The 551,259-nt window shown below is 32.4% G+C and overlaps 5 protein-coding genes across 9 annotated transcripts; 3 read left to right on the top strand and 2 right to left on the bottom strand.

Annotated features, from left to right (window-relative positions):
* Positions 1 to 85,612: 85,612 nt before the first annotated feature.
* LOC140443475 (uncharacterized) lies at positions 85,613 to 139,625 on the top strand. The gene is made up of 5 exons (XM_072534764.1): positions 85,613 to 85,803; positions 117,471 to 117,567; positions 119,155 to 119,402; positions 128,866 to 129,018; positions 139,315 to 139,625. The coding sequence occupies exons 1-5, from the start codon at positions 85,783 to 85,785 to the stop codon at positions 139,492 to 139,494; spliced, it is 699 nt and encodes a 232-aa protein (XP_072390865.1). The 5' UTR covers positions 85,613 to 85,782; the 3' UTR covers positions 139,495 to 139,625.
* A 9,423-nt stretch (positions 139,626 to 149,048) lies between these two features.
* LOC140444369 (uncharacterized) lies at positions 149,049 to 149,513 on the top strand. The gene has a single exon (XM_072536121.1). It carries the CDS (start codon positions 149,049 to 149,051, stop codon positions 149,511 to 149,513), a length of 465 nt encoding a protein of 154 aa, XP_072392222.1.
* Positions 149,514 to 176,589: 27,076 nt separating this feature from the next.
* On the bottom strand, positions 176,590 to 499,052 carry LOC140443474 (proton-coupled amino acid transporter 1-like). 3 transcript variants are annotated; one of them, XM_072534761.1, is made up of 9 exons: positions 498,923 to 499,052; positions 252,632 to 252,724; positions 238,705 to 238,845; positions 204,486 to 204,636; positions 190,326 to 190,535; positions 185,208 to 185,483; positions 182,452 to 182,627; positions 181,099 to 181,271; positions 176,590 to 180,554 (listed from the first exon to the last, which is right to left on the bottom strand). In XM_072534761.1, exons 1-9 carry the CDS (start codon positions 498,991 to 498,993, stop codon positions 180,313 to 180,315), a joined length of 1,533 nt encoding a protein of 510 aa, XP_072390862.1. In that variant the 5' UTR covers positions 498,994 to 499,052; the 3' UTR covers positions 176,590 to 180,312. The 3 variants fall into 3 exon arrangements, with proteins under 3 accessions (XP_072390862.1, XP_072390863.1, XP_072390864.1); XM_072534762.1 differs by lacking the exon at positions 498,923 to 499,052 and adding an exon at positions 355,199 to 355,371; XM_072534763.1 differs by lacking the exons at positions 252,632 to 252,724; positions 498,923 to 499,052 and adding an exon at positions 239,195 to 239,279.
* Positions 416,609 to 419,902, top strand: LOC140442671 (uncharacterized). Of its 3 annotated transcripts, none has more exons than XM_072533665.1 (4): positions 416,609 to 416,730; positions 417,118 to 417,233; positions 417,301 to 417,414; positions 417,516 to 419,902. In XM_072533665.1, exon 4 carries the CDS (start codon positions 418,173 to 418,175, stop codon positions 419,838 to 419,840), a length of 1,668 nt encoding a protein of 555 aa, XP_072389766.1. In that variant the 5' UTR covers positions 416,609 to 416,730; positions 417,118 to 417,233; positions 417,301 to 417,414; positions 417,516 to 418,172; the 3' UTR covers positions 419,841 to 419,902. The 3 variants fall into 3 exon arrangements, with proteins under 3 accessions (XP_072389766.1, XP_072389767.1, XP_072389765.1); XM_072533666.1 differs by having other exon boundaries at positions 417,516 to 418,401; XM_072533664.1 differs by having other exon boundaries at positions 416,609 to 417,233; positions 417,301 to 419,902.
* On the bottom strand, positions 451,447 to 482,570 carry LOC140443127 (uncharacterized). The gene is given in 6 exon segments (XM_072534211.1): positions 451,447 to 451,559; positions 466,568 to 466,724; positions 480,164 to 480,901; positions 480,904 to 481,090; positions 481,092 to 481,992; positions 482,044 to 482,570. Coding segments are annotated over 6 exon segments (2,346 nt in total). The 5' UTR covers positions 482,294 to 482,570.
* Positions 499,053 to 551,259: the final 52,207 nt, after the last annotated feature.

Here is a 551,259-nt window from a genome sequence, read left to right as displayed (position 1 = left end):
TTAAAAAAATCCCTTAAGCTTCAATGCTCTATTATATTTTATAATTTACTGCAATTTAATGATCACTTTTATTAAAATAATAGACATAATCATAACAATCAGCATCACTTCTTCTTCTTAAAGTGCCCTCTCCTCAATGGAGGTTGGCTACTACAATTTTAAACTCTTCTCTATCTTCAGCTGTTCTTACTAGCTGTTCAAAATTTAGCCCTGTCCATTGTCGGATGTGTCTGAGCCACGATAGTCTTTTCCTTCCTAGGCCTCTCTTTCCCTCGATTTTTCCTTTCACTATAAGTTGGGCATATTGGTACTTATTATTTCTCAGTATGTGGCCTAGGTATGATGTTTTTCTAACTTTTACTGTGTTAAAAAGTTCTCTTTACTTGCCTATTCTATGCAGCACTTCTTCGTTTGAGGTATGCGATGTCCATGAAATTTTAAGTATTCTCCGGTAGATCCACATTTCAAAGGCCTCCAATTTATTTACGGTTGATGTTTTAAGGGTCCACGTTTCAACTGCATATAGAAGAGTCGACCAGACGTAGCATTTTGATAAACGTAGTCGAATTTCGAGTTTTATTCGAGAATCACAAAGCAGTTTTTTTATTTTTTCGAAAGATTTTCTGGCCTGTTCTATTCTCGATCTTATTTCTAGATTAGGATTTAGGCTGCTATCGATCCAACATCCCAGGTACTTAAATCTATTGACCTGTTCTAAAATGTGCCCATTTATTGTGCAAGGTTAAGGTACGTTTTGGTTTTTTCGGATTGACATCACTTTGGTTTTTTTAATGTTTATTTTCATACCAAATTGCTCACAGGTCGAGTTGGTCTTGTCGATGAGTCGTTGTAGACCTAAGTCGGAATCCGCAATTAACACTGTATCATCGGCGTATCTGATACTGTTGATATTTACGCCATTCACCTTGACTCCATCCTTGGAATCCTCCAATGCTTCTTTAAATAGAAACTCGGAGTAAAGATTAAACAGCAGAGGCGACAGAACACATCCTTGTCTAACTCCCCTCCTAATTTCTACTTCTGCGGATGTGGAACCTTCGATCCTAACTCTGGCGTTTTGGTTCCAGTACAAGTTTTTTAAGAATTTGATGTCTTTTCCATCTAAACCGACTTCTTGCAAACGTTCTAATAGTAGGTCGTGTCTTACTCTATCAGCATCATACTCTACGATAACTACTCTATACTAAGTATATAAGATAACCTCTACCTATACTACTTTCCCTATGTAGTAATACAGTTGGTTGTAATGTAATCCAAATCATTATATCAATGTGTCCTTTTTTATATACGAGTATATAAATAAACTTTAAAATGAGCTTGGTCAATTGCTCTTTTTTCGGTCTTTTTATTCATCCGCGGAATATTATAGTCAAAAAATTGTATATTAGTTATGTATTTCCTCTCTGAAATAAGTCATCTGCTGAGTTTGGAAGGTATTTCTTCAAAAAGATTTATTTAATGGAGACTTTTGTAGACTAAATCCTTTTATTTAAAAAATTCCCTTATAGACGGTACCCCAGTCGAGTCTTACGTTGCCATTGCCATATAATCAATTTTTTTTGTACCTTAAACATCATAGTTTTTAATTTTAAAAAAATTTTTTTATTATTATTAACATTTAAGATTTTTACAATCTGTTTTGCAGTGAAAACAATAAGTAAAATTTTTTGTCTTTACATGACAGAGAGATGTAAGGTCCAGTGACCAAATCATCATGACACAAATTGGCTTGTTTACCGGTAGGATGCGCACATACACTGATACGCGAGCACTAAAAGCGGCACTGATCACAATGGCTGGGTGCTGTTGAAGGCGTAACTCCCACTGCTGTAGGCTCTGTCAGGATCGGTGAGGAAGGTCCAAGGGGTCATGTCGCTTCAATCTCTTCGCTTGTTGGTTGTTGAGAAGATTGTGTGCCAGGGTATTAGGATGCACCCGCAACCTGTTTTGATATTGTTCAGAAGATTTTTTGCACTCTTCAGAGACTGTTAGTACCTGAAGATCTCTATGTATTGCATCATTCTGGATATACCAAGGTGCATTAGCGATTGTTCTCAGAGTTTTGGATTGGAATCTTTGTATTATCATAATATTAGATTTGCTAGCTGAACCCCAGAGCTGTGAGCCATATGTCCAAATGGGTTTTATTATTGTATTGTATATCAGCAGCTTGTTGTCAATCGATAGGTGAGAGTTTTTTCCCAACATCCAGTAAAGTTTTCTGTATAAAATTCCCAATTGAAGCCTTTTCGTCCATATATGTTTGGTCCAAGTTAGACGTTTGTCAAGGTAAATACCTAGGTATTTTACGTCATGCTTTTGGGGCAAAGGATGTCCATTGAGGTTAACTTGTGGACATGTACCTCTTCTTAGAGTGAATGTAATTTGTGTGGATTTTGAGGGGTTTACTCTAATTCTCCAGAGTTTAAGCCATTCATTTGTTTTGTTCAGATGTAGTTGCAGTCTCTCTGATGCTATTATTGGGTTGCTATGAGAGGCCAAGAAAGCAGTATCATCTGCGAATGTTGCAAGCGTTAGGTTATTGCTTATTGGCAAGTCAGCCGTATATATCAGGTACAAAATCGGTCCGAGCACACTACCCTGAGGTACACCAGATAGGATGGGGTAGAGTTTTGTATAGGCTTCACTATATTTTACCAGATATCTCCTTTCTGTAAGGTATGATTGAAGCAGTTTAAAGTAAGGGTAAGGTAAATTTTTCTTTAATTTGTACAGAAGTCCTGTATGCCACACCTTGTCAAAAGCTTGAGAGGCGTCTAAAAAGGCTGCAGTACAGTATTGCTTGTTCTCGAGACTACTTCTTATTGTTGTGTATAGTCTGTGAACTTGTTCGATTGTACCATGTTGGTTACGAAAACCGAATTGATGGTCAGGTATGAGGCACTTTTCGTCCAATATTGGTTTGATTTTTCGTAGCAGAAGTTTTTCGAAGACCTTAGAGATGACTGGGAGTAGACTAATCGGTCGGTATGAGTTGACATCTTTTGGATCTTTACCAGGTTTTTGAATGAGTATAATCTGTGCCACTTTCCATTGCAAAGGGAAGTAATGCAGACTAAGCATAGCATTGAAGATCATAGTGATTATTCTGTAACAGTCATTGGTTAGTTCCTGGAGGATCTTACCCGTTATGAGGTCGAATCCCGGAGCCTTATTGGGTTGTATCTCATTATTTATTATCTGTTTTACTTCTTTAATATTAAACTTGGTGATTGGTAGTTCCATTTGATATGGAGCCTCAAGAAAAGAATTAAATGGTTCTTCTTGTTCTAATGACACTACTCTGTTAAATGGACTAAATACTGTAGAAAGATGTTCAGCGAATGTCTCAGATTTTTCTGTGTCTGTTCTTGCCCATTTACCTTTGACATTTTTTAGAGGAGGTATGGCGTCTTGTGGACCTTTTACCTTTCTCGTCGCCTTCCATAGAGAATAATTGGTGTCTTTGGACGAAGTCAAATTTTCTAAGTAAGTTTGGATCCCCCTGTTTTTCTCTTCTTTTAATAGATTTTTAAGTCTTCTGGTAATTCTGTTTAAATTTTGTTTGTCAATAGGAGCGTGTGTGTTTTGCCACTTTTTCCTTAGTTTTCTTTTCTCATCGATCAGGTTTTTTGCACTTTGCGAACAGTTTATGCTTTCCTTCCATGTTGTTTGTTCAGGAGTAGAAATCCAACCTGCCTTTTGTATGGAGGTATTAAGTTGTTGTACCGCATTTTCAATTTGTAATTCTGTTTTAAGTGGCAAGTTCGTTGGTATTTGTTCTGCTAGTGCGCTTCGGAATATTTTCCAATTTGTTTGATTATTGGTTAGGACTGGAGGCTTACTTCTGAGTATGATTTTGGAGTCTAGGTCAATTAGAATGGGAGAATGATCTGAAGAGAGGTCCCAGCATGATTTTATTGCTAAATAGTTAAGAGAGATACCTTTAATCACACAGAAATCTAAGAGATCTGGTGTTTTATTTGGATCTGTAGGCCAATAAGTTGGTTCTCCTGTAGATATGTGTTGTAGGTTGTTTCCTGTTATTGACTTCAGCAGTTGTCTACCATTTGTTGTAATTACCCTAGAGCCCCAGTGATGATGCTTACAGTTAAAGTCTCCTCCTGCTATGAACTTGTGTCCAAGAGAACTGAAATAGGTGCTAAAGTTGTTTTCGTTGATTGGTTGACCAGGAGGACAGTAGACCGCAGATAAGGTAAGGTTGCCTAGCCAGTCTTCGATGACAATGCTAGTTGATTGCAGGTACTTTTCACTGAACTTATTTAACTCATGGTGTTTTATATTAGATTTGATAATGATAGCTGTGCCACCGTGTGCCTTGTCATTTGGATGTTTTGTGTAGTAGACAATGTATTTTGGAATTTTGATATAGTTTTTGTCTGTTAGATGAGCTTCTGATACAAGCATAACATCAATTTTCTTCTCGTCGAGGAAAATTTTTATTTCTTGGATGTGGTTCGTTAGGCCATTTGAGTTCCAGACGGCTATTTTAAGTCTGTGTTGCATTAGTGCATTTTGGAAATCATAGTCATAAGAAGATTAAGCATAGTGTCCATTCTCTCTACTAGTTTTGTCATGAGGTTTTCAAGGTTGGCAATTTTCATTGAATGGTTTGAGCCGACATTAGTTTGTTGATTTGTGATTTCATCCGCTTCACTACTTCCTGAAGTTTTTTGAGCGTAAGAAATACCAGGGGTTACTCTTTGACTATTGGTTTCATAGGTGTCTGTTCTGTGGGTCTCTTGATTCTTTCTGAGTTGGGGGAATTTTTCTTTTTGTATTTGTTTGTATACGCTCCAGCCCTTATAGTTGGCCGGATGGTTTCCCATACAAAGTACACATTTTACGTTATTACTGCGTTCTTTTCGTGGACAGTGTAAAGTAAGATGATTACTTGCACACTTTACGCATCTTGGAGGCATATGGCAGAATTTTTGTGTGTGACCGTAGCGTTGACATTTGGTACATTGGGGAACCTGACGTTTGGGATATGGTGGTTCGAAGGACACAATCATATTCTGGAGTGCTCTCACATCATATATGTCGTTATTATTTGGCTTAGTTTTTAATTCTATATAAAAGAGCGGAAGCGCTATTTTGGATCCATTCTTATATATATTAGCTATGTTGGTTACTTCGTGTCCCATTAATCCTAGCTCATGTACTAAAGCGTCTTTATCTGCTGTCTAATGCATATTACGAAGCACAACTCGGAATGTTCTTTCTTCCTTTGTTTGGTAGGTGTAATAATGTGTTTTTTTCTCATTGAGTGCTTTGGTTATGTTTCGGTAATATTCAGGAGTTGAGGGCTGGATCTTTACTTGGTCATTATAGAGACATTTGATGGAATATCCCAGAGGGGATATTGTTTCTAACAATTGTCGAAGAGGTTGTATATCACCTACATCTGAAACAAATATGGGTGGGGGTTGAATACTTTCTTTAACTGCATCAGTTCTGGTTTGGTTGGTCTCATCAGGTACTTCATCTAAGCTAGCAAATCTATAAGACGTTGGTGTGGGTGCTTTGAGCCAGTAATCGCTCATTATTGTTTGTTTTAGTTGTTTATCACCTCCAGGGCTGTCATTTCTTGCTCGTTTGTGGGCTTGAACAGTTTTCCATTCTTGATCTTGGTTTTCTTGGCGATCTTGTGGATTAGCGATGTATATTTGTGACGGTAGATAAGAAGAAGAAGAAGCATGATTAGAAAGAAAAGAGTTACCTGGTTGTTCATGTTGATTCTCAGTTGACTCTGTCTCTTGGAGTAGTATATTGGTTGAGCAATTTTCATTGCTTTGTTGTTCGCTAGACAAGGTTCTGTTGCTCGATGGTTGTTGCATGGTAGTTATTTGCAGATTAGCAATGTGTTTTTCTGAAGTTGAACTTCTCGGCGGAGATCTGCTCACTTTGTTTGAATTTAAGAATGGATTGTCTATGTCCATCCTGTATCACGATTAAATATTTTATACATCACGAACAATTATTTATGATACGCCTATGACTTTTATTTGCCGGTATTTGGCGTTTGGAAATAGCACTTGTTTTATTTTGTTTGCGTTTTTAGAACACTGATAATTAATATTAGTAATTAACGATATAGTTTCCAATAAGAACTGGTTACTATAATAATAGATATTTTTGTACTAGAAAAACAAATTTATGCGACCGTCTCCAGCAAAGGTTGGAACGAGACTCTGAATTTTAAAAAATGTAACTAAAATTTAATCTAACAGTATTTAAAGAGTTTTTACCCATATATTTTGTGGCTTCAAACATGTACATCCAGATAGAACTGATGATGGAATATTAATTCCGAAAACGTTTTGTGATGTAGCCCGATAGGATTTTTATTAATATACCTTTTATTAAAGAATTTCTTTTACATAAAATTTTTGTGACACATGGTATACAGCCAACTACAGGAATCTAATTTCTTTGTGAATTTTGAAATATTTTTTAACGTCTCAAGATTTCAGTTATTTATATACTTATTAATTAAAGTCTCTATAATATACGAAAGCTATACCGACTACTATGATGACAATATTATGTCTCATAGGCATTGACAGAATTTTTGCAAAAAACCTAAATAAAAAAGCATTCCTATTCCACTAAACCAATTATCTTTTTTTTTTCTGAAAGCTGAAAACTGACATCTATCAGTTCTACATGGGTCGTACTGCAGCGAATTGGTTTATGGTACATCCTCCAAAAACTATTATAGGAATGCCCGGGACTTTTCGCCAATACTCAATTGAGCTTTTTTTTACCTGACATACTCAAGGCTCTTCTATCAAGGCAACATCAAACTCCTTTGTTAGAAATAATAAAGTTCAGCGGAAATACATAAAATCTACTAAAACATATCCTGGAGCTGACATTCACAGCGATCACAATCCAGTTATAATGGATTTTAGACTAATAAGGTTTCTTAAAGTAAAAAAGGGAAAAAGTGTCAAGAAAAATAGATATCTCACAATTGAAGAACCCTGAAAAAAAAATGAAATAAGTATCAAGGTTGAGAAAGAAATAGAAAGACTATGGAACTTGGTAAAGACAGACGTTGAAGTAACAGGGACTGCTCTAAAAACAAAAGTAACAAAGATACAAGAACTAGTCAATAAAATCATTAGAAAAAAGTACAGAGAAGTTAAAGAAAACTGGATGTCAAACAGACAAGAAATAATAATAACGAGATAATTATAGGTACAGAAGACAAACTGGAGAGATGTAAAGAATACAGTCAGGCACTTTTTGACGATGATAGACCTTGTTCTCCACCATCCATGGATGATCGAATAAATAAAAAAGATCCAAAAATAACAAAAAAAAAAGTTATTTATGCAGTAAAAGCTCAGAAGAACGAAACAGCCACCGGTTCAGACAATATTAATGTCGAAATACTTAAATTAATTGCAGACAACGAAAGTAAAAGCCTCGACTTAATAACAGCACTATTCAATAAGATATATGACACAGGTAAAATAGCATCAGACTGGCTAAAATCAACATTCGTAAAACAATGTGTCACACTGAGATGAGTATCGAATATTAAGCATGATGTCTCATGTCCTTAGAACTTTTCTTAGAATCATTTATACACGAATTTACAAGAAGTGTGAATTTCAGATGCAGAGACATGAATGTAGATGTATATGCATGTTTTATTGATTATCGAAAAGCATTTGACTGCGTTTACCATTAAAAGATGACCGAAATTCTGAGAACAACTGGAATTAACGAACAAGACTTGCGAATTATCTTAGAACTATATTGGCACCAAACAGCAACAATTGAAATAGAGCACACTACATCCGAAAATATACGAATACGAGTGCGACAAGGTTGTGTCTTATCACCGCTATTATTTAATCCGTATTCGGAATCTATATTCAAAAAAGCACTAGACGAGGTTCAAGATGGAATCACGATTAACGGAACCAGTATAGATAACATCAGGTACGCTGATGATACTGTCCTAATAGCAAACAACGGACAAGAACTACAAAATATAATAAATGCGGTAGTTCGTCTTAACGAAATATTCGGTTTACATCTAAATGTTTCCAAAACTAAAATTCTAGTATTTTTAAAGATACCAACAAACGTACATTTGTATGTCAAGGGTCTAATAATAGAACAGGTAACTCCCATAAATTATTTGGGAGTAAATATCAACAACCAGTGAAATCCAAAAAAAAGAAATCCTATCAAGAATCGAACAAGCGAGAAAATCACTCATGAACATCTTCTTCTTCTTCTTTATCTTCTTTTTATATAGACATAACTCTGTCTGCATTTCAATGTGCCTCCAGTAAGTTGTCGTTCAATCGATTTCGTGGTCTTTCTACTGATCGTCTTCCTATTGGGGAACCGTCTCTTGCCGTCTTTACTACTCTATTTGTTGTCACTCGGCTTATATGATCGTTTCATTCTACTCATCTGTTTCCTACCCAGTTCATGATGTTCTCCACCTTGCATCTACGTCGTATATTTGAACTTCTAGCTCTGTCCCATAGTGCCTCTTATTTTAAGTTGTTTTTCTCCCATTTGGTATCCTTTTTTAGTTCTTACTTTTTTTTATTATTTTATCCATAATCGAGTTGAACAATAGAGGACTCAGGGAATCTCCCTGTCTTATCCCATTGCCAGCTTCAATAGAGTCGGTTAGTTCTTCTTCTACTTTTACTTTTATTGTGTTGTTTTGGTAGATATTTTCGATCGTTTTGATTATACCTGCAGGTATCTCTCTTGCGTACAGTAAGTGTTAACGTCTTTTAATTTGACCCGGTCAAATGCCTTCTTAAGGTCCACGAAACATAGATATCGGTTTGTTGTCAATTGAAAAGACATATTGCCTCACACAGCACAGAGTTTGTGGGAAATGGGAAAAACTATTCGAAACTTGCTATTAAGAGCAAAAATTTTGGGTTATTGACATTTTGATGGACGATATTGATTCTGTGGTAATAAATGAGACGGTTAACAGCGATAGCGCTCACAGTGATAGCGATGACAGTAATAGCGATGATCTTCTTCTTCTTCCTACTTTATAAATAGGCAAAATGCCTGTTTTACTTCGGTTTTTAGCCTAAATTGACGTTGTCTGACCATCTTTTCCTCGGTCGTCCCAATAATCTTCTTCCATTTTGCGATTTGTCTATTGCTATTCGTACTATTCTATTTTGTGTCATTCTTTCGATGTGTTGATTCCATTCCACTTTTCTTCTTTTGGTCCACGCGTTTATTTTCTCTATACCACATCTCGCTCGTTTTTCCTCACTTCTTACTCTGTCTCTTAGAGTTTGGTTTGTTATTTTTCATAAGAATTTCATTTCTGTTGTTTCCAGTAGTCTTTGTGTTTTCGCCGTATCTACTCTTGTTTCCGCTGTGTACGTCATTATCGGTCTTATTGTTGATTTATATATCCTGGTATTCGTTTCCGTTGTGAGGTATTTGTCTCTCCAGATTGTGTTGCTGAGACATCCTGCTGCTCTGTTTGCCATGTTCACTTGTTTTTGTACTCCTTTTTCCACTTTTCCGTAGCTTGACAGTTTTATTCCCCAGTATTCAGTTTTCATCACTTGTTCCATTATTTTGTTATTTACGACTAGTTTACATCTGCTCGGTTCCGCTGATATCACTATCGCTTTAGTTTTCTCTGTTGAGATCTCCATGTTGTATATGAGCGCCGTATCTTCGAATTCTTTAATTAATCTTTGTAGGTCATCTTCATTATCGGCTGTTATTATGGCGTCGTCGGCGTATCATATTATCCATATTTCCTTTTCTCCCATTCTATATCCTCTTCCTTTTTTAACTTTCTTTATGATTTCATCCATTATCAGATTAAATATTAATGGGGCGAATCTCCTTGTCTAATGCCAGTTTCATATTTGATAGGTTGCGATAGTTTTCCTTTACATCTTACCATAGCTATGTTATCTTTATATAGATGCAATAGCGATGATGATAGTGTAAAAATCGGCGGACACAAAGTGCCAAATTTGACCCGGTCAAATGACTTTGTAAGGTCCACGAAACATAGATATACTGGTTTGTTGTATTCTAATTATTTCTCTTGCACTTCCCTTATTATAAATATAGCGTCGGTGCATAATCTTCCTGACCTAAAACCTTGTTGTTCTTCTGCTAGTGTTATAATTTCATTCAGTTTATTTATTATCGCTTTGGTTGTTATTTTTAATGTTATGTTTAATAAATTAATTCCTCTGTAATTTTCCGGGTCCAATTTGTCTCCCTTTTTGAAGAGAGGTATTATTTTAATAGTTATTTGGTAAGATCTGGTCCTCCGTAATAAGGAGTTCGTTCGGTATTCTGTCCTCACCTGGTGATCTTCTATTTTTTAATCTTTTTTTTTCTTTAATTTCCATAATGCTTCCTTAACCTCTTCATCCTCAAAATTTATTTCTTCGTTTGTAGTCACCTCTGGTGTTGGTGGTTCATTATCGTCACCTTTAGCAAATAGGGATCGAAAGTAGTCTACCCATGTTTTCTTCTGAATGTGTTTCGTTTTTATTAGTTTGTTCATCTTTTTTCTTTGTCCTCTAATCATTCTCCATATTTCTTTTTGTGTTCCGTAGAAGTCGTGTCCCATCTGTTTTGAGAAACTCTGCCGGCGTTCCTTTTTTATTTGTCTAACTAAAGTATTCGTTTTATTTCTGATTCATATAATAATATAGTGGCTGTATACTTGTATATATATATATATATATATATATATATATATATATATATATATATATATATACCTGTTGTGTTTGTTAGGTTCTGTATTGTAAAAAGGCTTTCTTCTTTTCTTCACATTTTGTCATGAACTCATGAACATAAAAACATTTTTGTTAAGAGTAGACCTTAGTCTAGAGCTCAGAATTCAAATGAATAGATGTTACGTTTTCTCTATTTTGCTATATGGCTGTGAAAGTTGGACAATAGACTCTAAAACAGAAAAAAAAATGCCTTTGAAATGTATATCTACAGACGGATGCTGATAATTTCATGAATACAAAAAGTTACCAATGGTGAGGTAATTTGGCGCATAAGTAAACAAAAAGAATTACTCAGCATAATTAAAGAGGGAAAAATATAATACTTGGGTCACTTGTTAAGAGATTAGAGATATAAGTTACTACAAATCAGATTGGAAGGTAAACTTTACGGCAAAAGATCAGTTGGAAGATACTAGAACTCGTGGCTGAAAGACCTGTGTCGATGGTTTGACCGCTAATCCACATAAATCTTTCGTGCAGCAGTTTCCAAAGCTACAATTGCCATTTGGATCGCCAAATCGATAGCCTGTAGGGTCCTGATTGAGTTTATTGAAAACATTTTGGAGAGATAAAGAGTCGTGACTGGTTTCCTCTTTGCTCATTCCCTTTACATTTTTATTCATATATTAAGAAAAGTCACACATTTCTAAATCTTCTATACACGAAACCATAATTTTCTGTTCCCTCGAGTTGTGACGAAATGCTGTTGCCAAGAAAATATTCACATACCGTATCAAAATTATAAATATTGACCCGAGAGTTTGACAGATCTCTGGTTCCCCCTGTTCCTCTTGAGTACCATGGTTTTATACATGATTGAGCATGGTGTAGATATATATGTATGTTAATTTTTTATATGTGTTTAACTATCAAACTTGCAGTTAATGATAGAGCTACTATTCTCTATGTAATGTTCTCAGTTAATCGCCTGAAGTTTATTTGATTATACCTTATTTACCTATTTTTTATGTCGAGCTTTCAATTGTGTTTACAATCATTTTCAAGGGCTATTAAAAAATAAAAAATATCTTGCAAAGTGTAACTAGAAAAAAAATTAACTTAATATCTTTTATAACCTTTGAATTGACAATTCGTACCCAAAACACCTAGTCACCAAGATATTATTCAGTTTGACACCTAACATAGTACGCCAATATAGACGGTACCCCAGTCGAGTCTTACGTTGCCATTGCCATATATTCAATTTTTTTGTAACTTAAACATCGTAGTTTTTAATTTTAAAAAATGTAACTAAAATTTAATCTAACAGTATTTAAAGAGTTTTTACCCATATATTTCGTGGCTTCAAACATGCACATCCAGATAGAACTGATGATGGAATATTAATTCCGAAAACGTTTTGTGATGTAGCCCGATAGGATTTTTATTAATATACCTTTTATTAAAGAATTTCTTTTACATAAAATTTTTGTGACACATGGTATACAGCCAACTACAGATATCTAGTTTCTTTGTGAATTTTGAAATATTTTTTAATGTCTCAAGATTTCAGTTATTTATATATTTATTAATTAAAGTCTCTATAAAATACGAAAGCTTTATTGCGACAAAATAAATATAGATATTGTAAAACACCCGACTACTATGATGACAAAATTATGTCTCATAGGCATTGACAGAATTTTTGCAGAAAACCTAAATAAAAAAGCATTCCTATTCCACTAAACCAATTATATTTTTTTTTTCTGAAAGCTGAAAACTGACATCTATCAGTTCTACATGGGTCGTACTGCAGCGACTTAGTTTATGGTACATCCTCCATAAACTATTATAGGAATACCCGGGACTTTTCGCCAATACTCAATGATGCTTTTTTTTGACCTGGCATACTCAAGGCTCTTGTATCAAGGCCTTCTTTGTTAGAAATAATAAAGTTCAGCGGAAATACTTAAAATCTACTAAAACATATCATGGAGCTGACATTCACAGCGATCACAATCCAGTTATAATGGATTTTAGACTAATAAGGTTTCTTAAAGTAAAAAAGGGAAAAAGTGTCAAGAAAAATAGATATCTCACAATTGAAGAACCCTGAAAAAAAAATGAAATAAGTATCAAGGTTGAGAAAGAAATAGAAAGACTATGGAACTTGTAAAGACAGACGTTGAAGTAACAGGGACTGCTCTAAAAACAAAAGTAACAAAGATACAAGAACTAGTCAATAAAATCATTAGAAAAAAGTACAGAGAAGTTAAAGAAAACTGGATGTCAAAGAGACAAGAAACAATATTAAGAAATAATAATAACGAGATAATTATAGGTACAGAAGACAAACTGGAGAGATGTAAAGAATACATTCAGACACTTTTTGACGATGATAGACTTTGTTCTCCACCATCCATGGATGATAGAATAAATGAAAAAGATCTAAAAATAACAAAAAAAAATAGTTATTTATGCAGTAAAAGCTCAGAAGAACGAAACAGCCACCGGTTTAGACAATATTAATGTCGAAATACTTAAATTAATTGAAGACAACGAAAGTAAAAGCCTCGACTTAATAACAGCACTATTCAATAAGATATATGACCCAGGTAAAATAACATCAAACTGGCTAAAATCAATATTCGTAAAACAATGCCTCACACTGAGATGAGTATCGAATATTAAGCATGATGTCTCATGTCCTTAGAACTTTTCTTAGAATCATTTATACACGCATTTACAAGAAGTGTGAATTTCAGATGCAGAGACATGAATGTAGATGTATATGCATGTTTTATTGATTATCGAAAAGCATTTGACTGCGTTACCATTAAAAGATGACCGAAATTCTGAGAACAACTGGAATTGACGAACAAGATTTGCAAGATTATCTTAGAACTATATTGGCACCAAACGGCAACAATTGAAATAGAGCACACAACATCCGAAAATATACGAATACGAGTGCGACAAGGTTCTGTCTTATCACCGCTATTATTTAATCCGTATTCGGAATCTATATTCAAAAAAGCACTAGACGAGGTTCAAGGTGGAATCACGATTAACGGAACCAGTATAGATAACATCAGGTACGCTGATGATACTGTCCTAATAGCAAACAACGCACAAAAACTACAAAATATAATAAATACGGTAGTTCGTCTTAACGAAATATTCGGTTTACATCTAAATGTTTCCAAAACTAAAATTCTAGTATTTTTAAAGATACCAACAAACGTACATTTGTATGTCAAAGGTCAAATAATAGAACAGGTAACTCCCATATCATATATATGGGGGTGTAAATATCAACAACCAGTGTAATCCAAAAAAAAAAAATTCTATCAAGAATCGAACAAGCGAGGAAATCACTCATGAATTTTTTTTTCTTCTTCTTTATCTTCTTTTTATATAGACATGACTCTGTCTGCTTTTCAATGTGCCTCCAGTAAGTTGTCATTCAATCGATTTCGTGGTCTTTCTACTGATCGTCTTCCTATTGGGGAACCGTCTCTTGCCGTCTTTACTACTCTATTTGTTGTCACTCGGCTTATATGATCGTTTCATTCTACTCATCTATTTCTTACCCAGTTCTTGATGTTCTCCAACTTGCATCTACGTCGTATATTTGAACTTCTAGCTCTGTCCCATAGTGCCTCTTATTTTAAGTTGTTTTTCTCCCATTTGGTATCCTTTTTTAGTTCTTACTTTTTTTATTACTTTATCCATAATCAAGTTGAACAATAGAGGACTCAGGGAATCTCCCTGTCTTATCCCATTGCCAGCTTCAATAGAGTCGGTTAGTTCTTCTTCTACTTTTACTTTTATTGTGTTGTTTTGGTAGATATTTTCGATCGTTTTGATTATACCTAGAGGTATCTCTCTTGCGTACAGTAAGTGTTAACGTCTTTTAATTTGACCCGGTCAAATGCCTTCTTAAGGTCCACGAAACATAGATGTCGGTTTGTTGTCAATTGAAAAGACATATTGCCTCACACAGCACAGAGTTTGTGGAAACGGGAAAAACTATTCGAAACTTGCAATTAAGAGCAAAAATTTTGGGTTATTGACATTTTGATGGACGATATTGATTCTGTGGTAATAAATGTGACGGTTGACAGCGATAGCGCTCACAGTGATAGCGATAACAGTAATAGCGATGATCTTCTTCTTCTTCTTCCTACTTTATAAATAGGCAAAATGCCTGTTTTACTTCGGTTTTTAGCCTCAATTAACGTTGTCTGACCATCTTTTCCTCGGTCGTTCCAATGATCTTCTTCCATTTGGCGATTTGTCTCTTGCTATTCGTACTATTCTATTTTTTGTCATTCTTTTGATGTGTTGATTTCATTCCACGTTTGTTCTTTTGGTTCACGCGTTTATTTCCTCTATACCACATTTCGCTCGTATTTCCTCACTTCTTACTCTGTCTCTTAGAGTTTGGTTTGTTATTTTTCCTAAGACTTTTATTTCTGTTGTTTCCAGTAGTCTTTGTGTTTTCGCCGTATCTGCTCTTTTTTCCGCTGTGTACGTCATTATCGGTCTTATTGTTGATTTATATATCCTGTTTTTCGTTTCCGTTGTGAGGTATTTGTCTCTCCAGATTGTGTTGTTGAGACATCCTGCTACTCTGTTTGCCATGTTCACTTGTTTTTGTACTTCTTCTTCCACTTTTCCGTAGCTTGACAGTTTTATTCCCAAGTATTCAGTTTCCATCACTTGTTCTATTATTTTGTTATTTACGACTAGTTTACATCTTCTCGGTTCCGCTGATATCACTATCGCTTTAGTTTTCTCTGTTGAGATCTCCATGTTGTATATGAGCGCCGTATCTTCGAATTCTTTAATTAATCTTTGTAGGTCATCTTCATTTTCGGCTATTATTATGGCGTCGTCGGCGTATCATATTATCCATATTTCCTTTTCTCCCATTCTATATCCTCTTCCTTTTTTAACTTTCTTTATGATTTCATCCATTATCAGATTAAATATTAATGGGGCGAATCTCCTTGTCTAATGCCAGTTTCATATTTGATAGGTTGCGATAGTTTTCCTTTACATCTTACCATAGCTATGTTATCTTTATATAGATGCAATAGCGATGATGATAGTGTAAAAATCGGCGGACACAAAGTGCCAAATTTGACCCGGTCAAATAACTTCGTAAGGTCCACGAAACATAGATATACTGGTTTGTTGTATTCTAATTATTTCTCTTGCACTTCCCTTATTATAAATATAGCTTCGGTGCATAATCTTCCTGACCTAAAACCTTGTTGTTCTTCTGCTAGTGTTATAATTTCATTCAGTTTATTTATTATCGCTTTGGTTGTTATTTTTAGTGTTATGTTTAATAAATTAATTCCTCTGTAATTTTCCGGGTCCAATTTGTCTCCCTTTTTGAAGAGAGGTATTATTTTAATAGTTATTTGGTAAGATCTGGTCCTCCGTAATAAGGAGTTCGTTCGGTATTCTGTCCTCACCTGGTGATCTTCTATTTTTTATTCTTTTTTTTTCTTTAATTTCCATAATGCTTCCTTAACCTCTTCATCCTCAAAATTTATTTCTTCGTTTGTAGTCACCTCTGGTGTTGGTGGTTCATTATCGTCACCTTTAGCAAATAGGGATCGAAAGTAGTCTACCCATGTTTTCTTCTGAATGTGTTTCGTTTTTATTAGTTTGTTCATCTTTTTTCTTTGTCCTCTAATCATTCTCCATATTTCTTTTTGTGTTCCGTAGAAGTCGTGTCCCATCTGTTTTGAGAAACTCTGCCGGCGTTCCTTTTTTATTTGTCTAACTAAAGTATTCGTTTTATTTCTGATTCATATAATAATATAGTGGCTGTATACTTGTATATATATATATATATATATATATATATATATATATATATATATATATATATCTATATACCTGTTGTGTTTGTTAGGTTCTGTATTGTAAAAAGGCTTTCTTCTTTTCTTCACATTTTGTCATGAACTCATGAACATAAAAACATTTTTGATAAGATTAGACCTTAGTCTAGAGCTCAGAATTCAAATGAATAGATGTTACGTTTTCTCTATTTTGCTATATGGCTGTGAAAGTTGGACAATAGACTCTAAAACAGAAAAAAAATGCGTTTGAAATGTATATCTACAGACGGATGCTGATAATTTCATGAATACAAAAAGTTACCAATGGTGAGGTAAGTTGGCGCACAAGTAAACAAAAAGAATTACTCAGCATAATTAAAGAGGGAAAAATATAATACTTGGGTCATTTGTTAAGAGATTAGAGATATAAGTTACTACAAATCAGATTGGAAGGTAAACTTTACGGCAAAAGATCAGTTTTAAGATACTAGAACTCGTGGCTGAAAGACCTGAGTCGATGGTTTGACCGCTAATCCACATAAATCTTTCGTGCAGCAGTTTCCAAAGCTACAATTGCCATTTGGATCGCTAAATCGATAGCCTGTAGGGTCCTGATTGAGTTTATTGAAAACATTTTGGAGAGATAAAGAGTCGTGACTGGTTTCCTCTTTGCTCATCCCCTTTACATTTTTATTTATATATTAAGAAAAGTCACACATTTCTAAATCTCTATACACGAAACCATAATTTTCTGTTCCCTCGAGTTGTGACGAAATGCTGTTGCCAAGAAAATATTCACATACCGTATCAAAATTATAAATATTGACCCGAGAGTTTGACAGATCTCTGGTTCCCCCTGTTCCTCTTGAGTACCATGGTTTTATACATGATTGAGCATGGTGTAGATATGTATGTATGTTAATTTTTTATATGTGTTTAACTATCAAACTTGCAGTTAATGATAGAGCTACTATTCTCTATGTAATGTTCTCAGTTAATCGCCTGAAGTTTATTTGATTATACCTTATTTACCTATTTTTTATGTCGAGCTTTCAATTGTGTTTACAATCATTTTCAAGGGCTATTACAAAATACAAAATATCTTGCAAAGTGTAACTAGAAAAAAAATTAACTTAATATCTTTTATAACCTTTGAATTGACAATTCGTACCCAAAACACCTAGTCACCAAGATATTATTCAGTTTGACACCTAACATAGTACGCCAAAATGATGAGTTGCAAATTACTGTCATAAGCGAAGAATCAAATATCAATTGCTTATATACTTCTTTAAAATATATTAAAGACATAACACCCAGACTGGCAAGATTGTTCAAAGATTTTACCAACTTAAAAATAGCCTTTAAATCCCCAATAACTTTAAGATCTATATTTTCTAAAGTTAAGGATAAGAATGACATTAAGAATTGTTCCAACGTTGCCTACCAAATTCCATGTAACAACTGTATTTTAGTATACGTGGGACAAACCTCACGCAGTTTAAGTAATCGCGTAATTAGTCACCGTAGTGATAGTAGATTATATCCTGAAAGATCTGCTTTAGCAGAACATGTTAACAAAGAACATCATAAAATGAATTATGAATCAGTCAAAGTTTTAGCTACAGAGTCTAACTACACCAAAAGACTTTTCTTAGAAATGGCATTCATTTCTCAGAATTTCAATGCAATGAACAAAAGGAGTGATATAAATCAAGCACTATTTACTCCTACCTATTATACTTGGATAACCTTTCTCTATTGCAATGATGTCTCAGCAATTGATTCATTGATTAACATATTTTAAAGAAGTATATAAGCAATTGGTATTCGGTTCTTCGCTTGTGACAGTAATTTGCAGCTCATCATTTTGGCGTACTATGTTAGGTGTCAAACTGAATAATATCTTGGTGACTAGGTTTTTTGGGTACGAATTGTCAATAAAAAGGTTATAAAATATATTCCAATTGTTTTCAATAGCTATTAAAGCTGCATCTAGATTTACATTAGTATGTATTTTTTTAATTTTTAACTCATTTTATGAGTGGTGCGTAAAATTGTCACATGTTAGTGTTACATCCAAGAAATACTAATCTCAATAACGTAAGTAAAAAAACTTTTACATATTTTAATAAAAAATTTTTTTTCGAGGATGTTTTAATAACATTAGCACTTTATTTCAGTTTTTTCCTGACGATGAAAATAAACATTTTCGAAAGCTTGAAACTCAGTTAAAAGAGTACACTTATTTCACCGCTGCGTATCCCAATAATCCTCAAAGCTCCGTTTTCTAACGTAGTCAGCGAAGACTTCTTTTTTTCCTTACATATATATATATATATATATATATATATATATATATATATATATATATATATATATATATATGTATATATATATATAGTACGTGTTCAATATTAGCCATTGAGACGTGTTATATCGGTAATAACATACCTTCTCTGTGCAGCGTTGGGTGGAAGCAAACTCACATTCTCCACTCGGTATGGAAAACTGTTTTGGCCCTTTAGGGCTGTAATAATGTTTCATTTCTTCTGGGTACGGTATACTTTCTTCCTATATTACTTGATGATCTAAGTTTTATTAATATATGTTTATCTTGCTATTCCATCTGTGTACGTAGTCGAGACTACGTCAAATTTTTTTCAGTAAGTAATTGCAATAGATTTGTATCCATAGCACCGCAACTGTATGGCATTCCTAGAATTCACAAAGAAAATATTCCTTAAATTCTAAACATTAGTGCAAATACATAAATTTCCATATCATTCTCTTTATAGCGGTCATTTTGTAGCGGTAATATTTGCCTACCACATTGGATATCACTTATAGGAGGTTAAAACTGGGGACAGAAATTACTGGGCTAGCGATAGGATAAGCAAACAAACCGGAACCCGTTGGTTTGGTTGGAAATCTGGGTCGTAAGTAAGTGAATAAAAGACGGACTGGAAAGGAGTAACTACAAAGAAATAAATAAAAAAAAATACTTACATAGATTTCCTAGGCAAAACAACACAAGAAGGTTCCTAAACTATTTAAAAAGGACGCCGTTTACAAGAACCTTCCTGCTGGATGGAATTAAAGGTTTTTCTTTCCTAAAAAAAAAATAAAAAAAGGGTTAAAATATTTTTAAAGGAAATAATTCTACACTTGTTTTAGAGATAAACACTATATATTTATTATTACTTCACCATAAACAATTATTACAAATAATAATAACAAGATTTGAAAGCAGAACTTACAATGGTAATATCGGTTTACAACAAACTCTAGACGTTGGGAGACACTATAGAAATTTAAATTATTATTAAATTGAAAATATCTACATCTTTCAACGAAGCTCACACTTAAAAATCAATTCAAATTTATGGGTATGTACCATTTGTCAAAAAATAGGATAATACTGACTGTCATATGTCAAAATGAAATATCAAAACTTTTTGAAATAATAATTAAATTTGAAAATTATTTGCATTTAAAAGAAGAATAATACGACAATTAGCCAATCCATAAAAGTTATAACTTTATTTATTACAATTTTTTAACTTGTCTTGAAAGCAATTTTTTTATTAATGAAAAATTGTTTATTTTTACTTTTTAAAATTTTAACAAAAAAGTACCTAGTATTATTGGCTGACGTATTTCCTTTAAGAAAGTTTTTGGGATCTAAATTGGACTAAAACACTGCAAAAACACAACTGTGTCTCACTCAAGCTGGAAATGGTTTACCATGGAACATAAAAATGGACGATAGTTGAGAAGTTGGAACTGATTCGGTCTTTGGATTAACAAACTGCAATCTTCAAAACTGACCCTCTCAAATCGTTGTAACGCTGCTTAAAAATCTTCCACATAGGACACAACCCATACAAAAAATTGGTGATTGAATACACAAAACTGCCACATAAATATAATTATTTGCAGATAGTTGTATATTTAATACAAATTTTGGCAGTTCACTACAAGGAGAGTTCATCGTATTACAAATAGGTCTAAGTGGTATATTCGCTTTATGAATTTTCGGAATTCCATGAAAATGAGATGACTTACTGTAATGAGATGTAATTAATTTTCTTTGATTATCTGTGAAAGAATCTTAAAACTTGAATAAAATTCTATATATCTTGTTTACTAGAGTTTTCGTTGTAGTCATACTTTATTGATCCTTTAAGTTAAGACATTCAAAATAAATGTATAGGATAGGTCACTATAGAATTTAGTATAAAAAACATTAATGTGTATAATACAATATTTACTGTGTATAACAAAATATGATATAACAAAATATTTATAACAAAATTGACAAAACATAAAATATATAAAATAACATTTTTACAAGTAAAATATGAAGCTACTGCAGTTTGTCCTCAAGATATTCATTTATAGAATAATACGCTTTTCTTAAGAGTAAATCTTTAACAATTTTTTTTAATTTAGAGGAAAGTGGAATTTCTTTCACAGTTTTTGGCAAATGATTGTATAAGGTCAGTCCCATATATCTGAAGCATTTTGAAATTTGGATGTTCTGTGTTTAGGAACTCGTAAAGATTCAGCACTTCTTGTATTGTAATAGTGATTGTCTGAATTTATTGGAAATGTATTGATTTCCTCTTTTACATAAAGTAAACATTTATAGATATATAGGCAGTAGAAAGTTAAAATTTGATGTTTAATAAAAATTGGTTTAAAAGATTGTTGATAATCTAAATTAAAAATTTTACGAATAATTTTTTTTTGGGCAATGAACACTTTGTTACTATCTACCGAGTTCCCCCACAAAATTACATTATAGCACATGTGGCTGTAAGCAAGGCTATAATAAACTTTCACTAATGCCGAGAAGGGTAGTGTGTTTTTAATTCTAGATATAGCATTAAAAGGTTTATTAAATTTCATGTTCACTGGATTCACTTGCTCTGACCATTTGAGATTACAATCAATAAACACACCCAAAAACTTTGTAGAGTGAGTGGAAGATAACATATTGTTGTTTCTATCATGGATGGTCTTCATTGTCATTTTTAATTGCTCGAGTGTACGTGCAGAGACTATTAACGAGGTATCATCAGCAAACATTGATATTATAAGTGCCCTTATGTGATCTGATAGGTCGTTAATAAAAATTAGGAATAATAATGGTCCCAGCACGGATCCCTGTGGTACTCCTTTATTTGTCGTGTATGGTTCTAAGCTTGATTCTTTCATCTTAACAACACTCTTCCTGTCACTTAAGAAATTTATTACCCATTCTAGAAATATCCCTCTAAAACCAACGTTATATAATTTATTGCGAATAAATGTTATGTCTAAGCAGTCAAAAGCTCGTGATAGATCAAAAAATATTCCTGCCACGTGGTTTCTACTATCTAATTCATCATAAATACGCTCAAACAAGCTACATACAGCCGTGTATGTTGACTTTATTGATCTAAAGCAGTGTTGGTTTGGAGTTAATAAATTGTATTCTTCTATAAAATTTAACATTTTGTTGTATACAACCTTCCCTATTACTTTGGAAATTATGCTAAGGACAGATACTGGTCTATAACTTGAAATATCAAGAGGCATTCGTCATTCTTTTTGAAGATTGGAATAACTTTTGCCATTTAAAATATGGATGAAAATTGGCTGGTTGTTATTGAGAGATTAACTAATAGGTTAAAGAAATCGATATAATGATCACTGTTATGTTATCAATACCAGTACTAGGCTTACTTTTTAGATGATCAATTGTATTTTTTATTTCAATTGGAGTTACGGGTAAAAAGAAAAATGTTTTGATACACATTTTTGAGGTAGTACAAAAAGAAGGCAACGATGTGGCAAAATGAGTTTGAAGATTGTATTCTGTAATTGTAGCAAAATATGAGGCAAACGAATTAGCAATATCACTTGGTAATAATTTTATTATCATAATGTAGAATAATCTCATACCTGTTTTTTTTGCCTACCGGTTTCACTGCTTACTAAATTCCAAATTGTTTTTGGTATATTGTAAGATTGATTAATTTAGTCACTATGAAAATTTTTTTAGTATTTATTAATAAAGAATTACATTCTTTTTTTGCCTGTTTATAGGTATCTTTCTTGAGACTCGAGACTCCCTATATTTTTTGCTATCCAGTGTAGATTTTTTTGTTTTTCACTAGCGTGTTTTACCTCATTTGTTACCCATGTAGCCTTATTTGTTTTGTGTGCTTTATACCGTGTGTTTATTGGACAATATAAATTTAGATTGTAATCTAAAAAGCTTACAAATGAATTTGTGGCATATTCAGCTTACTTTACTTTTCCGTGTCAGGATCCGACTACAGTTTTTCTGCCCAATATCGAGCTACGTCTACACCCTCTGTATTTGCGAGCCATAAATCATCGAGGGTGCCCTTTGATGGGCAAAGTCTGCATACTCTCAGGTGCTCCACGTTCTGTATTTGCCCACATTCACAAAGTGCGTCGCTGTCTGTCTTGATGCCCCATTTGATGATGTTCTGGTTTACAGGGACAATACCTGTGCGTATGCGATTGAATGTCCGCCAGGTTCGCTAGTCCAGGTTCATTCCATTAGGTCGTTCTGGATGTAGGTTCGGGTGGTTCGACGCTGACATTTCGCATAAACCTTTTCCTTGATTTAAGTCGGCTGATTCCTGGCGGTTCGTCAAACCCGTATAATTGGTGCCTTTCATCGAACGTTTGCCTGAACTTCTCCACATATTGTGAGGCGCATCTACGGTCGTCTGGTGATGCGAATCCAGCTAACCGGTACAGTAGGGGTACAGTGGTAGGCCTCATACAACCGGTAATTATTCTACATGTTTCATTTAATACCGTGGTGACTTGTTGGGCGTGTCTAGGTCTGCCCCAGACGGGACAAGCATATTCCCCTGTTGAGAAACATAAGGCCTCAGATGTTGTCTTCAAAACCTGGTGGTTTGCACCCCACTTGCTTCCTACAAGTTTCCGGAAAAGGTTGTTTCTCGTAGAAACCTTTTGTCTTGTGCTCTGACAGTGAAATTTATACGTTAGTGTCCGGTCTAGTATTACTTCAAGATATTTGAGCCTATCAGTATGTTTCAAGCGTTGTCCCTCCCAAGAAATATTCAGTTTTACATGCGCTAGTTGGTTGTTGAGATGGAATGCACATACTTGGGTTTTAGTAGGGTTTGGCTTTAATGAGTTTTGTTTGTAGTAAGTTGACATCATGTTTAAAGCCTTTTCCATTGTCGACTCTACTTGTGTGAGTGTTTTCCCCTTTACGGCTATACTAAGGTCGTCAGCGTAGACAAAACTCTCAGTCTGAGGGTGCATTGGTTGGTCGTTGGTGTAGATGTTAAAAAAGACGGCACCAGAACGCTTCCTTGGGGTAGGCCATTTTTTGGGTTCTTCATCCGCTCTTCTTTCCATTTAGCACAACGTAGAAACGTCTATTACATAACAGTGATCTAATGATATTTACCAGGTCATAGTCAAACGCAGTGTTACAGATTTTAGTTAGCAAGGTTCTGTGGTTTATCGTATCATAGGCCGCTGTGAGGTCTATCAAGGCTACTCCCACTATCTCTTTCTGCTCAAATCCCTCCTCTATGTATTCTGTTAGGTTCAGCACTTCGCCTGTGCATGATTTACCTGGTCTGAAGCCTGATTGTTGTAGGATTAGTTTTGCATCTAATGTTTCCTGGATGCGGTTTAAAATGAGGCGTTCATACAATTTATATAAATGACATAGCAGAGATATCGGACGGTAGCTACTCGGTAGTTCAGGGTCTTTCCCAGGTTTCAGAAGGGCTACTACTTTTAATTTACGCCACAGTTTTGAAATCTGGTAGGTAGAGCGACAGATGTTAAACAGATCGAGCACCCATTGTCTCGCTTTTTGCCCGAGGTGTTTTATCTGCTCTGTTAGGATTTCGTCCACGTCAGGTGATTTTCCATTTTTCATATAGTCAATACCATTATTGAGCTCTTCGATGGTAAATGGGTTTTGCAAGAGAGTTGTTTCCTGGTCTTGAGTTCTTATAATCTTTGGCGTTTTGCAACGATTGTTTGTTTTGCCATTTAGAAGCAGTTGTGGGCTATCTGATTTGGTATTATTGCACATAGCCCTTTCATCTCTGTGGGATCACCATTAAGTTTTTTGATCATATTCCAAGCCTGCTTATTGCTGTGTGTCATATCTATTTTACTTAAAGTCTCGCTCTACCGTTGTTGTCTGGAGGCACTTAGTGTTTGCTGCAGTCTCTCCCCTATTTCTGCCGTAACTTCGCTAAATGGGCCTTTACTATATTCTTCGGTGTACTTTGTCATAATGTCTTTTGCTTCATCGTTCAGAATAGATATGTAATGTTGTTGACATGCTCTGGGTATGTATTTACATGAGATTCGTTTTACAAGTTTAATGAACGCGTCATAGTTTTTGGGGATCGGGACTATATTTTTCACTTGTGTTTCCAATTCATCAGCAAATTTTTCCCAGTTCGCTTTTTTGAAATTAAACGTTCGTTTGAAAGAGATTTTGGGAGCGTTTATAGCGCTGTATACGGTTATTCCTACGGGCCTATGTTACATCTTCGGTATAGGCTTATATACCTTCCTAACGTAACGGTCATCTAAAGACATGCTGATGAAGGTGAGATCAGGGTTGTAACCTTTCTTCCATATTTTGCTCTGGAACGAATAGGGCAGTTTTGGGTCATGTAGAAGAGCCAGGTTGTTTTGCTAAGCTCACGATTCCACAAGATCTCCATTTTTATCAGTTGAAGCGTAGCCCCAATAAACTTTCAGCATATTCAGCATTCAATTGTGAATAAACTTCATCAAAAACTGTAGAAGAAATCCCTGCTTTAAACATTAACATATTTCCATCTGACATATCCCTGTAACTGATGGGTTTTTTATCTTCTTTCGATACTTTATTGGCTTGCAAATTTACACTAAGTGAAAATACTTTATGGTCACTGAAGTGCTTCTCGAAAACATTTGATTTATAAAGATGTGGTTCGATATTTGTCAATATGTAGTCCAATTTTATAGATGATTTTTTACCCACTTTATCTACGAAAACTCTTGTAGGAACCTTAGATGTCACTCAAGATTATAACTTACTAAAAACTCGTTTAAAGATTGCTTATTATTAGACATGACAAGATAATCAATGTTTAGATCTCCTCTCCTTTTCTTCTTCATGTGCCGAGCTTGATTATCGAGCGTTGCATATCGATCTGTTAAACGAATCTCTCAGGTTTTTAAGCCATGACGTTCTTCTTCGACCTGGTCCTCTTCTTCCGTCTACCTTGACTTATATTATTAAATGAAGTATATTATATCTCTCTGGGTGGCGCATAACATGACCAAAATATTCAAGTTTGCGATTTTTGACTGTTTTGACGACTTCCGTAAGTTTTCCCATCCGATGCAAAACAGCTTCGTTACAAACTCTATTCACCCAACTTATTCGTAGGATTCTCCGAGACACCCAGATTTCAAAGACTTCCAGTTTCTTGAGAAGTGTATCCGTCAAAGTCCAACCTTCGACACCATACAAAAAAGTAGAAAACACATAACATCTCACTAATCTAATTTTCAGACTTAAAGTAATATTGTTTTCACATAACAGTTTCTTCATCTTAAAGAATGCAGCTCTGGCCTTCTCTATCCGTATTCTAATTTTTTTGCTGATATCTCAGTTCTCATTTAGATTACAACCAAGGTAAGTGATACTGTTAGTTCTCTCCAGTTGTTCACCATAAGCTGTTACCACTTCCGGTTGTATTGGCGTTTTACTGACGACCATCACCTTTGTCTTTGCGGCGTTTAGCTTAAGGCCATATTCATCACACGTTGTGGTAATCCTATTAATTAGATGTTGAAGTTCTTCGTAATTGCTTGCAAATAACACTGTGTCATCCGCATATCTCAAATTATTAATATTGACGCCATTCATTTTTATACCACATTGAACAGTATCCCCTGCTTTATTGAAAACGAACTCAGAATAGATGTTAAATAGTAGCGGGGACAAAATGCAGCCCTGCCTTACTCCTCTTCATATTTGAAGCTCTTCAGAGGTGTCCCAGCCAATCCTGATGTTTGCACGTTGATACCAGTAAAGATTTTTAATAATGCGTAGGTCTTGATCATCAATACCTACCTCCTGAAGAATGGCTATCATTTCAGTATGTTTTACTCGATCAAAATCCTTCTCAAAGTCAATAAAACACATATAAACTGGATGTCCGACATCCCCGTATCTCTGTACCATAACCTGAATACTAAATAGTGCTTCTCTTGTTCCAAGGTTATTGCGGAATCCAAACTGTGTGTCACCAAGTTGTTGTTCTATTTTTTGGTACATCCTAGAGTGCAAAATTCGTAGAAATATGTTTAAAACATGACTCATCAAGCTGATGGTTCGGTAGTCACTACATCTTTTTGCATTTGCGTTTTTAGGTATCGTCACAAAAGTCGACAGCCGCCAATCCGTTGGTATATAGCCAGTTTCATAAATTTTATTAAACAAATGAAGGAGAGATATTTTACCTGAACTTTCGAAGAGCTTTATTATTTCACTCGGTATTTCATCTGGTCCCGTCGCTTTTCGGATATTTGCTAATCGTATTGCTTGTTCAATTTCGTCCATAGTTATATCAGGTCCTGTAACTACTTCGTTAATTTCAAGCTCGGGCCTTTCATCACTAAACAGTTCCTCAATTTATACTCTTTCCATCTGTCTATTTTATGCAAATTAGTGATAATCAGTTTTCCGTCTCTATCAACGATGTTATTTGCCTGTTTTTTGTTCTGACCTGTCAGTTCTTTTATTTTTTATACATATTAAATGAATCATGTTTTCCCTGTAATTCTTCAATTTCTAAACATTTGTTGTCGAAGAATGTTTGTTTTGCAGCTCTTATTTTAGTCCTTATCTCTTTATTAATTACTTTATACATTTCGACGTTTTGGTTCTTAAATTTGTGTCTTTTTTCCATCAAATTCAAAATCTCATCGTTCATCCACTGTTGCTTTTTTTGACTGTTCTCTTTTAAGTTTGGAGTTGAAAAATCATTTTGATTTGATTTCAATGATCCTCGATGTATTCTTGTTGTTCATAATTCTCAAAATTGCTCCCTAAATTGTTTGCAATCATCTGGCTATTGTTTCCAATAAAATCCATATCCAGTTTGTTATTGGATAGTTGTTGCTTTATCCGTTTAAGTTTTAATTTTATTTCGGCTAACATCAGATTGTGATTAGATGGAACATCGGCACCAGGAAAAGTTTTTACAGACTACTGCATTTCTGTAACGCTCACTGATAGTTATGTAGTCAATTTGGTTTCTGACGATATTACGGGGAGTGTCTGCTGGAGATTTCCATGTATATAATCTCCGTTTAGGTAGTTTGAAAAAGGTGTTCATTATACATAGGTTATGTTCTTTGCAAAAATCTGCGAAATAATCTCCTCTTTCATTTCTATCGCCCAGTCCATAACATCCAATAATGTTACTTTGTCTGCCTTTTCCTATCTTAGCATTAAGGTCACCCATCAGAATGGTAAGATCTCTAGTCTTGAGTTTGTCAGTAACAGTCTTTAGATCCCCACAAATATAAATATCATGATATGACTTACTGCATAACTCCAATATATTTTGTAATTTAAACAGAAAAATCTGAACTTCTCCTGATGGCGAACGATAAACACTAATTAGACAAATTTTCCTATTGGCTATAAACAGAGAAATCGCACAGCACTCACACACCATTTCTTTACTAAAGTTAGGGACATATAATGTTTTGAATTTAATATCAGCTTTGATGTAGATGATGGATCCTCCATGAATATGGAACTTTCGACAAAAATAATAGGCGATGTTGTATCCATTCAGGGTCATCAATTGGATGTTTTCTTTAGTACACCAATGTTCTGATAGACAAATTATATCAAGTGTTTCTTACAATGTTAAGACTTCAAGTTTGAGTAACTAATTTGTCAAAGATTGATCATTTAGCTGCAATATTTTTAAACAACTGTCTGGTGATGATAAAAGTAACGTTTCTCTTTGATTTACTTGACTAAAAAAGAGCTTGGTCTATCTTCTCTAGTTGACAGACCTCTATTGTGATGCTTTCGATCTATGAATCTTCTTCCTAACCTAAAGTTAAATCGTTCAATGCCAATTTTTTTGGCCAAAAGGCAGGATTGTAAATTTCTTCCCTTAAGTCAGGTAGTACACCTATCATAAAACATTGATTATTCCTTCTTTTATGGTCAGTTGGTAACAATTTTACTTGTATATCCTCACAGTTTGTCTTAGTTATTATGAAACTCTTGATGTGGTCCACTGTTACACTATCCGGAACTTTTGAGATGAATAGCCACAGTTTTGTGTCTGGTTTTTCGGATTTTCCATGGAAATCCTTATCACCAATACGTTCCCATTATTTTCTTGCTTTTTTTTATCACGATCTGATATCCTTCATCGTTCGCTTTATTCTCTGAACTCCCTGTTGTGATATGATTCATTTTTGTGCTTTTCTCATTCTCAACAGTTAAATTTGTAATGTAGTCACATGTTTGGTTTGAATTTCCATTAGATATAAAGCATCCAGAAGATAAGCAAATCTTAATAGAATTTGCAGATTACTGAAAAGAAAACTGATCCAACATAAAGACAATGGAATCAACAAATATTTAAAGAACCTCTCACCCACAGATAATACAATCTATTCGCTGTGGAAACTAACAAAAAAACTTAAACACAACGAACAAATGAATATGCCAATCAACAAATAAAATAGCACTTGGGCTAAAACTGACAGAGATAAAGCATATATTTACGCAAGTCATCTATGCGAGGTATTTCAACCGCATCAGAGGGAAGTCTCAGTTAAAGAAGAGGAAGCTATTCATTAAGTCGTAAATGCGCCATATCAAATAGCTTCGTCTATTAAATCTATTAAGAAGAAAGAAAAAACAGGTTATTTTCCACTCCAATGGAAAGTTACTCAAATTGTTTTTATTCCAAAACCTAATAAGGATCACACGGAAGTATCTTTATATCGCCCAATGAACCTGTTGCCTATAATATCCATAGTATTTAAATTGCTTTTTCTGAGAAGACTGGAGCTTACTTTATATGACAGTAATGTTTTACCGAATTATCAGTTAGGGTTTAGGAAACAAAATGGTACCATCGAGCAAATTCGTAGGGTGGTAAAGACTATCAGAAATTCGTTTGAACACAAAAATTACATTTTTGCATTTATAAATGTCTCTCAAGATTTAGACAAAGTTTGGCATGTAGTTCTTATTTCCAAAATTAAATCCATATTTCCTCATCCCATAAGTTCACTTTTAAGATTCTACCTGACAGATCGATTCCTTCAAGTCAAAAGAGGTAGGAAAATCACTAATGTGTTTCCAATATGTTCCGGAGTTCCACAAGGAAGCATACTAGGACCCACCTTCTACTTAATATACACATTGTTTGGGAAAGTAAGTGGTATTTATTTTCATGTTTTACATTCAATAGTTTTCTTTTACTGTACCATAATATGATCTAATTCAATGGCATATTCTAACTTATTTGCTTTAAAATATATTCTTTACGGTTATTTCATAAAATCTCGTAAAATTGTCAAACTGGCTATCTCATTTATTTTGTTTTAAGTACGGAGAATTTGACTTCTTTTGTTATTTTGTGTCGCCAATATACACAAAACATGTGAAGTATCATATTACTATTACTATTGAATTGAATGGTCGCTATTCAGAGGCGCCCTACAATAGGGTTGATTGATGAGATGCACTTGTCCATAAACCACTTAACGGTTAGAGGGTCCATTCTGACCATCCCAATCTCAAGTCTCAAGACGAGACACACACTTCGACTTCATCACGAGGTAGCTTACAGTAGTCACATCGAGTGTATCGGTTAAGTCCTCTTTTAAGCCTCGGCGCCGGGCGTCTTTTAACGTCATAACGCACCGCGACCAATTGCTCTGCCTGCTACGAATACATCAATATTTATAAAGCTAGTTAATTTTGTAAGTTATTCACAGTTGTATTTGCTATTTTTCGCTAATTTATTAACAGTCAAAATATTGCATTTTTTCTCCATTATTATTTCTGAATTTGTTTGACCAGTGACCTCTAAGCTTTATACAAAACACACATCAAATCTCCTAACGATGACCAATACAATAATCGCTACATATGTCGATAACACAGTTATCATGGCTTCAAATTCTACAACTACTCAAGCATCCCAGATATTGCAAAATCACCTAGGTACTTAAATTAGAGAACTGTGGCGAGTCCAAGTCAACTATTTAAAATTAACGCAAATAGCGTTTACTTTAAAAAAAGGTGACGCGCCACCAGTTTCTATAAACAACACTCTACTACCAGTTAATACCGTCGTTAAATACTTGGGAATTTATTTGGATAGCAAACTTAATTGGAGCATCCACTTCTGGAAGAAACGCCTTCAACTCAGCTTAATCTAGAGGAAAATGTATTTGTACATGAATCAAAAATCAAAAATCAAATCTTAGCCTGGAGAACAAACTTCTAATTTACAAATGTATTTTAAAACCGATATGGCTATATGCAGCACACATCTGGGGTGCAGCAAGTAATACCAACATACAAAAACTTTAACGATTTCAATCGAAAGTACTGCACCAGATCTGCAATGCCCTTAATATATAAGTAACCACAGATTACACCACGATCTACAGTTACCAACGAAGATGTGGCACAGTGGACATAGGGGCACTGACTCCGAACATAAGCAAAGGGTGAACTGTGAGCACAGTCGACTGGATTTTTTCCTGACGCAGGTGCTCACAGAAAACAGGTGATTTGGGGTTAACTCTCTATGTTTAAAAAGGCTGACGTAGATCAATACCTATACTGCAGACATCCAGACACTGTGACACATATAATGTCACAGTGCAACAAATTCATAGTAGAAAGAAGCAAAATGAAAAAACAGACATGGTATGGAAAGAGAGACGAGATATAAATTTTGTGATTGGGAGAAATAACTAAGAGAATAATTAAAAGTAAAGCATGTTTGCAGTCACACTATTGTACTAATACGCTGATCAGCTTAAGTCACTAACTTCTTAATGATCTAATCAGCTTAAGATGTAATACTGGTAGTTCTGTTATGACATTGTGAAGTCACACTCAATTCCTAATACGGTGATTGGCTTGAGTCACTAATTTCCTTATATGGTCACGAGTAGTTTGGTGATGACAGAAATACACAGCTGAAGGGGAGATAATAATTTGGGGTGATTAATTCTGATCATTGTGAACGAGCTTGATTTAATTTAATATAATAACTATATTTGCGTAAATACGGGTTTTAACTATTTTAATAGACGATATGTTGAACTAGTGTACATAACTATATCCATGCAGTCATCAAGAAGAAAAAAGAAAAAGAACGGCAGCCTGACCAACGGCAAAAGTAAGAGGGAAACATCCCGTTATTTGAAGGTATAGGGTATATATCTTGATAAGAGGCGAACAAGTGAGTCACACTAGGAAATGAGGTTACTCCACGCGCCATCTGGAACCGGGTTTCTCTCGAAAAAAAAACTCCAAATTTTTGGGACAAAAAAAGGTAGCCAGGGTTTTAAAGTACTTCGGAAAGTATCGCTATGACTACGTAGATTGAATCCTGCACTAACGCCAGTTAGGTGGCGTCCTGAACTGATAAATATATGTTTTGAAGATTTCTGACTCAAAATTTTTGAAATTAATTTACACTAAAATTGTTTTATCAACCAACAGTAAGCCCTTTTCTTCACTGCTCTTTGCTTTGATTAAAATCAATTTAGTCAATTGACACTAAATAATTGCCACATCTTTAGTATTATCCTAAGTAGAATTGTTATGAGTTATCAAAGAACAAACATGTTTCTCAGAAAATATATAAAAACATCAAACACAAATTGCTATTAGAAAAACATAATAAATATGTTAACTTGTGTATGTGTGACAAAAACTCTTATATAAATAAGAAAAATAAATACAATAATAGAATATCCTTTAATGAGCTCATAATAATGGCTATTATTCATAAGGGTGTTTACAAACCGTAAATAACCCGTTATAATACCTATTATTAATTAGGTATATATTTCTATCGGATAAATGATAAAGTGATACTATTTTATTTTTGTAAACCGTCATTGGGATAATCGTCAACGAAATGAAGTACTAAAAAGCACTAAACCTAACAATTTTCCGCAGCCAGATGAACCACTGTGCAACTTCTTGCATTCGATTAGGAAAACTGTCAGGCAAGTTTGTGAATAAAATTCATAGTGGTAAAATAAAAATTGTATTTTGCGCATAAGGAAAATGCATTTCCAAAGAACATAAAAATAAAAAATTTGCAACTCAGAGAATATCGACAGGAATGAGTTAAATTTTCTTACTCAGGGGTTCACGAGGTAACTGAATACGAATACGATAATGGTTCTCGAGCTACCTGTTGAAGAATGGAACTCCTCTCCCGGAGTTTTATGATATTTTTATTCGAAATCAGTCAAAAGTTATTACTCGGGGGGTTTTTGGGGTGAAAGACGAATATTATGGCGACGATGATCTCCAAGGTATCAGGTATCTGGTTCTAGTCTCCTGGAGTTTCATGTTAATTTCATTCTAAATTAGTCGACAGTTATTACTCGGTGCCTTTAGAGATCACTGAATATGACTATTTCGTTGATAAATAATCTTAGAATATCTCATGCAACTTTATATAAAGCTTTAAAAAATTATCCAAAACGGTTTTTTTTTTAATTTGTTTCCTTTTAAAGTATCAGATGACACATATTATAATTTCCCTTGTAGGAGCTCCTACCTTTTATTTCACATGTGCTCTTCTGCTTATTGTCTTACACATCCTGGTACCTAGATATCCTCCAACTTATATAGTTAAAGTGCATTTTTTCTCTCCTCACTATATTTCAAATTATTATGAAAATCATTGTTTTATATAAAAATGTGGATGTAGAAAAAATGACTTGGTTGGTTTGCAATTTGGCACCTTAAAATTGAGCAGGGTGAAATAAAAATAAAAATAAAAATTTAAAATTTTTAACTTGTGGTCAATTTTTAATAAAAAAAGTTACTAAAGCAGAAGATACCATCCGAAAACAGCTTTAGAAAGATATATAAATATGTATATGAAAGGCACCTATGTTGTTATAAAGTAATTATATCTATTATTTTACCAATTCGTCTACAAACACTCCTATTGTAACTGAATAGGTACTCTAGATAATACGCCCCTTGACTAAATTAAGTGATACTGGATATACACATTATATTTATTGGTCATTTAATAACAGATTACCATTAAATGAGGTTAATTGTAAAAAATTGTATTAAGGATTTTATTATAGTATAAAAATGTATAAAAATTTTTACACGAAATTATATTTTAGTACTCTCACGTAGCTAATAAAGTAAACACTGTGGGAATTCCTGGGCAAATTTGCGTGAAAATTTAATTTTCTTTTATAAAGAAAATCTTCTTTAGTAAAAAATTTTCTGCCTTATGTGATTTTAAATTTTGATTCTATTTTTAAAAAATTTGGTTAAGAGCTACTGATGCCCTTGAGATTAAATAAAGATATCCACCGGTCAATCCGAAAAGACGTAAGAGAAAACAATACAAGATAAATAACTAAAATAATTCAAGGAAACAAAAGTTTTGAGGCGAAATACGAACAACATAGACAACAAAAATATGTATGAAATAAAAAACAAAAATCCCCTGGCGATGACGGAGTAGTGACTGAAGCGATCAAACTACGTGGAAATAAAAGTATGTCTCAAGGAGACATAACAGATTTAAAAAACTACCATCCTATTAGTTTGCTTTCATACATATATAAACTTTTGACAAAAATTATCAAAAAAAGGCTGGACGCTAAATTAGACTTCTATCAGCCTAGAGAACAGACTCGATTTAGATCGGAATACAGCACAAACGACCACTTACTAGTGATAAATAACCTGATACAGAAGTCTGCAATTTACAACAAACCATTGGCACTGATATTTGTCGACTACGAGAAAGCATTCGATACCATAAGCCATCAGAAAATGTTAAAAGCATTGACAGAATGCCGAATAAACCATCGCTACACTAACATAATCAAATATATTTATCAAAATGACACAGCTAGCATAAGACATATGCATAGGAGTACGACAAGGAGATACAGTCTCTCCAAAGCTAATCACGACGCTTTTAGAACATACTTGTAAGAAGGCACATCCGAACGAGCATGGTATCAACATAAATAGAGGGAAGCTAGGTCATTTGAGATTTGCAGATCGCATCGTCCTTATAGTCGATCGTATGGATAATGCAATAATAATGTTTGAAAAATTATATCACGCTTCCTTGGAGGTCGGACTTAAGATTAATATGAACAAGACGCAAATAATGACTAATCTGGTGCTAAATCGAAATATTGCTGTTAATGGAAGGGATATTGTGCAGACTACATCGTATAAGTACCTAGGGCATGAAATTCGGTTGTGCAGAGATATCCAGACATGTGAGCTCCCACATCGCATAGGATTAGCCTGGGCAGCGTTTAGTAAATTAAACTATGTATTTACATCGGATCCTACCCATATGTCTCAAAAGGAAAATCTTTGACCAATTTGTGTTACCTGTAATCACTTATGGAGCAGAAACATTAACACTCACAAAAAAGATAGTTAATAAGATTCGCGTGACTGAGATGACCATGGAGTGCCAGATGTTGGATGTCTCTCTGAGAGACCGAATCCCAAACGAAGGAATACGTCGTAGAACAAAAACAAGAGACGCTATCGAAAAAATCGCGTTGTTATACTGGAATTGGGCAGGATATGTCGTCTAAATATCCGACAAACCTATTTTAGAGTGGAGACCAAAGCAAGAAGCAATACGGAGCAGAGGACGCCCACCAACTAGATAGACTGACGACCTGAAGCGTATTAGTAATAACTGAATGCAAGCCGCATAAGACAGAGACAGATGAAAAGAGCTGAGGAAGACATATGTCTAGCAGTGGACGCATACAGGTTGATGATGATGATAATTGTAGACAATGTGTCTCTGACCAATGGCTAATGCAAAACCTTACTTATACTTATAAAAAGCGTTATCTAGAAACTAGCCGTGGGCTCTTTATTATCTTCATTATTAGCAGATATTTTCATGAAAGAATTTTAGCAAAACGTTATTCTCAAATATGACCAAAAATGCACAGTATGGTGGAGATATGTAGATAATATGTTCTCATTTGGCCTCAGGGGCCATAATAGGCAGCTATAATCCGGTCTCAATAAGTCTTTTAAGCTGTGGGCATGGTCGCGGCGGTGGAAGATTTAATCCTCGGATGTGGGACAATGGTACGATAATTATTAGGTACTTACTGGAATTTCTGCTCTGTAAGGAAAATTTGTAAATTGCCTAAAAAAGGTTATTAAAAAAATTAAAAATTAGTTACTAGGCAGAAAGGGTATGTGAGGGGTAGGGTGCTTATTATTTTAAAAAATTGCAGTTGTTTAAATTTAGTCATTTGCAATATGGAGAAACTTACAAGTGAATGAAGCAAAACTCTTGTGCTTTCACAAAATTTTAAATTTCAAAATTACGGACTCGTAAATAATGGTATCAAGTTGTATACAGATGAAGCTATAATTTTTGTTTTGGGAAAGTAATATTTCTTATAAATATTGTATGCGTTTTGTTTTACTATTCAAAGATAACAGAAATTTTAAATAAATTAGGCAAAAAGGCATAAAAATTAATAATAAATATTGTGTTACAAACAACCGAATAGAACTCAAACACACCGAAAACCGACTTACTCATGCTATGACTCATGCTATGCGAAATAGCATAAAAAGAAACGCTACCAACGACATCTGTGAAAAACCAGCAAAGTTAGTTAAGCAAGAAATACTTAACACTATAAAAGAAAGAAAAATGAGCTTATTTAGTCACATACTAAGAACTAAAAAATCAGTTGATGCGATTGGCTATACAAGGAAAAGTGTAAGGAAAAACAGGATTGGGGAGATGACGAACGTCCTGATTGAAATGTTAAAAGAAGTGGAGTGAAAAAACAGCAATAAAACTCTTTAGAACTGCTGCAGATAGAATAAAATAGGACGCGATGACTGCCAATGTCCTTAAAGGATAGGGCATATGAAGAAGAACAGCAATTGATCTTAAGAAATAGCAAAACATGTTAAATACGTAGTAGATATAAATAAGTCCGTAAGTGAAAATGTATAATCTTTCCAATATACTTTTATGTATATTCCCAACAAGGAATACATTAAGTTATTACAACACCATGAGAGGCGACAAAGTCATACCCAGGGATTAGGGACCATCTGAGTTAGTTTGGCGTAATCGTGCTCTCAGCTGAACATGCCTCAAGTAAATTCGGCACAATCGTCTCATACCCACCAGAAGCACTAAATAATTGTTTTATTGACATAAATAGTAAACAAAATTAATCAAATTCACCATAAAAGAAGAAAACAGCGACTCACTACTTCTTTTGGGTGTGTTAATTATAAAGAAAGATGCAGGATATGCAACCAAATAAAACTAATGCAGAACTAATGTTCTAATGAAAATGCATGTCATTAAGAGAAAAACCTGATAACAAAGGTTTAAACAAAAAATAATTATTCATTTGGAGAAAGGAAACAAAGCAACACGATAGACAATTCAGAAACGCTCACAAGAAGGGATTTGAAGATGACAAAAATACTATATGTAACCAATACTAAAAGAAAAAGTCAGCAACAAGCACATACTAACATTAATGGATAAATAAAAGATCAGAGACACATCATTTACAATTATACATAAATACATAATACATTAACCCTAAACACCAGAAATTTATATCAACCTGAGGGTCAAATTACCAACCTTAGAATTTTTAACTCAATACATCGCTATTTGCCTATAAGATCGAGTCCAAATAAGACACCTGTCAAATTGATAAAACAAAGCGCCAATAAACTTCAACATGTTAAAATAACTTCCTCATTTTTAAAATAATGGTTTTTGAAAATGATTTCCGGAATGGAAACTGAAACGTAAAAACCAACGTAAAATGTAATTTTTATTACAATAAAATTGTGGTTTAGTCCCATATAAATGATATTTAATTTAAATATGCCACAAGAAAACAGTTTAAGATTCTAATCTGATAAACGTGTAGCATGAGCAGTTGATGGGGTATTAAGTTAGTAAAATTTATTTGTAATCTATATAAGAAAATACGAAACTAAGTCACTAGATTGGATGAGTTAAATATTAAGCACTTTTAGTACTAAAAAATAAAAAATAAGCTTCGAATGCCTAAAATAACTAGCATCGCGAATATTTTTTGAATTAGGATTCATGTTCTAAGGTAGTTAAACTCTTGCTGGTATCAAAAAAAAAAACAGAACAGAGAAAAGCAATAAAATTAGCATGTAAATGGAATATGCATATTAAAAAATAATAAGTAGTAGGGATGCGCCCTTGTTATACGTGAGCCTTGGTTTATCTCCTAATACCATACAGGGGAAATTATTGTCCTACCCTGAGTCCATATCCAAACCTATCATTACCCACTCCTCAGTATGAATCCTTAGTCCCTGGATGGAATTACCGATAACGACCCTAGATACAATATGGAAATTATTTTGATCAACGAGTAGGAAAAAATTGTCCTCCGAAGAATAGGGGGTTGAGGCGCCGAGCCTGCTACCCAACACTCGAAAAAAATCATTAAACAAAAAAAAAATCCAAGACAGGGATTTGGAAGGAAACAGGGATATAAGACTCAGGCAAAGAAAAATGACTGTGAGAATAGGAATATAGAGTATACAAGGAATCGTAACGAAACAAAATTAAATACTTCCAGGAATCGAAAGACTAGACACAAATATAATAGTCTTGAGTGAAACAAAAAAAGGGTGCAGTAGAGAAAATTATAGGGAGATATGCACACATATATACGCATATGAAGCTGAGTCTGCAAACATGAAAGAGCAGCAAAAGAAGTATTTATCTAATAAAAAAAAATGGAGAAAACACATACAAGAATATCAGCAAACAAACGAATAATGGAAATTGGGATGAACATATTTGGACACAAAACAATAATTGTTGGAGTATATGCAATGAATGACAATGCGACCATAAGGGAAAAGGAAGATTTTTTCAACGCACTAAAAGATGTATTTCATGGCAAAAAGAAAAAAAGATATTCTTCTAATTGAAGATTTTAATAGCGATATAGAAAAGAAAGATAAGGATATAATAAGACGATGCGGAGAAGATGGAATTAGAAACGACAATGACAGCCGACTAATTGAAATATGTCGAGAATACGAGTTAGATTTAACAAACAGAAGATTTCAGCATAAGAATATACATAGATACACATGGGAGACACATAGTAGAAACCAAAGATCAATTGTTGATTTAGTAATAGCTTAAAAGTCAGCAAAACAGTAATACAAGATGTAAGAGTATACAGACAAGCAGAATGTGCAAGTAACCATTGATTAGTGCAGAGAGATAATGAGATGCAAATGATCGCAAATCATTGCGATCACCATCAAATACGAGGCATGAAGTAGAACTTCTACAAAAATTTAGTATTCGAACACTATATTAGAATTGGCTACAGAATATGCTACAGATGAACAAAGAATGGACCCTAACAAAAATGTATCAATACGTAAAATAAAAAATAAACAAAGTGGCAAACTAAGTGCTAGATATTAAATAACACAAGAATAAATAGCCTAGAAGAGAAAGTTTGTTTCATAAATGGCTAAACGACAGAACCCCAGGAACAAGAGAAGAACATGTTACCCTCAGCCAACAAGTGACGCTAAGAATAAGGTTGGGCAAAACGAATACTGGGAGAGAATGTACAGAGACATAGATTATACCATAGGGTATAACAGATCAACGGAAGCGCGAAGAAAAATAAAAAACATCCTTTTTCTAATGGCGCCGTCTAGTTTCGAAGGTTGGCGATCCAAATGACAATTGTAGATTTGGAAACAGCTGCGTGAAAGATTTCTGCGGATTAGCAGTCGAACCATCTCCTCAGGTCTTTCAGCCACGAGTTCTGGCGTTTTCCTACTGAACTTTTGCCCTGTACTTTTTCTTCCAGTACAACTTGTAGTAATTCATATATTTCGCATCTCAACACATTACCCAAGTATTGCCTTTTCCTCTCTTTGATTATTCTTAGTAATTATTTTTGTTTACACATGCGACGACGTACCTCAACATTAGTAACTCTTTGTACCCATGAAAATCTCAGCATTCGTCTGTATATATACATCTCAAAGAAATCTATTCTTTTTTCTTTTTCAGAGTCCATCGTCCAACTTTCACAGCCATACAGTAAGACAGAAAAAACGTAACATCTGATCATTCGGATTCTAAGCTGCAGACTAAGGTCTGATGTTGTAAAAAATGTTTTCATGCTTATGAATGCTTTCCTTGCTTGTTCGATTCTTGATAGGATTTCTTTTTTTGGATTACACTGACTATTGATATTTGCTCCTAAATATTTTATGGAATTTACCTGTTACATTATTTAACTCTTGGCATACACATGTACGTTTATTGGTGTCTTTGAAAATACTAAAGTTTTAGTTTTGGAAACGTTTAGATGTAAACCGAACATTTCGCTGTGGTGAACTACCGCATTTATTATATTTTGTAGTTCTTGTGCGTTGCTTGCAATTAAGACGGTATCATCAGCATATCTGATGTTGTCTATGCTGATTGGCGCCTTGGACCTCGTCTAATACTTCTCTGAATATAGACTACGAATATAAATTAAACAGTAACGGTGATAAGACGCAACCCTGTCTCACTCTTCGTCGGATTTATATATCTTCGGAAGTATATCAGAAGTAATAAACGAAGTAAAAATATTATACAGCTAGTTACATCAAAGAAACAGACAAAGCATTACACAAAATTATTGCAGGAGAATAGACCTAAGTAAAAACAACAAAACACCAGGACCAGGGAACATCAAAATGGAACTGTTGAAATATGGAGGTGCACGGATCATTTAATTCATACGTGTTGTTTAATAAAATCGAAGCAGGGGAGGAGATTCCGGGGGAGTGGAACCTATCATATCTGTCCTCCATTTTCAAAAAAGGTGACAAAAGGTCAATAAATAACTACCGAAGAAATGTAATGATATATGGACCATTATGGCGAAAACAAGTCAGATTCCGAAAAGCCAGATTGTGTCTAGATAATATATTCATCGTGAGACAGTTTATAGAAAAGAACAAAGAAAAAAATATTGAAACACATACGACCTTTATAGACTTGATGAAAGCATATGATAGCGTGCCCAGGAGAGAAATGGATGAGTATACCACAAAGACTAGATAATAAAAAAGGTGTGAATTAAGTTAGGCAATGAAATAACAAAAACAATCACCGCAACCAAAGGTCTCAAACAAGGATGTGGTCTATCATCTACGCTCTTTACCATATATATATAGACCAGGCTTTAAAAAGATTGTATAGAAAGTGCGGAACAATTGGCATACCAATACAAAAGAATATATTACATTCACAACTTTTCGCAAATGACCAAGTCATTTTTGAAAAAGAAACGGGAGTATATGGAATATCAGCTATGGGGAGTCAAGATAAATATGTGTAAGACCGAATACTTATATGTTGGATCCGAGGTTGCAGATTTAAACTTAAATTTCGAAGAAGAGGGTATTAAGCGTGAGACTTTTAAGTATTTAAGGTCAAATATAAGTCGAGAAGAGTCGAGATTATATGAAAGATATAGAAATAAAAATAGCAGGGGAAAACAAGCCACGAAAGCACTCCATGGAGTAATATGGAACAACACTTTAACCAAAGAGAACAAAAATAGATCTTTCGGAGCATAGTGATGAATATTACCATATATATAGAGAAATTATGGCCAATGACAACATCAATACGAAATAAAATAAGAATAGTTAAACTGGATTTTAGATGTCTACAAATTACCAGAGCGGATAGAATGAGAACAGAGGACATATGAAACAGAATGGAAGTAGAATGTTCAATTACAAAAAAGTTTTAAAACAGAGCCCTGCAGTGGTACGGGCATGTACAAAGAATGCCAGAGCACAGGTGGCCGAGAAGAATATTGAACTGGGACACGTCGGGAAAAACACGGAGAGGGAGACCTGCTACAAGATGAAAAACATTCATAGGAAATGGTATGATAGATACAGACCTCAGAGAAGATGACTGGGATAATAGAGTGCTGTGGAGGACGAAAACGGCGAATTCATAATGAGAAAAGCCGAAGAAAAAGAAGAAGAATGATAAGTAATCAATTATCAATAAAAATAAGAAAATTTATAAACGAATTAATAAATTTTATGATAATCGATTTGTTACTTAGAAACGGGAGCAATTTTATAAAAAGAATTTATGATTCTCAAATCTCTTTTAAATCGGTCGAAAATAGTTTTAACCCAAACAAAATATTAAATTATTAAACTACAATAATAATTCTGTCGAAACACTTAAATTAATCGCAGACAACGAAAGTAAAAGCCTCGACTTAACAGCACTATTCAATAAGATATATGACACAGATAAAATACTATCGGACTGGCTAAAATCATTTCATTTCGAAATGGATTAAGAACACGAGAAGTTCTTTTTGCCTTAAATGTGTGAACACAACAATGCAGATACATGAATGTAGATGTATATGTGTGCATGTTTTATTGATTAGCGAAAAGCATTTGACTGCGTTAACCATCAAAAGATGATCGAAATTCTGAGAACAACTGGAATTGACGAACAAGACTTGCTAATTATCTCAGAACTATATTGGCACCAAACAGCAACAATTGAAATAGAGCACACAACATCCGAAGATATACGAATTCGACGTGGAGTGCGACAAGGTTGCGTCTTATCACCACTATTATTTAATCCGTAGTCGGAATCTATATTCAGAAAAGTATTAGACAAGGTTCAAGGTGGAATCAAGATTAACGGAACGAGCATAGACAACATCACGTACGCTGATGATACCGTCCTAATAGCAAGCAACGCGCAAGAACTACAAAATATAATAAATGCGGTAGTTCGTCATAGCAAAATGTTCGGTTTACATCTAAATGTTTCCAAAACTAAAATTTTAGTATTTTCAAAGATACCAGAAAACGTACATTTGTACGCCAAGGGACAAATAATAAAATAGGTAACTTCCATAAAATATTTGAGAGCAAATATCAACAGCCAGTGTAACCCAAAAAAAGAAATTTTGTCAAGAATCGAACAAGGAAACAATCGAGGAAAATACTCATGAACATGAAAAAAATTTTTACAAGATCAGACCTTAGTCTAGAGCTCAGAATTCGAATGATCTGATGTTAAGTTTTCTCTGTTTTCTCTGTATCGCTGTGCACGTTGGACAATGGACTCTAAAACAGGAAAAAGAATAAATGCCTTTGAAATAAAAACTACTGTTAAACAATCATAGTAACTTGTTTACGAAAATCGGTTAACGATAAAAATTTTAACGACCCACCTTCACTCGTTACCTCTGTCCTTACTTTGATTCGGTGCTTTGACGAATCGAGAGATCGGGAGACGAGACGTTGCCAAATAATTTTGTCTGAAGAATTTTTTATTGTGGCAACATATGCAGTTTATTATTTTAATGAGAATAAGGCACAATGTGACTTTAAAATAAGCTTATTTTGATGTTTAGATTTTTTATTCGGAAATTGTACATAAAATACGAAACATTAATAAATTTTATTTATATAAAACGATTTCCGAAGTGGAAATCAAAATGTTATATTACACTTATTGTAAAGTAACATTGTGGCATACTTCCGATAAAAAACAGTAAGCTGCCATTTAAATCCATTTCGCCCAAATTTAATTATCTTAGAACATTGTACAAATGCTAAAAAGACAACAGGTCACATAAAACCAATTTTGGCAACGTTGAATTTTCCCTTTTTTATTATTTCAACTCATACATTTTCGGCGATATAAAGGGTTGACCTAATATACCCCTCTCTTTTTAAACAGGTGTTTCTCACTCCATCTCACGTAAGGTCCATACCGACCATAAACTTTTACCTATACTGTATATTATATAAATATATATATATATATATATATATATATATATATATATATATATATATATATTTATATATATGTATATATATATATATAATTATATATATATATATATATATATATATATATATATATATATATATATATATATATATATATTTAATTATTATTCTTTTTTAAAAATATGCGTGGTAATACAAAGTATTTTTTAACTCCGTAAAATAGTTTTGAAACACAATTTGGATATCTGCCTTAATCTGAGCCTTCTAAAAATTGCAAGGCATAGCAGACGTTGATAAAGATGTTAATAGAGACATGGGGAATCTAAAATTTGCATTCCACGACATGTCTCCTCAACTAAGCAGAAACCATTAGCGAATTGGTTTCTTGTACTCATACAGAGTAGATCCGAATAAAATAAAAAAGACAGTCAAGATTTCATTTCACATACAAAGCGTCTATGTATCTGTTTATACGTATTTCGCGTTAATAAAGCTCATCAGAACAGCTATTCATAGGCGTTCTCAATGTGAAAAATAAATCTTTTCTGTCTTTAAGAAGCAACAATAAAATGGCTTCGAAACGGACGCAATAGCGACATCTGATATTAAATCCGTAAAGTAGTTTCGAAACACAATTCAGATATCTGCCTTAATCTAAGCCTTCTAAAAATTGCAAGTCATAGCAGACGTTAATAAAGATGTTAATAGAGACATGGGGAATCTAAAATTTGCATTCCACGACATGTCTCCTCAACTAAGCAGAAACCATTAGCGAATTGGTTTCTTGTACTCATACAGAGTAGATCCGAATAAAATAAAAAAGACAGTCAAGATTTCATTTCACGTACAAAGCGTCTATGTATCTGTGTATACGTATGTCGCTTTAATAAAGCTCATCAGAACAGTTATTCATAGGCGTTCTCAATGTGAAAAATAAATCTTTCCTGTCTTTAAGAAGCAACAATAAAATGGCTTCGAAACGGACGCAATAGCGACATCTGATATTAAATCCGTAAAATAGTTTCGAAGCACAATTCAGATATCTGCTTTAATCTGAGCCTTCTAAAAATTGCAAGTCATAGCAGACGTTGATAAAGATGTTAATAGAGACATGGGGAATCTAAAATTTGCATTCCACAACATGTCTCCTCAACTAAGCAGAAACCATTAGCGAATTGGTTTCTTGTACTCATACAGAGTAGATCCGAATAAAATAAAAATGACAGTCAAGATTTCATTTCACGTACAAAGCGTCTATGTATCTGTTTATACGTATTGTAACGTTAGGCACCAATTTGTAACGTTCCAACGAACATTCATTGGGTGCCAATTTGTAATCCTTTGAGGCTCAATTTGTAACATCCCAACGTTGAGCTGCTGTTGTCAACTTGTAACCGCAAACCTTAGTTTGCTGCTACAATCCGACTAACATCACTAACAACGTTGGAGTGACAAATCGTTTCCCGTTGGGACCAATTTTTAACGTCATAACCCCTAATGTATCAATTGCAAAATTGCTACATTAGACGTTATACGAAACACTCCCTGGCTAGCTCACTCAGGACGTGAATATGGCCTACTCTGGAGCAACACACGCAAACAAGTAAAAAGAAGAAACAATACACAGTTAAATTAACACATGTTTATTAAAATATTAAACAAAAAGGGCAGAAAAATACATGTTTAAATATTATATTGAATTTAAATAAAAATTATTTGACTTCTTGCTACAGTGTTACATTATAGTAAGGAAAAATGCTTGTCACCAAATCCTAGGTTTTATCCTGGTCTTTTCTGCTATGGTTGTTAGCAAGCCATGTTGTTAGTTGTGGATTTTCTTGCCCTGGAGTCAACTCTCCTATTGGAATGATAGTGCCATTCTCAGGCCGGTTGGTCTTCTGGATGTTAATATAAATTGACCCGCACCTGAGAAATGTATCCCGGAGGTTGACTCCTAATTCAGGAGACGACACAACAATTGGTTATTATACTAAAGTCATGAAGAAAATCGACATTTTTAGAAATAAAAGCCATTATATCGACTTTTGTATCGAACGGGAAGGGGGAAATGTCAACAAAAAGGAGTCTTTGTCACTAGCATTAAACTAAACAGAGAATAAAGATGGCACCTCTCGTTCCAAAGTAACAGAAATAGAGATGAAAATAAAATTCATTCTTTAGAAACTTGAGTAAAAGATAAAAATGATGATTATTAAGAAAATAGGAAAGGTAGATACTGAAATATATATATATGTGTAAAGAAGATATATTTGGACGCCAACTGGTTTTTATACCAAATACCAGTAAAAATGAACAGAGAATAATAAATCAATTAAGTAACGACATAATTCTGATACAATCTATATCTGAGAAAATATATAGAAAAATAAGAGATAAAATGGAGGATATAGAAGAATATGAATTATGACAGAAGATATGGAAATTGGAGAATAGAATTAACGAAATATATTAACATAAGAAAGAAAGCAGGCAATGTAGCAGTTATAACGCTACACACTTCCACCACCCAGTAGAAAAATTTCTAAAGTACCTTGAGAAATTTTTCTCATCACTAAACTCATTATATGTTATGATCATCAAAATAATAATAAAGGTAATCTTTACCAAATAATAAAGTTATCTAGATACCTAGATATAGGTATAATAACTTGTAAGTTTAGGTACTATTATTTAAACAAAATAAAGTGAAAATGGTTAACTTGTGATAAGATATAAAAATTAATATACTTATATTAACCTAAGTCAAAAAAAAAATAAATGACTATCACCCAACGAATTATAGTATCCGTTAAACTAAAATTTCAACTACATAATTATAAACTATGTATTACAGTATTGTAATACTATATACACTAAATGACTTTAGAGTGAGCACTCTGGGTATTATTTCATCCCCAACGAATTATAGTATTCGTCAGACTAAAATTGTAAGGTAAATAATCCTATGCTATACCTTATAGCAATTCCTTACAAGGCTTTAGAGTTAATACTCAGGATAATATTTTATCCCAACGAATTATAGTATTCGTCACACTAAAATTATGAGGCAAATATTTATGTGCTATACATTGTAGCAGCATGTAACAGGGCTTTAGAGTTAATACTCAGGGAAATATTTTATCCCAACGAATTATAGTATTCGTCACACTTAAATTGGTCGTAGACCAAGAGGGAGAAAAGCTACGTTAAGGGTTATCCGCAATCTTTGGTACTGTACATCGATTATACACTGGGCCGATTGAAATCATGTTGGTATGAACGCAGTAGCTCATAATCCATGGTTAAACCTCGAAAGCGCTCCTCAGAGACGACAGTCCTGTGTACTATGAACCCCCCGACGCCATACCCTAAAGACAACCTTACCATTAAAGGAAAATCCAGTGGTATAAATGTACATCTCCACCACAGTTCGGTCCCATATATATGTAATTACATAAATATCATACAAAAACAACTAATATGGGGACGATGTATCTATCACTCATGGAGATAAACATCGTTAGAAAGACATTCTTTCAAGAATGTTAGTTCTTAAGGGAAGTTGATTTTAAACCAAGGTAATTATGATATTAGCAATATCACTAGATATGCATATAATCATTAAGTTATAAAAGATAAGATATCATAATCATCAGTAATGCAGTAGGTATATAAATCCAAATATTAGTTATCATAATACTAATCTAGATTTTAGTTGCATATATTGCATGAGATAGTATGAGTAGAACATTATAAGCAGTTAGGAAAGATAAGGTAAACATCAAAATATAAAAGAAATAAGTAAAAATTTAGTAAGACCAATCTAGACATCTATTAAGTATAAAATTTACACAAGATGAAAAGAAAACTGCACAAAATTATACTCAGTTGAACTGAAGAAGAAAAATTAGTCATAAATATACTTTGATTTAAATCCAAACGTTCTGCACCTGTTAGAATAATAAAGTAATCTATACAGAAAAATTGTACAGAGCAAAGTTATACAAAAGGGTATAAAAAACAAAACCTTTCCATTGTCATTTCAAAGAGACACAACCCTACACCAGATTTCTAAATAGTAGTATGCATAAGGTTAAATCTACCTTGTAAATGCAATAAAATTTCATTAAAATATAACACTCAAGAAAAAGAAAATTCATTGTAGTTATGCATTGATGAGGGCAATCATTGTGAACTAAATCAGAGAAACTTATTATGACTAAACTTCAATAGACAGTATGGTCTGGAAACAATTACATTGTTTATTAAAGATAAGAAGATAATGAGAATGAATTCTCGGCATATTGCATATGCATATTTATGGACTAAGGCAAGTCAATAAAACAGCAAATTGACATTAAGCTAGTATAAGATAAAGTAATTTTTGTACCAAATAGTATCAAAAATTAAAGGTAGGTAAATATCAAGATAATTAAGTAACACAAGTAATTTTGATTGTCAGATAAAGATAAGTATATTCTTCACAATACCTAGTAAGTCAAAGTTCTACACAAAAGACATTAAAGATACTGCATAAAATTTGGCTTACTTATGATAAAGGAAAATACAAAGCAAAGATAAGTTGTGGTAATATCATATAAAATTGCTATAACACTAAACACTATCCAGGGATCTACACAAAAGAAATAGAACTAGAACTGCATAAATATAGACGTATGTATTTAAAATGTTAAAGACAATTCAAATGCAATCAAAAACTTCAAAGCTTCATAATCTTACACCAGAGGTTTCTATAAAAGAAGATATATGCATAAGATTACTTTCACTCCAAAAGATAAAGAATTATGCCTAACGCAACACCCCTAATGGGTAAATGGAAAATATTAACGCCCTTGTTAATAGTTTTCCTGCAGTGACCTCAAGTCCCGCGAAGATAAATCATCCTAGGCAATTTTTATGTGCTTGTCCGAACAAATCTCATATTTGAACCCACTCAACGGAAAAACAAGACACTTGCACTAGGTATGAAAATTAGACATAAGTTATTACCGCAATAGTTTTAATAACACCATAAAGGTAATACAAGTAGCTAACTTGCAAAGGTAAGAGATAATGTGTTATTAAACGAAGATAAAGATAAGTAAATAACAATCAAACTTGTGAAAGGTAGTAGATAAATTTTCTAGCAAAGGTTCTCATAACTAAATATTTTATTGAAAAGTCCATAAATAACGAAGATATTTGTTAACGCAGGTAATAAAAATATGTATAAGCTTAACAAAAGAGATAAGAAGATAATTTAAAATATATGCAATACAAGATATATGTAAGTTTAAATTACACTTAAAGGTAAGATATAATAGTATAACTGCAAGTTTTACTCAAAAGATATATTTTTAATATGCATTACTGATTTTCATCGTCACTAGAATCAGTGACATCTAATTTGATATCCCTGACATGAAAATTTCCAAGATCATTTCCATCTAGATCCTTTAAATTGTAGACTAATTTAGACAAAACTTTATTGACAATACAGGGGACAAATTTTGGCGCTAGTTTTGCAGAGAAATCATCGACAGCTTTTGATAGGACAAAATTTTTCTTCCAGACTTTATCACCAACGTGATATTTGACATCACGTCTACGAAGGTTATACCTGCTAGAATTCGTCGCATAAGAGTGACGTATTCTCTTTTGCACTTCTTTGAAAATAGAAGACATATTTTCTAGTGGTCTTGGGTCGAATAGCTTGTTCTTAATATTAATGACATTGCTTGCTTTGTCTTCTATTGCACCAAAGAAGGAACCGTCCAAAGGGATATTTCTGGCAAAAGTTAGAAACGAAGGACTAAATTGTGTAACTTCGTGTTTGGCTAGGCGAATAGCCTGGGCAATCTTAAAGATTTCTTTGTCCCAATCTTTATGATTATCATGTATAAAAGAACGAATAGCTGTTACGATAGTTTTGTTAACTCTCTCAGTAGGATTTATTTGAGGAAAATATCTCGCATTATACCAAATTTTTTGTACTTTATATTTATTCATTAAATTTTTGAAATCATTGGAAACGAACTGTTTCCCATTATCAACTGCGAAAATTTGTGGTACCCCAAAGATAAGAAAAACTTGATTTTCAATAAATTTAACAATAGCTGTAGAGGTAGCATTTGCCATTGGATGGACAAAAATAAATTTCGTGAACCAGTCGACAACAACTAAAAGAAAACGATTTCCATTTTTAGATCTAGGATAAGGGCCTAATAAGTCAGCAGATAAAAACTGAAATGGAAAATTAATATCTCTGCACTTTCCCATAAACCAGGTACATTTCCTGGTTTACTAGCAGCACAGATTTTGCACTTACTGATATAGTTTGCGACATAAAGTCTCATTCTAGGCCAGTAATACAATTCCGTGATTCTAGAGAGCGTTTTATATACTCCTAGGTGAGCAGCTGTAGGATCATCATGAAAGAGTTTCAAAATATCTTTTCTGTGAGGAGACGGAACGAAAATTTTCCATTCTGGGGAAGGATCTGAAAACTTATTCCTTGAAAAGATATGCTTGTAAAGAACATTACCATGAACTTTAAAAGCAGGAAATTGATCTGGATTATTTTGTACTTTTTGTACCATATTATCATACCAAGTATCTGTTTTGAGATTAGATAAATCTAAAAGAGAAATTTCAGGATTTTGTTCAGGTATTCTAGAAAGGGAATCAGCCACAACATTTAAAGAACCACTACGGTGAATGACAGTGAACTTGTGACAGGATAGTTTCATTATCCATCTGGCAATTCTAGGAGAAGGGTTTTTCATGGAATATAACCACTGTAAGGATGAGTGATCAGTAATCACAGTGAAGTTTTCACTTCCTTCAATATAACACCTAAATTTTTCAATAGATAATAAAATAGCCAGCAGTTCTTTCTCAGTAGTAGTGTACTTACGTTGAGCTTTAGAGAGAGTTTTACTAAAGAAAGCTATAGGATGCTCTAAACCATCTTCTTTTTGAAATAATACACCCCCAACACCAGTGTCACTTGCATCACAAGCAAGATAAAAATGCTTGTCAAAGTCTGGACTAGCAAGAACAGGAGCAGATGTTAGTGCCTGTTTAATCTGACTGAAAGCTAAGTTAGCTTCTGGAGTCCAAACAATAGACTGTCCTTTCTTTTTACCCTTGAGTAAATCAGAAATGGGAGTACAAATGGATGCAAAATTATTCAAAAATCGACGGTAATAACCTATCAATCCGATAAGTCTACGAATTTGAGTAGTAGTTTTTGGAACTGGATATTCCAAAATAGCTTCTACTTTAGCTGGGTCAGTTCTTAACCCTTGTTGATCTACAACAAAACCAAGAAATTTAAGAGAAGGTCTACAAAACTGACACTTTTCAAAATTGACTGTAAGATTTGCATATTTAAGTCTCTTAAACAACATTTTAAGAATTTTGATATGACAATCAAAGTCAGGAGTAACAACAATAATATCATCAAGATAATAGAAAACATAAGGCTCCAGTTAAGGACCTATAACTGAATCCATAACTCTGCACATAGCTTGTGCACTATTATTTAAGCCAAAAGGTAATACATTAAAACAGAACAAACCTCTATTTTGAACTGTAAATGCAGTCTTTAATTTGGATTGATCATCCAAAGGTATCTGATAAAAAGCTTGTTTTAAATCGATTGACGAAATAAATTTAGCATCTCTTACTTTAGATATGATTGAATCTATTAAAGGCATGGAGTAACTATCAGGAACTGTTATCGAATTAAGTTTTCGACCATCAAAACAAACTCTATAGGAACTATCTTTCTTCGGAACCAACCACAAAGGAGACAACCAAGGTGTACTGGTTGTTAATGGTTCGATGACTTTCAACTTAAGCATCTCATCAACTCCTTCGTTGAGAATTTTCTGCATAGCAGGCGAAAGAGGATATTGTCTTTGCCTAACTGGTTTCGCATCACCAGTGTCTATATGGTGAGTATACAAGTGGGTTCTACCAATAGAATCTGTTGGGCCTATTTCCTTAAACAGTTTGACTACCGAATGTAGTTGTGAAAGCTGATGGGTGGATAAATTCTCTGAACTTACTATAGTATTAACAACACAAGTTGACAGTTTAGCTGTACTATACGAAAAATTTGTGAAATCCAAAGAAATTCTAAACAATTTCATAAAATCCATACCTAAAATCATTTTATGTGAGATAGAAGGAACCACTAAAACTTTTAACTTTTGTGTGCTACCAGATAAGGTAACAGGTAAAAACACATAACCTAAGGTACTTTGGACATTACCATCAGCAGTAGTTAGCTGTACTGAAATATCATAGTGAAGATGCAAATTCAGCTTCTTAAGAAGAAATAAGGCTGGAGAGCCAATAATAGAGACATTACTACCAGAGTCTACAAGTGCAGATATTGTTTCACTGCCAATATTTATTGAAATATATGGTCGATTATCCTGTGTACGAATATCGAGAAGAGGATTAGTTCTACATAAAGTATCAGACGTTGAAATCAACGGAAAAGAAATATTCGCAGGATTTAAAGAAACATTGTGCGTTGTATCTATGGGAGTTTTGTCTATAGGTAAAGGATTAAAATCACAATTAGAATCAGAAGTTTCAGCTCGCGTTTTAATAATAGGTGGTAGTTGAAATTTTACTCTGCTTATCCTTTGTTTGAAGTTTTCTTCAAATTTTTTCCTGGTATGTTCTTCCCTTTTAGGTTTGATGCAGACATTTGACTGCAATGAGGTTGATTCCTGTCCACTATCGAACAACCTCGCGCTTCGTTTTTTGAACATTTGGGGCAATGTGCCTTAATAACGTTCTTAAAACCGCAACCATAACAAAATTTATTTTTCTGGTACCTGCACTGAGGATACACATGACCTCGTTTGTTGCAATTCCAACAAATTTCATCAAGTGAATTTGTTTCATATGAAAATTTCTTATTATTATTATTAAAGTGGGGTATAGATAACGCAGACTCAATTCTTTTACAGTAAGAGGTAAGATCAGATACAGTGTCTATATCGTGCAAAGCCAAAGCTTTGATGTAGTCTGGCAAAAGACCACGTCTAATTTCAGATACTTTATCTTTCTCTGAAACGACAGAAGGTAAACGGAAGAAAAGAGCTTCAAAATTAGAGATAAATGTAGATACAGGTTCTCGAAAAGATTGCCTTGTAGAACGAATTTGTTCCCACAAATTCCTCTCATAATCTGCCGGAAGATAAGTTTCCTTTAAAGCAGCAACTAAGTCAGACCATGACTGAAATGTCTTTTTAAGAAGATGATTATGCCACCAAGTGAAAGCATTGCCATCAAACAGATCTCCTGCAGAAAGAAACAGGTCATCATTAGAACAATTCCTGGAGATTTTAAGCGTCTCAATTTGTTCAAGAAAAGGAATCAAAGGCTGTTTGCCGGAAAACTTTTGAATGCCCCATTTATAAATGGGCACAGACTTCACTACTGAAGATGCAGTATGTGATTCTACCCTAACTGGAGTAGATTCTGAAGGAAGATTAAGTTTTTCCACAAGCACACCCTCAATTGACAATAATTTACTCCGTAACTGTCTTTTGACTGTTTCCTGCGTTGAAGAAGTGGTCTTCAGACGAGATACACGGCCAGACAAATGAGTTAAACGAGAACAAATACATTTGTACCTATAATCAGACTTACTACCTGAAAATTCATCGATGATACTAGATAAATCAGCAAGAGTAGCCAAGGCCTGATTATGGTCTTGCTCAAATTCAAGAGGGACAACTGTTTCAGAGAAGCTTCTGTCTGATGCTTCCTGAGAGAAAATTCCACTAAGGACTCTTCTTTTCTCATCGACAGTAGAAGGAACCTCAAGATCTCTAATAATTAACTCATAGGTTAACTCATCAGTTTTCAAATGCTTAGGGTTGATGGTAGCCATTTTGTAAGATTATTTAAAAAACAATAATTTATGTAAACCAACAAGTAACCAAATCAACTTTAAAGATAAAGATAATTAAATTTACGAAAATAATATAAAACTACTATTTTATATTTAATTAAGTTTTAACACTACCCAACAACACATGGACTTGTCAAGGTTAATGATAACCAGCAGACAAAAAAGGTTGGTGATCAAAAAAAAACTATCAGTAAAAACTGTAGATAAAAAAATAAGTATAAAAAAGTAAGTAAGATAGAAAATAGATATTTTTACTGAAATTTAATAAATTTACTACTCAAAATAGGAAGAAAAATGTTAAAGATAATAATAGCAAGAAAATATAAAAGTATTGTTTCAACTAAATACAAGAATGTATGCATTACTCAGAGTATATTAAGTTGGTGCGCCAATTTGTAACGTTAAGCACCAATTTGTAACGTTCCAACGAACATTCATTGGGTGCCAATTTGTAATCCTTCGAGGCTCAATTTGTAACATCCCAACGTTGAGCTGCTGTTGTCAACTTGTAACCGCAAACCTTAGTTTGCTGCTACAATCCGACTAACATCACTAACAACGTTGGAGTGACAAATCGTTTCCGAATCGACCAATTTTTAACGTCATAACCCCTAATGTATCAATTGCAAAATTGCTACATTAGACGTTATACGAAACACTCCCTGACTAGCTCACTCAGGACGTGAATATGGCCTACTCTGGAGCAACACACGCAAACAAGTAAAAAGAAGAAACAATACACAGTTAAATTAACACATGTTTATTAAAATATTAAACAAAAAGGGCAGAAAAATACATGTTTAAATATTATATTGAATTTAAATAAAAATTATTTGACTTCTTGCTACAGTGTTACATTATAGTAAGGAAAAATGCTTGTCACCAAATCCTAGGTTTTATCCTGGTCTTTTCTGCTATGGTTGTTAGCAAGCCATGTTGTTAGTTGTGGATTTTCTTGCCCTGGAGTCAACTCTCCTATTGGAATGATAGTGCCATTCTCAGGCCGGTTGGTCTTCTGGATGTTAATATAAATTGACCCGCACCTGAGAAATGTATCCCGGAGGTTGACTCCTAATTCAGGAGACGACACAACAATTGGTTATTATACTAAAGTCATGAAGAAAATCGACATTTTTAGAAATAAAAGCCATTATATCGACTTTTGTATCGAACGGGAAGGGGGAAATGTCAACAAAAAGGAGTCTTTGTCACTAGCATTAAACTAAACAGAGAATAAAGATGGCACCTCTCGTTCCAAAGTAACAGAAATAGAGATGAAAATAAAATTCATTCTTTAGAAACTTGAGTAAAAGATAAAAATGATGATTATTAAGAAAATAGGAAAGGTAGATACTGAAATATATATATATATATATATATATATATATATATATATATATATATATATATATATATATGTGTAAAGAAGATGGATTTGGACGCCAACTGGTTTTTATACCAAATACCAGTAAAAATGAAAAGAGAATAATAAATCAATTAAGTAACGACATAATTCTGATACAATCTATATCTGAGAAAATATATAGAAAAATAAGAGATAAAATGGAGGATATAGAAGAATATGAATTATGACAGAAGATATGGAAATTGGAGAATAGAATTAACGAAATATATTAACATAAGAAAGAAAGCAGGCAATGTAGCAGTTATAACGCTACAGTATGTCGCTTTAATAAAGCTCATCAGAACAGCCATTCATAGGCGTTCTTAACGTGAAAAATAAATCTTTCCTGTCTTTAAGAAGCAACAATAAAATGGCTTCGAAACGGACGCAATAGCGACATCTGATATTAAATCCGTAAAATAGTTTCGAGACACAACTTAGATATCTGCCTTAATCTGAGCCTTCTAAAAATTGCAAGGCATAGCAGACGTTGATAAAGATGTTAATATAGCTTCTGATAAGCTTTGTTAAAGCGAAATACGTATAAACAGATACATATACGCTTTGTACGTGAAATGAAATCTTGACTATCTTTTTTATTTTATTCAGATCTACTCTGTATGAGTACAAGAAACCAATTCGCTAATGATTTCTGCTTAGTTGAGGAGACATGTCGTGGAATGCAAATTTTAGATTCACCATGTCTCTATTAACATCTTGATCAACGTCTGCTATGCCTTGCAATTTTTAGAAGGCTCAGATTAAGGCAGATATCTGAATTGTGTTTCGAAACTATTTTACGGATTTAATATCAGATATATATAATAGGTCAAAGAAGAAGAGGAAGACCCAGAACAAGATTCCTAGATAACATAGACCAAGATATGAGAAATATGGAAATACGTACTTGGCGGAGGAAGGCGATGGATAGGGACGACTGGAGAAAAATTCTTGGGGAGGCTAGGACCCACACAGGGTTGTAAAGCCAAAATGATGATGATGATAATATCAGATATCGCTATTGCGTCCGTTTCGAAGCCATTTTATTGTTGCTTCTTAAAGACAGGAAAGATTTATTTTTCACGTTGAGAACGCCTATGAATATCTGTTCTGATGAGCTTTATTAAAGCGAAATACGTATAAACAGATACATAGACGCTTTGTACGTGAAATGAAATCTTGGCTGTCTTTTTTATTTTTTAACTGCTAGAAATTATATATATATATATATATATATATATATATATATATATATATATATATATATATATGTATATATATATATATATATATATATATATATATATATATACATATAGAAAAGAAATTTAATCTTTGCAGATAAGTTAAATAGTAAACTCTTAAATATTGGGGAAATCTGCAAGAAGACTCTAATGAGTATCAATTGTTACGCTGAACGTTTTCGCCAAAGAGAATTAATTTGGCTTCTTCAGGGCTGAAAGAGAATAAATTATAATTAGCTACCATATATTATCTATTAAAAACATTATTGATTACATTATGATCAATAATGTTTTTATTAACAATAATCGTAACACCATGTCTTGCTTTACCGGTACCTCCATAGGTACCCATGAATTTCTCAAACGTGAGGTCAGACACATCTTGGACTTGGTTTACTTCCACTTCTTCATCTACGTCGTGGTCACCTTCGAAAGACGCCAGCCGGTTATGGTGTACTATCATCGGCTTCCCCCTCGGAATCTTGCTTATTCGGTAGATGACATCGTTGATCTTTTCCATAATTAAGTATGGGCCTTCCCAAAACTGCAGCAATTTGGGAGAACAACCTTTTCGCTTCTTGGGATTATAGAGCCAGACTTTGTCGTTCTTCTTAAAGCAACCCTTTTCGGCTTGTGTATCGTACCGTTTCTTCATTCGGTCGCTAGGGATCTGAAGGTTGGAACTGACCAACTCATGTACATCGTCCATTCTTCTTCGTAATTCAATCACATAATCTTCACCTGCTACATCTTCTCCAGGTCGACACCCAAACTCTAGATCACAAGGTAATCGTATTTCGCGTCCGAATAGGACTCTGGCTGGTGTCTGGCCTGTTGATTGGTTAACAGCAGATCTGTAGGCCATTGTGAAGAATGGAAAGAACGGAAGGTATTGGTCCCAGTCTCGCTGATGATCGGACACTATCTTTGTCAAATACTTGCCAACTGTCCTATTCATTCGTTCTACCATACCATCCGATTGCGGATGATATCCTGTAGTTCTTGTTTTCTTCATGCCTAGTCTATCACATATTCCTTGGAATAGATCACTTTCGAAGTTCCTGCCTTGGTCACTATGGATCTCCAAAGGCACTCCAAATCGGCTGATATATTGTTGGATCAACTTATCTGCAACGGTGGCGGCCTTCTGGTCTGGAAGTGCGTAAATCTCGACCCACTTAGTAAAGTAATCCATTACTACCAACGTGTACTTGCCTCCATTTTCACTTTCTGGAAATGGCCCAGCGATGTCCAAAGCTATTCTTTCAAACGGGCTTCCAACATTATATTGTCTCATAGGAGCTCTCCTTTTTCGGTAAGGCCCGTTACTCGTAGCACAAATAGTACATTTCTTACACCAGTCTTTTACGTCGTCGGAACTGTTCATCCAATAAAACCGTTCCCGAATTCGCTGAAGGGTTTTCTTTACACCAAAATGCCCTCCTGATGGACTGTCATGTAACTGACGAAGTACTTCGGCTATCCTGCTCTTTGGGATCACCAACTGTCTTCTCTTCTCTGAACCGTCATCATTTTCCAAAACTCGTTTGAGCAAGCCATCTTCCATGATAAATGAGTCCCACTGGGCCCAATACGTCTTAACTACTGAGCATAGGTTTGACATTTCTTGCCAAGGTGGTCGACGGTTTTCCTCTTTCCATTTTCGGATTTTCTGTATGACTGGATCTCCCTCTTGTTCTTCCCTTATCTTAGTAGGCGTCCAGTCGTCGTTGACCATCGTCGTTCTTAGCACTGCTGCTTCCTTCGATTCCGTTTTGTTGCAGTGGGAACACTCTGCTGGGCATGGCCTTCTGGAAAGCGAATCAGCGTTTCTGTGGGTAACTCCGGCCCGGTGCTCAATCTTAAAATCGTATTCTTGGAGTCGTTCGATCCGTCTGGCTATCTGACCCTCTGGATTCTTAAACTGCATCAACCACTTAAGGGCGGCATGGTCGGTTCGGATTAAAAACTTCCTTCCATAGAGGTATTGATAGAAGTGCTCTACTGATTTCACTACTGCCAGAAGTTCTCTTCTCGTGACGCAATAATTCCGCTCAGGTTTTGAAAGAACTTTACTAAAATATCCGAGGACTCGTTCCTGTCCTCCTTGAATCTGAGACAGCACTCCTCCAATTCCCACATTACTTGCATCTGTATCTAAGATGAACTCTCCTTCTGGCAGTGGATACCCTAAAATTGGTGCTGTTATTAAATGCTTTTTCAAGGTCTCAAAGGCATTTTGGCAGTCTGTATCCCAGCGGTAATCTCTTGCTTTCTCCGTAAGTCGCGTTAATGGCTTAGCGATATCTGCAAACTTCTTAATAAACCTTCGGTAGTAAGTACATAGTCTAAGAAAACTTCTCACTTGGTGTTTGTCAGTTGGTTTTGGCCATTCCTTAATGGAATCGATTTTTCCCTTATCCACGGCCACTCCTTTACTGACTATATGACCCAGATAATTGACTTTACCTTGAAATAGCTGGCACTTCTTGGGGTTTAGCATCAATTGGGCAGCTTTAAGTCGATTAAAAACCTTTTCTAAATTCCTCAAATGATCTTCGAATGTCTCCCCCAAGACGATTATGTCATCTAAATAAACCAGGCACGTTTTCCAAGATAACCCTCTCAACACATTTTCCATAAGCCTCTCAAATGTCGCAGGAGCATTACAGAGTCCAAATGGCATAACGTTGAATTGCCACAATCCAGATCCTGTGGTGAAGGCTGTCTTTTCTTTATCTACTGGGTCCATTTCTACCTGCCAGTATCCAGACTTCAAATCCAAAGTAGAAAACAATTTACTTCCAGCCAATGTGTCCAATGTGTCATCGATCCGAGGCAGAGGATAACTATCTTTTTTGGTAACGTTGTTCAGCAAACGGTAATCCACACAGAACCTCGTCGTTCCGTCTTTCTTAACCAGGACCACCGGAGAGACCCATGGGCTCGTAGAAGGTTCTATCACCCCGTCTTTCTTCATTTCCTGAACAATCGTTTCAGCTTCCTCTCTTTTCGCCTGTGGTAATCGTCGAGCTGTTTGACGAATTGGCTTAGCATTACCAGTATCAATTTTATGCTTAGCAACGGTAGTTCTTCCCGTCTTTCCTCCTTTCGGTACGAAAATATTACGGTACTGCCGAAGAAATTCCCTTAATTTCCTTTTCTCCATCTGATTTAGAAACTGTCCTGCAACTGCAACCATTTGGTCGAATTTGTCGTTGGAATTATCAGATGTTGTCGCCTGACGGATTATGGATGTCACAGGTACACAAGTTCCTACTTTTGTCTCTTTCTTGATGGTCACTGGGTAGTCGTTGACATTGATAAGTCTCACAGGAATTTCTTTAGCCGAAGTCACCAATTCCTTTCCAATTATGATTCCACGGCCAACCTCATCGTCGTGGTTCCAAGGCTCCATCATAACAGGTATCCCTTCGTCTACAATTCCCTGTAGTCGCGCTACTATGATCGTTTCGCTTCTCGCAGGCACGACTGTATCTTCTTTAATGGCTGCTTGTACAGTGTTGTTATTATGTGGATGAAGAAATACCTCCTCGTTGCCAACTTTGATTACCTTATTCTTAAAATCCAATTGGAATCCATGCATATTCATTACGTCCATTCCTAATATAACATCCTCTTCGATGTCAGCAACTATAACTGTATGGACGAACTTTTCTGCTCCAATTCCCAATTGTACCTGGATTTCTCCATGAATGTTGGCATTTTCACCTGTAGCCGTCCGAAGTCGCAACCTCGTTGGTAACAGTTTCTTACGGCTGTTTATAACTGCTGGGCGTATAATGGTTCTGGTCGCTCCGGTATCCACCAACAACGTATGTCTTTTACCATTTATTTCTCCATCTACATATACACTATCTTCACGACATTTCAAAGAAGCTATTAGTATGAGAGGGTCTTTGGAAAAGTTCCGGGTCAAAGCTGCCCCCCTAAGGCTGACCCGTTCTAGTTTTCCTGGTGGTGAGTTTCTTGATTTGCGTCGTACCTAGGGTGCTTACAGGAGTTTCGTACGTGTCCTATTTCGCCAAAATTCCAGCATCTGATGGTCTTCGTTTTCTTGTATGTCATACTCTTAATCATATTAACGAGCTGGTCAAGTTTATCTTCATCTCCTTCCTCTTTTACAGTCCTAACTTTACTGTACCCTCCAGAGGCCTGCGTAGCTGACTCGTATTCGAGGGCGGCGGATAAGACATCAACCAGCGTCTTGTGACGAGCTAATCGTAGTGTTCTCTGCATTTTATGATCACGAAGACCATCAATAAACGTTTGAACGGCCAATTTTTCTATCATGTCTTCGGGAGCTGTTGGATAAGCATATCGTACTAATCTGGCAATATCTACCTCATATTCTTGAAGAGCCTCCTCTTTCTTCTGTCTACGATTTTTAAGCTGCGACTGATATACATGCTCCAAATGTTCGTGGCCATATCGCATATTTAACCTCTTCTTGAGTTGTTCGAAATCATCGGTCTCCTCTACGGCTATGGTCTGAAGCACATCTAAGGCATCTCCTCGAAGAGCGATAGTTAGGTTTACCGCCTTTTCTTTTTCAGACCATCCATTTGCTCTTGCGGCTGATTCGAACTGTTTCATGTAGTTGTTCCATGACGATTTTCCATCGAAAGTTGGGACTTTCACATGGATAGAACCTCCACTTCCTTCAAATTTCGGCCGTGTTTCCAACTTACATTTTGTCTCGTCTTCTTTTGTCTCTACTGTAATTGGATTGTTTCCTCTCTCTGCCGTCCCTGTTTCCTCCATCTTCCTTCCGATCTCTTTCATCCTTTCTTCGAAGGCCAACTTATCGGCAGCAACTTGATTTTTTAACGAAGATATTCTATCGTCCAGGGCTGACATCTCAGAAGTGACTTTAGAGATTTCCGAAGAGATGTTAGCAGAAACTTTGCTTTCCAGGGACGAAATCTCGTTAGAAACTTTGTTTTCTAATGACGCGATGTCACCAGAAACTTTGGCTACATCAGAAGAAACTTTCGAAATATCGTCAGAAACTTTGTTCTCTAATGATGCGATGTCACCAGAAACTTTGTTCTCTTATGATGCGATGTCACCGGAAACTTTGTTCTCTAATGATGCGATGTCACCAGAAACTTTCGAAATCGACTAGAGTATCTTCAAATATATACGTTTCTGGATTAATCCCATCTTCCTCCAGAGCATTCTTTAGTCGTTGGACTAACTCAGCCTTTTTTCCGGTAGAAGCTAATTCTCTATCCTCGAGATGTCTCCTTAAATTCGTCACTGTGAGCTCATAAATCGTAGCCATTTCCACAATTTCCACTTATTCCACTTTTCTTCTGACACCACTGTAAGGTCTTTTATTTATAATTATTTATATTTTGTTGTGAATTCTTTAATTTATAATGTCTTTAATAATTTATTATATTGTTCTTATCTTAATTCATTAAAAAGCACAATAATTTATATTAATTTATTTAACGAATAATACACATAATTTATATAGGCGAACGTAACATTTAAATCGCGAGAGCGTCTTCAAAATCAACTGATCCCCTTCAATTACAGTTCCGTTATTATATATGAAGTCCTGTTATTCGAGAACGGCGGCGATCTCCCCAGAAGCTCAGACCGGTTTTATTTCGGTCTACCTGGACACCTCGAATCTAGATCCGTCGCCGAAATTTCTACAACAAAACAGAATTAGTCATAATATATTTACGGTTATTTTAGGATATGATATTTATCGTAACAATATATATATATATATATATATATATATATATATATAATATATATATATATATATATATATGTATATATATATATATAAATATATATATATATATATATATATATATATATATATATATATATATATATATATATATATATATATATATATATATATAGTTATTCTATCATGCACTATAGAATGCACTCTATAATTGTGGTCTTGTGGCTTTACCTTTACGACCAGCATAAGACCTAAATGCCGAATGAAAGTTACTCATGATTGGATTGAGCAATACCTCAATTAAACAACTGATAATAATTCCTCTTCTAGTGAATCCTTTTCCTATCGAAGGTTGGTTATCATCAAAGCTATTCATATCCTGTTGATAGCCGCTCTGAAAACGTCTATTGAGCTGCATTTATAACGTTCTTGAAAGTTTTAGTTTTAGTTTAGGCCCTCCTAATAAAGCGCCACCTGACATTACTGCGACACCATCAGATGATAATACTTTTGAATCGCACCGAGAACGTGATAAATAAAAAGAAATAAGGGATTTTTTAGTAAATAAAAATGTGTTTCTATTAAACATTTCTATTTTAATCGTAATCTTAGAAAAATAACCACCCTGCCTTTTATATGACCTACTTGGGTGGGGTTACTTGATATTTATGTAAAATTTCGTTTCTAAGGTATAAACGTTTTGTTGGGATTTTCTCGCTGGAATTAAACCACCTAGATCAGATTCTCTTAACTATAGAAACGTTCTCAAAAATAATATGTACAAATATCTTAATGTACAGCAAGCGCAAAAGAGTGACCATAAACTAATGAAAACCGAACTAACTTCTGAGTTTGTGCGTAGCGTAAGACAGCAAAATCGATCTAATCTTAATAGTAAAACCTTGTTTAAGGCATTAAATATATATGCCTGTTCCGGGCTTTGCTACTAATTGGGTATTATAAAGTGGTCAAAAACGGATATACAAAGTCTCCAGCACTTACCGGTAAGTTAATGGCCTAATGGACATAGGTGAACAACTGAATAAACAGGTTGCTAATTTAAGAACCTATCTGTGTATCTGTAGAGTAGGGAGGGCGAGTTAAGTTTCTCAGCACTTAGGCCACAATTGACCCATTGTGCATCCTCCCAGGGAGCTGTCACCCTTAGCTCATTGTCCATATTGCCATTTCTAGGAAGGTGGACAAGTCACCAGGAGACATCTGTCTTATGTGGGCAGGTGTAGGCCAGGACTCACCGAACGCGTACTCTCGTATTAACGATAACTCTGGGCATTCACATAGAACATGTTCTACAGTTTCGTCTTCTCGTTCACACTTCCTACATAGAGATGTGTCTGCTAGCCCCAGTGTATGGAGGTGTTTGCTTAGTTGACAATGACCAGTTAAAAAAACCAACTGCCAAACGTAGATTTTTCCTGGTCATTCCCAAGTACTTCTTTGATGTTGACTCTTCAAGGTTACTTAGTGTTACCCTGGCAAGTTTACATCCTTTCCCGTCTTCCCATCTTTTTACAGTTTGCGTATGGGAGTAACATTTGACAATTTCCGCGATTGTTGTAGTTGACCAACCAAAAAGATCCCCATGTCCTAAGAGTCTTAGGCCTGCCGCCTTCCTAGATAATTGGTCAGCAATGCGGTTGCCTTTATTCCTATTTTGTCCTTTAACCCACCTCAGGATGATGGTATTACCATTCGTAGCTTGAGTTAGTGACTCGTGACACTCCATTACTAAAACTGATGTGACACGTGGTCTATTCATGGTTAGTAGCGCTTGTCTGCTATCTGTGCAGATCATTATAGTTTTCCATGCTATACCTTTTTGGGTTATCTCTTTTGCGGCTATAGAGATACCAGTCAGTTCTGTCTGAAGTACGTTGGCATTTTTGCCCATACCTTACTTTATTCTTAGGTTCAGTGATCTGGAGTATATCCCGCATCCTGAGCATTCTTTCATTCTGGAGCCATCGGTGTATATGCAATAGGCATTTCCCACGTTTGTCTCCATACACTGTCTTGTTTCAATTTTGTAGGGTTAGTTAAAGACAAATTTTGGTTCAATTGAGTCGCAGCCTGCCTGTAGCAGTGGTAACGCATCCATCTCTCCCCGCCAGAAACGAGTTCTCAATTGTCCCATTCCTACATCAAGGTTTGCACCAGCTGAGCGCAGTCGCATCATTGTCACTAACGTCTTCTACATTTATGCTTATTGCGCTATTAGAGAGCATACTGAATATCCATTCGCTTATGGCCAGGGGAACATTCCTGACGTTGAGCTGTTGGGTGATAGTTGGGAATGTGGTTTTATCAAACGCTCGCTCAATGTTTATGAATATACCTAGGGTGGATTCTTTATTATCCAGCGATCTTTCAATTCTTCCCACTACATGATGCAGTGCAGAATCGGTAGATCTTCCCAAAGTATATGCATGTTGATTTGGGTGAAGTGGGTTATGGACCAGAACTTCATCCCTTATGTACCTCTCGCATAGCCTTTCCATCGTTTTCAAGAGAAAGACTGTTAGGCTAATTGGTCGGAAAGCCTTTGGTAGGGTGTAGTCCATCCTACCTGGTTTTGGTATGAAGACCACACGTACCTCTCTCCACTTCCTAGGAATATATTTCAGAACCAAAGAGGCTCTGAATATTTCAACGAGGTGCGGCAGAAGGATATCCAGCCCCACCGTAGTAGGGCTTTATGCCGTCAGGCCCTGGTGATTTAAAAGGGTGAAGCACGATATGGCCCATTTTACCTTTTCCTCATTAATCATTGTTATGGCGAGATGCCAGTCGTTTTTTGAAAGTATGATTGCTTCTTCCATCCGGTTTAGTGCTGTTGAGACACTAGAACCGGGAAAGTGTGTTTTCATTAGGACCTCAGCACTTTCGCGAAGGTTGGAAGTTTTGTCCCCATCTTCTTTCGTTAGTATGCCGACATGCTCATTGCCCTTTTCCTAAGGACAGCCATGTCATCGTCTCCGATTCGTCTGGATCGCAACTGCCATGTCTGGATTTTACACCGCTAACCTCCGCAGCACTCTTTCTGAGCCATCAGAGGTGCTAATAGCATCCTCCGGGATCCATAGAGAGGCTTTGGTAAGTTTTGGGAGCTTATCCTGACTGACAACAGCCAGTGATGCTTCCTCCAACGGTTTGAGATCAGCTGTAGCCTTTTCCAGCCATGCAAGTCATAGTCATCACAGACTACTCTGATGATCACACCCGAGTAAGTCCTACGTTTGAACGTAGGTGCTTTTACCTGGCTGCTGGAGGGTGAAAAGATTGTTTTGTCCAATTTCTCGATTAGGCTGTCTTTAATAAGGTTTGCCCGGTCGGCGGTGACCTTTCCATACGGGTTTACCTTATCTATAATAGCAACCTTGAGATGTCTTAAGCTAGCTTCCGCGAAGCTTTGGGAAGCCGCAGCGGTGTTTCCACCACTGCGTGACTTCTTATGCTTCTTCTGCGTGCCATCCGTGGAGGTACTTGGGTGAAGGCGCTTCACACCGGGGGCTGTTGGTTACTGTCCTCTTTTGGAGGTGGAACCTGTCAGTCTCCGATGTGGGCATCTTCACCTTTATTTTGGGAAGGGGCTGGAGAGGGATGAGCTGCTCCCGTGGGTGTTTTTTCCATCGCCTCTCTGGCCTTCTTCCTTCTTTTTGCCTCAGCGCCGCTAATTCTGCGGCGTTTTGGCCGATTTTCCCGAGGTGGTCCTTGTCCATCCTCCGCTTGGGCCGAAGCTTGAGGTGAACATTGCTGTTCATCCTTAGCTCCGGCTTCAGACTGAGGTGAACGTTTTGGTCCAGCCTCCGGTTGGGCCGAGATTAGAGGTGAACATTGCTATCCATCCTTATCTGCGGCTTTAGACTGAAGTGAACGTTTTGATTTATCCTCGGAATTTGGTTTTGATGTTTTGTGTATTCATGTTGGTCCCACGAGTAGCTAGGGAAAGGTTGGAAGCAGTTCTTTCATTCCTAGTCTCTCGAATACTTGAGAAAGATTGCCAGATACCCCAGAGGGCTATGTGGTGACAGGAACTGTTCTAGCATGGTCGTTTCACACCTTTCTATACTTTCCATTCACTAGGCCTAGCCCATTTATAGGGGGTACCTTCATTTAACGGAGAGCTCCTTATTAGGGAGATCCCATTCATTCACACACACATACTTGTTCCACTTCCTACGCCAGACTACAGCTCTATCTGAACAGTCAGCTTAAGCCTCCGAACCAACGTCAAGGTCGTGCAGCCCCTATCGGAGTATATAAGAACCTATTTTCAAACGCAGGCTGATACATCTATTTTACATCGCGCAATTTGCGTAATAGATGACACAACGCCACTTAAACTGACCGAACAAGAAATACGCATAAACCACCTTTCTAAAGCAATAAAAAATGCGCACCAAGATAAGTAAACCCCTGCATGGGTGATATTTCAATGAAATCAGCTTTTACTTGCCACCCATTGAAATATCACCCCTGCATGGGTGATATTTCAATGAAATCAGCTTTTACTTGCCATTCAGAATCAGGTTATTTCAACTAAAAATTACCTGAAATATTTTGTCAAAGACCCTAAAGTCTTAACATCTTACCAGGGGCTACCAGGCGTTTGTCGGTATTGATTATAAAGAACGCCATGACTCAGTAAGAAAGATTATTCACCAGGAAATAGCCAACAAACTCAGACTTCTTCAAACCGACCATCTCTCTTATTATCAATACATCCCTGACAGAATGCTTGCAAACGGCAACTACAAGCTATACCGGGACCGCACTATGCTCACAGACAAACACATGATACACCTAATAGATGAAAACCAGAACATATTCAGAGACATTGTCTCAGGACTAGAAGCGACCCCTATTGGTAGTCTTAAGTTGCCATGTAGGGTATCTGTTAAAAATTTTAACATCACACCATCTTTTCAACAAAAATGTAACACATAATAAATGTTGTACCATTTTAAGGGTTTTTTAGCCAAATATTTAGTTTAGCTTTACTCTTGTACACCTGATAATACACTGATGATGGACTTTTTAGTCCGAGAACGTTCTGTGATGTAGCCCGAAATGATCTTTTTACATTTTTATATACCTTTTATAAAGAATTTATAAATAAAACTTTTGTGATTCATGGTATACAGACAATTACATTTTCAATTTTATTTTTCTTGTGAATTTAAAATAGTATAAGGTTACACACAAAGGACCTAAGTAGGTTGTGATGCAGAGAGACTGTTACATGGCCGTAACAGAGTAAATTTTGAAGTACGTGCATATCCACTTTAATACCAATTTAACCCTTACTGCCACTATTCTAGATTATTAATTGCTTAATTATTGAACTTTAACTAAGGCCTGGCTGTATCTAAGGTTTAACTGTTTATACTAATTTCGTAATACACAAGATTATGCTTATAATTGTTTTATTTAAACACCAAACCACATCAACCGCGCAGGGTTATTAGTGGATAATATGCTTATGATATCGTGCTTTTAAATATAAAGTGCTACACTGATGTGGACTCTAAAATAATATGAGTTTTCACAAGAAAATAGTCTCAGAGTAAAAATGAGTTGTTTGTGCATAGTGGGTATTGCTTCATTCGTTAAATATAATTATTCATATATTTATTCATACCTGTGTTAGTTGTATTATAACTTTGTAGAAAGTTTATATTAAGTTTACTGCTTCCTTATATATTCTCAGACTTATTATCAATACAGCCTTCTATACAAAAAAGTGAAACTGTACACCGCAAACGATATCCATTGTCCATCTTCCTCTATTATATGCATCTCAAACAAACATCAATCAAGTTAGATCGAGTTGAATTCTCGGAAAAAGCCTCTAGTAGATCTTATATAGCCCAAGAGCTGGCTGTATACGTTTAAATTAAAAGTAGTCATAATAATAATATATATTTTAAATATACATAAAAGTAATAATAAAAATAAAAATCGTGCCAAAAACTGAAGAAGGAAAACAGAAAAAAATATAATTTATAAAATGGAATTTTTTTTTGATGGAAATTTATTATAGAATCAATATATGGGGCCAGTTCGTAATATAAAAATATGTGCATAATAAAATATAAACAATGTATGTCAATTTAACATAAACAATATTATATGTAAACAATGATACAACTTTATATTTATGTCTGCACTTTTTGATAATTTACGGTGGAATGGAAAAATGGTAAAACCCTACATACATATATGACAGATACTTAAGTGGTTCAGAGTAATGGTGCTTTTAAAAAACATCTCAATTCTTTAGAATATGATACATATTGTGGAGATATTTGACATTAGTCTTATTAGTGATGATTTTGATCTTTCTTTATACGAATTATCTTCAATATGCGTCTTTTGTTGTATTAATGTTTTTTTTTTCAGATCTGTACATTTTCAAAATCAAAAGACTGACTATTTTTTAGATATTGCTTGGCTTGTATACTATTTTTGTGTGCAACAAACTTTTCTATGTATATATTGGTGTGTTTGACCAATATATGTTGAATTGCAGTCATTAAAATTCAATGTTCAAAAAATGGTAACTGTTGAAGGTTCTATCACCTTGTCTTTTTTCATTTCTCGAACAATTCTTTCAGTTTCCACTTTCTTTGCTATGGTAATCTAATTGGCTTAGCAGTACCAGTATCGATTTTATGTTTGAAAACGATAGTTCTTCCTATGTTTCCTCCTTTTGGTACGAAGGTGTCACGTTGCCGCCGACGAAATTCCATTAATTTGGCCAGCAGCTGCAATTATTTTATCGAATTTGTCATTGTAATTATCACATGCTGTCATCTGACAGATTATAAAAGTAAGTTGTACACAAGTTTCTACTTTGTGTTCTTCTTAGTGGTTAATGGGTAATAATTGACATTAGTAAGTCTTATAGAATTTTTTTAGCAGAAGTAACCAATTTCTTTTTAATTATAAGTCGTCGGTCTACTTCCTCGAGGTGGCTCCAAGGCTCCATCATAACAGGTGTTCTTTTTTTCATAATTTCCTTTAGCCGCTCTATTATAATTATTTCACTTATCGCAGGTACAGCCGTATTTTCTTTAACGGCTGCTTGCACAGTGCTGTCATTATGTGAATGAAGAAATACTCCTGTTTACTAACTTTGATGATTCCATTAAACATAACATCCTCTTATAGATTTCAGCAGCTATGACAGTATGGACGAACTTTTTTGTCCCAATTCTTTATTGGATCTAAATGTTTCTATGGATGTTAACATTTTCACCTATAGCAGTCAGCAGTCACAACCTCGTTGTAAAAATTTATTACAGCTGTTTATAATTGTCGAGCGTATAATGGTTCTCGTCGCTCGGGTATCCATCAAAATGTATACTTTTTAATATTTATTTCTCCATCTACAAACACACTTTCTTCACTATCTTCACGGCATTTCAAAGAAGCTATTAGTATAAAGGAGTTTTTGGAAAATTCTCGTATCGAAGCAATCCTCTAGATTTACTGCTGGCATTTTCTTGATTAGTGTTGTACCTAGGGTGTTTACATGAATTTATGGTATTCGTTTTTTGAAGATGAACAAGCTGATCTAACTTTTCTTTATCACCTTCCTCTTTTACAATCTTAACTTTACTATACCTGTCAGAAACCTGTGTAGCTGATTAATATTTGAAGGCGACGGACAAGAGCGTCTTATGACATCTAATCGGAGTGTTCTCTGCATTTCATGTACACGAAGATTATCTATAAATGTTTGAACACCTAATTTTTCCATCGTGTCTTCAGGAGCTGTTGGATAAGCATATCGCACTAATCTGGAACCATCTACCACATTATCTTGAAGATCCTAAGTAAATAGATCACAAGAGCGTAAGTCTAAGCTAAGTTCTAGTTTGTGGAGTCGCCATCCATGTCCCCTGGCCACTATCCTGGAAAAAGTGGTACAAATGGTTTTCGCGCTGTATCCCGTAAACCGGTAGCACTACAGAAAATTTTGTCAAACATTATTTGTTGCAAAATAAATTGTCTACAACTTTATTCCTATCACTTTTTATCGTAAAATGAAAAATAAAAAGGTATAAGAAAAAATAACTTTTTGTACAATTTTCTTTTGGTGTGTTTAATTTATTTTTCTAGTCATTTTATTAGAAAATGATATTTAAGCAATACTATGGAGGGTTTTTTTAGCAAGTAATTTTCACTACAAATTTCTTTAATTTCAATAATTTTTCTGGGTTCTTAGATACTCACCATCTTAAAAAAAGGAGTGCAAAGGGTTTTCGCGTTGTGTCTCGTAAACTAACAACCCTAGAGAAAATTTAATAAGACATTATTTGTAGCAAATAATAATAAACAACATAATTTCTCTTATTTTTAATAGCGCGTCGAAATTGACCGGGTTCTTGAATGCTCGTAAGAATACAATAAAACCGTATATACTATATATGGTTCGAACCATATATATTATAGGCTTATATATACAGGGTGATTGATTAGTGTGAGGAAGCTCAGTAGATCTGTTATAGTAAAAATTACAAAAAAAAAGTTATTGACAAAAATTGTAGGCAGCTTTAAACTCCACATTTTACAATTAGTTACAATCTTACAGAGTGTTCCATAAGATGGTGGCAGACTAAACTTATGTTTTTTTAACGGGAACACCCTGTATTTTATTTTAAATTTGAAATCTGCTTCACTTCCATATTACAACAATGTAAAGTTTTATTATGTTATACTGGATATTTAAAAAGTTATAACCAATATTACCTGAAAATCGTATCAAGTTTAACTCCCTGTATAATTAAAGAAAAGTATAGGAACATTGATCTATTGCAACCATAGTTTTTTAGTAATTGTTAAAAATTATAAAACATATTCGTTTTCATAATATTCGATAAATCAAATACAGGGTTAGTCAAAATGCAAGTACATTATTTTCTTGTTAATTTTAAATAGAACACCCTATATTTTATATCACTATCGAAAAGTACTAATATCGTACCTACTTCAAATTTTCTGAAGTACTCCCTATACCTAAAGTTATCAGTTTTCTAGATATTTTTATTTTTCCATCAAAGTATTAATTTGGTAGATATTTTAACGTTTACCAATAAAATTATTGTGAGTTGACCATCATTGATTTGTCAGAAACTGACAGTTTGACATTATGACTTATTAAAATTTTTCGACTGTTTTATACCATTTTCTTTTGATCATAGCCGCAGTTCTTCAAGCTGTTATCCCTATTCTTTGTAGGTCCTCCTTACACGCTTCTAGCCACTTTTTTCGTGGTCGTCCTCTTTTTTTCTTCCCTTTCCCTCTCAGCAGCATATCCTTTGCCCAGCTTTTATCTGCCATTCTCGCGCAAGGTGGCTTAACTATCTAAGTTTCTTGTCCTGACGATCTGGCTAATTTCTGGTTTCCCATAGAGCTCTCCAATCTTTATGCATTCGTCTCCTCCAAAGGTCTTCATAGTCTTTTACTCCCACGAATATATTTCTTAAAACACTACGTTAACGGATGTTCAGCATATTTTCTTAATTTTGTTTATAACCCATATTTCGCTTCTTTATAGAACCGTGGATTGGATCACTGTTCGGTATAATCTAAATTTTGCCTCTCTGGGGATGTTTCTTGCGCTTAGAGGTTTATGGAGAGCTTTGACCGTCTTCCTTCCTCTCGAAATCATCTTCTCAATTTCTTGGCTTTTTCCTCTTTACTTGTTAGGTTTACTCCTAGATACTCAAACTTCGTCACCTTTTTAAAGCAATATTCTTTACTCTCGTTGTTTATTGTAGTCTTCAGTTGTGTGTCTTTATATTTGGTCTGCAACATTTCCATATACTTTGTTTTTTGCACGTTAATAAACAGTTTATAATGTTTAGCCTATACTTCAAAGAGTTTAAAAATCCTCAGCAGTTCCCCTTTAGTTCCTGTCATTATCACTTCATCGTCAGCAAAAGCCAGGTGTAGGCTTCTGTTTTCATGTACCATATCTTTCGTTCTTATTCCTTTTTCTCTCAATATTGTTTCCAGCAAGAAATTGAAGAGTATTGTAAACAGCGGATTTTCCTGCTTTAGTCCCCTTCTTACTTCAAATTTTCTTGTTAGGCTTCCTTATATCCTTCTAGAATAGTTCTGCAGGAATACCATTGCTGTCTGCATTTTTATTGTTTTTCATGCTATATGTGATTTCTCTTATTTCTTACACGGTGGGAATATTGTTTCTACCACGCCGTTGACATTCCAACCATTTCCACTAGTTCGTCATCATCTCCATCTGGTTCTTCATTCAGCAGCTCTCTGAATTGCTCTTTCCATCTATCTAGCTTCCCCTGCTTATTTCGCTTATTTCCTATTAGGTGCCGTGCTTTACTTTTGTAGTCATTCCGCTTTCCTGCGGCTTGGTCACTGTTCCTTTTCGCCTCCTGATAGAAGTTTCTCGCATCTCTTAACGTAATTTTCATCAATCTCCTTAAGATTTTTATCCATATGCTCCTTTTCTTTCTCCTACACACTTTTTTCACGTGTCTTCTCTTTGCTTTATATTTATTTCTATTTTTGTCACTTGGTTTATCCATATATTTTAGTCTTGCCTTGTTTCGTTTGTTAAGATTTTTCTTGAAATCGTCATTATTTGTCTCTCCTCTTATTTACTTGACCTAACCAATGTTGAGGTGCTTCCTTCATAGCTGACTCTATTATTTTTCACTTCATTTCGACGTCACCTAGATTTTCGCTTTAAAATAGTATTGCTGTCACATGTGCCTGGAAGTTGTCACCGGTGTCTTTGTTCCTTAGTTTGGCGATGTCATATTTTATATAGATAGATATTCTCTATTCCATTACCTTTAGGATTGTTTTTCTTAATTTCGTGATCATTAGTATGTGATGGGAATGAGCGTCTGATTCTCTGTAACTTCTAACATCTGTTATTAATTTCACGTGCTTGCTTTTCACTAGGACATGCTTAATTTGGTTGCGTGTTCTACCATCTGGAACGATCCATGTTACTTTGCGGAGTTTCTTGTGATCGAAGTAAGTACCTACTCATAATTCTCAAGTTGTTCTCTTGAGCAAAGCCTACCAACAACTTCCTATTCTCGTCGCTTTCGTCATGTTTGCTTTTACCTCCCGTAGTTTTTCGGTATATCTCTTCATTCCCCACCTTTGCATTTATATTACCTATTACAATTAGCACAATATCACATTTTGGAGATTGATGATAAGTCCAATCTTACTATCGAATTCCTGTTTTACATTCTGGCTTAGACTATTAGGCTTAGTTTTCTAATATATATTATTATATTCATATAATTTATCATTTTGTTAACCTTCCTATGTTTTTTAATACTATTCTGAAACTATTTTCTTATGGCATTTTAAAGAAATTACTATCTAAATGGGAATAAGTCACAATTGAAGGTTATAACATAGAGAATTTGACAGATCTCAAATATGTAAACACGCGTGGGATAATGAACATAGGGTTCAATGGAATGATTCAAGTATAGTCCTAAAATAAACGGATGGTAAAAAGTGAAAAATCAAAGCAGCGGCTCTAATTGTGCTAAATGAGACTAATTTTGTCGCAAATTCCTCGGCAGAATGCAGTAGGATCTGGTTACCCATATTAAAAGAGGAAGTTAATACTTAAAAGAATAATATGTAAAAGGAAAATATCAATATTAGTAAGTCAGTATCATATCACGGATACATGATTTATGTTTTTTAAATAACAAACATATAAAATCAGAATTTGGTATTTATTGAGAGTAAACTAAATGTAAGACCAAATACTTACCATGTCGGGATACTAAATGAGGTTTTTCTCCTGTTTTTTTCCTCATAATTTACTATGGAATCACTAACAGGAGAATTTTACTGTCATCACAGCATGCGGTTGTCTTTTTATAGACAAATAACATACTATGATTTTTCTGACGGATATTCTCAAGTTAAAGTTGATTTCATGTAATCGAATGAGAAGAACGGAAGCTGGAATTGGCGTCATTGCAGGTAATTCATCTTCGAATTTTTTGATTAATTTTAATATTTTCAAGATGTTACTGCAGGTTTTATGAAAACAATTAAGACACAATGCAGAGCATTTGAGACCTGCTTTTCAGCATCCACATATACTTCCACGGTTTCCCTTGCATCTGCAGATAATTAACTTCAGAAGTTCGGGGAATGCTGGAATTTTAAAAGTTTGGATTGGTGTCAAAATATTTCTATTCCTTCTCTAGCTCCAATTTTTATAATCATAGTATTTTGTCGAGCTACGGCTGAACTTGGTGATAAACTCGGAGACTATGGAAGCGGGCTGAATCTTATGTTGGAGGAAGCGATAATATATTATATATATATATATATATATATATATATATATATATATATATATATATATATATATATATATATATATATATATATTATATAATATATATATATATATATACATATATATATATATAATATATAATATAATATATATAATATATTTTTGGTCCCTCTCTTGTCGAATGGTTTGTATCTGATGCTGTTCAGAGAATCCTCTTTATTTCAACCATATAGAGAGATAAAAATACGTACACCAACGATAGTGAGCAAAGACGGCTCGACTTTCTCACTGAGAAATAACGCTGTTCCTCTAGCTTACTCAGTATGTCTTTGTAAAATTTTAATGAATTTAAGTTTTCCGATCTTGTAAGCTGCGGAAGTTGTGTCGCATACGTCGTCATATATAAAACTTAAAGGATAGTATAATTGTTCCGACATATCCGACATACATCCTTTTGAAGGTTTAAAAAATACAGTGGACTGCTTCCTTCCTAATGCCGTGTGCAAGACAATAGTGTTTGTGTTCTCTGCTACGAATACTATATATATATATATATAGAAAAGAAATTTAATCTTTGCAGATTAGTTAAATAGTAAACTCTTAAATATTGGGGAAATCTGCAAGAAATACTCTAATGTGTATCAATTGTTTCGCCGAACGTTTTCGCCAAAGAGAATTAATTTGGCTTCTTCAGGGCTGAAAGAGAATAAATTATAATTAGCTACCATATATTATCTATTAAAACATTATTGATCTTACCGTAACTTAGAATTGTAGAGTTAGTATATTAAAAAACTTTGCTAGTAACATAGTGGTGTTTTTTGTTACTATGTGCAAAAAAAGTTTTTTTATAAGAATTGAAATGTATGGTAGCTTCGAACTTGACACGTAAAGGCTTACCCAAGGTTAATCGAAAAACCCAATGCAACTACATTTAAAAGGAGGTAATTCTTTGAAATGTCGGCAATAACTAAATTTTTGATTTTAAATAGTTAAAAGTGAGGTTCTGTTTAAGCCAGAACGCAAGCGCTGACAACTTCATTATAATTGGTATGAATCTTTATGTCGTTAAGGTTCATTGGTAAAAACGAATGAATTTAAATCCCAGTAAGGGAAATATTATTTTGATTTTCTTTATTTAATTATATTATATTGTTCATGTATTATTGAATCTTATTGAGACGTATCTAAGAAAAGCAAGGGAATGTTATATATTTTTTGTTAATGAAAATTAATTATAAAGGTATGTTAGTTGTTAATGGATATATCAGTCAAGTTAGTAATCTGTGATATAGTATTGTTCTTGGTATCTGATTTAAGTAACAGGTGGTATATATCGCTTAGATTCTTGATGTCACTCTTAACATTAATGGAGAAATCGTTAAGAAAAATATAAGACATTTCAATGAACTCTCTTTTAGATTTATTGTTCTCACGGTGGAGAATTGTGGTGTTGGTATAGTCCATGAGATGACCAGTGGAATGGACATGTTTGGCTAATGCACAACGGTCAGGGTGAAGTCGAGAATCACTTTTGTGTAGTGTAATACGTGATTTTAATAATTGAGATGTTTGACCGATGTAGGAATTGTTGCAAGAGAGACATGGAATGTTGTAGACAATATTACTAAGCCTATCTATGGGAGTCTTATCTTTTATCTTAGAATAAAGATTATTAATTGTTAGGGCTGATCTACAAGCTACATTAAGTTTAATGTTGTTATTATTATTGCCAAAGCTATTTTCAACACTTTTCAGAATCCTTGTTAACCCCGGAGTGATATCTCTGAAATATGGTAATGAAAAATATTTGTTTATAGGAGTATCAGAGACTGGGTTCCCACTTAAGACATCAGGATCAGCATTGTTAGTCGCGAAGGAAGGTGAAATATCTTCGTCATGGATAGTATTAAACAAAATCTTATTAACTAATGGTGTTGGATAAGCGTTTGAAATAAAAAGTTTCTGTAGGATTTGTAGGTTTTTTGTATGAAATGAAGGATCTGACAGTTTTGTTACTCTATTTTTCATCTGTTTGATTAAGTTGACTTTGGTAGAATTATTATGGTATGAGTTGTAGTTAAGGTATCTACCAGAATGGGTCGGTTTTTGATACCAATCTATTTTGATGTTGTTGGTTTCCCTGATCATCCTTATGTCGAGAAAGGGGATGGACCAATTACCATCTTCCCTCTCTATAGTGAACTGGATGTAGGGGTCATAACCATTAAAAGTGTCTAATAGTTCATCTACCTTGTCATTGGGTATAGCCAAAATGATATCATCAACATATTTTTTAATAAATGGAATATTAAAGGATAGTAAAGGAATGACTGAGTCTAATACATAATCCATAACGTAAGTTGCAATGATAGGAGAAATCTTAGCTCCCATAGGGGTACCGAAAGTTTGTTGATAGAATTTATCATTAAATGAGAAGTAAGTGTTGTTAAAGAGAAATTCGACGATGCTGATGAATCTGTCGTAAGACATGGAACAACAACCTCTAATACGGTCCCAGTTGATCTCTATTGATGTCAAACATATTCCTAGATGAACATTGCTAAATAAGGATACAACGTCAAGGCTAACGAGGACATAATTTGATGGAAGTATGTAGCCATTATATTTATTTACCATCTCAAAAGAATCTTTAATGTAATATTGACTTTCATATATTAATGCATATAATTATGAAAGTCAATATTACATTAAAGATTCTTTTGAGATGGTAAATAAATATAATGGCTACATACTTCCATCAAATTATGTCCTCGTTAGCCTTGACGTTGTATCCTTATTTAGCAATGTTCATCTAGGAATATGTTTGACATCAATAGAGATCAACTGGGACCGTATTAGAGGTTGTTGTTCCATGTCTTACGACAGATTCATCAGCATCGTCGAATTTCTCTTTAACAACACTTACTTCTCATTTAATGATAAATTCTATCAACAAACTTTCGGTACCCCTATGGGAGCTAAGATTTCTCCTATCATTGCAACTTACGTTATGGATTATGTATTAGACTCAGTCATTCCTTTACTATCCTTTAATATTCCATTTATTAAAAAATATGTTGATGATATCATTTTGGCTATACCCAATGACAAGGTAGATGAACTATTAGACACTTTTAATGGTTATGACCCCTACATCCAGTTCACTATAGAGAGGGAAGATGGTAATTGGTCCATCCCCTTTCTCGACATAAGGATGATCAGGGAAACCAACAACATCAAAATAGATTGGTATCAAAAACCGACCCATTCTGGTAGATACCTTAACTACAACTCATACCATAATAATTCTACCAAAGTCAACTTAATCAAACAGATGAAAAATAGAGTAACAAAACTGTCAGATCCTTCATTTCATACAAAAAACCTACAAATCCTACAGAAACTTTTTATTTCAAACGCTTATCCAACACCATTAGTTAATAAGATTTTGTTTAATACTATCCATGACGAAGATATTTCACCTTCCTTCGCGACTAACAATGCTGATCCTGATGTCTTAAGTGGGAACCCAGTCTCTGATACTCCTATAAACAAATATTTTTCATTACCATATTTCAGAGATATCACTCCGGGGTTAACAAGGATTCTGAAAAGTGTTGAAAATAGCTTTGGCAATAATAATAACAACATTAAACTTAATGTAGCTTGTAGATCAGCCCTAACAATTAATAATCTTTATTCTAAGATAAAAGATAAGACTCCCATAGATAGGCTTAGTAATATTGTCTACAACATTCCATGTCTCTCTTGCAACAATTCCTACATCGGTCAAACATCTCAATTATTAAAATCACGTATTACACTACACAAAAGTGATTCTCGACTTCACCCTGACCGTTGTGCATTAGCCAAACATGTCCATTCCACTGGTCATCTCATGGACTATACCAACACCACAATTCTCCACCGTGAGAACAATAAATCTAAAAGAGAGTTCATTGAAATGTCTTATATTTTTCTTAACGATTTCTCCATTAATGTTAAGAGTGACATCAAGAATCTAAGCGATATATACCACCTGTTACTTAAATCAGATACCAAGAACAATACTATATCACAGATTACTAACTTGACTGATATATCCATTAACAACTAACATACCTTTATAATTAATTTTCATTAACAAAAAATATATAACATTCCCTTGCTTTTCTTAGATACGTCTCAATAAGATTCAATAATACATGAACAATATAATATAATTAAATAAAGAAAATCAAAATAATATTTCCCTTACTGGGATTTAAATTCATTCGTTTTTACCAATGAACCTTAACGACATAAAGATTCATACCAATTATAATGAAGTTGTCAGCGCTTGCGTTCTGGCTTAAACAGAACCTCACTTTTAACTATTTAAAATCAAAAATTTAGTTATTGCCGACATTTCAAAGAATTACCTCCTTTTAAATGTAGTTGCATTGGGTTTTTCGATTAACCTTGGGTAAGCCTTTACGTGTCAAGTTCGAAGCTACCATACATTTCAATTCTTATAAAAAAACTTTTTTTGCACATAGTAACAAAAAACACCACTATGTTACTAGCAAAGTTTTTTAATATACTAACTCTACAATTCTAAGTTACGGTAAGATCAATAATGTTTTAATAGATAATATATGGTAGCTAATTATAATTTATTCTCTTTCAGCCCTGAAGAAGCCAAATTAATTCTCTTTGGCGAAAACGTTCGGCGAAACAATTGATACACATTAGAGTATTTCTTGCAGATTTCCCCAATATTTAAGAGTTTACTATATATATATATATATATATATATATATATATATATATATATATATATATATATATATATATAATACTTGTTCTATGCACCAAGGGCAGAACGGATGATGACTGTGTCTGCATCTGATTCAGCCTGGTCGACACCAAAAACCCACTTCTGATAGAGAAGTTTTGAGAAGATCTGTTTGTGTTCTCTTTATCACTACGAAATTTATCTTCGGATTATCTTGGTACGGTGCTCTTTATTATGAAGTACTACGCTACTTTATCTCTGCCGATTGTTGCTTTTTCGAGTGACGTAGGCGCACGAGGTGGGGTAAGTTTTGTGGCAGGGAAAAGAGTCAATAATAAATTATTAATAACATAGGAATGTTAGGAAAATGAAAAATTGGTTTAAAATTGTATGACTAAAAAAATATATAATAGAATACTTCTATAGTATTCTTACGAGTATTTCAGAACCCGGTCAAGTACGGAGAAATGTAAAACCCACGTAAGTTAATAGTATTAAATAAATTGTAGTGTAGCGGAGATTATACGATGAAAATACGTCTATAGTATTGCTCTAATTTAATTTATTGAAAATGACCAGAAAAAAAGTTATAACACTAAAAAAAAATTTTTCAAAAATGTTTAGTTATTTTTGTTTATCACTTTTTTATTTTCCATTTTACGACAAAAAGTAATAAAAAAACGTTGTAGACAATTTAATTTGTTACAAATAATGAACAAAAAAAAATTTCTATAGGGTTACTAGTTTACGAGATACAGTGCGAAAACCCTCTTTTACAAAGATGGTGGGCGGGGAACAAGGGTGCCGACCCCACAAACCTAAACTACTTAACCCTAGAATAACAGAGACACATGTGTTGGGTTGTTCTCTGACTTAACCTTATACTAAAGGCCCCTAGACAACAACAAAAAAATAAAATTTCGTCCTCTAAAAAATGCAACCTAAATGTAACTTTTCGAGGAACTACTTTAAATATATATTATTCCTATTTACCACAAACGGACATTGTTATTATAATTACAGCAGAATCTCACTAATCCAACACTTCAATAAACCGATACCTCCAATAATCCTACACCCTCAGCCCGCGCCTCACTCGCGCCCTCCGAGAAGAGAATGGTCTGTTTTCAACAGTGTTGCCCAGCAAAATATTCGTATCCTCTAAAAAAGAGAGCGCACTAGACGAATCACATTTACGCCGTGTATAAATGCTATTGGAATACACAAATTGGATTTGTTAGTAGTTGGTAAAGCTAATAATTCGAGAAACTTTTCAAAAACATTTGTCTGTGAGTCTGTTAAAAGAGCGAATTTAAATGTTTGGTCAAGAGTGAGGTATTTAGTGAATGGTTTCATAAAGAATTCATTCTGGAAGATGGTTATAAAAACATTCAACTTGTCCATAAAAGCGTACTTCATAATACTCCAGACAAGCTAATGAACAAGAAGTTAGATCAAGTAATGGGGATATCCAAATCATCTTTCAACTTCCAAACAGCACACCTTTATAGCAGCCAATGGATCAAAATATTAAACAAAAAATAATGTCCTTGTATAAAAATAAATTGCTTATTCATATTATTTCTCACGATGTTTTCTCACATATTATTTCTCACTGTTCTAGCTGACTTAATCCAATCAACATAAAAAAAGCTATGGCCTACAGTGATTGCTGCACCACAAGAAATACACAAATGCGACCCTGAAGATTACCTACCTATTACCGATTACTTTTAAAATTTATCAGAAAAAGAACTCAATACAAGTGAAAGATTTAAATTCTTGGATTGGGGGGATTGAAGAAACAGAGCCAATTATGACAGATGAAGAAAAATGTAAAGACGCATAAGCAGAAGAAAAAAGGCTGGTGGAGATATTGGAGCCACCAACTACTACAACTGTGAAAGTATAAGGAGATTTAATAGTAGTAGTATTTAATTTTATCATCACCTCCATAATATGGACAAGAAGAAAAGACGTATCTGCTAAAGATATTATAATTCTTAGAAACATGCGAAAAAAGGTTTTTAACTATGTCATTAGTTAAATGTGAGATATATTACTGTTATAAGAAAACCGCGCAGAACAAGAACACAAATAGATACGTTGTACCTATTAACTTTATGAATTGATTTATTTTTTTATTAAAATTTTTTCTGTACAATCCTGTAATCCAAACCTTTCAATAATCTTTTAATTTCTACTTTTCTTTAAAAATAATTTTTTATTTATATTTTTTTTAAGGACACATAATTACACACCTATTCATAGAAAAAAATTACACGTTTGATACAGAAGCCGATTTGCTTTTATTCATCTGGGTGTCGTTTTCCCTAATAATATTTCTCCATTACCATCGAGTTTCATTTGGTAAAAAGCTACCAATATACTGCTTCTTAATTCATCTGGCATTTGTCTCACTTTAAAAATTCTATTAAACAAACACGTCAGTCAGCTTATTCCTATTTCTCCTAACGCTGTCCACACTTCGCCAGAGATATCATCTGATCCATCTCAAATGCATGAGAAAGTTCCTCGTTTGTTATTTTTGTTTTCTTGCCAAATTCTTCGTTTGGTAAACTGTATTCAAAGTATACTTTTCTTACTTTTTACGGATTGGTTTTCGATATCATTTTCGTGAACTATTATTTAATTATTATCATCTCGGACACATCTAGTCTGATTTAAAACTTTTTGCTCTATTTACTCTGTGGAGCTATTTTATATATCTACTTTTCACCTTACCTAATATCAAGTTGATCGTATAAATTTTTATATACTTCTGTTTTAACTTTTGATTTTTTCACTGCTTTTCTCATTATCATTTTTATTAATTCTACCAAGCCTTTTGGTATTTAAAATGCGGGCATAGCCGAATATAATTGGAGTATGTCAATAGTATCGTACGCTGCCTTAAAATCTACGAAGATGTAATGGCAGTCTATATCGTATTCCGTCTTTTTTTCTAATATTTGTCTGATCGATGATATGTGATCAATGGTAGATCTGTTTTCAAGAATACTCTTTGGTATGATCCTATTATATTATATTGTTAGTATACTGTGCCAAGCGTTTGTTTGGTATCAGAGACAAAATTATGTATGCCGTATTAACAAGAAAAATCCCTCTAAAGTTGGAAGAGTCGAGTACGTTTCTTTTTTTGTGTATAGGGCATATAACTCCAGTATTCCCATCTTCTGGTAAAGCGCGTTCTTGCCATATCTGCAATAATAGTTTATGAAAGAGGGTTACAAATGCTTGATTGGCACATTTAAATATTTCTGCGGGTAGGTTATCTGTTTCTGGCTAGAGACTGAATTGCTTTATCCATTTCTTTCAAGTACAGTTGGTAGAATTGGTACAGTTGAGGAGGGGAACTGTTTGTCTCAAGTTGGTCATTCAGAATTATGTTTGTGTTTTTTAATTTGTTAATTTCCATAGATTCTAATAAAGATAGCTTAAGGCCTATATTTTGGATGTGAAGAATTTGAAATTCGTCATTAAAAGAATGATGATGATCTAGAAGATAAAGTGCGTATGTAGAATCTGTTTTTCTATTTTTGCTGATGTGTGCTATTCAATTTGTGTTCTTTCAAGATTTTCAAGTAATAAAAAAATAATATATTTTTTATGTAATTATAAATTCTGATGATTAGGGGGATATGCAAATACGAAATCGAATAAGAAATCATCAGGTATGGCCAGTGATTCTCGTAGATATTGGAAAAGTGGTGTTCTTTTATTCTTATTTTTAACTTCTACATTGGTATAGTTTCTTTATGTTCTAGTTCTGTGTCATCTCTAACTTTAGCTCTACTTTGTCTATTAAGTAGCGTACTAAAGTGCTTCTATCACCTTTACATTTCTTCTACTTTGTCGTTTAAAAGGATTCTATTATGAGCCTTGACTTGATCCGCTTGTGGCTTAAAAACTTTTCTTTTTGTATTAATATGTTTGTAAAATTTTCTGTGTTCATGTCCTCTAATTAATTTTTCCATTTCTTCAAACTCTTTAATGATTCGTTGCCCCTTTTTCTTTTTGTGCTTTTCGTTTTCCTCTCTTTTCTTTACTCGGTTTTCTTTTACATTGTTCCTTGTCATTTTGTTGATTATTTTCAGGTATACGTTGTTCTTCTCTTTGGCTACTCGTTTGTATTCCTCATCAAACCAGTTGTTTTGCTGCTTTTGTTTTTATCAAATCCTAATTTGTGTTAAATTTAGTAAGATTTTCTTCATTTCTGGGATGATCTGATAGTTTACGATCTAAACATATTTGAAAATTTTTTACGTCAGTACACTTTAATTTATCAACGTTATATTTGTATATTTTTGGCTTAGTTTATTCACTCCTGGCATTTGATATACGTTCTTTGAGACTCCCAGCGATGAGATAATGATCGTAGTCAATATTAGCTCCTCTATAACTTCTGCAGTCTAGTACATTCGACGCATGTCTCGAATCAATCAATACGTGGTCTATATGATTATGGGTCTCTTGATCTGGGGATGTCCACGGCACTTTATGTTTACGCTTATGTTGGAAGTATGTACTACTGATCTTCATGTTTAGAGATGCTGCTAAATTTACAAGTCTCGTCCCATTATCATTACATTTTTCGTGTATGTTATGAGGTCCTATGCATGTGCATTTATGAGACTGTAGTTAAAGAATGTTTCTAGAAGAAGAAGAAGAAGAAGAAGACATATTCTATGATATATTTCATTAAAACCTATTATTAGGTTACTGACTGTGTTGCTAACTACAAAGCCTACATCAAAGATACGTTGCATTTGATCGCAGCTATAGTATATTGTATTCAAATTCTGAATAGTACTGGTCCTTTTCCGTTGTACCTCCTTATAGCTGTTATGTCCATATTATATTTGTTAAGAGTATCTAAGGGTCATCTCATCGCTCCTGCAGAGTACAATGTTCTCACGTTTCATGGTGTAAATCGAATATCATTTTTTTGTTTGCCAGATCGTCTACATAAAGTCTGCCTGGTTTGTGTTTTTTAGCTATCGTAACAAGGCTATTTTTTTAAGAGTATGGTCGTTAGCCCTACGCCAAACCCTCACACTCAGAGAACCAGGTCTGCTTCTGTTAGAGTTACCATACCTTAGTCTGTTTTGGTTCGCAGGTGATTTTATTCCCCATCTGCCCGCCGGCCCTAGTAGAGTTAGGGCGTCCCCCTATCCACCACCTGGGGACTCGTCCGATGGTAAACAGTCAACTCCACACGGATTAAGTACATCAAAAGAACATTTAAAACAATGAATATACTCAGATCTCTTTTGTTCAAAACCAAACCTAACAACACACAAGAGGAAGGAACAAAGAACTGCATCTATAAAATACCCTGAGAACGCAACAATATTTATGTAGGAAAAACCGCAAAACAAGTAAGTGTCAAGACAAACGAGTATAAAACATATATATCAAAAACAGGGACTTCAACAAATCAAAGATATGCAAACATGCCTGGGACAATGAACATAGTACAATGGAAAGCTGCATAAATAATCATGAAAGAAACAGACATGAAAAAGAAAAAATTAAAGAAGCAGCCTCGACCTACTCAATGAAGAAAAATGTGTAGCAAACCCATCAGGCTAGGGTTGCCAATACTACTAAGAGAAGAAGTCAACAACAAGAATATACCAAAAATAGCGGATTAAGAATCATGAGACACATTGTCTACATTCATACACAATACCTATGCATCACACAATACACGAACACTCGAACACAAACAAACTCATAAAGCACATATACATATTCCAGGAACACAGGGTAATCCAAATTAGAAGTTCCATAAGGCCAAAAATCTACCCTCACATATTTTCAGTCAAAGCATGGCTGTTGCCTACAACACCGGAGTCAAGTAAGCCAGCTTTTAATTTTGAAAAGACATAACTTTGGTGGTTATACACCCTTTTTAACACAATTCTTAAATAATCCTTTTTTTTAAACAATATGTCAAATGAAATGTAATTCTCATTACAATCAAATGTGACTTAATCCCATATAAACACAATTTGTAACTTAAACATACCACAAAAAAATAGTTTCAGAACCTTATTAGTAAAAGTTTTAACGAAATAATTTTGCACTTATTTACCAAAATTATTATTTAACTATTATTTATTGTAATTAATAATAGAAAAGAAATAACATCCACCATTAATTTATATTTTCTCATCTTTATATTATTGTGGGCCCTCGGACTAACACATTTAAAACATGATTACAGCTTCCCTGAAATACTTGTTCTAGACGATTCAGACTGGCCAAGCGGCGGACACGGCGTCCATCTACCTGTTCCCCTACTTGACTTGAGCAGTTTGTCTACCAACTGAAAGAGGAGGATAACCCAGAATACCAGTAATGAACGGTAGAGTTTGAGCTCCGCAAGTGTACTGTATTGTGAGTGATCGTGAATTCAAAGTAACCATGAAAGTCTGTCTTATTGTAGTAAGTTCCTATATCCAATTTTTAGACTAACCGACTTCAGAATATTTTCTAGGATTAAAATATAGTTCTTTAGGCTAAATATTACATTTCACTTTGAATAATAAAACTATTTGATATAAAAATGACTTTGTAAAACGATCGAAATACTTTAATAATATTGCATTTCTGTTTCATGTTTCATTTTATTTTTGGTACTTATCAGAAATAGCTGTTGTTATCAACTATGCGGTATTTATTACCTGTATTTTACTGTGTTTCTATATCTATTACCTGTCAAATGTAACCAGAAGTTAATGTTAAAGTTAACAATGTTTCTATAAATGTATATTCTTATTTATATTACATTATATATATATATATAACATTTTTATCAGGAATTATCTACAAATTAAAGATTATATATCTTTATTTTAACATTTCGGTATCCAGATCGTAAGCCGTTTGTAACAACTCCCTATTTAGAAACCGAAACGCCAAAATAAAATATTTGAAATTGTTAAATATGAAATGTGATAAATGCACAATAAGAAGTTAATAGAATAAAACGAAACAAAATCCAAAATAGACCTAGAATTCTTCTGATTATATTCGGCCATTATGTAATTAACGGTACCATAAATTTTAAATAAATTTACTTTTATTGGGTATATACTTAACTAAAATATTATTATTCTTTTGGACGCAGATAACTGTTTGGTAGACAATATTAAAAAATAATGCACCAGCTTATGTCCCCGTACTCATTCTCATTACAAACTGTTTTCAGAAACAGTTCTCTATTTTATATATTTAACGTTATGTACATTTAAAGGAATGCTATGTTAAAATCATTTACAACTATTATAATCTGTATTAAGTATATTGCTATTTGTTAGAATCCACTGAGATATTCTCCTTCTTAGGGTGCCTGTCCGGTTCCGAACGTTGGCGATCATTCTGGCTATGATGAATGGTTGCTATACGAAATAGCTGTGTTGAGGTTTTTCTATACCATGCTCTCAGGTTAGCAAGCCAGGATATTCTTCTTCGTCCTGGGGCCCTTTTTCCTTCAATTTTACCTCGCAAAATGCATTGAATTAGCTCGTATCTGCCTTGATTTCTCATTATATGTCCCCAAGTGCTGCAGCTTACGGCTCTTCTCGATGTTGACCAAATCCGCAGTTGTGTTCATCCTCCGCAGTACTTCTTCATTGGTGACTTTGTCTGTCCATGGTATCTTCAGGATCCTTCTGTATGACCATAGTTCAAAAGCCTGAAGTTTTGATAGAGTTTCCGCCTTCAATGTCCAGGTTTCTACTCCGTACAGAAGCACTGAGTACACATAACATTTAAGGAGCCTTATTTTTGTTTCTAGGGTGAGGTCATGCCTCTTGAACACAGAACTCATAGTCAAGAATGCACTTTTTGCCTTTCCGATGCGACATTTAATCTCTTTGGTATTGTCCCACGACTCATTGATTATAGTTCGCAATTAGTTGTATTGTGAAACACGTTCAATTCTCATTTGGTTCACATACAGATTTGCTCCAGGTATGTTTTCCTTACTGATGATCATTAGCTTAGTTTTGCTGGTGTTTATATCCAGTCCATATTTTCTATTTGCTTCCGTTATTTTGTTCATTAAGTTTTGCATCCCTTATATGAAATTGGAAAACACTATTGTATCATCTGCATAACGCAGGTTATTGAGCTTGACTCCATTTATTGAGATGCCTGTCTCACTCCCATTAAGATTTTGACCTGATCTGTATATTCTCCATCTATTCGGAGTACCGCTGATTGATTCCAATACAGGTCAGCTATTATTTTTAAGTCTTTTCTGTTAATCCCTGTCCTTTACTACTAGTTTTATTTGGCGCAGGTTTTATTTGTATAACTATTCTTTCCATGACTCATTTTTTTTTGTTATTTTAAATATTTCTCATACATCTTACAAAATACCTAATTTTTATAATACCTTTTCCGAGTAAATGTTAATATAACATCATGTATGTAGGTATTTAGTACATGTTGTTTTGTAGGATTGACAGCCTTCATTCATTTGCTATCAAGGGGTCAAACAATCTTCCCATAATTTTATTGTTATTTTACTAAATGACGCTATGATTTGGCCCGTAATCATTTACATGTTAGCCGTTTGTTAGTAGTGTAGGTTGACACACCGATTGACACATTTAATATTATAATCATCATATTATTCGGTTGACAGTTACGTAACTAAATTATTTAAACTAAGTAATAAGTAACTTTAGTTTATTCCAACTATTATTATTTAGTTACCACAAATTACAAATAAAAATAAGTTTTTAGTTTCGTTATCGTTGTTAAATAATTCTAAATTTGTTACGTTATCAAAATAAAACACTAACTTCCCAGTTTAAAAAACAAGTTTTCATTACTATTAGTCCCATATCCTAGATGCAATGAAAGATACATGAATCAACGTTCAATAACATATGAAATAGTCTTGTTAGCTCTGAGCATACTTGAGTGTAGTGAAGATTTTAGTGACACATCATCTACTGTAGTCACTTAATTATTTAAGATATGGAAGTCACAAAAAGGTGACAAAAGGTCACCAAATAACTATAATGGGATCAGTATAATGCCCTAAATCTCCAGAATTTTTTTCACAGTAATGAAAGAAAAAATAGAATAACGCGTGGCGAAGAACAAGCCGAATTCCGAAAAGCCAGATCGTCTCTAAATAATATATTCATCATGAGACAGGTGATAGAAAAGAACAAAGGGAAAAATATTGAAACACATATGACCTTAATGGACTTGGAGAAAGCATATGATAGCGTGCCCAGGAAACAACTATGAGAAGCAAAAGAGAAAAATGCACGTTATAGAGAAATGGGTGAATATAATACAAATACTCTATTAAGTTAGGCAATGAAATAACAAAAACAATCACTTGAGAAAGGCAATCAGCCGAAACAGCTGTAGTGATAAGAATTTAAAATAAATTTTGTGGAAGTTTTGAAAACAAAGTTTTCAGTGTTTTATTGTTACAAAAACAATCACCACCACCAAAGGTCTCAAACAGGGATGTGGTCTATGTGGTCACCTACACACACACTTTTTAACACACACATACACACACACACACACACACACATATATATATATATATATATATATATATATATATATGAAACAATGGGCATACCCGTACAAGAGAATATATACTAATTTTCGCAGATGGCGAAGTTATTTTTGCTCAAGACAGGGAGGATATGGAATATATAATAAGGAAATTAAAGGAAGATGAACTATGGGGACTCAAGATAAATATGTGTAAGACCAAATACTTAGGTATTGGATTCAAGGTTGCAGATTAAACTTAACTATAGAAGAAAAGACTATTAAGAGTTGTAAAACTTTTAAGTATTTAGGGTAAATAATAAGCCGAGATGGTATTTTTATGAAATATATAAAAATGAAAATAGCACAAGAAAAACAAGCCACGAAAGCATGTCAAACAACACTCTAACCAAAGAAAACAAAAAAAGGATCTTTCAGAGCATAGTAATGAAGATTACCCTATATAGAGCGGAAGTATGGCCGATGACAATATCAATACGAAATAAAATGAAAACAGTTGAACTGGACTTTATAAGAAGATGTCTACAAATTATCAGAACGGATAGAATAAGAACAAAGGAAATATGGAACAGAACGGAAGTAGAATGCTTAATTACAAAGAAGTTGGAAAACAGAGCCCTGCAGTGGTACGGACATGTACAAAGAATTCCAAAGCACAGGTGGCCGAAAAGAATATTGGACTGGTACCCGCCGGGAAGAAGACGGAGAGGAAGACCCGTTACAATATGGCAAACATACATAGGAAATGCTAGCTAGAGATCTCAGAGAAGATGACTGGGAAAATAGAGTGCTGTTGAGGACGAAAACGGCGAACTCATAATACGAAAAGTCGAAGAAAAATAAGAAGAAGTTGTGGAAGTCGAAATATCAACTAGAAGTTTACTTGCTATTTGTGGTTTATTCAATACACCAGCCAATTTTTGCTGTCATTTTCCACTCCTTCGCTTTATACTGTGAAGTAATAAATAAACAAATTAACCAAAAAATTTTTAATATCTTAATTATTTATTATATTATATATATATATATATATATATATATATATATATATATATATATATATATATATATATATATATATATATAATATGCTTTCTGTAGTTTTCTGGATTTGACTGCGAGTTGAATAATTTTGGTTTTGATGAAAACCATTATTTTGACGATATTTCGGCAAGGTCGCACTTGCCATTGTCAAGTCAGGTAGTAGCGCTTCTCGCTGATGCTTGAAGTTAACTTCAAGGATCAGTAGGACCCAGAGAAGATCCAACTTCAGTTGTGTGTTGCTTCCAGGTTCCGTGTTTTAGCCCAATAAATCAGATTTTTCAGCAATACACCAATCATCAAACAAGTAACAAATTACTAAGTATTATATTTTAATACTCACAATACCAAAAAATGCTTATATCTCAGAAACAAAATCTTATATAAATATTTCACCCCACCCGACTAGGTCATATAAAAGATAGGGTAGTTATTCTTGTAAGATTACGATTAAAATAGAAATGCTCACCAAAAAGACATTTTTATTCACCAAAAGAAATCTCTTATTTCTTTTTATTTATCACGTTCAAGGTTAGATTCAAAGGTATCATCAAGTAGTGGTGTTGCCGTAATATCGGGTGGTGATTTATTAGAAGGACTTAAACCAAAACAATTTTTGCATACCAGGCGTGCAAAAGGACTTGTTGAAAACATTTTAAAACTTTCTGTTGTTCTAATTATTGATTATCTAGTAATTGTTTTATCAATCAACTAAGAATTACAGATCTGGGCTTAGGATTATGGCCATGATGCCACTATCCAATGCAACATGACTTTTATTTAATTCAGTTGTAGCTCCATCGTACAATATTTTGTATAATTTTTCCATAATCCGCAGAAAGTATATTCTTGAACATAACATTTAAACAATAATGAAAGTGTTAGCTAACTTTTTCATGTTTCCCTTAAATATGTACATTCGTCTTCAGATATCAGTTGGTTCAATTGATTTGCCTTTTTTTATTTTGTGTACTGATTAAACAACTTCCTTGTTTATTATTCCTCGTATTCACCATTAAACTGTATCACTTTTAATTTAGTAATATAGCACCTTTAATTTAATTGTATAGCACTATTTTTATATGAAAATTGTTTCTACTCTTCTAGAGCTTCATGTTTTTTACTTAATTGATCAAATATTTCCTGTTTATATTTGATATCATGTAATTGTTATGATAATTAATTTCAATTTAAATTCATTGCCAAATAAAGTAAACACTTAAATTTAACAGTAAGACAATAATTTAAAACGTGTGCACATTAACCTATCAAATTCTTGTTTGCCATAAATAGAGTTGGTATTGTAGAAAACAAATAGTACATAAAAAAATCCAACCTTGGACTGTGGTCTTTGACAACATTATTCTAACTATTATTACCGAAGATATGACTACATTACAAATTACGATAACTCGTGTATAGAACATTGTTTTATATAGTTAGTTACATTATAATTTTACATAATATAATCTTACAAAAAAGTCTTTGTAGTGCTATAATATGTTTCTAAAGTTTAAAATAAATTTGTAATACGAGTTATTAATACTTCGCTCTACTTTATTATCATAATAACACACCTGACCTCAAACTTCTCGTATTTCGGCCTCATTCTATCAGGATGTCACCTTATGGTTTCCACCACACCGTCCAGTAGCTAAGCCAAACGAATACCGACAGCCACCATTTTCGAATCCTCTATCCCCACGTAACCATCGTCACTATGAATCGTTTCATTTAACCTAATTCATCATCATCATAAGTGGCTCGACAATCCATTGGGGATATTGGCCTGCTCACAAAGAAGTCGCCACTCCTGTCGATTCCTGGCAACTTCCCTCCATCTCCTAACCCTTAGAATCTGTAGGTCTTCTTCCACATCATCAATCCATCTCATTCGTGGTCGTCCTCTGCTTCTTGTGCCCTCTGGTTTTGAAAATATTAATCTCTTCGTGTATTCGTGATCTGATATCCTAGCAATGTGTCCAGCCCATCTAAGTCTCTGCACTTTAACGAATTTCACAATATCTGGATCGGTGTATAACTGATATAGTTCAAAGTTGTATCTTCGACGACATCCACCATTATATAGTTAGTTACATTATAATTGTACATAATATAATCTTACACAAAAATCTTTGTAGTGCTATAATATATTTCTAAAGTTTAAAATAAATTTGTATAATTCAATCAAACCCAATCAGATCCTTGAAGAGACTTCAAAAAACCTAAAACAAGTACCTCTCGTCAAAAAGCTCCCATTTTAATAACCAAGATATAGGAAATTAAACAAGGTCGACGACTTGCTCGTTATGGTTTACAACTGAAAGCACCCATATTTCCACAGCATGTACCATAATATCAATGTAAGTGGTAGAAGCACAATATTATGCAAAGCCATGGGATGGGACTACTAGTCTCGCTGTAAATGTGCACTTTGATGCCAGCTCTATTTTTTACATCCCCCAAATGTACTTAATTTGGTACATTTTTCTTCTCAAATTACAAGAGATACATTTTAAGAGAAATCACTTTAAATTGGATCCTTTTAAAAAGCCGAATGTTCCCGTATTCAAACTGTTTAAAAGGTTGTATTGTTTTTAAAAACAAATAGTATAATTAAATTAGGAATATCTTAGAATGAATCATTCTCTCTCCTGTTGCCGACCAGTATGTAGCTTCGACTTTTTAAATAATTTTAAACTGTTTGTCCTTGTTTAGTGTAGCGTTATGTTCAACTTTATGTTTAATTTTATGTTTATGACATTCTGCAATTGTTGGATATCCCAAAATTGACAAAATGCCCCTGAAGATGCTCTAGGGAGCGAAAGTACTTGGGCAAGATTTAGTTAATAAAACTGTGCTCGATATCTGCCTTTATTTTATAAAAGTTCGTTTATTGAAGCATTCAACCTTATATCAATTTAGTTTTTTATTTAGCTTAAGATATCTCAATAGACCAATTCCAAATCATGTAACAATTCAAAGGATTTTACAACATTTTGAAAATACTAGGTCGGTGATTTTTAATTGAACCTATACCAACAATATTGCTGAGATACCAAGAAATTTAGAAAGTCAAAATGAAATAAACGTATTAACAGCAGTAATAGAAAATCCCAGAGTAAGTTCTAGGATCATTGCAGACCAGTTTAGTATTCATAATTCCAAGGCCTTAAAAATTTTGAAAAGGAATAAATTCCGTTCATATAAATAAATTTCAATATCATCAAGAACTAAGAGGAGATGTTCAGAGACGAGCGGAATTTTGTTATGAAATTTTAGAGAGGGTTAATGCAGACAGACAATTTTTAAAAAAGATTTTGTTTAGTGATGAATGTATATTTACATTAAATAATGAACCAAATGTTCAGATATTGAAGCATTAAAAATGCGAATTATTAAAGAGTGTGCAAAAATAACGCCACGGGTCCTGGCTAATGTTAGACGAGAATTTTACAATCGATTGGGAAACTGTTTAGTACAAAATTGCAGATTGTTTGAACATTTGTTATAGTTTTATGTTTAGAAATTATCCTAAATTATTTTTAGGAATAAGGATCACAGTAAAACTATATTGAAATTCTTTTAATTGGTGTATATTAGAATATCTTACATTTAATAATGGTAGTGCTGGCATTGCCTGAATACAATATTAATGCGATTTTTTTCAACCGAGTACATTTCATTTACTATAGCAATAAGCTTTGTAAACAATATAATTTATTGTTTAAAATAATTATTTATTGTTCGGTGGTAGTAGTATATTTAGTAAAATTTATTGTTTATAATTTTATCATAAAATAAAAATATTGACAATTCAAATAATTGTCAAACATCTTACATCAATATTATCAAACGCAACACGTTGTATACATTCTTGCACCATCGCCCTGATTCTATTTCATTTTGATGTCGAAATTTAAAAGCGACTACGCCATGACAGTCGCAATCGCTAGCGATTCTCCATCGAGTTAGAATCTACGATTCTCATTCATTTCGATTGTAGTTAAAACTGGGGATATTTACTTTACAATTTTGACACTGCTGAAAATTTGGGTTGGCCCTCTTGTTTATTGGCTGCACTCTATACTACGCTTGTTGAATGTTTGTTTTGTTTAACGTTACGTGAACGTCTTTTTTTTCTTGTTTGAGTTGTTAAATCATAAATAGTGGCCATTCTCAATTATATTTTGAATTGAAAGAAAAGGTGGCAAAGAAAAAAAAAGGCGATGTGGGAGATCCTTAAGCTATAACCACTAAGATTTGACTTAGTGGTTATATTCTAATATATTTTTAAATTTACTGCAGCTTAGTAATACTTACCCTAAACATTTTGGTTATCCTAGAGGCATAAACACCCTCCTCCAAATATAGTTCTAATACCCTTATCAAATAATTTGCAGTTTGTTTATTAAGCCGGAATTGCTGCCTAAATTGAGCATCACTTAGTGAAAAAGTTTTCCTTGCAAGAATCAAAACACAACACCGCCTATCTAAACTGAACCTAAGTTCACTTCTCCCTTCTCCCAGTCCAGCCAGTCATGTCAGATTAATTTCGACTCGAAATGAAATTTCAACCACTTTTTCGTGGTTTTTCGACCACACAATTTCGATAAATCGAAAATTAGTGACGTCGTTTGGTTAGTTCAGCTGAAATCCACAAGGCTCGCAAAGTCGCATTTCGACGTCGCCATATTAATTTCGACATGTTTTGAGTCGAAATCTCAATTAGAATCAGGGCCCATGTGCAGCCCGACTTTTAGGGGTGGCCTGACTTTTAGGGGTGGCCTGGAAAATGTATTATATTTTTGCAAAATTTTGGAGTACGTTTAATTCGTAGTACAATTGTAATATTGGTTTTTAATAGAGATTTCAGTCCTCTAAAAATAGTTTCTCATGACTTTTGATGTAAAATAATTAGGCAAGCAGGAATTCAACAATTTCTTGAATTTTTGATAAAATTCTAGAAACACACTTTATTGTTTATGGTAACTTTTATGGACGATTGGCATACTTTAATCCAAGATATAAAGGTATGTTTAGATAAAAAATGCGTATGAACAACTTTTTTATTTAGAGAAAACTATACAAACTCACAAATTAATACAAAAAAAAATTAAGTAAAACAAATTGGTACCTATTTAATTATCTTCAGAAACAACATAAAAATAACATAAAACGTATACAAATTACTTCTCGATTTAATTAATACTTCGTATTACCTCCGCGAGCCTGTGTAATGGTAATCATTCTTCTGGGCACACTGTTAATTAAGTTTAAAACTCCATTCTCTATCATTTGCTAACAGAGCCACTTTGAGTTGATCTAAGGTAAGAGGAGCAGATACCCGACTACGAGTACTTCTAAGAAGCCTATCCCAAACATACTCGATGAGATTTAAATCGGGACTATGCGCTGGCCATACCATATGATTTTTAGAAATTCAGTTGCATTTTGTCTCTGACGACTGAAGTATATCTGTAGATGGCCATTTAACTACGAACATTTTAAAAGGTATCCTAGTTACAACAAACCAATACTTTGCCAAATAAAATTATAGAAATCAATAAATAACTTTTGTAATATCTGTGAACTATTAAGTTGTTTTATTTGGGCTTTAGCATTTTAATGTAATGCAAAACAGATATAGTCATAAAATATCAAATTAAAACTCTTATCCTGTATCATAACGTAAACTCTTTTTATCCGAGAATGTGATATACATTTACATGTACAAACGCATTATAAGTTTTTATTTGTTATTTAACGGCTATATTCATTTTGCATACTTTTTAAAGGAGTTATTAATTGTACATTATTCAGAACATACGTTTTGAATTTCCATACGTATAAATACGTGAGCCACTAGAATCTCTCTCTACTTTTTACTATAGGAGCTTCCATTCTAGAGAGCTATGTGCTGTGGATATTCCTAGTATTCTTCTTTACATCCCCGATCCCGATATGTTCATCTAATTTTTCAATCCAACGTACCCCATCTAAATATTTACCGTGGAATATCTTCAAAAGACCCAGTTTTTTGGGAAACTTAAAAATACGTCGATTTTGTTTTCAACTAGTACATTTTTTTATCGTAGATAATAAATTAAAAGTTAAATAGATCTTAAAACTTTAGAAAAAGAACCATACGTCAATAATTAATATGCTTCAAAAGCAATTGCCAAAAAACTTGATTAAAATTTAATCCATATAAATGGGATTCAAAAGAAGAGGTTACACATAACAAATCGACAGAGTCACGATTTAACTTTCGACAAACAAACAATAATTGCAATGAAACATTCGTATTATAAACACCTCCAGTGAAAAACATTGATCGCGTGTCTGCTCAAATTCCAGCGAGAAAATCCAAACAGATTTGAGTTATTTTTAAATTTTATATTTTATATGTTACACATTTAGACAGTTTATGTTAGCTATATATTTCAAAATTTCTGAATGTGTTTTAAAACAGTACACAGAGATATAGTTTATACTTTATATCCCAGATCAGATAACTCATTTTTATAGCTTATCATAATTCTAAAGTCTACGAGCATCATAACGCGTAATATATTTATTATGTCTATTTTTTACACATATCAAATAACCACCATGGTTGCGGTGGTATTTATAAGAATTCAAAATTCAATTGTTTGTCATATAAACTCTATATTTTGTAATAAAAAAATCCCATAATATATATATATATATATATATATATATATATATATATATATATATATATATATACTGTTTCATATTAGAGACATACACCAACTTTAGCTGATGTTGGAGAATCAGATGCTTTATTATTTTATTCTAGTGTTCTACCTGTGTCCATCTCTCAGAGTTCTCCCATTACATCGAACATTTATTGCTCTTTGCCTTTTTTTCCTCAATTTACTTACGAGATGATAAAGAATGTCAGGTTCATAGGAAATCCACAAGGAATCTAAGTTCCTGTAGTTGGCTGTATAGCATATATAACAAAAAATTTTATTAAAAATCTTTTATAAAAGGTATATAATTTAAAAAACCCAATCGGGCTATATCACAAAACGTTTTCGGACTCCATATTCCATCATCAGCGCACTAAGTGGGTATACATGTATTGAGCCACTAAATATGTGGGTAAAAACCCGTTAAAAGTTGTTTTTTTTTCAATTTAGTTTACATTAGATGGTGGTAAATATTATGATGGTAACTTTAACATCATAATTTTCCATTTCCTTTTGTGTTCCATAGAAGTCGTGTTCCATATGTTTTGAGACACTCTGCCAGTGTTCCTTTTTTATTTGTCTAACTAAAGTATTCGTTTCATTTCTGATTCGTTTATAGTGGTTGTATGCCTGTTGTGTTTGTTTTGTTCTGTATTGTAAAAAGGCTTTCTTCTTTTCTTTACATTTTGTCTTTACTTCCTCTATAAACCATGGTGTTTTCTTTTTTGATATGTTAGTGTTCGTTACTTTCCTCTCTCCAAGTCGCTCTGTTGCTGCGTTAATTATATTATTTTTGAGTTTTTTGTTATTTCATTCCCAGCGATTTTCCCTGATATTCTTTTCATGTACATATAAGTATTCTGTGAATTCCGTATTTAGTCCTTCGAATTTGATTTTTGTTTGTGTTGGCGCAGCTCTCTTGGGTGGGAAGTATTTCAGGATGATTCTTATTTTACATAATACTAGGCTATGGTCGCTACCTACATCTGCTGAGTTGAGGCATCATACGTCGATTATTTTAAATGGATGTATATCTCTGTTGGTTATAACATAATCTATCATAGATCTTTGTATACGGGTGTTATTAAATGTATATTTGTGTTGGTCTTTGTGGTCAAAAAATGTGTTGTTTATTCTTAGTTCGTTATTCGTGCAGTAGTTAATCATCAGTTCTCTATTTTCATTTTTAACATTCTCGTTATGATTTTGTTTAATGCCGGGTATTACTTGATTACCTATTCGAGCGTTAAAATCCAACAACATTATCATCTTCCGTCTGACTTGATCTACTACTTGTTGTAATAGGTCATAAAACACTTCCCTTGTTGTTTGAGGCTTGTTATTTTCTGGGCCATAAACTCCGATGATGTTCAGGTCTTCCTTCTCCATTCTTATCTTTGCTGTTACTATTCTTTCTGATATGTATTAACACTTTTTGATGTGATTTTGGTAGCTTTGGTGTATTAGTAAGGCTACACCTTCTTTGGCCCAGTTTTCTTTTGCTACTCCACTAATTTTGATTAACCTTTTCCTTTCTCTTTTGTTTACTGTAGAGCACAAATGTCTATTTCTTTCTCTTTCAGCACTTGGGTTATTTCTTGGGATATTCCAAGTAGTGATTCTCATCTGGGTTTTGGACGTTTTTCGCTTGTCCTTATTTCTTGCCGTAGTCGTCTTCATAGTATCAATCCGGTTACGAGGCTGTACATTGTTTCTTTGAGCAGTATTTATTTTTACGATTGCTAGGTTGCTAACCTTGCCAATCACCCTCCACATTTTATCCGGACTTGGGACCGGCTGTGGTAACCGCAGAGCTACTCAATCCACCCCGCAATCACCCCAGTCAGTGTTGCTCCAGTTCTTGACACAGGTTATTTATATGGTTGTTTTTATCTCTAAGGCATACATACTCTTTATGTGCACTCTTTATCCGCTAAAGGTATCCAGCTTTTTATTTCATTCAATGTTTTATTTGTGACTTCTAATATTTGTTTTTCCTTGTTTATCAGTTTCATCTGGAATCAGTCAGCATTATTTATTCTTAGTTGTTTTATCCAATCTTTTTTTGATGATTTTAATGATTTTTAATGATTTTTAATGATTTTTAATGATTCTTAATGATTTTTAATGATTTTATTTCAACTCTTTAAAAATGTCAATGGTATATTTCTGTATGTCAATAACACTTTTTCTTTGTCCAAATTCGCGAGATCCACGTACACAATTTTTAAGATACATATATATGTTCATCAAAAAAATGGGGCAATGGATTAAAACATCTACTTTGTTTGTTATTATGTCCATAAATCCGTGGTAAAAGAAACTTTTAAGTTTCCAGGAGGGGATTGTATTTTACATTTTATTTGTTGTATATTTCTGGTAAAACCATCCTTATTAAAGTTGTTCTAGATGTGTGTGCTCTCGGTATACTTTGAATGTGGACTTGCCTAGTTGTTCTAGATGATAATGTAGTTTTCACATCACAATTACCAAAGTCTGCACCCAAATTGATTAACTGCTGTGTAAATTTTGTGAAATCATCACTTAAAAAGTTACGTAAGTTGAAAATTGGGTATAAATAATATAAATAAAAATTACATTCTGTTATATTCAGAGGACAAATATCTTTTGCAATAAAATTTATTTATTATTTATGAAACACTTCCTTTTTTGAAGTTGCCAACAATTTAATTGCAATTTTTTTCAGGTAGGTAGGCAAAATAGGCAGTCACTAATTTGCTGTTACCGGGAAAATATTGAAAATAATATTTATGTCTTAAGAGACTTGCCTCTTTTTATCCATTCTTCTTAAGCATCTTTAATCTCCTATCCTATTACTTTTTGCAAGTCTCTTATTATATTATTTTTATCTGTATTATTATTTTCTGGCTTTCTTCCATAAGACCCAGTATATGATCTGTCATACAACCACCTTTTTTGTTGTTTTTTTCCCTTAACTACTGGGAACAAACAAATGTTAGTGATGGTGTCTTCAATTTTATTCCAACTGTTTCGGAGTCTTCACCATTGCTAGGCAATTCGATGAATTTATTGTAAATCTTTTTAGTGACATTTTACCTGGTTTAATTTAATCTAGTTATATCTATTGGTCTTATCCTTGCTTTTTCTTGCAAGTTTTTAAATTAATTCCAGATTAGCGACTAACAGATTATGATATGATTACAAGTCAACTTCGAGATAAGTTTTAACACTTTTGATTCAGTTGTTGTAGCGTTTGTTTATTATTATATAGTATATCTGGTTTCTTGTTGGTTTTCCAGTAACTTATGCATGATGTAGTGCTTCCACTGTATACGGTCTTTGCTCATGTAGCTTATACCACGTGGTAGTGACATTAATTTCTGAATCTTGACAAAATTCATATTAACGTGTCAACTCACTCATTACTGCTGCCTATTCCAAATTCTCCAACAATATATGTGCGCCCACCCTATGGTGGATGTCCTATTTTTGCTTTAACACGTTCAGCTCCGTCTCTTTTTTTAAGGGAAAACAGTGGGCCACTAAGATGTATTTGTGTAAACTAATTAATTTTTAAGGTACACTTTAAAAAGTCATTTATAATAAATATGGGTACAAAAAAAAATTAATTTGGTCACAAAAAAAACTCAACGCGTGAGTCGCGTTGGTAGCCACAGGGCAGAAAATGTGTCGGTTGAACTTAAAAAAAAAATAATCTGATTGAGAAAAGATATAATTATGAACCTAGATAACTAACATAAGTAATTATTAAATGGCAAAAACATCAAGAAAACAAATTAATTATCTAATTTTCAATTTCTTCATGAAAACGTCTAAAACAATTTTCTAAGCACAATCCCGGATGTTCAGGGCACTACGCACAATGAAACAATGAGTCCTTTCTTTCTTTTTTAGTTTGCCAGCAATATTTACATCGTCGTCGTTTTGTAATACCATTAGCTGATTTAGGGCAATGGGATGGCAAATGAAACGTCAAATTTTTCTTTACTTGAGGGATTTTTGGGTTTGATCCCAAAAGACTATCAATCACAGACAATCAAAAGTTATACAATGACATTTTTGTATTAGACTTATTATAGAAATAGTATGCGTTGATTAGCATAATTTGAAAAATATGTATGCCAATTTTTTTGTACCACCTCATAGTGTTGTGTTCGCAACTATAATAATTTAACATCTGGTCGCCTAAGTCAATACCACCTTTATTTTTGTTATATTCAGCGACTAAACGGGGCTTTTCTTTATCAATTCCTTTCCTAGATATTATTGGAACCATTTCATGGCCAAATTCTGAAGAGATCATTAAAATATCTCGCTGATCTTTCCATTTACACACACATATCCCTTTATTATTGTAAGCACTCACCAGTTCATTTTGTTTTAATTTTTGAGAAACAACTTCGTGTGGATTTCCCGCTCTTCCTGTTCTCAATGTTCCTGTAAGATAAGTTTTAACCGAAAGTAGTTTTTTACACAATGGAACACTATTATAAAAATTATCCATATATTAGGAGTGACCAACATTTAGTTTTGAATCCATCAAATTTAGCACTACTTTTTCCGTATGATTACGTCCTCCAACTACAGGGTCACTAGCTCCACTATAAACTAATATGCGTTGAATCATCCCGGTACATTCTGCCAAAGTATACAGTTTGACACCATATTTGTGTCGTTTGCCCTTGAGAAATTGACGAAAACTAAGTCTTCCTCTCCATAAAATCATAGATTCATCCAGGGCTAATTTTCTTTCTGGATAATAAAGATTCTCCATTTTATTATTAAAAAAATCTAATAATGGAGATATCTTGGCAAGTCTGGACTGGTTATTGTCACTATTATTGTTAAAATGTAAGACACGCAAAATTAACATAAAACGATTTCGGCTCATGTATTGTCCAAACACTGGAATACTAAATAAATGATTTTTCTTCCAATAATCATTCATACGATTAATTTTTATGGTTCCCATGTGAAACAACAAACCAAGAAAAATTTTAAATTCTTCAACAGTTATGTCCTTCCAAGCTGCAATTCTACTTTTCTCAGATTTACTTAGAGAAAGAATATCAACGGCATATAAATTGCTATTTTGAATAATCAGGTCATAGAATAATTCACATGCCAATAAATTGAAGTAATCAATAGGATTGCTGCCACCCACATTAATTTTCAATCCTGGTATTGCTGTAAATGGATGCACTGTAGGATGTTGAACCTCTGAAGACCATTCAATAATATTTTGAGACTCATCATCACCATCATCATCTTCAGATTCTTCTTGTAAATTAGGATCGTCTGTCCGATCATCTTGATCACAATATAAATCTTCATCACTTTCGTCACTAGTGTCATGTGAATCTTCTAATATGTGTAATAATTCATCATCTGAGATTGGCTGAGAAGTTTCCCACCTACCTCGTTTAGAAGTCGAAGGTTGGCAATATTCATCACTCATTTTAAAAATAATTTAAAATTGAAGTATTTAGCAAAACACGTGCAATGACTAACAGTAAAACCAAAAAACATCTAACACCGAAGGCGTAGAAAATCTTACTGAATGCACAGCAAAAGAAACCGACGGAATAAGATTATGATAATACAACAAATTATTGCAAATGCAATATAATCTAAATACATCTGGTGATTCTTTCAAAGCTTACCGATGCTTTTACTTTTATTACTTTACAACCTTTTATTACAGCTAATTTTGTCGTTTTCCAGCTTGAATATTTAAAAAGTAAGCAATGAAATTGAGGGTTTCATATTTTATCGTCCAATTTATCAATGGGACAGAAGATATTTGTTATAATTTTTGAAAAATCTGCCTTATTAACATTCATACATTGTCATATACTCAGAAAAAAGTTTAACATCAAAATTCAAAAACCAAACACAAACTCCAGTATATGCCAGTGTTTCGAAGCGGCCAGCAGATATTTGTTGTAATTCGTGAAAAATCCGTTGAGATAACGTTCATATATTGTCATATAGTCAAAGACCGCGCGACTCGCGTTGGTGGCCTCTGAGGCTATATTCACTCAACGCGACAGTCGCGTTGTCGGACTTGAACGTGTTAATGTCTTCCATTATAAAATATTTATTTCCGATACTGGCTCACATTGCATTAAATCGTTTTTGCCTTGTTGAACTATAATAGGTATTGTCACTCACTTCTCGAATCCATTATTCTTGTTCCATCTTCTTATTTTTTTTTTTCATCCATTATCAATTTGGTAAATATTGTTTTTACACCTTTAACCTTGTTAGTTTCTTCAGTGATGGCGCCTTTAGTCCCAAAGTCCAAAATTCACTTTCGACTGTTTTTAGTGCCAAATATTATAACTCTGTTAATGCAGTTCTCAGTCAATTGGTATGAATTATTTTAACATGATTCGCATACCACATTTATTTGATAACGTGAAATATGGTAATATTAATATACTTAGCCGTTTCCTGATGCTAATCCAACACATTGTTATTTTTAGGAACAGCGAAGTCAATGAAAAATACATTTTTGGCTGTTATTGATTACTAGAATATCTAAAGGTTATTCGTCGTTTGTATATAATTGATATAAATAAACCAAAAATTGGAATGAACCAATTATATTACATCGTCAGTCATTTTTTCATCGATTGCCTGTCGGCAAAAAGTTTATAATGGTACTCTCTCCAAACTTTGGGAATTGCTTCATTAGGTCGAGTCTGACACGGTTTCCCTCTGCAACTTTTTTTGATTCTGGGGCATTTTGGAAACCATGTCATATTCGGCCTAATAAAGCAATACTCAAAGTTTAGAGAGAGTATCTATCATAAACTTTTTTTGCCGACAGACACTCTAATACCTGTTATGCCTATGTAGTACATCGTTTAGCTAAGTATATCTCACACAGCTAATATTATATGTTGAATTTTTTTGGTTTTCAGATAGCATTTTTGTACTTAAAAAACGTGATGTTTCTATTCTCAATAACGAATAATTGCACACTATTACAAATAAACACTTACATATTTTTTATTCTTCTTGTAGCAGTATAAGGCGGGTTGGGTTTTGGCTGCATCTCACATGGTCCTCCATGATAGTTGGGTTGGTGGGAAGCCCTGTTGTTCTTAAATCTGACCATATTACCTTAAATCTTCTTCCTGTCGGGGCCTCCTTCCAGATTAACTTATCAAGGGGGTATTAGAGAGCCTGTGGACATGACCTTAGGCGTAGGAATTTAATTTATTTAAATTAAGTTATATCGGTTTGATCTCGGCAGTTGTTCTCATTTGAGATTGATTGGTATTCGGGTAGTGATAGAGCCTTTACAATTTTTGAAGTACATTTTTACTGCCTTTTTTAATATTTATTTACTGTAATATTGGCATAGGAATCAGCCTATTAAGAAATTAATTAGGCAGAAAAAGATTAATGATACTAGTGAATAGATTTGACTTTAAGCAAGTTACGATCATATTCTGTTATTTATCTGTTACGTCAAAACGATCAAATCTTTTGTGTCAAAATTTCGATTAAATTGTATAAATAATGGTCAGTGTATAGGAAAATAATAATTTATTTTATAAGCGGTTGGTACTTCTAATTCGAAGAAAAATGGTGTCATTCTAAAGAAATCTAAATTCGAATAGAAAAAGTAATTTAGAAATATATTATATTCCATAAGTTTCAATGTGAAATTACAAATGGGAATCATATAATTTTATCCCTTCTCTGTCCCTAAGGCTCGGGAACACAGAACGCGATCTATCGCGGCGGGCAGCGACATCTGACCGAGGCCGGCAGGCGATCTACTTGTATTACACAGTATGGCATCATCCAAGTCATACAAAGATATGTCACAGCGAGCCAGTCTTAGGGGTATATATAAAAGTATAAAATATAGTTATTTTATTATTATAATTATAACAACATTGTATAGTGCATATAGGTAAGGTATATTGCAACAAAAATAACACAAGAACTATGAAAACTAGAACGATTTTATTTTTAAAAAGAAATCAGTATAGTGTATCGCTTATAAAGATATCGCGTCCTATGTGATGTCCCCATATCGCAGATCACCGCGACGATCGCTGGATCGCTGCCCGCTGCGACAGATCGCTGTGTTGTCGAGCCTTACCTGAAATTGTTTTAAATGTGATGCTATTTCCGCATGCAAATCACGTATAAAACAGTCTTGGAAATAACTAGAACAGTACAATAATACTACACGGTATATTCGATAGTAGAAATGGTACAGGTTTTTAAGCACACTATGACTGAAAAATTGATAAATAGTACAGGTTCGCAAAGTAGAGCATGGTCTGTACCATACTGAAAATGAATAAAATTATTTGGGATAACTTGATCGCAAACTTCTATAGAGTATAAATCCATCTTATGACTCTACAGCCCAATTCGAGCCTTGGCCTCCCTAATCAAATCTCTCCATCCTTTCCGGTCTGTAGCAATTCTCCTCCACAATCGACTGCCAAGGACATTTCTGGCGTTATCATGTATGTCACTCTTCCATCCCTTTCTTGGTCCTCCTTCCAATAGGTCTCTTCCCCTGCATTCTTGCATTCAACAGTTTTTTTTTTGGAAGCCTATTTTCTTTTATCCTAAATACATGGCCTGTCCATGCAGTCTAGATGCTCTAGGTGAACAGACCGAGATTAAGGTGGTTCTTTATATATTTCGCCACCTATTGTTTTCCTTTCTCGTAAAAGTCCTTTTAGTACGTTCTTCATTACTCTCTGGAATATTGAGGATGCATTTTTGAGTCCTAATAGCATTCTGAGGTTTTCATAGTGGCCATTTTCAACGTTAAATGCAGTCTTCTGGATATCTTCTCCGGTCATTTTAATTTGATTGAATCCGCTGGCTAGATCTAGGATGGAAAAGTATTGGCAGCATCCTAGTTTGTCCACAATTTCTATTATATTTGGAATCGTATATCGCTCACCGATGGTTTTCTCGTTCACCTTCCTGTTGTCGACAGCTATTCGAAATTTAATTTTTCCGTAGGCATCTGGTTTCTTTGGAACGACCCAGATCGGGGATGATCAGGGTGATTGACTCGGACTGCTAATTACTTGATCGAGCATCGAAGTGATCTGCTTACGTACTTCTTCCTCATGGATGTGTAACCGATATCTATTGAAATTTAAAAAGATAAAATTTTAAGTTAATAGCTGAGTTAAATTCGGAAAAAATTGGAATTTCTATAAAATAATTTTGTGAATGATTCTGAAAGATTGAAGTAAATATAAATGGTTTTAAAATTTAATATTATTTTTGTAGAATTTATTGACTATATCAAGATTAAGGAAAGATTTAGTGGCTTCTATATCGATAAAGGGTTTAAGAGATGGGTCTTGAATTTTATGAATGTAATGGAGCTCTCTTTTGTCAGCATAGGAATGCAATTCTTGGCTTTCTTGTTCGTAGTAAGGATAATCTGGGTATATGTTAGTTTAAATACCTTCATCGTAATTGTTTTCCTCTTGTTGTTCGATATTAAAGAGTTCTTCTACGGTTAATTGGGGTTTTGTACATGTATAGTGTACAGTATACTTTTACTATAGGATGTATAGTGTATTTGTTGATTTTGTTGGAATCTAGGGTGTTGGAATGTCCCTCTTGGACCATTGTTAAATGGCTGTTGTTGCAAAAGCATTTGATTTGGCCTAAAGAATGGCTGTAGCCATTGGGGCTTGGGCACTTCAGCCAAGCGATCGTGTCATGAAGAAGTTCCATGCGTATTCTCCTTACGAAATGCCTATGGATAAGAAGCTTGAGGTAACAAGAGAGCACTTTCCGGACGGCAGATGTCATGGTGTATGGAGGGATGAAGAAGCTGAGCGAGCTGTACCCTTTACCATAGATGAACTTATCGAGGCATTGGGTTCACTGAAGACTCGTAGGTCCCCAGAACTAGATCAGATACCACCTGAGGCGGTGAAGGGTCTAGGACGTGTGGAACCTGCATGGCTTCTGGAACACATGAATGCACTGCTGGAAGCATAAACCTTTCCTGAGCCTTGGAGGACATCGAGGTTAATACTGCTTCCCAAAGCTAGGGAAAAGTATCGCCCCATCTGTCTGCTTCCATGCATCAGTAAGCTGTATGAAAGGATGCTGCGAGTTTGCATAGACGACATGATTGAGAGGTCAGGTGGTTTATTAAGGAGGCAATTTGGTTTTTGTAAAGGGAAAAGCACGATTGATGCAATCATGAGTGTACTCATGAAGCATTACTGAAGCATTGCGCAACAGAGGGGAATGAACATCGCTGGGCGGCTCTGCTGTTGTTTGATGTTAAGAATGCATTCAATACGTTGCAATGGAACGAGGTAATGAAGGCAATGGAGGAAAGAGAATGTCCTGGTTACCTGATGAATGTGGTGGCGGAGTATCTGTCCGAGAGAAGGATTATGGTGGAAAAGGGCACGATCGTGGACGTGACGGCCGGGGTACCCCAGGGATTTGTCTTGGACCCGACGCTATGGAATCTGGCATATGACGGGGTTATGCACTGTGAATACGGAGAGGGTACAACCCCCTTCGCATTCGCGGATGACCTCGCTGTACTGGTAGTGGCCCGGGATGAGCCAGATCTCAAATACCGGGTTCGAAACGCAGGCGGCGTCGTAAAGAAATGGATGACGCAGCACGGACTGAAACTTACGGCAGAGAAAACCGAAGCCATCATTCTGAAGGGGACAAGGAACAGGCAAAATATTGAATTAAAATGTGCGGGAGCATGTCTAACACCTAAGAAACAAGTAAAGTATCTAGGAGTGACATTGCACTAGAATGGAAAATGGGGAGAGCACGTGCGGGAGGTGGTCCGGAAGGCTGCGAATAGTACGGCTGCGTTGGGGAGGATGATGACGAACATTGGAGGACCCAAATCCGAAAGGAGGAGGGTCTTATACGGTGTTGTACAGTTGATCGTCCTCTACGCGGCACCAGTCTGAAGCGAGGCGGTAGAGATAACTGCCTGTAGGAGTCTCATGACACGAGTAGACAGAACAAATCTGTTGCGAGTGGCATGCGCCTACAGGACTGTGTCTGCGGCAGCCTTATGGACCATCACTGGATGTGTTTCGTTGCATGTTTTGGCGGTGGAAAGAAAAGAGCTTTATGAGAGAAGAGGTCCAAACCTTACTGTGGCCAAGAAAAGACAGAAAAGGGAAAGGTCAGTTGAAAGATGGCAAGAAGAATGGAACAACACGGAAGATGTGGCACAGTGGACAAAAATGCTGATCCCGAACATAAGAGATTGGATGGACTGTGGCCACAGGCGACTGGAATATTTCCTGACGCACGTGCTCACAGGACACGGGTGTTTTAGGGCCTACCTCTATAGGATCGGAAAGGCTGATACAGATGAATGCCTATACTGTGGATACTCAGACACTGTGACACATACGATGTTAGATTGCAGCAGATGGATAGTGGAAAGGAACAGAATGGAGAGAGAGAGACAGGTGTGAATTTTGTTACAGTGAGAGAAATGATTGAGAGAATGATTGAAAATAAATTAGTTTGGACTAACATACACAGCTATATCCGTGCAGTGATTAAGAAAAAGGAAGAGGAAGAAAGACTGCTAAACCAACGCTCAAGGTAAGAATGAATGATGCTGAAAGGTGAAGCTAGAAAAATGGGTCACACTGTATGAGTTGGAATGCTTGAGTCAGACTGTGGGGAAGAAGGAAATGCCCATCTGGAAATAATGCCGAACTAGGAGCGATGAGTGTCTTCTACGCGCTACCTGGAACTAGACAGGGAACCTCCTTGCTGATGAATAGAGTGTGGATGTGTATGAATGGAGAATGAATGAATAAAGGTAGTGATTCGGAAGTGATGCCGGCCTTACAGCGGCCATTCCGCTTCCGGATCGCTGGATGACAGAGGAGGGTCTGGTTTAGCAGGTAGGCGTTCGGCGTAGACTCGGTGACGAGAGAGCATTTTAAAATACCTCGGGAACTATCGCCGGGAGTACGAAGAACGAATCCTGCACTAAAGTTAGTCAGGCGGCGTCCTGGACTGAGATGTCTTTTGAAGATTCCAAACCACCCTCTATAAAGACGAAAAAAAGTGGTTGAGTTGCGTTTTTTCATGGAAGTGTTGGACATTTGGATGATTTTCTAGACAATTTACACATTGATCTTTTTTTATGTTCTTTTGTTTTGGACATTGAGACGATAGGTGATCGCCCACGCATTTTACACAGCGTGAACTCCTGAGGCAATAATTGTGTGTGTGGCCAACATGTTAACATTTTGGACATTGAGGTAGTTCCCTTTTCGGATGCGGAGGCTCAACTGTGACAATAGAGTTGAGTAATTTCGTGATATCATATATATCTTTATTATTAGTGTAAATAGTCAGTTCTATATTAAACAGAGTTCTTTCTTTGTGCCTCTTGGCTTAATGTTGGAGATGCTCACTGTTGTAAGTCCGTGCACTAGCAACGCTTTTTTAATGTCATCTGGATTAGTTAAAGGGTGTAAATTACGTATAACAACTCGGAATCCATGGTGTTGCTTTAGTTGGTAGGAATGGTACTAAATATTTTTTCTGCTAAAGATTTTACGATTCTTCAAGTCATCTTGAAATTAAGCTAGGATATTCAGCTGAAAAATTAATAAAATTATTTGGAACAATATCATCGCAAACTTCTATAGAGTATTAATAATAAAAGAAAAAAGGGCCATAAAAAATCTTTCATTGTCGTTATTGGAACAATCGTAAGAGGATATTTGCAGTTCTAGACAAACTTTTTTTTAAATTGGAATCAAAAACGAATTGGTATTAGGTCGACTCATGCTTTACAGTAGAGCTTTCAGTATAACACTAGAAATACTATGTGGTTATCAAATATTTAGTTAATATCAGTGACTATAAACATATACATATATGTATGTATGTGTACAAGACGAGCTGTGGTGGATAATTCCAATGATGAGAATAATGTGTCACACTTATTTCGATTATCTCGGGAGTGCTTTATAATATGTATATTCTTTACAGACCCATTAACAATTTTTTTGTATTTTTTTTTCTTTTTTTTTTCTTCTATCATATTCCATATTTAGCCTTTGTCTTTGTTGGTAGATTTTTGTTCCGGTTCCCCATCGAACAATTCATTATATTTTATTCACCTTATCATTAAATGTCCCTAAAAATATTCGCCATTGGTTTTTAATTGGTTGCAATTGTTATAAAATTTCTTTTTGAAATTTAGATCTCAAAATCACTGAAAATAAAGGTACATGCATCAATTTACATAAATAAAGCCCAATGAAAATTTGTTATTGCTAAGCTAACGTATGGGATGTTGAAACTATTAAATTGTTCCTATTCACTTTTAACTTACGCAAGCATATACAAATGTTGATTAATTGCGAACAGTTATTAACCAAACAACACTGTTTGATATATGTTTGTGCTACGGAAATCAATTTACAATATGGATCGTTATTAATAAGTATTATTATATTACAAAGTTATTTTTAACAGAATACTTACAAATCACTACAATAGAACATTTTAAAGGAATAATTAGTGTTTTTAATATTTATATTGGTTGTAATGTACTTAAAACTAGTAGCTTCACATTCTCACCGAACAAATTAATTCGTCTCATAGTCAAATTTCTTTCATTATTAAATCGGATAAACTTTTAGTTAATTTTTTGAAACTTAGAATTTGTCACTAAGAACAGTCTTAAGTTTGTCTATACGATTAGAACTTTATCATAATCGACATAATATCTTGAATTGTATTTGGCAAGATAATTTCACAAATCAGGATTATAAAGAAGCCTAGTAAATAAGGAATAAATAACAAAACTCAGAAATACTTCCAATCTACTAAAATTTCTGTAAATGGCACAGGTGACTAAAAGCTTATACATTAACATATTTCGCTCTACTTGGAGCTTATCAATCAGATAGTGGTAGTTTATGGTTACTAATATTGTTACATTATTTGAGAAGTCACACTGTGACCTAAAAGATCGATTGTGTCTCCTTTCTCAACGCATTCCTATTTGTTTTAGAAATTTTAACACATATGCTCCTAGATAGCGTGTTCTGAAGTTTCTAGTTTGTAGGGCACAGCAAATTGAGTACATATAAAGGGGTAATTCTTTACCGCACAGAATCTGCATTCTAGCATATCTACTACCTTTAGCGGTTTTAGTTACTTTCTCAAGTAGCCTCAAGTAGTAGCCCAGTAAAGTGCATGTAAGTGTTTCTGTTAGAATTACCAAATTATTTTGTCCTGGATTGTATGATAGAGATACCAAAATCATATGGTTTTAACAAGAAGGCGCTACATGCCAAACAGCTGATGCCACATTGGAGATTATGCACGAACAATTTGATTACATTATCATTTTACGTGGTGGTCATGTGAACTGGCTGCCAACACTGTGCAATTTAACTCCCTTAGATTATTTCCATACATAATAGCATAGAGATGTCTTTCAAACGATTGAAAAATTTCGAAGATATCTCACATTGACTGTTTCGTTTAAATTTGAATATAAAAAAATGCTTAATTGAAAGACCCTTTACACAACATAAATAATAGCCCGCTTTTTCTGTATAAGCTTGTAAATCTACTACCTTGACATGTCTCGCCCCATATTTAATGCTTCTTAGATATGTTCGATCGACGACAAACTCGAAGATAGAAAAACAGACCCCTTGCCCGCCCATATTTTTAACTACGGAGTAAACATAAAGTAAACGGAGTAGGTAGGTAACACACATACTTTGGATAGCAGGAAATAAAAAAAACTGGGTGTCTATACACAGAAACCTAAACCGAAAACTAATTCGAGAAACGAATTTATGTCATTCTACTTATTGTCATTAACTTTCTGTGTCATTGCGTCTATGTACTTGTGTTTACTCCATAGTAAGAAATATCAGTACAAAGCTTGACTCCGTCTTTACATTTATCTTTGATCTACCGGTATCTGATGAAGTTTAAGTAGAAAGAAATATGTCGTAATGTGATAAAGGCAAAAAGTTTTTAGAAACGAAAAGACATTCATCTTCATCATCTGTATATCATTTTGTATATAGCCTGTTTTATTTTGACAATTTTACCATATTAAGAATATCGTCTTTTTGTAAGTGCTACTGGATTTTGCTTACAATGTTTGATATCGTTTTGTAATTCCTTTGTCTTTGTATTGACGTCTCGTGTTTTTTAAAGCGAATATCATTGACGGGTTGTAATTTATTAAGTGTTGAATTTATTTGCATATTTTTCTTATATTATTTTTACAACTGTATTGGATATATTTTTTAAGAAATTTTCTTTATGGTTCTTTTTCTATCATTTATTTGCTCAATTATTTATTGTATGCCAAAAAACAAAATTATTTGTTGATTGAACTTTTACTATTGATATTTTAAATATTTTCAAAATAATCAATTTCGTTTAAATTAATTTTAACGACTTGATTAGTTTTGTCGACAATCAGTGTCGAAAAACTGCATTGTTAAGACATCAAAATTACAGAAGGTGGCCTTAAATTATTTTTAAAAGGACAAGATGGATATTAGTTAGCATAAATCGTTAAGTACCCTATTCATTATCTTCGTAGAATATTAGTGAGTAATGGCATCAGGAAAGTAGTAAATTGTTGCTGCTGCTCTAATGTTAATAGTAAAGTAAAAGTAAAGTTCGTGTAACCTTCTGGCTAAGGTCTAGTGTTAGGGTTTTCAGGTCGCGCAAGCGCCCCTAACATGACCTAACGACTACTTTCGTAGCCGGGACCGACGGCTTTACGTGCCCTCCGAAGCACGGTGGCAGCTCAGTTAAATTTGAAATTTTTAAATTTTTGTCGGTGCCGGGATTCGAACCCAGGCCCTCCAGCTTGTTAAGCCAGTAACATAGCCACTGAGCTACGGCTGCCACTAATGTTAATAGTATATATAGTAGATTAGTATTTATATGTGAAATAAGATGGTGAATTAAGCGGAGGAGGAGAGGGCGATATATGAAAATTCTACAAAAATTCTATAAAATTATGAAGTATAACCGAAGCGAATGAAACTGAAGATAAGCATTGTCGAAACACGCAGCAATAAATAAATGGAAAATCATGAAATGAGTTATCGACATTTTAAGAGGCTTGGAAACTGAAGAACAATAAGGGGAACTAATAGTAGGATTAGAAGATCTCTGGATGCAATTTAGTACAGTCTATTAGTTGAATTATAAGACCAGTTTGAGTTTATAACCAAGTTCTAAGTAATTAAATGATTGATGTAAGTCCACTAAAAGCATTGTTCTGCAATCAATTATTCGGAGAAATTGGGTTCTGTTATTATAATATATCGTAATATATATTATTCGGAATAAACCACGAATTATAAAATATTTGACGTATTTACTTTCGTATAATTTAAAATTCTTCAAAATGGATAAGTTTCAAGTAAAATAAATTGACAAAAATCTTATTTTAGTACGAGTATCAATTCTATGGAACAAATATTTCTTATATAAACTAATGAAGCTTGCAAAAACTTATTGCTCTTTTAGGAAATAGCAATTAGTGAACTATAAAGCAATCAGACTTTCTTAAATAGCAACCGGATAGAATTTACCATGTCAAATTGAAATGGGGACATAATTATATTATAGATATTAACAAAATGTACGCCAGTTCTACAACAAATTATGGAAAGATATTTAAATATATCTATATCATATATTTAAATATATGTCAAAATAAGATTCCAAAGTACTTAAATGGTACAGTATACTGAGTAATAATCGAAATAATCAATAGTGAGATAACTGCAACAGAGATAGAATGCCCTAGATGTTGTTAAGTACTAACGATGAACATAAGAAATATGGAAATAAGACGGGGAATACGAGAAAAAGTAATATTGACCTATATAGAATAGACTGAATTGTTTACAGACATGTAAGAATAGCCAGTCACAGCAAGTGGAATAAAAACAATAACAGACGGGAGACGGGAAATAAAATTGCAGAAAGTTGGAAGAACTTGAGTAAAGCTAGGAAGAGAAAACTGTAATGGTTTTAAATACATAAAATATATAACACAACTACCCATATATATATATATATATATATATTCCACAGGAATAACAAATACATGTAGCTTCTTGTTTTTGTAAAATTTGGCGATACTTCTTGCGTCAGACGCTTAGCATGGACAAAACTATTGTTACAAACTATGTCGTCTCATTAAACTCTATGGATAAGTTCTGTTCTCCAGCAAGTTTCTTCAGCGAGTCTGCGAGTTTACTGATTTCTCCTGGCTCAATACTTGTTTTACCGTTGTAGTTTCACCTTATGTTACTAGGCATTTTAGATTTACAAAGGACAGTGTGAACAAAATAAGTCCTGACCCATTCCGATTTACATATTGTTAGTATTACACATTCAGTGAACGAAATTTCGACCACTTTAATAAGGTCGCGCTCGCTAAGTATGGTCACAATAAAAACATCTGACTGTCTTCTGCAAATGTTATAACATCTCTCCTATACGAAACTTTGTTTTTATATGTAATGAAAATTTTAATAACTGACCTAAAAAGGATTTTATCTGATTCTAGAAAGGATCTATTTGATTATTTCACTGAAAACCAGAAAAAAATATAATTACTTAGGCACACAAGTTCTTAACAGCGAAAAGAATTAACACACTTTCATTACTTCTAGAACAAATGATACTCGACATATCGCAAAATTAAATTCAGTCGTTTGGAAAATAATATAATAGAACAAATCTTCATATTTATGATTTTAATAATTTTCTACCTTATTTTTCATTCTAAGAGAAATAACTGTTTTTAGTAACATACGCCAGTAATCACACATACTTATGTTACCTACATTAACATGTCCGTAACATAATACATTTCAATTTACCATCCAAAAAAAACCCGTATAATCAATACGAGCCAGATGCAGAGCTTCAATTAAATGAAGTCCAAGTTAAAAAAGTTTACAAAATTACATATTGGGGAACTGTCATGACGGACGGACTAGATCCAGACATAGAAATAAAGAATAGCAATTACTAAAACCACTTTTCTGAAAATAAAGATATTTCTTTGCAATAATCATCTTAGTTTAGAACTAAGACAATGGTTAAGTGCTATATTTGGTCTATACCTTTGTATGAAGCAGAAGTGAGGACACTAAAAGTATCAAGTATAAACAGAATTGAAGCATTGGAAATGTGAATTCATAGACGGATGCTGAAGATACCTTGCACAGCAAGAAAAACTAATGAGGAAATACTAAGTAGAGTAAACAAAAATAGAGAATTACTAAAAACTGTTAAACATCGGAAAATATTTTACCTGGGACATATAGTGAGGGGAAATTGATATAGCACATAACAACTGATTCTTAAAGGCAAAATAGAAGGCCGTAGAGGTGTAGGAAGGAAACAGGTTTTTTGTTAAGAAACATTCATGCATGAACTGAGATATCAAATGCAGCACAATTATTTCAGGTGGCAGAAGATCAAGAAGATTTCGCAGTGGTGATCGCCAAAGTCGAATAACTGTGATATGGCACGTGAAGAAGACGAATAAGCAATTTCATGGCATTACCTGGAAGTAGTGGAAGAATATTTTTGGAAATGTGATTTATTTTTGCTGGGAGATTAATAATATTACAGGAATTAATATTAAACTCAACAGTCTTCCGGGTTAAACCGCGTCGATTACCATTGGGCCGAGCTTTCGACTTCCTCCTTCAGGGCTTCCGAGGTCTAAGTCTCCCGAAACCCCAGACACTACTACACTGATTACTAATCAATGCATTACTGGTGCTGGGAATAGAGGACGGGTCATTTATGCAGTCGATTGTAACGTGGCTTGGGTAGTGGTTGGCGTGGGGGCCAGCGTGGTATTGGCGCGGGGGTTATCGCGAACATTTCTGACAGTAGGATTTTGATTGACGGGTGAAGCGGACGGTATTTTCTTTAATGAGGGGTCTCCAAGTCAAAGGTAATCGTATGCCGTCATCTCTTTTATTGAAACAATTTGGCCTTTTTTCAACTGCTATGGCTTCTCGAATAATTCTTGTTTATAAAAGCGAATGGGGGCTATGGTTCTGGAGTTTTTAAAATCAATTTTGTGACCTGTATGAAGATGGTGCTGAGCTAGAGTCGTAGTTGAAATTGAGTCGAAATTGCGACCAAATTGCGAGAAATGGAATGTTTCGAGAATGCTATTTTTGAATCCTACGACATGTTTTTCCTATATAGAATCCGGGGCAGTCTGCACAAGGAATTTTATAAACTCCGTGTTGTTCATTTGGAATGCTGTCAGTAACAGCTTTGATGTAAGGAAGCATAGCTTGCGTATGATGGGTATTTGGGTTGAGATTGAGTGGAAGATTGATGTCTGCGGATGCTCCTATTGATGTGATTTTCGCGGTACCTAACCGTTTTGGATGAGTGCTTGTTTTAAAATAGAGAGCTCAGCGGGTCTACTTGCATGATCACAACGGCGTATTGATCTAAAAACAAGCAACAAGCTAACAACAGAGTGATGAAAACCTTGGGATTGGTTTTTCTTTATAATAACCGAGAAACAGTAGGGATGAATCATCTTATCGACCGTCTAATAAGTAAAACTAGTGAGAGGGATATCAGGTTTTTCGGTAAAAAAAAAGACGATTCTATTATCTCTTCAAACTCGATATTTCGCTAATGTTTATTGGCATCATCGGCAGCGCACTAAAATTATTATTTGTTTGTAATATGTCGTTCCTGTTAAATATTGTTAAAACTTCGATAAACAGATGTACATAAATCTTACCTGGCTGTATTGTACTTACTCTTTGACCATGTTTATAGTCAAATATTTTAAAAACAATAAGTACTGTACGAGTATACTTTGGTTGTTCAGATAATGTCTATACATATTTCTTGGTAAGAGTTCAAGCGCGGTTATTAGGTCATAACTGAAATGAAGTGTAAAGAATGAAACCGTTAGGCAAACGAAAAACACAATGTGCTAAATTATTGGTGGTATGACCTAGAGTTTTGTTGGTAAATATGAGTACAAGGTAATTCTAGAGCAACAATCGGTCAATTATTTCAAATTTTGATGAATAAAAAAATAATCGATAAATATATACATATACTATAACATTTAAAGCCAGGATTTTATACGTAGGTTTATATATATATATATATATATATATATATATATATATATATATATATATATATATATATATATATATATATATATTATACATGTGTATATTTCTGATTAAGTTGATTTTATGATTTTAGTGTATACTGGATTTATATCGTTTTGCCAGCCTTTATTTTTTCCTTTGTATACAGTTAATTCGATAATAGATAATAATTATTCTCAAAATGTTTCGAAAACAGCAAAAGTCCGTACGCTATATAAAACAAATGGACATTGTGATTGTACAAGATATAATTTCTAAATCAATGTTTCACTTGCAATAAGTAAATGAACTTGAAAGACATCGATGTAATTAGTATTTCACCACAGAAACCAATTATTGTGTAATTATAATTGTACCAATATTGATTTGGATTTAAATAAGGCTGTTACAGACACTAAACTTGCAGTAATTGAAAAAAGAAATTAAAAATTTATTTTATATAGAAAAAGCTTTCAGTATTTTGTATAATAAAGGTATATACATATCATCACTTAAATAATTTCACTTAAAAAATTAATTTAAATAACATTGCTATTGTTACTATTTTATTTATTTATTTTTTCAGTCTCTAGTAGTATGCCTGTCGTGTATTTCATTAGCAGTAGAAGTTAAACACAAATCCTCACATTCAGCTGCTCAGGGACATGGACAGGATAATAAAGGTTTGGATTTTCTTAATTTATATATTTTGCTTATATAGGGATATATAAGTTTATTTCTCTAATTACGTTTTCCATATGACTCTAGTTTAAATAACCTATTCCATTTTCCATGTAAATGTTATAAAGTTTACAAATAAATATGGTCGTATAATAAATCATATGTGGGATATACAAAAAACTAGATGGCGATATTAGTAAAACCCCATTTAGTTTCAGAAATAACCTGGGAACCAGGGGAGCATTATTTGCGATCAATGTACTAATATAATGGTGTAGAGACATGAACGTTGATATTCATATCTGTTTTGTTAACAAACTATCAAAAGGTGTTTACTAAAGTAAAGCATGATCAACCAATTAAAAAGATTAGAAAACAAAAACTTGACATTAGCGATAGAAGAATAGAAAATAATTTTACTGATGTCAAATAGCAGCTATTAGGGCACGTTGTGAATTCTCTGAAGCAATAGAAATCTAACGAGGATGTAGACAAGGTTACATACTATCCCCATTACTATTTAATTTATACTTAGAGTATACTTTCAGTCGAAGCTTTAACCACGTGGATTTCTGTAAGTAGAAAATTAATTAATAATAAGACGACAGGCTGACGATATAATTCTAATCGCTAGGAACCCAAAAGACCTACAAGACCTGGTAGAAAAAAAATAGCCGCAGCCACTACGGACTGAAGCATGAATATAAAAAAACTAATATATATATATATATATATATATATATATATATATATATATATATATATATATATATAGGTCCTTTTTTAATTTTTCCCTAAGCATGCCTAGTATCTTCTAAAAATGCTCTCCATCTCTCCATCTCTCTACTTGGTCATTTGTTGTAGTAAGTAATTCGCCTGCCATGCATCTTACAATGTTTTAACAGTTGGGCCCATTTTTTGTTAGTCGTCTAGTAATTTGGTATAGCTCTCTAATTCTGTTGTATTGTGCAGCTTTTTCAGCGTGTTTTGCCAGTTCTTCAGCCCACCTTCTTTTGTCTCTTCTTGCATTTCTTTTAACTGCTTTATTTATTATTTCATATTCTTCTTGTCGGTTCTCTCTTTCTTCTACAGTTCTTGCTTGAAAAATATCTTTCTTTTGCTGTTTTCTTTCCTCGATAAGATTCTTAGTTCCATCTTCTTTAATAAAGTTAATATTGCTTTAAAACTGTTAGTGGAAAAAAAAACAATCGGATATAATAAACCAGCCTGTAAGTGCTTTTTGGGTTTAATAAAAGCATTTGATTTAATTAAAGTTAATAACCAAATTTATCTGTTCTCAAGTAGAAAGGGAGTAGAAAATATTATCGACACATAATCTGATTATAAATGGGTGGTGAATACATCAAAATTTTCTCTCGGATTATGTAAATTAAAAATTAAGGTAAATAGGTTAGCCGAGAAACAAAATGTCTAACTAAGCAATTCCAAAAAGTTTATAACCCATTAATCGTGGCATATGGATATAATATTCGCTACACTCATGTATGAATGAAAATTTACATTCTTTAATCAATTAAAAGAAAAGAGCCAATATTACCATTTTTCTTGGTACATTTTATGTCTTTTAGGTGGACAAGTTGTTGTAAAAAAACATGGAAGTTCAAGTGGAAAAAGTAGCAAACATGATGAGGCACATGCCAATAAAGGTCAAGAACTACAAGATTTACACAAAACGTCGCACTTAGAAAAAGGTGGAAAAAAAACATCCCACAATGAAGAGGGTGGTCATCAATCAGCTAAACACAGTAGTGGAGGATCCCATCATGGCTTAAAGTACCAAGAAGGGAAGAAACATAAGAAAGCAAATTACTTGAAAGTAAGTATTTATATTTATACATAATAGATGAAAATTTTAAACTCGTTGCCTTTATTTATATGCTATCAGCGCTCCCAATTACATTTTTCCATTAATTTCTATCTTGCGTCATACCACTAATAATCCCCTTTACCGACATTTCCTGCTTAAGCGTCTCCCCTTAGATCTTCTTTGGACTTTTCATCCTATTCCTACCAGGAACTTGCAGATCAGCAATTCTTCCTATTGGGTGATTCACGCCTCGACGATGAACATGCCTGAATCATTTAACCTATGCACTCTCACGTTGAAATCAATTGGTGTCACCCCTAGATTTCCATTAATATACTCTTTCTTAATTTTATTATTTTTTATTGTCATTATTTATTATCACTTCACTCATCCATCTAAGCATTCTCATTTGCTTCACATGCATTCATTATTCCTCCTTATCTTTAATTGCCCAACAATCAGTTCCGTACATTATGGCTGTTCTTATGACAGATGCATAGAATTTTTCCTTCGGGTTCATTCTAATATTTCTGTCACACAAAAAAACAATTTATTTCCTTTCATTTCATCCATTCAACCCTAATTCTACTGCATGCGTGTCCATATACTTCCTCTGTAATACCGATTATAAATACATAAAACTCTTATTTTTTACTATTTATAGTTATTATTTTACTGGTAATAACTCCTTTTTATCATCAGCTGCCTTATAATGAAGATTTCATTTATTTTTGATCTGCCTTGCATAAAACCAAACTGATTACCAGATATTTCGGTTTCTTCGCGTATCAACCTATTATTTACTCTCTCTCATATTTTCGTGGTGTAACTAAGTAGTTTATTGGTCCTGTAATTTGTGCATTGCTGTATATCTCCTTTGTTTTTCTAAACTAATATAATGTATCTCCATTTGCTTGAAATTTGTCCCACTTCCATATTTATAATAAATCAGCCTGTTAGCCAACTTGTTCCTGCCTTTTCTAAATTGCTCCAAACTTCCCAGGAATATGATTTGGTCCAACTTTCTTAAACAACTTCTCCGTTAACTTAATTGAGTTTCTGTCAAATTATTCATTTAATGTCTGTCAATTATTGTCAAAGTACCTTTTTCCATCTCTTTTTGAATCCTTTTTGTGAACTAATAATTTATTATTTTAATCTATCTAACATCCAATTTGATTAAAATCTTTTGCTTTCTTCATTCTATGTTTAGCTATTTTATATATCTTTACTTAACCCTCTATTTTCTGGCCACTGATTATATATTCTTTTTTCTCTTTATTTTTGTTTTAAACTTCATTTAACCATTCTTCTTCTTTCTTCTTCTAATGGCGCTACAACCCTTTGTGAGTCTTGGCCTGCTTAACAATGTTCTTCCATTCTGCCCTGTCGGATACTTTCCTTCGCCACTGCCTGATGTTCATGGTTTTAAGATCCCTCTCTACGTCGTCTATCCATCTTTTACGGGGCCTTCCTCTTGTTCTGTTTCCTTGGGGCTTCCATCTCTGGACTACTTTTACAGCTCGATTATCTGGCATTCTTTCTAGGTGACCAAGCCAGTTTAGTCTTTGTGATTTTACAAATCTGACAATATCTGCGCTCTGCATTAGTTCATCCAGCTCGTGGTTCATTTTAATTCTCCACGAACTATCGCTGCATTGGGTTGGTCCAAATATCTTCCTTAGTATTTTGCGCTCAAATATTCTCAGTTGATTTTCATCAGTGGTTGAGAGGGTCCACGTTTCACATCCATATGTGACCACTGGTCTAATTACTGTTTTGTAGATTCTCAGCTTAGACTCACGATTCAGTAACTTACTTTTCATTAAGTCTTTGTATGCATAAAAGCACTTATTACCGCTAAGAATCCGTGCTTGTATTTCTTGACTGATGTTGTTGTTGTCATTTATTATTGAGCCTAGGTAGGGAAAAGTGGAGGCATATTTGTAGGAATCATTGTCTACCTTCAGATTCTCATGTTCATTCAATTTTGTGCACTCCATATATTTTGTTTTGTTTTCATTTATATATAGACCAAACGTAGCAGCTTCTCGTTTCAGTTCTATGACTTTTTCGCTCAATACCCTTTTGTTGCGGCTTATTATGGCAACATCATCCGCATATGCGCATATTTGCATATATCTTGTATTAATACAGCCGTTTACATCCAGTTTTCTAACAACAGCTTCTAAAGTTAGATTAAAAAGTGTTGTTGATAAGGCATCCCCTTGTCTAACTCCATTTTCAATATCAAAGGCCTGCGTCATATCTCCATCTATTCTCACCATAGCTTTGGAACCCTCCAGAGTCATTCGTATAAGTTTAACCAACTTATTGGGTATCCCTAACATAGATAGTTGACTTAACATCTTTTGTCGATCTACTCCATCAAACGCCTGTTTGAAATCGATATACAAGTTGTAAATAGGTATGTTATATTTAACACATTTTTCATGTATACCTCTTAACATATGTATTTGGTCTATAGTTGACCTCTTTGGTCTGACGCCACATTGGTATTCACCAATAATCTCCTCCGAAAACGATTCCAGGCGGCTATATATAATTCCTGATAATATCTTGTAGATGACATTTAAAACTGTTATGCCCCTATAATTTTTGCAGAGTCGTTTGTCTCCCCCTTTGTACATAGGAAGTATGATTCCCACTTTCCAATCTTCTGGGATGACTTCTAGTGTCCATATGCGGTCGATTAGTTTATGGATACGCCTCCATAGCGCATGTCCACCATTCTTTATCAGTTCTGCAGTTATTCCATCTGTGCCAGGTGCTTTGTTATTTTTTAGATGTTTTATGACGTTTATCGTTTCTTCCAATGTTGGTTGCTCAACTAGTTTTTCTGCTGTGTGGTGAATTATCTCTTCATCTTCGTTTTGTTCTTTTTCTGGGTTTAACAGCTCTTGAAAATGCTCCTTCCACCTTTTCATTATTTCCTCTTTCTCGCTGATAATTGCCCTATTTTTGTCCTTGCAAACTGTTGATCTTGTTATGTATCCTTGGGTGCATTGCTTGATTTCCTTGTAAAATTTTCTAGCCTCTCTTCTGTTATTATAATCTGTAATTTGTTGTATTTTTCTATTCAACATTTCTCTCTTTTTCCTTCTGCATATTTTCTTTGCATCTTTTCTGAGTTCTTCATATACCTTTCTATTCGATCGGGAATCCCTTTGTAGACATTTCTGTCTAGAACTCTTATTTTTTACTATTTATAGTTATTATTTTACTGGTAATAACTCCTTTTTATCATCAGCTGCCTTATAATGAAGATTTCATTTATTTTTGATCTGCCTTGCATAAAACCAAACTGATTACCAGATATTTCGGTTTCTTCGCGTATCAACCTATTATTTACTCTCTCTCATATTTTCGTGGTGTAACTAAGTAGTTTATTGGTCCTGTAATTTGTGCATTGCTGTATATCTCCTTTGTTTTTCTAAACTAATATAATGTATCTCCATTTGCTTGAAATTTGTCCCACTTCCATATTTATAATAAATCAGCCTGTTAGCCAACTTGTTCCTGCCTTTTCTAAATTGCTCCAAACTTCCCAGGAATATGATTTGGTCCAACTTTCTTAAACAACTTCTCCGTTAACTTAATTGAGTTTCTGTCAAATTATTCTTTTAATGTCTGCCAATTATTGTCAAAGTACCTTTTTCCATCTCTTTTTGAATCCTTTTCGTGAACTAATAATTTATTATTTTAATCTATCTAACTTCCAATTTGATTAAAATCTTTTGCTTTCTTCATTCTATGTTTAGCTATTTTATATATCTTTACTTAACCCTCTATTTTCTGGCCACTGATTATATATTCTTTTTTCTCTTTATTTTTGTTTTAAACTTCATTTAACCATTACTAGATCTTTTTATTCTTATACTTGTTTCCTGAAGTTTTTTCAAGTGCTTCTATAGCAGTATCTCTAATAAACTGACCATATTTTTCCAAATTTTATTAGGTTTCCTTTCATATTCCAGCACATTTTTTTGCTATTTTTATCATAAATCAACCTTTTTATTCTTTTAATATTAACCATTTGATTTTTGCGGTCTTCTCCGATATTTTGGTTTAGTTTCGCTTTTTTACTTTGATATCCAGCACAATCAACTTATGTTGTTGGCTCACAGTCTCACTAACTATTTACCTCGCAGTCTTTATTTTCACGTATATCTTCTTTTCTTGTTATGAACTACTCTATAACTAAACAATTCTAGAAAAACATAAGAGCAGGATAAATGAAATGGAGATAAGACACCTCAAAAGATATTTGGAAAGACAAGATGGGATAGCAACGAGACTATTAGGAGAATGGTCAACCAATAACCATAAAATAGCAAAGAGACAAATGAATTGGTATAGGCATGTGATGAGGATTCAAACCAACAGAATTACACGAAAAGTTGATGAAGCAAAGAACATCGTAAACATAAAAGAAGGCAGACCAAGAAAAAAAAAATGGATAGAGCATGTAGTAGAGGCGGCGAAAGTTAAACAACAGTCACTCGAGGAATTGAAAATAGTGGCAGGATAGAAAATAATGTAAAGGTAGGTAAATAGAAAGTACAACAGCTAGTCCAAATCCGACACCCTGTTAGGATAAAAGGAAAGGGAGAAAGAAATAAAGAAAGAACTTTTCTATTAGGGAATGTTTTTGTCACTTTTTGTATGTAATAAGTTGACTTTCCCTTTTTTGATAGAATATGTTAACACTTGCCCTATCTAATGCTGTTACTAATTTCAGCATATTATCTCCAGCTTCATTTCTGGTTCTAAAGAAAATTGTACTGCGTACTACTGTAACGTAATATTTTTGCCTACCACATAGGGTATTGCTATAAGGGGTTGAACGGCACTTAGGGTTTATTTGGAGTAGCTGGATCGTGGATAAGTTAAATGGTAAGGGAGGTGGATTGGGGCAACTACTATAAGAAGGATCTCTAGGTATTTAAAATAAGAACGCCGCTTCGAGGTGATAAATTATAACGATTACAACTAGTTGTAGCTATTGAAATAATCATTAGAAATGCAATATATATCTTTTTAAATGAAACTTAAAACGGAACTTTTTTTCTAAATAAATAAAAAAAATGATTTAGAGAAATAAATCAAACATTTATTGTTTTCTCACCACAAACAGTAACAAAAATAAATGGCACAAATTACTAGATTAATAGTTACAAAGATAAATACCAAAATAACAAAGAAACACTTACTTTGTTCTATCTGTTTACAAACTCTGTTTAGAAGTGGGAGGTGCTACAAAACTTACAAAGAAATTGGTACAAATAAAGAAATATCTTTAAAATGAAACTATTCATAGAGAGGTTAACCTACTTTAAAAAACCAAAACAAATTAATATCAAAAATAATAAAACGAGTTGTCATATGTCAAAATTAAATTTAAAACAGAACAATTAAAATGACAGCTAAACACGCCGTAAGACATATATTTTTAATTATTACAAATTCTTTAATTTTATTGAAAGCAATTATTAATATAAAAAACGTCTATTTTTACTTTGAAATTTAAACACAAAAAAAGTTACCTTGATTGCACTAAATTGCACTTTAAAAGATTTCTGGGATTATTTTCTCTGCCACACGGTCAAATCCATCTCCAAACTGTGAAAGATGCTCTGAGATGGCTTCTTAGGACAAATACAAACTTGAGGTTGAAAGTTTTGAACACAAACTTTGGACTGGGTTTCTTAAACAACAAGAACAGGTAGAATTAGACTGCAACTACACATTGAACTTTACAATTAACTGCCACTACACACTAGATTTCCATGAAAAGGGGCGAAGAACGAGAAACAAAATACAAATTCGACGTAGAATTTGGACTAAACGTCGGAAGCAGTTGTCCCTGACAACGCCTCAGCGAGAGTGAGTAAATTCTTAAAAATCATTCGTTTCTCAACTTATTATAAACAAAACTCTAAACGGGAATATTTACTTAAAACGCAGTATCGAGCGGCTGAACAATCAAAGAATACCGAGGAAATAACCATCTGTGCAATAATAAACAAACTCTAAAATGGCTTATTTTAACTCGGCGACGCTAAGATTATTTTTGGGTATTTTAACTTGTACGAAAGGGAAGGGAAATACACTGAAATTACTCTTCGGTGTTTTAATACATATACGAGGGGATTTCAATACATACTGAGGAATTTTAAACATGCTACACTACTACTACATGTACTGCGTCATATCCTCCCTTGGATTGGCCCACATGTTTATAAAATTACCTTCTACTATGACTCTCTCCTCTGAGGGAGGATTAGAATATTATTCAGTATTTCTCCCAATTGATTATTCTCATCCAAACCACTGACATTATTCTATCACTCATTCCTACAACTTGTACTGCATTTGCTTACTTGTCTCTATCAGCAATTATACTGACTCCATTAATAGTGTTAGATATTTATATGTTTAATAAATACTTAATGCTATTCCTTAATTCAATATCAAGGATTTAGTATTATTTTCATCGTCATCATCATCAACCTGTATTCGTCCACTGCTGGACATAGGTCTCTTTCTATCTGTCTCTGTCTTGTGCGGCTTGCATCCAGTTATTGCTAACACGCTTCAGGTCTTCAGTCCATATAGTTGGTGGGCGTCCTCTTCTTCGTATTGCTTTGTGCCTTAGTCTCCACTCTAAGATACATCTGGCGCTCCGTAGCCATCTGAGTTCCGCGAATTTTATTAACTACCTTTTTTGTGAGTGTTAACGTTTTCGCTCCATAAGTAAGTACCTACAGATAACACACATTGGTCAAATATTTTCCTTTTGAGGCATATGGGTAGATCCAATTTAAATACATAGTTTAATTTACCAAACGCTGCCCAGGCTAATCCTATGCGACGTGGGAGCTCACATGCCTGGTTATCTCTGCCCAACCGAATTTCATGTCCTAGGTACTTATACGATGTAGTCTACACAATATACCTTCCTTTAGCAACAGATTAGTCATTATTTGCGTCTTGTTCAAATTAATCTTTAGTCTGTTTTCCAAGGAAGCGTGATATAATTCTTCAATCATTACCATTGCATCATCCATACGATCGGCTATAAGGACGATGTAATCTGCAAATCTCAAATGACTGAGCTTCTCTCCATTTATATTGATATGCTCGTTCAGATGTGCCTTCTTACAAGTATGTTCTAAAAGCATCGTGAATAGTTTTGGAGAGACTGTGTCTGCTTGCCGTACTCCTCGCTGTATACAGAATTTATTTGTTTCTTGTTCAGATACTCTTACGCTAGCTGTGGAATTTTGGTAGATATATTTGATTATGTTAGTGTAGCGATGGTCTATTCGGCATTCTGTCAATGCTTTTAACATTTTCTGATGGCTTATGGTATCGAATGCTTTCTCGTAGTCGACAAATATCAGTGCCAATGGTTTGTTGTATTTTGCAGACTTCTCTATCAGATTCTTTATCACCAGTAAGTGGTCGTTAGAGCTGTATCCCGATCTAAATCCATCTTGTTCTCTAGGCCGATAGAAGTCTAATATAGCGTCCAGTCTTTTTTTGATAATTTTTGTAAAAAGTTTATATATGTGTGAAAGCAAACTGATAGGATGGTAGTTTTTTAAATCTTTTATGTCTCCTTGCTTGTGTCATAAAATAATGACTGCATTATTCCATTGAGAAGGACTTTTTCCTTGGTAGATGCATTCGGTGAAAAGCTTGGCCAAAGCCTGGATAATTTTATTTCCACCTAGTTTGATCGCTTCGATCACTAATCCGTCATCGCCAGGGAATTTGTTATTTTGCATTTCTAAAAGTGCCGTTTTGATTTTGTATGGAGTTATTTCTCGCATTAATTCCAATCCCTGGTTTGTGTTTTTGGGCAGGAGCTGATCTTGTCTTTCGTCGGTGCTGTCATACATTTCGCGATAAAAGGATTCGACAACTTCAATGATTTTGGTTCTATCAGTAGTAATGTTTCCATCTTTGTTTTTATTGTGTACATATTTTTGTTGCCGATGTTGTTGGTATTTCGCCTCAACACTTTTAAACTTTTGTTTCTTGAATTATTTTAGTTATTTCTCTTGTATTGTTTTTTCTTACATCTTTTCGGATTGACCGGTGGATATCTTTATTTACTTTCTTCATTGTTGTGTAGTTAGAGCCATATTTTTCCGTCAGCTGTCTTCTTTTTGGCTTAGTTTTTCTTTATGGGTCAGAACAGTCGGGCAGCGCTCCCTTTCCGTTTCTTTTAGAGTCTTCATTATGCCATCATTTGCTTGATCTACATCTTCTATTTCGTCTTGCAAGTCTTGTATATGTCTGGTTCGTGTACGTTCATACAGGTCGTTGTTTTCTGGGGGAATCCATTTCTTTTTTCTTGTTTTTAGGATCATGTTTGTTCTTTCCCATTTTACCTTTAATAGTATCTTAGCTCGGATTAATCTGTGGTCGCTTCCTATTGAAAATTTGTTGAGTACTTCGATGTGTTTGATTATTTCTTTTCAATATTATTTTACCCATGGAAAAATATAATTGACTCAATAAATGGGTTTCTCCACGACATTCTCGTCGATGAATTTGATGAGTCAGTTATCAGCTCCAGCCTACAGATATACACTTTTCACGTTTTTATAGTGTTGTTACCATTAATAAATTTATTTCGTCTTGTATACTATCTCTGAAAATATCTTATGTCTACATCTATATATCATAGTAGGTATACTGAAGTATACATATTTCCTCAAATTGATCTGCTATTTCTAAATTGCACTTTTGAAATTATAATTTCGAATGTATTTTGTGTGTTCTAAGCAGCTATGCATATTGGTTCTTGATTACCCATAACTTTTCAAATTAATGAATGAACGGTCAAAAATTTAAAAAGTACAAATGCTAAAGAGTGATTCCATTGGTAACAAAATACAAAACTTCTTCAAAAGTTTAAAAACTCTTAAAATTAAATAAAAACCTCTACAAGACAGCAGATTAAGTCACTTCACAAAAAACACATTAAAAATTTTACACAACCATCTGGATGAGTTAAGGTGACAGTCAATTCCATCCACATGGTTGTGTGCTTGCACCTGTATCATAGGCAAAAAAATTTCATGTGTTTTTTTTTGTGAAGTCACTTAATGTGCTGTCTTTTAGATGATTTTTTAAAAACTTTTAAAGAAATTTTGTATTTTTTCACCAATGGGATCCCTTATTCGTAGTGGTAATTTTTAAGTTTTTGACCATAGCTCTGATGATGGCTTTATAAGCTGAAAGTGCTCAGCTAGGAATTACATATTTTACACACTTTTAATTTTCTTTTCCGTTTATTCATTTGTCATATGTGTGTACAAAATCATATCAGTCTTTTTCAATTCATAACTTTTTGTTTAGATTATTACCAAGACTCTGAAAAAAACAATTACATACGAGATAAAAAATAATATTTATAATTATTTTGCCTTTTCAGGGTTTCCGCGAGAAGTACCATAAAGACGAATCTAACAAACATGACAGTTTTTTTAGTAACGGAGAAAAGAGTGGCGAATTCGAAATTTTTGGAAAGAAAAATTCAAAATATTCTTCTGAAAGTTTCGCTAAAAAGAAAGGAAAGAATCATAAGGTGGGTAATAATAGTATACAGATATTATATAATGTACTGGATATAAAATACTAGTTGCTATTATTTTTTGAGTTGTTTTATTATTTTAGTCAGTCAACAAATTTAAAACATCACTAACTTCAAGCAAGTTTATATTTATAGACATACTGGTCGTGCTGAATATCTTTTCATATACTAATATCTAGATAACGTGCAAAGATAGCTCTTACTACAATTTAAATTTTAATCATATATTCAAATTTAAATTATCAAAAAACAGTAAATTACTAAACTAAAAGAGCAGTGTATAAATAAATGTAACTGCTGCGCAATAATTGTAAATTAAGGCATGCATTTTAAGAGAATACAGAAAGAAGTATGGAGATATTCAGAAGGAAATTATAGGAACCAAATCGATCACGTACTTATTAAGTCAAAATAGAAAAGTTGGCTACATGACGTTAGGGACGTTAAAAGCAGATGTGGGGTTAAATAATATGCTAGTTGGGGCCAAAATAAAGACGAAATTTGCCAAGAATTAAAAAATGAAAATCAATCAGAAGAAAAATATATAGTGTTGTAACTTCCATTCAATCCAAAACGCTAATCAAATTATAATAACTAAACTAAAATATATGGAATAACTAACTAAAAATAAACTGAATATTAACGGTCTTTAGAATTGGCGAGTAATAATACTTCTGAGTGCCGTAAGTTAAGGTGCTAAAAACTGAATGGTCGCACGTTATGCGGTCGCTAACGATGCTCTTGGGACACTGGGCGAAATCCCATTGAATATCAGCTGTGTTTCTATAGGCGGAGCTCTACAGGAATTGACCAACGGTCCCCAGCTACTTGTGGAATACTTACCAACATGCAAGGTAAACACTGTGTTTAAATGCCAAAAACCCGATCACTGTAAACCAACACTACTCAAAAAGTGCATTGTCACATATAATGCTCGGTCAGTCTCTTCCAAGCAAAGATTCGAAGAAATGGAGAAAACTCTCAAAAGTGAATTGAGATATTGTGGGTATCAGTGAAGTAAGAAAAAAGGGAGAGAGTCTTATCACACTTCCATCAGCTCATTTATAGTACTACAAAAGAGAAGAACAATCGACAATCGGAGGGGTTGGCATTTTTTTGACAAAGAAATTGCCAACCGAATAATTGTGTCAATGAACCAAATCTCAACAAGGGTGGTCTACTTAAATATCCTAATAAGCACAAGATACATCCTGAAGATCGTTTAAGTGTACGCCCTTACTACATCCAGGTGAAGAAGTCCAAATATTCTATGATCAAATATCCTGTGCAATCAGAAAAATCCTGGTCACTTTTTAATAGTAATTGACGATTTCAACACGAAAATAGGCACTAACGAAATCGACTATTTCTTAACAAACAAAAAAGAATTATTTAATGACGTAATTGTGTAAAACCAGTTTAGTACAAGCAGTGATTAATTAGACCGAGCAAGGTTGTTAAGAGCAAAAATAGCGATATCGTCCGAAAAAGAAAGACGAAAAACGATATATACAATATATACAATAAGAAACAATTAAAGAAATGGACAAAACCAACTAATATTCAGGAGTTCGAAAAATATATTGATAATTCATTAAAAGACACAACAACAACAGACATCATATTGAACAAACAAATAGTCAACACAATGCAACAGGCTGAAACTAAATATTGTCCAACAAACAAAAAGGATAAAAAACTAAGTCAACTTATGAAAACTCTTATAAACCAAAGGCGACAGATGAAAGGAGATAACAGTATAACACCAAATAAAATAAATAAGACGATCACAAAGGTAATAAGAAAAGACATAAGAAACTACAAATTAGAAACGAGTAAACAAGCAACAGAGCAAAATAAGGACATAAAAGTGTTGCCTGCAAAAGGGAAAATAGAAATTAATAAACTAAGAAACAGCTGGAGAAGAAACTACGAACAGAGATGAAATATTAACAATAGTTGGAGAGTTCTACACAGGACTATATAGATCAAGAGAAAAAGATAACAATACGCAACCTACAATTACAGTAAAAACTGGGGTACTAAATCAAGGATCAGATTTAATGCCCGATATAACAAAATCAGAAATCAAAGAGGCCCTGAAGAAAATGAAAAATAATATAACCCCAGACGAAGATGAAATGGTGTCAGAAACATTAAAAATTGGAGGAGATCTATTACTTGAAAAAAATTAAACTACTTTTCAATTTCTGCCTTCACAACATCAATATTCCAACAGACTGGAACAACGCTACTAAGTTTCTATGACATAAAACAGGAGACAAATCAAATTTAGCGAATTACAGACCGATTACGCGAATAATAGTTAAAAGAATGGAACGAAAATTAGAGACTTTATTTTCACAAAGCCTTTGATTCTCTTTGAGCTAAGTAAAATACTACAGGCGCTTAAAGAATGCAGGCTAAACTATATATATATAAAATTATTATACAATATACACCTACAGGCAACGACCACCGTCAAATTTCATGCTAATAGTAATCGCATACAAATAGAGCCGGTGGTTAGACAAGGAGACCCAATGTCACCTAAACTTTTTAATACTGTGCTGAAACATGATTTTAAGAATTTGAATTTGCTGACAAAAATATTGTTTAGAATAAAAATAGATGGAGAATATCTAAACAAGTTATGTTTTGTGGATGATGTAGTTATAATAGGTGAAGACTGAGAATGGTAAGAGAGATGGTACAGGAACTCGTTGTGGCTACAGAAAATGTAGGTGTAAATATAAACATCTCGAAAATAAAAATAAAAAATGACAAATTTAGTATCCAACCAGAACATCAGTATTGATGTGCAAGAGGTAGAACTCGTAGATAAATATAAATATCTAGAACATGAAATTATGATTGGCAGGGACAATCAGACCCATGAACTGAAGAAAAGAATCGGTCTTGGGTGGGCAGCATATGGAAAACTGAGAGAAACTTTTAAAAGTGAGCTGCCCACATGCCTGAAGAGAAAAGTATTTGATTAATGCGTGCTCCCAGTGTTGACATACGGAACAGAAACGCTTACTTTAACAAAAGTCTCGGCTACCAAACTAAAAGTCACACAGAGAAGAATGGAGCGATCCATATTGGGAATAACTCTGCGAGAAAAAATAAAAAACTAAGAAGTCAGGAGAAGAACCAAGGTGACTGACGTCATCGAAAGGATAGCTAGACTAAAATGGAGACGTGCAAGCGCATAGCTAGAATGACGGATGTATGATGGACAAAGAGTATATTGGAATGGAGACCAAGGAAAGACAAGAGAAGCGTCGGTCGACCACGTATACGATGGGCTGACGATTTAAGGAGACAAATTAAAAAACTGGATGAGAGTGGCACAAAATAGACGGGGTTGGAAATACGAAAAAGAGGCCAAAGTTCAGCAGTGGAATTTTGAGGCTGGGTGATGATGAAAATATTAATGAGAAAATAAGATTATATTTAACAAATTGCAGCCAGAACTAGACAAAAACTAAGAAGTATCCAAGCGGGCCCTCGTGCAAAACGATTCACTGTTATACATAGCTGTACACTAAGAATTCTCTTGAAACAAGCAAGTAAATGGTAAAAGGAGAGACAAATAAAGAGTTTTGTTTGTAGAAACAGAAAACAATTTATATATATATATATATATATATATATATATATATATATATATATATATATATATATATATATATATATAGACAAGAAATACTGTATATTATTGACTGTCGATATAAACAAACAACACAGTTTATTAGGGCTGCAGTCAGAAAGTTTGGCCGGGATGTTACAGAAACACTCTTTTGACTTTTGGTCTAGCTTTCGGAATTGTTTTATTTCTTCTTCAAGACACTGTAATTAGAAGAATGTGTAAATATTTACAATATATCATAAATTGTCAGTGCAACTTACTAGTCGTCGAGATTATTTATATAATGTTGAGTGTCATATCTTTATATAAATAATATATAAAGAATAAAATATACAGAAAACTAAAATAAATATACAGAAAACTAAACTTCTAAAAAACAACAGACAAAAAGCTAAAATAAAAACAAATGGAAAAGATATAGAAGTATACAGATTCATATGCCAGGGATCAAACAGGGATCAAAAATAAAACCACATCGTACATCTAACTTCTTGAAGATCTTTCTTCAATTAGTACTTCTATTGGGAATAGGCCACAATTTAATTTTAAAATATGTAGGTTTATTTTTCACAAATCATGAATGTATTGCTTGTGTGAGTCCATTTCAAATAGGTAAAAGAAATAAATTAGACTTACTCACAATAAATTTAATTTTTACTACCCAAAAACGACCGGTTTCGCTTTCTAAAATTTGCAAAGCATCTTCAGGTCAAACGGTACAAAGTAAATTAAACGCTGAAATTATAAAAAGCCCATATTAAGGTGCTGTCTTATAAAGATATAGACCAAAAAAGTTCTAGTAATTATGCCAATATTACATGTCTGTGTTTATTAATATGCATAAAATTGATTTAGCAGACAAAGTAAAAATCCACAAATTGGTAAGAGATAATCTTATAATAGATGGGTTGTAATAAATTAGAAATAAACAAAATACTACTTACCTGCAGCTACAAGAATTTTTATATAATGATTCGTGATACATAGTTCAAACTATCCTGTATAGCTGATAATGGGTGATCTTCGGTCAATGTTGTAACTGTCTGACAATTAACGAGAAAGTTTCTTGAGGGGAGAGTTGTTAACAAATGAAATAGGAGTAAGGTATATGTGATTGTTTGTTAAATGAAAGAGTAATGTTTTATATTATTTAAATTATTAAAGTTATTTATATTTATTCAAGAGATATATTTTTAAAATGTGTGTTAATTTATTGAAATTTTTTTTACAGAAAGAGGACAGTTATATGATAATGAACATTACCTTGCTACCTCTGCAATGGTAGCAGCTTTTTGATTTGGTATCGCATAGGCCTCAGTCCATTTCGTAAAATAATCCATGGCTACCAGGACATAGTTATTTCCATCAGTTGTCTCTGGAAGTGGACCTGCAATGTCGATTGATACTCTTTCAATTTGACTACCAACATTGTACTATTTCATGGGTGTCCTCTTTTTACTAACTGGACCATTACTCGTTGTACACAGTTCACATTTCCGGCACCATCTTTACAGTTCTCCCAATAGAACCGTTCTCGAACCTTTTGCAGAGTCTTCGTAATACCAAAGTGTTCACCTGATGCACCATCATGCAACTGACGCAATACTTCTGACACTTTACTTTTAGGTTAGATTTTGTACCATCATCGTTCTCAAAGGTTCTATACAGAAGGTCATCTTTTACCACTAGGCAATTCCATTGGCTCCAGTGCTCTTTTTATATATGGATTATCTGCTTGAGCATCTTGTAGCTGTTGAGGCTGCCATTGATCATTAATGACGGTGGTTCGTCTCACGGGGCAAAGTCGTTCTCCCTAATTTAAGACAGTGATTACAATTTGCACTGTATGGCCGTCTTGACTGAGCATCACAATTTGAATGACTTTTTCCAGCCCCGTGTTCGATCTGTTCTAGCTTTCTGACTGTTGTATTATTTTCTTGCAATTTACGGCGAATGTGACCTACGTCGCCACCATTCCAAGATCTGGTTTCGCGTGTCTTCGGCATCGTGTTACGAACTACTTTCCGTACCATTTCCTCCACACGTTTATCGTTTTGTATGTCGCTTTCTTCAGAGGTTCGTACTCGATAGCTCCGTGAAGCTCGACTAGCTGTCTCGTGTTCCAAGCCAATGGCGAGCGCTTCATCTAAAATGTTCGGTCCTGCTAGTCGTAAAGCTTTCTGTAGTTCACTGTCTCTCAACCCATTGACGAAGGTATCAGCAATTTCTTCCAAAATGTTGTCTGGTACCTCCGGATAAGCCAACCGCTCTATACGAGCAACATCTGCTTATATTCTTGCAAATTCTCACTTGCTCGTTGAATTCTACTTCTTATTTGTACTTTGTAGACTTGTTCTATATTGGCATCTCTGTAACGTTTGTCTAGTCGGGTGAACAAGGTCTGGTAACATTTTTCTTGACCCTTAGGAATTGATCATAGGATGTCCGCAGCATCACCTCGTAAAGCAGCAGTCAAGGAAACAGCTTTTTCTTGTTCTGTCCGATGATTGGTTGTCGCAATAGCTTCAAATTGTACAAGGTATATGGACCAAGAAGACTTTCCATCAAATGGTGGCAATTTGAATCTCATATGATGTATCGTCTCGTCTCTAGGTGATTCTTCTTTCACTACTGGATCTAAAACTACAGCATTAACTGGTGGTAGCACTTTCATATTAGTTATCATGCTCTCTAGCTGTTTGATCTTCTCTTCTACCTTAACTAATGTTCTAGAAATTTCTTCAAATTTCTCATTGTTCTGACTACATACTTCGTCGAATCTTCTAGAAATATTTTCGAATTTCTCGTCGTTTTGTCTAGCTACTTCTTTAATAATTTGAGACGTTTCATCGAATCTTTTAGAAACATTCTCGAATTTATCATCATTTTTTCTAGAAGATTCTTCGATCATTTGAGAATCGTTTTTAAACTTCTCATCGTTCTCTCTAGAACTTTCTTTGATCTTCGTTAAAACTGCTTCTTCTGCTGATTGAAAATGGAATGTTTCTGAGTCATCCCCATTCTTGTGGAAATTATTCTTCAGTCGTTCTTGGAAGAGTCTTCTTGGACCCGATGCAGTCTTCATCGCGTTCTTCTAGTTGCTCAAGCAACTGTTTTACTGAAAGTTCTACTAGCAGCATCTTTGGTCAGGCACACCCATATTTTTTTTAATGTTCTTTCTTACAAAGATCACTACCGAACAACGCAGATGTTCTAGACGAACATTACTTTTCAAAAGTTCAAAAGTCTTTTTTCAAAAGACACTGCTGATTTTTTTTTAAATAGATATAGTTCACACCGTAACACCTTCTCTTCTTTGTCAACCATTTTCCATCCACTCCTGAATGTAGGTCTCTCCCAATTGCTTCCATCTTTCTCTATCTTGCGCCAATCGAATCCACTGTTTGCCTGCCACTGTTCTTATGTCATCTACCCATCTTTTTTGAGGTCTTCCCGTGCTTCTTGTTGTCGTCCTTGGTCTCCATTCTAGAATTCTCCGTGTCCACCTGTTGTCATTATATCGGGCTACGTGACCTGCCCAGCGCCATTTCATTTTTGCAATTTCTTCCACAATATACCTAATCTTCGTTCTACGTCTTATCTCGGTGTTTCTAATCTTGTCTCTTAGTGATATTCCAAGCATGATTCGTTCCATTGCTCTTTGCGTTGTTTCTAATTTTTTAGCAGATTTTTTGGTAAGGGCTACTGTCTCCAAGCCGTAAGTACAAGCTGGTAGTATGCATGTGTTATACACCTTTTTCTTTAAGTTTACAGGAATGGAGGTGTTTTTCAAGATATATGCTAATTTGCCGAAAGCGCCCCATGCCAGTTGTGTTCTTCTTTTAATTTCAGCATCTTGATTTGGTTTTCCTAGTTTGATCACATGACCTAGATATACATAATGTTCAACATTTTCTATGGTATGATTTTGTATTGTTATATTTGTCTGGTCTCGGCTCAGTATTTTTGTTTTGCTGTAGTTCATTTTTAAGCCTACCGCTCCTGAAACTGCATTTAATTGTTGTAACATATCATTTAGTTCTTGGATATTATCTGCTATTAAAACTATGTCATCTGCGAATCGCAAGTGGTTTAAGTATGATCCGTCGACGTTGATACCCTTATTGTTCCATTCTAGTTTCTTAAAAATGTCTTCTAGAGCAAGGGTAAATAGTTTGGGAGAGATGGTGTCTCCTTGTCTTACTCCCCGTTGTAGTCTTATGGGATTAGTTTTTGTGCTTTCGTCCAGCTTTATCTGCATGGTGGCATTTTCATATATGTTTTTAATTATGTTAGTGTATCTTGAATCTATACGTGCATTTTCTAGAGATTCAAGCACTGCTCATAATTCGATGGAATCGAATGCTTTATGGAAATCGACGAACGCCATATGAATTGGAACATTATACTCGGTGCATTTTTCTATCAGTGTTCTTACGGTGTGCAAGTGGTCTATGGTACTAAAATGTTTTCTGAATCCAGCCTGCTCGATAGGTTGATAGAAATCGAGCTTATGTGTTAGGCGGTTGGTTATGATTTTAGTTAGTAATTTATACAGATGTGAGAGCAAGGATATTGGTCGGTAATTCTCGATGTTTGCTTTGTCTCCTTTCTTGAATAGTAAAATGACTTCGGAGTTGTACCATTCTTGAGGAATCTTTCCTTCATCAATTAGGTACTTTATTAAATAAAAAATTTAATACCTGTTCTATTTTTCTTCCACCGATTTTCAACATTTCGACTGTAATTTTATCCTCTCCCGGACATTTATTCGTTTTTAGTTGATTTAGGGCCATTCTTATTTCATAGTCGGTTATGTCCGGTATTTCTACTGAGCCGGTGTTAATTATTGTTCGTTCAGTACGTCGTTGTTGTGGTTGTGTATTTGCCGTAACACCACTGTAGCGTATTTAAATAAAACGAGGGGTTCTTAATTTATGTAAATATATTTATTTATAAGTTTACATTACGATAGTATCTTAAGAACTAACATAAACGCGTGGTTATTTATACAAGTTATTATGTACTAGAATAATCTGGAATAGTCCACCTCTATTTCGTTTGTTGGACGGGTCGATCTCTACCGCGATCGATACTTCCGGTCGCTTGTAGAAAGACGTATCGAGATGCAATTGTTATATGGGCTACGTGGAATGCATGTTCGTAACAATATGTTGCAAAATTTGCACATGTTTTCAATACTTGGAATATTTCTCCTTTTGCTACGTGTCTATAGAACATCCTTAGAATCCCAATATATTTTGTAAGAATTTACTTCGTTTTATTAAAATAGATAATAACTGTTACCCTTGATTGTTTTAATCAAAGGCATTTTCTAGATAAATAAAGTTAACAACATCGTCATATTTTTCTACGTAGCGGTCTGTTTTCAAAAAGTTTTTAGATTATTCGTACTATTAATGATTTGTAACTGACTCAAATATTAACTCTTTGATAGAATATATTTTTGTTCCATATTTTGTATATATACATTTACACTAGCTTTCAACATATTACTGAACATTGTGTGTTTAGGGAGAAGCTTGGCTTCGGACTTTGTCCATTAGCCACAGATTATGACATAATACTGACTTTACTTACTTACTGAAAATTAAATATAATATAAATATTATAGGTATAAATATACATATATATATATATATATATATATATATATATATATATATATATATATATATATATATATATATATATATATATATCTATTAACCAGTAGGTACTTATACGTATCGAATGAATGTTAGTGACTAACTCTATTTTTATAACTTATTTATTTTTATGCTTTGTTAATTTTTATTTTTCTAACAAATTAAATTAATGTGATTTGTCATACACCGAATGAGGCAATTAAACATAATATATTAACTGAAGCCGCAATGTTTAGTTTCTGCAATTTGGATGGATAATATAATAACTCTTTGGATGAATTACCGTGTTTGGTAAATTCGAAAAATATGTGGTTTAAATCTCATACTGAGGTGACGTGCTGACAAAAAGTGGCTCTGAAATATTCCTATTTTAAACAGATGGACTGAGTGGGTTGAATTAAATAATAGTGACAGTATAAGCCTAAGTTACACTTTTATATAAAGTTTTCCATCTGTTCGTCATATCTTTCTTTATTAGTGACAAGAAATTATTATCTTTAATCGTTGCTTCTATTTCAGTCTCAAAAGTACTTTTAATTGTCATAATATCTACTTCTTCCTTACAAGTAGTACCTGCATGTCCCTTAACCCAAATGAATTTGATATTTTTTGTATCTGCATTAAGGACCATACTTTATATTTAATGCTTAGTATTATATCATTTTAAAATGTTTAATTGGAAATTCAATGAGTGCTTGCAAAACCGATTTATAATCAGATAGTATTGCAGCTCCTTTAATTGGCATTTTGACACAACAATCCAGCGGTTTATTTATAGCTAAAGCTTCTGCTACAAGAATTGTATATATATATATATATATATATATATATATATATATATATATATATATATATATATATATATATATATATGAAATACAGTACTTCTCCACGTATTGGATGGCCAGTATAAATAAAAACATTAAATTTGTCGATCTTAATATTAACAATTTTTTTTTATTTTAGAATGCATCATCAGCTAAAACCGGCGGTAAGGCATATAAATCTGGAAAAACACATCATGATTCTGATGCCAAAGCTCATAAAGGACAGGGTGGTTTTGAAAAACATCATAAAAGCGCAGAAAAATACGCCAAAAAGCACGCTTCCCATGGAGGAAAAAAATATAAAGTGCACTCAGTTTAAGATGTAATATTTATAAAAATTATAAATAGAGAAAGTATTTTGTGAATACATTTATTTGTAAGTTTAAAACGATTTTTGTAAATTTTTTTTAACTAAAATAAATATTTGGTAACAGAAATATAAAATTATAAGTTTTGTTTTATTATTGCATCTTTCCAAGATATGTGTCTTTTATATTGTTCTGAATACATTACCGAATACAATATATCGAAACGACAGCGGTGACATGAGTTATAGAAACGTTTGTATAGTATGATTTTTAACGTAAGAAACTTAAGTACGCCACAACAATATGAATAAAATAAACCATATTTAATAAAGTACTTACAAAAAAGCTTACAAACGTAAACAAACACTTTCAACACTATTCGACACATTCTTTTTAGTATTACAATAGTAATACTAGCATAGTAGTAATAGCAATACAAGTTGTAACTACCACAAATTGTTTTGCTATTTCTACTGCTAAGTACAAGCAACTCAATTAATAGAAAACAATATCAAATTATAAATAAGAACACAAGTAATGGACTGGAATAAGAAAACAAATAACAACTTTATCAGATAAACAACAAGGATTCAGATTCGGAAGATCCTGCGTAAACGCCCTATGAAGACAAATCACAGAAAAGGCCATCGAGTACAATAAACCAGCATATCTATGTTTTATAGACAAAGGCTTTCGATCGCATCCAAGTCGAAGACGTCTTACACCTACTTTATAAAAAAAACATACCAATCGATATTATACAAACCATCGAAAACATCTACTTCCATAATCGAATACAGGGAAAGATAAATGGAAAACACAGTGTATACCAGTACAAAGCGGAGTCAGACATGGTGACTCTTTAAGCCCACTTCTCTTTAATAGAATAATGAACGAAATAATACAAGCAGTACGTAAAGGCCGTGGTTACAGAATTGGGAACAAAGAAATCCAAATATGTTATGCAGACGACGCCGCCTTAACCGCCGAGACAGAAGACGAGCTCCAAAGATTAACACACATCTTTAATACAACAGCCAAGAAAGAAATATGATAATATCAGCAGAAAAAACCAAATGTATGACATCTAAATACCCACTACGATGTAAAATCGAAATTGATGGAAAAATAAGAAAGCAGGAAGCAAGGTATAATATCTGGGAATAGATATAACTAGTTACGGAGATGTTGAAGAAGAAGTACGGCAACAAAGCTTAAAAGCAAGTAAAGCGGCGGGATCTCTTAATGACACAATCTGGAAGAACAAACACCAAAGACAAGACACAAAAACAAGAATCTATCAAGCAGCAATTAGAAACGACTACTAGAAACAACAGAGATGAAAATACTTCGACAAATATCAGGGAAAAGTCTGTTGGATAGGGAGAGAAGCGAAAACATAAGAAGAGCATGTAATATAGAGGACATAAATATATGGTTGACAAAATCGAAACAGGAGTGGAACGAACACATTAGTAGAATGGCAGAGAAGGCCAAATGGCAAATGGACGAAGAAGTATTGGCAGACCAAGAAGAAGATGGTGCGATAATTTAAACAATTTAGGAGGCTAATATTGAAGAAGAAACAGGCTTTAAAGCCTACATACAAGAAGGAAGAAGAAGAACAAGTAATGGAAAATGAAACTAGGAAACACATTTCAATAAATTAGTTAATAGTTAAAAGTCGTAAGCTCCAAAAGATCTTGAGAACGCGAAATAGAGCAAACACAAAATAAAATACTATAACGGTTGTAGGTAAGGTACAGGACAGACATAAGATTATTTCCATGTTTCTTGGTGTCTGGTACTTTAAGTACACTAAATATAACTAGTAGCAACTGTAGGTTCAAATGGATATTTTTTTTTATTGTTACATTGCATACAATCCACTCTATAGTAAATAGTCTGTAAGTAAATTAACATGAGTTAGGTACCGTCCAGTGACGGTTCTCTAAGTATTATTGCGGTAGGTCTTCTGGCCATACCCTCTTCAATCTTCTTTCAGCAAGTGGTTGGGTAAATAAGTTATTTATCAGTTCGTTGTTGTGATCAGTGGTGCGATTTTTATATTTTATTGAGTGATTTTTTTATTATGTCCTTAAGTAATGGGATGTCAGATCATTGTGAAGTGTTGGTTATATACATACCATGGAACTTTACTTATCATACGGAGTATTTTGGATTGGAATGTTTGAAGTATCTTCGTATTTGAAGGTTTACTACAGCCCCATATTCCATATGCCCAAACTGGTATAAGTATAGCTTTGTACAGAAGCAGTTTATTTTCAAGAGATAACTGAGACCTTTTGTTAAATAGCCAGTTCCCATTTTTTAGTTTAAGATCTAGTTGTTTCCTTTTAGTTTTAATGTGCGTTGTCCATGTAAGTTTTTCATCGAGGTGCAATTCCAAGTATTTGACAACTGGTTTTATAGGAATGGGAGTATTATTAATATAAACTTGTGGACATGTGGATTTTCTTGTTGTAAAAGTAATTTGTTCTGATTTGCTAGCATTAACACTGTTCTTCGATTGCTTAAGTCAATTTTAAGGTACGTTTTATTTAGTGGATTTCTCGTTGCCATATGCGTCGAGCTCTCCTTTTTTCTGCTACCAGTTCTCTTATATGAAGGGGGATATTATGGTTTTCTTGCAAACTTCTTTGGCGCTGTGGTGTTGCATCCCATCCTGATGTTTGTAAAACTGTTGTTAAATAGACTACTGCTTTCTCTGCATCTTCGTTTTCTTTTATCCTAATATCTAGTCTAATTTTTGTATTTACATAATTTTGGAAAACATCCCAGTTTGTTTCTTTAGTTGTGAGTTTGGGTGGTGGTGTTCTCCATATTATGTGTATACTTAAAGTTATTATTATTGTACTGTGATCTGATGTTAAATCGAAGTTTGACTCTATTGCACTATGGATATCAGATATCCCTTTTGTAACAGCAAAATCTGCCAAATCTGGAATTTTGTTGATATCCGTAGGCCAGTATGTGAGTTCTCCCGTAGATAAGTATCTTAAGTTATTTTGTTGGATGATATTCGACCTTAGGCGTGATTAATCTGGAACGCCATGTGGTGTGTTTGGCATTCCAGTCTCCTGCTACTATAAATTTAGATCCAAGAGTTTGTATGAAATCATGATACTCTTCGCTTAAAATTGGATGTCTAGGTGGGCTGTGGACTGATGATACACTGAGGGAGGTGTTTGTTTCGATTTTAATGATTGCTGCTTAAATTTTTTTCGTAATATAAGGTTGGACTGAATGGTGTTTAATTTTTGATAACGGCAGAACCTGCATGTGCTCGTGCTCCTCCGTCTGGATGGTTTGCATAATACACAGTATAGTAAGGTATTTTAATAACCGTTCTTTGTATGGCATGGCTTTCAGATATTAATGTCTATATTATACATTTTTAAAAACAGTGCTATCTCTAATATATGGTTTGAAATGCCATTAGCATTCCACGACGCAATTCGTAGTGACTTGAAAGCTATTTTGTTATTTTGTTAATGACTGTAGTTAACATGGTTAAAATCATGCTATTTTAGTTTAAGAGTTGAGAGAACATATTTTTGAATTCGTTTAGGAAATTTGATAGTTTATCTGCTAATTCATTGTTGTAATTTTTGTTATCTCCATTTATGTTTCCAATGGTAGCATCTCTATAACTGATTCTGTTGAAATTATGAGCATGATGTTGGGTACGTATATTTACATTGGAATTGTTGACAGGATTTTGAGTGGTGATTTGTTTTGATTTGTCATGGTATCTGACATTTAGTAGTTCACGATAAACAGAACATCCTCTGTAATTGGAAGGATGGTCTCCATTGCAGTTAGTGCAAGTTGCTGGCGTGTTTTTTGGTTTCTTGCAGTCCTTTGTGTTGTGTGATCCAGCGCATTTTACGCAATTATATGGTTCTGCACAGTTCGTTTTAGTGTGACTATATTCTTGACATCGTGTACATTGTGGTATATTTCTTTTAATTCTCGGTGGTTCAACCCTTATTTTACAATGTTGTATATACTGTAGTTCAAATATTTTTGTTGTTCGTTTGAGGCTCGAGGTCCACAAAAAATAATGGTAACGGTTCACGGCTCAATCTGTGTCTGACATTCGTAACGTTCCTTACCTTATGACTAGACTTCGGCAAATATGCAAATAAAAATGTAGAAAATATGCGCATAAATATGCACGTGTTTACCCGAAAATATGCAAATATTTTACAAAATATGCATACAAATAAATAAAAAAATCGTAAAATAGTAACAATTTTATTTAAAAAAAAAAAAGTGTACATAACTAAATATTTCCTACTATTCATTAAGATTTACATTTATTTTAAGTAACTACATCATTTTTAAGTATGAATAAACTTATTTAGAATTATGGTAACAATAAATGACCAAGTGGTGTTCAAAATTTTCTAACAAAAACTTGTGGCTTCTGTCTGAGTACATATATTTATATATGGAAAAACTTCGTTCAACATCAACTGATGTAACGGGAGCATTTTTCAAACTAACCAAAACATTTGGTTCTAAATTAATTGTTTCCGAAATATTTCCAGCTAGAACACTGACTACTTCAGAAAGAATATGGTAACCTTTATTTTTTTCCATAGTAGCTTCAAATTTTTTTAAAATATCTTTTCCAATATTACCTCTAACGTTCCGACAACATGACGCAAATTCTTTTATTAATGCTGTACTTTCGAACAATGACAGTTTTGGTGATTCTAACTGAGTAATTGTTTTTTGAACAAAACTAAAATTTGATTTTATAAATGAAAGTTCTTGTTGAAGCAAGTTACTCTGAAAAGTTTGTTTAGAATCCAAAAGAGATTGGGAACTTTCATCTGTTAACGTATCAATTATGTTCTTTATTTTAACAAAATGATCTGCATAAAAATTAGCTGCTTCTAACCATGTTCCCCATTGCGTTAAAATAGGTTGTGGTGGAAGAGGAATGTTAGGTAGCATTTCTTTATAAAGTTGAATTCTTATAGGAGATTTAAGAAATACTTTTTTGACACTGGATATCATGGTATTTACAAGAGGAAACTTTTTTCGTATTTCCTCTGCAACTCTGTTTAATCCATGGGCTACACAAGTAACATGTATTAAATCTGGGAAAAATATTTTTAAATTTTGTCCTGCTTTCACCATATAAGGAGCAGCATCCGATAAAATAAGCAGTAATTTATTAGAAGGAATAGTTGTCGGAAGAAAAAAAGTTGCTAATGTTTCTTGTATAAAACGCGAAATTGTTAAAGCATTTGTTTTCTCAAGTTGCTGGCATGAAATAAGATGAGATTTTGATAAGGTATCTTCTTTAAGAACACCAATCAATAAATGAGTAATATACTTTCCTGAGGAATCAGTGGTTTCGTCTACAGATATGTAAAAATAATTATCTGCAATTTCTTCCTTAATATTAATTAACACCGACGAGTATAGCCCGTTCACATTATTTCTTCTTAGAGACCGATCACTTGGAACATTAAGTTTGCAATATTTTTTTAGAAACGAACTAAAATTTACATTTGCTAATTTTGAAAGCGGTATGTTTGCAGACACTAATGCGCGACACAAGTCTTCATTAAAAGTTTCTTGATCATCTAATTTTTTTGAAGTAGATTGGAAACATTTAGCCATTGAAGTTTGATGTTTTCCTCCTATTTTTCCTTTTTTTGCAATGTGTGAAGCAGTTCTCACATGTTGGTCTATCTGAAATTTCTTCTCACATGCTATCTATAAATAAAAATAAAAACCTTTATTTTAACCCAACCTTTAAAATATAAAAATATAAAAGGTGTTTTTGGTTAATCAAATAACTGGTTTGGAAAAAAAACACTCGCTAAGTGTTTTAAATGCAGTATTAATCCACAAATTAGTTTTTGTTACTAACCATTAGTACATCATATAACTTATTTTAAAATTCAACAAAAGTTTTTTTTTTGTTAATTCAATTACAATAAAAATAATTGTGTTTTAGAATAGCTGACTTCATAAAAAAAAGTAAAGGTGAAACATTTTTCTAAATACACACCATTGTATTGTACCATGGACAATTTTTTCTCACTAAAGGAAGCTATTTTTCATTTAAAAACAACCTACGAGTACTAAATTTCAAGTAAATACGTTTATTGGTTTTAAAGTTATTGTTGTTATTAACTAAAAGAATTTAATTTTTTTTAATTTTAACACCCTGTATCTCAAAAAGTAAATAAGTTTGACCCCTCATTAACTATATCGTTTTGTTCAATTTTTCGAGAAGTATATACAGTCAAACGTTGTAAGTGTCATTTGGAAACACCCTGTATGTATGAAATATTAGATATTTAATAGAAAATATTAGATACTTACAATTTTTCCACAGACTGAACAGTAGATTTTTCCCATATTCATAGACAGCTCTTTATAAGGTTTAATCCAAGTTGAAGCACTGGTTGTTTTAGGCATTATAAAATCACAATCTTCCTTTTTGTTACGCACAACGAGTGTTTACGCTTTGAATATCAAAACAAAAATGATTTACAAATCTGAGCATCAAATTAGAAATGTTTAGGTACCTAATTCAATAAACTGGGAGATTTTGGAAAATCCCTAAATTAGGAACAAAACTATTAGCCGTTTGCCTGCTGTTAAGATACAATAAATTGTAGATAGATTTGGGGATTAGATTATAAAATGCAAATGAGCGAACCCTTAGCGATTATCCAATAACTGAATGCCTCAGTGACCGAGACTTTCTAAGAATGTTGAGGGCTACTTAAATTGATCTTCTTTGAAATTGTAAATGTTTTGTACCTGTAGAGATTACGTACTTAGATCATTTCTTGATTAAAATGACTACAAAATTTTATACAAGAATTGAAATAAATTGGTATGTTTAAAAATTTTCAAATACAGTATAAAAATCTGAACTTTTATGCACTTTATGCAAACTTTTATACAAATATGCCAAAATATGAAATATTTGCATAAAATATGCACAATATGCAAAATATGCAATATGCATATTTGCCGAAGTCTACTTATGACCCTTTTTCTGGATTTCCGTTTCTATTTCATCTATCGGAAAAGAGTGATGTAGATCTCGAATAACTGCTCTGTATGCTCTGTCTTCCTTGGGTTGGTATGTATGGTGGACGATATTTTCCTTTGGTATATTGTGGCATTGTGGTGTATTTCTTTTAATTCTCGGTGGTTCAACCCTTATTTTACAATGTTGTATATACTGTAGTTCAAATATTTTTGTTGTTCGTTTGAGGGTCGAGGTCCACAAAAAATAATGGTAACGGTTCACGGCTCAATCTGTGTCTGACATTAGTAACGTTCCTTACCTTATGACCCTTTTTTTGGATTTCCGCTTTTATTTCATCTATCGGAAAAGAGTGATGTAGATGTCGAATAACTGCTCTGTATGCTCTGTCTTCCTTGGGTTGGTATGTATGGTGGACGATATTTTCCTCTCGTACGTGATGTATTAGTTTTCTTTAGAAGTCAGGTGTCTTTGGTAAAATTTTAACAAGATATTAAAAGAAAAAAGAATCCCAAACAACTGGAAGGAATCCTTAACCATTATCCTACACAAGAAAGGGGATAGCAGATATAAAAAACTACTGTCCTATAACACTCCTCAATGCAATGTATAAACTCCTAATAAAAATTTTAACCAATTTAACCAATAGATTGACGACAAAATTCGACGGATACCAGTCGAAAGAACAAGCAGGTTTTAGAAAGGGATTCAGCACAAGTGACCATTTACTAAGTATGAAAATACTTATAGAACGAGCAAATGAATACCACATTCCTCTATATATAGATTCGTTCATAGATTTCGAAAATGCTTTCGACAGTGTCGAACATAGAGCAGTGAAAAGTTCTTTGATTAACAGAAGAATTGACCACAGATATACGGAACTAATAGCCAATATATACAAGGGAGCCAAAACAACAATTAAAGTATATGAAGGAACAAAATCAATACAAATAAATAGAGGCGTGAGACAGGGTGACACAATATCACCGAAACTTTTCAGTCAGGCTCTGGAAGATATTTTTAAAAGATTAGAATGGGAAGAAAAAGGTATAAAAATTTGTGGACAACGCTTGAACCATCTAAGAAACGCTGATGACATCGCATTGATAACCGATAAAAAGAAGAATTATTTGAAATGATGAAAGAACTGGACGTAGAAGCTGGAAAGATAGGCCTTAACATGAATTACAGATGAAATAGAACAAGTTCAGGATTATATATATCTGGGACAAACTATAAAACTTAACAAAGAAAACCAAACAGCAGAGATAAAAAAACGAGTTAGACTGGCATGGGTGGCATTTGGCAAACTAAGTTACATTCTTAAAAACAAAAATATCTACAGCATCTTAAGACCAAAGTATACAATCAATGCGTACTCCCTGTTCTCACTTATGGTTCCCAAACTTGGACATTTACAAAAGCAAACATGGACAATATCATAAAAACCTAAAAGAGCAATGGAAAGATAAATGTTGCACATAAGACTAATGGATAAAAAGAGAAACGAGTGGATAAGAGAGAAAACAAAAGTAAGGGATGTTGGACAAAAAGATGCAAAATTGAAATGGAGATTTGCCGGACACAATATAAGACAAAAAGAAGACCGATGGAACAAAATTCTTATAAGTTGGAGACCGTGGGAATATAAACGAAGCAGAGGAAGGCCTCCAATGGGATGGGCAGATGATATCAAGAAGCACGTGAGCTCTAGGTGGATGACTATAGCGACAGACAGACAAGAATGGAAAAGGATTGGCGAGACCTATGTCCAAAGATGGACCGAAGAAGGCTAATTAGACATAACACATAAACTAGGCGGACCTAAACATTGGTGGAAAAGTAACAATGATTCTTTATTCCTTTTTCAAAGTTCCTTTTTGCATGGTTACTGAAAAAAAACACAAAGTCAAAAGCAAACATTAACAAAGAGGAACTCTATTTCTAATATTATTATCAGTATACAGGGCAATGTAACTGTAATTATGAACAAAAGCCAATACCAGAAGAAAATTTAAGAATTGGTCACAAGTCGACCCTACACTAAACTAAAAAAGACCCAATCAAATCATTGAAAACACACAAAATATAAAACACTGCACAAATTCAGGAAATACCTGACAGACTACCAAAGAAGAACATTAACACCACACTACAGCAAGATACCACACTTATATGGAGTTCCAAAAATTCACAAAGAAAATAAATCCCTCAGACCGATTTGCAGAAGCATGTATTCTTCTTACAGCAGACTGTCAAACTTCCTCCTAGACATAATACAGACTGTAGCACACAACACAATAACGTTCATCATATACTCACAGCAATTCTTTCAAAAACTAACAGAAATAAATTACAATTCTCACAATATGTTACTTAATTTTGATATTACGAGTGTTTTCACCAATATACCATTGGAGAAAACTTAAACTAAATAAAATAATAAAAGGCAAAATAGAGAGGGATGAAACCTAGACAACAAAAACCAAGGTGAATGTATCAGCTATAATGGAGCTACTAACACTTTGCACAGATAACACTTATTTTCAGCTAGATAATGATTTCTATAAGCAAAATTTCGGATTAGCCATGGGCTCCTCCTTATCTCCATTATTAGCAGATATATTCATTGAAGATTTCGAACAGAAAATTGTACACAAACAAGACAAACAACCCATAGTATGGTGGAGATATGTAGGAGTTGTGTTGTCCATTTGGCCTCACGGACCAGAAGTATTCAATACATTTCTGATGAACATCCACAATAAAAAAGAATCAATCAATAAATTCACCATGGAACAAGAAAGCAATAACTCACTTCCTTTTCTGGACAGAAAACCAATTCACACCAACAAACATTTAAATTACCACTCCGACCACAACATAAACGTCAAAAAAGGAATTATCAAATCCCTTTATGATAGAGCCCGAAGCTCTAATGAAAAGCATTGCGGAAAGAAAAAAACCTGCTAACAAAGGCTTTGACTAACAATGACTACCCATACTCATTTATAAATAAGAAATTCTACAAGATTGAAAAAAGAACACAACATAACACCACAAGCAATTCAGAAACACTCTGGAGAAGAAGGGACTAAAAGATGACAACAATACCATATGTGTATGGCTTATCAGAAAAACTAAAGAGAATAGGATACAAGTACAACATTCAAAACAATCAGCACACTGAGATCTATCCTGTCCAAAACCAAACCCAACAACACACAAAAAAGATAAAAAAACTGCATCTATAAAATCCCTGTGAATCCAACCATTTATACGTGGAAGAAACATATATCAAGAACAGACACTTCTAGAAATCCCAAATATGCAAACATGCCTCGGTCAATGAGCACAGACCACAATGGAAAGATGCATCAATAATTATGAAAGAAACAGAAAAATCAAAGAAACAGCCCTCATCCTACTCAACAAAAAAAAGTATAGCAAACCAATCAACAGAACGTATCAGGCTTTGGTTGCTAATGCTAAAAGAAGAAGTCAACAACAAGAATATACCAACAGTAGCGGATTAATGTGAGGTCGAAAAACGTCATCTACAATCTTATTTATACACAATACATATATGCAACACATAATACCCAACACACAAATATATCATTGCTCAATTATTTAATTACGTTACTCAAACACAATAACGATACAGTTTTTACAGAAGCATATAACACAAAATACAGACAACAGTCATAATTTGATATTTATAGAGTAAAAACACCAACCTCAGATTTTTTTTAGCCATTAAGATGCTGTTTGCCTACAAGATCGAGTTCAAGCATGTAAATTTTGATATGACATAACCAATAACAAATAACTTTGGTTATACATGTTTCCCACAATTTGTATAATAAATAATCTCTTTTAAAAACGATTTCCGAAGTGGAAATCGAAACGTCAAATATAATAATATGTTAGTTACAATGTGATTTTCATTACAACGAATAATTCTGGCTTAATTCCATATAAACATAATATTTAAATTAGACATGCCACAAACAAGTAGTTTCAGAATCTTTAATTATCTTTACCATTCTGTTAAGGTAGTTTTTTTTATTAAATGTAACACATCTTTTAATACAACGCAGCCAAAGGCTTTAGTAAGATCTACAAAGATCATATGGACAGGTTTGTTACATTCAACGTTTTCCCACTAATCTTATTTCTGTTGTACACTCAAAGTAATAGTGTTGATATAAACTCGAATAAAAAGAGAAGGAAACAGTAACAAAAGATCGCTTAAAATAACAGAGGTTGTCAAGTTGATTTTAACAGTTGTAAAAAACGCAACAAAGGAAAAGTGGTTAACGTAAGGTGGCGAAGAATCAAGAATATGGATTTTGTAGAACATTTTGAGAAGAAGTTATTCAACTCAATATTGCACATTTAAATGTTAAATTCGTCTAAAGAATAGAATATATAGCAGTAAACGCAAATATTAATAATTTAGTTTATTAAGTGTATAAATAATATCCACGGCTCTCACTCCCTCTGAACAACAAACTATTTCACCCTGGATACCTAGAGTATCCATATTGAGCGCAGGAGTAATTCTTTTCATGGTTTTGGGCCCTATATGACATGGTATTCTGGAGTGTCTACCAAAGTATTTTACGTAGATGTATATCCGATATATATGTATATATGTATATATTGTATATCCGAGACAAAGCTGTTTTATGATTTCTAGGTTCTTCAAATGACACTGGTAGTATGAAGAATTAAAGATATAATCTGAACACTTTCGATCCTCCATTGTCTACTTATTTTTATTTAAAGATATCTACATTTGGAGCTTTTCTATTTGAATTTTACCAGTAGAGGTAAAATACTTATGGTTGTTAGGCTTTGACAATTAATAAGCGTTGTTTGTCTACTTACTCTATAAACTAAGATGAGATCCTGTCTCTTATGTGCCTCTGGTGTTAGAGATCACAATTTGATCCCAATATAGCTTGTTGTCATTATCAAGCATACTCTTGGGTACATATTGTTAATAAGGGAGATGGTTTAGAGAAGTTCCAGTTTTTTAGATATCTCTTGATGGAGTATATTTCTTATTGCCTGTGTATTGCAAATGTGTGTACCTATATATGTATATGTGTATAGCCATATGTAGGCATATATGTGTAGATACATAAACATGCTCTCAACTTTGACATAGCGCGTCCGAATGGCGTATAGGGACCATCCTGTAGATAAGTAGATCAGGTGTGAATAAGATATAACCAGATAAACACCCGTGGATCCACTGAGAACATGACATAGGATTGCAGCTCATTACTGCATGTTTGTTAATTGAAGATGACCCATATACTCAGATACACACATATGTACATACATACATATACACACCTATACACTAATAATAACACTTGTTTACACCACGATCAGTGCAAAATTACAGATGATTTGTCAACTGACCATAGTTGCATTGCAACTAATTCATTATATAGTCAGATTTGTTCTAACACTACTCCAATCCCTAATATCGAGGTGTAACAATATCGTACTTAGTGGATGCATGGTAGACTTGCACAAAGTGGTGTAAACACTTGTTTACACCACGATCAGTGCAAAATTACAGATGATTTGTCAACTGACCATGGTTGCATTGCAACTAATTCATTATACAGTCAGATTTGTTCTACGACTACTTTAATCCCGAATATCGAGATGTAACAATATCGTACCCAGTGGATGCATGGTAGAGGGAAAAAGTGTTGCCTTAAGTGATGGTCTATGAGTAGCTCTTCTAAGCCTTTAAATATAAACACAAAGGGAACGACCAGGGAGACGATTTCAGCCGCGCATTCTACCTCTGCCCCTAATACTAAGCAAAAAAGTGTTCCGTAAGGAAAAAAATGGCTGCTGAAAAATACGTGCCAAACCCGAGAGTAAAAGAAGACCTCGAAATTACTATAAGCTCTAAAGAATAAAGAGTCGCTAAAAACCAGGAAACTTTAACAAGCAGAATAGAACAGTGATTATTAACAAGCATTGGATAAAGTTCACATTGAAAATCGAAATCAACTTCTGCAGTTGCATAAAACAACGTATAGTGCTGGGAGCCTATAGGTATACTATGCTAACGATTAAACAAAACAATAAACTACTGATGCGACGAGAGATAAATGTAGTCGATTCCAATGACCTGAATAAGCACACTGTGTTCCTTAAGTTCTCGAGAAAGAAGCTGATAAAACAATTATCAGAACCCGTCTAACGAAGAAAACTCAAGATGGAAGACTCGTTATTAAAAAATCGAAAGATCTAGTTTCAATTCCTAGTTTCAGTACAATTCCTAGTTTCGGCCTCTTACAAGGTCTCTTACAAAGCATTAAGGGCTGCTCATTTCAAGGTGCATACAAACGTCAAAAGGTATTTTTCAAAATCAACCGAGGCAACGATGGCTCAAATCAAAGTTCTGTAGGTGAACCTCCAGCATAGTAAGGTATCTTCGGCAGAAGTTATTGTTTTTAAGAGAAAGTTAGATGTAGGTTTGATTTAAAAGACCTCAGTTTACGAAGGCCAGATAAGAGGTCTATTAAGCATTGTTGCAAAGCTTATATAAGCGATCTGCTGAAATCTCGACGACCTGTATAAGAGTCAAACGACATATATTCAAATACTACCGTTAATGAATTTCCGTTCCAAATATTTAACAACGGCTAATATAGAGATCATAGAGGTAGAAAGTAATCTTCCAAATGATGATCCCACAACTATCACTAAGTTTGAACCGTTAGTAGGAAATTTCTGGAAAAATAAACTCAAATTGATCATTGACTGTGATTCGAATGCGCATCATGAAACCTAGGGCAGTGCAAACACCAATAAAAGAGGGAGTTATTAGTACAGTTTGTTATGAAACGGGATTAAGACATACATAGGAAATAAACCAACTTCTGTAACTTCACAACGAAATGAGGATATTAATTTAACTGTTGTCAAGACTCACGTATCTGTTAAAAATGAGATGTAATAGATCTGGTATCTTATTCAGACCATCGACATATATGTTTTGAAATAAGCGATAATAAGCTGATCAAGGAAACTTGATCGTAAATCGTAACACAGACTGGAAAGCGTATCAAGCAGGCTTGAAATATTGCTGAAGAAAGGTTAAAGAGATACTAGAATAAAAAAATAATCTTCTGTACAAAAGATTATAAATAATATTATAGGCTAGCTTAGGACTACGATATACACAAAAACATATACCCAAACCTGGCAAAACCTGACAGTTAAAAAGTCCCTGAAGTCGATAAGTTTAGGTAACTTATTTAATGTTTTGTTTATGGCAACTAGAAATAGGGTAGGACTGAGTATTGAGCATTCTGGGGTATCGTTTTCTGCAGTATAAAAACCTAAATAAATGTTGTTAACTCTTAATTGTAAAAAAATTACTTGTACTTGTAAAAAGTCTTTTCAGAAATGTTTGGTATAGACAGTGTCCTCGAATATTGGATGCGTGCAATTTTTTAATAATGTTGTATCTCCAACACCTATTAAAGGCTCTCTTTGGATCAAAGAAAATAGTTATGCACATGTGATTCATTGCTAATGTTTCATGGAGATAACTTTGTCTACAAAGTCTACAATATTGTCGATCGGTTACGTCTGAAGCCGTTTTGCTTTGACAAGATGTAACAGTCGTTACTTTTACTACTATTTATATTAAAGTAATTTCAGAGATGTAGTATGGGTTGCCTAACTTTAAGTGTTCATTTGCTCATTAAGTGTGTATTTTTAATAATTTAAGTTGTCACTCTGATCTAAATTTGGTACCATTGCGAACCAGAGAGATGACAGGAGATTAGGGGGGAGTGGAAACTGGCTCTTGGTTAACAAACTGTGAATTAAAATTCACTTTTAATCGAGAGTTTGAAGTGGTACAAAGGTGGTAGTTAGCGAAAGAAAACCCAATTAATGCATAGAATTTCCTTCACTTCAAGAAGTTAAATGTTTTAAGTATAACCGTAACCATTTAATTGACGGTGTTTTCGGAAACACGGGAGGCTGAAGTGAAATTTCTAACACGGAATTGAGTAGCTATCTGGTAACTCTTTTTTTTATATTATAAAAACTAACTTTTTGTTCCCACATCCCACATCCTTAAGGTATTCAGAATGACCTTGGGTCACGAATTCAAGCATAGTATGGCCGCTTACAATCATTCTGACATGAATCTGATTAAAATTCTGAATTTTCCGTAAATCTCTAACATCTATTACAATTTCCACAGATATTTTAATGAACCTTAGAGTATTTTATCCATATCCTATTATTCAGATTCATTATTTCATATTTTAATATAGTATTTTGTTCAAGGCCATTATATTTTTACTCTATGTGAAGCAAGGTCACGCTACATCCGATTGGATGTGTTTTTTTTTTCATCTACTATAATTATCTTTTTGCTCCGGTTTCTTATGCTGAAAGAGACTTTTCTCACTTCTTCTTTGATTTCTTTTTATCAATGTTGAGACTAGAAGTAACGGGGAATTGTTTTCAGCCACCTTCCATGGAATTATAAACTTCCCTCAGAACATTCGAGGGAGAGTACCACTTCAACTCTATAAGAATCAGGGTCATTGGGACAAGCCAGGGGGTATTGTCTACTTCACCCTCATTTTTTCTCCAGCCTGCACCTAGAGGTAGGGCAGGACAGTAACCATCGGAACTGAGCCAATTAGCACCAGCTCCGTGCTAATTTCGGACCTCAAGGAGGACTTCGCTGGGACACCGAAGCCATTCGGGAGTATCCTTCCAGACAACTGTTTCACCTAGGAGGACAGTTGGTTTTTGCTTCAGAACTATATATATATATCTTGTTTCACCAGTTATAGGTTTTTTTTATAACATATATATATATATATATATATATATATATATATATATATATATATATATATATATATATTAATTAATATAACTCCCCTTAGTGTAAGGTATCGGTAAGTTTGAGCTCAAATTCTACCGAGAGATTATCTTCCATTGTTTTTTTGTATCAACCATTTATTTCATTATTAACTTTAATTATTTCATTATTTGTTTACTTAACTAATTTTTTTTATATTTCATCTTGCGTTATTAACTCTGGTTATTATCCCTTCAGGATAATAGACCGTTTCAATTGTTAAACTTGGCTTGTTCCCATTTATATATTACTTTGTTTATATTTGAATTTAGAGGTGTTTAACAATATTGTTGGTCATATTGTAGGTTAGTATAATATATTTACTTGGCTATACGTTCTTCCAACGTTAGCATTATTTTGTTTAGGGTTGTTTTTTTTGACAACCTAGATGTAGGTTGTACACTCTATATCAGAGTTATTCTGTGTAGTTTTCAACTTTTTGGTTATAGTTGTTTTCAACATTTCTGTTAAAATATTATATTGTGAAATTTTCATATACTTTTTGGTAACTTAGAGATTGTCAAAATCTAAGAAGTTATATTTAATAAACTTGAATTTGTTTTGCATATAATTTTTTTATTAATATTTCCTTACCTTTTTACATTTACAGCATTTTTGTTTATTACATCAACTTTAATTAATATTAGTAGTATACGATACCTGGAAGAGTGATCGTTACTCTTTTTAGAGTAGTATCCCTCTTCTGGCGCCCTCAATTTGTTTTCTTTGTTAATTTTCATTATATCTATTCATTTTTCATATCTTCTTTTCTATCCATCATACATATTTTCCTGATTTACTGTCTTTAAAAGGCATGCAAATTGGCCGTATCCATCCTTGAGTTTCTAGTGGTCATTCTCTTGCCTACATTGCTAGCCTAGCCACATTCCGTTCAATATTTTTTTTCATACTTCTTTACTTAATTGTTATCTATTTTACTTTTATTAATTTTATCCCATTATATATATAGACCACTCTTCTTATACATCTCTCCTACTACACACCCCAGTTTTTTGCTACATCGGCGTCCCAACGCGGTGCCTTTTCCAAGTTTTTGGTTTTAAGGCAGTAGCTTTTAGCTGATTTCTTTTTTTTCTTACTTGAGTTTTTGTATTTTTGCTTTTCATTTTTTTACTCATATTATTGCTGATTTATTCTATCTTTAAATTTTTTATTAATACTAAACAGGTATACTTATACTGCTGTATTGATTTATTAGTTTTATTTATTAGATTTATTAGTTATTAATATTTTGAGACCTCAGTGATAGGTTATAGTAGTACAACTTACATTCTAGGTTGAATTTTGTATTTTTATTGAGAACTTATATTTACTTACTTACCTACACATACTTATATCGTATATTATATAAACTTTTATTCCTACAGCCAACAGTATTATACTTATAGGTACTATTAATTTTGCATATATATTAATATTTGGTTTAGAATAGTTATAATTTACATATAACTAGAAATTATTTTGAGTATTTTAGTAGGATAACTAAGGTATTTATTTGATTATATATATATATATATATATATATATATATATATATATATATATATATATATATATATATTATTTTTGCTGGCTATTTTGATCTTAGTGGTGTGTTGCTAATAATTTGTCCCCATTTTTTTTTACAACTTAGGAATACCTAATTAATATTTCATATTTCTGATCTTGGTATCACTTTGTCCATATGTTTCCTCTCATCATGTGTGCTTTCAAAGTTAAGCATCTTTTGGTAAACGAATTGGATTACGAATTGAATGTTAGGGGTATAACGCCTGCAGAGTCGGCAAAGGTTGAAGACAAACGCAAGCTTTTGCGTGGAGATTTAAAGCAGAAACAGGACAATAGGAGTTTTACTCAGATTTCTGCTACACACATCCCTTTCGATGACCAACAGAAAGGAATATCCGAAACCTTAGATGATTTGTCGACGAGAATAGGAGATTTCAGGGGAACTGTAAAAGATAACTTGTATACGCGACTAACTTCTCGTTTAGCTCACATTTCTGGCCGCGTACATTTGTTACATTGCACTACTAAAGAGCAGGAATCTTTTAAAAAGACTGTATCTCTGAGAATACTTACATTGGAGGGTGAACTTGATTCTAGAGTTAATTACATTGTTACATCTACTCCTAATGCTCCAGTCAATGTAGTTCCTAGCTTCGCATACTCCAAACCTGTGCAAGTACATAAATGGGGTGTTTCATTTTCTGGTGAAAAACAGCACACTGATGTGATGTCATTTATAGAAAGGGTTGAATGTCTTCGTGTTTCTAGAGGTGTCTCTGAAGAGGATTTGTTTGTTGCTTCTGCTGAACTGTTCACCGGTACAGCTTTTACATGGTTCATGAATAATGGAGGTAGTTTTTCTTGTTGGTCTGATCTGGTACACAAGTTGAAGTCAGATTTTCTTCCTTACTCATTCCAGGATGATCTATTGGACCAAATCAAAAACCATAAGCAGAAACCTGGAGAATCTGTCACCATGTTCATTAACACTATTTTGGGCATGTGTAGCCGTTTGGAGACTTCTTTATCAGATTCTGCTAAAATAAAAATTATTCTTAAATGTCTGTTACCTTTTTATCCTCAACAGCTAGCTCTTATGGACATCCAAACTATTGATGACCTTACTGTAAAGTGTAAACGTTTAGAGGAAACGTTATCCTGGTCCTCTCAGTCTTCATCTACATCTCGACCTTCTTCCAATTTTTCTTCTCAGCCAAACTCTTTTAGTCATCGTTCTTGGCAAAATAAGGGCCCTGAACGTAATGTGTCAGTTGTAAGTTCTATCGTCTGCTGGAATTGTCGTCAGTCTGGTCATTCGTTTGTTGAATGTTCGATCCCTCGCACTCGTATTTTCTGCCATGGTTGTGGTAGAGAAAACACTCTCAAGAGAAATTGTTTTAAGTGTTCGGAAAACGAATTGTCGGAGGTCCGTCCCCTAAGCGTTTCTCCGTCCACCATACAATCAGGGAATCAAACCCAAATTTCAAACGAGACCACTGGTCCAAGCACATCCAGCACCAAAAACCCATCTCCGAGTCGGAAAGGGAAAGGGGTAACTTTCAAAAAAAGCAAAGCACACCACAAGACAAAATCAGTCCCGAAATTAACTACTAATCATGAAACGTTGAATCCGCCTGTTTTAAGTGATCACAGATGGTCAACCACCAATTCTTCTTTACCCAGTAGCGTTAAACACAATTCTAATGATTACAGTAGTGAAATAGTTCCATTATCAGTATCAACTTCTAGGTTTGTTGATGATGATGATATGTCTATGGTTGTACCATATAATATTTATAACCAATCAAATACTTTAGATTTAGATTTAAATTCTTTACTAGTTAGGAAGGTTAATGATGATTTTAGGACAAGCATGCTTAGCGTTGTTAGATAGTGGCTCTAATATTTCATTGATAGGTGCACATTCGTTACATCTATTGAAAAATGCAACTTCTTCCATTATGCCCATTTCATCTTTGCAGGTATCTACTGCAGATGGTACAGTTCAGTCTATTACAGGCAAACTTCAAACTGAAATCACTGTTGCAAATATATGTAGAGAAATCACATTTTATGTTATTCCTTCTGTACAGAATTCTATAATTTTAGGCATGGACTTTTTCAATGCTTTCAATAGCACGTTAAGTTGTTCTGATTTTTCGTTTTCAATTTCTAAATTTAATTTAGCTACTCTGAGTGCTATTCATGATTTTTCTAGTCTATCTAGTTCTGAACAAAGGCAATTAGAGAACATGATCTCTAAATTTACTACTCTTTCTTCCAAAGACAAACTCGGTCGTACGTCTTTAATATCTCACACTATTGAGGTGGGAAATCCCACTCCTTTTAGACTTTATCAGTATCCCATACCTCAAGCATGGCTGGATCCTTTAGGATCTGCTTTGATGGTCGGAAATTGAACAGTATTACCACTAACCGGGATGCTTATCCTATCCCCAGAATAGATGTGATTTTGAGCAAACTTCAGAATGCCAAATACATCTCTTCTACTGATTTGTCTAAGGCCTTCTTACAGATCCCATTGAGTGAAGAGAGCAAGAAGTATACTGATTTTGCCGTCAGTGGAAAAGGACTATTTTAATTTGTCACTATGCCTTTTGGTCCTGTTTCTACTCCCCAGACAATGTGCCGTCTGATGGATTTAGTCATTGGTCCTCAGTTAGAGCCCTATGTTTTCTATTATCTGGATGATATTTTAGTTGTTACTCCTGATTTTTCCCTTCATATGGAAATTTTAGATAAGTTGTTTTTACGCCTTAAGGAAGCTAATCTAACGATTAATTTAGATAAGTGTCAGTTTTGCCGTCCTAGTCTTAAGTTTTTGGGTTATGTTGTTGATAATCAGGGTTTAAGGACTGATCCTGATAAAATTGTTGCCATTAAGAATTTTCCTATACCTAAGACCACAACCCAAGTCCGTAGGATATTGGGAATGTGTGGTTATTATCGTCGGTTTGTACCATCTTACTCTACCTTGTTGTCACCTCTTACTGATCTTTTGAAGAACAGGAAAAAGGGACAAACTATTACTTGGACTCCTGAGGCAGATGAAGCTTTTAGGCGCGTTAAAGATGCTTTAACGAGCGCTCCAGTCATGATGTCACCTAATTTTAATGAGCATTTTTATTTAATGACTCATTGCTCTAATACTGCTTCTGGTGGCGTGTTATTTCAGTTAAAAGATGGCTCTGAACACCCCATCGCTTATACGAGCAAGAAGTTGAATAAGGCACAGAAGAACTATTCCACTACGGAGAAAGAACTCTTAGCTATTATCCATGGGTTAGAAGCATTTCGTTATTATTTGGAAGGTTGTAATTTCACTATCATTACAGACCACAGTTCTTTAGTATGGCTTCATAGCATGAAAAACCCTTCACAGGAACTTTCCCGATGGATCTGTAAACTGGCTGCCTATTCCTATAAGATTATCCATAGAAAGGCAAACGGGGTAGTAGTTGCAGATGCTCTTTCCCGTGTCCATGACATTAACGTCTTAGATCTGTCCTCTTTAACTCCTGACGCGTGGTATCAGAATATGATTGATAGGGTAGACCCACAAAAGTATCCTGATTTTAATGTAGAGAACATATGCCTGACGGCATATATCCAGCCCTACTACGGTGGGGACTGGATATCCTTCTGCCGCACCTCGTGGAAATATTCAGAGCCTCTTTGGTTCTGAGATATATTCCTAGGAAGTGGAGAGAGGTACGTGTGGTCTTCATACCAAAACCAGGTAGGATGGACTACATCCTACCAAAGGCTTTCCGACCAATTAGCCTAACATCCTTTCTGTTGAAAACGATGGAAAGGCTATGCGAGAGGTACATAAGGGATGAAGTTCTGGTCCATAACCCACTTCACCCAAATCAACATGCATATACTTCGGGAAGATCTACCGATTCTGTACTGCATCATGTAGTGGGAAGAATTGAAAGATCGCTGGATAATAAAGAATCCACCCTAGGTATATTCATAGACATTGAGGGAGCGTTTGATAAAACCACATTCCCAACTATCACCCAACAGCTCAACGTCAGGAATGTTCCCCTGGCCATAAGCGAATGGATATTCAGTATGCTCTCTAATAGAGCAATAAGCATAAATGTAGAAGACGTTTCTGTTAGAGGCATGGTTACGAGGGGCTGTCCACAGGGAGGGGTGCTATCACCACTACTCTGGAACATAGTTCTAGATACCCTGGTTGACCAACTCAGCAGCAACGGTTTCTACACAATAGCCTATGCAGACGATATTGCTGTCCTGCAAAGCGGTAAGTTTGAGAGCACACTATGTGAGAGATCACAAGTTGCTCTCCGACTAATAGAAACATGGTGCAAGGAACACTCACTATCTATAAATCCAAAGAAAACTGAGATGGTCCTCTTTACCAGGAAAAGAAGAATCACGGGCTTAATACCCCCAAGGATTCTAAACTACAGTCTAAATTTTTCTGACGAGGTAAAGTACCTTGGTATTACCCTTGACAAGAAGTTAACATGGAACTCACACTTAGATGGTAGAGCTAAAAGAGCATATATTGCCTATGAGCAGTGTCGACGAACGGTCGGACGCACCTGGGGCCTTACGCCCAGGGTGATCGCCTGGGTCTACACCGCTGTCATTAGGCCAATGCTAACTTACGGAGCTATTGCTTGGGTACCAAAAGTGCTACAGGCAACAGCGATTAACAAACTAAACCATATTCAGCGGATGGCTTTCATAAATATAACAGGTGCCATGAAAACAACACCAACTGCTGCAATGGAGTTGATCATTGGCATAACGCCTCTAGATATATATGTCAAAGAGGTGGCGCTAGTGACAATGATGCGACTGCGCTCAGCTGGTGCAAACCTTGATGTAGGAATGGGACAATTGAGAACTCGTTTCTGGCGAGAAGAGTTGGATGCGTTAGCACTTCTACAGGCAGGCTGCGACTCAATTGAACCAAAGTTTGTCTTCAACAAACCCTACAAAATTGAAACAGGACAGTATATGGAGACAAACGTGGCAAATGCCTATTGCATATACACCGATGGCTCCAAAATGAAAGAAGGCTCAGGATGCGGGATATACTCCAGATCACTGAACCTAAGAATAAAGTAAGGTATGGGCAAAAATGCCAGCGTAGTTCAGACAGAACTGACTGGTATCTCCATAGCCGCAAAAGAGATAACCCAAAAAGGTATAGCAGGTAAAACTATAATCATCTGCACAGATAGCAGACAAGCGCTACTAACCTTGAATAGACCACGTGTCACATCAGGTTTAGTAATGGAGTGTCACAAGTCACTAACCTAAGCTTCGGATGGTAATACCATCATCCTAAGGTGGGTTAAAGGACACAATAGGAATAAAGGCAATCGCATTGCTGACCAATTAGCTAGGAAGGCGGCAGGCCTAAGACTCTTAGGACCTGGGGATCTTTTTGGTTGGTCAACTACAACAATCGCGGAAATTGTCAAATGTCACTCCCATGCGCAAACCGTAAAAAGATGGGAAGAAGGGAAAGGATGTAAACTTGCCAGGGTAACACTAAGTAACCTTAAAGAGTCAACATCTAAGAAGTACTTGGGAATGACCAGGAAAAACCTACGTTTGGCAGTTGGTTTTTTAACTGGTCATTGTCAACTAAGCAAACACCTCCATACACTGGGGCTAGCAGACACACCTCTATGTAGGAAGTGTGAACGAGAAGACGAAACTGTAGAGCATGTCCTATGTGAATGCCCAGAGTTATCGTTAATACGAGAGTACGCGTTCGGCGAGTCCTGGCCAACACCTGCCCATATAAGAGAGATGTCTCCTGGTGACTTGTCCACCTTCCTAGAATTGGCAGGATGGACAATGAGCTAAGGGTGACAGCTCCCTGGGAGGATGCACAATGGGTCAATTGTGGCCTAAGTGCTGTGAAACTTAACTCGCCCTCCCTACTCTACAGATACAGAAGGTAGAGAACAATGTGCTGTACAAACACATTTTAGGTCCGGTAGAGACATTATCTAATATGTCCGACTGGAAAATAGTAGTACCTACGCCAAATCGGGAAAACATTTTGCATATGTTTCACAATGAGGTTACTGCTGGTCATTTTGGCTTTTATAAAACGTATCACCGTATTGCAGAGTTATATTATTGGCCCGGCTTGCGCAAATCTGTAAAAAAGCATATTGCTAAGTGCATGGTTTGTGCTACTTGTAAACCAAGTAATTTACCACAAGCTGGACTCATGGGTTCCTTCAGGAACATTGATTTTCCTTGGCAAATGATCTCGTTGGATCTCATTGGACCATATCCTCGTAGCTACAAAGGAAATACCTATTGTTTAGTAGTTGTGGATTATTTCACTAAATTTCCTTTAGTTTTTCCTCTTCGTCAGGCCACAACTCCAGCAATCGTGAAATATTTGGAGGAACAAGTCTTTTTGTTGTTTGGTGTTCCCCAAATTGTTTCCTGTGACAATGGTCCACAGTTCGTGTCTAAGGCTTTTAAAGACCTTCTAACCAAATACAAGGTTCAGAAGATCTTTTATAATGCTGCGTACCATCCGCAAGCAAACCATACTGAGAGAGTGAATCGAAGTATTGTCACAGCCTTGAGATCATACACTTTCCCAGATCACAGAGCTTGGGATCAATATATTCACTCCATAGCTCAAGCCATAAGGACTTCTGTCCATGAAGTGACACAGTGCTCCCCATCATACTTGAATTTTGGCAGAAACATTGCTTTATCTGGTGACTATTTTGGGTTAATTTCTGAAAATTCCGCAAATCTCCCTCAAATATCCGAGAGACTTCATCGTCTAGATGACCTTCAGACTCTACCTCCAATTTTAGCTGATATCAGGAAAAAGTTAAAAACTTCTTACCTCCGGAACAAAAGTCAATACAATTTGAGGAAGAGAGATTTGCGATTCTTTGTTGGCGATAGAGTTTTAAAAAGAAACTTTGTAAAATCAAGTAAAGGTGATGCTATTTCGGCAAAATTTTGCCAGAAATACATTCCGTGTACGGTTGTAAGGGTAATATCTCCTTTGGTATATGAATTAAGGGACAATTCGACCAACAAACGAATTGGTCAATTTCATGTAAAGGATTTACTGCCTGATAACACCATCGACGAGGTGAGTTCTTCATCCTCAGAAGAAGACTAACTTAACACTTTCGTTTAAGCTGATCTCTTTCTCTGTTTGTCTTTAGCTTATTTTGATTATATTTTGCATTTTAGTCTAAGATTTTCTTAATCACCAGATAAAGTAGGTACACCGCTATTTTTTGTATCTTTTGGCATTGGTTAATGACTTCTATAACTTATTAGATAATTAGTATGTATGACTTATCCATTTTTTTTTGTATTATAAATGATGCACTTTATAATGAATTAATATTCTTAAGTACTAATTTTCCCAGGAGAATTACTCCTTTTAACCTCTTATGATACGAGGGTTGTTTAGTATATATTTACATATTTAGATTTATACTTATAGTTAATCCTATTACTGATAAGGAACTATGGAACTATGTTGTTACACTACTGGATCATATATTGTGTGTTATATTTTTGATATTTGATTCCTTAGTATTTGTTTTGATATATTTGTTCAATAATTGCCAATTTGAAAAGATGTTGTGATTTTTTTTTATCTTTGGTCTGCTTTATTCTTACTTGTCACGAAAATCTTAAATACTCTACAATAATCTATGTCCTGATTCCATATACAGGATGGTTCTGGAATTAGTTTGGAATTTTGAAGTAGGTAAGGATGACCGGTGTCCTTCTTATTTCTTCTTATTTATTCTTCTGAATTTTCTGTCAATGAATCTGTCAATACTCAGCTTTAGTGAATACGTGGGTTCGAGATTGTTGCTCAGCAACTGATCACTGCTGCTCAATTAGGTTCGTACTATATGTGTTTATTGCAGAGTAGGCAGATGTTTATGCCTCATAATATTTCTGGTCAGGAAATGCTCGCGACATGTCCTAACCATTCTTGTGTGATTGTCCAAATATTCCAGTTACCTTTTCACAACTTGATAGGGAAGTTTAATTAGTTCATATTAGTTATCTTACTTCAGGTTATGTTTTTTTTCTTTAACTATCCCTACACATGTCAAGTTAGTCATTTTCATTATTTAAGAGTTTAGACAAATGAGTTGTTCTCTTAGTGTAATCCCACTTCTTTCCTTAGGCATAAATTGCTGTTTAGATTTAGAACTATTCCCGGATAATTCCATGCTGCGAGAACTTGTTATAAATCTACAGTTTTGTTCAAAATTGGTTGCTTGTTCTCGACATATTTTTTTTCTATCGTTAGTAATGGTATTATAGAAAAAGTCCACCACTTATAATTTCTTAGGATTTCTATTGAGATTTTATCGGTGTCTGGTTATTCTCATACATCTGTTGTAGCCACATGCTATAGTTAGCGAATACCAGCACACTCAAAATTTATTTAGCCTCTGAATTCCTTTAGTCCATTTTAGACTTTAGACTTTAGGTATTTATCTTTATCTTTGGTTTAGTTCAGTTACATATTACATTACTTAGTCTGAATAAGTGTGACAATGCTGCTTCACACTTTAGGAAATTTTGCTTTATTGTAATTACTTAGTTGGTATTGGCTCATATTACCGGATGAGGGTAAGAGTTAATTTAGTTATTAGCATTAGTGAGAATTGGTCCTTTCCTGATCGTTCTTCTTTGGATATGCTCTATTTATACATCTGGTGTCCATCGATAGTCCGATTTTGGATTCAGTGTCTGATTCCTCACTTATTTGGTTTATTTGGTTATGTAGGTTCGTATCACCAGATGTGGGTGTACGTAGACCTCATTTAGTTTTGAGATTTAGTATTGGTGTGAATGGGTCCATAAATCTTCCTGGTCGTTCTTCTTTGGATATGTTTTTATGAATCTGGTGTCCATTGATAGTCTGACTTTGGATTAAGAGTCCTATTTCACATTTATTTTGGTTATTACGTCTTTGATATACTTTGGTATGTTTACGATTTAGATTACTATTTGTGTTATTTGGTTTGGTGAGAATTGCTCCATAAATCTTCCTGATTGTTCTTCTCTGGATATATTACTATGAATCTGGTGTCCATTGTTAGTTCAATTTTGGATTAAGTGTTCAATTCTTAACCTATTTAGTTTATGATTTCTTTGATCTTAGTTTAGTATATCTCCGGGTGAGATATTGGTTGAATTGGCTCATACATTTGCCTGGTTGTTCGTCCTTGGATATACTTATTCTTATAGATCTGATGTCCATGGATAGTTCAATTTTGGATTTAGTGCCCAATTCGACATTTATTTGTCAGCAAGAATTTAGTTGGTATATTTAGTTAAGAGGGATTTTGATTTGACTTTGAGTCATCTGAGTTTGTGGTGTCTGGCGCCATGACCATTCTTTTTTTCCCCAAAAACAAAATTTTGATTAAAATTCTTTTTTTCCCGACTAGTAGGGGAATGTAACAGTCGTTACTTTTACTACTATTTATATTAAAGTAATTTCAGAGATGTAGTATGGGTTGCCTAACTTTAAGTGTTCATTTGCTCATTAAGTGTGTATTTTTAATAATTTAAGTTGTCACTCTGATCTAAATTTGGTACCATTGCAAACCAGAGAGATGACAGGAGATTAGGGGTAAGTGGAAACTGGCTCTTGGTTAACAAACTGTGAATTAAAATTCACTTTTGATCGAGAGTTTAAAGTGGTATAAAGGTGGTAGTTAGCGAAAGAAAATCCAATTAATGCATAGAATTTCCTTCACTTCAAGAAGTTAAATGTTTTAAGTATAACCGTAACCATTTAATTGACGGTGTTTTCGAAAACTCTGGAGGCTGAAGTGAAATTTCTAGCACGGAATTGAGTAGCTATCTGGTAACTCTTTTTTTATATTATAAAAACTAACTTTTTGTTCCCACATCCTACATCCTTAAGGTATTCAGAATGACCTTGGGTCACGAATTCAAGCATAGTATGGCCGCTTACAATCATTCTGGCATGAATCTGATTAAAATTCTGAATTTTCCGTAAATCTCTAACATCTATTACAATTTCCACAGATATTTTAATGAACCTTAGAGTATTTTATCCATATCCTATTATTCAGATTCATTATTTCATATTTTAATATAGTATTTTGTTCAAGGCCATTATATTTTTACTCTATGTGAAGCAAGGTCACGCTACATCCGATTGGATGTGTTTTTTTTTTCATCTACTATAATTATCTTTTTGCTCCGGTTTCTTATGCTGAAAGAAACTTTCCTCACTTCTTCTTTAATTTCTTTTTATCAATGTTGAGACTAGAAGTAACGGGGAATTGTTTTCAGCCACCTCCCATGGAATTATAAACTTCCCTCAGAACATCCGAGGGAGAGTACCACTTCAACTCTATAAGAATCAGGGTCATTGGGACAAGCCAGGGGGTATTGTCTACTCCACCCTCATTTTTTCTCCAGCCTGCACCTAGAGGTAGGGCAGGACAGTAACCATCGGAACTGAGCCAATTAGCACCAGCTCCGTGCTAATTTCGGACCTCAAGGAGGACTTCGCTGGGACACCGAAGCCATTCGGGAGTATCCTTGCAGACAACTGTTTCACCTAGGAGGACAGTTGGTTTTTGCTTCAGAACTATATATATATATATATATATATATATATATATATATATATATATATATATATATATATATGTATATATATATATATATATATATATATATATATATATGTATATATATATATATATATATATATATATATATATATATATATATATCTTGTTTCACCAGTTATAGGTTTTTTTTATAACATATATATATATATATATATATATTAATTAATATAACTCCCCTTAGTGTAAGGTATCGGTAAGTTTGAGCTCAAATTCTACCCAGAGATTATCTTCCATTGTTTTTTTGTATTAACCATTTATTTCATTATTAACTTTAATTATTTCATTATTTGTTTACTTAACTAATTTTTTTTATATTTCATCTTGCGTTATTAACTCTGGTTATTATCCCTTCAGGATAATAGACCGTTTCAATTGTTTAACTTGGCTTGTTCCCATTTATATATTACTTTGTTTATATTTGAATTTAGAGGTGTTTAACAATATTGTTGGTCATATTGTAGGTTAGTATAATATATTTACTTGGCTATACGTTCTTCCAACGTTAGCATTATTTTGTTTAGGGTTGTTTTTTTTAACCTAGATGTAGGTTGTACACTCTATATCAGAGTTATTCTGTGTAGTTTTCAATTTTTTGGTTATAGTTGTTTTCAACATTTCTGTTAAAATATTATATTGTGAAATATTCATATACTTTTTGGTAACTTAGAGATTGTCAAAATCTAAGAAGTTATATTTAATAAACTTGAATTTGTTTTGCATATAATTTTTTTATTAATATTTCCTTACCTTTTTACATTTACAGCATTTTTGTTTATTACATCAACTTTAATTAATATTAGCAGTATACGATACCTGGAAGAGTGACCGTTACTCTTTTTAGAGTAGTATCCCTCTTCTGGCGCCCTCAATTTGTTTTCTTTGTTAATTTTCATTATATCTATTCATTTTTCATATCTTCTTTTCTATCCATCATACATATTTTCCTGATTTACTGTCTTTAAAAGGCATGCAAATTGGCCGTATCCATCCTTGAGTTTCTAGTGGTCATACTTCTGTACTTAATTGTTATCTATTTTACTTCTATTAATTTTATTCTATATATATATATATATATATAGACCACTCTTCTTATACATCTCTCCTACTACACACCCCAGTTTTTTGCTACAAAAACAAAAATAGAATTTTCCAGTTATGCCGGGCGTTGACTATTTTCTCCATTACCATGGCACATGTTAGAGAGACAGGCCTATATTATTCTGAGTCAAGTCCAGGCTCTCTAGTCTTTAAAAACGGTAGAATTGTGGCTTTTTCCCATATAGACAGATATTGCCGATGTTGCCAAGTTAAATTGAAAATTTGCAGTTGATGTTGTTTTGCTAAGATTGATAGTTGCTTTAGAAATACTTTATATCCATAATAGTAATCGGTTTAGATAGACAGTGGGATTCTTTTAGAGATAAGATGGGGCGTTTTTTGTCTAGCCTGTAGTTTCTAAAAATAATGTAGTTTTCGCTAAAGCGATGTTTTTCAAACTTGAATCAAATGCCTTGATTCAAGTCGTTTCAGTCAAATTAGAAGCAAATGGCTTAAATTTTAACTTAAATTTTAACTAAAATACAAATAAAATTATAATAACAAAATGTGGACTGTAAATTTCATTTTTTTTTCTTCAATGCGGTGTGGTTAACGTTCGCTGGCAGAGGGAGGGCTTGTTAAAGTTTCCGTCTCGCTATTGAATGGAACGCCGTACTGCCATGATAGTTTAAGTTTGTCTATATTTCTCGCCTTAAACGTTTGGTTTAATGATACTGGTAGAGGACAGACCTTGCTAAAAGCTCTTTTTAAAGTTCCCTTCGACGTCTTTGCTGTAACGACTCGTACTAAGCTATCTGGACCTGGATGAACTTCACTGATTCGTCCTAAAATCCACAATATTACTTTGAAATAGACCATTGCTTTCAAAAACTTTCTTGCCATTGCTGAAGCAGCTAAAATCCTATTAATTGATTTATTTTTACAGTTTCATCAAAGGCTGGATCAGCCTTTTTCTTTTGGTGCCTATTCGTTTCGAATATTGGCGATCATTCTGGCTATAATTATTTTATTAACTAATGCTTTAAATAGATTATTTGTTGTTGTGGAGAATCATTTCCTCAGGTTGTTTAACCATGATATTCTTCTTCTCCCAATTCTTCGCTTTCTGAAGGATTCGTTCATACTTTGCCTTGAAGGATTATTTTCAGTAATCTGTATTTAGTGCCGTTTTTCATTCTGTATCCGAGATATTCTAACTTTCTTCTTTTAATCGTATACATCACTTACTTATCTTTCACCGTTCTTCGTAGTACAGTCTCGTTGGTTTTCTTGTCCGTCCATGATATCTTTAGGATTCTTCTGTTTAGCCACACTTTGAAGGTTTCGAGTTTTTTCTCCATCGCTTCAGTGAGTGTCCAGGATTCAACCCCGTAGTATTATATCGAGAATATATAACGTAGGAGCCTTACTTTTATCTCCAGATTAAGGTTATGGCTTTTAAAGAGTTTGCCTTCTCTATTCTACATTTTACTTCTTGTGAGTGATACCATTGTTCGTTTACTATTGTTTCAAGATAGGTAAACTGTTTTACTCGGTTCACTGGTGTATTCTTGATAAGCAGTTTGACGTCTCTAATTTTATTTTTGCTGATAACCATAAATTTAGTTTTTGATATGTTTACTTGTAGTCTAAATCTTTTACTTGCTTCATTTACTTTGTTTATTAGTTGCTGTAGACTGTTTAAACTGTCTGCAAAAATAACGGAGTCATCTGCATAGCGGATGTTGTTTAGGCGTTCTCCATTTAAAAAGGTTCCATGTTCGCAATTTTCCGAGGCTTCACTAAATACTTTCTCTGAATACAGGTTAAATAACACAGGTGAAAGTATACATCCTTGTCTAACGCCTAGCAGAATATGGATTGCTTCCGTCGGTTCATCTCCAAGATTTGTACTTATTGTGGCTGATTGGTTCTAGTATAAATTTTGTATTATACGCCGCGCATCATTTTTTGATGTTGAACTGTGTTAAATGCTTTTTGGTAGTCCACAAAGCAGGTGTAGATATCGCAAGTCATATCTTTGCATCTTTGGAATAATACCTGTAGACTAAACAATGTATCTCTCGTACCTACGCCTTTCATGAATCCAAACTGTGTCTTGTATTCTCTCTTCGCATAGCTTGTATATTCTGCGATGAATAATTTTAAGAAAAAGTTTTAGTGTATGGCTCATTAGACTGATTAGAATATATTCTCCTCACTTTTTCGCTCCCTGTTTCTTTGGTAACTAATTCTGAAACTAGCCAATCTTTTGGAATATTGCCTGTGTCATAGATATTATTGAAGATTTTACATATTATTCTTAAAGATTCATCATCAAGGAGTTTTAGAAATTCAGACTGTACTTTATCTGGTCCTGGAGCTCTCCCTTCTTCTAGTCATATTATGACTGCTCTTATTTCTGCACTAGTATAGGTAGTTCTGTTTGCGTAGGTATTGGAGACTGGTTCTCCCTCTCAACAAAAAATAAATTTCGTATGTAATTTTTCCAGTTATTATCAATACTCTGTTTGTCCACGATTACCTCTCCGTTGTCATTTACAAGTTTACTTTCTCTTCTGTTTGTACATTTGCCTGTAATTTCCCTTACCTTTTTATGCACGTTGAAGTCGTCATATTTACTTTGTAGAATTTCGATTTCTTGACATTTTTTCTGCAGTTCTTTCTGTTTTGCTCCTCTGATCTTTCTCTATATATCTCGTTGTATGTTTTATAAATAGTTATTGTTCTTGTTTTTCCTTCTTTCTTTCATCAGCTGCAGAATCTCTGTCGTCATCCATGTCATATTCTTACCTTCTTCGTTGTTCATAAAATTGTCTTTAATGTCGTCTATCGTTTTATTAAGGGATTCTATCTTCTCTTTTGTACTTTCCGTTGTATTATCGATTTATTTGAATTTTCTATTTATTGTTTTGCTGACTATTTCTTTACTTCACTACATTTTAGTTTTCTCATGTCATGTTCTTTTACAGTTTTTCCGCGTGTTTTCTTTAACTTGGTTTTATACGTACCCACTAAAGGATTGTGGTCAGATTGAATATCAGCGCCTGGGTAGGTTTTAACACTGTTGAAACTATTTATTTTGTTAACAAGTATATAGTCTATTTGATTTCTTATAATAACGTCTTCTCGAGTGTCTCTAGGTGATTTCCACGTATACAGGCGTCTAGGTGGTAATTTGTAAAATGTGTTTAGCACGATTAAGTCATGTTCAGCTGCAAAGATACTTATTGTTTCTGCTTGTTGATTTCTCTCTCCTAATCCATAAGGACCAATATGTTGCCCTTCTTTTCCGTTACCTATTTTAGCATTGAAATCTCCCATGACTATAAGGAGTTCATATATCTCTAATAAGGTTGCGTATTTGTTTGTACAATTCTAATATTTCCTCATCACTGTGGTCTACTGTGGATGCATAGACTTGTGTAATGTTAATGTTCATGGGTGACGTATTTAGTTGTAACAAGAGGATTCTATTGTTCACTGGTAGAAAGTTGTTGACATGTTTGGCTATACTTTTATGTGTGATAATTCCGACTCCATTTTCATATTTTCCATTTTCTCATCCTGTATTCTTCTATGTCAATAACTTGAGTCAGGCCACCCCATTTTGTTTGTGCCCATTATTGAGATTTTCATGAGTTCCATTTCTTTGATTGCCTATTGGATTTTTTCTGATTGAGCAATAGTCCTAACGTTTGAAGTGGATATTCTCTTCAGACAATTCGTGTGGATATTTCTTATAGGTGTGTTATTGCGCATTTCACAGGGATTTTGCATATTAATGACCCGGGAGCCCCTGTTGCCATGGCAATTACCTTTCTTGCCGGATCTTGGTCTCCGATGTCCATGATCAGTAAGCGAATTTGTGTTGTGTTGTACAGCCATTATGATTGTACTTGAGATATCCATAGGGATCTTTAATATAGTGGTTTCTCGTTGCCTTCTATATTCTTATGCCGTTGACCAAACCACTGATTCCTCCACCTTTGGGGCCGGTTTCTCAGCCGCAGAACAAAAGAGTGCCCCTACCACCTACCAACTCGTCCGCCCGAAGCCGTTGGTCAGCAAGTGGGGGATTGCTTATACTGGCAATCATTCGGTGAATTACCTGTGGGTCCACAGGAGATATTTTATTTCCCTCCTACCCACCGTTAAACCGGGTTGGGCATTCCCCTATCCGCCACCTGGGGACGCGCTCTCTGGGAGTTGCAGGTTCTCCCTGGATATGTAACAGCAGTATCTTATTCTTCTTCATGTGCCATCTCCTCTAAGAAGGTTAGCAACCATCATGGCAATTCGCACTTTCGATACCGCTGCTCTAAAGAGGTCAGCCGAAGTGCAGTTAAACCAAGCTCTTAAATTGTTTAACCAGGAGATGCGTCTTCTTCCGCGACTTCTACCCTGTATTCGTCCTTGTATTATTAATTGCAGCAAGTTATAACGCTCGCCCCTCATAAGATGTCCCAGATATTGCAGTTTATGATATTAATTGTATTTAAAACCTCTTTATCTTTTCCCATTCTTCTCAACACCTCGACATTCGTGACTCTATCCACCCAACTTATTCTTAATATCTTTCTGTAGGCCCATAACTCGAAGGCTTCTAATCTGTCCGAAATATCTTTCTTTAATGTCCAAGCCTCCAACCCATAAAATAATACGGAGAACACGTAGCATCTCAGAAGTGTTATCTCTAAAGAAATTGAAATGTCCCTGCTGCAGAGTACTTTTTTCAGTTTATCTTAATTTATTCTTGCCTTAATCTTTTCTGTGTACTCATTATTTTCGTTAATTATTGTACCCAGATATTTATATTTTTCAACTTTTTTAATTTGTTCTCCATGTATTGTTATGTTTTCTTGGGGCTGTTGGGCTTTTGTTATTACAAAACAGCAGTATACGATCGTCTAATCAAGAAATGAGATGTGGTTAGGGGTGAAAAGTCATTAGGGTCTGAGGACATATATGGTAAAGGGGACGATAATTTACCGTAGCCTAAATTTGTGTTAGTATAGTGACAGAGTCGTCATAAGTTATTAAAACATTTTTAACTGTCCCTAATAAGTGATATTTTACACATTTAATGTTAGATTTCCACAATCCTCAAAATGGACTGACGGAGAATTCAACGAAATAAAATGCCATTGAATTGTTTTATTTGTAAAATAATTAAAAATGCATCATAAGAGGTAAACAAAAGCTTAAATAATACATTGAACTCATTTTTTGCACCTACAAAATTAAACCCATTATCTGAATATATGTCAAATAGCTTACACTTACGAGCAACAAACCTTTGAAATATTGCGAGAAATGCTTCAGACGTAAGAGCAGTAACTAATTGTAAATTAACTGCTTTTGGTCTGAGATAGATGAACAATCAGAATATGCTAGATAAGATTTAGAAGCACAACCCTTGAAACCTTTAAGCACAAAGACACCTGCATAATCAACACCAGTGTGACCAAAAGGAAATGAAATAGTTACCCTAACTTGTGGTAAATCGGCCATGACTGAAGTAATTTGAGTTGCTTTACATTTATGACATGTTACGTAATTTCTTACAACTGATTTGACTGCATTCATGCCCCCTGTTGGCCAATATTCTTGACTTAGAGTATACAATAATAACTGGGGACCTGCATGAAATAAATTAAAATGTTCCTCCTCAATAAGCAATTGATTAAGTCAATGCTTGCCATCTAATAAAAAAAGATGTTTGTGGCTATAACTTAACTCAGAGTAGGTTAATCGGCCCCCTACTCTTAACAAATTATTGCCATCAATAAATGGCGATAAAGCCAAGAGCTTGTGATTCATTATTGGCTTTGATTAATTGAATTTCTTTCTAAAAACATTCTTGTTGGTCTATTTAATTAAACTTACTACCTTTTTCTACTTTACATTGTGATAAAGTGAGAATGTACAGATTTTTGTGAGAGGCATGATTGTTTGATGTTACACCTAGTATTTTTCTATTTCTGATAGAATTAAGTAGGTTTCTTAAGTATGTTAAACAATAACTGTACTCAAAAAAGTTAAGAAGGAATGTAGAAAACCTATTAAAAATAATAAAGTGACCTGTTCTGGAAATTAGAGAGATTGGTTTCTGGAATAATAAAAGAATCTGGCTGTTTAAATGGTGGAGGAATAAAATAGCAATCCTGTCAAAATATATGACCATTTCACCAAAGCCTTTGATTAAGTAACTTATGGGGATAAGAGCCTCTTGAAGCAATATCCGCTGGGTTAATCTTTGACGCAACATAAGACCACGAATGACTTTGTGATAGACGCTGAATTTCACAACTGATTTGTAGGCTATTGCCCACAAATACTTGAAGATTACTTGGATCTGAGTATCACTAATGTAACACAATTTGTGAATCACGCAATAAGTTGGCAGTATAGAAACTCTTATTGCTTATATAACTAACTTCATTAATCTTGCTACTAAGCAAATATCTCCACACATACAGCTCCACATAATTCTAATCTTGAAATTTTAAGTAGTTTCATAAGAGACACCTTTGTTTTAGAACATAATAAACGAACTGTAATTTTTCCAGAATTATCGAAACGCTTGAGAGACACAACTGGGCTGTAAACATTAAACCATGCATCGGTAAATCAGTGTATCTCGTATCGTTGATGCAATTCAGTTAAAATAAATCTGTTCAATTCAGGACTAAATGGACTAAAATCGATTCAATTCCTCTACTAATTTTATGGGAATCTGATCATTCCAATTAATTAACTGTTTCCGTAATTTTTGTAATAAGTTTTTGACCAAAATTATTCAATGATTAACGTGTCCAAACGGATCATAAACCTTTACAATCTCTGACAAGATCTGTCTTTTTGTATGTATTGTTTCTTTGTTGTTTTGGAAGATTGTTACATAATATATCGAGATTAAAAAGCCATTGTATGCCTAGTGTCTTTACAGAATCTGAATTTCCCAAGTTTAAGACGGTAAGTTTATCAATATTATTATATATATATATATATATATATATATATATATATATATATATATATATATATATATATATATAGCAATATTTTTTAAATGTTCTATAATGACAGGATCATTCTAAACCCATTTCCGTAAATTAAAACCAATTGACTGCAGTATATTCGAAATGTTTCTGGAAGTTTGTTTCGCAACGTCACAATCGTCAAAACCTGTAATCAAATCATCGACGTAAAAATGCTCATGAATAAATTTGGATTTTAATGGAAAATTATCTTTGTCAATCACAAGAACTTTGTCTTTATCATTTCATTGCTAGATGTGAAGCACTGAAGGTACCGTAAAAGTAATACAAGCTCTAAATTATTTAAAAACAATACATTTTATTATATACATTTTCTAAAGCCTTTATTTCTTTATAAACAATTTTATTTCTTTATTTAATAAATATATTTATTTAATACATATTTCTTCATACAATAAACCAGTAACGTATGAAGTATAATATATATGTCATTAATCGAAATTGTTAGCTATAAATTAACCGTGGGGTTTCCAGAACAAAATATGATTGAAATGTCATGTGTTGGTAGTTCAGATTTCATTCCTAGGCGGCGCAGTTACCCTAGCGGACAAACAATATGACTTGTCGTCCTAGCCTTTTATATAGATAGATTTTAATTATTAATTTATTTATTAGTTTATTTTAAAAATTTTCCGGAGCCCACATTAAATAGAACTTTTTCTCCACACCTATAAAGATTTTTGTTACAACTATTAATAATTACTTAATAAAAGTAAAATTTCAATATTAAATTCAATACATATATTTAAGAAAAATCATTTTATTAAAATAAATTTTCCTATCGTAATTACAAAATATTAAAATAATTTCACAAGAATAATAATAATTTAGAACTGTACAAGTCAACTGTGTATTGTAATTTAACTATCACACATATCACAATTGTTACCTTCTAAGTCGTCATATAAACGTACCCACAATATTTTGTCTTTTTAATGTACAATAAATTAATAAAAATGTACTAATAATACTAAATAGAAAATAAATTTAAAATTATATAAAAGACATTAGACAAATCTTTTTTATAGGTATCCTTAGTAGTCTAGAGTCAATGCGTTTTAATGGTATATTATGCTTTATATTATAAACTCTTCAATAATATGACTTATTATTATAAGTTACAATTTTAGCCAAATAGAAAATAATTATCGAATAAGAAATAGTAGTTGGAATAGTAGTAGTTGCAGTATCCAAAGTATTAAAATGAAAAGATTTAACATTAAATGTTTTATGAAGGCATTTAGTACATTTTTATCATTTTTATTTACAATTTTTTACTTAGAATTATAATCGTTAAGATTTAAAAAAGTGTTTACCAAAGAATACATTTTTTAGAGCACTAAATAAAATTTTTTTTGTTATTTTTTATACTAACAAACATATTTTTTATATACTTAATATAAGTTTTTTATCTGAAAATATAGAAACACAATAAAAATCTAAATACATAATACTTCTCGTACAGCACCTTTATTTGCCTTAAGCTATCACATCGTTTAGAACCGTAAGCTCTTAATTAACATGTTGCTTATGTAAGAAATCTTACTTGTATTAGTGTAATAGAAACCAATCACTAACACCTATATATATACATAACAAAGAAAATTAGTTAATATTACAAGTGGTAAATAAATAAGAATATAAATGTTTTTAATAATGAAACAAAATGAAACAATTAAATACAATATTTAAAATGCATAATTATCTCTATATTATAAAAGTAGAGATTATGGATATTTGCTCCTAAACAAACGGAAGCTAATGGAAACAGCAGTTTTTATTTTAAAGCCAAGTAACTATAAAATATTGCTAAAAAGTAATAAATAACGGCCTTTGGGCAACCAGTGTAATTATAAACAAAACTGTTCCGAAAAATTATACATTATCCATGAAAAAATGGTTTATTCCTTCATGTTGTGTTTGTTCGTCCTAGTACTGGGTTAATAATATACGATAATAATATGCTATAGTCTTTTTGCTTATTTCGTTCATTATCTAATTTCAGTACAATTTTATATTCCCTTATTTCTAGTAGATGGACATATTTCATAAAATGTCTTTAATCCGTAATTTGGTCTACCTTTCTTTATTCCTTTTGTAACATATTATTTAGGCATCTTTCTCTCCTCTACTAGTATGCTCTCTTTTAATTTTTATTTTTCTGCTTCTTCCTTTTATTTTTACCGAAGAGTCGTTTACTTGTAACGTAATAAATCTCTCCATTTTATAGTGTTCCAACATCCTAAACTATTAATAGATGGCTGTTTTTATTCGTTATTTAATCAAGTCAATTATAACTTATCTATTATTGTCTTATTTATGATTAGTGCGTTGTAATTTTCACCGCTATTTTTTGTTATATGTTACAATGAGTCCCATTAATGTGATGTTATATGTTTCAAAATATTTAGATAATCTTACTCATGAAACTGTAAACGAGAAAATTAGTTAATTTGTTATGTTAAGAAATATTATATAAATAATAAGCAGGAAATATAAAGATATAGCACTCAAACAAAATCAAAAGTATACATTGAAGGAATGACAGCAGACCCTTAAATCTATTGAAAGGGTAAAACGGGAAGACAAAATCTTAAGATAAATCTCATAATGTACACATAAAAAAAAACTAATAAAAATGAAAGTAGTATTGCACAATGCCCTAGGAAACAAAATAATATAAATAAAATTGTTGTTTCTATCATTGTGGTTTATTTACAACGATATAATTAATAAAAACTGGGATGCTACAACAATATAAATTAATGATAATAACAAAAGAATACAACTTTCAGAAATAATTAAAACAAATATTAATCAAAAGTATTAAAGTTTGAAGAAGGAACAAAATTACTGAAAAGAAAAAATCTTAAGATGCCATTAAATAAAATGTGATTAAAAAAATAAAATTTTCACGTTATAAAGATTATTACTTTATAGGGAAAGAGCAGAAGGGAACATGCAAAATGGTACAAAGAAATTTTTTATAAGTAAATAGAATTGAGTAAAGACACAAAAAGTCAGTACCTAATCAATTTAAACAAAAAAAGTCAGTTACTTTAGACAACGAACAAAAATTTGAAAAATAATGTAAATATAGGAAGATACAAACAGCCAAACAAAAAAAAGAAAAGAGATCATTCGAAGAAGACCATAGATAAATCAAAATAAAGTTTTAATTTAAATTGTTACACCGTTAGTCAGACCATAGTCGTTAACTGAATATAAGTCATAAGAATTTATAATAAATTTTGTGCATGTTTTAAAAACAAACGTTTTCAGTGGTTTATTGTTATATAAAATGAATTACCATCAAGTAACGGTCGAATCCATCACTTAAAAATATCTCCAGGTAAGAATACAGATTTGTGTCCTTAAGTTCTACATATTCTTATTCTCACCTTTACAAAATTTAATAAAAACATAGGTGTCAAACAGACCGTTGAGGCGTTCTGTAATTTCTTTTAACGGCAACTTATATTTCTGTGTAAATATTTGTTATCATTTGACATGCGCATAATTTGTCTTAAGTTTCTAACTTTATAATATATTTAGTATATATTTCTAGCAAATTGTTGTTTTATTTGCTTAATATTAGTCATATTAGTAGATTGATACACGTATTAAATATTTGCTAACAAGTGATAACTCTAGTAACTGGGATTGTCTAGCTGGAAGAGTTGGTAAATTTAACTTTAAGAATAACGTTGGAATTTATAATGCGTGTATGATCCCGATTCCTATATACCTACTTATTTGAAATATTGCAAATAAAACAACGCTAATTAAAATAAGAAGAAAATCGTTAAAAAATATCAAGGAAATGGCAATTAGAATACTCAAGTTCAATGGATATTATGGATCTCGTCATGAATCAAAACACTACATACTACAAACACAACGTAAGAGAACTCTAGGTTGCAATCCGAAATTGGATATTCGGATCTAATCGAAATTAAAGCATATTAAAGCATATACCTACATACTAATATAAAGGGTTCACGCTACTACCCAAGGATATATTTTTCTTATGCTGAAGTAGCAAATATATCTTTAAAGTCTGGTGAAATAATATATTTAAATATTTTTGTTTTTTATTATATAATGCTTATAGAGGAAAAATCACAATTATTATAATTTTATAAAGAGATATTTTGCGTTTCTGATTTAGTATGATTAGAATATTTCCAAAATCTCACTTTTCTAACCCTAATCATCTTGCTAGAAATATTACTATTATTAGAAATTTATTGATGCTTACCATTTTTTTTGTAATTTTACATAATAATTATAACATTTAAATATTTTGATTTTGTCCGTAAAAATAAATCTTTGTTTACTTATAATCTCTATGTACAAGAAGTCTTAAAATCTAATGGTATAATATAAAATCGGCAAACTAGTTACCGGCGTCTAAAAGGTAACCATCGCTAGGATACTAAATTCTTCAGTTGCTTTAAACTTCATTTTTGGAAAGCCTCTACTATGGACTTAATGCTTTCAAATCCTCCTGTTAACATTCCCATAAGTGAAACCAAAAGAATAAAAACATCTTTAACAATAGCAAACGGTGTCAGTTCCTCATGACAGAATTTTATTATCAAATCTAAAAGGGCAGGGAAGACTAGACAAAGAGCTGAACTGCTAACGGCTCCTACCAGGGATATGAATAAGTTTAGGAAAGGAATTGCTTCTGCCAATACAACTAAAAACAAAATAAATAAGAAGCAACGCCTGTTTTCACACCTATTTTTTAAATTATTGTTAAAATATTTAACTGTTACATCGATAGTCGATAGAAAATAAGTTTAGGAACAGTCCATACAAAAAATTCCAAAAACTTTACAATTTTTACCTAATTATTTAACATCAGATTTTTCGATGCCGTCATCGATGTTTGGTAAAAAAATAAGGGCGCAGATTGATTTCTTTTAATTGACTAATTATTTCAACGACCTATCAATAGGTATCAAATCAATATTGACTTCAATTTTTACAAAATGAGCTTGAGGATTTTATATTCATGTATAAAATTTGGAAGTTGTCACTTAATTATTGCCTCTTTTTTAGAAATTATACTATTTTTTTTTATTTTTTTGTGCCCTTATGTTGTTTTCAAAGTAAAAAGTACCTATTTGTAAAAATTGTGCTTTTTGTATAGATTGTAACATTTAAGGTTAACATTATTTGTAAAGTTTTATGCTTAGGTAAATGATTTTATTTGTACAAAAAAGAGATTATTTACTTACATGTGATAAGTACCAAGAGAGTCCGAAAAATTAACTCTCCCATTACAGGATGTTTAATGTCGCCCAAGAATGCGTGTGCCACTGGCCACATAACTCCAACAGCAATATAGAACTGTAAGCAGTACGTCAGAAGGATTCCAATAGATATTGCTATTTTAACTGCTTGATACAACCTAAGAAAAGGATTAGAAAGTTTACTAAATAGCAAAAAATTGGTTGTTTAAGAACTATGTAAACGTGTGTTCCCAGTTTATTTATTGTTTTCATAGAGAAATTTACACAGTTATCAAAATAAAATGCTTGATACAACCTAAGAAAAGGATTAAAAAGTTTACTAAATAGCAAAAAAATGGTTGTTTAGGAATTATGTAAACATGTGTTTCCAGTTTATTTATTGTTTTCATAGAGAAATTTATACAGTTATCAAAATAAAATTATTTCTTGTTCTCTTTTAAATAAAATATATCAAATATAAATATAAATGTTATAACTCCATAACACTTTACTTAAAATGATCTATAAATAAACAGATAAAGGACAAATAGTGTAATATCAAGTTTGCTCTTCAGTGAAAGAGTTTATAATAATGAAATCGAAATAGAACTGGTTAAGAAATATACCTAGAGGAATACAAAATGGGGATACGTAAAGACCAATAAACATGATAAATTCTCAAGAAGACTTTAGATAGAATAAAACCTAATAATACCTTTGTATACAACACTATACAAACATAACGTATACAGGTATACAAACTTAAATGTTACGACTGCCCAAAAACTTAGATCGGTCAAGCTGGTAGAACTTTTAACAAATGTATAGCAGAACATAAAAGGGCTTTCAATAACAGAAAAACAGATTCTACATACGCACTTTACCTTTTAGATTATAATCATTCTTTTAATGACGAATTTAAAATTTTTCACATCGAAAATCAAGGCCTTAAGCTATCTTTATTAGAATCTATGGAAATTAACAAATTAAAAAATACAGACATAATTCTGAATGACCAACTTTAGACAAACAGTTCTCCTCTCCTCAACTTATTCAGTTAAAGACTATAAAGTGTAAACACATATCAAAATTAAATTACTTGAGAAAGGTATTCTACCAAAACAGCTGTAGTGTTATTATTATAAGATATTATAATAAATTTTGTGGAAGTTTTGAAAACAAATTTATCAGTGATTTATTGTTATATTTAATCTATTTAAAACACATCAATCATAAGAATGAGAGATAGAGAAGAAAGCCACAGCTTTGATGTTCAGATAAGTTGCCAAAACGAATTTAAACTGATGATAATAGAGAAAACATAACATACAGTGGCCTATGTTTATAATTCATACTTACCACTCTTCAGGTAGATTAAGAGTAATGCTTCCCTTAATGTCCTCACCGAACTTTAAATATCCAATGAAACCAACTGTAATATATAAAATGGTAACAAATGACATTCCAACATTTAACACACCTATTTTTCGTGAGAAATTTTCTGGCTTTTTCATTTCATTTTGAAGTGGCAAAACCTAAAAGGCAAAATATTAAATAGGTAAACTTATTGTTGACATATCTTCAATTCTTTTATTATATATATATATATATATATATATATATATATATATATATATATATATATACAATATATATACATATATATTATAAAAGACAATAGCGAAACCTAAAGTCACTCAAACATCAATGGAGCGATGCATGCTAGGTATAACAAAGGGAGATCTAAAACGAATAGGAAAAACAGAAAGAAAACCAAGGTCATTGAAGTAATCCACATAATTAAATCTTTAAAATGGCAGTTAACGCCCTTCAAAAACAGGCATTGATCATAGTCAAGTTTGACAGTTTTGTCATCGCACAACGCAGAGTATTCGCGTTGATTGAATAACCCAATCAACGGGTTATTCAATCAACGGTATTCGTCATTTCTCCAATCTTTTATTAAACATTCTATAAACTTTTCTTTAAAGTATCTGCTTTGCAGTAATTTAGAGAAATCAAATGGACGCCTATTTTCTCGGCTAATGATATATTGTGTTTCATTTTCTTCTCTTAATTTATGTTCGTAATCTTTATTAGAAGGCTGGTTATACTTATCAAAATAATATGTAGGTAAATTATTTTTCTCGAAAACTAAAAATTTGAATATGTGCTTAGAAATAGCTGAGTATCTCTCTGGAACATTGGTAAAGGTGTGAAGTAAATAAAACCCATCGTACATTGTTATTTCTGGATTTGGAGGACCAACATTAGAACTCTGGTAAGACTTCAATTCTGCAAGGATGACTGACTTCGGTGTTTTACAGATAAACCCATCACTGTGACACAAATAAAATGCTATAGGTGTCAAAGGGTAACTTAAAACTTTTTCAAGATCGATCCCGTTTTGCATTGCAGCAAATAATAATCGTCCAAAAATATTTCGCTGAATGGTGACTTTTTTTACTTTATTGTTGATTTTTAGTTTTTTTTGTTCTTGTATGTAGGCAAAGTTAAATATTACGTTTCTCTTGGTAGATTTGTAGATCAAACCTGTCTGGATCAGTACAATTTTCTGAAATAAATGCAATACGCTGCTCATTTCTTTGTATTTCTACGTTAGACAAACAATTATAAACGTCGCATCGCTAGAAACAGATTTTCCAGAAGAAATTTTGTACAAATGTTCTTTCGATAAGTAGAAAATGGGTTTTTTACACTGCTTTATTATATGTAATAAAGCAACAATGTTTTTTTGGTTTTTTATTATCACAGATTTCTTCAAATCATTAGTTATACAATCTAGTGAACGTAAATTTACGAAATCCAATAATTTTGAAATGCAACTTGTACGAAGAGAATGATTGATAGCCCATTTTTCTCTCCGACTGAATGAGTCTGTCCGACTGATTAAATTACTAAACAATATCTTAAACATTTATTTATGTATATTATTATTATTTATTTATTATTTAAACATTCTAATTTACAATTAAACAATTACACAACAAACAACAACAAACAATTGCTGTAATAAATATATGTTTAAAAAACACCTATTTATTAAAGAATTAATCTGAAAAATAGATGCACTAGGCCTACTGTGTGCTACTGAAAAATTATATTTTAAAAAATGTTTTTTTGAAATTTTATGCACTATATGTCCCGTGTTGAGTGTCAGACAAGTTATTAAATGTATTCAACATTTCATTTAAAAGAGAAATATGTTTGAAAAAAAAAATGTTATTAATCATTTTAGAGATGGCGAGAGAAGGGCACGTTTGACTGGAAAAAGGACTTGCTCTTGGTGTCAGACAATAATAGAACCGTCAGTTTCCTCGTTAAAGCAAGGCATACAGAAAAAATTAGCTGGTTATTTATCATTTTTGCACTGACCGTTTTTCGGTCAAGTTAGAGGGGGTGGACACCCTTACCGTCCCATCTATGGCGTCAGAGAATATTATTTCCTTTTATTATTCACTGAAATCAAGCCATTCAATAAATATAGCAAGAGTATGTATCATTTTTGCACATGTCGTGAAACGGTCATGTTTCGGAAAATATAGGGGGAAAACGCCCCCGAACCAAAAAAAGTCACAGAGGAAAACTGTGGCAGACTTGGTCTAAGGAAGCCGTACAAGAAGTTTCAAGAGAGTATAAATCTCTAAATAATTTGTCGGTGGGCACTCTAACTTTTAACAAAGCGGAAACCAAATTGTTACTTCGTTACTCCTTTGGAGTAACGATTTTTTCGGTGGCATTTATCGTTGATTTAGTATCCGAATTCAAATATTCAATCAACGCTTTTATGTAGTAAAAAAACGACGATTTGGTAGCTACTGCGAAACTAGGTTCGGCTGACTGTGGAAAGGAGGTCATAATTCATTTTATTATTTTTAATGTCAAATACTTATTAAGTAAGGCTTGAAATTACTATTTTTTAGTGGTCATATAGTATTAAAGTACATTAACTTACCAAAGAGGGATTAGCAGCAGTTATGTAGTATGTTTATTCGTTAACTTCTCGAGTAGTAATGAATGATATTACACGTATTTTTAATAGTTTTTTTTTATCAAATTTTTCAGTACCTACACATCAAAATATAGCAACTTACCAATCCTATTCCTTCAAAAGCGAAAACGGCAGTTCCAAAAAATAATGGCATCGTTTTAGGATTCGCTACATAGGTCCTCTGTGTAATAGAGGGGAGTCCATCGGAGATTGCATGGTATAAAACAATAATTATTCCTAGCATCATTAAAATATTAGCTAGTGTAGAAAATGGAGCTAAGTACTTTAAATTTCGGACTAGACATGGTAACAAAATGGGTATTAGGATTATAGCCATAAGTACATGCACATCTACTTCATAGCCATGACTATGCAATACCTAAAAAATTCAATTATTTATTAGTTTTTGATATCATGTAATTAAAAAACAGTATTCTAATACATTTTTTACCTATAGCTACATTTTATATTATTACAATCTCTTCTTCTTTTAGACTAATATGCTAACCTAAGAATAACAAACAGTATTGTTGTAAAGTTTATCCAATTGTATTCCCATATTTCATATGAAACATATTCCCATATTTCTTATGCTACCCACTAACATGCAAACTTCTAAGCTTTATACTCTGGTTTTACATATAAAACTAGAAACTAAGACAAGGGGATTCGTTCCCTTGAGCTTTCTTGTTAGGCCCCTGTTGCATAGGAACTGAAGAGCCTTAATATTATAATGATTAAGGAGTCTTATATTGTCCCTTGAATTTTCATTATAACTGAACATTTTAACATCTAGATCCCTATTAATGTCAACTGCTTAATGTTCCCAATATTGACATAGGGATGTGAATCTTGGACCCTACGACAAGCGGAAACAAGAAAGAGAGACGCCACTGAAATGTTCTCTTGGAAAGACAGTTACGAATTTCGTGGACCGACCACAGGACAAATATTTCAATTTTAAATGAGCTTAAAGTCAGTAAACGGCTATGGAGCCAAGTCCATCTCCAACAATTAAAATACTTTGGATATGTTATGAGAGCAGACACAGAAAACATGGAAAGACCAAGGAAATATCCAAGGAAAGGTAGAAGGCCGAAGATCACGAGGAAGTCAACAAGATGTAGCGATCAAATAACATGCATATACAAAAGACCTATGCATGAGTTAAAAGAAATTACCAGAGATCAAGATCTTTGGAGACGGACAATACATGATATCACGATGACCACTACACTCCCTCCGGGGAGTCAGGATTAAAAAGAGATTAATGTCTTTATTTCTACTGTACTAAGGAGCATTTACTTTTCTATTCTACTATTCTAGAAATCTGTACACTGGTTTAACGACTTATTTCTCAACTAATGCTAGTACAACTTTTCATATTTACGAGTTTTTCATATTTATCAGTATTATTAGCGAGTATGAAACTTTCAGTATTTTGTATTTTAGATACATCACAAGCGTACACTAGGTAAAGGACCGGCATAAGTGCACTTACCTGTGGTACTACTGCTTGGATTTTCTTTATTGTATAATATTGCGCTTCTTATTTAATTCTAAAGAATAGACTGGATGAATATAGTTTCAACCTATAGGTGTATTGATTCGGTAAATATAATTTAAGCTTACATATTGATGTATCGTCCCATATCGTACCAAATGATTCAGATATACTAAGAAATATTGTTGAAAATAGTTTTTTCTCCTCCAAGTCCAGTCTAGAAGTCATTACTGATTTCACAAGAAAGTTTATTATAGGTTTCTGATAGAATTAACTCATAGGGGGCATACCTTATGAAAAATATGTATCGAGGTACTGCCAGATCGGCACTATTTTTTTATAAACAAAGATCAAAGTCCGAAAATGTAATTGTTTTACTATCTAATAAATGTTAATAACTTTTGTCATATTAGCCGTAACATCTTGATAATAAGGATATTATGCGTCTATATATAAATATGCAAATTTTTATAACAACTGGGTTATTTAGTTAAAGAGTTTTTGCTAATTGTTGTTCAAATTATTAAAAGATGAAACACCTGATTTTTGGTACACTTAATTAGAAAGACTTACCTTTAGAAATTACAAAATTATTCTATTCCTTTATTAGCAAAAACCTCTTTTTTTAAATTTGATCTTTTCATTTTTTTTTATAGTTTTAATATAATAGTTTAAACTTTTGATAATATTTAACAACAATTAACAAAAGCTCGTTAGCTAACAATCAGATTTATTTAAAATTTTCCAAAATTTTGTGCAAAAAATGTTACAGGTAAAAAAATAAAATAAAATAAAACTAAAAAAATAGGGCCAATCTGACAGTACCTCATGTTTATTTTTTTTTTTAATACATATGTCTTCTTTATGATTTAGAGCTATCAGATAACTGTAATAATTTTTCCATCTATTTCGTTTTCTAGACTAGATCTAGAGATGTCCCTAAAATACTAAGGAGCCTATGTTCTTGGTAGGGTGTTTTTGAAATCCAAACTAGTGTATTAGTATAATATTTTTACAGTCTCTTGAAATTTTAATTATGTTTAAGAATAATTTTTTAAACAATTTAGACATAACAGAAAACAGTGAGATTGTTAAGAAGCTTTTTACGAATTTTTCCATTCTCTGAAATTTTAATAGCTGAAAATAACAATTAATCTTATACTAATATCGTAAGGCATTTTTGCCGTAGAGATTCTTTCGGATTGCTCCGGCGCCAATTGCATATTTAATCCTGTTTCAGGTAACTATATCGATGCACACTAGCCCAGGGGGACTGACGGCTTTACGTGCCCAGGGAAGCACGGTATGGTCAGTTATAATTGTTAGCTTTAGCATAGCATTTCGACGCCTGTGCTCCAAATGACATGCCATTGGATCAGAATCTTTAGATAGTGAGCGAACTGCTTACACAAGGACGGTGGCATGGTGTGCGGAGAGACGTTGAGGCTGAGCGTGGGATACCCTGTACCGCTGTGTCGGTAAGTTCCCTTAAGTCTGGCAAGGCTCCCGCTGGAAGGTGTCCTGGTGAAGCCCACGTGGCCGTTGGAGCACATGAATGCTCTATTGTCGCGCAGTCGTTTCTGGATCGCATAAAAATCTCGACGCTCGTGTTTCTACCAAAATTCAAGGCAGGAAGGCAAAATTCGTCCTATTTGCTTTCTTCCATATATCGGAAAGTTGAATGGGAGAATGCTACGGGCACGTATCGAGGAGGTGATTGTGATGTCTGGAGGCCTGTCTCCGAGACAATATGGTTTCTGACATGGTAAAAGTACAGTGGATGCGGTGACCGATGTGCTTCTGGCGGCACAGGGAATTGAGGCTGATCATCAATGAGTCATCCTGATTCTCTTTGACGTCCGAAACGATTTTAATACATTGGAGTGGGGTGACGTAATGAGCTCTTTGGAAGCAAGAAACTGTCCTGGGTATCTGAGGAATGTGGTCTTGATTATTTTTCCGAGAGGAAAATTGTGGTGAAAAATGGTGTGATGGTTGATGCAACGGCTGGAGTCCCGCAGGACTTCATCCTGGGTCTGACGCTGTGAAACCTGGCATATAACGGGGTCTTAAACTGCGAATATGGGGAGGGAATTACCACCTTCGCATTCGCGTAGGACCTTTCTATGCTGGTGGCGGTACGGGACAGCTCTAATTGTTAGAAATTAAAATGCCGTAGAATCAAACTCGAGCTCCCTGGCTTAGAAGGTCAGATCTTGGCAGTTAAACTACGATCACCACAAAAGTAATATCAACTATTATAATACAATAAACTAATATCAAACGAGTAATCACCACATTTTCTTGGTTTTTCTAGTCGTTTCCAATTTATATTTGAAGCACTTGTTTTAGTTACTTAAGTAATTATATTTATTCGAACTAACTATATACATAAGTAGGTTTTAATTTAAATTTGGATTAATTATCTAAGTCTAAATCTTATTTGGTTTGATCTGGTTAACTAGAGATTTGTGCTAACAGAATTTCAAACAGTCGTAGCAGTTTTGTTAACTTACTAACCCCGTCTGCAAACTAACAGAAAACTCTGACAAATTATGTTAATAAAAAATTTTAGTATCGAATAAAATTATATAAAAACACAATATGCGTCAAAACAAGGAAGGTACACCAAAACTAGTCATGAATTACTAAATAACTAAATATCTAATAATTTAAAATTTTCCTGCTACAAAAAATGTGATATGTGCAAATTTATTAAGCACGAATCAGAAACATCAAAATTTTTTTATGAAGTAGAAAAACGACGTATTCCATACGTACGCATCAAGCTTGTTAGATCAAGTAAATGGGGAAGGTAGAGAAAGATCTGTTATGGGAAATTACGCGTCCTCTAATTTTTTTAAGCAGTTCTAAAGATGACTTTATGATGTGAGATGTAGCCCCATCATGTTGCAACCATTGGGGATTCAATTTGAAGTCTCTAGCATGACAGAATGTCAAAATACGCCGTTACCTGAAACTGCGCACCCATTTTTTATTCGGCCATCACGAAGGGACCAGACATCATCTATGATTTTATTTTTTTTAAATCAAGAAAACCGATTTATCTGATACTGGATAAATTCATTCACATGGACGTGGCATTTGGCCCAAAAACTACAGATTCAAAAGAAATACGGGTTTTTGTGCTGCTAAAAATAAAGTATTGTATACAACGATGCATGCAGGTCTATAATATTAAACTTTTTCTGAACCTGTATTTTATATGGAAAACCACTATTATGTTAAACATTTTTCAGGTAGAAGTTTTACTAGAATTTATTTTTTTGAGATATTCTGTCGATACTTCCTTTTAAAGATTCTCATATTTCTCACATTCCTTGGTTCTCATTTACTGTCACATTATCTAAATAACTTGTACAGTATTTGAGATAAGCTACAATGTTACTTGTACGTCACAATTTTGCGTCTCTTAGCAAGTAATTATGGATCGATGATGGCTTCTGAAACTATTTCAGAAATTGTTTGGTAGCAATTGGCAACAAACTAGGTCTGTTTGACCGTTCATTTCATATGAGCCAATATATTATTCAGTAGTCCATAGCTCAAAGATTTTTTGTTGCGTTGTAATCAAAATTTTGAATATTTTTGGGAGTTTATTGGAAAAAACAATATGGAAATTTTCACACTTTTGTCACTCGACGCGACTTTCCTTTAATTTAGCGCATATCATGTAAATAATATAAAATAACTTACCTGTTTGATATTATCAGAAATAAATACAAAATATACACAGCAAAATCCAAGTTGTGTAATGCACAAGAAAGTATTTACTAATTTTCTTGCAAACACAGATAGTCTGGCCAATTTAGGTGGACCTTTTTCAAAGCATAATTCAACCGTTTCCGCGAAATCCGGCGACTGCTTGACTTGATGCCTCTCTTGTAAAGCTCTAGCAGCATTTAACTAAAAAAATATATACTAATTTTAATAAATAGCACAAAGAAATATATAAACTTTCTATATTTAAAATTATTTTTGCATGGAAAAGTTTCATATTTTGACAGGCTACACATTTTTATGGGTATATATTAAGGGGATATATATATATATATATATATATATATATATATATATATATATATATATATATATATATATATATATATATATATATATAAGAAATACTTGATATTAGTGATATATATTTCGTTGACAAAGATGTAAACTAAAATTGCATTCCAATATCTCCTCAACTAAGCAAAACTCCTTGGCAAATTGGTATAATGAGTATATCGAAATAAAAGAAAAGACAGTTAAGATTTCATTTCACATATAGTGCCTCTGTATATTCGCTTATACGTATTTCATATTAAAAGGAATCTTCGGAGCGAATATTTACACAGGACTTACTTTTCGACAGGAAAGATCGTTTTCACGTTCAGAGCTTCTGTAAATAGTCGCTCCGACGATTCCTTTTAAGATGAAATGCGTATAAGCGAATATACAGAGGCGCACAATACGCGAACTCACATCTTTACTGTCAATATATGTATATAAATATATATATATATATATATATATATATATATATATATATATTGTTATGATGTGTTGTTTGTTTGAATGATGAGCAATGAGTATTTTTAATAATATAATATATAGGGTTTTTATCGCGTTCTCAAAGAATTAGTTTGTAAGTACTTTTTTAAATTATCTTTATTATAACTATTATGAAACACACATATATATATCTAACCTAGCCAATGTAAATTTAAAATAAACTATCTTTAAATTGAAATTCCTATGAAACTAATTAAATTCTATAGACAATGTAAAATTTAAACAAACTATCTTCAAAATTGAAATTGTTATGACACTAACTAAATTATATTAACAAAATTTTGTACCTTTCTTTCACTGAATGCCTAAATGAACTGTTTTCCACTATATAGATTCTAATCACCACTGAATGTCTTCGTACTTCGGTTATCCTTGTTTTTTGTGAAATTACTTTTTCCAATTATCAGCTTCTACCAATTTAAGATATATTTTTCTTCACCAGCATTTATAAACCACCAAGCAAACCAGCAAACAGCATTTATATTTATTCTTCTTTTCAATATACCAATATCCAATTATTATAAGTTGATTTATACTAATCTCCAATCATAATATAATTTTAATTCCTTCCAATATCCATCCAATATTCTTCTAATATACTTTTATAATCTTCAATAATTATTTGTGTATAATTATAAATGTGCATTAAAATATATGCATAATTTTTAATCTTCATTTAACTCACTATATTAAACAATTAGACTATTTGTAACTGATTGACTGACTTGAAAATTCTGAACAATTGACTTCACTAACTAAATGAGTCTATCTTCTACTAACTTTCATAATAAACTGGCCATCTTGAAACCAAATCACCGGGTATTTATATCTTTTCAATCTTCCAGAACCATCTGGTAAGAAATCATGTTCGATTTAGTTCTATTTCTTCTATATGGATGTTCTCGAAAAAAGGATCTGTTCGATCCACCGACATAATCATTATTCCAGAATGTTCCAACATAAACAAAGGTCAAATTCTGCATTCTGGAGAATTCGTTCATGTTCTATTGATAATTTTGTTGACATTTAGGCTTTTCAGATCAGAATAAACACTTAAATCAGTAATATATATATATATATATATATATATATATATATATATATATATATATATATATATATATATATATATATATATAAATTAAACATTTTAAACTAACATTATTATTATAACCCCACTTTATATTCCTAATTATTTAAAATGTCACTTGAAGAGTAAGTATATCTGTCTATCATTCACATGTATAGTTGGTTGCCTATGCACATGGCTCACTTAAATATATTTACAACATTAAAATACAACTTTTTACAATTATTATATGCTAATTTATTAAAAATGCCCTCACATAAATATATTTTTATAAAATTTTCTAGTATATACCTTATTAAAATAGCCAAATACTTTTAATATATAATATTATGTAGTATATAACTTATAAATTATTTTCTATAAACCCCAATCGTATCAATACCCCAAAATAATATTTAAAATGAATAATTTACTTATTATTTTTTTAAATATTAATTTTCTCATACCTTATTAAATTTAATAAATTAATAATTCAATTTTTTTTTATTTAAAATGTGTTCTATTAGATACATCCCTGTTCCCTGTCTATGTCAAACTGTCATGTCAAATGGAAGTTTTTGTGTTGTGTGTTTACATTTTACAATGGATGTTAGGATACAAATCTAGGAATTATTTCCATTCAAAAGGCTTTCATCCATATAAATTGGTAAGTTTTACACTTTATTATATTAGAAAGACATTTTTAGCAAATTATTTATAGAATCTATTTAGTATCTAACCCCAAATTATGATTTTTAGGGTACAAAATAATTTCCATATGTACAAGACAACAAGTATAATGTCAAATTGATTCAAAATAATGAAATCTACCATCTATTTAACAAATCAAGTCTATTGAATAAAATGGATATATCAGTAAGCTGTTAGTGTTTTTATAATTAGTGTTAAGTTTATAATATATTACTTCTTTTTGAAAAAATGTACATTTTTCTTGATTTATTTTTAGTCCAACTTCATCTAATCTGTTTATTATAATTTTAGGTATTTCTCATGATCTTCAGCCGTTTTAGAAAAAATTAATATATCACCAATGTAGTGAATTACAAAATGTTCATATTGATCCAAAATATCATGAAGACATCTACATAGAGCACTGCAAGATGATTGAAGTCCAAATGGTACTACTTTGAATTGATATACTACTCCATCTATCTGAAATCCTGTATACTGTCTACTTTTTCTTTCTATAGGTATTAACCAAAAACTATGCTGTAAATCGATTTTAGTGAAAAATGACATTTCTGTAATTCTTCCTAGTATTCCATCTTCTAACACATTATTAATTGTTTTGTTTACTTCTTCTCTGTATTTATTTGGTATTGGGTATGATTTTGTTTTAAAATCTTTTTCTTCTTTAACTTTTATACTATGTATATAATTTTGTGCAATTCTATTTTCTTTATTGACAAGTCCCTTGTGTTGCTGCAATATGGAAATGACTATTGATTTATATTCTTCAGGGCAATTAACTTTTATCACATCTTCTTTACAAATAAAATTATTCTTCATTATGTACTCATTATTCCTTGCTTCCAATTTTACGCACTCCACCTCGTAGGCATCCATCTGCTTAAAATTTCCATTCCTTAAATATTCACTACAATAATTATTCTTTACATTCTTTTGGGACATTTCCCTATCATCAAAATACATTTCTTCTTCATAAACATCATTATTTTCTTTTAATAATATCCTATCAACTCTTATTCCTTCTTCCACCTCATCTTTCTGCATAAATTTAATTATTTGCCCTTCCAAAGTTACCATTTTTTCTTCAAAATCTATCTTTACTTTCTTCTTTTCCAATTCATCATTTCCCATTAATATATCAACACATAAATCCTTGACAATAAATCCTTGCATATTAATTTCTTTATTAAGAATATTAATTTTAAAATTGGCTAGTTTATCAATTTCTCCCAACTTCTTATTATTTGCACCAATAATTTTAATTTTTGGAATCTTTATTATATCTGATAGTTTTAATGTATTAAAAATAAAATTCTCCGAGACTAAAGTACTTTCTGAACCAGTATCTATCATAATTTTAATCATTTTATTTTTGGCCAAAGCATTTATATAAATTAAATTAATAGATTCAATAATTTTATCTTCATCTAAAGAAATAAATTCAGAAGGTTTTTCATAATAGCAATGGCCTAACTTGTAATTCAGAAAGTTTACTGAACAAAATTTTGATTATTAGAATTGTCAGATTGTATCTGACCACTTGGATCTGATGTCCTATGTCTTTCCCTACTATAACTTCTACTCACATTTTCTTGCCTTGTACTATTTCGTTCCCTGTCTTCGCAGCTCCTATTCCTTCGTACACAATTTACCTGTCTGTTATAGTTAGGCCGCTCTGTATTTCTTCTATTGTTAAAGTCTTGTCTATTATAATTAGTATTGTTATTAAAATTTTGTCTATTATAATTAGTATTATTATTAAAATTTTGTCTATTATAACTAGTATTATTATTAAAGTTCTGTCTATTTGGATTACTGTTAGTATTATTAAAATTTTGTAAACTATCACCATACCTAGTATTATTGTTATATGATTGTCTATATTGTTGATTATCATTTTTATTATATTGAAAGTTATTGTTGTTTTTTCTGTTGTTATTATTACTTGTCATATTGCCTCTTTGTATTCTTTGAATAAAATTAATAAAACTATCTATTGTTTGAATATTTTGTACAGTTACGGTTTGCACAACATCAGCATCAAAATGTCTAGATACATTTAAGACTGTTTCATCCTCTCTAAGTGGTGGTTCTAAATATTTTGCAACTGTTATCAATTTCAATGCATAATCTACCATATTTGATTTTAAATTTTGATTATACTTTCCAAAATATAGAATTTCTCTAAACTTGGCTTGCTCTAATTCACCCCAATAATAATTTAAAAATTTATTTTCAAATGTTTGAAAATTATCTAAATCATTCTCAATACTAGCAAACCAAGTTGCTGCATTGTCATTTAATGTCACTCTAATATAATCTTTAATATCATTAATATTATTCACCAATCTTAATTTATGTTTTAAACTATGTATGTATACTCTAGGATGCAATTTTTTTATATTACCAGAGAATTTAATCCCAGTCTCATTTGTTAAATTTAAGTAAGGTCTCCCTATGTCTCTCATTTGTAAAATATCATCTATTCTCTGTTCCACATTTCTTATTTGATTACTATTTATTTGGATATTTTGTTGTATATCGTCTAATTTTTCTTCTGTGTTTCTCCTGTCTTCGTTAATTTTTACTTCTAAGTTACATTTCTGTAACTCTATTTTCTGTTCTATATCTATCTTATTATCTTGAATAATCCTCTTTACTTCTGTCCTCTCATTTTCTATCCTTTTCTTGTAGTCATTCCGTATAATTTTTATTTCATTTGCTACTTTTTTCTCTGCAGCTTCAAGTTTTTTATCCATTTGTTTTTCTATTTGCTTTACAATTTTATTATTATTATCTTCTATTTTCTTTTCTAATTTTCTATAATTCTCTTCCATTTTTTTCGTGTTCTCTTCCATTTTTTTCGTATTCTCTTCCATTTTCTTCGTATTCTCTTCCATTTTCTGTTCCATTTTTTTCATGTCTTCTTTGACTTCTTTTGAATTCTCTTCTATTGTCTTGTTCATCTGCATCATTAATGACATCAAAGCTGCCATATTGACGTTTTCCTCTCTTTCTGGATTCATTTCTGCAGTATCTTGTGGAACTTGAACTAAACTCTCCTCTTGTATAGGTTGTGTTTCTACTTCCACATCTTCTTCATTCTTTTTGCTTCTTGTACCTTTCTTTCCTTGAGACATTTTGAGACTTTACTTGTTCAAATATAATTAAAAATAAAATCTATAATTTTTTCTTTCTACTGATAATTAATTTAATTATATGAGAGCACTTATCTTCCCAAACTAATTCTTTTAAATAGAGAGCCACCGCGTTGGGTGCCAAATTGTTATGATGTGTTGTTTTGTTTGAATGATGAGCAATGAGTATTTTTAATAATATAATATATAGGGTTTTTATCGCGGTTCTCAAAGAATTAGCTTGTAAGTACTTTTTTAAATTATCTTTATTATAACTATTATGAAACACACATATATATCTAACCTAGCCAATGTAAATTTAAAATAAACTATCTTTAAATTGATGTTCTTATAAAACTAATTAAATTCTATAGACAATGTTAAATTTAAACAAACTATCTTCAAAATTGAAATTGTTATAACACTAACTAAATTATATTAACAAAATTTTGTACCTTTCTTTCACTGAATGCCTAAATGAACTGTTTTCCACTATATATATTCTAATCACCACTGAATGTCTTCGTACTTCGGTTATCCTTGTTTTAGCGAAATTTCTTTTTCCAATTATCAGCTTCTACCAATTTAAGATATATTTTTCTTCACCAGCATTTATATACCACCAAGCAAACCAGCAAACAGCATTTATATTTATTCTTCTTTTCAATATACCAATATCCAATTATTATAAGTTGATTTATACTAATCTTCAACCATAACATAATTTAATTTCTTCCAATATACCTTTTTTAATTATATTAAACAATTGGACTATTTGTACTTGATTCACTAACTCCAACTAACTTTCATATTTCTTACTAAACTTTTCTGACTGACTTCTTGAAAATTCTGAACAATTTACTACACTAACTAAATGTGTCTACTAACTTTCATAATGAACTGGCCTGACTTCTGACTAAAAACTGCCATCTTGAATCCAAATCACGAGTATTTATATCTTTTTGGATATTCTAGAACCATCTGGTAAGAGATCATGTTCCAATTTGTTCTATTTCTTTGATATGGATGTTCTCGAAAAAATATCTGTTCCATCCACCGACATAATCATTATTCCAGAATATTCGACCGTAAACAATGGTCACACTCTGCACTCTGGAGAATTCGTTAATGTTCCATTGATAATTTTGTTGACATTTAGGCTTTTCAGATCAGAATAAACATTTAAATCATTAAATATATATAAATTAAACATTTTAAACTAACATTATTATTATAACCATACTTATATTCGTATTATGATTAATTTCTATCTGTCAATTTACTGTATAGTTGGTTGCCTATGCACATGGCTCACTTAAATATATTTACAACATTAAAATACAACTTTTTACACTTATTATATGCTAATTTATTAAATCTGCCCTCACATAAATATATTTTTATTAAATTCTCTAGTATATAACTTATTTAAAATAATCAAATACTTTTTTATATCTAATATTATGTAGTATATAACTTATAAATTAATTTTTTTAAACAATATCATTTCAATATATATATATATATATATATATATATATATATATATATATATATATATATATATATATATATATAAGATATCCGCATCGATATTCACATGTGCATAATACAGATTTTTTTTTACATTGACTTTTATTATTTGTTAAACTTACACTTAAACAAAAAGTTGTCTATGTAAATAATATAGAGAGATTTATGTACTACCAATCATTGTTGATAGTACATCGCACACATGTACAATGGGAAACCTTTGAGTGCATTAGAGCAAATAGTTATTACCAGTAGTTAAATAATTTATCAATGGAGTATTGTTTTCATACAGTCATGTAGATTTTTTCAATGAGCTGCATTAAGCGAAGTGGTCTCCGTGAAAGGTCGTGTTTAATTATTATTGTTCTTTGGTGTGTATCAAAAACTAAATAAAAACACATCTGCAGAGAAATCAGCATAATGAAAATTTTACTTTGCATCAGCGGAATCAGTATAATAAATATTTTTATATTTATATTCAGTACTGTATAGTATAAAGATGCTGTGACAATAAAAATAATAACAATAAAAAAATAACTCAAGTGCTAAAATGGAATTCTCAAAAAAATGTGTCTTTTATTTTAACAATTTAAATTTTTCACACTAGATTATAAAAATAAGCAAACTTAGTTTCATTCAGATCATTTTGTTACAAGGAAAAGAAATAACAAAGATTTAGTGACACTACAAACCAATAAACTGTGCTTGGTTTATATTAAAGAGTGAATAATAACTATTTAAATGGTAATAAGCCACAATTAAAGGGTAAATTACGTTTATTGACGTTTCAATTTCCACTTCGGAAATCGTTTTTAAAATACAAACTAATGTTTGTATTTTGAGATAATGGATAGATAAACGAGAGAAATTAATTATATCACAAAATCTAACAGTTTGACAATGAAAAACAAGACACTGAATACAGCTAAACTGTAAAACAAAATGGGCAGTTATAAATTTTAAACTAAAACTTATAAAGGAACTCAAAAAATAAATAGACTAAACAAACATTTCTTCCAAAAACATCAGAAAAACCCACGTCAGAAAACATATCAGCAAATTATCAACAAAAATCATGTTAATCAACATATTTAACCATAAGCTGTAAGAAAAGATTATATATTCAATAACATACTTAAGGATTTATATCGTTTCTAACATAAAACAAAACCTTCTAACCAAAAATAAAATAAACATAACAATAAACAATAAAATTATTATCATATTATCATCATATAGTGATCAATAATCTTATACTTTAAAACAGATGGCAGTCTTTAATAATTTAAACAAAATTAATATGCAAATTACTTTAATTGAATGTGTATTGCAAATGTATATTTGACTGCAATCTAAACGAATTCCATTGGTCATTATCCAGTTTTATTCTAAAATAAACGTAACAAAATGATAATATTACATTTAGTAACATACTCAAAAGAAAAAAACTAAAAATAAACGCTCAACAAAAAATAATAAAACATACTGTCCCTAACAGCAAAAACAAACAATATTGCTATAAAATATTTCACTCACAACAGTTAATTAACCTTTAAAGACAGGGGAGAAGGTCTGGAGAAAAGCAGGTGGCCCTCTAGATGTAGAAATACGATCTAAGGACGGTTGGCCTCGACATGACAAAAGGAGGTTGTTTGTGAATACTAACGGCAAGCAGTGAATTCAGTCGAACTCACAAAATTATGTGTTTCTCAATCCTAACTAAACTACAAATATGCACGTCTGAATGTATATGGATACAAATAATAATAACTGAGAACTGAAAACTAGAATCGGATACTGGCTTTTTATAAATTCGACCTCAGCTAATTAATTTTTGGAAAGGGGATGTGTCGTTTGGCTCGAAATATTTGTTCCCATGAGAAAATAGTTACGCCTTAACTAAAAACCAATAAAATTTTAAGGGGGATTATGCGTGATTAATACGTTAATGAAATGTTTTAAAAAAACATATTCATTTATGGAACGCTATAGCCCCAAACATAATTTATTACGAAAAAGGTCTTTAAAAAACAAGAGTCTTTTAAACTCTTATACGTATTCGAAGCGATAAAAATTAATAATCCCAAGACATAATTAACAAAAAATACCGGCACGTACCTAATAAAGAAATTCAACCTGTGACACCATAGATGGAAACACAGAAAACCTAAACAGCAAACATTAACGAACATAAAATAAAGTCTAGATAATCGTAGCTCTATCCAAAAAAGGAAACGTGCTCCCTTTTGGCATGGCAGTGTATTTAATAATGTTGATTTTATATGTTTCAGATAGCCCTAAAAAAATCTACAAAAAACGCAAAAAACGGCTTCGGCTACAAAAAAAGAAATTAATAAAACACTAATAAAACACTAACAAAAAGTGCATGCCACAAAAAATAGTAACAAAACCCAAAAATGGGCCAATTGGAACAGGCCATCTTAAGGCGCTCTATTCCCGCTATCAGGAAAATTGAAATTTATCGAATTCTCTATTTTTAATATAAGATTAATATGTAAATATAAATAATGGAAAAATGACACATATAGGGTTCAATGGAACGATTCAAGTATAGTCCTAAAAGAAACAGATGGTAAAAAGAGAAAAAGTGGCTTAAATTATGCTAAATGGGACCAATTGTGTCGCAAATTCCTCGACAAAATGCAGTGGGATCTGGTTAGCCATATTAAAAGAGGAAGTTAATAAAAGGAAAATACCACTATTGGTAAGTCAGTTACATATCGAGGATACATCATTTATGTTTTTTAAATAACCTACATGCAATATCAGAATTTGGTGTTTATTGAGAGTAAACTATGTTTAAGACCAAATACTTACCATGTCCGGATAGTATTATAAGGTTTTTCCTGGTTTTATCCTTATGATTTTCTATGGAATCACTAACAGGAGAATTTCACTGTCATCATGGCATGTGGCTGTCTTTTTATAGACGAATCACATGCAATGATTTTTTCTAACGGATATTCTTCAGCTAAACTTGATTTCATGTAATCAAATAAACAATCTTACAATAAAGTCGTCCCAAGAACGCAACTCAGCAATATTGGAAATATCATTTTAAAGTCCTTTACTTTAAAATATATAATATATTTCTGAATTGTATATATAAATGAGTCAGATAAAATTAAATTAGAAGAATTTTTCACCAAGTAACAAAAAACAAAAATTGTTTAATTTATTAATGTTTATAATATTTTGAGAACGATTTCCGAAGTGGAAAATGAAACTTTATTAGCAAACTACATCCACTGCTGTATGTAGTTTGCTAATGAGAATAATATTTATAATGTAAACAGTTCTTAATAGTTAACACCTCTATATTTATTTTCTTAAAAAAATACGAAAATTAACTTGCTGGTCTCTTTTTGAAGTAAATAGGCGGTCATGGAATGTCGAACATGCAATAAACACAAAATACGTTAATGGTCTTAGTTAGCATTGACTTAAATCTCATTAAACGCAAAATTAAAAGTTTATTACAATGTATAAAATAATTATTGCGAATCTGTAGTAAATACAATTACGTCATAAACATATATATTCATTTCGTATTATATAACAGAATGAGTGGAATGTATCACCTATTCTTGACATTAACCAATCGTTGGTAAAGTCCACAACTTTTTCAACAAAAACCTAGTAAAATTAAATTGTCTGCGAAATGAAATTGTTGGATAATAAAGATAGTACCTATTATAGTTTCTATTATCAGATCAACTTCATCGATTATGCTCGAAGGCAAAGTCCTTTTTAAAATTGGTCAACAAACATGGGTCGTTATTAAGATTATTTAAGAATAGACCTTTCATATTGTTATGCATTCTGGTGAAGTATTATCAGTGCTATCGAAGCCATAATTTCTTTTTTCTATAATTTTCAACGATTAAGTCAACAAAATCGTATTATATGTTGATACACTATATAAAACTACTTAAAATGAAACAAAAGGACTACAAAATCTAAAAAGAAAAAAACTGAGAGGCATCAAACTATCGAACCAAAAATCAAACAAACTAATTAATTTTCTCCGCATGAAATACAACAATTTTTAATTTTTTGACTAAATGATTAGAACAACACCTATTTCCACATGTTATACATACTTTGGAATACGATGTTGGAACTATGAGGTGCAACAGATGGTTAGAGAGAAGAAAGAGGCTATAAAGAGGTATGATAAGTCTAAAAGGAGGAGGATAATAAAAGAGAGGAGGAGAAGGATATATACAAGGTATCAAAGAGGGAAGAAAAGCGCGCTGTAGCTGCTGCTAAGGAAATATCGTCTGCGCAGCTGTATGAAAAGTTGGAAATACTCGAGCGAATGAAAAGGTTATAGGAAGGGGTTGATATTTTGCAACAAATGATGAGTAGGATATATGAGGAAGAATTGATGCCCAATGCATGGAGAGAGAGTGTGATGGTATCATTGTATAAAGATAGAGGGACATTCAGGACTGTAAGAACTATAGAGGAATGAAGTTAATGTCGCACACAATGAAAATTTGGGAAAGAACTACGAAGCAAAGGTTAAAGCCATCGATAGGAGAAGAACAGATTTAGTTTATGCCTTCTATGCGTTGACAATAGCTACGAAGATGTATGTGAGAGAAATGGGTTCCTGAGAAGTACGTAAGGCTCGTGAAGGATATGTAGGAAGCGCACACCAAAGTAAGGACTACTGTCGGATTGACCGAAAGTTTTCCGGTGACGGTTGATTTGCATCAAGGAACTTTACTGAGTCATTACCTGGTTAATTTTGTTATGGATGTACTGACAGAGAAAGTAAGGGAGGCGCCTCCTTGGTTAATGCTCTTTGCTGATCATGTTAGTAGAAGAAAAGAGGGTTTTAGAGGGGCTATTAAAGAGGAAGAACTTAAGGTTAGCAAGTGGAAACGGAGTATATGTGGTTGTGGGAAAGTGGAATGGTTGGAGATATAGAAATGCTTGAAAAAGAGCTAGGACAAGTAGGAGAATGTAAAGACCTTGGCTCCTATAACGGAAAGTAGAATACTGGATCGAGAAATTGCCCACAGAATACAGGCTGGTTGGTTTAACTGAAGTCGAATAAGCGGGGTACTTTTTGTTTGAAAAATGAAAGAGGGCTGAAAAGAAATATAACCAAGAGTCTGGTGAGACCTATGCAGGTATACGGCGGTGAAGTGTGACCTATAAAAAAGATCCAGGAAAAGAAGATGGAGGTAGCTAAAATGAAAATGTTTCGGTGAATGTTGGGTAAGACTAGAAGGAACATGATCAGAAACGATTTGAGTAGTGAAAGAACCGGGGTGATTACAGTCTCAAAAAAGATTCAAGAACAAAGATTGCAATGGTTTGGTTATGTCAGACGTAGAAATGAAAACTATGTGAGACGAAGGATAGCGCTTTTGTTAGAAGTTGATGGAAGAAGAGGTAGAAGAAAACCTAGGAGAAGACTTAAGAAAGGTTCATGTGAGGAAGACGTGATGGTTAGAAATGGGTTTTGTCGAAGAGTAAGGAACAGCGACCCCTGAAAAGGAAAAAGCTGGGGAGGAAGAAGAAGAATACATACTATGGAATACTATTTGCATCTTTGTATTTTTGGTAGACTTTTGGTAGGCTGTTCGTTAGGATTTTTTAACGGTTTTTTTTTTTTAATTTTTTGATCGATTTCAAGCCCAATATGAGGTTTGTAGTGCCTCATGTGTTCTCTAATCAGGTTCAATTAATGACATAAGTGTTTTTTAATCAGATATCTCCAAAAAGGGATTAGCAAATAGAAACAACACATGGCTATTAAAACTAACAACATGCAATAGAAGATATGCAATATGCAATAAAATAGAAGGCTAGCCACGGGTTCTTCGTTTGCAGGAATAGACTGTAGTCCTAAACCGCTCCCTGAGAGAGTTATAAAAGCTTATGATTTCCGCTTTATTTGTTACACGGACCAGTGCATTGTGGTATTTATTTTTATTCAATAGAAATGATACAAGAGTATTTTTTTTTTGTAAATTCAAATAAAGACAAATTCACTCTACGTGTTTTATTGCGCAGGGCTTTCCTTTTTGAGTTTTCACAAAATTGTTACATATGTTAAATTACGTTGTCGAAGTTCTTCTTAAAGCTCTATTGGCGAAAACCTACTATCTTAGGTGCCATTCTTATTAGTATTGGCTAATTGGATAACAATATTTTCTGCTGGGGTTCTTGACCTTGCCGGATGTACCTTAGACTACTTGTATCGATTTTGTCCATGAAAGTAAGCCCAATCTTTATCTATAAATCATTCGTCATCTATTCCCTCGTCTTGCAAATTTAATTCATGCAGTGAATGTTCACTTTGAACTTCTATATCACTCGATATTTCTCCAACATCACTTAGGTATATCAGATACATTATATACTAGTCTTTCCAACTCGTCGAGAGTCAACGGTTTAGACATCTTAACTGTAAGTATTCCAACTAAAATACAAAGCTTGTTGATATAGTGGAGTCGAAATTGATCACAATTGACTATACCGTAGCAAAATCAAACTTCCTATTGAATTTTTTAAGCATAAAATAAATTTGGATTTAAATTTGTCCTGTAAAATATTGACTAACTTTAAAGAAATCCTGGTGCTTTTATATTTTTGCAATTTCCTTCCATTTCTGATTTCCATTGGGGTTTCTATATATTTTTTTCTTTTATATTACTTTATTTTTCACAATTGTTTCATGCAAACCTACATATTTGCAATAAAAAATGGTTTCTAATTAACGAGACTCCCAGTTGGACATTGCGGGTGCGGTGATTTTAATAGTGTAACCTTGATCTACGATTTAGAAAGTATATTACTTACCAACATATGTTGACAATGAGCGCAGATAATTCCAAGAAAGAGTACAACTATGGGTCCCAATATAATACCGGCATTCTTAATTGCGTCACCCATAGCGAATATGCCTGATCCAACATTTCCTTTAAACAAGTGCATTAAAGTTTCCAAATAGCTGAAACGAAATGATTATATTAAATATAGACGTATTATTTTATATTTATAATAAGTATTAATTTCTCTTATTAGCTTAAAAATGTTTGTTTCATAACTTTATCAAATTATAAATATACTCGTAAATTTGCCCGCCGCATGCAACCGGGGATCCAATCAATTGTCATCTGCAGTCAGTAATTAAATTTTTAAAATAAACGTAAATATAAAGTTCGATCTGGTGCACTTCTTTTTACTATACCCTATACATATATATATATATATATATATATATATATATATATATATATATATATATATATATATATATATATATATATATATATATTGATGCTATATACATTATATGTACTATACGTCTCACGTCGTTTGGTTTGATGTGTCATATGCTAGTATTAGACTAGTTGTTTATTTTGTAATCGGTCAGAGGCTATTTTCAGGTCAATAAAGCGAATTTACCTTATATTTACCTTATGCTTTATATATAAAGCAATTATGTCTATTATCATTCATAGTGTCATCGTGTTTTGGTAGTCGCCTGGTTTGTTTTTTGTTTCTGAATATATTCGTTTGTTAAGATTCGATCAGTTGTTTATTTTTTATTCAGCAAGAGGCCATCTTTAAGTCAATTAATCAAAATTTGTCTTATAGTAAATCTATTTTTATCTATAGTGCCCTATGATACCTCGTATGTCGCTATACGTTCATTAATAATAAAGATACTGTGTAGTGCCCTTTTGGTAGTCGCATTGTTTGTTTTTTTCTATCTGAATATATTCGTTATATTCTCCCCTTTCATTTACTATGTCGAATGTTAGAATTCGGTCAGTTGTTTATCTGGTACTCAGCCAGAGGTTTTTTTAAGTCAGAAAATCAAAATTTGTCTTTTAGTTAAACTATTTTTATGCAGAGTGTTCTATGAAATTTCGTATGTATGAACTATACGTTCAATAATAATGAAGATACTGTGTAGTGCCTTTCTGGTAGTCGCTTTGTTTTTTTCTGTCTTAATATATTTGTTATATGCTTCCCTTTCATTTAACGTATCACACGATCCAATCGGCCCAAACACAAAGAAGATATGGTGTAATGCCCTCTTATTAATGCCGCAATGCCGCAATGACGTACCATACGTCACGATCCGACGAACTATTCTACCCCCATCACAAAACGCTCAAAAAAATTATTTAGTTCTACATAATTAAGTTTAATTTGATTTAATTTTCTTTAATTCTATTTAGCTTTATCTTTTCTTAAGGTGCCTTCTCCATTACTGAAGGTTGGCTATAACTACAGCAAATTGCTCTCTATCTTGAACTGTTCTTAGTATCGAATGTGTGTCCATGCCTGTCCAGTCTCTTACATTCTTCAACTAGGAGCATTTTCTTCTTCCTGGACCTCTTCTTCCTTCCACTTTCTCTTCCAATATAAGACGTAGGAAGTTGTATTTTTCTCCTCTGTAAATATGTCCTAGATTTTCTCGTTTTTCTGTTTTTTAGAATATTTAGGAGTTCTCTCTCAGTACTTATTGTTCTTAGCACCTCGTTGTTAATCACGTGCTCTGTCCAACAGATCTTCAGCATCCTTCGAAAAACCCACATCTCAAAGGCTTCTATACGCCTCATACTTGTAATTCCGAGAGTCCATGTTTCCACTCCGTATAGCAATATGGAATAAATAAACGTTTTTACAAATTGGTATCGGATATCCAACGATAACGTAGAGTTTATTGGGAATTTTTTCATTCGTTGAAATGCGGACCTAGCATATTCTATACGAGCACGTATTTCGACCTCGTGGTCAAGGTCGTTTGTTATCCAGCAACCAAGATACTGGAATCTTTGTACTGGTTCTATATGTTTGTTATAGATACAAATATTTACACGACTTTGGTGCACGTTTAACAGCCATTACTTTTGTTTTATTTGTGTTTATATTTAGTCCTAAGCTATTTCCCTCTCTGGTTATGACATGTAAAAGTCATTGTAAACCCTCAGTACTGTCCGCAATAATGACGGTATCGTCTGGTTATCTTAAGTTGTTTACGTATTCTCCGTTGGTTTTTATTCCTTTTTAAATATTTTCGAGGGTATTTTGAAAGATCTTTTCAGAATATATATTGAATAACAGTGGAGAAAGTACACAACCCTGACGAACTCCTCTTTTTATTGGCAATTCTGCTGTCAGATGATTGTCTATTTTGATCGACGCCATTTGATCCCAATATAGTTTTTTAATAAATGCTACAGTGTTATAGTCTATACCATGTTGTGTTAGGGTTTCTATGAGTTCTGTGTGTTTTACTCGATCAAACGCTTTTTCGTAGTAGATAAAACAGATAAACACGTCTTTTCGCTGATCTCGGCATTTTTGTAGTAATATTTGGAGGCCAAATAATGCTTTCCTTGTACCAAGTCCCATACGAAATCCAAATTAATTGTTGCTCAGGTTTCTTTCGCATCTTTCGCAGCTTTATTTAATTTTATTTAATCTCATTTAGTTTTTATTTTATTTTATTTTATTTTATTTTATTTTAGTACAGCGTTGTCGTTTGTTAAACCTTATTTTATTTTTATAGTAAGTGTATGTTTATCTTACCCACTGACATATAATAAATGTATATTATACGTCATTGATCTTACCCTACAATTATAGTAACCTATATTTTTAGCAATTTTTAAAAAAATTAATTAATTCAGATTTCTTTGTTCAGATGGAGTTAGGATTTTATATTATCAATATAAAGCTTTAAATTATTTTGTGATAAATTCTATCTTTATTATTAAAACTAGTTGTAATAATGTAATGAATACAGCAATATTAATTAAACGTATCGTTTCAAGAACAAAATATGAATAAAATTTCAAATGGTGGTAGTTCAGATTTCTTTCCTAGATGACGCCGTTAGTTTACTGGACACACGGTTTGACTTGTCATCATAGCCTTTTATATAGATAGATAAGTTTTCTTACCCAGTGACATATATAATAAATATATATTATACGTCATTGATCTTACCTTACAATTACAGCAACCTATATTTTTAAGCAGTTTAAAAAAAATAATTAATTCAGATTTCTTTGTTTAGGTGGCGTTAGGATTTTATATCTTAACTAAGATAAAGCTTTAAATTATTTTGTATTAAATTCTACGTCAAAATTAATAAAAATTAATTATTAATTATATTAATATGTAACTAATACACTATTAATAATTAAACGTATCGTTTCAAGAAATAAATATGATTGAAATGTCAAATTTTGGTAGTTCACATTTTTTTCCTAGATGGGGTCGTTACCTTACTGGAAAAACGGTGTGACCTGTCATCATAGCCTTTTATATAGATAGATAATTATCCCCTGTTTTAATTATCACAACATAACAATTCAAATAAGATGGATTTAAGATACACTTAAACAAAATCGATTATTTAACTAGAGAAACGTAGATATAAGTCAAAGAAACAGTCAAATTTAAGTATCTAGAATTCATAATATAAACAGAATAAAAACCGTGCTGGATATAAATAATAGACTAAGAAAATTACGGCACATTATAATAAATCTGAACTCAGTGTTACGGAACAAAAGCAACATTAGAAAAAGAAAAATGGGAATTTACAACATAACAAAAAGTACACTGACCTACTGATATGAACATGTTTGCATAGGTCAGAAGAACGGATTGAGCACGGTAGAGAAACAGCATGTTTATAGAGTGCGATATTAAAGAAAAGAAATAAAGGAAAATCTCGAACATCTTTTAAAGTAGTCATAGCAATGCAAGAAAGAGAGGGAAAAAATTTTCCTAATATCAAAATTAAAACCCCAACTTCAATCAGTTACAGATGAAATCAGAGGAAAAGAAGCACATGATAAAACATGATAAAACCTTATCCACTAAAAAGTAGGTAATGTACCAAAGAGCTGTATAAAAGCCACTTTTGTGATAATTTATTAATATACACTGCAACCTCAATATACCGAAACTGACGGAAATAAAAAAATATTGATCTGCTGCTTGCAAGCAACTCACTTTCTTCTGACAATTTATTTTTAACTTTAAAATTGTTGGCAATGTACTTGTGTGGATTCTGAACTTTTTAACAATTTTTTCATTACTCTAGGATTCTCGTTGACACAATTAATGATTTTTCGTTTCTCTACGAAGGTTAAGGAACACCTTTTTTTATTTTTATTTTACATTACTTAACTTATTTAGATTACAAACAATAATGATAGTCTTACGAAAAATTGAACAAATTGTACCCAAACATGATTTATTCTGAAATTAAGTATGAATGATTAATAGGATATGGTAATACGTTATATAAGGTTTATAAGTTGATAAAATTCGTTAAATGGAGGTAAATAATATCGTCACAATTGCCGTAATTGTGACGTAAAAAATTAAATATATGGGCTGATATTTTTGATAGTTGACTGGTGGGATTTACTGAATTTTAATGATTTTTTACCTGGCAATTTGTCTGGCAAAATTTATTGACAATTACTGGAAAAAGTGAATAATCCTGAATTGACTAATATTAATGAAAATGATCAATATATTGTGGACCATTTGACTTTTATCCAGGACGTTACTACTCTGCATTATGGTTTATTTGTTCTTCAATATTTACAACATTTTCCACGGCATTGGAAAATTTTGTTTATATTTTTCCTGGCGTTTTTTCAATTATTTCCTTTTTTTAATTATTTTCCTTTTATATTTCAACACATTTTTATACTATTGTAACGAACGAGCTTATTTCGACGTACCCCATGTAACGGTTGCATCTCGAGATGATAATCTTTATTCCAGAATGTTCATGATCTATCGACTGGCGGGCAGATCCGAGACGCTAATGCAAGGAAAATAGAGGTGAACTATACTAGATTATTCTAGTACATAATAACTTGTACATATAAGCAGCGCTGATATTAGTTAGTTTAGTTGATAAGATATTATCGTGCTGTAAACTTTTAAATAAATATTCTTACATAAATAAGAACCGCTCGTTTTATTTTAAACACGCTACAGTTAGTGTTACGGTGTGGAATAATTATTTATACAAATACATTCAGCAGTGACTTTTAAAAAAGACTTTTGAACTTTTGAAAAGTATTTTTCTTCGGGAACATCAGCGTAGTTTGGTAGTGAGTGATCTTTGTAAGAAAGAATATTTAAAAAAAAATAAGTGTGTACCTGACCACAGATGCGGCTTGCAGAACTATCAGTAAAACAGTTACGTGAATAACTAGAGGAAAGTGAGGAAGACTACAGCGGGTCCAAAAAGATCGTTCAAGAATGGCTGAAGAATGTCCTTAACAAGAATGGAGATGACCCAGATACATTGAATTTTCAATCAGCAGAAGAAGCAGTTTTAACGAAAATAAATAGGAAATTTGAAAATGTTTTTTAAAGATTCGATGAAACGTCTTAAATTATTAAAGAAGCAGCTAGAAAAACGACGAGAAATTCGAAAATGTTTCTAGAAGATTCGACGAGACTTCTCAAATAATTAAAAACTATGTAGTCAGAACAATGAGAAATTTGAAGAAGTTTCTAAAATATTCGATAAGATACAGAAAAATGTAAATGCCGTAGAAGAGAAGATCAAACAATTAGAGACCATGATAACCAATACAAAAGTGCTACCACCAGTTAATGAAGAAGTTTTAGATCCATAAGTAAAAGAAGAATTACCTAGAGACGAAACGACACACCATATAAGATTCAAATTACTACCATTTGATGGAAAGTCTTCTAGGTCCATATACCTTAGACAATTTAAAGCTATTGCAACAATCAATCATTCGACAGAACAAGAAAAGGCTGTTTCCTTGACTGCTGCTTTACGAGGTGATGCTGTGGATATCCTAAGATTGATTCCCAAGGACCAAGAAAAATGTTACCAGACTTTCTTCACTCGACTAGACAAAACTGGTGGAGATGTCTATCTACAACAAGTCTACAAAGTACAAATAAGAAGTAGAATTCAACGAGCAAGTGGGAATTTGCAAGAATTTGAAGCAGATGTTGCTCGTATAGTGCTGTAGATACCTTCATCAATGGGTTGAGAGACAGTGAACTACAGAGAACTTTAAGACTAGCAAGACCAAAAGTTTTAGATGAAGCGCTCGCCATTGCTTTGGAACATGAAACAGCTGGTCAAGCTTCACGGAGTGATCGAGTACGAACCTCTGAAGAGAGCGACGAACAAAACGATAAACGTCTGCAGGAAATCGTATGGAAATTAGAAAACAGATGTTGGAATGGTAGCGACGTAGGTCACATTCGCCCTAAATTGCAAGAAAATAATAAAACAGTCAGAGACCTAGAACAGATCGAAAACTGGGCTGCAAAAAGTTATTCGAATGCTGATGCTTAGTCAAGACGGTCATGCAGTGCAAATTGTAATCACTGTCTTAAATTGGAGGAACGACTTTGCCTCGTGAGACAAACCACCGTCATTAACGATCAATGGCAGACTCAACGGCTAAAAGACGCTCAAGCAGATGATCCATGTATAAAAAGAGTATTGAATTGGATGCATGGAAGTGAGAGATCTACTTGGCAAGGTAGCATTAGTGCATGTAATCCAGAAGTCAAGTCTTCTTCTTCTCTCAGTACCCTGTCCGATTATCGAACGTTGGCGATCATATTGGCAGTAATAACTTTGTTTACGGCGGCTCTAAATAAATTAGCGGTGGTAAAGATGATGTAAGAAGAAGGTAACGGAAATGTGAACTGTGTGCAACCAGTAATGGTTCAGTTGGTTAAAAGAGGGCAACCATGAAACAGTACAATGTTGGTAGTCCAATGGAGAGAGTAGCAATCAATATTGCAGGTCCATTTCCAGAGACGAATGATGGAAATAAATATATCCAGCTCAGAGCATTAAAATCCAAGTGTGCCGAAAAAGTTGCGTATCAGTTGTTAGATGTGTTCACCATATTTGGAGCTCCACACATTTTATACAGTGATAATGGTCGAGAAATAGCAAACAAGGTTATTAAAGAAGTTTGCAGTATGTGGGACGAACTGAAAATTGTAAACGGAAAACCCAGACATAGCCAGTCACAAGGTTCGGTAGAGAAAGAGAGAGAGAGAGAGAGAGAGAGAGAGAGAGAGAGAGAGTGAATTAAGCTATCGAAAAAATGTTGGCCACATGGCTGGAAACAAACAAAACAAGTCAATGGTCGGAAGGTATAACGTTCATCCACTTTATGAAAAATAGAGTTTACCATTCGGGCATTAATGTTAGTTCATACAAAGCACTGTTCGGTAGTAAAGCTAAAGTAGGATTAAAATCATCCTTACCTGCTGGTACTTTATCCAAAATCAGAAGCAAAGAATATTTAAAAGCAATATTAGCAGATCAGTCTAATGACGCTGATTATGAAGCAAACCACGCTGGTAATGTGGATGTCAACAATATAACCGAGAGTTCACAGTTAGCGAATATTTAAGATAAAGGTAACACTAACAGCCCAATTGAACATAATGCATGTGCGAAAGTTGCTGTCAATGAGGAAGACCATGCCAATATTGGAGTTGAAGACAATAAGAGAGACAAAAAAGATGGCACTGCAATTGACAAAACTTTAAAAGAAATTCAAGAGATTCGAGATATTGCTAAACAGTCACTTGTAAAACAAGCTGACAGAATGATAAAATATTCTAATGATAGATTCCTTGTTGCAAAAGTGGGTCAAAGTGTTAGAGTGAAAATTCCAGAATAGATCTAAGGTTGATAGGCGAAATATTATTGCCATTATTATTTCTGTTACAGATGAAAGACTATATAGGGTAGACACCAAGCATGGTATTTTAAACCAATTTTATGCTACAAACGAATTAACCACCTGCAAGGAAACACTTATTTCAGACAATGAAGTGCCTTATACTGAAATACGTCTCAGGGAATGCGTAAGTAAAGATTCGAATTTAGGCGGCGAATTCCGCCACTGCAATTTTAGTGGCCAAAGCAATTCACAACGCTGCAAATGTAAAAAATTAAGCGTTCTTTGTAATTCTAAGTGCCACAAGAACCTTTCCTGCAAAAACAAGTAATTATAGTTTGGTAACTTGAAGCTAATGCATGTGTACGAGTTTGTTTTTACTTACTACATATCTAGTTGGGATTTTTGATTGATAAATTATGTTTACACGTTGAACTTTATTATTACCAAATACCAAAATTTTATTTGGTAATAATGGGCGAAGCCCAAAACGTTATTCTATTATATTAACCAGGATTTTTCGGAAAGTATTAATAATAGCCGGTAAATCTAAATTATAAAGGCATTAATAATCATATTGACCAACTGCTACGGTTCCTATTAATATTTACCGGTAATTATTAATACACACCGGACTTATCACATCAACCGTGACATATATATATATATATATATATATATATATATATATATATATATATATATATATATATATATAACCAGAGGGTCTGGAGAATAGTAGGACATTTAGCAAGGATGTACTGATAGATAAAATATGAGATTGTTGGAATGGATTTCCCGTGAAAATAAGAAAATCCGAAGAGCAGACACGATAGATAGACGACATAAGGAGAATAGAGTATAACGGGATGCAATTTATGCAAAAGAGAATTTTCTGGAGGCGTATGAAGTCGGCTTATCCAGCAGTGGACAGTAGAAGTAAGATATTGGTAATTATATTATATATTATAATATGATATTCGATAAGAGTTTTCCACAATGTACATAGAAATAATTAGCTGATAAATGTCTGTGCTTATGGTTAATATTTAATATTTTTGTTAATGCTAGAACACGGAAAATATTATTATTAGAAATAGTTTAAGAATAATCATTGAAAATGAGTCATTTAAAACAAATTTACTCATAATATCTACTTAATTATTTTAACTATCCTTTAAAATTTAAATGATAGGAAACAACAAAAAGCAAAATTATTTTCTTTTCAAACAAATATGTCAATATGATGTAAATCGGGTAGAGCTAATCAAGTAGCAAAATAAAAACAAATATAATCAGAAATATAGTTACTATTAAATTATTTTTTTACAATACATAGCAAAATGTTTTATTGCTTAAAAAACTCGTATATTTACTAATTACCTGGCATAAATACAACCCATTTTGTGTACTTTTAAAACATTATTTTTTTTATCTGATGATTTAGAACTTACCGCTTCGACGTTCTCTCTTTTTCACTAATTATAAAAGGCCACTTTTTGGCTTTCTCTTTTAATTAAAAGAACTTTTCTTTTCCTTCTAAAAGAATATTACTTTTACAGATGTGGACTGACGATGTTTTATAAATACAAAACGAAACGTTTACACTAATATATGAAATAGTTAACATTTAGCTTGTTTCTTTTCTCCTATTATCTGTCAGATCTTTAAGAGTAACAGTGTGAAAGGGATTTCACCCCATTCAATTGTTTTTCAATTCAATTGTTAGTAGTTCAGTTGATTTTCGCTTTGCACTAAACTTCGAATAATAATTGGGAAATTACAAGTTAGAAAAGTCAACTTTGAACAAGAGTTCAAAAATAAGTGTTACCAATTATTAATGCACACAGGTGGTAGTAGTAGTGAATAAATGAAATACCATCAGACAAGTAAGATAGAACTATTTTAATAATTTTAACTAGTTCTGAGTAAATAAATAATTGTATGAAAGCTTAAAAAACTGGTTTTGAGAATGTTTAATACCGAGGGGTTGACCCGCTTAAGCATTCCTACGCGTTTTTTGGCAGATAAAAAAGTAATTAGTGCCGAAAACAAATTAAATATCAAAATAAAAGCCACATACATAATTTTATGGCAATATCCAGATTCAGCCATAGAATAAATTAGATAATATAATATATAATTATAAATATTAATAATAATAAAGTTAGATTAGAATTAAATTAATTTAAAATAATAAATAATAATTGACATTGTAATAAAAAAGATTTATTAATATAGGAAAATGAATAGAAGTGACAAAGAAACAGAAAACGAAATAGATACGGATGAAGCTACAAAACACAAGAGACGAGACCATATTGAATATTTTAGAAGAAGTCAAAAGACCAAGCGTACACCTTCTAAAAGTGACACGGAGAGAAAGGAAGAGAAAGAGGATGTCATGATTAAAGTGATGCAACAGGTAATAAAAGAAAAATGAAAAAATGATCAATGACATTAAGCAAATAAGGAAAGAACAAATGGAAAGTAATAAATAACTTAGAGATACAAGAGTAAGACAGAAAATTAAAAAACGGCGTGAAACAATCACAAGATAGAACGAAACAACTGGAAAAAAAAGTTAAAAAAAAAAGTTTGATTATATCGGGTTTAAAAATAGATACAAATGATGATAAAAACCTAAAAGAAAGTATGAAAACATTCATATCACAAGAACTGCAGGCGCAAATAGAACTGAGGAACACCACAAAAATAGGAGAAACAGTCTATGCCATAGAAACAGAAACCTTCACGGATAAAATTAAGATACTAAATCGGAAAAGTAAGTTGAAGTATCATAAAAATTGCATCTACATAAATAATGATCTGACATCAAAAAAGAAGAAATGCAGAAAGAATTAGTTACAATAGCAAAAGAAGAAAAAGTAAGGAAAAACAGACAAAAATAGGCTATACAAAGTTGTTTGTAAATAGAAAAGAATGGATATGAGATAAAGAAAAACAACAACTAAAAGAAAATACCAAAGAAAAATTGCAAAAAACTAGTAGGAGGAAAATAACTGGAGAGATATGATACTGAAACGACAAGACAAAGGAATGCGACCATGGAAAACGAAAAATATTAACACAAAAGAAAAGTAACAATCCAAGGTCATAATAAAAATTGGGACTTGGAATGTTAGAGGTACCTATAAGCACGGAGCTTAAAGAAACTTAGACCAAATTATGAAAAAATATACAATAGAATACAATATGCAATCCTTGCCCTGCAAGAAATGAAACAACTGGAAAATAAAATAATAAAAATAGGAAAGAGCACACTTTGCAAGAGTGAGGGAATAAGAGATATTTTGAAGTGGGATTTATGGTATCGGAGAAAGTAAACAAAGCGATTTTCAACCAATATCATACTAAATATGTTACTTGAGATTAAGAGGAAAGTATAGGAAGATAAGTATCATTAATGTACATGCGCCCACTGAAGATAAAGATTTAAAATTAAAAACAGAGCTCCCTAGTAAATAAACAGCTAAGCACCCTAATAGGAAATAGGTAGAAATACGATATAACGAAAATCATTGGTGACGCGAATGCCAAAGTCGGAAAAGAGAAAATGTATAAAAGAATAAAGAACAGGGGGACGAAATTCACATCAAACAAAAACGAAAAAAGTTAATAGACTTTGCTACAGAGAACAAAATGAAAATAGCTAGCACAAGCTTTGATCACAAAGACATTCGTAAGGTAACATGGACGTCTCCCGATGGAAAAATAAGAAATCAGATAGAACCTGTCCTAATTAAAAGCAAACATGATATGGCAATAATCGATTGCAGGAGTTATAGAGGAGTAAAGCCCAACAGTGACCATAATAGCAAAACTATAACAAGAACTACCAATAATTCCAAAATCTGTTAGAGATAGATTAAATTACCAACTAGAGTGCCTTTAAGAAAAGCAGGTAGTAAACAGACTAGAGAACGAAATAAATAAAAACTAGAGAATCCAGTCAATCAGAATATAGAAGAAGAGTAGCAGACCATATAGACAGCCATGTCAGAAACTGCGGAAAAGTGTATAGAAAGAGGGCATATACAAAAACAGCACGACTGGTTCGATGAACAATGTAGAATTGCTTTGGAAAGAAGAAACAGGGCAAAACTATGTAGCAACTGGAAGAGAAGTAAAAAGAATTTGCAGAAAAAAGGAAAGAGAACAACTAGAAAAGCAACTGAAAACATAAAAAAAACCTACATAAACAAAGAGGTAAAAAATTTCTACTAAGAAATTAAGAAATCCAGAGAAACTAAAAAGAATAATCTACAGTATTTCAAAAATAAAGAAGGTTTACTTCTAGGAGAAACAACAAAAAATTAAACGGATGAGCGGAATACTTTAAAGATCTATTAAATACAGACCAACAAGAACAACTCGAGGAAATGAGAATTGGCAAGAAGATGAAGAAGGGACGCGCATGGAACCAACTTTGAATATAGTTGAAGAAATAGTAATAGACCTAAAAAATAACAAAAATGCAGGAGAAAATGAGCAGCTGAAATTTTTAAGGAAGGAGGTAAAAGATTGAAGGAAAGAATATTTCAGTTGACATTAATAATTTGCAAAAAGGAAGAAATATCAAAACAATCAAGTAGCGCTCTTATTTGTCGTATCTTTAAAAAACGATACAAAAAGGGAGTGCGAAAACTATAGAGGTATAGCGCTATTAAAATTAGTCTATAAAATACTTGCAAATATTAGGAAAAGAATAATAAAATATGATAACAATGTGTTTGGAGAATACCAGGGAGGTTTTAAACTAGGAAGAACAACTACTGATCAAATAAGTATGTTCAAATTAATACAAAATAATAGCTACGAACGATACTTAGGATTACGTATGCTATTTATCGATTTTAAAACAATCATGTGACTCCATAAATCTAACGATGCTATATGAGGTTATGAGAACATTAGAAATACCAGAAAAGCTTATAAGGCTAGTGAGAATGACGCTTAGGAACATGATAAATAGGGTAACAATGGAAGAAAGCTATTTAAGACAGTTCACAGTGAATAGAGAATAGAGATTTAATCCTCTATCAACGAATTTATTCAACCTAGTATTATAACAAACCGTAAAACGATCAAATATGAGCACAAACAGGACTATTTTCAATAGCAGGGAACAGTGCATAGCGTACGCGGATGATGTGGTGATACTAGCAAGAACAAAAAAACCTCTAGAAAATTTTTTTCAGAAATTTGTAGAAGAATTGCAAAGATACGGATTAATAATAAACCAAACAAAAACGCAATATGGAAATGAGAGGAGACATAACAAATAATAACAAATATATCAAAATATATCAATATGATATATCAATATATCAAAAACGAGCAGAGGCTGTCTATAGTTTTGAAAAAGTGTCAACATTTGAATACTTAGGAGTAACCATAACGAACAATGGAAAAGAAAAAAAAGGAGATAGACAAAAGATTAATGAAGGGAAGCAGAGCAATAGAGTCACTAAATTCATAACTAAAAGCAAAAAATGTGTTAAGTTCAGCCTAAACTGTGAGTGCCACAGTAATGTATGCCAGCGAAACGTGGAGAAAGGTGCTCAGAAAAAACTTCGGAGGAATAAAGTCGGCAGAGAATATTTGGAGAAGATATAAAGAACAAATAAAGAAATTATGTAGATGTATATAAAAACCAACAATTACGGCAGAAATACGAGCCCAAAGAGCTAGAGGTTACATTATATGAATGCCACAGAATCAAAATGTTAAAACAATACCAAAGGAGGGACAAATGAGAAAAAAGAAAAGGACATCCAAAGAACAAATGGCTGGAAGCAGTAAAGCAAGACTTGTCAGAAATAGGCGTAAGAGATTAGAGAGAGAAAGCAAGGGAAGCCATGGGCCTTTATATGTCAGTTTGTAGCGGTGTAGTGATTCTTTTCCCAAGATAATGTTCTCCCATTCTAGCTTGGCTGCACCATACTGATGACGACCAAATAGTCTGAAATACGTATGTACGGTTGTCTTCGACTTTATATACCTATTTTGTTTTTTTCTTTGTGGCGAGACGTGCCATTATATTTTACCTGGTGTACTATTTATTATCATTAACCTTTTCTTTTTGTTTTAAACTTGTTAAACTTTGGCATTAATGTCCTCCATGGATTTGTTAGTTTTTACTCTGAAAACTCAGGATCTTTAAACATTATTGCCAGAATTGGTCACGTTGCTCCTGTAATGATACTTTTTCCAAGTTAATTTTCACATATTCTTACTTAGCTGCACCGTACTGATGATGACCAAATAATCCACAATACTGTAGTATTTTTATTATATCTAATTTATTGTCTTTATTTATTATCAAGGTTTCTACATTTTTAACACTTACAAGTTTATTAAAGTCTTTATTATAATATTCACTAATTTATTTCACAATATTTATTTATATTTATTTCTGGCTTACAATTTAAACTCTATATTCAAAACTAGAACTAGAACTAACTGTTTCCAACAAAATTTCCTCTTTAAATATAAAATACTGTTAATCGAGAATCCCTTCGAATTCGGGACTGGAACTGGAACGGTATGCTGGTATCGGCAACTGGACCCTCTTTTACAACTTCCAGTTGTATAAAAATGACAAGGGACGGTTTTCTCTCCGCACCAGTAACTATGCGGATTGCAACAGACTAACACCTGGACTTCGGTGTCTTTAAAGATCTTCTCCACCATACTTCGGATAACCCTCCAATCTAATTGGCGGCACTCCAACTTTGGCATGGCGAACTTTTGCACGTCGGACTCTAGTATGTGCTCTCTCAACTGAAGTAAGGCTTCCCATACATCTCGGTAGGTAGGTTGATCACGGGTAGTGTCTTTTGTTACCAGGTAGAAAGGGTAACGTAATGCATCTTGGAGTTTCAAGGCTTTCCCGGCAGCTGGCACTTGACATTAAAGTTCAGCAACTCGACCGAACTTCCTTCGAAAGACGGATGCTAACCCTGGTGCGTCTTTGATACTGGCCGGGATGGTAAGTGCCAGCGAGTAGTCATCGGAAAGTGCGAGTAGATCTTGCTTTTCTTCAGTGGTAACACCATGTCTTGCTTTACCGGTACCTCCATAGGCCCCCATGAATTCCTCAAACGTGAGGTCAGACACATCTTGGACTTGATTTACTTCCACTTCTTCATCTACGTCGTGGTCACCTTCGAAAGACGCCAGCCGGTTATAGTGTACTATCATCGGCTTTTCCCTCGGAATCTTGCTTATTCGGTAGATGACATCGTTGATCTTCTCCATAATAAGGTATCTTCTTCAAGTGCCATCTCCACGGCGGAGGTCGGCAATCATCACAGCTATTCGGACTTTTGAGACGGCTGCTCTGAAAAGTTCATTTGATGTACATTCGTACCACTCTCTCAGGTTGCGCAGCCATGACATTCTACGCTTCCCTATTCTCTTTCCTTGGATCTTTCCCTGCATAATCAGTTGGAGCAAGGTGTATTTCTCTCCACGTGTAATATGTCCGAAATATTCTAACTTTCTTGTTTTTATTGAATTTAAAATTTCCATTTCTTTGTTCATCCTTTCCAGAACCTCTTTGTTTGTGACGTGTTCTGTCCATGATATTTTCAGAATTCTTCTATACACCCACAGCTTAAATGATTCCAGTTTTTTTATTGATGTCGCATTCAAGGTTCAAGATTCCATTCCATAAAATAAAGTCGAAAAAACATAGCACCTCGCCAACCTAACTCTTAGTTCCAGTTTTAAATCCCTGGTACATAGAACTCTTCTCATTTTGTTGAAATTTGCTCTAGCCTTTTCTATTCTTATTTTTATCTCCTGATTGTAATCATTTGTGGAGTTAATCATTGTTCCCAGGTATGCATATTTGTCCACTTGTTCGACGTTGGTTTCGTTTATTAGAAGATTCTCGTTATTTCTTTGAGTTTTCGATATTCTCATAAATTTCGTCTTCTTGACATTCATTGTTAGACCATACTTTCCATACTCTGCTATTCTGGTCACCAGTCTCTGAAGATCTTCAATGTTTTCGGCTAAGATCACAGTGTCGTCCGCATATCTAATGTTGTTAATGGAAACTCCATTTACCTTTATTCCAGCTGTTTCACCCTCAAGAGCTTTTTTCAGGACCTCTTCGGAGTAGGAATCGAAAAGAATTGGCGATAATACGCATCCCTGTCTTACTTCACATTTAATTTCAATTTCTTCTGACAGCTGTTCGTTAACACGTACTTTTGCTCGCTGTTTATAGTATAAATTTGATATGATCCTGAGGTCGTTGTAGTCAATCTTTTTTGATTTCAGGACATTCATTAAATGTTTATGTCGTACTCTATCGAATGCTTTATTATAGTCAATAAAACATGCGTATATATCTTGATTGACGTCCAGGCATCTTTGTATAAGTATATTAAGTGAAAAAAGAGCTTCACGTGTTCCTAGGACTTTGCGAAAACCAAAACCAATTTATGTATTATTAACGTCCATGTCCAGTTTGTGATATATTCGGTTATGAATGACTTTAAGTAGTAACTTTAGCGTATGCTATAGCTAAGACATTAAGCTAATGGTGCGGTAATCGCTGCATTCTCTTGCGTTTTTCTTTTGAGGGAGACAAATAAAAATAGATGTTAAGCACTCTTTGGGTAATACGCCTGAACTATAAATTTGGTTTCAAGAGTGTCACTAAAACATCAATGTGCTTCTCATATAGAATTTTTAGGATTTCTATAGGAATCATATCAGGTCCAGGGCTTTTTCCACTCTTCATTGTTTTTAATGCGTGTAATATTTCTTCTTTTGTAATATATGGACCTATTTCTTCTGACGTAAGTTCTATGTGCTCCAGATCTCCTCTTTCATCATCGAACAATTCATCGATATATTCTGCCCATCTTTGTATTTTCTCGTCCGTATGTGTTATAGCAGTACCGTGTCTATCCAGAATTGCACAAGTGGGATTTTGTTTTCTTAGTCCTGCCAGTTCTTTGACTTTCTTGTGTAGGTTAAACAGATCATATTTATTTTGAAGGTCTTCGATCTCTTTGCATTGCTCTTCAAAGTATTTTTCTTTTGCCTGCTTTATAGTCTTTGTAATCTCGTGGTTTATCTCTCTGTATTTATTGTTATCCTTGTTTTTAAATTGTCTCCATCGTTCCATCATATTGAGTATCTCGTCTTTCATCCATTCCTCTTTTCTCCTTTAGGAAGTCTTTAGTATTTCTTTACAGGGTTCCAGTAGACAATATTTTAGTTGATTCCAGTACTCGTCAATATCATTGGTGTTTGTGTTCAATTTGTTGCAGTTCACATGCAGTTCATGTTGGAGGCATTCTTTTACTTTAGGTGCTTTAAGTTTTCTTGTGTCTATTGTAGGGATTCTTTAATGTCTTTTAATATTTTTAAGTGTGAGTCTAATTTTGGCTATAAGTGGATTGTGATCTGAGGCCACGTCTGATCCAGGATATGCTTTCACGGCTTTAACAGCATTACGGTATCTTTCATTGATCATAATGTAGTCTATCTGGTTTCTGACTACTTTCTCCGATGTATCTGCAAGCGATCGCCATGTATACGGTCGTCTGTTTGGTAACATGAAAAATGTGTTTGCTATAATAAAGTTCTGCTCTTGACAGAATTGTAACAGACGGTCTCCTTTCTCGTTTCGATTTTCCAGACCATAGTTTCCTATACACTTTCCGCTTTGTCCCTTTCCAATCTTTGCATTGAGATCACCTAGGACTATCGTGATTTCTCTTGTTTTCGTTATTCTAAGTGCCTCTTCAATATCTCGATAAAATAATTCTACTTCTTCTTCGTCGGCATTCGTCGTAGGGGCATAAACTTGTATCATGATTCAATTCAGTTTGGCATGATAAAAAGGTATGGACCTTCCCAAAACTGCTGCAACTTGGGAGAACAACCTTTTCGCTTTTTGGGATTATGGAGCCAGACTTTGTCGTTCTTCTTAAAGCACCCCTTTTCGGCTTGCGTATCGTACCGTTTCTTCATTTGGTCGCTAGCGATCTGAAGATAGGAACGGACCAACTCGTGTACATTGTCCATTCTTCTTCGTAATTCGATCACATAATCTTCACCTGCTACATCTTCTCCAGGTCGACACCCAAACTCTAGATCACAAGGTAGTCGCATCTCGCGTCCCAATAGGACTCTGGTTGGTGTCTGGCCTGTTGATTCGTTAACAGTAGATCTGTAGGTTATTGTGAAGTACGGAAGATATTGGTCGCAATCTCGCTGATGATAGAACACCATCTTTGTGAAATACTTGCCAACTGTCCTATTCATCCGTTCTACCATACCATCTGATTGCGGATGATACGCTGTAGTTCTTGTTTTCTTCATGGCTGGGCTATCACATATTCCTTGGAATAGATCGCTTTCGAAGTTCCTTCTTTGGTCACTATGGATCTCCAAAGGCACTCCAAATCGGCTGATCTATTCTTGGATCAACTTATCTGCAACGGTGGCGGCCTTCTGGTCTAGAAGTGCATAAATCTCGACCCACTTAGTAAAGTGATCCATTACTACCAACATGTATTAGCCTCCATTTTCACTTTCTGGAAATAGCCCAGCGATGTCCAAAGCTATTCTTTCAAACGGACTTCCAACATTATATTGTTCATATCATAGGAGCTCTCCTTTTTCGGTGAGGCCCGTTACTCCTAGCACAAATAGTACATTTCTTACATCAGTTCTTTACGTCGTCGGAACTGTTCATCCAATAAAACCATTCCCGAATTCGCTGAATGGTTGTCTTTAGACCGAAATGCCCTCCTGATTTAAATCGTATTCTTGGAGTCGTTCGATCCATCTGTCTATCTGGCCCTCTGGATTCATAAACTGCATCAACCACTTAAGGGCGGCATGGTCGGTTCGAATTAAAAACTTCCTTCCGTAGAAGTATTGATAGAAGTGCTCTACTGACTTCACTACTGCCAGAAGTTCTCTTCTCGTGACACAATAATTCCGCTCAGGTTTTGAAAGAACTTTACTAAAATATTCAAGGACTCGTTTCTGTCCTCCTTGAATCTGAGATAGCACTCCTCCTATTTCCACATTACTTGCATCTATATCTAAGATGAACTCTCCTTCTGGCAGTGGATATCCTAAAATTGGTGCTGTGATTAAATGCTTTTTTAAGGTCAGGCATTTTGGCAGTCTGTATCCCAGCGGTAATCTCTTGCTTTCTCTGTAAGTCGCGTTAATTTCTTAGAGATATCTGCAAACTTCTTAATAAACCTCCGGTAGTAAGTACATAGTCCAAGAAAACTTTTCACTTGATGTTTGTCAGTTGGTTCTGGCCATTCCTTAATGGAATCGATTTTTCCCTTATCCATGGCCACTCTTTCTTTGCTGAATATATATGACCCAGATAATTGACTTTACCTTGAAATAGCTGGCACTTCTTGGGGTTTAACATCAATTGGGCAGCTTTAAGCCAAATAAAAACGTTTTCTAAATTCTTCAGGTGGTCTTCAAATGTCTCTCCCAAGACGATTATGTCATCGAGATAAACCAGGCATGTTTTCCAAGATAACCCTCTCAACACATTTTTCATAAGCCTCCCAAATGAAGCAGGAGCATAACAGAGTCCAAATGGCATAACGTTGAATTGCCACAATCCAGATCCTGTGGTAAAGGCTGTCTTTTCTTTATCTACTGGGTCTGAGGATACTGAGGATAACTATCTTTCTTAGTAACGTTGTCTAGCAAACGGTAATCCACACAGAACCTCGTCGTTCCGTCTTTCTTCTTAACCAGGACCACCGGAGAGACCCATGGGCTCGTAGAAGATTCTATCAGTAAGTCTTTCTTCATTTCCAGAACAATCGTTTCAGCTTCCTCTCTTTTAGACTGTGGTAATCGTCGAGCTGTTTGACGAATTGGCTTAGCATTACCAGTATCCATTTTATGCTTAACAACGGTAGTTCTTCCCGCCTTTCCTCCTTTCGGTACGAAAATATCACGGTACTGCTAAAGAAATTCCCTTAATTTCCTTTTCTCCATCTGATTTAGACACTGTCCAGCAACTGCAACCATTTGGTCGAATTTGTCGTAGAAATTATCAGATATTGTCACCTCACGGATTATGGACGTAACAGGTACACAAGTTCCTACTTTTGTCTCTTTCTTGGTGGTCACTGGGTAGTCATTGACATTGATAAGTCTCACAGGAATTTCTTTAGCCGAAATCACCAATTCCTTTCCAATTTTGATTCCACGGTCAACCTCGTCGTCATGGTTCCAAGGCTCCATCATAACAGGTGTCCCTTCGTCCACAATTCCCTGTAGCCGCGCTACTATGATCGTTTAACTTCTCGCAGGCACGACTGTATCTTCTTTAGTGGCTGCTTGCACAGTGTTGTCATCATGTGGATGAAGAAATACCTCCTCGTTGCCAATTTTGATTATCTTATTTTTAAAATCCAATTGGAATCCATGCATATTCATGACGTCCTTTTCCTAATATAATGGCATTTTCACCTGTAGCGGTCCAAAGTCACAACCTAGTTGGTAACAGTTTCTTACGGCTGTTTATAACTGTCGGGCGTAGAATGGTTCTGGTCGCTCCGGTATCCACCAACAATGTATGTTTTTCACCATTTATTTCTCCATCTATATATACACTATCTTCACGACATTTCAAAGAAGCTATTAGTATGAGAGGGTCTTTGGAAAAGTTCCGGGTCGAAGCTGCCCCCTAAGGCCGACCCGTTCTAGTTTTCCTGATGGTGAGTTTCTTGATTTGCGTCGTACCTAGGGTGCTTACATGAAATTCGTACGTGTTCTATTTCGCCACAATTCCAGCATCTTATGGTCTTCGTTTTTTTGTATGTCATACTTTTCATCATATTAACGAGCTGGTCAAGTTTATCTTTATGTCTTTCCTCTTCTACAGTCCTAACTTTACTGTGCCCGCCAGAGGCCTGCGTAGCTGACTCTTATTCGAGGGCGGCGGATAAGACATCAACCAGCGTCTTGTGACGAGCTAATCGCAGTGTTCTCTGCATTGTATGATCACGAAGACCATCAATAAATATCTGAACGGCCAATTTTTCCATCATGTCTTTGGGAGCTGTTGGATAAGCATATCGTACTAATCTGGCAATATCTACCTCATATTCTTGAAGAGCCTCATCTTTCTTCTGGCTTCGGTTTTTAAGCTGCGACTGATATACATGCTCCAAATGTTCGTGGCCATATCGCATATTTAACCTCTTCTTCAGTTGTTCGAAATCATCCGTCTTCTCTACGGCTATGGTCTGAAGCACATCTAAGGCATGTCCTCGAGAAGCAATAGTCAGGTTTACAGCCTTTTCTTTATAGACCATTCATTCGCTTTTGCAGCTGATTCGAACTGTTTCATGTAGTTGTTCCATGACAAATTTCCGTCAAAAGTTACGACTTTACATGTGCAGAACCTCGACTTCCTTCAAATTTCGGCCGTGTTTCCAACTTACATTTCGTCTCGTCTTCTTTTGTCTCTACTGTAATTGGATTGTTTCCTCTCTCTGCTGTCCCTGTTTCCTCCATCTTCCTTTTCATCTCTTTCATCTTTTTTTCGAAGGCCAACTTATCGGCAGCAGCTTGGTTTTTTAACGAAGATATTCTATCGTCGAGGGCAGACATCTTAGAAGTGACTTTAGAGATTTCCGAAGAGATGTTAGCAGAAACTTTGCTTTCCAGAGAAGAAATCTTGTTAGAAACTTTGATTTCTAAAGAAGCGATGTCACCGGAAACTTTGGAAATATCGCCAGAAACTTTGTTCTCTAATAATGCGATGTCGCCAGAAACTTTGTTCTCTAATGATGCGATGTCACCAGAAACTTTCGAAATATCTCCAGAAACTTTGTTTCTAATGATGCGATATCACCAGAAACTTTCGAAATCGACGAAATGAAAGCAACATGTTTGTCATCAAATATATAAGTTTCCGGGTCTAAACCCTCTTCGTCCAAAGCGTTCTTTAGTCATTGGACTAAATCCGCCTTTTTTTTTTCGGAAGAAGCTAATTCTCTATCCTCGAGATGTCTTTTTAAATTCGTAACTGTGAGCTCATAAATCGTAGTCATTTTCACAATTTATTTTATATTTCACTTTTGACACCAATGTAGTATTTTTATTAAATCTAATTTATTGTCTTTATTTATTATCAAAGGTTCTTCATTCATAACACTTGTTTATTAAAGTCTTTATTACAATATTTACTAATTTATTTCACAATATTTATTTATATTTATGTCCAGCTTACAATTTAAATATTCAAAACTAGAACTGGAACTAACTGTTTTCAACAAAATTCCCTCTTTAAATATAAAATACCGTTAATCAAGAATCCCTTCGAATTCGGACGGCGATCCTCTCGAAAAGGATGGAAGGCAGACAGGTTTTTCAGCTGAGCGGCGAACTTACTAGAATAGAATAGAATTAGAAATAATATGTTTACAGTTTTATGAGTCATAATATTTATCGTAACAATACGTATTTACTGTTGCCTTACCTTATATACCCATTTTGTTTTTTCCTTGTTGCGATATATTCATTACATATTATATATATTTATATATATATATATATATATATATATATATATATATATATATATATATATATATATATATCCTGGTACGGCCACGTCAGAAGAGCGGACAGAGGACCCTGGATAAATAAAATCACAGAATGGAGCCCGATTGGAAGAAGAAAGAGAGGAAGACCCCGAAGGTCATTCAGAGATGAAATCGACGAGGCTATGGAGAAAAGAACCCTGCGAGATGGAGACTGGAATGACAGGGAAAATTGGAGAAAACGGTTGAGTGAAGGAAGACAGTGAAAACTGTGGAAATCCTTAGTAGTAGTAGTAGTAGTATATATATATATATATATATATATATATATATATATATATATATATATATATATATATATATTAATATAAATGTTAGGAAGATTTTAAGTGTTCGATAACATTATTTATACAATATAGTAAACACTTTAATGGATTGACTTGCTTTATATTGGTGACCAGAAGTTTCCAATGAATCAACAACGGTTAACTGAAAAGTTTAAAAGATCAATAGTAGAAACACATTAATTGGCCACCTAAACAGATATACATTTATATACCAGTAATATCTAGATAATTTTTAGTTACTCTTCAAAATATCTGAACAAATAAATATTGATTATTCAAATTAACGATAACTAAAGCTAAAGCCCAGTACAATATATAGTTTTCGTGTAATATCAAAATCGCTTATAATATATTAGTGAAAACATTTTTTTTCTGCTGCCCAACCATTACAAATTAACCTACCAACTAAAGAATTGTGTATCCAAAAAGATTAACTAAATTAACTAGTATCCGTAATTATGTAACAAAAATATTAATAGATATTTGAAATACAGTAATACCAAAGAATATAGAGAATATCGATGAATAAACGTGTCACCCCTACAAAAAGACTAGAGACAAGACCAATAGAAAAACTTAAACATAATATGACAAATATTATTCGCTAAATTGTTCAAGAGTCACATGATATACAAAAGTCAGAACACATGATATACAAAATAACAATTTCTGATAAGATTTTAAAGACTCTTAAAATTTATCAGGGAATTATAAGTAGGAATTGTTGAGTATCCATTATAAAATACTGTCAAAACAAATAGGCAAACAAATAAAATAGACAAAACAATTTCCACTCTGTCTATAACGTCTATAAATGAACAACACGGAGTTTATGAAATTTTTTGTGGAGACTGCTTCCGATCTTATATAGGGCAAACAAATCGTAGAATCCAAAATAGGATTTAGGAAAATTCCATTTCTGTTCGCAATTCCGATACAGCTTCAGCTCTAGGTCAAACCAAGAATTGTCCGAGAAGCCATAGAAATTGAAAGAAGACCAAATTGTCTCGATAAAAGAGATGACAGCATCCGGTTACCTTCGACATGAAGACTTCTCATAAAGAAAATATCGTCCGCTCTACCCCCAAGCAAAATTCCGCCGTCAACCCTCGCTCCAACCCTCACGCCAACTGCCACCCAAACCACGTCACCATCGATGGTATAAATGAACCGCCGCTGTTCCCAGTAGCAGGAGTGCAGTGACTAGTGATCAGTGTAGTAGTGTCTGGGCGCTTGGGAGACTGAGACTCTGCGGAGACTGAGATGCTGAAATAACTAGACAAGACATCGCTAGTGTTCTTAAAAACTCAAAGCCTCCTGCTCCGAACATTGGCCAATCCGAGAAAAAAGCTCTGAAAGAACTTCAGTCAAATCCAAATCCAGTCGTTCTCCCGCCGTTAAAAGAAATTTCACCGGGATCCTAAGCACTTCTTACATTAATAAACTCTAAATCTCATTAATACTTTACACTACAGACCAATTCCTAATAATCCAACAACCTATCTTGAGAAAACAACAAAAGCCATTATTAATAAAACCTCTCTTCCCGTTGGCATAAAACAATCTCTAATTTTTCGTAAAAAGTCTTCTAGAACAATTCGAATATATGGCCCACCCAAAATTCACAAACTCGGTATTCCTCTGTCCCGTTGTCAGTGCATACAACTGCCCTACACAACTATTGGCCTGTACTTTCCCAAAACTCTACAACTTTCGCCGAAAATACTTCATCCTTCGTAAAAATTTTGTTCATTTTCTCAAACTTCTTAAACAATATCCTATCTCACCGTCAGACATTCTAGTAAGTTTCGATATCGTTTTACTCGTTGCAAACATTTCTATAGACAAAACTCTTAACATTCTGAAAACTAAATAAAGTATCCAGCAATACCACTTATCTCTCATTAAACAATGTAAGTGCAACACTTATTTCATCTTCAAAATCAATTCTTCAGACAAATAAATGGTGCCCCAATGGGCTCCCCACTATCTGCAGTAATTGCCAATATCCCTATGAAAGACTTTGAGACTCAAGCCCTATACACATCAATGTTCAAACCCACATGTTAACTATGATATGTTGACGATACATTCGTCATTTGGCCCCATAGCATTTGCTTTAGTGTCTTTTCAAACCTATTTGAATGGTATACATCCTAGTATCTAGTTCACGATGGAGGTGGAAACTGCTTCATATCTACCGTTTTTCGATTTTATCATAAAGAAAAACCAATCTCAAGATTTTTATTACTCTGTTTATTTAAATGAATTCAGTCATTAATACCCTTGTCTCCAGATCAATACGCCTTAGCGATGATGCATTACCATGACAGTAATTGATTAATGATCAGTGTAGTAGCGTCTGGGGACTCAAATTATTCAAACTTTTCACGTCTGAATCGGAATTGATAGACCGATATAACAATTATTTCAGTATCTCTACTTCATCATTCGAGCTGATTCCGATTCAAACCAAAAAGTCTAACTAATATCTCCAAAATATTACCACTTTCAGTGGTTCGAGCACAGAAGTGCCACCTGCTCTGGTGGCGAAGAACTAAACAGTTAAGTAAATTGTTTTCTATCCTCTGGCCTGTCAAAAATTTGCAAATATTTGAATATGGCGGTTGAGTTTTTTTTGTCATATTGTTGCCCTCACAAAACATGAAAACGAAAAAAAACATAAATTTGATTTTGAGAAAACCAAGATCCTGAGAAGTGAACCCAACAGGAAGAAGAGAGATCTTCTGTAGAGTCTATACAAATAAAAAAAAAATAATACTGCAATAAATGATAAAAAAGATGTCAAAAATTTGAACAAAATATATTTTAACTTAATTTAAAAACACATAAAAAAAAACTCAGAACGCCTATGATGTTAAAATAACTGATTGTTTAAACCTTAAACTAACATCAATAAACAACACATTAGATTTAAAATACATTTTACATGTAGTGACTTAGTGGGTATGTCCTACGTTTTTAATATTATTTTAATTGTGACGTCTACTTGTTAGTACCGAATTTTTACATGCTTGGTAAGTCAAAAGTTTAACTTTTAAACCGTATTATGTCTGTCATAAAATGTTTTTTTAGTCAATATTACTTCTTGAAAAAGGCATGGATTTCCTGCCGAAATGTCGAAAAAATATATGAAAATGTCTTAGTATCAAATCAAAATTTTTTTATAAACCTAAGCCCAAGAAAATCCACTAAATATATATATATATATATATATATATATATATATATATATATATATATATATATATATATATATACATATATATATATATATACATATATATATATATATATATATATATATATATATATATATATATATATATATATATATATATATATATATATATATATATGTGTGTGTGTGTGTGTGTTTGTGTTTGTGTCTGTGTTAGGTGTGTGTGTGTGTGTGTGTGTGTGTGTGTGTGTGTGTGTGTGTGTGTGTGTGTGTGTGTGTGTGTGTGTGTGTGTGTGTGTGTGTGTGTGTGTGTGTGTGTGTGTGTGTGTGTGTGTGTGTGTGTGTGTGTGTGTGTGTGTGTGTGTGTGTGTGTGTGTGTGTGTGTGTGTGTGTGTGTGTGTGTGTGTGTGTGTGTGTGTGTGTGTGTGTGTGTGTGTGTGTGTGTGTGTGTGTGTGTGTGTGTGTGTGTGTGTGTGTGTGTGTGTGTGTGTGTGTGTGTGTGTGTGTGTGTGTGTGTGTGTGTGTGTGTGTGTGTGTGTGTGTGTGTGTGTGTGTGTGTGTGTGTGTGTGTGTGTGTGTGTGTGTGTGTGTGTGTGTGTGTGTGTGTGTGTGTGTGTGTGTGTGTGTGTGTGTGTGTGTGTGTGTGTGTGTGTGTGTGTGTGTGTGTGTGTGTGTGTGTGTGTGTGTGTGTGTGTGTGTGTGTGTGTGTGTGTGTGTGTGTGTGTGTGTGTGTGTGTGTGTGTGTGTGTGTGTGTGTGTGTGTGTGTGTGTGTGTGTGTGTGTGTGTGTGTGTGTGTGTGTGTGTGTGTGTGTGTGTGTGTGTGTGTGTGTGTGTGTGTGTGTGTGTGTGTGTGTGTGTGTGTGTGTGTGTGTGTGTGTGTGTGTGTGTGTGTGTGTGTGTGTGTGTGTGTGTGTGTGTGTGTGTGTGTGTGTGTGTGTGTGTGTGTGTGTGTGTGTGTGTGTGTGTGTGTGTGTGTGTGTGTGTGTGTGTGTGTGTGTGTGTGTGTGTGTGTGTGTGTGTGTGTGTGTGTGTGTGTGTGTGTGTTTGTGTGTGTGTGTGTGTGTATGTTTGTGTGTGTGTGTGTGTGTGTGTGTGTGTGTGTGTGTGTGTGTGTGTGTGTGTGTTTGTGTGTGTGTGTGTGTGTGTTTGTGTGTGTGTGTGTGTGTATGTTTGTGTGTGTGTGTGTGTGTGTGTGTGTGTGTGTGTGTGTGTGTGTGTGTGTTTGTGTGTGTGTGTGTGTGTGTGTATGTTTGTGTGTGTGTGTGTGTGTGTGTGTGTGTGTGTGTGTGTGTGTATATATATACCATTAGTGCGGTAATGCCTTGTTAAATCAACCTGTCTTGTTTTTAATAACATATGACTGTCTTCTGATTCTATATCATGTGATCCATTTTATTTCAACTTCCGTCTTCTAGGTACTTTTCCTGACGATTATTTTTCTCTTTTTATTTTATATAATTTCTGCTTTTGTGCTTATCTCTTAAGTTTTTCAGTTTCTTTCTTTTGTTACTTAAGTATGAAAAATAGTAAATATGTAATATTATTGCTATAAAAATGTTTAATAAAACAAGAACAATTTTGTTACAAAAATTTATGCTTGTACAATTAAATGCGTATTGCGTTTATTTTATTCTCTTTGGTATTAATTAATCTAAAAATAAAAATTGATTTAACAAAATATTGATCATGTTAATAAAAATTTAAAAAAGCATCTTCAAATACATTTTCTAAATATATCATAGTATAAACAAAACCATAAATTCAAGAATGTCGTGAAATTCCTTGCCTTTGAATATATTTATCTAAAACGTTATTGTTTATATAGTAATAGACACATTCCAAAGAATGGAATTTTTTATGTATATGTATATAAAAAATTTACCTTCGTTAGTCTCGATAAGAAACTATAATGTAAAAAATTAAAATTTTTGCAATTAATTCTTCTACTACATACAAAAAATTAAGAATTAAAAATAGTTGCGAATGTTTGCGAAAATTAGCTAGTATTTAATCATTTTGTATAACGGCTCCAAAGACAAAAATGATAATAATCGATAATATTAGTATTGTCGACTTGTTAAGTTTTCGTAAAATATTAATATTATACGATACATTTGGACGAGTAAAATTACACATTGGAGACCAAGAGCAGACAAACGTAGTAGAGGAAGACCACCTACACGTTGGGCTGACGACATCAGGCGTATCACGAAAAATTGGAAACAACGAGCACAAAATCGCGAAGAATGGAGGAGTTTAAGGGAGGCCTATGTCCAGCAGTGGATGTGATAAATGAAGGCTGGATGATGATGATGATGATACGATACATTAGATCGATCGATTTTGGGATCCCATCTAAATTAGTTAAATTGACAAAAACAACAATGCAAAACGTAAAGCTCTTGCGTTCGAATTTAGGAAGAAAAGTCTACGTTCTTTGATGTTAGTAATGAATGGTAATGATCTAAGATAAGGAGACGGATCCTCTTTAATATTTATAAACAGCAGCCATGCAGATAAATACTAAATTGAATGCAACTATTTGATATCGTTATTGCGGGCAGAAGTATGATAGACCCAGTGCAGAGTTTTACAAAATTTACGAACACGGCAAGTAATTTGGGGCCGTAAATCAAAGTAAGCTATGGCGTCGAATATATAATTTTGAATTATACCAGCTATACAACTCTGGGTGAATTGAGTAGCTCAGAAGCCGCGCTCATGCCCACAGCTGGTCCCAAACCCGGATAAAGAGGAGGGTTGATGGGCCAGGTTAGCACCGTACCCGTTGTAAAAGAAAACAAGGCTTAAAGAATCGATATAAGTCCATGTCCATAGAATGTTATATCTATCGACCCAGTATAAATATACATTTAAAAACTCCAGGGGGCACAAATCTATGATTGACTTTATAGTTACTAATAGAAAAATCCACCCAATGCAGATTCTGGATATCGGAACCTTAAACTCAGCTGACGCAGGTGGTGACAAGAAAATACAGTACTAGCAAAAATAAGAATGAAAATAACACCAAAACATTTTCTACAGGAAATCGCAGACGAAAAATTCATTGTGAAATCACTGTGGAACGACTCTACAAGATAAATATACCAAAGGAGGCTGTCACAGAAAATATAGCTAAAACAAATAGACGACATCGAAAATATAAACGCAAACTGGAAGAAATTAAAAACAACATTGAAGAAGCAGCAACAGAAGCTCTAGGAAAACGCAAAGTCATACTGAACAAAAGAAATAACAACAACAATACACCATGGTTCAGAAAAGAAATAAAAGAGAAATGTAAAGAGAGACGAGAGGAATACATGAAATACAAAACATTAAATAATCCAGAATCCCGAGACACCTATAGAAGAATACGAAATGAAACAAAGCAGTTGGTAAGAGGTACAAAAAATTAACACTGGGAACAGTTTACAAAAAGGACGGAAGCGACTTCTACGGAACACAAAAACAAATATGGAGATTCATAAAAAACCAACGGAAAGAAATGGCAGAATTGAAGGAATACTATAACATACCAGGAAACGAATAGGAAAAATACCTGACAGAACTGTTTAAAGGAAAGGAAAATAATAATCAACACAATAACGTACCTGAATTAAGACACGAAATAGAAATCAGTTTTCAGGAAGTAGAGATAGCCATAAATTCACTCAAAAATAGAAAGTCACCAGGACCAGACGGAATAACCAACGAGCTTCTAACACGGAGGAGAACTCTAGAGATGAAAAAACTTATACAAAAACTAATATTGTATTGCAAGACGCATGGAGAAACAGCATAATGATGCCAATGTTCAAGAAAGGAGATAAAGAAAACCCCAACAATTATAGAGGTATAAATCTACTGCACACCGCACTTAAGCTTCTTCTTCTTCGTGCGACTAGGATTACTCCTGTTTGTCTGCCTCTTATTCTGTTTCAGTCGTTGTTGACTGTACATTATCTTTCCACCTTTTTGGCAGCCTTCCAACGGGTCTTCTGCTATACGGCTTTTTGTTTTTACATATGTTTGCTAATCTATCTGGTCTCATTCGGTTTACATGTTCGTTCCAGTTTTTTTTTCTTGTTTTTATCAACCTGTTAATATTTCGAATTTTGCACTGTTCGCGTATACCTCTGTTTCGTCTTTCTTGTATCGGTCCTTGTCTCCGCTGCATATGATAGGATTGGTCTTACTGTTGTCTTGTATACTTTCATTTGGCTTTCCGTGGTAAGATATTTGTTTCTCCATATGGTTTCTCGGAGGCAACAATTTACTCTTGCCGCGTTTGATGCTTGCCTTGTTGTCTCTGTTCTTATATACCTGTCACTAGTGATCTCTACTCCTAGGTAATTTAATTTTATTACTTGTTCTAAAATTTTGCCGTCTATTTCTAGTTTACATCTACGCTGCTCTTTACTGATCACTATACATTTAGTTTTTTCTACTGATATTCTTATATTAAGTTTGTTTGCTGTGATATTGAAGGTGTGGAGCTGCCTTTGTAGGACATCTTCGTTATCAGCAATTAGTACTGCATCATCGGCATAGCATAGTATCGTGATTTTATGCGCTCCCATGTGGTATCCGTGTCGTTTTCTTACTTCGTGATTTATTTGATTCATCACCATATTGATTAATAATAGGCTGAGCGAGTCTCCTTGGCAGATTCCTCCTTTTAGTTCTATGCATTATGTTTCCCCTGTTAGCAATATAACTCTGGTCTTGTTGTTCTTGTTAATTTCATTAATTGTCCTTATTATCTGTTGGTCTATTTGTTCAGCTTGTAATAAATTTAAGATGTCATTTCGCTTCACCCTGTCAAAAGCAGTTTTTAAATCTACAAAGCACATGTATGCTGGTTTTCCATATTCAATAGACTTCTCTATTATTTGTCTGATAATAAAAATTGCGCTTATTGTGCTGCGGTTCTTCCGGAAGCCTTGTTGTTCATCCGCCATGTTCGCTTTTTCCTCGATTTTATCTTTTATGACTGCCGTTAACAATTTTAATGTGCTATTCATCAGACTAATGCCTCTATAATTTTCAGGATTTCTCGAGTCTCCCTTTTTAAGTATCGGTAGCAGGAGACTTTCCTTCCATTCCGCTGGTACTACTCCGGTATTTATTATATCGACGAATAATTTTAGGAGCCATTTGCGTAGTGTTTTTCCTCCATATTTTAGCAGTTCATTGTTTATCTTATCAGGACCAGGTGCTTTTCTGTTTTTTAATTTTTTTATTCGTTCTTGCAGCTCTTCTTCTAATATTGGTACTCTATCGTGAGTTTTGTTAATGATTCTCTGTTCTCTTCTTCTATTTCTCCATATAATTTTGTGAAATGCTCAGTCCATTACTTCTCCGTAATGTTATCTATGCGTACAAATTCATTCATTTCTGTTTTTTTTCTCCTTATCATCTTCCACACTTTTTTCTAGGATTTATAGAGGTCGTATTCCATATTTTTAATTAATTTCTCCCAGTGTTCTTTTTTGATGTTATCTATTTCTTGGTTTACTCTATTGAAAGCACTTATGCTTACCACAAAAGTCCTAACCAACAAAATCAATAAAATAATAACTTTATTAGATGAACAACAAGGATTTAGATACAAAAGATTATGCGTAGATACCGTATTTGTACTAAGACAAATCACAGAAAAGGCCATCGAGTACAATAAACCAGCATATCTATGTTTTATAGACCTGACGACCTGCTTTCGATCGAATCCAAGTTGAAGACGTCTTATAAGTCGTCCTACTGTATAAAAGAAACATACCAATCAATATTATAAAAACCATCGAACAGAGTGACTCGTTAAGCCCACTTCTCTTTAATATAGTAATGGACGAAATAATACAAGCAGTACGTAAAGGCCATGGTTACAGAATGGGAAACGAAGAAATCCAAATATTATGTTATGCAGACAACGCTGCATTAATAGCCGAGACAGAAGACGAGCTCCAAAGATTTACACACATCTTCAATATCACAGCCAAGAAATACAATATGATAATATCAGCAGAAAAAACCAAATTTAATAAACCAAAAAAATAATACAACAGGAAGCATTGTTTAGATATTTGGGAATAGACACGTGACACGACACACCTGACACATCTAAAACAAGACAACTACTAGAAACAACAGAGATGAAAATACTTTGACGAATATCAGGGAAAAGTCTGTTGGATAGGGAGAAAAGCGAAAACATAAGAAGAGCATGCAATATAGAAGACATAAATAGATGGGTGACAAAATGAAAACAGGAGTGGAACGAACACATTAGTAGAATGGCAGAGGATAGGATAGTACGAATAGCACGAGATAAGTCACCAAATGGACGAAAAAGTATTGGCAGACCAACAAAAAGATTTAGGTGGCTAATATTGAAGAAGAAACAGGCTTAACTTATTAAAGTTAAGTTTTAATGTTCTGTAAATTTGAAAATTTAATGGATTAACCTCATGTTATAAGTTTTTATACTAGTTTTATACAATGCTAATTAATTTTAATTTCATTGTATTTACTGATACCATATTTTAGCATATCCTGAAGAAGCAAATAAATTTTGCGAAAGCTAGATAAAGATCAAAGAGTTTCACTTTCCTGCCCTATTAATAACTGCAACCCTAAAATAAAACTTTATTATATATATATATATATATATATATATATATATATATATATATATGTTCCACTTGAAATTTCCGCGGAAGTTATATGTGCTTTCTGTAGTTTTATGGGTTTGACTCCGCGTTGAATAATTTTGGTTTTGATAAAAACCATTATTTTAAAAAACCACCTTTCGGCAAATTCGCACTTGACATTGTCAAGTCAGTCGCTGATGCTTGAAGTTAGCTTCAACTACAGAAAGCATATATATATATATATATATATATATATATATATATATATATATATATATATATATATATATATAAATATATATATATATATATATATATATAAATATATATATATATATATATATATATATAAATATATATATATATATATATATATATATATATACACGCATATATATTAAATGGCCAAATATATGGCCTAGGAGGACAAATTCGTTAAACTTCCCGTGCTCGAATCGGTATCAATAAAGTGTTATGAATCATTTCAGCATATCCTGCCGCATCAGACACTTGGGCTGATACAAATTCAAAGAAAGGAAAGTCCAAGTATTCTGACATGTTGAAATGATTCATAACACCTTATTGATACCGATTCGAGCACATAAGTTTAACGAATTTGTCCTCCTAGGCCATATATTTGGCCATTTAATTCAACAAAACGATAACAGCTTTTGCTAAGAGATTTAATCTTTTACACATTTCGTATAACCCAGAGGACAGAAACCACTGCAGTGGTCAAGTTTTAGGAGACATTCGTTGGACGGACTTTCTAAGTTTGAATTTGTATCAGCCCAAGTATCTGATGGGGCAGAGATATGCTGAGATGATTTATAACTATTATTATTATTTTTAAATCAATAGACTACAAATATTATCCTATTAAGCAGATGTCGAAGCAATTGCAGTAAAAATTAAAAAATTGCAAAAGCAAATAAAAAAAAACTACATCTATACTATTTACTTGACTTCTGACATGTAGGCAAACTACAAATAACTACGCTACCCTTAATTCTCGGTAATTTGTATAGCCAAAATACAAAGATGCGATTTTATATATAATAAAAAGTTATGTAGATAAAGGCAAATAATCAAAAGATTTCTTGAATAATTTTAAGTGAAATATATGGACCCCATAGGTCTAAAAATGTATTCTACATGGTAAAACTGACACATATGCAGAATCAAGAGAATGGTGATATTAACTTAGATAAAACTAATAAGGGCTATAACGGGATATGCTAAATGAAACAGAGAAACATGGACACAAGGAAAAAGCGTTAAGGTGACGACATAATAAAATTAACAAGAAAAAAAAAAGAAAGTGAATTGAGCATGTTAGCAGAATCACTAAAGATAAGGTGGCTACAGTAGTATGAAATATCACTCCAGACATAAGACTAAAGTTAGTGTTTTTATGAATATTTTTAATAGCTTTTATGTAGTAGGAAAATTAGCAAATACAAAAATACTTTAGATAATTTAAACTCTTTTCTACATTTAATATATTTGACAATGACTTACGAAGTTGGATGTTCCACTGAAATTCCATGACCATGGCCTCCACCGCCTTTTCCTTCTGTTCCAGATGTAGAGTTTTTTTTCTTAGTTTCTGAAGGATTTAAAATGAGATCTGTTGACTGAAACATCACTCCGTTACTTTGGCTAAAATAAAACGCACATCGTTAATACAACCTAAATCCTTCGATCAATTAACTATTTTCTACAAAAATAAGATCAAAATAAACATTTGTAGGTATTCAGTTCATCAGTTAAGAGTTATTTGTGGTGTAAATAAAAGTAAATATTCAACGTAAAGCGTATGTTAAATACATATAATATATATATATATATATATATATATATATATATATATATATATATATATATATATATATACAAGAATTACTATATATATATATATATATATATATATATATATATATATATATATATATATATCAAACCGATGTCTCGTAGGTACAAAATAAATAGAATTTGAAGAGTTGTGTACCGTGAATTACATTGACAGCACTTAATAAATCTCACAGAAAATATAAACTAAATTAAGGTTAAAACTAAAATTAACGATATCTACCTAACACAGTAGCTTATCACAGTAGCCAACAACTTTTTTTGAAACAATTAACATATTAATACTGACCATGTAATGAAGTGTACAATATAAATGATTAAATTTAAATCTGCGATGCTCAAACAATTATTTAAAAGACAGAAATTTATCTTGATATAGTATGTATTGTTCTGTGTTTGTTACTTTTGTGTATTTAATATAATTGTTCTATTTTTATTTGCTTTTATCTAAAAGTTAAAAAAAATAATTATCCACAAAATAACTCAAAAAAAAAGAAAGATAAAAAAGGCAAATACATAGAAATAAAGACATAATGAGTAACTGATTTCATCAAAGAAGAAGGCTATTGTACCGAACTTGCTTATTTCGACGTAGCCCATATAACGGTTGCATCTCGAGAGGACGATGATCTGTTTTCGAGAACCTTCCGGTGGTATCGACAGGAATGGAATCGAAGCGCTAATGCAAATGAATAGAGTTGGACTATTCCAGAATATTCTAGTACATAATAACTTGTATGTATAAGTAGCGCTGATATTAGCTAAGTCCCTTGTTAAGATATTATCGTGCTGTAAATTTATTAATAAATATATTTATATAAATTAGAACCGCACGTTTTATTTAAAAATGCTACAGTTGGTGTCAGGTGTGTGGTTTAAAAATAAATTCAGCAGTGACTTTTGAAAAAGACTTTTGAACTTTTGAAAAGTATTGTTTGTCGGAAACATCCGCGTAGTTTGATAGTGATCTTTGTAAAAAAAGAAACATTTAAAAATACGTGTTTGCCTGACCAAAGATGTGGCTTGCAGAACTTTCAGTAAAACAGTTACGTCAGCAACTAGAAGAACGCGATGAAGACTGCAGCGAATCCAAGAAGATCCTTCAAGAACGACTGAAGAAAATTCCAAACAAAAATGGAGATGACCCAGAGATATTCCAGTTTCAATCAGCAGCAGAAATAGTTTTAAGAAATTTGATGAGAAAATGAATAAGAAATTTGAAAATGTCTCGAAAATGATTTAAGAAACTTCTAGAAAGAATGATGAAAGGTTCGATGAAACCTCTTAAATTATTAAAGAAGTTTCTAGAACATTCGATAAGGTAGAAGAGAAAATCAAACAGCTAGAGAGCATGATAACTAATACGAAAGTGCTACCCCAAGTTAATGCAGTCGTTTTTGATCCTGTAGTGAAAGAAGAATCGCCTAGAGACGAAAATCATATGAGATTTAAATTGCCACCATTTGATGGAAAGTCTCCTTGGTCCATATATCTTAGACAATTAAAAGCTATTGCGACAGCCAATCATTGGACAGAACAAGAAAAGGCTGTTTCCTTAATTGCTGCTTTACGAGGTGATGCTGGGGATATCCTAAGATCAATTCCTAAGGATCAAGAAAAATGTTACCAGACCTTGTTAACTCGGCTAGATAAACGTTACGGAGATGCCCATCTACAAGAAGTTTACAAAGTACAAATAAGAAGTAGAATTCAACGAGCAATGGGAGTTTGCAAGAATTTGAAACGAATGTTGCTCATATCTGTTGGCTTATCCGGAGCCACCAGACAACATATTGGAAGAAATTGCTGTAGATACCTTCATCAATGGGTTGAGAGACAGTAAACTACAGAGAGCTTTACGACTAGCAAGACCGAAAGTTTTAATGAAGCGCTTGCTATTGCATTGGAACACGAAACAGCTAGTCAAGCTTCACGGAGCTATCGGGTACGAACCTCTGAAGAGAGCCACGAACAAAACAATAAACGTCTGGAGGAAATCGTATAGAAAGTAGTTCGTAACACGATGCTGAAGACACGCGAAACCAGATGTTGGAATGGTGGCGACGTAGGTCATATTCGCTGTAAATTCCAAGAAAATAATAAAACAGTCAGAAAGCTAGAACAGATCGAACGCCGGGCTGGAAAAAGTCATTTAAATGCTGATGCTCAGTCGGTTCTCTTGGGTGAACTGTAAAGATGACGTAAGAAGATGGTGCCGGAAATGTGAACTTTGTGCAACCAGTAATGGTCCAGTTAGTAAAAAGAGGGCACCCATGAAACAGTACAATATTGGTAGTCGAAAAGAGTAGCAATCTACATCGTAGGTCCACTGCCAGAGACGAATGATGAAAATAAATATATCCTGGTAGCCATGGATTATTTACGAAATGGACTGCGGCCTATGCGATACCAAATCAAGAAGCTGCTACCGTTGCAGAGGTACTCGTTAAAGAATTTTTCAACCGATTTGGTGTTCCTTTGGAGATCCACTCCGACCAAGGGCGAAACTTCGAGTCGACCCTTTTCCAACACGTTTGTAAATTGATTGGTGTCAATAAGACCAGAACGACACCCCTGCATCCTTAATCAGATAGAATAGTTGAAAGGATGAACCGAACGATGGGTAAACACCTGTCCAAAGTTGTATCAGAACATCAAAGAGACTAGGATTAGCACATTCATTTATTCCTAATGGCCTACCGCTCGGCCGTGAATGACACTATAGGCTAGACTCCAACCTGCCTGATATTAGGTCGTGAAGTTCGTTTGCCCTGAGTTTGGCTGCAGACCTTCCAAAGAACATGTTGCAAGCAAAGATTATGTCGACCGCCTAAAGTTAAAAATGAGCAATATTCATGAACTTGCCCGACAACACATCCAGTTAGCCAGTGACAGAATAAAAAATCAATATGATCCTTGATGCAAAGATGAAAGCTATGAAGTAGGTGATCTTGTTTAGCTTTATAATCCACAACGTCGTCGAGGCTTGTCTCCTAAACTGCAAAGACAATGGGAAGGTCGGTATGAAATTAAAAAGAGAATAAATTACGTAATACACCGAATTAAGAAGTTGCAAACCAAAAGTAGTTCACATAAATCGTCTTGCACCTTATGCTGGCTCAAATGAAACAGAAGAGGCACGAACCCTTCAACCAGATGACCGGCGACTAAGCTTTAATGAATTTATCTCAAATTACGCAGAGAGAAAGAGTGCTAAATTCGGCGTGACCATAAAAGTTCAGCAGGATCTTTTTAGTGTTCCGCATAACGTCTTTATAGCCCACTGTGTTGCCCAAGATGACTAAGGGAATCTTGTCCGCATTTTATAAGAAGTTCAGTAAGAAATCAGCAGCCTAAAGTTGAAAGAGTACTGAGATTAGAAGATGGTCCTCGATCTTTGCTGTATATCGTGACCAGCAAGTCGTATACAGACAGGGCAAGCTACGAGGATATATGCTCTAATTAATTTGAAGAAAATCGTATGCAATTATGACATCAAGAATTTTGCTTTACCCAAGATAGGTCATTCACTAGAAAATCTGGATTGGAAGATTATCAGAAGCATGATTAAAGTGTTTTTCCGAGACACTGGCGTACGAATTACTCTCATCATCATCATGCAACCTCTTCTGTCCACTGCTGGACATTTACCCCATTTCTCTCTCCCATTTTTCGCCACTCTTCACGGTTCTGTGCTTCTTGTTACCATTTCCTGGATATTCGTCTAATGTCGTCCATCCAGCGTGTTGGTGGTCGTCCTCTGGTAGGAGGATGAGGACGAATTACTCTGAGTTGCATTAATTTGAAGAGATCGTATCCTTCAAAGACAGTAGACTATTATTTTTTTCGGGGGGTTCATTCAGAGCTGGAGAGTCCTGTAGATTCCGCCATCCTGGGCCTTCATATAGAGTTGCTGATCGGAACGCTCAGATCTAAGAGGGGAATAGTGTACCGAACTTGCTTATTTCGACGTAGTCCATATAAAGGTTGCATCTCGAGACGACGATATCTGTGTTCAAGAACCTTTCGGTTCTATCGACCGGGATGGAATCAAAGCGCTAATGCAAATGAATAGAGGTGGACTATTCCAGAATATTCTAGTACATAATAACTTGTATATATAAGTAGTGCTGATATTAGCAAGTCAGTTGTTAAAATACTATCGTGCTGTAAATTTATAAATAAATATATTTATATAAATTAGAACTGCTAGTTTTATTTAAAAACGCTACACTATAATAGGAGGTATTTGAATGCACATCTGGGCCAATCCAAGAGATGATTAAAAACAATATAGGGAGGACTAGGCTTTCGGACTAGAAATAAAACTAAAGTTGATATGCTGGAATTATCGACATAATAAAATATCGCGATTGTTTACAAACTCTTTTAAAATAGAAAAAGTCAACTCACCACCTATAAAAGTGAACAAAATCAATTGCTTCTGCTAGATCTTGCAGAAAAAAAGCTAAAATAAACCAAAATATCAGAGAGAACCACAAAAATTTAAGTGGTGGATGTTAAAATATGAGAAAGAGGGTCTATTTAGGGCAAACATAGTAGAAAAAAGTACCGGAACAAAAAAGGAGTTCTAATAAAATTTGGAAGCATGTTGCAAGTATTATTAGAGCTATTGCTATTGAATACATGGAAATACCTCAGGAAAGCAACCTGATAGTTGTCAAACAAAGTCCAAGAAAAAAATAAAAAAAAGGAAAAACTATGTTCTACAATAAGGAAGCGAAAGTAGGTAAAACAATTGGACCACATAATATTAAACTTATTTAGTAACACCACGAAAATAGGGGAAATAGTAATTTATAAAGGGAAATGTAAAGAAATCGAAATATCCGATAACCAGTTTGGTTTTTATGCAAGGTGGATCAACAATAGATACAATTTTCATTATAAGGCAGCTGATGACAATACAGAAAAAAGAAACATACGCTTATATGGTATTTATTGATCTAGAGAAAGCATATGATCAAGTTTACATATACCACAAAATCTTGAGGTATTCTGTAATGGGTACTCAATAAAAATGAGTTCCCGGTTAGTAGGTGAAGATGGTGAGAAACATGTATCAGAGGGCAACCATTAATGTTATGAGAGGTGTGGCGGAAACAAACTGATAAATTTCACATTAAACTAAGTTAACAATAGGCCTCAGTGATTAGCCGTTATTTGCTGTTTTTAGTGTTTGATCAGATAACAAGAAAACTGCTGGGTAACAGTTCCTGGCGCTTAATGTATGCTGATGATGTAGTGATGTAATCTGAGACTAATTTAGAACAAAAACTGGTATACTGAAGACAAGAAAAATTGTTTAAAACTTAGTTTAAAAATAGAGTATTTTGAATATTTATCTAAAGAAGGTGTTACTACAAATAAAGTAATAACTTCTAAAGGTAAAATGTTTGCGAACAACAATAGTTTTAAGTAACTAGGATCGGTATTACAGAGTCATGGGAAGATAATGAAAATACATGCAGTGAATTAGGAGGGATTCGATGAAGAGTGATATGAAGTGTGACAAAAAGTTTCGAACCAAACTGAAAAAAACATTCTATAAAACTGTGGTTCTGTGGTATCTTCTCAATGTAAAAGGAGTGCCCTGTAAATAGTATGAGATACATATGCGGGAGTAATACCTAGTGTTAAAACAGGTCTGTTAGAGACTGTTAATTTTTATGTAAAAGTAGAATTTCATCAAACTTAGTGCTTAGTCCCCATTTACTCTCATTTGTATTGAATTAGATAACAGGGAAATTACAAGGTAACATTTCCTGGCGCTTAATGTATGTTGATGATGTAGTGTTATTAGAGAATACCAAGAGGATTTGGTAAAAAACTGCCATGAGACAAGCTGGAGTACCCCAGGGCTCAATACTTGCTCCAGTATTATACACAGTCTACAACAGTGACATCCCCCACCCATAGCAAGGATCGGAGTCCCTCCTACTTTTCGCGGATGATACGGCCCTCCTCACATCAGGGTCTCACAGCGTGGACAACAACGGTCTGTATTTAAACGATCACAAAACTACCTTGACAGGTGGTGCAATAAATGGAGAGTGACTATAAATCCCTCCACACATTCTTTTCAAAACTTCAAATTGTCGCGATGCCCAGGGCCGGATAACACTTTTGGGAGGAGACCTTATTTTCAGAAACTCGGTTTCCTACTTGGGAGTTCGTTTTACAAGGACTCTCAACTGGAAAACCGACGTTCAAGAAACCTTAGATAGGATGAGAAAGATGTTTAACCTCCTGAAAGTGCTGACTGACATTCTAGTAAGTTTCGATATCGTTTTACGTTTTATAAACATTCCTATAGACGAAACTCTAAATATTCTAAAAACTAAATACAGTATCCAGCAACACCACTTATCTCTCATTAATCATTGTGTGTCTAACACTTATTTTATCAATCAATTGAATCAATTCTACAGACAATTAAATGGTGCCCCAATGGGCTTCTTCATCAGAAAGATGACAAAGGAAATGGAAATCATGAATACGATTAAGATAAAAAAGTTACAATATCTCGGCCACGTTATGAGAGGGGATAAATATGTGTTATTACAAACCATAATGCAGGGAAAAATACAGGGAAAACGAAGTATTGGGAGAAGACGCATCTCCTGGCTCAATAATCTGAGAAAGTGGTATAATTGCAGTTCCGTCGACTTGTTCAGAGCTGCAATCTTAAAAGTGAAAATAGCTGTGATAATTACCAACCTCCTTAGAGGAGACGGTATCTAAAGAAGAAGAATGGGCTTCTTACTATCTCCAGTAATAGCCAATATCTTTATGGAAGACTTCGAGACCCAAGCACTATCCACGTCAATGCTCAAACTCACATGTTGGCTACGATATGTTGACGATACTTTCGTCATTTTCCCAATAAGAGGGATGCTTGGTGTCTTTCCAAACCCATCTGAATGGTATACATCCTTGTATCCACTTCACGATTAAGATGAGAAGCCATAGGAATTGAAAAAGGCCAAATTGTCTCAATAAAATAGATGACGGCATACTTGGAGACCTCCCATAAAGAAAATATCGTCCGCTGCACCCGTCAATTAAAATCCTACCGTCACAAATGGTCGCGCCAATCCCCACGCTAACCCCCATGCCAACCTCCACCCAAACCACGTCATTATCGACGGTATAAATAAACCGTCCCAGTTGTTCCCAGTACCAGTAATGCATTTATTAGTGATCAGTATAGTAGTGTCTGGGGGCTCGGGAGACTGAGACCTCGGAAGCCCTGAAGACGCGGTTCAAGCCGGAAGACTGTTGAGTTTAATATGAATACCTGTAATAGTATTATTCTTAGTTCTAGGTTTATTGTATATATATATATATATATATATATATATATACATATATATATATATATATATATATATACATATATATATATATATATATATATATATATATATATATATATATATATATATATAAATATATATAATATTTTAAGAAAAGGTAAATTTAAAACTAGTGAAATATCAGATAATTACATAAAATTTATTATAAACACGTGATGGTTACAATAATTATTAAAAACATGGGAATTCCATAGCGTATATCGTATATAATTGGCAACATATTTTAGCAAACAGTCTATCTTAGTGCTATTGACTTAAGTGGGCCGTGGGCAGTATCTTAAAAAACCGTTGAACTTAGATGTTAGATGTTTACCTTGAAAATAAATATCAGAATAGAAATAATGTCCATTTATTTTTCCATGCATCAAAATAACCGATATCTAATACAGAAAACTGATGGCAGATACTTATGTACTTTTATATTATAGATATTTAAGAAAATCATTTCTTGGGTTTTCAAGGAAACATATTAAGTACAATTTCTTATAATATTTCTTACAATATATATATATATATATATATATATATATATATATATATATATATATATATATATATATATATATATATATATATATATATATATATATATATATATATATATACATATAATTTCAATATGCCACATACAAAGATTGGCTAGTTAGTAAAAAAACAAATATGTTAATAATTTATCATTGACGAGAAATCACAGGGTGTCAGAGAGCATGGGACAAATTATAATTGTATGTTGAGAAGCCCAAAGGGATGATATTTTAATTATAGACCAGATAAGTAACGATTATCCCAAGACATTCTTTAAAAAAGATATCTAACAACTGCTTTTATTAAGTTTGGTGATAACAGTATATACTAAACAAACTAAAAAAATATTAAACGTCACTCTCTAAAGGTAAAGACCCAAAGAACTTAGGTTCTAAGGGTCGTACTTTTTCGAATAAAAAAATTAATTTTCTACATGTAAATGCGTCTGAGTTATTTTAAATGGTTATAATCCCAAAATCATAGTACTTTTGGAAACCTATTTTACAATATTTAACATACATTTTTAATCAGTAAATGGTTTAATTTAATAGAATAATCCTTTCTCTTCAATAGGTGTTTTGAGAATCCATGTAGACCTAATATATTAATACATAATAACGTTGTAGATAAACTCTTTATGGGATAAACAATTTTAATTTTACAATAACTGGTATGTGAAAATTCTTAAAGTAAATTTTAAAGCTATATTTATGTGATGTTCTCCCTATTATTATGCGAAATAAACTTTTTTTTTGCATATTTCGAATAGTTTTTATTGTTTTTTAAATAATTGATTTTTGACAAATAATTAAGCAACAAATTAACAAAATAACTTAACAAACTTAACAAATCATTTTAAATGATTTTCTATGCTTTTTAAGTTAAATTTGTGTCACTTTTTCCATATAATTAACGTTTTTTACCTTTCGTAATTTAAAATCTAATACAGGTCTTACATTTTTTATATACATATTGTTCTCATTTATTAACAGCAATTTTTAGATACCTGTATCAAAGTGTATCACGAAAATATCTGCTCTATTAACAATATTAAGTCTAAGATCGCTCGTTTCTGACTTATAAAATTGACTTATTGACGACTTATTGAAATATATTTATTAGTAAATCAATAATTTTTCTATATATCTAAACGATGCTTGGAGTACCTTTTAGACATAGTTTTATTAGATATGAATAAATTGGTAGACAACGACACACACCATATTGAGCAGAAGAAATCAGCGATAACTTTTTGTCAGTCATTGATATACAACATAATGTCTAACTAAAAAATTGTAATTTTATTTGTGTGAAAAATATATGTATACTTGTTTGTTTGACTTTTAAAATATTAACCGTTTGCGTGATCAATATTACTATAAAATTCAGTTTATTATTAGATAGATTATATTCTTAAGTCGTAGAGCCGATGAGTTATCTAGATGATGTGACCCTGGTATATAAATATGGCTACATGTTTATCCGCTGGTGGCAGCTATGGCGCTAAAAGCTTGCACCATTAAACAAACCATATTACTACTAAAAACCAAATCTCAAACTAGATTTTGTAACATACAATATATAGATAATATTTAAAAAGTAGTATTTTTATACTACTGTCACACTGAGTTTAGCAAAACTCTGGTAGAGTAGAGACTAGCAAAACATTTGCACGGATTATACTGAAAATGGTAAATGATTTTATTCTATCAAAATATATGTCTTTTAGCTGACGAAACATAAATGAATTAAAGCGGGATTAGTACGTAGAGGGAAAGCTAAAGCTGCAGGATTAGTAACCTTAAGGCCAAGGGGATAATATTGAATATATAAAATATTTGGGAAAGAAACCCATCTCTTAGTATATCAAGTTTGTTCAATTATATGATTATAAGACTAAGAAAGTAGATAGGAAATAGCATCATAGCTCCAGTTGTTTATCAATCGTAGTCTCAGGCAAATCATGAAAATTTGGTGGCCTGCTTGACGGAGGTGGTGTAATTTCTTATGCCTGTGGAATAATTATTGTCTCCTTACATTAATGTGTAGATGCATAGATATAATTAATTTTTAACTTAAGAAATGAAATACATCATTTGCGTTCGCACAGTGGAATTTTTTTTTGCAAGAGAACATACAGCATGTTTGACAATTACTAACTCAGAGTAAGTTAATAAAATTATCGTTAGAGTTGCAGTAATTGAAAGCCAGAAATGAAATTTAGGTAAAAAAATCAAGACCTTAAAGCAACAACGGTACAAGCCACAATCATACTAAAAATGAGTTATATCCATTTTTCAAATGATTAGGTTCCTATCTACCTACAAAATAAAAACTACAGCTTTTCCTTTATAGATAACTTCACGAGTTACAAATATCCTTGATACTTTTATACCGAAATCAACTATTTTAAGTGTAAAAACCGTACTAGCCATCATATTTTTATAATGGCCTATTATAGAAGTCGAACAGCTCCACAAACTTTATTTTATTATGAAGATTCTGAAAGTGATTCTGATTCGTATTTTAAGTCTGATGATAGTGTTAAATACAAAGACTATATTAAAAGTAATACTGATAGGAACACTTTTCAGGTAGTGAACCACAGGTGAGTAATTAAAAATTGTGACTTGTCCCCTTTTTAAGTAAAATTATTGTGGCTTAAATATTTTTTTTAGATTTGTGTTAAAAAAATGTAAATATAATTTCTTAATGCTAAAATACCATAGCTACCTATTACGACTTTTGTAATAAAACTAAAAAAAAATTAAATCATCCTTGCTTTGTACATTATAATGTCGATTTAACGGCAAGTTGTGGTTTATCCCCTTATTGTCTTAAAAATTCTTACAAAACTTGTATGGTAGTCCCAGGATTATAACACTATTTGTTTGCAGGCAAATGAATTTTCTGATGCTATACCTATCTATTAGAATATCTATAGAAAGATTGATGTTGTTAAAAATATGGGAACAGGTAGATAATGAGACATATAGATAATGAGACAAAACATTTGCATGATTTTAGCGATCTGAAGGATGAAAATTAAAGTGATTTTAAAACAATCCTAAGTATAAAATTGCAATTTATTGTGTTTTTTCTCGTTTAATACCATGTATAATTTTTAATATTTTATTATGATATCTATTTTATAACATGTTATATTCATAAATTTTTTTTACAATAAAGGTGCAAGCCACATTTTTTCGAAATTTTATGGGTTTTTTTCCTACAAAAAGGAATTTAATAAAACAAGCTTAGCGTTTCAAGGATAGTAGATATACAATTTTTAAATATTACTATTTACTGAATTTCTTCTAAATATTTGGTATTTCAGGATTTGATTAAGACCTTTATAGTTGATTTTCTCAAAAACTTACTTTTGTGGCATGTACCGTTATTGCTCTAAGATCTTCAAATATCAGATTTTACTGATATTAAGGCAAAAGTACGAGTATAAACGGTAAGACTAGCAAAAATTGCAAGATCTCAAAACAATACATTATACAAAAATAATTAGCACTAAAATCTATCAAGTATCTACAAGGCCGCTAAAAGACTATAACTGAAAAAATACCAAAAACAACAGAAATGATTTACTCGGTAGCTGGAAAGACACGTCTTGATAGAGAAAAAAGCAAAAACATAAAAACACTTACAGGGTTGAAAATAATAATAATTTGATATTAAAAAAAATAAAGCAAGATTACAATAAACTAATTGACAAAATAACAAAGGTATATTAAAGAGAATCGAGATCAATCAACAATAGAACATCTCAGAGTGTGGGACATCCCCGAAAGAGATATATCAATTAGGTAAGCACGAAGGGGGCAGTCATATGAATAAAAATCGGGAAATTTGATTGGAGTCAAGAATAAGCTGAAAAAAGACATGATTGTTTCTGATAGACTACAGGGAAACAATTCAGAACAATATATTTATTTTGTGAAAATAACATTATTTTGTAAAATTTCTTTGTATTTTGTACTTCTTTGTACTACAAATAATACATTGTATAAGAAATATACATATTTCATACAGAAAATTAAATTTACAATATTTGAAATATTTATCTCATAGGTATATATTTAGCATGACTAGTTTTTTGTAGGTAATTAATTAAGATCTTGTAATCTAATTAAAATTAAAGTATCTAGTGTTAACTCGCTGTATTTTATCTTTAAAAGAAAGAGTCTGATTAATTAATATCGCCAAAAGTATGAAGTCTACTATACAACTAAAACTGTACCTGTGAATTAAATTTTAATAAAATGATGGAACTTTCCAGAATATTAATTTCAAAATATGAATTGGTAAACGGCAATAATATATATAATTCAACTAAACTCATTAAAAATTCTATATTCAGACGTCGATCTTTGTACCATTGTCATTATTTTAAAACTATTTACTGCTAATGTAGAAATTAAGCTTTATCTGTAATTAAGCAAAACAGATAACAATGAATTAAAAATTGTAAAACGGTTACTCTAGTTTTCGATATCGAAACACTATAGGGACCAAGAGCTCAAGCCTTATTCTCACCTCAAGTGTTATATCACAAGTATTAAGACCATCAGAAATATATATCTCTGCACATTTTAGATTTCTAAAAAGCTTCTGACCATATATACCATAGCATTGTAGGAAGCCCTCGGTAATATTAAAGTAAACAACTAAAATTTTGAAAAGAGTAAAAAATTAATTACTGGCAACAAAACGCTAAAATTAGAATTATTGAGCAAATCTTCAACATCATTAACATACGTAGAGGAATAAGACAAGTTTACGAACTGTACTGTCTCATATACTATTTAACCGGCAATTGAAATTACTATTTAAAAGAACACTAGAAAAAGTAAATGATTGAATGAAAGTTAATGCCATTAAAATATCAACCATGGTAAACGCACATGATATAATACTTATGACAGACTCAGATATAAGATTACAAAACAAACCATTTCAATGAAGCATTCTTACTGGAACAGTAAATTCATAACAAATACTTCCGTTAGATGAAGAATAAGTTCAATTCAAAAACGAAAAAATAAAAGCCTGAATGTCTTAAGCCAAAAATACTTTTCCTAGAGTAAGCGGGCTTCTTTCTGATTCACATCCCAATCGAAGTAAAGTACGATCTTTTTATATGCTGAAAATACTAGAAGCATATCAAACGATTCTAGTATTTCACAAAATTTAGACAAGTAGCAGATGGCAAGAAAAATTTTTTCCAGAGTTTTCTCTAACCTTTATTAATGGAGACAAAAATGACGAAAACGGTTACTAATAGCATATAAATGCAGAGTAGAGAAATATAGCTTTGGTAGTAAATCATTTCGGTTGCCTAAAATAAAGTCTCACACAAAAGTGGTTCACAGGTTCTTAAAATTTTTCTATTCAATGCCAATTTCCATTAATTTTAATCTTCTAGTACGTCTACTATCTCATGTTTCATAATATTTTTTCTTTCTTATTATCATGATGTTCCAATATTTCATAAACACTTATATTTGCTTTAAGTACCTATTTGACATTTTTTGAAAGTATATTCAATGAAATCAGTGTCATAAAGTTAAACATTAGACTGTTTAAAAAGTTAGCACATTTATGCAATAGTCAGTTGTTTATACACTTATTTTGCTTACCTCGCACAACTCGTTTTTGAGCCATACCATGGTGCATTGTTGCCCTCTACGTCATACTGGTTTGTTTGGTTTTGACTGTGATGTAACTCCATTCTAAAAAAAAAGTAAAAAAAATGTAAGTGTTTATCAAAATTAAATAAATTATTTAAACAAAGTTTAAACATTACAGAAAATTACTGCGTGGAAACAATTCACTGAAATAATCTTAATTGATTAATCACTCTCAGCTCTGAATTTTAAAAATCTGATCCAAAATGACAAATATTCTGGCTGAAAAACATCCGCGACTGGACCGAATTAAACCCACAGACGCGTTTAAGAAAAGTAGAAGATAGAGACAAATTTGCAATGGTTATAGCCAACCTTCGATAGTGGAGTCCGCACTAAAACAAGAAGAAGAAGAATAAAAATCTAGAACATTCAAGATACCATCGAAATATCCTGAAATGTCTAGTGAAGTTTAGAACGTCAGAAAATCTATAAAAACATAATACGTTGTTGACAGTTTAGAACAGTTGTATTGAGTTTATAGTTGTCAGTTTGTTAAAATATTGTAAACAAATTGGTGTTTAAAGAAAGTTATTTTTAAGAAGAGTAACATTGGTGACAAAGGGAGATTAAATACATATTAAGAATTTGTTTCCCCCCTTGGTTTTCAAAAATAAAAGAAGATGAAAAAAAACTTAGTAAAGAAAAAGAAAAAGGAAAAAGAGAAACGTAGACAAGAAGAGGAAGAGAAGAAGGAGAGTCGTAGAAAAGTAGAGGAAAAAATCATTAATAGTTTGTCTCAAATTCACGAAAAGTTTCATTTAGAGATAAGTCAAATTACTTCTAGATAGATAAACTAGAACAACAGAAAGGTTTAATATAAAATAAAAAAATAAAATAGTAGAACAATAACATAATATAAAAACAAATTTAGAAAATAAATTAATACAATAACAAAATGATTTAAAATAACAACAAAACGATTTTAGTTATAATTTAGAAAAAAAAGTAGTTACGTTAAAGAGAAAAATTAATACCAAAGCTTTTGTCTGTACATTGCCATCTGTCCCAAATTTTATTATTATAACCTTTAGGGGGGGGGGGTCAATAGTAGTGTAAATTTAAAATCGCGACTGAATTCCTGTTGCGTCAGCCGCAATTTTTATTTTAAGGGAGCACTATATCAGTATTAATATCTATGCCATTTTTAAGTTTTCGACAAAAATGGTCGGGACTGAAATTGTTGTAAATACGATTTCCTACAATTTCTTTTTTACAAAGTTTTTCGTTTATCGAATTATAAACAAACAAAACAAATTATCGAATTATCTCATTTATTATTAACTTTACGACATGGATTTACACAAGCAAAAATGGAGGGAATTATATTTTATACAATTTTGATTTCTTTCTTTTTTTTGGGCTAAAATTAATATTTAAGGTCGTAGGTTCGTTTCTGTTTATGACTTGCTGCTGATGTCACCGTCTAGGGTTTGTTAGGTTTAGGATTTTAAATATTTATTTCAGCAAAAAAATTTAGAAAAAAATAAAATCGTATAAAATTGAACTCTCTTCATTTTTGTTTATGTACATTTATGTCGTTAATAATATGAGAAACTTATCGTTTTTAATTTGAAGCTGCAGCTGGGGCCAATGGCTGAACTAAGAAAGAAATAGCAGCTTTCTTGATCGTGTCGCTTCGAGGAAAAACAGCAACCGTCTGGCAATTTCTTCCCCAGGATGCACCCTGTTATACCTCTCTCGTTCAATTTTTAGAAACAAGATATGGCCAGCTGCATCTAAAGCATGTAAAGCATATTTTACAAAGTCAGTGAAGTTTGGAACGTCAGAACATGTATATACACATATGTGGTTCACAATTTAAAACAGCTGTAATTGAGTTTTTAAAGTTTATAGTTGTCATTCTGTTAAAGTATTGTAAACAAGTTGGTATTTGAATAAAATTATTTTAAATAAGTCTAACAATATAATCGTAGTTTGCCTGCAGCTTTTACTAGAAGTAGAAAATAATTAGTTGATTATACACTAAATTAGATTAAATAACAGTGAATATGTTTTTGTAATTACTAGTAGGTAAATAGTATTTGTTATAATATTGTAAGTAGTATAAAAACAATAAACCTATAAAAATAATAATGACTACGGGAATATTTTTTCAGTTTCCATATAAACGGAAAACAACAAAGACTACCTGGTAAAGCTTCTTCTTCTTCTTCTAATGGCGCTACAACCCTTTGTGAGTCTTGGCCTGCTTAACAATGTTCTTCCATTCTGCCCTGTCGGATACTTTCCTTCGCCACTGCCTGATATTCATGGTTTTAAGATCCCTCTCTACGTCGTCTATCCATCTTTTACGGGGCCTTCCTCTTGTTCTGTTTCCTTGGGGCTTCCATCTCTGGACTACTTTTACAGCTCGATTATCTGGCATTCTTTCTAGGTGACCAAGCCAGTTTAGTCTTTGTGATTTTACAAATCTGACAATATCTGCGCTCTGCATTAGTTCATCCAGCTCGTGGTTCATTTTAATTCTCCACGAACTATCGCTGCATTGGGTTGGTCCAAAGCTGGTAAACCTGGTAAAGCTACCAAGATTAATAATTTACATTATTAAATAACAACAAATAACAACAGCAGAGAAAAATAAGAGAAGTAGTTGTTGCCAGTAAGCTTTGCTATGGCCTGAGAAGAAAAATGACCTTACTATATAACCCTATATAAACCCTTAACATTAGTAGGTGTAATGTTGAAAACTAGCTAACTGAAACCCCCAAAAAAAGAAATAGTTTATATTTTTAGGTCTATCAGAAACTCACTTAACAGATAAGGGACATTTCACTTCGAATAATCAACATAACATTTATTTTTTAGGAAATAACAACTCACCTATAAATTTAAAATATTAAACACAGTGTAAAAGAGTACATAAGAATAATTCACTACATCATTGTTGTAAAATTTGATTGCAATCCTGCCAATACCTAAAAATTTTACAAGTATATGTTTCAACAAGTGAAGGTCAAAATAAAGTAATAGAATCGTTTTACAGTATAGTGGAACAAATACTAGTAAAATTAGAAAAAAAAAGTTCTGGGTGTTTGCGATAACCTAATTATCAGACATAATTGTATCACTAGAAATAGCGTTGGAGATCTTAAAACAATTCTTGTTACCTTGTATCTGTTGTATTTTATTCCAAACTTGAGGACTGATACTAATTGTTAAAGATAAAATATAGTTTTGCCAAAAAGGTATTAACTTTTTTACTGACGTACGTGGCTGCTGCTAGAAGGATGGAATAAGTTATCATCTTAAGAGCACGATTTACGTCCGTAGCAGTAGCTAACGTAGAAAGTGTTTTTCACTTTCTATCGTATAATTTGATCATTTCAATAACAGCAGATAAAGAACCCTTAGCTTGAGTCACTAGAAATTATAATGAAAATGTGGTTGATGTCATAGGGACCTATGCCATCAGAGGCAGGGAGCTGATTTGTGTCTCAATTTGGATGATATATTGAGTATTATGGGTAGTGTTTAACAGACTAGTACCGTATATATTTAAAACATTTTCAACAACTCTGCCTCTTCCAAACATATTATTAGATTCCGACATACTATGACCATTATTAGCTGGATTATTAATTCCTTCTTCTGTTAGTTGATGGTTAGGAGAAATGTATGTGTTGTATATTTTAAGTTTATTTGAGCAATAAGCAATTATGGCAATAGCCTCGAGTTTTGCGTGATGTAGGAGAAATATATATCATTAAAGGCAAATATACGGGTTATTCCATTAAGATCCGAAACGTTTGAGATTTCTCAAAATATAGGAGGTGGAATATTCAAAAGACTGACATTTGCGTGAATTCATTTTTTGTTAATTTGGAAATGGTTTAACAAAATAGGAGGTATATATTTCTGCGGTTAAGTATACCTTTAAAATTAATTGCAATATTTTAAACAGCTTTCAACTTGATCCGTGGATGATAAGTGTAAGCACATACATTTTTTGATGACATAGTCATCAAAAGTAGAAAAATGACATAGTTTGGAATAGATAGCATTGTGATGGCTGAAATATAGGAAGGTGTAGAAGGTGGACCAGCTTTTTTGAAAATAACATTGGATCGATGTGATAAGCTTCTGGCGGATGGTGAGTTGTGGGGTTAAGGTTGTGAACTGGGGTTGATTAGCGTTAATAGAGTTAATAGTGTGATGCGATTGGTTGAGCATTCTGGGTACAAAAATCACAAACACTGAAGGCTAGAAAGTTATTTAGTGTACAACAAATATACTTATGTTTGCTCGAGAATTCTCCTGAACTATTAATATTTGTTGTCACAAGCTATAATTCTATAATTAAATACTTTTTAATTATCAGTTTGGCCAAAAACATTAGTTATCTATAAGCACACCAAGACATGATAGCTCTCATAGAATGCTCACTCCTTAATGTAATTAGTCTATTTAATTTTGTATTGGCCAAAACAAAACGATAGTTTAAAACTTACATTACATAATTCAATAATAAAAAATAGGACGTGGTAAAAAAAAGTATATTTGTTTAGGTAGGAAGACTAATACAATTTGGAAGACTACGACAAATCTTATTAGAGATACTGCTATTGAAATAACAGGAAAAACCTAAGGAAGAAATTTTGAGATCTGGTGATGGTCAAATGAAGGTTAAGAAAAACTAAAAGAAAAATAATATATAAATAGTAGCAAGAAAATAGGTCGGACATAGATCTTCAAAACTATACGGTCACCAAAAAAGAAAGGGAAAGTTCCAGTGCCAAAAGCTAAAACAAGAGTATATACAATTCTGTACAATCAGCTTGATAAAAAGAAAGGCAAAAGAGAGATATTGAAAATAGCAAAAAATAAAACAAAGGGAACAAAAAAAATTTTAATCAGATTAAATGTATTCGAGACGAAAACAATAATAGATTAGTTCACAAAATGATGTCAAAAAGCGATGGGAAAAAACTTTAACTGTTTATCACACAAGAAATTTAATAGAAAACCAGTTGAGCTAATATAGACAGTAACACCAATGGCACCAATAGTCATCAAAATAATAAACGAGGAAGTTTTTTAAACACTTAAAAAATAAAGAAGGGTAAAACAGTTGAAACATGATATTCCTGGGAAAGTGTGGACAGCTTTAGAAGAGATAGGAACAAGTTGACTAACAGGTTGGTTTATTTAATAGCATTATGGAAGTAAGGCAAATGTGAAAAGAGACTCATAAATTTTATGTAAAATTAGGACCGCATTAAGGCTTAGTGCTTAGTGTTTAGTTATTTTTATTAGTATTGGATAAGATCATAGCGAAAATACAGGGTAGCATTCCCTGGCCCTTAATATATGTTGATAATGTAGCGTTAGTAAAAAATGTTGAAAGGGATTTGAAAAAAAAAAAACTGAAACAAGGGGGACAAACTCTCGTGGAAACATGTTTAAAACTTACTAGAACAAAAAAAGAGTATGTAAAATGTTTATTTAAAGATGGAGTTACTACAAATAAAATGATAACTTTGAATGGTAAAATGATTGAGAAAAGTAATAGTTTTAAGTACCTAGCATCAGTATTATATAATAACGGAAAATGGATAGAGATGTATGCAATAGATTTGGTGTGAGATGGAGTAAATGGAAGGTAGCAAGTGGTGTGTTATGTAATAAAAAGATTCTAATGAAACTGAAGAGAAAATACGATTAAACTGCCATAAGACCAGTTAGGGTAAAAAAAGATAAAATAAAGATAAAAAAGGGAAAGGGTAAAACTAAGAATAAGTCTATTAGGAAAAGTTTAGAGGTGGCACCAATTGATATGAGAGGATATGTTAAGATAGGGTGTATTCAACGTCAAAACGTTAATCATCCAATGCGAAGAATTGCTGACACAAAAGTTTCTGGAAAAACTAGGAGGGAAAGGCCAAAGAAAGGGGGAGACCCTTAGGAAGGACCCACATAGGGATAAAGGCACAGAGAATGATAATGATGATGACGATAAAATGAAAGATTTTTTAAAACAATATTTTATGAACATCGTAAACAATCATCCATATATGAGTATCAAGTATAAAAAAACAAAGCTAATTTAAAAAAATGTACCTTGGGATAAACAATTACTACTTGACAATATTTAGGACTAATTATTATATTTCTGTTTGATATCTTTAGTTTGATTCATTAAATTAAAGTTTACAATTATAAAATAAAAATAATAAAGTAGTTTGTAATATATAATAGGTTTATCACAAACGTTTTTACGAATAAATTTTTCTATACATCATAAACTCTTTTTACTTTTATATAGTAAATTTTTCACCACGATATCATATCACATAAATTTATATTGTTATTAAAATTAGGTTTAATATTAAAAACAAGACACTAAGAATAATATTATTGTGGTCGTCGTATGTGCGTCGTAAGTTAAACAATAAATGAATTTTCAGAAATTGGTTTCTATTTAAGATAATTATATTACATAACAAAACAAAATCCGGGTTTTATTTTCTCATAATATAATCTAAAACTATTTAAATTTTAATATTTGTCTTATCATGATTGTTTAACGGATTTAAAGAGTTATTAAAAGGGTTCAGATATAATGGTCGATTTATATTGAATACACACTATGATTTGTAACCTTAGATTCTTTGTTAGTGTAATGGTGATTTAAGTTATTACTCGGTATTATCAAATTTTAACATTTTGAAATTTTTTGTATCTCGTCACTTATTCATTTAAAGTGAATAGTTTTTCGTTGCATTCAGTTATTTTTTTGGCATTTTGTATGAAAGCATTTATTAATTTATTCAAATTAAGTATATTCATCAATATATTTGCCTTTATCCTGCGTATAGACGGATTAAATTTCTTATTAACATCCAACTTAGTTAGATTATTACTATACCACACTTTGGTTTTTATTTAACCATTCTAATGTTTATTTTTCTTATTTCCTTTCAGTATTTCCTACTACTAACTTCGAGCATCACATCATCAGCATACTTGTGTAACATTATAAACGTCACGCATTTGATATTTATCTTCAAAGAATAATTATTTTGGTTCAATTTCTTTTATTTTATTCATTTCTTAACTTTCTGTTTTATTTTACAATTTTTCTTCTAAAAACAGTTTGTGACAAAAGAACTCAACTTTTTTATCAACCAAATACTTAATTTAATCATTATGCTTCAAAAAATTTAAGTAATAATCCTTTATAAAAGGTATATAAATTAAAAACCCAAACGGCCTATGTCATGAAGACAAAACGTTTTCGGAAACCATGTTCCATCATCAGTGTCTAGGTGTACATGTTTTGAGCCACTAAATATCAGGGTAAAAACCCGTTAAAATTTTTGCGGCAATGAGCATAGAGAACAATGAAAAGATGAATCAGTAGTCATGAAAGAAACATACAACAAAAAGTATGAAGTATGTGTGTAGCAAGCCTATCAATAGAATGTAGCAGACTCTGGCTACCAATACTGAAAGAAGAAGTTAGCGATAAAAATATATCAACATAATTAATAGAAGGTCAGAGACACATGATCTACAATTAACTACACAAGCACATAAAAATCAAAATTTGATAACAAACCGAGAGTATAACAGCACCCTCAGAATGTCAATTCAAAATATGGTTATTTGCCTACACGGTCCATGCTAAGTAGGTCAACCGTCAAATTGACTACCAAAAAGTGTCAATAAATAGACATTACAGGTTAAAATAATTTATTTCAAAATGATTTCCAAATTGGAAATCGAAACAACAAAAATAAATATAAAATGTAAATTTCAGTACAATCAATACGACGGAAATTACTTAGTCTATCTTACGCTTCAAAACAATCATCACTACAACCTGACAACCATTTTCTTACTTAGTCATCGTTATCAAATATCAATATAAGAACACACTTGCCATTTCAATTAAGGATCAAAAACATTTTAAACTCTATTGAAATTTTTAACTTTCCCTCAACACATTCAGCAAACGTAAACACGCCACCTCCCTGGTTAATACCTTTGCCTACTTTAAATTTAGAACTATCATCATATCATAAATCTGGAACTAATCCACAAATATTTATAAGCAATTATAATAGCATCTAAAACAACTTCTGGTGTAGGATCATCATTTGTTATAAGAGACATAATAAAAAGTTTGAAATTGCCCACAGAATCCACTGTTATAACTGGAGAATTGTATGCAATATACAGAGCTCTAATTCACATACAAACAGTCAAACCAGATAAATTCCTTATTATTACTGACTTAATAAATTCCCTTCATATACTGTCAGAAATGTACAACTGCAACCCGATAGCTAAATTAATTAAAAACAAGATGAAGCAGCTGGAAAACAAAACATTAGTCTTCGTGTGGGTACCATCACATATAGGCATTAAAGGAAACGAACTAGCTGATAAAAATGCTCGGGAAATAGCAAATTCTCCAAATATAAGACCGATAATAAATCCATTAGCAAAAGATCTCAATCCGTACTTTAAACAAAAGCTGATATGTAATTGAACTAAATGTTGGGAAGAAAAATCCTCAAAGTTAAAAGAAATTAAACGAAATTCTGGACGATGGACTAACAACGCCCCTAGCCGTTTCCTTCAGGTTGTATTAACCAGGCTCCGATTAGGACACAGCACACTCACACATGAATATCTCATGAAGAAGGAACCTCAACCAAAATGTACGAGTTGTGACGTGCCCTTAACAGTGAAACACGTATTAACGGAGTGTCCCAAATATAGTGCTGAAAGACTAACTAATAAAATTCTATCAGTTATAAGGGACATTTTTAGTGAGTGTACCAGTGAAAATATTGTGAAATTTTTAAGAGATTGTAAAATATTGAACCACATATAAGTATGTTATTTATTTGTTATTTGTAATCATTATTCTTTGTATTAAATTCATCCGCTAATAACCAATATTGTTGACGCGGCTGCCTTTAAATAAAAAAAAATATTGTGGAATACAATAATTAAATTATCTGAATGCCAGATTTATATAAATATGATTTTAACATATCAATCTATTATAACGGCTTCTTCAATCTTCATCTTCTACAGCTTTAGATTTCTATGAAACATCTACGAGCGACCTACTTCTATTTGTACGTTTTGGCATTTATTGTTTAATAATTACTGGTTAAAGTTGAGAATAATTATTTAAATAAAAATCAAGCCCAATGATTAACATTATTATTCTTCATCGTTGAATTTGGAATAAAAAATGAATTCAGTTAAGCTAACCGGTTAATCCCTTTAACTTTTTTTAGTATAATGATGTCACACCGTTATTGATTAACTACGTCACTCACATCAAGTGTACTTACAAAACTAGTACTGTAGATCTAATTGTAAATGTTTAGTTGTTTAAGATAATCAGATATAAAGGCTGTAACAAAGTTATGGAACACTTTATTTTACGTAAATTATAATATAATTATGACGTTAAAATTTTATGTTTTTATTTGAACTATTACACTATGTAAACTAACTTTTTTTACTTTCAACCTTTATTATCTCCGTAAACTTATTAACAAGGTGTCGAACTTACGAAATTTTAAATACAGCAAATTGCTTATTATTCTTAGGTTTAAAAGATAAAACTATTTATGAAATATCATTAAAATAAAATGGCAGTAAAACTTTATCATTGTAGTAAAGTGCGGTAAAGTATTGTTCAGTAGATTTCCATAAATACAGAACAAATATGACTATTATTATACATCAATTACAGTATAAAATAAATTAACTAAATTTTTCATCTTCTATACATTCGAATAAGAAACACATGTTTTTACTCGTTACCGGCTCGAATGTTAAAAGAAAAGATGTTTTAACCCACAAACACCCCTTTGTTACAAGTGTTTGTCACCTTTGGAAGTGTTTCAGAATACAATCCAAAGGGGTATATCCTCTAACACTCTAAATTTTAGAGACCTCTAAAATTCCACTAAACGATTTCTGTTTTCTGTATATTATGAATCCGTTAAAATCATAACCTAAAGCGTTAACACTCCCGCTAGAGGATTTTGGAAACAAAAAAAAACCGAAATTTTAAATTTAATTTTTAGTCCGTTAAATTTGGTTTGAATATTTTTGTTCAGCTATGTTTATATGATTACTAGTTTGTTATTTATATTTTATAGTGAAGATAAACAACAACAAAGTTTCCAAAAAGACAATGGATTTTTAATGTATTTGGCGAAGCTTTAGTGGAACAAATTATAATGAAAGGTAAGTATCAGGTTTTTGTAAAGCTGAATTTAGATTACAATAAAGTATTATCCTTTCCAGCTACCCAATATTTAAAAAAAAAATCGGTTTCATGAAGATATTGCAAGCATCATCATTGATATAATTATTGGTCCATTTCTGTAATTTCTGAATAGCTAAAGATTTTAGCAACTTTTAACTATTATGGTAGTGGAAGCTATCAATTATCCTCTGGACAAGGATACAACTTTGCTTTAAGTCAAACAAGCTTGAGTCGTTGAATTAATAAAGTTACTGAAATAATTTATCATACCTTAACTTCCTTCTTGCAAAAAATTCTTTTGTTTTGAGATTGCGTTGTTCTTGGAACACGAGAGAATAAAATTTAATCACCAACAGACAAAAACAACTTCAACAAAGAATGAACCCAAATAAAATGAAATATTATTTATAGCTAATTTTCATTATATCTTCTTCTTTTTGGCTTTTGGTTTGGTTTGGTTTGGTTTGGTTTTTTGGCCTCCGACAGTCATTTTCTGGTCAATTTCTCTGTTTAAAGTAGTTTAAACACGATCAACGTGCGGTGGATTTTGTGGATTTCTCTAAAAATATTTTTGTTAGCAGTTCCCTATAACATGTCTTTATGTCAATGTTACCTAAAAGTTTAAGAGGACCGTTAAAAGTTAAATTTTAGTAGCGTCTTAAATTAAACGGAACTATTATAGAATCCACAAAAAAGGGCTTACATACAGAACTTTTCAGAGCAGCAGTCAACAGAGGCCGCATAGCCATGATGATTTCCAATCTTGGATAGAAGATGGAACTTAAAGAAGAAGAATATGAAGAATACAGGAAAAAAACGTTCTAAGCCAAATTATACCCGAATTTAAATTATACATCATTTCTTATGGTTTCATATTTGCTCTTTTACCCTGTGAACTTAAAATTAACAAAACACCGATCTAAGTCACTAAAAACCTCGAATAAAAATAAGTACTGTACGGAAAAGCGATCGAACTCCGTGCGTTGTACCAAAAACTAATCGAAGTCCATAATAACTCTCAAGCAGATTCTGATGTTTGTTGGTTGTTACAGTTGTAAAACAGATTTCGTAGTTAGTGGATGTCGGTAAACGTGCTATGGAAATATGAGTGATGTTTAGTGTTAGTAGTATCCATAGTAATACTGAATCAATAAATAAATCGCGTAAACTAAACGAAATTGTTGAATCATGTAACCGTAAAAGGTTCAAGTGTTTTGACGTAGTTACTGATATGCAGAAACGTGATTTAATTAACAATTTTTAATTTAATGTGCGACAGAAATGAACAAAACCGTCAATTATGCGGCCTTATTAGCATAGATAATGTACTAAGAAGGCGTCCAAGGAGACCTGAAGCATCAGTAAATTTGCGGGAGGACGCTTTTAAATATAAAGTAAGGCTTTTTGACAAGAAAGAACAGCAGTTTAAGGAAATGCAAGTACGTTAAATAGCTTTAATTGATTTACATGGAATTACAAATCGAAGACTGATAACCCTCAAAAAATATCTCAAAGATAAAGTGTATGTCATGATAAAAGGGGAAAGCACACAAACCGTTCTTAGCTTAAAAGAGCGAAAGTCACATTACAGTCTAAAAAATACGAGAAGAGTATGTCTTCCAGAAACACTAAACATTACAAAAATGTATAAGATGTTTGTGTATGAAAATCTGCCACATAAAACAGTGAGCTATGAAACTTACAGAAATATTTTTCTGAAAGATTTTAAGATTAGTTTTGGATACCCACGATTTGATACATGTAGCACATGTGATGCAGCAAAAGTAAAAATTGAATCTTTGGAATCACAATTATTATCATCAGGTGAAACAGAACAGGAAGGTAAATTATTATCAGAAATAAAAAAAAAACGGGTGTGGCAGTCCAGTGGGACTGCCGGTGGAAGTTACACTTCTATACACGCATTCGCCGTTACAAATTTATTTGGGAGTCAATCTGCACAATCATTACATATGTAATTTTATAGGTAAGACATAGCAGAAAGAGAAACAGAATTAATAACAACTTATTAACAACGAAGGATTGAATCAATATTTTGATGAAAATGTATATTTTTATTTTCATATATGTATGAAAGGAGTTGAATGCAAAATTTTTTTATACATACTCTGCAGTAAAATTCATTGTTTATTTTGTTAATAATATAATAATACAATACAAATTAAACTGCAATATTCATAAGTATTTAAAAATGACAATAATATACATAAAAAAATACACTACAATACAGTGCAACATAATTTCATATATAATAATACAATACAAATTAAAATGCAATATCCATAAGTATTTAAAAATGACAATAATGTAATAACATTAATAAAAAAGTCCTCCCCGACTGGGAATCAAACCCGGGTCTCCCGCGTGACGGGCGGGCATACTGACTACTACACTACCGAGGACATAACACAAATGTATTTCAAAATTGACAGTTCTGGATCATACAGTGATTTATTGAGATTATTATTTTAAAATGCAAAAGAATAATATAATTATGAACATTTAATAAATAATACAAAACATATCACATAAATAATAATATTCATAAATATTTTATTATATGTATAATATTATATGTATATATATCTTTATATAATATGTATAATATTAAATTATATATACAAAAGGAACATTTTTATATTCGAGAGAGGAAGAGAGAGAAAATATATCTTCTGTCTCTCTCTTACTCATTATCTTACATATGTAATGGTTTCACAGATTCACTCCCATACAAATTTCCAACGTGGAGCGTGAGTATAGAAGTATATCTTCAAAATAGAAACTGTTGACAAGTTACATAAGCTAAGGGTACAAGCTTTTTACAATATAAAACGGACAGAAAAGAAAACAGCGAGAAAACGCACAGATTACGAAGCAATTACTATAGATTTTGCAAAAAACTTACCAATGCCTGACATATCAACTGTGTATTATAAGAGACAGCTTACTTTCATGAGTTTTAAAGTACATGTATTATCTGCGAATCGATCTGTTTCTTACATACACCCACAAACCATCGCAAAGAAAGGTGCTGATGATGTTATGTCTATGCTAGACAAAATTCAAAAATTTTCAGTCCACAAGTAAGGCACCTTCGCATATTTTGCGACTCATGCGCTCGTACAAATAAAAATTATACATTAATTAGATTCTTACACCACCTAATTCATGTAAAGAAACGGTTTGACTCTATTCGTGTCGTATTTCCAATGTGAGGGCACTTATACTTGGAATGCGACAAGGATTTTGGATTGACTAATCAATAAGCTGAAGACTGTAAGATAAGAAGAAGACTTTATAACTCTTAAATCAGGGAAACAAAGAAAAAATAGGAGGAGTTGGACTTCTTATACATAAGAGACACGCTAAAAATATCCAACAACTTAAAGGTATCAACCCAAGAATAATACTCTGCATACTAAAGCTTAACAAAAAAAACAGTCTTAAAATAATTCAAGCCTATTCACCTATATCTACACATTCGTACGAGGAAGTGGAAACCTTTTAAGACCGAGAAAATGCAGTAAAACTGGCGCTTACTACACACAACCTAGTAATGGGTGACTTAAATGCTAAGTTGGGATGTAAACTGGACGGGACCGAAGTTGCAATAGGTCCCTACGGATTCGAAAAAGAAATGAAAGAGGCGAAATGTTTTTGGGTTTTTTGGTACAAAATGGCCTCTTTGCAATGAATAGCTTTTTCAAAAAAGTCCCCAAAGAAAATGGACCTGGGCAAGTCTTGATGGAGTCACCAAAAATGAAATTGATTTTGTCTTAACCAACAACAAAGACATGGTCCATGATGTAACAGTTCTTAATGGCTGTTCAGTGGGAAGTGATCATAGAATGGTAAGAGAGAAGATTGTGATGAATCTCCAAAAACAAAGATACAAAATAATAACAAAAACACACCCAATAGGATGGAATCCAATCGAAAACACCATGTCCTTCGAAGAGGAAATTTGGAGATGTCTTCTTCTTCTTTCATTGCCTATTCGTTCCGAATATTGGCAATCATTCTGGCTATAATTATTTTATTGACTGATGCTTTAAATAGATTTGTTGTTGTTGTGGAGAACCATTTCCTCAGGTTCTTCCACCATGATATTCTCCTTCTCCCAATTCCTCGCTTTCCGAATACTTTACCCTGTAGGATTACCTTCAGTAATCTGTATTTAGTGCTGTTTCTCATTATATGTCCGAGATATTCCAACTTTCTCCTTTTAATGGTATACATCACATCTCTTTCTTCATCTGGAGATGTCTAGAGACAACAAATATAGACGTTATGAATGTCGAAACCTTAAATGATAATTTAATAAAAGCTATTAAGAACGCAGAGAAAAAGTGCAATACAAATCCAAGGAGAGATAAGGAGGAAAAAATCAGTCAAAAGACAAAAAGACTTATGAAGACACGAAGAGAACTTAAGAACAAAAACGATACGAATGCACGCGTACTACAACAACTTAATAAAGATATTATTAAAGCAGTTAGAAAGGACGTACGACAATACAACAGAAAAAAGATTACAACGGTTGTCGAGGAAAATAACAGTTTAAGGGTGCTGAAGAGATGTCAAGCTCTAGGTAAGAAGAATATTGTTAAGCGCGCAGATCGAAATGGAAAAGTGGTAACAGATAAAGATAAGATAATTAAGGTAGTTGAAGAATTTTACACAGAATTATATAAAGAAAGGGGTAAAAAGACGGCACCAAGTTGAGAAAAGTCCAGAATGTGGGTTTAGAGGATATCCCAGAAATAACAATCGAAGAAGTCTCAAAGTCATTAAATCGAATAAAAAACAATAAAGCAGCTGGTGATGACCAAATCGTTATTGAGGCAGTTAAAGCAGGAGGAAAGACAGTATTGAAAGCATTGACACAATTATATAACTTATGCCTTTCAAAAGAGGTTACACCATCTCAGTGGAATAAAGCTGTTACATATAGTAGTCATGCACAAAAAGGGAGATATAACAGAGCTAAAGAACTATAGACCTATTAGCTTGTTATCTCATTTTTATAAGTTGTTTATAAAGATCTCTTTGAATAAGAAAATTAAAAAGGAAGTTAGAAAAGATCTGAGACGATACAATACGATGGAAATAACTAGAGTAATAGAAGAAAACAAAAGCTTGAAAGTACTCAGACAGAGCATGTCCATTGGAAGAAAAAACGTCCACAAATTAAGAAATGAACAGGGGCAAATCATTGAGGATAGAATTCAAATTATGAATACGATAGAGAGTTTTTATAGACAACTATACAAAGAACAGCAATGTAACCGGAGTGGATCATTACCAAAGATAATCAATCAGGGATCTGAAATTTTACCGGTCGTAACACCCAATAGAGTTCGAAGGTCAGTGCAAGAAATGAAAAACAATAAGTCCCCCGGAGGCGATGAAATAGTGGCAGATGCCTTGAAGGTGGCTGGAAAAAGATTATGGCAGGTCCTTGCCAAACTATTCACTAGATGTTTGCAGGAAGCAATAACACCAACCCAGTGGTATAACGCAGAAATTATCATACTTCATAAAAAAGGGGATGCTACCGACCTCAGGAATTACAGGCCCATAAGTCTACTTTCACATATTTATAAACTATTTACAAAAATAATTACGAAACGACTAGAAAATAAATTGGAATTTTATCAGCCCATAGAACAGGCGGGTTTTAGAAAAGGCTATGGAACAAACGATCACCTACTGGTAATAAAAATTTTTATAGAAAAATGCACTGAATATAATAAACCACTAGCTTTAATATTTGTCGACTATGAAAAGGCATTCGACACCGTAAATCAACAAAAAATGTTATAAGCCTTGACAGAATGCCGAATTGACTATCGGTATATAAATATAATTAAACATATATACCAAAACGCAACAGCCAGTGTTAGAGTGGGTGATCGTCAAACCCAGAAATTCCCGATACAACGTGGAGTACGCCAGGGGGACACCATATCGCCGAAACTGTTCACTACGCTTTTGGAATATATATGTAAAAGGGCAAAACTGACCAACAAGGGCATAAACATAAACGGAGAAAAGCTTAGCCATCTAAGGTTTGCAGATGATATTGTACTAAGAGCTGATAGGATAGATGAGGCCAAAGAACTTTTAAATCAGCTCTACCTTTCCTCGCTAGAAGGGGGATTGAAAATAAATATATCTAAAACCCAGATGATGACAAATCTTGTAGTCAGCGAAGATATATGCGTAGGAACAAGATCCATAGACCAGGTAATGGCCTATAAATACCTAGGTCATGAGATTCGCATAGGAAAAGATAACCAAACCGTTGAGCTTCTCCGTCGTATAAGACTGACTTGGGCAGCCTTCGGCAAGCTGAACCATATTTTCAAATCGTCTGATATACCAATATGCCTTAAAAGAAAAACGTTTAATCAGTGTGTTTTGCCAGTGTTAACTTACGGTGCCGAAACGTTGACCATGACAAGGAGAACAGTTCAAAAGATCCGTGTGTGTCAAAGGGCGATGGAGCGTGCTATGTTGGGCGTTTCACTACGAGACAAGATCCCAAATCGCCAGCTACGACAAAGAAGGCTGATGCAGTAGAGAGAGTAGCAACACTAAAATGGAACTGGGCAGGTCACGTGGCTCGAATGACAGACAATAGATGGACAAAGCGGATACTGGAATGGAGGCCAAGAGATGATGCCTACCGAAGTAGAGGTCGTCCACCAACACGTTGGACTGACGATCTAAAACGTTGTCATAGGAATTGGATGCAAGAGGCACAAGATCGAAATAGATGAAAAATTATGAAGGAGATCTATGTCCAGCAGTGGATAAGCGAAGATTGAATGATGATAAAGATAATAACTAATGGGTTGACATCAAAACTAGACTTCTATCAACCTTGCGAGCAAGCAGGATTTAGAGCTGGATACGAAACAAATGATCATTTGCAAACCATTAAGTCGTTGATTGAAAAAACCATTAAATATAATAGACCCCTGATACTTGTCTTTGTCGACTTTGAAAAAGCATTTGATACGGTCAATCAAAGTGAAATGCTCCAAGCAATAACACAATGTAAAATAAATCACCGATACATATCCCTCATCAGATACATCTATGAGCATGCTATAGCCTGTGTAAGACTTAATGAAGATACTGGGACCTTTCGTATTGAAAGAGGTGTTTGGCAAGGAGACAACATGTCTCCTAAATTATTTATAACTTTGCTAGCATACGCTTGTAAAATAATAGATTGGAACGAAAAGGGCATCAATGTAGATAGAAAATTTTTAAATAACCTTAAATTTGCAGGCATGCAGCATTTGCATGATATCGTTCTTATTGCAGGCAGCGTTGATCAGGTACAGATAATGCTCCAAGAACTCCATACTGCCACAAAAAGGGTTGATCTTAAAATAAATTTTTTAAAAACACAATTTATGACAAATCTAGTCCACAACAAAAACATCTCAGTAGAAGACAAAGATATTGATCCAGTTGACTTCTATAAATACTGGGGCCATGAGATCAGAATAAGTCGAGACAACCAAACAATCGAGCTGAAAACAAGAATAAACCTCAGTTGGGCTGCATTTGGAAAGATGAAGGATATTTTTAGGTCTAAGATTCCAATGTGTCTGAAAAGAAAAGTATTTAATCAGTGTATTTTGCCAGTAACGACCTACGGCGCAGAAACCCTAACACTCACAAGAACAACAGTGAGTAAACTACAAGTTGCCGAAAGGGCAATGGAGAGAATAATGTTAGGGATTTCTCTACGTGATAGAATACCCAATGCTACTATACGCAAAAGATCAGGGGTAGCAGACGTTATTGAAAGGATAACAACACTAAAGTGGAACTGGGCAGGTCATGTAGCAAGATCAGTTGATGACCGGTGGACAAAAATAAATGGAGACCCCGAATACAAGCTAACAGAAATAGAGGTCGACCCCCAACGAGATGGACAGATGACATAAAAAGAGTGACTACAAATTGGATTCAGATGGCGCAAAATCGGACCAAGTGCAAAAGCATGCGAGAGGCCTATGTTCAGCAGTGGACGTTAGAGGCTAGTTGATGATGATGATAAATCAATACGCTAGAGTGGAAGTTCCTGAGCAGTAGAATAACGTGTTTAAAGCAGCAAGATCAAAACCAACACCTTTTGATGTCATGGGTTGCAATCAAGAAATCTTTTTTGTTTGAACAAAATTTCTCTCCAAATTCTATAAGAAAACTTGCCCCTTTCTAACTAGACAAGTCCGAGAGCTACAGTACTGTATAAGCCAACCTCGTATGGTTGCAGTAAAACAGATTGCCTACAATACTGCATCAACACATTTTGTTCTAGTACCTGCAAACTAAAAAAGTTCTTCAAATATTGAGCCTAAACAACTTTATAGTGGATTAATACCAATATCTATCGTAAAGTATAACCAGCTCCGAGAACTTAAAAGATTCACTTCAGAGGAATTACAATGATTTTATGATAATTTGCCAGTAGTTGAAGTAAACCAAAATGATGTTGAATTTTATGTAAGTATAACTTGCAGATGGCGAAGAGTTATAATTTTTCCAAATTTCAATGGAGTAAATAAAAATCTGTGTACTGCAAAATTACATGTGTGTATTAAAGTACAGTAACATTTTTTTTATTTGCAGGAACTTTAACCAGAACTGGATTTAGATCGGTTCTTCCACACATTTTTATGACATTACATTTTTATCAATTTTTCTTTTGTGCAATTTAAAATTAAAATATAAAAGCTGTTTTTGTTAATATTACTAATATCTATTACAGTGAGTTTTGATAAAAAAATCGTTTTCATTTTTGTCATCACCACTCCTTTACAACGGTTATATATATATATATATATATATATATATATATATATATATATATATATATATATATATATATATATATATATATCGAGAAAAGGAGTACGACCGTCAATCCAAAATAAACTAAGGTACACTCGAAGAGTGGTGGGTTTTTTCGGTCAAAGTGGAGAAATAAAAGACAAAGAAGGTGGCTACTTCATCTATTTATTGAAGACGTTTCGCTTTCTGCTCAGAAAGCATCATCAGTTCATCTAAAAAGAACAATATGAAACCAAACATCCATAGAGAAGTTACAATAAAAGTGTGTTACCTTACAAAGACATGTAGCAGTCAAAGATGTTAAAAATATGAAAAAGCTTACGAAACTGGACATTTAGAGTAAAGTTGTATAAATCAAATAATTGAAACTTGGTATAGTTTGCAATTTAACAAAATTAGCACAGCAAAAGAACATGTGATAAACATACATGTATATAAAAAAGTTATTATAAAAACTTAAGTAAAAAACATTAAGATTTATTTTAAAGTGTAAAGAACTAGAAAGATCATGAGAAAACACTTCCAACAATTTGTTAAATCAACTAGATTCTAAATTTAACTTTAGGTAACATTATATGTTATTTAAATTAATTTTAGTATAAAGATAAAATGAAGTTACCAGTCTTAAGCTTACTGAGTGTCGCCAATAAATGAATTAACAGGTTTAACACCCACGCAAACACCGTGAATAAAGGTGGCCTTGAGGTCAGAGTGACAAGAACAGCAAGGCGAAATACCAACCTCTATGTAATAGGGCGGTATATTCAAAAAAAGTTATAAATTTGGTTGACCACTTGTCGTTAAGAAATCAAACAATGAAAGGAAAAGGTGATTAAGATCACCATTTATCCTACAGTGATTGATTTGTCAACAAAGAACAAAGTATGAAAGTCAAACAAAATATCATATATTATAATAATATGACGTCACTGGTTAGCCAGCCAACAGGTGAAGATTAATACAACTTCCACAGTCCAAAGGTTCAAATCATTTCGGACCGTAATGAAAAAGATTCTATGAATCCGATTTCAGTTTAAAATTTTAACAAATAAGTTCATCAAAAACAACAATTACTTAATTATGTAAAAGTGATATTGACAAATAGTTAATAAAATGTAAGTTGATAAATATAAGTTTAAGAAAGAATAATTTATTTTATTTTATTTTTATTTAAATTTATTATATGAAAATATGATAAGAAAAAACCCATTATGGGACAAAGTTTGAGTAAACAACATATCAGGCCTAATTCTGCAAAATTAATGCATGGTAAATTTGGCTCAAATTACTAATGTCGGTTCTCTTATTAAGGGTATTAGGGTGTTTTAAAGCAATTTTAACCGGTACGTTGTTATGTTTGTACAGTTTAACGAGTTTCTCAGTAACTTGAGGAAAATAAGGTAACGATGAGTAATGGGTAGTTGGATTCCCAAGTACAGTATTAGGCAGAACAGTGTTGTTAATTGAATTATTATTTGATATTATTCTAAGTTGGTCACCATTGGGTATGTCATTTAAAGAAGAACCATAGCTTTGAACGAAAAGGTATTTATTAATAAGGCAGGATGGATAGGAATTCTCAATCAGAATATTCTTAAGTAATTGTAGGGATTGCCTTCGATTAATCGGATGTGTCGGCTGGCTAACCAGTGACGTCATATTATTATAATATATGATATTTTGTTTGACTTTCATACTTTGTTCTTTGTTGACAAATCAATCACTGTAGGATAAATGGTGATCTTAACCACCTTTTCCTTTAATTGTTTGATTTCTTAACGACAAGTGGTCAACCAAATTTATAACTTTTTTTGAATATACCGCCCTATTACATAGAGGTTGGTATTTCGCCTTGCTGTTCTTGTCACTCTGACCTCAAGGCCACCTTTATTCACGGTGTTTGCGTGGGTGTTAAACCTGTTAATTCATTTATTGGCGAGACTCAGTAAGCTTAAGACTGGTAACTTCATTTTATCTTTATACTAAAATTAATTTAAATAACTTATAATGTTACCTAAAGTTAAATTTAAAATCTAAATGATTTAACAAATTGTTGGAAGTGTTTTCTCATGATCTTTCTAGTTCTTTACACTTTAAAATAAATCTTAATGTTTTTTACTTAAGTTTTTAAAATAACTTTTTTATATACATGTATGTTTATCACATATTCTTTTGCTGTGCTAATTTTGTTAAATTGCCAACTATACCAAGTTTCAATTATTTGATTTATACAACTTTACTCTAAATGTCCAGTTTCGTAAGCTTTTTCATATTTTTAACATCTTTGACTGCTACATGTCTTTGTAAGGTAACACACTTTTATTGTAACTTCTCTATGGATGTTTGGTTTCATATTGTTCTTTTTAGATGAACTGATGATGCTTTCTGAGCAGAAAGCGAAACGTCTTCAATAAATAGATGAAGTAGCCACCTTCTTTGTCTTTTATTTCTCCACTTTGACCCAAAAAACCCACCACTCTTCGAGTGTACCTTAGTTTATTTTGGATTGACGGTCGTACTCCTTTTCTCGATGTTTTCTGTTACAGAGGGGTTTTATGCCACCACCAGGCGCATCCATGGAGAACCAGTAGTGAAGAAGCTAAAGAGATGGACGAACCTAACAGAGAAACTAGCAACAGCAGAAGCTAGAAGAACTTTCCTTTTGGAGTGTAGGAGAACTAAGAAGATCCCGAGATTTATCATAGACACCACTTCCAACATACTCGCATTAACATCAGGTTCCACCAACGACACCCTTTACCGTAGAAGCCAAGCATTAAACAGACAGGTGAGGGCACGATTACTTAATTTCCATATTTCTAAGGTTCACACTGATATTAAATTTATTATTTCTCAAATCAATAATGTCACTTCTTTTCTTGATAATCACCTTCCTGACAATTTGTTGGACACTTTTGAGTCATCTTTACATAAGAAATTTAATTTTGTATATCATAAATCCATGGCACACCTTCGTAAGAAGCTAAATAATTTAGACACTCCCCAGTTTAAAAAAATTCCATTTAATCCTAAGTGGATTAAAAATCTATCTAGTACTGAGGTTCCTCAGGACATTCTCAAGTTGTTATCCTTGGGCCCCAAATTTGGCTTACAGCCAACTTTCAGAGATTATTCTGTTAGTAGAATTTTAGCAGATGTGGAAAATATTTTGTCACATGCTGACAATTCTGACCTTTTATCTCTTAGGTCTTCTTCCAATAATATTCTGTTGAACTATTCTAATCGCCCTAGACAACCCATATCGGAGTTAGATAAGATTTACAGGGAGACGGTATCGTTTTTAAAAACTCACCCTAATCTTCTCGTTCTTACAAGTGATAAAGGGAATGCCACTGTCCTCATGGATAGAGATCAATATCTTAACCTTATTCAATCGTTGTTAGATGATGATAGATACTATCAACCTCTTTCTACCAACCCTTGCTCTAAATTTACAAATAAAATAAATAAATTCATTACACACTTAAAAAATATAAAGATCATAGATCAACCACTTGCAAAATTTTTACATAATTATGATGGATATGCTCCCAGATTTTATTGTCTACCTAAAATACATAAGCCCACATTGAGCATGAGGCCAATTGTTTCCTCAATCAATTCACCAAACACTAATATTGCAAAATTTTTAACTGACATCTTATCTAAATCTTATAATTATAATAACAACTTTAATATTGTTGATTCTTTTCATTTTAGAGAATTTATTAATAATTTTGAGCTTCCACAAGGCTACATTTTAGTGAGTTTTGATGTGGTATCTCTTTTCACTAACTTACCTCTTTCTAGCGTTATTACGTCCTTAAGAAATCACTGGAACTCCATCCAACCTAACTGTCCTGTATCCTGGGATGTATTTGCAGAACTTTTACAATTAATATCTGACACTAATTTTTTGGTCTTCAACGACAAATATTACCTTCAAATTTTTGGGACACCTATGGGTTCCTTAATCTCTCCCATCCTGGTTAATTATGTACTGGATGATTTAGTATCTGACCGTTTGGGTCTTTTAGATTTTCAAATCCCTTTTATTAAACGGTATGTTGATGACTTATTACTAGCCTTACCTCCAGACAAGATTCAGGCCACCTTGTCTTTATTCAATGAGTTTGATCCTCACTTACAGTTCACTGTTGAACTGGAGGACTCCAACACAAATAGTATTCCTTTCTTAGACATGCGTGTCATTAGAATGGGAGATAACACCCTTACTACAAGTTGGTACAGGAAACCAATGGCCTCTAATAGGTTTCTCAACTACCACTCTTGTCATCCCTTTAAATACAAATTAAACCTTATTAAAGCTTTAAGCTGCAGGCTAAATAGACTGACACATCCGATTAATCGAAGGGAATCCCTACAATTACTTAAGAATATTCTGATTGAGAATTCCTATCCATCCTCCCTTATTAATAAATACCTTATCGTTCAAAGCTATGGTTCTTCTTTAAATGACATACCCAATGGTGACCAACTTAGAATAATATCAAATAATAATTCAATTAACAACACTGTTCTGCCTAATACTGTACTTGGGAATCCAACTACCCATTACTCATCGTTACCTTATTTTCCTCAAGTTACTGAGAAACTCGTTAAACTGTATAAACATAACAACGTACCGGTTAAAATTGCTATTAAGAATGCTAAGACTGTCAGGAATTTGTTTTCTAAAACTAAAACACCTCTGTCCTTTCTGGAACAAGTTAATGTAATATATCATATACCTTGTGCTGAGTGTGACTCATGTTACATCGGACAGACAGGGAGATCACTGAGAGGACGTCTTACGACACACCGCAGTGATATTAATTTATCTAAACATACTTGTGCTCTTGCCCAACATGCTATTAACACTAAGCACGAAGTAAACTTTAATGAAGTTAAAATTCTTGGCACTGAACGTAATCTCGTTAAAAGACAGTTTTTAGAAATGTGTTCAATTTTAAAACACCCTAATACCCTTAATAAGAGAACCGACATTAGTAATTTGAGCCAAATTTACCATGCATTAATTTTGCAGAATTAGGCCTGATATGTTGTTTACTCAAACTTTGTCCCATAATGGGTTTTTTCTTATCATATTTTCATATAATAAATTTAAATAAAAATAAAATAAAATAAATTATTCTTTCTTAAACTTATATTTATCAACATTTTATTAACTATTTGTCAATATCACTTTTACATAATTAAGTAATTGTTCTTTTTGATGAACTTAGTTGTTAAAATTTTAAACTGAAATCGGATTCATAGAATCTTTTTCATTACGGTCCGAAATGATTTGAACCTTTGGACTGTGGAAGTTGTATTAATCTTCACCTGTTGGCTGGCTAACCAGTGACGTCATATTATTATAATATATGATATTTTGTTTGACTTTCATACTTTGTTCTTTGTTGACAAATCAATCACTGTAGGATAAATGGTGATCTTAACCACCTTTTCCTTTCATTGTTTGATTTCTTAACGACAAGTGGTCAACCAAATTTATAACTTTTTTTGAATATACCGCCCTATTACATAGAGGTTGGTATTTCGCCTTGCTGTTCTTGTCACTCTGACCTTAAGGCCACCTTTATTCACGGTGTTTGCGTGGGTGTTAAACCTGTTAATTCATTTATTGGCGAGATTCAGTAAGCTTAAGACTGGTAACTTCATTTTATCTTTATACTAAAATTAATTTAAATAACTTATAATGTTACCTAAAGTTAAATTTAAAATCTAATTGATTTAACAAATTGTTGGAAGTGTTTTCTCATGATCTTTCTAGTTCTTTACACTTTAAAATAAATCTTAATGTTTTTTACTTAAGTTTTTATAATAACTTTTTTATATACATGTATGTTTATCACATGTTCTTTTGCTGTGCTAATTTTGTTAAATTGCAAACTATACCAAGTTTCAATTATTTGATTTATACAACTTTACTCTAAATGTCCAGTTTCGTAAGCTTTTTCATATTTTTAACATCTTTGACTGCTACATGTCTTTGTAAGGTAACACACTTTTATTGTAACTTCTCTATGGATGTTTGGTTTCATATAGTTCTTTTTAGATGAACTGATGATGCTTTCTGAGCAGAAAGCGAAACGTCTTCAATAAATAGATGAAGTAGCCACCTTCTTTGTCTTTTATTTCTCCACTTTGACCGAAAAAACCCACCACTCTTCGAGTGTACCTTAGTTTATATATATATATATATATATATATATATATATATATATATTACAATTCAATACATTATTTTCCAGCTTCTAGTACGCTGCACGCTGCTAGACGTATTTGAGAGTAATTGTTTTTGCATTCTTTAGAAAGGTATTTAATTACTAGTTAGAAAAAAATATTTTCTAAAATTTAGTAACAATCTGCTAAGTTTAATCATTACTTTATGTAATGATTAAACTTAGCAGATTGTTACTATGGTTAATCATTACAACACCTAGAAATGGTTTCATACAAATTCGACAATGTCACCAGCAATATCGTTTTGTTGTTAAGAAAATCGTAGAAGTTCTAATGTCGTGTAAAGTAGATAGAAATCCGTATCTATATTATATCTAATTGTTATTGCAGGTATATAAAAAAATATTAACACTTTTATGTTTAATGTAATAATGAATATATGAGGAACATGGTTATCTCAAACTGTTTAAATATTTCAAATCTTACATTCTGGATATACGGAACTTTATATGATTTTGTTTAAATAAGCTAAGCACGAACAAGAGTAATGAGCAACAATTATTATATTTTTATATGGCAACAAAATTTACTTACAGTATTTTTTTATTTCAAATAAACAAATATTTATTTCGTTGTTAAACAAGCAACGACAAAACTTTAAATACAATTTTGTAAAGATATTAATTGATAATATTAACTACGAATTACGAAGAAAAAATAAACTTAAAAATAAATATTTTTTCTTTTTTTCCTACTTATTATTTTCATCTGCATAAACTAATAAGTAAAGAAAAAATTTTTGATCTGCAAATAAAACGTTTAAAAACAAATTTAAATCGCAATGTCATTTTTGGTTTCTTGGAGGATGATGCGAGTACAATACAAAGTGTGGTTAGGCCCATATCCGTATTTTATTACTGCGTTTCGTACATGGAAATAATTTCTGTTTTTTCCGTTAGTGCGACCGAAAATCCGGAATGGTAACTTTTAATAATAAAAGTAAGTTCTCAATGGCTATTATTTTTATGAACTATTTTTTTATGAACTATTAAGATACATTTTATTGGCTAAAAAAACTCGGCAGAATTGACAATAATTAGAATCTGACTCTATCTATAGCTTTTTGGCCTAGGATAGTAGATATCCTAATAGATTTTATGTATAAAGTCGAACTATCGCTCTGTTAGAACTTTTTATCCAGCCATACCAGAAATCCGATTAGAAGTTTCAAATTGTAAGGCAGCGATATTTAGAGGATTCTAATAACCACCATGAAACTTTTTACTTGCAAAGAAAACAAATTCAACAAAATGCAATTACATATTTTGCTTGAAAATTTCCACAATTCTGAATTGATTTGATTACGTGTTTAGTAAATCAATTAAACAATTTATATTTTTAAATTTTAACAACAGTTGAATTAATCTTTTCGCGATTTTAAAGTAAGTATATGTGAAAAATAAATGTGTGTGATAACATAAATAATTAGTTTTTAAATTTAAACCTTTTAATAAGAACTCCAAAAAGGTAACGACCGTTTTATCAAGTAACTGAAGCAGAAAAAAGCTTGAATTTAAACTCTGGATGAAACTTGTAAGTTTAAATTTCATATTAGGTATAAAGTCGTTGTCTATTAGTTTAAAATTACTGTTATTTAGTATGAACGATGAACTGTTAAGGCCTGTTTTCACGCTACATCTTATTGTACGTTTTGTTGGATAGGACAAATCCTATACATTAAAACGTGGCATGTAAATAGCAAAACGAACATCTTGTCGAATCGAAATGAAATCCAAGGTCAGATCGCAGAAATGATGGGAGAAGCATAGTTTTGCGAGAACTGACAGGATAAAACGTTACGTGAAAATACATATTCAGATAAGTCGTCCGATCTTGACTCAGTTGAGGACTAGCTCCACTGCAGTTCGCTTCATTTTTCCCAAAAAAAAGCCTAATTATGTCAGATTTGCGGCAATGTGTCCACTATTTTCTCGGGGAATTTATTGAGTTAAAGAGTTTTCAAGTAGTTCTGTTTTAAAACCAAGTAGATTGCATTACAGGTTTTAGGAATTATTTGGCTTAACGCTGGTTTGGATATTATGGTTGTGAACTCCAAGTCCTTAAGACGTCCTGTAGATATCTGAGAGTTCCTGTATGTCTTTCATGGAATGTAATGGCTTTTCTCATGCAGGTGTCTTATTTCAATATGTATGATGTTACCAAATCTAGCAATTGACAATAGGCTGAGGTGTCCATTCGCAAATAATTGCGTCAGTCATCTGGTTCGCCTCTCAGTTCTTTTAGTAACGAGACGTGGGAATACTGGCTTCTGTTTAGAAGCCGACTCTCCTGACCATCTTGCCCTTTCCCTCTTCATCCCCTGTTTCCCCAGTCGTAGTATCGTTATAGTTAAAAAAATTAAAGGAAAGCAGCCGTGTTACCTCCATTATAAAAAAAAAACACTTAACAAACTTCACACAATTCAAGACTCTGAATTAGAAATAAGAATGAAAACGGAAGGGAAAACGTAGTGTGTATACACTGGACACAACGTACATTTTCTCGTACGTTTTATATGACCCAAAAAACGTACAAGAAAACGTAGTGTGAAAGCCGGCCTTTACTGCGGTTGAAGATCGAGTTTTCAGTTTTATCCTCTGGAAGACAACCAAGAATGTTACTCTTTGTCAATACCAATGGTTTGGCCCATATGCTTAAAAAACTAAGTAAAAACGCATTCGGAAGAAAAGAGATGCATAATGCGCTATCTCTACTCCCCACGTTGGTACATTCTGTACAAGTTGTACAGAGTGTGAGCTTAATTTGTTAAGGAACCTCTCAAATGAAAACAATTTTTAAAATTACGTATTTATTTTAAGAAAAGATAAGTGTGTATCTGTAGACACAGATTTTGTGTTGTGGCAAAACCATTTCGGTAATCATTGTATAACAATAAAGTTATCGTTTAAATATGAAGTGATACATTTTTGTAAATGTAAAAACGTGATTAAAAAATATATCTTACTATTCTACACAAGAAACTTGAGATAATTTAATTTTTATCTTACCACAAAGGACCAGATTAAAATTAAAGTTTAAAAGGTTCGTCTTCTGTCCCCGAACTGCCATTTTGCAGAGAATCTACGATATCATTGTCATATCCTTCCTGTATTCCTTTTCTATTAAATATCGATTAAAATAAAGCGTGTTCGCAATATTTTTTTTTTTTTTTGGGAAAGTTTGGAGAATCACAATATTTATCAACATTTTAAAATACAGTTTAATGGTAGGATGCTACTCTTAAGACAGAGTGATCTGCATCATTCATGATCTGATCTCAGAACATTTATAACTGGGTTTGTGAATTTTTATTATGCTATAGATTTCTGCCTTTAACATTTTTTTTAAAGAGGAATGCTCCGCTGTGTTAACCATTCCTTTATTTCGTTTTTTCTACGCCCCATAGTAGGACATTTTTGCACTTAGATATTTTGTAATGTCTATAACGAATACAATACGGGCTGGTATTTTGAAAATAAGTTTTTCATGAATCTATTTTTATAATTATTATAGTTCATTTCGCTATGATAATCTTCCGGCTTATTACCAGTTATAAAATTTAAACATGCGTTTTTATGAAACCCATTTCGAGGCGTGCGTGATCAATAATTAACATCTGCATTTGGATACTAGCTTGTGCAAACCTTCGGTGGTATTTTAATCTTCTCTATGTATTAGTTAATCATTTTTTAATTTAACATGTCTATTATAAATAAGTATTTAAAATTGTATATTTTTAATTATATTTGTATCTGATACTATTCTGTCTTAGTGAAGTCATTTAAATTATTTATTTATGTGTCAACTGATTTTGTAAATAAAAATATTTCTATTCTATTTTATTGCTTCCCCAGTATTTATCATGGGTATGAGAAACTTTTAATTAATATTAATTGTGGGGCGATTTTCTTCCCTATAATATTTAATATTCCTAAGAAACTTTTTTTTAAGCACTTGTCGAACTATATCAGGTTTTTTATTAGAATATTCCGTTATTATACGCTTTCTTTTATCGACAACCCATATCCCCTACCAATTTTCTTAAAGCTTCAGATAACTGTATAAATATTGTCTTCAATAATTTGTTTATTATAATGTGGGAACTTGTTTTCAGGTGCAATAAAGATTTATTATTGTACGATAAACTATACCTTGGTCAAAATCGGCTAAGTTGGAGTTTGGGGTAGGTAGAGTTCATTCTTTGTCGTTAGGCGTAGAAAATTAGAAAATAATATAGAAGCACATTGTTTTATAATTTTCATTTCACGACATATCCTTTTATAGTTCTTAAACTTACTCCCGTTGTGAAGGCAGCACGGTCCTGTACTTTTTTAAAATTTTTAACTGGCTGATTTTGTACCGCTTCTCGCTGCATAATAATAGTGTAATTTGCTATTACCTCCCCCGTTTACCCAGACAAATTTTTGCCTTCTAATTTTGATATAAAATTCACTTTATTAATTTAAAAACTCAAATCAATTACAATAACAGCTCTTACGAACACAGGTAGAAGAAAAAAAATATTTTTTGTAGCAGACGCAGTACATGTACCTCGATTTCAACGATCGCGAAATCAGAATGCTGAAACTTTGTTGCTGTCCACTGCGCATCAGAGGTGAAGCCTACTATTAAGAAGACCAGGTGTCAAGCTATTTTTTAAAAGTAATACCTTAGTTGGTTACCGATTTGCGAGATGCGCACTTTATAACAATAGGCCTAGATTTTGTAAGAAATAGTCTGCATGAAACAAATCGAAGTTGAGGACTACTAGACATTAACTATTTTAATAGGCAACGAAAGTGTGGTGTGATTAATATAAAACTTCGATGAAAATTACTAAGCAACCGTATTATTTATCGACAAATTTAGATTTGGGTTTTACCCAGATTCTCATTGAGCAAAAGTATGCAGACAATCTGAAAATATGACACATAATAAACATGTCCAGTTATCTTATACACAGTTAAATCCACATAGGATCTACAGTATTACACACTGGTTGACTAAAAAGGATATTGATGTATCGGTATGTTCAACACAATGTTGGGATTTCATTCCAATGGCACATATGTGGGACATGCTTCACGAAACATATTCCACATCTGGATAACATTTAAAATAGATTTGTTTACGGGAGCTTCTCACAAAAAAGTTAGTATACCTATATACCTTAAACGGCCATTGTTAATATCATCTTCATTATGAAGATAGGTGTGAAGTTAAATAAACCAATGTACAGACTATATTTTGTATTCAATTTTTGTTTCAAAGTTCAAATTTTTCTAATTTAACTAAAAAAATCGCGCTTTTAAAAAACTTACCAATGTGTAGTCTACTAGCATTTTCTGTGTCTTTATTGAACATTTTTTTATACTACTTATAACTTTATTTTTTTATTTAAATAAATTATAGAAAAATTTATTTATAAACATTTCTAGACATGTCCAATGTTTTTAGATAACTTGGTTGACAAAGGGTTTTGTATATGTAGGTAAATTCACAAATGTTTTTTAAGTTTTTTAAATAATATAGTCAGCGCCTTTATGCATGTGCAAAATAATCCGTTGTTTAAATTTTACAATTAAAATTATTAGCAATAAGTTGGGGTAAATAAAATTAGATTAGGTACTTCGTCTAGATACCACAGATAACTTCAAGATTTTAGTCCAATTATCTCTCACAGTGGTCGCTTCTACAGCTCAGCAAGTTGATGAATTGTTTTTTGACGATATTCCAAGTGAATGAGCGTCTTTGAAATTAAATAAGATAATGAACCGAATCTTTTAATCCATATTGGACATCGTAACAAGATAGAAAACCGGAAGTTATATACATATTTTATAATATTATCTTCATTAATAGATTTTTGTGTGTATTACTTCGAAATATCCTCTTCATGTATTGATAATGAAATAGTGAAAAGTATATAACAAAAAACTGTTTGCCATTGTCATGACTATTCATGTCAGTCCCCCTTTCAATTTTCACTTGTTATAAAATATTGGTGAAAATCATAGCTATATAAAATTTTGTATGGTAAGTAATAGTAAACCTACTAGAATTAATAAAAAGTAATTTATAAATATCAATGTTTTCCCTGCAAACCGCTATTGTTTCTGTTGTAGCACACGTTTTTATCTTCTACAATATGATTTATAACACACTCTCCTCTCTCTCTGTCTCTCTCTCTCTGTCTCTCTCTCTCTCTCTCTTTCTCTACAAAATATATTGACATTTAAACAGATTATGATTACGAATATGGGGGACTAAATAATGAACTAGAGCTATTTATTGAAAATATAAATAAGTCCTCAAACAATTAAGAAATTTCATAAAGTTCATATCATTGCTTCTGAAAGATGTTAACGAAATAACAATGAAACAAGAAAGATAACAGGAAGTCTTTATGTAGATCAAATATATAAATGTAATCTGACTAGGTGCTGTTAGGTAATACTTTTGCCAAATTAAACCAACATTTCGGTTTTAGTACAATCAACAATACTTGTTAAAAATATTTAAGCAATTGAGCCACACTACTTTCACTACCCTATAATTTACTAAAAAGTGAAAAATGTCTGTAGCACCCGTAATGAATGAGAGATATTCAACAGTGGCGCGTTATTTATTTTTTTAATTTAAAATCGAATTTATGAAAGAAGTAAGCAAGTGGTTTCTAAATAATTCTGATCTTTTATTGTCTTCTAAAAATTCTTTCAATAAGTTAATTTTATCTAATTATTTAATAACTTGAAACTATATTTCTGAATTCTCAATATGAATGCATTAGATGAATTAAATTATTAGAGAAATTTTTTTACGAGTAACAAAAACAAAATTTGTTTAATTTATTAATGTTTTTTATTTGGATAACGATTTCTGAAGTAGAAATCTTTTTCTTCTTCTTTTTTTTCTATTTATGTAATCATGACTGTCTGTTTAAGAATTTGCCTCCAGTAAGTTGTCGTTCGATCGTTTTTGTGGTCTTCCTACTTATTGTTTTCCTATTGGGGAACCGTTTCTTGCCATATTTACTACTCTATTTGTTGTCATTTATTTCTTACCCAGCCCTTGATATTTCCACCATACGACTGTCGTATATCTGTACTTCTTGCTCTATCCCGTAGTGTTCTACCATAAATTTTCATAAGTGTTTTCATCTCTGCTATTTTTAACATCCTTTTTGTCCTCCCTATATCAGGTCGTGTTTCTGCCGCATATATCATTATTGGTCTGGTGACTGTTTTGTAAATTCTGCCTTTTATTTCTTTCCTGATTTTTTTATTTCTTCATATTGTGTCATTCTGACAAGTGCGGCTCGGTTTGCTCTATTCACTTGATCTTCCACTTCTGTATGTGTTCTTTATGTGGCCCCACGGACCGGAAGCATTAAAGAAATTTCTAAAATAAAAATAAAAATCAAATTTATCGTAAAATAAAATAAAAATAACTCAATCGAACATCTGGATGTGCTAATCATAAAAGAAGACGCAGGGGCAACCAAAGTCTACAGGAAACCAACTCACACTAACAAATATTTAAATTATCACTCCAACCCCTATTGTTATAAAACCCCTATATGATAGCGCTCAAAGCGAATGCTCTAATGAAAATGTATTTCAATGAGAAAAAAACCTACTAACAAAGGTTCTGACTAAAAATGACTACCAATTGTCATTTAAAAAACAAGTAATACCAAAAGATTGAAGATAGAAAACAACACAACAACACAAGCAATCCAGAAACTCACAAAGATGACAACAATACCATATGCAAAGGTACCTTATATACATATCTTTCAAAACAATCAACATACTGAGGTCCATTCTGTCCACAACCAAACACAACACACAAGAAAGATAAAAAAAACTGCTTCTATAAGATACCCTATGAATGCAATCATTTTTATGTGAAAGAAACCGCAAGACCACTTAGTGTCAGGATAAAAGAGCATGAAACATAGATCAAGAACAGAGACTAATAAATTTCAGATATGTGAATATGTATGGGACAACAAGCACAAACCACAATGAAAAGATGCATCAATAATCGTAAATGAAACTGACATGAACAAGAGAAAAGTCAAAGACGCAGCCCTCATTCTACTCAACAAAGAAAAATGTGTAGCAAACCCGTCAGCAGAATGCAGCAGGATTTGTTTACCAATACTAAAAGAAGAAGTCAACAACAATAATATACCAACAATAGCGGAGTATTAGGAGTTCGAAAAACATCGTCTATAATCTTACACAGCCAGAATTTGATATTCCTAGGGTTAAAGCACCAACCTCAAATTTTGTGCAGCCATTATATTATTATGCTGTTTACCTACAATATCAAGGTCCAGCATGTCAATTTTCAAATGATATAACCAATAATAAAAACTTTGGTTTTTGGAAAATCAAAACATCAAACATTTGTTAATTAAAAATGTAATTTTCCTTACAACCAATAGTAGTTGTGCCTTAATCCCATAAAAACATAGGTAATATTTAAAACATTATACAAATTAGGTACATTAAAATTTTCACATTTGATTGTAAGTTTTTTTAAAATATGGTATAGAGCCGACCACTGGGAATTTTTTCATTAGTTATTATTATTTAGTTTTTTATTATGTTTTAGCCTTGGTAATAGTCATGACATGTTCAAATAGTTCTTAATTATGAACGAAAAAAAATAACGATAGTAAAAAAAACCCTCCGTAAGAATACATTGGAAAAAATATAAACAGATTAGAAAAGTTATCACAATTAACACACATGTGATTAGGCCAAATAAAAAAATGAAGATATCAATTGTTGCAAGTAAGGATAATTAAAAATGTTCCAAGCAATTGTTGCAAGAAAGATTCTGATTATTTTATGTAAGTTACCCATATCCAAACCAATTTAACTACCACTGGCTATTTATTCAGTATTCAAGAGGTTAATGGAATGAGATAATCGTCCGACTTGATTTTTGATGGATGCTTTTTCTGGGTCGCTTCCAATTTAAAACTCATTATAAAAATGTTTCGAAAGTACGTTGTGACGCGAAATATTAAGTAAACATTATTCCAGTTAAAACTTTTTTAAATGTATAAAACTTTACGAAAGAAAATGTTACACGAAGTTCTTTTTGTGACTTAAAACTTGATATGTCATATATTAGTATCTCGTAAACAGACAAGGGCGGCAAACAGTATTAATTTCTTGTTAGATTTGATTGACACCTCACCTGAGAATGGTTATGACGGTGTAGTTGAGGCTGCTGTCAAACGCTGCCCAAGGTGAAGTTGTAGTGTCACAGGTAGAGATGATAAATTTTAATAAAAATAGTGAAATTATAATATAGCTGTTTCGTTCTTTAAGAATAGCTTAAACAAATAATTAAAAAGTAAAAGGAACAATAAAGCAATAAAAGAAAAAGTTTTAAATTTAAAAATTTAAGGGAACGGACTTATCTTAATGTCTAATAGAATAGGTCGATAATATATGTATAGCTAAACTTTATTTTAATAACACTAAAAATCAATACAGCAATAAATAAATAAAATAAATAAATATATGTATGATCCTCAAAATTTAGAATATATTTTTAGTCTATTATGGATTTGTCAAAAACCATATAAATAAACAAGCATTTTTTTATTTGGAAGCTTACAATCCCCATCAACCACGCAGGTTATTAGTAAAGTAATGCATACAAGGATTCGATTTATTTATGTATCCAAAGTTAAATATAGGCCTCCACTAATTTCTTACAGTTCTGTCGGTTTTGGGCCTGCAGCCAATTCCTAGCGATACTTTTGACGTCGTCTGTCCATCGTGGAGGTAATCTACCTCTGTTTCTTCTATCTGTTCGTGGTCTCCACACTGTAATTTTTTGGATCCAGCACTCTTCATCTATTCTGGCCACTTGACCCTCCCAGTTCCTCTTTAACTAAGAGTTGAAGAGGAACTGTGAGGGTAAGGAGGGTCAACAATCAGTCCAAGTAACGACCGTTTTATTCTCCTTTGGTCCACTCTGATTTTGGTTGCTTTTGCCTGGATTAAGGAAAATATTTCGGCACCGTAAATTATGACTGGAACATACTGGACTGGAAAATACATTGGCCAGCAAACATAAGCTTTGTTTACTTTTAATTTTTTCTCTAATTATACTTGTTACTTGATTGTGAATACATTTCGTATTTATAGACCTTGAAAAGAAGTACGTCACAGTTTCTTCACAAGAGTTATGGATATGAGACAGAAATACACTTATTGACCGAAAGTTTTCCAGTGACGGTTGGTTTGCATTAAGGTTCTTTACTGAGTCCCTACTTGTTGCATGAAATGAAAATGTTACGGTGGATGTTGGATAAAACTAGAAGAGATAGGATCAGAAACGACTAATTAGTGAAAGAGCCGATGTGTGCCAGTTCAGTCACACTTTCACAGAAAAAAAGATTCAATGACAAAGACTGTAATGGTTTGGTTACGTCAGGCGTAGAAATGAAAACTATGTGGGATGAAGGATAAAGCTGTTAGAAATTAATGGAAAGAGAGGTAGAGGAAAACCAAGTAAAATATAGAATATGGAAGGAATGTGTGACAGAGGACTTGAGGAACAAAGTTTATTTGAAGACACGATGGACAGAAATGAGTGGCAAAGAAGAATAAGGAACAGCGACCTCTTAAAATGGAACAGCTGAGGAAGAAGGAGAATAAGTGGTTTGGGTTAAATGTATAAGGGTAATTAAAGGGGTTTGGTTTGTAGTACGAGGGCATTCTAATTCTTGGTGACTAATAATTTTACATTTGAAGCAGCTGAATCTGTCAATGGAATGATATAGCCGGTAAGAAGTATTATCATGAGTTAGGTTAAACTAGTTAAGAGTAGATATATTTTCCAAAAGTGTAATGAACGACTGATTTTTAAAACTCATACCATGGCTGTATTCGATTTCAGGCATAATTACTTGAAGAAAAGTCATTTTGTAAAAAGCGTGAATACCAAGTTTTTGAAGTTCTTGTTTAATTATTTTATTCGGGATGGTATTGTATTATAGAGCATGCATTGGATACTATAAGTCTCTTGACTGGAGTAATAAGTGTTTAATTAATAATTATTGTAATAATTATTTCCACTGGACATCCAACTATTTTAATATATTTATAGGCATAAAGAAGTAAATCAACTGTGTTTTTGAAAGAAAGATATATTCATATCCTATTATTAGCAATTCTAGAGGCAAAAATTACATTAATTGGACTAACTAATGATCCAACACCTATAATGATATCATGAACTTTTGTACCTTTAATGTTGGAAATAACTGGCTTGCTCTTTTGTAGGATCTTCAATATAATTTACGGCATCTGAGTAAGTGGTTAGTAGAGTTGTGAGTAGAATTGTTATTTAAATTGATTTTATTCATTTTATTGATCAAAATTGAGCCGGTCCAATGGCTAGTTCAAAAACTGGTCAAGACCCAACTGGAAATTTTCTCATATTTTTAGGTAGGTATTGTTTAAAGGTTGCTTTATTATTACAAAAAGAGTACGAAATCAAGTGCTCTTGGAATAAAATTGTCAGCACTAATGCAAAATATATAAATTTAAGAAGTAAATTTTAACATAGCTTCGAAACAAAAAAGATAAATATTTGCTGTAATAGTTCAGTTTTAATTAAAACTGCAAAAAAAATATTTCTTAATGCTGCAAAACCATCTCCGTAAAAGACTATTTTTAAATTTTTCTCTAAAATCTTTGTGTCACGTTTTTCTGTTACTTTTATTGAACATATTAATACCTGCACTAATTAAATATTTTTTGAGCTTTTAGTCCTATTTTTATGAAAGACAAAATAGTATTTATTGTCATTGGAAAAGTATTTGTTTTTTTTAAGATGAGTTTATTTTTACACATCCGAAGTTAAGCTTCCAGAAAACAGATACACGATGTACTTCATGCAATGAACTGACTAGTAAAATTGGTAATTTAATTGTTGATATGTTGGTCAAATTTTGACATCGACTGAAACTGTCTGAAAGTTGTTATAGATACAAATGATGCACACGTGTTCTTATATATTATCATGCACTTTATGTTTGGTATAATATTTTTAAATATCGGTTAGGCCTTTGGCATTAAAACATATTTATCAGGTATAATCTCCATTTAGATGATGGATACGCCTTTAGCGGAATGAAGGCCTAGACATAACAAAAAGTTCTCACTTCGGAAAGGAAAATCTGGTGAGATATATAGAGGCCAATAGATTAAGATGGGCAGGACCTGTAATACGCAGCAGGTCTGTAAAATGGCTTAGCAAAAAGTGGAACGATGCAATCAGAGAGGATGTGGAGAAAAGTGGAAGTGAGACAATGGGAAATAGTGGCTCAGGACCGACAAACATGGAAGGCAATAGTAAACGCAGCAAAGACTGACGAAGAGTTGTAACGCCATTGATGATGATAATGAATATGACGACTATAAAATATTATGAGTTTAACATTTTGTTTAAAATAATTTTCAAATTATTTCATAAACAAAACTGCTGATAACAGAGATAAGGAAAAATCCGTTGATGATCATACGATATTACTTAGCTGGCATCTTTAACCCTGGTTTTCATATAAATGTTATTTTTGTGGTCATTTTATTAATTATGAATAAGCTTTGATATGGTAGAGCATGACTAGACTACGAAAACTATAAAAAATAAGCAATACCAATTCTGCGGAAGTAACAGTCGACAATTGCTAATAATTTTCATTGTAACTGGGTTACTTCCTTTCGAATTGAAATATCTGGAATATAATTCATATTTTAAGGAAAGTTAGATAGGGTTTGACATTCATTTATAGATTAAAAAAAAAAACAAAATAAAAAATATGTAGTGACCATCTATATAAATAATACGCGAAATAAAAAAAACAAAGGGAGTAAAACAAGGATGTATGGTATGGCCTCTACTTTTTAATGTATATTTGGAGAAATTTATGAAAAAACTTTGGAAAATTATACAGCCGATATTATTAAAATCAAAGAGGTACAGGATGACACTGTTCGACACCCAGACGATACATTTATACACAAGTTAAATGATCTGGAGAGACTGATTGTCAAAATATCAGAATATAATGAGGAGTACGCATTGTCGCTCTATATTAAAAAGGCAACGTTAATGCAAATTATTAAAAACAAAAATAATAATGAAGCTTTAACTATGGAGGGCAAACCGACAAATAGGATAAAAAAGTTTAATTATTTGGGAGCATTAATAACTGAAAATAACGAGAACTCCGCAAAAACCAGAGCACAAATAGAGAAAGCATCAGCAAGATTTATAAGATTGAAACCAACTTTATGTAGTATTTTCAGTAAACCTGAAGAATCGTTTAATTAAATGTTACGTATGCAGTGTACTTTAATACGATGTCGAAGATCAAAACTTAAACGTAGAATCAATAAGAAGAATTAACTGTTTTGAAATATGCGTGTATAGACCACCTCTGAGAACATCATGGGTTGGCAGAATTACGAATAGGGAAGTGCTGAAAAAAATGGTTGAAGAAAAACAAGTAGAAACATTTGTCAAAGGAAGAAAGCTGCAATACCTAGAACACATAATGCACGGTGAAGCATATTGCGATTTATCATACAAGGGAAAATAGTGGATAAATAGTGGATAAGACGTATATCTTAGCTCAAAAATTTGAGAGAGTAGTTTGGATGCAGTTCGGGTTAAATTTTCAACTTGTTGTTTCAAAAATTAAAATAGCCATGATGATAGTCAAACTTCGCAGCGAAGATGGTACTTAAAGAAGAAGTAGAAATAGGGTTTTGTATTTTCAGTAGTGCTTTTAAAAATTCTATTTTCCGAAAACGACCTTATAAATGAAAGATTTAAAAAAGATAGTACGAAAATCCGTTAGTAAGAATCACTTGGGAGACATATACCATATGCTGTATAAATTTTTGGAGTAATATTACTAAAGTTGTTTAACAGTGTTTTTTTAAGTTAGTGTATACCATATGCTGTTTGTTTACATGTATTAGATTTTAAATAACGTCCTTTATATAAAGCAAATTCCTTTTTATTAGTTAACCGAGTCAACAAACGTGATTTATGTAGTGTTTCTGTCCTAAAGGTGTATTTTCAGTTTTTGTATAACTATATAAATAATATTTATTAGGTTCGATATAATGAAATGTATATTATATAAATACATACATATTGGATTTATATATGTACATTTTATCAACTTATACAAAATCGCTAATACTAAGATGCAAACACAAACGCAAGCACTAACTAATATTTATAGTCCTAATATTAGCAGGTAATATTGGATTGATATTATATACTTTAAAACATTGTTTTAACTTATCTAGAAAGACTTTAAAAGAAATGTAAAAGCCTAACAACAATAAAGTTTTGCCAAATAACGACACAACAAAAGTTATTTAATTGTAAGAAAAATTTAATAATGTCAATTTCTTCAAAAAGTTAATAAATATATAGACTTATATATATATATATATATATACATATATATATATATATATATATATATATATATATATATATATATATATATATATATATATATATATAACAAAGGTTTGTTTACACAGTATTTTTTAAAAATAATTTCGCAACAGAGATAAATTTCATCTTAAATCTGATAAATATATTATTGTCCATAATTTATCTTATCACATAGCTTAGCAATGTTATTTTCAATATATAGGGTAAGAATATTGAATGAAATCATTGTTTTTGTTATTTCTTGTAGCTTAGTAATTTATACTCGTATTTAAATTACTCAAAATACTCAATAAATTTGTGTATACTTTAAAATTAATAAAACAATAATTATGCAATTGTGGGATTCTGCAAATTTGTACACCGTCCTCTAAATTGCCGCAATTTGATGTTATTAAACAGTAATACCGGCTGACTGATACATCACAGAAAAGCTTAGGGGAATGGCCGACAAGATGGCATACTTCGTTTATTTTTCATACATCTGAGACATAAATAGAGATAAATCATTTTTTTTTAACTTATAATGATCCCAGGTCATTTTTCTATTATTCTAAGCAACAAAAAATCAATCATACAAAGAGATTTATAAAAAATAAGAATAAAAATCAAAATGTAACAAAAAATCATTTGGATTGCAAAATGACATACAAATAAACGTAAGTGTTAAATACAAAAATAATTATAAACTATCATTTTTACGAAGAAAACAAACTTAAAATTAAACATCTTAGTTCGTACAAAGTTTGCAAATATATTGTTTTGATCTTTGGGATTTGCAGCACATTCTGAATACGAATAGTTTTGACAAACTCGGCATATTAACCATTTTTCGTTACATTTAGACCTACTTAACAGATCATTTCAGTAAATGCAAACGCACTCCTCTTGTTTATCATCAATACTGAAAGGATCTTTTTCATAAATTGATATATTTTTCAGTACTGGTCTGGTCACAACATTTCTTTTGCTTTAGGCCACTGCTGCCTATTATTACTATTCACAGTGTTTCCTAGGTTACTTAAATCATTTACTATTTTTCTTTTTACTACATCCCTTTTTCTACATTTTATTTCTTGTGCTTTCTTTTCGTTTTCTTTTTCACGGGGATATTTCAGGAAGGGGCTCTAGGTTAATACATCTTGATATTAACCAGCTTTACGTTTGGTAGATTTTCTTATATTAATCTAGAGTACCTCTGCCAATTTCATCAGGATTCCTTCAATAGATTCATTTTTCGAATCAGATGACGGTTCTTGGACATCATGATGATCGTAAGGTGCAGCGTAAGACACAATACCAACAGCAGGTAGAGAAGTAGTAGCAATGTTTGGTTTATTAGTAGAACCAGGCCTATGCTCAGGCACATCTTTAGTTATACTAGGTAACTAGGTTACACTGGGTAAATGCATGCTGCGGAACAATGTCACGATTTAAAGGTTTTATTCCTGTGGCCCGAAAACCATTTATTGCGATTTTAATAATTTTATTGCTGTTTTCTCATATGCTTTCTGCAACAGTAATTTAGTTCTGCTAAACGACTATAGACCGACCAAAGTAACAAGACCTAATGAACTTCCATCAATGGTGAATCTATCCTTACTTCTTCTTCTTCAGATGCAAATCCACTAATGGATGTTAGCGATCACATTTTCCATTAATTCTCTATTTCTTGCAATATGTATCAGAGATTGTATGTCGTTAATCCCTGTCCATTGCCTTATATTTCGGAGCCAGGACATTTTCTTGCGTCCCATTCCTCTCTTGCCTTCAATTTTACCCACGATTATAAGTTGGAGGAACTGGTATTTTTCATTTCGCATGATGTGACCTAGATACGCAGTTTTCCTTTTCTTAATGGTTTCGAAAAGTTGGCGTTTTTAGTTTATTCTTTTAACGACATCTATATTTGTGATTTTCGCTGTCCATGGTATTTTTAGGATACGGCGATAGAGCCACATTTCGAAAGCTTCTAATCTGTTTATATCCTTCGTTTTGAGTTTGTAGCCCTCTACGCCATATAGCAGCACTGACCACACGTAGCACTTAGTAAACCTTAGTCTCAGTTGAAGATCGAACTCTGAACAAGTCAGTACCTTCTTGAATTTTACGAAAGCTTGTCGAGCTTGTTCAATGCGACATTTTACTTCCCTGTCCGATGCCCAGTCTTCAAAAATCCACGATCCCAGGTATTTAAATTAACTCACTCTTTCAATGGACTTAGTATTCAGTGTTATGGTGGAGTTTTCAAGTGCATCCAAGTTTCTGAAGATGATCATAAATTTGGTTTTTTTAATATTAATCTCTAATCCCATTCGCTTACTGTATTCTCCGATTATAGTGACAAGTTGTTGAAGATCGACTATGTTGTCACAAATTAAGACACCATCAACAGCATATCGTATGTTGTTGATCAATACTCCATTCACTTTCATTCCCATCTTTGCATCCTCCAAAGACTCTTGAAATATGGCTTCCGAATAAATGTTAAATAAAAGAGGGTAATTGTCTATTTTTAACTGTGCCGTTTAATGCCAGTACAAGTTTTCAATGCATCTTATGTCTTTTTGGTCTATATCAACTTTCTTGAGGATCTGCATTAACTTGTGGTGTTTGGACACGATCAAACGTTTTTTGGTAATCTAAAAAGCATAGGAACACATCCTTCTTCTGATCGTAACAATTTTGGACCAGCACCTGTGTTGCTACTATTGCTTCTCGTGTTCCTAAACCTTGCCTAAACCCGAACTGGGAGTCACTGATGTCTCATTCACATTTTTTGTATAATCTTTGATGTAGTATTTTTAAGAATATCTTTAAAGTGTGACTCATCAGGCTAATGAGTCTGTGATCCTCACATCTTTTTGCATTGACTTTCTTGGGCAGGGGAATAAAAGTAGAGCGTAACCACTGTTGAGGATAGCAGCCAGTTTCATAAATTAAGTTAAATATTTTGTGTAGTGCTGAAATTTCCCTTTCATCCAGTAATTTGAGTATTTCTGACGGGATTTCATCTGGTCCAGGTGCCCTATTGTTTTTTGAATTTAATATTGCCTTTTCTATCTCCTCTTTGGTGATTAAAGGGCCAGTCAGCTGGTCGTCTGTATAAACTTCACGCATGGGTCTTTCGTCATGGAAGAGCTCCTGGATATAATTTTCCCATATATCAATTTTCTCCTTTTCACCCAGCACTATCTGGTTATCCTGATTAACTATGGTAGTTGGTCTTCGTTTTCTGTATATTCCAGCAGTCTCCTGAAGCTTTTTATGTAAATTACGGTCGTCGTGCTGTCGTTGTAAATGTTCTAGATCGATACATTGTTGCTTCTATCTATCCTTTGTTACACCAAATCTGATTGGATACACCCCATGGGATCCTGTTCCCGATACCCTGGGTTCAACTCACTTACCTATAGTAATCACCATCGACTTGGAATATCACCCATGTACAATAATTCCTTCATCTAAATGGAAATAGTCTTCAGCAAACTGGAATATCTTTAAATATCATACATATAGAAAAAACATTGTCTAAAAATATAACCTATAATATCACTTCAGCGGAACTTTTTGACTTTCTATTAAAGACAATAATTGACGATGCTGCTTCATTTTTTATGAATATCAAAAATTCCTTTCAGCCAAAATCTCGAATTCCAGTCTGGTGGGATTATGAATGCAAAAATAAGATCATTTCACGAAAACTTGCATACAAAAGATACATAGAAGCATCCAATTTTGGAAACTATATTAAATACAAACATATTCAAGCCAAAAGTAAACTCCTGTTTACAAACAAACAAAAAAGTTCGTGGATTAACTTTGTGAATACAGAAATACTCACATCAGTAAAATTTGGAATTTTGTTAATAAACTAGTGAAAAAAAATTACCGTCCAAGACGATATCACCTGCCAAATGAACTAATAGAAGAGTTGCTCGACAAATTTGCTCCGCCATATGTTGACCTTCCTATTCAGAATAACAATAAACCTTGGTATATACAATATTTTCCAGGAAAGTTTCGATATGAAAGAAGTTGAGGCTGCACTCAAGTATTCAAACTCCTCGGCTCCGGAGCGCGACCAAATTACTTATAACATAATATATGAATTACCTCTTATAGCTAAACAAAGTTTACTAACAATTTTCAACGATGGAATGGAAGATATGTTGATCATATGAAAGTTTCCCAGCAACGTTTTCCAGAAACAATTATCTTGCTTGTTTGTTTTTAGACCTAAAAGGGGCATTTGATTCTGTTGACTTAACCATGTTACACAAAAAACTATGTGATATAGGATTACCTCAAAATATAGCGACTAATATTGTTCATCTTTATAATAATCGTGTTATATATATTTAATAAAGATCATTTAAACCAGCTACATGGTCCTAGAATTGCTCATACAGGTCTTCTACAAGGATCCGTTTTACGTCCGTTATTGTTCAACATATTTTCAGTAAGTATTTATGGCATTTTTGACAACACAATCAATTGCTTCCAATACGCTGATGACAGATGCATCTATACAGAGCGTAACACGTATACTGACTGCCTGGAGGCTCTGGAATTGATCATGCAAAACGTTAATAACTGGGTAAGAAATCATGGACTGACCATTTCCCCTGACAAATCAGCCATGATGATATTTACTAGACATAGGATTCGTACGCCTGACAAAATAAAGCTGTCTGGATATGATATACCTATTGTCAAAGAATACAAATATCTTGGCATTCTTCTTGATTCCAAACTTTTATGGTCAAAACATGTTGAATATATAAAAAGTAGATGTGAAAAAGGTACTAATATCCTTAAATGTGTTACTAATCGTAGATTGGGTGCTGACTCTAAAGTTGCACTGATGTTTAACACAGCCTACGTGAGATCTATTGTAGACTATTGTTGCACACTTATTAACTGTAGACCGCATTCAGTTCAAATGTCTAAGAATATGCTTGGGCACCATGAAGTCTACTCCTTGCCCTGTTCTACTTGCTGAAAGTAATGAAATCCCTTTTCAAATTCGTCGAGAAATTATGGAAATTAAACATATTTTAAGCTAAGATTAAATTATAATAACCTACTTAGCCAACTGTATGAGTTATCTATTGAAAACCTCTCAAATAAATACTGGTGCATAAAATATTCTCCTCCACTTGCTGATGCTTTCTTAGAAACTAATTATTCTATGGTAAAAAAAATACCAATATACAAAGCTGATTTTCAGGTAACATTAAGTAAACCAAAAGTCATTATACCAAAGTACACAGAATTCCCACAGATAAACTTTGTCTTACTTAAATCCATGTGAGTGACTATAATGATCACGTAATAATGTATGCCGATGGCTCCAAAAAAGAGGATGGTGCCACAGGTTGTGCAGTTTACATTCCACATAAAAGTGAATCTTAGGACCCTTAAGCTAGCGGGGACAAATGAGCGGAATCCAATTTAACCTACGTAATATTTTTTCACCCATTTTTCACTAATTTATTACCATCCTAATAATTTTTCACCACCTAACCAGCCTTAAGGGGAGCGATTCTGCTGGCTTAAGTTCAAGCTAGCAGAATTCGGAAAAAAACTTTTTGCCTGTGGAATATTTTTTCACCCATTATTCACTAATTTATTACCACTCTAATAATTTTTCACCACCAAACCAACCTTAATGGGAGCGATTCTGTTGGCTTAAGGTTCAAGCTAGCAGAATTAAAAAAAAAACTTTTTGCTGATGACATATTTTCTCACCCATTTTTTACTAATTTATTACCATCCTAATAATTTTTCACCATCAAACCACACTTAAGGGGAGCGATTTTACTGGCTTGTGGTTAAAACTAAGAGAATAAAAAAGAATGATATACCACAGTATTCTGCTAGGTTTTTACGAATTTATTACCACTTTAGTAGTTTTTCACGTCTCAACTACCCCTTATGGATAGTCAATAATTATGTTAGATTAAAATTAAAATAGAAAAATTCTTTTTTTTTCAAATTCACTGTACTCTACTTATAACTAAAATAAAAATGTGTTTTTTAAGTTTTTACTAAACTTTAACCACCCTGATAATTTTGCACCTCTAAACCAATCTTATTTGGAAACGTTTTTGGTAGCTTAATATTTGAGCCAGCGAAATTAGAAAAAAAAATATTTTTAAAATACCACAGTGTTCTGTTAGGATTAACGAATTTATTACCACCCTAGTAATTATTATTCACCTCTCAACTGCCTCTTATGGAAAGCTAATAATAATTCTGTTAGGTTAAAATTTAAGGTGAAAAAATATTTTTTTACAATTTCACTTTCCTCTACTTATAACTAAAATAAAAAAGTGTTCTGTTAAGTTTATACTAAACTTTGATCACCCTGATAATTTTTCACCCCTAAATCAACCTTATTTGGAAACGTTCCTGCTAGTTTAACATTCGAGCCAGCGGAATTAATAAAAATTATTTTTGAAATACCACTGTGTTCTGCTAGGATTTTACGAATTTATTACAACTCTAGTAATTTTTCACCCTCAACTAACCCATGCGGAAAGTTACCAATTCTTAGGTTAAAAGTTAAGGTGATGAAAAATCTATTTTTACAATATTACTGTACTCTATCAATCAATAATTCTGTTTTTAAAAAATTTAAATTTTATTTTTTTTTATATGTACTTTACTTATAATTAAAATAAAAAAGTGTTCTGGTAAGTTTCTGCTACGGTTTGACAACCCTGGTCATTTTCTACCACTAAAGCAATCTTATTTGGAAACGTTCCCGCTAGCTAAATATTCAAGCCAGCAGAATTAAAAAAAATGTTTTTGAAATACCACAGTGTTTTGAGTTTACCCTAGTAATTTTTCACCCCTTAACTACTCCTTGTGGGAAGTCAATATTTAGCTATTAAGCGGAAGCTCGAATATTAAGCTAGCTAATTCAAATAAAAATTTTGAAATAACACATGATTCTGCTCGATTTTTACTAATTTTTTGCCTCTTAATTAACCCGTAATAGCTTAAGTTCAAATAAAAAAAGCCATTTTTATATACTAGTGTGCTACAAAGCTTTTTCAATTAATTTACCACCTTCACAATTGTTTACCCCTCTATGAGAAACCAATAATTTTGCTAGGTTGAATTTTTGAACTGACAACAAAATTAAAAAAGGTATTTTTAATATTTTTTTTTGTATTGTACTTTTACTTCAACCTTTAACTATTTTTTACTATCTTTATATTTTTCACCTAACACACTGGGCGTAAATTCCGCACTTTACGCTCTAATTTTGGGAACGTAAAGTCGTACTTTTTTATCCGGTATAAAAAAAATGCACGTTTTCACATTTCAAGACTTAAAAATTAATTCTAGACGTGATCGTGCGTAGATGAATGTGCACTGGTTTTTACTATTAAAAATTACTCAAAAACTATTGTACCCAGCATAAAACACACTCAGGGTCAGTACAAAGGCGCTATATTTGCAATTTATTGCCCATGTTGAATAATAGTGATGGGAGCGGTATCAATCTAATATCCGATTAAGACTGCAGCCCCCTCTCCTTGATTGGCGGTACACTTTGCTCAGGTCTATCGATGTACCTAAAATGTACCAATGTACAAATATTTTAATCTTTTAACAATAGGTGTGCAAGGTGTCCCGACCCTCCTTTACAATTAGACAATTAATGTGGTAATAAGACATAATAACAATTTGAATATTTTTTACCTGGTAATTATTCTGTGAAATATAATAATTCTATTGTATTTACTAAAACTCAACTCGATTTCAGTTATTTTATATTCATAAAACTCACGATTCGATTTCGCTTAGCCATGTACTCACGACTTTAATCAGAGTAAATTTTTTAAAACAGTTAAAATTTATAATTTTTGTAATAAAGTATTTTATTATTTTCAATATTTCATCATCATCTTGGTGCTACAGCCCTTAGAGGGCCTCGACCTTCTCAAGCTTTCTACGCCATTCTATTCTGTCCCTCGCTTGCATTTTCCAGTTGCCGACTCCGATCTTCTCGGCATCTTGTGTTACCCCGTCCATCCACCTTAGCTTTGGTCTACCCCGTCTTCTCATTCCTACGGGTTGCGCTGTTAGAATCTTTTTTATCATGTTTGACTCAGGGGCCCGGGCTACATGTCCTGCCCACTGCAGGCGGTTTCGCTTAATTATAGTGGTAATATTTACAAATTTAAAAAATAAAGATTAGTTAGCACAGAGTAACATTTCAGAATGTTTTCAATTAGGGTAGCTGAAAAAAAATGACTAGGTTGGTAAAAATATAGTAAAAATCTAGCAGAGCACTTTTGTATTCCCAAAATATTTTGCATTTAGCTAGCGTGAATGAGTAGCTTGTTGATAGTTTCCCATTAACTGTGGTTATGGGGTCAAAAATTATGAGAGTAGATAAAATTAAGTAAAAACCTGGCAAGCAATTTATAATTTCAATTACAAGTAAAGAGTCCACTAACATTGTAAAAATAAGATTTTGCACCTATCATCTTAAATATTAACCCAACAGAACTATTGATTTCTCATAAGGAGTAATTAAGGGGTGAATAATTACTAGTGTGGTAATAAATTCGGAAAAACCTAGCAGAGCATTATGATATATCAAAAAAATTTTGGCAATTCTGCTAGCTTTAACCGTAAGTCAGCAGAATCGCTCCCCTTAAGGGTAGTTTGGTGGTGAAAAATTATTGGGGGTGGTAATAAATTAGTGAAAAATAGGTGAAAAAATATTACGTTGGTTAAATTGGATTTCGCTCATTTGTCCCCGCTAGCTTAAGGATCCTAATGAAAATTAAACTTCCATCACATTGATCGATATATACTGCTGAAGCGACAGCAATCAAAAAAGCATTAGATTGGCTAGATTTACACAATTTAAATAAGCAGTGATATTATCAGATTCATTATCGGTCATTAAAGGATTAAACTCAGATATTACTCAACATAAAAAAATAGTATTCTTTGTGCTATTAAAAATAAAACATATAGTAAAGATATTACAGTTATTTGGGTAAAAAGTGGTATCGAGAGAAAACGAGAGAGAGAGAGAGTATGAACTGGTTGACCAGCTTGCTAAAGATGCGACCCATGTTGGACTATATATTCCTATATTCACATTGGATGACTTCCAAAAACATTATTATAACAAAATTTTAATGAATTGGTAAGAAAAATGGAAAAACATAGCAACCAATTCAAATAACCAGTATTATATCATCCACCCTACCTTACCAAAAATTTGTTGATAATATCTTTTGTTCTTAAAAGAAAAACAAGAACTCTCTAACCTCAATAAACATATCATAATCAATGCTACATACTGCAGCAATTTTATTCCAGTGTTTATGAAAAGATCGGAGAACGGCATTTGAGTAAACATTACTGAAAGTGCAGACCACATCTAGATTAACGAGAACATAATTATGTGGTAAGACAGTTCTGTCAAACACCTCGATAGCTTGGAAAGACTCTCTGATGATGTAGTAATCATTATTCGAATCATAAGCTTCAGTCAAAAAAAAAAAAATATATATATATATATATATATATATATATATATATATATATATATATATATATATATATAGTTACATATAGGTGTATATCTATATATATATATAAATATATATATATATATATATATATATATATATATATGTATATATATAGATATATATATATATATATATATATATATATATATATATATATATATATTTATTTATATATTTCTGAAAAATTTTCAGTTAGTACAATTAAACCTTAAGCTGAGGTTAATACTATTACTGTCCGGCCCCAGACACTATTACACTGATCACTATAATCAATGCATTACTGTAATGCATTACTGTAATCCATAAACGATTACATTTTTCCAATTCAAGCTCCACCATTGCTCTGCACGTCTTGTAAAGTATTTACCTTCCATCAGGACACTTGTAGTAACTTGAACTAAAATAAAATGTTCTTAACTATTTGGCCAACATAGTAACAGAACATGCCTGAGTACGCTAGCAACGCTAGAAGCGATATCTGTATGAAACAACGAGAAATCAGGGGACTTCCCTTTGATAACTAATTAGGCTAACGTCAAATCCAAGCCTACTGGAAGCTTTTGGGCGATATACAATAAGTATCGTCAAAATATCGTAGCCACCATGTGGATTTAAGCATTGATATGAACAATGCTTGAAAGCTCTCTTTTTTTTGGCGTAAATCACGGATAACAAACTTTAATTTCCCAAGAAAAATCTTCAAGAACACCTCGAATGTATAGTCTACCTAAAACTCTCAAATCCGATAATCCTCTACTTTCCATTGGTAATGTATGCAACTGTCCTACCTAACCGTTGGTCAAAACTCTACAATCTCGCTCCCAAAATGCGTAAAGATAATATTTTGCGTTAATTAATCAAAACATACGCAAAACACTGTTTAACAACTATTATTTGACTTATACTCTTACGACTTATCATCTTAGATATTTTATTATAAATATTTTATATATTTTTTAGGTTTTATTTCTATTTATAAATTAATATATTGCGTTTTTATTCTATTTTATTAAAATAATTGCTATGGAATGTTTTAAGTTACGAATAGTAAGTTATAATTTATATATAATATCACAATTACCTATTTGTTTGACTTTGACGTTGCCTTATAATTTGAAATATTTCAAGCGCATATTTTTATGTTTTATGTAAATATGGAAATGTTTTTTTATCCGAATGGTTTTATTTAAGCAAATAAATAATTTTAATTATTTACATTATATTATTTACATTTAAATAATTGCAATTTATTTTGTATTTTCTTCTCTTTAATATCATATCAATTTCGATTCAGTTTTTATTTTAACCTGTACTGTTGATTAAAGTTTGGTATTTTGTTGAAGTAACGCAGTTTTTAATACGTATTTAGAAGATTCCAGAGTTATATCACACAGTCCGGATTATTGATTATATTGTGTTTTGTATTTTATTAAGAATTTCACATTCTTTCTTACTTTAAGTTACAATCTAGATACTGGCATCCAGAAGACAATACATATATCCTAGCCCAATCACATATCCAGATCTTCAACAACTTCAACATCTTAACAACTATGCTCTATTATAGTATGTATCACAGTGAAATTATTAACTAAACCTAGATCATTGGGTGATAATTGTTCAACAATAAAATAACACCTCAGTCATGTAACGGTAGAAAGACACTTGAGATACCAATTTTATTGTTGGGGTTTCGACTAGCTCTGTCTCTGGTGTACGTACGTCTTACCTTTAACCAAATTTGCATAATGAGAAATTTGGCAGGGACAAATAAAGGAGTATATTAACTAATCCTATTTATTTAATATGAAGACAAAATTAAAATAATAAAACAAGCCAATCTTTCTAAGCTTTACAGTAAAACAAAAAGGTAAAATTACATTTATAGCTAATTCTATGTTTTGTAGGTTTTAGCTGTATGCAGGCTTCAATGGAGATGTTTACCCGTTCTGATAGCAGCTGAGCTTGTAGACTTGCTGCATCACTAGCATTAGCTTGCTGCCTTTCTGGTGCACACCACGTGGTAGTTGGGATGTCCCACCAAAAAAGGAGACAAGATAATGACAAATATATAAAAAAAAAAAACGAAAAGGAGATTGAACATTAGAAATAGGATCCAAAAATTTTACTTTAAGTAGAGAAAAAATTTATCCCTACTTCTGTTATTTTGAAGAGCTAATTGAAACACGAAAGTCAGAATTGCCGACACAAAGAATTTTAAGACTAGGTGAAAGTAGAAGAAAATAAATAAAAATTTCAATTAAAGAATAACGGTAAAAAGTATATTTAATTGAGAGAAAAGTTGAGCGCAAACTAGTTGAATAACAAAAATAGTCAATCAAAACAAAATAAACAAATAAAATTAACAGAAATTTGAATAAAATAATTATTAAAAAAATATAGCAAGCATGTGATGATTATAACGTTTCAATGTCCTGAATCTCAATGCAATATTTCCCGAACCCGTTGATAAGATGTTAAATAAAACCTTTCAGTTTTATCTCTATTTATACTGAATATTCCGCGCATTCTCACGTAACACAACACAAAAACTCTCGTTTGTGTTATCGTCCAAGTTAATATGCCATATTAGTTAATTATAGTTAATATGAGGTATGCATACAATATAATAATGTAATAAGCATATTCCCATATATCCCATTATCTACTAATTTTTAGTCGTATTCTTTAGAAATATTGTGAACTAAAATACAAGTGAAGTCAAAACAATTGTGATAGACAACCAGATGGGTTAATTTTTGTTGTCTTATTTCATATCACTAAGTAAACTTTTTCGGATGACTTCATTATTAATATATTTTAAGATTAGGTCCACCTTTAATAACCTGAAATGAGTCATGTAAGATAAATAGCAAACAAATTGTTTTTATTAAATGAGAACTTTTTTATATTCTCATTAATATAGTGAAATGTTAAAATATGATAATTCTTCCTACATATTTTTGTTTCCGAAACTTTATAACTATTCGCTCTATGTATTCTTGATTGACATTAAAAACTAGAAAATGCTCATAAGATATACTTTCCCGTATCTATTATCATATGTTCAGCACTAAACTTAAATACTTTTAATGTCGTGTTGTTTATCTTCAACTTTGTAAGCTTTTTAAGTCAAATATCAAATATTTTGATTCTCACTGTAATAAAAGATATTTGATTTTTTTTTCAAATTGATTGCTTGAGTACCGTTTCCATTTCCGGATTCCGGATGAAAGGCTAACCATATTTTCCCCTAATCGACAACTGGTTCTGTAATGTAACAATTTACTAGCCATAAACTGCAACTGAGGCATGTGCATGGTAAGTTCGTCTATGTTCTCGTAAAATACTGATATATAGCGTGGTTCTCCCTTCTACTCATCTTTGTAATATAACATTTAAATATCCATTTATTCTCGAGATATCGCAGATAGTACGTGACTTCGGCTGCTCACTGACTTATAATTATCTTTGGCATTATACCTATGCAGGATCAGTTTCCCTAATTACAATAAATTTCTATCTTGGACCATACCAATATCAATTTCCTTTACCGACTTGTCCTGCCGAACTAGAGTCTCGACGTTGAACATGTGCGACCACCTTTACATACGTTCTTCCACTTTGGTAAAAGTTCTTGCAACCCCTTTGTTTATATAGTTATTTCTAATATTATTTTCTATTTCCGCAACATGCCTTTATCTGCCAGTGAGGTTATGTTTTTGTAAATAATCTAAACGACTTTTATGATTCCGGAAATCCAATAATAAAGTCTAAAAGTGTACCAAACAATGTAAACATCTCTTTGATGTGAACATCAAAGCGATGCTTACAATAGGTGTTATATCTATTCTAAATGAATTTTAAAACTGATAAGCATTGTTGGAATGCAATAATATTGTTAGGTAGGTACCTATACATATTTTAAAATAAATAATGCATCTGCTATCAGTCGTTTGATATCGATGTTAGTGTCAACAATTAAGCTCCTAAAATTATATTGAATTGCAGTGAAAGTAGGTAGTGAAAATAAAATGTCCCGAATATCATTATCAGCTACAGAACTGCAAGATATTGCTAATAATTTATGGAATTCCGATGATGAAGAATCTCTTGAAGTAGGTGGCATTAAAAGTGACTGTGAAATTGAAGATCATCTTTCGAAAGCAAGAAAAGAGGATGACCAGCAAGTAGTATTGAGTAATAATGAAGAAGAATGTGTAGCTACAAGTTTCCAGATTTCAGAGAGTGTAATTTTTGAAACTAAGGATGGAATTAACTGAAAGAGTCAACCACAACTGACAGGACGTATGCGATCCTGCGATATAATAAAAAGCAAAGTGCACAAAGTAATGTTAGCCTCTGGTCAAAGTGTAGATGATCCTATTGATTCCTTTTGTTTGTTTGTGAACGAAAAAATTGTGAACGAAATAGTGAAGTGTATAAATAAAGAAGCCGAAAAAGTCCTGGGCATGGAGAACTGGAAATATTGTGACTCTACAGAGCTATATGCCTTTATTGGACTATTACTAACTGCGGGGACCTGAGTGCCAACATACATAATGTAGATATACTTTGGAGTAAGTTTTATGGACCTACTATATTTAAATATACAATTGGGTTAAAACGATTCAAAAATTTGCGAGATTCATTCGATATGACGATAAGGACACGAGGTCTGAACGAAGAAGGAACGACAAATTAGCAGCAATACGCGATGTGTGGTATCAAGTCAACCAAAACTTTCAAAAATACTATTTACCAGGAATAAACATAACGGTAGATGAGCAACTTGTTCCGTATCGAGGTAGGTGTCCTTTCAAGCAGTATATGTCTTCAAAGCCAGATAAGTATGGTATAAAAATATGGTGGGCCTGTTAGTTGAGTGTATCGTGGTGAGCCTGTGACTCGAAAATATATTACCCTTTAGGTGGAATACCATATACAGGAAAAAACGAAAATGCAATAGCCAAAGGTCTTGCATCTCGAGTTGTAAAGCAACTTGTTGAGTTTTATTATAATTTCAAGAGGAATGTGACTTGCGATAACTATTTCACTGATCTTGCTCTTGCACATGAATTTCTGGCAAATTCACTAACTCTTGTGGACACAGTGAAAAAAAATAAGAGATTTGTTCCTTGGGAATTTCTACCAAACAAGAAACGTTTAGAGAAATTTTCAATTTTCGGATTCACTCAAAAAGCATCTTTTGTTTTTTTACGTTCTGAAAAAACAAAGAAGTGTTGTGGTCCTGTCTACCATGCATTACAAAGCTTACTGTGCAGATTATGTTGACAAAAAATCAGATATGATATCCTATTTTAATAGTACAAAATGTGGTGTCGATACGCTAGACCTTATGGTTCATAAATATATGTGCGAACTAACCGTTCGCCTTTTGCATTTTTTATGAATATTTTAGACGTAGCTGGGGTAGCCTCATTTATTACATGGACAAATTTACATCCAAAACGAAACGAAAACAAAAATGAAAAGTAAAGATTGGTTCTTATAACGACAGCAGAATAACTAGTGTTGCCTCAAATTTTGAGAAGAAAATCAAGACAAAAAACAATGGAAAACAAAACAGTGTATTGAAAAATGCTTATAGCAAGTTGAACCACACAATAAAAAGCAAAAACTAGAAAAAACTCCAGTTTTAACAAGAAAAAGGTGTCACATGTGCCCAACAAAAAAGGACAGGAAACAAAAGCAAATTTGTGAAATATGCTGTAAAAATGAGTGTAAAGATCACTGTCTAATTAAGTTTGTAAGTATTGCAATAAAGAAAAATAAATGACTAATCTATGGTCCTTTTATTTTTGTTGTTTTTTTTTATCCTAATACTTAATAATAATTTAATTTGTCATATCAATTTGCTATTCGAGTTGGGAATAAGCTAATTTTGTGGTTTAGTCCCAACTAAAATAATAAATTAATATGACAAAGTATTAATTTGTAAAAGTAAAATAATAATATTCTTCTGACTTGCGTTTTATTAATTTTGTAAAGATTGTTGTTGTCGATACTTTATACATGTCGATACGTTGTACATTATATAATGCTAATTGCCATAATCTTTTCTCAGAAGGATTTTCACACAATAATGAAAAGCAACAACACCGTAATCTTTTTCCAGGGTATGCGTAAACATCAACCCCTCTTTTCAAATAAGATGGCCTGGTAGATTTACAAAAGTTTTTATTTATTTATGAAGTCTTTATTTAGCTCCAAATGTTTATTACTTGTAAATAAATATTTTGTCTACAAAAGTTTTCTTGCATTTCATTGTTTTGTGCAAATCCTTCAGGTAGATTGCACTCTCAAGGTATACCGCATACTATAGTATAAAGCACCTTTTATATCACCTGTTGTTTAATCTAGAATTTAAATTTAACTTTAACAATAAATCAAAAAAGAATATTACAAATATATGGGTTAATAGGAATAGTACATTCAAGAACAGTGGTGGTCCCAATGGACCCGAGTTGTCCGGTTACGTAAGTAAAATGTGTTGCCCGGATAAGGTTTAAAATCTTTTGCTTTCTTTGCTCAATGTTTTGCTATTTTATACATCTTTAATTTAGTTTCTCTAGTATTAAGTTGATGGTATAGATTTCTATATGTTTCTGGTTTAGCTTTTGTTGTGGTTACTTCCGCTTCCTTTTTGCCGACCTCAGAGTTTTTAGTTTTTGGCACTGCTTATATAGTTTTCCCCCCTTTATTTTTTCTTGATTTTTATTTGACTACCATTAGATTTCTTAAATTTTAAGCTTCTTTTCTGAGGTTCTTTCAAGTATTTCAATAACGGTCTTGCGAAACATACGCACACAATAATCAACAATTATTTATAAAGTAAAAATTTCACTGCTATTATTCTATCATTGGATCTTATAACTTCTATTACATTCCTCTCTCAGCAATTATACCAACTTCATTCCTAGTGTTCGGGATTCAACCCATTGTTATGTTATTGCATAAAATTCTAAGTAACATACTCTACGAATGTTCAGTACCACAGATCCTGGCTTCTCAGAAAGGCTATTAACCGTTTGGAATATACATTTGTGACCAGTCAGCTTCTAAAAGAAATCTTGTTTCAGTTATGTATGGCGTTGACTCTGCTGTTAGAGGCAATTGCTCTGCAGTTACAGGCAATAATATTAAGTTCGGTCATTTCATCTAAATTTTCGCAGAATCTACATGTTGGTCTGTCCACTTTGTATTTTTTTTTACAGAGAACATTATCTGAGTGAAATATTATACTTGTATGGGATTAAGCCACAATTTATCGTAATAAAATTTACATTTTAAATTAATTTTTTTTTTAATTTTCGACTTCAATTTCGGAAATCGTTAAAAAAAGGAAAAATTTAAAAATTAAAACGTGAAGGTCCTGTTGTATATTATGTATGTTAATATGTTGGCGCTTGGATCAAATTTGACAAGCGACTACCCGGCTTCGATCTTGCAGGAAAATAGCTATAGTTTGAGTTATTTTACTTTGGGTCTAAATCAAATTCTGATTTATTGTGTATTTGTGTGTTTGTTTATTGTGTTTTATGTATTGTGAATTATGTATGTATAAATGGTGTGTCTATTTGGTTAAGTAAGATAAGAGCTGCTTTTTTAATTTTTCCCTTTGTCATGCCTGTTTCATCTGATATCCCTTCTTGTGGGCGTTTCTGGATTAATTATGATGTCGATTCCTTTTTACAATCTTGTGAAATTCCTTGTTTATAAATGACAATGAGTAATTATTTTGTGTTAAAATCCTTGTTACCAGTTTTTTTCTTTCTTAAATGCATTTTAATTAGAGCAGGTGTTTCGGCCTCTATCATATAAGTATTTGATAATTCCTTTTTTAATATTTTAATATTCTTTAGCAAGGCTATAAGTAATCACATTACAAGCACTTCCTCTATGCCCTGATATCCATAACTAAGAAAAACCTATTTCTGATAGTTCTGATAGACATATTTTAAGTTTAGAAATAATTTAAGAAATTTATTGAGACATTTCAGGGGCTATTGACAGTCCTGGTTGAGGAGCAGTAACCCTTATTCCTACTCCCTCCTGTGTTTCTCACCCCTCAGCTTAATACATGAATAGTACCTCTGGTAATTTAAGTGTTTTTTTTTTTAATAAATCAAACTTATTTATGCTGTTATTTAGTGTTCAATTCTTAATCTTATTTTAGATGCACAATGTCGTTGGGTAATTTTTAAGATTGATTTTTATAACTCTTAAAGTCTTCAGATGTTCTCTTGATTTTAAATATTAAGCCAGTGTTAGTTTAAATGCTAGAAGAAATGTTTAGAAAGAAGAAAGTATGGCATTAGCTCTACATCTGCAATCTAGAGCATTCTATTGAAAAAGAACTATTTCATTTTTTCTTTCTTTGAATATTCATGTTATTCAATGGTTAGTTTAAACGGCTAGATGGCCATGTCGGTCGGAAAATCTTTGAAGGTGGGGGCTTTAAACGGAGTAGAACTCCACCTCTACGCAGAGCATAGACTAGGTAAGGAAGTTCACGTTCTATGACTTTTTTGAACAATAGGATAGGTGTAAATGAAGTAAATGAAAACATGACATAGGGGCTGCAGGTATGTTATTAACTATAGATTTGTTAATTACACATGACACATAATCACATGCACAAACACATATACACAAACATAAAATATACATATCTCAATTTACAAATGGCTCAATACAACTGGCTTCTCATACGATGAGATACGATGAGATTTGTATTTGACTACTGTGCCTTTCCATTTCGAGATGTATTACCATGGTGCCTATAGGGTACATGGCATAGGGAAAACAGTGTTCCAAGCGATACTCCAAAGAGCTGGCAAACTCTGGGGAAATATAACGGGGGAACTGTAAGAGTGGCACAGTATGGGCATAGTGCCATGCCTGATAGTATTTTGTCCTAATTCGTAAAAATAAGATGGACACCAGACAAAAAAAGATGGCTCAGAAGAGGAATTAGAGAAATCAGTGCAAATGAAAATATGAATATATGTACAAACAGATACACGATCCCGGTTGCAGACTTTGTGTCTGCTCTAGAAAGGTCTTAACGACTCAATTAGGGTTCAATAGCCAAACTTTCAGAATAGTAAGATAGCTTTAGCCGAACTTACTGTTGCTATTAGAAGGTTCTATTTCCTTTTATATATGAGCTGTGGGTATACTAGGGCCGAATAAAAGATGTACCTGGTGTTGATGGAGATTACATTATATAGTAGATATGCCGAAGTTCGAAGGACTTGTATAATAGTTAATGAAATATGTAAAATTGGTTGCAGTATGACTAATGTAGAACAGAAAACTTGTACAAAAAAAAACTACTAAATATTTCTGGTCTTTTTTATAGATTTATTATTTTCTATAAACTTTTCAGATAGCAAAAGCTAGTGGCTTGCGTGATAGTTAACGATTATTTATTAAACTTAATAATTTTTCTTTGTGATTTTTAGATAATCAATTTATTATTCTACCGCTAGGAATAATTAAACAATAAAAAAGTTGATAATTTTTATCGACCTTGAAGAGGTTCTATGTCATCAATTCAATTGTGTATTAGCTAGAGGTAAATCAAAATAATTACTGTTTCCGGTACAGCTAAGCGTTATATTGTAGTCACGTTTGATTTCCTTTTTGTTACAAAATGAACCCATTTGTAAACAAAAATAAAACTGTTGCAATTACCGTCGACAATAACACTGATATAGATCCACTGACGATCTGCGAATTTTATAGTAGCTATAGCAGGTATGTAAAACCTGGATTATATTGACTATATAGACTTAATAAATTACAAAGATTTATTAAAATTTAAAAAAAACACTACAGAGAAAAGAACAAAAGTTCGCTTGAATCTGAATTTTTGAAAAATTGGAAAAGAAACACAAATGAGACAATTTATGTAGAGAGGAAGAAAAGTATTAACAATAATTTGTATGCATAAAAGCCAATATTTTTGATAATTAACTCTGTAGTGAAACGACCCTTTACTATTCCTATTACCCTATTACTTAGTAATCGCCAATGTCGTCACTTATTAAGTCAATTTCGTACAAATAATAAAATATTTCAAATCAATTAGGATTAAGAAATAAACAGCAAAAACTCCCGAGTTAAAAGGTCTTAAAAATCTCTTAAAATTTTACCCGAAATAGACAACATATATATGTTAGTATTGATACTTAAAATTTAATTACATGATATATTAATATCAAATTAGAAATAAACAATAATGAACTCGATATTTAAAAAGCACCTATTTTATAAGTCGTAGAAATCGACTCTTTATTGTCATATCGTTACCAGTTCTTAAATCGTTGTATAATTAAACGTATACGTATAAATCTATATCTTGTAATTTAGAAACAAAAAGGGAATTTGATGACACCTCCTCTAAACTATCTAATTATGAATTCAATAAGAAATAAATACTGAAAATCATCGAAGTGTATAAGTTGAACTCTTCACATCAATTACAATATATTTGTCTCACATATTTTTGTTTGTTCTTATTTACATATTACAAACGCACTTTCAAACATATTACTAAAGATTCTCCGACTTTAATTAGATTCTCTAATTCCATTAGACAAACTATTAAAAACACAACTTTTTTATTATGGTGGATGAAACAACAAATTTCTCTGGACGAAATAATATGCATGTGTTCATATAAGTCGTTACATGTAAGCCGTTCCTGATCGCTTCTCAGCCATTATAAAAGTCCAAGAGCGATTAAGTTTAAAGGGAAAATTTTAAGTAAATTTTTTCTGCCCCAAATAATAAACGAATACACTGTCAAAACTGACTTAAAAATTTCTAGAAACATAATGAATGACAAAAGAGCTTTCAAATGATTTTTCACATGCCATTATGTTATTCAAAGAAAATATATGGCCCTATATTTTTAACAAATGTGTTGAACTTAGGCATTTTCATAACAGCTTAACACATCTAGTTGTTAGTGATAATCTTACAAATCTAAGAACATACTGGGAAGTACAAGAGCTTTCAAAGGCGTATTTATCTCATTAATTAAGTCCTATTTAAATCATTTTAGAAAGTAGTGCCCCTTTGCTTATGCCATTTTAAATAATTACAAAAGCATTTAAAAATGCAGAGATTGGTTAACCGCTTATTGTTTACTTAAAGTTTTATGACTAAGAAAATAATTGGGACAAAATTTCTAAATGGACAGTCTAGGTGAACGTTTTTTAGTCTTTTGGTTAGTTAATCAATGTAATAAAACCGGAGATGTTGCTGAATGAGTTAAAACTAAAAAACCGAGAGTTTCTATTACGTTTGTCAAATACATAAGTTTGTCATCAATTGCCTATAACATCATGAACAGAATGTTTTTTAATTCAAGAATAATTCCAATGGTAATAAAAATTTTACGTCGAAGGCTTTCTAAGGTTAATTTTAAATCAGGGTGTGTTTTAAAAAGATTTCACTCACCGCAAAGTGCAAGCTAAAAAGATGACTTGACCAAACATCTTCCCACCATACACTTTTCAGTTGTAAATAAAATGTTATCAATTTTTATAAATTTTTCACTGTTTTTACCTCTGACCAGTCTGACCACTGTATCTGTGAAAGACTTACGGGGTTGTCAGAGCTTAGCGCTTTTTAGATTGTATTTTGCAACCGATTATACCTATATATTACTTTTATTTAGACCTGCAAGGAAACTGAAGGTTCCATCCGATAGAGCATCAGCAAATGGACACAATCATAGATCATAGACTCTCAACATTATGTTAAAGTTTTCTCACGATTTGGTGCAATGTTTAAACAATTTAGCGCTATTATTTTGTTTTTAGGTGTGGAAACTATATATTGGCAAAGAAGTTACTACGAGGTAAGTAACAAATATACAAACAAAATTAAAATGAATAAATATTGTTTTCAAATAAAAGGAAAGTTAAGGTTAATATATAAATTTAAAATGATAGTTGGAATATAAAACACACAAACTAACTAAACTACCTAATTGTAAGACAATAACATCCACATTAATTTGTGTAATGAACTTACGTACAATTAAATTTAAAAAAATTAACTACAATTATATTACTATTTAATTTTTTAAGACTTACACACGTAGCTACGTTCTTAAATTCTTCGGACATCTTTTCTTTCTATTACAGATATCTGTTCCCACACTATTTCACCGTTACAACATATAAGTAATATTATTTATTTTAATTATTGCAATTTATTTTTATACCACACTAAACATTTATTTAAATACTTTACAAGTTAGCCTGTTTCAAAATCGATCTGTTTATGGAGGTTTCTATGGCATCAATTGTTTGCAGTACGTATTCGTTCCAAATTTCGATCGAAAATATGCGTGTCGTGATTCATGTTTACAATGTTATTAGTAATTTCTGAATAACCTAGGCTTTAGCATGTGTAAATAGGCGAGCGGTTTACTCCTATAAGCAGAGCAAACTAATTTTTTGCATTTCTAGCGCACCAAAAACCTTTTTTATTCGAAGTTCAAATATAGATTATTCTAATTTTTCCAATTGTGTCGGAAATTATTATTGACAAATAATTTATAACAAAAAAAAAAACAATTTCGCGAATCGTTTCGAGTAAATTTATTTTAGGCGTAGGTATCTCATCGAAATAAATACTTTTCCTATCTTATTAATTTTTCAAAAAATGCTTCATAAGCGTCTTTTTGGAGGTAAACTGCTCGAATAAAATACAAAAAGGTAGGAATTATGTAAATAGAGTTTGATCCAGTATAGACCAGGCGGTATCTATTCTGAAACCCACATTTGGGTAAATCGTATATGATCCCATTTTATTGCTTTAATCGCTTCGAAATATTAAAAGAAACGATAATTTCAGTATATGGATACTTTAAAAGGTGGGCTAAATTTTTTATTATAAAAATTCAATTTTTTTCTCCTTTTCGTTGTTAGATCTCGACAGTTATGCATTTAAAAAAAATTGTAAAGGCAAAAAAGCTTTACAATTAAATTTTCTACAAGATAAAATTAATAACAAATTAAAAGTCGTTATTAATATTGCAAAATTAGCAAAAACAATTAAGGGATGTTTTCTCAAAGCTTTTTTCATTTCGCGCCACAAAGTCTCTATTGGGGACAAGTCGGGACTAGTAGAAACCTATTGCAGAAATGGTATGCCATGGTCTTCAATCCATTTTAAACTCTTTTTTGAGGTATGACAACCTGCGCCATCCTGTTGGAAGACAAGATCTTCCGCTGATGTTCAACGGTGTTCCATAATCGGTAAAAGAGATTTTTTTCAAATATTCAAGTATTTGTCTGTGTTTATAATCCCATCGATAAAATGTAACTTTCTCACAACTTTAGACGACATGCTTTTCCAGATCATGACTGATGCAGGAAATTTGACTTTTCTCTTCAGACAGTCGGGAAGGAAAGATTCATTTTTCTTGCGAACGACGCGACTCCTACTGTCTTTTAAAACACACTTTAAATCTGAACTTATTACTCCATTGTATTGAATCCCACTGCGACTGAGTCCAATCTTTATGCTGTTTTGACCATCTTAGTCTATTTTTCTTTTGTTGTAATGTTAAAATTGGTTTTTTATTAGTCTAAAATAAAATGAAATTTATTAAAAACAATTTATTAATATCATTATCATCATTATCATTATTATCAACAATCACAAACAATCGTACTAATTTTTTCCACTATAAAACTTACTTTTTAAGTACAAAATCCTAATTTGTGGGCCTCTCGGTGACATGTTGATCTAGAAACGTGTTTTACAATAATATCACTGCATAAAACGCTTAGCTCCATATAATTTGCTAGTCGACTTTTCACTATAATGCGTCTTAATGCCCTTGATCTGCTTCGGTTATTTATTCATAAACATATTATTTTTAGGTGGTGAGCAGAGTTCTGGAACTTCTGGATCAAATCCTAATACTGACAGATTTCTAACGTGCTTTTGGAATTGACCTATTTCTATATTTTTTTCATGGGACTGTCGATCAGCTTCTTTATTTAAAAGCTTGTTTTGTTTTAAGTCCTCTAAAATACTAGGTTTTTGCTAAAATAAAGATGTTTCTTTGAGTACCTTAATCTAAGTATTTCGTTTAACACTTTTTTCTTTTAAGGAATTTTCTTTACATTCCAGAAATCGTTTTGCTTTATTTTCTGACTTTGTTGGCTCCTTTTAATTTTTTTTTCGGGTTCCTTTTTCTCTAGTTCTCTTTTATAAACTGAAGAAGAAATTGCAAAACTATATATTTGGGTATTACGTATTTAAAAAAACATACAGAACTTAAAACACTTTCTCAATTGTATTTAGGTATATAAAAACATATAGTTAAAACTTTTACAAGTCTCGTCAAAATTTATACAGTAGCATAACAATTTCGATCTAATCTGCTCGGTTTTTAACACGTGGTTCTTGTCAGTTAAAACGACACAGACCAACACAGAGTTGTTTAGCTTTGTGTTAGCTTCAACTATATAAGGCACTGAGGATGATCTGATTAGATCGAAAACGTTATGCTACTGTATAAATTTTGACGACACTTGTAAAAGTTTTAACTATATGTTTTTATATACCTTAATACAATTGTGAAGTGTATTAACTTCTATATGTTTTTTTAAACGATGGTTTTATAGAGTTTTGACTAGTAGGGAGAACTGAATCAAAAGTTAAAATGGCAGCGGATCCTGTGATTGTTTCTTGAGTATTTTTTGAGTAAAGTTCTAAACTTTGTGTCACTTTTGTATTTTGTTCAGGAACTTCTTCCCAAATAACAACAGGTGCAGATTCTATATCGTAAGTTAAAGTCGTCGCTGCTCTCTCTTCTACTAGAGACATATCTTCCAAAAAAAATTTATCGATTACAATTTGTGAATTATTGTCTTCTTCATTATTTGGATTATTTGGATGTAAAATGTTAAATAGATTAAGTAGTATCCTGTAACTTTTGCTAGTGTTATCAGGAGTTTCCTTTTTTTCTGGTTTCTTTTAAGAGCTGTAAAGTATTTTCACCGCATATGTGTTTCACCGCAAAATCGGTCAAATTAATTGATTTTGTTGTGGTTTTGCCAAATTTATCTACGGTATATTTTTTACCTAGGCATTTGTTGTAGTCAATACTATCCGCGTTCCAAGGACAGAGACCTATACCAACCACTTTAAAACCACTTAAGATAGCCGATAGTTTAAGAGTAGTTATCGCTTCTTTTAAAGTTGGAGCAAATTTACTCTTACTTAGTTATTCAAATGAATATTGTCTCTTCCAATTGAACGGAGCTCTTTTCCATGCATTTTTAAGTGGCTTAAAACTAGAGACGTCGGCGGGTTGAAGAATTCTAGTGACATTTGGATATAATGCCACTATGATTTTTTCGAGTTCTGTACATAGTTGGCTTAGTTGGTATGTTAAATGTGTTTTGTGCCCGTGTACAAACATTATAATGGGAAATGTAACATTGTTTTACTAAATAAGGATATAATTTCTTAGATATATAATCATGAAAAACATCTGCCTACAAATACATATATTGACTTGTTCGGTTCCTCCCTGAAATGAATGGGCGAAAAGGAGGCAAGGAGGTATTACTGTGGGGCATCCTCTGTTTGTACATTATTTTGTATAGAGAACGAATAAATCTTTGTAATATTTTTGAAAGAAGAGTGGGAGAGAAATTCAGAGAGTTAGCACGTAGCGAAAATGTTGTTATTTTTTTTTTAAATAAATAAATAAATATTTTGCAAACAATCAAACAAAGAGGTAAAACTAGTTTGTTATTCCGAATAATTCTAAATTCTAGTTATACGATTAATAAGATTCTTCAACTGTTTTTTTGTGGCATGTCTAAGTTAAATAGTGTGTTTATATGGGATTAAGTAAATGAAACCCCTCAATTGGTGTTTTAATAATAAAAAAAAATATAGAATTTAATCACAATTAACTGAAATGGAAATTAAATTTTTAGCTAAAAAATTTGCAGTTTCGATTTCCACTTCGGATATCGTTCAAAAAAGATTATTTGAAAATTTTGTTACTAAAGAAAGTATACAACTACCATAAAGAGCCGGTTTGAAAAGTCATCATAACCTCATTAACAACTTTGGCGGCTGTACGCTCTTCTTAACAAAATTTTTAAAGAATCTTTTTTGAAAACGATTTCCGGAGTGAAAATCAAAACGTCAATTTTTTTTGTTAAACTGGGTAGTAGAAATAAATGACAGACTTACTAAAAATCTATTTATTTAGTAACCGACCACCGGTTTCGACCATTACAGTTTTCTGGTCATCATCAAGTCACCAGTAAAGTACAATCTTTATAAAGCTAAAATAATTACATATTGTGATAATTCTAATTTAAACAAACCTTACATCAGGTATGGTACAAAAGGTGCGAATATTACTTATAATAGTTAAAATTGATGGGGGTGGTTTTTTTTATTGAATTTAATGGTGACATTAGTATAAAAATAATATAAGCAGTACTTACATTTCATTACAAGGTCTGTTGTTAAGAAGGCGTGTTTCAAATGCTTATTTATGCTAAAGTATCGTCTGTGGGTTTTTGACTTTATATACATCGACCTGAACCTGAAAAGGGGCGTGTTTCTTAAGGAGCTAGACTAGAAGCTACTTTTTGTTGTGATTTATTGTAATCAAAAAAAGAAAATAGAAAGGGCGTTATTGTGTATAACTGTGTTAGTGACGTTGTAAAAAAGAATATTTTTTTTCTTCTCTAGAATAACTCCTCAAGAAACATATCCCTTTTCAGGTCGATGTATATTAAGTTGAAAACCCACATACGATACTTCAGCATAAACAAGCATTTTAAATACGTCATCCTAAGAATAGACGCTGTACCGGAATGTTAGTACTGGTTTTATTATTGTTATATTAATGTCACCATTACATTCAATCAAAACACCACCCCTCCTTGAATTTTAACTTACATGAGTAATATTGGCACCTTTTGTACCATACCTGATGTCAGGTTTGGTTAAATTGGTAGTATTACACTATGTATTTTTTTAGCTTTATAAAAATTGTACTTTACCGGTGACCTGATGATGACTAGAAAACTGTAGTGGTCAGACCCGGTCGTCGCTTACTAAATAAATAGATTGTAAGTAAGTCTACTATTATTTCTACTAGTTTGAAACAGACTCACACGAGCAAACAATTCTTTTCTTTCTTTCTCCCCTTCCTTTTACCCTAATAGGGTGTCGGATTTGGGCTAGCTATTTTAATTTCCATTTACCCACCTCTTCCATTCTTTTCTGTTTCCTGCCATTATTTTCAGTTCCTCGAGTGATTTTTGTTTAAGTTTTCCCGCCTCTACTACTTGCTGTATCCATTTTTTTCTTGGTCTGCCTCTTTTTCTTTTTCCGATGTTTTTTGCTTCATAAATTTTTCTTGTTATTCTATTGGATTGCATCCTCATCATATGCCCATACCAGTTCATTTGTCTCTTTGCTATTTTGTTCATTATCGGTTCCTGGTTTGCCATTCTCCTAATAGTCTCGTTGCTTAATCTATCCCATTTTGTCTTTCCAACTATCCTTCTTAGATGTCTCATCTCCATTGCGTTTATCCTGCTCTTATGTTTTTCCAGAATTGTCCAGTTTTCATTTGCATAGAGCACAGTCGGTATCACTATTGTGTTATATATTTTTATTCTTGTTTCTCGTGCAAGTTCTCTTTTTCTCATTATTGGGGCTAACGCATAATATAACTTGTTTGATTTCTTTGCTCTATTTGTTATTTCCCAGTCTATTTTTCCATCATTAGTTATTATACTTCCCAGGTATTCGTAAGTTGTTACTATTTCCAATTCTGAGTTTTTACATTTTATCTTTATTTGATTATCTTCCTTATCTCCTTTGCCGCTGATTATCATTATCTTACTTTTTTCCTCGTTTATCTCCATTTTAAGTTCTTCTATTTGTTCTACCCATATATCTATTAGTTTCTGCATTTTATTCTCGGAATCTGCTATTAGTACTATGTCGTCTGCATACATTAAGGACTCTATTGTTACCGGTTGTAATCTGCGGTAACCTATTATTTTCTGTAGTTGATTAGTTCTGACTCTAGTGTTTCTTATCAATTCGTTCATTACTATTATGAATAGCAAAGAAGGGCTGAGACTATCTCCTTGTTTAATACCTCTCTTCCAATTAAATGCTTCCGATCTTTCCCCTGTTATTTGTACCGTTTCTTTTACCTCTTTGTAAGTACTTTCTATAATTTTTATCAATGCATTAGGTACGTTAATTATTTTCCTCAAGAATTTCCCTATAATATGTCTTTCTATCGTGTCAAATGCTGCTCTTAGGTCTATGAATGCTAATAATAGTTTTTTCCCCGTATCTATGCTTCTTTCTATTAGGTTTCTAATGATATATATGTTGTCATTTGTCTGTCTTCCCGGTCTAAATGCCATTTGTTCGTCTCCCAATACCATTTCTACTTCTTGTCTTAGTCTCTTCTCTATTATTTTCGTATATATTTTAAAGCACATCGATGACAGGCATACTGCCCTATAGTTGTCGCAGTTTACATGTTCTCCTTTTTTGTATATTGGCACGATGATATTGTTCTGCCAGTCTTTAGGGATTGTTTGTTTTTCCCACGCCTCTTTATATATTTTCCATAGCCAGTTTATTCCTTCTTCTCCCATGTATTTTACCATTTCCGAGCAAACAATTCATATTTTATTTTTAGTTAAAACTGTCAACTAGTAGTGAAAAATGTAATTTTCATTACAATCAATTGTGACTTAATCCCATATAAACACAATATTTACTCTATTAATACTTGAGTTATGTTTAAAACTGTAAAAATTGTAATCGATGTTTATTGACATTAGAAACTGACCACACCAACTAAAAACTATTTATGCAATAATTAAGTAATATCGCATTTGGTCCAATTATTGCTGGTATTTAGTTGACTTATGTTTATGTTTTTTTACAAAATGAAGTACCGTATACTACCGAACTAATAATAAAAGGTGTTGTAATGAATATTGTGCAAAAATATATTTGACTTATATGATTCTAATGAAAAACGATCCATGTAATGAAAAAATAAAAATAGATCTCACATTAATTTTACTATTTGCTTCGGAGCTACTCATATTTGCGAGTAACTTTGAGTCTTACAAAGATTTCTTAAAAAAGTATATTAAGCAATTCAGGTAAATGTTTGAATTATTATGACCTTGAGAAGAAAATGTAATAAAAATATTATAGTTAACAAATTATAATTAAAATATTATTTATTACTAAATTCATAACACGATTATTATAAATGAAGTATTTTATGAAAAAATAAAGATATGTATATTTGTTTGATTCAATTAACAAACATTGTCTAACGACAAAGTATCTAAATTGAATTATTTGGATATTCCCTAATTTTTTTTTAATTTCTTAGATTGAGGATTTACACGTTTAAAAACTAAGTGGTATTTTTGTTTCTCGATAAGCATATTCAAAAACACTCATAGATTATTAAATGAACGCACTAATTAAAAACATTAGAAATTTATTTTTAAATCTATTTATCATTAAACTATTTTTTTTTAATGTGCTTTATTAAATCCCTTTAATGTTGGCGATTAAAACGCCATTGAACACACTCTAGACAATATTCATAAAAAGGACGGTAAAAATTATAAAATAATTTAATAAAGTAGATATAGAGTCAACTAAATAATAAAAATAATAAAAATTAGGTTTAAAATATTTTTAACATTTAAATACTTTTCTCAGAATTATCCAATCCATACACGAATTTACAAGAACTGTGAGTTTCAGACAGTGGCAATCAATTGTGCATTTGACTCATTTGGCGGCATTAACCATCAAAATATGATAAAAATTCTGAGAACAACTGGAATTGACGAACAAGACTTTGCGAATTATCTCAAGAAATATATTGACATCAAAGGTAACAATTAAAGTAGAGCACTCAACATCCGAAACTATGTTAATATTTGGGGGAAAATATAAATAAGCAGTGTAATTCAAAAAAAAAAAAAATTATCAAGAATCGAACAAGCGAAGAAAACACTCATGAACATAAAAACGGTCAGAATCCGAATGATCAGATGTTACGTTTTTGTGTCTTGCTGTATGGCTGTGAATATTGGGCAATGGCCCCTTAACATAAAAAAGAATAGAAACTTTTGAGATGTATATATACAGACGGATGCTGCGACTTCCGTGGATTAAACCGAAAGAATTACTAAGAATAATCAAGGAGAGGAAAATACAATACCTGGGCTTTGTGTTAAGAGGTGAAGGATATAAATTACACCAAATCATATTGGACGGTAAAGTACAGGACAGAAGATCAGTAGAAAGACGCCAGAACTCATGGCTGAAAGATCTGAGGAGGTAGTTTGATCGTGCATCCGCAGAAATCTTTTATGCAGAAGTTTTTAAAGCTACAATTTAAAATTCCATTTGGATTGCCAACCTTCGAAAGCAGAGAGCGCATTAAGAAGAGGAAAAAGTACATTAAAATTTTTGATTATCGGAAATACATGCACATACATATACACACACAGACACATAAATACACACTCACCCATTCACTCCCACACACACGCACACACATATACCCACACTAACGTACACATACATAACACACACACCTACACACACAAGAATATATGATTACTGGCTAAAACGCATATATACCCTTGCTGTACAAATATAGATTCAAATATCAAAGAGTTGTTATATTAAGAATAATTATAGTTCTCATGTGGAGAAATATATCCTCCACATCTGAACACTTCTCAGAATCTTAATCCTTACCACACACTCTCTTAACTGTTACAAATTTTCGCATCTTCAACTTAATAATATGGTTTATAAAATTTCTAGTATTTTCGTTTGTTTATATTTTTTGTTGCTATTGTCATTTTTTAAATGCTCAAAGACTATTCCTGTTCTTGATATTTTTATATGTTTATTTTTAGAAAGATATACAAGATTTATATAATAAAATGACCTAATCTTCTCCTTCACACAATGCTATATGCTATTCAATGAAACTTCTTAAATGATGTTTGGGCCTTATATTGTTTTACTTGTTACATTATTATGATTGTATGATCAGTAAGTTAAAACACCTGAATTGCTTTTGTGTAGATATGTACAACTGTAAATACACAGACACTTTTAAGAAAAGCCAAAAATAGAGGCATATTAGATTATTAGAATCAACACTTGAAGAAAATGATACAGAACTGTTTTTGCTGCAAAATAAGACTTAACTGCTTGAACTCTTATACATTTATTTAAATACTTAAATATTTTTGCTATTACTCTTTATATAGAAATATTTATATACGATATATATTAGTCCACTATACCTTGCATTTTTTGTCCATCTATCTGAGGCAGAAGGCCCTAATATAATTTACTATTTTGATTGGGTATTAACCACAATTTTAGTTTAAAATATGTTAATGTTGACGTTTTCATTTCCACTTCGGAAATCGTTCTCAAAATACAAATTAAACAGGTTCTGTTTTGTTACTTGATAATTCCAAAAATTCTTCTACTAATTTAATTTTATCTTACAAATTTATATTGACAATTCAGGCTTATTTATACATTTTAAAGTAAATGACTTGTCTATATTTTGATTGCGTATCTGATAATATTTTATAAGAAGATAAGTTCATTCGAATACATGAAATCACCTTTAACTTTAGAATACCCGACAGAAAAATCATAACATGTAAATTGTCTAGAAAACAACATATGTAATTATGGCAGTAAAATTTTCTCGTTAGTGATCCCAAATGTAAATCATTAGGAAAAACCAAGAAAAACTCATAATATTGTCCCGACACAGTACTTACAGTACCGTCTTATTAAATTTTTGTAAATTATATTAAAATCCTGTTCTATTGTCTTCCTTGATGTTATAAAGGAATCTTGTTCGGGATATTGATTTTCTTCTCTCACCAATCAAGGAGTGTTTTGTTAGCTGGATTAGCTTTTTCCATTACATGCCCTACTCACCTCAGACGTGCTATATTAATGTATTTTACGAGATATATTCTATAAAGTTTGAAGTTGTATTGTCTTCTCCACACTCCCTTGTAGTTCACTGCCCCAAAGATTCGCCTTAGTAGTTTTTTTCAACATGTTTTCATCACTTTTTGTTAGAGTTCAAGTCCGTGAAGTTAAAGACACTTTAGGCCGTGCCGGTACGTAATGAATAATATAGACTCCTCCATCTGGATCAACAATAGATACTGTTGAGATACTCTGACCTATTTCAGAGCAAATTTTTCCAATGTAAATACTCTTTGTTCAGATATCAAATAAGTTTATATTTATTTTCAAATGTATTTAACTATTGCTCGACAAATGATGATATAACCAACTTATTTTAAAATATTTAATATGGGCATAATTATACTAAAAATGTCAAAACAAATTGGCTAGTAAACAAGAAAATAACTTCCTTGATAAAAAATATTCTTTACATGACGCAGGGATAGTAGTCTAGGAGCCAGTTTTAATTCTAATGGAGTTATTCGATCGATTCGAACGAGTACATACCGCTCTGTGAATCAGTGTAAATATTTGCTGTTTATCACAGTAAATACCAGTTTTTAAAAGTATTTTACCATCAAAAAGTGATTAGTAATTGTTGTGTAGAGTTTTTAACGTCAAGAGCTGTAATATTATTTAGTAAGAAATTGTTTATTAATACTTTTCTAACCAAAACATTCAGCTGTGTTGACATTTTTTTTGCCATATTCGACATAAGTCAGTCCTATCAGGGACTGGCTCGTCGAAGTTTTAGACAGGCAACCAGTAATACAGATATGCGTTACAACTGCTGCCTATCACTCGAAACTTTAATACAATAAAACCAAAAATAGTTACTTTTGACTACATGAGTAACAACTTAAATCAATGTTCTCCTACAGTTAGCAACACCATGTCTGGAAAAAGCATCATCAGTAATAATCCAAATTGATATGCAATTGCTACTATGTCAAAACCCAAACCGAAATATCCTAACAAAGATCAAGCAATATTAATACATGCTGAACCAAACTTATTACTACTCGACTACGTCAAAGCTATAGGAAACATTGTTAGCCCCAAAAACATATGCTTCGCCTCAAGAATTTCCAATAACCGGATATGCATCTACTTAACAAATTCTGAACTCGTAGAACATATTTTAACAGAATATGCTACGATTACAATCAACTCTGTAGAACTACCCGTTAGAAGACTGGTAACCCCAGCCAAGAGACTAATAATCTCCAACGTCTGTCCATCAATACCTCATGAAATTATAAAAAAACACCTTCAAGATCTAGGTTTTCAACTTGCTTCACCAGTGTCACATATCAGACCTGGAATCCCTGGTGATGAATTTACGCATATTATGAGCATCAGAAGACAGGTATATGTTACTCCAACTACAGATAGCCTCGAAATCTAAACATCATTAATAATTCCATTCGACAATAATTCATACAGAATATTTCTCTCTACTGACAAAATGGCATGTTTTCTATGCAAAAAACAAGGACATACAGCAAATAACTGTCAAAATCCCCCTAGCAATCGTCTCCCAAAAATAAACAAACGTCCCTAGCTGAACCCATCCCTACTACTCCAATATCAAACAACACCACCAAACACAACACAAAATTCGGTTCCCAGTCAACAGATAAAAACTGTCGATATATTCACCACTTCTATTGCCGCAAACAATGAATTTTTTTCTCCTACCACTGGTCAGAAACGAAGTCGTTCTGACCTTAGCGATTCTACCTCCCAAGAAACATACACATCTACTAACTTACCCATCAAAGATATAAAAATGCCTTCACCCGATGCAAACGTACCTATAAAGCATAAAACTAAAAAATCCAAGAAAATCGCACCCGATCAGTCTAAATTAACCTCCTCCTCTGTTCTCACAATTAATAATCTTTATCAAGAAAATCCAAACTTATTCTCCTTACCGGTTGAAAATTTTCTTGCCTTTCTGGAAAATTCATTCGGCAGTAATAACCCTCTACAAGAAGCACAGCAGTTCACTCAAAATGTTAGATCACTAGTCGACGACATGTTTAGAATATACCCTTCACTGAAAGATAGAACAATTAAGAATAGATTTACAAGGATTTCTAAGAAAATTAAACAGCAACTTAATATCGACAATTCAGAAATTGACCTCTGACCTCTCTGACCTCTCAACGTTCTAAATGTTAAAAATATTTTACTTTCACGTTAGTGCAGTGGAACTGCGATGGGTTCTACCCTCGCTTAGAACGCTTAATCTATCTTCGTGTCTAATGATTTATTTTCTATACAATATATCCTAACCACCAATTTGGAGGCCATAGCAATAACTGTCTGTTGTCCCGATCAAATAACCATATGCAGTACATATATTCCACCTAATTATAACTTAACAGAAACCGAGTTAGATGACTTAATCCGCCAACTTCCCAGTCCTTTTATACTAGTTGGAGACTTTAACGCCCATAATACCATGTGGGGCTCAAAGAAAACATTTGGTAGAGGAAAAACTGTAGAGACCGTATTGAGTTGCAATAATACTCGTCCAATGAATAGTGGAGCCAGTACATATTTTAACATCGCCTCAGGAACTTACTCATCTATCGATCTAAGCATATGTGATCCCAAGTCTGCCGATTTACTCTTATGGTATACTTTGGATAGCTTATATGATAGTAACCACTTTCCGATAGTCATAACAAATAGCAATAAAAATTTTTGCACCATTACTAAATGGAATATCGCTAAAGCGGACTGGAATAATTTCCAAACTAGCGCCGAAGATCATATTTTATTACTTCAACAATCTGAAGATATAGACGAGGCAATAACTCTCTTTAACAACTGCATTATTATGTCAGCAGAAAATCATGTAAAAAAAAGAAACAATTTGCCCCTCTAAAAAAGCAGTACCATAGTGGAATTCAGAATGTGAACTAACTGTACGTCAATGCAAAACAGCCCTCAACAGATATCGAAAAAGAAGAACTCAAGAAAACCTAATCTATTTCAAAAAGCTAAGAGCCAAAGCGAAATAAGTATTAAATAAAGCAAAAACGATTCCTGGCAAAATTTTGTCTCTCCAATTACTAGTGATACTCCACCATCTAAAGTCTGGATAAAAATAAGACAAATGAAAGGTCATAAAACTCCTCCAAAAATTCAAGCAATATCACTGAATGGAAAAGGTATAACAGATAACCAAAAAATTGCTCAAATCATGGCTGAAAGTTTTGCATGAAAATTCAGGTCTAAAGTCGAACAGATTGAAAGTCCAAAAGACCAGAATATACAAATTCCTCTTGTTCCACAAATTAGTAGACACGACATTGATGCTATTAACCTTCCTTTTACACAAGAAGAATTAACACTTGCACTATCCTCTTGTACGAACTCCGCCGCTGGACCAGACAATATCCCAATTATATTCAAAAATTTATCTCATTCCAGCCTCGCAACACTGCTGAATCTTTATAACAAGATATGGCATACTCAGCAATTACCCAAACTGTGGCGTGAATCAATTATCATACCAATAAAAAAATCTGATCTACTCTCAAACCTAACAAAATTATACAGACCTATCTCTCTAACCTGTTTAATATGTAAACTGTTTGAGAAAATGATTAATTCAAGATTAACATGGCTTCACGAAAAATATGCAATAATTGACTCAGCGCAATCCGGTTTCAGACGTCACCGTTCAACCCTTGACAATTTAGTGCTATTACAAACACAAATAGCTTCCGCTATTTTGAACAAACAGGATCTGATCGTTTTAAACAAACAGGATCTGTCTTTGATATAGAAGGAGCTTTCGATACTATCTCGCGCCAAGCCATTCTTGAAAAGCTTCGTCAATACAAGATAACAGGAAATATTTACTTCTTCATAAAACACTTTTTACAACAAAGAACGTTCAAAGTGAAATCAAATGGGGAAATTTTGGCAACATTCGGGCAAAATAATGGAGTTCCACAAGGTTCAGTACTCAGTACAACACTGTTCATTCTTGCAATAAATGATATTTGTTCCAGTATTTGTCGACTAGTCAAGCACTTAATATACGCAGATGACCTTATTTTATATTATATATACCAGATATACCAGCCAAAGTCCAATTATCACCCTTAATGGAACTCCATTGCAACTAGTTACTCATCACAAAATACTTGGTTTAACGTTTGACAGTAGGCTAACTTGGAAACAGCATATTAGTGTATTAAAGGGCAATGCAATGAAGAGACTCAATATCATTAAGGCACTATCAAAGTACACATGGGGTGCGGACGAAACCATCTTACTTAATATATATAGAGCTTTAATCCACTCAAAACTGGACTACGGCAGCTTCATATACATGTCTGCATCAAAATCTGACTTAAAGCTACTGAACTCTGTGCATAACACTTCTATTCGTCTTTGCTTAGGCGCTTTCAAAGCTAGTCCCATAGATAGCCTTTACTGCGAGGCTAATGAACCACCTCTCTGGATTCGACGAGAGTATCTTCTTCAATCTTACTTTGCTTCCGTATCCGCAAACCCATCCAATCCAGTCTAGCATTGAATTACTTTAACATTGCCTCCGGAGACCCCGCAAAGGATCCAATCAATAATAGACATCCAGAAATTAACTCTAAGAAATACCATCGACCTTACTAAAACACATCCCTTCCCAATCCCGGATACCCCGCCTTGGAATAGACCAATCCCACATTCAATCACTTGTCTATTAGAATACAGTAAACATGAAACCTCAAGCCTTCTCATAAGGCAACACTTCAAAAAAATTATAAGCAAGTACCAATTCCAAACAATTCTGTATACAGATGCATCCAAAAGCGAAGCAGGCGTTGGATGTGCCGTTACCACACATGATGAAGTAATAAAATCATCTTTTTTACCAAATTTATGCAGCGTATACACTGGAGAACTTTATGCGATACTAGAGGCTTTTAAAAAACTAAAAACAGATCATAAAAACCAAGCAATATGCACAGACTCCCTGTCGTCACTACAATCGATAAAAAGCCTATACTCTCAGCATCCCTTAGTTCAAGAAATCCATAGGACACACAATGCACTCGCTTTTCAAGGTGTAGATGTCACGGTCATCTGGCTACCATCCCATGTCGGCATCCCCGGTAATGAAAAAGCAGACCAAGCAGCCAAGCAAGCTTCTTGTGTAAACAGTCAATCTTCAAAAGCTCAACATATTCAAATCTGTAATGACCTAAAGCAAATTTTCAAGCAACATCAATATCATACCTGGCAAACCCACTGGAACCCAATCAAGAGTGCATTGCATGAGATCCGGCAGACTGTTGAAAAATTTGAACTTCCAAATATGTCTAGAAACGAAAAAGCTGTCATCCGAAGATTAAGAATAGGACATACCCGATTCACACATAAATATTTAATGAAATCCAAGCCGAAGCCCAATTGCCAAATCTGCTCAAATGTATTAACCGTGAAACATATCCTGATCGAGTGTCCCCGGTACGCAAAACACAGAGTGCAACATAAACTTAAGTCAAATATCAAAGACGTTTTAAACTCGCCCGATCAAGTCTTTAACCTAATTGGTTTCTTGAAAGACATTTAGTTGTTCAACAGATTATGACCCCTTGTTTTCCATGTATTTTACCTTTAACTTATATCTTAGTGATGTTGTATTATTTAGTCATAGGCTCTAAGCTTATAGATTAACTTACTGTAGCAATTAGAAACATGTATTTATTCTAATAATTATTGTACACAATATTGTTTGTGTCAATGGCCATTGCAGCCGAGACACATTAATTTAAATAAAAAAAAAATTCTAATGGGTTCACCCAAGTTTTTTAAGTATTTTTGGCTGCTGATTACAAATTTCGAGCGTGAGTTTCGATTCCACTGGTAAAAACTCTAGCTTGTAAATTAAAAGAGCTAGAACATTTTTTTTTTACTTAAATTTGTTCCTTAAAAAAAAAAAAGAATAAAAATGGCGTTTCCTAATCGAAGCTCTTTCGATCGTAACTCGGCTTGTTTACATGTAAATTAGCTTTAAAAATCTCATTTTAAATCTTAAGTTATAGACTATTAGACAAAATTTGTTAAATTACTTTAACTTTATTTGTGTTAAAGTTTATATCCGTTTTAAATTGTAATTAAAAAAACTGTAAATTTTAATAAAAAACAAGAATTGTAAAAGCAAGATTTTGAGCATAAGAAAATGTTCATATGTTTATTTTTTGGCCGGGATATCGATATTTTTATCTCGATACAAATTATAGTTAAATATTATATACATACGTTATCTTCATTTTTCGACATCTTAATATAGAAAAATTAGGTTTCTACTTGACGCAACTGTATAGACGGATTTGAAAGTTAAAATGTGTTATATTAGATATTACAAAAAGACTACCATTCATCCATTTTTTAGTAGAACTATTTTTAAATAAACAGTCCAACTCCTTATTTGGCTCATAACTTAACATAACTTAAAAACTTGTCTATTTATAGATTTGACGTTAACAGACAACTTTTTCAGACAAAAAATATACATAAAATGATATATGCTAAATTAAAATCGGTTAATAACCAAAAAAGCTATTGCAAAATTAACAACAAAATCACTGTGTTTGAGTATTGTTCATAACTTTTTTATTATTAAATAAAATTTGTTTAAATGTATCTAAAAGTGTATCATTTTCAAGTTATAGTGGAAGCCAGCTGCATATTTCTCTGGGTTTAATCAATAACCCCGTCATTTGTTACGATTACTTTAAGAAGCAAGACTTTTCATATTATCCATTAAAATGTTAGCTTTAGTGCGAAATAAAACTTTGGAACGGCCTGGTATATATATATATATATATATATATATATATATATATATATATATATATATATATATATATATATATATATATATTTATATATATATATATACACGTATATATATATATATATATCATTATCATCAATTAACCTATATTTGTCCACTGCTGAACGTAGGCCTCCCGTAAAATTTTCCACCTATTTCTATCTTGAGCTTTTTGCATCCAGTTTGTGGTGATGCGCTTGATATTATCCGTCCATCTAGTCGGTGGTCGTCTCTGCTTTGATATGCCTCTTGCCTTGGTCGCCATTCCAGAATCTTTCTGGTCCATCTATCTTCCGTTAATCTGGCAACATGCCCGGCCCAAGCCCATTTAGCCATGGCTATTTTTTCAACTGCATCTGTGACTCCTGTTCTTCTTCTTATTTCTAGGTTTGGTACTTTATCTCTGATGGGAATACCTAATATTGATCTTTCCATAGCGCGTTGAATAACTCTTGGTTAGCACTAGTTAAAAACCTTTCTTTTTAAACAAACTGGGATAATAGACTTGAAAATGTTATTCAATCTACCTATATCTTTATATATATATATATATATATATATATATATATATATATAGTGTTCAAAGAAGATTTCCCCCACCGTTGCCTGTCAATGGATACCTTCTTAGGCCTCTGGTAATACGTCAATTAAAAAAAAAAGGTTGGTAAAAATCTAATTTTGTTTTCAGTCTATTTGTAATTATTTTTGTGAATAACTTTGAAAGGTGATTTAACAAGCTTATGGGTCGGTAATTTTCGAGGTCTGATGAATCGCCCTTTTTGTATAATAAAATGGCAAATGCACTGTGACATATTAGAGATGTTTTACTTTGGTGCAGACATAAGTTGTACAATTTCTTTATATTCTCTAAAAGTCTGTCTCCTCTTATATTTATGGCTTTTATAACGATATTATCTTCTCCCGGCGCTTTATTTATTTTTATTTTCTTCAGTGCGTTCCTATTTCGTCTTTTCATACTTCAAATATTAATTCCGATCCTTCGTTGACTAATCTTTTTTCTGACTTTGTGTATATATATATATATATATATATATATATATATATATATATATATATATATATATTATATATATATATATACATATATACATATATATACATATATATGTATATGTATAAATATTAAATATAAATTAATAAATGTATATATGTGTATATAAATGATATCAAATATATCTTATTTTCTGTATTACATTCAATTCATATTCAATAGGCCATAATTCTTTAAGTCTTAATAATACTAATTTGTTAGTTAATCACACGTTTTAAGGAATTTAAAAAAATAGTGAGAGTGATTGTTAAATATTTACATTTTATTTCGTTTAAAAAGTGCTAACTAAAATAGCATAAGAAAGTTGCTAATCGCGATATCTTTAGCAACTGTTTTGCAATATGCAAGATATCAACCAAACTTAAATAGTAATGAATATTTTACATTAGTTTTTACATTTTTTTCATTTATTATCTCAAATAAAACACAAGAAATTAAAAAATAGTCTTCATGCAGCGTGTTATGAAATATAATGGATAGCAACGGCTTCAACTAATAATAACTAAAAAAGTTTTTAAAAAATAATCTGACAGGAGAAAGCATTCTAATTAAAAATTGCGAGGATACATATCCAACGTCATCATGCAACAGATATATAACCAATAATATCAATACACGCTTAATCTTAAAAATTGAAAATTATTAGAACATAAGGTTGTATTTCTCTGGTTCTTTTATGATTTTAGTTTTTTTTTTGTATAGACGTGTCTTTGCATTAAGTAGGTACTGATCGCTGATACATGTCGGTCCCATAACACTTTTACGTTTTGAAATTTCTTGATTAATATTGTTTTGCTACTATTTAAGCAATAATCGTTTTTCTCCTCTTGTACCATTTTTCCACGTACATTTGTGTATTTCTTTATGTTGTAAGTGCCTATTTGACATTTATATTTTCTTCAGATTCTTCCGTTAAAATTTTCTTATAATAATATTCTCATGCATAGCTGAGTCTTTTACAAAACTTGTCTACTTTCTATAGAACCGTAGGTTGAGTATACATAACCTAAAAATGCATTTTTTTTTTCGAAATAAGTGTAACTTTTTTGCAGGTCGCTGCAGATCCATTTGTTTTTATTTTGTGTATTTGATCACACACTATATCTCTGATTTTTTTCAGATTTTTTCCGTATGGTGCGTTTTCTCCCAAAACCCATAAAAACTGGTTTTTATGGGTTTTGGGAGATTTTCTACATTTTACAGGCTTTAAAATAGAAAAAGAAAATCTAACAATCAAGGTTTTTTAGGTTATATATATTCTAAATTAAATGAGAATCTATTAAAATTGCTAAGAGAAAATGAGAATTTAAATCTCGACATTTCAGCACCCATTTTGGAGCCATTATCAAGAGGGATACGGTTCCGTTCGAGTTTGGAGTCTCAATCTGCCACTCCCCTCACTCGTGACATACCACTATCTTGTTCTGTAAAAATACAAGAACCGTCAAACGGCGCTGAGATCTCAATCTTGCTACTCTTCAGTGTCGAATGACAACCGGTCTTACCCTGTGTAACTGCTTTATACTCTGAGTATGCGCGGGAACGGTATGCCCAGAAACGGTCTAAGCGGGATGGGTTTTGGCGGGAGGTCGCTAAAGCAGTGGTCGCCATGTTGTCAGCAGTCGTTTAGCGTCATCGCGCGTGTTTAAGCTGTTAGGTTGTTTTTTAATTTCGATAGCTTTACGAATGATTGTCAATTTTAAGGAGCGGATGGGAGCGATAGTTTTTGTTTTTTTGAAATCCATTTTGTGGCCTGTCTGAGCATGATGTTGGGCTAGGGCTGAAGTAGTATCGGAATGTTTTACAGATATAGAATGTTCGTAAATACAGTTATGGATTCGTAGGTTTGTCTGTTCTATGTATGGGCGTGGGCAGCTGGAACAAGGTATCTCGTAGACACCTTGGTCTTCATTGGGGATTTGACCTTTTACGGATCTGATGAGATTAGGCAACTTGGAGTGAGTAGTGAAGATTTTGATGTTTAGAGGGTTAAGAGTTCTTTTGATCTTGTCAGTGACACCTTTATTAAAAGGTAGAAAGATTTTGGGTTGATCAGGCGGTAAGTTTTCTTTTTTGCATGGAATGGGGTTTAGATGTTTTTGAATGCTCCTATTGATTTGGGTTTTGTGGTAGCCGTTTTGTAGGAGCGTTTCCCTTATTGAATTGAGTTAGAATGATCTGTAATTGTTGTCGCTAACTGAATTGAGTTGGGGGGGGGGATGATGATGTGACTGGGCATTGACATAACAGTTTGTATGGGTGGGTTTTCGGTAGACGGAATGGGTAAAACTGTGAGGTGGGTGTTTCTGAATAAGATCATCAAGGAATGGCAAAGACGCTTTAGACTAAACTTCTATAGTGAATTAAATACTGGGATGTATTCCATTCCGTTCAGAGAGGAAGCGATCTAATGTGTCTTTACCATAGGACCAAATCACAAAGGTATCATCAACGTACCGTAACCAGGTACATTTGGGGTTAGTTTAAGATTTAATAAGGACAGGGCTGTTGTTTCGAAATGTTCCATGTAGATATCAGCTATTACGGGAGAGAGGGGAGTCCCATTGGGGCACTTTTGATTTGACTATAGAAATGATTTTTGAATGAAAAGTATGTATTAGACATGCAGTGTTATATATATATATATATATATATATATATATACAATTGATTTGATCCCCATCGCATGCATTAGTTTATTAATATTAACTCTATCGCACAGGAACATCACACATTCATAAACAACCAAATAAAAAGAGAAAAACTATCCAGGCACTCTTGTAATGATAAAATTCACAGTTCTCTTAACATAAAAATTCAAATACAATAAAAACACATTTATAAGAATTAGAAAGTATTTAGTAGTCAACATCTCGTCTTAAAACTTAAAATACGGTTTTTGGGATTTTATGTTTTGTCAGTATTGTACTGCATTACAGTGCATGGAATCACTGGCACTAAATAAAGAAGACCAGTTTAAAGAATATAAAAGCTTTTAACCATGGGTATATCGCAGAATACTACGAATGACATGGTTGTAGAGAATCATTAATGCGGAAAAGTTAGCATAGTTAATGCGCATAATGCATAGAAGTTGTACTGACTAATAGAAAGAGGAGACCGATCTATCTGATACATATTATCAATAAAGAATATTATTAATGACTTCAGCTTATAATGTAAAGAAATATAAGTAAAAGAAAATCAATAATAAGAATAATTAAATTTGCGAAATTGGTTCAACAAAACCAATAACCAACTATAAAGAGTCTTCTTATTGTGCCGTCTGCTAACGAAGGCTGGCGATTACTTCTTTAAACGCTTTCCTATCTTTTGCAACGTAAAATATCTGTTCAAAACTGAAGTTAGTCCAATCTCTGATATTCCTCAGCCAAGATTTTCTTCTTTCTTCCCAAGCCTTTTCTTCCCTCTACTCTTCCTTGCATGATGATGTGCAAGATTAACGGGCAACGTTGACTACAACGTTGTTTATACGTTGACGTGCAACGTGTAAAGAGTAGGGATCTGAAAATAGGTATAAGCTTGATTGTAAAACTTTCTAAAAGAAGGCAGCACTAAACCTCAAAATGACCGACACTTGACCAAAGAAAAGTAATAGAATATAATTGTAATTTATCAAGAAGCCAATTTATTAAGTAATGCCACTTAAGTAAGCCACTTTTGGTGACTGTGTTACAACATAATATTCACCACTAGATATATTTGGTCCTTTTAACACTGCTTTTAAAAAATATACTGTTTTAAGTTTTGCTATCTTATGTCCCTGTTTTTTTGTTTAGTTTCCTATAAGACCAGTTTTTTATTCCATATTGTTGTAGTATTTTATATAGGTTACCTAAACTTCCTTCTCCACAAGGTGATCTCAAAATCCATGTTCCCAGTTTTAATACGTATCCAACTCGTTGTTAGTGTTATATGCTTGTCGTTTTTCTCCTTTCTTTTTCTTCTCTAAACCAATAATTTTAAAAAGTCTCATAACTCCGTAACAGCTGTAACATCTGAAGACCTTGTTTTTTTTTCAACTTTTTTTATTATTCTATTTCATATTTCATATTTCATAATGAATTGGTACCAAGAATTGCCGAGAAGCAGGAGGTCGAAAAAACATTACCTTTAATCCCATACACAATACATAAAACACAAAACAACGTTTTCACAATTCGACGTTACTTAATGACAATAACGATACTGTTTACACAAACATAAAGACAAAAAAAAACACACACACAAAACAATCAGAGTTTGATATTCCCAGGGTAAGAACACCACACTTTTCAATTGTTTTTTCAACAACTTACATGCTGCTACCAACAAGATCGAGACCAAACCTGTCAATTTTAAAGGGATATAACCTTAAACAAATAACTTTTGTTACATTTTTTTTTTAGAATTCTTTAATCATCTTTTTGAGAACGATTTCCGGAGTATAAATCGAAACTTCAAATACTAGTTAGTTAAAAATATTATTTTCATTGCAACCAATAATTGTGGTTTAATCCTATATAAACATAATATTTAAATATATTCTGTCTATTTTTTTTAGTGGAAAAATACCAGTTAAATTGCATAAACATTAGTTGTTTTTATAATGTATGTTTTTGTATAATTTATATTTGTTATACTTATATCTAAAATAAAACGAATAACATTAGTGGTCACTAATTGTTAGGAAACTACAAATCTTTTTGGAATTGTAAAAGTCTATAAAACTGTAACTTCTAGGAACGTAGTTAAAATTAAATTAATAAATTTATGTTATTAATAAATTAATAAATTTAAATAATAGAATAAAGGTATTTGTTACTTCATTTTATAATGATTTTGTGGCGTAATTATTAAAAATTGTGTACAGGCACGATTTTGAAAGATTATTTTAAATAAATATACTTCTATATTAGATTAAAGGGTAAGAAATACATCAGTTAAAAGCTCTTTTGTTACTCTGTATGTTCCTTGATTTTTGTGCGGTTCTGTTTCCTCGTTCCAATTTAACATTAAATTGTAAAACTTATTCTAAATTTACACCCGTCGAACACGGGATAAAATAAAAATACGGGAAACTGGTAAAATAAGTAGATTTTTAAGATTTTCCATAAAACTAAAGACACAAATTATTCGGAGTCATCATCATCCCTAGTAGTGTTTATTCGCTCTTTAGAAGCGTCCTCTTCATCTTACATTTTTTTATGAATATTACGTTCCTGTCATTTGCTATTTCTTAATATTCCTTATAACTTTCTTCTTATATAAAGTTTTATCACCTTCTCCAGATATAGTTTTTACCAAAGTGCACCAAATATTATTCTTAATTTTTATATCATTTTGAAAAAACACCACAGAATGGCACAACAGTCAAGGAAAATAGTGGCATAGGTTACTTGTCGCCATATTATCCTATGTAAAATAATTTTACAAATACAAAATACTACTAAACCCTAAATAGTAGCTGTTAAGAATTTATGCAAAGAATAAAAAGTAATAATAATAATGGTGAAATTGGTGGTGTAACATTGTAAATTATTTATTAAATTTTAGTTACAAGCACAAATGGGATAGAGACACCAATAATTATTAGCTTAAAGAAAACATCCAGTAGCCCCCAGAGGGCTCTTAAATACCAGATTTAAGTGGAATAATTGTGTACGGCCCTAGAATTAAACAATCAAAAGCCTAGGGCAAATGCCAATCATCTTTCAATAGGAAAATTTCTAGCTATTAAAAGATGTGTCTAGTTAATTTCGGACAAAAATATCGAGGACGACAGTTTAAAAATTTAAGACACTCAAGCAGTGATCAATGTAATAAAATAAGAAAAATCGGCTTTAAATTGGCAAAGGAATCCTGTAAGTGAACCTACTACTACTAAGGATTTCCACAGTTTTCACTGTCTTCCTTCACTCAACCGTTTTCTCCAATTTTCCCTGTCATTCCAGTCTCCATCTCGCAGGGTTCTTTTCTCCATAGCCTCGTCGATTTCATCTCTGAATGACCTTCGATGTCTTCCTCTCTTTCTTCTTCCAATCGGGCTCCATTCTGTGATTTTGTTTATCCAGCGTCCTCTGTCCGCTCTTCTGACGTGGCCGTACCAGGTAAGTGAACCAATCACGAAAAATTACCCTGCTATGGATTCCGGTACATATGGGATTGGAGGAAAACAAAATGTTTCATTAATTAGTCAAAAGAGGCGCAAAGACACCTTTTGTGAGACCAAAATCCACTTTGTGAAGTTGGTAACCACATAATAATGAAATAAATTGGAAGATTCAAAGTAGATGGCAAAATATTTAACAAAAAAGTAGAGTTTATGGAAATAAGACAATAAAAAATACTTCCATGAATTAAGTGCTTACCATCTTTAATATTATATAAAACAAAGGGTGAAAGTGATCATCGAACTTTCTTATTTCTTTGAAAGATCTCTGATGTCATTATGTATGGAATATTACATCGTTTAAATGTTTGTCGCTGCTTCGTGAGATAACCATGCCTTCCAATCGCTGTGGCATGAGCTGTATAGCACGCAGCATCATCCTGTTTAAACCACATGTCGTTTGACAAAACAGACTAAATAAATTAGAGCAAATTTAAGATATGTAGCTTAAATAATTTGGCTGCTACCAACTATAAGTCTCTACTGAAAGACTCTGCTAAAGACTTTGGAAGGCCTAAGCAACTATAGAAGATGATATCTGCCAACATATAAGACGAATGAAGATAATTCACCTAACATACTTAACACAAAAACTCTTAATATTTTAAATTATCTAGGAGGAATAGAACTATGTGATCTCCTGAATTCGCTTAGAACCCGTTAGAGAATGCAGGAAAATGGAAACGCAATAGATTTTATACGCCCCAGTATGACAAATTCCTAAAAAGTAATAACAGTATCAACATGAGTGCTCTTTTGATTTTATAACGTAATTTGACATGACATTGTGTGACATTGACAGTTTTGAGTTTGTTGCTTTTGTTTTAATAAAAATTCCATTAAATTGTATTAAAATATAAATAATTTATATTTATTTTGAAAAACTTTACTATTGGAGTGTAATAGTGATTAAAATCGTAATTATTTTTTAGGTGAATAATATCAGGCATTATACTACAAAAACTACAAGTATGATATTTACATTTATATTAGTCGTAGATAAATTATTGAATTAAAAACAAAAACAAATTTTAAGGTATTATTTTTTATTAACGATATATAAATTTTTTACTACCTATTCTGAAATGTGGATAGTGGGTATATAGATATTCAATTTTGATACCAGTTAATGGAAATCTTTTATCGATTCATTCTGATAATTTAAAATAAATATTTACATGTATAATTCGTCGCACTATTTTACATATTAATGTCCTAGATATTGGAATATTATTATCCGGGTCCATTAAATACTCCGTATAAACTATAAGTTTTGTTAAGTCTGTACCAATATTGATGAGTGGGAGTATTGTTTAAAAAATAGTTACAAAATGATTACACGAAAAATTAAAACGTACAAAATTAGAAAAAAAATAAAAATTATAAACAGATTTATAAAAAATTAAAAATAATCAGAAAACATAAAATATCAAATCAAAAACTTTAAGTATAGTATTACTCATAAAAAAAATCACACATAATGAAGATATGACTGCACTTAAGGAGATAACAGTGATATAAAACAAAAAATTATAATTGCTTACATATTTGAACTGATCAGAGAAGTCATAAGTACACTTTTATTATTAAAAAAAGATGTGCACAACTAAACTAGAAATATGTTGGAACTAAAAAAGTTTAGGAGAAAGCACGAAATGCGCATAATAATATTGAGTCATTTACGCCATATATATATATATATATATATATATATATATATATATATATATATATATATATATATATATATATATATTATATTATATATGTATATATATATTATATTATATATATATATATATATATATATATATATATATATATATATATATATATATGTATATATAAATACGTTCGAATTATTGGTTAAAGTGGTCTGTAATGAAAATCTTTCTTTTTTCTAAAATACTCAATATTTCGCTATTTATTTAATAGCTTCCTCAGGAGTAAACTAAAACAATTTGAACATTACAAAAAATGGCGTACAAATACATTTTAAAACACTCACAGAAATTAAAAGATTTCGCAAATAAAAACTGACATTGAAGTATTTGAAATATTGAATGTCAAGATTAAATTGTCTTAAGCACGTTCGTTACAGCTATACGATAAAAAATTTAAATTATTTCTAATGTAAAAATAAAAAGACCGTTTTTTATCTGGGGTCTTGATGTCTCCCAACAAAAAGCTTGGTTAATTTATCGTAGAATGAAACAAATTATCCCTGAACAACCCGAAATGGATTTGCTGCGGTTTCGTCGAAATGTAGCCAAAGCCTTGTTGACGATGTTCGGAACTCCTCCAAGAAGGCCTGGTCCATCTTAGTCTCCCATAAACAACATTACACAAGATGTTCGATTCGACAACATCGGCCATCTTATTTCTACCCAAGAAAAACGCACCCGATGCGTCCTTTGTCACTAAACAACCAATAAAAAATGTATTAAAGGTAAAGTAGCAATACATGAAAAATGTTTTATTAAATTTCGTAGCAATACGCAATAATTTGTTTATATTATTTTTATGTCAGTTTATTTAAAACTCTTTTATATGATTTAATTAAATATTCCAAACAACGTATTTAAAAAAAATTTACATCCTAACTGCCCAGTGTTGCATTTTCGCAACAGCCAATTATCAAAAAGAAAAAGTTTTTCATTTTTTAAACATATATTTTTGTTAATTTTGTGACTTTTAGAACATAAATTTTTCAGAAATTAAAAAAAATAAGCATACATAGTTCTGGGCATTAATGGGTTAAATAAACTTATAAAAGATACGGATCCCATTGGTGGGCTGTATACCATAGTTTGAATAAACTTAAAATGAAGTAAAATACTTCTGGTGTAAAATGATACAAATTTAAAAAAAAAATATTAAAAAATAAAATTTTCTAAATAGATTACAATTTCATCAGTACGTTTTCGCTCTTATCAGACCAGCATAAGTGAAAAGATAATTACCAATTAAAACTAGCCACTCAAAAAGTTGAAATAATCTTTGGAATATTAAATGGTTTAAAAATTAGTTAATATTATATAATCAATACTTTTGATATGATTATATACTGAGTTTCAGTTCGGAGTGATAAAAAGGTATTTTTATATTGAACGTCTCTGATGTATTGTTTAACTATTGTACTACCTTTGAAAGTAAAGTAATATTAATTTTTACCTTGGACTTTCTGATATATGCTGATCTATTTGTCATTATTTGGGAAAGAAATTTTGATTCTCTCAAGTCTTTTGCTTAGAGTTTTATCGAGAAAATCTTTTAAATCAGTTTTGTAAGGGGACAAGGCAATTGTTTATGATTTGGAACCTTTTCGTCTACAAGTGGATGTATTTTTTAAAATTGGTATAAGAGATATTGCAACGGTGACACAAATCTTGTAGAATCCTCCCTGGAGCATACCGTAGATGGTTCTATGGAGTCTTTATCAATGAATTTGGAGCAGGTAGGTTGTGGTTCCATCATCTTCTCTTGTAGAGAACCGGAACCTGCCTCTTCCAGGAAATATTTCCACATCGGTGCTTCCTAAATCCGCTTAATTTTTGCGTATAATGACGTTTAGCGATGTCATGTAACACTTTTCTTCGACTTTATATTTTTCAGCTGTAGAGTCTGCATCAGAAAAAATGTTACGGTCAAAGGGATAGATTCCTGTTACCCCATGTTGACGGCAACTTCTCCCGACTGTGACTTTAAAAATGCCTTGCCTAACAATTCGGCAAACCAAAGAGAAAACCATAATTTGCCTTTTAGATGCTTGGATTTCTGATTCGACATTTATTGAAAATGAAGCAAAGACTGAGCTTGATAAATCTACATACGATATCAAGAATATGATATATTCTACCGGGAAAAAGTTTCATGCAAAATAAAATCGAATAGGTTATTTATTAATTTTAATCCTAATAATAATCCTAATAATACAAGTTTTTTTATCACGTAGCAAAAAATTCATGACGAATTTCAACTTAGGATATATTCCAAAATAATCGGGACAGGTTTTACTGACAATTCATGTTTAATACTGGGAATTTAATTACCCACCTAGATCAGCCAGCCAATATGATTATCCAATAAGATTGTCCTCAATGAGAAGTGTTATGGTGGTCAATAGTGGTTTTAACAAAACTCAAAAGCGAAGGATTTCGTGCTCTGTTGATTGCATGCAAGGTGATTAAACCTAATTGTTATTCAAAAGAAGGACTTTTGGTAAATATTACTGAAACAATACTTGTTTAATTCGCAAATAGAAGACAATTAAAAATTCAACTTTCAGCCATAAATGGAACAATACTATTTTTCTCATAAGTTATTCTAGAATAGTTACCCCAGATAGGTTTCTATGTGGAGTGTTCACCTCGCAAACGTCGGCACTAAAGCACCAGGGGCTCTTTGGACGTGCCTTAAGTTTTGTGACAAATTATGCGGTCTGAAACCTAAAACGGTCTATTGCTCATATATAACTGATGTGTGACGCACAGTTATTTATACTGAACTAGTTTGGTGGAGAAGAATAGAGAGACCAAGAGTTTGGTGGGTAAGCTAAGAACAAATGAAGAGCAATTCCGAAAGGTCTTAGCAGCTAAGTTCGAATCTGATTCTTCACATAATCAAGATCAAACTGACGAGATTAATAAAAACATAAATAAAAACCTTCTCGCAGCAGGACTACAGGTCGCAAAGAAAATAAGGACTAAATAATACAAAACAAGCAATGAAACTAAACAGCTAATGACGGAAAGAAGACAACTACTAGCGCAAAACAAACGCCATACTCGAGAATACAGAGAACTTAATAAAACAATTAGAAAAGAACTAAAACGCGACATATAAAAATGGAATGAGAACTTAATAGAGCGAGTCATTGAAAACAACAGAGGCTTAAAATGTCTAAGACCCGCACTGGAAGTTCAAAAAATCATCAAAATTAAAGACGCCAACAATAAGGAAGAGAAGGACAAATATAAAATAACAAATATTGTCGAAGACTTCTACACATCCTTGTACAGCTCGCAAGGCCAGTCTAATGAAACAACAAAGGAGAACGTCAAAAGAAAAATAAAAAACGTGGGATCAGAAGTACTACCAAATATAAAGGGATTCAAAATAGAAAGAGCTTTAAAAGAGCTAAAAAATAATAAAGCTCCAGGACACGACGGTATAATTGCCGAGCTCTTGAAAACAAGCAAGACATTAACAATCCCTGTACTAACAGAGCTATTTAATAGATGTCTCCATAATAGCAAGATCCCTAAAGATTGAAACGAGAGTCTAGTAATACTCTTACACAAAAAGGGGACAAATGTGATCTACAGAATTATAGACCTATATCGTTGCTCAGTCAAATATACAAACTATTTATGAGAATTATTAACAACCGCTTAACCTACAAGATAGACAATTACCAACCGGTTAAACAGGCTGGCTTCCGCAAAGGATATAATACATCAGACCATCTGCTGACAATGAGAACATTGATAGAGAAGGCAAATGAATACCAACTACCCGTATTTCTTGCCTTCGTCGACTATTAAATAAGCATAAAATATAAAACTAAAAAATAGAACAAGCTATTAATAATTGTAGAATAGATTCGAGATATAGGCAACTAATACATAATATATATGAAAATGAAACTATGATAGTACAACTAGACGAAAATACAAATCCCATCCCCATTAAAAGAGGAGTGAGACAAGGAGACGTAATATCGCCAAAACTTTACAACCTAGCCCTAGAAGACGTCTTTAAAACTACAAATTGGTCAACCTATGGTATTAACGTTAATGGCAACAAGTTAAACCACCTCATATTCGCTGACTACATAGTGATTATAGCGAGCACATTCGAGGAACTGCAAATTATGATGGGGGAACTAGCAGCCAGCTCTCAATACGTCGGCCTAAAAATAAATATGAAAAAAACAAAAATAATGACAAACACAGATGACCCCAGACGTATAACTATAAATGGTAGTGAGATAGAACAAATCCAGGAATATATCTACCTAGGCCAAATTCGAGACTTGACAAAGAGAACCAAAGTGCGAAAATTACTAGAAGAGCAAGACTAGCATGGGCAGGATTTGGAAAACTTAGTTGGATACTTAAGAACCGCAAAATACCCCAATACTTGAGGAGCAAAGTGTCCAACCAATACATCCTTCCTATCATAACATATGTCAAACCTGGACCCTAACCAAGGCAAAAATGAAAAAATGAATAAACTAGCCACAACAGAAAGAACAATGGAAAGACCAATGTTAGGTATACGATTGTCAGATAAAAAGAGGAACGACTGGGTAAGATCCAAAACAAAAGTCGAGGACATAGCAACAAAAATTGCCAAAATTTAATGGAGCTTCGCGGGCCACACTGATAGACACAAAGACCAACGTTGGAATACTACAATGACCACAGATGAGATGGGTTGATGATATTAAAATAATAGCCAGAAGAAATTGGAAATATGTTGCTCAGGATAGAGACCGATGGAAGGAGTTGGGAGAGGCCTATGTCCAAACATGGACGACAGAAGGCTAAGAATAAGAAGAAGAAGAAAGTTTGGTGGAACAAAAGAACGCTACAAAAGGAATAATAGATTTATGAGATTATATTATTATTTTACAAGACTCACTTACATAGTAATCATGGATAAAATGCATTCGTGACCCACTGTAGCCTTTGTGGTATTGTAAGACGTAATCTTCCTTCTCTACAAATACATATAAAGAGAATTGCTTTTAAAAAGTTCCTTTAGGCTAACATAAGCTCGGTATGTAAAAACGAGCGATCTGACTGGATTAAGGATTTTAACAATTTTCAATATACGAACAAAGTTCAATGTTCATATTCACAGACATTAAGCGTACAAAGCCAGATTCCGAACTCCAACTAAATATAATCTTAAAAGAGTCAGAACTAAGACAAAGCTAAATTGCAAAAATCACAAAACGGATCGTCACATTTTAATCTGATGTTACAAAAATACAAGAAGGAGTAGGAATATGGCTTACTGGTCATAACACCAGACTATCAATAATCTTCGAAAATGCTTTACAATATGTATACCACAGCAGAGATATTGTAGGAGGAAAGAAAACTGCTAGCAATCAATTTTTCTGCTCAAAAGTGCCTCAATATGCCTTATTTTAGCCAACTTTTTTATTGCCTTAAATAGTCAGTCACTGAACGCTCTGTAATTTACAACTTATGAGTCAAAATATCTTGGAACTTCAAACAGTTCTTTAAACAACTAGCAGGGCGCGATTATCAAGAGAAGAGCAAAACATACAACTGAAAGAAATTAAAGAATAAAACTTTTAATGCTTTAAACAAGATATGGTGTCACCGTCATAAACATTAAAACAAAACTTAAGATATTTCAATCAAACATCAAAACAGTTTTCTTAGTTAGAAGAAAGACTTTTAGACTTAGACTTTTAGAACAGTTTAAATGTTTTTAAACCATATCTATGGGCCCTAACAGGAGAAGAATTTATAGAAAAATTAATTAAAAAAATAAAATGAAAATGTGCATGTACACTCAAAATGCTGGACAGCAATATTACGAAATAAGCACTACAGTTAAATATCCGAGAACAAGAAGATTGAACAGATACGGGCTAGTAAAAAAGGGAAAAATGGTAAGACTTCGTAAAACATTTAGCACAACACGGCCCATATCTGCACAGTAGTAGCATGTATACCACTATTGTTGAATAGCGAAAACGCCCCAGGCTCGATGAGAAGCAACATTAAATAACAAACAATATTTGTCATCCAATGGAATTTATTTTAGTTTTTCTATTTTTTTATCAATGAATAAATAAAGAATTTAAGTAAAAATTAGGATGCTCCGAATCAGGAATCAGAAAAACTGTCGAATGGATTCTCCACTAATATAGACTATGAAACTTTTTCAGTCATTTTTTCTTTAATTATTTTTGTATGTTTAGATGCTTTTTTTGTTTAATAGGATCATATGGAATTGCCTAAAATATAATATATTAATATATCAATTGTTATTTATATTGATACTTGAATATAATTTAAAATATTCTTCAAAATTATCCAAACACATAAAATAGATAAATACTGTTTTATTAAGTACAACAAACCTTTCTGTTATCTTTTTAAGATTTAAGACGACTTACTCAAGTAAAGTATTTTATTTATTTGTTTATAAAATATAGTTACCTACTATCTTACTGATCATGCTACGAAATACAAGATTTGTGTGGAAATGTTTGCTTTTATTTCGATTTTTTTATGCTTTTTATGATATTTAGGATAATTATAATTCATTATAATATTTACTCATTAATTATATTTTGAATATATTAAAAATAATAAAACGGGTTTAATTTGTAACTAACAGTAATTTTTTATGAACATCCAATGTTTATTACAATATATTTCTTTACAAAAACATAATAAACAATATGAATGAGCATCCAATGTTTATTACAATATGTTCCTTTACAAATAGATAATAAACAATATGTAATTGTTTGTACTGAGACATATGTATATACTAAAATTTATACAATACAACAATTAGTTGTTTATAACAACTAACAATAATAATTCTAAATGTTTATTTTTAACTATTTATTGTTTAAAATTTCCAATTTTTAAAATTAACTCTTCACTACATATAAACCAATATATTAATATCTAATTTTTTCGTTCGTTTTGTGGTAATTTATAGCTGGACTCTACCTTTATTTTTATTAAGTTGAATTTCTATATCAGAAATAGTAGAAAACCATAACTATTATATTTCTACATTAGAATCTACATTATTTCGATGTTGTTTTTGTTTTTTCATTTAACTCTTTATTTAAAAACAGTAACTGTGAGTTAATTTCACTAAAGTGGCTGATGTCAGATTTCTTGTTTATGGTTTTCTCTCTATCGGAGATAAAAGCCATCTCAAGAAACAATCTTTTAAAATAATTGTTTTCAATTGCTAATACCGTGGCTTCTATTTAATTATTTATGTGATTGTTTTGGTTAACGTGCATAGATAAACTACACCTATCTGAATATTTCTTCGAATCACTCTTGTGGGAGGTAATACGGTCCTTTAATCGCCTTGAAGAATGGCCAATGTATTGCAAATTACAATTTGTGCAGGGGTTTGCATTTCGCAATTTGCAATTTTTAATTAAACTTAGCTGAAAAGGCATTAAAAAATATGTAGAGGACCTAATACTAACCATCAATAGAGGTAAAACAGAGGAACTATTGTTCGTTTTTAACACTTACGACCCATTCATCCATTTCACAATAGAGGTTAAAGACGAATCTCAATATTCCAACTTTTTGGACACAAAGTTGATTCGTTTAAACCATAACAAAATAGAGGTAGATTGGTAAATAAAATTTATGGCATCAGGGAGTTATTTAACTTATATGTCTTACCATAAACATTCTATAAAATTAAACTTATATAATTAAACTTATATAATTAAACTTTAAAGGTACACAAATGAAATGTAGGGTCATACAAATTTCAGACTTATCACCATAACAACAAACCTTAGAATTCTATACCAACTGTTCCTAGATAATAATTATCCACCAGCACTTTTAAAGAAAATTTTGTTTAGCACCCCGGTAAAATATATATACTAGGTACACAAAATTATTCCTTTATTAACACTGCTGCTCTGAATCAGGAAAGTGACACTACAGTTATCACACCAGTTCCAAAAAACTTTTAGACATTACCATGTATAAAAAATTTCACACTAAAACTGACACGAATATTCAACTTCGTTGGTGACTTTAAGTTTGAAAATAAAACAGTTAATTGCAAATTCAGTCTTCTCTAAACTCAAAGAAAAAAAATTAAAAAACAATATGTGTTAATATGGGGCTATGTTTGTTTTTTTAGAGTATTTTTTACATATCATTTCAATTTAATGGCCGAAATCTCAAATTTGTACTGATTTTTGTACACAGTTTTGTACAAACTTTTTAGATATAGAAATACATTTGATTATTGAAAAAGGCGCTTTGTTAATTCAGCTGTATACCCATTAATGCCTTCTATTGTATTTAACTAATCAGCTGTCATAAAAAGTGCATTATATATATATATATATATATATATATATATATATATATATATATATATATATATATGTATATATATATATATATATATATATATATATATATATCTGTCTATAATCTGTCAAGTAATCCTTAAACAATTAATTATTAAGGCCTAATTGTTAAAAATGTTGTTAAGTATAGAGGAGAAAGTGTTTCTTGTGGAGCATAATTTTCGCTCAGTACAGTAGTTCAGTGACTAGTGAGTGTAGTAGTGTCTGGGGGCTCGGGAGGCTGAGACCTCGGAAGCCCTGAAGAAGACATCAGGGAGGATATCGAAAGCTCGGCAAAACGGATATCGACGCGGTTCAACCCGGAAGACTGGTGAGTTTATTATTAATTTTTATAATAGTATTAATCTTAGATATATATATATATATATATATATATATATATATATATATATATATATATAAATATATATATATATGAAAGTAGAATAATTTACTATCAGAGAAAGGTCTCTGGACTTCTTGTTACTTCGTATATATATATATATATATATATATATATATATATATATATATATATATATATATATATATATATATATATATATATATATATATATATATATATATATATATATACAGTATAGGTAAAAGTTTATGGTCGGTATGGACCTTACGTGAGATGGAGTGAGAAACACCTGTTTAAAAAGAGAGAGGTATCTTAGGTCAGCCCTTTATATCGCTGAAAATGAATATATTGAAATAATAAAAAAAGGGGAAATTCAACGTTGCCAAACTTATAGTGTAATATATCATTTTGATTTCTACTGCGGAAATCGTTTTATATAAATAAAATGTATTAATGTTTCGTATTTTAAGTACGATTTCCGAATTAAAAATCTAAACATAAAAATAAGCTTATTTTAAAGTCACATTGTGCCTTATTCCCATTAAAAATAATAAACTGCATATGATGCCACAATAAAATATTCTTCATACAAAATTATTTGGCAACGTCTCGTTTCCCGATCTCTCGATTCGTCAAAGCACTGAATCAAAGGAAGGACAGAGGTAACGAGTAGAGGTGGGTCTTTAAAGTTTTTATCGTAAACCGATTTTAGTAAACAAGTTACTATGATTGTTTAACAGTAGTTTCAAGTAAGAGAGTACCTACATAAACAAACATAATGGCTATTATTGTTTATACACAATATTTATTGAAGTGAAAGAAACTAATGAAGGACATTTACTATAACTTGAAAAATAAACTAAACAATACAACCCTATATTAGTAATTGTACTACATCGGATACTAGGGATGTAAGGTTACCGTTTGCTAAAATTTTATTGCAAGATTCTTGCAGGCAGCGTACCATAACAATCACTGAACTACCCTTCAAGTATTTTTGGCCACTCATTGTACTTGTTATTTCTTTAAAAGGCCGTAAAATTTGGGAAAGTTGAGAACAAATAATCCAGTCTTCATTATTTAGATTTGGTCTAAGTCTAAGTCTGTATTAACTAATACCAATGTGGAACTGATGGCCTCTTCTAACTCGGTCATTCTTTTTAACATGTAATAGGTGAAGTTCTACCTAGTTTCCACGTCTTGGATTGGCCGTTTGGAAACTTTGTTATGTTGTAACTGATACTTTAAAAGCCTTTCTGGAGATAAGGTACTTTTTTGAAAGGTGTTTTTTGCCGAATTGTCGAAAAAAAAGACTTTTTATTTTATCTATTTCTACACGACAGCATGTAAGTGCGTCCTTCACCAATAAATTTACCGTATGAGCAAAACAATTTAAATGTTTTCATTCCAAAACATCTTTAATAGCTTTGCCATATTTGAGGCATTATCAGTTACTGCAAAATTTACTTTTCGTTTTAGACCCCACTGATTAATAATTTCACTAATTTCAAAAGCGATGTTTTCTGAATTATGGTTTCCAGAAAAATGGCAGCAGCCTAATAAAACCGTTTTAAATTCTAAATTTTCGGTTAAATATTGTCCTGTTAATGCGATGTAACTCTCAGTTACTCCATATGTCCAGAGGTCATTAGTCATTAGTAACTTGTGATCTAATAACTTGCTCAGTTTTGATATAACATTCCTGAAGTAATGAACCTGACGTAATGAACAAGTTTTTCTTGTTGGCGGTTTATATCCAGGAATCCACCCTGCAAACTTTTTAAAAGCTCGTTCTTTAACTGTGGAAAACGGATGAAACGAGTCTTTACATAGGTTTAGTAAACCCACATCTATTTGTTTCTTTTGTTCTAAACTAATATTTTTATTAATGGAAGTATCCGTCACTTTTTGACGCTTGGGTAGCGGTGGAAGTATGACAGTACTTGTAGTAGAAGTAGTCGAAACGGACAGAAATGCGTCAGGAGAAGTTTCAATCATTGCAATATTCAGAAAGCGGACCATAAAATCTGCATCTTCTACAAATGTGCATTTTTTGAAAATAAAATTATTATTCTTATACTAGGTCAATAATTTTGACTGAGAAAAATAATTCTTAATTGAATATTTACAATAAATAAATCCTTTGACGAACTATCAATAAAGATTTGAAACCGAAAATACAGATCAATCGTAAATCAAAACTCATTCATTAATCGGAATACCTAGTTATAAAAAACAAAAGAAAGAGTTAGGAACCTGGTTACTTCTATAAAAAAAGAAAAACAAGATTGTACTAGTAAAAATCAACCAGTACAAGAAAAAGAAACTGATAAAGATGAAAAGTCCATGGTGTAATTTTGATGAATTAATTGGACATGACTCATCTAAACATACACCTGTATTGAGAGATATAAAAGAAGTCGACATGTATTTGTCTGATGATATTACCCACAAAAAATTTCGAACGGAGATTGGAACTGTCCATTACAGTGGTGGAAAAACCATCGCCATGTATATCCTAACTTAACCACTATATTCATAAAATATTGTAGTATTGTAACAAAATCTGTTCCTTGTGAACACATGTTTAAAATCTGGTTTAATTTTAAATAAAAGAAGAACACGGTTAACAAGAAAAGTGGAAAAATGTTTTTAAATGTCAATTTAGACGATTCGCGATTTAATAATGTGTAATGTAAATGTAAGTACTATTTGTATTGTTTAATTTATTTTTCAAGTTATAATAAATATATCCTTCGTTAGTTTCTTTCAATATAATGGCCAATATGTTTGTTTGTATACTCGCTTATTTGAAACTACTGGTAAACAATCAACTAGTTATAGTTTACGAAAAACGGTTCCGATAAAAATGTTAACGACCCACCTCTAGTTTCTTAGGATCAGAACCAGAGATAAAAGCAAGAAAACTGGATTGAATAAAAATATTTTTAACAATAATTTTTTTATCAAAAATTTTCACTATCAAAAACCTTTACAATAATTATTAAAAATGACTTCCACTCACTTCCAGACATTAGTACAATCTATTTTGAAATTCTTCTCTGCCATTGCTTTATACATATGGATTCAATTGTTGCCATTCATCATCTACTCTATGTCGCAAAATAAGTACATGAAGCCTACAAGTATCTAAAAGTACATTCATCTTTGGAATGTTGAAAACTGCAACTTCACCTTACATCCAGATGTGACAGAAATATATTTTGTCATACCTAAGTATAATATTTTTTTCTTTATTTGTAAAGCTTATACAAGATTTTCCTTCTATTACTATTTTGTTTATGTGTAATAAATATGATTTATGAAGATTTTTCTTCGTTCAAACTTGCGTTTAATATAAGACTTACGTACACTTAAAAGACAGACCTAACCGAAGCTTAAACAATTAGCACTGAATGTTATAGGTAGTCTATAACAAAAAGATGTATGGAAACAATATTTGAAAGATCTATTTGATAATTACAAATCAGAAGGTCGGAACACATAAACAAAGATCAGAAATTGACTATAATTTTATAACAACTAAGTAGATCAAGCAATCTTAGAGCCAATTAGATAAATATAAAGCGATTATATCACCAGTGTTATATAAAGTTAAAAATCAAAAATACAAAAGCAATAATAGAATTAGATCCAATTGATTAAAATTCATTTTTGTTGTAAAACATAATTTTTAATAACATAACGTAAGGTATTAAAATTCAAATAATTATGCAAAGATCCAGATATAAATAGATATTTAAATAAAAATATATTAATTGTATAAATAAAAATAAATAAGAAAAAATTTAAAATTAGAATTAAAAGAACAGAATCCAAATTATCTGAACTGCATTTTATTATCGTAATACCTTTTGCAGCAAAAATAAAGAATTATTTTAGCAATTGCAGTCTGTTCTTATCTATAAATTCTATAAAAATCGTTAGAATGCTACAAAGAAATAGTTTCAGGACATCCTTAAAATAACAATATTAAAAACGCAGAAAAGACGCACCAATAAACAAGCTAGAACTATGAATAAAGAACTATGAACAAGCAGTAAAAAGATAATGGAATTCTTTGACTAAAGAATTTTCGTCAAACCTAGGAGAGACTAAATCGTTTAGTCACCGTCGAAACTTAATTTCATGAAATCGAAGTTTGACCACTCAAACTTTGGCTCTATCAAAGCTGGGAATAAGTATGTTAGTTTTTTCAATGGAAATTGGCGGAAATTTTTGTTCAGTTAATTGTTTCATAACATTAGCTTGAGCATGAAGACCTAATAGGTTTTTCTTTATTTATTTTTATATTTTCCGTCTGTGTACCACGCATACATGTAACTTTACTTTGGAAGCTTTCATAGTATGCACCAAATGTGCGTCAGCGTACACAACATGTAAAACCGGATTAAAAATTATGCACTTCAAATTATGCATCAGAGCTCTTTTTTGGCAAATACAACAAACCACATATGAAAAAGTAATTGTTGAATTAATTAATCTCAATTGTTGAACAAAAAATTGCGTATTTATTCTTAGTTTACAATAAGTAACAGCAGAATGCTGTTTGAAAATACCTAAAAATAAATTACTTAAAAGTAATTTAACAACTTTTAATTTCTCTTTCTTAATTAAATGGCATTATGCCTCTCTGATTGGCTTAACAAAAGACCACTTTCCCCCCTTTTTACCAGTGCATGAAAACATATGGAAATATCCGAGTAGCTGGACTTGCAGCCCACTCTGCTCTCGGTTATCTCTATGGATTCCATTTCTGTTATATTGAATATCATTTTCGATTGTATGTGCTTCTAACCGATAGTTCCCAGTCATCAGTAAATGAGTCCTCTATGAGCGCAAAGAACTCACGTGACTTATCATGGGTGTTTACTCGTTACTCGTTTGCTTCTAGTTGATGCATAGAGGAAACGGCATCGAAAACTCGAAATGTTTGATTTAAGACACTTCGGAAATAAGCTCTACAATTATTTACATGTAATTTGGTTTAGTTAATTATATTAATTTTATTTTAGCTTAAAGATATGAAATGGGGATATCTGGACAGTCATCGTCAACAATGAAAGAAAATACTTTAATCGGAGAAAAGTCACTATACCAGCAAAGCTCCCAGATTGTCGTCACTAGGAAAGGAAAAAAATTTGTCAACAATTGAGATTATTTCTTTACAGAGAAATAGAAAGATCTTAAAAAACCTTTAAAATTATCACTGGTAAAAGTGATTTTCATCAATTAGTGTAAGGATAACTAAAATAAAGTCCGTTTATATTTTTTGTATCGCAAAAAGTAACTCGCCCCCCTGTCAAAACCACCTTGGTTAAAATTATTCGTTGCTCATTTACAATTTACTTTATTTATATATAAACATTACGTTCTGAAAGTTTAACTGGTTTAAAAGGTTTAGTTTTGAAAAATCCGAGTTTAAATTGAAGACACTATTTTCAAAAATCACCTTGTTTTCAAAATAATTTAACAACTAAACAAGATAAAGAAAAAATGCTGAAATACAAAAAAAAAACTTTTTAATGAAGAGTCTTTTTTTATTTCTATAGAGTAAAAATTAAACGAGACAAGACTGAAAATTGTATTTGCATGCGTTTAGCAACCTCTTCAAACCCTTTTAGCGCAACTCTTTTTAAAACGAAGGGCTTGAAGAAAATTTAATATACATCACTTTGTAGCTTTTAAAATAAACTAAGTCATGATGCCTCACCATGTCAGAATAAAGACTAATTTTTTATTTTAATTATGACAATATAAAAATAGTTAACATTAAACTTAAAAAATGACGTTTTATTAAACCCTTAATCTAACAAATTATGACGTTTTAATATCTGATCGGAGTTTGACTTGGTAAATCCCGATTTTATAAAATTAAGATTCGACGTTTGCCTGACCAAATTAGTCTCTGGTAGGTTTGATGAAAATTCTTTAGTCAAAGGCTAAGTTAAAATGGAAATTATTTCGGGGTTTACGTGGTCGGGGAGCGTAAGTCAGACCTAATGATTGACTAGTCAAACCTACGAACACTGAACTTTCGAGGTTTGAATATAACATATATATATATATATATATATATATATATATATATACATATATATACATATATATTTATATATACATATATATATATATATATATATATATATATATATATATATATATATTATTAATTGAATATTAATTAAATAATAATATAAATTTTTCATATCGTTGTTTATTGACTCACCTGGTAACTAAAGACTAAGGTAAGTCCGGAATTGTGACTGACAGTCAAGTACAACAAATTTATCACTTAAAAATCAAAGGTCGAATTACCTTCCACGCACCTTCACTTCACAACATTAACGCGGTTACTACCGTTTCATATAAACCGCGAAATATTATATCCCTACTACTCAAGCAGCGCAAAATTGTTTTTTCTTGTTGCGGCGATGGGTTTGCAAATTGATTTTTGTATTGAATTTAATTAAAACAGTAAAAAAATGTATATACCAGTAACAGTGAAACAGCGACTGAGCTTAAAATAGGTAAGAGTTGGAATTAAGGAAGACGTCATAATATCATTTAAAAATTCGGAATTATACGCAGTTTAAATCTTGCGTTAGTTTTTGATCCGGTTTGGAGTTCTTTCGACTTTTCTGGACTTTCTCACTTGGTCAAAGAATCCTTTATTTCTACAGCTTTGACTATTTTTACATATATACTTACATTTGAACATTAATATTATAGCCAAAAAATATTTTCCTGATTTTATTTTTTTTACTTTATATATAATTATTGTACAAAGCATTAAAAACACTAAGCAAATATAAATCATTTGTAGAAAATTAATTGTATTTTCTACAATAGTTTGTTAAATAAATAAGGGATAATAATTAAATTATTCTCACTAATTTAAAGACATACGATCAGCATGATATGCCTTCTCTCTGCTGTATCGTATCTTCTGCGCATGTCAGTTTTTCAGATTCAAAATATTCATACCCAACTACCCTTTCGCACTTCGTTTTTGCCTTCTTAAATAGAAGCACGTAATTCAAACTTCTGTTTTAGCTTCTCAAATAGAAGCAAGTAATAGTTCTTCTCACGCTTCTTAAATAGAAGCAGTTTTCAAGTGTAATTTATTTTATTAAATAGTTAACTATATTAAATTCAGTGTCTGTGCATCTAATATGTAAGTACCTGTAATTATTCTTTCATACAGAAGAAAATCGATAGTTTTTGTGCCAACATTTCATGAATGCCGGTCAGGCAAATTACAGGGTTGCCGGATGAACAACAAACTATAAACTTTCTTGTTCTATAAATCGCATTTATTTAGCTTTAAGCACAATTAATATAAACAGTTGTGCGTTTTAAGAACATTTTTAATGAACATTTATGTTTTATTATTATTAAAAAGGATGATTTGTTGGCAATTGCGAGACTACTATTTATTCATGTAAATAATACAATAAAAATATTACCTTATACCTTAATTCTTATTTTATTTATTCTATTTTTAATTTTAATATTTACTACAATATTCTAATCCTCAATTTTTCTACCTATTGGTCGCTGGTCCTTTGAGGTTTATATTTATTTTTTATCTACCAAATGTAGGAAGGTGAGACTATAATTTTTCAAATATTTACTTTTAAATCATCGAACCAGCTACCTCATCCTTTCCCCTGCATCATTTATTTAAATAAAGTGTAAATGATATATTTTTTATGTTCAGATAATGTGTTAATATAAATTTTTTATTGGTATGTATAAGGTATGCTGTTCATACACGCAGTATCTATAATCAAATTTATATTTTTGAGCATGTACTTTATAATCTACAATCAAGTTCAATCGTTATATTTCAAGTTTTAATATAACAAATACGGTCCAATACTACTTGGAGAAGTTTAAGGATTGTAACAAGAGCTACTACCTACATTGGTGAGATTTAAACCGCATTTAATATTGGTTTTAATATTTCGGATATAGTCCAGAAGAAATATTTTTCTTTAAACTTAAAAAAGATAGAAAATCTGCAATCGTTTATAACGAAAAAATAATTTGCTGCTAAAGGAGGTATTTTAGAACAATATTTATATATTCCCCAAGGCAATAAAGTAAGAAAAAAAATGTTATAGAATGAAAACGATTTTGAGCCGGAAAAACTTTTTGAAAAAAGTATCTACTAGAATTGGAGTTCCAGCTGGTAAATGATTATGAGTATTAATAACATTAAGTAAATGTAGATTTTGTGACAAAATTTTTCTTAATTTTTGAACCTAATAGGACTAACGAGTTGACTACCTTAAAAATATAATTAAAATGTGTTTAAAAAGTTTTTCCAACAATTAAATTATCCATTTATCCATTTTATTAATTCAGTTTATCCCATTGGATTCTGTGAACTTTATCCCAACTTTAAATCTACAGCTAGTTAAAAATATAATCATGAAAATATTACTTAGCGGTTTATATAATAATAATAAATTTAGGCTAAATTTGATTTTGATTTCGGCTGAATTTGATTCGACAGAAAGAGTTTGAGATTCATTCTTACTAATTTTGTGTAAGAGAGGTGAAATTAATAAAATAAATAAAAATTTAAGTTACAAAGGCAATAAATATATTTCTATTTATTATAGATAAACATTATTTTAAAGTATCCTTAAAGTAAAAAAAACATAGCAATAAAAAAGTCAGCAATTTTCTGATTACTGTACTCCGCAAGAGGTGAAATAGAAATTTCGTTGTTTTCAGGCTCCTTCGTTGACGACACATAATTTGAATGGACGGAAACAGACCAGTAAAGAAAGTGAGCAAAAAACAATGAAAAAAAAGAGGGGTAGAGTTAGAAACAGGTAGATCACGTAAAATTAAGACCTTCTTCTTTTTCTTCTTCTTATTCGTATGTTAGGCCTTAAAGCCTGTTGTTTCCGGTATGATTTTGCAGTATTTGCGATATTAACTGCCAGCTATCTCTACATATTTTAGAAGGTCTGCCTTGTAGTCTTTTACCGTCTGGTTCTATCTCTTCCCATTCTGTTAATGTGTTGGTTCTATTCTTGTCTTCTTCAGCGTCCTCATCTGACTATATGATGTACTTAACATTAGGAAAAAAAGGAGAAAAACAGATGAAGGAAATGGCAGAAGACCGGAATTTGTGGTAGAAACGATTAAACAATTTATAGGTGGCAACAAGATTCGACGGTCATAGGGCATAAGACATGCGAGAAGAAGAAGAAGAAGAAGAAATTACAAATAGGATAAAAAACATTGGTAATATGTTATGCAATACATAATACGATACTGGAAAAATAGGAAAACAACCAGTAAACTACATTAGAACGCAGATACAGATGAAGGAAATGGCAAAAGACCTGAATTCGTAGTAGAAATGGGTAAACGATCTATAAGTGCCAAAAGATAAGAAGTTAAAATATATGTAGTAAATTATAGAAACATTTTTTATATTAATTTTTTAAAAATAAAACAAGTTGTTACATGTACTGAATTATAATAAGCGATAAAATATACTACCGGAAAAACCTCATACTTAAACTTGACAGGAGTACCTCGACCTACATTTTCAAAATAAATCACGTATTTATCAAATGCATTAAAATTTTATATATAGACATGTAGTATAAACTGTACACAAAAACTACAAGCAAGATTTATTAGTCGTTTGAGATTGTTTGCATTGTAAAGTTAGATCAAAGTAAATTTTTATAAGGAAATTAAAATGGATTTTCAACCGCTGGGTTCATGTAAATTATAAACATCTCTAATTATCAGACCTGATTAAATTATAGTCATACATTTTACTTTAATTTCCAGTTTACAAGCGTTACTTAGATTTTTAATTTATACATTTTCTCTTTATATATCCATAACATTTCTTTCATAGTGTTTGTAGTAAGTATATTATTTTGTTGTGAATAAATAACATTTTGGCTGATATTGGACACGCAAAATTTAATATTTCCCGTAAACAATATCTCTCACATTTTTCTCGTGTATTGCTTTTGTGACGGTCTTTTGTACGTTTTCCCTAAATTTGATCGTTTTCGAGTTAAAAATAATTGAAAACTTATGATTGAAAACAAAATTATGATTTTTAAGGCTCAAAAACACAAGTAAAAAATATTTTTTTGAAATCATCAATTGCCTAAATTTAAGTTTAAATTATGGGATGATTTTATTTTAAAACATTGTTTTTAATGATATTGTTTTTTTGAGCCTTGAAGACCGTAATTTTACACTTTTTCCAGTTTTTAATTATTTATAATTCAAAAACGATCAAGTTTACAGAAAAATTACAAGAGACCTATTTTGTTACGAATGATTCAAAAAATTAAAAAAAATGACCCTGGCAAAAACAATTATTGTTATATAATATAATTTCTTTAAAACCAAATTGTTTAAAACTTTTCGCCTGGGCCACCTCTTAAGGCTTATTTTCGGGGATATTTAAAATCTTCTGGGAATATTTTTCCTAACGAAACCGAGCTTTTCGCCTTGTAGATTTTTTTTTCAATGATACTTCTGTCTAAGTGAAAAAAAAAAACAAAAACATTGGCGAAAGTCAAATCCTAAATACTATCCCTTTCGAAATAACCGTAAATTAATGACAGTACAACGATCTTGACAAAGTTCGACAAAAAACATGAAAAATGTAGAATATTCGATAGGTACGACGAGTAAGACAATAGTATAATTATTGTATGGTTGTACAGCTGGTTCCTAAACAAACTGATACGACTCTTGGTAAGATTTGAACATAGTGAGCAGTGATTTTTGATTGGTCTGACATTATATTATATTTATTATGACAGACAAATAATAAAATAAACAGACAAACAACAAACAATTGATTACATATGTTAATTCATAAATTGTAATAATTATTAAGGTCTAAATTTTGATATTATTTTGAATTCCTGCAGTTTAAAGAGTATATAAATGATAGTTTTTACATAAAATAGAGTTGTTGTTATTATTTTTATTATTATTTTTCAGGAAATATTTTTCAAGAAATAAAACAAACGACTTAACTCAACAATATATTAAAGCAAGGGTTGTAACCAAAATAAAGGATAACTAGGCACTATCAGGGACAGCAAAACATTTTAACATAACCAGAACAACAGTTTTTCTATTAATAAAAAATGAAGAAAACAAAAAATTCTCGAAAGAAAGCGAGGGTATGGAAGACCAAAACTATACTAAATTTAGGTATGTCAAAAAAAAATTAATACTTTGTCATATCTCCATCAGCATTGTAGTGTTCGGTCCATCGACGTGAAAGGAACTATGAAATTGTCTTCTTCAGAGAGCTCTTCCCAAACCTGTTGTATACCGTGCCACAGCTCTTCAGCATTTTGGGGTATAAAATTACGCCGATACAACGGTTTAATAATAACCCCCACACATTCTCGATTGGGTTTAAATCTGTACTGTAGCTGGACCATGGTAAGGTTTCGATGTTGTATTTCTGGAGCAATTGGTTTATTATATTTGCAGTGTGAACAGGACAATTATCTTGTTGGAGGATAAAATTATTTTTTGGATAAAACTGTTCTACATTGGGAAACATGATGGTTTCTAGAATATTCAGATAAGTCTACTCAAAAAACCTGCCATCAATACGCCATACCATTCCCATTCCTCTAGATGGAATCGATCTCCAAACATTGGCGCTAAAATGACCAGTTGCTCGATATCTATTAACATACAGAGGATTAAATCTATTATTATCTGGTCTATACACGCCCGCATTAGAAAAATGAGAAATTTATTTATCTGTAAATATTACTCTGTCCCAAAAATCTTAATTTTTTAACTGATGGTTTAACACTTTGGATACTGGCTATAAATTTGAAGTTTTTTGTCAGAAACTGAAACTATATTTTGGTAAAATTCACAATATTTAATACTAAAAACATGTAAATATCAACATTTAGGTATTTGTTTGAAAAAAAAAATCATGTGTAAGGGCCGTGTCAAAAAATGGTACACACAGTTTGTGGCAGAAATAAATGCGTAATTATCTTCTTAGAAACTATGTGTACCATTTTTGGACACAATGTTCATTTTTTTGCTTGACAGTAATGAGTGTCAAAAAAGCAGTTGGTACACAAAAACTTATCACTGCATGCTAGACAAGATGTTTTAACACGTTTTGTTTCTTTTATAGCAAAGTTACGTCCATTTCTAGCACTATTATTTTTATAACATCTTGTACAACGACCTCTCTGTTCCACTTTGGAAAGTTTGTGATTTCTTTCTTGGTTAACACGACGATCATCCAAATTTTTCATCTGAATATTTCGACTACGAAAAATTTCTGAGGCGATTTCTTCTCTAAATTTAGTGATACTTATCTTTTTGTTTGTTATAGCCTCGTTTGCAGTATGTGCATTTATAATAGATGTGTTAACCAAAAGTTCAATTGAAACTTTCCTATACCACTTAATACCCCTACTCACTGCTGATGAATATGATGCTTTTTGATCAGAGACGTCTATAAATGATTTCACATTATTATACTGCACGATTGTGGAAGGCTTTCTCACGACACCCCTTTTTGTTGGCACGTCCACTATTTCAGGCACAGACTCCGTAGTGAGAAACATGACATCTCTTTTGTCTTTCCATTTTCCAATTATGATTTTACTGTTACTTTGTCTCATGACTAATTCACCCTTTTTTAATTTAGCCTCACTTACTACTTTTGGATTATGCTTCCTGTGTTTTCTCAGTGTGCCTATTAAATGTGTATCTTTGTACAGAAGTTCGTGTGCTAAATTCACGCTAGTGTAATAATTATCTGTGCACAAAACGCGACCTGAATGTAAAAGTGGTTCCATAAGCTGTAGTACCACTTTTATACCAATTGGCTTTTCATTAGGTGTTTGCTCTTTTCCTGTATAAATTTTAAAATTGTATGTGTAACCTTTCACTCCACATAGTTTAAATAATTTCACACCGTATTTGTGACGCTTCCCCGGTATATATTGGCGAAAGCTCAGTCGTCCTCGAAAAGGAATCATCGTCTCATCTATATACACATTCTTGTCAGGAGTATATGCTGATTGGAACTTCTTGATTAACAAATTTTGCAAGGGAAGAAATTTTTTGAGCCTATCATCTGAGGCAATTTCGTTGTTTGAGAAGTGCAAATTAGACAAAAGAAGCTCAAAACTTATCCTGGACATGTGAACAAATTTTCCAATTTCATTTTTGTACAGCATATTGGTGCTAAAATAAGCTTTCAAAGTGGGTTTACGATCCAAACCCATCCATATTAGAAGACCTAAGAAAACAAAAATTTCGGATTGATTTGTGTTTCTCAATTGTCCCAATAATGCTGTTTTTGTTAATGTTTCATTTGTAATTCCTGATACTATTTTCTGTTCAGCATATCTGTTGGTTTCCTCGGCAATAAGTGATAAGATATCGTTGTCAATAAATAATTTATAAAAATGAATTGGATGATCTCCTTCCCTTTGTGCAAAAAAACTTTGGGAGAATCCTGAATCTTCCGTGAAAGTAAATGTGTTCAAATTACCAACAAAATTATAAACTCAAAACTATAAAAGTGAATACTAATTTATATATTACCTGCACAATTATTGATAAATAAATGATATTAGGATTAGGATCATATAAAAAAATATCAGGTTCAGAATCGTTGTTGAGAGATTCTAGATCAGATTCGAATTCTAACTCTTGCCCATCACTGTTAATTTCTAAATTAGAGGAAGAAGAACACGAATCTTGATCATTTGGATCATCTAAATCCATAGCATCATCATCATCATCTCCACTAATAAACTCATACTCCATTTCACTCATATTCTCGGCTATTTCACGTAGTTCAGCATCACTTAATTTTTTATTTGACATTTTAAGTACTAATTTTAGAACCGTAAACACACAAGACTAATATTGCACAAACAACAAGTTTCTGCAAGTCATAAAATGGCCATAATATGCCATCTGCTGAAGGAGTCTCAAACTGCTCAGCCATAATTTTAAAAAATCGGTCATAGTACAGCCATCTGTTGATTAAGTCCCAAACTGCTTCGCCAGAATTTAGCAGTAAACTGTAGGAACCTAGATACGCATTTAAAACCATCAGAACTGTGTTCACCAAATGTATACACAGCTTGAAACATTACCATTTCATGTGACCAAATTTGGTACACGCAGTTTCTGGTAAACATCAACTGTGTACCAGAAATGGTACACACAGTAGCCAAAGTGTTAAAGCAAATATAAGTCTTGATTGCTTGTGTTGTGGCGTAAGAGCTTGTTTTTTGCTGCAGTTCGGTACATAAAACGCGATGCTTTAATTCTGCTCCAAGTTTCTGTCTTTCTTCCCGGAAACTGTGGCATAATTCTTGTAGTTTTCGCATCTTTAAAAGGATTCTCTTCTAATCTATTCAAAAGCGTACGATCTTTATGAGCGGTAGATATTTTTAGTCGTCCAGAATCTTGCTTTTTCTCGAGAGTTTCTTGTTTTCTCCATCTTTTATTAATATTAAAAACTGTTGCTCTGCTTACGTTAATCATCTTCTAATTTCGTTACAATTCTTGCTTTTAGTTTTTAGATAGCATGTGGAGCCAATTTTTGAGGCTGAACAGAATAAGTTATCGGACAAATTTTAACATTGGGCAGTGATAGTGACAGTAGGTGAATAATAAGTATTTATGCTTCAAAATACACTGCTCAATTTTCTACAAAATGCACTTTAAGAGTCGTATCAGTTTTTTTATGAACCAGCTGTACATTAGGCGGTACAGTAGACTATCGTGAAGCTTCATACTATGTTTTCTGTATTTTTAAAATTGAAATATTAATTTTAACATAAAACATTTATGATTTATGATTTATTCATATCATTATCATATTTATGATTTATTTATTATTTATATTTTAAATAAATTATATTACATTAAAATAATTCAATACAGTAGCGGACCTAGAATTTACCTCTTGGGGGGGGGGGGGTTTGGTTGGTCACCAAATTTTTTTTATGATGTTACCTCCATTTTGAATCCTTAAAATGTGTAAGTAACAGTGTCGGAATAGAGCTCTGAGGAAGAGGGTTTTAACCCCCAAACCCCCCCCCCTGGGTGCGCCACTGATTCAATAAATTATTATATTTACTCCTAACGCCACCTGCTAACATATCAACAAACATTATGTTGTGTACTTCTGATAAAGACGTCAAAGTCAGATTAAATATAATTAATAATAGAATTTATAACCTAAATAAAATACGCCGAATTCTTTAATTAATTTTTGTAGGTCATCTTCATTTTCGGCTGTTATTATGGCGTCGTTGGCGTAGCATATTATTCTTATTTCCTTTTCTCCCATTCTATATCCTCTTCTTTTTTTAACTTTAATATAGGTTCTCGTATTACAAAAATAATTGAGATGTGTTTATTAGAAAATGAACAGTCGTCTTCTAATAATGTAAGTATTTTAATGTTTAATTTTATGTGGTAAATAATTGCTCAATTTTTGTGTACAAGAAACTAAAAGATAATCTAACTAAAATAACGCAAAATGTAAAAAAAATTCTCTTGTATTAGTAATGATTAATGTATGCTTTATAATAAATTTTATTTTTTTAGGTAAGCACAGATGTTACTAGTAACATCTTCAACTACTAGAATCAGCTTCATATCCAGGCTCCTCTGGAAGTAAAGAAAACAATTTGCACGTTTGAAAACCAGCACTATCTTCACCAGTAAATCTTGAAGAAAATACTCATCTGCTGAATATATTAGCTTATGAAGTAACTCCTGGTGATGATTTTATTTCTGGATCTAGCGATTTGTGGGAAACATCAGATTCTAAACATGAACATGAAACAGCGGATTCCAAAAACGCCCACAGCAAGTTAGATGCAAAAAAAGAAAAAAGACCTAGGATCCAATGCAATGGAAATTAAGAAAAAGTAATTCTAATAAAAAAGAAAGGGTCTTAAATACGTTACTGCTAAAGGTAAGAGCATTTCAGCTAAAATTTCGATACCTGTGTCCAAAAACTCTCGAGCAAATGTCATGAAAAAACTGCCTATGTTAATCTAAAGCAAACTTTTAGAGACTACAGAAACTTGGCAACTAGGGATATAAAGAAACGTTATTTAGCTAGTTTAATAACAGTAAAACCCAAAGAAAGAACACGGTGTGGTAACTCAGTCAAAATAGATAATTTACAGTACTTTATAAGCTGGAGAATATGGATGGCAATATCTGTTAATGTTGCTTTTTTAAAGTATTTGGCGAAATCAGAGGTTTCATAAATGACGTTGTTAAAAAAAGAAAGCATCTCCTACTTCTATCATACTTAAGTCCGATTTAAAAGGTCGTCAGGAAAGAAGCAATCAGAACCAGATATCTCATTTGCTCAAAATTTTATTAATACATTTCCAAAATATGAAAGCCACTACAGTAGAAGTCACACTTCAAAGCAGTATTTAGGGAAATAGGTAAATTTACAAACTCTGCCTTGATTGGTATGGGGTGAATTGAGTAGCTCTATAACCGATGCAGCCGGTCCCAAGCCCAGATAAAAGAGGAGGGACAGAGGAGTAACACCTCTAAAAAAAACAGGGTTGAGCTGACCCGGCTGATAGCACCCTGTAAGGGTCCCTGCCTGTGGTACAGGTGAAAACCGGTCAACGGTCTCGAGAGCAGAGGATGGCTGGAAAAGTCACAATGGTCGAGAGGGCGGAAGAACCAAGAGCGTCTGATCCAGAATGGGCGGCTAAAGAATAGGTCCTCCAAATGGGGGTTGTGGCATTAGGAATAAGCAACCTAACATACAGAAAAACATTAGGGTAAGAAGAACGAAAATCGCAAGATGAAAAAGCCAAATACGGTACATCCCTGGGTGGAAATCCACACCTCTGATAGAGGGAGCCCCAACCAAAAATCAAAACGAAGAAAAGATAGAACATTTATATGTGCAACATGGAATATATAAGGATGGAACAAAAAGGCGACGGAAGTGATCAAGGAGTTTAGAGAAAGCAACATCGACATACTAGTAACAACTGAAACCAAAAAAAAAGGAAATGGAACGGAAACAATAGAAGACCATATCCACTACTGGAGCGCAGTTAATTAAGAATGTAGAACAAAGGCAGGAGTGGAAATACTAATCAAAAATAAGTGGAAGAACAGGGTTAGAACATGGGAACCAATCAACTAGAGAATAATTAAAATACATAAAGACATATACGGTAAAGAGACAGTGATACTCGGAGTATATGCACCAACAGACGATTCCCCGAGAGTAGAAAAAGAACATTTCATGTAACAACGTCAACATCAAATAGAGCTAATTAAGAAGAACGTGGAGATAATTATAACAGGAGACCTTAACGGCAGAACCGGAAGGAAAGAAAACGATAAAGTAGTGGGGAGATTTGGAGAGGATGAACAAAACGATAACGGAGAACGTCTAATTGAATTATGCAAAGTAAACAACCTAAAAATCACCAACGGATTCTTCAGACATAAAAATATTCATAAATATACATGGACGCAAGAAACACGAAAGCTGAAATCGATAATAGACTACATAATAATCAAACAAGATACCACAATAAAGATCAAAGATGTGCGAGTCAGAAGAAGGCAGAATGTGGAACGGAGCATAAACTACTGACAGCAAAAATGGGCATTAATTGGAAACATAACAAGACCCCCTCTACAGAAGAACCGTTGAACACTTTAAGAGAAGAACAATACAATATAGAACTACTCCAAGAACAATCAATAAGAGAACTATACCAACAACGTCTAGACCAAAAATTAATAGAATTTAGATACGGCAACATCGAAGAAATATACGAGCATATAAAGGCGAGTATAAAACAAGCAGCATTCGAAGCCCTTGGAGAAGAAGAACATATAACAAATAAAGAGCACTATTATGAAATAAATGAACCAACAAAAAGAGTAATTGAAAAAAAGCAACTATACAGAAAATGGCTGACTACAAACAATGATGAAATTTATAAAGAATATAGAGAAAAAGATAGAGAAGTTAAAAAACAAATAACACAACAAAATAATTAAATATTGAAACATACATAGGAGGTACAAGAACTTCGGAGTCATGGAAAGTACTGAGAGGATTGAAACAAAACTCAAAAGAAATAATTAAATTGGGAAATATACAGGATAAATAATGGAAGGACTATTACAAGGAACTGCTAACAGAACAAAGACCACAATTCATTAGAAAAGAAAACAGGCGAAGACAAAGCAGATCCCCACAACAAGAAATAGAAATAACAGATAGGGAAATGAGAACGGCCATAAAAGCAATCAAAAATAAGAAAGCCCCGGGACCTGGAGGCATCTCACTTGAGCTTATAAAATACGGATCAAAAAAATTACACCGGATGATACAATGGATATTTCAGAAAGCCATAAATGGAAAACAGCTCCCAAAGGAATAGACGGAGGCATATATGACATCTATATTTAAGAAAGGAGATAAAAAATGATGCGAAAACTACAGAGGAATAAGCGTAATATCATCAATATGAAGATTATATGGGAAGATACTGCGAGAAAAGATAGAGCAAGCGATAAAAGGCAAAATCGGAGAGGATCAGGCAGGCTTCACGGCAGGAAGATCATGCATAGACTACATAGGTTCCGAGTTTGTTCCCTATGATCAAGACAATCGAAAAATACGTGCTTCAAATCTCCGATAGATTCATTATTATACTGACAGAAGGGAATTCCATAGATTTCAATACTATGTAGATATTCTGGAAAGATGCCGTGATCAAGTTTTAGTCAAGTTTTCAACGAGAAATGTACTTTGATATAGTTGAAGTTAAAATGGGAAATAATTTTTGGTATGTTGGATGAGTAGAGAAGTAATGGTTTCTTGAAGTCTTGTAACGTCTTTATATTTTGACCCCCATCTTTTCCTGCCAATACTCTTGATAATAGAAAAAATATCTTTAAAGTTGAAAATGTTTGATGATGTATCTTTTTCCATACTGTCTATTAATTCGTTTCGAATTTATCCATTGTCTCCTTTATCCCAGATTAAAGTGACTGTTTTTTTTTGTGAATTTCAGTTTATGTAATAATTTTTTGATATCAAGGATAATGAAGTTTTATAAATTATCCAATGAATGGCTACAAATAGTTTATAATACTGCCTGAGAATCTAATACCTACTATTACAATGTTCTCACAATAACTCATGACACACCAAGTTAGCGCTTTCTGTATGGCAGGAACCTCGGCTGTAAGAATAAAACAACAATCAGGAATTCGATATTTCTCAACCCAATTGTTGTTTGAAATAAAAAATGCTAAACCAGCACTTTCATACTATCTATCTATATAAATTATTGTTAAATCTCGTAAGTCTAAATAAGGAGGCAATATAATTGTTGGTTTGTCTATCAGAACTACAAGGTCTTGTTCGTAAAAGGAAATTTTGGTAGCCATAATATATAAGATTGGTATGAATTCGTGTGAATAAAAGATTCTGTGAGAGAAGGAGAATTATTGAATCTCTAGTAAGAATTTTATAAATTTGCTTTTAAAATAAACCTATTTTGTGAACGATAGTTGTATTAAACGATCTATATTTTATAAGACATTTCTTAGCTAACATTTGCCTACGTATATGTTAAAATGATTCTTGGGCTTCAACTAGAACTGCTTGGTTTGGTGAAGACATCATACGAATATAGGATATACAAAACATTAAAGAGATATATTGATATGCACCCCACCTTTTTTTGGAAACAAAACGCAAAAGGTTAATTCCTGCTCGCACTTTTGTTTTACATACTTTATATGGCTGGACCATAAGGGTTTTTTATTTAGGATCATGCCCAATTATATATACACTTGTGTTAAGAGGAAAACATAATTACCTATCTGGCATTTGCCTGTTATTTTTTATCCGCGTCTTGTGAAACGTTATAATCGAAGATTTTTCTTGTGATATACTAAAACCCATTTTTGTTACCCACTTATCTATTTTGCTAAGTTATACCACCATTTTTGATTATAATATATCCAAATCAACCACGTAATATGCACCATTTATATTTAGAAACAAACATAGCATAAAATCGTTTTTTGAGAAGTAAAGTTAAATATCCCTAACTAAATGTATTAAACGGTAAACATCCTGTTTTTATTTTTAGGAAATTTTATTGTTTTTTTTTGGCCAATGATAATGATTAACCATACCATAATAACTTACCTTATCAATACGGGGTATAATGCTGGTCCGCGTCCGTAGTAGTATAATACACGTGCATCCTGGGTAACCCTAAATGGATTAGCACATAATGGCGATCAGAAAATCTTAGTATCTCCTAGCTTCGACACACAAAAACATGGCTCAAAACTTACCATTAAGTTTTTTTCAGTACTCTCCTACTAAAAAAATTGGACCTTCGATTTTTCTAGTACGACAATCGACATTTCGAATTTGTCACATTAATGTAGAAAGCATCAGCTTCGCCACAAGCCAGTATCTCTCAAGGATACTAAACGATAACAAAATCGACGTAGTCGCCATTTAAGGAAACCCACTATGTAACTGAACATGCCCTCCAAAAAAGGGGAAAAATAGTAGGCTATGAACTGCAGGGTGATACCTATCATCAAACATTCAGTCGTACAGCCACAAAAAGTTGAACAAAGACGTATCTCTTGTTACCACTTCCTCTGAGAACAACATACAAACCGTTGTTACAAAAATCTGCAGTATCACTATCACTAAAGTCTATAAATCTCCAATGGGCAAATAGGTAAACCTTACATAAATGTGGATTGGGGATGTCTTAATACAATGAACTGAAGATCAGATTTTCCACTCATCTTCCCCCAATTAAGTCAATATCAAGACCAAGATGGAGCTTTACACGAGAAACTGGGAAAAGTTCGCTTCTGACCTTGATAAGCGCCAAGGTTGGATACCTCCTGTCAGTAAAAACTATGGTTATTTTGTCGGGGTTGTGATAAGTATACCAAAAAAAGCATGCCTAGAGGTTATCAAAAAGAATATATCCCAGGATGGTGTCAAAATAGTGGTATAATATACCAGAGTTTCCTTAAATCTGAAAATCAAGAGGTTGCAGATAAACTTATTTATAGTTTAAATGCAGCAAGGCAGCAAAAATTGACTGAGTCAGCAGAAAATATAAACTTTTGAAAATTAAGTCGGAAAACTTGGAATGGAAACTTGAAGATGGTAAAATCAGGTAATAACTCATAATTAGTGGCATCTCATATTGTTTCGAAGTCAAGAGCCACCAGAGATAAAGCTCACACACGAGACGTAAGGAACCATTTAAAAACCTTGAAATTGTAAACGATTAAGACCGAACATTGTCGCCTTTTCAAAGGTGAAGAAATTGAGATCACCCTTAATGACGTTTCTTCTCAAAAGCACCAGATTTCGACGGCATCCACCTCGAATTTATACGCAATTACAGAAAATACTTAAAAACGTGGCTAGCGTAGATCTTCACAAACATTTATTTAAACCATCAAGAGTGTGACGATAGTATACCATCGTCACACGATATTCTAGAGTGCGCCTATGTATTTTACAGAAAATATTTTTACACCGTCACTGGCTGCATAAAAATCGAGCCGAAATTCATTAGCAGCATTCGGAGGATAACAGAAATAATAAGAATAACGCTAGCCTGAATTTAAATTGGTTAGGGAACCATGTTGGAGTTCTACTACCCAGGACTCCCACATGAAGATAATTTGGCTGATAGTTGTGCCCTTATCGCCCATCAGATTGCTATAGGGAGGAAAGGGATAGTCTGAAGCATTGGAGCGCGGTGGAGTGTTAACTGTTTATATACGAATTAATACACCTCGTTTCAATGAATTGTTACATCCTAATCATTTCAAGGGGTGAACCAGTCACTCAGGCTGGATTCAATTAAATTATTTGTTTGGATTAGGGGCATTCTTGATCGAATAATGCCTACTGTTTGAACAGGTGAGCTGAACGTGTTCCAGTCCGTCAATTTGGTGAGTTAAACGAAATCGATAATTGGCCATCGAAAGATGGTCAGCCAGAGTTGCTATTAAGTACTAAGTATTGAGTACTGTTGGACGAGTAACAATACTTGGGTCTTTAGGTAGTATTCGTGGCTGGCCTAAAATACTGAGAAGCTGCAGAATCATAAAAGATATGACTGATGACTTGAAAAATCCTAGGTTTAAATTTAAAAAAATATCTTTTATTCTTAGTCAACCATTTTTCATCCACTCTTGAATGTAGGTATCTTCCAATTGCTTCCACCTTTCTCTATCTTAAACCAATCTAATTTACTGTTTGCCTGCCACTGCTCTTATGTTATCTACTTATCTCTTTTAAGGTCTTTACATACTTCGTGTCGTCCTCTTTGGTCTCCATTCTAGGATTCTCCGTGTCCACCTGTTGTCATCATATCTGGTTACGTGACCGGCCCAGTGCCATTTCATTTTTGTAATTTCTTCCACAATATCCCTGATCTTCGTTCTATGTTTGGTCTCGGTGTTTCTAATCTTGTCTTTCAGTGATATTACAAGCATTTTTTTAGTCAAACTAGAAGTATGCATGTGTTATACACAAAAATATTAACATAACACAAATTTTCACCAATAAACATTAATTCGATTGAAGGAGAAAGACACGCTAAGACTGTTCCTGTTACACTTTGTACAGCTCAGCCAAATCTAAATAAGGTGCGTGTGAACTACTATTTTTTCAGAAATACTAATAAATATTATAAGATATAATCGCTTCAATACTTGGATCAAAACAAATTTATTTCATATCAGGAGATAATAAATTACGCGTTCCGAAAACAAAAACTATGATGCTCTGTTTTGCTATGAAACACCTGCAACAGGAAAGAAATGCCTTGAAAGATTAAGCAGTGTTGCCAAATTACACTGATACAAACCATATTTTTCTACCAGCGTAGTCCTCGGCGAGCTTGTCGAGAAACCAAGGAAACCGCCAGGTAGAATGGAGCGTATATAAGAAAAGTGAGCAGTAGGAGGTGAAAGGCGCCCGGGAAAAACCGTCTACGGTAAAAGATATCGAACAAGTCATGAGAGTCGCGTTGAATGACAGTAGGACCAGCAATGTGCATGCCAGCAGGATGCCTTACTGATGGAATGATAAAATGGAGAGACTGAGAAGAGAGTGCGCAGAAAAGGACGATCCGAGCCGAGAAGAAAAGGCACTTGAGAGATATGTGTAGCAACTTGGACGAGCACCTTTGGGGAGGGAAGTATAAAATCGTAATGAAGCATTTGAAAGCGTATCGTCTATATGACATGACGCTCGAATATGTCTGAGAGTTATCCCAGACCGGGGCTTAGCATGGCGTGCGGAGGGACGTATGCTCTTTTTTCCTGAGGAACTTGCGTCGGTAGTGAAGTTGCGTAAGGTTCCCTGTATAGACTAAATACCGCCAGAAGCGGTTAAATGTCTGAAACGACTGGAGCCTGCATGGCTTTTGGGTCACATAAACGCCCTACTTGAGGCGCAGGTGTTTTTGGAGCCTTGGAAAATCTCGAAGCTTTTACGAGCATAATCAAGCTGTCTCGGAATATCTGTCGGTCAAAAAATTATGAACTCTCATTCAGGGTATGGTATACAAGTATCCTGATCCATTATTAGATGAATGATCTTCGTTTGAGTCTCGCGGCAGAGAAAGCAGAGGCGGTAGCCCTTAAAGGCCGGAGAAAAAGAGATAGAATAACGATATTATCTAATATTAAATGGAAAATATTGTGCAACGAGAAGAGGCTAGATGGGTAAAATAAATAACAATACTTAATCGCACAATAGGGTGTCGACAACAAATATTAAAAAGTATTGCGCGGTTTTTGAACATTCCCTATGTGATTGGTTTCTTTTAACTAATTATGGTATTGAAATCGAAGTCCAATTAACCAGCCGATCAGCAGATCAACATAAATCACAGACATGTCGTCATCAATTAATTTAATATAAATTATGTAAATTTCTGTTTAAAAATTAATTTAATAAAAGTGCTGTTACTTTGTCAGTTGTTACTTTAAAAGGACCTTTTACAAAAGTACCTTTCGAAGTGACAACCCCTAAGTAACTCTAAATTAATATTATTCTATTGATACCAATTCATACACAGAGAGAGTTTAACGACTTGAGTTCCTTTCGCCGCTTATTTTTATGTATTCGTCGTCTCAATTTATGAAAGCCGTAGCAAAGCTATACAAAGCTATATAAAGCTTTTACATATATATGTTCGCGATGTCGATTCTATTTTAGCTCTAGGTCAACATCATCTTCATATAAGCCACAGATTTGATTTTAAAACTCCAGAAACATAGCCCCCTTCCGCTTCTATAAACCAAGAATTATCAGAGAAGTCATAGAAATTGAAAAAAGGACAAGTTGTCTCAATAAAAGAGATGAGGGTATCCAATGACATTTGACATGGAGAAATCTCATAAAAAAATATTGTCTGCTCCACTCTCCAATCAAAATATGTCCGTCAGAAATGTTTGCCCCAACCCCGCCCCTATTCCTGTGCTAACCCCCACGCCAACCTCCACCCAAACCACGTCACCATCGACGGTATAAATGAACCTTCCAATGGTCCCATTAGCAGTAATGCATCGGTTAATGATCAGTGTAGCAGCGTCTGGTAGCTCGGAAGACTGAGACCTCTACAGCCCTGAGGAAGACATCAGAGATGATGCAAAAGCTCGGCGCAGTGATAACCTATGCGGTTCAGTACAGCGATACAAAATTTAAGGCTTTTCCAGGAAAATAAAAATGAGTGGAAAAAATGGCAAAGAAAAGAAAATAACACTGAAGTGGAAACGAGTGACATTAAATTTATTAGACAATAGCATGTCGGAAAAATACATGAGACCAGCAAACTATACCAAGTGAAATAGGAAATAAACAAACATATTACTTAACAATTTTAGAATTAAGTGAAACACGTGGAAGAAAGGTTTAAGTAAGAGACCTGCAGCTAATGATATTTTCTAGCAACGTAGATGAAAATTATAAATACGAGAAAAGAGAAAATAAAGCATTAATGAAGACACTAAGGAGAGAAAATGATTTAATGAAATGAAAAGCAACATTAAAAATAATTATATGAACAATATTTAAGACAAAACACTATAAGGTAGTAGTAATAAATATTTACGCCCATATAAACAAAAGCAACAGGAAAGAAAAGAAAGATATTATGAATATCAGCACACGAATGTCAGTTGTGGTAAAGAAGGGACTGAGACAAATATACAATAATGAAGATCGTCTGCTAGAATTTTTTGAACAAAGTTAGCTTATAAAAAGAGAAAGCGTATTTAAACAAATAAAACCTTATAAAATAACTGATTCTCTGGGAGAAAAGTATAGAAACCAAATCCATCACGAACTGATCTAATCAAAATGGAAAATCTAACTACAACACATTAGGAGCTCATGAGAAACATATGTCCAAAAGGACAAAATAAGGATGAAAGAGCCAGACCTCAAAGCCAAAATAGGGACGAAATTAACCACAGACAACAATCGAAAGTCAAACAGAAGAAAAACATACAATATTGGCCATCTTGCCCAAGAAAAAAAAAACAAAATAATATAGAAACTGAAAATGAGCCGATTAATAACGATTTAAAATAAAGAAACTGTAGAGAAAATATTAAAAAACTTTAAAGACATAATCATCACACCTTCAAACAAAACAACTAGGATGAAAAAAAACTGAAAACAGTAATGGATAACCCGAGATACACTACAGCTGATACGAGAAAAATTGAAAATTAATACAGAAAAAAAATTATACAGAAGAAATCAATGTAGAAAAAAGAGTACTGGAAATTCCTGAAGTAACTTTAATGGAAATGGGATTACAAAAAAGAAATCTGGGATACACTAAAAGAACAAAATATCTCTTGGATAAATATCTAATATTTCTCAGTGCCACTTCTAAAATAATGCAATAGATCACATTAAACAGATTGAAGCCAAAATTATATAAAAATAAAAGAAACCAAGCAGGCTTTCGCGCAAAATTATTTTCTATGCAAGTCCTGTCCTATGAGTACCAACTTGGCGGAAAAGAAGAAGGAGAAGAAATGATCGATCAATACAAAGATTCACAACAAGAAAGCATGAAAGAATTGGATTAATATACACAGAACTCAAGCGAAGAGCGTGAGAGGGAGTACTGGAAAAAATGGACGAGAAATTTTAAATGGAATGACAAAAAATGATGCGCTCACCTAAACCAATCAGCCACCATCATTATTGGTTAAATAACTCAAAAATGCACCCAATTATTTATTAGAAAAGACAGCGACAAAAAGTGAACGGAACATTGAGAATGTAGTGGTAGATATTATTTGAATCATTTTATTATTTAGTGTACTTTTTGGGAGGTTTTTCGCCTTTTTTAAAACTGCAGTAATTATTTATCGGATTACTTTCTTAAAATATTTACTAACGAAAAATAACTAATAACAATAAACCATAAATATTTGTATCACTTGTATTTGGTTAACTATATTAATAATATTGTTTATTACACTGGTAAATACATTACTTGTTAACAAAACACATTGTGCTACTGTTGAATATTCAAAATATACTATATTTACGTATGTTAAGTCCAGATTTTATACTCAATATATCTGAGCTAGTTTACTACTACTACTACTACTAAGGATTTTCACAGTTTTCACTGTCTTCCTTCACTCAACCGTTTTCTCCAATTTTCCCTGTCATTCCAGTCTCCATCTCGCAGTGTTCTTTTCTCCATAGCCTCGTCGATTTCATCTCTGAATGACCTTCGGGGTCTTCCTCTCTTTCTTCTTCCAATCGGGCTCCATTCTGTGATTTTGTTTATCCAGCGTCCTCTGTCCGCTCTTCTGACGTGGCCGTACCAGCTAGTAGTATGAGTAGTAGTATCTGAGCTAGTTTCTAGACGTAATTATCTTAATTATTATATCTACTTACAAAATCTGACAGGTGACAGAATTTGAAGGAATATTGGAGGCCGGAATTGGCCGAAATATACGCCAACGCCCAATTTGGATTTAATTACCACTCGATGAAGAAGAATATGAATAAAATTAAGGCAAATACTTCCAAAGCTTACAATTTATTAGAAAATACCTAATAAATCATAAACAAAAAATAGCTTTAATACAATAATTAGAATGTGGTATGGTTACATACTAGATAATAATATAGAATGTTCAACATTTTTCATTTCTTTTGTCGAACTTGGTCAAAATGATTGTCTTCTTATTAATTTGCAAATGTTTCGACAAAAGTAGCAGTGGTCTGGTTTTACCTGTGCTATTTTTAACCATATTTATATAATATTGGTATCACTACTACCATTAAAAATGTCAAGGTACTCTCCAAGGTTGGGTTTAAAAATTCATTTTATAAATAAAACTACACAACAAAATACCAAAACATATTGTTCTGTTTTAACAGTTTTATTGTTTAGATCTATTAACATTTGACCGGTTTGACGTTATTTCCCCTATATAAACTAGTTAAAACCGCTTTTCAAAAGTATTTTTATTTTATTTGCATCAATTAATTAAATTATTTTTTAGATGTTGAACTTTTGACCTGTTTTTATGCATAACTATTAGCTTTGATTGATTTATTTTCATCTCACATAGTTAACAATAATAAATAAAAAAAAAACAAACTAAAAATATACCATTAATAGTATAATGTATAAAATTCTTATCCCTAAATGAAAAACAAGTACATTTACGTATGTTAAGTTCAGATTTTATACTCAGTATGTCTTTACTTTTCTCTGTATGCACGCCTAAGAATTAATTATAATCTATTATTGAACCTATATTAATTATTCTATTAATTATTACTACTATTATATGTTAATTATTACTATTATTGAAGCCTAAAGTAAGGAGAACCCACCTTCATAGTACCTTCCTAGACCGGTTTAGTCTACCGCTCAGTCGTATTCGTAACGTCCTAGTGTTTTAGTGTATTTACATACAAGCGTATTAGCTATATCATATTGATACTTTGCGACATAGCGTGTAAGTGTTGTTTTACTTTGGTCGTATTTTAGGCTATTTTCGGCCTACTTATTATAGGTGAGTGTTATTTTATATTTTTATTTTCAGTGCAAAGCGGATTTACAAACTAAATAATCCGAATGATGTAGAATTGTAGAATGTCTTCGAAAATTTATGTTAGAAGAGGACAAAAATGAAAATCACCCAAACCAAGTGGAAAACTTCGCGGATGAACCGGACACAGATGCAGAATAATAAAAAGTTGGTGACTCTGATACTGTAGAGAGTGGGACAGAGGAAGAACCAGATTTACATGACAATTTATTTTACTTTAGAAAAGATAAAACCACTAGATGGATGAAAACAATGCGCACGAAGAAGCGACGCACTGAGCCACATAACCTGGTTACACGTCTCTCAGGAGTAATACATGAAGCACAACTAGCTAAGTTAGGTAGAGAATGATAGAGTCAGATATTTTGTAATAAAATGCTACAAACAATAGTCAAGTTCACAAACCAGTACATTTATCTTGAAGTAAGGAATCGCTTTGATCGACAACGTGATGCAACTGACACGGACAGATCTCAATGCCTTCTTAGGCCTTTTATATCTTGCAGGAACTTTGCACGCCAACAAAATTCTATTACAATTTCTTTGGGGTACAGATAAACACGGCGTCAAAATATTTCGACTGGTTATGACTCTCAGAAGGTTTAAGTTTCTTATGAGATGCCTATGTTTCGATGACCGCATCTAAGACCTGAAAGGAAAGCTGTTAACAACATTGCGCAGATTCGTGAACTCTTTGACTATTTTGTTCATAATTCTAAACAAAGCTATTATTCACTAAGACAGTTTGTGACTATTAACAAAAAACTGGAGGCTTTTAGGGGACGTTCCAGGGGCAAAGCTATCCAAATACGGAGTGAAAATTTATGCTATGTGTGATGCAGTTACTTTTTATATAGCCTGGAAATATAAGCTGGAAAGCAATCTCAGGGACCCTATGAAAAAAGTAATAAACCATCTGATGTCGTCAGAAGATTGGCACAACCTATTTATGGAACGGGGCCCAATATAACGGCAAATAATTGGTTTACAGATGTGCAAGTTGTTACCGAATTAAAAAGTAATAGACTGTCGTATGTTGGTACAATAAAAAAATTAAGGTGAACTGTCAGTAGATCTGCTAAATGTAAAAGGGCCACTACCACAGTCAACTATGTTTGGTTTTGGAGAACACTCCACTATTGTTTCCTACGTACTAAAAAAGAATCGAAATGTTCTTGTTATATGTTCTCAGCATTACGATGATTCCCTAGATCAGACGTCAGGACAAGCTACGAAAGTAGACATGATCGCATATTATAATAAAACCAAGTCAGGTGTCGACATTGTCGATAAGCTTTGCGCTTCCTACAAGGTTGCTAGAAACATACGTCGTTGGCCCATGGTCGTCTTTTTTTCCATGCTGAACATTGCAGGTATTAATGCCTAAGTGATTTCAATCAGAAATAGACAGGAGAATATACGGCGTCGCCTTTTTCTTCGGAAACTACCACAATTATAAAAAAGAAGTCTTATGACAATTTATACCACGTTCTCTTTCTGAAGCGCTCAGCAGATTTAGACCAACAGAAGAGCCCGATGAAGAAAGTGGATAAGTGGCTGCAGAAGATGTAGCTCAAACAAAGCGTCGTCGCTACCTCAATGAACTGAAATAAAGATATTTTTTGGTTTGAAATGTTAAGAAAATAATATATTTTATGTTTGCGTCATATAGAAAGGCAACATTTTATTTTTACCAATTTATAATGTAAGAAATCAAATCAAAGTTTTTTGATAATGTATAAATGTTTTAAACCCTACTAAAAGAATAAATTATAAAAAATAATAAAAAACACAACTAAAACACCACATATATCTGACTTTATGTTAGGAAATTTTATAATCACGTATCAAACAGATACATTGCGACCGTTGCTGTCAATAGCTTTTTACCCGTAAGTCACGTCTTATGGATCCCGGATTTATATATAAAAATAATTTTTTTATTATCACAATGTATTTACACAAACAAAAAAGAAGGAACATAATGAATTATTGGATGTAATCTACAACTATACTTGATCCAAAAACTATTGGTGTTACTGTAAATTTAAGTCAAAGTTAAATGTATCATTTTAATACATTGCGACAGCTTTTATACAAGAGTAAGTTGCGACCGACGGAAGGTTAAAATAAATTCCCTCAGTTCTAAATAACTCTAAATGTAGGTACATCCTCTTTTCTTTCATCTCATGTATGTTTACTTTTATGATGAAAATTGTAAGAGACTTGTTGGAGACATCGCATAACACAAGAACAAGAGGAAAATATGTTAGGTGAAATTGAGGAAAAAAAAATTTAGAAAAATTAGAAATACTAATTTCAATAATAGAGGATCAAGATCAAAACAACAATAAATATAACCACTAGATAAAATAGCAGTAAAATAAAATTATAATGAAGAAGCATTTAATAAGAAAGAAATTTAAACTATGTATAGTATAAAAAAACCTTAAACAATACACTGATGCAAATGGTATTATTACCGAGTTTTTAAAAGAAGTTAGTGAAGGACTGCAAGAAACAACCGCTTAGTTAATATATGACGTGTGGATCAAATAAAAAATACTCAGGTAGTAGAAAGCCAGTAGTTCTATGTCCAAGATGAAAAAAGGGGAGATGATGAAGAATGTAAAAACTACTGGAAACTAGCTTTATAACATACAAAACATATTTTTATTAATTACCGATAAATCTGTGATACAATAAACATAAATAAACTTTATAAAGCCCTAAAATATTTTAAATCTTCACAAAAAATTATAAGATTAACTAAATGCTTACTCCGTAACAAGAAAATTGAAGTTATGATAAAAGAAACTGTCTCAGAAAGTGGTATATGACAAGTTGACCAGTTATCAACCGTATTTTTGAATTTAATCTTGAAGAAAATTTTACAAGCCAGTAACATCCACACAAAAGGTTCAAGATACCATCATAAGTGTCAATGTGTAGCATATATGTAGATTGTCTTAATTAAGAGAAAACCCGCTGAATTAAAAGAAATTTTTAATTAATTTGAGTGGAAACCCAGAAAGTATGGGATAGAAATAAATGTAAAGAAATAACATATATATAATCGTGGGGAATCCGAATCATTTAGGACAGATTTTTAAGATACAAACCCCAATTTAAGAAATATAATTTCGAAATTGTTGCACAATTCGACTACTTAATAATACTAACAAACAGAAATGAAGAAAACCAAGAATTCGTAAAAAGAATGGCTAGAGGTAGTAAGTGATCGAACATACCAACATAAAACATGTGATCCGAATGTCGATCTCACCTAATATAAGTCTAATATAGCAAAATAGTTCACACCTTCACCTAGTTCTTTTGCACTATCCTTTTTACTTCGTTCCTTAAATACAAACAATTTCTACTTTCCTTCTTTTAGTTGCATTTATCAATGGATGCCAATGTATTGTTGCCAGTATGTTGCCACTTGGAGGCAAGTACTTTATATTGGACACTATGGGATACTTTATTTTATATAGTTTATTTGATAGTATTATATTTGATACTAATTTAAAGACATCGGTCAGAAAAGAATGATAGTCTGGGGATGATTTTTAAAAAGGTCAAAAAGGCATCTAACCTTGGCGGAAAACATTTTTTGGAAATAATATCGTTGTAGATCATAAAAAAAAACAGGAAAAAACTCGTGATACTTTCCCCGATTACAAAGTATTTAGTCAAAACTCAATATTAACAAAAAGCTCTGATCTTCTTAAATATATTATTTAAAATAAATATAGGTACACGGTGATCCTTTGGGAGTTCTAATTAGACGTTTTAGAAAAACTTTACATTTATTATCTGAAAATTTAGTGTATTGGGTTTTTGGATACGCCCAATCATTCTAAAATATTTAAAGCCTCCTACCACTTTCGGTCATACCGGAAGTTTACTAAAACTTCCTTATTTTAAACATAATTCATGTATATTATAACGGATTTCGATAGAACAGTTCTTAAGAATTTTCCTAATACAGGACTATAGTACATTATACCGAGTAATTTACCAGATATAACCAATTTAATTTGGAACAGTATCGATTGGACACCCTGTACCTTTATAAATAATAAAATGGCAAATATGTTGTTTCGTACATTTTTTTTAATTGTCTAGTTTAATGGGACTTTAACATTGTATGGATAAAATAATATTTAATATACATTGTCATTTAAAATGCGAACTTAAAAATTTCTCAATTTTCTTGATGATGTTACGGAGTAGATCATCTGGTAATTGTACACAATTACTCTTAATTATATACAATTAGCAGATTCTACGGTAAATGTAGTAAATATTCTTTAAAAACTCTTTTTTTCCTAATTTTACCTGTAATTGTACACATTTTCCAGAGGATCTTGGTAAAAGTAAGAAATTGTGAGTAAAAGTAAGAAAAAGTGTTTATATTTCGAACTGTACATTCAGAACTGTATATTACATTATCCTGAAACTGATTTTTTTTATTTAACAATGGAAGAGAATTTTAATACAAAAATTCTTGAAGTCATTAATAGTAAAAAGTACAATACGGTGTTGCTTACAAAAGGGAAGTACCAAAGTTTAATAAGCAAGTAAATCTAAAACTACTGGTAAAATACCGGATGACCACAAGCAGTTAAAAAAATATGATGAAGGTTCTCTTCCTCATGTCGTTTCCTCATTACTGAGGATCTTGATTTCTTCCAATATTCCTAACAATTTGTCTCCATTGGTCTCTATTTTCAGTTGCTCTGAGAGCTTCACCGAATGAGGTTCCAGATGAATTCTTAATTTGGTCGGACCATCCAGTTGGTGATCGTCCTCTTGATCTTCTCGTAGAACTTTTCCAAAAACAATTATTCTTTTCAAACTGTCGTCACCTCTGCGAACCACGTGACCGAAAAATTTCAGAATACAATACAGTTATATTGTAGACAGCCGTTTTTTAATCTCTAGTTAGTTTAAAATGGAAACGCTTATTCTATGAGCTATCCAAGGTATGCGCAGCATTCGTTTTCAGCACCACATCTCAAAGGTATCAATTTTTTGGCGCTCGCGTCCGCAAAGAGTTCAATTCTCTACCCGTAATGAAATATTCAGAATACAAGGACATTCACCAGTCTCATATTGATATTTTGAGAGATAGACCATAATGAAGGTTAGGGAAACTGAAAAACTGATCTGCCCCTTAAGTAAAGATGAACAGAATATTTTATTTTATGTTCATTTAAAAGAACTCTTTAAATTGATTGACAAAGTACATAAATCTATTGGGCATGGAGGTAGAACTAGAATTTTGAAAGAATAACAGAAGTACAAGAACGTATCTGTATAAATCATAACGATCTATTTGGATCTGTGTGAAACTGTCCAGAAAAAATCAAAGTTCCCAAAAAAGGTTTAGTAGTGAAACCTATACTGTCAAAAGAAATTAATAGTAGATGTCAAATATGTTTGATAGATATGCAAGAACAAGCATATAATGAATTCAAATTTATTTTGGTCTACCAAGATCACTTAACAAAATTTGGACAATTACGGCCGTTGTAAATTAAACGTGCAGAAGAAGTTGCATTGGTTTTTCTTGACATATTTTGTTCCTTTGGAGCTCCTAACATTCTTTATGATTTAAAGAATGTACATGGTAAGCCAAGACACAGTCAGTCACAAGGATCTGTTAAACGTGCAAATCAGGACATTGAAAATATGCTGAGTTCTTGATTGGATAGCAACCAAACAAACAAGTGATCAGAGAGTCTTCGATTTGTACAATTCGCCAAGAACCGAGCTTACAATTCTGGCATCAAGTGCACTCCGTATAAAGCTATGTTTGGAGTTTCTGCAAATTGGTTTAAAAACTTGATTACTGCCAGAAGATGCTTTAAAAATATTAGTACTGAAGAACATTTGGAAACGTTGGTGAAACAAGTGGAAGAAATTCAGTCAGGTCCTGATTCTGAGGAACGTGAAGAAGCAGCTGATAAATTAAATGAGCTTTTAATAGAACAAGAACCAGAACAACCTGAGGAATCATTAGGGTATGAATCTAATGCGATTCTAGAAAGCCTATATTTTAAACAAATTTCAAAAAGGCAAGATTCTGTTGCAATTAAACGGAAATGTGCGAAGAAAGATCTTGAAAAACAAGCGAAGAAAATGCTAACTACATTAAACTTGAAATTTCCCACTGGTAATGTCGGTGATACGGCAAAATTAAGAGTGTCAGATGTTAACAGAGCACGAATTGATTCTAGAAATGTTTTGGCTGTTATTATGAGTATTTAAAATGAATTATACGAGTTAGTTACTAAAGTGGGCGACTGCCACAGTTGTATAGCAGAAATCAATTTACCATCTGCAAAGAATCATTCATTTCTCTAGACATGGTTCCAACACTACACAACATTTCATTTCGCGAGTATGTTAAGACAACGTCTCTGTCGGGTGGGTAGGGCTATTAGCGATGTGTTCGCAAAATTAAAGGTAAAACAGATAAGTGTTACTATAAAAAAAAAAATACAAAGTTGTGTATTTCCAGCGGCCATGAGTTTTTGCCATGACACAACAAATAATAAGTAAGTAAAGTAGTAGTATAAATTCAGGCAAAAAATCTCAATTCAGGTTAAACAAAATGTCTCTTGTTTTTAATTCAGTTCAATAAAAATCACACTTCTTGAATAGCTGTTGAAATTAATTTTTTTTATTTCTTCATTTTATACTTTTACCGCTGGTCCTTGGTAATTGTATATAATAACCGATAAAAGCATATAACTGAAAATAATTTCCTAGATTTATCGTCGACTCTGGTAATTTTATACAATCACCAGATAATATATTAGATAGAACTTTAATTGTTCTTTAAGTTTTGTTCACTACTTTCTACATCAAACCGATATTAATATATTTAGCCTTAAATGTTTGATGATAGGATTAGAACTAAGAACTGTCAACTAAAAATGCGATGGCAATTATTTTACTAAACATACGATTTTATTATATTGAGATACAAGTTGTCAAATTGGATACAGTTCCAAAATAAAATTGGTCATATCTCGTAGAATACTTGGTATAAGGTAGCATCCTTTTATATTGGGAGAATTCTTAAAAGCTGTTCTGTCGAAATATTTAATAATATATAGGGTATTTTCTTTAAAATAAATGAGTTTTAATCACCTTATAATTTAACCGGGCTTGGTAAGAGGCCCTTAATATTTTAGAATAATTAGGCATATCTAAAAACCCCAATTATGTCAAGTTTCTCTAGAACGTCTTATTAGAACTCCTAAAGAATCACTCTATATATCGTTGATATTATATTAACTTCCGTATTTTTGTATTTTATTTATTATTTTTTATTATTTTATTTTTGTATTTTATTTATTTACTTCTGTTAATATTGGTAATCAGATCCTAATACGCCCTGTTGGAGAATTTTATGAGGTGTATACTCATTACAATAAGATACCTCATTTTTATGGAGTACAAAAATACATATAGAGTAAATAAATATATCGCCCTCTATCTAGAATGAACTTTATAACTTTATACTTTCTTTAAATAAACGAAGCACTAACGACCGAGTATGAGTGGTATAACCCTATTAATTTTAAACAGCGGAAATCTAAAAAAAAATACTCCTATTTGGGGAAAGCAACTGGAAACCACGCGAATTAAATTATCCCTAATAATATAATATCATTATGTCTGTGATAAACATAAATTAACAAACAACTTATCATGGTAATCAGAACCCAAGATCGAGGGGATTTAAGCATCGTCAACAAGCAAAATTCTTGTAAACAAATATAAAAATAACGAAAAATAAAGGGCAAGCATAGCATTGGAAGACGGAGAATTTCTTCTCTTCAAAATTTAGGAAATAAGTTATTATGAGTTCATTTCAACTCTTTAGGACAGCTGTGGGTAAAGATAGAATCGGCATAATGATTTCCAACCTCCGACAATAGAAGGAACTTCAAGAACAAAATGAAGACGCTTATTTATTTCCATGTGTTTCTAGTAGTAATTACCAACAAAAACTATTCTACATTCTTATTTGTCATCAACGTTTTTACCGCCCCTGCATCAATTCCTTCTTGTGGACCACCTATTTGACCTTTGAGTCTCTACTCAGATTTGTCCTATAGTACCTACAACTACCAAAGAATCTGTAAAAGCTAACAATTCGTTTTAAACAAAGATTACAATAGGTATTATTTCAGTAATATTGCTACTTAAGATTTTATATTAAGTAATCTAACAGTGACCACTACATTTGGTATCGTTAAAAAATAAAAATAATTTCACCATAATAATTTTTATTTAGTATCCTCTAATTCCAACATCATACTCAGAATATTGGTGTTTTTTTATAAATATTTTTAAATTTTTAAATCCAATAAATAACTCCATTCAAGTTACAACTTACACCAAACATGTTTTATTTCGCTAGATGCACCTGCATTACAAACCAACAAAAGTCCAAAAATATATGGAACTAGTTTCCTTTAATTTAAAACTTAACAAGGACACTTTGACTTGCACTGCTTACCAAAAATCATGTTATTTGAAAAACTGATTCTTTTGGTAAGCCACGTTCTTCTTTTGTTTTCGCTGGGGAGAAAAAACACCATCCAGTGCATGCCTTATGGTATTTTTTTTTTTGCTTTTTTACTTTTTATTTGTTATTTTGTGGATAAATATACGTGGTGCACCAAACCTCAGGCTTTCTTTGATTATGGCTAAACTATGGAGTATATAAAAAATTTTTCAAACAAGAATAATGTATAATAAAAAATAATTTAAAAAAAATTTTTCATTATACAGGGTCAGTCAGAACAACGGAATTAAATAAAATTGTGTTTTTTTATATATGAAAACATTTGTGAATATTTTTTTTATGAAGAGTTTATATTAGGTTTTATAGGCCTATTAATTTTTGAAATATTTACACTTGTATTGAGTAACACGATAATATTTAAAGAGTTGTGGATTCGGTTTCCAAGGTAATGAAAATGTAAATTATATTTCAAAGATTTTCTAGTGATTTCTTAATACTATATATTAGTATTATATTTTGTAGAAAACTTTTTTTTTAATATTACATTTTATGTACCTAGTATGTTTAGTTTTGTAGATATTTAGAGGAGAATTATAGATTTTATGTTTTGTAGGTTTGTTATTAAGAAGGTCTCTGTTTCTACTAAAATATAACAAAAAAAATAAAAATCATAATCTAATTTTATAAACATAGACAAAATATTAAAAAAAAAATATGCCAATAAAAATTATTTGAATTTAATAACTTATTATTTTAAAATACATTTACCTAATCGATAACCTATATTCATGAAAATTCATTAAAAACGATGCTAATAAATGTTGAAAAAGTTGTCCTACTACTACTACTAAGGATTTCCACAGTTTTCACTGTCTTCCTTCACTCAACCGTTTTCTCCAATTTTCCCTGTCATTCCAGTCTCCATCTCGCAGGGTTCTTTTCTCCATAGCCTCGTCGATTTCATCTCTGAATGACCTTCGGGGTCTTCCTCTCTTTCTTCTTCCAATCGGGCTCCATTCTGTGATTTTGTTTATCCAGCGTCCTCTGTCCGCTCTTCTGACGTGGCCGTACCAGGATAGTCTCTTCTCCTCTATATAGTCGATTATGTCTGATTGCACTCCCATTCTCCGCTTAATCTCTGCGTTTTCAATTCTGTCTCTTTTTGTAAGTCTACAGCTTCTCCTCAGGAACTCCATTTCTACTGCTCTTATTCTACCTCTATTTCTCTTGTTTATTGTCCAGTTTTCGGACCCATATGTCAGGATACTTCTTGTCAGGGTGTTATATATTCTCTTTTTTGTCTTTATCGTAATGTTCTTATCCCACAACACTGAGTTTAGTTGTCTTATACAGTTTCTTGTTTGTCTCAGTCTGTTGTTTATATCTTCTTCTGTTGTTCCCTGGTTCGATATTATGGTTCCTAAATACTTGAATTTATCTGTTCCATTTATTTGTCTTCCCTCGTCTATCTCTAGGTTTCTCATATCCTTGTTTTCTGTTGTTAGGTATTCGGTTTTCTCTAAGTTTATTTCCATTCCGTTGTTTTTATATTCTTCTTCTAGTTTTCTGAGCATAAAGCTGAGATCTTCTTCATCTTGTGCGATGACTACTTGATCGTCGGCAAAACTTAAGGTGTATAGGTATTCGTCTCTTACTGGTATGCCCATTCCTTCGCACTTTCTCCTCCATGGTTTGAGTGTCTTTTCCAAGAATATTTTAAACAGAGTAGGGGACGTAGCACAGCCTTGTAGAAGTCCTTTTGTCGTCTTAAATGGATTGTAGGCTTTATTTCCACATTTAATAGCTACTTTGTTTTCTTTGTATAGTGCTTTAACTGCTTTTATTAGTGTTTGTCGGATTCCGAGATCATTCATTGCTTCCCATAATTTGACTCTAGGTATTGAGTCATATGCTTTCTTTAGATCAACAAAGGCCAGATGGACCGGTCTACCTTTTGCCATTTTCTTCTTTATCAGTTGTTCTAATGTGTACGTATGATCTAGGCATGATTTTCCTACTGTGAACCCTGCTTGGTCTTCTCCAATTTTTCCTATTATTTCAGTTTCTAGTTTTTCTTTAATAATTTTCCCGTAAAGTCTGCCTACCGACGATATTATACTAATTCCTCTATAGTTTTCACATTTTTTCCTGTTTCCTTTCTTATGTATGGATGTGATGTATGCTTGTGTCCATTCCGCAGGTATTTCTTCTCCATTTAGTCCTCTTTCGAACATTCTATGTAGCATGCGGAATAACTTTTTCGTTCCGTTTTTAATTAGTTCGTTTGGTATTCCTCCGGGTCCTTTGGCTTTTTTGTTCTTCAATGTCTTGATTGCTCTCTTAACTTCTGCCAGGCTTATTTCTATCTGGTCGTATGCCCCATTTCCTGCATGTTCTATATTCTCTTCCTGAAATTGGGGACGGTTTTCTGTAAGTAGTTCTACGTAGTATTCTTGCCACTCGTTTTCACTAATTTTGCCGACCTGGGTTTTCTCTGTCTTATTTCGTTGAAGTGCTTTTAATATTCGCCATGATTCTGAATTTCTCGTTCCTCCGATATGTCGTTCTATCTCTGTGCATGCTTGTTCCCATCGTTCGTTCTTTTCATTTGTTACTCTTTTCTTTACCTCTCTGTTTTTCGCTCTATATAGGTCTAAGTCTTCCTGTTTTTTGGTGTTTAGGTATTTTATGTGTAGTTTTTTCTTTTCTTTTATGCATTTCAATGTGTCTTCCCTTAATTTGATATTCTGATGGGTGTTCCTTTGGTCGTCTTCTCCAAGAGCTTCTAAGGCCGCTGAAATCAGGCAGGTTTTTATGTGTTCATGCATTTCATCTAACGTGTCATATCTGAATTCTTTTAGTTTTTGGTCTAGTCTTCTTTTGTATAAATCTTTTATTGATTCTTCCTGCAATAGATGTAATTTGAGCCTCTTTTCGTTTATTGTCGTTCCCGTTGTAACAGTCGATGTATGTTTTTGTTTTGTCCAGATATAGGGGAATTCCATCCATGCCACCACAAGTTTGTGATCTGTTCCACACTCTGCCCCTCTTTTCACTCTGATGTCTTTCACTTTGATGGAGCTTTTGTGGTTCATGATAATGTAGTCAATAATGGATCTTAGTTTTCTTGTCTCTTGAGTCCATGTGTACTTATGTATATTTTTGTGTTTGTAAAATCCGTTCATAATTTTCAAATCATTTACTTCACATAGTTCTACCAATCTTTCTCCGTTGTCGTTAATTGTGTCTTCTCCAAATGAACCAACTGTTCTGTCATTGTCTTTTCTTCCGACTCTTCCATTTAGATCCCCCACTATTATTATTTCTTGTTTAGGTTTTCTCTTATCCATTTGTTCTTGAAGTTGTTCGATAAATCGTTCTTTCTCATTGGCTGGACTGTCTTCCGTTGGACCGTATGTTACTAGTATTATAATTTCTCTGCCATACATCTTGATTTTCAGTTTGGCAATTCTCTCGTTTATGGGTTCCCAATCGTCTATAGATTTTTCCCATTTCTTCTTTAGTAGAATTCCAACTCCAGCTTTTGCGCGGTCTTTCTTTTCTACTCCGCTCCAACAATGGATTAGTTCCCCTATTCTTTCCGTGCCGTTTCCTTTCTTTTTTGTTTCCGTTGTGACGAGGATATCGAGATTCATCTTTTCGAATTCTGATGTTACTTCACTGGCTTTTGTTCTCCAGCCCTGCTTATTCCATGTGCCGATTCTTAGTTTTCTCTGTCTTTGTCTTCGGTTGAGTTTCGAAGCCGGGTTTGTTGAACTCAAAGCAGAAGTGCCCCCCCCCCGTATCCGACTTCGGAGGTGTGGATTGCCACCCGGGGATTAATTTTAAAATTTTTCATTTCTGCCAATTGTTCGTTAGCCCTTGGATTTTTTTAAGTGTGCTAGGTTGCTAACGCCTAACGCCACAACCCCCTTTTGGAGGACCTATTGTTCAGCCGCCCACTCTGGGTCAGACGCTGTTTGCAGCCGCCCACTCTGGGTCAGACGCTACTGTTGTCAGTTTTGGTCCGCGTCGGGTATTTCATTTCCCCGATACCACCCATATCTGGGAGGCATTCCCCTATCCGCCACCTGGGGACGCGTCCGGTAGAGGATTGACAACCTCCTCCTCGGAAAAAAAAGTTGTCCAATATATTTAATACATAGTCATATACGGTTAATAAAGAAATACCCAACGCTCTATAGCATTTCAGATCCAACACTGTCAAAAACACTTTGTATACGAATTTTCATATTATCTTGTGTTATGGGCTCGTCGTCAAATATTCTATTCTTGATATACCAAAAAAATAATCTGTACCACTGTATTCGTTCCAACTGTCGCTGTAGTTATTATTTAGTACACGCCTAACATTTATTGTACAATGCATTGATGATCCGTCATGTTGAAACTACATGTTTCGTATAATTCTAAAGTGAACATCCTCTAATAAGCCAGGCAACTTGTCTGTTAAAAACCTATGATAGTCATTGCCAATAACCGTTTGGAAAAATTAGTTCCAGTAACATATGAACCAACAATACCTCTCCAAATATTCAACGAATACCTGTTCTGGGATGTAACTCGAAATAAGTGAGGATTTTTATCAAAGTAATAATGATAATTATATCTGTTAATGAACCTATTGCGATAAAATGTCTATTCTTTCGCCCACAGGCAAACTTCGTTTTGGTTTGAAAATCATTATTATTTAATTTCTTTCTCTTCTTTGTTGTTGCATTTAATTCTGTATTATTGCTCAATTGGCGCGTATTTATATGTGCATTCATTCTCTATTAAATGTACCATAATACGCCTGTTTATTCCCATCCCTTAAACTGTTTTTAGTATTAATGGATATAAATATTGCACATTGCCTGAAGAAACGAAGCGATTTAAAAGTTTTACGGAGGATTTTTTTTATAGAATGCTTCTGCATGGATATTTCTGATTATACATGTTTAAAGCTAGTACCTAAACAGTTTCTAAATCTAGTACAGTCGTAGTTGTTACAAATATGCTGTAACTACAACAATATTACCAGCTTTTGTGACACAAGTAGATACTATTTATTTTAATAAATATTTTGACATTATACATTTAGTGTTTTTTGTTTCAAATGCATACTTTAAACTTTCTCAGAATGTCGGTATTGACATTAAAAAGTTATTTAACTGATATTTCTAGAAAATACAATTTAAATTAGCGTAAAGCTTAGGATAAATTTAGCAAAGCAAAGCGATCATAAATTCATTTATTTAAAATGACTAAGGTAGATTTAGCTCTAAATGACTACGGTAGATTGTAAAATTGGTTGTTCATTTATTTAATAGTAAATTTATGGATATTGATTACCTATAACAATAAAACACTGAAAACTTTGTTTTCAAAACTTCCCCCAAATTTATTATAAAATCTTATCGCTACAGCTGTTTCGGCAGAGTGCCTATCTCAAGTGATATATTTTTGGTAGGTGTTTACACTTTATATACACTTCGTCTTTAACGAAATAGGCTGAGAAGGGAAGAACTGTTTGTCTTAAGTTGGTCATTCATAATTATGTCTGTGGTTTTTAATTTTTTAATTTCAATAGATTCTAATAAAGATAGCTTAAGGCCTTTATTTTGTATGTGAAGAATTTGAATTTCGTCATTAAAAGAATGGTTATGACCTAGAAGGTGACGTGCGTATGTAGAATCTGTTTTTCTACTATTGAAAGCCATTTTATATTTTGCTATACGTTTGTTAAAAGTTCTACCAGTTTGACCGATGTAAGTTTTTGGACAGTCGCCACATTGAAGTTTGTATACACCACTGTGTAAGTGCTTTTTTATTTTGGCTCTTGTTGTTTTTAATATATTTGCCTAAGTTGTTGTTTGTTCTAAAAGCTGGTTTCTTTTTTATGTGTTTGGCTATTTTTGTTGATATTTTGCCTGTATATGTAATCGAGCAGAAGGTACTGGGTTTTTTCTCTGGTGGTGGAAATACTAATTTTAGGGCTTTCTTGTGTAGTTCTTGATTTAAAATTTTATTAATTGTTTGTTCGTTGTACCCATTATTTACTGCTATTTGCTTAATGATATTTAATTCTGTCTCAAAGTTGTATTTTGACATCGGAATTTCTGTTAATCTATGTAACATGCTATGACAGGCTGCCAGTTTATGTCACGTAGGATAGGATGAACAATCGTGTATAGTCGTGTCAGTATGGGTAGGTTTATCTAATACGGAGAACTCAGTTTTGTTTTTAAGTCTGATAATTTTTAAATCTAAAAAATTTATGAATTGATTCTTCTGAATAATATATGATAAAAATTGGTCAAGTTGCTTGTTAGTTCCTGTAAAACATACCTGTACATGGTCTACGTATCTCCACCAATATAAAAACTGTTTGAATACGGGATGTTTTGAAAACTTTGTCTCTAGATGATCCATAAAAATATCTGATAGCAATGGGCTTAGAGGATTACCCTTTGTCAGTCCCAGTAGTCCTAGAAGTCCTGCAATGTTATTTGTATATATTTGATTATTAAATTCAAAGTAGTCCTGGTTTTTAGAAGATGTAAAATTTCTGATGTAATGATTGGATTTGTAATATTATAGTCTAAAAGGTTTTTTACTAGAACACAAGTTTCTGTAGAAGGAATACTACAAATGAAATTAATCTGGAGTTGCTAGGTAGTTTATTAACTAGTTCTATTTTATTTTTTACGTTAAATTGAGGTGAAAATTTAGTGTGTTCTAAAATAATCTCTAACAGTTTTTTTGAAAGTTTATATGACGGTATATAAAAAGAAACTACAGGTCTTATTGGGTGATACGGTTGGTATAGTTTAAAATAAAGAGTATAATTTGAGGCTGTGGGTTCATGATATTGAGTATTTCTCTTCTATTTTTTTAATTTGAAGCTTAATTTGTTTTTAATACTTTTCTGTCGGATCTCTGTTTACCGTTTCAATATTTTGATTATTTAAAAATTCTAAGGTTTTGTCATTATACTCTATTTTGTTTATAACAATAGTAGTGTCACCTTTGTCTGCTTTTGTAAACACTGTGATATTGATTACATTTATTAGTATGCAAATATTATTTTGTAACATGAGGTTTGTGACTGATGAGTTTCACTAATGTTTACTAGCATACGTTTTTTTTAATATTTGATATTTTGATTTGTTTCTAAAATTAGATTATATTTTTATAGTTTTTGATCGTTATAATTCAGTAAGTTCTAAAAAATTTATGAATAAAAAATCTGCAAAAAACTAAAATCTGTAGTTCATCTCTAAATATCTACAAAACGAAGCATGATAGGCATATTAAACTGCATACCAAAAGAAAGGTTGTGATGTGTTCTAAAGGGATGTTTGCTTCTTAATATACAGATTGTTCTTTTTAAAAAACAAAACATACATTTGCAAATATTTTTTATTTTACAGATTTTATTTTATTGATTGCTCAAATATTGTTAAAATGTATTGTTAGCTATCATTTTTAACATTTTTTAATATGTATATAAGTTTTCATATGCTAAGTTTTATATATATATATATATATATATATATATATATATATATATATATATATATATATATATATATATATTTATATATATATATATACATATATATATATATATATATATATATTTATATATATATATATATATATATATATATATATATATATTTATATATATATATACATATATATATATATATATATATATATATATATATATATATATATATATATATATATATATATATATATATATATATATTGATATGATTGGTGTTTATAGAAAATAATTTATAAGTTACACTACTAGATAATATTAGATATAAAAAGTATTTGGTTATTTTAATAAGTTATATACTAGAGAATTATATAAAAATATATTTATGTGAGCCATGTGATTAGGCAACCAGATATACATACTCTCGAAGTGACAGTTTAAGTAATGATTACGAATATAAAGTGGGGTTATAATAATATCTTGTTTAAAATGTGTAATTTATTAAATTAGAATGTTAAGTTACTGATTTAAGTGTATATTCTGATCTGAAAAGCCTAAATATCAACAAAATTATCAATAGAAAAGTAAGGAATTATCTAGATCACCGGAGATGGCCTTGTTTGCGAAATGATTTGTTCCAGAAAATATAGACATGTATTTAATAGAACAAATGGAACATGATTTCTTGCTAGATGATTCTGGAACATGAAAAAAGATATAAATACCCGGTGATTTGGATTCAAGATGTCCATTCAGTTAGTCAATCAGTTATGAGTTACAGTTACTATGATGGCCAGTTTTAGCATGAAAATTAGTTAGAGGCAGTCAATCAGTTACAATTGTTCAATATAGTGAGTTAAATCAAGATTAAGAAACAGTATAAAGAAAATATTATTGAAGATTAAAAATTATGATGATAATGGAAGAAGTATTAATTGAATATTAAAATTAAATAATATTTTTGGTGATTGGATATTGATATATTGAAAAGAAGAATAAAAAAAAATGCTGTTTGCTGGTTTGCTTGGTGGTTTATAAATGCTGTGAAGAAAAATATCTTAAATTGGTGGAAGCTGATAATTGGAAAAAGTAATTTCCCAAAAACAAGGATAACCGAAGCTAAGAAGAAGACATTTTAGTGGTGATTATAATCTATATAGTGGAAAACAGTTCATTTAGGCATTCAGTGACAGAAAGGTACAAAATTTTGTTAATATAATTTAGTTAGTGTAATAACAATTTCAATTTTGAAGATAGTTTGTTTAAATTTTACATTGTCTATAGAATTTAATTAGTTTCATAAGAATTTCAATTTAAAGATAGTTTATTTTAAATTTACATTGGCTAGGTTAGATATATATGTGTTTCATAATAGATATAATAAAGATAATTTAAAAAAGTACTTACAAACTAATTCTTTGAGAACCGCGATAAAAACCCTATATTATTAAAAAAAAACACTCATTGCTCATCATTCACAAACAATACATCATAACAATATATATATATATATATATATATATATATATATATATATATATATATATATATATATATATATAATATATTATATATATATATATATATATACATACATATATATTGTTATGATTCTAAAACAGATCGAAAATAAAATAAATTTTTATTTTAAAATACCATGAGATGATAAATATTCAGGACACTGTATAGGTTAAAAATTTATAAATATAATGTTTTATTTGTAATAAGTATTTTCGGAAAACAGTTAATTTAAAACAGTGAATAGTTTCTAAGAACAAATGTATAGAACAGGGGTGGCCAACTTAATCGGACTCGAGATCTACTTGTCTGCCTTTCTAATTATTTTCGATCTACCGACTAGGAATTTTGTAGGGATACTGGCGAGCAATAAAACTTTTAATCCAGAATTTTAACGTTAAAAGTGAGCTTAATATATCAGAGTCGCTCACTATATCTCAGAAAATCAATCACTGATTCTCTTCTTCTTCTTTTTCTTATTTTTATGTAGACATGACTCTGTCTGTTTTTCAATGTGACTCCAGTACGTTGTCGTTCCATCGTTTTCGTGGTCTTCCTACTGATCGTCATCCTATTGGAGAACCGTCTCTTGCCGTCTTTTCTACTATATTTGTTGTCATTCAACTTATATGATCGTTCCATTCTACTCTTCTATTTTTTACCCAGTTCTTAATATTCTTCACCTTGCATCTACGTCGTATATCTATACTTCTAGCTCTGTCCCATAGTAACTTACCATCAATTTTTTTAAGTGTTTTCATCTCTGCTGCTTCTAACATCCTTTTTGTCCTCTGTGTTAGGTTGTGTTTCTGCCGCGTATGTCATTGGTGTGATGACTGTTTTGTAAATTCTGCCATTCGTTTCTTGTCCGTTATTTTTATTTCTCCATATTGTTTCATTCAGGCAGCCTGCGGCTCTGTTTGCTCTATTCACTTGATCTTTTACTTCAGTTTTGAGCTTTCCGTAGCTAGATAATGATGCTTAGACATTTAAACTCCATCACTTGTTCTATTATCTGACCTTCCAACTTCAATTTACATTTTAGTAAATTTGCTGTTGTAACCATGCATTTTGTCTTTTTTGGGGAAATTCATATGTTCAATTTTCTGTTGGTTATATTAAATTGGTGCAGATTATATTGTAAATGGTTTTCACTTTGAGAGAGTAGTATTGCGTCGTCTGCATAGCAGATTATTTTCTTCTATTTGGTACCTATCCTTTTTTAGTTTTTACTTTTTTTATTATTTCATCCATAATCAGGTTGAACAATAGAGCTTCAATAGAGTCGGTTAGTTCTTTTTTCACTTTTACTTTTGTGTTGTTTTGGTAGATATTTTCGATCGTTTTGATTATTCCTAGAGGTATCTCTCTTGCGTACAATACGTGGATAACGTCCTTTAATTTGACCCTGTCAAATGCCTTCTTAAGGTTCACGAAACATGGATATGCCAGTTTGTTGTATTCTATTGATTTCTCTTGCACTTGCCTCATTATAAATATGTATTGCGTCGGTGCATGATCTTCCCGACATAAAACCTTGTTGTTCTTCTGCTAGTGTTATAATTTTATTCAGTTTATTTGTTATCAGTTTGGTTGTTAATTGTTGTGTTTAATAAATGTATTCCTCCGTAATTTTCCTTGTCCGATTTGTCTCTCTTTTTGAAGAGAGGTATTAGGATGCTTGATCTCCATTCCACAGAAATTCTGTCAGTGTTTCCTTTTTATTTGTCTAACTAAAGTATTCGTTTCATTTCTAATTCGTTTAAAGTGGTTATATCATCATCATCATTGGCTCCACAACCATGGTGGGTCTTGGCCTGCTCAAGGATAAGTCTCCATTCTCTCCTATTCTTCGTCTTGGCTTTTCAGTTTCATACTCCCAACATTCTCAGGTCTTCCTCCACCTGATCCCTAAATCGTGCTCTGGGTCTGCTTCTCCTTCTCACTCCATCTATTCTTTGGTTATAAATATGTTTTAGCGGCTCCATCTCATTCATTCTCTCTATGTGACCTAACCACCGCAGCCGGTTTATTTTGATGGACCTAATAATATCAGGTTTGTCATACAGGCGGTAAAGTTCGAAATTATAGCGTCTACGCCATAATCCGCCCTCCTGTACTCCTCTATAGATATGCCGGAGGATTTTACGTTCAAAGCATCTTAAACGTTCTTCATCGCTCTTTGTCATCGCTTTTTGTAACTAGGCTGGTTGTTAAAAATTTTTTTAATCCATAATAGGCTCTATTCGCCAGATATATCCATCTGTTAATTTCTGCACTTACTGCATTATTCTGTATATAACTTGATACTTTTATATACTTCGTCTTACTAGTGTTAACCTCTAGTCCCATTTTTTTTGTTGCTGCTTTAAGCGCCTTGAATGATTCGACCACGTCCGCCTTTCTTCTTGCAATAATGTCGATGTCATCGGCATACTCTGATTGTTATTCCAGATTCTCTTATCGCTTTCTCTAGTGCAATATTGAATAGAAGGCATGATAGGCTGTCTCCTTGTCTAAGTCCTATCTGAGACTGGAACGTTCTAGAAACTCCGTTGTGCACTCTAACTTTACACTCGACTCTTGAGAGGGTCGCTCTCACCAATTCTACTAGGTGTACTGGTATGCTGAATTCTAGCTTGGCCTTGTGCAGTGCGTTTCTTTCAACACTATGATAGGCATATCTAAAATCAACAAACAAGTGATGAGTATCAATGCCAAACTGATAAGTTTTTTCCAAAGCTTGTCTAAGCAGGAATATTTGATCGGTCGTTGATCTTTGTTTACGAAACCTACACTAATATTTACCTATTATGTCTTCACAATATTTTGTATGTTACGTTTAAGATGGTTATTCCTCTGTAGTTGTCACATATTGTTTGATTTACTTTCTTGTGGATAGGTACAATTATACCTACATTCCAGTCTTCTGGCAATTTTATTTGCTTCCAGATCAGTTCTACTAGTCTACATATACAGTATGTTAGGTTTTTTTTCCATGCTTTAAAAGTTCTGAAGGAATGCCATCTGCCCCAGGAGCTTTGTTTTCTTTCAGTTTCTGTATAGCTCCTTCATCGTCAATGTCCTCGAGTTGGATTTCTGATTCGTGGAGCCCTGTCTCACCTCTTGAGTGGTTATATGCCTGTTGTGTTTGTTGTGTTTTGTATTGTAAAAAGGCTTTCTTCTTTTCTTCACATTTTGTCTTCACTTCCTCTCTAACCTATGGTGTTTTCTTTTTTGATATGTTATTGTTCGTTGCTTTCCTCTCTTCTAGTGATTTTGTTGCTGCGTTAATTATGATATTTTTGAGTTTTCCTCAGCTTTCCTCGATGATATCGTTTTCTAATATTTCATTCCCAGCGATCTTCTCTGATATTATTTTTCTGTATAAGTATTCCGTTGATTTCGTATTTAGTCCTTCAACTTTGATTTTTGTCTACTACTATGGTCGCTACCTAGCTCTGCTGAGTTGAGACATCTTACGTCGATTATTTTCGATGGATGTATATTTCTGTTGGTTATAACATAATCTATCATATATCCTTGTCCACGGGTGTTATTAAATGTATATTTGTGTTGGTCTGTGTGGTCAAAAAATGTGTTGTGTATTCTATTCTATATGATTCTGAAAGACTACTTTATCAGCTTTCGAGATCTGAAATAATTTTTAATCTGAAACCGATTCGGCTCTGAGCGCTAAAATTCTGGATTAATTAGTTTTATTGCTCGCCAGTGTATATTAGCAATACCTAAATAAAATAAAAGTATTAATTCTTATTTATTTATTTTTCCAACTATATTAGATTGGAAAAAAAATAATGTGAGTCGCTCGCGATGATCAATGCAAGATTGCTTACACTCCAATAATTTTCGTAATAGAAAAACAATTCGGGATTATTTAGAAAGTGAGAAAGTATTGTTTAAAATTTTACAAAAAATGGTACATGGTTTTGTAGAAGATAAGAATTCAAAATTAATTTTAGATATATAACGAGTTGTATATTATTTCCTTCGAGGGTAATGCTATGAATAGATGTTATCTTTTACAAAGAGGCATATTCCTGTAGCAAAACAAAAGAAAGCTTAGTCGATATCATATACTGTTAATTGGAGGAAAAACCACTTACAATAAACGCGCTTGATTTCTTGAAACTTAAAATTAGGAAAATTTGAAGTTTGGTAGTGGGATGAATTTGTATGAATGAATGTCGATTAGCTAGAAAGTACTAGGGGAGGAGAATAGGACAGTCGACTTAAAAATTAAACCAAGAGATTTAAGATCGAGAACAAGAAGTCCACTTTAAGAACAGTGTGTGGAATCATTATTGTGTTTTTAACAGCTAGAAAAAGAAGTCCAGTTTGAGAACAGTGTGTGAAAAAGAAGTATAAGTTTTGTGTGTGAGTTTAAGTTGGTGAGCAGAATAGTTGTAGACGAATCGAGATCCAGGGCGAGAATCTCAAACTCCTTGTGTCCGAAGAGACTCCTAAATCTGTAAGAAAAGGAAAAAAGTTTTATAAAGGTAGTACAAGATAACCATTAGAGGCGGGAGACGCAATTTGCGGAAAGAGTCCCATTATTATTGTTGTAAAACGAGTCGGAGGTGTTTTTTTTTTATTTGGAAAGAAACTGAACGACTGCTGTTTTTTTGTGTGACAGTTTTTGGAAGGAGGAAGCAGAGCCACACATGTTTTAGAAATTTGGACAGTATGTCGGGAACACAATCCGGAGACTAAGTCAGTATGCGTTTGGGAGACATCGCAGAAATAAGATAAACAAAGGTCAGTCACTTTGTTAGTGAAATAAGCGTTGTATGCACACCGTATATTTTATTTAAACTCATATCATAAAGTAATTGATAAAAAAGCATTGAATTCATAAGCCAGAAAATTTGCATAAAATAAAATTTGTTTATTTTTAAGACAGTTAATGAGAACAGTTTTGCAGTAAATTAAAGATATTGGTTTTAAAAGGAAAATAATAGAATTAAGTTTTCTTTTGCTCTGAGGAATAGATAATTCAGTGAATACAAATTTGTTATTTATACAAACATTTTTTATACGAACAATTTGTCAGTGAATACAAATTTGTTATTTGTTATTTATAACAAAGGTTCTAAATTGTGTTATAATATGTATTCCCTTTGTCTATGCTAAAGAAAGCCAGCATCCAGGAAACACTAGAAGCCACGAATTGAAAGTAAAATAAATTTTATTGTGTAGTAAAGAACCCTGAGAAATTGAATAAAAAGCAAAATAAAGCAGATCATAATAATATAGATATATATATATATATATATATATATATATATATATATATATATATATATATATATATATATGTGTATATGTAAATATATATATATATATATATATATATATATATATATATATATATATAAAAAGAAGTACTTGTGACTCGTTTGGAACAAATATATAACTGTTTTGGATGGGTTGGAGTCAATAATAGGGCTATTGGTTAACTATTTTTTTATTCTCGAGCTTTCAATTGTGTTTACAATTATTATCAAGAGCTAAAAAAGACAAAATACTCACAAGGTTGAACTAAAAAGAAAAAACAATTTTTGTTAACTTACCAAATAAAAATTAGTTTGGTAAGTAAAAATCACTGCTTACATCTTCAAAATATTTAATAAAAAAATGTTTTAATCTAATAAATGTTTCTCCGAAAAATTTGTTAATTTTGAAAACATTTTTTTTAATATAAAAATAATTGAATTTATAAATAAGTTCAAATAGCAACTAATTACAAATAGCCTCAATGTCATAAATGCCAACATAAAATTTTTATTTTTGACAATTATATTGCCAAAAGTAAAATTTCGTTTAAACATTCTTTTTTATTTAGTAACAAAAAGAAGAAGATTTATTCACCGTTGACAGATGTCTGAAAGAATGTGACAGATAAATGGAGAATTAAATATGACATTTTACAAGTTTTATATATAAATCATAAAGAAAGAATATAATTATAAATTTTGCTTAAATTTTGAATTTCAGATCTTTTGTTTAAACTATTATCATTTTTGCTAATACAAACCATTTCCAAAAAAGTCCTTTTAAATTTATTACTTTCACTACATAAAATTTTAATGTTATCAAAATCCATAATATGGTCTTTATCGATTACATGTTCTGCCAAAGCACAAGATGGTTTTTTAATTCTGCAATGACTTTTGTGAGAAATAATGCGATTTGAAAGATTTCTTCCGGTCTCACCAACATATTCAGCCTCACACTGAGTACAACTAATGCTGTATACTAAATTCGTTTTTTCAAATTTGTCTATAGGATATTTAGTTTTAGAATATAAAGATGAAATAGTTTTGATGTTCTTTGTTGCTATTTTTATATTGTCAATAACCTTTAGTGTTTGTATTAATTTAGGTGTTAATGATGGTATAAAAGGTAGTGAATGATAATAGATGTTTTGATTGTTAGATACAATGTTTTGAGATTGAGCAAAAAATGGTGTTAAATTATTTATATTACCAATATTAGAAAAAAGCATCCTATGTAGCATATCTGGAGGATAAGGGTTTTCAATTAGAATATTTTTTAATAATTGAAGATCTTCCTGTAGATAATCTGGATGAGAAAGTTTTAAAACACGTTCTTTTAATCCTGTTATAAGGTTCATTTTCATCTTATTTGGATGGTGAGAGTAATAGCTTATAAATCTATTACTACATATGGGTTTTCTGAACCATCTGGTTTTCAACATATTGTCTGTATTTCTTACAATTCTCATGTCAAGGAATGGTAGAGAATTATCTACCTCTTCCTCAACTGTAAATTGTATATGTTGATTATGACTGTTGAAAATGTTGACTGTTTCATGAATTTTGTGTTTAGGAAGTGCCAAAACTAAATCATCTACATATCTCTTAATAAAAGGAATGAAAAAAGTGCAATTACTGATACAATCACTGATAACATCATCCATGACATAGCTACTTAGAATGGGTGAAAGACTAGATCCCATAGGACTACCAAAAATTTGTTTATAAAATACACCATTAAATATAAAAATATTAGAATCAAAAACAAAGTTGATAAGTGTTTTGAAATGTAATAAGTCAATATTAGTGTGTTGTGAAATCTCATTCCAATGTTTTTCAACACTACTTATGATTAAATCTAAAGGCAAATTAGTAAAAAGAGATGTTACATCAAAACTAACTAAAACATAATTTTGTGGTAATTGGAAATTATTAATGAAAGAACTAAAATCAAATGAATCTTTAATGTAAAAATTGTTGTTTAAATTATAAGCATTAGTTAAGATGTCAGTGAGGAGCTGTGCTATTGGTCCATTAGGAGGGCATAAAGATGAAACAATTGGTCTCATAGATAAAGTTGGTTTATGTATTTTTGGCAGAGCATAAAACCGTGGAGCAATAGAATTATAAATTTTGAGCTCTTTTGCTTTTTTATTATCAATAAATTTCTTTATGTTTAACTTAGATACTAGACAATTTGCTTTTTGTTGCAAAGTACAAACAGGATTCCTTCTAAGTGTAGTGTAATACTTAGTATCATTTAAGAGTTCTCCAGTTTTTTGTAGATAATCCTCTTTGTACATTACAACAGTTACGTTACCTTTATCGCTTTTAACAATATAAATTTCAGGATGGTTTTTAAGAAAAAGTTTAGTTTGCATATAGTATTTATTTAAAAAATGATCTTTGATTTCTTTATGCAAAAAGTTTGTAATAACGTTTGTACATTTAGATCTAACAACATCCTTTTAATATTAATAAGTTCAATAAATTAAAAATAGAAGCTTTTGATAAGATAAAATTTTAAGAAAAATGGTTTAAAAATCTAACATCTATTCATTTTCCTTTTGAAATTAAAAAATTTTTAGTATTAGGACCTAAATTTTCTTTATGTCCTTCCAAATCTGATATTAGAGTTCCTAATTTACTTTCTGATATTGAATCAATAATCAGACCACTTAATGATAGTCAAAAGGATGTTATGATATATATATATATATATATATATATATATATATGTGTGTAAATATATATATATATTATATATATATATATATATATATATATATATATATATATATATATATATATATATATATATATATATATATATATAATTCAGCATTGAGAACTTGATATAACTGGCAGTGATAAAAATCATATTCATATCCACTACATTTTAAAAAACAGTTAATTATTTAAATAGAATAATATAGTATTCTTCGGATAAATCCAGAATAAAACAAAATATTCACAAATTCACAAATATGTAGCTTAATCCACTGTGTGTTTGTGTTTGGATAATTCTAATATATCCTTTTAGGTATAATCGAAAATGTCTAAAATATTGTGTAGGTACACATTTATAGTCTTCTTTATTTTTGTGTTATTCTTTATTTTTGATATGCCGATTTTCCTTTTTGTAAATATTCATATTTGTAACTGACCAATCATTCTTCACCAAAATACTTTGAGTTTTAAAATTTGGAAAAAAATTTATACAGTAACCATGTTGTGGTTGCATCAATGTATAGATCAGAATATGTATTCAAATTTAATGTAATGTAGTGAAATGAAATCTGATATCGATATTAGACTGTTTGTCTCAATATTTGCAGTAGAATTAATAATCGGAGAATTTTATTCGTGATTAAGTATGATGGAGTGTTTGGTATAAATAATAGGTATTAACAAAAGCTAGATAACTTATCAGTTAAAATCGCTATAAAAAATATATATATATATATATATATATATATAACTTATCAGTTAAAATCTCTATAAAAAATCAATTTCTAAGAACGGTACATTATATATATATATATATATATATATATATATATATATATATATATATATATATATATATATATATATATATATATATATTATTGTGATATTTAGAGTCTTGGTGCGCCAAGCAATAATTAGCTAATTAATTTTTTTGATTAATTAAAATTATTTAAATGATATGATTATGACTCTATCACAATTTTTAATTCTTGTATCTCAGGGTTAAATTCGTGCTTCAATATCTATGCTATTACATGTGAAAGGTAAGGTCCAGAGAATACCGGAATAATAAAAAACACATATGATCTAACACTATATATTGAAATAAAAATAATGAAATAATTCACACTCAAAAGTTTTCAATAAACAAATCTCATATAAGGATTCTCAAAATTTTGTTCTCCGTACGTGAACAATCAAAATTTATGGTACAAACAATATTAATTGAAATCTCAAAATTCCGAACTATTCTAACTCTCCTAATCAAAATATTTATATCCTTTCTAAATTAAGTGTAAAAATTTTGTTATCAATAAAAGGAAAAAACTGCAGAAAACAAAATATCTCTCTCTGATGATGAGTGGTCCAAATCCTTGTTCCTTGTAGACTATATTATCTCCTCTCAACCGCTCCCTATGTAATCAGCAATCTTACACAGATTGTTGCAAGTATATCGTCCTTAATGATCTCCTTCAAAAGCACAAATCATTCAAATTATGATAGCCTTTCTCCTCTCGATAAACTGAATCTCTCGTTGGCCCGAGTGAAATATGACTCTTGGAATATCTTCTCTTTACGATAAACTGAATCTCTCGTTGGCCTGAACAGTGACTCTTGGAATATAAGTAGAGAAATATGACTTACAATATTTTGCTTCTTCAGCTTCTGCCAGATACACTAACTCCACAAAAACTCACTAACATTCAACACTACTGCTTGCTACATTTCAGGAACCGCCAGAGAACAATCACTGTTCCTCTCACAGACTTGGAAACCAACTGATCTTTTTCTCTCTCCTCCTCAATCTCGCTAAACTTTTTCGTACATACCTATCCCACCTTTTTCAATCTCCGCCAATCAAAACTCGTCACAATTCCCCCATTTTTTCATTTCGATAACAAACAAATTTTTACCTATAATTATAAAATTTCCTAAAACTTATTTACAAATAATATTTTCTATAATTCTTAAAAACTAACAAAAACCTCTATCTAAAATCTCTTCTATTTGTCCCTAATCACTGCATTAATGTATTTTGGAAAACCCCGTTCAATTGTCTTTTTGTTTTCACTTAAAACTATGCGGGTCACTCAAGTATAACAAAGAAATAATTTATGCAAAGCTTACTTTTTGTTTGGTACAGGTAATTCAAGAAATTAATAACTCTCCTTCTTCGAAATGTTTGTTGGATATTATTCTACTTATCTGAATTATTTTAATGTTATTGAATTTTGAAATATTTTTAAACAAACCAATATTTTTCTCGATTTTACATATCATAACAAATCCCCGCCATTTGATCTGCCGAAAACTCTTTGTTAAATTTTAAAAATGACAAAAGTTTTCTAGGATCAAATTATTTCACTATGTTATTAAAATCTACTTATGATACTGACAAATGTCGTAAATGTTAAAATACCCCGTATATTGCCTGTCTTTATACGGGATTGGATATATTTTCGTTTTAAATTTTTCCAAGTATTTTCCCTTAAAAGAAAGTTCATAATTTTTAACCACTTGATTTACTTTATTAACAAAATCTCCATGGTTTCCTAAAATCTTCTCTATTTCCTTCTCCATGTTTTTTCCACACTTTATTTTTCTTTCATCCACCTTTTGTTCACATGTGTTCACTGTCCATAATACTTCTTCACAAAATTCTGGATTCTCGTCCATCAGTGCCATTTTTTCTTCTGTTTTCTTTTTATCCTCTAATTCCCTTTGGTATTCCGAGCACCATGTTTCTATTCCTTTCACTTCTCTGATGATACCTTCTTTTTCTTCCTGCTTCCATTCTGTTTTATCGTCGGTTGCCAACAATTCTTCTGTACCTTCTATTTCCTGTTTTTCTCTGGTCTCCATCTTATTTTCCTGCTTTCTTTTCGAACTCTTCTTCTTTTTCTTCCTTCTCTTTTTCTTTTCTGTTAGATCTTGTTCTTGTACTTTCGGTTTATCCTCTACAGTCATATCGATTTCTTTGCGTTTTTCCTGTGCATTGATTCTTCCAGAATTTGTTTTCCTATCTGTTTGCTTTTCTTCTCCTGTGTTGTCTGGTTCTGCTCTGATTTCCAGTTTATTTTCCGAAAAATTTATGGTGATATCTTTTTTCCTCAATTCATCAATTCCCGCTATCATATCATGATTTAAATCTTCAATCACCACACATTTCATAATATGGAATTTGTTTCCCACTCTTATCTGTACTCCCAAGCCTTCGTTTACTGTCGTCAAATTTTTATTGTTTGCACCCACTAAATCAACCCTAGGAATCTTATACACAAATCTGTCCAAATTTAATTCTTTTACTAGTTTTTTATTGATTAGCGATATCACCGATCCAGAATCAATCACAATTTTAATCGCTTTATGTTTTATAAATGCATCTAAAAATATTAGATTAGAATTAGAAATTTGTCTGTCGTTTCCTATTGCTACATGATTCATCTCCCTTCTATTTTGTTGTTGGAAGCTCTGGTTATTTCTATCGTCCCTTTGTTCGTTAGTATTCCTATTCGGAGGATTTTGTGCATCTCTATTCCTGTTGTGATTTTCATATGTTCTCTGTTGTGTGTCATTCCTGTTATCGTAATTTTGTTGTCTATTGTAATTATTGTAATTTCTCGGCCTATATTCGTTTGTTGATCTGGGATGTCGGTTTCTCTGGTCATAATTTGATGAATACCTTCTTTCCGGTCCATTATATTGGTCATGTTGTCTTCTATTTCTCATTTCTTTTCTTTTCGCTTCTTTTAATTGAAGGAATTGGCACAAACTATCAATATCTTGATAGTTTCTCAAAATCACGTGATCTTCCAACGTTTCCTCAAAATGTCTGCTGATCATTTCTACCAGCTGTTCGGTAGAATATTTGTATTCTAGATATTTTGAATTGTTATATATCTGCAAAGCATATCTTTCTTCAGATATTCCCATTTTTTCGTGATATTTTCCATTCTGTAGCTCTTGGTTGATTTCTCTCTGTTTATTTTTCCCCCAGAAATAGTTGATAAATTTATTTTCAAAATCTGTCCAATTTTCAAACTCATCTTCCTTGCTTTCATACCATAACGCTGCTCCTTCTTTCAAATGGTTTCTAATTGTTTCTTTGCAATCGTCAAAATATCTAATATGTTGTAATTTGGTTTTCAAATTTTTAACAAACGGTACTGGGTGTGTTTTCCGAATATCCCCGCCAAATTGTATTTTCGACTCGCTTGTTCCATGGATGATAACTTCTTTTCTCTCTACCCCTCTTAGTTCAATTTCTGCCATTTGTTTTTCATTTTGCTTTAATCTTCTTTCTACTTCCTTCCTGTCTTCTTGTAGCGCATTTTTAAATTTTATTTCTAATCCCTCCAAATTATCTTTAATTCTCATTTCTTGTTCTTTCATATTATTTTTAATTTCATTAATCTCTTCTATTTGTTGTATCAGTTCTTTCTTTATCCCCTCAACACATCCTTTAATTTCCTGTTCATAGTTTTCCAGACGCTGCTCTATATTGCTCATTGTTTGTTTTGTTTCTTGTTGATTTCTATCCATTTTTAGTGACTGGAGTTGCATTAGTTGTAATATTTTATCTATTCCTGATAGTTCTTTTCTCTCCTCAACTATTGTCACATTTCCTTCATTATCCGATACTTCTTCCAAAATTGTTTCATCTTCTCTGTTATCCTCCTTCCTTTCCTGCATTTTACTTTGTCTCCTTGTGACAGACATGTTGTTACTTTTTGTTATTGTTTTTGTCCCCGCCAAATGTGAAATTTTACAACACTCTATATGTTTCAGAACACGACAATATTTCTCCCCAAATGTATTAAATTTTCACGACAAATATCAAATATGCAATCAGTAAAATTCAAATAATTCAAAATAAATATCAAATGTACGATTGGTAAAGAAAATAAAATCAAATAATTCAACAGCAGTAAATGTCCACTAACTACGATCAAACAATAAATCAAATTTATATTCCCTGGAAAAATTGTCAAAATACTTTCAAATTCAAATTCCCTCAATGTTATATGTTTTTATCTCTGGATCACCTGTACTTATTCCAGATCTCTTTCCCTTCCTTCAAATGTAAAGCTGCGATATTTTCAAGCCCCACGTTTTGGAAGCCAGTTATTGTGATATTTAGAGTCTTGGTGCGCCAAGCAATAATTAGCTAATTAATTTTTTTGATTAATTAAAATTATTTAAATGATATGATTATGGCTCTATCACAATTTTTAATTCTTGTATCTCAGGGTTAAATTCGTGCTTCAATATCTATGCTATTACATGTGAAAGGTAAGGTCCAGAGAATACCGGAATAATAAAAAACACATATGATCTAACACTATATATTGAAATAAAAATAATGAAATAATTCACACTCAAAAGTTTTCAATAAACAAATCTCATATAAGGATTCTCAAAATTTTGTTCTCCGTACGTGAACAATCAAAATTTATGGTACAAACAATATTAATTGAAATCTCAAAATTCCGAACTATTCTAACTCTCCTAATCAAAATATTTATATCCTTTCTAAATTAAGTGTAAAAATTTTGTTATCAATAAAAGGAAAAAACTGCAGAAAACAAAATATCTCTCTCTGATGATGAGTGGTCCAAATCCTTGTTCCTTGTAGACTATATTATCTCCTCTCAACCGCTCCCTATGTAATCAGCAATCTTACACAGATTGTTGCAAGTATATCGTCCTTAATGATCTCCTTCAAAAGCACAAATCATTCAAATTATGATAGCCTTTCTCCTCTCGATAAACTGAATCTCTCGTTGGCCCGAGTGAAATATGACTCTTGGAATATCTTCTCTTTACGATAAACTGAATCTCTCGTTGGCCTGAACAGTGACTCTTGGAATATAAGTAGAGAAATATGACTTACAATATTTTGCTTCTTCAGCTTCTGCCAGATACACTAACTCCACAAAAACTCACTAACATTCAACACTACTGCTTGCTACATTTCAGGAACCGCCAGAGAACAATCACTGTTCCTCTCACAGACTTGGAAACCAACTGATCTTTTTCTCTCTCCTCCTCAATCTCGCTAAACTTTTTCGTACATACCTATCCCACCTTTTTCAATCTCCGCCAATCAAAACTCGTCACAATTCCCCCATTTTTTCATTTCGATAACAAACAAATTTTTACCTATAATTATAAAATTTCCTAAAACTTATTTACAAATAATATTTTCTATAATTCTTAAAAACTAACAAAAACCTCTATCTAAAATCTCTTCTATTTGTCCCTAATCACTGCATTAATGTATTTTGGAAAACCCCGTTCAATTGTCTTTTTGTTTTCACTTAAAACTATGCGGGTCACTCAAGTATAACAAAGAAATAATTTATGCAAAGCTTACTTTTTGTTTGGTACAGGTAATTCAAGAAATTAATAACTCTCCTTCTTCGAAATGTTTGTTGGATATTATTCTACTTATCTGAATTATTTTAATGTTATTGAATTTTGAAATATTTCTAAACAAACCAATATTTTTCTCGATTTTACATATCATAACAATATATATAAAGAAGTATATATTTCAAATAACAGTCTTTGCATGGAATGTTATATACTACATTTGATTTCTCCCAAATATCTAAAGTTGTTTTAGTACGTGAGAAAACAATGTCAGATCTTTGAAACATTGGTCCAAACTAGGTCACAAATTAGCGAAACTTGAACCTAGAAGAGTTTTTTTGTTAGAATGCCGTAGGAGAAAACAGACATCTACTTTTATACAAAACCAGATAGATCGAATGGTCAACACCATCTTCAGAGCTACCCGAGGTTCAGTTAGACGCAGAGTGAACAATTTTGAAATTCAGGTGAGAGTTCCCCTTCTTAACATTTCCATACACTCTGTACATCATGACATCAAAACCGTCACTCAACAAATCCAATCTCTCACTGCCCAACTCAGGAATTCCCTTCCTACTTATATCATCCACAATTTCGACCTTAGACTTCACAGACAAATTCAATTTATCTTCAATAAATCTCTTAAAACACTCCAAAAAAAGATTGCCAACCTTGGCAACACTTCTTTTTCTAAAATCAATATCAACAGAAGTGGTTAAGAAACCTTACTGAAATTGATCTTCCTCCCAACGTTGCTAAATTATTAGCTCTTGGTCCTAAATTTGGATTATCTCCAACCCTGAAGGATTATTTAATTTGTAACCTATTATCTGACGTTGAAAACATTCTTACAGTTTCCGAATCTACAGATCTCACTCAATTGAGATCATCAGCCAATTTATCAACAATCAATCAACATTTTACTTAATTTTACTAATGCTTTAAAAAAATCACAATCTGAAATTGATCTAGCCTATAATGAAACTAGAACTTTTCTTAAAGACCATCCTGAACTATTGGTACTTTTAAGTGATAAGGGTAATACCACTGTACTTATGTATAAACAACAATACATGGATCTCAGCCAATTACTTTTGAATGATGAACAATATTATCGACCGTTACCCAGAAATCCCACCAGTACGTTTACTTCCAGAATCAATAACCACATCTCCAAGTTAAAAAGATCGAATCTTATTACAGATGTTGTACCCTAAGCTCTTAATAATTACAATGGCATCTCTCCGAGATTTTCCTGTTTGCCTAAAATCCATAAACCTCAATTGTGCATGCGTCCTATAGTATCATCCATTAATTCTCCTAATTGCAACATTGCACGTTTTTTGGCTAATATACTTTCAACGGCATATAATAATGATAACGAAATTAATATCTCAGACTCCTTCAAGTTTAGTGATTTTATCAACAACTTCCAACTACCTTTAGGATTCCAAGTAGTAAGTTTCGATATAGGGTCTCTCTTTACTAACTTACCTTTAAATGTTGTTCTTACCTCTTTACATAATTATTGGAATTAAATTCAACCCCATTATCCCTTCGGATGGGACATTTTCGTGGAACTCGTCAAGTTGGTGTTTGACACCAACTATTTGGTGTTCAATGATATATTTTACCTACAGATTTTTGAAACCCTAAAGGGATCTTCTATTTCTCCCCTGTTAGTTGGTTTCGTCTTGGATGACCTTATTGTAGATAGACTTAGATTACAACATTCCTTTTGTCAAGAGGTATGTTGACGACTTGATCCTGGCCGTACCCAATAATCAAATTACTCACACTCTTTCTGTCTTCAATGAATACAATCCCCACTTGCAGTTCACTTGCGAGATGGAAGTAAATAACACCATTCCGTTCCTTTACATGTTAATTGTACGAGGTGTTGACTACATCCTAAGAACCAAATGGTTTAGAAAAAGCATTGCTAGCAATCGCTTCCTTAATTATTATTCCTTTCATCCTAAAAGATTTAATTTTCATAATTTTATTTTAGTTACACCTAAATCCGATCAATACATGGCCTAAATCTTTTAGTTTTTATCCTCTAAGGAAAAAAGTAGCTTCTATCTTGATACTTCCTTAAATTAAATCCCTATATTCATTTCAACGAGAACTTTAGCAATTTTCATACATCATATTCGATGTAAAATCTTTTCCAAAAGGAACCATATGGTAAACTCACAATATCACATTATATTTCATTATTATTCACTAATTTAAGATTCCCCAACAATGGTCATCGGTACTTTTTATATAGAACCTTCTTTTTAATTAGATTTATAACTAAATTGACATTTCTATTCTGTCCTGTAAACATATAGATAATTGTTATCTAGTTGAATTGTTGGCAAAAAGACTGTTTCCCAAGCCATATTATTTTTTGTTTTACCCTTCGGAGTAGTAGATCCCTATCTGTTAAAAATAGGCGCTTTTTTTAATTACTTTTGTGTCTCTAACAATAAAGTTAACTTTCCACGCTTTTTTTAATAAAAATAATTTTTTTTTGTTCAAATTGTTTCACTAAGCTCAATTAAAACAAATTACTTTTTCTCCTGGCATCATGTTCGATAATTTTACATCAATGATAGAATAGAACTATTATTGTATTATATTATACTGTTCTTGTTAACATATTGTGACATTTATGTGACTTTTTAATGTTTGTATAAATTTTAAAAAACCCTAAATTTGTTTTTTCTAACTGTAACTATTTTGTAACACCTCAACATATGCATTTGACATTGTTTGACATCTATATATGACTTTGCAAACATTAAAACTAAAGAAGTGCAGAAATACTGCACGAAACGTTTTCTATTAAAAGATTGAAATAGTTTTCTCATTTTTTATTTCTCCTTGACCGATATCCCCATTTCAGTGAGATGTTAATCTCACTCACATTGTGTATTTATATATATATATATATATATATATATATATATATATATATATATATATATATATATATATATATATATATATATATATATATATATATATATATATATATATATTATTGTGATATTTAAAGTCTTGGTGCGCCAAGCAATAATTAGCTAATTAAATTTTTTTGATTAATTAAAATTATTTAAATGATATGATTATGACTCTATCACAATTTTTAATTCTTTTATCTCAGGGTTAAATTCGTGCTTCAATATCTATGCTATTACATGTGAAAGGTAAGGTCCAGAGAATACCGGAATAATAAAAAACACATATCGCACCCTTATTCAAAAAGAGAAATAACTCAAAATTTGCGTTTATTGAGTTTTCATCATAAAGTGAAATAACTATGCAAGGAGAATGTCTAGTGCAACCTTTGGCGCCTTACGATGAAAAATGAAGGAGATAGATGACAGTGTTTCTCTTTTTGACTAACAGGCGGGAACAAGTTGATACCGATAAAGTGATCAAATTTAGTAATGAGTCGGCGTTAGGAGAGGTAAGAGCTGTGCAGTGAGTTAAAAAGGTGAAGTAACACGAAATCATTTGGTGTTATACTATCAGGTAATTATTTAATATACGTTTATTTTTTCCAAAAGTGCATTAATTTAGCGTTGTTTCACTTTATTAGAAAGGTTGACATCGTTTTTCCTGTAACATTGTGACTTATTACAGTTTAGTATAAATTACATCAGAGGATTATAAAAAACATTTTAAGTTAATGCATTTTTTGATTAAAATATTTAACCAAATCATGAGTGATTAAGTATTGCTTCAGTATTATATTATTTAGATATCAGAAAAATAGTAATTTTTTGTGTTACTTCTGTTTATTAATTATTGTCCAAATATTTTATAATTTAAACTTGAAAACTAATTATTGTTAGTAAGTGGTTATTTAATATTTTTTATTATATAAAACATCATTTTAAGCGGTATCTTTATTTTTAGACTTTAAGATGTCTTCGAGAGCACGAAAAATACTCGGCTTAGTTGTTGAAAATACTGTGCTGAATTCTAAAAATATGTCATCGGATTATAATTCAACTGAGAAAACTAATCATGCGGTGAGTATTTAAAATTTTTACATAATATTTAACTGAGCATTGCCTCTAATTCCTCTTTTGATTTTAGTTATTAAGTGAAAATAGTTTCGCTGTTGAGATCCAGAAGAATGTTAACATGGAGGTTAAAATGGCACCGGAACCAGTGGATAGTAACGATAACTCAGTTGAAGTAGCTGTAATAGTAAGTACTTAAAGCTTGTAAACTGAATCACAAATTTACTGTTTAATTAGTATTTTAATACCATAACCATAAATTATAATAATTATGCTGTTTAATTACAGAAATCTCAGTTTGCAAACATACAATCCTTAGTACCTTATGATGATACTGACGGTAGTTTATCTGACAATGAAGATATTGTTACTGGATGCTTAACTACGGAGGAAGGACATCGTCTTATTCAGTCTTCATCAAATAGTTCATCATCGTCAGCTTCATCTTTGGATTCATCCGATAGTTTATCTTCGGGCTCGTCCAATTGTTCTCCATTACCAGCAAAAGTAAACTTACTAACCCATATTAATCAAAACGTGACTGTTGATCAACTGGACAGTGATGGCGTTGTAAGTTATTATTTATGACTGTTGATAGTTATTATAGATAATTTATACTATTAAATTATATTGATCTTTTAGGTAGTAAATCGTCGTCCCAGGGAGTTACAAAAGGTTCAAGATTATTATATTTCTCCTTTATGTACTGATGAAAGTGATGTTGACTTAAGCGATACAGATCCAACATTCATTAACATTGAATCTAAAAGAAAGAGAAACTACTTTTTTGAAAATTTGAGATCTTCTTCCACCAGTTCGGCAGATTCCTATCGTTCTTCTGGTAATTATATTCCAAAAAAGGGACGCAAACGGACTAAAAATCCTTCCCAATGGAAACAGAATAAACTTAAGCGCAGGCGTAATACAGAAAAATCATATATGTATCCATGTCGCAAACAAAAAAGACTATTCCAGCCAGGTGTCTTAAAGAACCATGTACAGAAAAATGTAGACTTAAATGCACTACAAATATTAATATAGAGTGTAGGTACGATCTTTTTAAGAAGTTTTGGGATTTAGGTGATTTAAGTAAACAAAGAGCATACATAAGTGCCAGTATGATTGACATTCAGCCTAAATACAAATATAGCAATGCTCAGAGACCCAGACACAACAATAAAGCATTTCATTTCATTGTGAATAATACGACGATTAGAGTTTGTAAAACTTTTTACAAGGCTACATTGGACATCTCCGATAGGATGATATTTACGGTACAGAATAAAATGAACAACAACGATTTTTCGCAAACTGATTTTAGAGGCAGACATGACAGTAATAGAAAAATTAGTCCAGAATTACGAGCTGCAATCATTGAGCACATTCAATCTATCCCTAAAATTGAATCACACTACCTTCGAGCTTCTACAACAAAGGAATATATTGATGGCAGCAAAAATATCAAAGATTTGTTCAATGATTTTAAGCTAAAACAAGAAAATGACAATAGAGACGCAGGTACTTATAGTAAATATTATAAAATATTTACAACGGAATTTAATCTCTCCTTTTTTCAACCAAAAAAGGGTCAATGTGATCTATGCACCTCGTATAATAATTCTAATGCTGACCAAAAGAAGAACCTGAAAGAAAAATACCAAACGCATATAAAAGAGAAAAACTATAGTAGGATTGAAAAGTTTAATGATCGCAGAGAAATAAATAAAAATATCAAAGTAGTTGTGTTTGATTTAGAAGCGGTGTTGCAATGCCCAAGAGGTAACTCTTCTTCCTTTTACTATAAGTCTAAGCTTAATTGCTACAACTTAACTTTAACCGAATTAACACCACAGGATTTTAAGGTAGCCTACAAAAATGTACACTGCTATTTTTGGTCGGAGAGTGAGGCTAAACGTGGGGCTATAGAAATCGGATCATGTGTATGGGCATATCTAAAAGCTATAACTGATGAAGACGATGATGAAAAGGAAGTAATTTTCTATTCGGACAATTGTTGTGGCCAGAATAAAAATAAATATTTAACATCTCTTTATCTTCATGCTGTGCAAACATTGACAATAAAAAGCATAACACATAAATATTTAATAAGAGGACACACGCAGAATGAGGCTGATAGTGTCCATAGCCTAATTGAAAAGGAAATTAAAAAAAATTTAAAATCTGGTCCGATATACACACCAGACCAATATATTGCTTTAATTAAAAATGCCAAAAAGTCTCCACCTTCGATAATTGTTCATGAACTAAATTTTGAATCATTTCACGATTTAAAATTATTGCAAGAAGAATGGGGATATAATTATTCAACTAATACAGAGGGACATAATGTTAATTGGAACGAAATTAAAATTTTGAAAATCGCTAAAGAAAATCCTTTTTCCATGTATTATAAAACATCATAAAAAGATGAAAATTACCGGGAAGTAAATGTTAGAAATAAACGGAAGAAAATGAAACTAATTACAGAAATAGAACTTAAAGCAGCCTATTGTGATAAACAAAAAATAAGTGACAATAAGAAAAAAGACTTACAAGAACTAATTTCAAAAGGATTAGTTCCTTCATTTTATGCTGGGTTTTATAATTCTATATTTTAAGTTTTTTTTTTAAATATATTGATTATAACTATTATGAGTATAATCAAACTTAGGTATTAATTGTTTAATAAGAATGTGTTATTTAATTTTGTATATCCCAATGTAAAATGTTTTCTCTAATAATTATAGATAAAATAAAAAACACGACTTTTTATTTACAACAATCGTATTATATTTGTGAACAAAGATTAATATTTCAGTGGTTTATTTTTTTAGTATAAGCCAATACCGCAATAAGTCTAAATAGTTCACCTACATGATACGTGACTTTAATATAAAACTGCATTATTTATAATTGTTTCGACTTTGTCTAAATTATGATATTATATTTTTCATCAAAGAGTAAAATAAATATGAACTTTTTTTATAAAATTAATTTATACGTATTACAGTTTAAAAATATAATAATATGGAACCACAATATAATAATGCATTAGTTACACTACCCACTCCTACTTTTGGAATTACTATAAAACCATTTTTATATATATTTTTTTGCAAATTAAGTTGTCTATAAAATATTATCAAACTTTAAATGCGTTTTCCCACCAAATTGAAATTTTGAGTTATTTCTTTTTCTGAATAAAGGTGCGATATGATCTAACACTATATCGCACCCTTATTCAAAAAGAGAAATAACTCAAAATTTGCGTTTATTGAGTTTTCATCATAAAGTGAAATAACTATGCAAGGAGAATGTCTAGTTCGACCTTTGGCGCCATTACGATGAAAAATGAGGGAGATAGATGACAGTGTTTCTCTTCTTGACTAACAGGCGGGAACAAGTTGATACCGATAAAGTGATCAAATTTAGTAATGAGTCGGCGTTAGGAGAGGTAAGAGCTGTGCAGTGAGTTAAAAAGGTGAAGTAACACGAAATCATTTGGTGTTATACTATCAGGTAATTATTTAATATACGTTTATTTTTTCCAAAAGTGCATTAATTTAGAGTTGTTTCACTTTATTAGAAAGGTTGACATCGTTTTTCCTGTAACATTGTGACTTATTACAGTTTAGTATAAATTACATCAGAGGATTATAAAAAACATTTTAAGTTAATGCATTTTTTGATTAAAATATTTAACCAAATCATGAGTGATTAAGTATTGCTTCAGTATTATATTATTTAGATATCAGAAAAATAGTAATTTTTTGTGTTACTTCTGTTTAATAATTATTGTCCAATTATTTTATAATTTAAACTTGAAAACTAATTATTGTTAGTAAGTGGTTATTTAATATTTTTTATTATATAAAACATAATTTTAAGCGGTATCTTTATTTTTAGACTTTAAGATGTCTTCGAGAGCACGAAAAATACTCGGCTTAGTTGTTGAAAATACTGTGCTGAATTCTAAAAATATGTCATCGGATTATTATTCAACTGAGAAATCTAATCATGAGGTGAGTATTAAAAATTCTTACATACTATTTAACTGAGCATTGCCCCTAATTCCTCTTTTGATTTTAGTTATTAAGTGAAAATAGTTTCGCTGTTGAGATCCAGAAGAATGTTAATATGGAGGTTAAAATGGTACCGGAACCAGTGGATAGTAACGATAACTCAGTTGAAGTAGCTGTAATAGTAAGTACTTAAAGCTTGTAAACTGAATCACAAATTTACTGTTTAATTAGTATTTTAATACCATAACCATAAATTATAATAATTATGCTGTTTAATTACAGAAATCTCAGTTTGCAAACATACAACCCTTAGTACCTTATGATGATACTGACGGTAGTTTATCTGACAATGAAGATATTGTTACTGGATGCTTAACTACGGAGGAAGGACATCGTCTTATTCAGTCTTCATCAAATAGTTCATCATCGTCAGCTTTATCTTTGGATTCATCCGATAGTTCATCTTCGGGCTCGTCCAATTGTTCTCCATTACCAGCAAAAGTAAACTTACTAACCCATATTACTCAAAACGTGACTGTTGATCAACTGGACAGTGATGGCGTTGTAAGTTATTATTTATGGCTGTTGATAGTTATTATAGATAATTTATACTATTAAATTATATTGATCTTTTAGGTAGTAAATCGTTGTCCCAGGGAGTTACAAAAGGTTCAAGATTATTATATTTCTCCTTTATGTACTGATGAAAGTGATGTTAAATTAAGCGATACAGATCCAACATTCATTAACATTGAATCTAAAAGAAAGAGAAACTACTTTTTTGAAAATTTGAGATCTTCTTCCACCAGTTCGGCAGATTCCTATCGTTCTTCTGGTAATTATATTCCAAAAAAGGGACGCAAACGGACTAAAAATCCTTCCCAATGGAAACAGAATAAACTTAAGCGCAGGCGTAATACAGGAAAATCATATGTATCCATGTCGCAAACAAAAAAGACTATTCCAGCCAGGTGTCTTAAAGAACCATGTACAGAAAAATGTAGACTTAAATGCACTACAAATATTAATATAGAGTGTAGGTACGACCTTTTTAAGAAGTTTTGGGATTTAGGTGATTTAAGTAAACAAAGAGCATACATAAGTGCCAGTATGATTGACATTCAGCCTAAATACAAATATAGCAATGCTCAGAGACCCAGACACAACAATAAAGCATTTAATTTCATTGTGAATAATACGACGATTAGAGTTTGTAAAACTTTTTACAAGGCTACATTGGACATCTCCGATAGGATGATATTTACGGTACAGAGTAAAATGAACAACAACGATTTTTCGCAAACTGATTTTAGAGGCAGACATGACAGTCATAGAAAAATTAGTCCAGAATTACGAGCTGCAATCATTGATTACATTCAATCTATCCCTAAAATTAAATCACACTGCCTTCGAGCTTCTACAACAAAGGAATATATTGACGGCAGCAAAAATATCAAAGATTTGTTCAATGATTTTAAGCTAAAACAAGAAAATGACAATAGAGACGCAGGTACTTATAGTAAATATAAAATATTTACAACGGAATTTAATCTCTCCTTTTTTCAACCAAAAAAGGATCAATGTGATCTATGCACCTCGTATAATAATTCTAATGCTGACCAAGAGAAGAACCTGGAAGAAAAATCCCAAACGCATATAAAAGAGAAAAACTATAGTAGGATTGAAAAGTTTAATGATCGCAGAGAAATAAATAAAAATATCAAAGTAGTTGTGTTTGATTTAGAAGCGGTGTTGCAATGCCCAAGAGGTAACTCTTCTTCCTTTTACTATAAGTCTAAGCTTAATTGCTACAACTTAACTTTAACCGAATTAACACCACAGGATTTTAAGGTAGCCTACAAAAATGTACACTGCTATTTTTGGGAGGAGAGTGAGGCTAAACGTGGGGCTATAGAAATCGGATCATGTGTATGGGCATATCTAAAAGCTATAACTGATGAAGACGATGATGAAAAGGAAGTAATTTTCTATTCGGACAATTGTTGTGGCCAGAATAAAAATAAATATTTAACATCTCTTTATCTTCATGCTGTGCAAACATTGACAATAAAAAGCATAACACATAAATATTTAATAAGGGGACACACGCAGAATGAGGCTGATAGTGTCCATAGCCTAATTGAAAAGGAAATTAAAAAAAATTTAAAATCTGGTCCGATATACACACCAGACCAATATATTACTTTAATTAAAAATGCCAAAAAGTCTCCACCTTCGATAATTGTTCATGAACTAAATTTTGAATCATTTCACGATTTAAAATTATTGCAAGAAGAATGGGGATATAATTATTCAACTAATACAGAGGGACATAATGTTAATTGGAACGAAATTAAAATTTTGAAAATCACTAAAGAAAATCCTTTTTCCATTTATTATAAAACATCATACAAAGATGAAAATTACCGGGAAGTAAATGTTAGAAATAAACGGAAGAAAATGAAACTAATTACAGAAATAGAACTTAAAGCAGCCTATTGTGATAAACAAAAAATAAGTGACAATAAGAAAAAAGACTTACAAGAACTAATTTCAAAAGGATTAGTTCCTTCATTTTATGCTGGGTTTTATAATTCTATATTTTAAGTTTTTTTTTAAATATATTGATTATGACTATTATGAGTATAATCAAACTTAGGTATTAATTGTTTAATAAGAATGTGTTATTTAATTTTGTATATTCCAATGTAAAATGTTTTCTCTAATAATTATAGATAAAACAAAAAAACACGACTTTTTATTTACAACAATCGTATTATATTTGTGAACAAAGATTAATATTTCAGTGGTTTATTTTTTTAGTATAAGCCAATACCGCAATAAGTCTAAATAGTTCACCTACATGATACGTGACTTTAATATAAAACTGCATTATTTATAATTGTTTCGACTTTGTCTAAATTATGATATTATATTTTTCATCAAAGAGTAAAATAAATATGAACTTTTTTTATAAAATTAATTTATACGTATTACAGTTTAAAAATATAATAATATGGAACCACAATATAATAATGCATTAGTTACACTACCCACTCCTACTTTTGGAATTACTATAAAACCATTTTTATATTTTTTTTTTTGCAAATTAAGTTATCTATAAAATATTATCAAACTTTAAATGCGTTTTCCCACCAAATTGAAATTTTGAGTTATTTCTTTTTCTGAATAAAGGTGCGATATATTGAAATAAAAATAATGAAATAATTCACACTCAAAAGTTTTCAATAAACAAATCTCATATAAGGATTCTCAAAATTTTGTTCTCCGTACGTGAACAATCAAAATTAATGGTACAAACAATATTAATTGAAATCTCAAAATCCCAAACTATTCTAACTCTCCTAATCAAAATATTTATATCCTTTCTAAATTAAGTGTAAAAATTGTGTTATCAATAAAAGAAAAAACTGCAGAAAACAAAATATCTCTCTCTGATGATGAGTGGTCCAAATCCTTGTTCCTTGTGAGACTATATTATCTCCTCTCAACCGCTCCCTATGTAATCAGCAATCTTACACAGATTGTTGCAAGTATATCGTCCTTAATGATCTCCTTCAAAAGCACAAATCATTCAAATTATGATAGCCTTTCTCCTCTCGATAAACTGAATCTCTCGTTGGCCCGAGTGAAAAATGACTCTTGGAATATCTTCTCTTTACGATAAACTGAATCTCTCGTTGGCCTGAACAGTGACTCTTGGAATATAAGTAGAGAAATATGACTTACAATATTTTGCTGCTTCAGCTTCTGTCAGATACACTAACTCCACAAAAACTCACTAACATTCCACACTACTGCTTGCTACATTTCAGGAACCGCCAGAGAACAATCACTGTTCCTCTCACCGACTTGGAAACCAACTGCCTATATCTTTCTCTCTCCTCAATCTCGCTAAACTTTTTTCTACATACTTATCCCGCCTTTTTCAATCTCCGCCAATCACAACTCGTCACAATTCCCCCATTTTTTCATTTCGATAACAAACAAATTTTTACCTATACTTATAAATTTCCTAAAACTTATTTACAAATAATATTTTTCTATAATTCTTAAAAACTAACAAAAACCACTTTCTATAATCCCTTCTATTGTCTTTAATGACTGCATTAATGTATTTTGAAAAACCCCGTTCAATTGTCTGTGGCTTTCACTTAAACTTATGCGGGTCACTCAAGTATAACAAAGAAATAAATGCAAAGCTTACACTTTGTTTAGTACAGAAAATCCAAGGATTTAATAACTTTCCTTCTCCGAAATGTTTGTTGGATATTATCCTACTTATCTGAATTATTTTAATGTTTTTTACCTTTGAAATATTTTTAAACAAACCAATATTTTTCTCGATTTTACATATCATAACAAATCCCCGCCATTTGATCTGCCGAAAACTCTTTGTTAAATTTTAAAAATGACAAAAGTTTTCTAGGATCAAATTATTTCACTATGTTATTAAAATCTACTTATGATACTGACAAATGTCGTGAATGTTAAAATACCCCGTATATTGCCTGTCTTTATACGGGATTGGATATATTTTCGTTTTAAATTTTTCCAAGTATTTTCCCTTAGAAGAAAGTTCATAATTTTTTATCACTTGATTTACTTTATTAACAAAATCTCCATGGTTTCCTAAAATCTTCTCTATTTCCTTCTCCATGTTTTTTCCACAATTTATTTTTCTTTCATCCACCTTTTGTTCACATGTGTTCACTGTCCATAATACTTCTTCACAAAATTCTGGATTCTCGTCCATCAGTGCCATTTTTTCTTCTGTTTTCTTTTTATTCTCTAATTCCCTTTGGTATTCCGAGCACCATGTTTCTATTCCTTTCATTTCTCTGATGATACCTTCTTTTTCTTCCTGCTTCCATTCTGTTTTATCGTCGGTTGCCAACAATTCTTCTGTACCTTCTATTTCCTGTTTTTCTCTGGTCTCCATCTTATTTTCCTGCTTTCTTTTCGAACTCTTCTTCTTTTTCTTCCTTCTCTTTTTCTTTTCTGTTAGATCTTGTTCTTGTATTTTCGGTTTATCCTCTACAGTCATATCGATTTCTTTGCGTTTTTCCTGTGCATTGATCCTTCCTCAACAATTGTTTCCTCTTCTCTGTTATCCTTCTTCCTTTCTTGCATTTTGCTTTGACTCCTTGTGGTCGACATGTTGTTTCTTTTCGTTAATGTTTTTGTCCCCGCCAAATGTGAAATTTTACAACACTCTATATGTTTCAGAACACGACAATATTTCTCCCCAAATGTATTAAATTTTCACGACAAATATCAAATATGCAATCAGTAAAATTCAAATAATTCAAAATAAATATCAAATGTATGATTGGTAAAGAAAATAAAATCAAATAATTCAATAGCAGTAAATATCCACTAACTACGATCAATCAATAAATCAAATTTATATTCCCTGGAAAAATTGTCAAAATACTTTCAAATTCAAATTCCCTCAATGTTATATGTTTTTATCTCTGGATTACCTGTACTTATTCCAGATCTCTTTCCCTTCCTTCAAATGTAAAGCTGCGATATTTTCAAGCCCCACGTTTTGGAAGCCAGTTATTGAGATATTTAAAGTCTTGGTGCGCCAAGCAATAATTAGCTAATTAAATTTTTTTGATTAATTAAAATTATTTAAATGATATGATTATGACTCTATCACGATTTTTAATTCTTTTATCTCAGGGTTAAATTCGTGCTTCAATATCTATGCTATTACATGTGAAAGGTAAGGTCCAGAGAATACCGGAATAATAAAAAACACATATGATCTAACACTATATATTGAAATAAAAATAATGAAATAATTCACACTCAAAAGTTTTCAATAAACAAATCTCATATAAGGATTCTCAAAATTTTGTTCTCCGTACGTGAACAATCAAAATTAATGGTACAAACAATATTAATTGAAATCTCTAAATCCCAAACTATTCTAACTCTCCTAATCAAAATATTTATATCCTTTCTAAATTAAGTGTAAAAATTGTGTTATCAATAAAAGAAAAAACTGCAGAAAACAAAATATCTCTCTCTGATGATGAGTGGTCCAAATCCTTGTTCCTTGTGAGACTATATTATCTCCTCTCAACCGCTCCCTATGTAATCAGCAATCTTACACAGATTGTTGCAAGTATATCGTCCTTAATGATCTCCTTCAAAAGCACAAATCATTCAAATTATGATAGCCTTTCTCCTCTCGATAAACTGAATCTCTCGTTGGCCCGAGTGAAAAATGACTCTTGGAATATCTTCTCTTTACGATAAACTGAATCTCTCGTTGGCCTGAACAGTGACTCTTGGAATATAAGTAGAGAAATATGACTTACAATATTTTGCTGCTTCAGCTTCTGCCAGATACACTAACTCCACAAAAACTCACTAACATTCCACACTACTGCTTGCTACATTTCAGGAACCGCCAGAGAACAATCACTGTTCCTCTCACCGACTTGGAAACCAACTGCCTATATCTTTCTCTCTCCTCAATCTCGCTAAACTTTTTTCTACATACTTATCCCGCCTTTTTCAATCTCCGCCAATCACAACTCGTCACAATTCCCCCATTTTTTCATTTCGATAACAAACAAATTTTTACCTATACTTATAAATTTCCTAAAACTTATTTACAAATAATATTTTTCTATAATTCTTAAAAACTAACAAAAACCACTTTCTATAATCCCTTTTATTGTCTTTAATGACTGCATTAATGTATTTTGAAAAACCCCGTTCAATTGTCTGTGGCTTTCACTTAAACTTATGCGGGTCACTCAAGTATAACAAAGAAATAAATGCAAAGCTTACACTTTGTTTAGTACAGGAAATCCAAGGATTTAATAACTTTCCTTCTCCGAAATGTTTGTTGGATATTATCCTACTTATCTGAATTATTTTAATGTTTTTTAACTTTGAAATATTTTTAAACAAACCAATATTTTTCTCGATTTTACATATCATAACAATATATATATATATATATATATATATATATATATATATATATATATATATATATATATATATATATATATACAGTGATGAGTATCTTACCACCCGGCAAAAAAATAGCGAAAAGGATAGAAGACAGATTAAGTTGTGAGATAGTACGAGATAAACTAGTTTTTCTAGACGTGGCTATTTGACTTCAGTCATAATTATACGGATGACCTCAAAAATATTTTATTTTAATACTTTCTGATGTTAGAATAAATTATTAAATAAATTAAGATATATTATAGTAAAAAACATTAATTAGTAGCGATTTTAAATTATAAATCTTTAAGTTTATTTAATATTAAAAATAACTCAACTAAAATATTTGACCAAACTAAAGGTAGGTATGTTCTGTCCGAAAACAATTATTGTATGTGGAATTGGTGTAATGGTTAGAGACGTGGTCTATTGACAAGAAGATTGGGGTTCAATTCACACCAAGGATAAAATTTTTTTTGTTTTATTCAATAAAAAAATAATAAAAAATATGATACATATTAGGTAATAAGTTTTCGAAAAACTAATTTTTATTATTCTTATTCCAATGTTATAAAATAGAAATACAAAATAATTCAAATTCAATTTCAGTTTTACAGTCTTCAGTTGTGAATGCAAAATAATCCGGTGAAGACTGTGTAATGTCAAATCCATCACTAAATTCTCAGTGTTAATATCAATTCCTCTGTACAGGTAATGATTTTCAAAACAATTGACAACAATGGAATGGATGCGAGCGAACAGCTACCTGCTTTACAGCTAACCAAATCATCAAGCCTTCAGCCATCAAATAATAACATATCGAGAAGTGTTTTTGCACGGTAAACAGAAACATTTTATTGAAAAAACAATTCGTAAAAATGGTTTTAACGGTCGAGGAAAAAGTGCAAATTGTTGTCTGGCATGTGAATGGATTATCAGACAACATGATTAGACAACAATTTGTAAATATGTTTCCAAATAGGCGGGCTCCAGCACGATCAACAATTCAGTCTATTATACGTAATTATTTTTACTTATGGATCCGTGTTCGCTCCAAGAGGAGTTCGTAGACGAAGGGAGGTAAATCCAGATTTGGAACTAAGGGACACTTTGATTTGTGCAAGTATTGAGCAAAATCCTACCCAATCAACATCTCGTCTCGGAGAACAATATGGAATTTCAAGATTTAGAGGAGGTAAAATTTGTGAAAAGACATGGATATTGTCCCTATAAACTTCATAAATCCAAACCAATTCCCTGGGGATTAATATAGACGTTTAGGATTTTGTCAAACTGCAATGGAAATGTCACATCAAGATGAACATTTTTTAGAGAACGTTTTGTTCAACGATGAATTTACGTTTTCATTGCATGGTCGTCACAATTCAATGAATGCTCGGTATTGGTCTCGAGGAAATCCTCGTCAGATTTATGTCGCTCGTACCCAGCGTCTTCGAAAAGTAAATGTTTGGGGAGGCATAATAGGGAATTATGTCATTGGTCCATTTTTTATAGACGGTATGTTGACTGGGCGGAAATACTTGGAACTTCATGGAACTGCCAAATCAAATTGTCCCAGCCCTTCGTAATTTACCAATACCTTTCGATTCCATGTGGTTTCAACACTTTGGTTTCTTAATATTGTTCTGAAGCTATTTTCTTGTGGCATTTTAAATTAATTTATATTTAAATGGGAATAAGCCACAATTAAAGGTTAAAATACGTTTATTGACGTTTCAATTTCCACTTCGGAAATCGTTCTCAAAATACAAACATTAGTAAATTTACTATTTACTAATGTTTGTATTTTGAGAACGATTTCCGAAGTGGAAATTGAAACGTCAATAAACGTATTTTAACCTTTAATTGTGGCTTATTCCCATTTAAATATAAATTAACACTTTGGTTGTCCTGCACATAATTCTCGCATCGTCAGTGAATATCTCAGTGCGACTTTTCCTAATCGATTGATTAGTGGTCACGGAGATATTTTTGGCCTGCAAGATTACCTGATCTTGCACCTTGTGATTTTTTTATGTGGGGATATATCAAGTCCAAACTATATGGAATTGAAGACGATAGGCCTAATTCTCTCCAAGAATTAAGAGAAAAGATCTCTGATTCAATGAGAGGTATTAGTCCAGAAACATTAACTATTGTTAGACGAAACTTTTATAATCGATTGGGTTATTGCTCTGCTGCCAATGGAGGCTTATTCGAACATTTTTTTGTAAATACATTTCATTAGAATAAAATACGTTTATTTAGAATATTTTTATAGAATTTTTACCTATTTAAACATTTTTTGTAAGTACATTTATTTAGAACGTCCTTTTATGTTTGAAGAATTTTTACTTTATTTTCGAAAGTACGACATTGTTTTTTCAATAAGATTTTCATGTTTTACTAAAAACACTTCTAATAAAGACTGAAATAAATGTTTAGTAATTTAAAACAAAACGATATAATATCTGCATAATTTCAAATTTTAATTTTTAAAAAAGTAAAACCTTCATGTTGGATTCGAACCCTGAGCGCCTGGATGAGAACATCGTGCCTTGAACTCTGATCCATCAGAGTTTTATAATTATTTAGTGACAGTTTGGGTTATTTTTCTGCTGCTGTTCAAATCGTAGTAGAAATTATTCTTGGTTAATAATTTAAAACTTTAGATTAAATAATCACTATTAATTAAATTATTTTATTCAAATTTTTGCTTTATTGTGGTCAATCAGTTTTTACTTTAAGCGAAATTAAAAAATGGAAATACGTCACACATACGAAGTTACAAATAATAATTATGACGTCTAAAGCTAACGTCTAAAGGTGTGAGACTATCGATAGTGGTAATGTAATGTAATGTAAATTATAGGTTTCTATCGATTATTTCTCACCTCTATGAGTTTCATCTCTTTTTATTTCACAAGGTAACTGTGTTTTCTATCTCTTACGTTAAAAAGCCGAGTGGTAAGACACTCATCACTGTATATATATATATATAATATTATATATATATTTATATATATATATATATAAAATATTATATAATAATATATTATATATATATATATATATATATATATATATATAATATTTTATTTATATATGTATTTATATATACATATATATATATATATATATATATATATATATATATATATATATATAAATACGTTCGAATTATCGGGTAAAGTGGTCTAATTACAGTTTAAATTATATATATTTATATAATATTTATATATATATATATGTATATATATATATATATATATATATATATATATATATATGTATATATATTTAAATATTTAGCTATTAAAGTCCGATAATTCGAACGTATTTATAAATTATTTTTTGGTCGAAATAATCACTTCTAATATATATATATATATATATATATACTTTATGACTTAATTTTGCAAAAACAAATAAATTTATATTAAGTAATATATATATATATATATATATATATATATATATATATATATAGTAATATATATATATATATATATATATATATATATATATATATATATATATATATATATATATATACTTTATGACTTAATTTTGCAAAAACAAATAAATTTATATTAAGTAAACTTTGATCTCAGGGCTCCTTTTATCATTAAGTATAATATATAATAAGTGGCTTTAAATAATTTTTTAAGTATTTGCTTTGAGGAAAGCATGGACAATAGGAAAAAAAATTAAAAAAAATAATTTTTGTGATAATAACTATTAAATAATTTATTAACAAAGAATAAAAAAAATTAATTAAAGTCAGACAATTATACAATCAATCAAAATCATACCCATATTATATGCGCTAATTCATTCATTAAAATTCCTATACACATATTACACATTATCAATAATTGTTTGGACTTGAATTCAAATAAAAGATCTGTTCTCTACATTTTCTTTTTTAAATTAAATCAAGGCAAAACGTTTCTTTCAAGAAATATTACTTCTTTAAATTTTTCTAAATCTGAAATTGAAGATTATATAAAGATTAAATTATTAAAAGATTATTTGTATTGTAAAATGAATTTACTGAATAAAATATTAAAAAAAAAACAAGTTAATTATGATCGTTATGATCGTGGTTAAAACTCTTGGTTCATTCTATGGCAAACTAACCTTTTATTTCCAAGAATTCTATACTAGCTCCTTATCTTCTTACGACTATGATTACAACTTTTCCTGTTACGACTCTACCCACCTTTTGCTCGTACTCTCAGTTGCTCTATATACGCCTGCTATCTCCTGTGCTTGTCAACGTCTCTCGCACACACTACCGCTGCAATTGTCTCTCCAAAAGCACCTGGACCAAACTTCTATCTCACAGGAACTCAATTTCTATGTAGTCAAAAGGATTTTGACTTAATCGACTAGTACCAAATATACTATACACCTGTTTGTTTATAACAGAATGTACTTTCGTTGTCCTCTGCTGCCAATCCTTGGGGCTCGTTCCACAGACCCCAAACACCTTTCACATTTATTATTTGACAAGAACTCTGCTTACTTTCACTGCAGGATATGGAACAAAAACAACTTGCTTCTTCGGACGTTTAAATCACAATAATCTTACTTTTCTCGGACAAAACATGACTTCCTTCACTAGAATCCCTCCTTCTCCTTTCCACCAATCAGACACACACATCCTACATATTACGCTATCCCTTTCGACCAATCAAATTCTGTGACTTATCAAACACAAGCTCAATGCTATTATAATATCACATAACCTAGATATTTTTTACATTTTTTTTTTAATTTTACATAAATAAGATATTTTCTTTGTTTCCAAGTTTCTAGAGACAATACAGCTAATACTAATTCGGTTATTGTATTCTTATCCCTGACCACAAAACTTTCTAATTTTCTGTCCAATTTCTTTGTATGCAAAAGACTTAAACCTTATATTCTAAAATTGCTATCTTTCGGCTATTAACATCAATCGTTTATAAGAATTCCTCGATTGTTTTTATATAATAACGTACAAATATCTATTCTCCTATCTGCCTACTTTCTACTAAATTAAAAAAAAAACCGTTACTCATTCAAATATATCTTACAAATCTAATATTCCTAGGTATAGGGTAAAATGACTTTACCGGTCGGTGAATTGAATTTTTTATTAGCTTTTAATAAATTTAAAAAATTTTAACCATAACAATATATTAAAAGAAAATCAAAAATCGACCTGTTTCGGGAATTTCTAATAATGTTGTTTATTTAGCTAATAATGAATTTATGCGTTACTTTAGAAACAGGTCGATTTTTGATTTACTATTTTTTCAAATTATAATCTAATGTACATCGTTTACCACCTTCATATGGCAAGGTCACTATTTTTTTTTAACGAAACCCCCGATTTTTCCTTTCAAGTGATAGATTTGCCTTGCTGAGCTGATTCCAAAAATGTATAACACGTTGTTTTAAATTGGTACAGGGTGGAAAAAATGCGAAAACTCGCACGTGCGTCCATAAAGTAACGCATGAATTCATTATTAGCTAAATAAACAGCATTATTATTAATTGCCGAAACAGGTCGATTTTTAATTTTAATTTAGTATTTTTTGAAATTGTTTTCAAATAATTTTAAATGGACAAAGAGAATGACTGAATGGATCCCCATAGGAAGGAGGAAAAGAGGACGACCCCGAAAATCCTGGACGGACGAAGTAGACGACGCCATGAGTAAGAGAGGCCTAAACGATGAAGAATGGGACAACAGAGAGAGATGAAAACGGAATCTCTGAATATATATATTTTTCAAATTATAATCTAATATACAGGGTGAATCACCTTCGTATGATGACGTCATCACCATTTTTTTAATGGAACCCCCATTTTTCCTTTCAAGTGATAGATTTCCCTTGCAAAGTTGATTCTAAAAATGTATAACAAGTTGCTTTAAATTGGTACAGGGTGGCAAAAATGCGAAAATTAGCACGTGCGTCCATAAAGTAACGAATAAATTCATTATTAGCTAAATAATCAACATTAGTAGCAATTCCCGAAACAGGTCGGTTTTTGATTTTAATTTGTTATTTTTTCAAATTATAATCTAATATACAGACTGAACCACCTTCGTATGATGACGTCATCGCCATGTTTTTTAAATGGAACCCCATTTTTTTAATTTATATATTTCTCTTGTTGAGCTAATTCCAAAAATGTATAACACTTTGCTTCAAATTGGTACAAGGTGGGAAAAATGCAAAAAATTCAAGTCGCCTACAAAATAATAAATAAAGGATAAATGTAACAAACATACTAAATAGAATTACATATTTTTATACAACTACTACTTTACTATTCTGCAGTTACTGTGATACATTACCAAAAATAAACAAACGAAAATTTATAGTAAATGTTCAAATTGTTCTCCATTGATCATGAGACAATGACTGAATCAGCCATTACTCTCATCTTTAACATTCTGTAGAATAGCGAGTGTTATGTTCTGTATTTCTTATCTAGTTCGGTCTTGTTGTTGACGGACATTATCAGGTCTGTTTGTGTAGACTTTGGATTGTGATTGTGATCTAGAGGGTCTATCCACCGTCGCCCTCTTCCTATACATCTTCATGGAAAAGATCTGTTTAAAAAATCGCGCACAGTTACTGTGAATATTTGAATATCAGGAAAAATCTGAATCAAATCAGGAACTAATGTATTTTTTATTGTAATAATCTATGTAGGAAATCCAGATATAAAGCTCCTGTTAAATTATTTAAAAAAAAAATATGGACCAATAACTGTATTTCTCGTATTTCCCACAATACCATCCCATACGTTCGGTTTTTCTGGTCTTTTCTTAGGGGACATCCAGTGCGGATTTTCATCAGACTAATAACGGGTGTTTTGCCGGTTAACATGATCGTTTAAATGAAATCTCGTTCGAAAATAAAACGTTATCAATTAAATTGTTAGGTTGCTTCATCATATACTCGTAGAATTCAGTTCTTCGGTCGAAGTCATCTTCAGTCAGTTCATGGATAAGAAGTACTTTATAAGAAGGGTATTTTACCTTTTTAAATATATTTGATACTGAAGACTTTCCAACACCAAAATCCCTAGATAATTCTCGTACTGTACAGTGTGTATTTTCTACTGCCGCCTATGTCTTGTTGAATATTTTCATTAATTTTGGTCTACCTTGCTTTGCTGCATCCCTCACAAGGCCTAATTCCTTTTCAAAAATAGGTTCACGATCTGGGTGCCTTTCATGAAAAAATCGGCATACTTCTTGTTGAGTCCGCATGTTGTCGTCAATACCAATCATTAGTAATATTTCAATCCTATCACTTTCGGTTAAAGGCGTTCTGTAAAAAAAGTTGGAAATGATAAATTGCTTGAATAGTTTTCATGTAAACGTACCTTGTGTAAAGTGTTAACAATAAAGATTTGTACTTAATTATTTCTAATATTTTTGAAAGTCAAAGGAAAAAAAATAAAAAATACAGTAAAACATTAAAAATATTTTTATGGTTCTGGGGCTTGGATCACTAATAAAACCTGCTAGAAAATATTTTTATCATTTAGGGGCTTGACTTACTAATAAAAGCTTTTAGATACAATGTAACAAATAATGCAAGGTTTTTTTTAATAGCTTATTAAAGTAGTTGTATAACAATATGAAATTTTATTTAATGTAAATTTAATACGTTTATTCTTAATTTATTATTTTGTAGGAAACTTGTAATTTTTGCATTTTTGCCACCCTGTACCAATGTGAAGCAACGTTTCACTGTATATAAATATATATATAAGTATATATATATATATACATATATCTATATATATATATATATATATATATATATATATATATATATAACATATATACATACATATATATATATATATATACATATATACATATATATACTTATATACATATATATATATATATACTTATATATATATATATATATATATATATATATATATATATATATATATATTAGACAAGGATGTAAAATTATAGCACCGTAGAAGTTTAGAGAAAATACTGTAAGAGAAAACAGAAATCTTATTATTTCTTCGTGATATCAATTAACTTAATACAGTTTACTATTTATCCTTCCCGCCTATGTCTTTGAGCATTCCTTACTAACCCTGGAGAAAATCTTTTTTCTAAAGCAACCAAACCTCCTGTATGGCTTACACTTTCTGTCCTACGCTGCAAGAATTTCGTCCAACTTCTTTATACCAGTTTATTCTTTAATAACATCATCACACCAATCCCATAACAACCCTTCGTGTAACTTAATTATAGAATCAGAAATCAGAATACCACCACTCTTAATTATCCCTATGGTACCAACATAGTCCCACATCATGATATTTGTTTCACCCCAAATTTGACAAGGAAGATACCAGCCTTAATACATCAAAAATTCCCTTTCTGAAGCTGATAAATAAAAACAAATATAACATAGTTCTTTACACTGACGTGTCAAAGGCTAAAAGTGGAGTTATATATTCTGTAATGACTGTACGACAGCCTTTCGACCTTTTTAAAAATTTTTCTTCGTCTAGTATCCACTATGGTGAACTATTTGCTATCTTACGTGCTTCCAAATATGTTTACCAATATTCTGTCATACATATAGCCATATGCACTGATTTACTTTCCTCTATACACTCCATTAATACTATAATCTATTTCTAATGAGTGTAGAGTAATAAAATCTCATGAAGTATTCAAAAGCGCTACAGGGTAATCCGTCAATAATCCGTCAATAAATTCCGTCCGCATTGCAAAATTCTGTCGTTTCATAAAGAGCAGGTAGGTATCACCCTGTTTTAAGGGATTAGTCCATTGTTATCGACAGATAAACACTGAGCCAGAGGCGCGCTAGTGGGTTAATTGACAAAAGAATATGCATTCTTAAAAATCATATTAAAGGAAATAAAAATGTAATACAGCAGAACAGTGTTATTAAAAAAATATAAAATGTAACAATAAAATATATACGAACCGAAATCGGGAAATACTCACAAACACACACGAATGAACTTTACATATTGAAACACTTGTGGGGAGTTTAAATCAATTTATTCACAAAAACTACAAAAACTTTACTGGATACGTTATTACAATTCTATATCACTATAGTCTTCATCCGAAGAACTGTCATCATCCCCTGGTGTTATAATTATAGGGTCAACCACCTGATCGACCAAGTTGTCCAGTTCCCACATTTTATCTTCCTCTTTTAAAACATGCTGGATTGCTTTTTGCCAGTTTTCTGATGTGATTTCCATAATGGCTTGATCAAACAATACCTTGACATCTTTCATTTTAAATGTGGTATTGTGCCTTGCAACATATCCTTTAACTTGTGCCCATATAAGTTCTATGGGATTTAATTCGCAATGATATGGCGGTAGGCGTAGCACAGTTACTTTATACTTTTCTGCTACATCTTCTACGGCATATTTTATGAAGCGAGATTTATGTTGTTTTACTACGGCTAGTAGTTCCTTCTTTATTGAATTCGTCTCAAACTGAATACCTTTATTTGACAGCCAGTTAATAATTTCTTGCTTTCTCCAAGCTGAAGTTGATACCTTCTCTATGCGCCTTGAATGGTAGCTTGCATTATCCATAACCACAACCGAATCAGCTGGAAGAAATTTTAACATTTCCCCGAAGTAGTCTTCGAAGACATCCGAATTCATGTCCTCATGATAATCTCCCGTCCGACACGACTCAAAGCTTAACAAACTTTCTTTTAAAAATCCTTCTTCGCTTCCAATGTGAGCAATTATAAGCCTCTTCCCTTTTCCCGAAGGCACTTTAATACCCGTCGAAAGGCCTTCTATGAAAGCTTGGCGAGCACTTGTTACATTTTTATCTTGCCACATTTTTTGGACTATATAACCTTCGTTTATCCACGTCTCATCAAGATAAAAAATTTTCTTGTGCTCTCTGCGGTACTGTTTTATAGTTCTCAAATATTTTCGTCTCCAGCAAATGATTTCATCACTTTCCAGTAATAGTGCCTTTCGATTGTGCTTTTCCCAGGAAAAATTCATACTTTTTAAAGTTTTCCATAAAAGTTTTCTGGATATCAAAGGAATATCGTTATCTTGGCTTATCTCCATTAGTATTTTGTCAAGGGTGGGTATTTCCTTTTTAAAATAAAACGAATGAACTTTTCTTCGAATGTCACGTTTGGTGTCTTCACCTAAGATTTTTATTGGTCTTCCTGATTTTCTCTTGCATGGACTTAACTGGCCTGATATCTTTCTTTCTCGCAATAATTTAAAAATCGTGGACTGTCCAATTCCAGTCATTCGGGCACATCGCTCAACACTTTCTTGCACAGACAAACTAGGGTGATCCTGTTTTATGCAATCATATACATTTAAAATTATAACTTTTTCACTAACAGATAGCGGAGAATTTTTTACACCTCTTTTCTTTGGAGTAAATGTCGCCATTTTATAACTTTTTCACTATTTCTATATCACAATATTACTGTACGTTTAATTGGTGTAGTAACAATTACTAACTCGAATGTCGAATGTCGAATGATAATAATAAAATAAAAGAGGGATTATAATGAAAGTGTAAGTAAAACCTCATTACGCGTTATTAGTCTTCATGTTGATTTATTTTAGTTCTTAGTAATATTAGGAGGTGCGTCATACCCTTATCAGTTTCTTCTAATGCTTTTATTCGTTCAGTAAGGAAGTGAATTTGTTTTTATAAATAAAAATGTAATTAGCTTTAATGACCATATAATGGAATACGAGTTTGAAGAATAAGTTAATCGAAAAATTAAATAAAATTGGTTATCACAAAATATCCAAAATATGATATTTTGAGGTACATCAATTTTTGACGACGAAGTTGACATTTGCCTACGCCCATGACGACACCGAAATTCAGGCAAATTTTATGACACTTCATGATTTATTACTCTACACTCATTTGAAACCAATTATAGACATGTTTCAGATTCTTATAACCCGAAATACATTTTGGGATTAGTGGTAACGAAAAAGCCGATTGCTTTGCCAAAAACGTAGCATCATCCATGGACATCATTATTAATATACAAATCTGCAACGATCTACAAGCTAAACTGAAGAAGCTTAATATATCCACCTGACAAATTCACTAGATCAATGTTACTTTAGTGCTGCATGAAGCAAAACCCTCAGTGAACCTATTTGCCTGTCCTAGTTTATCTAGGAAAAATATGGTAATAATGCGGAGATTATAAGACATACGCGTCTAATACATGACCCCAACTTTACAACCAAAATGTCGCCACTATAATACGACTCTTCGAATCAGACATATACTTATCTAATGTCCGTTATCAGTCCTATCTTCAAAGAGATCTTAAAGAGCGCAGACCAAATCAACGAGGCAATCAAATTTCTCGAGAAAAATTAACTGTTAAACAAAATGTGAATGTTTTTTAAACCATATTGTTTGTAATATATATTATATACCATGTCAACTGTAAACTGTAACTCATACTAATGACCATAGTTGTCACATGCACGTTAATTTAAATAAAAATAAATAATTGATTAGGTTTTCTTTTATTTTTAATCATTAGTTCAGAGATAACTAAAATTACTAGTTCTACTGTATTTTTCAAAATGTTTTGTGTGAAATATTGAATGTTGTAAACGAAATTGTATTTTTAGAATTGCTGTGGTATTCTTTTCAATTAATTAGACTAAATCATTTATAATTGCTTACTCCTGTAAAGTTTCCAATTTTAGTCATTACCTTATCAATAATGAACTAATAATGAACTGCCTATAAAGGAAATTTTTGATTGAGGGATTTTTTAAATTAATATCATTAATGGAATGGTATAATAACGATACTTGACTTTTACATATGGCATCAAAGATTCAGTAATAAAGCATTTTTATCGGTTTCGCAAAGATGAGTTAATTTATACGAGGTTTATGTTAATATCTTAAGCTCGGGATATGAATAAAGACTCCAGAATATCAAATTAAACGGGGCAAATAGTTCCGATATCTATGTATTATTGTTATTCTTCGAAATAAGTTATTTATTATTATTATTCAGATTTAAGTCATACGGCTCACTCCCTCTAAGGAAAAATTAAATAATCCCAGATATCTACGATATCAAAGGGATTGAGCCCTAGTGAGACTTTTTCCATGTTATCGAGAACTAGGTGACATGGTATGCTGAAGTTTCTCTCAAAAATTTTTGTACGCATCTGTACGCATTTCGTACGCCGAGAGCATTATACATGGTCTTACACTCAGATCCAGCTGTTTTATGTTTTCTAGGACGTTTTTCGGGATTAGTAGTAGAGAAAATAATAGGTGCTGTTTGGATTCTTTTCCAATCTCTATTGTGACCTTTTTATAGTCCCAGGTCTCTGTACTTGGCGATCTTTACGTTGTATTTAACACTATTTTAGAATGTTACACTGGTGTCGCCGGCGACACCGCGCAGTTTCGATTAGACGCAGTCAGCACTTTCCTAGAGAGGGAAGGCTTAGATTCTCAGTACCTTTACCTCTTCTAGTTTCAAATCAACTGTAACCGTAACTGTTTATCGGGCGCTAATAGCTCTTGTAAAATATTTATCGGTGTCATATACGACACCACAGTACAATTCCCGTTACAATTTTGAATATAGAAGAAAATGGCTTCAACAAGCAAAGCGTTGACTCGGGCTAAGTTAGAAGAAATTGTGCGTGCTTATGAGACTGGTGAGAGTGATGAAGATGTCCCTTTAAATAATACAGAATCTGAATGTTTGAGTGAGGATAAAGGCAAAGAACGTAGTGAAAGTGAATATTCTGATACCATTTTAGCGGAACCAGAGGTTAGTGAAGAGGATAGTGAAGATTTGCAGCAAGATAGCGATCAAAAAAGAAAAGTAGTATATGGAAAAAATGGTTTTATGTGGTATAAAACTCCGTTTTTCTTAAAGAATACTCGACAGTTCAAAAAAACATAGTGCTTCGTCTAGCAGATCCAAAGGCTCACGCTTCAAATACACCAGAAGAGATTCTGGCTTGGAAACTATTTTTCAGCGACTCAATGATAAACTGTATTACTCAATACACAAACCAAGAAATCTCTAAACAATCTACTAAATTTAGTCAATCTCTAAGTTTTACAACTGTTACAAGCAAAGAAGAGATTTTGGCATTATTAGGTCTTTTATATATGAGTGGTGTTCTAAAAACTAGTTACCTGAGTACCTCCGATTTATGGTCAAAACAAATGTGAATATCAATTTTCAGAGCAACAATGTCACAAAAACGCTTTGAATTTTTGATTAATTGTCTTCGTTTTGATGACAAAACAACTAGAGAGGAAAGGAAACGTGATGATAAATTTGCACCTATAAGATTTCTTTGGAATGAATTTATTGAAAATTGTGAAGTTAATTACGCTCCTAGCAAATATGTGACAATTGATGAACAGTTGCTCAGTTTTTGGGGCAGATGTCCTTTTAAAGTTTATATTCCAAATAAACCAGACAAATATGTAATTAAAATCGTTATGTTGTGTGACTCTAAGACTTTTTATGTGTATTCTGCAATACCATATGTGGGAAAAGAGAGACGAGGTGCATCAGAAACTTTGCCCACCCAATACGTTCTTCGCCTATCCAAAAATCTCTATGGCACCAATAGAAATGTCACCATGGATAATTGGTTTTCGTCCTCAGATTTTGCAGAAAAGCTTTTACAAAAAAAGTTGACAATGGTTGGAACCTTAAGAAAAAACAAGTCTGACATTCCGCCAGAATTTCTTAAAACGAAAAAAATTGTTCCAAGTTCTGACTTTGCTTTTGACGACAATAAGACGTTACTATCATTTTCTCCAAAACCAAAAAAATTGTTCTGTTGCTGTCAACATTTCATACTTATCTTGTAATTGATGAAGACACTAGCAAGCCCGAGATTGTCTTGTGTTATAACTCTACAAAAGAAGGAGTAGACACTTAGGATCAGTTGTGTCATTTAGAGTTTTTTATGGCATGCTTGATGGTGCAGGTATTAATGCTTATGTTATTTATAGCGCAAATAGAACCAAATCAGATTCAAATTTAAAAATTACTCCCAGGAAAGATTTTCTTAGGCATTTAGCACTACAGTTGGTGACTCCGTAACTAAAAAAGAGATTAGAAATACCAACTTTGTCCAGATTTTTGCGCTCCATGATTTTGGATGTTCTTGGTCAAGAGGACCAGCCAGTACTCAGAAATCAAGAAACTCAACCTCCAACCCACAAAAGATGTCAAGTTTGCCCTCGATCTTCCAACAGAAAAGGTAGAGACCTGTCCTAGCGTCCGCTGTAAAGCTTGCCTGTGAGCCGAACACTGACACTTTGTGTGTTTTCGATTATATCAGATCATCCTCAGTGAAAAATGTCTATATAGTATTTGGAACTAGTCACATAATGAGGTCAGATGACCCTTAAATTACATAATTAGAGTAACTAACATTGTAATTAATAAGACACCTAGTGCCCTCATCGACCTATTCTCCAATAATTTTTATTCCCTTTATCAGCCAATCCACATTCTTAAAAGCATGTTTCAGCACTGTATTAATAGTTATTTAACCAACAAGTGTATTAATAAGGGCGATTAACAATTGAGATATTTTAACGCGTGAGCGAAGCAAGCGCGTTAATGTTCGAGATTGTTAATCGCCATTTTAATTCACGAGTTCGTTACAAAACTTTTCTGTCGACCGTTCTTTTCAGAAATAAAAATATCTTAGTTTAAATATTTATTTACTTAACGATAAACAACAGTTTTTTCAGCTTTCATTGACTTTATTCAAAGTTTTCTTGGTGGTGGTTTTATTATAGTAAACATTAATATTCGAAATGGTACAATTACTGAAATTAGAGGAAGATACTTATAAATGATAATCTGCTGTATAGCATTTTGACAAATTTATATTTGTCTTCTTGGACCTCTGTAAATTCTGTGATAGAAGAAGTTAAATTCTGGTGGAGTTCAATTAAACTCTTCGTCAATATCCATCCTTTGATTTTTCAAATACACAGAATTTTAAACAATAAAGTAAATAATGACATACAATGACAGATAGTACTAACAGCGGCTACTTCATTTTAAATTAATTTTTTAGTGGGAATATAAATAGGTATATGTTTGGTTGCCTACACCACAGGTCACTGCCAATCACATAGCGTTTAATTAATTTATGCAAGCAATGTATGTTGTGTTGCCTATAATAAAATCGTTCAATAATAGAAAATCATTCATTAATAGGGGTAATTAATCAATAATTTTGAGGGTGTTAAAATTGATCATAAATGGACGGTCGACGGAAAAAATTTTTAATTGACACTGGGTCTTTTCGTCTAATCTCCCCGCTCTATTTTCATTTGATCAGTTGTTGGTGTCTGTAGGTATATATTGCATAATAATTTTGTATACTTATAATCTAGCCCGCATTCTTTACAGCCTGTAGTCGTCGTTTTCCTCATCTTCTACAGGAACGAGGTACCTATATTAATGCAAGTTTACATAACATACATACATAAATATTATCAAGGACCGTATACGAGGGAAAAGCGGAACAAGGATTCACACACGTGAGAAAAATACCGGGATAAGGAAATTCAATTAAAATTCAAAATTATTACACTTCACATGAGTCTCCCTTACCTTACGAAAGTAAAAGACCAAGAGGAAGACCACAGATGAGATCGGTTGATGATATTAAAAGAATAGCCGGAACAAATTGGAAATATGTTGCTCAGGATAGAGACCGATGGAAGGAGTTGGGAGAGGCCTATGTCCAAACATGGACGATAGAAGGCTAAGAAGAAGAAGACATGAGTCTCCAGGACCAGACGGAGAACAGTCCAAATTTCTTAAACTTCTTGATGATGAATCTTTAAGAATACTATGTAAAATCTTCAATAATATCTATGGCACAGGCAATATTCCAAAAGATTGGCTAGTTTCAGAATTTATTATGTTACCAAAGAAACAGGGAGCGAAAAGTGCGGAGAATATAGATACTACTACAGATATTATTCCAAAGATGCAGAGATATGACTTGCGATATCTACACCTGCTTTGTGGACCACCAAAAAGCATTTCGACATAGTTTAACACCGAAAAATGATAGATGTTCTAACAAATGCCCAAATAGATGATAAAGACCGGCTTATAATACAAAATTCATACTGGAACTAATCAGCCACAATAAGAACAAATCTTGGAGATGAACCGACGGAAGCGATCCAGATTCTGCGAGGTGTTAGACAAGGATGTATACTTTCACCTATATTATTCAATCTATGTTCAGAGGAAATATTTAGTAAAGCCTTGGAAAATTGCGAACATGGAATCTTTTTAAATGGAGAACGCCTAAACAACATTCGCTAGATATCAACAGTCATCCGCAGATGACACGGTTATTTTTGCAGACAGTCTAAACAGTTTGCAGTAACTAAAAAACAAAGTAAATGAAGTAAGTGAAAGATTTGGACTACAAGTAAACATATCAAAAACTAAATTTATGGTCATCAGCAAAAATAAAATTAGAGACGTCCAACTGCTTATCAAGAATACACCAGTTGACCGAGTAAAACAGTTCTTGGAACAATAGGGAACGAACAATGGGATCACTCACATGAAGTAAAATGAGAAGGCTAGGAGTGCATTCAACAACATGGCCAAACTCTTTAAACGCCACAACCTTAATCTGGAGATAAAAGTAAGGCACCTACGATGTTATACCTTCTCGATATTAGACTACCTAGTTGAATCCTGGACACTCACTGAAGCGATGGAGAAGAAACTTGAAGTCTTCGAGATGTGGCTGTACAGAAGAATCCTAAGGATGTCATGGACGGACAAGATAACCAACGAGACTGTACTACGAAGAATTAGGAAAGAAAGGGAAATGATGTATACGATGCAAAGGAGAGAGTACGAATATCTCGGACACATAATGAGAAACAGCACTTAATACAGATTACTGAAAATAATCCTTCAAGGTAACGTATTCGGAAAGCGAGGAATTGGGAGAAAATTATTATTTTTTAAAAACTGAGAAAATTCTGAGGAAAACGTACTTACATCACTTTATATTGATCAAACCGTAAAACATCCAGTCAAAACAATGTTTTGGGGATGTTTTTTTATACATGGAGGTTGGATCTTTGGTATCAATTAAAGGCTTGATGAACAGCCAAAAATACAAATCTATGTTGTAACAGGGTTTGGACACAAAACTCCAAAAATGTCAGCCTCACGGTGGAACGATTCTTCAACAGAACTCTGTTCCCTGCCACAAGTCAAAGCAAATGATGGAAATTCTCGAAAATAAGAAGATTAATGTTTTAGATTGGCTCGGTAATTCGCCAGACCTTTATAGCTTTACCTTCAAGTGAAGACACTTGAACACAAGACCAATCTGTCCAACTTGTACCGAAGAAATTTGATTTTTTTGTTATAAACATATTCTTTTCTACTTCTTTAGAGTCTTTTTTATAACCCTGCACAATAAAAAGTGTAAAAAATACGTACATTTTTGATTTCTTAGTATAAATTAAAAAAATGTCTGTGGTGTCGTATATGACACCACGGTACCACTAATTACATAAAAAATATCGATACCATTCTAGGGATATAAGCGCCACTTTAGGTATTGTCATATCTAGTGTTGTTTGTGTAGTTAATATATTAACTAGTATGACATCTGATCTATTATGTGCCACTAGTGGGTCTATAAGCACAGTAAAGTCCCAGTATAGCTTGTAGTAGCCATTATTAAGCATACTCTTAGGAATGTATTATTAATTTGGAAGATATTTGTTTTGGAGAAGTCCCAGTTTATTAGCTATTTCTTAATAAAGGATATTTCCTACTAAATCATGACGTTCGTTATATTTAATTGCAGGAAATACCTTGCATCCCAGCTAAAATGTTGGATGGTTTTTTGGCTTCACATTCATATCCTTATTTGTCGTCTTGGATCTGGGCGTCTTTAACAATATATTTCAGGTAATTGTTGGTTAAAACAAATATTGATTTAAACATTGTAATTATATTGGATTAAACCACAATTGATTGTATTAAAAAGTAAATTTTACATTTTGGCGTTTCGATTTCCACTCCGAAAATCGTTTTCAAGTACGATTATTTTAAAAATGTGATTTAAAATGTGAATATTTATTAATCAATGATTTCTTATACCAACTTAAAAGGTGTCTTTCTTGGCCTCGATCGTAGGCAAAACAGGCATGTTTTTAAGTTGAAAACTCTGAGTGTGGTAATTTTACCCTCAAGTTGGTTTCAAATTCTGATTTTTGGTGTTTATATATTATGTGTCTGTGTATTCTGTATTTTATCTAAATTTAATTGAGGTGTCTTCTATTTATTCATCAATGTTTGATATTCTTGTTGCGGACTTCTTATTTTAGTGTCAGTAACCAGAGCCTGGTACATTCTGTTGATGGTTTTTCTACACACTTTTCTTCATTAAAAGGATAGCTGCTTCTTTGATTTTTCTCTTTTTGATGTCTCTTTCATGACTATTGATGTATCTTTCCATTGTAGTATGTGCTCATTGTCCCAGGAATGTTTGCATATCTGGGATCTGTCGAACTCTCTGTTTTTGATGTATGTTTCATGCTTTCATTGTTAATCTTGATACTTAATAGTCTTGCGGTCTTCTACCGAAGATTTACACAGACTAGATCTTTGTGTGTTGTTTGTTTTAAATGTTAATGTGATGATAAGCCCTTTACAACATATTACCAGAAAATTTATTATAAAATTCTGTTTCATAATTTAAATAAAAAAAGACAAAAAACTTGTTTGTTGTTCTGTAGCTGCCGTATGTTATAGTCGAATAAAAACCCAACAAAAAAGTTTAAAGAATAGAAACATTTAGAAAAATTATTAGGACCGAACCAATATGATTTCAGGTACACCAAACGATTTATGCATTAAAAAGAAGCTAATTAGAATATGACGGATTAAATTTGCAAATTCTTGAAGTCAAGTCCACCTTTAAATCAATGAAGACGATAAAAAAAAGTTTAATATTAACCACCGATACCATAGAACCGTTGTACCATCCATAAATGTAACGTATTCTGTATAATCTTATTTCAGTATATATAGTTTTAACAAAACAGTGTGTAAATACTTATTTGATTAAACGCAAAACGACCAATGCCCTTGATTACTATCAAATACCATTCGTTGCAAAACCACCAACATATTTTTGTTTTGAAAGCCATCTATTGCAAATCGCTTATACTGTAGCAAATTGGCTTATTTTATATCTTTTATTTGCTTATGATTCTCATTCCAAGAATCTGAACTCAGTAAAGTTTGTATAGGTCAAGAGAATGACTACTGAATACCATATGCATTTGGACTCACTAAATCGTCTCCGAAAAGTGTTTGTCGCCTGCTATCTAAAGCCTGGCGGCCATGAAAAATATGCCTGACAGTTTCAGGTCCTCTACTACATATTCTGCAGCTTAAATCTCCGTGAAACAGTCCTCTGTGAAACAATTATATGCAGCTGTCTCTTAACTGACGCCTGTCCAGTAAAGAAATCTGTTTAAACACTAAGCTGATTCCTCCGTGTTTTTCGCTTTTGTATTTTGTATCTGATGGCAAGCTCGTGCTTTATTGCCCTATTTCCCTCAACATTCCGTCACTAGCCTAAAGTCCACTGCCATATTATATTCGTCCGCTGTATTTCAAAAGCCTGTATGTTAATTTCCGTTGTGCGGTGTAAGGTTAAAAAAATATCTACCTGAAATACAAAGATACCTATATTGTCTTAGTAAAAAAGAAATGTTTAAATTTTTACCTAAATATTCCTGCACCCGACCCTTTTATAGTTGTAGACCTACCTATCCGTGTACCACATATAAGCCAAAAGTGTAGGTTGAGTGTTGTCTCTGTCCTATTCCTCTCAAGAGCAAATGTCCACTTGTACAGATACTTTTGGCCTATATCTGGGTATTATATAGTCAGACACAGTAATCTATTCGGTATTCCTGATTTCATATATTATGTTACTAAGTTCTTATCTAACCAACATTGCCCATGTTTTTTCGGAGACAATAATATCCCGTCCTTGTCTTCACCTTTTAACTATATATAAAAGAGAAAGGTACAGTAGGGATTCTATAGCTACTTCTGATGTCTCTGTGATTCCAAGTCTGTTGAACCTTTGCATATTGCTTAGTTTAAGGATGGAAACTTTTTGCTGCAGCTTTAGCCACCATATCACTGATACATATGTAATTTTTGGTTTTACCACCACGTTATAAATCCAATCTAATTTGACTTGTTTTAAACTCCACATATTTTAATGAGTGCGTCTAGCTACCATTAACGTAGTTACTAGTCTGTTTTTGAAATTCTAGAAGCTTACTGACAGACATCCAGTGACAGACTTCAGTGCTTTCTTTGTAATCTTACGGGTCATACTGCAAAGTCTTGCCCCAAAGTCCCCAGTGGACCAGACTACACACTTATTACAGCTAATGCTCCTCTGTCTACTTGATTTTCAGCTCCTTAACTACATCAAAAGAACTTCCATCTTCAGAAATTCAGTTCATCTTCGTTAACCATTATGGATTTATCCATCCTTCGTCATACTAATTCAAAGCCTATATTAACAGTAGGACAAAAAAGAGGACACTCTGCCGATAATCCTCCTGACACTTTTGCCCTTCTTTATCCATTCGCTATTCTTTCCCCATCATTTTCTTTTCCTCCTTCGACATTCTCGATGCCACCCCAACCATCCCAAAAAAAGGTCCAAATCTAATCTTTCATCGGATTACTCGATAAAACTTAATTATATTCACGATATAGAAACGGTATACAAAGATAATCCGGCGGCTAATTTCACACTCAATTCCACGCAGAATTAGAAGCTCAAAAATTTTCCTCCAACATGGGTGGTATTCAAAAGGGACTTATCGCAGCTCTACACAGGTACAAAGGTAATCCTTTTGTCTCATTTTACTATTCAAGCTAATTCAGTGCAATTGCGATGGATTCTTTCCTCGGTTGAAAAGAATTATCACAATTTAAACCAGATATATGCCTGCAGTAAACTAATGCAAAAAATTAAAAACTTCATTTAAAACATTTTGAGGGCTACCACTATATTAGAAACAATTGCATAAGAGCCAGTGGCAGCACTTCTATCTTTATTTCTTCCGACATTTTCTCATCACACCTTCCACTTTCTTCTAAATTAGAAGCCATAGCTATAACTTGCTGGTATCCCAATAAACTCATAATCTGTTATTTATAAATTCTTCCCAACGACGCTCTCAAGGAGAAAGAACTGCTAAATCTAATATTTCAACTACCTAGCCGCTACATACTTGTCGGGGATTTCAATGCTCAAAATGTGTTGTGGAGTTCCAATCACACATATTGTAGAGCTAAAATTGTCGAAAATGTTATTAAGTGCGCTGGTATATGTCTGTTAAACACGGGTTCTTATACTTATTTTATTATTTCTACTGGTTCCTTCTCCAGTATTGATCTAAGCTTTAGCGACCCAAAATTAGCTCCTACATGGCTACATGGCTTACATCTGAGAATCTCCACAACAGCAATTATTTCTCAGATCTATTTTTTTTTAACTTAGATACATTAAATTCTCAAATATAAAAAAACAGTTTTCGGCATTTAAAAATTATAATTGATTTAATTATATTAGTAAAACTGACCATTTCTTACCTAAACTCACTCTATCTGATAACATTGATATGGACGTCACCCAATTCGCAAACTCCATCTGCTTTGCTGTTGAGGCACACATCGGGAAATCAGTCATTTCAGCTAAATGAAAAAGTGCCTCATGCCTCTCCTCTATATTCTCCACTCCTCTAGCGAATACGCTATGCAGCAGCGAAAATCTACTTTAAAAATTTACAGCATAAACAAATATGAGGAGAACCTGATTGCACTAAAAAGATCAAGAGCCAAATCTAGACACACCATAAAATTGAGTAAGAAAACTTCATCGAGACAATGTGTCTCCTACATAAATAAAAATACTAGCCCAAGCTAAGTTTGAAAAAAAATTGAACAAATACAGAACAAAAAAAAATAATCTTAAAATCTCCAATCCCTTTTTTGATCAAAAGGTTATCACTGACAATTAAAAGATAGACAAGATTCTGGCAGAAAACTTTGAAAAAAGTTTTGCAACGAATCTGGACCCTAACTTTAGGATACTCTGTTCTTCCTTTACCCTTTCCTTATTTGTCCACAGTTTCACAAGATACCAATTATCTGAACTTTCCTATAACCTATTTCGAAATAAAATCTGCACTAAAATCCTATAAAAACACAGCTACTAGCCCTGATGACGTTTTCTACATATTCTTACGTTATATTATTGTCGAACGTCAATAGTATTACCAATTAAAACAATGAGCTACCTGCCTCTGCCCCTGATTCTTATAGGTCTATATCTTTTACTTGTACCATACTGTAAAATACTTTTATTTGAAAAAATAATTAATAAACGTCTTATCTGGTATCTTGACAAAATTATTCCGAAAGAACAATCTGGCTTTTGAGGACACAGATCCATTCGCGACAATTTTGTCCTTTTCCAGAGTGACATCGCCATGTAAATAAGTGAAAAGTATGAAGTAACGGCTGCCGTCATTGATATAAAATGGGCATTCGATACGATTAATCTACAAGCTATAATCGCCAAGCTAAAGGAACATGATATCACTGGAAATATATTTAACAATAAAACACTGAAAACTTTTATTTTCAACACTTCCACAAAATTTATTTTAAATTATTATCACTACAGCTGTTTCGCCCAGAGTGCCTTTCTTAAGTAATTTATTTTTTTATGTGTTTACACTTTATAGTTTTAAACTGAATAAGTTGAGGAGGGAAGAGCTGTTTTTCCAAGTTGCTCATTTAGAATAATGTCCGTATTTTTTAATTTGTTGATTTCCATAGATTCTAATAAAGATGGCTAAAGGCCTTTATTTTGAATTTGAAGAATTTGAAATTCGCCATTGAAAGAATAATTATGGTCTAGAAGGTATAGTACATACGTAGAGTCTGTTTTTCTATTATTGAAAGCCCGTTTATGTTCTGCTATACGCTTGATAAAAGTTCTACCAGTTTGACCAATGTAAGTTTTTGGGCAGTCGCCACATTTAAGTTTGTATACACCGCTGTGTAATTTCTTCTTCTTTTGGCTCTTGTTGTTCTTAATATATTTGTCTTAGTTGTGTTTTGTTCTAAAAGGTGATGTTATTCCTTTTTTTATGTGTTTGGCTATTTTTGTTGATATCTTGCCTGTATATGTAATTGAGCAGAAGGTACTGGGTTTTTCTCTGGTTGCTGAAATACTAGTTTCAGGGCTTTCTTATGTAGATTTAGAGTTAAAATTATTATTTATTGTGTGTTCGTTGTATCCATTGTTTACTACTATTTGCTGAATGATATTCAGTTCTATCTCCAAGTTATTTTTTGACATGGAAATTTCTATTATTCTATGTAACATGCTATGGAAATATATTTTATTTCATACAACGTTTTTGGACCTTTAAAGTTTCTTTAAATTCCTACTTTGTTTAACCTCGCCATAAGGGATCTTGGTTTTAATTTACCTTCTCCTACCGAATATGTAGCTGATGCAGATGATTTAATATTATGCTGCCACGGTCGTTTAGCATCCACCAGTTCTAAAATTTTGCAAGTGGCAATAAACATAATAATCAACAGGACTCATTCTCTTAGACTAACTTTATTCCTAGCAAAATCCAAAATTTTTAAATTTAGCAGATGGCTTCCAAAGCCTCCTACTACTATTTATAACCTACTATTTATAAATGAATTACCTCTTCCGGTAGTTAGCCATTGTAAAATACTGGATTTGGCATTTGACTCTCGCCTCTCTTAATAGCAGAATATTTTTATGTTAAAAAATTCCTGCTGCAGAAGATTAAATATTTTTAAAAAACTGTCTCATTCTCTATCCCTAATACGGCCCTTCGACTCTGTCTAGGCGCATTTGGTTCCAGTCCATCTAAGAGTCTCTACTGTTAAGCAGATGAACTCCCCTCTGAATTAGACGGCAATACCTTCTCGTTTCCTATGCTGCCTCTGTCTTTTCTAAACCCCTTAATCCTGTCTACCGTTTATTCACAACAAACTATACTACACCGTTCCAAATAATAAACCCTATATTTTCTATATTATTCATAATAACAAACCACATTAACTTAAGACTTACAAATCCCTTCCTTCCATTTTTCGAAATTATACACAATAATCACTTTAATCACGTATTTTACACCGACGATTCCAAAAGTGATTTGGGGGTTAGCTGTTCAGTTACCTCTAAAAACTATCTTATTTGTACTTCTTTTTTTCCTCTTATGTGCAGGGTACATACTGAAGAATTATATAGTATACTACAGGCTATTAAGCATATTAACCACCCGAATAAAAATGTAGCCATTTGTACAGACACTCTAGCTTTAATTTTGTACATTCAGGATTTATATACCGATCATCCCCTTGTACAAAATATCCATCACCAATACCACCACTGTTTTACATTAAACACTAAGATTACTTTTATATGAAAGAGAAACACATTCTTACCGAATATTATCAATACAGTGCAGTAAGACGACAGCTAAATCTCAATCAGCAGCTAGGCGAAACTCTCAGTGATCCCAACCAGATAGACAGAGTTCTTCAGTTTTTTAGAAAAATATTATTGTATCATAAACTAAATTATTTTTATATGACATAACTTTTTACTACTTTACCTGTTATAATGTTGTTTATAATCGTATAAATAAAAAAAAATTTAACTTTTATTATTTTGACATATCTTGACAATTTATTGACTACTTAAAATTCTTTTAATATTTTCGAATCGTGTGAAAAACCAGTCACAACTCTCCATATTATCTCGATAAGCCGATTGTAATAATTAGTTTTCGTTCAATATCAATATCATATTGTATTTTACCATATTATGTATGTGATTGATAGATCAAATATAATTATTCCGATGCTTTATTTGAAAATGAGTTTCCTTTTTCTAATTATGTGATAATATTCCCATCAGATATAGTATTGAAATATTACAGATAAATAATTTTAACGACTAATAAAATCATAAATAATATATTAAATATTATAATCAACACTATTTTTTTTTTAGCCTAATGTCGAAAGATAACGATTAATGTGTTAACTTATGTACTATAATATACACTGCCAATCTATCAACAAACAGATATACAGTCACAGAAACGTTTGTCGAAGATATTGTCATAATAGCGTCGCATGATGCTACCACAATCACTTTAAATATCCTACAGAGTTACCTATACAATCGTTATAAGACGGTTCCAGAAACGGGGAATATAAATCAGCGCAACCAAATTAATCCAACAGAGCTTTACTTATCAGAACGCCCAAAACTTCATTAAAAACATTAAAATCTTTTTGGAGAGATCTAAAAATAAAAGGCTAATCATTGGAAGCTCCAAACTATTCTTAAAAAATAAATTCCTTTTATATAAAAAAATTATGAAACCAATTTGCCTTTATGTATTCGATATTTGTGGTTGTACCAGTAAATGCATTGCATTATTGTCATTGTCTAAAGATGTCAAAAGATCATTTGTGTTGTTGGACCTATACCCTCTGGTCTATCTCAAGCCTAACGCTGCATGAACACTTGAACTTACTATATATAAAGAACGTCATCACGACGAAAATTGTAAAATATTGAGGAAATTACAATAACAACCTACAGTATCTACTTCTAAAACCTATACATTAACCCTTTATAACAAATAACGTAAAAACATTTGATTTGTAACAAATATATTGCAAATAAAAAACGTTTGATAATGTAACCATATGGTCACATTGACCATTCATGGTTATGTTTTAAGACATAACTTACTTATGAAATGACACAAAACAATTTATTTTATCTGTGATACAAAGTCTAGCATTACATTTTTTATACTGAAATCGACTTTTGACAGCACCTACACCTCCCTTTCGTTGTGTGGACAGGCCAATGGCCAACAGAATCTTTTCTTGTCGTATCATCTGGTCTAGCAATAACTGGATATTTAATTTTTTTTATTGAAACCATATTCAAAGAGCTAGGTCTATCACGTCGAGAATCTTTCCCGGCATTAGCTAATGAGGATGCAACCTCTTTTCGAAAAACTTAATACCATTGCTTAGTTTTACACGGCGTTTTGTAAAGACCAATTAGCGCATTGGCTTTATCTACCCCACCCATGTGCTTGTTGTAGTTTGTTATTACAGATGGACATACAATATCGATTTTTATTTTAGCAGTTTTGCAGTACCTTTTTACTGAACCTGTTGGCTGGACTCCATAGACTGTTCCACCAAGTATCACACATTTATTGTCAACCCATTTGATAACGATGACACCATTCTCTTTGTCAGCCTTATAGTCATACGTTCCCCTTCGTTGCTTTTTCAAAATCTTGTCACTGGGCAACCTTCAATTCTATCAGCTCATAAGGTGCCCGAACTCAAGATTTTTATTGAGTTTTTTAAATAAGAAAAAAGAGCAAGGCTAGAAAAATAGTTATCAAAATATACTATACTGTTGTGAGACTGGCTCCAACACCCAATGAATCATCTTTATCTGTTAGTTCATTGCGAGTTCCTTTTAGTTCGGGAAAAGTAGTTGAACCTTGGTAAGGTATAAAATCTAGTATATATCCAGAGACTCCAGCAATTACGAAAAATTTATAACCTTATTTGTGGGATTTGTTTTTTATGTATTGCCGTAAGTTACCTGCACGTGTTTCCTTATACGCCACCATCGTCTCAACAATAGAGTAGTCATTTTTAAGATGAAATTTCCTACAATTCTGACGAATATCCTCAATAAGAGGTCGTATCTTGACAAATCTGTCTTTAGTAGCCGGTGTAACAAGGCTGTTGTCATTGAAATGGATATAACGTCTAAGTAATTTGAATCGTTTTACCGGCATAATACTAGCAATTTGTTCGACTCTAGTACCATCTGCCCAATAGTCTTCATATGCCGGTAGTTTTATTATTCCCATTAGAAGAAGAAGAGAAATAAAGTCTGTCATTTCTTTATGATTGGTGTTAATGCTGGCTCCTGGGTTCTGGGGCTGCTGGGGTAGGTTCTACATCAGCAATGTTATATTCTTGAATGTGTTCATCATGTTCTAATACGCTACGATCAGAATCACTGTCATCTGTAAAAGATATATCAGATTGTATTCGACAACGATATAAAACCATATTTTACCTGACAACTGAAGTGATACCGGTTTCTGTGTAGATTTCAAAACAGGCTCTTCGTTATCAGAAGTATCAGAAGTATAATTTTATCGTAAAAAGAGCGAGTTGGTATTTCTGTCAACAAATTTTCCATATCCATATTTACTGAAAATTAAAAAATCGTTATGGGGCAAAGTAACCAGATGGATACATTTGATTTTCAGATGCAATTCAATATCAAATACGACAAATAATGTATGTACATAATGGTAGAAACATTAAATAGTAGATCTGGAATAAGTTTGAATAATAAAATTTTTCAAATCGTAAATGAACTTACCTAAAACAACACTTTCAGCAATCTGTGTTTACCGTAACCTCAAACGTCACCTGTGACCGCCAAAACAAATTGATTAAACGAGTAGTTATTTTTAAAACTCTGCGTTTCACGACTGTTACCCCCTCCTCGACACACAATGTAACCACTCGGTAACATCGTTCATTCGTATGTAAAAGGTAAGTGCAACCATATGGTTACAATTCCCGATAAAGGGTTAATAAGAGACCAACATACCAACGAATGTAGCGCAAGCAAATTTCCTCTATGCATGGTATAAACATCTCTAGTTCGTGATTATGTTGTTCAGTTGTCGGTAGTCTATCAGCACTCTTCATTTCTTTTCCTAGTGTTCGTTACTTTTATTTGATATAACAAAAGGCAGCGATGAAAATTCGTATACTACTTTTTCAAAAATCACATCATTTAACACCTTATTTATTTGCCCATTAATTTCCGTTTTTTGCTCGTATATTAATTTATATGGCTTTGTGTAGCTAGTGAGACTCATGTGTTTAATCCTTTTTTTTTGCTTTATATACATCTGTTGTATAGGAATCATTTTCTAATAAAAAACAAAATAATATGTTACATATTTTTTCTATTGCTCTTTCTTCCCCTATGGTTTAATTATGTTATGTTTATTACATTTGCTAATATTTTCTTTACGCAAATTTCTTGCGGCATAGTAACATATTCTTCGGTTTTTGTTCCAATTCCGAAATATGCTATAAATTCTGTCTAGGCCTGTACTTTCTTTCTCTCTTTCCATGTACACAAAGACAATTATTGATAAAAAAATCTCTTTTAATTACTTTATTGTGACTTATATAAAAACTGTCATAATTGCAAATTCATGTTGCAATTTAATTTTTGCTGAGTCATGGAATACTTTTAATTCACAATGAATTCTTAAAATATTACGCTAATTAATGCTTCTGAAACTACTAATAATTTTAGTAGTTTTTATTTATAATAAACGTTAATATTGCAAAATTATTTGCTTGTATTCGCTGCTAAAACATTTAACTTCGGGTACAGTGTTTGTTTCTAGCTCTGTAGCTTGTGTCCCTCGAAATCTGTACAATAATACAACCAAATTTATATGGAATTATCTGATATTTCTTATTATTTTAAGTGAATTTAAAAAATCAACCTACAAAGTCAAAGAATATTTATTTTAAAGCAATTTGATCGCCAATACATAAAAATAAAGAAACGCATAAATTCTTAAATAATAAAATTGTAATTATTCGTTTTAAAGTCAATAGCATACAAAATTTAATTATACAAGGAATGATGTTTAAATTGTTTTTATTTATTTACGTTTCTTTTAGTAGTCAATGTTACTAAAATATGCCTTATGCAAGCTCCAATAAGCGTGGGCATGATCCTTAACAAATTGTAAACATTTTATTGTGGTAGGTTGTTTCTTTTCTTCAACAGCAATTTATACTAGCTGTACGGTGTTTTCTGAATTATCCCGGCGAGATCTAATTCTTTTTCTAAGCATATCTCACCAATGCTCTATTAAGGTGGGGTGAGCAATCAGGTTACTACAGAATAGTGATATCTTCTGCTTCAAGGAAGTCTGTAGTGACTGGTATGTGGAAGTGCATTATCATGCATAAAAATTAAATTTTTTCCCACTGCTTATTTTCACAGTCTAACTAGAGGTTATAGAACCAAATCAACATACTTTCGAGCTATTAAATTTGGTTAAATGAAAATTAAAGAAGTTTTTTCACCGACCGTATTCCACAGACTTCCACAGAACATAATACTTCCTCCTATAGGTCTGTGAACAGATCTGGCTATTTTCGTTCTTATTTGTCTTCCTCACCCTCTAAGTACACGAATTCATTGGTCATATAATTTTACACAAATTCTGGTTTGATCTGAAAATAGCACATTTTGCCAATTTCCAATGTTCCAGTTTTGGTATTGAAGACAACAGTTTAGGCGATCAATCTTGTGCTGCCTGGTTAACTCGGGAATCCGTAACTGTCTACTGCTGCATAGTCCTTGGGCACGAAGTCTTCTTCTTATCGTTTCAACTGATACACTACACTGTATCTTCCAAAATTTGCTTTTGGAGTTGCGGGTAAGAAATTATTATGTCTCTTCTAGCTACTTGGACAATAAAACGATCCTGGCAAGCCATTGTTACTTTTTGGCGTCCTTATCTTGGTCATTTCTTAAGCGTTCCTAACTCCTGATACCTAGCATAGGTTTTTGACACGACGCCCTGTGTTACGCCTACCACTGTAGTTATGTCCCTCTGAGACATGCATTGGTCAGCAAGACCAATAATCTTCCCTCTTTGCACATACTTTAACCCCACATAAGGCATACAATCCTTTTTGAAAGCCAAAGATAGTTTATTTATTTTCATTCAATTTACAACTAAAACAAATAATCTATACAGTGCCGGGCAGTGGTATTTGATTGTTTTATTGATTTGTTGATTATTAATAAAAACCTTTATTCTTTGCAACAATAACACGTTTTTTCAAAAAAAAATAAATATTAGTTTGAAACACATGGTGATTCCAAGTTTGGTTGTATATATATATATATATATATATATATATATATATATATATATATATATATATATATATATATATATATATATATATTGACTATTATTTCTTCCTCTTTGCATTTGCTATGTTCTTTTATCTATATGAAATCTGATTTTAATTTTGATTCTATAGTCCATCATTTTCATCTGTATTTTGGTTATTATTGTTTCTTTGTTGTACTCTTAAGTTATTTCTGTATCGATATTTATTAATTCCTCTTCCACGTCGATGTGGTATGTTTTTGAAGTATCTGTTCGAGGAGGAGTCTCTTTTTCCTTAGTATTTGAAATTGCTTCTGCTAAATATGTATGGCTACTTATTGTGGGAACTGTTTTAATTCTTAAATCATGTAGAATAATATTTGTGAATACGCTTACTGCAAAATTTTTATTTATGTTAGCGAACATATTTTCAGCTTGCCTGGAAATTTATCGAATTATTGGATCGATCTATTTTCTTGATTTCCATTTTAATCTAATTTGATAGAGCAGGAATTGATTGCATAATTGGTAACATTCTGGATATCGTTTTTTAGATCTTGGTTTGATGTGAAACCCTGGGAAGGCACAAGGCTCTAGGCCAAGAATAAGAGGATATCCCCAGGCCGTGTGCTTATGCTATATGCTGCAGATGAAAATGGGCTGGGGTTAGAGCATCGTATAATAAGGCGATTATGGATTAGTAACTACAAGCTCACTACTTATATATGAAACGTTTGTGGAAAGATTTTTTTATAAAATTTCGTAATAAAAAAAAAATTCTCTATGCATACAAAGATCTTTTGGGAGATCAAAGGCTTGGCATGCATCCATAGTTTGGTATAGGCCATCCAATGGCGCTACAGCCCAAATCGGGCCTTGGCCTCCTTCAACAGGCTTCTCCAACCATCTCTATTTACCGCTGTTCTTTTCCATGAACGCGTTCCCAGGCAGTTCCTGGCATCCTCATCGACTTCATCTTCCCATCTCTTTTTAGGTCTTCCAACAGGTCTTTTTCCCTGCATTCTTGCATTTAATAATTTTCTGGGGATTCTATTCTCATGCATGCGGACCACGTGCCCTGCCCATCGTAATCTCTGCAGTATATAGTTTGGTATAGGAAGAATTAAATTCCATACCAAAGATGATGGACAAAGTCTAAGGCAGCACTCAGGACAAGTACACTCTTTATAAAAAGGGCCTTTCTGGAGGAACTAAGCCCAAAGAGAGTGCTAAAGGTAACAAAAATGCAGGTCTCCAAACAAGAGTCAAAACTGTCAGAACTGGAGAGAATGTTAGTCCGCTCAAAAGGCAAGAGACCTCTAAGTGGGCAACGATCATCATACAAGAGATAAATGTCTCGAGAATCGAGTATCAGTAGTCTTCATGGAGCTGGTCATCTGAGCTTCACTAGCCTAAAGGTCCTGCAAGTAAACCTTTAGCACGATAAGGTTGCATCGGCTGTAATCTACAAAATGCTTAATAAAGATGGCTTAAATTTAGCATTACTTTAGGAATCCTGGCTTTATAATGGAATGGTTGCAGGCCTAACGCTAAAGAAAGATAAAGTACTTTATAATTATTTTAGATCCCAACTCCGAGATTGTATAGTATATGGTAATGATCCTATGATAAACATCGAAGGGACAGAGATAGAACATGTAGATGAATATACATATCTGGATCAAAATGTCAAGCAAGCAAAGAAAATCAGACTACCGAAATAAGCAGAAGTGTAAAAATGGGATGGGCAGCATTCGTAAGACTCTCATACATACTTAAAAATAAAAATATACCTCAAAGACTGCGAACCAAAGTATTTAATTCCTGTATCCTACCTGTACTTACATATGGAGCTCAAACCTGGACATTCACTAAAATAAACATGGAGAAGATCAGAAAAACTCAAAGAGCTATGGAACGACAGATGCTGGGTTTCTTATTCAAAGACTATAAAACCAATGAAAACATTCGTAATAGAACAAAAGTAAAAGATGCTGTCGAACTGGCAGCTAAACTGAAACGAAAATGGGCTGGACATAACGAACATCTTATGGATGGCCGATGGAATAAAGAAATCGGGAATTGGCGGCCATATGAAGCCAAAAGACCACGAGGAAGACCGCAAATGCGATGGAGCGACGATATTAAAAGAACTGCAGGGCCAATGTGGAAACGTCTTACAAACAACAGAGATGAATGGAAGCAAGAATTAGCAGAGGTCTATATTCGGTAATCGGAATAGAGAAAAGGGCTTAAAAAAAATTGTAATGGGGTGAATTGTAAACTAATTCTGGCGCTTTGCACCGAAGATTTTGTTACAGGTCAGTCTCACAAGCGTAGTAAAGGATATAATTGCCTACAACAAGAAGAAGGAACATTAACTAATACTGGGATGCGATACTACTGCTCATCGTGTGGTGTGGGTACACACAGTACAAATATTAACAGTAGAGGTAAGTTTTTTTTTACAATTTATTTTAAGAACTGGGTTGGAAACTGTCAATATAGAAAAAAAAAACAACTCTTGTCACAGCCACTAGAAGAGAAGAGAAGTCGTAAATATAAAACTCTTCAATGGCAAATTATGTTATATTATAAGGAATTGCTATGTGTCAGAAGAACTTTCGTGTTCCGATTAGTGGCAAATTCGACTTGTTTTTATTTAGTCCAACTCTGGTGGACTCTCTCTAAAGACATACTCGCAATTATATTATATCATTAGTACCATTAGAGATATGAAGGGTTTCTAATAGGTAATAGAAATAGTAAGTGAGGCAATAACGATGGCTTATTACGAAAGCTATGCAGAGAGATCAAGAAAGTAAAAGAAAAATGCTCCTTGGTGGAATAAAAGTATTCAAAAACTTAGGATAAAGGTGAGAAGGTTATTTAATAGGGCCAAATCCAATCAAAAGTGGGATAATTATAGAGACAAACACTTGCCAGTACAACAAAGAAATTCATTAAATCAAAAGTAATTCCTTGAGAAGGTCCTGCGAGAAAGAGAAGAGACTCCTGCATGCTCCAAAATCTTGGTGAAGCGACACAGCGACTAAGGACGGTTTTCTAAAAAATTAATACCAAATGAATACAGAAACTCTTAAGAAAAGCTTATAAATACTCACCAAGGCTCACATTCTCAGCTCATCGAAAAACATTAACCCTTCAGTAAAGCCGGTTTGTTCAAGGAGACCTTCTGTGGCGAACTGGCAGTAGGTGGCAATATATTCGACAGTTTCCTCTGCATTTTCACAAAATATGCATACCGCTCTGACTACTTCGCCCATCATATAAAGTGAGATAGTATCCCATTGAGAAATGTCCAGTGAGATCAATTCCCTAAGTTCCGTCTTTGAAAACTCTAAGAGTATTTTTTCTTAACAAACGAAAGATTGTAACAATCTTTTTACCTGCCTTTGGCCTACAATATTTTCTAGGTAGACTATAATGAGACTATAAAGTGTCTTTGGTTTACTACAGAATTATTTTGATCATAGAAAAGGAGTAATAGCTTTTTTTACAAGATTTATCAACAACGTCATTACCAACCTTTATGTTCTTTTGTCCTTAGAATTCGTCAGTTTTACACTATACTACGGTAGTTACGGTTATACTAGAGCCAATTGGGTTCTTGTACATCTTTCATTACCTACTATACAAGACCTCGTGACTTCGGTAGACCTGCTTTATACGAGTATAAACAATCCATAAACCTTTTACTCTGAAAACTCTGAAAGCTCTCAAGAAAACCGATAAACGTTTTTATTTACTTAAGGCTTTTTAGTATATCCAAGACACTTGTAATATGGCGACATCAAGACCTCACATCGCAACATTCTGCTAAAGCTGCCATACTGCGCTCTTGTTCCGCTTGTATGATTCTAATTGGTTTCATGTAGACCAATCTGAGACAGAGACAGACTCTGGTCACTTCTCTGCTCATTCCCGCTATAATTTAAATTATTTATTTAGATAAAGTTATTTCTAAACCCCATTTTTGCCTCATGTGCATCTTAAGAGTTGATAAAATGCTGTCAGACCCGACAGTGCAACCACACTGTGCCAAGGCTATCATCCCCCAGAGTTCGCCAATTCTCTAGGGTATAACTTGGACAACACGTTCCACCTATGCCACGCATTCTATGGACACGACGGCATTACATATTGAGATTAAGGAGCGCAGTAGTCGCAGCACACATCGAACGATATCATGAGTAAGTTGACGCATATAGGCAGTTTAGCGGTCACGGAGCAAGACACCCTGGCATCTTCCAGCCGAATAGGATACTGGGTCAGAAAACCCCAGGGTAGTGCCGGATTAACCGTGTTCCGGATATAACCTTAATCACCTTTCCAGAGTAGTGGTCTTATCACTCAATAAACAGCTTAACTCCATATAGCAACTGTCACTTTAAAAGAAGAATAACTATATTATATTAACGAAAACAACTAACCATATCCAACACCATAAATAAAAAAAATGTTTAGCAACCTATTACTAAAAGAAAACAAAAGAACGAAAATATTTCCGTGGGTCAATAAACTAATTTTGGTACTTTTCGGTTTTTGGCTACCGAGAAAAAAAAACAAGATTTCAGATCCCTGATTCAATTTCGGCCCCCGCCGACCTGCTCCTTCTTCTTTATCACCCTAGAGATCAGACAGTGTACTTTTCTCCATTTTTTATCTCCTCTTATCGTTATGTTTACCATGTTTCTTTCATCCAGCCTAAACCCATTCACCTCTCGAAGTCGCCCCTCTTATTTGCCAATTTTTGGCAGTTAAAAAGGTGAGCGGAGGAGTAATAGTTACAGTCTGTATTGCCAACAAAATGCTTGCGATCGCTATAACAGAATGCTTACGACTTTAGCAATCATTGTATCGTTTAACGAATTCTCCATCATCCTTTCGTAGTCTTTTCAAAAAAAAAAATATTTCTGTTGGTATCATTTGAGAATTAATAATTTTTGTTTCTCAGTTTTTTATCATTGATAATCTGCTTGTCTGGTACTATACCGAACAGCATGAATTTCTGACGAAATTGCTCCTGATCTTTTGATTTTTTTTCGGTTCTTTCGGTTCGATTCTTTCGGAAATATATTTCACCAATATTCAAGTTATCATCTTACCCTTACTTCAGTCTTACTAAGAGCCTGAGCACTTTCAATTGTTTTTACTAAGACATTTCTATTTATTGGCGTTAAAAGTGTTTATTATTTGTGTCAATTCTTGACAATTTCAAGATGTCTTTGAGCGTAAAAATTGTTACATCTATTGTTGCTCTTTTTCAGGATAGAAGAGATCAAGTTTATGAAGCTAACAGATACGAAGTTTCACGTAGTGCAACGTGTTTTTGCTTGTTTTACACAGATGAATTTTGGAACAGAAGTTTTAATTAGGTTTATTATAAATAAAGATACAATTCACATTTTCGTTTTAATTCTATGAATTTGTTTTGCGTCAATATTTTATATCTGTTAATATAAATTTCAAAGCATGTGGCATATAAACCGCAAGTAGTTCTATATGTCATGTTAATTTGGTAAAACTAGTTAGAAACACCATATTAATACTAAAACTTGGGTTAACTTTAAACTATTATTATATGTAGTTTGGTCTTGGAATTTTTCAAGGTTTTGAAATAAATTTTATTTTTATATACTCATGTTCCAAATTATCACACAACTGCAGATATAGATGTTATGAATTATGGATATTATGAATTAAAATTTATTTTAATTTAAAATTAGAAAATGAATCAAAAATCAGGGATAAGCTATAAGTTTTACAAGCAACTGAAAAATATTGTTGTTGTTTGTTTGTGTTTATATGACAGCGGACACTAAATCCATTCGCCAAACTGAAAAGTAAAAATATATATATATATATCAACAAAATTAAAATGCAATTTAAAAACATAATAAGGTCTAATGCTCTCAGCAAGCATTTATAACTGCTTGCATTTTGTCTGGATAAGCTTGTTTTCCACTTCTGGATGGTTGCTTGAAAAATATTTTTCCATTCTAACAAAAAGATATACTTTAATTCTTACGTGGCGCCGAAGAATTTTTAAAGCATTCAAACGCTGTTCAATTATAGCCAAATCTGAAGCATCCTGGCCAGCTGGAGCTTAAAATTAGATATGGAAAGAATGGAAGAAAAATTGTATACAGCCCTAATGAGAACACAATCCAATTTAGCGGGGACATCAGAAAACAACATCCGATTACTTTCATCTAAATCCTAACTAAAACACAAATTAGAACATATTATGAACAACCTTGAAGACTGCAAAAAAATTATTAGAAGCCATCTAAAAGTCGGAGCTGCTTTGTGGTTTCAAAGCAAAGAAAATGAGCTGACTTGATGGATGGATTTTGAGACAAAATTTCTCCAGTATTTTTGGAGAAAAACAAAGCAAATAAATATCAATCAAGAACTGCAGAATTGAAAGTACAATGAAAGATCAGGGATATTTCAAGAAAGATATAGCATACAATTATATAACACAGCACTTAGAATATAACTATTTGCAAAAATAATTAGTAGAATTAATTGCTTTCCATTTTTATAAAACTATAGAAGATCACGTCTACTTTTCCTGCTTCTTCCTCTTAATAAGCAATTCTGCTTGTTCATTGTCCGATACTTCTGCCGATTGGTGACTTATCTCTTGCTGTTTTGACGATACGGGTCTCCTCCCTTCTGCTTATGTGGTTATTTCATTTTTTTTTTTCTATTTTTCGTCCATTCATTTATACACTGTACGTTACATTTTCTTTTAATGTCTTCACATATCTTTCGATTTCTCAGCATATTTCCTGTAATTCTGCTCAGTACTCTCATCTCTACCGTTTCCAGTAGCATTTGCGTTGTGGCTGCGTCGGGTCTTGTTTCTGAGGTATATGTCATTATTAGTCTTACATTGGCTTTATAAATTCTTGATTTCATCTCAGTGTTAATGTGTCTGTTTCGCCATATAGTGTTATTAAGGCATACTGCCAGTCTATTTGATTTTTGTACTTGATCTCTCACTTCTTTGTCCAGGTCTCCATAGCTAGACAATGTAATTCCAAGGTATTTTATTTCCATTACTTGTTCAATACTGATGCCATCAATTTCTATTGAAGACCACGTCGCATTACAAAATTATCACAATATCGATAGGCTTTGTCAGTTCCTAGAGGTAAAAGAGGCTCGACGAAAAGAAAAAAAAATAAAAGAAAACACAAATATTACAGACCAGAAGAAGTGCAGTACAACAGAGATCCAGAATATTCTGAAAGGTCCTCCCGTCAAACAAGAAACTTTAAACAAAGAAGAGGACATACAATAGCTGCAATCGGGAAAATAATAACGAAGTAAGAGAAAAAAATTTATTAAAATCCTTTGTAAAAGGTATATATTTTTAAAAACCCAAACGGGCTGTGTTAGACAAAACGTTTTCGGAATCCATTATTCCATCATCGGTGTCTAGGAGTACATGAATGTAGCCACTAAATACATGGGTAAAAACCCTTTAACAAATAATTAGTTACATTTGTTTTACATTATATTTTATAAATTATTAGGATGTTAAAGTTACCGTTGGATTAGGTAACATGGCGACATATGACTCCACGTTGAAGTTGCAAGTCCTGAGACGGTGTGTCTACGAGGACTTTATGGAAGCAACTGAACTGGTGTGTCCTCGTAGACACACCGTCTCAGGACTTGCAACTTCAACGTGGAGTCATATGTCGCCATGTTACCTAATCCAACGGTAACTTTAACATCCTAATAATTTATAAAATATAATGTAAAACAAATGTAACTAATTATTTGTTAAAGGGTTTTTACCCATGTATTTAGTGGCTACATTCATGTACTCCTAGACACCGATGATGGAATAATGGATTCCGAAAACGTTTTGTCTAACACAGCCCGTTTGGGTTTTTAAAAATATATACCTTTTACAAAGGATTTTAATAAATTTTTTTTGATATATGGTATACAGCCAAATACAGGAACGTAGATTCCTTGTGAAGTAAGAGAAAATTTCATTCAGCTACGTCACTGAAATACGAATCAAAATCATAGCAATAATAACAGAATACAGACACAAAATGGATATCGAAAAACCCGATACAATACCGAACAACACAGAGAACGGAGAAGAAAGTCAGAACAGGATACAAGTAGACGATGAATCGCAACGGTCGTTTTTCTCTAGAACGCCCGCTAAATTAAATTAAAAAACAAATCGCAATTTTTTGTCACTCGAAAGAATTTATGAAATTAGCTGGAAACGATGTTAAAAGTCAAAAATTAAATTTAATGTAGGTATGTAAATGCCTTTATTAACAATAAACCAGTAAAAATTTTATTACAGTCTGGATCGGAAATTTTGTTAATTAATAAGCAATTAATATCAGAATTGGATTTAATCAAATAAATATACAAAATTCCTCAGGTAACTTTAGTGGTTGCTAATAAAAAGAAACTCTAAACAATTAATGAAGAAATACAAATTAAATTAAGGGTTGGAAAGAAATCGTATTCCTCGCAATGGAAGGAATAAGTAGATGAAGAAATAGTTAATATAAAAGACGATGCGGCGTTGGAAAAAAATGAAAAGCAAATTACAATGGCAATTAAACAAAGCCGACACGAAACAAGCGAGAAAAAAAGTTCTGAAAAACAAAAGGAAAAGAGGAAGAAAAACACGAAAAATAAGAAAATCAAATCAAGAAAAATGGATGCTCGGGATTCACCAAAAAGTGAGAACCTGGATGAGGATAAAATAAACGCATGTTTAAAGAAGTTTCAAAAGAAATAGAGGAGATAAAGAGTTGGAAAAAAGGTATGAAGAAAAATACAATTTATATAGAAAGAAGAGAGGTACAAACCGAAATACTAGTCATTAAGGAAAATTAGGATTTTAATGAAAATTTAACATGTGTGAGCAATCGGAAGAAGAGTAAAGAAAAATAATTTATGAAAAAAGAATGGAAAAAGAAATGAGGGTGAGATGTATTAGAAAATTATAAAAATCTGATAAATTATGAACACACTTTCAAGGTGAAGAACTTATCAATAAATTATCAAAATCTTATCCAATCCCATATCAATATCCACAGGAGGTTAATCAAGAAATAGAGAAGAGGTTAATAGATCAGAATATCGAGAGATGTGATTCCCCATATGTGAATCCAACCGTGATAGAGAAAAGCAGTGGATATTTGGGTTAATGTTTGGATGCCAAAAATATAAATCAACATACGATATCACAGTATGAATCAACATTATAGCTATATTTGTAATAATCATGGGGTTCCATATATTTTCGAAGATCGATTTGAAACACAGTGTTTGGCTGATACCTTTGGCAGAAAATTTCAAAAATTATACGGCTTTTTAGATCGATACCTTTGGCAGAAAATTGCCAAAATTAGACGACTTTCTAGATCGAAGGAATAGTATAACGATATAAAGTGATTTCTTTTGGACTACAAAGTGCATGTGCGGCACTAGTTTGTGCTCTACGTTCTATTCTCAATCGGTATGGAGATTTTATAGTACATTACATCGATGATTTTGTTAATTTTTTGTCCAGATGTTCATAGTCATTTGGAGGACTTAAAAATCCTAGTACAAGAATTAAATATAGCCGGTCTTAAACTAAACTTCAAACAATGCCAATTTTCAAAAAGTAGGTAGTGTAATTGGGATTTAAACTCGATACTAGTAGAGTCAGTATCGATCCTTGCAAAAGACAGGATTCAGATCATAACTGATTATCCTCGACCTAAAAATTTAAAACAACATTAGGGTTTCCTAGGAATGGCCAACTATTTAAAAAAATTAATTCCTGATATTAGACAGAAAGAAATACCATTAATTAAATTGTTCAAGAAATAAAGTTAACCGAATTAGAAAGAGGAACAGGAAGAGGCTTTTATAAATTTGACGGAAAAATTTGCCAAGGGAGTTAAAGTATACCATTTAGTGTATCGTGGGCTATTTATACTTCGTCCAGATACATAATTTCAAAAAATTAGCAGGAGAACTATCGCAAAAACAAAATGGCCAAGAAGTTCCGCTTTGTTTTGTATCGAGAGTAACGAAAACGCATAAAAAAATAGAGTGTAACGGAATTCGAATTTGTGACTGTTTGATTTTGTGTTAGCAAATTACGCTTTTATCTTCTTGACACTAAGTTCACAATAGAAAAAGATCACTGCGCTTTAGTAAATATTATGAAAAATAGAGTGATAAATAATAGGGTACATAGAGAGATACTGGTACTTTGAGAATACGATTTTGAATTCATATAGTCTATAAGAGGCAACGTAATTGTGGATGCTCTCGCCCGAGATGAGGATTGTGAAAAGACAGAGGCTCTAAAATTACATGTAGGAATGAATTTACTGCATGACGATGACAATTTATTTTCTTGGAATGAAATATGTGGTAAATTCCGATTTTCAATTTTTGAAAATATCTGTGCCTTAAAGGTGGAACAAAGTAAAGAAATTAAAAGTATGCTTAAACTATTTATGTTCTAACGATTTTAGTTTTAATTGTCGCAAAGGTATTTGTAAGTTTTGCACAGACTAGCTTTGTTCTTTATTGCGTCATAAGCAAGCGTGAGATCATAACAATACGGCTGAAAATTAGTCTAGTACTTCTAGTCAAGAACAAGAAAAACATGATTAATTCAATGGGACATCTATTATTTGTGGAAACAGTAAATTTAGTGATAATTATGTTATGTTGCCTACAGTAGTTATAGATGTTCAGGATAATATAGGCCAATTTCACAAAGCTTAAGTAATTTTGGACGTAGGTAGTCAGTGTTTATTTCTACCTAGTAATTTATGTGAAAAATAAAAATTAAATAAAACTCGTATTGATGTTTCTTTTTCTGGAATAAGTAGTATTATAAGTGATATTATACCTCCAAATTACAATACAAATGTGAGGTGTTAACATAGTAATATAATAGTCTCCCGTTTTATACCGCTGTCGCGGCTTTGGGAGTATAGCAGGGTAGTCTGCTATATCTAGGGCCTACGGTATACAAGGAAGGTAACATGGCCAGTGCTACGCTTCAACCGTCTATTATTACCCCTGGTTTTACCCAAGGTACTCATTTTTATTCAGGCTGAGTCGACCTGGGGCCTATAGACATTTTTAAAATGTCTAGATGTTCTTGCCGGCGGTGGGATTCGAACCCCGGACCACCGGCTTGCGAGTCAAGCATCCTACCGCTTGCGCTACGCAGGCCCTTGTTAACATAGTATTGTTGGTAAAAAAATATCAGGTAATTTACCGTGTTGTAATATTGATGTATCTGACTGGCTTATCCCTACACATATTAAACTTGTTAATCCTAGATTTAATATCTCCAAGAACGTTGATTTATTAATAGGAGCTAATTTATTTTGGGACATACTTCTCAATGAAAGAATAAGCTTTGGCAAAAAAACACATTTAATTAACACTGTATTTGGGTTTGTTGTATAAGGTCCAACTAATTTATATTCCAATGATAAAGCATGGCAACTGCAACTTCATTGGAAGGTTTTCGATGTTTTTTTGTCTCATTTTGTTGTCTTCGTGAAGATAGTTTTACCATTGATGTTGGAATTGTATTTGATAGTTCAGTCAAAACCAATTCAGGGTTATCTAAATGATATTCAACATAGTGGCCCAACTTTACAGAACGACATTTTGAAGATTATGTTTATGATTTTAATTACGTTTTATAGAACATTAATTTGTTGTGATTGCAGACATTGAAAGATGTATAGACAAACTTTAATTCATTCAAGTGAAAGATACTTACAAAATATTGTTTGTCGACAAAATCCCAATAATAAACTTTTATGTTATGAACTACAAACAGTGACTTATGGCACCACTAGTGCTCCATATTTAGCTATTAAATGTTTAAACCGATTAGCTTCAGATAATAAGGATGACCATCCAATCGCTAGTGAGTTATTAGATCGTGTATGTGGATGATCTCATAACAGGATTCAGCAGTGAAGCGCAAGGAACTGTAATCTGTAATCCAATTTTACAAATTTTACTGTCAGGTTCGTTCAATTTAAGAAAGTGAGCATGAAATAGTAAACATATTTTACACGATCTACAAGGCACATCTGAGAATTTAAATGTTTTAGATCTTGGTGAAAATTTTAGAGTAAAGACTCTAGGAATCCAATGCAGTTGTTCATACTTAATAACCTATAAAGTTGTAGAATATGATAATATTAATCACACTTAAACCCAAAAGAATAGTACTTAGCAATATTGCTAGAATATATATATTAGGTTTAATTACTCCATATGATATTTTTGTTGTAATGACATACGCGGCAGAAACACGACCTGATACAGAGAGGACAAAAAGGATATTAGAAAGAGCAGAGATAAAAACACTTAAAAAAATTGATGGTAAGACACTATTAGACAGAGATAGAGTACAGATATATGACGTAGATGCAAGGTGGAGTACATCAAGAATTGGGTAAGAAATAGAAGAGTAGAATGGAACGATCATATAAGCCGAATGACAACAAATAGAGTAGTAAAGACGGCACGAGACGGTTTCCCAATTAGAAGACGATCAGTAGTAAGACCACGAAAACGATGGAACAACAACTTACTGGAGGCACATTGAAAAACAGACAGAGTTATGTCTACATAAAAAGAAGAAAAAGAAGAAGAAGTTATTTTTGTTAAGATTTGAATTCAGAAATTGTCGTTAAAACATTTAGATTGGGACGATGAATTACCCTTGAATTTGAGAAATAACTGGAAATTTTTTGTTAAGTCTAACTATCTGTAATAGACTGAATATTTCTAAAGGGATTATGTGTCAAAAACAAATTAGCATTTAATTGCATGACTTTAGTGATACCAGTAAAAACTCTTACAGTGCAGTCATATATGTACGAACAGTTAATGAATTTGGAACAGTCTATGTTAAATGATTTTGTATAAAGACCAGAGTAGCTCTGGTTAAGGTTTTAACAGTTCCTAGATTAGAGTTGTGTGGGGTTTTAATACTGACTCATTTAGCTAAATAAGTTTTTAAGGCTTTTACATGCCAATTTATATTTATTTATAAATATTTTACTGGTATGACTCCCAAATAGTATTACCGTGGTTGAATACTGATCCCGACACACTATAAGTATTTGTCAGTAGTAGGTATTAGAAATTCAAACGTTAAGCGATACATCCAATTGGACATAGGTCAATACTAAAGAGAATCCTGCTGATGTGGCATTTCTTGGCATGTATACAGACGAATTATACAATATACAAGTATAATATTTGGTAAAATGGAACATACAATTTGTATATATATTGGCCACTCAAATTTCAAGAATCGGATAACAATAAATACCCAGAAGTTCGAAAAACATGTTGGACCTTTGTTGTTAATGTTAAACCTTTATTACTATTTACAAGGTTCTGTTCTCTAAGTAAGCTCAAACATGTAGTTGGTTACACTTGCGATTTACTATTACTCTCAAACAAATTGAGAAATTAAAAGATCCTCTTAGAAATATAGAATAGTATTTTGTATTTACCTGAATTTATAAAGGGTAGCTTTAAAAATAAAATTTTAATATTCAGAATAATGAAAACTTACCTGTTAAGCCTAGATTATTGTCTATAAACCTTTTTATAGATTCAAACGGTGTTTTGAGAGTAGAAGGTAGATTAAAAAATTCATCGTTAGCTTTTGATGAAAAACATTCATATCTATTAGATAGTAAATATACATTTGCGAAACTAATATTTTACTCAGAACGTTTACAGCATATAGGTCAAGCGCTTTTACTCGATTTAATTCGCCAAAAGTTTTGGATCCCTGCTGTCATGAATAATGCAAAAATGGTATCACAAAACTGCACACAATATTTCAAAAATAAACCCTCTTCTTCTTCCTCTGTATAAGGAATTCTTCTTGTTCGTTAGGAGATTAATATATCTGTAGAAGATTGTCACTCCGCGGTGTCGCCGGATACTTATTCTTCCGTTTGGTGAGGTATGTCTTGCTAAACCTAGACCAATTAATTTAATCATGGCTGACTTTCCAAAGCATAGTTCAAATTTTGAAAATTATTTACTAATACCGGAATTAACTATGCAGGTCCGGTACTATTAAGGGATAGAAAAAGTCTTACTTGTAAAACTTAAGGCTTATCCTCGAAAATCCTAACGGTAAAATTAAGTAAGATATCTATTTCATAAATATCTTTTTTTACGTAAACAAAATCAATTCACGAAGAATATTCTAAACGTCATCCCTTGTACTAGATTTTATATTTATACCTACTTAAAACCCCCTGTAGTGAAAAGTCTTGGGTCTATACAATAAAGCGATCGGGCGGTCTTCTATTCAGTGCGGTTATGGGGTAATTAGAATAATATAATATACCAGAGTAATATTATTTATTAAATAATTAATTCACAACTTAGCAAGGGTACATACAGGTAACAAATAATCGTCCTGTAAATGATTCATAACAATCAAATCGAAGACAAACTTTTATAAAATTTTATTACAAAATAATGTATAACAAGATATTTTTAGGTCACAGTACCTATTGGTTTTTTTATGTCTTATATTTTCTTTTGTTTATTTTTGTTAATTTTTTTTACTGACAAATTGGCTTTTAACGTAGATTACAGTTTGATGGTAAATATTCTGAAATGGAAAATGTTGAGATGTGGCGAATAAAAACATTCATGAAATTAAAATGAAAGGATTTACGTCTATTAGTGGTGCTCAAATGGTACGGACATGTTCAATGAATGAAAGACAGTAGACTCCCGAAACAAGTACCTGTATGAACAACTACAGGAATCCAGAAGAGAGGACTACCGTAGAAAACACGGATGGAAGGAATAAAAACTCAATGAAAAGCATATATTTATCTATTTGTTTGCTTTGCCACACAATGTGTTTATATTGAATCAGTCTCAGACTTAACGAGCCCAGAAGTTCTTGCTATATTTAGAAGGGTTGCTGCAAGACGTAGCCTGGTTAGTGCCTTTAAAGAATTAAAAAGATTATATGAGTTCTTAAGTACTTTAAGGGGGCATAGTTAAATCTTCTAACATCGACATCGTGATACAACATTTTTAAAATTTAAGATTTTTATTAGGTAATCTAAGGGTTATTAACCCTTGTACTAGCTATGTAGCTAGTTTCAATAATTACTATTAAGATGTAAGTACTTACATCTAGTTTACTACATTTTTCAGTTTAACAGTCAACATTTTACTTCATCATCAGTGGTGCTACAGCTCTAGTTGAGCCTTGACCTTCCCCAGTCTATTTCGCCAGTCGTTTCTGTTCAACGCCAACCGTTGCCAATTTGCCGCGCCGATTTTCCTTGCGTCCTCGTCCACACCGTCCCTCCATCTCAGTCGTGGTCTGCCTCTACTCCTATTTCCCGCTGGGACCGATAATAGAGTTCGTCTGGGTGGGTAATTTTCATTTGCTCTTGACACATGTCCAGCCCATCTAAGCCTACCTATTTTTATGAAGGATATTACATCTCTACCATTTACTATTTTTTTATACTTCTCGTACAATTCGAAATTATGTCGCCTTCTCCAAATACCATTCTCACAGAATGCGCCCATTATTCTTCTTAGTATCTTCCTTTCGAAGACGAGCAGAAGATTTGCGTCTGTTTTGGAGATGGTCCATGTTTCTGACCCATATGTCAGCACTGGTAGGATGAGTGTTCTATATATTATTAGTTTGGTTTTCTGGCTTAAATTTCTGTTTTTTAGCTGCTTGCTTAGTCCAAAATAACATTTGTTTGCTAGCAGTAGAAGAGAGGACTGCCGTAGAAAACACGGATGGAAGGAATAAAAACTCAATGAAAAGCATATATTTATCTATTTGTTTGCTTTGCCACACAATGTGTTTATATTGAATCAGTCTCAGACTTAACGAGCGCAGAAGTTCTTGCTATATTTAGAAGGGTTGCTGCAAGACGTAGCCTGGTTAGTGCCTTTAAAGAATTAAAAATATTCTATGAGTTCTTAAGTACTTTAAGGGGGCATAGTGAAATCCTTTAAAATCGACATCGTGATACAACATTTTTAAAATTTAAGATTTTTAATAGGTAATCTAAGGGTTATTAAACCTTGTACTAGCTATGTAGCTAGTTTCAATAATAACTATTAAGATGTAAGTATTTACATCTAGTTTACTACATTTTTCAGTTTAACAGTCAACATTTTACTTATGTTTATTAATTATATTAACGTGGCAATACTTACTTTTAGGTTTTCACTGATGATGGTTAAGTGAGATCGAAAACGTTAGGAAATTTCCAATCCCTTTGAATAATTTAAATGTTATAATAAATATATATATCATTATACATCAGTATTTTTTTTACTTCATTGTTAGTTTTTTTTAAATTATAGTATACATGCAACGTCTTCCCTATTATTATTTAAATAAAATAAGAGGGCAAGAGAATGTGTTCAGTTCTTGGTGTGGTTGCTCGATCCCGATAGTTGGATTCCATAGGTCACACTGCCTTTATAACTGATTTATAAAGTTGTTTTTTGGTACGTCAGTCGAGATCTTTTACCTATTAACTAGTGAGTCTACTAATTTTGAGATTTAAGAAAGTGAAGTTATCATTAAGAAGACAATGTGTATATTTACATATTGTTACATAAGCTTTTATTGACTGTTATTGTCTTATAACTTTTTTTATTCAGTTCATCTAGGAAATATCTGGTAGTAAATTTATTGGTGACTCAAGATAGGTTCGTAAGACACAAAACTCATTTTTATGTACGGATATAACAGTGTTTCAGGAAAAAAAACATATATCGTAATGAAAATTCTTGGTATAATTTTATACAATTATTGTGTTTTTAAAATTTAATATGTTCGTGTAAATTCTCAATGTAACGATTTTCTAGAAAGAGAAATACATCTCACAGCTTTATAATTATTTTGCACGAGCAACTTTTGTAAACATATTGGTACATCATCGCACGTGTAGAATATTTTTATTCTGCGTGTATTATGACAGAATTAAAAAAATTCATATAATTAACAGATGAGGTAGGTAGTATTCACTTTTTGAAAAACCCTTGCTGAAATTCGAATGTTCTATCACCGACCAAGTTTTTGAAGAAGAGAGTTTTGTAATTTATGACATTTCATTTAGCAAGATAAATTAGCAAGTTGTAAATTTAATCAAATAAAATAAGAGTTAATAAGTATCTACAAACTAAATATCACTATAAAATGCAAAAATGTGAAGCTATAAAAACCTACATGACATTTTCTTTTTAGGTTACTGTGCGCATAATTTAATAGTAAATTAAATGAAGAGTGTGATAAAGAACTAGCTTATTACACAAGATTGAGAAAATTGCGGTAAAAAATAATTTTTGACGAAATCGCAGACTAAGCGTCAGAAATAAATAATTCCTGACTACTGTTTATAATCTTGACACAAAATGGAAGGAAGGAAGGAATGGAAAATCACAGAGCAAGGATCGTGAAAACTTAGACTCCCTAATGACTATATATATATATATATATATATATATATATATATATATATATATATATATATATATATATATAAATTTATTTATATTAAAATTTGTACAGAAATGGATATTGAAAGAAATTACAAACAAGATGTCAAAACAAATGTAACATAACGTTACTTGTTGTTTATAATTTTCGGATAATGTTTTCTTTAAAAGGTCAATTAAAAGAAAATCTAAAATAAGTTTAAAGCCTTTTGGTAACTTTTGTAATCCTTTTTAAATATTGGGTAATCGAATGTGGGGAGCTTGTTCGAACAAGGAAAGACGCATAACACGATTCAGTAAATAAAGAGACTTATCCTAGCAATATTAGGCATAAGCGAAATGCGCTGTCCTGGTTCCTATAAAATATTGGTCATGGATAAAACGATATATTACTCCAAGATCATCTATAAGGAGTTAAAATATTTTTATCTTCAGGAGAATCCAAACAGCTGTTGTAAATGTTGTTCTCTCTTCAGATAGAATTCTGTTATTACAAATACAGGGTAAGCCAGTGAACATTAATATAGTGCAAGTGTCTGCTCCAACTGCAGGTAAATTAGAATATGGAATAGAACATTTTTATAGTCAACTCAAACAACTTTTACAATATACCGGGAAGGAAGAGATTACAATAATAATAGGGTATTTAAAGGAAAAGATAGGAAAAGGCCGGATCAATAAAAAGGTGATTATGGTTTAGGAACAAGAAATGCTAGAGGCGATTAACTTAATTGTGTCAAGAAAAAAACCTGAATTACTGATTATAGACACATGGTTTTGATTATCACCCCATGGACTGTATACCTGAAGGTCACCACAAGATAATGAACAAAGTTTTATTAGAAATAAAATCGACTTTTGCTAACCAATCTAAGATTTAGAAATTCCATTATAAGCGTTAAGACTTACATTGGAGCATATGTCCCATCAGACCATAACCTTCTTGTCTCAAAAATGAAACTGAGGGTAAACAAGATAGTAAAATCCTAAAGTTCTAAGGCGAATACTCAGTTGCTCAAGATAAACGAAATACGTGCTGAGGCTTTCCCTTGTATAAATCAAGAAATGAAAAGAATAACATAAGACACGAAAAACACTGAGAATGTGAACAATATGTGGAGCAAATATTTTATTATAAAGACACAGAACAAACTTTACAAAAGAAAGAAGAAAGCTTGGATGACACAAGAAATAATGGAAATTGCGGAACAAAGAAAAAATATAGAAACAAATATCTAGGTAAATACAGGGAACCATTTTATTTGTAAATTAATAATAAACAAAATAAAAGAGGCTAAGAAAAGTGGATGATGGAAACATGCATTGAAGTAGAGGAATTGCAGAAAAAACATGATCATTATAATCTACATAAAAAGTCAGAGAATTATCTGGAAAATCAAGAATAAACACAACTAACCGATTAATTGACGAAAACAATATACCTATTAAAAACCCAATTGAAATAAAACAAGTGTGATATACCCAACTATATTGAAGATCTTTTCATGGACACAAGAACGGAACCAACACAAATTGATAGCGTGGAAGCTCAAAAAATATTAAAATCTAAAGTCCAATATGCTATAAACAACTCAAAATCTGACAGAACCCCAGAGTTCTGAGAACCCTCCCATAAAATTCATCGAGCTGATTAAACTCATAGATGAAGACAATTTAAGCGTAAAAACTATTCTCTTTAACAACATATACTAATCTGGTGAGATAGCTACAGAATGGCTACTATTGAACTTTGTTCCGCTACCAAAAACCAGGAATCTTAAATACTATGATGAAAACATTGTTAAAGGTTATACATGGAAGAACATTCAGAAAGTGCGAAGCAGACAGGAATAATAGACAGTTTGGCTTTCGTAATAGCTTCGGAACAGTAGAAGCTCTGTATAGTTTCAAAAATCTTGCTTAAAAATGCAGTGACCAACATAAACATCTTTTCGTCACATTTATAGACTACGAGAAAGCTTGTGACAAAGTTAAACATATCATTCTCATGCAATGTCTAAAACGAAAAGGACTCGACAAAAATAATATAACCATAGTGAGAAATCTCTATTGGAACCAACAAGCTGTGGTAACATTAAATAGAAATAGCACGGATGCGCAACAGAAAAGTAGAGGTGTGAGACTAGGCTGTGTACTTTTACCATTACTATTTAATATATACTCCGAAAAGTAATTTACACAAGCACTTAAAAACTGCACAGAAGGGATCAAGATAAATGGTAAAAATATAAATAACATTCGTTATGCTGACGGTACAGTCATTATCGCTGAAAGTGAGAAAGACCTGCAGATGCTACAAAACACAAATTGTGATACTGGGGAACAGTTTTATTTACCAATAAACATAAAGAAAACAAAAACCATGGTTATCAGTAAGAGGCGTGAACTCATAACAAGGATCCAGATAAAAAATGAAAATATTGAACAAGTAGACAAAATGAAGTACTTAGGAGTCTGGATTACTGAAGATCTAAATCCAAAATCAGAAATTCGATCAAGAATAGAGCAGCAATCAAGAGCAGCCTGTTTGAAGATGAGGAAATTTCTAAGAAACCAAAGACTCAATCTGCAAATCCGATATCGGATGGTCAAATGTTATATCCATTCTATTCTATGTTATGGTACCTAAGCTTGAATTGTTAATGTTGACTTAATGAGAACATTATCTAACATCTATCTAACAATCCACCTCTCAAAAGCTGGAAGCTTTTGAGATGCAGATTTTTAGAAGAGTTTTAAAAATACCATGGACTGATTATATTACGAACGAAATGGTCTTGCACAGAATGGGAAGAAACAGAGAACTTGAGAACTTTTGACTACCATTAAAAGGAGAAAGATAGCATATTTGGGGTACATACTTAGAAATGAGAAGTACAAGTTGTTGCAGTAGGTTACGTGTATTGTTTACTTCATTTCTGTTCTCGTGCTAAAATTACTTGTAGTGAATTTATGTAAAAAGTGTTATCATGGATGTCAGCGGATCTGTGATGAATACAATAGACGAATAAGTGAAATTAAAGAAGCGAAAAATGTTTTAACAACACCGGGTGCTAAAAAAACAACAAAGCACTATAGAATGGTTTGTAAATATGATGTTATTACAATAAATGGACTAAACGGATATAAAACCCTGTTTGTTTGTTGTTGAGTTATTGTTAACAACATTATCAAGTACTCATGTAGAATCTTACAAAGTACAATTAAAAAAAATTATCCATACATACAACTGAGGTATTTCCCACTGAGGAAATAGTGAGAAATCTCTATTGGAACCAACAAGCTGTGGTAACATTAAATAGAAATAGCACGGATGCGCAACAGAAAAGTAGAGGTGTGAGACTAGGCTGTGTACTTTTACCATTACTATTTAATATATACTCCGAAAAGTAATTTACACAAGCACTTAAAAACTGCACAGAAGGGATCAAGATAAATGGTAAAAATATAAATAACATTCGTTATGCTGACGGTACAGTCATTATCGCTGAAAGTAAAGACCTGCAGATGCTACAAAACACAAATTGTGATACTGGGGAACAGTTTTATTTACCAATAAACATAAAGAAAACAAAAACCAGGTTATCAGTAAGAGTCGTGAACTCATAACAAGGATCCAGATAAAAAATGAAAATATTGAACAAGTAGACAAAATGAAGTACTTAGGAGTCTGGATTACTGAAGATCTAAATCCAAAATCAGAAATTCGATCAAGAATAGAGCAGCAATCAAGAGCAGCCTGTTTGAAGATGAGGAAATTTCTAAGAAACCAAAGACTCAATCTGCAAATCCGATATCGGATGGTAAAATGTTATATCCATTCTATTCTATGTTATGGTACCTAAGCTTGAATTGTTAATGTTGACTTAATGAGAACATTATCTAACATCTATCTAACAATCCACCTCTCAAAAGCTGGAAGCTTTTGAGATGCAGATTTTTAGAAGAGTTTTAAAAATACCATGGACTGATTATATTACGAACGAAATGGTCTTGCACAGAATGGGAAGAAACAGAGAACTTTTGACTACCATTAAAAGGAGAAAGATAGCATATTTGGGGTACATACTTAGAAATGAGAAGTACAAGTTGTTGCAGTAGGTTACGTGTATTGTTTACTTCATTTCTGTTCTCGTGCTGAAATTACTTGTAGTGAATTTATGTAAAAAGTGTTATCATGGATGTCAGCGGATCTGTGATGAATACAATAGACGAATAAGTGAAATTAAAGAAGCGAAAAATGTTTTAACAACACCGGGTGCTAAAAAAACAACAAAGCACTATAGAATGGTTTGTAAATATGATGTTATTACAATAAATGGACTAAACGGATATAAAACCCTGTTTGTTTGTTATTGAGTTATTGTTAACAACATTATCAAGTACTCATGTAGAATCTTACAAAGTACAATTAAAAAAAATTATCCATACATACAACTGAGGTATTTCCCACTGAGGTAGATGGTCAAAAGATAGTATCAGTAAACTGATAAAGTAAAAATATTTTATTTTTAATAAAAAATAAATAATTATTAGTATCGTGCCAGATCAGTATCGTTGATTCAGTAAAATTTCTTGGTATCTTTATAGACAGCAACCTTAAATGGTCCCTTTATATCCATTTGTTAAGTAAGAAACTAGCCTCAGCCTGCTATGTAATAAGATCTGTTTCGAAGGAAATCAATTTAGCATGTTCCAAAATAACATACTTTTCTTTGTTCGAGTCTCATCTTCGATATGGCCTTCCTTTTTGGGGTTCTAGTACAGCTGCTCAATCTGATGTTATTTTTAAATTACAAAAAAGAGCAATACGGTATCTGTTTGGCCTCAGTATAATAACACATTGCAGAAGCTACTTCAATTTTTTTTTAAAAAACCTCATTAAATTTTCCATTTAATTTACCATTGGATAGCATTTTTTATGGTCTTTTTGATGATGTATCACAAGTAGGGGTTTGCAATTTAAACTTTTTTGGTTGTGGTGGGTGAGGCCTAGGGGGTTGATGGGGATGAGTTCATTTGCATGTCATTTTAGTTCCCCCTTACTATCCTAGAAACGGTTTCAAGTATCTTTCGTTATCAGCTTTTGTTCGTGAGATATAGCCCACTGTAAGTTTTAAAATTGACACACTGTATATTTGGGTATCACATGCAGCAGCTTAAACTTATTCGTAAACTAGTTCGTAAGGTTTTATTATGCAATTTGCAATTTAGTGAAATTTTGCAATGGACTGTATATTTTATTATGTTTTAGTTTGTGATATTTGTGACAATAAAGCATATTTCTATTCTATTCTATTCTATTTATGATTTAAATAACACCTACGCTGAACCAGATGATATACCACCAATATTTAAAAAAAAGAATCAAAAAATTGATTGCAATATTTTTTTATGTAAGCCAAGCTACTGAGAGAACTTAGAGACACGTCATTTTGAAAAATCTAAGCGATAATGTGATTCAAGGTAACATATTAGCATTTGTAAAAAATTTATTGTGAACCCGCACAAGACGCAGTTGCTAAATGGGAAGAAATAAAAAGAGCTGTTGAAATGACAAACAAGACACTTCTGTTACAGAAGCGCGTAAAGAAGAAAGAATGGATGACGGATGAAATCCTTGATATGATGGAAGAAATAAGACAACACAAATGCAAAAATCAAGTGAAGTTTCAAGAAACAAGTCACAATATAAAAACAAAGATAAAGGAAGCGAAGGAACGCTGGCTGAAGGAGAAATGCGATGAAATCGAAGAGTGCGACAGAAGATATGACTACCACAACATGCACAAAAAGATCAAAGAATTAACAACTAAAAAGAAAACCAATAATCCCCACCCGACACTAATAGACGCAGGCGGTAACCTTATATCAGACAACTTGAAGCTCATTGACACATGGAAAGATTACGTAGAACGACTTTTTAACGATAAACGCAGAGCGACAGTGGACCAAGATGACGACATGACTGGACTCGAAATACTAAGGTCTGAAGTGGAAAATCCATTTCATCGCTATAAAACGACAAAACACCAGGTCCCGACAACATACAGGGCGAGATCATAAAACTCCTATGTGAAACGGATGACAACTTTCTCGATTTTCTGACAGGCCTTTTTAACACCTTTTATGACAAAGGGGAGATTCCGGAGGAATGGCTTCGATCAACCTTTGTAGCCATACCTAAAACACCAAGTGCAAAACACTGTGATCAACACCGCTTAATAAGCTTGATAAATCACATTACCAAAGTTTTTACCAAAATCATACACAATAGAATATATAACAAATGCGAAGCAAATATATCGGAGTCACAGTTCGGATTCCGAAGGGCATTGGGCACAAGAGAGGCAATCTTCAGTCTGCAAGTTTTAATTCAAAGATGCAGAGACATGCACAAGGACGTCCACTTGTGCTTCATCGACTTCTCCAAGGCGTTTGACAAGGTCAAACATGATAAACTTATGGAAATGCTCAGGAAGATGCATATTGATGGCAAGGATCTGCGCATAATAACCAGTCTCTATTGTAACCAAAGTGCTGAGATAAAGATGGGCAACTTACACAGTGGGAAGATAGATATTAAAAAGGATGTACGATATGGATGCGTCCTCTCGTCGCTCCCGTTCAATATATACTCTGAACAAATCTTCAGAGAAGCACTGGGAGAAGTTGTTTCAGAGGGTATCAAAGTAAACGGAGAGGTAATCAATAATATTAGATATGCTGACGACACAGTTATTATCGCGAATGACTGCAAAGAGCTTCAAAGACTCATGCAAAGCATACACACAGCAAGTCAAGAATATGGTTTACAACTCAATACAACCAAAACTAAATGCATGCTCATCAGCAGAACACAACAACATCGGATGCAATTGACATTAAACAACCGAAAAATAGAACAAGTGGAGACATACACATACCTTGGAACCACAGTCAACACAAAATGGGACCAGTCAACAGAAATAAGATCACGAATTGAAAAAGAGCGAAACGCGTTCAACAATATGAAAAAGTGGTTCACAAGCAAAATCTCAATGGAACTAAAATTAAGACTGGTCAATTGTTATGTCTTCCCGGCCTTGTTCTATGGAGCAGAGGCATGGACCACAACGGAAGCCACCCTGAAGAAACTAGAATCCTTTGAGCTGTGGATATATCGCCGTATTATTCGGATATCCTGGACAGACCACATCACTAACGTGGAAGTAATGCAGAGAATAGGCAAAAGCAAAGAAATAATCTTCACCGTAAATAAACGGAAGCTTGAGTACTTCGGACATGTCATGAGGCATACTAAGTACCGGCTGCTACAATTAATAGTCAAAGGAAGAATCGACAGTAGGAGGGGACCGGGAAGAAGACGACACTCATGGATGCATAAACTGCGACAATGGTTCGGACTAACATCGACCGAACTGTTCAGAGGTGCCGTAAACAAAGTCAAAATAGCCTTGTTAATAGCCAACGTCCGAAACGGATAGGGCAAAGGAAGAAGAAGAAAAAATTTATTAAATAATCGATCAATATAAATCAGGATAAATGCCCTTAAAATCTCAACAAGAACATTAGATAATGGAATCCCTCTAGGTTCCATAATAGGCGGGTGTTGGAGAAAAGTGGTATAAGTCTAAATTTTAAGTTTCGAGAAAAACGCAATTATAGTTTTTTCAAATTTAATATTGTTGTTACGGATACAAATAAGATATTTTCGTTAAACAATTTTTGGAAATGGCTTTGAATTTGTTGGATTAAAATAGATCTACTAGTAAAAAGGACCTAGTTGTACAATTTTTAAAAAAAAAATATGACATATCACTTTTCACAATTATTTATTAAAGAACAAAAGCCCTTCCGGAAGATATAGTAACAAATCTAATTATTAATTATAAATAAAAAAATGTGAAAGTGAAAATATACATTTTGATTTGATTTTACAAATAACAAGATTTCAAAACTATAATTATTGTTGATTTATCGTAGGGGGTACATTTATAGTCAAATACAATGTAAAAGTTTATTTAATTTTTAAAAATTTCAATTTCTGTGTGTACACTCTCCTCGTCACTACTATTTTCATCCTCGGGTAACGTATTTGGTATATCCTCCTTCGTAGTTAAATTTCTATAAAAATCATGAAATGTTTCTGAAATATAAGGCAATAGCTCTATCAAGTTCTTTTTTTTATCGATGTTTATTGGATTGGGACCTTTATATGACAGAGGAGTTTTTATGTTTTTAGGCCACGTATTACCTTTTCTTAAAAAACATACGCTTTTAAATGGTTCGTCTACATTTAGGCTACTTTTGTATTCAAGGACACCAGGATTCTGTAAAAATCTCAACCATTTCATTTGTTTCCACATGACTTTTTCTCCTAAGTTGTTAATTTTTCTTTGTTGAAGGACATTCTTATACAAAGAAGAAAACTCAAGAAAATCCGATCTGCACATTTCACTAACTAAAAAAGTTCGCTTATTTCCACATAGTCTTACCAAATTCATCCAGTCTCTTGGGTGTTCTATCGAACATGGATATCTTTTCTTTTTTTTCTCTATAATTGCGTGATCTGAATCACACTTCATGTGGGTGTGACCAGGAACAAGAAATTTGTGGTTAATGTATGATAGATTGGGATTCTCTTTTAAAACCATCATGAACATTGCAGGTAGAAAAGGATTCTTGTTTTGTCCTGCACATGTATCAGAATATAAGGTGATCTCTTTTATTTCAGGTGAAATATGTGAAATCTGCTTGTATAAGCATGACGCAATCTGATTTGCACCCAAGCAATTTGTCCAGCTACGCCCTCATGCCACATAAAACACATTGCTTGATTATCATTAAATCTATATAATGTTAAATTAAAGGTCCACAACTGCCTTTTATAGAATGCTATTGAAGTCTGAAGATCAGGTGTGGGGAGACACTGTTGCAAATCAAACGTATAAATGATTTTTGATTCATTTTCTAACGCAGCATTTATCTATACGCTTAGCCTCATAAGCGTTTGATGCTTCTTGTTGGTGATTATCAAGAAGATTTTGAATTTCTTGCATTTTTTGTGCACCCTTAGTTGTTTTCAGGAGAATATGATATTTATCGCATGTAGCGCAGGTATCCTTTTTAGGCTGTTTGATTTTTATTTCCATGGAATGGAATACTTCTTGATATTTGAATTTCGATACTGGGGTTTTCTCGTGAGGTAGCCATTTTTTGTATTCTTCATACATTCTTGTTAAGGTATAGTAATGAGGAAGATATATCTTTGATGAGTCACGACGACAATAGTGACTCTCATACATTGGGATTGATCTAATGTGAACTCTTACTAATTGAATATCTTGTTCGGGATTTTTGTTAGATGGTGAGGCAAGACCTCGCAAATCATCATGTGGCAATACAGAAGCTGAAGAAATCTTGTTTTTTGTCACATCGGTTAGAAACCGTTTTGTTTCGTTAAAAGTTTTTAGGAAACAACTTTGACAAACGTTAACTAGTAGTTGACCATTTAGTGGTAAAAAATATTTGTGTGACAGAAGCCTATTTTTATGTTTTTTGTTTTCTAATTTACGTTTTGTGGTTTTCTTTCCGTCTGTTGTTATAAGCCTAGCTATAAAAGTCACGCGTTTGTTAAAGCTCGCTAAAGACCAATATTCTTTGAAAATTTCCTGTCGTTTTTCTTCAGTTATCCTGTCTTTGCATTTTAAGCGGCAACCTAATAGCTCCTGACATGTCCGTGATTTTATAACCTTCCCACTTTTCGTGGTGTACGATAACCCAAGGTTTCTGTTCTGCTTTCGTTCCTCACGAATTCGCCTAGTTTCATTTTTTAGCGATTTTCGTCCAGGTTTATTTTTTAAGATTTCTCTTCCTGACTCATGTGCAATAAGTGCTGTTATATCTTTTTGCAGCTTTTTCTTTGGGATGTGATTATCGGAGTCGGTATCACTTTCTTGTATATAATCTGGGTCCGCGTCACTATCATCAAACGCCTCCTCATTACCTGGATATTCCAGATAACCTTTGTCGTCGTCATCAATCCCACATACTTGATCAATAACTTCTTCCAAAGTCTTTCGAACATTCGGTTCACAGAAGGACAGTGAAGGTGCAGGACTTGATCTATTATCTTCATCTGCTAAGACAGGTTCTTCAAGGAAAACACCCGCATTGCCCATCATGGAATTTTCATCTAAAAACCCAGATTAATATCAAATTTTTGAAAAACTAATAAATTTTGTCAATTTTTTTTCCAGAAAAATGAAATTGTCACGCCAAAATTGGTTTTTACTTTTTATGGAAATTCGGTCCCCTCTAGAGAAAACCGAAAATATATTATTTTATGTATAAAATGATAAGAAATCTGAAATTGGAATTGAGTATGTAAGTTAAGCATCAACTTTTACATACATTAATTTTTAAAATTTTTAGAGATACAAATTAAACTAACGCCACTGGTTAAAGTTAACCAAAAACAATAGGCATATTCAATAAATTATAGTTGAGTTGCATCTAGAAAACTTTTACGCAAAAATAAATGTTGTTAATTTAAATAGTATGTCGTATAAAAAATAATGATATTACTGTTTTAATTATTATTGTACAGATAAATAAACAATTATTACCTTGGAGGTCTCCAGTATTTACATTATCTTCTTCCAACAGTTTGAAAATCAATTTGCTTCTTTGAGATGCCATAGCCTCTAATTTTTATTTTTCACGGCTATTGCTAAATAATCTCGAACAGGAATTGATGTTATATTACAACTAGGTGAGGTATACTATCACTACACTACTTATTACATTTCTATCTAATACTTAAAGCTCATTTAAAAGGTCAAAACAAAAGTAGATAAAACCAACAGTAACACACGTGTCACACGTGTAGTACTAAACCACAAATGACAGACAAGTCGATTGAGCGGGAACAAAGCGGTCATTATTTTAATAGGGAAAAGCGAGGTAAGTCGACCTAAAACTGCACAGTTTGAATTTCTATTGCCGTAACTACTGGTATATCTCAACCATGGACGTATAAACACAGATGGACTCAGTTATTTACATAAAATTTTGAAGCCAAAATGATTTGAATAGGTCACATTCTCAGCACCTTCAAATGTTGTCACGTTTTTTTATTAAAATTTCTTATTCGCATATCGCTGAAAATATTACTCCGTATTTTATACTCTACAGGTGCTATCAAACCAAAATAATAATTTATTAGTTATATTAATATATTTAATTGTAATTCAAATATTAATTGTGCACATAGTGTGCATATCATTTAATAATAGCGTATAACATATCTCTGAAAACTATTAATTAATGGCAACGGTGTTTACATTTCTCTGTCTTATGGCTCTACGTCAAACTTCAAATGCTGTTCCATGTTTGTTTACTTTTTACGCTAGATGAGGAAAAGTTTTGTTTTTCGATATTTTGGCTGTATTTTGAGTGATATTTGTGAATAGTGAAATAAACATTATTATAATAATGGTGCTACAGTGTTGCATTTGCAAAAAAAAAACGAAATATTTACATCCCGATCTCTCATTTTATTTGTAAGTACCTACTGTTTATTTACATTATTTAAGATGAGGAACTGAGGAAGACTGTCTGTTTACATTTTAAAATATGTCTTTCATAGGCGTACCATTGGGTTTATTCATATTCATTAATGTATTAAACAAGATATTAGTTCATGAAATTAGTAATAGACATTTTTAAATTGTATGTAGACATCATCTGATTAAAAAGATCTGTTTACTAGTAAATAAATTAGTGAAATAAATAAAACTTATTTATTTTTCTGTGTAGGTTTCCAAATAATATTGACGATAGAACTATTTGGGTTGCAAATTTAGGAGAAAACATAAAGGTTTCAAAATATTCCAGGATCTGTTCTACCCACTTCAGATTAGGAGATTTTGAAATTAAACCAAGTGGCAAAAAATTTTTGAAAATTGGTGCTATTCCAGTGTCTGAAGTTGATTCAGAATTAGTGTTAAGGTAAACACAACAATTATATGAATCTAAAAGTAATAAGTAGAATTTTAAATTTAATATCATTATTGCAAAACTTGAAACAAAAGTAATACATACTGCTTTCCAGATCAGAAACTAGTAGTAAGAGATTATTTGTAGATACGCCAGTAGACAATGCATCACATCTTAATTTTAAGTACAATGTGAATGCTCCAGGTCCTTCATCAATAAAAAGGTAAAGTGGGGGATATACATTTTTGTATAATTATATCTAAAATCATTATGAACGTTTAAGTTGTATATAATATATGTAATGCATATTTTAAGGTCTAAGGCAATACTTGATAGACAAGCTTCAACCAATTCATCATCTGATACAGGTTCAGTTGAGAATTTTGAGATGGACATTGATCCTGCAGGTCGTTCACTTAAGAGGTAAGTTGTAAATATATTATTATCCATTAAAATATTCTCAACTTTATATATGAATTTTCATTGATAATAATAATGATTTATTAATTATTTCATTGTACTTTTAGAAAAAAAAATTGAAGTAGAAGATCACCAATCTGATTCATCAAATAACGTAACTGTATTCGACATATCTAATACCATCAGTGCATCAGACATTTCAGCAGAAAAATCATTTAGCACAATGTCAGCTTCTGAGACTGAGCAATTTCAAGCTGAAAATGATATTCCTAGTGTCACAGTACAAGAAAAAAAAAACAAATTTCCGTATATATTGTCAAAGAAAATGTTAGTTACAAACATTTTTTCTGTATTATTATTAATTCTTATACTTTATTTTGTAATTATTTCCAGGAAAAATAATTCAGTTAAGGAAATGTCAAGTAGCGATTTTTCTACCCCCATAAAAAGAAAGAGAAACCAAGTTTTGAAAAACACTGTTGTGTGTCAAAAAAGGACAAATAATTTTATGTCAAATGCCAGCAAGAGCTTTGGAATGATCAATAAATATTTTTGTAATTACTATTTAAATGGGAATACGCCCCAATTTATTAAAGGAAGTTATTAAAAGAAAAATACCAGTATTAGTAAGTCGGTAACATATAGGGGATACATCATTTATGTTTTTTAAATAACAAACATATAAAATCAGAATTTGGTGTTTATTGAAAGTAAACTAAATGCACGACCAAATACTTACCATGTCGGGATAGTATTATGGTGTTTTTTTCCTGGTTTTTCCCTCATAATTTACTATGGAATCACTAACAGGAGAATTTTACTGTCATCATGGCATGTATTTGTCTTTTTAAAGACGAATTACATGCTATGATCTTTTCTGACGGATATTCTCAAGTTAAAGTTGATTTCACGTAATCGAATGAACTATCTTATAAGTAAAGTCGTCCCAGGAACGCAACTCAACAATATTGGCAATATCATTTTAAAGTCGTCTACTTTAAAATGTATAATGTATGTCTGAATTGTCAATATAGATGAGCCAGATAAAATTAAATTATTAGAAGAATTTTTCACTAAGTAACAAAAAAACAAAATTTGTTTAATTTACTAATGTTTGTATTTTGAGAACGATTTCCGAGTGGAAATTGAAACGTCAATAAACGTACTTTAACCTTTAATTGTGGCTTATTCCCATTTAAATAGTAATTACTTTAACATGCCACAAGAAAATAGCTTCAGAACAATATTAAAATATTTTTGTAGCAGAAACCCTTACTACGAGAAATCTATTCATATTGTATTAAAACAAATTTATCAAAATTTGACAAATATGTTTAAATACGTTATCAATAAATATAGCTATGTACTTAAATTTGACAAAAATGTATATTTTGTAATTGATTTTTTTTTATCGTAGCATTATTTGATACATATTAAAAAATTTACTTGAGCTCAACTATATTTTATTGTATTAATTTTAAAACAAATAAAATTGTATTATATTTTTTCTATAAAAACGTGTTTTTATACATTATTACTACTTCCAATATTATTAACGTCTGAATAATTATCCCCGCGAGTAAAAATTCAAGCACGCTTATGCTCATTGAGGAAGCGTCACATTCTATCGATACCCGTTTTACTCCCCTTTGCCCTCTTGCCCAGGAATATCGAAGCTTCAAAACAGTGTGTGTTTAAGGTATCTTATTGCTGTGTCCATCTGTGTTTATACGTCCATGATCTCAACATATATCATCAGTTTTCAATTTTGGAGTTAAAACATTTGTGATATGTCAACATATAATGTTTTTCCCTATATTTTTTAATGAGGATAGTGATATATTTTTACATATACCTGTATTCACAATCATATTTTACCAATAACTTTTGATATATTTGCACTTGTATCACTATTCACAAATATTAATCATAAAGTTATATAGGGAAGACTATTATAACTAGACTTATTTCAGTTTTCTCTATAATTTTTTTTTCCTGTCTGGCAGATGGAGGCAAAACAAATAGTACTAGAATATTTATAACATTTTTCACTATATTAAATGATATTAAAAATACTTATATCATGTAACGCAAACAAATAACACCTGCTTGCCTATTAAATTGACTTATATCACTTCACCCTATCAAAGATACATGCATTTGAAAGTGGTATCTATGTTTAACTCATTTTTTACATTTTTCGACTTATATCACTTTTCCCCAACACCCATAAATCCAACATTATTTTTAATTACTATCAATAGTGTAATTCATGAAATTAGAGCACCTATTAAAGCCAGTATTTATGCAGATAACATGGATGTTTATACTAAATCAAACAATATAGAATCGGCAACTAAAATTTTATAAAATTTTCTAACTCGGCTTGAAAAGTGGACCTGAGCTTAACTTCTCTACTGAAAAAATACAATACATAATTTTTAATGAAAACAGATCTCGGTATTCAACTGACCCAACTTTAAATAATTTATCATTAAAACAATTAAAAGAAGTTGACAAAACAATAGGAATGCCAGGAAATATGATTGCTAAAAAGCTAACGGTATGAACACCAATAGAGAGAACAAACAGACGCCGATCGCGAATCAGGTGGTTAGATGGTTTTGAGACCGACTTAGGGATACTAAAAATCAGAAAATGGCAACACGTGGCCAGAAACCTAAGAAAATGGCGACGAATCTTAGAGCAGGCCAGGATCCACAGAGAATTGTAGAGCCAAATGTGATGATGATGATGATGATGATGATGATGATGATGATGATGATGATGATGATGATTCTACGCAAGATTAATAGGGAAAACAAACTTTTAGGCTATAAAGTTTTTTTGTAAAATTTAAAATAATTTACTAAAATAAAAAAGAACTTATTTAAATTCAATATTCTACTCACGACTAGAAAGGAAAACAAACTCTCAGTCTAGAAGAAATTTTTTTAGCAAATTTTAGACTACCTACTTATATAGATACGCAGATAAAACTAATGCTATAAGCATGTATCCTGAAAATTATATATATATATATATATATATATATATATATATATATATATATATATATATGTATATATATATATATATATATATATATATATAAAGCAGCGCTACAGGCCTTGTAGGCCCCTGGCTTCTAAAAACTTGGTTATTTCCCTCCATTTTTTTTGGTCCCTTGCTTTCCTCTCCAATTTCCCACGCCTATTTCTGACAAGTCTTCCTTTACTGCTTCCAACCATTTCTTCTTTGTACGTCCTCTTCTTTTTTCCACATTTCTCTCTCCTTCGGTATTGTTTTAACATTTGGTTTTTGTGGCATTCGTATAATGTGACCAAGCCATCTAGCTCTTTGGGCTCGTATTTTTGCCGTAATTGCTGTTTTTTCATACATCCTCATTAATTCTTTATTCATTCGTCCTTCTCCAAATATTCTGTGCCGTCTTTATTCCCCCGAAGATTTTTCTGATAACCTTTTAGACAGTCTCTGCTCCTTACATTTTGATATATTTGTTGTTATTTGTTATATATCCTCTCATTTCCATATATTACGTTTTTGTTTGGTTTATTATTAATCCGTATCTTTTCGCCTGTTCTTTAAATTTCTGGAAAACTTTTTGTAAATGTTTTTTTGTTCTCGCTAGTATCACCACATCATCCGCGTACACTATGCACTGTTCCCTGCTATTGAAAGTAGTCCTGTTTGTGCTTATATTTGATCTTCTTACAATTTGTTCTAATACTAGGTTGAATAAATTCGTTGATAGCGGATCCCCTTGTGTTAAACCTCTATTCGCTTTGAACTGTCTTGAAAAGCTTCCTTCCATTGTTACCTTATTCCGTGTTCCTAAGCTTTTCTGGTATTTCTAATGTTCTCATGGCCTCATAAAGCATCGTTCGATTTAGGGAGTCATATTCTTGTTTAAAATCGACAAATAGCATATGTAATCCTAAGTTGGTTCGTAGATATTATTTTGTATTAATTTTAACATACTTATTTGATCAGTAGTTGTTCTTCCTAATCTAAAACCTCCCTGGTATGCTCCAATCACTTTGTTATCATATTTTATTAATCTTTTCCTTATAATTTTTGAAAGTATTTTATAGACTACTTCTAATAGTGCTATACTTCTATAATTTTTGCACTCCGTTTTGTCTCACAAATAAGAGCGCTATTCTATTGTTTCGGCATTTTTTCTTTTTGACAAATTATTAGTGCCAAGTGAAATATCCTTTCCCTCAATCTTTCGCCACCTTCCTTAAAAATCTCAGCTGGTATACCACTTTCTCCTGCATTTTTGTTTTTTTTAAGTCTCTTATTATTATTCTTTGACTTCATTCAAAGTTGGTTCCTCGCACGTCCCTTCTTCATCTTCTTGCCAATTCTCATTTTCCTCAAGTTCCTATTGTTGGTCTGTATTTAAGCAGCAGGATTATCTACTTATTTAATAGATCTTCGAAATATTGCGCCCATCTGTTTAATTTTCCTGTTGTTTCACCTAGAAGTAAGCCTTCTTTGTTTCTGCAATACCTACTGTCGATTATTCTTTGTAGTTTCTCAGGATTTTCTTACTACTTGGTAGAAATTCTTTACCTCTTGTTTATGTAGGCTTCTTCTATATTTTTCAATTGCTTTTATAGCTGTTCTCTTTTTTTTCTGCAAATTCTTTTCACTTCCCTTCTCTTTGCCACATAGTTTTCGATCGCATTTTAGGTATTTTCTTTATCTCTTTGTAGTTTTGCCCTGTTTCTTCTTGCCAAAACATTCCTACATTCTTCATCGAACCAGTCTTGCCGCCTTTTTATATGCTCTCTTCCTATACACTTTTCCGCTGCTTCCGACATGGCTATCTGTATAGGTTGCCACTCTTCATCTATATTCTGTTTGACTGGATTCTCTAGTTTTTTATTTATTTCTTCCTCTAGTTTTTTTATAACCTGCTTCTCTTGAAGGCGCTCTAATTGGTAATGGTAATTTAATCTACCTCTAACAGGTTTTGGTATTATTGGTAGTTTTTGTTTTTGTTTTCCTATTATTAGTGTATGGTCACTGTTGATATCTTCTCCTCTGTAACTTCTGCAATCGATTATTGCCTTATTATGTTTGCTTTCAATTAGGACATGATCTATCTGATTTTTATTTTTCCATCGGGAGAAGTCCATGTTACCTTATAAATGTTTTTGTGATCACACCTTGTGCTAGCTATTTTCATTTTGTTCTCTGTAGAACATTCTATCAACTTTTTCCCATTTCCATTTGATGCCTTATGTAAACTTCGTCCCTCTATTATTCTTCTATATATTTCTTCTTTTCCGACTTTCGCATTTATGACACCAATGATTATCTTTATATCGTATTTCTCTATATTCCCTATTAGTGTACTTAGCTTTTCTTGCGCGCTTTCTTTATCTTCAGTGGGCGCATGTAAATTAATGATACTTATTTTCCTATACTTTCCTCTTACTCCCAAGTAACATATTCTGTCTGATATTGGTTGAAAATTTACAACTGTTTTGTTTACTTTCTCCGACATCATGAATCCCACTCCAAAATATCTCTTGGTCACCCCACTCTTAAAGGTCAAAGATATTTATTATATATTTTTCCATAATTTGTTCTTAGTTTCTTAAAGCTTCCTGCTAACAAGTACCTCTCACAATCCAAGTCCCAATTTTTATTATATCCTTGGATTGTTGCCTTTCTTTTGTGTTTGTCTTTCCGTTTTTCATGGTCGTATTCCTTTGCCTAGCTGTTTCGGTATCATATCTCCCCGGTTGTTTTTCTTCTACTAATTTTTTGGCAATTTTTCTTTGGTATTTTTTTACTTGTTGTTTTTCTTCATCCCATATCCATTTTTTCCCATTCACGAATAACTTTTTATAGCCTATTCTTTTCTGTTTTCTTCTTTTGCTATTTTAACTATTTCTTTCTGTATTTCTTTTTCTTTTGCTGTCAGATCATTATTTATGTAGATGCGATCTTTATGATACTTCAACTTACTTTTCCTATTTAGTATCTCAATTTTATCCGTGAAAGTTTCTGTTCTATGACATAGACTGTTTCTCCTATTTTTGTTGCGTCCCTCGGTTTTATTTGCGCCTGCAGTTCTTGTGATATGAATGTTTAATTTCTTATCATCGTTTGTATCTATTTTTAAACCCGATATAATCAAACTTTTCTTTTTACTTATTTTCTCCGGTTGTTCCATTTTGTCTTGTAATTGTTTCACGTCATTTTTAATTTTCTGTTTTCCTCGTCTATCTCTTGTAGTTGTTTATTATTTTCCATTTGTTCTTTTCTCATTTGCTTTATTTCATTCATCATTTCTCCATTTTTTTTTTCATTAGTTATTGCATCATTTTAATCATGACATCCTCTTTTTCTTTTTTTTTTCTCCGCGTCACTTTTAGAAGGTGTACGTTAGAAGGTGTACGCTTTGTCATTTTACTTATATCTAAAATATTCATCCTGGTCTCTTCTCTTGCGTTTCGCTTCTTCATCTGTATCTATTTCGCTTCCTGTTCCTTTGTCACTTCTATTTATTTTCCTATATTAATTAAACGTGTTTATTACAATAACAATTATTATTTATTATTTTAATTTAATTTAATTCTACTCTAACTTTAATCTAATTTATTCTAAGGCCGGATCTGGATTTGTATAATAAAATTATGTGGCTTTTATTATGATTTTTAATTTCTTGTCGGCACTAATTACTTTCTTATCTGCCAAAGAAACAAAAAACGCGTAGGAATGCCTAAGCGGGTCAACCTCTCGTACTTAACATTCGCCAAATCTGTTGAATTTTCTAACTTGTAATTCCCCAAACATTTAAGTTTATTACGAAGCGAAAATCACCGAAACTACCGCTGTCACTTGCAGGACCGTACCCTGATATGTATAAATTTTACAGAAAATCGTTGATAAGTCAGTTCTTCATAATCATCTGATCCATTATTCTCGAAACTCTCTCAGAACTATTTAATTTGTGTACGCGTATAAACAGTAGTAAACAGTTTACCACGTTTACTTAAATGAAATCTGTAATTAAAGCTCGAGAACGTAATACTCCACAATACTCAGATTACCTACACAGTCAAAGTGCTCATTCAAAGGTACGGAATTCTTAATGTTAAATTTTTTACAGATTTTAGTTTTGAGTTTGTCTAGCAGTGTATTATGTCATTTAGTTTCCATTTCAGTAATTCCTTCTTCTACATTATTGCGCGTTTTAAGTTAATAGTACTTAAAAAGTACTTAGTAGTTTGATGAGTTAATAAATTAGTAGGTTCTGGGCGTAGCATTTGTGTGAAAAGAATAGATTTTTGAAAGAAATAAAACGAGATAGGGATTATATATTTTTTACAGTACTATGTAATATAAAATATTGGACATTAAAATAAGCTAAAATTAATAAAATAAATTTCTTTTAATGTAGTACAAGAAAGTTCAAATTATATTTTTGATTCACAGAATTACGGATTTCACAGAACGCAGAATATTTAAATGATAAATATTTAAAAAATAATAATATTCAATAAAAAAGGTTTTATAAAAAAGAAATCAATCTCAAAACAAGGGAAGAAACATCTGTTTTTGATTTGAGTTCAAAAATAGTAGTTAACTAAAAACTTAAATTAAAAATATAAAGCTGTCGGAATATTGACACAAATTGGTATGCAACATTTAATACTGAACCCCGAAAATTTCGTGTATTGCTGGCTGCTGAATTGTCGGCTTCAGATTTATATAAATTACTAATAAATAACTAAAATTTATTTTACTACATTAAGTACATTCCGAATTTTTAAAATAGATAAATAATCCCTTAAAAACACAATACAATTAGAATCCGTTTGAATGCCACAAATAAAAATAAATTGATCATAATTATATTAAAAAAATCGGTTGCCTGTAAAGTCGGTTTTACGGGCGAAAATTTTACGTGACAACGTCTTTTTCTCGGTAGAATATTTATTGATATGAATATTATTAAATTGCACAATAGGAACAAGGAATTGAATGAAAATAAGAATTGCACAAATTTTAACTATAGAAATATATTTTGTTTACTAAAACATTGTACATGTAAACTTATAATAATAATAGTAGTCTCCCGTTTTATACCGCTGTCGCGGCTTTGGGAGTATAGCAGGGTAGTCTGCTATATCTAGGGCCTACGGTATACAAGGAAGTTAACATGGCCAGTGCTACGCTTCAACCGTCTATTATTACCCCTGGTTTTACCCAAGGTACTCATTTTTATTCAGGCTGAGTCGACCTGGGGCCTATAGACATTTTTAAAATGTCTAGATGTTCTTGCCGGCGGTGGGATTCGAACCCCGGACCACCGGCTTGCGAGTCAAGCATCCTACCGCTTGCGCTACGCAGGCCCATGTAAACTTAAACTTAACTAATTTCTATTTGAGTGATTTTGTTGAGGATTGGACGATGATAGGAGAAATATGAAATGAAAGGAAGTGTTTCTGCTGTAATGTATCTTGAACGCCAAGAACGCTCGAGAAAGACAGAGACACAAGTTACGGTGACTCACTGTAACAGACGTGAGCGGGCGTTACACTTTTTCATGAATGACTCCGAGCCACAACCTAATTTAAGACGTTGTCACGTCAAAATCAATTAACAAATCGCCATATTTTTATATGGCAAAGGGTGGTATATTGATTGAAGGACAATTTTGCCCCTAACTGATAATTTAAAAAAAGCGTATCCTTATTTCATATGGAACATAAATTACTGTACTAGTTGACCTATTAATTTTATTGTGGATCCTTTTTCACAGTTCCCTGCAAATTTTCTGAGTTCTTTAGTGGGCATCTATTGTATTAAACAGCATGTATTATATTTCTCTGTATTTTCTGCCGTACCTCGTTTGAATACGCTATTTCTGCAATTTTGGATAGCCTAGGTATGTACTTGCATTAAAAGCAGCATTTATCATATAAGTCTATTTGATTATAGCCTTTTAAGTAGCTGTAGTTATTATGTTAAACCCGGGAACTTTTCTAGGGTTGATATTTTCTTTACCTCAGATGTTACTTCTTTTAATGAAACTAATTCGGTGTGGGAATGGTATTATTGGTCTTTTAAAGTTTCCGATAGCTGTATATAATGATTCATCAGTAATTTAGTCGTAACTTAACTCGTAGGCGCTTATTAATTTTCTTTTTAATACGTTAGTTTCCCTTTTTAAATTTTGACAAGCATTATTCAATATAATTTTATCTACTATTTTTATATTTGTAAAATAGAATTAGTTGCCATTTTTTTATAAAGAGATTTATTTTTCGTTCTAGGTGTTGTTTAAAAATATTCCAATCAGTAAATCTGTTTGTTATTGCCGGTTAACTGAGTTCATATCCCATTTTTCATTTATTTGGAGAAAATTTTTTGATATATTTTCACTGCTATGAAGTCAATGAGATCTGAAATTATGTTTGGGTCTGTCTACCAATATATCTTGGCGTCACATTATTTGTGCATAACTGCTGCCAGCAATCCATTTACGTATTTTGTCGCTACTATCAAAGATTAATGTGTCTTCGTGGCATTATATTCCCACCTGGTATCAATTTGCTACCTAATCTATTCAAGAAATTAATGTATTATTTTTTTAATTCAATATTTTTGTGATCAATATCTGCACTTATTGTTGTAAAGTATATTTTTTTAATTTTATACCCAATTGTCTAATTACCATTATTGCTTGTATATAGTCTGTCCTATATTTTGTATTCTCATAAAATTGGTAGATTTTTCCTAATAATTATGCCAATTCCCCCTTTTTGTGACCAGTACAAATAATTGTTTAGTAAAATGAATTTTTGCAACAAGATGTATATCCACGGCTTCTATGTCAAGGGCCGTTTATGCGTTTTGCTGATACTTGAGCAGCCCACTTGCATTCCATTCCATAATTCACGGATGTATCCTTAGCCATAATCTAATTTGTTAAGTGTTAAGTGATGCTTTGTTTAGATATTTTATATTTCGTAAAATGTTCAATATTCTGGCGTTCTAGGCCATTTAGTTTTTCAGGTAAATTGTTTTTATTCATATCTTTTTTTAGTTTTTGCGCTTCTTTCAAACAATACAGCCCCTATAATTTACTAGCTGGTTTATCTCAGAAGACGCATTTTGGTTCAGAGTAATTTTAATCAGTTCTATTTGTATTTGTACTCTAGTTCAAAAATAGTGGTTATCTCAAACATTTTTTTTTTATCCTTAACATGTATCTCAAACATTACAGAAGAAATATATTTAGTGGCTCCTTGGTTTTCTATTTTAACTTTTTTATAGCTACTACAGCTTTATATCCTCTTGCCTACAGATCACTGATATTTTTTCCTGGTTAACATAACTAGCGTAGTCTTTTAACTATTAACTTGGCCGGTCGTTGTGGCTTATTTTTATGGGAGTTTTAATGGGAGTTATTTGCTATGCTGTATGGCCACCATCTATGACATTTTGTTCATGTCGTTATTATTAATCTGAAAGCTAATTTTGTGTAATTAGCAATTTATAATTTTTTACAATTTCCGAATTATTTGAAATGGTAGTAAATTCTTCTTAGTATTCATACATTCCTAACTTTAGTTTTATTTTCTAGATTATTTTGGGGAGGTGACAGAGTATTTTTTTATTTTTATGTATTTTTATGTCTCATTTTACTCAGTTTTGTTTCATTGTTAACTCATTTCCCTATGTATTATATTCAATTTCTTGAGTTTTTCACCGTCTTTATCTATTAATTGTTGTTTTTAATTTCGGATTTTTTCACTGCGTGTAAAAAATAATTGTTCATTTTGTGAGATTGCACAGTTTTCTTCAATTGTGTATATAGTTTATTTAAAGCTGTAGAATATTTGTTCTGTAGCTATTTGTCGTTGTTTAATAACGTATTATTATGTTAAACAGCTTTTTCAGCAAAATAAAATATAAGTATACACATCTTGTTAAATTATTTAAAATATTATATGGCAGATAATATAAAATTTAAAATGTTTTTTCTAAGCTTGCGCCTCGGTTTTTGTACAATTTCGTCAGGTGATTTCATAACGGCGAGTCTTTAATTTCTAATGTTGACTGTGTAAAAAAATATTGTTTCGGTTTTCTGTGGTTTCAAGGATTAAGTGGAGAAAACATGGTTTAACTAACTTTTCACTCACTAAACTACAAAAATTCAATAATGTACAAATATAATAATCTCTAATTACATTAATAATCACGGATATTGCTTGTAAAACACTTCGCCAATACTCATACAACTAATTTATCAGAATTTTCCAGAAAGATATCGCGGCGAAGCCATCGATAAAATGGTTAGTGGAATATTCTCGATCAAAAGACCCTATAGGGGTCATTTAGGACCGCAATTGGAAGTCATATAACAATATGGAGTAATTATTTGATAATCTTCAACTTTTACACAAAACAACCATGAAACATTATTTTGCTAGTTTCCCGGATTCTGATAGCATATGCTATGGCAGTATGTTTTAGGATTTTTGTACGAATGTATCACGCCATTTTAAAACGGTGACCGTTTAAATGTAAAAAGCATGTCAAATTGACTCCCAATGAAAGAAAAACTCTTTTTACTCTCATACTTTTTAAAAAATAATATGCGAAATTTGTTTGGGTGATTTTCATAAAATCTAAGGACTAATAAGTTTATTATGGATAGTTTGTTTTTTGCAAGTTCCGGCCATTAAATACTAAATAATCGCCATTTTGAAGCAGCTTAGCATTATTGTATTAAGATAACCTGGCATATATTCGAATGGACGGATACCTATCTGACGAATGCACTTTAAAGAGGGAAATATGCCAAGCATGCATTTTATCTTTCTTATTATTTAACATCCATCCGAAGTTCAAAATATCTTGAGTCTTTAGTCACCTAGGCGGTTTCAAGATATCTAATTTGTGTTTCGCAGACGACAATACACTTTTAGCCTCTACTACAGAAGAAATTACCAACTTATTACAAAAACTAGATGTAGAAAGTGCTAACTTGGACTTAAAGTTAACTACAAAAAACCTAAAATTATGGTTATTGATCATCAACATAAGTTTCCTGAAACGCTAACCATTGCGAGATGCGAGGTAGTCTTCTCTGTGATATATCTTGGAGCTCTAGTTAACAACACAGGCAATTGTGAACCCGAAATTCGAAAACGCATTCAACTACAAGAGCAGCAATGACTGAACTAAACGGGGTCTGGCATGATCGTCACATTACTCTGACAAACAAGAAGAAACTCTTTTTAACTTTAGTCTTTTCCATATTTTACTATGCATGTGAGACATAGACAGTCAAAGAATTAGATAGACTACGCTTAGATGCTTTTGAAATATGGACATGAATTCTTGAATACTTCGAATTCCATGGACGGCTCGCCGTACGAATATCTCGGTTCTAGATGAAATTAAACCTAATCAGCGTGTCTCTGATGCTGTTTACCATAGATTTTTAAAGTTCTTTGGTCATATATATTTGGTGTATCAATACATGTCACAGATGATCGTGACCAGTGGAGAAATATCATTCATTAGACTATCCGAGCTGCTGAAGCTCAACAATGAGCCATAACATATCTGCAAAGATATTAATGACTATGATGATAAACAGAATTGTAAAAAAACCTTAGTATATTCAGACAGACAAAACAACTTTGCAAGGGTATGATACTTAGCATTTATGATCCAATTTGAAATAATTTTACAAAATGGTACCTCTTCCGTCATTTTAAACTATTACGTCATTGTAATATCATACAAACATGAAGAAGTTTATTTATCCAAAAATTTATTAATTTATGTTTTATGATTACAAAAAAATACTTGGGAGGACTCTAAACGCAAACTGTATAAAAGGAAACTTTCTTATCTTCCAAATGAAAAATCACGATGATTCTATAATTTTTTTTGTAAATAAAACAAGATTAAATCATTTATTATCTTAAAGTTTTTCTAACAAATTTCAAAGGAAATTTTACAAAAGATAACTCACAAATTATGCAATGAACTATGAACCAAAAAAATTATGTAAGTAGCAATAAATTCATAATTCAAAACAGTTTACTCATCAGCTATAATTATTTAAATATATTTCCATACAATTATAAGGTGGCTGTTCGAAAACCAAGGCGAACATTTTGAACCATTTCAGGGATTACTAGACTACATTCATACACTATTCGTCGTCTTAGTTCTTTCAATAAAGCGGGAATAGTATCATCTTTTGAGTACCTGTTATCATTTTCGATTATTCGATTATTCCTGTCGAAATGGGATCAACTGTGTTGTCTAAAAATTCTGGATATGCTTCTCACTTCAAATTGTGTTCCCATGCATTCTTACTCATACGTTTAATTTCAGTGGCTATTGAGTATGTGTTTCTTGGAAAACTATAGGACTTATTAGCTCAATAACGGCAATTGTGTCGATTTAGAGTAACATTTAGACAAAAAAAGTACACTCATCCAAAAAAAAATTAAATAGATAGTTTGGATTACTATTTATTTACTCAGTCATAATATCACAAAACTGTGGTTGTCTGTCTGGACCATCTTTGTTTTTCCTGCTGTACCAAGTGTATTTTGTAAGGATGCAATTTCTAATGTTTTAGTACCCTGCGGACAATAGTGAGCAAAAAACCAGATTCTTAAGCTATTTGTAGTACTTGAAGTAGGCTCCAAAATAACATGAGCTAAAATAGCTGCTTCAGTCCTAACATGTTTTTCATACTCCCGTTTTTTATTAACTACTGATCTTATTTCATAAAATATTTTAACTAGGTTTAATACATATAAGGAAAGAAATTGTTTATCTTGATAAATTAGAATAAACAATTGCGCTGTTCTTGTACACTTTCCATTTACATGTACAAAATTGGAAATAGTTTCAAAGCGTTTTGCAATGGAGTAGATTATATCGAACGAATTAAAAAAAAAAACTTAGTTAATATCACCGTTAAACGCTACCAATAACAATTCAAATAACTAAATTTTTTGCAAATATTGTTTATTCACTTTTTAAAATGATGGTTTACAATAGTGAAAGGGATGAGATTGACAAATGACAGATGTTTATATCGTCAAAAGATGATCTCTTTGGAATAAAAATCGACCTATATCAGAATTTTCACAAAGTACAATAAAAATTGCCAAATATCAGGGTGGACACTTTTGAGTGGCCAACCCTGTATATTAAGTTATTATAAGTTTTAAATGGACAAATAAATATTATATAATATATTATCTGGCCTTTGCTTTGCTTTTTAGGAAAAATTTCTAAAATTACTTCTCATTTTTATATATTTATAAAGTGGATTACAGTGGAAATTTTTAAAAACTCACCTATTTTCTTGTAAAATGGAGTGGTAACTAGTGGAGGGAACATTTTGTGGCAACAAGCGTTCGGAACTCATGGCTTATTTAACAAACTTTTAATTTAAACTGAGTACAATATATTCTCTCACGTTTTGCAAAGTCTATACATTTATCAGCATTTACTATTTACGAAACAATAACTAGTATTTCGAAAATTATCATTTCCAGATAAGAAACAATCATTAGGGTAACACTTGATTTTAAAATATTATTAACCGATGACACTTAATTCCAAGAATGTAATAATTTTGGGGATGCTAACATATTTATATCGTTATCTGATTGGATACTACCTTTCTAACCTAGGTCATACCGAGTCGAGCACGGAAAGTTTAACGAATTGGTCTTCCTAGGCCATATATTTGGCCAATCTATGTAAAAGATTTAATCTTTTACATATATATATATATATATATATATATATATATATATATATATATATATATGTATATATATATATATATATATATATATATGTATATATATATATATATATATATATATATATATATATATATATGTATATATATGTATATATACATATATATATATATATATATATATATATATATATATATATATATATATATATATATGTATATATATGTATATATACATATATATATATATATATATATATATATATATATATATATATATATATATATATTCTCCCAGCGTATGAAGTGAGCCACATATCAAAAGAAACTGCGGTTGAAGTGACCTCCTATACAAAGTGAGGTCCAGTATATGGACCTTAGTCTGACTTAGTCAATCAATGTAAGACTTTTTCGTAGACATGTACTGATAGCAAACACTGTTTTTTTACAAAAAAAAAAGTGGGATCTCATTTTGTATGGGCCACACAGTGGCGCGCCCAGGGGGGGTTTTGGGGGTTAAGACCCCCCCCCAGGACCCTATTCCGATACTGTTACTCACACATTTTAAGGACTCAAAATGGAGGTAGCACCATAGAAAAAATTTCGGTGACCAACCAAACCCCCCCCCCCCCCGCCAAAGGCAAATTCTAGGTGCGCTACTGGGGCCACATCAATTTTTAGTTCAGAGATTTTCCGCATAGAGGCCCTGACTTTGGCATAAATTTTGTAACTATGTATATTCTATGCCCTGTTGAATAACTTACGATACACATAGTGAGGAACATACAACTGGCAACATCTGTTCAACCCATCTTTAAAACAGTGGATCGTCGCATAAATTCAAACAGTACAAAAATGTTTAATACTTTAATCTTTTTGAGAGCGTAGGCGCAAAATTTCGGTCGAATTCTTTTTAAACGCATTTGTTTTTTTCGAATCCTGAGAAAACTAATAGGTATTTTTTAAAAATTTAAACGCAGAATAAAAGACTGCATTATTGCCGAAGGCAGAAAGTCCCTTATAATAAACAAAAAGTTTATTTTGAATGATAAATTTAAAATAAAAAATCAGACTTTAATTTTTTCACCCCTGTGACTTATTAAAATAAATATTATAGAAATTCTCAGGGACTTTCGACCATAGATAATACAGTAATATTTCATTCTGCGTTTAAATTTTTCAAAAATACTTAATAGTTTCCTCAGGATTCGAAAAAAATGACCGCATTTAAAAATAATTCGAGCGAAATTTTGCGCCTATGCTCTCAGGAAGGCTGAAAATAATATACATTTTTGTAATCAGTATTTCAAAAGCTTTTAAATGAGGTGTCACATTATGTACTTTCCTATTTAAAAAAATCAAAGTGATACCTGTCACCTGAAGAGGTATCGCGTAAAGTTCGAAACATTGATGCTATAATATACTATAATTATTTTAAAAATCGACTTGTCCGAGCGTTTTTCTTATGTGTTAAAAATAAATCAATTAATAATTCCAGCGCACTGTATTTGCAACAACCAAGGTGACCTTGTAATATTAACAAACACCAGCTAATTGTAATTGCGCAGTCAAATGACCCGTCAGATATTATTCTGATCATTATAAATCGATTATTAACTAAGTATCTAAACTGTGTCAAACAAAAAATATTTCCATTTTAAAGTTCCAATAAATCCAGAAATTATCTTGAATTACAAGAATTTAAAGATCACCTTAGATGTTGCCTGTTTATTACTGGTGGCGGATTCCAACAATTATTAAATTACCTTTTTCTACAACCGTGCATAAAGTATCGCTTTTAAATAAATATTAATATTAATAGGTACACGTTTAATTATCGCTTTCATATCAGTAAACGTTTTACCATTGTTTAAATAGGACTAGTTAGACAATCCTTGTGGAACAAACGTTTGACTTTTATTCTGCCGTCACATGGCGGCCTCTAGTCATAAATTTAAAAAACTATTAACAGAAACTTAATTCTCTGCAGGATTCTATTCGAGTATATTTTTGCCTGTCTCCTAACTAAGGCAAACCTGTACACGGATGCCAGGTTGTGAAGAAAATATAAAACTTTAATAAAATGCTTATTGTTATTATCATTGTATGCGTCTAGTGAAAGATAACTTGACTATTTCGAGCGAATATTTCAAACTGTTTTTATACTTTGAGACTTGCTAAATCTAAATCGGTTAGTAATCTATTTATATGAAGTAGGTAAATGCTACCTTTTTTAAATTTTTATTAGTTTACCAGATATTTAATTTGGTTATATGATTTGCTAGAAAAGGATTAAATATTTAATTGAAATATACTCGATTGCTATCGTCTTAGAACACTAATGCAGAGGTTTATTTTTTAGTCAAGACTTAAGTTTTATCATTGTTTAAAAAAGAAAATCTTTTTAAACAATGGTTTTATGTATGTTTTGATAAAATTAAATTTTCAATCTTTTAATCTTTAAAATGACGTTTGAAAATATAGTAAATTTATAGGTATGGTTTTTTGATAATGTTTTTGAAACAAATAAACACATCGATATGCCACAACAAGAGGCAACACATATTTAGGGAAAAATTAATCTATGTGTTGGGATAAAAGGAATAATAAAACAACACGTTAATAAATAGTATCCTTTATTTTATTTATTTATGTATTTTATGATATAAACACCATTTTTGAATTTCTGTTTACATAAATGAGAATGTTTTTTTCAATCAACTCGCCCGATTTGAGCTGTTTATTAATGAAATAATTTTAAATTACAAAGTGATAGATATTGCAAAAATTAAATTCGCATTATTTTAATAGTTATATACCACTTATCAAAATTCTAATATCTACACATAGACAATATTAACGAAATAATAATTCAAGATAAAAAAAAACAAAACAAAATTGTTTACATTAATAGTTATAGAAATTGATTGTAACATTGTTTTCATGACCTAAAATAAGCAATGTATGTATTGCGAAACACTATTGGCACTGGTTGAGGTTGTTTTGCTATCGAATACGTATAAAAAACGCGTGGTGTCGTTAACAAACCTTCCTCTTCTACCTCAATATATTTTTTTGGTTTGCATTTAGATATTTTTGGACAAAATGCTTACTGCAAGGAAATTTTTTTTTAAATCGGGTAGCTCCAGACTTTCCAATGCAGCATTACCTACAACAATATTATTATTAACACAACTTAAAAAAAGCAACTTTCTGCACAATAAAGTAAAAAAACAATTTAAGTTCTGTATTCAAAATATAAATAACTTCGCAGTTGTGCCAATATATGTGTATATATATATATATATATAAATATATATATATATATATATATATATATATATATATATATATATATGTATATATATATATATATAAACTAAGGTACACTCGAAGAGTGGTGGGTTTTTCGGTCAAAGTGGAGAAATAAGAGACAAAGAAGGTGGCTACTTCATCTATTTATTGAAGACGTTTCGCTTTCTGCTCAGAAAGCATCATCAGTTCATCTAAAAAGAACAATATGAAACCAAACATCCATAGAGAAGTTACAACAAAAGTGTGTCACCTTACAAAGACATGTAGCAGTCAATGATGTTAAAAATATGAAAAAACTTACGAAACGACATAACAAAATTAGCACAGCAAAAGAACATGTGATAAACATACATGTATAAAAAAGTTATTATAAAAACTTAAGTAAAAAACATTAAGGTTTATTTTAAAGTGTAAAGAAATAAAAAGATTATACGAATGCACCTCCAACAAATTTATTTAATAAATTAGATTTTAATTTTAACTTTAGGTAACATTATAAGTTATTTAAGATTAATAGTAATAAGATAAAATGAAGTTACCAGTCTTTAGCTTACTGAGTCTCGCCGATAAATGAATTTACAGGTTTTAACACCCACGCAAACACGTGAAGAGAAGTGGCCTTGAGGTCAAAGTGACATAAACAGCAAGGCAACCTACCAACCTCTATATAATAAGGGGGTATATTCAAAAAATGTGATAAATTTGGTTGACAGCTTGTCGTTAAAAAACCAAACAATGAAAGGAAAAGGTGGTTAAAATCACCACTTACCCCAACAGTGATTGATCTGTCAACAAAGAACAAAGCATGCGAAGTCAATCCAAAATATCATATATTATAATATTATGACGTCACTAATTGGCCAGCTAACAGGTGAAGATTAATACAACTTCCACAGTCCAAAGGTTCAAACATTTAGGACCGTAATGAAAAAGATTCTATGAATCAATTTCAGTTTAAATTTTATCAAACAAGTTCATCAAAAAGAAGAATTACTTAATTATGTAAAAGTGATATTGACAAATATTAATAAAATATAAGTTGATAAATCTTAGTTAAGGAAGGAATAATTTATTTTATTTTATTTTTATTTAAATTTATTATATGAAAATGTAATAACAAAACCCCAATGTGGGACAAAATTTAAGTAAACAACATATCAAGCCTAATTCTGTAAAATTAATGCATGATAAATTTGACTCAAATTACTAATGTCGGTTCTCTTATTAGTTAAAAAATAAAATAAAATAAAATTTGCTTAAGACAATTTAATCTTGACATTCAATATTTCAAATACTTCAATGTCAGTTTTTATTTGCAAAATCTTTTAAATTCTGTAAGTGTTTTAAAATGTATTTGTACGCCATTTTTTGTAATGTTCAAATTGTTTTTACTTTACTCCTGAGGAAACTTTTAAATAAATAGCGAAATATTGAGTAATTTAGAAAAAAGAAAGATTTTTACTATAGACCACTATACCCGATAATTTGAACTTATTTATATACATATATATATATATATATATATATATATATATATATATATATATATATATATATATATATATTTATATTTATATATATATATATATATATATATATATATATATATATATATATATATATATATATATATATATATATATATATATATATATGTATAAGAGTAAGAAAAAAGAAATTTTTTAGATAGGAAAAAAAAAGATCCCTTAGGACTATCAGAAACTAGTCCTATGGGATCTAGTCTTTCACCCATTCTAAGTAGCTATGTCATGGATGATGTTATCAGTGATTGTGATTGTATCAACAATTGCACTTTTTTCATTCCTTTTTTTTTAAAGATATGTAGATGATCCTATGATGAAATATGGCACTTCCTAAACACAAAATTATTGAAATAGTCAACATTTTCAAGTATCATAATCAACATATACAATTTACAGTTGAGGAAGAGATAGACAATTCTCTAGTTCCTTAGAGTAGGTTTCAAGTCCAGTGCTTTATACAGGCTGGTGAATTGTTTGCAGTTGGTAAGTTTGGTATGGTTGATTCGTAGTCTTGTAATAGTCGATGCTTCTCTTATAGTTATGAAGTCTAGGGAGAGATGACCAATAAAAGATTGAAGTTTATGAAAAGTTGTTTTGCTCTTTTGTTCTAAGTTTTGTCAAGTATCCTCTACCAAGCAGCCATATGAGAGAGACTGTTACATCGTAAGCAGAGAGATTTTGGTATTATGTCATGAATGTTTTGAACTAATAGGTGCTCAGTGAAAATTGTATTGACTAAATGGATATATGAAAGTTAATCTGAACAAATAGTTTAGAACAAAGGTTAGAAGATTCAAGCTTGTTAAAAATAGTGAGTGAGGTATATATTGAAGGGAGATCTTTAGCCCAGAGGGGAAGTAAAGGTAGAGGAAATGAACTAGTCAGAAAAAGGTCAATACTTTTAAGTAGTGGACAAATTAATTGAGGTATAGGTTTTATGATAAGGTGTTGGTTATTGTTAGTGGAAGAAGACGGCACTGTGGCAATTAGGGAATGAACGGGATTAAATGGATTTGCGGATGTTGATGCAGCATACGAAAGTAGAAGTGATTATCGTCTTGGGTAGGAGAAAGTTCATTAGATTCACGGTATACACTCTCAATAGGACTAAAGCGAAAAGCGCTCAGAAGTAGTTTTATTGGCACCCCATTGAAGATGACCGAGGGTTTTAAAAATGTTCAACCTTTTAAAACAATTGATTTTAAGTTCAGAGATTTGATGTTTTCAATTTAATCTGGAGTCAAACATAAAACCGAGAATTTTACAATAATTAACAACAGAAAGTAGAGAATTGGTAAATAAAATTTGGGGTAAGGGAGTGGAAATCCCTATGGAAAATTTTATTAATTTGGTTTTGCTCTCAGAGAGTGATAATCTTAGTTCGTTAGATTTACTCCACTTTGTATAAGTTTATATGAGGTTGAGACAGATTTAACATGACAGTAAATGATTAGGTCATCAGCGTATTGAACATATTTGATGGGAGGCAAATTTCGTTGATGGCAAGGATAAATAAAGTTAAACTTAATACAGATTCTAAAGGGACACCTTAATAAATTTTGAGGAAGAGATTGAAAAAGTTTACCCTTGACAAGGACTTTAAATATTCTTTCAATTAGATATTTTTTTACAAATGAGAAAATATTACCATTTAAATTATAGTGGGAGATTTTGTCAATGATTGCTTTTCTGGAGATTAAATAAAATGCCCCTTCAATGTTAAGTACAGTTGCTACGACATCTTGTTGATTATAGATTGCTTAAGAAATGTGTGTGTACAAAAAGGGTGTACATATGTGAAATTATGAATATAATTTCGGTGTATGAGGACTGTATTACATAGGGCTGGTTCAAGTAAATTAGGATATGTGGCAAAAGGTTATACAGACTATATCAAATTAATTTTATATAAAGTCTTACCAATTTTTCTGCTGCACATATACACACTCGCGGTATTTAGAGGCTTTCAGTCGCGGTTGTTCTTCATACGGGGAAACTGTCCGGTTATCGGTTTCTGAAGACGTGTTTCGCGGTACTAACACTTAGATCACGATATAGAGCACATTTTTCGTCTGTACACGATTAAAATAGTATTTTTGGTATTTTTCGCGTAACTACATGCGAGAGAGTTAGAGTGGAGAAAAAGTGCGGTAAGTCTGTACCAAGCGATAGATAGCGATAGAGAGATTATACGTCTGCCTAATAAGACTCAGCAGACGAAAGAGAGGACGACTGTTTCTAGCAACAGTCAGCAGTCAAGTGTACAACTGTCTGTATTTCTAATGGAGTGGGGTTAAAATGTGAGTAGGAAGGGTTGGAGAACTTGAAATAATTGTAAAATTGTGGTAGAATGGTAGCTAGTAATACAGCGAAAAAATGACATGTCATGAAGACAAAAACGATTTGTCTTCATGACATAACCCGTTTGTGTTCGTTTGTTCTTTGTAATGATCTTTCTTTTATCTTAGTATAGATTAGGGCAAGATCTTTCATTAACGATTGTCAGCGGTATGTCAGTGGTAAATTTACTGGCTTCATGTAGAGGGTCGTTGGTGCCTAAGGAATTTTCGAGAAATTTTTCAAGATTATTCTAGAAAACCCTAATTTTTGTGTTTTTATAGGATTTGAGTGCAGCTTTTAGTTCGAAATAGTTTATACGAGAGTTTGGATAATTGGTATCTTGTGAAACTAAGGATGTTTTGTTGCAAAACTTTTCTTTTAAATTTTCTGCCAGAATCTTGGCTGTCTCTTAATTGTCAAGGATAACCTTTCGATTAAAAAAGAGATTGGAGATTTTAAGGTTATTTTTTATTAACAATTTTTTTTTCCACACTGGGCTAGTATTTGAAGTACATAAAGTTTTCTTACTTAATTAAATATCGTGTCTAAATTTGGCAAAAGATGAAGTAAAAATATACAGAGAGCAGAAAAAATGAATAAATGCGAGAGAAATAGAGAAATTCTATTCATCATGTATGCTGTAATTAGATTTGACATCAGATTTATCAGAGGATGCACTTATATATACTCTTGTAAGTCGGAGGTAGGCTGTTCTTTTAACTTTTTTAAGATTCTAGTAATACGGTTTTTATTGATCTTTTCCTTGTACCTATGTAGAGCTGCAATAAGTCCTTTTGAATACCATCTATGTTGGAGGATTTTTAAGCTTCTTGTAGTGGGGTGATACATACAAAAGAGTTCTCAAGAAATGTAATAAGTTGCGTGGAATTGAGTGTAAAATTAGTCGGATTATCTTTGTAAATCATTTTTATAGCGGAAATATAATATCCGATTATATAATTTCGATACCACCACTTTGGGTGGTATCGAAAATGCCGAAGGAGGAAAAGAACTTAATAGAGCAAGAATACCGGATGAAGATAGAATGGTAGGAGTATCAGGAGGACTGTCATTGAAGTGTCCCCTTTTTTGTCCTACTGCCAACATGGGCTTTGAATTAGTACGACGAGGGATGGATAAATCCATAATGGCAGCCAGGATGGGTATGTAGTTAACGGAGATGGACTCAATTTCCGAAGATAGAAATTCTTTCGATGAAGTTAAGGATTTAGGATTAAGGACTCCTTAGAGTCAGCTGAAAATGAAAAAGAGGGAGGAGCATTAGCTGCAATGAGTGTGTGATTTGGTCAACTGGAGACTTTGCAATCATACCCCACGGTACGACCCGTAAGCTTACAAAGAAAACACTATAGTCTGTCAGAGAATAAAAATATTTTAAAGGATGTATTTTTATGGTTAATTAACAGAGAAGATTGCACTTCGAAGTTAACCTTGTCAGGGATTACAAATGTTACCCTAGGAAAACTCCTGATAATATGCCTATTGATCATCTGATGTTCCGTATTTTTTAGGGACGTCTCGATTAGTGAATGCGGAATGGAAGGAGATACATTTGAAATAAGGATTCTTTTGGTCGCAGAAAGAAGCCTGCAGATAAAGATGACGGTAAAATTAATTATGACGTTCGGTGTAGTAGTTGATCAACGATGTCGGTAGAAGTGAGGAAAATGCGGATTCGATTATTCGAAATGCGAGATGTAAAAGTAATATTTTTTGGATAAACCATTTCACCAATTTCTATAATATATTTAAATAAAACAGTATTCAAAATGGAGTGCATGACAATAACTTGTTCCCTTTTAGGAAACGAACGGGGAGGAGGTCTAGAGACTGCGGCAACGACATATGATTTTGGGTTGGAATTGAAGCTGTTTTGTGTAAATGTAAATATTTAATTGCTGTTCATGATGTGTAGTCCTGGTTACCCAAACCGTAACACAATACCTAAATGTGAGTACCTAATGGACCCTCCCCCAAACTGGAAAGAAAGAAAAAAGGATCTCACCTATTTCTTGGGATTTTCACTGGTTTTATTTAATTACACCAATATAGCCGCAATTAAATTCGACTATTGAAATATAAAACCAAATTTGATACTTGTTTTCTTATCACATTGTGATTAAAGAACTTCGCTTCGTATTGTTAACTCGTCGATGAATTACTTTATCTGTTTAACACTGTTTAAATCTTTAAAATCCGTGGGGAACTTTAAAAAGGGTGTTTAACCTTTGACAGTTATTTGACGTTTTTTGAATCGATTATTTGAAGCTTTATTTGTAAACTTCAACATTTTATTACATAGCACACTACCACCTAGCATTGAAACTTCCGTGTTAAGGAATAAAACAATGATTGGCGCATCACCTAGTGATCGGGCGCGTAACTATATATACATAGTGCCAAATTCAAAAGTTTAGTAATATTACCTAGGATTGTGAACTCATTTTAAAGTAAAGGAAAATCGATATAATCCTAAAATAACAAGAAAAATCCTTATCCTATACGATAATAAATATTTTTCGTATACTTTTTGGGTTTTCTTGTTATGTTGGGACTATATTTATTTTCCATTACATTAAAATGCCAAAGTGGTTAAAAAAATTTAAGAATAAAATATAGAATAAAATCTTTATTTATAAAAATGTTACAAGAAATGTTATATGTTTTACAAGAAATATTAATAATACAAGCCACGTGTAGTATAATTTAGTTTTCTTAATGTTGTGACAAGAACTGGTCAGTATTTAAATAATTGTTTTGTCATTCTTATCAAGTTTTATGTGAATAAAAGTCTAATTCTGCAAAAGACATTTTACTACAATTTTATTCGCATAAATTTACAATGGGGAAGTACTTTAGACCAGATAAACTAGAGGCTGATCCAAACTGTCAAACTTCCACCAAAGAATAATTCAAACATTGGTAAGTATATAACATTCAAGAATTTTTTAGAAAGCAATGAATCTAAAGATAAATCCCTAGAAGATAAAGATAAGTACATGCTTTTAAAAAATTAATCTACGATTACATAAGCGAAGCAATCAATCTGGAAAACCAATTGCTTTTTTCACACATACCCTCACAGATTCTGAATGAAAACATTATGCAATTGAAAAAAAAAGCAAATGAGTTGAAGTATTAAAAAAAATGCAGACAATATCTGGTAGAAAAGCAATTCTAACCAATTACAGATTAAATCACTATTTGGTTTATATAGAATGACGGTATATATCAAATCTAACAAGGAGAACTAGCTTTACTTCACAAGAATTTATTAATTATCTACTCTCTAAAGGAATATATTCAAGTAGAACAACACCATATAATCATGAAGGAAATGGTTAAGTCGAAAAATACAATGAGTTATATGGAAATTGGTGAATCTAACATAGAAAACCAAAAATTTAGAATTCACTTAATGGAAAACTGCTTTACCATGTGCTCTGCACTATATACGAAGTTTACTGTTGAATTGTTATATTATTGAATCAAGATAATGATAAAGGTCCAAATAACACACTAGAGAATTCCACTACTAAATAAATACCAGATGAGACAGAAAATTTACCTGTTCAAAAACCTGATGATAATGATGAACCAAGATTGGAAAATTCAGATTTTCATTCTAGCTGTAAATCAGCTAAAGCTAAAAATAAACCAAGATAGTTGCAATATTTTGTTTAAAAATAGGGACAGGTGAATGTAGTATAATTTAGTGTTCTAAATGTTGTGACAGGAACTTGTCAGTAATTAAATAATTTTTTTGTAATTCTAATGTCAAATTAAAGCCTAATAAGCAACAGACAGCCATCAGACATTCTGAGTTTTTTGTAGTACTTTCATACTAATGTAATAACACACACTATCAGTGGTCAGTGAAAACTCTTACAGTCTGGCGTTCTACTCACAGAAAGAGAGAACTCAAGGACCCTGCTAAGTTGGAAACAGAACAATTAAATGATTTAGTTCTAAAAAGAAGTTTATACTCATACTATATGTTATATATTTATATGATAATACTTTTATTCTTTATATATATATATATATATATATATATATATATATATATATATATATATATATATATATATATATATATTATAAATCAGAATCATAATATAAGTTCCAGAAAAATATTCTGGTTATCAACAAAATTATGATTTTGATTAGATTAGCAAAATATTGCTTCTTGCAAAAAGAAAACCCAAGAACGAGGAATAACCGAATGATAGCAAATAGAAAAAACGAACAAAAAAAAAGAACAATGGATAAGGTAAATAATTTATTTCTAAGGTATGCTTAAAGTTTTCACCCAGAATGTAAGCTTTGCTAAAACCTGATATAGTAACTTTATTTGCTCAGTATAAACTCCAAACAACAGAGGATAATAATGTTTTTATGCCTGAAATGACAAACACAATTACAATCAACAGATTTTTTCACCAGTATGTCATCTTAAGATCAGTCATCCCATCCCTATCATCAACAGAATAGGAAAGATCCCTGTCGACACATTCAAATTTATTTATTCATAACTCTGAACGCGTTACCGCTGTCTGTGTGGATGCAGGCTAATATACGGGACAAGCCGATTAAATGTTACAACTTACAATATACAAAATAGTGGTTAAGTACACAGTATTTTAAGATAATAAAATTAAATAATGTGAAATAAAAATATATTATGTACACAAACACATGCATGTATATATATATATATATATATATATATATATATATATATATATATATATATATATATATATATATAATTAAACATGTAATTACATTTTAAAACCTATAAACCCAACAGTTAGTTCTATGATTCTTTTAAAATCCAGCACAATAAAGATGGAAAAATAACATAACAAAAATAAAAAAATATGTAAAGTATTACCTAGTTACAATAAAAACATGAAGTATTTTACACAGTTAAGTTTCCAAACTCTATGGTACCAGTAACTCTTCTACTAATATTTATATATTTATTGAGGGACATATTAAATACATTTACATTTAGGTTGTTTAACAAAGATAAGTATCTATTCAGTGGGCTATTAGCACCATAAGTTTTTCTACAAAATGGAACATTAAAAGTACATAGATGAGGCAAACCATGGTAATATGGTACTCTAAGACCGATCTCACTCACAAGAGAGGGACAGATCCCTCCTCACATTTAAAGCAGGCAAGCTCATAGACCTCTCCATGATAGTGTAGTCATGGTCTGCTAATCTAATCCAACTTTGAAAGGCGCACACCTGTAGAAATTTATGCCGAACCCTCCCTAAGGTGATGCTTTTTAAGATAGTTGTTGAACCACCACCTACAAATAATTCAAATACTAAGCTAAGTAAGGCTGGTTTTATAATATATAATTTTAGGTTAAATTTATAAACTAATTTTATAAGTAAAAGGTCAGATATAATGTGAATAAAAATATAGGTCAGTGGTATAATAGTTCTTACCTGGTCCTGGTAAAAACAAACTCGGAACGGTGTTCTCGTAATACCGCTATTTCCAACATTGACTATATCTTCCTCTTTAAAATGACTAGCGCATACACGAAAATTGTTACAAATATGTAGTTTCTTTTGCAGCATTCTCTAATTAGGGCTCTTAACAGCATTCACCCATTTATCAAACATATCCATATAATGTCCTGGACTTAAAAAACGGTATTAGTATCCATGCAATCTGCAACACATCTTTTTTGTTCAGTTCTTCGTCTCTACATTGTTATTCCATGTAATGTGTTCGATTCCATAATAAAAAATCGTCGAAAATTATACGATTTTGCACTATTTATATAAAAAATTTAAAATTATAAAATAAATTATAAAAAATAAAACAAATACAAATATCTCGCCGTATTTGTCTAAACTCATCTAAACTCAACTTTGACTTGATCACAGCACACTCCCTCCGCGCAGGAACGAGACTAGCAGCGCCACCAAACGAATGGGCGCCTAATCCGAACATGATTTGACCTTGGCTATCCCTGTTACCAATCTAGGTGTAATTTTATCTATGATTTTATTAAAAAAACAGTTTGAAAAAGTGCTTTTTAGCTTCTAAACATTTATACTACTTTTGATATTTTTCATGTCATACTGCTGTACGTAGGCTCAATGAAAAGCTGATGTAAAAGCACAATTAAAAAAAACAGAAATTTTCATTTCCAATAACAAGAAACAAGCTGAGATATTGCAGCGGACAGATCTCCCTTGCATTTTTCTGTGGCGATATTTTACGATTACCATTATTTTAATATTTAAAAACTAATTTACTTCTTCACTGTGTATGCCATTTATAAACCGAATTATAAAATTTAGATATTCTTTTACAATGTGTTCAATTTTCAGCCTTAATGTTAATAAACAATGAAAATATTTGCAATTTCTTAAACAAGAAAAAAAAATGCTATTTGATTTCCTCTGGGCAATAGAAGGTTTTGGTTTTTTTTAAATGTTTAGCTTTATATTGAGCCTAGATAGAAGTGTAACAGATAAAAAAGTCAAAGTTATTAGAAATTTTTATATGCTAAAAATTTGTTATTCTTCAAACTGATATTTAAAAACAAATTTAATATAATCTTGATGTTTGTTTTTAATAATTTAAAACGAAGCCATAAAAATCGATTTCTATTTACAAAATAACCCTAGAGTGACTGTTTGGATAAGTACAGTTTTTTAAATAATCGGACTCCTGGAAAACAAATTGAATAACTCATAAACCATATGGTCGTTCTGTATGATATTTAGCACCCTTTAAAAACTCATTAACTGCCATAATTTTAAATAGTTGTATTACATATCGTTATGCAAAAAAGAAAGTTATTTATATGTATATTATTTATATTTATATTAACATTTATAAATTTTACAAAAATAAGGGTTTTTAAATTATCTCGGTCAATTCTTTATGTATTTTAATTATAAAAATCTCAATATTAGAGAACATTTTATGATCTATAACTTTTATTTTAATCATATATCTCTAACATGAATAAGAAACGTTTTATGCGCATACACTTTTTTCACTTTTTACGATTGTTTAATAAAAAATCAAAGCAAAATTAGCTGTAGTCTTCACATAATTGTCATCAGCTACCCCTCATATACCTTTTAGAGACTTTAAATATCTGTTTAAGATTTTTTCACCTTTATTAGAGTTGTAGATCATAAAAAGTTATGTAATTTTTGAGAGTATCCAAATTAAAATACATGAAACTATTAACCAAAATAGTTGCAAAACAACCTTATTTTTGCAGTTATTTATAAATTATAATAACTCTTTTTTTGCGCAAAGACATGTAACATTGCTCCTGGAAATTATGTAAATGAATAAGTTATTAAAGTGCGCTAAATATCAATCAGAGCAAATAGTTTATAGGTTATTTATTCTGTTTATAAACATTTAAAATAACGTTGATATCGTTTATGCCACAAACTTATTTAGATGCTTATGAAAAACTGGTGAAAAACACACTTTCTAAAAAAAAATAGAATCTTCTATGACCATTACTAGGCAAGAGAGCATTTTATATTTACAACCAAAGCATTTTATTCTTAAAATCATACTTCCATTGTCTATCAACAGTAAGAGCTGAAAATTGAAGGGACACTAAATGAAGATCTGAATTGTGCGTTCCAACTTCCAACTATGGCATATGCGGTAAAGAAGTAAAAATTTATAACCCGTTAAAATGATGGTATTCTTAAAATACCGCTTCGGAAAGTAGAATGGAGAACCATTTGAGCTCGGTTTTTTTTAGATTTGAACTTTTTCAAAATGAAGGGCGATTGCAAAATTTGCAATATCTTGGCTTCTGTGGCACGTAAAACATAATTTTTTTTCAAACTGGGATAGCTCAACAAAAAATTGTTTACATAATCGCTTTCTACGATAAACATACCATTATGCAAAAACAAAGTTATTAAAATTTATAAATTTCTGCAAAATCAGGGATTTTTTGCAACTATTTTGGTGAATTCTTTATATATTTTAATTTAGAAACTTACAAATGGAAGAACTTTTTGAATCTACAATTTTTATTTTAACTATTTTTCTCTAAACTGGATAAAAAACGTTTATAGCCAAAATCACCTGTATGTCTTTACAGATTTATTATTAACTAACCCTCGTATATCTTTTAGAATCTTCAAATATCAGTATAAAATTTTTACGTGAAACCAATAATTTTTTCCCAGATGGACCTTTGTATAAATTAGTTCTCCGATAAAGATGAACTTATTTCTACTTTTCAATACAATAACTAAAAATAGCTACAGAAATACATATTTTAATATCTAATACTTTGTTTATGTTTATTAATTTGATATTTATTCACTAATTTGTTTTTCCGAAGTTTATTATATCATAATTATAATACCAACGAAAACGTAAAATTCAAATTAATGCATCTCGAATATGACGCGTGCACCCTGGCGATAATAAAAAATGATGAATGAAAAAAAAATGAACATTTTTTCAAGTTAATTGCGTAACGGAAACGGTGTAAAATAAAAGAATATAAAAAAAGTTTCTATTTACTTACCAGAGTGTAATATCCATGTTTGACAAGCCGAAGGATTTTTTGTCGGAAATCTGAACATTCTTAATCTATGAATTTTGTATGGTGATAAACCACATTTGTAATAACAACAAATATTTCCAGCCATCTGTAAAAAACCATTTATTTATTATGGAAGTAACATTATTTTAATTTAAAATCACTTTTTTCAAATATTATCGAAGTTAAGCAAATTAAAAATATTCAGAAACTGTAGTGTATTATAAGAAGTTACTTCGTCCAAACTTATTCTTTTGTATTTGGCAGGTTCTCCGCGTTCATTTTAGAATTAGAAGTAACAAGTTAGAACAAGAAGTAACAATTTTGAGACTTTGGTCATTTGATAAATATCATTGGGCAATCTATAGTACGTTTTGTAAATATCGGACGTAGGCCCATAAAATTGGCCAGTTGTTCTAAATCTTGCTTGGACAGATTAATAACTTGCGGCTTGGTCGCAAGATGCTTTCTTAATTTTGTTGACGTAAGAGCTGCTACATTTTTAGCACCAGCAAGCCTAACATGTTTATATACAGCATTTGTTCCACTAATACTGTTCGCCGATTTAATGTTAGCAAATAAATACACGATTTTTTGTTTGATAATTTTGTCCCTGAGGGCCAAAAGTAATTCTATATTTTTAGACATATCTTATGTAAATAACACCTTCCCTTTATCACTATTCGCTTTAAAGCTTTCATGAGAATTTTCTCACTCTCGCTGATACAACTATCAAATTCTGTAGAGGTTTGATTTTTGATATTAGTTGTGTAGCAATTTACGGTCATTCTTTGTAGTTCACCTACTCTACGTCTGTTCAGTAATATAAGTTGTACATAACAAATTTCCTGAAGTATTCTAAATGGTTTTTCGTTACTTTGATCCTGTTGTAATATATTTCCAATATTCAGATATGATTTTAATAATGTCAGATCTTCAGCTAGAGGAATAAGCGATATTTTGTTCCATTTTTTTGCTGTAGATCGTTATTTGCAAGAGTAGAGATCTCATACTGCCATTCACTTGAAATCAGTTCTTTCAAAACTTTTAATTTTTTCATATTTTCACTTTCTGTGCTACAACTTTTAACCCTTTGTTCCCCGGAATAAGATTTCTTAGAAATTTTGGAAAAAAGAGTACAAATATGATTTAAGGGATGTGTAAATAGTATAAAATAATTTTTTCAAATTGTTTGCCCAGCCCCTTATAAGGAGTGGGGAGCAGGGACCTACAAGTCCCGTCAGGGACGAGAGTGAAGGAAACTTATACAAGTACACAATATTACATACTTGTTTATTCAGTAATAATATGGTATTTGGTAAAACAATTTTTCTTATCATTAACACATATATACCGAACAGTTTGAACATTTTAAATATGGTCGTGAATCTATTGCAACAGACGAACATTTTTCGCATCTACCTCTTTTTGGGGTAAAAATTGACCAGTGCACTCCACGGTTGCCCAGTGTAACGTCGTCAGAAATACTGTAGTTATATTTCCTACGTTTTGCACACACCAAGAATTTTGTGGACTGTTTCGAAGTGTCACTGAAGACGCCGATCCTCGCTTATTTTGTGTGAGAGGATTGTTGGTTTGATTCATGAGTCCTAGGGCAACTCCTCTTCTAAAATCAAGTAACGTAGGATGCTCTTCGGGATGAAGTTTTTTATGGACGATGTAACTATTGACGAATATAATATCAACAATTCCAAAAAATAGGCGGTGCCACCATTTTTTGGACCGCCTATTGATGCAATATGTTTGGCGAAGTCTGTCCGCTTGATCTACAACACCCGTATGTTTATTATAATCATCGACAATCTGGACACACTTTATATCGATCTTGGTACCATCTTTTTGTTGACGTTTGACTGTAGTCAAATCTGTGCCATGGAAGTTAGATAAAAAATGTACTATCCTGTTGTCACACCATTTGAAGAATGATATATCCATATTTGACACTCTATAATCAATATCACCTTGCCGAAAGGATTTATTTTCATTCATATTATTTGATGGTAATCCTAGTCGATCATGCTGAACTGTTTCACATGCCAACGTGTTTTCAGTTTTTAGTTTTTCTAATAAAAAGACAGGCGTGAAGTAATTGTCGAAATATAATATACGACTAGTGCCCCAATAATTTTCGGTCAGTCAAAACAACTCTTTCGCCCAATCCGAAATCCTGAAACTTTTTTTCGGCTCCTTCATTTTTTCCTTGGTATACATCGATTTTTTTAATATACCCGTTTTGCTCTCCCAGGCACCATAGTTTGTACCCTCTTTTGATGGGTTTTTTAGGGTTGTATTGCTTCAATGTGGAGCGGCCTTTGAAGATTATTATAAATTCGTCAACTGTAAGAGTCTTCGTTCCATTATTTAAAATATCAAAGCGTTCCTTCAAAGCTGTCACAAAAGGTCTTATCTTATAGATTTTGTCTTTGTTGTTGAGGGGTATTGTTAAATTGTCATTTATATGCAAGTATTGCAAAAACTGCTCAAAACTACTCCTAGGCATTACTCTTTGTACAATTGCTACTCCGAGATCTTCAGCACATGACCAGTAATGTGTATAACTAGGTAGTGTATGGTAGCCCATAGCCCATAAAAAAGTTAAGTCCTAGGAAAACCAATATTTTACATTCTTTTAAATTCATAGTCTTTCCACGTTGAATAGCATACAAGTTTGACTGGTAGACGATGTCCCTTATAGTATTTGGACCCAACACTGTTAGAAAGTAATCAGTGTAAGTTGAGCAGTGTTGAAAGTGTTCTTCAATCACATTCTCATCCAAGCAGTATGACGGAATGTTGGTAGTAAGCTCTCGTTTTTTCCATTTTCTTTTCTGTTCCTCTTCTGCTTTTCCTCCTCTTTTGTTTTTCTTTGGCTCTGAAACTTCAAGAGATACAACAGGAGCATTATTTTCTATTCCAGTATTTGCCTGCTGTTCAGAATCTGCATTTTTATTGTCTAAATTTACTTCCTAAAAAACCGTTGTCAAGTTGTTAGTTTTGAAATATTCATCTTCTTTTATCACTTTGCTCTTCGTCCGTTATCGTTTCGTTGTCCAGTGGCAGATTTGCTAGTTCAGCTTTTGCAGCTGCTTCAGCTGCAGCCAAAAGTTTATCATCATTGAGTGGCTTTTTATGCAGCCAATTATACATTTTTCTATAAAAAAAATAAAAAAATGTTACCTACCTATATTTCAAATAATTTATTTTCATTTAGTTTTTAGTACTCATGGGAACGTCCTTGCGTCCAATTTTTATGATCCCTTTTCCCTATTTTAGGTAGATACACCCTGTTTTCAATAAATAATACATATACAAAAACATAACTGTCAAATCCCTGACGGGACTTAGAAGTCCAGTAGATAAATTGCTTTGGTAAAGTCTCCTTGTACAATCTAATTCAATAACTGATATTTGTTTGTGTATTTGAAATAACAATGAGCTCAGATTCACAATAAATTGTACTCCACCCTCTGATAACTTAGAAAACAACACTAACAAAACACACAACACAGCCATGGTACAATAGCTAACGCAGTCGTTGCTCTGTCACACTAGCGAAAACATTTAAGTACTTAAATGTCATCATCGTGTTATAGCGCGTATTCTTGGTTGCCTAAGTCGAAGAATAATTTGTACTCGAGAGTACCGTCACGAATTTATTGATAAATATGAAATATTATACTTAGCCACTTATTTTAAATTATGTGGGACCTTAGAATCCCGTCGGGGAACAAAGGGTTAAGTTGTATGCTAGTGATGGTGCTCCATAACTTTCATTATCAGTATCAGTATATTATTTATTATTTTGGTACATTTTACTATAGTACCAAAGTTAATCGGATCTAGTGCACCAACCAAATTTTTTACATTTATTTTCTTCTTTATTTCGATTAGAAGAGATACCAGTTGCCTTATTTTTCTTGATGCAACTAGTAGGAACTATTATTTATCTCGGTGACTTTTCAAATAACGTTCTGCAACAGCACAAATTAAATTATCGGTTTTAGCTGTGAAAGATATCGTATCTGATCTCATTTTTGGAAATACTTCTTTCCTCAAAATATGACTTTTTTATTATGTCGAAAATAAATATTGTATTTCTGTTTGAGCATTAATTCTTTCTGTGGTGTTTGTTGTAGTATGAGTTCATTTCGTAACATGTTTATAAAGAAATTTTCTTTTATAGAAACCTTTAAAAAATTAGCAAGGTAAATATGATGATATTGTTGCTGGTTCTAGTTCTCCCAATAAAGGTTTTCGCACAAGGACAACACGATCATTGGTACAACTTTTTAGAAAATTTCCCTTGTTTCTGAGTTTATTATTTTTCTTTTTCCACTACCAACTGAACATGACAAAATTTCTTGAACTTCAATATCGGCTTCATGATACTTCTGTATAGCAAAAAAAAACAATACGTCGGCCTAATTTGTTATCCTGCTAAGTCCGTTTTTGCATAGTTTACAAGAGGGAGAAAAAACTGAATAATACTTTTTCTTTTTTACATATCAAGATTCTAAGGATCCCGTTGGTTCCTATGATGATTCTAGACATTTTGTAAGTTTTAATGCTTGAGTACCTAAAGTACAGGGTAAAAAAAATCAAAAAATAATAACTTGGCAGTTTTTCGTTTTAAGGTTTAAATTTGATTGAGGACTTAGCAGTTATAACACTTAAATGAACATAATGACATTTCAATGTGATTTTTAGTTAAGGTTTATAATAAAATAATCAGATAAATACAGTCTCTATTAAAATATTTATTATCAAATGTTTAACAACAGAATCAGTCTTTAAACATGAAACAATATTATAGATTATTTTATAAACAATAACCAACATCGTATTAAATGTTGTACCTAAGTATTCTTCACTAGCTACACTTTTATCTTAATCATTAAAATCACAGTCAATATTAAAACTTAATCAAAGTTAATATTAAGAGACAACTTATTTAAAAGAAAAATAAAATCAAAAAATTCTTGAAACAAAAACTAAACTTTTAAAAATAATTAAATTTTTCACAAAAAACAGTCTTCTAAACACTCTAAATTCAAAGGTACATCAAAATAAATTGCAAAAATATAAAAAAATTTAGATGGTTAATTGTGACGCATCAATATACTAGGAGGTTGCATTGTGAAGTCCTTTTTCCAGGTTTGTACAGTCCACCTTCCTAGATCTAAAGTGTTCAAAAACATCGTTCGACATACCTTAACGTTTTCATTATTAACTTTTAAATGATAAATAAATGTATTAGCTCTCTTTGTTATCTCTTTGGTATTCCGATTTCGTGGTCGCATTGTATCAATAGTGGTTACCCATTTGTTGACGAGGGTTTTTTTTCTCCCCAAGTAAAACTCCCAAATTGTTTAAAAATATCATTTCTTAAATTTTTATCTATGGTTTCACATTTTAAAGTACTGTACTTTCCGATTTTACAAGTGCATCTTAATTTGATGGAACAAGCCTCTTTTGGTTTCATGTAATCATAGTAGTCTTCTTTCTTCTGTCTTAAAAAATAGCTTTTACCACATTCTCTTCTATCTTTATTCTTTTCCGAAAACCATTCTTTTTACTGACTTGAAACCGTTTCTTTCGTTTATTACTTTTTCTTATTTCAGAAAGCAAGTCTGAGTCAAAATCAGAATAAGACACAAGTTAATTATGTTTTGTATCACTATTATCGGATATAGGTGGATTGGGTACAACTTGATAACTGGAATTAACAAGAGGTAATATGATTTCATCCGGAGCGTGCATATTGTCTATAATGCTTGGCGTTTCATCTGGAGTATTAGAAATAGCTTGAAGTGAATATAGGCTTGGTTCATGACTTATTATTTCGAATGATTGAATGGCTGAACTATTTACATCCTTTGAAATCAAAATATTAGTTGTTTGGAAATCTTTTTCAATTTGTGACGGTATTATAATCAAATTATTTTCAAAATATTTTATAAAAACATTCAAAAACTTCAATATTTTCAACAGCCACGTTCACGGCGGACCATTGTCAGTACGCAACTAAGGTTCCACGAGGATTTAGCAGGTTTTCGATGTGTAGTTTTGCTATTGGGTACAACGCAGTTTTTCGTGCACGGCGTTTCTACCCAATTGAATATTGATATCGACCTTATTCCTTTACCATAAGGAAGGTAATCGTCTCAACTTTATGACGGGCTCGAAAAGTAAAATTGACCAAAAAATGGAGTTAGCAGGTTAACACATTAGGCCGATGAATAGTCTTTTTTATTCCATAATCTTTTCTTTTTTGATCTTATTGCCTGAAAAAATGGTAAACAGAAAATTTTTGTGATGAATAATAAACATTAAGCATTTTAGAAAATTGTAAAATAGTTATGCAAACAGTTAATTGTATTGTACAGGGTGAGTCAAATTAGATGCAAAGTATGGGGATCTCGTAAACGGTAAGAGATAGAGAGAAGGTTAAATTGGGACAAAGTTGCGTAATCAAAAGCGCAATAATTTGACACTAAAAAATCAAGGATATCTTAAGCCGTTTTGAAAAAAATTGCAAAAAATCAAAATTTTGCGATTTGGTTTTTATATATTTTTGGAGTTAATAGTAGACTAAGAATAAAATTAACAACACTTTTTGATTATCGCTTTTAATGCTCTATAAAACCGTAAAATTTTTTATATCCGAACCATCATCAACTTCATTTTTTCCAATAGGAATAAAATTCAGTTTTCTGCAGATTTGAATTTATCTTTTCATTAGAAATTCAACGATATATAAAACCTAATTGTTAGACAACGTTTCGACGCCATAAAAACGTCTTTAGTGAAATTAAATGGAAAAATGAAAATATACAGGGTGAGTCAGGTTCTTGTAGTAGGTCTTTATAGTAGACCATATTTAGTGAAAAAAAGTTTATATAAATATAGGTTGTATATTGTTTTGTTTTTGAGATACTGGGTGATAAAGTAGAAATAATTTTTTAGTTTTTTGCAAATATCTCAAAAATGGTATTTACAATTGACTTCTAATTTAACAATTATTAAAGTGGCATCCAAACTTATCTAAAACACAAATAAACTGATCTTATTATCAATCAGTAGCGTGCATCAGGGTTACTAGTTGCAGAATTTTAAATAGCCACTATATCTTCAATAGCTTCTACGCCACTGCATATTTGGCAACATTTCTCAATTTTATTAAATTCTCAATTAATTTTACAAAAAAAATGCCTGTTGTAAAAATGTCGTATCTCTTTTAGTTTTTGCGAAATACAGCAGTTAATCATTCTTTGCCGATATTTTTTTAAATGCAATTTATTCATATTTATTTTTACATGTTACGATCGCTCCCAGGTACTTGAATTCTTTGACGACTTCAAAGTTCTATTCATTTTTTGTTACGTTTTGTCTAACCCTTGGCCTTGGGTTCTTCATAACCACCATGTACTTGGTCTTGTCCTCGTTGACCTTCAAACCAACTTCCTTGGCCCCGTTTTCGAATAGGGTGAAAACTTATTTTGCATCTCTGGTGTATTGTGCATTTGTGTCCACGTCATCCGCAAATTCCAATAGTATTTTTGATCATTGGGCGGCAAATCCGTTTGTCAGTTGTGGTTGAGCTTTCCTTACCGCATATTCCAGTGCAAAATTAAATAACAGGGGGCGAGAGGATCTCCTTGTCTAAGCCCGGTGTCAACGAGGAATTCCTCCGACATTGTGCTGTCAATTCTGATCCGTGCGGAAGCGTTCTCTGTGCTCACCTGTGCTAATCATGCCAGCTTTCCAGGTACTCCCATTTCTACCATGTTCTCCCACAACTATCCAACTGGTTGGATAAACACTCTATCTTAATTACTCAAAACCTTTGTAGCCAATCGTATCGTTGAGATTTAGTCAATGACAGCAGTTCGAAATTGGAGACATGTTTCTTCAAGTCAAAATCCAGTTGATGATTTACTTTCGCGCCGAATTAGCTCTTCTCTTCTTAAAACCTGTAACCTTTGGTGGCATGGCCCACAATTTTTGTTTCTTTCTGAAGAGTCATGGAAAATATCTAGTATTTATTCTCAAATATCTCTTTCCTAAATGAAGAATTCAGTTCAAGCTCTAATTGCAATCAATTATTTTACGTTTCCATTCGATGCTTTTTCATGTCTTATCAAACTTAAGAGACTCGTTGGTTATTGGTTAGGCTTTATCTATAATTGCTCTATACGTGATAGACTCAAAAAAGGTCAGGTCGTCTTTGTGCTCAAGAATTAGATCAGTTTATGCACTGTTTAATAAAACTAGCTAGAGGTGAAGAATTTCCCACTGAACTAGCTCATCTTTCAAGGGGAAAAATGATTTCTTCGAAAAATTGAATTTTTTTTCTCAGCCCTTTTTTGGACGACAAAGGTATATTAGAGTTGGTGGAAGAATGTAATTCTTACTTTGAATTTGATAAAAAACATCCTATATTATTACCAGCTAAACATCATCTGACATTATTAGTATTTCATTTGAAGCATCAACTATTATTTCATTCAGGTGCTCAACACCTTTTAGCAGTTGTTAGAAAAAATTTCTGGGTTAATAATGGCAGAAACACTGAGAAACACTGCAAAAAAGGTAATAAGAGAATGCGTTCAATGTTTTCGTTTTAATCCTAAACATAGTCCACCCGATAATGCGCAACTTACCCAAAGCTCGTGTTACTCCTTCATTTCCATTTTCAGTTACGGGTGTTGATTACGCTAGACCCTTTACCTTAAAAACCAAAATGGGCCGTAATCCGTTATTTTATAAAGCATATGTCAGTTTATTTATCTGTCTTTCTACCAAAGCAATTCACTTAGAACTAGTAACTGATCTTACTGCTCAATCTTTTATATCTATATTAAAACATTTTATATCTAGACGTGGAAAACCACTTTAGATTTTGTCAGACAACAGTACAAATTTTATTGGATCTTATAATAAATTAAAGGATTTAGGTAACTTTCTCAAGACAAATCAATCCAATATATCTGATGTTTGTGCGAATAATCGAATAAATTGACAATTTATACCAGTATATTCACCTCAATTTGGAGGTATCTATTAATCAGGTGCTAAATCTACGAAAGCTTATCTGAAAAGAGTTTCAGATAGAAGGTATCCTAAACTCTCGCTCCTTGACAGCCATGTCCTCTGATCCTTCCGATCTTATCCCAATAATGTCTGCTCACTTCCTAATTGGACGGTCAAAGGAATTATCCTATAAATCCTGGCAAACTTCATCAATTTGAAAGACTCCAGCAAATTCGCCAGCACTTTTGGCAATGATGGTCTCTGGAATATATATCAGAACTATAAGGACGACAAAAATGGAAGGTGCACATGTCAAACATTCAGATTGGAGGTTTATTCCTTATAAAGTATAACGGACAGCACCCGTTAACTTGGTTGATGAGTCGTGTTCATCCTCTTCGCCCTGATCGAGATGGTGTAACCAGAGTTGTCACTCTTCGGACTACAAAAGGCTTTACCAAGAGAGCGGTTAGTACAGAATGTCCGCTTCCTACAAACACAGTGCAGTAATGAACGATGAACTTTTTTACTACATCAAAGCGATTACTACTTTTATAAGCTCTATTCTTATTTTAAGGGTTATTTATTAATTATTTAGTATTTTATTTAATTTATAATTGCTTATTTTGTTTACCTTTAGTATAATTTAATATTTGTAATTTGAAAGGTATGCCTTTCAAAGTGGGCGGTGTGTTAAGTATTGTAATTTTTAAACATTGAGACAGCCCTGTTTCTGACGCTTGTGCGCATATAGCCACAGCGCAAATGTACTTGACTTCTCTTCAAGACATCAACGGGCAAGGTGTTAAAAAGGTGAAATAAAGATCATTAAGCAAAATCCGTTTATTCAACATTCCTCAAATCAAATTAGTAACTAAAGTGTCTTTCGGAGCATTCACTGTATAATAGCTGCAGGGGCTATGATTCTGGAGTTTTCAAAATAAAATGAAAAAGACAGTCAAGATTTTATTTCACGTACAAAGCGTCTATGTATCTGTTTATACGTATTTCGCCTTAATGTATGAATTTAGCCTATTGTATGAATAGCTGTTCTGATGAGCCTTATTAAGGCGAAATACGTATAAACAGATACATAGACGCTTTGTGCGTGAAATCAAATCTTGACTGTCTTTTTCATTTTATTCGGATCTACTCTGTATGAGTACAAGAAACCAATTCGCTAACGATTTCTGCTTAGTTGAGGAGACATGTCGTGGAATGCAAATTTTAGATTCTCCATGTCTCTATTAACATCTTTATCAACGTCTGCTTTGCCTTGTAATTTTTAGAAGGCTTAGATTAAGACAGAAATCTGAATTGTGTTTCGAAACTATTTTACGGATTTATTTTTAAAATAAATTTTGTGACCTGTATGAAGATGGTGTTGACCTAGAGCTGAAATTGAGTCGAAATTGCGAACAGAAATGTTCATAAATCCTATTTTAAAATATATGATTTGTTTGGCCTATATAGGATCGAGGGCAGTCTGCACAAGAAATTTCATAAACTTTGATTGAACAAGAGATTAAAGTTTTTGTTGGCTGGGAAATATTGTCTTTATTTCTCTTGATTTAAGAATGTTGTCGATTTTGTCAGTGACACCTTTGATGTAAGGAAGAAAAACTTTCGTATGATGAGGATCTGAGTCTTTGGGTTAAGATTAGGTGGGAGATTGATGTCTGTGGATGCTTCTATTAATATGATTTTCGCGGTAACCGTTTTGGATGAGGCCTTATTTTAAACTAGTATTGGCTATATACAAAGGCGTATTGATCTGGAGACAAGGGTATTGATGACTGAATTAATTTGTGAAGGTGGATGATCAGAGTTGGCATGCAAGTAACGATTGATATAGGTGTGTTTTCGATAAACAGAGTGATGAAAACCTTGGGGTTGGTTTTTCTTTATGATAACGTCATGAAACGGTAGGGATGAATCAGTTTCTACCTCTATCGTGAACTGTATACTATAGAGCGTTCCACGTTAAGAAAATAACATTGCGGAGATAAGGCCATGTATTTCTTATGGACGATAGAAGCGCAGCGATGCCACGATGATCACAAGCACGATTCAGGGTTGTAATATTTGTATTTTCGTTTCCACAGACATGAATTAAAATTAATGTTTTTTAACGTAATTTGCCAAAAATGCCCATTCGAAACAAGAGATGAAAAGTAAGGAAAATGATTTTAATTAAATAAATTGTATTTACAAAAGATAATTTTATTTTATATTATTTTATTTATAGTATGTGCCATACTATATATATACTATACTTATATATAGTATGTGCCATAATACCATATGCCATGAATCATGGAAATCAGTAGAAAATATTTCTTAACTAAATCATGCATTTTGCCGTCTGTTAGATAAGCAATTAAACGAACCGCTTTGCATATATCTAATTACTTTTTGCAACTTCAAATAATACGGTGTGCGTATGTCAGCGATTTTATGTCGTTATCTGACTACATAATGATAATAAGGCTTTGAGGTTCTTTAGTAGTTATTCTGACTTTACAGTTAAATGTTAATTGAAAATGGAAATTTAAAAATTAAGCCAAGGGAATATCTTGGACATCCGTGGAAAACAAATTGTTTTAAATGTATTTAATTATTATCTAAATTTAAGAAGTGGTAAAAGTGTTAGAAGTTTAACCGATGAAGTAAGTGCTATGACGGGAGTAAGTTTTAGTACTATTTCTAAAATACGCAAAGAAGCTGTGGAAGGACGACTAAGGCCCATAGAAAACGTACCAAAAGTAGAGTGAACAGCAAAAAATTAACTTACGATGCAGTAGTTCGTACGCAGCTAAGTGCCATCGTGCATAGTTTTTTCTTTAAAAATTTACCGCCAAAATTCAACAAAATTTTTGCACTGTTTAAAAAAGACATAAGATTTAGCACATGTCACGCACAACAATGTGGAGAATACTCCATAAAATGAACTTTGTTTTTTTCAAACTAGGAGTAAAGTCAAGCATGATTGAACGGCCCGATAGTCTAAAATGGGGGCATCAGTATTTGCGTGAGATAAAAAATTTTGTTCTCAAGGATACACCGTCGTTTATTTGGACGAAACTTGAGTGAATGTTGGACATGGTGTTTCTAAAGAATGGAAGGACCTCTCAGCGACTTCAACCAGGGATGCGTTTGTTAAGGGGTTGTTAACAAGCCTCAAACAGCCGACACAACGAGGCCCCCGATTTGTTATAGTGCATGCGGGTAGCGAATTGGGCTTTGTAGAAGGTGCTGCTTTTTGGTTTTTATCTAAAAAAACTCAGTGGACTATCATGATGAGATGGATAGTCCTATATTTGAACAATGGTTTACGGAAAAGCTGCTTCCTAATCTTACAGAGGTGATGGACAACGCTTCGTACCATTCGAGGAGAAAAGAAGTGATTCCGACACAAGCCTTCAATAAAGATCAAATTAAGACATGGTTATACATACATGGTATATATATATATATATATATATATATATATATATGGAACGCATAGTGTAAAAATGAATGGATATATATATATATATATATATATATATATATATATATATATATATATATATATATATATATATATATATATATATATGGAACGCATAGTGTAGAAATGAATGGACACTAAATAGAAAAAAGAATGAAATAACCACATAAGCAGAATGGGGGAGACACGTGTGGTTAAAATAGCAAGAGATAAATCATTAATCGGTAGAAGTATCGGCCGACCGTGCAAAAAGATGGAGTGACAACCTTCCATAGAGATATCAATCCGCCAATGAACAAGCATGATTGCTTATAAAGAGTGTAACAAAAATATGTTAATGTAACAAAAATTGTGCTAAAGAGTCTGGGTGACTCTATCCAGTGTAGCAAAAGGGTAAACTCTAAAATGTACCTTGATACACCAACGAACTAATATGTGGAATAACGGAAGATCGAAGGGGTTAGATAGAAATAAATTATGTAAAAGAAATAAATAAAGAGTAAATAGAGTAAATATGAATTTTAAATTATAGCAGAATTAAGTGTTGGCTAGCGACTATGCAGGAGAATGACCACTTGACACTCAAAGAAGGATTCGGCCAATTTGCATGCCCTACAGAGACCGTAAGATATAAGAACTAATGACAAGAAAACCACCAAGAAATAAACAGATGAAAAGCAAAAGTTGCTCTAGTGAATGCTTGGGCGCCAGGAAGTTAAATGTTTTCTTCCGAGATATCTTGTATTGCTGAAATATGAAAGATAGGTACTAATTGAAATATTAAATTTTAACCACACCTTTAATAATTACCAAACTTAGGTACAAACTATTTTAAATGCTTATATACTAAACCACCACCTCTTATATACAGTTAACTATAGCTATATTTACAGTAAAATCCCTGAATATAATTATAAAACAATTTACCCCTGATATTCCCCTTAAAATTTCAAATTGTGACAAAGATTATATCCAATAATAATGTATAAATAATAAATATAAATATATACTACTCACTAATAGTTAGTTTTCGTTCAAAAATTGTTTAGGTTTTTAAGTAAAAATTCTCCGGGATATGTGTGCACACAATAACCTAACAAAGAGAAATTCAAGGAAGAGTTATAACCTCATCCCTTGGTAGACAATGAATAATTAAATTAAGTTACGATGATTAATGTTTTTTTTTTTTAAATTGAAGATATTTATTATTAAGGATAGTTTTTTTTATTAAAAATAGAACCAAAAGTTAAAACCTTGAAGAGGACATAGCAAAAATTATTTAAAGTAATTGAATGATAAACAAAAATAAGTCAGTTCTTCCTGCCGGTTTCCGTAGGTTTCCCTCGAAGATGATCCGGTGGAGAACTGGACTCAGGTGGTAACAAGATACCAAACCTGTATTCCCTGGATCAGGTACTATTGGACAAATAATTCAATTTAAAATTCTTCTTAATTTCCCATAAAAAACCAACTTGAAACTTCTTCCCCTTGTCCTAAGTAAGGATAACCCCAAAACTGAAAAAAAAGATTCTTCCCCTGACTTGTAACTGGATTCTTGAGTAGGCGGCTAGGGTGATCCAACTGAAAATATCCTCGTACAAAACAACAAAATAACTCAAATGGTTTCTTCTAACATAAACAGCTCTTCACATAAAATAAACTTAAACCAAATTCGGAAAAAAAAGTGGCACTTCCCCAGCCGCCTTGAACAAACGATGTTCACTCAACGAGATTCCAGCAACAAGTCGCGATCTGACAGTCCTATGGCTGTCACGACGATGTACTTTCAGAGTCTTAGACAGAGGGCGGGATTTAATGCCAACTTTCGAAAATAAAATTTACTGGAGTTTTAAATATTTGGTTTAAGAATATTTCAAAAATGAATTTAATTTATAATTAAATTAAAGGATTCCAGTGACAAAAAGGTAAATGGTTCTTTAAGTAACGGACTCGTTACATTCCCCTCTTACTTGGAGTAAAAAAATTTTTAGTGAAAAAAATTTTTTTTTTTTACTTGACTGATTGGTTAGATGTAGGTTAACCAATACTTCAACCATATGTGGAGCAACCAAGAATCGAGAAAACAAAATAAACTTATATATAAAAAATTATAGCTATGGCAACAATTTGCCAAGTACAGCTATAAACTATATTAACTCACTAAAATACTTCCAAAACAATCTACATCGATTCACATGATTATAATTAACCACAGATTATGAGTGATGTAGGAATAAAGAAAGGGTTTCATCTAAAGATACCCACATGTAACTAAGTAAAAAGTCATACTATTTAGAGTAAAGTTAAAGTAAGGTAAAACTCCAACATAGCATAGTATAGACTAGTAATACAAATACTCAATACAAATAATCCAAAATAATGTGAAATCGGACCCTGGTTCCAAAATTGACTCATCAATGGACAACAGATTTATAGAAGAGCATATCCAAGGATTAATCAATCAGTCAAATAGGTGGACCGATACACAATAATAAGTAATAGTAAAAATACCAACGTACTTATATAAAACAATATAAGTAACAATAAAAATACCAAATGTATAGACAACAATATAAGTGTCGAATTGGATGGTAAATCCAAAATTGACCATACAGTGGACAACAGATTTATAAAGTAGCATATCCAAAGATAATCAATCAGGCAAATAATGACCCAATTCACACTATAACTAAATAAACCAAATAGGGTAGGTCCACATATACCCACATCCGGTAATATGTGCCTAACCTAAAAATTCATCAAATAAATTATTGAATCAAAATGTGGGACTAACGGCTTGAACAAAAGGACAGCCATAAAATCGATTCCATCCTGATGATCTGCCATCAGTACATTTGGGATCCAAAATAAAGACCAAAAATAAAACTAGGAAAAAACAACAAAATTAACTTATGCTGATACTCGATAACTATAGCAGGTAGCTACAACAAATTTATAAGAATATCTAGCATAAGAGCACTAAAAAGAGTTTAATGTGCCAGTAAACTCTAACAACCATAGCAAAATAGTAAGAGTAAGGTAGAAGTAATAACAAAACAGAACATCAAGAACGAGTAGACCAATTTCTGAAGAAACTGCAGATTTATAATTCGTTCTGATATTAATAAAAGAGAACAGGATAATTCCTAGTTCAATATACCAAAATATAGATAAGTGCCTAAGGAAAGAAGTGAAAATAACTATAAATGGTCATTTGTTGCCAAAATATGAAATACTATCCATAACTGTACTCTAAACATGCTAGCTGTAAAGGGAGCAATCCATGACTTGAATAAACTATATAAGTAAGAATAATAAATCAGCTAAGGAACAATTCTGTTATTAGACCAAAGTCTGAAAATATTAAGGATTAAAGCTAAATGTTCAAATCCTAATTAATATTAACGATAATTTACTATCTATGGAAGACGTTCTACTGCCTAGATAACTGTAAACTTGTCATGAAAATGGTGAATTCCGAAATTCATTGAACAACTGAGGCCTCTAATTGAACTAAAACTTCGAACCCACATATTCAGTCACATATACACAGGCAGAATAGTCTATATAATATAGAAGTGTACTAAAATTATGCATACTGATTATCTATATAAATTCCTAATGACATAAAAAAAACCATCCCACATAGCAAATCCAGATACATGTTCCTATATAACTTGATCATGACCAATAAACGGAATCAAATCCATAAAAAAAAATTACAACATTCTTTCCAACCTGGCAAAACAAGTAAGCAAAATGTGAACATAGGTTATACAACACAAACATATAGCACAGTATAGTAGCATTACAATATTTAGTTCCATACCAGTGCAACATCTAATATAAGTAAACACTCTAATGGCCTTAATAATTTTAACTTATTATAAACAGATACTAATCAAAGTATAAGCTGTAGATATATCAAATCTGGTGATTAATAACAAAAATCTAAGAAAATATCAAATCGTAACCAAACCGAGCCAAAACAATAACACTCATAGGAATAAGTTAACTTAATAGACATTAAGTTAATCTTCCTCTGAAGATGAAGATGTTGCCTCATCTGTTGTATTATCAGGGAGTAAATCCTTTATATGAACTTGACCAATTCGTCTATTTGTCGAATTGTCTTTTAATTCATATACTAAAGGAAATATTACCCTAACGACAGTACAGGGAACATATTTCTGACAAAACTTAGCAGAAATGGCATCACCTTTATTTGATTTTACAAAATTCCGTTTCAAAACTCGATCGCCCACAAAAAATCGCAAATCTCGTTTCCTCAAATTATACTGATGCTGATTTCTACGGTAAGAAGCTTTTAACTTCTTCCTAATGTCAGCGAATATTGGAGGTAAGTTTTGGAGATCTTCCATACGGTGAAGTTTCTCAGAAATTTGAGGAAGAGTTGTTGAATTTTCAGAAATTAAATCGAAATAATCACCTGACAATGGAACATGCCTACCAAAATTAACATAAGCTGGAGAGCACTGAGTGGTTTCATGAACAGAAGTTCGAATGGCTTGAGCAACTGAATGAATGTACTGATCCCAAGCTCGATGATCAGTGTAAGTGTAAGATCGAAGAGCAGTAACAATGCTACGATTTACACGTTCAGTGTGGTTAGTTTGCGGATGATAAGCTGCATTGTAGAATATCTTTTGGACCTTATATTTACTTAAAAGATCTTTAAAGGCTTTAGAAATAAATTGTGGACCATTATCACATGATACTATTTGGGGAATACCAAATAGTAAGAACACTTGCTCCTCTAAGAACTTCAAAATAGCTGGAGTTGTAGCCTTACGAAGAGGGCAAACTAAAGGAAATTTGGTGAAGTAATCTATAACTACCAAACAATACGTATTACCTGAATAACTACGTGGATACGGTCCAATAAGGTCTAAAGAGATCATTTGCCAAGGAAAATTAATGTTCCTAAACGAACCCATTAATCCAGCTTGAGGTAGGTTACTCGGCTTGCATGTTGCACAAACTCTACATCTAGAGATGTATTTCTTAACTGAGTTGCGCAGACCAGGCCAGTAATATAACTCAGCTATTTTACTAAATGTTTTATAAAAACCAAAGTGACCTGATGTCACATCATCATGAAAAGTTCTCAAGACTTCATCCCTATTTGCTGTTGGGACTACTATTTTCCAATCAGACATATTCGATAAAGATTCAACTGGACTGATTACATGTTTATAAAGGATGTTATTCTCTACCTTGAAATCAGGATATCTAGTAGGTTCTTGGGTGACATTATGAATCATCTTTCGATACCAATTATCTGGAGATAAAGTGGACAGATCTAAAAGATTGATATCGAATGTACGTGACAACGCATCTGCAACCACAACACCATTGGCTTTGCGATGAACAATATTATAATCAAAGACAGAAAGCCTACAAATCCAACGGGATAAACGTTGTGACGGATTTTTCATGGAATGTAACCATAATAAAGAACTATGATCTGTGATGATAGTAAACTTACGACCCTCAAGATAGTACCGAAAGGCATCAAGACCATGGATAATTGCAAGAAGTTCTCTCTCTGTGGTGGAATAATTTTTCTGTGCTTTATTGAGCTTTTTGCTGGTATAAGCTATTGGATGTTCCGAACCATCCTTCATTTGAAATAGTACACCACCTGAAGCAGTGTTGGAACAATCTGTCATGAGATAGAAATGCTCTTTAAAATTCGGAGATGTCATGACAGGTGCACTAGTAAGAGCTTCTTTTATACGCCGGAAAGCATCATCGGCTTCTGAAGTCCATGTAATAGTTTGGCCTTTTTTCCTATTTTTAAGGAGATCTGTAAGTGGGGACAACAAAGTAGAATAAGACGGCACAAACCGACGATAATAACCACACATGCCTAATATCCTACGGACTTGGGTAGTAGTCTTAGGTATAGGAAAATCCTTGATAGCAGTAACTTTATCAGGATCAGTCCTTAAACCTTTACTATCGACTACATATCCTAAAAATTTAAGACTAGGACGACAAAACTGACATTTATCTAAATTAATAGTTAAATTAGCCTCTTTGAGACAACTTATCCAAAATTTCCATATGAAGAGAAAAATCAGGAGTGACAACCAAAATGTCATCCAAATAATAAAAAACATAGGGCTCTAACTGAGGACCAATGACTAAGTCCATCAGACGACACATTGTCTGAGGAGCTGAAACAAGACCAAAAGGCATAGTGACAAACTGAAATAATCCTTTCCCACTAACTGCAAAAGCTGTATACTTTTTACTTTCCTCGCTTAACGGAATTTGTAAAAAAGCTTTAGATAGGTCGATAGAAGAGATATACCTAGCATTCTGGAGTTTATTTAGAATGACGTCTATTCGGGGAATAGGATAAGCATCCCGATTTGTAGTAATATTATTCAACTTTCGACCATCGAAGCAAACCCTAAAAGATCCATCCTTTTTCTTGGTTAACCACAAAGGACTACAGTAAGAAGACGTGGAAGGTTCAATGATCTTCAACTCTAACATGGAATCAATTTTCTTTTCCAAGTCAACTTGCCAAGCCTGAGGAATAGGATACTGGTATTGTCGAAAAGGTGTGGTATCTCCCACCTCGATAGTGTGAGATATTAAGGATGTACGACCTAACCTGTCTTTCGACGAAAGAGTTATAAATTTAGAGATCATATTCTCTAATTGCCTTTGTTCGGAACTAGATAAACTAGTAAAATCCTGAATAGCACTAAGTAAGGATAGATTAAATTGAGAAATAGAAAAGGAAAAATTTGAGCAATTTAGTGTGCTATTAAAAACATTTAAGAAATCCATACCTAAAATTATGGAATTCTGAACTGAAGGAATGATATAGAATATAATTTGCTTACATAAATCTGCTACTGTGATTTCGGTTTCAAATTTGCCTGTAATAGACTGAACTGTACCATCTGCAGTAGACACTTGCAGAGAAGAAATGGGCATAATGGAAACCTCAGCATTTTTCAGTAAAGCTAATGAATTTGAACCTATCACAGAAATGTTCGAGCCACTATCTAAAAGAGCTAAGCAAGATTGTCCTAGAATCTTAATAGGAAGATAAGGTCTATTATCATTATGTTTTCTCACTAATAACGAATTCAAATCAAAACAATTATTATCTGATTGATCAAAAATTTTAAATGGTACTAAACTAAACTTATTATCTCTACCTACACAATCAGAGGATGCAATAGGCAAACAAGAAGAATCAGAAATAAAAGAATCCTCCTGAATTGTGGTAGACTCTGGTATAGATACTGGAGCTACTACACTGCTACTATTATGTTTATTACTAAAATTTGGGGAGATATTTGGGGAAGATAATCAATAGACATTTCAGAATAATCTTAATTTTTGCAGAATCTGTTAGAGGAGTCTCAAGGCGACTACACATACCCAAAATGTTATTAATAAACATCGTAACAGACTCATTTGGCTTCTGTCTACGATTTTTGATTTGGTCTAGAAGGTCATCTTGAAATGAATATGGAAGAAAATCAGATTTAAGTTTCTGAGCCAAATCAGACCAATTAAAAAAATTATTGTGGTTGTTTCTAAACCACGTAAAAGCTGTGCCTATAAACAATTCAGCAGAAGCTGCAAAAAGATCATCTTCACTTACTCCTCTCGATACTCGAAGACATTCCACCCTATCCAAAAAAGAAATTACTTGGTCATAAATGACCTTCACCAGAAAATGTAATGCCCCATTTATATACCTGAATAGGTTTGGGGTGTAGAAATGAGTTAGCTGCTTGGACATGAGAAATAGGAGTTGAAGTAGCAATTGGATTTACTCGTGAATCAAGTTCACCCTCTAGGCTAAGAATTTGGATTGAAATTGAGCGTTTATAAGATTGCTGCTCCTCATTCGAACACGACAATAAATGAACACGGCCTGAGACATGAGCTAGACGTGATATCAGCCTGGAGTATAGGCTATCTTGGACAGTCCCTCTAAAATCGGATATCCTTTTAGCCAAATCATCCACAGTCTCATCAATCTCTTCTTGCTGCTCTAGAAAAGGAGTACTTGTGGCAGAAATTTGTCGAAAGCTTCTGTTTCCTTCTTCTTGCCTTAAAGCTCCACGCAATAGTTTGCGTTTTAAATCCACATTGGAAGACTCATCAATATTGATGTCCCTAATCCTCAACTCGTAATCCAATTCCTTCACTAACAAATGTTCTACCTTAAATGCAGACATTATGAAAACAAAAAAAAAAATCATAGATGACTAGATAGGATAGACAAAAGAAATAATGTACTAACACACCACAAAGTCAATCGAAGAATAATCTAAAGTTTCCAAAAAAAAGTATGAATATATATGTACCAACACACCACAAAATCAATCCAAGGAACTAAAGTTATCCAAAAAATATATATCTATATATAATTAAGTGTTTAAAAAGAATTAAGTAAAGTTAAGTTAAATATTTAAAGTTGAATCCTTGAAGCAACACACAATGGTTTCAACAAGTATATGGTTAACAAATAATTGAATATAAAAAACCCACCAATATTGGCTAATATATATATATATATATATATATATATATATATATATAATAGTAATATCTAAATTATTAAATTTTATAGTTCAATAATAGTAAAATAACTTGTTAACTGTACACAATGAGATTAAAAGGTGAGGGTTTAAATATGAATGTAAGTAACCTACAGCAATACAAGTATACCTATAAATGTAAATCTAATAAGGAAAAATAATAAATAAAGAAGTTAAAAAAAATTGAACAAAGAGCAACAGGAACAAATTAGAAATAATAAAGAATATTTTGCACAGAGAAATATACTACAGAATGTACGGTCTGAACTGAAAATAGGCACCACGTTGGGCTCGCCAATGTAACAAAAATATGTTAATGTAACAAAAATTGTGCTAAAGAGTCTGGGTGACTCTATCCAGTGTAGCAAAAGGGTAAACTCTAAAATGTACCTTGATACACCAACGAACTAATATGTGGAATAACGGAAGATGGAAGGGGTTAGATAGAAATAAATTATGTAAAAGAAATAAATAAAGAGTAAATAGAGTAAATATGAATTTTAAATTATAGCAGAATTAAGTGTTGGCTAGCGACTATGCAGGAGAATGACCACTTGACACTCAAAGAAGGATTCGGCCAATTTGCATACCCTACAGAGACCGTAAGATATAAGAACTAATGACAAGAAAACCACCAAGAAATAAACAGATGAAAAGCAAAAGTTGCTCTAGTGAATGCTTGGGCGCCAGGAAGTTAAATGTTTTCTTCCGAGATATCTTGTATTGCTGAAATATGAAAGATAGGTACTAATTGAAATATTAAATTTTAACCACACCTTTAATAATTACCAAACTTAGGTACAAACTATTTTAAATGCTTATATACTAAACCACCACCTCTTATATACAGTTAACTATAGCTATATTTACAGTAAAATCCCTGAATATAATTATAAAACAATTTACACCTGATATTCCCCTTAAAATTTCAAATTGTGACAAAGATTATATCCAATAATAATGTATAAATAATAAATATAAATATATACTACTCACTAATAGTTAGTTTTCGTTCAAAAATTGTTTAGGTTTTTAAGTAAAAATTCTCCGGGATATGTGTGCACACAATAACCTAACAAAGAGAAATTCAAGGGAGAGTTATAACCTCATCCCTTGGTAGACAATGAATAATTAAATTAAGTTACGATGATTAATGTTTTTTTTTTTAAATTGAAGATATTTATTATTAAGGATAGTTTTTTTTATTAAAAATAGAACCAAAAGTTAAAACCTTGAAGAGGACATAGCAAAAATTATTTAAAGTAATTGAATGATAAACAAAAATAAGTCAGTTCTTCCTGCCGGTTTCCGTAGGTTTCCCTCGAAGATGATCCGGTGGAGAACTGGACTCAGGTGGTAACAAGATACCAAACCTGTATTCCCTGGATCAGGTACTATTGGACAAATAATTCAATTTAAAATTCTTCTTAATTTCCCATAAAAAACCAACTTGAAACTTCTTCCCCTTGTCCTAAGTAAGGATAACCCCAAAACTGAAAAAAAAGATTCTTCCCCTGACTTGTAACTGGATTCTTGAGTAGGCGGCTAGGGTGATCCAACTGAAAATATCCTCGTACAAAACAACAAAATAACTCAAATGGTTTCTTCTAACATAAACAGCTCTTCACATAAAATAAACTTAAACCAAATTCGGAAAAAAAAAGTGGCACTTCCCCAGCCGCCTTGAACAAACGATGTTCACTCAACGAGATTCCAGCAACAAGTCGCGATCTGACGGTCCTACGGCTGTCACGACGATGTACTTTCAGAGTCTTAGACAGAGGGCGGGATTTAATGCCAACTTTCGAAAATAAAATTTACTGGAGTTTTAAATATTTGGTTTAAGAATATTTCAAAAATGAATTTAATTTATAATTAAATTAAAGGATTCCAGTGACAAAAAGGTAAATGGTTCTTTAAGTAACGGACTCGTTACAAGAGGAAAAAGAATAAGAAGATAAAATATAACTTTGATACACCGAAATTTATTGGGCCATCCTGTATATTTCATGTATATTTCAAAATAATTTTAAAATGTAGCTTTTATCAACTTACAAACTAATCATTTAATTTTTTTACCCTTTCGCTGTAATCTTTCGTTCCGTTAGTGGTGATTCACCTTGTATACAAGGAAAAATTTTTATGTATGTAATTGTTGTTATTACTTACATGAAAATAAAATTAAAGCTGCACTTGTTTTTTTTAGTTACATCTTATCTAAAGCGTTTATAAATATGTAATGTTAAACAATAATAAAATTTTAATTAACTACAACTACACAGTGCTGAATACGGCTCTGGTTAGAATGAATCATATATCGCAATCGACAATCTAATAACACTTGCCTGAGAGTTTTGGCAACACTGATCTCCAAAAGCTCAATGTTATTTTCTTAACTTGAAACAAAGTATAGGATGTATACCATTCAGATGGGTTTAAAAAGACACCAAAGCATACCCGCCATGGGGCCAAATGACGAATGTATGGTCAACATATTGTTAAGTCTTTTATTTATTTATAATTATTTATATTTTGTTGTGAATTCTTTAATTTATAATGTCTTGTTCTTATCTTAATTTATTAAAAAGCACAATAATTTATATTAATTTATTTAACGAACTATACATAATTTATATAGGCGAGCGTGACATTTAAATCGCGTCCGCGGGTCTTCAGATATTAACTAACTCCTTCAATGAAAAATCCATTATTATATATAAAACCCCAACTGGCCTAGAATTCAGGAGAACCCCTAGAAGGTCATCGTCTGACCGGTTTTCTTTCTGCCAGCTATAGTAGAAACCCTCAATTTAGAAGAGTGATATCATAGTTTAAACGCCGAATATCCTCAAATTTAAATGTACACAGCGGCCCTCGAAAACTGCCTGTTTTCTCGATTGCAATTTGCGTTTCCTCATAAGAAATTACAGAATATATAAAGTAGTATATTTATTTGTGCTTCTCTATAGTAGACTTGACCAGAAGTTGTCGAACAGTGTAGCCAATTCTTGTTCACAAGTAGTAATTATGGTCATACAAAACCTGTTTTCTTCCACGCAGCGATTATTACTGTCATAAAAATACAAAAAAACCTGATTTTTTCAATAGTAAAAATTAAGCACAAAATTGTAATGAAATAAATTTTATTTATATGTTCCATTTTGTTACATATTTAAATTTATAAAATAAAAATCGATATTTTAAAACAATATTTTTCAATCGTTTGGCAACTTTGGAATTAGCGACGGAACCCCGTTTCAATTCAGATCCACAGAAACCCGTAAAACTAGTTTTTGTCGAGCGAGTGCCCATCAACAATAGTTCATTACATTGGCGTTTCTGAGGGTAGGGTATTTTATGCGATAAGTTTGTGTTATTGATAAAACGTGTTATTGATAATACGAGTGTTATAGTTTGTCGTTTTATAGTAAATTTTTAGTTATATTCTGTGATTATTTGGTTTGAGTTTTATTGGAGTTGGACGAAAAACCGAGTTGTTCCAAGAGAAGACTGCAAAATTCTGATGTTGATTCCAAAAATGAAATGCCGCAAAAGAGACGGAAAATGTTTACTTCCGAAGAGAAGGTAATAATACGAAACGTTTATGAAGGAATTGTCGGCAGAAAAATGGAATTAAATGTTAGCCAAGCGGTCGACATTTGTAGCAGTTTAACAAAAGTATTCGTTAGCTGTATTTATCGTGTACTTAAAAATACATCGGAAAATAAAAAGCAAGAAAAAGGTAAAACTAGAGGTTGGAGAAGCATTGTTTTGGATGACGAGACAAGGAATATTATACGTCGAAAAATTCATTCACTTTATTTTCGGAGTGAAATTACAACACTGAAAAATATTTCTCAAGAGCTCGAAAACGATGACTCCTTACCCAAGATATCTCGTAGAGTCTTAACCAGGACCATGCGTGAAATGAACTTTCGATAAGTAAAACTCAACAGAAAAAGTATGCTATTAGAAAAAAATAAAATTATTGTGCGGAGAAGAAAATATTTAGAAGAAATACGCAAAATTCGCAGCACTGGACGCAAAATATGTTATTTGGATGAAACCTGGATTAGCCAAGGTTGGAAAAGGTCATACAGTTGGAAAAGTTTGGCAAGATTTAAATGCCAAAAGTAAACGCGAAGCATTTATAGAAGGCTGATATACAGGATTAAAAGCTCCATCAGCAAAGGGACGGCGTTTAATCGTCACCCATATAGGAAGTGATACAGGGTTTCTTGATGATGGTTTTCTTCAATTTGAGTCGAAAAAAACAGGTGATTATTAAAGAAATTGAAAGGGAGGATTCAAGAATGGCTTACAGAAAAGGGGATTGCATACGAAGAATCAATGCTCAAAATTTAGCTACTTGACATTGCACGGTTAAGGAAAATTGAGTATCTTAAATATGCTGTAGATGAAACTGCAAAAGATTATGGTGTCAAAGTTCTGCGTCTACCATCTTATCATTGCGAACTTAATCCCATTGAACTTATCTGGAAGCAAGTGAAAGGAAAAGTAGCACGCAATAACAAAACGTTCAAATTAAACGAAATTAAGAAACTTTTGATTCAAGCAATCCTCCATGTAACTCCAGAGAAATGGGCTAAATGTATAGGCCACATAATTAAAGAAGAACATCGTATGTGGGAACTTGACACTCATATCAAAGTTTTACTAGAGCCAATTATAATTACACCAGGTGGTGAAGATAATGACAGCGATAGCAGCACTGCATCTTCAGGTTTAGACAGCGAATAATATTTTCTAATAGTTTAATAAGAACATCAGCACAAAAAAAATCAAAAACAAAAAAAAACGAGAAGAACATAGTAAGTGTGTATAGTGTTTGTGTTTAAACACATCAAACATTATTTTTATTTTGTTTTTATAGAATTTTATTTTGTTTTATAGGATTTTATTTTGTTTTGTTTTATACTGTTTAAGTGTTTTGTTCATTTTATTTAATAAGACAATATGGCTCTTGGCGAACACGAATTTAAAAAAAGAATCGCGCCACAAGTCATACATCTGGAGTGGTGTGGAAACTGTCTTAAAATTTGTTTTAAAAAAATTTCATTGTGTAACTCTTTAAGGACGGGTCACGTCAAAAGAGGTTTTAGCGTAACTTCCGCGACAGCCGGTTGGTATCAGTAAACTTTCTGCAAAATTATTTCTTTTTTATAGCTTTTTGTTTGTGGCATTCTGTATTTTTAGGGGAATGTAGGGAATGAGCCACAAAATATTTATTCCTATGTTTATTTATTGACGTTTCGATCTCTATATCTAGAGACCGTTTTCAATTATACAAATGATAGTACTATTTATTTTCTATGGCTTTTCGCTTGTCGTTCTGTATTTTTAGAAATAATGTTGGGAATAAGCCACAATATATTTATTCAAATGTTTAATTTACGGACGTTTAGATCTCTATAAAGAGACCGTTTTCAAACATACAAATGACAGATATATTTATTTTTCTATAGCTGCTTGTTTGTGGCATTCTGTATTTTTAGGGAGAAGGTTGGACATAAGCCACAATATATCTATTTACATGTTTAATACATTGACGTTTCGATCTCTATTTTGTTTTTAAAGATAGAAAAAAAAAAGAAAATAAACAATATAGGATTATAAAAATATATAATAATAAACAAATAATATAAATATAACTATCATTTATATCTTTGAAAGCGGTCTTTGGATATAGAGATCGAAACGTCAGTAAAAACTTGTAAATAAATATATTGTGGCCTATTTCGAACATTAATATTTGAAAAATAAAATATAATTAACGTTAAAATAAAAGTAAGTGTACGTCACTGGATTTCCAAATGGCTTTCCGCATTTCTGGGCCTTTAAACGATGACTCACTCTCTGAAATAGTGAAATTATACTTTAGTAGAATTCTCTCGTACAATCTACAACATATTAGTGAATTAGTCATAATATATTTACGGTTATTTTTAGGCCATGATATTTATCGTAACAATATCGTAGCCAACATGTAGTTTGAGCATTGATGTGGATAGTGCTCTGGTCTCGAAGTCTTCCATAAAGATATTGGCAATTAATGGAAATAGTTGGGAGCCCATTGGCGCACGATTTATTTGTGTGTAGAATTGATTATGGAAATAAAATAAGTGTTGGATATACAATGTTTAATGAGAGATAAGTGGTCTTACTAGATACCCTAGTTTTCGAATGTTTAGGGTTTTGTCTATAGGAATGTTTGTAAAGAGTGAAACGATAAGGTCCATTCGCTCAACTCGGGCATATTTTAACAGATTCATAACTGGAAACCTAGAACACAAAAGTTCCTAGCTCATAGTATTAACAGCTTAAATAAACTTTTATTACAGACTTCTTTCATTAAAAAAAGAAGAATTAGTATAAATAGTGGGAATGTATACTAAAAATTCGACTTCGAGCGTTCAACGAAGCAACACCTAATTACCTTAATCGCACCTAGTTTTTATGGTTATGTTTAAAAACATTGAAAGCTAAAAGTGTAGTAAACTGTAAATTATTGACAAATAATTCTTTATTGTTGATACTTTTGGACATTAACTGTAAGTAATTTAATTTATTTAATTACATCGAGTTATTATCAATGATTTCGTATTGGTGCGAGGACCGTACTCAGGTTCCGTATATCAACATAAACCAAGCTATATCATCAAATGTTTTTTCACAACAAGAAATCCCCAAAAATGATACTACTGCACCAAAGTTATATTTAACAGTTTTAAATGAACCTACCAACATATTTCCTTAAAAAAAACAAGCAATTGTAGTAAATACAGTTCTAAATTACCTGAATGCTGTAGTTAACTTAGTTGACCCCAAAAATATACTTGCAATATCCAGAATTGTTAATGATCGTATATGCATCTACTTCACTTCGGAAAATATTGTTAAAAAATTTTTGGAAACAGACAATGGGATGATAATAGTAAACCAACATCGTATCCAAGCTAGAAAACTAATTACTCCAAACGAAAAACTAATTATTTCTAATGTATCTCTTTCTGTACCACATAACGTAATAGAAAATGAACTCAAAAAGATAGGAATCTATAAAATAACACCAATAGATTTTTTACGGATCGGAACATCAAATCCTAGTTTTAGACATATCATTAGTTTTCGACGTTTAACTTATATAGCCCCTACAAATCTTGAAAATATCCTCGATTCAATTCTAATTAACCATGATCAATCGAACTATCGAATATTTCTCTCACTAGAAAAACAAACGTGCTTTATTTGTAAACAAACTGATCATTTAGCATCTCGATGCCCAAATCATAATAATCAATCCACCGATGACAATACAACACACATTTCTCAATCACAATGTGACCAGACTGTTAGTTCACAACAAAATACAACTCAAACTACAGTACATTCTCCCGTACTTACCAAACAAATCAGTAATCCACAACCTACTGAAACCATCACTTCACCCACACCAAAAAACTCTACCTCTTTCGATAAGTCCCAAACAATGGAGACGGTACCGGGTAAAATAAATGAAACTAAAATAGAAACTCAAACAAAAGTACAAACACCTAAAAGTAATGCTTCTGAACCTGGTAAAATAAATAAAACTATAAATGAAACTCAAACACCTAAAAGAAATGCTTCTGATATAACAAATTCTCCTTAGCTGAAGATCTTACTAACTGTACAGTCGATTTTTTCCAAAATAAGTTAAACAGTAGCTGTTTAAGTCAAGAAGAGATAATAGATTTACTTGAAAACACCCATGGAACTGCAGATCCGCTTAGTATTGCTAAAACATACACGGAAGATATCGAAGGGTTAATAGATCTCCTAAAAAAACTTCACAAAGTGCTATCACAAAGATACTTGAAAGCACGATGTACAAGACTAAGGAAGAAACTTTGTACTGCTACTATTATACTGCAGTGACTATTAATTAAAAAATCAACTCCATAATTCAGTTGAATCTGAACAGGTTTTACACCCGTCTAGAAGAATTTAAATTACTAATGTCCTAATTCATACTGTTCATAATATGTCTACAAGAGACACACTTTAAACAGCAGAAATTTTACAAACTAAAAAACTACACACCATATATTAAAAATAGACTTAATGCAAACCAGGCTAGTGGAGGGATAGCTATTTATGTACACAACCAATATGATTCAGAAATAATTGATTTAAATACACAATTAGAGGCTACAGCAATAACTTTGAAAGGACCTCAAAAAATAAACATCTGCAATATATACATTCCTCCTAGTACTGATCCTTCAGCTCGCAAATTATTAGACCTTTTTAATCAAATTCCTTAATCACGAATTATTTTAGGTGACTTCAATGCACACCATGTTCTATGGGGATCAAATAAATCCGATAGTTTAGGGCGTAAAATCGGACAAATTATAACTAACCTTAATCTCAACTTACTTAATGATGGTAGTTTTACAAGATTTAATGTCTTTACAGGTGGTGGTTCAGCAATTGATTTAACTTTATGTGACCCAGTTTTACAACCTGGACTGTCTTGGCAAGTCACATCTCATTTACATGGAAGTGACCACTTCCCAATATTAATAACGAATAACAATACAGCTCCCTCTTCCGCTCCGTCTAATAAATGGCATCTAAAGAATGCCGACTGGTCTTTATATTCTTTTTTAATACCTCGATTCATATCAGAGCTAACTCCTCCTAGTGATGACCGTGCAAATATTAATTCTATAGTTTCCAGTTTTGTTCATCTTATAACAACAGCTGCAGAATTGTCCGTAGGTTTTATAAATTTCCCAAAAAAAACATCCTCCAGTCCCTTGGTGGAACCAGGAATGTAAGATGGCAATCAGAGAGTCAAAAAGAACTTTTTACAAATTTAAAAAATTCCCCACACTCCAAAACCAACTCGAATTTAAGCAAAAGAGAGCCTACTGTAGATATATATTGAAGAAAAGCAGAAAAGAAGCATGGAAAGCGTACGTCTCGTCCTTAAATTCATCTACTCCTATTTCCGAAGTTTGGCAAATAATTAATAAAATTAATGGAAAAAAATCCTTCAATACAATCCATGATCTAGAACCTAACAATCTTACTTGCTCGACGAAAGAACAAATAACTACTATACTTGCTGATATGTATCAAAGACACTCCAGCAATGACATTATCTCTACAAATTCCATAATACACAAACAAAATTTAGAGAACAGTTATATAGATTTAGAAGATCATACTAATTCTCCTCTTAACGTCGAACTCTCAATGGACGAGTTACTATATTCATTAAACAGTACAAAAGATACCAGTCATGGAACTGATAACATTCCAGTTGCCTTTCTAAAGTCATTACTTGAAGAAGGTAAACAATACCTTCTAAAAATTTACTCCTGATAGTTGGCACCAGTCAATTATTATTCCAGTTCTTAAGCAGGGAAGAAGAAAATCAGACCCGCAGTCTTATCGACCGATCTCGCTAACATGTTCTATATATGTAAAATTCTGGAAAAAATAGTAAGCAATAGACTACTGTGGTATCTAGAAGACAAACAACTTCTTACCCCTATTCAAAGTGGTTTCAGGAAATCAAGGTCTACTTTAGATAATCTAGTTGATATAGAATCCGAAATCACGAAGCATTTGGATGCAATCAAGAGTGTTTAGCAGTTTTCTTTGACATAACCCATGCGTATGATACAATTTGGAGATCCGACATATTACAAAACTTATCCAGATGGTCAATCAAAGGTAACATCCTTAAGTTTATAAAAAAATTTCTAATATTTCGTGAGTTTAAAGTTCGTGTAGATAATGTTTGTTCAGAGCCAACAACACAAATTAATGGTATCCCACAAGGATCTTCACTAAGCGTAGTATTGTTCCTTATTGCGATTAATGATATCTCTAAATCCTTTAGTTCATTAGTAAAAATACGCTTATATGCTGATGATCTCGTCATATTTTCTCGAGGGAAAAATGTTCTAACACTTATCAGATATATACAAGCCGCTATCAATCAACTAGAAAATTGGTCAGACAGATGTGGTCTACAGATATCTCCAAACAAAACAAAAGCAATTTTCTTTAGCAAGAGCCCAAAAAACATTATACTACCACCTAATCTCACCTTATACTCGTTACCTATTACTTATGTTGAATCATTCCTAGGAATGAAACTAGATCAGAGGTTAATCTTTAAAGATCATATTTTTTATCTTTGACAAACAACTCAAAATAGTCTAAATTTATTGGAAAGCGTATCTCACAAGCAATGGGGAGCTGATGAAACACTCATAACTGCCTACAGAACTCTAATTCGTTCTAAACTAGATTATGGCACAGTTGCTTATAATTCAGCCAAAGCATCAATACCTAAATTACTAGACCCAATACACAATACAGCAATAAGAATAGCACTGGAACAGTGAATCAGGTGAACCTTTCCTTCAACTAAGAAGAAACTACTTCAGCCTTGTGTATGCTGCTAAATCGTCAGCCAATCCATATATACCGACATTTAAAAACACGTTTGCTGACAGATTCACATCGACATTTAACACCTCACAAAGATTAAGTTCCCCGTTTTATATCCGGATCCAAAAATTACAAAACAGTTTAAACATACATTTTCCTGAGACATACAATGTAACTAACCTTAATCATCAACCTCCTTGGAGAATACAGCTGCCTATTTGTGATACAAGTCTTACTATCAATAACAAAAAATATGACACACCACGTAGTATATTTAAAAAAAAAGCAGCAGAGAAATTAAACTGCTCTCATAACTTCTACAGGGTAGGGGCTTCTTTTACAACTTTACACCAAGACTACTTCTCACTTTTCCTACGATCAACCATAAAAAACATAAAAAACTCGTTGATAATAACTGACTCTTTAAGTGCTCTCAGCTCTATGAAACAGTTATACACAAACCATCCCATTCTATTGCTTATAAAGTCAGAATAAATGAGATGTCAAGAAAACGACCGATTTGTTAAATTCCTTTGAGTTCCGTCACACTGTGGTATAACTGGAAACGAAAAAGCTGATCAGTTGGCCAGGGAAGCAGCAGAAAATCCACAATCAACATTATTCACTAAATGCGTTTATAACGACCTGAAGCAATATTTTAGAAACAAAATAAGCGAGGAATCTCAACTACATTGGAACAATTCAGAGACATCCATGAAAAACATTAAGCAAAAGGTAGTTGTATACAAACTCCCATTCAAGCGACGAGACCAAGTATGCATCTCTAGATTACGTATAGACCATACGAAGTTAACACACGATTACCTTCTAAGTAAAGAACAAATTCCCATGTGCTACACTTGTGATTGTGTAACTTCAGTGGACCATGTGCTAGTGGACTGCCCTTTGTACACCCTAGAACGACTTCAAGCTGGATTACCCAATTCATCCAAAGAGTCTTAAACGGCTTCAATAATGACAAAACTATAAACTTTTTACAAAATGCAAGACTACTTCACAAAATATAGTGTAACATATTAACATTTATGTAATTTATTGTACCATGCTAATAACCATTAGTGGTTGAAGCAATTTTGTAAATAAAAAAAAATGTATACTAAACCCATAAAATTTTGGGTAGTATATATTTAAAAAATATATTTCAGTAGTTATAATTTAACATAACTATTTATTACATGGTGCAGATAAATAAATATAGATTGTCGGTGATTCGTAAAGTTTTATTTTATTTACTATTTAGTTTCTTTACTATTAATATTGGCTATGAGTACGTGTGCTTGGTTGTATAGTACTTTCCAGCCACTTTTTGTCTGTCAAAAAGTAACTAACTTCGCAAAAAAATAATTACTAAATTTACTAGAGAGTTCGGACTGGGAATAGCGAACCGACTATATCGAAAATTACTAGAATGCCTGACGGTGAGATAGTGTATTGTTTAAGAAGTTCGATAAAATGAAAAGAATTTTCGGCAAGAGGTTGTAGGGTTTTGGCCAAGTACTTGGCCGATGGTTATGTGGGGCAGTTGTATACACTGACAATGGGACGTAGAAGAATATCGGGTTTGTGAATTTTGGGTAGGCCATATAGTCGAGGTGTTCTGGAAAAGTTCACAAGGAATTAGAGATTGTTTTATGTCAACAGAAAGAGAGGTTTTATTGATAATGGCTTTTGTTGTTTTCTCTAAATAGGCTGTTGGATTATTAGGAGTTGGTGTGTAGTCTGAAGTATTAATGATATTTGAGAGTGTATTAATATAAAAAAGTGTTTAGGATGACGGTGGCATTACCTTTATTGGCAGAAAGAATGACTAGATTTGGTTTTGACTGAAGTTCTTTTAGGGCTTTTTTCTCGGATTGGCTAATGTTAGAAGTAGAAGGCTTTGAGTTTCTAAGAACTCTAGCGATATCTTGTCTAGTTATTTCAGCGTCTTCGGAAGATAAACTTTAGATGGTTTCTTCAGTTTAACAGATGATTGTCTCAATTGGAATGTGACTTGGGGTAACAAAGTAATTGAAACATTTTGCTAAAGCTTGAGTGGCAATGGTCGAAATAGGAGTATCAGAAAAATTATGAACCACTGAAGTGGGGTTTAACATTGTGGTTTTTGGAATTTGTTCGGCAATTGATGCGCTTATTTGGGCTTCTGAGTTTCAGTCTAAAATTCGAAAGTGTTTACCATACATAACATACCACAAGTATTTACCATGTCGGGACAGACAATTAATTTCAAGTAATCGAATGAACTATCTTCCAATAGAGTCGTCCCAGGAACGCAACTCAAAAATATTGACAATATTATTTGAAAGTCATCTACTTTAAAGTCTCAATTGTCACTATGATTAAGTCAGAAAAAATTAAATAATTAAAAGATTTTTTTGCCAAGTAACAAAAACAAAATTTGTCTAATTTATTAATATTTTGTATTATATGAACAATTTCTGAAGTGGAAATCTAAACATCAAAATAAACTTATTTTAAAACAAAATTGTGGCCTGTTCCCAATAAAAATATTGTCTATTGTCTTGTGTCATCCTAATATAATATTTTATTTTTATTGGAAATAAGCCACAATTTTACTATAGAATAAGTTTATTTTATCGTTTCAATTACCACTTCGGAAATCGTTGTCAAAATATAAAATATTAGTGCTTTGTATTTTGAGAACGATTTCCCAAGTGGAAACCTCATAATGAACTTATTTTAAAGTAAAATTGTGTTGCTGAGAAATTGAAATTTGTGCTGCGATCCGCCCAAAACAGATCTGCTACCTCAATCATCAACGTCATTATAATGTTGCCAAATATAATAGCACGACCTGTGAAGTAGACATGGTTTTAGCTCAATTATTTGATACCTACGACATTATCTGGGATAAGTAAATTTTACCCTTAGACGTAGGAAGATACACGTAGTTTACACATGGATAAATTACTATTTAATACCATGCGCTGTGTTAACCCCTCCCCTCTTAACCTGTTTATTTTTAGCATGTAAGTAATACGCTCAGACAGGTTAATTTTAAAAATAATCATAGTATATTATAGCATTAATATTTCGAACTTTACGCCATACCTCTTCAGGTGACAGTCATAACTTTGTTTTTTTTTTTTGAATCGGAAAGTACATCATGTGGCACCTTTTCTCAATTATCATCATCATCAAATGCTCATCAAAATCTTTTGAAATTTTTTGAGACTGGTAGTATTCAAAATAAAAAACGGAAAGGAAAAAAACGTCTATCCGAAGATTCTGTCGAAACAGATTTCGAGTGAGTGAGTTTGTCGGTAATCCGTCTATTTTTACTAAAACTGTTGCTAACGTTTGTTAAGTAGATCAAAAAACAATTTTAAAGAGTCTAAAGACAAATAAATTTTATGTTTACAAAATAAAAAAGGTTCAAGAATTAACAGAGGATGACCCAGATAGACGGATGGAATATTGCAACGCCATGACAAATAATATTGCACAGAATCCTAATTATCTTCAACACACTTGTTTTAGTGACAAAGCGATATTTTTTTTGAATGGTCACGTTCATCGTCAAAATGTTAGATACTAGGCTGATAAAAATCCCAGATAATTTTAAGAAGATAACACGCAATTTCCCCATTTCCACTGTTCCCTCATAACTCCATTAGATTTTTTCCTATAGGATTACTTACAATCCAAAGCGTATTAGACACAACCATATACAATGGACCAACTACGCCAATATATTATCTCAGAATGTTGTAGGTTAAAGGATGTTGCAAAAAGTTACAGAAGAAACAAAAAATAGATTGTACTAGCGGACCAATTCGACATCGAGTTTTTTAAATGAAATTTTTATTTTCAAACCAAACCGGAAGTCGACCTCAAAACCGGAATGCAATTTTTAGTTCATCAAATGTCGACATGGATATCATTTAGCAGTTAATTTTGCATGCTGATCACGAATCCGGTGTCAGATTTGCTCTATCTTGACGTTTTATGCGCGTTTCGGGTCACTTCCGGTGTCGGATCGCAACCGGAAGTACATATTTAGATTCGTCTCGACGAGACCTTTCGATCCATATATACATTGTGGGGTCTAAAACTTAAAGTAAATTTTAACTTCCGGTCATCTCAAAACCGGAAGTGAATTTTTGTACCAAAAGTATATCTTGACAATCTCATACGTAATACTAATAATATTCCGAAAAAATATTTTAATTATCTAATATGGTTTTTGAGTAAAGTGGTGGACAAGAAAAGGGCTTAACGTTTTAGTATATAAGATTACTGCCAAGAAGTAAATTAGAAACATTTTGAACCCCTTTTATTATAAAATAAGTTTCAGCTTCTAATTATTCTGCAATTTGTTTATTCAGCATTAGTTGTCACTTGCAGTTCGATATGTATCTTGAATCATTAATTTAAATGTAATAATTTAGACTGTAAAAAATATTTTTTAAAAAGAAAAAAAGTTAAGATTTGATTTCTCTTATAGTGCGTGTGTGTATC

The sequence above is a fragment of the Diabrotica undecimpunctata genome, chromosome 6 (assembly GCF_040954645.1).
Source record: "Diabrotica undecimpunctata isolate CICGRU chromosome 6, icDiaUnde3, whole genome shotgun sequence".
NCBI lineage: Eukaryota > Metazoa > Arthropoda > Insecta > Coleoptera > Chrysomelidae > Diabrotica > Diabrotica undecimpunctata.
The sequence above is the reverse complement of the archived record's forward strand: the minus strand, read 5'-3'. Positions and strand labels throughout refer to the sequence as shown.

What these genes read in the sequence shown, in the direction of transcription:
- LOC140443475 (XM_072534764.1), top strand. Translation starts at nt 85,783, where the DNA reads ATGAAAGTCTGTCTTATTGTA. An exon ending in TGAAAGTCTGTCTTATTGTA is followed by an intron (nt 85,804 to 117,470) that starts GTAAGTTCCTAT and finishes TTATTTTTTCAG; the next exon opens with TCTCTAGTAGTATGCCTGTC. An exon ending in AGAAAGCAAATTACTTGAAA is followed by an intron (nt 119,403 to 128,865) that starts GTAAGTATTTAT and finishes TTGCCTTTTCAG; the next exon opens with GGTTTCCGCGAGAAGTACCA.
- LOC140444369 (XM_072536121.1), top strand. Translation starts at nt 149,049, where the DNA reads ATGGAGCTACTAACACTTTGCACAGATAACACTTATTTTCAGCTAGAT.
- LOC140442671 (XM_072533665.1), top strand. Translation starts at nt 418,173, where the DNA reads ATGTCGCAAACAAAAAAGACTATTCCAGCCAGGTGTCTTAAAGAACCA.
- LOC140443474 (XM_072534761.1), bottom strand. Translation starts at nt 498,993, where the DNA reads ATGAGTTCCGAACGCTTGTTGCCACAAAATGTTCCCTCCACTAGTTAC. An exon ending in TCAAAAACGAGTTGTGCGAG is followed by an intron (nt 238,846 to 252,631) that starts GTAAGCAAAATA and finishes GTTTTATTTTAG; the next exon opens with CCAAAGTAACGGAGTGATGT. An exon ending in CTTAATCTACCTGAAGAGTG is followed by an intron (nt 181,272 to 182,451) that starts GTAAGTATGAAT and finishes TCCTTTTCTTAG; the next exon opens with GTTGTATCAAGCAGTTAAAA.